The 576716-nt window shown below is 43.8% G+C and overlaps 5 protein-coding genes, 1 long non-coding RNA gene and 2 pseudogenes across 17 annotated transcripts in view; 3 read left to right on the top strand and 5 right to left on the bottom strand.

The window, feature by feature from the left end:
- The window catches only part of ANKRD6 (ankyrin repeat domain 6), a 153226-nt gene extending 66261 nt beyond the window's left edge, over positions 1-86965 (top strand). For 3 of the 5 annotated variants that reach the window (XM_083177052.1, XM_083177053.1, XM_083177054.1), the window contains exons 2-16: positions 6640-6906; positions 21385-21483; positions 38101-38199; positions 39728-39826; positions 41242-41340; positions 49143-49241; positions 50178-50276; positions 56997-57074; positions 58646-58750; positions 60434-60571; positions 63450-63632; positions 76141-76293; positions 76390-76503; positions 77770-78100; positions 79122-86965. In XM_083177052.1, coding sequence (XP_083033178.1) covers positions 6787-6906; positions 21385-21483; positions 38101-38199; positions 39728-39826; positions 41242-41340; positions 49143-49241; positions 50178-50276; positions 56997-57074; positions 58646-58750; positions 60434-60571; positions 63450-63632; positions 76141-76293; positions 76390-76503; positions 77770-78100; positions 79122-79663 — 2358 coding nt within the window. In that variant the 5' untranslated portion in view covers positions 6640-6786 and the 3' untranslated portion in view covers positions 79664-86965. The remainder of the gene's footprint in view (positions 1-6639; positions 6907-21384; positions 21484-38100; positions 38200-39727; positions 39827-41241; positions 41341-49142; positions 49242-50177; positions 50277-56996; positions 57075-58645; positions 58751-60433; positions 60572-63449; positions 63633-76140; positions 76294-76389; positions 76504-77769; positions 78101-79121) is intronic. The other 2 variants (XM_083177056.1, XM_083177055.1) reach the window with 2 other exon arrangements.
- A 27756-nt stretch (positions 86966-114721) lies between these two features.
- Positions 114722-332536, bottom strand: MDN1 (midasin AAA ATPase 1). 2 transcript variants are annotated; one of them, XM_083177044.1, is made up of 102 exons: positions 332024-332536; positions 310070-310290; positions 308339-308563; positions 303946-304053; positions 303674-303866; positions 301306-301518; positions 293314-293445; positions 293129-293232; positions 292859-292976; positions 291227-291417; positions 289551-289632; positions 289356-289451; positions 288863-288975; positions 287212-287363; positions 286167-286227; positions 284061-284269; positions 280482-280585; positions 276727-276871; positions 271974-272070; positions 268781-268894; positions 264558-264705; positions 254261-254371; positions 254013-254164; positions 251143-251321; positions 248589-248797; positions 248320-248466; positions 248061-248202; positions 247840-247974; positions 247119-247260; positions 246885-247023; positions 246673-246800; positions 246259-246400; positions 244265-244394; positions 242463-242690; positions 242050-242247; positions 241688-241896; positions 241357-241479; positions 239466-239663; positions 236717-236824; positions 235739-235927; positions 234364-234453; positions 232246-232509; positions 231851-232121; positions 230920-231079; positions 229043-229159; positions 228582-228790; positions 227582-227730; positions 223309-223505; positions 221752-221972; positions 221161-221274; positions 220907-221039; positions 218964-219070; positions 212960-213093; positions 210686-210846; positions 208677-208800; positions 207764-207974; positions 206775-207000; positions 205684-205792; positions 203171-203341; positions 202161-202375; positions 198692-199079; positions 195382-195491; positions 192745-193453; positions 192451-192612; positions 190817-191087; positions 190239-190474; positions 187289-187384; positions 185829-185923; positions 185394-185509; positions 184890-185039; positions 183825-183934; positions 182341-182414; positions 180921-181113; positions 180100-180244; positions 178402-178548; positions 174386-174512; positions 171542-171647; positions 164730-164845; positions 164221-164649; positions 163503-163729; positions 150599-150739; positions 150049-150221; positions 148930-149091; positions 148214-148351; positions 147557-147692; positions 147032-147210; positions 146541-146684; positions 137503-137653; positions 136221-136513; positions 134100-134255; positions 133763-133864; positions 131752-131953; positions 131187-131360; positions 130828-130988; positions 129691-129777; positions 121296-121411; positions 120693-120867; positions 120528-120601; positions 118737-118851; positions 117856-117922; positions 116688-116830; positions 114722-115549 (listed from the first exon to the last, which is right to left on the bottom strand). In XM_083177044.1, the coding sequence occupies exons 1-102, from the start codon at positions 332108-332110 to the stop codon at positions 115361-115363; spliced, it is 16590 nt and encodes a 5529-aa protein (XP_083033170.1). In that variant the 5' UTR covers positions 332111-332536; the 3' UTR covers positions 114722-115360. The 2 variants fall into 2 exon arrangements, with proteins under 2 accessions (XP_083033170.1, XP_083033171.1); XM_083177045.1 differs by having other exon boundaries at positions 287212-287360.
- LOC146066113 (U2 spliceosomal RNA) lies at positions 174860-175077 on the bottom strand (annotated as a pseudogene).
- CASP8AP2 (caspase 8 associated protein 2) lies at positions 332190-365710 on the top strand. 5 transcript variants are annotated; one of them, XM_083177051.1, is made up of 10 exons: positions 332190-332470; positions 333936-334010; positions 334133-334201; positions 337879-337979; positions 350569-350643; positions 351042-351157; positions 351785-353604; positions 357731-360326; positions 362603-362702; positions 364076-365710. In XM_083177051.1, the coding sequence occupies exons 2-10, from the start codon at positions 333986-333988 to the stop codon at positions 364136-364138; spliced, it is 4965 nt and encodes a 1654-aa protein (XP_083033177.1). In that variant the 5' UTR covers positions 332190-332470; positions 333936-333985; the 3' UTR covers positions 364139-365710. The 5 variants fall into 5 exon arrangements, with proteins under 5 accessions (XP_083033177.1, XP_083033176.1, XP_083033175.1 ...); XM_083177050.1 differs by lacking the exon at positions 332190-332470 and adding an exon at positions 332498-332649; XM_083177049.1 differs by lacking the exon at positions 332190-332470 and adding an exon at positions 332500-332713.
- A 68339-nt stretch (positions 365711-434049) lies between these two features.
- GJA10 (gap junction protein alpha 10) lies at positions 434050-436042 on the top strand. Its single transcript, XM_083174707.1, has one exon. It carries the CDS (start codon positions 434238-434240, stop codon positions 435879-435881), a length of 1644 nt encoding a protein of 547 aa, XP_083030833.1. The 5' UTR covers positions 434050-434237; the 3' UTR covers positions 435882-436042.
- Positions 436043-503660: 67618 nt separating this feature from the next.
- LOC146062622 (uncharacterized) lies at positions 503661-505136 on the bottom strand. The gene is made up of 3 exons (XR_014471426.1): positions 505012-505136; positions 504235-504918; positions 503661-503712 (listed from the first exon to the last, which is right to left on the bottom strand). It is a non-coding gene; the product is annotated as an uncharacterized LOC146062622 (long non-coding RNA).
- A 37436-nt stretch (positions 505137-542572) lies between these two features.
- Positions 542573-542690, bottom strand: LOC146066028 (5S ribosomal RNA; annotated as a pseudogene).
- A 2648-nt stretch (positions 542691-545338) lies between these two features.
- Positions 545339-576716, bottom strand: part of BACH2 (BACH transcriptional regulator 2) — a 243483-nt gene continuing 212105 nt past the window's right edge. For 2 of the 3 annotated variants that reach the window (XM_083177041.1, XM_083177042.1), the window contains 3 exons: positions 571449-572984; positions 556911-557117; positions 545339-555510 (listed from right to left, as the gene is read on the bottom strand). In XM_083177041.1, the coding sequence (XP_083033167.1) occupies positions 555031-555510; positions 556911-557117; positions 571449-572984 (2223 nt within the window). In that variant the 3' untranslated portion in view covers positions 545339-555030. The remainder of the gene's footprint in view (positions 555511-556910; positions 557118-571448; positions 572985-576716) is intronic. The other variant, XM_083177043.1, reaches the window with a different exon arrangement.

Below are 576716 nucleotides of genomic sequence, written 5' to 3'. Positions count from 1 at the left end.
ACATAATCCTGTAAGAATAACAGAATGTCATCTGCATATAGTGCAATTTTATCTTCTTTTGTACCTATTGTGAGGCCGCGTATAACGGGATTGTCTAATCAAGCATGCTAGGGGTTCAATTGCAATTGCAAATAGTGCGGAGTAGAGTGGGAAGGAGGAGGATACAAAAGCATTGACCAAGATTCTCGCCACCGGCCCAGAATATAGAAAGTATGTATGGAGCACATTAGTGCCTGTGGTTAAAACGATTAAATCAAATCATTGGAAGATGCTTGCATGTTTTGCTGCTTAAAATTGTGATACCTGTAAAGCAACAGCATACCTCCCACCTATCCTGTTTATAGCTGAACAGTCTCACGAATTAGATTCTCTCCCGCTGTCCCACCAGCGAGTCGTAGTGTCCCGCGAGCGTGGCAGGCAGTTGGGAGGATTACAGGAAACAGTTGAGAGAGAAATTTTCATTCAGGACAAAAGGATGGACCGTATTTACCCTATAGATCCATTTTGTCTTATCCCCTGATCGTTTTGGGGACATGGTCTATCATTTTATATCTCAAAGTGGCCAGGGAGTGTTTCATTAGCTTAAAATGGCATGCCACAGGTTACTGGCATTTGTATAAACGGTACTCTTTACCTAGCACGGCGCCCACGATCTTGATCGTGGGCATCGTGAGGTAAAAAATCGCGTCGGTCGCGTCGTATGCGGGCTAAAGATGCCCGGGCGCGACGCGACCGACGCGATGTCCACGATTTCCCATTGAAAACCATGTTAAACATGGACATCGCGTCGGTCGCGTCGCGGCCGGCCATAAATGTGCACACGATGGCCGCGACGCGATGCCCACGATTTGCCATAGGAATCAATGTTAAAAGGCCCGATGGACACGATTTTCATGTTAAATGGCTGAATGGACCCGATTTTACCATAGGAAACAATGTTAAATGGGCCTTAGAGCCCAAATACTTACCCTGAACTCTGAAATGGCCCCCCCAATTGTTTACGCCACCCCACGATCAACCTCAACCCGAAGCGTGGCGAGCGGCGGCGGTACGCGTCCTCCGACCTTTTCATACCCCCACTATCCACGTCGGCGTGGAGTTGAGAATAGAATAGTGTGGCGAGCGGACGCGGATACCTGTGAAGCCCGCAAGGGGACACGTATAGCTGTGAAGGTATCCGCGTCCCCTCGCGGGGCTCGCTGCGCTCGCCACGCTTCGGGCTCGGTGGCTCGCTGCGCTCGCCACACTATTCTATTCTCAACTCCACGCCGACGTGGATAGTGGGGGTATGAAAAGGTCGGAGGACGCGTACCGCCGCCCCTCGCGGGCTCGCTACGCTCGCCATGCTTCGGGTTGACGTTGATCGTGGGGTGGCGGTAACAATTGGGGGGGCCATTTCCCAGTCAAGGTTGCCTATTTGGCCTCTGTGGCCCATTTAACATTGTTTCCTATGGCCACATCGGGTCCATAGAGGCATTTAACAGTAAAATCGCGTCGTTCGGGCCATTTAACATTGATTGCTATGGGAAATCGGGTGCATCGCGTCGCGGGCATCGCGGGTACATTTATGGCCGGCCGCGACGCGACCGACGCAATTTCCATGTTTAACATGGGTTTCAATGGGAAATCGCGGGCATCGCGTCGGTCGCGTCGCGGCCAGACATAAATGTACCCGCGATGCCCGCGATGGGCGCCGTGATAGGTAAAGAGTACCGTATAAACTTCAGGATCATAGTGCCCATCTGGCAAATGGCCTCCTACCTGTCACTGCAGATACAATATACTCACAATTATTGTGAAAAGGGCAAGCCCCTTGTGAGGATGGAAGGGAAAAAAAAATCGATGGGGCCAGCAGGTTGTTGTGTGACACAACGAGATCCCCTTCTGTATATTGAATGCACACATCCAGGTAATTGATCGTATTATCATCTATTGTCAATGTGGATTTAATATCTTCATCTTGTTAATTAGCCATATCCATGATCTCCTGAAGATGACTTTGTGGACCATGCCTTAGTAGCGGGATGTCATTAATGTATCTTAGAAAGAGCAAGATCTAATTCTCCAGTTCTGAGTTGCTGAAGAAGAGATCACGTACAATCTCAAACATGTAGTCATTTGTATACATGGGCGCGAGACATGACTCCATTGCACGTCCTTTTAATTACAAATATTAGCCGCCATGAAAAAAAGAAACTGGTGAACTCTAAATAGAAGATGAGGTCTGGTCCTTCATATTAGATGAGCCGTCTTATTGCTTGTAACCCCTTGTGGTGAGGAATATTCATATAAAGACTCACCACATCAAGGGTACATAGGGTCATAGAAGCTGAGAGGTTCTGTAAATCTTTCAAAATTAGACTTGTGGTGTCCCTTAGAAATGTGCTTTGCGCTTGCACCACAGGCTGAAAATAGTGGTCTACATAGCGCAAAATCTCTTAGTACAGAGATCCTCTTACCGTAAGAGTTAAATGTTGTGGTGGCACCTCATCCTTATGCAATGTTGGCAGGGCGTATAATAATAGGACTTCTTATATAATGTTTATGAGTTTTCAGCACTTGTAAAAATCTGGTGCAGAACATTGGAGCTAATATGAATCTGCTGTGTTAGAGCAGTCTACCTTGCATTAAGATCGCCGCATAGAGAGTGTATCTGCATAATTATAACTTATAGGATGCTTACTAGTACATGTGTTTATTTCAGTAGATCATGTGACCACCAACTACCAGTTTGACTTCCTGAGTTTGTCTTGTAACCATAGTGATAGCCGGAGGATGGTGGCATTATTGATGTCAATTCGTTGTGCAGCCGAAGCGGGCAGTGAGGGCACTTGTTGTTCTGATGAAGGAGTAAAATCTGAAACACTCACACCCGTGAGGATTGCAAAGTCCAGTGAGGGCCGCCATTTTTCTACTATATTTATCTCATTGCCAGATTTGGAGGGCACTGTGACCATTACTGCGCCTACCAGGGTAGTGCCAGATCGTTATATATATTATACAACTTCCAAATGAAGAGAGCACTCAGGAGACTTGTTCATCGATACAACATATAACTGTATTCACGGTATAAACAGCCGTTTTCGGGACCGCAGCCCCTTCGTCAGATACCTACAGCAGTTAGACACATACACAATCCCCCCTACATATACCCCATCACTCACCTGGTCCCGGCATCTCTGCACGCTGAGTCCGTCACGCCGGAAGTCGTCAGATGCCGCACTTCCGGTTACAGCCAGCACGAGACCATGGTGACCACATAGCTTGCGTGTCACCTGGCTTACACTGCGTTCCACAGACTGCCCCATCCGCCTTGACTCCAACCGCGTTGCCCGGACAGCGGAGCAGCACAGAACCAAATGGCAATCTAAATACAGAAAGGAAAGCACATTACACATATAATAAATACAAACAAATACATATACAGAAAAGCATAGAAAAGAATAATGCAACACACAACCTGAAAAAACAGTTAATTGAAGGAGTTCCAGTTGATCTTGTCATTCAGGCCACCCGGTCTAGTGGTGCCCAAACGCAAGATCCACTGGGACTCTCTAATAACCAACGATTTGACCCGATCACCCCCTCTCAATGACAGAGGGACATGATCAATGATAAAGTATTTTAAATCTTCAAGCGTGTGACCCGCTGCCTTGAAGTGACGCGGCACTGGTTGGTCTACTTCCTTGTCACGTAAGGTCAGGCTAATGGCAGACCTATGTGCGGCCATCCTCTCCTTAAATTTGCGAGAGGTCTGGCCCACATATAGTAAGCCACAGGGGCAAGTGACAATGTACACCACAAAGGTGGTATTACATGTGAGGACATGCCTGATGTCATAATTACGATCACAATGGGGGTGGGGAAATGATTTGCATGCAATCATATACGAACATGTGATGCAATTAAAACATTTATAGCAACCTGGAGGCTTCACATACACATTAGCCATGGGACGCTCAACTTTAGTAACATCAGCATGAACGAGACGGTCCCTTAAGTTTCTGCCACGTCGATATGACAGTAAAGGTTTGGACTGGGATAGCATATTAAGGTCCTTATCAGTGCCCACTATGGGCCAAAGGGCTTTGACAGCTCTGCTGACCACAGGGCTGGACACAGAGAAGTCGGACACAAAGGGTATCCTATTCATGGACACTTTAGGGGCTGGGGACATGAGCTCCTCCCGTGACATCCCACTCACTTTACTCTTGTGTTGATTTAACAGAGAAAGATCTATCACTGAACTTCACAACCACTTTGTCCAATGCTTCGGGGATCTTATTAGGCTGACTGGTGATACGGGCGGCCCTCACCATCTGCGACAATGGCAACCCCTTCTTAAGGGCAGGGGGGTGGTGACTGGTGGCCCGGAGCAGGGTATTACGGTCTGTGCTTTTAGAGTATACCTCTGTTTCAAACCTACCCTCACACAAAGTTACAGCCACATCTAAAAAGTTAGCCTTAGTCAAATCACAAGTGTATGTAAACTTGATAGGGAAGTCCTGTGCATTAAGAGCTTCCATGAGTGTCACAAACGACTCCCTCCCTCCTGTCCAAAGCATGAAAATATCGTCGATGTACCTTGTATACAACAAGATACATCGAGCGACATTGGGATCGGCAAAAAACATATCATGCTCCACCTGGAACATATACACATTAGCATACGTGGGTGCTACCGATGATCCCATCGCGCACCCACGTAGCTGCAAAAAGAAAGAGCCATCAAATAAAAAATAATTTCTGCATAATGTGAGTTCCAGGAGAGTCAAAAACAGCTGATGGTCGAACGTCAATGGGTCCATGTGTTGTTCCAGGAACCACTTCATCGCCTTCAAACCACCCTCATTTGGTATTGAGGTATACAGGCTTTTAATGTCCAGACAACATAGTAGAGTACCCTCAGGTACCGAATCAACACTTTGAAGTTTAGACAAAAATTAGGTTGTGTCCTTTAAGAATGTGCCATGTTGGGACAGAAAAGGCTGGGCAAGACTGTATTATATAAAAGTGAAAATTTGTCCTGTCTGTCTGTCCTCTGTATCGTCCTCGGTACTGCTCATGTGCAGATCCAATTTTTATGGGCTGCCGCTGCTGTAGCAGCCCATAGAGGTGTACCTGGATAGAGGGAACACCTCCCAATGGGATTGCCTTGGGTGACTGGCAGGTCGGACTTCCAATAGGAAGTCACTGCTAGTCACAGTGAAGCCAGTGCAATCTCACAAACTGCACTTGGCTTCACACATTGGCAAATTTTACCTGGGGGAAGGCTGCAGCCCATAGGTAAAAACCACCACTGGATACATACACAAAGTTTTCTGCACCTGAAGCTGGACAAGTATAGCAGCTGTTGCTCCAGAGTGCAGGTCAGCTGTCCACTGCCCCTGGAAGCCTGCCTGCAGCTCCCCATGACCAGCTGTTGGCTGCTACTGAGTGCCTGCTTGCAGCTCCCTTGGCTGACTTGCTGGTTGACTCTGCCTGCAGCTCCTGCCGGCAATCTCCTGTGCTTTGCAAAGTACTGAGATCCGCCTGTGAGGACCTGGTGTGGGAAATACTGGGCTTATATTAAAAAAAGGGATAGCTAGCAGTTTTTCTTTTTCTTGTTTCAGGACTTGTGTTTCCTGTGCTTTCACTGTCCTCTATTATCCACTTCTGTTATCTACCTTTCTTACAATTATTGTTTGTTTTATATGACATGTATTTTGCTTACATGTGACATGATCATCATCTAGTAGTGCAGCGCTACATTTTTGTTTATAATTATGTAAAGAATTGTGTTTGTGGGACTCAAAGGATGATATCCAGCCATAAAAATGGTTGGTCTCATAGGAACTGCTCTTGTGAATATCAGTAAGCATGGAGCTGCAACGCCATATTCCAGTGCAAGGGGGGATGCCGGCATTCATATTACCGACCCCAGCATCCCACTGGAGGAAGTTCTGACAGTGGTCATGTAAATATACTTACCTTCCTCCAGCCCATCCCCAGATATCCCTAACCCTAATACCTCCACCACAAACACAGGCTAACTCCTTTATAAGTGCTGTACCCTAATCTACCCTCCCCACAGCCTTATCCTGACCCCCCCCCCCCCCCCCAGACACACACACACACTATGGGGCAGATGTATTAAGCTTGGAGAAGAGATAAACTGGAGATAAAGTGGAAATAAGGTAAAAGGAGATAAAGCACCAGCCAATGAACAATGTTTAAAAATGACAGTTGGAAGTTGATTGGCTGGTACTTTATCTCCTTTTACCATATCTCCACTTTATCTCCAGTTTATCTCTCCTCCAGGCTAAATACATCTGCCCCTCTAACCATAAGTCGCCTCCTAGTGCCTAAACGTAAGCCCCCCCCCCCCCCCCCCCCAACACACACACACACATTCCCTGGCCTAGACTTAAACCACCCACCTACTTACTATCAGATTCCCCGCAGTCCGTATTCCTGCGCCAGCATCCTCATTGATGTTGGGATTCCAAGGCTAGCCCCTGAAAGTCACAGCAATGTTGTATGGTTAGAAGTAAACCTCTTTTTAGATGGAATGCTGCAGGAATTTTATTGATACATTAGTCTCATGCCAAGGCGTTTACTATAATAGTGGTTTATGTTTCTCTATTTTTTCCCCCTCAGATTCACAAGATGCCAAAGCTGAAGTATGTGATTCAATAAGTGTCTCTACAGTCAAGCATGTAGCACTCCTACTGCTCAGAAAACATTTTCCTTTAATGAGCACATCCATATTGCCAGCTTGTCCTCAGGACTTCCTTCTTCTAATTCATGAGCCAGCAGGATGTGGTCGCTGCGCTGTCAGAACGCCTCCTCGTAGCTGCATACAAAGGCCAAGTGGATAATGTTGTGCAGCTCATTAACAAGGGTGCCAAGGTAGCAGTTACCAAGGTAACCAAAAACTGACTTATTTTGATTGTGAGGACTGGGAATTCTTGCTTACCCTTCATAAAATGAGCAGAATGTGCATTTTTACATTAAATATGTGGTCTATGCTTGCTCTACAGCTAACAATAATAGGTTTTTATACAGGTTGAGTATCCCATATCCAAATGATGCATTATCCATAGTTTTCAGAATGCTATTTTTTTTCTAAAAACCTACTGGGTATATCTGTATCATGCACTAGTGGGCACATCTGTAACTGGCACTACTGGGGACATGATATGTAACTGGCATTAAATGGGCAAGACAGTGATTTCTTCAGTCATTCATATTCAGTGTCTGAGATAGTACACAAACGTTAAAACTTTTTTATGCTCAAATAAAATATATATATGTGTGTGTGTGTGTGTGTGTGTGTGTGTGTGTGTGTGTGTGTATTTTATGTGTTTGATGTGCTTATACAACATAAATGCAATATACCTCAAAATACATCAGTGAAATATAAAAATATTCCAAAATACGGAATAATCCATTATCCAAATTTCTCCTGGTCCCAACCATTTTGGATAAGTGATACTCAACCTGTACAAACTGTGTATATCATTTTATTGTACTGCTTGCTGTATACTCACTGTACCTCCCTTCAGCAAGTGTGTAATACAGAGGCCAGTATTGTAATTGAATCACTAGTATGCATTGCACTGTACTTGGGACACTATATTGCTTCTGTATTGGAAATTGGTATTCAGAATGATTTTGTATTATCTCACAGAAACATGTATCGGCGATTAACCCAGTGGTCGCAAATGATCCAATTAGCTGAAAAATGTAAAAGATATTCTAAGAAAAAGATGACATATACTGTACACACATTATGCACCTATATATAGCATATATATATATATATATATATATATATATATATATATATATATATATATATATATATATATATATATATATATATATATATATATATTTGGGAGACTTCTTATCTTTCCAGGAAGGGCACCGGAGCACATTATTCTGCATGTTTGGTAGTGCTTCCCCACCAATACCTTTATTTATACAGATGGAGTGCCTCTCGCTTTTGCAGGGGATGGCGGAAGATTCACCAGCCACCATCCCCCGCCAGCCGCCTTAAGGAAACGCGCGCGCACGAGATGCGCGCACGTCGCCCTACAACGGGGCTCCCCCCGGGTCCCCGCCGCCTCGCACGTGGTCCCGCCGCCTTGCCACCCTGTCCGTCTCCCTAAAGCGGAAATGGACAGGGTTCCCGTCCCCCCTGCCGACGGGAAACTGAGACTCAGTCAGATGGGGCGCCTCTCCAGCGCCAGCAAAAATGAGAGGCGCTCCATCTGTATGTGTGTGTGTGTGTATATATATATATATATATATATATATATATATATATATATATATATATATATATATATATATGTACTCTTTACCTAGAACGGCGCCCATCGCGGTGATCGCGACATCGCGGGCAGTACATAAACGGCCGCGACGCGATGCCCGCGATCACCGCGATTTTCCCATAGGGAACAATGTTAAAAAGCCAGATTGACCGCGATTTTGCATTCAATGCCTCAATGCCCGCGATTTTCACATAGGAATCAATGTTAAATGGGCTACAGAGCCCAAATAGGCAGAATTAACCCTTAAATGTCCCCCCAATTTTTGTACGCCACCCCACGATCCACGCGAACCCGAAGCGTGGCGAGCGCAGCGAGCCCGCGAGGGGCGGCGGTACGCGTCCTCCGACCTTTTCATGCCCTACTATCCACGTCGGCGTGGAGTTGAGAATAGAATAGTGTGGCGAGCGCAGCGAGCCACCGAGCCCGAAGCGTGGCGAGCGCACGCGGATACCTTCACAGGTAAACGCGTCCCCTCGCGGGCTTCACAGGTGTCCACTTTTCGCCACGGATACCTGTGAAGCCCGCGAGGGGACGCGTATAACTGTGAAGGTATCCGCGTCCCCTCGCGGGGCTCGCTGCGCTCGCCACGCTTCGGGCTCGGTGGCTCGCTGCGCTCGCCACACTATTCTATTCTCAACTCCACGCCGACGTGGATAGTAGGGCATGAAAAGGTCGGAGGACGCGTACCGCCGCCCCTCGCGGGCTCGCTGCGCTCGCCACGCTTCGGGTTGGCGTGGATCGTGGGGTGGCGTACAAAAATTGGGGTGACATTTAAGGGTTAATTGTGACTATTTGGGCTCTGTAGCCCATTTAACATTGATTCCTATGTGAAAATCGTGGGCATTGAGGCATTTTAAAGTAAAATCGCGGTCAATCAGGCTTTTTAACATTGTTCCCTATGGGAAAATCGCGGTGATCGCGGGTACACGATTTTTATGTACCCGCGATTTACCCGCGATGCCCGCGATTTTTTACCCCCGACGCCCGCGATTCTAATCGCGGGCGCCGTTCTAGGTAAAGAGTACCTATATATATATATATATATATATATATATATATATATATATATATATATATATATATATACACACGAAAGAGCAGGCCGGCACTCCACTGTTGTGGGGACAGATACTTGCCCAGGTGCCGTCCAAGGTTCAGAGATCTGCGCAGATAGGTATAGACGAATAACGGCGGCACTCACAGGACTTCACAGGAAAAAAAACAGTCAGACCACTATGGGGTTCAGGTTCAACGTTTCGGGCCCTCGGACCTTTATTTCCTGTGAAGTCCTGTGAGTGCCGCCGTTATCCGTCATTCATATATATATATATATATATATATATATTTCAAAGAATAGGTAGTGTCACTCCAGGGTCTTTTTCAAAGAGATTTAATCAAAGTGCCCAAATCATGTGCGGCATGGCCAACTTTTAAGTGCCATTTTCCTCAAGGCACTCAGCACATGAAAAAACATTAACAAACATTGCAAGCGGGAACTCATTTATACTTCCATTCCTGCAGAGTCATGGCCGGCTGCCGAGTGTGGATCGGTTTCCACTTCCGTGTACGGCTGCGTCCCCGTCCACTGACGTCATCTCTGCTTGTCAGGAGCGCCGGGCAACCACTACAACATGGTCACTCACTACAACAACTAGGATGCGTCCCCGGCCGCCGAATCCATGCTCAAAAGGATAGATTTATGGAGCAAAACAGATAATTGGCATATTAGACGAATGCTTCATTAAATTAGATAGGTGACACATTACAGCAAACAATTTAGGGCAGCAGGTAGTATGAATCGTGATCATAAACACACAGTCCAGTTCATACGTTCAATGAGGCCGCCTGGTGATACTGTTTGTAAGCGGTATATCCACTTACTCTCCAATCTCAATAGTGCCCCTCCCTGGTCACTTGGGATGCCGGGACATGGTCTATTAGAATAAATTTCAGATTGTTAAGGGAATGCTTCAGATCTGAAGCATTTTTATATAATGGCATTAACATAAACAGAAAGCAGTTTGTTTCTATTTAGTTATAGAAGTGTGTGCTGCTGGGACTTTTAGCATTGCTCCAAGGTATCATCAATGTCAGAGTCCAGGCTTGTCTGGCATCATCATCTGAAGCAAGTAATCTAAAGCAAGCAATGAGTTAGAACTGGAATGAAGTTTTCAAACCATCTCTCATCTCCTCTGTACAGGTACATGAATGCCATTTTCCAAAACCTGATGCTTTTCATTTAAAAGAACAGTCTGCAATGGAAATGTGTTTTGCTACTGGGAGCCTACAACATCCCCCACCTTTAATCAGATAAGCTGAGCAATGTGTGCAAACACCAACCCCTCCCCCTGTACCAGCTGACCTAACTTTCCTTTAAAATGGGAAATTTGGAGAAGCCTGGCCAAGGCTTGTCTGTCATCATCATCTGAAGCAAGTCATCTAAAGCAAGCAATGAGTTAGAACTGGAATGAAGTTTTCAAACCATCTCTCATCTCCTCTGTACAGGTACATGAATGCCATTTTCCAAAACCTGATGCTTTTCATTTAAAAGAACAGTCTGCAATGGAAATGTGTTTTGCTACTGGGAGCCTACAACATCCCCCACCTTTAATCAGATAAGCTGAGCAATGTGTGCAAACACCAACCCCTCCCCCTGTACCAGCTGACCTAACTTTCCTTTAAAATGGGAAATTTGGAGAAGCCTGGCCAAGGCTTGTCTGGCATCATCATCTGAAGCAAGTCATCTAAAGCAAGCAATGAGTTAGAACTGGAATGAAGTTTTCAAACCATCTCTCATCTCCTCTGTACAGGTACATGAATGCCATTTTCCAAAACCTGATGCTTTTCATTTAAAAGAACAGTCTGCAATGGAAATGTGTTTTGCTACTGGGAGCCTACAACATCCCCCACCTTTAATCAGATAAGCTGAGCAATGTGTGCAAACACCAACCCCTCCCCCTGTACCAGCTGACCTAACTTTCCTTTAAAATGGGAAATTTGGAGAAGCCTGGCCAAGGCTTGTCTGGCATCATCATCTGAAGCAAGTCATCTAAAGCAAGCAATGAGTTAGAACTGGAGTTTGGACTGGATTTGGACATAAACCGAAACACTGCCACATTTTATTTTGCTTTTCCCAAATTACTATCTGTCTCCGCCTCTGAGCTGAGGAAAGCTATGTCTTACTCTTTGTTTTACTGTTTCTTTACCATGATCTTCATCATATACCTCTACCCCCACTGTATGCAAAGCCTGTATGCTGTTCCTTCACTGATTGCACACCCTGCCAGCAACAAGCTGGCAGGGTGTGTCAGCTTTGGAAGAAAAGTGGTTCATAAATACAAATATTATTATTACTGCTGCCTTTGAGCAGCATGATCAAGATGGCGCCGCTGATGGCTGCCTAGGAGTTGTGCAGCTCAGTCAAATATATTCCCTGTGTGATAACTGTACTGTCTGCTTGTATTGTTACCTACCTGGCTGTTTCAGCGACCAGTGGCGCCGCTGATGGCTGCCTAGGCACTGTTCAGCTTGGTGGGTATGTGCTCCCTGTGTGATAACTGTACTGTCTCTGCTTAATGTTACCTACCTGGCTGTAGCAGTGACCAGTGGCGCCGCTGATGGCTGCCTAGGCGCTGTGCAACTCAGTGGGCATGTGTTCCCCACATGTAATGTCTAAATAAAATGTATGTAATGCCTTCTCCCCCCCCCCCCCCCTCATCCTTGCTTGATGCTACACTGTAAATCCACAAAAAAATCCTAGTGTGCGCAAGCATACATGGCCAATAAAGTTGATTCTATTCTATTCTATACATCTACACACACCTTGGATAGCCTTCGTTATAGCAGCTATAGCATCCTGTGCTTGGTATTCCCTTGCTGAATGTGGGGATTGTGCAGGACATGTGAAATTACTCTTTTGCCAGTTTACAGATGACATAAGTTATATATTGTATTTAAAGACTAGGACTACCACATCATAGGTTTCCCAAGTAGGACTTTATCCAAAATATATACATAAAAAAACAACCATGCATAGTTCTACGCCAGTTAAGAATTTACAGCATGTATGGGCACAGTATAAGAGTTTGTATATCCGGCCCCTGCTACCCTTGGAAGATAAAAGATTGCCTGTTTCATAGAGGGCGTTTTTCATGTCATTTGGTTGATTTAGTTGATTATTAATTGAACAAACCCATGCTTAGACCAACACTGACTCTAGTGAAAGTCCTGCCATTAACCTATTGCAAGCCTATAAATGTGTTCCATAGCTTAGAAGAGCTAATGTATGGTCTTGCCTGCTTAACTTTGATAAATTGAAAAAAACTTAACATAAAACTGCATGTCACAATTTAATGTTGTCCATGATATGATTATTATTTTTATTATATTTTAGGATTATATGTATGTATTTTTTCCATGGTAATTTTAACTTTGAACGCTATTCATACTAAAGGGGTGTACACACGTGTCAATGCGACAGGGCGGCGCATCAGGATCGAATCTGCATCGTATGCAGCTTCTAGAAGCAAAATCGAATCGAAAACGTGTCAAAATTTATTGACATTGAAGCAAATAATCTTTATATATATATATATATATATATATATATATATATATATATATATATATATATATATATATATATATATATATATATATATATGACTTGCAATCACGAGGCAGCACTCTCCGGATTAAAAAAAAAAAAACATGTGTTCACATCAAAAATATAAAACAGTGAAATAAACAGGTCATCACAGTCGACCGTTTTCGGGGGGAATCACCCTTCATCAGGATGACCAATGGTGGTAGTGTGCAACAAAAACAAAGCAAAAGTATATATATATATATTCCAATAGGTCAATCGAGGTACGCATTTCTGAAGCACAATTTATGCTCAAAACCTCTTATTTTGTTGTATTGTTGTGATAAACATATTTGATTAAAAAACAAAAACAATTGTCAGATATAGTACAGTCATTTGTGGAACTGTAATTCCAGGATTAAGCAAATATATTTAACCTGGCCTTGTAGTCATGGAACAAGCATACTGTTCTTTATGCATTATTCCTGTTATCATACAGCAAATACATTCAGTTTGGTTAAGCTTAAATCGGTACTTGTGTATTATTTAGTCGCACGACATATAATCGCATCGCATGCCATACACCCGATGCACAGCGATGCGATTTTAAATTGTATAAGCCCCCTATACAATTTTTAATTGTATAAGCACCCTAATGGAGGCTTACAATGTTAAATGCAACCCCCATGCCACCCCCACTATGAACGCCAACCCGAAGCTTGGCGAGCGGCGGCGCTACGCGTCCTCCGACCTTTTCATACCCCCACTATCCACGTCGGCGTGGAGTTGATTTTATATAGTGTGGCGAGCCCGAAGCGTGGCGAGCACAGCAAGCCCCAGCGAGCCCCACTCACCATGCTTCGGGTTGGCATTGATAGTGGGGGAGCTGTTGGGGGTGCTTTTAACATACTAAGCACCCATCACGTTTAATTTAATTATAGGGGGCACTTTTAACATTAAAAAAACTATTAGGGTGCTTATACAATTTTAAATCGCATACCATTGTATATGTGATACAATGGCATACAATGCGATGGTATACAATTTAAAATTGTATAACATCGCCTGCCATCGCATCGCATACCATCGTATGCCTTATGGCCTGCGATGCGATGGGCGCCGTGGTAGTACACAAGTACCCTTAAATCTGTTATTGGAATAAATAAAATATAAACTTTGGAATAATCACATACTCAGCATAAATAGAAGGATCTATAATAAGAGCACATTATAATTGTTTTAGATGCATAGTTTAATGATTATTTGAGAAATAAGTGCCACACATAGCTCACACTGGGTACACAGTGAGCGGTTTGTCTATCCGTTCTGCCAAGTGCCTGCTGTCATTAGTGACATTGTCAGGTCTGAAGTGCTGCACATGAAACCTGATGATATCACTAGTGTCCTGTACTATGCTAATGAAAGACGGAACATGATCGTTATGGCCTTCATTAAATTAGCTCCAGTGTGTTTGGACAATCTGGGCTGATGGAGATTAGGTCCGTTGTCTGTACCCAGTCTTGTCAAACAACCAGTGGCATAACTAAAATTGGGGTCGCACACTGCCACTAAAATTTGTGCGCCCCCACCTCCACATCCCTCCATCCCCCTCCCCCACTCACCGCTGCATCTTGACGATTTGTTGCAGTCCCAGGTTCCTGGACCTTGTGTCAGTCCCAACGCTCCTGCTCCTCTTGTTAGAATGTCACATACAAAATGGCCGCCGCCTTACAGCAGACCACCTCCTCTAGCATCCTTAATAACTGTCTGCGGTGAAGGGGCAGCCATTTTACAAATTACATTCTAACAGGAGGGAGCAGCAGGAGCACCGGGACTTAGACCGTAGAGATTCGGTGGCTCCATTAACAATATCTTCCGCAAACCCCGTGGCGCCCAAAATTACCTAGCGGCTCCAAGCGACCGTGGGGTCTGCAGAGCTATTGTTACGCCACTGCAAACAACATAGACAGTTTTATAGGTAGGGGTTCCCAAACATGGTCTTCAATGCCCGCTACGGTCCAGGTTTTGTCTGTTTTTTTCATTTTCATGGCATAGGAGGAGACCATCCAGGACTCTGCAGCTAATGGAGAGATCATCCCATCCCACTGAGGAGCTACAGGATAAGAGAAATGTGATGCACTGACACTGACTGAAAGCTGTTCTAATGGGATGCAGTCAGTTTACTCTCAGTCAAAATACAGACAAGCATTGGCAGACAGACAGTCTCAGTCTAAATTCAGGCAGGTTCAAAATGCCGACATTCATTATGTTGACACAGATCAAATGTTGTCATGTCAAAAATCAACATGATTTTATCTTTGAAACCAACTTCTTACTTCACGATCCAAGTGGGCATAGATTTACATTATGATCGCACCCTTGAAGCTTGGCTTGACTTTTTGACATATCGACATTTTGAATGTCGGCACTTTGACCATGTCGGCATAATGAATGTCTGCATTTTGAACATGCCAGTATTTTGACTGTCTGCCAATGCTTGTCGGTATTTTGACCCATGGCATTTTGAATGTCAGCAAATCATACTGAACTGGGTTCCTAATATCCAGGAACACGTTTTATAAGGAGTACCTCCCCTAGCCAGGGCCCGGGGGGCTCAAGAAATAGTGGCCTGAGACCAGTCCTCCTGTTACCCCATCACCCAAATTTAAAGTTGGCTTGCTTAATTGGTTTAACACTTCTTTATTAAAGAACCCGCAAGGCCTTAGGAAAACTCAGTTAGTGATGACTGATCTGAGCAAATAACTAGGAGATATTGCAGCTAGAAATGATTGATGTCTCTTAGTTCATAAAGTCATAAGGTTACATTTAATTGAATTAAGTGTGCCTCTGTTTTGAAGCAATTTTCTTACATCATGCGTGTAAAATAAATAAAAAAAAAATTCCTTTTTCTTCAGGTGTGCTTCTATGTGGATCTGGGTGGAGGAATCTATATATCCTTATAATCAAACTTCATTATGGGGTTATTTTGGTTCACTCTTTCTGACAAATTCCTTCTTAGATGGACACAACCATGTGCATTGCAGGGAGGCAGATGTAACATGTGCAGAGAGAATTAGATTTGGGCAAGTTATTTTGTTTCTGTGCTGGGAAAATACTGGCTGCTTTATTTTTAAACTACAATATACTGTAGATCTCACTTTGAAGTAAAACCCCAATCAAATAAAACTCTCTCTGCACAAGTAACATCTGCCCCACCTGCAGTGCACATGGTTTTGTCCATCTAAGAAGGAATTTGTCAGAAAGAGTGAACTAAGTAACCCCCTATGTTTGGTTGTTGCATGATTAGAACCAGAGTAGAATACGTTTGACTCCATTATCACATGCCATCCTTATGAGGCCTACAGCTGTGTACATTGGACAGGATATGTTAGTGTTATTTCTGTGTCTTTTTGTCATTTTTATGATTTATAAATGTGAAGTTCATCTTGAACTGTGCTCCTTGCATACTTATGGGTGTTAAGTCACATGCTGAGAAACTTGTCAGAGCACATAACTACACGATAAACTGCTCCTGGCCTAGAGTCATTTGACAGGCTACTTTTCCTCTGTTGCCTAGAGACAATATGATCCTTATTGTAATTGTGTTACCTGAAACCTGTGCCTGGATCATTTCCAGGAGCTGTGAACAGGAAGTGCACCTTGCTCTGGTTATGTCAGTTATGTGACGCTCAGTAGGTCATATTAGACCAGATTGATAGTAATCTGTATATAACAGAATTTATTCCTTTGCTGTCAAATTCTTTGAAATGTATACTTCTTTTTGCTGAACAGTACTGATCTCAGCATCCATTAACATCATTTGTCAGGAGGAAGCCTTTGTCTGTCTGTACTGTAGTTCTTTTACCATCTTCCTCCTTCTTCTCTATCCTTCCTCCTTTTATATAGTGCCAGCATATACTATAGTGTTTTCTAATTGGGAAACCAATCTGAAACTTTGCAATAGGAAACACACACACACACACACACACACACACACACACAAAAGCCATCAAATGAGTGTACGGTTTATGGTAAGACAAGAGGTGTAAGATATTCCAGGTCAAAGTTTACAATCTATAGGAATGTAAGATATGATGCCAAATCTATTGCATTCAGTGTTTATAAAAAAAATTCTCTATCGTGACTTTTGTACTTATGGAGAGCTGGAAAAGGTTTTTGGGGCAGTGGACAGGATGTTCTAACATATGCTGCCCCTCTCTGCTACCGCATCCATACTAATCATATATGTGATTAGTAATGCATAGGAGAGCTCTTGCTATAAGACTTGTCCTTTGCAATGCGGTGCCGACCCAGGACTTCCGAGACCCGGGAGTCCCTCTGTGCATGTGCAGATTGATGGCGCTGGCTCCATGGCATGCTGGGAGGGATCCGTGATGGTTCCCTCTGACAGTCCCATGGAGAGAATCCCATAGGCTTCTACACAGAATCACCATCCCTGCCAGATGGGCATTATTACATACGAAAATATGGGAAAACCCCAGATAACAGGTGTTTTACCACATTTTTGCTTTAGAGCATCCTGTCCAGTATGAGTAACAAAATGGTAGTGGATAGTAATTCATTTCTGACATACCAATATGTTATTTTAGGAACAATGATAATTAAATTGTCAAAAAGAAATGTGAACAAATAAAAATGCATTTTTACAGCAGAAACCTGTTACAAAGCTCAGTTCCATGCACTCATAAGCCCTGTATAGTACATGTCTAACACAAATTGTTCAATTTAATTTATTCACAATTTGAAAATCAAGCCATTAGAACCAACATCACTCAGCACATTGTCACACATAAACCATGTTTAAGAACAGCAGTCTTCTACTGTAAAGTGGTGGAGTGGTATCACATCGGTACATCACTAGGGCTTGACAAAATTGGATGCCTACAATGGCTGCTTACAACTACAATGCCCAATAGCGCCCTCATTTTTTTCTCCATTGTACTATTATGTGGCCACATCATAGTACCAATTCACATTGGCCACATAATAGTGCCAATTCATATTACAACACACACTGCACCAGGTAGAACCCCTTAGACAGACTGCACCAGGATAATGCACATCGTGATGCCCATTACACATTCTTACACACTGCAATGCCCATTAGACATTATGCTGCACACCGTAATACCCATTACATATTATACCACACACCATAATGTCCCTTACACATTATGCCACACACCGTAATGCCTATTACACATTATACCACATACTTTAATGCTGCCACACTCCGTAATGCCCATTACTTATTACAGTGGTTCCCAAACTGTGTGCCGTGGCACCCTGGGGTGCCTTTAGAGACTTGCAGGGGTGCCTTGGATTGGTGGTCTATGACAAATTCAAGTTATTTATGGGCAATATAATAGTCAAATTGTTGGAAAACAGAAGTGAATCCTGTCCATTACCATATAAATAACCACTAGGATGAGATATAGACACCTTATACTTAACTTTATATATTTTTCTGACTTTTTCAATGAGAAACTCTTGCCTAGGGGTGTCGTGAAAAAAATTCTGATACTCTGGGGTGCCCTGATCTGAAAAAGTTTGGGAACCCCTGACTTATTATATAACATACTGTAATGACTATTACATATTATGCCACACACCATAATGTTTAGGGAATATAGATGGTAAGCCCCACTGGGGAGAGAATGGTGTGACTTATATTCTCTGTAAAGCACTGCAGAATATGTGTGCGCTATATAAATAACTGGTAATAAATAAATAAAGAATATTCCATGTTATACCACACACTGTAATACCTATTACATATTATGTTGCATAAGTGCCGCTTGCCTAAATGCTTATTGCCAGGAGTTACATGCTCATTGTCCGGGTTACATGTTCGTTGCAATGAGTTTACATGCTCTTTGCCAGGGGTTTCATGCTTGCTCATTGCGCTGGGGGATTATTTGCTCATTGTCAGGGGGAGTTACATGCTTGTTGCCATGGGGTGATTTCATGCTTGTTGGCACGGGGGATTACATGCTCGTTGCCAAAGGAAAGTTACATGCTCGGGTGCACACTGAGCGCCAGCACCCCCAGAATTTGCACATCCGGGTAGCGCTTGGTGCAGTGTCTCTCTCTGTACATGGACAGAGGCTCTGAGCCCCTGAGGCTGGGCTGGGGATTGAGTGGGGGATAGCTGATGGTGGGGAGCTGTTCTCTGGCTTGTAGCACTTTGTGCACATAATCAGACTCAGTCGCACATAGATATACAGTACAAGTGTTTGCATATTATATGAAAAAGTGAAGTCTTTTGGTGCATCCTAGTTAGTTACATTGACATTTATTTCTTTACATTTGATCTATGTTTATTATCTGGGTGACTGTTTATTGTCATTTTGTTATCTGCAAGTGCTCTGGAATTTCTTTGATATACATTGCGCATACAATAGATGTGTCACTTCTAATTGAGCATACTTAACATATTTATCAAGTTTTGTGTGATGCACGCCAAGATTACATATTTTGTGGCAGTACACCCTGAGCCAAGTGCTGAAAAAGATATTACGTAAGTCTAGAATCATTCCAACAGCATTGAAAGTAATGAGGCGAGCTAAAGAAAAACTAAAAAACCTTTTCGAAATCATTTCAGGAGCCGATCCAGTTCTGGGCACTTCTGTGATTATTGTGTAACTGCATTCGATAGGCTTGCTTCTAAGTGATCAGCATATTATTATTAATAAGGGTCAGCCTGTCAGTATAAGCAGAACAAATGGCTCTGGGGCCGATTCAGATGTGTCTGTTCGGGTCCGTATTCAGCCTCTTCCCCGATGTTTGGAGTCTTCACATGCGCAAACCCCGGTATCGAATGGATTTGGCGAGTTTCACACTCACTGAATCGTTCACCCCGGGAAGAGAGGGCCGGAGACAGGCAGGGGTGGCAGTGGGGCTGGGCGTTCACCTGAGAACTCCCGAATTCGGAATACTGAAAGCGGCCAGAATAAAAGTAGTTTCAGCCAGGTAGTGGTCCGCATTTACCTGTTCGCTCGGCTGTCACTCTGTTCTTCAGGACATGGGGCCTTATTTTGGTTCATTCTTTCTGACAAAATCCTTCTTAGATGGGCAAAACCATGTGCACTGCAGGTGGGGCAGATGTAACATGTGCAGAGAGAATTAGATTTGGGTGGGGTTTTACTTCAAAGTGAGATCTATATTGCAGTGTAAATATAAAGCAGTCAGTATTTTTCCTGCACAGAAACAAAATTACTCACCCAAATCTAATTCTCTCTGCACATGTTACATCTGCCCCACCTGCAGTGCACATGGTTTTGTCCATCTAAGAAGGATTTTGTCAGAAAGAATGAACCAAAATAAGGCCCATGGAGACTTGTGTAAATCCACAATATGATGGACAGATGTTTATGTTTTGCTGTGTCTGATAACATACAAAAAATGTTTAGTGGACTTTCAAAATACTTATAATATATGTTTAAAATTGTTAATGATTAATGTAATTCAAGTAACTACAGAGGAACAAAATAAACACCTAGCAATAACATTATATAGGTAGTGGTATTTTAAACTTTATTTGACAAACATGTTGCTGCTGTTGTTGTTATTATTATTATTATTATTAATAATAATATTATTTATTAATAATAATGATAATTTATTTGTAGACTTCTTTTTTTAAAACACCTGCTGGCCAATGGCGCCCCCCTGTTGGTTGGCAGCTAATCGTGGCACATTTCCAGCAAACTGGAAGTCACAACTTTGAATATTTAGCATTGATATTAACAAGGATGGTAACGTGCCTCCTGGTGTGTTTCATTTTGGCGTATTTCTGGCGAAATAGAGGCCATTTGAATTCTGTTGCATACAGTATCTTGCAACTGACTGCGAGCAGGCCACTTTCCACACCTGAGTAACTATTACATTCTATTACTGTACATTCTGATCGAAAGCTGGTTATGAGGTATCCAAGCATTGGTGTTAAATAAAACAAGTAGAATTGTGCATTGATTACGAATTATAATTTCTGTATTCCAGATTCTGAAAGTAGGAGTAACTGTGGGTTGGGGTACCATCACTGGCTCTCCTTACTGGGGATGATGTCACAGTGGTCTAGCTGTTTTATTGTTCTAATGGAAGAAGAGATGGAAGCAGATATAGTGATGTAGTTAGTCCATCAGATTTAATGTTCTAGAAATGCAAGTACAGTAAAAGTACTGTACAACAGAAACAGTCTGGAGGATATAATCCTGATGTTTGGCTACTCTTCTGTGCACTAATCAGCTGTCAGTACTGTGTATTGTCAAAGGATGTCAGAATAAGGTTGCCCCAAAAATGAGATGGGCACAAATGAATGTTGGATGATGTACTAGTCTGAGCATATAACTGCACCTGCTGAGAGGCAGCTGTTTCGCTATGTAATTTAGTGTCATACTTCTATTACAAAATGATATTTCTGTCTAAAATTGTACTTTCTTTTTTTTCTCTTTGTAGCATGGACGGACCCCACTACATCTTGCAGCCAATAAAGGACATCTTAATGTGGTCCAAATCTTGTTAAAAGCTGGTTGTGAGCTTGATATTCAGGACGATGTAAGTAAAAAATAGGTATTTAGTATATTAACTAGTGTCTATCATAAACATTATCATTATTATCATCTTCATCTTCATCATCATCACCTTCTCCACTCTATCTGCCTCTATTACTCAATTCACTTGCATGTCCTACATGTTGCGGTTATCTACACACACCACCCCCCCCCCCCCCCCCCCCCAGCCGTTCCTCCCCAATCCTTGATAAATTCACTACCACACCTCTTCGCTTCTGACTGCCCGTCCATCATCCTCAGCAACTTTAACCTCCCTATTGATAATAATTTCCTTTGGCCTTTATTAGTGGACCAAGTGCAATCTTAGGTTTTTTTACACCACTTTCCTTTCCTCACTCGATACTCTCTGAATTTGTCACCTTGTTCTACACCAAAATTGAAGCCATCCACTATAAAATCTCCTTCCGCTTTCCTTAAGCAATGCTGCTGCCTCCACCACCCTTCCCTCCAGCCTTCCCTCCTTGTGCTCCTTCCACCTAACCACAGACAAGGATGTCCTCTCCCTTATCCTCCCTTCCCTGTCCCCCACAACCCCTTCCCCTCTCGCCTCACCATATCTCCCACTGCATGCTTGCATCTTGCTCACCTCTTCAAACTACTGTATAACTCTTTACTGGCATCTTTCCCATGCCATTCAAACATGCTCTTATCTCACCTATTCTAAAAAAACATTAACCTTGACCCGTCCTCCCTCGCTAGCTACCACCCAATCTCTCTTCTCCCATTCGCCTCCAGGCTACTTCAGCTGTTTCACTAGCTGCCTCTCTGACATTTTCATCCTCGATCTTCTTTAGTCAGACTTTTGCTCACTCCACTCCACTGAAACTGCCCTGGTCAAAGTCACCAATGGCCTGCTTTCAGCAGTCCTCTCTACTTATCCTACTAGATCTTTCTACTGCTTTTAACACTGTGGATCATTCACACCCTCTGAGTATTGGCTTCTATAGTACTGTTCTTACTTACCTCACTGACCGCTCCTTCTCAGTGTCTGCCTTTGGTTCCACCTCACCCACTTCCATCCTTTCTGTTGGGGTCCCCCAGGGTTCTGTCCTTGGGTCCTTTCTTTTTCTCCATGAACACCTCTTCCCTTTGTATGCTCATAAACTCATTTGGCCTTCAATACCACCTCTATGCTGGTCAAACGCAACTATACTGTACCTCTCCTCTCCAGACCTCTCTCCCTTTGTCCACAGCTATCCAGCTTCCTTTCTGTCATCTCCTCTGGTATGTGTGAGTGCTCTCTGAAGCTCAACATGTAAAAATTTGGTGGAGCTATACACAGTACCCAAGCATTTTTACACAATAAGTTTAATCTAATATACATAAGCCATGCCTCCCAAAAATGACTTGTTCCTGGAGGGACAAAATACTCTCTACCTGGACTTCCCTTATACTATGAATGCAATCACTTCTGTTGAAATTCTAATATTACAAATTACCTAGTTCAACACAGGTGAGGCCAATCATAAAGTACGAGTGATGTCCAGGTAGAGAGCATTTTGTCCCTCCTGGAATGGGTCATTTTGTGAGGTATGTACAAACTAATAATATACACCTGCCTTTCCCCCTAGGCCCCCTTGTCTTAAGTGTACCCCCCCAGCCTTGCCCTGAATGTATCCCCTGAATAATATGTGACGTTAAGTTTAAAGCCTTATATGGAGACTCATTGACTGGATTGAGGAGAGGGCTTATATTGGGGCTAATTCAGCATAGAATGCTTCTGCAAATGTGCAGCGCCTGCAGTGCATGTTGACGGTGGGGAGAGGTGTCAAATTGCAATCGCTTCCCGGAAGGATGCAAATGCACTTTGAGTGACAGCTGTGGATGTTGAGGGACAGCGAAGTGACTTTTTAGGGGGCGTGGTCTGGTCAAAGCAGACGTGTATGAACCATTTCCGCGGAGATTGAATGACATCACACTCAGCTGCTGCAAACAAGGCGGTGGTCCACCTGCAATCGCATCCAGGCTGTGAAGGCAGGGGGCAACCCTAATCACTACGACAGCAGCAATTTCCTCAATTTGATCGCAGTTATATTGCAATGGCAGGACTTTTCATGATGGGCAGCCTTGTTCTGTGCTGGGTGGCCCCCGGCATGCGAAAGACTACAGTTTCAGTTTAGCTATTTTAGCAAAACTGCAACTGATGCAGAATGAACCCCCTTTGTGCCAACTTCACCTCTCTAATACCCCTTTCACACCGAGCAGCAAATTACCAGGTTCAAACTTTTCAAACTGGTCATTTGCCGAATAACACAGGTATTTCTTCAATGTGAAAGGTTCAACCCGGGTCTTAAATTCCAGGTCGTGGCAACCTGAGTTGACCCTTTCACACCAAAGAAATACATGTTATTCAGCAAATTACAGGGTTGAAAAGATTCAACTCGGTAATTTGGTGTGACTACACCCAGCAAAATGACCAGCACTCAGAATGTCAGGTGATTGCCACATTGCAGGTCTATGTACTAAGCCTTATTTAGAGAGAGTTAAAGTGGATAGAGATAGATAGAGACCAATCAGCCCCAAACTGCCATGTTTCAGGCGGTGTTTGAAAAATTACAGCCGATTGGCTTTAGCTCTCTCCAAGTCTTACTACATAGACCCCTAAATGTTGAGAGTTATGTATCATTATTTTAAGGAGCCATCAATTTGTTTGTGACATTAGTACTTACTGGAGCCAATGTAGTCAACAATACAGAGGATGCTGTATCATATCTCACATGTTTTCAATCAGCACTTGACTAAAATTAAACATACTTAATTACAAATTTGCATATTTAACCCCTTCCTGACAGAGCCAGTTTTTGCCTTCCTGACAGAGCCCTTTTTTTCAAATCTGACATGTATCACTTAAGTGGGGATAACTTTTTTTTGCTTTTACTTATCCCAGTGATTTTGAGATTGTTTTTTCGTGACACATTGTACTTCAAATTAGTGGTAAATTTTGGTCGATACAGTCTGTGTTTTTTTGTGAAAAATACCAAAATGTCGTAAAAAAATGGAAAATTTAGCAATTTGCAAAATGTTACATTTTCTGCTTGTGAGACAAATAATCATACCACTCAAAATAGTTAATAACTAACATAGACCATATGTCTACTTTATGTTTCCATCATTATTTCAACTTCCTTTTAATTTTTTTGGACACTAGGAGGCTTACAATATGAATAGCAAATTTTCAAGAAAATTTCAAACACTGATTTTTTTAGGGACCAGTTCAGTTCTGATGTGACTTTGAGGGACTTGTATGTGAGACACCCCCATAAATGATGCCATTTCAAAAACTGCACCCCTCACAGTATTCAAAACAGCATTTTGGAAGTTTGTTAACCCTTTAGGTGTTTCACAGGAATTAAAACAAAGTGTAGGTGAAATTTCAAAATTTCATTTTTTTTGCAGATTTGCAATTTTAATACATTTTTCTAAGGAACACAGTAGATTTTACTAGAGAAATGTGACTAAAAATTGATTCCCCCAATTCTTTTGTTTTCATAAATATCCTATATGTGGCCCTAGTGTGCACGTTGACCAAACCACAGGCTTCATAATAGAAGGAGCACCTACTTGATTTTGGAGCCTCCTTTTTATGAGATTATTTTTTAGGCACCATGTAGGTTTCTAGGCACTATAAGATGCTAAAATTTAGTAACCCCCCCACAAGTGACCCCATTTTGCAAACTACACCCCTCAGGGAATTCATCTAGGGGTATAGTGTACATTTCAAACCCCCAGGGGTTTCACCAATTGTGGTACAACTGGGCAGTGAAAATTAAAAATTACATTTTTTACACAAAAATGCAGTTCTGGCTCAAAATTTTTCATTTTCACAAGGAATGAAGGAGACAAAGCACCCCAAAATATGTGCCCCAATTTCTCCCGAGTACGGCAATGCCTCACATGTGACCAAAAAATACCATTTGGGTGCATGGCAGGACTCAGAAGGGAAGGAGTGATTTTTGGATTTTGCAGCTCAGATTCTGGTGGAATGTTGGTGGGTGCTATGTCGCATTAGCAAGACCCCCCAAGCACCAATACAGTGGAACCCCCCCACAAGTGACCCCATTTTGCAAACTACACCCCTCAGGGAATTCATCTAGGGGTATAGTGTACATTTCAAACCCCCAGGGGTTTCACCAATTTTGATACAACTGGGCTGTGCAAATGAAAAATTACATTTTTTACACAAAAATGCAGTTCTGGCTCAAAATTTTTCATTTTCACAAGGAATGAAGGAGAAAAAGCACCCCAAAATCTGTGCCCCAATTTCTCCCGAGTACGGCAATGTCTCACATGTGACCAAAAAATACCATTTGGGTGCATGGCAGGACTCAGAAGGGAAGGAGTGATTTTTGGATTTTGCAGCTCAGATTCTGGTGGAATGTTGGTGGGTGCTATGTCGCATTAGCAAGACCCCCCAAGCACCAATACAGTGGAACCCCCCCACAAGTGACCCCATTTTGCAAACTACACCCCTCAGGGAATTCATCTAGGGGTATAGTGTACATTTCAAACCCCCAGGGGTTTCACCAATTTTGATACAACTGGGCTGTGCAAATGAAAAATTACATTTTTTACACAAAAATGCAGTTCTGGCTCAAAATTTTTCATTTTCACAAGGAATGAAGGAGAAAAAGCACCCCAAAATCTGTGCCCCAATTTCTCCAGAGTACGGCAATGTCTCACATGTGACCAAAAAATACCATTTGGGTGCATGGCAGGACTCAGAAGGGAAGAAGTGATTTTTGGATTTTGCAGCTCAGATTCTGGTGGAATGTTGGTTGGTGCTATGTCGCATTAGCAAGACCCCCCAAGCACCAATACAGTGAAACCCCCCCACAAGTGACCCCATTTTGCAAACTACACCCCTCAGGGAATTCATCTAGGGGTATAGTGTACATTTCAAACCCCCAGGGGTTTCACCAATTTTGATACAACTGGGCTGTGCAAATGAAAAATTACATTTTTTACACAAAAATGCAGTTCTGGCTCAAAATTTTTCATTTTCACAAGGAATGAAGGAGAAAAAGCACCCCAAAATCTGTGCCCCAATTTCTCCCGAGTACGGCAATGCCTCATGTGTGACCAAAAAGTGCCAGGACTCAGAAGGGAAGGAGTGATATTTGGATTTTGCAGCACAGATTCTGGTGGAATGTTGGTGGGTGCTATGTCGCATTAGCAAGACCCCCAAAGCACCAATACAGTGGAAGCCCCCCACAAGTGACCCCATTTTGCAAACTACACCCCTCAGGGAATTCATCTAGGGGTATAGTGTACATTTCAAACCCCCAGGGGTTTCACCAATTTTGATACAACTGGGCAGTGAAAATGAAAAATTACATTTTTTTACACAAAAATGCAGTTCTGGCTCAAAATTTTTCATTTTCAGAAGGTATGAAGGAGAAAAAGCGGTACTCTTTACCTAGAACGGCGCCAGCGATTGAAATCGCGGGCGTCGTGGGTAAAAATCGCGGTCATCGCGGGTAAATCGGGATGGCCGCGATGACCGCGATGACCGCGATCACCGCGATTTTCCCATAGGGAACAATGTTAAAACGGCTGATTGACCGCGATTTTACTGTTAAATGCCTCAATGGACCCGATTTGGGGCCAAACAGGCCAAATTAACCCTTAAATGTCCCCCCAAATGTTTAACGCCACCCCACGATCCACGCCAACCCGAAGCGTGGCGAGCGCAGCGAGCCCGCGAGGGGCGGCGGTACGCGTCCTCCGACCTTTTCATGCCCTACTCTCCACTAGGGCGTGGTGTGAGAATATAATAGTGTGGCGAGCGCAGCGAGCCACCGAGCCCGAAGCGTGGCGAGCGCACGCGGATACCTTCACAGGTAGACGCGTCCCCTCGCGGGCTTCACAGGTGTCCACCTCGCCACGGACACCTGTGAAGCCCGCGAGGGGACGCGTCTACCTGTGAAGGTATCCGCGTCCCCTCGCGGGGCTCGCTGCGCTCGCCACGCTTCGGGCTCGGTGGCTCGCTGCGCTCGCCACACTATTATATTCTCACACCACGCCCTAGTGGATAGTAGGGCATGAAAAGGTCGGAGGACGCGTACCGCCGCCCCTCGCGGGCTCGCTGCGCTCGCCACGCTTCGGGTTGGCGTGGATCGTGGGGTGGCGTTAAAAATTTGGGGGGACATTTAAGGGTTAATGGGCTCTGTGGCCCATTTAACATTGATTCCTATGGCCAAATCGGGTGGATTGAGCCATTTAACAGTAAAATCGGGTCCATCGCGCCTTTTAACATTGATTCCTATGGGAAATCGGGAGCATCGCGTCGCGGGCATCGCGGGTACATTTATGGACGGCCGCGACGCGACCGACACGATTTCAAAGTTTAACATTGGTTTCAATGGGAAATCGCGGGCATCGCGTCGGTCGCGTCGCGGCCATACATAAATGTACCCGCGATGCCCGCGACGGGCGCCGTTCTAGGTAAAGAGTACCGAAAAAGCACCCCAAAATCTGTGCCCCAATTTCTCCCGAGTACGGCAATGCCTCATGTGTGACCAAAAAGTGCCAGGACTCAGAAGGGAAGGAGTGATATTTGGATTTTGCAGCACAGATTCTGGTGGAATGTTGGTGGGTGCTATGTCGCATTAGCAAGACCCCCAAAACACCAATACAGTGGAACCCCCCCACAAGTGACCCCATTTTGCAAACTACACCCCTCAGGGAATTCATCTAGGGGTATAGTGTACATTTCAAACCCCCAGGGGTTTCACCAATTTTGATACAACTTGGCAGTGAAAATGAAAAATTACATTTTTTTACACAAAAATGCAGTTCTGGCTCAAAATTTTTCATTTTCAGAAGGTATGAAGGAGAAAAAGCACCCCAAAATCTGTGCCCCAATTTCTCCCGAGTATGGCAATGCCTCATATGTGACCAAAAAATACCAGTTGGGTGCATGGCAGGACTCAGAAGGGAAGGAGTGATTTTTGGATTTTGCAGCTCAGATTCTGGTGGAATGAATGGTGGGTGCTATGTGGCATTAGCAAGACCCCCGAAGCACGGTGAAATGATGAACCTAATAATCCATAGATGTGTGGTATATTTTAAAACACTCCTTTATACATAGGCCGGGTTTGTCGGGGCAAGTTTCACAGTGGAAAATAGTTTCCTTTCTTATTCCCTTTTTATAGCAAACTTTGCACCTTTTTTGTGTCCTGCCCTTTCTTGCAGTGGAGGGGATTTCGTTAGGAAAATGCTGCCCTGGTACAATACGGGGGCCAGTACTAGAAGTACTGGGGCCCTCTGCCTGCTGGTTCCCAAATATTAGGCCCTTTATGACTTCCTCTTGAAAGTGCATAAATGTCCCCCTCTGGCTGGTAGAACGGAATAGCACGTAAGCGTTATACAGTGCCATCTGGATGATATACACGGCCAGCTTCTTGTACCAGATTTTTGTTTTCCGCAGGGCACTGTACGGCTTCAGTACCTGATCTGAAAGATCCACTCCGCCCATGTACCTATTGTAATCCAGGATACAATTAGGTTTTGAGGTGTGGGTACTGGTACCTCGTACAGGGACGGAGGTGGTACTGTCTCCATGAATTGTTGTCAGTATAAGGACATCCCTCTTGTCCTTATATTTGACCAACAACATATTTTCGGTGCATATTCCCCTGCTTTCACCCCTTCTCATTACTTGGGCAATGTGCGTTTTTGGGAGGCCTCTTTGGTTCTTACGCACAGTACCGCAAGCTGCTGTACCTCTTGAACCAAGGGCCTTAAACAGGGGGATGCTAGTGTAAAAGTTATCCACATAGAGGTGATAACCTTTATCCAGGAAGGGGTGCACTAAATCCCAGACAATTTTTCCACTAACACCTACGAGGGAGGGGGGGGCATTCTGGCGGTTCAATTCTTGAATCCTTCCCTTCATATACCCTAAACCTGTGGGTGTACCCTGAGGTGCTTTCACACAGTTTATACATTTTTATGCCATACCTTGCCCTCTTACTGGGAAGGTACTGGCGGAATTTAACCCTTCCTTTAAAATGTATAAGGGACTCGTCGATACAAATAAATTTTTCAGGGATGTACATCTCTTCAAATTTGGCACTGAAATGATCAATGACCGGCCTGACTTTGAATAGCCGGTCAAAGGTGGGATCATCTCTGGGTGGGCACTGTGCATTATCATTTTAATGCAAAAATTTAAGGATCATCTCAAAACGAGCCCGAGTCATGGCCATACGGTAAAATGGGGTGCTGTACAGAACATCTGTACTCCAATATTGCCTAATTTCTGGCTTTTTTACTATGCCCATATGAAACACCAGACCCCAAAACGTCATCATCTCTACTGCATCTACAGGGGTCCACCTAGCAAATGATGATGTGGGGTTTTGAGCAATGAACTGCTGGGCATATAAATTAGTTTGGTCCACCATTAAATTTATAAAATCATCAGTGAAAAATAATTTGAAAAAGTCAATTTCTCTGAGACCTGTGGAATCAAATTGGATTCCTGGCATGGCCAAAAACTCAGGAACCTGGGGCTCAAAATTGTCTGGTGGTGGGGTCCATACGAGATCAATTATTGGGGGGGGGGGTCTCAGCTGCTCTACGGGGGCGTCTTTGAGGGGGTCCCTCATCATCAGAGGAGGAAGAGGAGCTTAAGGCGAATCCTTCAAATTCCCCGCTTGCATCACTGGCTGTGTCAGAGTCAGAGGCAAGCATGGCATATGCCTCCTCCGCTGAATACATTCTTCTGGATGACTGGGATGACATTTGGGATGACATTTGGGATGCCATTTTTATTTTTGTGTTTCTGGTAGTGAAATGTTTCAACACGTGTATAGTGTAGGGGGGGGTACAAACTTTATTTCAACCCAGGGGGGTATGTAGTGTGTAGTGTGTATGTAGTGCAGAAAAAAAAAATACTTTATACAGGAATTTGATCCCAATAAAAAAAAAAAAATTGAAGGGGTTAAAAAAAAAAAAAAAAAAGGTCCTGCGCCAAAAATTGAGCACAGATGTTGGTCAGTAACGTCCGTCACTGAACAGCGCTCAAAGGCAACAGGAATTTGATCAAAAAAATAAATAAAAATAGATCAACCCTGTGCCGAAAAAGCTGATCAGTGATGTACGTCACTAATCAGCGCACAGTGGCCACAGGACACCCACAAAATCACAGTGTGTGTAAAAAAAAAAATTAAAAAAAGACCCCACAGCACCCTCAAAGATAAAAAAAAAAGGTGATCAGTGATGCGACACTGATTACCAGTGAGGGGCAGCAGGTGCACAACCTTTGGTGCAACTGACAGTGCAACTGGCAGCAACTGACAGGTATATATAAAAAAAAAAACCTCTGCACCCCCAAAAAGTTGCTGATCACCTCAGATATAGTGATCAGCACAAAAGGCGGGGGCAGCAGACACAAAATATAGCACTCTCTATCACTCTCTGTCACTATCTCTCTCTATCTCTCTCTATCTCTCTATCTCTCACTATCTATCACTCTATGACACTGCAGCAGCAGCACTGACAGTTATATATAAAAAATAACCCCTGCACCCCCAAAAAGTTGCTGGGGGTGCACAAAAGGGGGACAGCAGACACAAAATATAGCACTCTCTGTCACTATCTCTCTCTATCTCTCTATCTCTCACTATCACTCTATGACACTGCAGCAGCAGCACTGACAGGTATTTATATAAAAATAAAACCCTGCGCCCCCAAAAAGTTGCTGATCAGTTAATTTATACTGATCAGCACAAAAGGGGGGGCAGCAGTCAGTTATATAAAAAAAATATATATAGCACAATCTGTCACTATCTCTCTATCTCTCTCTATCTCTCTCTATCTCTATATCTATAACTTTATCACACTGCAGCAGCACAAAATATAGCACTCTCTGTCACTAGCCCTCTCTATCTCTCTCTATCTCTCTCTCTCTATCTCTCTATCTATACTCGATGACACTGCAGCAGCACAACACAGCACAACACTGCACAGGAAGTCACAGCAAGAAGCAAGAAGTAGCAAGATCCAGGCAGTGATCAGGTAAGTATTTTGTAAGGTTCAGGTCAGTATACTGCGGCAGCTAGGCACGGTGACCGCACTGCACGCAATTCCAGACCGGAATGGCGTATGCAGTGCAGTCACCATTAGTTTAAACCCCCCTCCATGGCTGTGATTGGTTCGTCGGTCCGACGAACCAATCACGGCCTTTGGGGGCGGGCGGGGTGAGGTGGGGTGACACCAGTGTCACCCTTACACCCCGCGGTGATTGGTGCTGTACTTTACAGCACCAATCACCTCCGATCCCTGTGTCACCGGCGAACGTTATTCGCCGGTGACACAGAAAACGCTGTAATTGGCTGTTCACACTGAACAGCCAATCACAGCGATCGCCGACGGGGGGGCGGCATCGCAGCCCCCCCTGGGCATGCAGGGACATGTCTGCTGTCAGGGACAGCAGACATCGTCCCTCTGTCACTGCGTCTCTAGACGCAGTGACAGTTTGAAGCCATGACGTATATATACGTCATGTGTCGGGAAGTACATCCCGGCCATGACGTATATATATATGTCAAATGTCGGGAAGGGGTTAAAAACAATGTGGAAATTACAACCCTTGCTAGCATATATGCAGACCAATTCTGCAGATACAAACACAAAGGAGACATAGTACAGCTTGTACCAACTACAAGACAGGCACAAACACAACACAATAACATGACCTCAGTAATTCTTATTGGATGATTGTTAAATGACCGCCACAAACTGGCGGCACTGCTGTTATTAAGCACATTTATAGCAGCTGAATGAGTCATCGTAGGTGTATGCTACTTTACATAATCGAGTACAGCCTTCTGACAGCTGAAGTTGTTTCAATTGTTTAACAACTATTTATGCCAGCTGAGCAATTGTCTGCACAGTAATTAAACAATTGACTTAGGCTGGTTTCACACACTCCGGCTCCTGCCGGACGGCGAGATCCCGCACGGCCAGGAAGCCGTGCCGCACTCAGTAGTTGTGAATGGACACTATTGTGTCCGTTCACACGGGACAGCCACGGCCCGGCTGCACGGTTGCAGCCGGAACCCGCCACTGGAAGGGACGGCTGCCGGGCTGTGGCCATCCCCTCCATGATAAACTAGTGTGTGCTGCACGGCTTCCTGGCCGTATGGGTTTTCGCCGTCCGCCAGGAGCCAGAGTGTGTGAAACCAGCCTTATAATTTCAACTTGCTACACATGTTTATTATTGATAAATATTTTGTACCCAATATTTTGAAAATGTTTATTTTATTTTAGTTTGAAACAAACAAACATACTTTGTGTCCTCATACATCTGGCCTCAATACACCATACAGGTAGCATCCTGTGAAACTCCATTAGGTATCCTTTATTATTGAAAATGTTTCAGGTGCAACGCGATACAGATATAGCAAACCGGTGTATTGCTTCATTTTATATGCAACGCTGGGCCTCAGGCCCGGCTCTAGGGTGTTCGGTGCCCCTCTGCAAACTATACATTTGCACCCTCCTATACTTTACAAAAGAGACAGTGCATGCCGAAGACCGCAAATTCACGTGTTTTTGGCGTATTCACGGACGGTTTCTCCATGCCATTTGGCTCCCCCCGCCCAAAAGAAGTGAAAAGGCATGGGCAAAAATGTACGAAAAAATGGGACCGTGATTGAATACTAAAAAGGCTGTCTTTTTGCCTTTTGAAAACTTCTGCTGGGATTGAATCCCCCCCCCCATAGACTCAGTCATACACAAATCTTAAAGTGCAGTATATCAAATTAATCAACAGTCTCCTGGTGTTCCCTAGCTGCATTATGGGCCTGATTCAGACCTGCTCGCTAATATATGCTGCCTAGTGAGCAGGGCCAAATTAGGTAAACGCCGCCACACCCCCACCAAGCGAATCCCCGCACTAGCATGCAAGGGGATGTGTACGGTAACACATCCACTAACATGCGGATGCAAAGAGGAGAAATCATTCGATGGTAGCTCACCATCGAATGATTTCTATAGCCTTAACACTGAAAAATAAGTCTATACTTCAGATGCCCGCTATCTGCTGAATTGGGGGCGGGCACTGACGTCATGTGATGAAAGCCTCCCGCCCTGAGGATGCATGTGCACGCCTGTGTCCGTAGGGGTACACCCAGCGTTTTTATGCATGCGCAAACCCCCACCATCGGGATCGATGGTGGATTCGGACCTGAGCGATCTGGTCGGAATTACCAAACAAAACAAAAAAGATATGACTGCGCTAAAATATACAAATGTAATAAAATATATAGTACATTAATACAAATACAGTACAATGAGCATATGAAAAAATATAAAATGTACTTCTGCATGTGATGTATCACATGTGATCCCCGTTCCTTGCCACCGGGAAGAGATCCAACCTGGAGATCTTACATGTAGTACGTATAATGTCCGGCTCCGATCCGATGCCCACAGGGCCGTGCATCTGATTGGATATCACACACATGCTATTTGGACCGATTTCACCTAATTTCTCATCTGCAATCGGGTGAAATCAGGCCCAAATCACATAGGGCAGTATTCAATGCGGCCAGCTAGGTGTTACACAGCTAGGATCCCCGAAAACAAGCGACCCCCGCCATTTAACCCCCGCGCTGGCCGCTCACCGTATTCAATGTTCCGGTGGAACCCTCACTGTCAGAGGAGGGCGAGGATTCCCCCAAACAGGGAGGCTAGCGGCTAATGCAGGGAGCATTAGCTGCATTTAGCCGCGAGCCTCGCTGTTTTAGCGTCCGCACGCGCAGTTTCCCCGTCGCCGTAAAAAACCCAGCAAGGTGGAAATTGCGTGAGCAGGGTGGTCAGTTCAATACTAACCGTGCGAGCTGTGACAGTGAGCAGTCACCACTGCTCGCTGTCACAGCTCGCAAAAACCATTGAATATACCCCCATATAGATCCTTAGTTCTTATTAATCATTCCAGAAACCGGAAGAGAATATTGAAATAATATTAGGGGCTTTTTATGTGGCAAATTTGTTTTGGTTTGTACTTATAGGGTGCCTTGGAGACCAATTTGTCAGTTATATGGTGAATTACCATAAAAAATATATATATACCCAGTGATGTGAATACTGTACTTATAGATTATTAAATAAAAATATTAATGTTTAGATATAAGTATTACAGTTTTGTGTAAGGAATTATGAATTCTGCAAAAAAATAAAAATAAAATTGGGACAATAAAAACTAATAACAAGAGCCCTTACTTGGATGTAAATAGAAATAAAGTAATCCTGAAGTCATCTTAAGAATCTAAATATAACCATATTCTAAAAGTGCCTCATAACGAAGCTACAATTTACATATACGCGCAAATTTCGCGCCTGCGCCTGAAAAAAGGGGGCATTGTCACCAGGCGACCGTTATAGGCCATGTTAAAAAAATTACAGTTAGAAGCTGATTGGCTGGTGGTTTATCACTCGCCATTTTATCACTTTTCATGGCTTAGTAAATCTCGCCCAGAGAACGAATCCCAGTGTGACCTGCCCCGTGCTTGGCGCATCCTACTGTAATCTCCCAGATTCTAGTTTTCACAAGTAAGGAAGACCTGACCCATGTGCTTGTTTTTGTTGTGCACATGACTGAGATTAGCACAGACCCTAGCTGCACGCACATGACACTCCCACAAGACTTGCATGTGACCACAATGTTACCACTCAATTGCCGCACTGAAGCACATATTTCAGAATCTGCGTCTTTTGATGCAAACAAATGTGTAAATCAGGGTTGCCGACCCTCCCGGAATTTGCAGGAGTCTCCCGAAAATCGGGTCCTTCCTCCCGGCCCCCGGAAGGGTGGGCAACCCTCCCGGAATCAGGGGGACCCCCACTGAGCCCCCCGATCGCGGCATTTATATGCCGCAATCCGCGGGTCTTAGGGGAGGGGGCGGAGCTAAAATGGCACAATCGTGACGTTTTAGCCCCGCCCCCTCCATGGATAACTGTTATTTCAACTATTTGTTGTAATGGGGGCGGGGCTTAATGACGTCACAGTTAAGCCCCGCCCCCAAAACGCGTAATGCAAGAATCCTCTCCGGGCTTCTCCCGGAGAGGATTTTTAGAAAGTCGGCAACCCTGGTGTAAATGTGTTTCTCACATGCACAGTATGCTAGCAGGAATGCAGAAAGTGTGCCAGTTTATAGTAAACTAAGACTACCTACAATACATCCCATAATAACACCTACCTACCTCATTCATAAATGTTTTCCCAGCAGCTGCTCACCATTTGGTGGAGCATATGCTGTATGTGGCCTTGTCTGACGTTAAGTGCCCCAATTACCTGCTTACCGCTCACTTGAACCATTGTGATATTTTTGCTACTTGTGTCTGCACTGTTGTGTCTGACCCGGAGGGTCTCTGGTAAATTATGTGGGCTTCAGCCACTATTTGACTCTTCATTTATCTCTCACTAATTTGGCAAAAAATTACTAGATGAACTACAAATATCAGCCAAAGTTTTGGCATGTTCCTGGTGATGATGTCTGTAATTATTTCAGAATTTGCCCATTTGTTGCTGTCCACACTTTGCAAGGGAAGTTCTTTATTTATAGAATTGTCCATGTGCCCAATGCTAGTTCTCTTCCTATGATTTGTGTTTGCACTCAGTGCACACAGTGCATGGTTTGTCCAGGTGCACTATTACTTGCTTTAGCCTAACTCATGGGTTTATTTACTAAGATGGGAGTTCTACTAAAGATGGGATGTTGCTATGGTAACCAGTCAGGTTCTAGCTATTATCTTTTAGAAGGTACTAAATAAAAAGTAGATTCAGATTGGTTGCCAATAGCAACATCCCAACTTTAATAGAACTCCCATCTTAGTAAATAAAGCCCTCAGAAAATGTCCCATATAGAACAAAAATAGGTTTACCATGTCATTGCCGTTTGAATTCCCCACATGTTAACAGTATAATATAGGGCCTCCACCATAAAATAGGTAGAACTGGCTTTTAGGCTGCTCTCCTACAATTGTGAATGAGTCTCAGTTAGTACTGACGTACTCAGATAGCTTGCCACACTAGCGGGTACATATATTAGGCAGCACTTTTCAAAGCCTTTGGGGCATTCATTTGTAAATACAAAACACGGCATATTTTGTATTATTGACCATTTGATACAACAGCAAACATTGCTACTTAATACATTTACCTCCAAGACTCCTTAGCATTGCTTTTCAGACTTTAATGCTACATTTCACAAATAATGGTGTTGTGTGATATAATTGAAACAGTATTAGAATCAGTTCTCGTGTTTACACGTCTATCATTCTTTTTACACTTTTACTTTCTGTTAGTTTGTTGATCAGTAAGAATGTTTTCTATAGTTTGTTTTGAGTGACCTCTAGTGGCCTGGCATGGAATCTTTTGGTTGATGTAAATATAAAATATATATCAATGGAATTTAGGTAATAACACATTCAGAAATCCTGGAATCTCAAAATCTCAGCAGTTGGGCACATTAAACAATAAACCTTTTTAAAAATATTTGAAAACATATACTGTAGATATCTTTTAAAAATGTTGGCACACACATAATACTTGCCTGCTCTCTTGGTAGTTGAGGGAGGCGCAATTTTTTTTCGCAGAGCGCAAACCCGGATGAGCGGGCTTATTTCCCTCAGGGTGCCCGCACCCAAGTGAAGCGGGCAGGATCAAGAGATAATGAGGGGTATTTACATGCCAAAACGCATGGGGGTTATGCAATTGAGTCATTTTAGCTCCACCCCCTCCAGCAGACCAGCAAGTCACATCATTTTGCCAATGTGGGGACGAGACTTGATGATACCAGAAGTCAATCCCCACCCTTCAAAGGACAAAGTGTAAAAATAATAATCAAATTCCAGGGGTACATGTTATCCATCTTTATAAAAGCAGAGTGCACTCACAAGGGTCTTTGCAAAAGAAAGTCACTTTTATTACTTACAAATGCATTAGTGGAAGCTAATGTTCCAGTCACAAATGGTGGCCTTCATCAGTACATATCCCATAACATATCCTCTTCTTTGGTTGTCATGGGATATGTTCTGATGAAGGCCACTGTTTGTGCCATACACATTGATGATATGTATTTGTAAGCAATAAAAGTGACTCTCTTTTGCAAAGATCCTGCACTCTGCTTTTATAATATGGAAGCAATTTCTCAGGGATGTGTTGCCTGCCGGCAGAGCCACGAAAGGATAAGTGTGGCATCTGGTGGAGGGTGCGTGGCCTGGCGCTGCAACCCACAATTTTGTCACTTTGTGGGCATGCCCATAGCTCCCCGAGCAGCTGGAAAGCTCCTGGCTTCCCTCCCTGCACTGATAGATGTCGTGCGCACAGCACATATACTGTGTATTGACCTCGGCTGCTGAGAATAGCAGTGGTGTTCACCGGCTCCCCTAACCGGTCCCCGGCCACGGGACACTGCAACTGGTGGGTGGGACAGTGGGGCAATAGTAAGATAGAGGGACTTTCCCACTGTAATCGAGACATTTAGGAGGTATGCATTGTTTCTCAATTTTTGTGGTAAGTTTCTTTGTGCATTGTGGCATCTGTGAACAAAGTGTACAAATATCCTTGTCTGATTCTATTTTATAGGGACACCAGACAGCCTTGCACAGGGCAGCCGTGGTGGGGAACAGCGACATTCTTGCAGTATTGATACAAGAAGGTTGTGCCTTGGACAGACAGGATAAGGTATTACCACTGAGAAAATGAGCTGGAAATGTATTTAAAACATTATTATATAATGTATGGGCAGATTTTTCAAATCTTTGAGAACAAATAAAGTGGAGAGAGAAAAAAGCACACAACCAATCAGCATATGTCATTTTGCTATCACATCCTGTAAAATGATAGTTAGAAGCTGATTGGTTTATTTCTCTCCAAATTTGATAAATCTCCCCCATAGGCTGTTAGAATTTGTGATCCTAAACATGATCTAAAAAAGTCACAGGAGACCAATTCCCACTGTAATGGTGAAAACATGAATGCACTGCCAGGGGGAATTAGAAACACACACACACAACATCAGGAGTGGGAAAAGGAAACACACACTATCAGGAGTGTTTACTACTGCACACATTCTATAGGGTTTCATTGTCACTTGCTAACATTTACCATTCCATATCCTAAGAAATTGCAGCTGCAATGATCTACTTTCACCTCTCGCCCACATATACAGTGCAGAGCATCTCTCCATCCACTTCTAGCTCCCAATAACTGTTTGTGTACAGAGGAGAAGCGCCCACACAGACACTCACATCCAGCCCACACATCCACACTCTTAGCATTAACATTGTGTGCGATTGCACAGAGTGGAAATGTGTGTATATGGAAGAGCATTTTGTTTGTAGTTTTGCACTTTTGTGGTTAGTAAATGGCTCATCTTGTTGTAATCATGTGTATATATACGTACTGCATGTATTTTTGTGTTCCTTTTTTTATTAATCCTTTATTTCTGAATAAGTTTTTGTCATTCAATTTGCTTTATAATATTAGAGAATGTGGGAATATGACCATACTTCTGGTTAGCTGGAATTTTAGATAATGGAGGTTATTCATTGATGTCTGTATTTTTCAGCTAGCAGAAAAATCCAAACATACTTATTCAATGTGGTCGTTTTAGGGCGGTTTTTCCGCCTATGCAGGGCCGAATGCATCAGTGGAAAATAAATATAAAATCCGTGGATTGGCGAGTAATTCGCTGATCCAAGTGTCTTAGGTCCATGCAAAGTTATCTAACAGTCAATAATTGGCACTTGAATTGAATAGGTAAATGTAAATTTGATGGAAAATAATCAAAAAGTGCAGATTTTCCAACTGTCTACAAAATTGTCACAGATTTAAACCCCCCCCCCCCCCTATATTTTCACTCTCATGGAGAGATACTGCATATAAGAGCTAAATCATTTTTATACTAATAACAATCAATACCCCTCTGTCATCCGAGGTACTATAGTCTCTGAGCTGATTTGAAGGCTTTGTTTTCAGTCATACTTCCAGTACCAGTGATAAAAAAGGCATTTCTGCTGATAGATCTGACACCAGCATTAGAACCCTGTTTTGTAGTCTGTCTGATTCTGCAAACCTAAAGCAATAACAGATCATTAAATTGGTCACAGAAATCCTTAGTCTTGTATCAGTGGGAAAAAGTATCATGCATACAGCCTCAGGGATGCCCAGTCTGGTCCGGACTCACTCATCTGCTGTTATGTTTCTTCAGGATGGCAACACAGCCCTACATGAAGCCGCTTGGCACGGATTCAGCCAATCTGTCAAACTGCTTGTTAAGGCTGGGGCTAATGTTCTTGCCAAGAACAAGGTGAGAATCATGTCAAACATCAATCACTTCCTAACTGGATTACTTCTATTTACAGAGAGTGTTACCTTTTCATAGCCTTTTCCTTTGGAGAATTGCAATGTTTTATTTAGTGTTGCTCTATTGTACATTAAATACAGTTCTGTTTTGGTCCAACTTTCTAACATACAGTAGTTTTATGTTACACAAAACCATATTAAAGTTTGTATACTGCATCCCATTATTTGAATGCAGGTATATTCACCCCATGTACAGATCCATGTAACATGCATTATGATGTATGCCTTGCTGTCCAGTTACTTCATCAGTCAGTGTAGTGGTCAGCATCAGTATAATATGCTGTATTTCCTGATATCCAGAAACACATCATGTTTAATATTTTAGAAATGCAAGGGCAATAGCGGCCAATGGAAACAATAACATTCCGACTGCACAATAATACTTAAGTGCAATTTTTAGGGAAAATGTTCTATTTATAAACTTTTAAAATAAAGCACACAGGTGGCCGGCTTGTATATAATATCTAACAGCTGTACAATGCTTGTTATTGTGATCATTGGATGTTAGGGACATTGGGTATAGTGCCAAACCAGTAGTCCCTACCTATGTGTTATGTACAGTATGCTGTTTGTAACTCTGGTTATTTGCATGATCTGTGATTTATTGAGTCTATAAATTGCACAAATACTGTGTTTATCTGTTCAGCATACATATTCTAAAAATGTGTGTTATGATCCCTTAATAGAAATATATTATTCAGAATCTTTGTAATCTAACTTTTAATGGACTTTGGGTTAGTGTTTTTTTATTCTTGTACCTGACTAAAATGCGCATGGGTTGTATTTTAGTTGTATACTTTTGCTGGGTGTCCAAATATATTATCTTAAATACCAAAGACAACACTCATCTGGATGACTGTTTTTAATAGAGGAGCACAGTGGCATACACGTTGAGAGTGTCTTCTTCCCTGGTGACAGGAGGCTTTTGGCTATAGGAAACAATGGGGACAATATTCATGGGTGTGGTATGACTGGCCGTCAGTCTGGATTTCGACGGTCAGTATACCGACATCGGAAACCCCGACCACTGGTACTCTGACAGGGGGCTGAGTGCAAAGAATCCCCTTGCGGACTTGCTGCACTTACCACTCTGTGGGTCTCATGGTTCGCTGCGCTTGCCACAGGTTCTAGTCTCCCTCTATGGGGGTCGTGAACTCCCATGAGGGAGAATAGCCCGTCCGTCAGAATCCCGACTGTCTGTCATCTGGCTCCCAGTCTTCATACATCTGCACCAGTACTGCTGTGATTTAAATGAAATAAAGTAATGTCTTCTTTATTGTGGTTAATCTAGCATGCCTGCAATTCTGATACGTTTAACCTCTGTGTTCATTGGAGTTATTTACTTGTTCTCTCCATAAGGCAGGCAACACACCTCTCCATCTGGCGTGCCAAAATGGCCATTCCCAGAGCTGTCGTGTATTACTGCTGGCAGGGTCCCGGGCTGACTTAAAAAACCAAGTAAGTGAGCATGCCAGTGGGTAAGAAGGATAAAGAAACCCATGACATTTTCCATCCACATTCTTTGTAGAATCATTAGTAGAGTGTTTGCTTGCTAGTAGGAAAAGCCAGGAAAAAACTATTATTTCAGCCACCTGTAAGTAGTAGTTGCAGTTCATTGGACACTGATCTACGTGTTGGGCCTCGTGTGCCCTGGTCTATAGTTTACCAGAAGATATGAATACACACATTTGCATATAAGTGTGTGCTTTTATAGAACAAATTACATCTCTTACTGGGGTAAACACGTACAATAATCGTATTAACCCTAAAGGCTACTGAATAAGGTTTGAGGTACATGCCATGAAATGACATTAGTTTAGTGTTCATTCTAGCACCTGCTATATTTGAAAACCCATGCAGTTCCTCTTCCCTGCCTGGGGTGTCGCTGTCTGCTGTGGTATTTCTAGCACAGGTCTGGTTTGCATATCAGTGCTGATATACAGACCACACTGTGCTAGAAGCACTACAGCAGACAGCGACACCCCAGGCAGGGAAGAGAAACTGCATGGGTTTTCAAGATAGTGGGTGCTAGAATGAACACTATCTTTGCAAAACAAAGGGGATTAAACAATGTATGTTTTTATTATTATTATTATTATTATTATTATTTGCCTGTTTTCACTAAAACATTCGCATACATCAAATGAATTACTTAACAAAGTGTTAACCCTGTACAGTGGCGTCACTAGGGTTGGTGTCACCCGGTTTAGGAACTCATGGTGTCACCCCACCCCCCCCCCTGCCAAGTTTCTGTAAGACGGATAGCGGACGCTTGTGCGCGCCGAAGGGGCGCCGAAAAATTGGGGGCGTGGTCTGTACCATGATTGTATTGTGTACCTGCAGATTGCACATTTTAGCGAACTATACCCATTACACATGACGTAATGCCAATTACACAATCCTGCACACGTGATGCCAGTTACACATTACGCCCCACACCACAATGCCAATTACACGATACACCGCACTCTGTGATGCTAATTACACATTATGCCGCACACCTTGATACCCATTACACCCCACACTGTGATGGCAATTACCCAATGCTCCCCACACCGTAATGCCCTATACGCCCCATACAATGATGCCCATTACACCGCACAATGTGATGTCCATTAAACATATGCCCCCACAGTGCCAGAGACACATAAGCCCCCACAGTGCCAGATATTCCCCCACAGTGCCAGAGACACATAAGCCCCCACAGTGCCAAATACACATATGCCCCCACAGTTCCAGATATGCCCCCACAGTGCCAGAGACACATAAGCCCCCACAGTGCCAAATACACATATGCCCCCACAGTTCCAGATATGGCCCAACAGTGCCAGAAACACATATGCCCCACAGTGCCACACATGCCCACACAGAACCAGATATGCCTCCAGTGCCAGATATGCACACACAGTGCAATACATATACCCGACACCATGATGCCCATTACACTCACATATGCCCCCATAGATTCACATGCAGGACCACTATGTAAAGAATGTATAGCAGGCAGTCCCAGGCCTTAACAGGCAAGATGCGTGTACTATTACACTATTATACTGGAGCCCACCGTGCAGTGTCACTTCAGAAACAGGGCAACATCTTGTGTGTAAGTATGGGCACAATAGAAACCGGGTGTCAGGCTGAGCAGTGCCGAAGCCCAGACGCCGGGGGGTCAGGGGATCAGCGATCTGCAGAGCGGGAGCAGAGGCAATATAGCGCTGACACCGTACCTCCGTGTTGTGAGGGGCCGGATATCTCGGCAGCGGGCATCTCAATTCCGTGTGCGGAGTGACTGGGGTGCACTGGGATAGCTCCCCCCCCCACGTCTGTGCGCCGCCGCAGCCGCTCACAGCCTGCTGCCCTGTCCTGGCTGTCACTGAGAGTGACTGACTAAGCCAGGGCCGGGACAGAGAACACCGGCCGTCTCAGAGCTCTGGGTGTCACCCCAGAGACTGGTGACACCCAGTGCGGCCCGCACCCCCCGCACCTGGCTAGTGACGCCACTGACCCTGTACATACTCAATATTCCTGTATCTCACTACCAACCATTCCGACAGTGTGATGTATGGGTAGGAAAGGGTTAGGGTTATACACTTTGGGTACTTGTGTAATATCTGGGCACCCGATTATTTAATTGTATGCCTTAACTTAAGGCATACAATCAGATGCGATACAACGCGATTTTGCGGTAAAATCGCGTCCATCGCATCACGACCAAATCGCATGCGATGCGATCAACGCGTTTTCCATAGGATTCAATGTTAAAATGGTCCTGTTCATTTCCCCACTATCCAAGTGTGTATAGAGTTGATTTTATATAGCTGTGGCGAGCCACCGAGCCCGAAGCGTGGCGATCGGATGCGGATTACTTAAAATGTATTCCGCTTCCCCTCGCGGGGCTCGCTTCGCTCGCCACGCTATATAAAATCAACTCTATGCCCACTTAGATAGTGGGGAAATGAACAGGACCATTTTAACATTGAATCCTAAGGAAAATCGCGTTGATCGCATCGCATGCGATTTGGTTGCATGCGATGCGTTTTTTTCCGACCCGATCTCAAAACCGGGCGCCCAGTTATTACACAAGTACCACACTTTATATACTGTTGATTACAGGATTCACCATGATACCTTCCAATACAGTGCACATCTTCCCTACCAGCTACTTGCCATCACCAAATTACTCTGTGTGGTGATTTAACTAAGAAGGTGCACAGTACATCACCCCCAAACTGGCACCAAATGATGTAAATAAGCCTTATATTTACTAAAATAATACAGTAAATGCTAGCAGAATAAAACTTACAAGTAGGATTTATTTGCTAGCATATGTTCTATATGAACATAGAAAACATATATGAATAAGGAAAACATGGTCTTTTTCTATTCTGAAGTAATCAGACCGCCGTACCGTAGTATTTTGAAGACATCGTACCGCCTGCATTTCAATGGGGATGCCCATGTCATGCTGGGAGTTCCCATGGGTAATACCTGCCACTGTCCGTCCCCAGCTTGTCTCGATCCCTGTGATTGGCTCGGCAATATGCAAGTCGCTGAAGCCGTTCGCAAAGGAGACCTGCACATAAAAGACCATGGGCAGTCCCCCAACCACCATAACAGGGCCGACTTTTCCCCATTCGGAGTTGATTTAGAATTGCCCCCTCCATCTTTTGATTTGGATGATATACATCCATGGGGTAAATTTCCTTTGTGTCTTTGAGCCTGACTCGCTGCCATACCGAATGCATGCCCTCTGCTGATTGAATCCCCGCAGTAGCATGTGAGCAGTGCCAGATTAAGGTCTAAATGGGGCTGCAGCTGAAAATTATCAAGGGCCTATTATGCGCAATAATAAGGGTTGTGGCCAGCACCTAATAATGTGGGGGGCGTGACCAGTGTTCTGGTTGGGTCTGCTCATGGGTGTGTCTCTATTTGTGTAAATACTTTCAACTAATTATATATGACTGAAAAAGGTAGGGGACTGGCATAGGAAAAATACAAAGGGTTTAGTATAGGGTGGAAAATGGCAAAGAGGTTGGCATATGCAAGGGCCTGGCACAGAAAAGAGGGAAAATAGAAGTTGCAGATATACTTACCTTCCAGCAGCGGCTGCAGACTTTGGTCTGCAGTGCCGACCATGTATCGCCAGCACTGAGAGCATCGGACTATATATACGCACACTCCCTCCAACCAAAGAGTGCAATGGCATATATATACAGTATATAGCCAAAGTAGAGGTGCGGCACTCAGACTAACAAAACAGGTCGAATAATGAAGATGACTACTCCATCTGATCTGTCTCAGTTTATTAACCGTTTTCAAGTCACACACATATATATATATATATATATATATATATATATATATATATATATATACACACATATATACATGTGCACACGCAATATCTCCCCTGGCACACCGGTGTCCCAATTCTGGGTTACCTCTTTAGGGGTGAGTCCATTCTATATGGTCGCAGGAAAGTTGGCGGCACACAAAAGGTTCCAAACTTATTAAGAAAAGTGCTGGTGCAGTTTAATGCACAATATACATATTCTGCATATTACAAATTTCGACACTCACAGGATGCAGGACACCGATGTCATAAGATACTTGTCATAATGAAAATACTGAACGCCAAGACTTGGTAGACAACATATCAGCACCTTTTATGTGGTCACCTAAGTTTACCACACCATATACCCCTTATACAAATCATGCAACACAATAGTAACCCCCTTATACTGTACTTGCCTCTTACACATTATGCCACATGGAATGAGCCAGAATTCACACGACTGAGCCAAAATTCACACTGTGGCACACGGATTGAGTCAAAATTCACGTTATGCCACATGGATTGAGCCAAAATACACACTATACCAAACTGATTGAGAAAAAATGCACAATATGTAATATATAAACAGGGATATTGCGCGCCAAAGGTGCGCATTAAAAATTTACACCATCATGCCCATTGCATGTTAAGCCACACACTATAATGTCCATTACAAATTATGCCAAACACCATAATGCCTACTTAAAATTATGCTACATAAGTGCTGCTTACCTACATGCTCATTGCCAGGGGTTCCATGCTCATTGCCATGTGGGATTACATGCTCATTGCCAAGGGGAAATACATGCTCGCAGTAACTGGGGGACAGCCGCCACCTGGCAGAAGTGACAGCCATTGACAGCTGGGCAGAGAGCAGGGAGCTGCCCGGCTGTATTCAGAGCACTGCAGGTCCCGGCTATTTTAAATAATACCCCTTTCACACCAGACTATGAGTGGACTTCCAATGATTTTGGTCCTGTGAACCTGGGCCGTTTGGTTCCAGAGAAATCTGCCCTCAAACAACATGAACAGCCTTGAAATTACATTTCAGAAATAAAAAAAAATCGGTTTACCCGCAATATCTCTGGAACTAATTAACTCATATGGACCAGCCTGGTATCAGATTGACAGCCCAATGATTTGGGTTTGACTGAGCTCAACCTTGAGCTTCTGTGATGCCGGAGGGGGAACTGGCAGCTGTTGGAACGGGGTGGGGGTCCAAATAAGCTGTTATCCTATGGGGAAAACGTTCCAGACTTGCCCCTCGGTATTTCCGGTTCCTGGGGGGCTAGTGATGTGAGGCCAGGCTAATTGGAAACCCCAGCCCTCAGCTACAAATGGTGCCTATTTGGAGTAGCTCCATCAGGCCTATTGTTTTTTTTTTTTTGTTAAAACAATTTTTATTAGTTTCTTCAATATGAGATATAACATGTTTACAACATTATGATATGTATAAACATCTTCCGAATAAAACATAACTGATTATGACATGCATTCAAATTATTTCACGAACTTTTGCATTAAACATCACGTCAATCCTCCTCCGCATGACTCTTGTTTTTCCTGTCTACTGCGCTGAGCAAAGAGTATCTGAGAGAATAGTAGTGGGAAAAGAGCGCTTGAAGGGATGTATATATCTATTGAGTTAATGAGGTATGAATTTGATAAATTAGGGGGGGGATGGGGGAGGGAAGAATGTATAAATATATAATTATAATAGAGTGGTACCTGTGAAAAAACTTGTGGGTTAGTAAATAATGTTTACACCCTTTTGGGGAAAAATTATATTGTGAGGAGAGGTCCAGTACTACTGTCCCTAGCTTACCCTACGATCCAGTGCTTGCAGAACGGCAGTTTCTGATGTTAATTATGCCATATTCAACCGCTGTGGCCGGAGAGATCGTCAGCCTTGCTGGAGATGGAATACCTGCCGGTGAGAGGACCGTGGTCGTTGCGGGATGGTATGGCGTCCTGTGCACGATGTTGTTTGCACAGGACACTGCTTGCTGCCGTTCTGGTCCGGTTTGAGTTGATTCGCCGCGTGATGCGGTTACCGGAAGTGGCGGAAGTGACCGGAGATGTTCCGGAAGCCAGCGCCAAGCGCTATGAGGATCGTGGACAAAGTCTTGACGAAATGTTACCACTTTCACTAAATATTCTGTGTGATATATATATATATATATATATATATATATCCATCTTAACAAAGACAATTCACTCACATATAGCACTACAAATTCTAAAACTATAATTACTCCCCCCCTCCCATTTCCAGGACTCGATGCGCGCTAACCACCGGATAATGACCATGTGGTGCCTTCGAATATCTTCATTACATGTTTTTGTGCATCTCCCTCCAACGAATTTATATAAATTCACCATTTTGCATGAAATTTTTTAACGCCATCCTCCACCATGGGCAGAGTGGCTCTCCTATCAAAGTACATTGTTTGCGTCAAAGCCGCTCTGACTTCTTGTAAGAAGGGCGGGGATGAGGTGGTCCAATAACGTAATATAATTTTTTTTGCAATTGTTACAGTTAAGGTTAGGAATAGGAACAATTCAGTTTTCTGTCCATGTATATTCCAATTGGAGAAATTTGCACACAACATGGCTAGAGGATCTTGGGTGCCGGACGGGTTCCCGACAATCGGGATCCCGACAGTCATTTACCCGACGTCGGGATCCCAACTGTCAAAATGCCGACAGCCGGGTGCCTGACGGACACCCGCTATTTTCCCTCGTGGGGGTCCGCGACCCCCATAGAGGGAGAATAGAATAGGTGGCTCGCGTAGCGAGCCACCGTGCCCGCAGTGTGGCGAGCGCAGCGAGCCCGCAAGGGGCTTTTTTGCGCTCGCCATGCTGTCTGACTCCGGCCAGTCGGGATCCCGACGTCGGGATAATGACTGTCGGGATCCCGACTGTCGGAGTCCCATACCACACCCGAGGATCTTTACTAAGGTTCATCAGGCCCATTGTTAATCTGGCCCTGCATGCGAGTGGATTTGTACGCTTACACATTCACTCGCATGCAGACACACAGAGGACAAATCATCCGATGGTCGCTCACCATCTAATCACTTTTCCTCCCTTCCTGGATAAAAGTAAGTCTATACTGGATAGAGGTGGGCAAAATGGGGGCCCCATGCAGGCATGAACGCGCCTGCGTTTGCAGGGGTATACCCAGACTTTGTAATAACATCCACTTATTAAGTTTAACCCATACGGTTTTCTGTTTTCAGCACGATTACAAAAGTACCCTTGTCTGTACATTACAAAGGTTCATGCAATAGATTTCCTACCATAAATTAGGTAGTCTGCTGTAGTTGTGGTAAGTCAAAGGGCCAGATGTATCAAGCTTCAAAAAGTGATAAAGTGGAGTGTGATAATCATCCAGCCAATCAGCTCCTAGCTGTCATTTTTTTATTGGCAAATCACGATACAGTATAGACATAACTCCATAATATAGAAGCATAAAAGTACACACAAAAATTGGAAGAGTCATTTGCGGTGAAATAGAGAACGTGATCCATTTTAACTATTTTATAGAGAGATGAGAAAAAATTGTGAGAAGAGAATAAGATAAAAAAGAAAAGGAGGCCAAGAGGTAGAAAAGGAAGAGGATGGAAAATGAAGGTAGGAAGAGAGGAAGAAAGGAAAAGGGAAGGGTGAATCCTCGATGGAGTATGATAATAATGGTAATAGAGTAGGGGTCAGTCTGCGCGGCTCAAGATCATATCATATAGTGAAAGGGGAGGTGATCTGTTGGAGGGAGATCCAAGGACTACCTGTCATTTTTCAAACCCAGCCTGTAACATGACTCTTTGGAGCTGATTGACTTATTTTATCCTATGTTGATAAAGCAGACGTACAGTATAATGTATACCTGTGAGGCAACTCTTCTGATTTATATTATGGTTTGCAGGCAGGAGATACCTGTTTACATGTGGCAGCTCGCTACAATCACCTCTCTGTCATCAGGATTCTACTCAGCGCATTCTGTTCTGTTAATGAGAAGAACCAGGTCAGTGGATCAATCCTTTAGCTCTGTGTATCTTGCACTACTCTGTCCATTACTGTATATACTGTATTCGGCCCCGTTCCGATGATGGGGGTCTGCACAAGTGCATAATTGTGCATGTACAGACCTCGGCACCGAACGGCTTTGGCAAGTTACACACTCTCCAGGCCGGTCGTTGCCGGGAAGGAGGGCCGGGTGTGGGAACAGCGCTGGACCATGGGAATGCCCAGTGTATTATGGTTAGCACCAGAGGCAGAACTCTGGGAGGCAATGGAGTCATCTGCCGCCGGGCTCCTGCTCCCAAGGTGGCACCTCTCCTCCACAGCAAGTTTGAATCCATTAATTAAAGGCCATTAATATTGTTTCTGTGGCTGACTCCCTCTCCTAATATTTTTGCACGTGTCACACCCTGTATTAGAACCCATAACCTGTCTTACGGGAGACAATCCCCCTTACGGAGAATGCTATTTGGGGGGCATCAATATATATGTCTTGCCTCCGAGCAACTGGGGCGAACTTACGCCACTGGTTAGCACCATCTCCTTCTTTGTCAATTTGCGGAGGAAAATAAAGTCAGTTTCGACTGACTTTTATTTCCGAAGGCAGGCAAAATCATTCGATGGTTGGCGACCATCAAATGATTTCTCCTGCTAGCGGACGCATGAGAGTGGATGTGTTATCGAACACATCCCTTGTGTGTGGGGGGGGGCACATTTCAGTGGTCAGTAAGCAGTGTTTTTCGCTGCTTACCGAGCCAACATGAATCGCCCCCATAGTCTCTTTGGTTTTTGACACTTTAAAGCAGTGCACTTGCATCCAGGCTCCGATAGCTAACAACTAGCTAGATTTTGGGTTCTATATAAGTGTATCCAGTGACATGTACAGTCTTCAGAAAAGTAACATTGTAAATGGATTTTGTTTTATCTGGGTAATCCACAGGCTGGTGATACGCCTCTCCATGTCGCTGCTGCTCTCAATCATAGGAAGGTTATTAAAGCCCTCTTAGAAGCAGGCGCTGATGCTACACTTCTTAATCATGTAAGTGTGTCTTGCTGATGCTATGTAAGTATACATTATGGTTCCCAGAAAAAAAAACATGCGCCTCAGCTGTAAGTGTAGTATAAGTTATTTTTGTCATATATTTATGTTTGTTACTTCAAAATAAACCTAAGCACATTTATTCTTTAATATTTACAACTAAATTTACTAAATGGCAGGTTCTAAATCCCGGCAGTTCTAAACCCCAATTTAGAATAGAGTATAATTGAATATCTAAGTGCCACTGATGTTGTAGGACCCCCCCCCCCCCCCTTTTTACCATACCCAATTAATAACCAGTCCCCATGGGCGGATTGGCCTGCCGGGAAACCGGGCAACTTCCCGGTGGGCCGGCCCATATGAGTCAAAAACCGACTGCTCTCACCCCTGCTAGGCCGCAGACCACGCAACCGCGATCTCAGCGGTTATCGGCCACAGCTGCAATGTTTTGCCCAAAACAAACATGGCTGCTGAAGGGCTTCTGCACACACAGCTCCTCCCGCGGTTCTTTGCTGGTGTGTGTGCTGTGTTTTGAGTTATCCCTAGCAGGCAGCGCTTCAGAAGTTTTTCGCGCGGCTGGGGATCCTATTCAACGCGGCATGGGATGCGCTGGCAAAGCAGCATATGCAGGTGGCACAGTCTGATGCAGCACTGAGGTCTGAGGTACATTATGTCATGAAGGAAAGTGTCCGGAGGAACAGCCATCGCCCCGGTGCACTGCAGCCAGAACTAGCCCTGCTCCTGCTGGACAAACACGGAGGAGGGGATAAGTAGCCGGTGAAGGCATTGCTATATGAAAAGGGGCTTTGCAGCAGTGGCTGGCTGGGCAGGGTGCCGCCTGCCCCCCAGGCTGCAGTCATTTGAATGTTTTTTTGTGCCACATGTCTGGCGGCACAGAGACCGGCAGATCTGAATCCACTTCTTCTGTGCTATAAGTTTCTTCCGTCTGTCTCCCAGCTGCCAATTACATATATCTGCCCTGCATCCTGCAGCCAGGGGAAAAAAAACGATTATATTTGCAGGAGAGCTGCTGCTTTGCACTTCCTGCGTGTCACTGTGCTGCAAAGCTGCTGCTTTTCTGTCCTTCTCTCTACGTGTCTCTATTTGGGTCCAGTCTCCTCCCCCTGATAACAGCTTTACAGCTCTTGTGTGTCCCATAGATAAATTTAACTTTGACAAAGGTACCAGCCCCCTCATTAGTGTCAGATTGGCAGACAGGTCCCCAAAAGATCGGAGAGGGATGCAGGGACCTGGCATCCATTTACAGTAGAGATGTATGGCTTCCTGCATCTCTAAACGTCAGCAACATCGCAGCGCTGTCTCTGTAATAGAGATGGGACACTGGGAGGAGACACCCGGAGACCAGAGGAGCCAACAAGCACACAGGGAAATAAGGTTAGTTATTTTGCCACTGAGGTTTTCAGAGAAAAGGGGGGTTGGGGATTACAGATGGGAGAGGGTGCTGTTTGGAGGGGACTCAGGAGATGGGCAGTGTTGCAGTGTTTGTAGCAGTGATTTGATTCTTGTGTTATGACACAACCCATTTACAAATCATTTACCGCAGACAACATTGCTTTCCTCTACAGTCTATGCATCCATGTGACCCCCCCCCCCCCTGCAACCTAACCATCCATGTCAGTACCTAAGCCCCCCCCCTCCCCGCAGCCTAAATCCCCCTGCTAGTACCTAACCCTAACTTCCCCCCTGCAGCCTAATCCTCTCTGCTAGTGCCTAACCTTCACCCTTATACCCTACCATCTAAGCCTAACCCCCCCCCCCCCCAGCCTGCTGCCTAACACTTATTCCACTTCTAAGTGCCTAACCCTCTCTACCCACTACCCTGCAGCCTAACCTCCTTCCTTATTCAGTCGATCACTAACCACCTTCACCAGCAGCCTAATCCTAACACCCCCTGAACTAAACCTAACGCTCCCCACATATTTTCTTTTGGGATACTGGCAATTGGGGTTCCACTGCCGGCATCCTCAGAGATGTCAGCACATGGGCATTATTATCTGCCAGTATGTGCATTGTCGCAGGCAGTGGCTGACTAGGAAAGCAGAGGAGGCCTGTGAGCTATGAATCATGTTTTATTTTTATTGCTCTGGTGACAACATGATGAGGTTCTTTGAATGCAATGCTGGCTCTCAAGTCACTCCCAATAAATGGCCGATATCCACCCCCACATGCCTGTCAATCACCTTGCATACGGCCAGCGATTAGAAAAAGTTGCAGAAGTTGCAGCCATGCTTTCAGATCTGAATCGGACCCATAGTAACATGCTTTGAAATGTTGGCAATCTTGCTCTGTTTCATTTTGAGCGCCGCCATCACCAGTTTGTTATGCAGGCTCCAACCCCGTTGGCTATGGAGGGCACCGATTTTCAAGCACTATTGCTGTATAAGGATTGGAGGGTGAGTGCCACAGCCACCATTATATATATATATATATATATATATATATATATATTTGTAGCAGATGTCCGGCACTCGCACTGACAGTTTTCAATTGCTCCCGGTAGCCTTGCCAAATAATAATCAATACAATCCACAGTGCTCCAACAGGAGCTGCGGCCGGTACTCAGAGACTTGCAGAAATGATTAGAGTCAACACTAGAAGTTGACTCTAGTGTTGACTCTAATCATTTCTGCAAGTCTCTCTGAGTACCGGCCGCAGCTCCTGTTGGAGCACTGTGGATTTTATATATATATATATATATATATATATATATATATATATATATATATATATATATATATATATATATATATATATATATATATAATATATACATATATATATATATATACAAAGGAGGGTGCAGTACTCCCCTCTGTAGGCGGTGGAAAGTGGATGCTCACTGAGGTAGGAGGGGTGTTGCTGCCAAAACCAGTTTGATTTTGCAGTGTAAATGATTGCCGCTTAAAAAAAACTGGAGATTTCTTCCCAAATCTCTCACTTTCTGAATCTCTCATCCTATTAAATCTCACCCGTAGTTTCACAACAGCTGGAGGGCCATAGTTTGGACATGCCTGGCATAGGGGGTTATTCTGGTTCACGCCTTGGCAAATTGCTTCTCAAGTGGACAAAACCATGTGCACTGCAGGTGGGTCAGATGTAACTTGTGCAGAGAGAGTTAGATTTGGGTGGGGTTTTACTTCAAAGTGAGATCTATGTTGCAGTGTAAAAAATAAAGCAGTCAGTATTTACCCTGCACAGAAACAAAATAACTCACCCAAATCTAATTCTCTCTGCACATGTTACATCTGCCCCACTGCAGTTATGTCAACTGATGGTTATGTCCATCTAAGAAGGAATTTTCCAGAAGGAGTGAATCCAACAACCCCCATAGTTTTGCATTGTGCGTGATTGCTCCTTTAAAAAAAAAGTTTGAGTTCTGCCGGCAATTTGCATGGTTGCCGAACTTGGGCGGCATTACACCCCACCGAGAGTGAGATAGCGTGTTAGAGAAAGAAAGAGAAAGAGAGTAAGAGCAGAAGTGTGGGGAAAGGAGATAGAGGAGAAAGATAGAGACTAGGGGCAGAGTAGGGATGGCCATCGTTGCCATTGCCATCAATGGTTGCCATCGATGGCAATTCTGCAACTGACCATCGATAGTGCTAAACTATGCAATGGATGACCATTGTTATTTTTACACATCGATGGTCATCCATTGTGTTTGATTGATTGGCTCAGAGTGGGGGTGGATATAGTGTGAGTTTCATATAGTGTAGGATACAGTGCAGTTTGTATAAAGTTTGGATCGGATACAATGTGGGATACAGTGCTGTCTGGATACAATGCAGGATGGATAGAGTCAGGGCCGGACTGGCACTTCTGGCAAATGCCAGAAGGGCTGATGGGCAGGTGGGCCGAATTTGAGTCCTGCTGGACTCTCTGCCGTTCAGCAGCGCTGGCCGCGGCTTAGGGTACATGGCTGCGGCTCAGGGAACATGGCCGCCGGCCTCCTGCACTGAGGACCTGTCTAGACAGTGCTGGAGGCTGCTACAGAGGGCATGGCTGTGGGCGGACGAGGGGGCCATAGGAGGAACCAGGAAGCAGCGCATCCAGCCTGCCTGTGCCAAATGCCGATCCTCACACAGATCCATCGGTCCATCGGAATGTGCGGATCGAGTGCCGGAGAAATTGGAGCACCCGCTGCCCCCGGCCTGAGGGAGCTGCTGCAGCGTGGGGCTTAGCCTGGCAACAGTGGTGCTGCTGGGATGGCCGGACATCCGGAGGCAGTGACACGGTAATCATGTCGGAGGGTGGTGGTGGACAATGCCTGGACTATACAGGACTGAGGAGTCAGGACACCACAGGCTTCTCCCAGAGAACTTCTCTGAGAGAAGCCTGTGGTGTCCTGACTCCTCAGTCCTGTTATTATGCAGGGGGAGCAGCCTGTGGTGTCGTTATTGTGCAGGGGAAGCAGCCTGCGGTTATTGTGCAGGGGGAGCAGCCTGTGGTTATTGTGCAGGGGGGGCAGCCTGTGGTGTTCTGTTATTGTGCAGTGGTGCAGTCTGTAGTTTCCTGTTATTATACAGGTGGAGTAGCATGTGGAGTCCTGTTATTATACAAGGGGTGCAGTCTGTGGCGTCCAGATTGTGTCATATTCTGTAATGGGCATTACGGTGTGTTCCATAATGTGTAATGGGCATTACGGTGTGTTCCATAATATGTAATGGGCATTAATGCCTTCTTTCTTCTGATGCCACGCCTCCTTTCCATGAGACCACGCCTACTGCACATAGGCATGTGTGCTCAAAATGCCAGGGCTGATTTCTGGTCCCAGTCCAGCCCTGCCAGTCCCCAACCTCTGAGCCTGGTCTGTATTGGAAACTATGGGGAAACATTGGTGCCCCTATTTCCCCATTTCCAGCACTAGGCCAAACCAGCTAGGGGTATTTTTCTTTAGCAGGAAGACACACAGTGTGAGGTCCCCCTGGCATATTTAGCCAGTTCACCCCGCTGCTAAATAGTATCCACCATGGGGGGGGGGGGGTGTTCATTTAGAAATCGATGGGGATCAACAGTAGCTTAAGTTTAATAACCAAACCAACTCTTAGGAAATCCTAATTTAAAACAAAACCAATGGTGGTTACCGTCTGGTTTTAAATGAATGAAACCAAACCCACTTAGTAAATTTTGCCCTGAGTATAGAACTATACAGTATATAAACAACAAATTTAATAATAAAGCCTAATTGCCAATTGTCATGGCTTTTTGTATTGTATATTAATATTTATGTATGCAATCTCATCTAGGGCCAGTTGCACTAAGCGTGATAAACAGCCAGCCAATCAGCTCCTACCTGCCATGTCAAAGACTGTGTTTGAAAAATGTCAGACAGGAGCTGATTGGTTGTTTATATAAGTCCCATACACACTATGCTAATTTAAATGATATATATATATATATATATAGATAGATAGATAGATAGATAGATAGAGAGAATAGGGTGGTATTAGTGCTAACAAGTCCCCTGCTGATCTATAAAGTCCAATATACACAGTTCTGTGTTCTTAGCGTAAGCACAATCCCTGTTATTCAGGGCGGCAGCTCCTCTCCGGCAGGTTTCTGTCCTTGGAAACCTCGTAAATGTAAATCTAGAAAAAGGAACGAGATGGGTGCCGTTTAGTGCAGTATGTTAATAGTTTGGCAAGAGGGCACCCCAACACTTAAAGGAGTACCGTTATCAGTGGTGTCCAACCACTCTTCAAGTATAAGGTTTCTCTGGCTTATCAGGAACACTTTGAATACTCCCCACTTTTCTCCCAGGTGTTTATCACCGATGGTACAATGTTTGAATTAAAAAAGAAGTTTGCTTATCTGGTGTATGCTTCAGAAAGCATCAGCCCAGGCAGTCATCTGTCACAAATGGTAGAGTCCCCTCAACGCATTTCATCCGTGCCCTTAAGACTGAACTTCCTTTATAATATTGCTAAGTGTGTATGCTCAATTTCAACTCATGTTGAATTAGGCTCCTCATTCACAATTGCATACGCACCTCTACTGCTGCTGGCTGTAGCAGTGCCATGTTTTTGTACGCTAGGACTCACAGCTGACGTCGGATACTCTCCATAAAAACACCACGTTAACACCCCCAAACCATCACTTCCTGTCAATCTCTTTTTGGGGGCATCATTATTGTGTGTGTATGCCACATCACTTTGCCGCATGTCCAATACAAATGTAGCACGTGAGCGGTCTGATAATAATAGCTTAGTTCATGTAGAACATCGACTTTGCGTGCATCTCTGAATCAGGCCCTAAGACTCACAAGCAGAACTTGCTGATTAAAATTATATATGTTATGCTTATATTCTGTCTGTGTGTGACTGTGCCTGTATCTGTATACAAAATGCTATGTGTATTCCAGGAAAATCAATGTAGCACAGCATTTTGAATGCAGATAGAGCTGCTGTCGCACATAGAATGTAGGCTTGCTGCATATCATTTTAAACAGCAAGGTGTGCTTGTGTGTTTAATTCACACAGTGATTTAAGATGCATTTTAATGAAAACCCATTGGGCCTAATTCAGTAAGAGTTCAAGCGCTAGTACGTGGGGGGCCGCCAGCACAGGGCAAGGTAGTCCCACATGCCAGGTCAAATCACATGCCTACAAAAATAATTAAAATGTTTTTTATTCAGTACCTCATTAATAGGCTTTTTAAATGTTCTGTTAGTTAAACAACTTCTATATTGTATTTTGTGTTTAGGCTGGTCAGATTGCTCTGGACACTGCAAGGCACCATAATAATTCAGATGTTGCTCTACTTCTCACTAAGGCACCACAGGTACAGTATTCATGGCATCACTGAGAGCTCCATTATAATGGCAAAAATCTGTACCTAGTGGGCAATTCTGGAACAAGATTTACTTTCTTGTAGGGATGGCCATCGCTGGTTTATGGCTGATGTTAAATGGTTTTGCCATTGATGGGGGAGAACCAGATGTATTCCTCCCATCGATGGCATAGCATAACTGAATGTTCTCATTTACAAGGAGATGGAACATGAAGCATAGCTCAGCCCCAAAACCCTCAAAGCTAACACCCATTCCCCTATTGGTTTGTGATTGGCCAATGGGCCAGTCAATAAAAGATCAGGGATGACCATCAGGCCGTGAAACCATTGATGGTCATAAATTTCTGGTAACCATTGATGGTCACTTCTCATATTACCATCAATGGTAACCATCGATAGTAGCTGCACCAATGGTCACCCCTACCTTCTTTTACAGATTTCTGTACTTGCAAATGCATACCGCTTCCTGTAGGTATCTGCTCAGGTTTTATAGGATGTTATCATGTACACTACAATCATCCCCCTCACCATGCATAATTGAAGATTTTGTACCTTTATCTTGTCCTCCACAAATGATTATTTCACTGTATTGTACATCATGAAAGTAGAGGCTGCTCCATGCAGCTGTTTATTTCCCATGAGTACTTTAAAATGGCAGTGGATTTGGAATGAAAGCAAATCAAACAAGTTGTCCACAGCTGTGATAAGAACCAGTTAAGCCCCCCAAAAAATTCTGTTTGAGCCTCCCTCAGGCTCGAACAGAAAGCCATGGTAAGTGGCTTATCATGGGCTGTAATTGAATAGCCCTGGAAGTCCAATTAGTCATTAATTACCAAGGAAAATTGGATCTGGCCCACAGTCTGTATTCTATGGTGATTTATTATTGGATGGTGATGTCTTACCACCTTAGCTATTCATAGATAGAGAAAGTTAGACAGCTGTATAGGCTGTGTGACTGCTTCATGATAGTGGTCTGGCATCATCATGTGATAATATGGTTGTACACAAAGGTATTATGAATCCCTTTGCACTATGTCTGCCACTGCTGTGACTGGTGAAACTTGAAGACAATGTGCATATTTAAAGTATATGAGGGTATATATATATATATATATATATATATATATATATATATATATATATATATATATATATGGTCCAGCACACCTCAGCATGTCACATGCAGTAAAATCATTTAATGAAGCAAATAAGCAGTACAGGGTTTCATTATACTTAGCATCCGTGGCAGTAGCTGAAGACAGCAGTATAATTTTATATCCACAGGGCTATGCCTGTGGATATAAAATTATACTGCTGTCTTCAGCTACTGCCACGGATGCTAAGTATAATGAAACCCTGTACTGCTTATTTGCTTCATTAAATGATTTTACTGCATGTGACATGCTGAGGTGTGCTGGACCTGTCTGTCTCTAGATTGGACTGTTCTATCTGGGGATTGATATACAATATTGATTTATCGTCCTGGCACCCTGATTGATACCTCTACTAGGAGTGTGCGTTTCTTCCCTACACCCTATATATATATATATATATTTCTGCAGATTTTGCGTTTTAGTCGTGGGAGAAGCTTGAGGAAGAAACGGGAAAAGCTTAAAGAGGAGAGAAGAACTCAGTCAGTGCCAAGAGAAGACATTGCAGACAGTAAAGTATGCATTTTAATCTAATCTTCTTTGACCCTTATGTATCCCATACACCAGGGCTGGGCAACACCGGCCCTCCAGATGTTGATGAACTACACATCCCAGCATGCCTTGCATCAGTTTCAGCATGGCCACATAGCATAACTAATGCAAAGCATCCTGGGATGTGTAGTTCATTAACATCTGGAGGGCCGGTGTTGCCCAGCCCTGCCATACACATATGAGATATTGTATACAATCATTAGATTTCAACCACATCTGTTCGATAAATTGCATGATTGTAAGCACATTTTATTGCCATGTGACGCGATGCTCGGGCCCGCCACTCAAATATTTCGTCGATAGATATTATGTGCTGCACATAATATTTATAGAATTGCATGAGCGATCACATGTGGTTTTAAACAACATGTGATCACTCGCAATGCGATCGGCGGGCAGTGGTGTAGTCGAGCAAGAGCTCTGGCGGCGGTGTAGTGGAGTGGGCGGCAGGAGGGCTGCGTGAGGCAGTAGTCAGCGGTGGGTGGCAGCATTTGAAACAACATTTTAAAAGACTGGGTGGCCTTCTGCTTGGCTGAGAGAAAACTCCCTCAGCCAATCAGCCGCCACCTGAATGTGAGGCCTCTGATTGGCTGAGAGCTCTCTCATCCCAGCCCAGTGTTTTGAAATGTTTTTTCAAATTCTGTCGGCCACCACTGAGGACCACTGCATGCCAGCCCTTCTGTCGCCCTCTCCACTACGCCGTCTCCTGCCACCAACCCTGTAGCATGTGACATTGGGTGCTGGAAAAAAAGCACTTGGGCACCATAAGATACGATGTCTCATCACATCTGATCACACAAATGTATGGGCACCATTAATAGTCACATCTCATGTTCTATGAAGATATGAAACTGAAGGTTCTACAATAAACCTTTTTTTTTTCCTGTGCAGTGCCACTTTAATGTGCTGGTGATGTTTTTAGTTAAGATTGGATTCTTAATTGCTGCTACGCAGTTTAACTGCCTCTTTGCTCTGATTCACGCTTCCGCCCATACTACTGTAGTTGTGTGTGGCGGTAAAGAAAAAATACTTTGAGGTTTGCCAGTGTATTAAGGTTTAGTGGATTCGCTCTCCTTCTCATCATGTGATCTGTAGTAGGCCACTTGCTCTGACCAAGAAATGTCTACACCTCCTGCATGGGTGGGTTCTGTCCTTGGGTGAGTTGCACATCAATGTTTCATTTGTGTGGTTGATTGTGCTTGGCATGTGCATTCTTTAATGCCACCACCAATTTTGTTATGAAATGGTCAATAAATGTAACATTATGTTTAAACACCAGCGATGTTGTCTGTGTCTATATGTTATTATTGTTGCAGTATATTTTGGTTCATATAGTTAATGTAAGCAATATATGGCAGAATACACAGGACCGGACATGGTGGTTGAAAAGTCCTTTTGGTGTCCTACAGTATATTACATATTAAGGAAATGGGTATGTTCTTTTTCCAGTATGTTTAAAACAATTTGATTGATAAGAGATTTTTTATAATCTGGAAATGGCATGAAAGCTTGAAAGTTGTATTTTGCCATCTCTTGTAGTTTAAAATATGTAATGGAATTATAGTAAACATAAAATTAAATTTAATTTGATAAAATATTTTTACTGTTTGACATACTCCATTAAAACCATCCTTCTTGTCATTCCAGGGCAGCATTTCAGCAGCCGATGACACCCACAGTAGTGAACAGGCTGCTTTTAAGCAAGGAGATAGCAAGGATGAACAGCGGCCTGCTGCTGCAGGGTATAAACAGAGGAAAGGAAAGAGGGGGAAGATTAAAGAAAAGGTACTAGACTTCTGTCTACCTACACATAGTTCCTTTGGAATCTGCTGTATCAATATTATAAACATCATAATCATCTCTCACTACTACTAAATAATTTACAATATCAGTTCTTAGCCAGAAGCGGAACTACTGGTGGTACATGGCATCACCAGCTTATCTCATCACATGTCCCTCATTTCCTTCTCTCTGAGAAGGTACTGCTGTTGCTCCTGGGTTTGTGACATAATAATCTCATCACCGTCCCCAGCACCAAAACATTTCCAAGTACACAATTATAGCACATTTACAACAAGTAATAAATGTTACAATTCTTTTTAATCAGTAATTACAATTTTTAAAAGTATATGCCTGTAGGCTGTGTATGTGTGTGCTTGCAACTGTGTGTGCAAACAAAATTATTGGCAAGAAAACACTGTAGAAAACCATTTTGTATGTAGCTAGTCTCATTTACATACAGAATATCGGCATGTCGTATATCATATTTTAATCATCCGATTGCATTCCTTTGTGAAAATACACATTTTGCTAGGAAAAAGTGCAAAAATTACATGTTGAGTACATGAGCTACAAGAGCACAATAATTTTTGTCTAATTTTAAAGTTAAAAATAATTGTAACATTAATATTTGTTGTAAATGTGTTGTAATTATGTACTTGGAATTTATTTTGAACATTGCCGAATACGATGCACCCAGAAAAGACAGCTCTAATTATGTCCGTCTTGACAGAGCTGTTTTGTGTCTGACTTTCTTCCTCGTACTCCATTACATCAGCCTAGTTGTATGCTTCACATGGGCAGAACCTCTGACTTCTTACCAGCCACTCTTATTTGGAGCCAAAAACATCAGACTGAATGAATGTACATTGCTGGAAATGCAAAAATGTGTGACTTTTGCTGAAAAATCTGACATTTCACTAAAGTGGACCAAAATCATCTCTCATTACATCCCGGTCAATATGTTATGTAAGATAGAGCATAAACACACACACACAATAGGGGTCATGATTAAGAAACACCATTGCTTGTGCTGGAATACCTTACAAATTACCCAAACAGAACACAATTCCTGATGACAGGATAGATGGAATACAGTACTTACTACCAACTTTAATAGTCCAGAGAGAGAAAGAGAGGGAGGAGGGAGAAGGGAGAGAGAAGACAGAGAGAGAGAGAGAGAGAGAGAGAGAGAGAGAGGGGAGCGAACACTACCTCATTGCAAGCCTGTAACTTCACAGTTAGGAGCTGATTGGTCGGTGATCAAAAACAGACACTTTATCACTTCACCGAGCGTAATAAATCTGCCCCTCTGAGTCTGAGCACTGAGCCACACAAGTCTCAGGTGGGGACAGGCACATGCAGCATTAGGCCCTGCCTGCTAAATATTCGCAATGATGGGAGTCGACCAGGCTGGAGCAGACTTTGCCTCAGTATGTTCATGTGCGGTGGGGGGTGCTGCTACATCTCCAGTGCCTGCAACTTGCAGGAGCAGGGAGAGGGTGCTGTGGCAGTGTCCTCTCTCTCCGGCGGGGAGTTTTGGTGAAGACATCGACTGGGTGCAAGGGGAGCTGCAGGCCATGAAAAACTGCTTGGCCCCCCTAGGAGCTTAACCCCCCTGCTTCCTCGGTAGTTACGGCTCTGATAGTAGCCAACCAATAAGCAAAGGTAGTACAGTATACTGACAGAATGAAAAGGGGTAATGGGTTAAGTGAAAGGAATAATAAGTTATAGCAAAGCAGATTTTATGATTGTGCCATCACAGGAATTCTAATAATAATAATAATAATATTTATATAGCACTTTTCTCCCAATAGGACTCATAGTGCTTTACCATTGTCTTTACAGCTCAAAATACAAAACAAGCTTAACAGTAGATATCAGTAAAATGCTTGAGTTAATAAGTATGTCGACCCCCAGATAAATTCAGGGAGATTCTGGGTACTGTTAGTAGTCCTCCTTCAGCGGACCGTAGTAATAGAGTAGGACAGTAAGGGATCAGCAGCTGCTGCAGGTACCTTGGGCCCTGGTCATGTAGGGCCTTGAAAGTGAGTAAGCCAATCTTGAAAATTATTTCCCATTTTACAGGTAGCCAGTGAAGGGAGTAGAGAATGGGAGTTATGTGGCAGGAGCGGGGCTGGTTAGTTAATAGTCTGGCGGCTGCATTTTGTACCAGCTGCAAGCGGTGCAATTATTTTGCTGGGAGACCCAGGTAGAGAGCATTGCAGTAGTCTAGTCGTGATGATATAAATGCATGTATGACTTTAGGCAGGTCTTCTGAGGGAATTAAGTGCTTGATTCTGGCTATGTTTCTCAGATGAAAGATTGAGGATTTGATTGTGGATGACACCTGATGTTCAAGTGTCAGGCCATTATCCAGGACAACACCAAGAAGATTCTACACAGGTCCCCCCCCCCCCCACGTAAGACCTGTCAGTCGGCTATGCTGCCATCTTGTCCTGTGATTTATAATCAGGACCTTTGCTTTATCTGGGTTCAGTCTCAGCCAACTGGCACTCATCCACTCCTGGAGCTCAGCTAGGCAGCCATTTAATGTTGTTATTGTGTTATCAGAGCCTGGAGCAAAGGACAAGTACAGTTGGGTATCATCTGCATAGCAGTGATAGACCAGGCCATGATGTCTGATTATGTCACCCAGTGCAGCATGTATACTGCAAAAAGCATGGGAGATAGTATAGAACCCTGTGGGACACCACAAGACAACGTCACTGGTGGCGAAGAGTATAGTAGGACGGATGTAATGAAACGTAAGTATTGTTGGCAAAACATTTTGAACTTTTGTAAGTGATTTGTAATTTATGTTCTTTTTGTCTTTGGCAATTGACTCCACAAAGTATAATGCATGTTTCATTTTCCTTTTTAGATTTTGGCGCTTTCAGACCCCACTTCGCCTGCAGATCAGCAACCTTTCAGTGGTCAACAAGCCGGTCATAATCACAGGAGAAGGAGCAAACACAGAGGCACGTCGCCACCTTTCATTCCGCACGAGGCCAGGGCGTACCAGCTTTACACTTTATACAGGGGGAAGGATGGAAAGGTCATGCAGGTAGCGTTTCACAGAGGTGTTGGATGATGCACAAGGAGCAGCCTGAAATAAACTCCGGCAATCTCTCTGTATGTGTATGCAGCAGGACTTATCCATAGGGCTCAGTGAAAAGGCTACCAATTCTCCTTCTTCTGATGTTATATGTTAGGAATAAAGCGCCACACATGAGTACAGTTAATTGCTTATATATCTAAACATACACACACACTTGATTTAAATGAGGGCTACTATATTGTATAACTTGTTTTATATAATTCTCTACAAAAGAAAACAGCACTCGTGTGGGATTAGACACATTTGCCCTTGAATTTAAGCAAGAATTACGCAGATCCTTCTGTGTTACTGCAATGTTCCCCAATCTAATAATGTAGTGAAATGTCATATACTGTACACTATTATTAGTGTTCTCACAGTGGTATTTATAAACTTACTAGTTGCATCTACGAACAACAATATACCTAAACATATAATTAAAAGTAATAATTAACGTTGATTATTTTCCCTTTTAACAAATTAAATGGGAATTTTCTCTCCTGTTCCAGTCCAAATAGAATGATATTAATGGGAATAGATGGCCATGGCTTTTTATACAGTGGCCACACTACTTATTTACGTGCTATCAGCTACAGCGGTGAATATGCCGCAGAAGTGTCGGGCTAGTGCTGTCATCACCATCACTGCATATTGTTGCACCAGCCCTCAGCCAACCACAATAGATCCCAGCTTCTGACAGGTGGAAATGTGTCTAGTTGCACATCCCATGAACATGCTGTAACTGATTGGCTACCACTCGCTCGCCAGCCCTGGCGTCTCGCATCACATTGCGCAATGAGGCTAGGTGTGTCAGTACACATCTGTACATCCTGCTCTACAGTAGCCCCAAGTGCTTATAGATGGTTATAATCATTCATTATCATTCATTTATTTATTGCTGACCATCCAACGACCTTTCCTCGCTTCGTGGATAAAAGGAAGTCTATACTTAGATGGACAAAGAGGGGGCAGGCACTGATGACTGTTGCCCGCCTCCAAGCAGGCATCAACACGCCTGCGTTCCCAGGGGAACACCCATCATTTTAATGGGGATGCACATAAAATACTGGGGTTCCTCTACTGCTGCATCCTGCCACCCCCGGCCCTCCCTCCCTGGAGCCAACATCTCGGCGAGTGTGAAACTCACCAAAGCCATTCACTCCCGGGGTTTGTGCATACACAGACCCCAAAGATCGGGGAAGGGGATGAATTCGGACCTGTACGAATGGTTCTGAGTCGGCCCCTTAGTCTGTCCGATAATTATACCTGGGGTGGCTTTTGTTATGTTTAAAAGTAATCAAATGATCATCCAGATATTCCACTTCTTTCAGTCTTGCTGTATCATTTTTATAAAGCTTACTAGGTACTCTTTACCTAGAAGGGCGCCCGTCGCGGGCATCGCGGGTACATTTATGTATGGCCGCGACGCGACCGACGCGATGCCCGCGATTTCCCATTGAAACCAATGTTAAACTTTGAAATCGTGTCGGTCGCGTCGCGGCCGTCCATAAATGTACCCGCGATGCCCGCGACGCGATGGGGGGGGGGGGCGTGGCTACGGAGGGTAGGGAGTGAGACACAGGTCGCTGGTCTCCCCCGCTCCATGAGGCTCTAAGGATCCGTTGCTCCCCCGGAGAAGTGAACCTATGCGGGTATAAGAAGGTTTGCTACCCCCCCTTCATTTGCTACGTATACCCGCGGTACCTCATCTACTGGCGGCCGGCTTCCTCTCTTTGTTTTCCCCCAGCTGGGTTGGATTGGGCGCTGGGAGCCTGAAGGACGGAGCCCCGGGAGAACTCGCGAGACTCAGCGGGTACGGACGTGGGGGCTCGCGAGCCGGGCCGGCAGTGGAGGCGTGTGTGGAGAGAGGCGGCGGTGGCGTGGAGGCGCCGGGCGGTCGTGGCCTTGGCGGGATAGGGGCTTGCCTGCCGCAACGAGTGAAGGAGGAAACGCTGACGGCAGACGTCACTAAGCGCCAACTGGAAGCAGGGTGCAGGCCACCTGAGATTATAGGAGGTGGCATTGTGGATAGAGGGTCAGCGGATCTACAGGAGGCTGTCCTGAGTATACCCTACCCTTAATCCTCGCTTAAGACGACAGTACAGGTTTGCTTGGAACCTGAGATACGCAGGCCAGCAGGCGCCCCCCAAGAGACTATACCTCATTTTACCTTTTTTTCCTTTTTTTGGTTAATCCCCGCTACCGCGTCTTTCCCTCCTCCCCCAAGTGATTCCGTGATGGGGAAAACCCAGAACGCAACGGCAGCAAAGCTGGCAAAATATGCAAGGCAGCCCGGCACCCCAACTTCCCATAATAAGGAAGGAGCTTCCCCTCCAGTAACTCCACCGGAGCCAGAGCAAAGCAGCTCTTCGATTCAAAAAGTGCTGGACGCGCTTGCGGCCAGTGAGGGCCGATTAGCTAACAAGATCGAAAAGGTCCAAGATGATCTAGATGTGATCAAACAGTCAGTGGAGAGAGTTAAAGAACGTGTAAAGGAGGTGGAAACTCGCACTTCAACCTTAGAAGATAAGTTTAACCCCATTGTGGGAAAGATGGAAAGTATGGCAGCTCAGTTGAAATCCATTAACACCAAACTGGCCGACATGGAAGGGCGTAGCCGGAGATGCAATTTAAGATTTGTGGGCCTACCAGAGAGGGTAGAAGGCTCTAGCCCGGAACTTTTTTTGGAAAACTGGTTGATAAAGGAATACGGTCAGGAAGCCTTCTCTAAATTTTTTTCAATAGAAAGAGCCCACCGGGTCCCAATGAAAGCACCCCCACCAGGGGTGGCAGCCCGCACGCTAATAGCAAAGTTGTTACACTATTCTGACCGGGACACTATTCTGAGGCTAACCAGGCTGAAAGGGCCCCTGAAATGGGATAATAACAGGGTTTTGGTGTTCCCTGACTATGCCATAAGTGTTCAGAGGGAGAGGGCCCAATACCACGAAGTAAAGAAGCGGTTGAGAGAGCTGGAACTACCATACGCGGTCCTTTTTCCTGCCAAGCTCCGTGTGATTTATGATGGAAATACAAGCATCTTTCTGTCCCCGAAGGAAGCAGCAGCATGGCTAGATTTTAAATTTCCGGGCAAGCGCATGATGGACTCCAGCTAAAAGAGAAAAGAAAGAAAGGAGAAGTCCCTTTTTTTTTTTTTCCTCCCTAAAGAACTTGGGGCACCCTGCTAATATGTGAATAGGAGTGTAATGAGGCTGAATATTTTTTGTTGACATGTTACAATGCTACAATATGATGTGGTGGTCTATTTAGAGGGGATGTATTGAATGTCTCATTTTGAAAGGGGACGGGATTGGTTTATATAGTTGACCTTACTTATGTCCGATTATACTCAAAATGACACAATCACATGTATTACTCCATGGGTAGGTATGGCTCATTTAGGAAAGTGGGTGGGTTTGGGCTTTCACATCCAAGGTCTTTTGTTCCTTTCCTTTTCTATACACTGAAAGAGTAACACAGAATTTGTGAACGAGTTGGGGTAACGATTGAACGAGTTAGATTGAAAATGTTATATATAAATGTATTATGTCACATTATTGCATAGGCCACTTATAGGGCACTTTATTATTATTAGAACTCTGGATTATATATGGTAGTCACTGTATCTAAATGCACTGTTTTACAGGGTATTTTGTTTAATAGGAAAAGGTGGCTGTCATAACAGAATGATGGCCATGCATAGAGTATTATATGTTGGAGATTGTATATGGCCCCCCCTGGTTTTGGCCTGGATCACATACGGTAGACACTGTACTATATGGGGTTTTGTGTCCTTTTTTTTTTTTTTTTTTTTTTTTTTTTTTTTTTCCTCCCTAAAGAACTTGGGGCACCCTGCTAATATGTGAATAGGAGTGTAATGAGGCTGAATATTTTTTGTTGACATGTTACAATGCTACAATATGATGTGGTGGTCTATTTAGAGGGGATGTATTGAATGTCTCATTTTGAAAGGGGACGGGATTGGTTTATATAGTTGACCTTACTTATGTCCGATTATACTCAAAATGACACAACCACATGTATTACTCCATGGGTAGGTATGGCTCATTTAGGAAAGTGGGTGGGTTTGGGCTTTCACATCCAAGGTCTTTTGTTCCTTTCCTTTTCTATACACTGAAAGAGTAACACAGAATTTGTGAACGAGTTGGGGTAACGATTGAACGAGTTAGATTGAAAATGTTATATATAAATGTATTATGTCACATTATTGCATAGGCCACTTATAGGGCACTTTATTATTATTAGAACTCTGGATTATATATGGTAGTCACTGTATCTAAATGCACTGTTTTACAGGGTATTTTGTTTAATAGGAAAAGGTGGCTGTCATAACAGAATGATGGCCATGCATAGAGTATTATATGTTGGAGATTGTATATGGCCCCCCCTGGTTTTGGCCTGGATCACATACGGTAGACACTGTACTATATGGGGTTTTGTGTCCTTTTTTTTTTTTTTTTTTTTTTTTTTTCTCTCTTCTTTGGGAGGCGAGGGGATGACGAGGAGGGGGGATGTTAGGGGAAATGGTCACTTATGGGGCCGGAACCACACGATACATAAGATACTTGATTATGGGGGGGGTTTACCTCCGTCCTACAAAGAATCAAGGGTGGCCTTCGCCAAAAGAATTAGCGAATTTGTGGAAGGGGTTCACTTTTCTGGGGGATGTATGCTGTAGGTGGGGAGTGGGGAGCGGGGGAGACCTCCCAGCTTGTAGCCATTAGATAAATTGTCCCTGAGAGGGTTCGTTTCCTGTTTTCTTTTTTTCGGGGTTGGGGGGGGATGGGAGTTAGGCATGTCATGGAAAAGAGAAGGGGGAGGCATGCAGGGTGGGGGGAGGGGAGGGTTGGGATCCTAGGTCATCTAGAAAATAGTCTACTCAGGTTCCACTACAGCAATTTGATGATACTCCGAAAATTATGGCGTCCGTGAAATATAGTTTTCTCACGTGGAACGTGAGAGGACTCAATAACAAAATCAAAAGGTCCCTGGTGCTACGCCAGATTCGGAAATACGCCGCAGATATCATTTGTTTGCAAGAGACACACTTGATAGGAAATAAGGTTTTAGCCCTAAAAAAAAATTGGATAGGGTGGGCATTCCACTCTTCTTTTACCAATACCTCAAGAGGAGTTTCAATACTAATTCGGAGGGGTGTCCCCTTTTCCCCCAGCGTTACAATAACAGACCCGGGAGGGAGATTCATATTTATGAAATGCAAGCTGGGGTCTATAGAATACCTACTTATTTCAGTGTACATACCACCTCCCTTCAATTATGAAATTCTTAAAAAAATGGCTGAATTTATGTCTACATACCCTAATACTCCTGTCCTAGCTATGGGGGACTTTAATAATATCCTAGACCCAGCACTGGATAGGGAAAGTTCAGCAAAACAATCAGGTAACAAACAGAGTAACGGTTTTTCCATATTGATTAGGGAACTGGGATTAGAGGACATCTGGAGAATAAGGCACCCTAAAGAACGTAAATTCTCGTGTTTCTCCCGGACACACTCCTCTTTTTCGAGAATTGACTTAGCGTTAGCCACAAGGGATTGGGCGCCTCGTGTTTTGAGTGTTAAATACTTGACTAGAGGAATCTCAGATCATTCCCCGTTGGAGGTGGTGATAGACACGGGTGATCTGAGGGGATACTCCTTTTGGAAGGTAAATCCCTTTTGGCTAACTTATTTAAAGGTTGGTGAATCCTTGGAGCCCCAATGGCAGGAGTTTTTTGAGAACAATCAGGGTTCTGCATCGGTAGACATGATTTGGGATTCTTTTAAAGCTAACTTAAGGGGTACACTTATAAAAGAAATAGTAAAAACAAAAAAGAGTCATAAGGAGAGAGAGGCCCAACTTGAATCAAGATGCGAAAATTTGGAATTACAATACAGGCAGACTAAAGATTATGCGGACAAAGTAGCCTGGGAGAAAGCCCAGGAGGACTGGCGTAAAAGCCTAACAGATAAGGCGATGTACAAAGAGTTATTTACCAGGCATAGGAGATATGCCGAGGGGGACAGGCCCGGGAAATTCTTAGCAGGCCTGGCTAGACCAGAGCGTCTCAACAACACTATAATAGAAATTAGAGACGAGGAAGGGAAGACAGTAACACAGTATTTTAGATTAAAAGTAATCAAATGATCATCCAGATATTCCACTTCTTTCAGTCTTGCTGTATCATTTTTATAAAGCTTACTAGGTACTCTTTACCTAGAAGGGCGCCCGTCGCGGGCATCGCGGGTACATTTATGTATGGCCGCGACGCGACCGACGCGATGCCCGCGATTTCCCATTGAAACCAATGTTAAACTTTGAAATCGTGTCGGTCGCGTCGCGGCCGTCCATAAATGTACCCGCGATGCCCGCGACGCGATGCTCCCAATTTCCCATAGGAATCAATGTTAAAAGGCGCGATGGACCCGATTTTACTGTTAAATGGCTCAATCCACCCGATTTGGCCATAGGAATCAATGTTAAATGGGCCACAGAGCCCATTAACCCTTAAATGTCCCCCCAAATTTTTAACGCCACCCCACGATCCACGCCAACCCGAAGCGTGGCGAGCGCAGCGAGCCCGCGAGGGGCGGCGGTACGCGTCCTCCGACCTTTTCATGCCCTACTATCCACTAGGGCGTGGTGTGAGAATATAATAGTGTGGCGAGCGCAGCGAGCCACCGAGCCCGAAGCGTGGCGAGCGCAGCGAGCCCCGCGAGGGGACGCGGATACCTTCACAGGTAGACGCGTCCCCTCGCGGGCTTCACAGGTGTCCACCTCGCCACGGACACCTGTGAAGCCCGCGAGGGGACGCGTCTACCTGTGAAGGTATCCACGTCCCCTCGCGGGGCGCGCTGCGCTCGCAACGCTTCGGGCTCGGTGGCTCGCTGCGCTCGCCACACTATTATATTCTCACACCACGCCCTAGTGGATAGTAGGGCATGAAAAGGTCGGAGGACGCGTACCGCCGCCGCTCGCCACGCTTCGGGTTGGCGTGGATCGTGGGGTGGCGTTAAACATTTGGGGGGACATTTAAGGGTTAATTTGGCCTATTTGGCCCCAAATCGGGTCCATTGAGGCATTTAACAGTAAAATCGCGGTCAATCAGCCGTTTTAACATTGTTCCCTATGGGAAAATCGCGGTCATCGTGGGCATCGCGGCCATCCCGATTTGCCCGCGATGCCCGCGATGACCGCGATCACCGCGATTTTTACCCCCGACGCCCGCGATTTCAATCGCTGGCGCCGTTCTAGGTAAAGAGTACCGCTTACTATATTCTGTACCAAGTGCATGTTATCCTGCATCTAAGTCACTAGTTGCATATATATATATATATATATATATACATACATATACACAACAGAAGCAGCGGCACCCCATATAACTAGGACAACGTGGTATACGACGTTTCAGCGCTTTATTCTGTGCTATTTTCATGCCATAGCCTATGACTTAAAAAAAGCTCCAAATAAAGCGTTCAAACGTCATCTGCTACGATGTTTCAGTTAAATAGTTGAATGCATCTGGAGTGCCACTGCTTCTGTTGTTTATGCAAAGGCGGAGCTGAGGTTTTTGGTTTCGCCTATTGGAGGGCACCCGACAAGGAATCTGCATTCAACAGGTAGCTAGTCTGCTATCTTGTGATTGCCTCTGTGTTTGTGCATGTGTGAGAGAGAAAGATGTAGTTTCACTCAGTGCCAACAGTTGGCAGTGTTTTGGAGACACACGGATACTTGACATATATATAAATATGTATTTGAGTGTATATATGTGTGTGTATATGTATATATACTGTAGCTACAGTTCAGATCGGCACTCACCCTTCCTGTATCAGGTGCCTTCTGAAAGATTTAATGCAGCGTGTAGTCGGGGTAGCGGAACTCAGGGACCAAGCAGTTTTTTCAACCAATTCTGTATTCAAATAAAATGCATGGAAACAACCAACGTTTCGGGACTCCCTGACCCCTTTATGAAGGTGCAAAACAATACTGTATATGTAAATCTTAAGTGCAGTTGGCCAAAATCTGATAGTCAAAATTGGCCATTACCCTAAATCTCACCGAATGTAAAAACCTTAAATTTAAAGATTTTCATACATTAAAATAAAAACATCAAACATCGCCCCATCCGACCTTTCCATCCTTCAAGCAAAATTCTCACTCCGTTGGCAGACAGATAAAATCAAATATCTCGGAATTTACCTGACTAGATCGTACAAAGACCTTTACTCGGCTAATTTTCCTAGACTATTAGCTTCCATAAGATCAGACCTCTCTGCCTGGAACTCACAATACATTTCCTGGACGGGTCGGATGGCAGCGATCAAAATGATGATTCTACCCCGTCTTCTATACCTCAGGCAAACCCTCCCCATACATATCCCAGTCAAGGTTCTAAAGCACCTCCAAAGGGACATAGGCACTTTTGTTTGGGCGGGGAAAAAACCCAGAGTCAAATTACGCGTTTAACAAAAATCCCACACTACAGGTGGTCTCGGACTGCCAGATATTCTTAAATACTACAGAGCTGTCCATATTGCACCCTCAATCCTGTGGCATGCTCCCCCCTCTCAGAGAATCTGGACATACATTGAAGCCTCCTTCATCGCACACTACTCACTATACTCCTTGCTATGGATTCCGCCCACCTCCCGCCCCGCTCTAACTACCCTTCTACCTACTACCCGTCACACTATTAACATCTGGGATCTTTCCACTAAACTCTACAAACTGAGCTCCCATCATCCATCATTAACGCCACTTTGGAACAACCCAGCTTTTCCACCAGGGACGGCTAAAGACACATTCAAATACTGGACGAAACATAACATTCTATTCCCCTTGGACATCGCCCCAACACAACTGTTTCCTGATTTCGATTCCCTCCGATCCAGATTCTCTTTACCCCACTCTATTTTCTATCAATATCTTCAGCTGCGCCACTTCTGCAATTCTCTTCCCCAAGCTCCTCCCTCCTTAAAAAGATCGCCCCTCGAATCCCTCTGCAGACAGTCCCAAAACACGAAAAAACTCATTTCATCCATCTATCAGATACTCATATCTTTTAACCAACCGCAAAAAGAAAAACACGAAACTGCTTGGGAATCTGACCTGGGAGAGGAGCTTACCCTAAATACGTGGGCCAATATCAGATTAGCTACAGCAAAGAGTTCTATCTCAACACGAATTAAAGAGAACGCATATAAAGTCTACTTCCGCTGGTATTTGGTCCCAACCAAATTGCACTCTATTTACCCATCCTCCTCTCCCCAGTGTTGGAGATCTTGCGGCCAAGAAGGATCTTTCCTGCACACTTGGTGGAGCTGCCTAACCATCCAACCCCTCTGGCAGCAGGCACATGATTTAATTAGATCAGTATTGAACATACAAATCCCCTCCTCCCCCTCATTCTCCCTCTTGATGAGACCAATCCCACTAGCCCAACCTACGTCACAAAAACTAATCAATCACATCCTCAACGCAACCAAGTGCTTGATTGCCAAAAACTGGAAAAATCCCACACCCCCCTCTAAAATAACCTTAATAAATGCAATATGGTCTACTTACAAAGTTGAAAAGATCACCGCATTTTTACACGATTCCACTACGACTTTCATTAAAACCTGGTCCCCGTGGACATCCCACTTCCAAACTGAGGCCCCCCTGACACATATTTAACTCACTGTCTCGCTTTCAATAAGACATTTTTGGGTCTGCCGGCATCCCCGTCCTTGCCCCCCCCCCCTCTCTCCCTCCTCCCTACCCCTCCACTGAGTTCTTCTCCGCGTTTTCGTAGACTCCCCATCTTCCATATCACAATTCTCTGTGTTCCTCCTGTACCCTTCTCCTCATCCTTCCACCAACTCCTTCCCCAATCCCATCTTCTCTCCCCCTCCGCTCCTCCCCCCCAATCCCGAACATCTTTATGGTCTTTTTTCACGTTGAGATATGTTTAGGACCTCCGGGTTCTGTCTCTACTCAGTCCTTTACCAAAGAACAAAACTCACTCATTTGTATGTAACAATATCATTGTTTTACTGGTTTTTGTGTATATTGAAAATTTGACCTGAAAAATTCAATAAAAATTTTTTTCTCAAAAAAAATAAATAAATAAAAACATCAAAACAGACAAAGAAACAAAAGACACTCTAAAAACTGTGTAGCCAGAGCATGCTAGGTGCAGATTCTCCATAAGAGTATGGCTTCCAATGTGAATGATTATGCATTTGAGTTGTAAGCCAGTTATGCCCACGACATGCCATCAGACCGTGTGCAACTGAATACAGTACCTCTACGTTTCTGAGACCATGCATTATAATCTATTGTTACTCTGTATGTGTACAGTGGCTCAGAGGGGGAGGGGGGGGGGCAGGCCACTGCTGGACAGTGGGAGAGAGAGGACAGGCCACCGCTGCAGTACAACCTCTTCTCATCTCAAAACATGCTTCTCAGTGCTGTCTGCTGAGCTGGGGAGAGAGGCACTGGCAGCCTGTCCTCTCTGTCTCTCCCTGAGTGCCGCCGGCCAGTCCCTGCTAAGTTTTTTTCTTTCTTGCATGGACGTGGCAACGCCCCCTCTCGTTGGCCAAGCAACCTCATTTTACTGGGGCCCAGCAGAGCTGTCGGCACCCCTGTATGCCCCTGTAAATGTACATACAGTAACAGCAGTCTTAATGCTTTCTGCTTTGCTGGGTATCTTCATTAGTGGGGCAGATGTATTAAGGATGGTTAAGAGAAAAAGTAGAGATAAAGTGGAAGGAGATAAAACACCAGCCAATCAACTGTGTTTCAAAAATATGACAGTTGGGAGTTGATTGGCTGGTGCGCTATGTCCTTCTTCTTTTTCTCCACTTACTGGGCAGTATTCAATGACAATACTCGGCATGTGCAGCGAATCCTGTTTAGGATTCGCTGCACAGTCGCTGTGTTCCAGAGAGCTGGAGCCTTCGCTGCCAGCCCTCACTGTGATCGTATTCAATGCCGCAGGGGCTCGCTGCCCCTGACTGCGATTCTAATCCCCTGCGGCGGATGGCGTAGGGAGCCGGGGGACGGCGGCAGGCAGGGAGATGGAAGTCTCCCTGCCTTCCCCAGAATGTATGTGGGGGGGGGGGGGGGAGGGCTCCCTGGGACCCAGGCAGCATAAGCTGCCCCCCAGGAGAGCTAGCAGGGGATGCAGGTAGGGAACCACTTGCACTGGTCCCGATCGTGCATAAGTAATGATCGGGAGCAGTGAATATATTAATATCTAATGATTGGCTTTCGGCCCCCCGCTGGCTGTTATGTGTAAATCAGCCTCATTGAATACTGCCCACTCTTCACCGGGCTTAACACATCTGCCACATTGTCTGAAAGGTTTTTCAAAGTATATCAGAAATACTTGATTGAGTACATATCTGGTGATTGAAGAGGCCAAATATACGTGGATAGTATAATTGTAGTGTTTATCATGGCTATATTTGTTTTTTAATTGCTGGCATTGTCATCTTTGGAACAACGCTCCTTTTAAGAAGAAATCCTGCCACATAATATAAAAAGCACGATGCATGGTCAATACTAATCTAAATATAAATAGCAGGATGACTTTTCTGAGTGACATGTTTCCAGGATGCCAATGACTGAGCTGGCACATCTTATACAAAGTAAGGATTTGTCTTTAGATTTATAGGAAAGTATTGACATAATGTGACATTTTACAAACTGTGCACCTACTGGGTGACCTGGAACATGTGACCTGCTGGGTGGTCTGAAAACTGTGACAGTTATCTGCAACCACCCACTAAGCAGGAATTATGCTAAATTTGCCTCCTAAGGGGGTAAAAAGGGGTAAAGTGGTCTGCCCAGTAAACCTTTGCCCAGTTGAAACCTGCTATATCAGCTAGTCACTACTTAATGGAACTAAGGGCATGACTGTATCCAAACCATGCCAGGAAAATGTGCCCCATTACGAAACCAACACCATTTTTCACTATTAGACCAAGCATGTATAGGTGATTAGATTGGCCTCATAAGACTTTGGAAGCATTCGCAAAGAAAATGGTGAAGAAAGATTTCAACTGGATTACTCATCTGTAATTATTATTTAATGAAACTGGCTGATTATGAGACCAGTTGGAATTTACAGTCACTTGATCTGCAGTTGCTCAGCTGCTGTGACTTGTAGTACAATTGAATGCAAGGAAGAACCCAAGTGAACATGTGAAAAACCTACAAGCTCAGACAGGGTTAATCTGTTATTCCCAGGACTGTGATGCGATATTGCTAACCACTGTGCTGCTTCAGGATGGTGTAGTCCTTTGTAGTAATACAGTATAAGTCATTCTATGTGTTAAAACATCTGAATTGAAAATATACCCTACCAACAGTGTCAAGGAAATCTAGGTTCTGCAGTTCAGTCCTGTTTTATATTAGAACAATGCAGCATAAGCAACTATTAAAATGCATGGTTTGTTTGTTAGGCACCCATCAATGGATGTCGCTGCCAGCCACTCATAAGCAAACTTGAGAATCAGTTGGAGGCCACGAAAGAGGAAGTAAAGGCAGAGATTGTCACCGTGCAAGATCAGATGAATGCAAAATTAGGACAGATGGACAGCAAAACCCAGCATCAGGTGTGATACATAACACTGTCACCTCAGAGTAAATTGTGTATCTTAAAACCTCTAGTACATAGGGTCTTACTGGCTTTGTAACACAACTCTTGACAGTTGCGGGTCCTGGACAAGCTAATGATTGAGCGGATATCTGTGGAGAGGGCAGAGTGTTTCTGCCGCCTTCAGCAGGAGTCGGATGTACAGAAAAATGAAGTAGAAAAACGTCAGGTACATCAGTCTGGTATTCCACAGCGATCAGTCCCATTTGTATAGAGTGCATATATATTATGTTTCTACTGTGCCTGGAAGACAATCAGACAAATGATTCCAGATCTGCAACTGTTGGAGACATGGAAATGAGAACTCTGCATTATGGACTAGGGATTTTTATTTTTCTGTTAATGCTAAAACACCGTAGACAATTTGTCAAGACATAAGGGTTTATTCAATTCGCTGATGGCGAACAGCGCCGATAGGTCGCCGTCAGAGTATTCAACTGCCTCCACTGCCTTATGATGCTTGGATTAAAATGGGGCACAATTAAAAATGTGTCTGCCACTCACCAGTCAGACGGGAGGGATTTTTAAATAAAATACAATTAGGAAACAGAACTCCACACAACTTCATTGTACAGAATAGGATTAGAAGGACAATAAAAAGAACACAAATATTATTATTTGGGGATGTAATGGTAGAGGAAAATCAGAATGGGAAATACATCATGGGGAAAGATGCAGTGATAGGGAACCTGATTTGGAAGCTAGGGACAGATACTATAAGGAGAGGTGTAAGGTAGAACAACTTAAGCGCTAAGGGGAACTGGTGGATGAAATTTTCGGGAAGAGGGGTAGTTGAAACAAGTATGTATTATGTAATTAAGAGTTGTAAGAGGAACTTTAATAAATCATTTACACATAACCCCCCCCCCCCCCCCCGCACACACACATCATCAAATTTGGAATAGTATAACAATCAGTGTATCCGCTTTATAATCTAATCCATAAAAAACAGTGCAATGTCCACACACAGAAAGCCAGATCAATTATAGTTATAGATAGACTGTCACATATCCTGACAGCCAATTCGAAATGTGGGCTGTACTTCCCTGCGTTGGTGGAGACTGAGGGCTGGGGTAACATCTTTGGTATCATGGTGATGATGGTGACTAGTTGTGCCATCAATGTTAGGACCTACCGGCGGCCTACATCAGCGACAGAGATCCTGAGCGTTCCACTCTTGACGGACGTGCTTTCAGTGTCTGGTAATGTGTTATGTGTAGCAGGTTATGTGTCTACTATGTCCACATCCACATGCAGAGCATTATGCCACTTGCTTATGGCATAGGAACATATTTGAAGCTGCCATAAATAGTAATTACAGTATGTCTACAATGGAAGAATCAGGTCATTCATTATATCTGAAAAGGTGGGGAATTGCTCTAATATTTTGCTAAAGTACTGCACTAATCCATAGATTACATGTCTATCTTTTCAGGTCTCCTTAGTGAATGAGCTAAAGACCTGGTGTTTACTAAAAATCCAGAACCTTGAGCTGAAACTGTCTGGAGATTCCAGACCATTCAAGGCTAAATCATCCCCTTCAACCTGTGATTCTACAGATCACCCCATTTCAGAGAGTCCAAGCAGCAGCAAGGAATGCAACAGTGCAGACACATCTGTCTTGCCGCCATGTTCCACCCAGCATTCTTACGCCACCCGGCAGAGCAGCTTATCTGACGGTCCTACCACAGAACAATCACCTCCCTGTGAGGAAAGCTGCAGAAGGAACCAGATTCCTCCCCCTCAAGAACTCATGGTGTGTGCATGTAAGTCAGCCAGATAAATCATTTCATGCAAGCAATTAGTAGGGCGCCTGACTCAGCATCTGCAGTGTAAGTAGGGGAAAGTGCTTACTGGACATATTCTAAAAGGAGTTATGATCCAAATAAAATGAGGGAAATCCAAACTAAAAGATCAGTACTGATCGAATCTCCATTATAGAAGTCATGACACGCTCCAAGCCTCACCTCTGCTAACACTGCAATTATTCAGGGATGCATTGTACAGATGTGTGGTGTCCTCCCATTGCCAACGTGATGTAGTCATTGTTTATCATGTAATTGAATACTTCATGCTGTGCAAATGGTGTTGGTAGCGGTATCATAAATGACACACATACAGACACACAGAATTATCATTTGGGTTGGCTTCTTTTTTTTTTACCTATATAATAAAGATACCGATGTAATTTATCAGTAGTGATGTAGCTTGTGTTACAGATCATTTTAAAAGTGTACTTTGATTGAAAGGCATAATACATCAGTATATGGATTTGTTCTTAGTCAGTTTTGCTATGGCGGTTTATGGGGGAGATGTATCAACTCTTAAAGTGTTGAGAGATAAAGGGCCAGATGTACTAAGCCTTGAAAAGTGATAAAATGGAGAGTGATAAACCCTAACTCTCATTTTTCAATCCCAGCCTGTAACATGGCAGTTAGTTGCTAATGGGCTGGCTACCAACCAATAAGATCCTGTCATTTTTCAAACATAGCCTGTAAGGTGGTAGTTAGAAGCTGCTTGGTTGGTACTTGATGTCTTTTCACTTTACCTCTCTCAGCCATTTGATACATCTTCCCCTATGTACAGTATCATAACACATAAGCAGTAAAGTTTTTTTTTTTTAAAACAGTTGTAGCCATTGGTAGAAAGTATTTCCTAAGAGGTTATTTAAATAAAAAAGTCCAGTGTGTGTTCCATGCGTGCCTGACAGGGGTTATGGATATAATGTGATAACATGCAATGATAACTGTTCTTATCCAAAATAAAATCCCAATTTGTTCTCCTTAGCTATAGAGCAGCAGTCTCTGCCTGTGGACCCACCAGCCGTCAGACCTAAGGAGAAAACCACAGGTATGGCTCCTTCCTGCAGACATCAGCCAACTCTGCCATCTGGCAGCCTTCCCAATCCCAAACTGAAGCCATCTAAAATCCTTCCCACTACAAAGACCTTACCTGATACCAAAAAAGCAGAGAAACAAAGTGTAAACCTCATGGACCGAGGGACACAGACACGGAAATGTGCAAAAAATGTCCAGCCTAGACAGAGAGCCCAAATGCCTGGAGCACAGGGTCAGGCACTGTCATGCAGTGCCCCCGCTGAGCAGGCTGTCACGCAGACCAGAGACACCTCTCACGCTTTGGAGATCACTCAGTATTTCTTTGAGGCAGTGTCTACGCAAATGGAAAAATGGTATGAGAGAAAGATAGAGGAGGCAAAGTCACAAGCAAATCAGAGGGCGCATGAAGATAAAGTAGCCCTACAGCAGCATATAAGGAGCTTAGAGGAAGAGTTAATGAAGTTAAGAACTAAATTACAGAAAGACAGCTAGCAGCAAATAACTGGGAAAAGCTATAAATGTGCATGAATAAGACAAATGCAGTTGTTGACCTCTGTATTCACCCAATCAGCAGCGACACAACATCTCCAGAGATCAGGACATCCCCTCACGAACTGTGAAATGAAGGAAATAATTCCATGTGGGAAGGCATGCAGCAATGTTTCTTATGATCTTGCATGAGACTTTCTCCTGGGACATCCTGTTCCTGTCTATCGGTCTTTCACATTTAGGGCAACTCTGTTTGCCTGGGACCAGTTTTCTTACTGTATTTAAAAAGTGCATGTTATGTACTAATGAGTGCCAGATCAGCAGCCATTCCTATTACATGATAGACGGTCACAGCATTAGATACGTAACAAGTATGCTTTACTCTCCAGTGTATTGTCTGCCAAAAATCAATCTACCTTTAGAAATGGTCTTAAAGAAATGCAGCTCCCTCTTTTCCGATGTAGTTGGGACCTTCCTTTTTGACCATTTCTTCTGCACCAGGAAAGTAGTCCTCCGGAAACGGTCTGTTTATGTAGATATGTGTAACCATCAGTAACTATCCCCCAGGAAAGGGGATATCGTCCTATTACCAATAGCATGAATATTTTTACTTAAATGAATAGTAAAGTCCATAGTACATTTTAAATAATGGAGTGAGTTTTACCTTTTGATTATGTCTGGAGAAGTCACATGATGTCCCATTATGCTATCCAATACATGAAATGTAAGTCTGTGGATGACTTACAGGTGTGTTTGAAATACACTATTTATAGACAAGAGGGAATGCCTTACTGCACACCGAAGTATGAGTATACCATCAAGGCTCAGGTGATTGGCTTCATATACGGCGAGATGTACTAAGCCTTAAAATGTGACAAAATGGAGAGTGATAAGCCACCAACAAATCCGTTCCAAACTGTCAACACAACCTGTGACATGACAGTTAGTAGCTGATTGGCTGGTGGTTTATAACTCCATTTTATTTCTTTTCAAGCTTAGAACATCTGGTCCCATGGTCTGTAGTAGACTGGGCAGTATTTCAAAATGATGTATCATGTTCCATATAAACAGGTCAGCCGTAGGATGCTTTGTCTTGCCAAACCACTAGTTTTACTGTATTCCTGTATTCCCAGTTATTGGTGATCTGCCATTGGTGTTTGGAGCAATGCATATATGCAAGAGATGCTTGGCTTACAGTCACCATGTGCAGCCTAGATAAGGGCAGAACGCTTTCAGGTGTTATCTGGGAGGTGAACATTTCATGGAAGTAATAAATAGTTAAGGGTTTGTATCATCCGAGAGATTTTGGTAGTAAGGTTACAGATCACTTACTAAGGCTGGGTACACACCTAAAGATATATAAGGTATTTATTTCTGCAGGTGAGGCAGGTGTAAGACCCCACCCAAATCTAATTATCTCTGCACAAGTAACACCTGCCTCACCTGCAGTGCACATGGTTTTGTCCATCTAAGAAATATTTTGTCAGAAAGAGTGAACTAGAATAAGGGCCTCAGTTCCTGCTGGAGCCTGCTGAAAAATAGCCCTGATCACACCAATCCTTTTAATAAAGTATGCAACCCATTTGTTAATACAGTGTCTAAATATAAAACACACTTTTTCTATTTGACTAGAAATCTGCAATACAAAATTTGGTACTTATGTATTATCTGGGCTCCCATGTTAAATGCACCCCATTTTTTCATACCCCTACTATCCAACTACGCATGGAGTTGATTTTATATAGTGTGGCGAGCGCAGCGAGCCACCGTGCCCGAAGCGTGGCGAGCCCCGCGAGGGGATGCGGTCTCATAAGAAAAACGGGAGCCCAGATATTACATAAGTACCCAAAATTTACCTGTGCAAATGTCTCAAGAAGATCGCAGGTATAGCCATATACTGTAAGTTCTAACAATAACAATCACTTTACAGGCAAGTTCATGTATCTCAAAATTCATTAGAGGCTTTAATTGCTTGAAAAACACTTATTTTACGCTCTTTATAAAAAAAAGACACAAATCAACCATTTCACACAGTTTACGAGCCCCGTCTACGTCAGACTTTTTCACGCGCCCTGTGATTCCCAGTTTCTTACTGAATGTGAGGATCACGGAGCGGGAAGTAAAAGCTTAACAAAGCTAATTAAATTGGCCCCATAACCTGCATTTTTTATGAAGCCTGTGACTCACTTTGTCCTTGTTTAGGGAATCATATAGAAGGGAAAGAAGCAGAACTAATACAAAACATTGATGGATAAAATATAAATCCATGACATACTACATTATAATACATTTGGAATAAATTGATTAAAAATGTGGTCATCTTAAAACATACAAATCAAAATCTAGGAAATGATTACGTATGTTACCTGACAGCTTTGCTATTTAAGCATTTTAGTATTTGTAGATACAGTACCTCCCCAAAATGTTAATCTCATCTCACCAGTGGTCTGAGGCAGTAAAAGAAGATGGCTGAGTAACCGCAATAGACTATAATCACCTATATTACTGTCAGGCAATGGCTGTTTCCATTTTACTGTTTGGCTTTTTCCTACTTTCCGTAGGAAGAAAAATATTCATTTTCTGCATTAATTGGGACCCAAGACAGGACTCTGTAGTAACATGACATTTTCTTTCACATTTTATAATCTGCTTACGAACAGCTAAAGAGCATATACCAGATTTGTGTCACTGCATGATGCATTTCCTTGAATCAATCCAGTGGCTTACAGTGTACAGTACGGACTGACTCGTGCTTTCCCTCTCACCTCTCTGAAACAAAGCTGCATTTTGGTCCAGTTTCCCCCCTAAGTACTTTGGTGTGTCGGCTACATCAGAGCATCATATGGCGGAAAGAAGGATAAAAGTATGGGTATAAGGATACACATCCCATAACAGGGTTGTAACATAAGTACTTGTATAAGTATATTATGAACATGGAAATTTGTAGGCATTGTAAAGAAGGTGTTCACTATTGTGACATTTCAACTGTAGTGCTTAGTTATGGAGTCCTGTTTAGTTTTAATACTTCTGTTCTTTAATATATATTGCTAGGACTAGCCATTGGCACACATCTATGACGATCGCACCATCAATACACATGGCTATTGATGGTCATCCTTCTTCTCTGAATAACTGGCCCATGTGCCAATCAGAAGCTGGAGACATGACTTCATGTGTGTCAAGGGCGGCGCTATGCAGTACTTTATGTCATTTGTACATTTTACTGGCGCACTCCAAGCCTGTACAGTCATTCCATCCAAAAACAGAAGCGTAATGTTTATCCATGTGTGCAGCTTGTGTAAAGACTACCGTTATGAGCATTTGTACAAAATGAAATGTTTGTCTGCATTTTTCCTGCATTGTAAATGACCTGCGCTATATCAATGTTGCAATGTTTCTTTCATCCGCGGGGGACAATGCAAATGGTGTATAGAGGGGGTTATTCTGGTTTGTTCGGACCAATGTTTCGGCTGTGCGCGTGCACATTTTTGCATGGGGCGGTGGCAAATGTGAATGGCGGGCGATAAATGACACGCAGCAGTGGTGACAAGAGCTTGGACCTTGCTAACATCATTTGAAGCTCCTCCTCAATATACTGCAGAAGGCTGCAGGGAATGTTGGACTTCACCTTTTAGATGCCTGCTAGAGCTTGCCACTATTTGTTAGCACTGTATATAACAGCCATCCTTAAACCTGGGTGTAAGGTTGTAAGTTACACCAGTGACATCTCTCAACATTGAGGATGTTTGGAGTCTGCCTCTGGGGTGACCTAGTCACTGCTACCACAGGTAGTGACCACATGACAACAAGTGAAGGAGGCAGTAAGGTGGCAGTGAGGTATGCGGTTTCCTTCTGTTCTGTAGAGATTTCTGTTTATAGGCAGTAGACAGTTGTCAGTACTGCCTATTCCAGTGACAAGGATGGAATGACCAATACTCTTTATGCCAGCCCAATGCTATAAAGAGGCTAAGAGGACTATCCTATAGTGCTAGGCCCTGATGTTAGGGTACCAATACTTAAGTCAAAACAGGCATAGTTACCTTTTGGGAGCAGGTCCTTCCCCCACTTTAGCCCTTTCCTCTGCTAGGTGTAGCAGCAGGTAAAGATAGCAGGGGTGGGTATACTTATGAAAGTGTTGCATCCAGTCCCACATTTTTATTTGGGCACTTTGGGGCTCAGAAATCAGTGTCCCCTTTACCACAACTGTAGTGGGGTGCTGGGCTTTTCTGGCTTGTTCATTTATAGCTGCACAAAATTTGAGAGCTCATTCAGTGCCAAGCATTTCTCTATGCCCAGTAACCAAGCCTTCTGCATGGCTAACAAGCTGTCCTCCCACAATCTCCCATGGTAAGAGGCTGTCTGCTTCACCCGGGACCAGCAGTTCAACTCCAGTTCAGACACCCGGATGAGACACATCATATGACTTTTTAAGTCCCACATGAGGGATTGCCTCTACAAATCTTGCTGGAAATAAAGCAAAATGTGTCCTTCCACCCCTAAAGGGAAACTATTTGGCCTGCCTTTTGGTAGTAGAATACCCTCCAACTGTACCTTTTTGTCCAGAACAGTTTTTTATGGCCTGTATCGGCCAAAAAGGGCTTTGTAACGGGTTTCTGGGTCTCCAACTGTCCATTGAAATAGGAATGGGGGTGTGGCTTTTTCTGTGGCCATATCCATTGCTTTGTACAGATTTCTGCCCTTCAGATGTTGGAGGGTATACAGTAGTAGGCAAGCCAGTTTCAGAATGTTGCTGAGGTTGCAAAAAGACGTTCGTCCATCAAGTTCAACTAATAACATAAAAGAATGTAAAAATAAATTGTACTAAAATTCTTTCCTTCTGTAGAAAATGGATGGCTGGGACTATTCTCATCCAGAATTTTGGGGAACATGCACAAAAGCATGGAGTAAGACAGATTTGTAGTCACGGACACACGCACTTGCAAGTTCCAGACTGGGATAGGAATGTCTCATCAATTTCAATTTAAGGCCATACATTTGGGCCTGGTTATAGTGCTTACAATGTTCACAAAGATCAAGTCTCTAGCAATGGCTGCCCCTCTTAGATCAGGAGGGTTCTAAATATTCCCCATATAGAGATGACCTGCTGCTCATTTTAGAAACCATTTATTTAACATCTTTGGATCTTCAACTACAAAAAATACTGTACAAGCTGAGGCACTCCCAGCTGTGACAAATCTACATCACTTCTCCAGCTACAATTTCAGTCTCCAAATGTGCTTCTGTAACTGAGCAGAGATTAGTCTTCTATCTCAGATATGACAATTGTGATACCAATAGACTTCAGGTGTGAAAGTTCCCTACAAAGCTCTCAATAAACATGCTAGAACGCTGGGTGGTTTTCAATGCTTTAGTCAGAGGATACCACCTCTTGCTAGAAAGGGCCATCAAGATGCAATTGTACAGTGCCATCAATAGAGAACCAAGCAAGGCCTGCCTACGAGAGAGAGACATCAGAATTATATGATGGGTGGGGCTAAATACTGGACTGGTGGGTGGGGTCAGTCTATATGCTGACATAGCTCTTTGCACAAGAAACACTTCTGTCCTTGTGGGGTTAGTGTAATGTCCTTCTCCATGTTTGACAGTTGGTTACAGGTATATTTACATAGCAAGCCGCTGCTTTAAGGTAAAATTTAAAATGGCAGTGCTTTTAATAGCAATACATGAGGTATTTTGCTATGACAGTATTGCCATTTAAATATTGTGGATACCAAGTTTGCAGTGCCATCTTCACCACATTAAACAACATCTTCACAACATTAAACGAGGATCGCAGAAAACAAGCCATTCTCGCTGTTTAACCCTCTCCCTGGCCGCTTATCCTATTCTATGGGCCGGGGATTCCCCCGAAAGGCGAGGTTCATGGCTAACGGAGTGAGCCTGCTGCATATAGCCACAAGCCTCGCCGTTTTGACGGCCGCACTCGCCGTTTCTACCTCGCTTTATAGAAATAGCGAGGTGGAAAAGGCGAGTATCAGTTGAATACTGAGGACGGGCTTTGACAGCATTGAATACACCCCAATGAGTTTAAAGCTCCTATAGATGAAAGAATAAATACATAAATTAAGATCTCAAAATTTAAATAAAATGTATACTATAAAAAATACCAAAACAATGGGCCAGATGCACCAAGCTTCAAAAAGTGAGAGTGATAAACAACCAGCCAATCCACTCCTAATGAGGCATACACATTGGGCAATTGTAGCCCTATTTGTATTTAATTAAGCACGGATCACTTCGTGTGTAGGCCCCCAGTGACGTTGTTGTGCAGACTTAGCGCGTCTCTATTGCCGGGCTAGATTTATACTGCATGCATGCAGATCCCTCAGCACACATTGCTGGTGCATCGCTGTGCTCTGAGCGATCTGTGCTATGCAGTATCGCTCAGCACGGGGCATCTGTCACTCATGTATGGGGCTTAACTGTCATGTTACAGGCTGGTTTTGAAAATGAGAGTTAGGAGCTGGTTGTTTTTCACTCTCCATTCTATCACCATTTGAAGCTTGGCGCATATGGCCCAATATTTTATAAAAAATGCAACATAGAATTTCGTAGGATGAACTTCGCTGTGTATGGATCAAAACAAGAAAATACAATATAATTACAGCACTGTAAGTAAAATGTATCAAAAGCCTATAATGTACAGTATTGGGTTTACATATTATCATGATTTCAAAACATGATAACTTCCACCAAAAACATTATACACTAACTTAGGCACTAATGTAAGTATGCATGAAAGTAACATTCTGTGTGTTATAGGGATGGCTATGGGCCATCAATGTTTTTAAATCATCGATTATCTATAATCAGTGTGGTCAGTGCTATTTTTGTAGGAAAATAGGTTCAGGAACTGCGGGCGGTGATGTGGGTGGAGTTCACAAAGGGTCATGATATCAATTGTTGCATAAACTTTTTTTAACACAATGCCCTCAGCAGTGCCAGTTACACAATGCCCCCAATACCTTCAGCAATGCCAGATACACAATGCCCGCCAGCCAGTGGTGCAAGTTTAAAAAAAATACGTAGTGATACTGTGTAGGCATGCCACAGGCATGTGTCAAAAATTGGGTGTGGCCAATGAATATGGGGGTGTGCCCCACAGTGACACATACACATATGCCCCCAAAGTGCCAGATATGCCCCTACAGTGTGAGAATTTCCCACCAGCAGTGCAACTCACCATTGTTGCTGCTGCTGTTGGAGGAGGAGGAGGGAGCGCCTTTCCTGCCCTCACCCCAATCCAGTGTCCCCCTACTGTCTGTCTCCTCTGACGCTGCTGAACCCCCCCCCCCCCCACACACACACACACACACACTTCCAAGGAGAGGGGAGCTGAGCACTTAGCGATCTGATTGGATCGCAGGCTGGCAGCCAATCTGCAAGCTCTGGGCTGGCTCTGTCACAGGGACACAGGGACACCGTGAGGGGAAGGAGAGAAGCGCAATGTGCTCTCCTCCCCTCTGGAGGGAAGCAGGACAGGCCTCAGAGGTCCCAGAATGCTGTTCCTGATGATGTAATTTTTCAAAAGAGGTTCAGGAACGGCGTTCCGGCCCAAAAATAGCCCTGAGTGTGGAATACTTTTGCCATGGATGGGGGAGAATCAAAGGGTTTCCCTACCATCGATGATGCAGAAGCATAGAATTTTTTATGTTTTTTTTAACAAAGTGCTGGGGCACAGAGCTTAGCTCTGCCATTACACTCCTATATAGTTCCACCCAGGCTCATATTGTCTTACAACGTTGTAATTGTAAAGCAGGGGGTGATCATCGATGGTTTCACCCATTGCAGATGGGTTCACCACATCGAGGTTACCCAGCAATTAAAGGTTAACCCACTAATTGGCCATCCCAAATGTATTTAACCCTTCATTGCATACTGTTGCAAACTTGTTACATACCCAAACATCTCACTATAAAACACTTGAAACTCAGATGGTCAACCGTTTCATGTTCCATTACACTATTTGCTACAAAGCATTTTTTCACAATCAATCTTTTATTTTTGCCTGTTATTTTTTTTATTATTTTTCCGTGACTGTACAATACACAAGAAGCATAAAAATAACAAAAAATTTAAAAATCATGTAATGAGGGGTTAGTGGAAGGAACCATCCTAATTACAAACCCCCTCCCACTTAGAAAAGAAATATACATAGAAGGTACAAATAATATTCTCTGCACAAAGCATGCCAGCTGGAATGTTATTTTTTATTTTATAGAGGAAACCTCAGTTTAGTGTGAGATAATATTAACACAAGCCCATGATAAAGTCTTGCCCTTTGTTTCACTTTTTTATTACCTCAGTATTATGAAAACTGTATTATATACATCAATACTAAATGTTTATTTTTTATTAGTTTTTATTGTATCTAGTAATTTGTTTCAATAAATACAACCATAATGAATCTTCCTGAATGCTTAATACTTGTTAAATGTGTTTCATTCAAAATACATACAGTAACTTACAAACACACACGCTCTTGTGACTAGGTCAAAGGTCTTTGGTGGAGTGGGTAGGGTAGGGTGAAGTATTCTAAAAAGAGTATGGTGGGCAGGGCTGGTGCTGGCACCTGAGGTGGGGCCTGCTGAAGCTGCCTAGGAGAAAAATGAAAGGTGTCAGTTTTAGATTAGGGCAGCCAGCCCACACGGTGGCACCGGTTGGTGATTGAAAAACATCTCAGAGATCTCATTATTTCCATAAGTACAGCTCTGGGTCAGTTAGACATTAGGCGTGTTGCCACCTGCACTACCTTTCATCGCATTCTGGAGAGGACATCTGTGGGACAGTGTGCGTAGGTCATGTGCTCTCCCTCTGTACCCAGGCCCTCAGCTGCCCTGCACAATAACCAGGTGGATGAACTTGTGGATGCACAGCTTTACACTTTACATCAAGACGGATTGCTGGCTTCTCTGTCCCTGAAGTTCTGCAGCAGCGAGTTCCTGAGCAATGCCATATAGACTCTGGTGAGTATAGCAGTGCCAGCTACACAGAGAACTACCTCCCTGGCTGCTGAAGCTGAGAAGTTCTGTCATCCTGGGTCCCTTGTATTACACGTATGTATAAACAGTGGCTTATTTATAATAGGTGCAGTGTGTCGAGTCCCATGGAGGTCCAAAGCGCACATGCTGCACCCATTGTTTTTATACTTAACCCCCAAATTCCAGTGGCAATGGCAGCAGCCCTGTGGGAATTGCCAGAAAATGGCTGCTGCACCATTTTTCCATAGATCTGCACACGCATAGTAGAGTCTGAGCACTATGCTGCCCTACTAGCAGCATAGAGGAGGTGGCTGGGACAGAGCAGTTTGCACATAAGCCACCTCCTCCTCTCTTCAAAATGTCTGTGTTTGTGTCTCTCTGTATCTTAGGCCATAACTCCTGTTCTGTAGTTATCAGCTGCTTATATGCCTAGCTAATTCTGACCCTGTAAATATCACCACAGTTCCAACCAGCTGCATCTCTTCTTATTTCATTACATTTCTCAATTTGACAGCTGCAGTGCAACCTCCACACTTTCCCCTGAGGGACAGGACAGTACGTATTGGTGGAAGACATGAGGTGGAATTTCGCATCCTAGGGTAGAAAGAATCTATGAATTAACTTATAATGTAGGTTTAAATCAGCACTCCAAGTGTGGCTGCTTATTGGTAATACCGTGGAGTCTAACCCTAATGACTTGATAAAGTGCTATAAGAAAGAGAAGGGGGGTGTACCACACTGAGCGCCTCCCTTGTATAAGACACCAAGATGGATATTAAGGGTGGGGATCGTTTAGTCGACCATAACTAGGTTGACAACACTAGGTCGACATGGGTCTAGGTCAACATGACATTAGGTCAACACTAGCGTTTGGTCAACATGGGCTAAGTCAACAGTCAAAATGTTGACATGGGTTTTTTCACTGTTTTGTGAACTGAATGTCAACACAGTCGACATGGAAACAGTTTGAAGTGCAACGCATCCCCTTGCATTTTATTCTCCCACCAAGCCCTAGTGCATGGTAGGGCATGAAATACAGCCTGTTGGCACATGTCGGCTCAAAAAAACAGTAGAAAACCCCATGTCGACCTTTTGACTGTCGACCTAGCGCTAGTGTCAACCTAATGTCATGTCGACCTAGAACCATGTCGACCCAATGCTTGTCGACCTAGTTACTGTAGACCTAATGACCAGATCCCGATATTAAATAGGTGCAAAATAGTAAGGAAGTAAATATATAATTGAGTAGAACTTCATTCAACTTAGTGGATTTCTTAAAGGTGGTCTTCCCTTTTGCTGGAATTCCGATTTCTCACTTAAAAAGTGTCGACTGATATACACATTGTCCTTTCTTTTCTCTAGTTTTTCCCCTTTTATGTATGAGGGGAAAAAACTATTTTTGAGTGAGAAATCCTCTGAAATCCAGACAAAGGGAAGGCCACCTTTTAGGAAATCCACTAAGTTGAAGCAAAAACTACTATACTATATCTTTACTTCCTTACTATTGTGCACCCATTTAATATCCATCTTGGTGTCTTATACACGGGAGGCCCTCAGTCTGGTATACCACCCTTCTCTTTATTATAGCGAGAAACTATGTTTCCGCCACCATCAGGGCTGGTGCATTATAACCATTTGTTTCCATGGTGTTCCTTAACCACACTACTCTCACCACAGGATGTGGGTGGGGTACACCCATACACCAGTTATTCTCAAACACCATTGCCAAGGCACCCCAAAATTGCCAAATAGAGATGCCTATGGTTTCACCCACCAATGGTCATCCCTGCTCTATGCCACTGTAGGCTAATCAGAGGGAGCAGAGGAAGTACCAAAAAAATTAAAATAATCAAACTGTCGGATCAAAGCAAGACTTTGACCTATTTGAGGGACTCAACTCATTGTTAAAGGGACACAATCCAGGAACATTGAATAGTCCAACAGTGTGATTTCTGTTCGTAAGGCATTGACACAAACACCGCTCAGTTTACTGTAACTACAGTATAGAATCTCTCTGCGACAGCCATTACATCTTCTAACCCCTGCTGCTCCAAGATCATCTGGAGTACAGGCCGGTAATTAGAAAAATGATTTGGTCTGTGGCTTACTAACATACATTATCATTCTGCCACCACCATTAACTTACGCAAGGCTGGGTACACACCAAATCACATATCTGCAGATCAATTGATGTACAGATGGAACAGACAGAGTGTTGCGTGTGAACTGCGTGCAAATTGCCCGATTAGTTGTTGCGTGTGAACTGCGTGCAAATTGCCCGATTAGTTGTGTCTAACGTCTCAACTGGGCAGGTGCATCTCCATGTGCCCACCCAGTTGTGCTGTCAATAAACACTGGCTAGTGCAGCTGATGTACAGGAAGTTGGCAATATATCTTACCAATGCAATATGTCTGTGAACCACCTCAATTACATACATTGCTAGTACACACTGGCCAACACCAGAAATATATTGGTCATTCAACTGAACCCAGTGCACTAAAAGATCATTTGTCCAATCTTCCTGGTTGGAACTAAAGTCTAGTAATGTAGGGTAGAAAATAAGGTACTTGTTTCCTACCACGGCCACACCGATTTACATCGGGGTGGTCGTGTCGGAAAAATCGGGTCGATCGCATCGCATGCGATTTGGTCGCATGCGATGCGATCGACGCGACCGACCGATTTTGGACCCGATTTTTTGATTGAATGAAATGTAAATCGGGTCCCTGGGACCCGATTTTACATTGGATTCAATGTAAAATATTCCCTACACCCCCAAATTTAGCGACGTAAACCCCACCCCATGATAGACGCCAACCCGAAGCGTGGCGAGAGCAGCGGTGCGCGTCCTCCGACCTTTTCATTCCCCTACTATCCACGTCGGCGAGGAGTTGAGAATAGAATAGTGTGGCGAGCGCAGCGAGCCACCGAGCCCGAAGCGTGGCGAGCGCACGCGTATACCTGTGAAGTTATACGCGTCCCCTCGCGGGGCTCGCTGCGCTCGCCACGCTTCGGGCTCGGTGGCTCGCTGCGCTCGCCACACTATTCTATTCTCAACTCCACGCCGACGTGGATAGTAGGGGAATGAAAAGGTCGGAGGACGCGCACCGCCACCCCTCGCGGGCTCGCTGCGCTCGCCACGCTTCGGGTTGGCGTCTATCGTGGGGTGACGACGGGGACATCTATAATGTGAAATGGGTCATATTGGCCCATTTCACATTTTTCACATTTTTTTAAAGGTGAGATGGACTTAATCAAGTCCATCTCATCTTGTGCCATTATAATGGCACAAGACCGACGCGATCCTCACGATTTCAATGTTAAAAAATATTTTAACATTGAAGCCTATGGGGAAATCGGGGGCATCGCGTCGGGACCAATGTTAATGGTCCCGACCGACGCGATGCCCCCGATATTGTACCTTTGCCGCCAAAATGGACCTGATTTCAAAGGAAATCGGGTCCATCGTGTGGATCGTGTACCTTAACTTAAAGGTACACGATCCACAAGATTGTGGCCGTGCTAGGAAACAAGTACCGAAAATAACAATAGGCCATTTACTCTCAAGCTGGGCTTGCAGCGCTGACCAAGGACTGCAGAAGGGATCCAGCCAGCAGATATACACATATTTGCATATATGCTGGCTTCTTTACCCAAGGATCAGTAGCCGTAGGACAGGACACAGGCTTACAGTTCTTAGCCTATCATCAAAAAACTCACCCCCAGACTCCTGTGAAACCAGAGTCTGGGGGCAGGCTTATTGATGACAGACAGGCTGAGAACTAGAAGCCTGTGGACAATGTGGCGGCCGCAGCTGATGATCTGCGGGAAATATATATACATATATGGTGGCTGGCTCCGCCCTCCGGTCTTTGGTTGGCACTGCAGACCAGGGGCAGCAGCCACTGCTGATCCCAAACATTAGAAATACATAAAAAATTGGATGATATTAACTTCCCAAATATTCTACACTATAATCATTCCTCTATACTTCGCTTTCTAAGGGATTGGCTACATGGTCAAGAAGTGTATGCTAATACAAGGATTGAGGGGGAATTTCTGGTTAACAGTGGATTGGTGGGCTTCCTTCATATGCAAGATGGGGAGGTGGATGAAAAGATCCAACTTAACCCTATTCTATGGCCAACACGCAGGGTGTGGCAGATTCTTAGACACAGACTACATTTAAATGCCCAGAAATCCCTATTCTTACATTTTATGCATAACTTAGAATTTAAGGGAGGGTTGGCTGGCCAACCATTTGGGAGTCTTTGGTCTGAGGGTTTGTCCTCCGTCAGAGCTCTGATTGACATGGATATGAAAAAAACAATGTCTTATGACAAGGCGCCGGAGACCTTCCCAACTTTTGGAAGACACCCTCTGGCATACATGCAAGCTAAACACTATGCATCACTGGTAATACGCTACTTCTCGGAGGCGGACTGGGCAAATACCCTGGACATGATGCTCTTATCTGGGGTGGCCTAACGTAGGGCTATATCCATACACTACAATTCCCTCAGGCAAATTATAGACCACGACACCATTACCACTGGCGCTTACATGCCCACAACTGTCCAAGGCACTGCTGCGCTCTAGGAAATTGTTGCCCGCAATTCAATACCAGGAAATGTTCCTTAACATTTTTCACAAAGCATACTTCTCTCCCCGCACACAATTCCTCGCTGGGATGACTCCCTCGGCAGCGTGCCCGAGGTGTCAGGCTGGTGAGGCAAATCTGTACCATTATTTCTGGGATTGCCCTATAATTAAATTGTTTTGGCTTCAGGTTAGGACCTTTGCGTAAGATTAGTGAATTATGTTCCTTTTACAGTCCACTGGGCTATCTTTGGTATACTGCCAGAGGACCAAAGAATGACTAGAGGGAGCAAACGACTTCTGGTGATTGTTAGTGCAGTTGCACTGCACGCAAGGCCATTTTGCAGACGTGGATCGACACTACCCCCCCCCCCTTCTTTGCAGTTATTCAAGACAAAACTGTTCCATGTTTTCAACATGGAGTGGCTTGAGAGCCTATTGCACAAAGAACGCCATACTAAGAAACTCTTTGATACTTGGGAAAGCTATATAACAGTGCTATCACTGGAAATTAGAACAAAACTTCATAATTCTTTCAAGGATACCCAGTGGTATCTGATGAGAATTATTTCAGGGGATCCCCCGATATTATTGGATGTCTAATAGTGTGGTGTTTTTACTTAATTCAGGACCGGAGACAGCCCTGGGCCATGGAGGGTCCATAGATAGGTTGCATACTATATATAAAGAAATGACACATCTTTTATTTTTCCAAAGCATTTATTTATTGCTGACAACGTATGGTTAAATTGATAGTATCAAACATTGATGTCAATTTCCCAATGTCCATGCTACTTTCGTTGAAATTATCATACTTGTATTCAATTTGTAATATTGTGACTTTTTGGTGTTTCATTAACACATTTATTAAAAAAATAAAATAAATGGATGTTCTCACAATTTGGTTAAATCCATTTGATTCAGACAAATGTTTTTTTACTGATACTGTACATTACCAGATTCTTGCTCAAACCATAAATATTAGACAGACTCCTTTAGTGTGTATCCATTTGAAGGCCTACTAATAATCAGATGTACTGGCATTGTTTTTATATTCAATACTGTGTTTTGTTTGACCTCTGGTTTGCTCTTCAAGCCTTCAGGTCATGTCTTTTATGGCAGTCCCAAACCATATACAGATAACCTCTTGGCAAAAGAGTGCTTTCAGGAGCTAGAAATGCAGCATTCACAGCTGGCCATTGTGCTTCTGGAGTATTATGGCTAGATCTCTAGTATAGGCAAGTCTTCCTCTGTAAACATGTTCTCTCATATGCCAATATAATGTTTTTGGGCCATTTACTAATCTTAGACAATCACATGCTTCAGTTGAATTTTACATAATCCTATACTTTTGCTCACGTTCCATGGTGGTCACTGGCACAATGGGTATGGGTGGAGCTCCGTCGACACAGGGCACCAAGGGCTTAAGTCAGTGCAGCCCAGGGGCTCCACCTCCCCATACCCTGCCCCCCCCCGCCTCAGTTTTTTTCTTGGTGCCTGAGAGAACAGGGCCCTTTTTAAGATCCTCCGGTGGCCCTGGCAGTGACGCACTGCTTCGGCAGCTCCCCACTAGACCACCAGGGCTCAGGGCTGACTGTGCGCCCATTACCGAGTCCCTGCGTGGTTCCAGGAGAGGGCGGGCCAGGTTCCCAGCTCCCGCCCTCACCCCTCAGCAATAGGGTCTACCATAGGCCCACCCGCACTGGGATCACTTCTCCATGCCCCCTCCTCAGCTCTGGGCACCATTACACGCTGTGGGAACAGGGAGAAGTGCACCCCAGGTCCTCCTGCTCCCAGTGGCTCTGCCAGTCTGGGCTCAGGTTTGCCAGCACAGTTACAGTACCACACTATTTTAGTGTAAGCATCTGGTTTATGTGCCTTGCTCTCCCCTTTACTCTTTCAGTGTCAGGCCCTATACAGCACAGTGGGCAGTTTGTGTGTGCACTGTACCTGCTTACTGATGTGCCTGGTGGGTACGTAGAACCATGTCTTCCAGGAATTCGAGGACCCTCAGGGGATGGGTCAGCTCCTAAGCTGCGAGCATATACTTGCACTAAGTGCAAGGAAAATTTTTCATACTGTGAATGGGGCCATGTGGGGGTATGTGACCGCTGTGCCACTGAGGACTCTCAGCTGGGGTCCTCTGGGTCGGTCCCAACAACCGAACCTGACTGGGAGGCCTCCCTCTCCTCTGCCATGAGGGAGCTGGCATCACAGTTGGCAGGGGCTAGGGCCCCTTTGCCGCCCCCACCGGCTCCTGCTGTGGATCCACTTTTGGTGGTTTCCCAGCAGCAGCCAGAACCGGCCTGGGATCATAATCTTTCCTCCTCTGTCCAGGGTCTGGTCCAAGTTTACAGTTCCCTGCAGTCCTTGCTGGCTCCCTCTGCTAAGTGAAGGCGCTGCCACAAGGCCCTCCTTTGTCCTACCTCCTCTGATGATTCAGAACACGGGGGGAGGAGAAGGAGGATCCAACCAGGATGATCGCATGACACAGGCCCGTGTTGATGCTCTCATTAAGGCTGTCCTCTCTTCTTTTAAGATTAAGGACCACCAGCCGGTGGCGGAGGAAACTCCTCTCTTCAAGTGGAAGAAGAAGGTGCCTGCTGTCTTCCCACCTTCTTCAATGCTCAACAACATCCTGAAAGAGGCATGGTCCCATCCGAACAAGAAATTTCCGGTGTCCAAGCGCTTTACTTCGGTGTACCCGTTTGAGCAAGCATATCGTCTCAAGTGGGAGTCTTCTCCACAGGTGGAAGCAGATTAAGTCCACCACACTACCGATTCCTATGGTGACATCCCTTAAGGACCCCACCAATAGAAAATGGGAACATCTGCTAAAAATATTTTTTTCAAATGCAGGGGTCGCAGCTCGACCAGCTATTGCCTCTGCTTGGGTGGCTAGGGCCATTTCGGACTGTGCGACAGAGTTGCTGCAACACATCAACTCTGGCACTCGCCGGTCAGACTTGGTCAAATACGTGGACCTTATTCGGGAGGCATCCGTGTATATGGGAGAGGCGGCCTGGGATGCTGTCTTCCCGCATCTCGGCATCCTCCGTGGTGGCACGTCAGGTGCTCTGGCTCCATGCCTGGAATGCAGACCCCAAGCCCAAAAAGGCCCTTGAGGCTCTCCCCTTCTCGGGCGATGTTCTCTTTGGTCCCGAATTGGACAAGATCGTCTCCATGGTTGCCACCTTGAAGACGGCCTTCTTACCTTCGGCTTCCACGAAAGGCTCACGCACCTTCCTTTCAGTCCTTTCGCCCGCAAGTAAAGGCCAGAGGCCAACCCATGGCAAAGGCTCCCCCGGCTTCCAAGCGGGGTTACTCCTCCCGTGGCCGCCAGTCTTTGTCCGGCTGCCATCAGGCTCCAAAGCAGCCTGAAAAGCCAGCCACATGACTCTCCGCCCACAGTCCCCAAGGAGGTGGGGACCCGTCTGCTACAGTACCACTAAATGTGGCAGACAACTACTTCCGACTCCTGAGTGACGTCTTTCGTCACCCGGTGGTACGCCTTGGCTTTTCGGGAACGTCTGCCATCCCGTTTCTTCACGATGGGGCCCCCTGCAGCCCCGGAAAAGGCTCTAGTCCTGTCACAGGCAATTCAGGCCCTTCTCAGGATGGGTGTGGTAGTGCCTGTCCCCACTCTTCAGTGGGGCAGGGGGTTCTAGTCAAACCTCTTCCTGGTTCAAAAGCCAGACGGGTCTTTTCGACCCATCTTGAACCTGAAGAACCTCAACATCTTTCTTTGGGTTCCCCGGTTCAGAATGGAGTCTTTGAGCTCCATTCTTCAAGCGCTCAAACCAGGAGACTTTATGGTTTCCCTCGACAATCGGGAAGCTTATCTTCATATCCCTATCAGGGAGGACCATCAGAAATACCTTTGGTTTCCAGTCCGGGACAAGCACTACCAGTTTTGAGCCCTTCCGTTCAGACTCTCCACTGCACCCAGAGTCTTTACCAAGGTGGTGGCCTTGATGGCAGCAACCCTTCGGCTCCAGGGGGTGCGTATTCTGACATACCTGGATGATCTGCTTCTCTTGGCGCAGTCTCTGGACACTTTAACTTGCCATCTGCCGTTGATGATTAATACCCTTCAGTCCCATGGGTGGATCATCAATTGGAAAAAATCTTCCCTGGTTCCGGACCAGTCCATGATTCACTTGGGTGCATGTCTGGATTCACGGACTCAGAGGGTCTACCTGCCACAGGAGAGAGTGTCAACATTGAAAATGCTCTTACAGGATTTCCTTCATCATCGCAGGGTCTCCCTTCACCTCTGCATGCGAATACTGAGCAAGATGGTGTCTTGCTTCGAGATGGTGGAATGGGACCAATTCCATTCACGCCCTCTACAGATGGAAATCTTCAGCATATGGAATCGATTGACCGAAGCCCTCAGGTCAAAAACCTTTGTTCTTCCCCAACAGGTACACATCTCCTTGACTTGGTGGCTCCACTCTGACTCTAACGAGTGGACGGCGGCCATTCTACACTGGCTTCTCCTCACAATGGATGCCAGTCTGAGAGGCTGGGGAGTCGTCCTGGACAGTCGTTCATTTCAGGGACGTTGGTCAAAAGAGGAATCGAGCCTTCCCATCAATGTTCTAGAATACAGGGTGATTTCTTGCGCTACAGGCGGTCAAAGTACAGATGGACAACGCCATGGCAGTGGCTTATGTCAACCACCAAAGAGGCACTCTGAGCAGATGGGTCATGAAGGAAGTTGCCCGAATCTTAACTTGTGCGGAAAGTTTACCTTTTGGCTCTCTTGGCACTCTACATACCGGGCGTAGAAAACCCGGAAGTCAATTTTCTCAGCTGCAAGGACATTCAGGCGGGAGAGTGGATGCTTTAACCGGAGGTCTTCAGTTTACTGGTCGACCGCTGGGGCCCTTCCCAGATCGACTTGATGGCCTCACGTCTGAATCGTCAAATCTATTGCTTCAGCTCCCGCACCAGGGATCCAGACGCTTTCCTAATACAGGCCCTGTCGGCCCCTTGGCCATTTAAAAAAAAAAAATATGGTTTTCCTCTGATGCCTCTGCTACCTCATTTCCTCCGGCCCCTCAAGCAGTAGTCTCTAGTGGCCATTGTCATAGCTCCCAATTGGCTGAGTAGGCCTGGGTTCTCGGATCTACAGGGTCTGTCCATAACACCCCCATAGCCCCTACCCCCTGCACCCTTCTTAGGGTCCCTGCTGTCACCCGGATCTAAAGAGACTGGCTTTGATGGCCTGGCTCTTGAGACCAAAGGGTTTCTCTCCGAGTGTGGTTTTCTTGGCTTTTCTGCAGGCGGGCCTAACCAGGGAATCGTCTATGTTCTCTAACGGTCCAGGTTTCGGCTTTGTCAGTTCTTTTTCAACGGGGTTTGGCCAAACGTATGGCCATCCAGACATTCGTCCAGGGGGTTCTCCATTTGCAACCCCCCTTTGTTCACCCGTTACATCCCTGGGACCTGATGACCTTGGTGCTACCGGCTCTTAAAAGGTCGCCATTTGAGCCTCAAGATGTAGATCTCCGTTGGCTCTCTTGGAAAACCTTCTTTTTACTGGTGGTTGCCTCGGCCCGTAGGGTCTCTGATTTGTCGGCCCTGTCTCATGTCTCACCTTTTCTGGTGTTCCATAGTGACAGGGCGGTGCTTCGCACAAGACTGGATCACTTACCTAAAGTGGTCACCCAGTTTCATTTAAATCAGGAAATGGTGGTACCGGCTTTTTCTCCTGAGGAGGATTCCCCTCACCTGTGCTCTCTGGATGTGGTCAGAGCACTGAAGATCTATGTGGAATGTACCAGCTCATTCCACAAGATGGATTCCCTTTTCATTTTGTACAACGCTGTTAAGCGGGGTTGGCCCACATCTAAGCAATCTCTGGCCCGATGGCTACGGCTTACCATTCGGCAGGCCTACTTGTTGGCTAAGAAACCAGTGCCTTTTTCCCTTAGGGCCCAATTGGTGGGGCCTTCCTGGGCGGCTGGTCAGGGGGCCTCGGCGGAGCAGTTGTGCCATGCCGCAACCTGGTCCTCCGTTCACACCTTCATCAAATTTTACCATTTTGATGCTTCGTCTGACTCGGCTTTCAAGCGTAGTGTTCTTTCGGAAGCTCAGGGGCATTCACTACCATGAGGGTACAGCTTTGGCTACCATGGAATGTGAGCAAAAACTGGATTTTTGTCTTACCTGTAAAATCATTTTAGCGAAGTCCATGGAAGTCACTGGCTGCCCGCCCTTACGCACCTGGCTGTTTAGAGTCGGACACTCTGTTTCTCTTCCCCTCTTCCTTTTCTCTACTTCCTGTTCTCCCTGAGGCTATGGGGAGGAAGAGATCCTGGGCTGCACTATAAAAGTCTTAACCCCTTGGTGCCCTGTGTCGCCGGAGCTCCACCCATACCCATTGTGCCAGTGACCACCATGGACTTCGCAAAAAGGATTTTAACATTTTTTACACTATCATTTTGGTACACTAACACTGACTGTACTGGATGTAGGATTAGCATGACACAAAGGAAGTGATACAAAAGTAGCAGATCTACATTAAAGATGAGTTAAATGAGTCACTCGTATATGGACGCTATCTTTTGCCATTTTTACCCAGATTACATACTTTCCCTGAATTTTGCATCTTTATTTTTGAACAGTGTACTAAGTGCTTATAATTAGAGATAAGCACAGACTCCTGTGATGTAGTTGGGATTTCATTTTTTGTAAGTCAAATTTGGAATTTAAATGTAAATTAAAATCCTAGTGCGAATTTGCAGGTTCTAGGTCCCAACTCGCTCCTACCGAGGGTGGCTAATCTTGGGATTGGCAGTATCCTGGAATTTGGCCCCAAAATTGCCAGGATTTCAATCCAATGATTGGAGATTAGATTGTGCATGCAAATCCAGGGATTGAGCAAAAAAAAAAAATGCCCCGGGATTGGCTTCCCTACACCTAACTAAATTTAGTTGTGATTCAAATTCATCATTGTGTTCTGCTAAAACCACCCTCAAATGTTTTGCTTAAAATTTCTGGTTATTTTAAAATTAATCATAGATTAAAAAATAAATAAATAAAAAAAGGCTAATCATGTACATTTTTACATTTCAATTCCCCGACCACAATATGTGCAAGTAACCACCCAAAACACAGCTCCCATGTTTAATAAGATCTTTTGGCTGGTGACCACTTAATCAAGGATCTATAGTGCAAAACATCAGCTCAATATCAGGTAAACATGGTAGGTGGCGTATGGGCCTCAGATCGAATAGCTGTCAGGTTTCAGTTTTGTCAGTCTATTTCCTTTTATTTTCGAATCCCGTTTATATACATAGGTGGGTAAAAAGTGGAGGGGTTTGGGCACTGTTCACGGATCCATCTGCCCTGAAAGTACTGTACATCATATTCTAATCTAATTGTATTATAGATCAGATCATACTTTAGAAAAAACTACTTTTACAAGGAACCTTCTTACACCAGGGCAGTGGTTCCCAAACTTTTTTAAAATCATGGTGCCCTAGAGTATCAGAATTTTCTTCATGGCACCCCTATGCCAAAAGTTTCCCATTGAGAAATTAGGTAAATTCTGTTTATGGGTCATCCTTAGGCCAGTTATGTGGTAAGGGACAGGATTCACATCTCTTTGTCCATAAATGTTATGTCTGGAAGCCACAAGCACTGGTTTCATCTATTACATTGACCATAAATAAATTGAATTAGTCCTGGACCACCAACCCAAAGCATCCCCTGCAAGTGTCCCGAGGCATCACCAGGTGCCATGACACAGTTTGGGAACCACTGCACCAGGGTTCAGCAAATCTATGTTAACAGCTTAACAAATGAGCCATTATCCTAATACAAAATAGTTTGCCTGCTTTTAACATGAACTGGGGTGGAAATTTGTTTTTCTTGATGTGAGGGATGGATAAACGCTAGATCAGAGGTAGCCAACTCCAGTCCTCGAGAGCTACCAACAGTTCACGTTTTCTAGATCACCTAGCTGGGGCAGGTGTGGATCGTATTATCGACCACACTTAGGTGGACAGTCATTAGGTTGACACCATTGGGTCGATAGGCAGCAAGGTCGACAGGTGTCTAGGTCGATATGGGACAAGGTCGACATGGTTTTTTTGACAGTTTTTTTGGCCAGAATGTCGACATGGACACAGTTGGAAGTCAACTGCAGCCCCACGCATTGCTCGCAATTCTTCGGGCATGGTGCCTGGCTGCGATCGGCACACTATTTTATTCTCCCACCATGCCCTAGTGCATGGGTCTTCAACCTATGGCCCCCCAGATGTTGTGAAACTACATGTTCCAGCATGCATTGCCACATTTTTTTCCTATAAGAGCATGCCAAAACTGTCAGGGCATGCTGGGACATGTAGTTCCACAACATCTGGAGGGCCACAGGTTGAAGACCTGTGCCCTAGTGGATGGTAGGGCATGAAATACTGCCTGTTGGCACGTCAGCTCGAAAAACAGTGAAAACCTTCTGACCAGTCGACCTAACCCATGTTGACCTAACGCATTTGTCGACCTAAAACCATGTCAACCTTGTCCTATGTCAACCTAGACACCTGTAACACTTCATCCATGTCGACCTAGAACCCTGTCGACCTAGTTGCCTGTCAACACAATGATGTCGACCTAATGACTGTCGACCTAAGTGTGATCGATAATATGACCGTATACCGCTGGGGCACAGGTGTACTCATTACGGACTGTCGGGTTGCATCCGCGCCACAGTAGCATGGTATGGCCGCCATTTTGGTTAGCAGAGTTATGTAAATAGAGTACAGAAACAAGTAGGAATAATCAGGGCCGGCCTTAGGCATAGGCAAACTAGGCAATTGCCTAGGGCATTTGGAATGCCTAGGGGCATCAGCAGATTCTGCTGATTAAAATGATATGCAGCATGCCTATATTCTGTGTGTGAGTGAGGCTGTATCTGCATATGAAATAGTGTATTCATGGAAATCACTGTAACATAGCATTCCGTATGCAGGTACAGCCACAGTCGCACACAGAATATATTTATGCCACATATCATTTTAATCATCGGAAGCTCCTTGTGTGTGCTCGTCATAACAATGCAAAGACAAATTTTCAGCAAAAAAGGCCCCCAACGTTAGCAGAACTGGCCAGGAGCTGCATGGCCTATTGAGACAAAATGTATGAGGAAACATCTGTATCCAAGCAGAAGCAGAGGTCACAGTGTTAGTGGCTGTGCGAGTGCTGTCTGCGGGTGGGTTGGTTGTGCAATAGTGTTCGGCATATGTGTAAGGGGAATTATGTGTGTCATGTATAAATGCATTAATAATGTGCGACATATGTGTAACAGGCATTATGTGTGTCATGTGTATAAGGGCATTAATAATGTGCAACATATGTGTAAGGGGCATTATGGGTGTCATTATGTGTATGAAGGGCATTAATAAAGGTTGGCATAATGTGTAAGGGGCATTATGGTTATAAGGACATTAATAATGTGTGTCATGTGTAGGGGGCATTACTGTGTGGTATTATCAGGGGTGCCGAGAGAAAGGGGTAGGGGGTACAAATTACCCAGGCCAATGTCTGATGGGAGGGCCCAGTGGGGGCCCCGGGCCCCCTCCCATTAAGTGACAACAGCAGCTGCAGCTCTTCTCCTCTGCCCAGCACACACTGCTTTGTGCTGGGTTGCAGTGTGGCCATGGAGGTGGTTAAAATACAATATTTTCTCAGGATTTTTTTCTAAGGGTATAATGTGAGGAGTAATGTATATAAGGTAAAGTGGTACTACAGTGTGATGTAACGTGAATAAGGGACACCATCGCATGATATAATGTGAATAAAGTTGCACTACTGTGTGGCATAATTTGAATAGGGGGCAAAATTGTGTGTCCCTGTTTGGGCTGCGCACCAAATGTGTGCACTGTTTCTATTTAAAATATTGCGGGTAGGGGCACCAAAATGATGACTGCTATGATGAGGGTTGATGGTGCTGGTAAAGGGGAGCAGGGTCAGAGGCGGAACTAGTGGCGGTGCTAGGGGGCACCAGCCAAAATCTTGCCTAGGGCGTCATTTAGGCTAGGGCCGGCTCTGGGAATAATTGTGCAAACCCTGAGCACAGCCATACTAACACACACAAACTCATAGTCCACACTCTCGAATAATAAAATATAGTTATATGGTTTAATATTGCTACACATAGTATTAATGGTAACACATGATCTCCACGAGACATTTTTAGTATCTATGTGATCAGCGTCTCACTCGCAGCTCTCTGGCTGGTTCTTGTATGAAATGCTCATCATGTACCATTCAAAAGTTATGGACATTAAATGTATTAAACTACACATTGCCATGAGGCAGGACTAAGGAAAATCCAGTTTATACCATATGCACAGCAGGAACCCCTAGACGATGACGAAGCCTCTGAACAAAGAACCAGCTGTGCATCTTTACTGTACCAATCAGGAGAAGTGGAAACCTGACCTCTTGACCAATGGAAAACTTTAATGTATCCCTTTTTCTGGACCCTATATCATGATGTGCACGGAGTCAGGACAGTCCATTTGCTTTTTCTATCCCACAGTGATCAGGATCTCCGACTATTGTGCCCCAGGTCCGGGGGAGGGGCGCAAGCATGAGATGGTAATCTGTGGCTTTTTGTCTTGTTGCAGATGTATGTGAGCTAATTGTATTTTTATCTGTTTTCCCCCTTTTCATTAGACATTGTTTGTATTGTAATAAGATTCATATAGTCTGTTATTGCTTTATTTCTGTTACCCCTTTTGTCCATTAGTGACTCAAAATATACGGTTAAGAACTTTGTACCCTTATTCCGGAATTTATACTAAGTCTTGTGTAATTATTTGCAATAAGTTTAAGAGTAAACAAGGGAATTATACCTGGTGTATTTACGTGTGTTTTAAGTACTTAGTACTGCAAAAGGATACCGACATTAGAGTATCGGTTTAGCGTGTGAGATACGCAGATAAGGTTCACTACGTGGCGATATGCTTTAGTTCGCCCGTAGTTAGGAATAAAGGTTATGTTTACGGACACAGTACTTCACTTATTGTCCATCGTTTTGGGATTAATTGGACATTAACAATTGGGGTGCTCATCTGGTCATTTCATACTTTAGAGCGCTGTACCATGTGCAGGACTTGAGCTTGCCAGCAAAAGGGTGAGTGACATCATTAACCCTTGCTGGAAAATCCAAGTCTGCATCAGTACAGAGCTTGAAAGGTGCTAACGTGAACCCGGGGGAAAACAACAGAACCCAAGCAATTCATGACACTACTGCAACAGACCTGGCAGGAGATCCATACTATCCATACATGTGTGTTCCCCACAGGAGAGGGTAGTTTGGAAGTCGAAGGGATGTGGCCAAAATTCCACTGGACTCTGGAGAGATGGACAAGGAAAACCAGTGGCCCCCAGGGCATACCTCCCTGGCCTGGCCGAGGCGGCTCATGGGCTGACACATCTCGGCGAAGAAGGTATGTACAAATTGGTCAAAGCCTACTGGTGTGCCCCAGGGTTCGCTTCACAATCATGTAGAGTGGCAATGTCATGCCCCCCGTTTGTTGGAATGGTTTTTCCAATGTTTTTCGTCAGAGCCATCCCACATCCTTCCTACAAGAAGACCCTTTCCAGGTAATACAAATCGACTTCATACAGTTGCCACCTTGTAGGAATTTAAAGTATGTATTAGTTGATGTTGACATGTTTTCCAATTGGGTGGAGGCATTCCCTGTTGCCTCCAACTCCGCTTCTTTTCACTGAAAAGAACAATGCCAAAAATGTGTTTATAGGTATGGTATCTCAAAGGTTATTGGGTACTTATGTAGTATCTGGGCTGCTGATTTTCTGATTGTATGCCTTACCTTAAGACATACTGTACAATCAGATGCGATTCGACGCGATTTTCGGCAAAATCGCATGCGATTTTACAAAGGATTCAATATTAACAAGGTCCTGTTAATTTCCCCACTATCCAAGTGGGCATGGAGTTTGATATAAACCTGTGTCGAGCGTAGCGAGCCACCGAGCCCGAAGCGTGGCGAGTGAAGCGAGCCCTGCGAGGGGACGCAGATTTCTTAAAAAGTATTCTGTGTCCGCTCGCCACAGGTTTATATCCAACTCCATGCCCACTTGGATAGTGGGGAAAGGAAAAGGACCCCTTTTTCCCATTGAATTCTATGTTAAAATGGACTCAGACCATTTTAACATTGAATCCTATGGAAAAATCGGGACCAACGCATCGCATCCGATTTGGTCGCATGCGATGCGATGCTACCGATCAGATTTCTAAATCGGACGCCCAGATACTACATACGTACCGGTTATTAAGAGTGACAGAGGCACTCATTTCACTGGAGAAGTCTTCCAAATCATGTGTAAACTCTGGGGAAATAAAAGTAAACTTCATACTCCCCATCGAACCCAAGCAAGTGCCAAGTTTGGGAGAATGAATGGTACTATTAAGAACAAACTGGGTAATATTATGGCTAAAAAAGGGTTGCTATGGCCAGAGGCACTGCACAATGTGCTGTATAGTAGTAGAATCACTCTCAGAGCTCCACTTCAATTGTCCCCATTGAAATATTGCTTGGCCAGCAGCCACACGTTATAATAATAATAATGATATTTATATAGCACTTTTCTCCCAATAGGACTCAAAGTGCTTGGAGGATCTTAGATGTAACCATGAACTGACTTTGCAACAAATATTAAAGCTAAACCGACAAATGAAAATGCAGCAAAGGAAAATTAACTTGTTGACCTGCCTGTTGAGAACGGTCATAACCTTGAACCAGGAAATTTTGTTGTGTCCCATAAATTGGCACATACATGTTGCTTGGTAAACCGTTGGGAGCTACCATACCAAGTCTTGTTGACCAGCACTACCTCAATAACAGTCGCAGAGATAGAGACGGGTACATTCGTCCCACTGCAAGAAGGCCTATTTAGAGCAAAAGAGAGTAAATAACGCAAGGCGCATTATTCAGGGAGGACTGAAAAGCAGCCAAGGTCAAGCAATCTGTCACACTGTCCTTTCTGTATCTTGTACAAAGTCCCACTATAAAAATGTTTTTACTATTGGTTCTATTTTTGTTTCCCGCTCTTATTCCCAAATCAAGGACATTCTTTTAGTTGCTGCCAAGATGTAGAACAAATGAAGCGGGGTTCTGAAAAGTGTGTTAACCGACCCAGATCAGGTTGAGATAGAATCTCTAAGTAAGCCTAAAACGTTACCCAGAACCAGAGTTAGTAAGAAGGGGTTATAGTGGTGATAAAAAAATAAAAATGCAAAAATCATGTGTAGTAAGGACGAGAGACACCTAGGAAGATGAGGGTTTGTTATATGACCCCATGATCGAAACCATCATCCATGGAGGGATACCATATCAGGAAATTTATATAATTATGCTACCCATGGTTTTATTATTTTTGTCCCCAAATCTGTTTCCTGTTGTCCAATGTCCCCCGCATCTCTTCTAGGTTAGGTGAAGTCCCCACCATCCTACCAATAGTACTAGGTATTGCGCATATGTCCCCAATTAATAAATTGTTAGGTAAATGTGTTCCCCATGTATCCATAATCTAGGATTAGCCATAGCGCATAATGATTCATTCCCCTTTTATGTAAAATCATGTACCTCAAATATTTTAGTATTGTTATAAAATTTTTTGTTGCCAGATATTTTGAAATGTGTTTTGTTTTACTGTCAAGTGGACTGTCGAGTTGCATCCACGTCACATGGTATGGCCGCCATTTTGGTTCACAGAGTTACGAAATAGTGTACAGAAACAAGCAGGAATAATTGTGCGAACCCTGTGCGCAGCCATACTAACACACATAAACTCATACCCCACACCCTGAAATAATAAAATATAGTTATATGGTTTAATATTGCTACACATAGTATTAATGGTATGATACAATCTCCACAAAACATATTTAGTATATATATATATATATATATATATATATATATATATATATGTTGAGTATCCCCTATCCGTGCATCCCTTATCCGAATTATTCCAAAAACCGTGGTTTTTGGAATCATTCGAATTTTTTTTTTTTTTTTAACCCCTAACCCTCTTTTCATACTTACCAAGTCCCCGGGCGTCCACAGCAGGCCTCCGGTATCTTCTCCAGGGTCTCCAGCGGTCCCAGGAATGCATTGCGCGAGTGTGTGCGCGCCGGTGACGTCACCGGTGCGCGCGCACACTCGCGCAATGCATTCCTGGGACCGCTGGAGACCAGGAGAAGATGCCGGAGGCCTGCTGTGGACGCCCGGGGACTGCGCGGACGCCGAGGGACGCCCGGGGACCATCAGGGGACAGGTAAGTATGGCTTAAAAAAAAATATTCTAAAAACCGGAAAATTCCCCTATCCGAAATGCTCGCGGTCCCGAGCATTTCGGATAGGGGATACTCAACCTGTATATATATATATATATATATATATATTAAACTACACATTGCCATGAGGCAGGACTCTTAAGGAAAATCCAGTTCATACCATATGCACAGCAGGAACCCCTAGACCAGGGGTGGCCAACCGGCCAGAGTTAAAGAGCCGAAAAATATTGGTAGTCAAGCCAAAGAGCCGACATCATGCCTGCGGCGTGCGCGCTAAAAAAAGGGCGTGGTCTATTTTGACCCCTTGAGTGGGTGTGATACAAATATGCCTCCAATAGTGAAGTGCCAGATACACATATGCCCCCCACGGTGCCGGGTATGCCCCCACGGTGCCAGAAAGCTGGTATGCCCCCACAGTGCCAGAAAGCTGGTATGCCCCCACAGTGCAACAGTTTGCTATGCCCCCACAGTGCAACAGTTTGCTATGCCCCCACAGTGCAACAGTTTGCTATGCCCCCACAGTGCAACAGTTTGCTATGCCCCCACAGTGCAACAATTTGCTATGCACCAAAAGTTAGACAGCCTGCAGCAGCCAGCCCCAACCTTATTACTAAAATGATGCCAGGTCAGTTGCTACCCAGCCCCAGCGTCATTGAACAGCTTGTGGTCCTGTGCTGGAAAGAGCCAGCCTGGGCTGCACCTGCTGTGGATCATGGGTAGTGTTTACCTTATGTGGCACACCGTGCACACCTGACCAGGACCGGCTCCAGGTGGCTACACGCGCACATGGTGCGCTGCGCATATGTGTCGTCATCCTCAGTGCTCGGCTGCTCTCGTCTCGACTCAAATAATGTCTAGCTCACTCAGATGAGACTAGACTAGTCGACAACGGAGTGAGCAGCCAACCAGCAACGCGAGCCCAAGCCCCAGCCGAGCCAGTCCGTCTCCTGCAGCATCGGTATTACTGAGTGTCAGTCTCGCCGCCACACTGCACCCAGGGTGAGCGGACACTGACACAGTGACACGGAGGCGGACAAACGCCTTTTCCTATACATTTAACACCTGAGCCACAGATAAAGAGAAGAAGAGCCGCATGCGGCTCGAGAGCCGCGGGTTGGCCACCGCTGCCCTAGACGATGACAAAGCCTCTGAACAAAGAAGCAGCTGTGCATCTTTACTGTACCAATCAGGAGAAGTGAAACCTGACCTCTTGACCAATGGAGAACTTTATTGTATCCCTTTGTCTGGACCCTATATCATGATGTGCAAGGTGTCAGGACAGTCCATTTGCTTTTTCTATCCTACTGTGATCAGGATCTCTAACTATAGTGCCCCGGTCCGGGGGAGGGGTGCAAACGTGAGAGACGGTAATCTGTGGCTTTTTGTCTTGTATGTGAGCCGATTGTATTTACATCTGTTTTCCCCTTTTCATTAGACATTGTTTGTATTGTAATGAGATTCATATATTCTGTAATTGCTTTCTTATTTCTGTTACCCCTTTCGTCCATTAGGGCCTCAAAATATACGGTTACAGACTTTGTACCCTTATTCCAGAATTTATACCAAGACTCGTGTAATTATCCGCAATAAGCGGAAGAGTAAAAAGGGATTTTTGTAAGAACTTACCGTTCGAATCCCTTTCTCGGATATGGTCCTGGTGACACAGCTCAACACTGGGATGTAGGAGGGTCCGAAGGAGCCAGGCACCAATCCTAAAGCTTTTAGAGGGTAGGCTCCTACCCTACTGCATCCCGGACTCTTCAGTTCAATTTTTCAAAGCCACTGGAATACATTAACTCAGTACAAAAGCCTGCACATATTATATGCACATTTTTCAACAATAACTTTTAACCAAATAACATGAACATCATGAACCTGGCATACTTACTGAGCGTAAGGGAGGGATCGCTGTGTCACCAGGACCATATCAGAGAAAGGGATTCGAACGGTAAGTTCTTACAAAAATCCCTTTTTCTCTTTCAATGGTCCTGGTGACACAGCTCAACACTGGGACGTTCCAGAGCTGGTCCTTTGGGTGGGTATGCTCAGGTCTGCAGCTCTCATCACTGCTCGCCCGAATGATGCGTCCTCCGACGCGAACTTATGGAACCTATAGAATTTGGCAAATGTATGAACAGATGACCAAGTGGCAGCCCTGCAAACCTGCTCAGCTGTTGCCCCATGTCGAACCGCCCAAGAGGTGGCAACCGACCTGGTGGTATGCGCATTAATCCTGGCCGGAACAGGCCTACCAACTTTAGTGTATGCAAACGCTATAACAGAGCGCAACCACCTAGCAATGGTCTGCTTCGATGTAGGCCAACCAATTTTGTGTATGTCATACAACACTAACAAGGTGTCAGTTTTTCTGACACTCTTTACTCTGTCCACATAGATGCGTAATGCACGCACAATTTGTCCCTTTTTCTCGAACCCTCTGGGGGTTGAAACACAGGCAGAACTATCTCCTGATTTAAATGGAAAGCAGAAACTACTTTTGGTAAAAACTGTGGTACCGTCCGAAGAACCGCCCTATCATCATGAAATATTAAGAAGGGAGACTTGCATGACAATGCTCCCAATTCTGACACCCTCTTTGCTGATGCCACTGCCAACAAAAATACCAATTTCCATGTAAGGAACTTAAGGTCAGCCGACCTTAATGGTTCAAACGGTGCCTTCTGAAGGCATTCCAAAACCAGCGACAAGTCCCAAGGTGCCACTGGTTGTTTGTAGGGGGGTTTCAACTGAGGTCAAAGGTCTGTACTTCCGGCAATAACGCAATCCTTTTCTGGAAGTAAATGGACAAGGCCGAGATCTGCACTTTTAGGGATTGAAGGCTTAACCCAGAGGAAAACCCATCCTGTAAAAATTCCAACATTTTTGTCAACTTAAAACGTGATGTATGTGACTTCCGTCGCTCACACCATCGAATATAAGTCTTCCAGACTCTATAATAATTTGCCAAAGACACTGACTTTCTGGCTTTTATCATGGTATTAACCACTGCCTCTGAGAATCCTTTATTCCTTAGAATGACGGTCTCAACAGCCAGGCCGTCAAAATTAATCGAGCTGAATCCAGGTGATTGATTGGTCCTCGTCTTAGAAAGTCTGACCTCAAAGGGAAGACGCCACGAGTCCACAGACAATCTCTGAAGCCTCGAGTACCAGGACCTCCTTGGCCAATCCGGGGCCACTAAAATCACTGGGATTTCTTGGGCTTGTATCCTCTTCAACACTCTCGCCAGCATTGGAACTGGCGGAAAAACATAAAGAAGATTCCCCTCCCAGGGGATAGTCATGGCATCCACTGCTTCGGCCAGTGGATCCCTTGTTCTGGCATAAAACCTAGGCACCTGGTGGTTGAACCTGGATGCCATCAGGTCCACATCCGGGGTTCCCCACTTCAAAGTAATCTGATGGAATATCTGAGGATTCAGGCTCCATTCGCCTTCCTTCAGCTCCTCCCTGCTCAGGAAGTCGGCCTCTATATTCTCCACACCTGGTATGAATATCGCTGATACTGCTGGCACATTCTGCTCCGCCCATAGGAAGATTCTGGATACCTCCCACATGGCTAGTTTGCTGCGTGTGCCTCCCTGGTGATTCAGATACGCCACAGCTGTGGCGTTGTCGGTCTGAATACTTAAAGGGAGTCTCTGTAACCTGTCTCCCGCCAGAGAAATCACCTTCCAGACTGCTCTCAGTTCCAAGATATTGATCGGTAGAGCCGACTCCTCTGGAGTCCACAAGCCCTGCAGACGCAGGTCCAAGACTACTGCCCCCCAGCCCTTGAGACTGGCGTCGGTAGTGACTACCAGCCAGCTCCAGGACTGCAGTGACCGACCCCACTGAAGGGAATCCAAGTCTGTCCACCATTTCAGAGAGGCTCGAGTTTCCGAAGACAGCACTATCTGTTCTGATTTCATGGTCTGTGTGTTTCCCGACCAAGCCGTCAAAATGTTCCACTGGAACACCCGAGAGTGGAACCTGGCAAACTGCAGCGTCTCGAAAGACGCCACCATCTTCCCCCCAGCAGCTTGAGGCACCTCCACACTGATGTGCTTAGAGAGCTGAGAATCTCCTGCACTAAGGCAACCAGATCCCTGGCCTTTACCTCCGGTAAAAATACCCGGTGCAGATGGGTGTCCAGAATGACTCCCAAAAATTGGAGTCTCCGCGACGGCACCAACTGAGACTTTTGTAAGTTTAAAAGCCAGCCGTGATCCTGCAAAAAACTGATGGCCTCTGCCAAGTGACTCTGCAACCTGTCTGCTGACTCTGCTTTGAACAGCAGGTCGTCCAAATAAGGTATCACCGTGATTCCCCTCAGCCTGAGCACAGCCGCAATTACAGACATTATTTTGGTGAAAACCCTTGGTGCTGTGGCCAGACCAAAGGGCAACGCCTGGAACTGTAGGTGCAGGTCTCCTATTGCAAACCTCAACAGGGCCTGATGTTCTGGGTGTATGGCGACATGAAGATACGCGTCCCGGACATCCATGGACGCCAAAAATTCTCCCTGGTCCAGGCTTAGCAGCACTGACCGTAGAGATTCTATTTTGAAATGGTCTACCCATAAATGGACATTCAGAGACTTTAAATTTAGTATTGGTCTGAAAGACCCGTCTGGTTTGGGTACCAGAAACAGAGTGGAATAAAAGCCTTTCTTCCACTCTGCCCTGGGAACCGGAATTACCGCTCCCTTCTCTAACAGAGTGAGCTGCTCTTAAGAGAGCTGTGCGGAGCCAAGCTTCCTTTGGTAAAACAGTGGGAATAAATCTTCTCGGAGGAAGACCTTTGAAGGGAATTCTGTATCCCTGGGTTATAATGTCTAACACCCAGGAATCCTGACCTAGTGACGCCCAGGCATCCTTGAACAGTGATAGACGACCCCCCACCTTTACCACTGCCGGGCAAATCCCCTGACAGTCATGCGGACGGTTTGTCCTCTCCTTTGGTGACAGGTTTCTTGTGGAAAGAACCAAATTTTGACTTTGGGGCCCTACCCCTGGAGGACTGAAACTTTCCCCTAAATGAAGGTCCTCGAAAGGACGCACCACCTCTAGGGGAGGGCCGAAAGGACGGCCTAAAAACAGAAAATCTTGATGTCTGCTTGGCTGCGGGGGCAGGCAGGAAGGTACTCTTGCCACCCGTGGCCTGCTTAATAATCTCTTCTAATTCAGATCCAAATAGTAACTTTCCTTTGAAAGCTAATGTTTCTAAGGCCTTTTTAGACTCATTATCTGCCTCCCAGGCCTTAAGCCAGAGTACTCTCCTGGCATTGATAGACACTGTGGAAACTCTGGTTGCCATTTTGAGAGCTTCCTCTTCGGCTTCCAACACATATTCTGCAGCTGCCTTAAGCTTCTCTGCTAGCAACAACACACCAGGATCAGCATGTAAAATGGACCATAAATCATTGGCCGGTGAAGCCGGTTTCAGAGCGCTCCGGAGCCCAGGCAGCTTCTTAAAAGAAGCTGTAAGCGCTGCACAGGGAGGCCAGACAGCGTCTCCCCTGTGCAGAGTGAGCTGACAGGATGCGCTTCTGTCAGCTCCTGCTGCGCTAGCAGAGTGAGGATTCACTAATGAGAATCCTCACTCTGTGCCTACCTAGCTAGGGTGAAAGTTAATAAAATAATAAAAATCCCCTAACTACTCTAATTCTTCAGCTGCTCCTGCAGCCCTTTAGAATAGCACCCACTCCAGTTGGCACCTAACACGAACTGAAGAGTCTGGGATGCAGTAGGGGAGGAGCCTACCCTCTAAAAGCTTTAGGATAGGTGCCTGGCTCCTTCGGACCCTCCTACATCCCAGTGTTGAGCTGTGTCACCAGGACCAATGAAAGAGAAAAAAGGGAATTAAAATACGTAAATACACCAGGTATAAGTACTTAGCACTGCGAAAGAATACCGACATTAGAGTATCGGTTTAGTGTGTGAGATATGCAGATAAGGTTCACTATGTGGCGCTATTCTTTAGTTCATCCGTAGTTAGGAATATAGGTTATGTTTACGGACACAGTACTTCACTTATTGTCCATCGGTTTGGGATCAATTGGACATTAACAATTGCGGTGCTCATCTGGTTGTTTCATACTTTAGAGCGCTGTACCATGCGCAGGACTTGAGCTTGCCAGCAAAAGGGTGAGAGTGGCGTCATAAACCCTTCACTTATTGTCCATCGGTTTGTGATTAATTGGACATTAACATGACTGACACATTATCCACAGGTGGAGCTAATTACTTCACTTATGACGCTCTTGAGGACTGGAGTTGGCTATCTCTGCGCTAGAATAACCTTTGCACTAATTTGTAATATGGTTGAACAAGGACAAGGCCTTCAGATCCATCAAGGGTTAATTTTTTTTTAATAAAAATAAAAAAAAGGAACGAATTGATAAATTAAACAAACAGCCCATAACTATTTAACAAATGCTAGACAAGAATCAGAAAGGCCAATATGACAATGGCTCAATATAATAGTCAATCTCCTGGCATACTCTGTACAACTGAAGGACAGGAACAGTCAGTAACAAAACTATCATGATGGCCCTCTAAACTCAAAGATTTATATAGGAATCCCTCTTATAGGGAACTGTGCCAAACAATGTTTCTTCTGCAGACTATATCGCTACATTAAATGTGTGACTTGGCTTTCAATATGCTCTATAGGGACTAATTGAGCAAGAATCGCTAATCAGAGAATTTGGAGTGGACTGCGAGGAGAAAGCCACCACCCAGGCTGAGAGAAGCTCAGTGCAAATGAGCAATTCCCGAATCATTGGAGACTTTGCAGTCTGTGCAAACGTGAGTAGTTCGGAGGCTCCACAAATCCGCGACCAGGATGGGCTGAATAAGGCTAGCGCCGAAGTCAGAGATCCACCCTGAACATGCTACATTGCATTTAAGACACATATGCATTTAATTTGCTATTCCACTCGTGCAGTGCAATACCAATTACAGGCATGCGTAGTCATTCAACAATCGCTTCATTTGTAATTAGCGATCAATGTTTAATTAGGCCCATAGTCAGGAGGTTTGGGAGAGAAATCAAAAGATTGCATGTGTTTAATACAAGGAACATAAACCAGACCACCGATCTCCACACGGAATTAACCAGAAAGGTATGAACAATCTTTATTAGGCTGCATAGCTATTAAGATAAAAAAAATGGTATTTTAGACATATGTCAAACAAAGACCTGTATGTCCTAACAACATTGTACAAAATGTGCAGACTTCACAGTATAATGTTGCAATTTACAGCAATACAATTCACAACGTATGGTAACAATTTAGGCCACAACAAAACTACAAACATTGGTGTCTGATGATTTTAAGTGAACTTTGGTTTAATAAAAAAGTAATAGCTAGGCATTTATTTCTCTAACATAGGAAAAAATATGAACAAAAGCACATTCTCTACAGATATAACCATACAGTCTTTTGCTCCATTTCATCTCCATTTATTAGTTGTATACTGCTATATGCAGTGGGATGGTTTAATAACAAAGTTTTATTAAGTTGCACACAGGAAAAGCCAACATGTTCCTTTTATTTGCTGGAGGTATGCCATTTTCTACATACAGTAAGAGGTAAAGTAAACCGTGTGCCACTGACCAATGCATAGTTTCCTGCATCATTGAAATGACTTGACCTGAGCTGCAGGGCAATGCTGTCATACTACACTGTACAGAGATCCATGGTTCTTCCCTCTACACTGCACATGTGCTGTGCATGGACCGGTACATTTTACACATGCTCTGAGGTAGTCACCAACTCAAACCACTGCCTGAGGGCATCACTAAGGGTTTCTGGAAGTGCATTGACATCTCGAAGGATGATGTAGAATGGAAACGGAAATTGTTCCATGTAAGATATCATTTTGGGCATTTCTTTGGGGTCTGTAAAAATCGGCACTTTAATATCCAAGATGGAATCCTTAAAACAATAACAAAAAGAACACATTTTTAATGTTTGACTGCTGACAGTTTTTAGCAAACGCTGCAAATGATGGTGTATTCTGATTACATGTATGCAACAGTGAGCTCCATACCTGACACTGCTTCCAAAATATATATTATTGTTAAAAGGTAAAGATCAAGAAATTGTGTATACATTTAATTCACATACATTAACATATTAGCTATATGTTCTAGAATTTCTAGAAAAATACAGTATGTACAAGTCAAATCCTACTAAACAGTGTGCCCCTGACATTTATAAGTAGTTACACAGCTTTGTGGGATTATAGTCTATAGTTTGCAGCTTTAGGTTGTGTGTAGGGGTTGGGATAATTTGGTCTACAATGATGGTCGACAGGTCATTAGTTCGACAATGTCTGGGTCGACAGTCAAAAGGTCGACATGGGTTTTTTTTTCAGTTTTTTTTTTACCTGAATGTCAACACAGTCGACATGGACACAGTTTAAACTGCACCGCATCCGCTCGCTATGCATCGGGCACACTATTTTATTCTCCCACCACGCCCTAGTGGATGGTAGGGCATGAAATACAACCTGTCGGCACAAAAAACTGTGAAAAACCCCATGTCGACCTAGACACTGTTGAACTAATGATCTGTCGAACTAACGACCTAGAACTAAGTTGACCTTTTCCCATGTCGACCTAATAACTGTTGACCATCATGCTGTAGACCAAATGACCGCATTCCGTGTGTAGGGGGGACAGGGAAGTACACTTTCCGAGCCCCTGTTGGCATTCTGACCATAGGTATGTCACAGTCTGTCTCCTGACCACTGGCCATCTTATCTTTATGTATTCCGTAGGAAGCTGTGACCATGAAGAAGCAGGACCTGCTGTTATGATTATGGATTTGCCAGGAAGTGATTTGGGTGATGGATAATTAGGAACAGCCAGGGAAATAATGTAAGGAGTAAAGAGTCAGAAGAGAGAACAATAAGGGGAGGGGATACACAGAATAGGGGGTGGGCGGTTAGGAGAAGAGGAATAAAAAGATACCCATGCATATCAGGACTTCAAATATGCATTTTGCACACTCATGACTAAATATTCTGGAAGCAGACTGTGTGAGAGGCACCTAGGAATACAAGGCTTACCTTGGAAGTAGGGTTGTCCAAAATAATAAAAATAATAAAGATGTTGGCATTACGAGCTGCCTGTACAGCCCGGGTGACACGATCCTTCCCTTCTACAAACAATCCTCTTCCATCAGACACAATTAAAAGCAATTGGGCAGTGTCTAGGACAAAAGGAAATGTTGTGTTACTGAAAATACATATTAGAAAATATTACAGCTTTCTGTACAAAATTATTTTACACTTTTCATAGCAGAATTCAAACACTTGTTCACTACACAGTCTCTTGTGCCCTGTACGACATTAATGGTTATTTTAGGAGTTCCAACATCCCTGGCAGTCCAGTTGGGGGATGGCACTGCAAGAGCAACTCTTTCATCAAGCCACTTCGGAATAGATGCTAGACTGGGTCTAATAATGCTGCCTCCTGGGTTTTATTTATTTATAGTTTTTTATATAGCGCAGCAGATTCCGTTGCATTTCTTGGAAGATGCTTTGAATTCCTGCATTGTGACCATCCAATAAGAACAAATATTTGTCCACTCTGAAAAACTGGGCTCAAATTCAGGACACCTACAAATTTGAATCAATATCAAAGCAGATCTGGTTCATAGTAAGTATTGGGGAATTAGCAGTAACAACCCTGGCGGCACTGCAGCAGTGTGACCACATACCAAACAGGGATTCCAGGTTTTGCATGTAGGAGCCGGATAGTAGCAGTGGCAACCCCATAGAGACCCCTGCACTAGGTGGCCGAGCTGGTGGCAAATACTCTCCTATAGGTGAACCAAGGTGGGGATCTGAGATCAGATGCAAAGTAACAGTAGGAGTGCTCCATAACAGTGGGTTGCTGACAGTATATTACTGCTACAGTACTTGTGCATTACATGATTTTGGTACAAAAAACAACAACTCTACCTTACAAAGACTTAAATGATGCCAATATCACAGAAGATTACACAAGTATAAATTGTGAATGCTACTAATTGAGTTCTTGATTTAAAACAACATTTAAACATTATGGAGCAGTATTGGCTTATATGCAAGAGCTGTTCCTCATTTCCTGTAATCTGATATAAAGACGTGACATACAGTCCTTGCTGTGTGGTAGACACTGTAACAAAGTGCCAGAGTCTTACTCCATGCAACCTTAGCACAATTCCAAATGTCTGGCACACTGGGTACTCACCTGGGTTATTGCCCGGAGACCAATGTTGTGCTGCAGCAGCAAACATGGGGACAGAGGATTCCAAAAACTGCATAAAAATAAGCAAATATTACCCTATTAATTGTATTCATGTTGTAAATGGAATATAATCTATAAAGTAATCTGAGGAAAGCGAATACTAATATCAAATATGTAAGATTTAGAACACTGTTTAGTGGCAATCAACAAACATACATCATATTTCACAAGCTAATTAGGGGTCAAGATGAAACAATCTGTAACCTTGCTGTATGTACGGTTGTTACTGATCATGTAACCAATTATTACGTGTCTATTTGTTATGTGACAATTGCTCTCTTATGTATAATGTGTTTAATATTAATCTGTTTATTTGTTAACCCGACTGTATTTATGTGTGGTGCAATAGGTCATGGGACTGTATAAATAATCTCAATAGCTTGCATTCGTGAGCTTAGTTTTGGACAGCACATGGCAAGGGTGAGAACGTGCATCCTGTCTGCTGGCAAAACACTGAGGGGCTGCTTGGCCGTATTTTGTACCATGGCTCATTTCATTCTTCCCTGAAGCAGAGTATAATCATTTTATTTAAGTTGTTGTTGTCTCTGCTTATATTATTGGCTTCTTGTTAACCAAATAAAACACAGCTCTACATACAGTATATTACAGTATGTACACACACAATATTTCCCTCCAACAATGTAGAGTTTAGCCCAACATTTCTGAAATGGATTATAAAATCCCAGCCAATTGGCTCCTGTCATTTTTCCAACACAGACTGTAACATGACAGGAGCTTATTGGCTAGTACTTTTCTCTATTGAATGCTTAGTACATAGACCCCAATGTAACATTTCTACATCATATCCCCAGAAACGCACTTACCTGGGCAAGCAATGTTTTCTTTTGCAGGAATTTGCACTGACTGAGTATCCTGGACCCAGACTGCTCACTAAATTGTTCATGGAAGGGGTGTAAGAGCGTGACATTTTCTCCAAAACTAAAAAGAAAGAAACCAAATAAGTGAGCTCATTAATACTAAACAGAACATTGGTAATAACTGGTATTGCCATATGAAATTCCAAGCTAAAAGATGCAGCCATCTTACGATTGACATAATGATGCGCTTTGTGATTACTATATAAATAGTTTTATGTTCCTCTCCAGAGCCGGCCCTAACCAATTTGATGCCCTAGGCAAGATTTTGTCTGGTGCCTCCCAGCACATGTCTATAGTGCTTTAACAACCCCCATCTTATATACAGTATGTCTATAGTGCTCCAACAACCCCCTCCCCCTGTCCATCTTATATACAGTATGTCTATAGTGCTCCAACAACCCCCCCTCCCCATCTTATATACAGTATGTCTATAGTGCTCCAACAACCCCCTCTCCCCCATCTTATATACAGTATGTCTACAGTGCTCCAACAACCCCCTCCCTTGTCCATCTTATATACAGTAGGTCTATAGTGCTACAACAACCCCCTCCCCCCTGTCCATCTTATATACAGTATGTCTACAGTGCTACAACAACCCCCCTCCCCATCTTATATACAGTTTGTTTATAGGGCTCCAACAACCCCCTCCCCCCTATCCATCTTATATACAGTATGTCTATAGGGCTCCAGCAACCCCTCCCCCCTGTCCATCTTCTAGTGTCTATTGTGCCCCTGCTTCCCTGCCACACAGTCACCTCACATCTGGGAAACTTACATGCTCCTGGTCAATGGTCACTGCAGTGCTGGCAGCTTGAGCCCCAGGAAGCAGGAGGAGGGGGGACTGAAGCAGGAAGAGAAAACTCTGAGGCGTCCCCTGAGTACATCAAGCTCCTGCTATGCAGAGACAAGCACTGCTGATTGGCTGCTGCTGTGGGACCCTCTACAGTACACCTGCTTCCCCCCCCTCACCCCGACCTGTACTCCACTGAGAAGACGCTACAGCATCAGGGAGCACATACAATGTAAGCACAGCACACAGGAGCAGTGATCCCACCCAGCACACTGCTAATCTCCACTACTCGCCCGTGCAAGCTCACATTGCCTGGTGACAGCGGAGGTGGACTATTACAGTATCACAGACTCACAGTAGGAAGGAACTATGCACCCAGCCTAAGCCCCTGCCTGCCCACTGCCAGCACTCACCCCCTAGCAGAAGTCGCTGACTCTGCACACCCACAGCCTTGTTCAGTGGCACTTCCTGCAGGTGTCTCCACTCCGTCTCCAGCACCCGCAGCATCTCTTCCAAGCAGGGGATTTCTCTCAGCTTACGGGAGGAGCTGCTGCATCTCAGTATGTGCAGAAGCCCTCCTCCTACCGCTACTGCTATATCGCAAGTATGTCCTGACTCCCTGCCTGACTGATAGCGGAGCTCCGACCACTGTAATAACCTCTGTTCGGCCAGGCAAGTGAAGTGACCCGGCAGGGCGGCTCAGTGCCCCTGCTGCTTGCTGTCAAACTGAGCCAGCCCTAGGCTTGAAAGGCACGCCACCGGGCATTACTAGGCAATTGCCTAGTTTGCCTATGGCTAGGGCCGCCTCTGTTCCTCTCTTTTCCCACCATTTACTAACCAGTGAGCTCTGGAATTACAAGTGACACCAGTTCTCAGGGGAAATAGAAGCTTGAGTCATTGATAGAAGACCATAAGTAAATGTTAAAGCTTTAGCACAAGATACACACCTGTAAACGGCAATCTGTCCCACTTCAAGGAGAGTCAAGGCATTTCCGATCACAGCTAGTGACTCATAAGCAAGCTGAAAAGCAAAACAAAATTTAGCTCATCCATCAACACATCCATTCCAGATTTAGAGGAGCCATAAAAATATACCATTTACAAGTAGTTACCTGTTTGGAGTGGTTATCAACCATACTGGACGAATCATCAATTGCTAAGCAGATCTGGTACTGACGTTTGCTGGGTTTTGTTCTTCGCAGCCAAATCTTGTCTTTCCTGAACTGACTGGCTATGTATGGGATCACTTTCCGCATGTTCAGCCTCTTTCCAGTCCTGAAATCACCTCTGCAGAGAAAAATCACATATAGTGAATCCAGCTGGGAAAATCAATTTATCTGAATTAATCCAGGCATAAAGAGGAGAACAGAAATTATACTGATCTTGTTTCATCGACCAGAAAAGCCAGGCTTGGGAACCCCAGAATACTCCATTATCAAAAAAGTACAGAATATTTAAATACTGTCCTTATCAGCAATATTATAGCTGGGTGTCACTATCAATCTCAGTGTGGGTTGAGTGAACAGTCTTGTGTGGAAATGGAGTGCTATGCATGCGTGTGCATTTGGGTGAGTAGCATGTGGATTAAATGTTTGGTTCGAAGTTATAATTATGAGAATAATCATAGTTAGCCCTTGAAGTTTATCAGATTGCCCATCACATCTCTCAATCCGAACTTCAAAAGTTGTCAAATAACAGCAACAAGTAACTCTTACTTGAGTTTGGCGGCTTGTGTGGGTTCCAGTATGAGCCTGAGTTGCTCACACAATTGCTGAGAGAGGGGAGCAGTGAGGAGGAGGTATCGCTGCCACATCTCAGCTGCAGCCTTCTCCTGGAAAACACAATATGAGAAACACAATTTATCTAAATGTACAGTACACCATGCACATTATCACCCTTTCTTTCTTAAATCTGATGTTATACAAAATAAAATGACTGCTAACTAAAGACTTACAACACCAAGTAGACTTAAAAGTGTGGAAAGCAAGTGATCAATAAGGTCACAAATCAGATTAAATGGGATTTTGGTACTTACCGATAAATCCTTATCTCTGAATCCACAGGGAACACTGGAGTGATACTTACAATGGGTATATATTGGTAGTCACTGGGAACTGGCACTTTAAGAATTTTAATCAGTGTGACTGCTCCTCCCCCTCTATACCCCTCCTACAAGCCAGACTTCGCAACCGTGCCGAGGAGAGCTGAGAAACAATGAAAGAGGGAGACAACCAGAACACACACAAGACTAATGGTGTGTACACACGGAAGATGTCCCTTAAGATCCTATCCACGATCCGATCAGATAGGATCATGGATAGGATCTTAAGGCACATCCGATTTGCATCCTATCTTGACTATATAGTGCAGATCTGCACTATATAGACAAGGCAGCCAAGACTTTCTGGCTTCCGATACGTGAACGCGCATCGGATCGGGATCGCAAGGGTTAAAACCCTTGCGATCTGCATCCGATTCCGATCCGATGTTGACTATATCGTCAACATCGGAAAGGAAATCGGACCGTGTGTACACAGCATAAGAATATATCATTTGAAAGAGGAAAAAAAACAGGGTTTTTGTTTAGTTTCATGGCGGCAGCATGGCCGCCCGCTACTTCCGGGTTTGGCTCTCGGAAAACTATCTAAAATAAAGTCCATGGAGTTGATTTTAGATAGCGTGGCGAGCCACCAAGCCCGTAGCGTGGACGAGCAAAGCGAGCCCCGCAAGGGGACACAGACACTGCTGCGACTGAGACACTGCCGCCGTGAAACTAAACAAGTACCAAAACAGATAACATTATGTAACAAGGCAGGAAGGAACATCGCCAGGCAGGCATCCAGTGTCCCCTGTGGATTCAGAGAAAAGGATTTACCAGTAAGTACCAAAATCCCATTTTCTCTTTCATCTAGAAGGGGACAATGGAGTGATAACTAACATTGAGGACGTCCCAGAGCTTCCAGCCAGGACGGGGGAGCGCTGAGAACCCTGCAGAACTACACTGCAGATTCTGCGTAGCAATTTAGCTAAAGTGTCAAAACTGAAAAAAAATGCAAAATGGTATGGCAGCTTGACCATGTAGCCGCTATACACAGTTGGTCCATAAGGACCCCATGAGCAGCCGCCCATGAGGGTCCGACAGAGCAAGTGGCGTGAGCTTTTACCACCGCATAAACTTTGGATGCGGCCAGGTTAGCTGGTCTAACCATAAGAAGAATCCAACATGCCAGACTCTGCTTGGAAGCCTGGCCAAGCCACCAAATTACCCCCTGAAAGAAGGTTTGCAAGTCTGTCAACTGCACAAACCTCCTAGAAATAGAAAGCACGGAATCTTGGACTTGAATGAGCCAAAACTCAAACCAGTAGTTAAACTTGCCTGCAGGAAAAGGAGGAGCCAAGACGTCTTGAAGAATAAGAGACTTAAAACCTCTACGTTTTTACCACGAAAGGTTCCAAATTCAATTATGATGATGGGACGTAATCTCCTTATGGGCGGTGAGCATTGTAGGGATAACGAATGATGGAAGAAAGCTATCAAGAAATCAATAGGGAGACACTCAGGGTTTTGCTGAAGACTAGGCAACAGAGGAAACCGATAAACAAACTGAGACTCTCAAGGTGCTACAAGTGCATACACGGTCACCGCGTCAGAATCCCGATAGTGAGATGGATACAATGGAAGCTTGTGATTGGTCCTGGAAGCCATGAAGTCAACCTGATGAAGACCACACCTGCGAGGCAACAATCGAAAGACATATGAATCCCCTGGACCCACGTCCTGCCAACTGAGATGTCAGCTTTACAATTCATTGGAATTTACATGGCAGTCAGAGCCTCGGCATAGGCCTCCGTCCACACCAGGATCTTGGAAACTTCTTGTGCCTCCCTGCCGATTGATGTATGCCACGGCAGTGGCATTGTCCGATTGGACTTGAATCGCACCCCCTTGCAGAGGATGAGCCTGTGGGAGGACCAAAAGAGCTCTCTCAACTTCAAGATATTTACTGCTAACCACACATCTTGTGGAGCCCAAAGCTCACCGCACATGCTTGAGTCGTTGTCCACTTCCACACTCTGAGTCTCCATCCTGCAGAAGGTTGGCAGCAGTCTATCCACCAAAGGAGAGACAGCAATGTCTTTGGTGACGGAGACAGTCTCTTGCGAAGAGAAATATGTGAGCCCGACCACTGTGACAGGAGGTCGAGCTAGAACATCCTGGAATGAAAATGGCCACCTTCATCAGGCCCAGCCCTCTGATGCAGAGATGCACCGAAACTTGTCCATGGAGCAACTCCAAACAGCTAATTTGCTGAAGAGCAGTCACTTTGTCCTGCAGAAGACAAATCCGTTCCAACACCATACCGAGAAAGAGAAGTCTTTGCATTGGTTGTAACGGAGTTTGGACAATTGAAAAGCCAACCGTGACGAAGGAGAATGGACTAAGTCCTGAAGGAGTTGATCCACTGAAGGAGCCTTTATCAAAAGGTCGTAGAAATAAGGAATCATTGTTATACCTTGCAGATGGAGTAACATCATCTGACCTGCCCTGACCTCCGTAAACATCCTGGGCGCTATATACAGACCAATGGTTTGGAGCTACTGGGTAGCTATATGGGCTCTGGCAGGGGATGTCTTGTAAAGCAGCTACCACTGGGACTGAGTAGGTCCCAAAAAACAGAGAAAAAAATGGGGAAATATAGACAGACCGAAGGGCAACGCTGTGAACTGTTAATGTTGTTGCTCCAATGTGAATCTCAGATACTGCTGGTGAGGAAGGTAAATGGGAATGTGTAAATATGCGTCCTTGACATCAAGTGATACCAAGAAACTAGTCTCTTTCTAACACAACAGATCAAAAGGAATGCATCTTGAATTTCTATTTTAGCAAGAAAGGATTGACAATTGTAGGATAGGGCTTACGAAGTCATTCAACTTTGGCACCAGGAATAAGGCTTGAATAGAAGCTAGTTGTCATTGATGCAAGGGAACTGGAGTTATAACTCCTGCTAGGAGCAGTCTGAAAGTCAACCCATTTTATAGCGATCCTTTTGCCTGGTGGGCAAATATGTTGCTGCGGGAAAGAAATGTGTGTTACACAATTAACAGCAGCTGGCATGGGGTAGTCACTCCCCTGAATGTATTATGATCAAAAGAAGAAATGTGCCAGAGCTGGCTGATTACAAGTTGGTACTCTTTAAAATTATTTTTTAATAAAGAACAATATTAATAATATAAACCACAATAAACAATTGTTATTTCAAACATGATATAAGTAAAATACAATCAAATTAAAATTCTTTCCATGATGATGCACTGGCTGGTGGAGTCTGAAGAGGATTGGAAGATATTGATGTCCCACGTATGCAAATGTGCCTCTTATGCTTTCCTTAACGTGCACTGAAATTCCAGGAACTTGAGTGGATGCAGTTCAAATCCCATCAAAATCCCGACGGCCGAAATCCCGGCACTTTGTCCCTCTATGGGTGTCCACAACACACATAGAGGGAGAATAAATTAGTGTGCCGAGCGTAGCGAGGCACCGGGCCCTCTGGAGTCCTTGAGATGAAATCCACTTGGTAAGCTGGTTAATTAGGGGCAAAGCAAATGTCTCAAATGCAGTGTCCAATAATGAAGTGGTGGATTCTCAGGACAAGCAGCCACTAGTCTATGACTGGCTTGTAGGGAGGGTATAGAGGGGGAGGAGCAGTCAAACTGATTAAAATTCTTAAAGTGCCAGCTCCCAGTTACTACCTATCTATACCCATTGTAGGTATCACTTTAGTGTCCCCTACTGGATGCAAGAGAAATAGCTGTGTATAACAAAAGCATTATAAGGTGCTAACGATAAGACTTCATCCTCAGTATATACCAGTGGTTCCCAAACTTTTTTGAATCACGGCGCCCTAGAGCATCAAAATGTTTTCAAGGCACCCCTAAGCCAAATGTTTCTTATTTAAAAATGTAGAAAATAAAATATTAAATTAAGTACATTGTGTGTATATGTCACAGTTATCTGGTGAGGGACAGGATTTGCTCCTGTTTGTCCACATATATTATGATTGGCAGCCACCAGCACAGCACTGGTTTTGCCTGTTACATTGACCATTAATAATATGAATTGATCCTGGTCCACCAACCCAAGGCACCCCTGCAAGTGTCCTGAGGCACCCCAGGGAGCCTAGGCACACAGTTTGGGAACCACTGGTATATACAGTACATGTACTGAAGGTGAGGGTGGTACATAACAGTTTAGTTTTATACCATTCACACATTTGTCTGGAATGATGAAATCCACACAAAACACTGCACATCTTTTATTTAAGGAGGAACCAAAGCAGAAGATTTGTTTGCACTAATCCAAAGGGTTTCCCTGAGCTGAGGGGGAGGAGAACACTGCCTTGGACATTTGGAAGACTGCAGACTTTAGTACCTAAAGGCCAATACACAATAGATTATTTTCAGCTGAAAAATCGCTCATTTTGGCCGTTTTGGGCGATTTCCAGATGAGTATGGGCCACCGATGGGAGACTAGCGATGATGCGCGCTCCCGCATCATTGCTAGCAACGTCTCCCATCTGCTGGTTTTACCAGCATGTCAGCGATGATGGCTGGTTTATCAGCCATCATCGCTGTGTGTGTACACCCCGCCGGGCTGAAAGATTATACACTTTCAGGCCGCGGACCTCCCCGATGCCTCCCCTTCTCCTTCTCACTCCCCCTGCTCCTGGGAGAAGCCACACCTGACCGGCCGCCCGCCTTTCCCTGATTTCCCACCTGTCCATACCCAGCCGCAGCTGTCATCCCAGGACGCGGATCGCCCCGTCCGTCCGCAGCAGCAAGCCCATCCATCCCCGACTTCCCGCCCACCAGACTCACCCGCCGCAGCAGCAGTCAGCTCCCGACCGCAACGGTCATCCCGGTACCCGGATCGCCCGCAGCAGCAAAAAGTCACCTCCCGCCCGCAGCTGTCCACCGTCTGTGGCTCTCATGCCCCCCAGCAGCAAGTGACATCCCTCCCGCACGTCCATACCCATCCCCCAATGTAAAAATAAATGACAAAAAATAAATAAAAATCACTTTGTTAAGTGAGTAGCCACTGCCACCAATGTGTATAGTATAAAATTGTATTCTATACAGAATATACACAAAACTGCACATTATATGGCTGCAACACATAAATTACTGCCACATACCAGCAATGTATGCGTTACCGCCGCCACTGCCCGCCAATGTATATTATGTTATGGCAGTAATGCATACTTTGCTGGCGCAGGCCAAGAATGTATGCATTACCACCGCCACTGCCCGCCAATGTAAATTATGGCGTAACGCATACATTGCTGGTGCAGGTGAATGGATTTCTCTTTACGTGCACAGCTGCAAATGAAATCATAGCCGAGCACATGGGTGGGATTTTCGCCTGGACTGGTCGGCATGGGGTGGTGTTTACCTGATCGCTGGGCTCTAAATATATGCAGCACAGCGATCAGTTCTGAATCAGGACCTAAGATCATAAATGCACTGAATAAAATGGCCCCTGCTCCTACCCTTGGAATATAAACCCTGCACATTATGTAAATAGCCTTTTATAATAACAGATTTTCGTCAAAGTCTTTCAGCACCTGAAAATCACTTGCTCTTTGGGGAAAATAGCTCAGTGTGTACAAACTACTTTGGTGAAAGATATATCTATCAGAGATTTTGGCAAAGTCTTTTGAAATGAGAATCTTCTAGTGTGTATGGGCTTTTAGTAAGGGCAGATATATTGTAGCTTAACCCCTTCCCGACATATGACGTACATTTACGTCATATGTCGGTTGGGGGTGAATCAAGCCAGCTCACGGAGTGAGCTGGCTTGATAGAGAGCAGGTAATGGCTGTATATTACAGCCATGTCCCTGCTCTCACGGCCACGAGCGGCGAGTTCGCCGATCGCGGCCGTTTAACCCTTTAAGCACCGCGGGCAAAGCGCCCGCAGTGCTTAAATAGCTGATCGGAGGGGGGGGCGCCCCCCTCCGGCGCCGATCGGGGCCCCCCGCAGCGCGATCGGAGGGTGCCGATCGGTTGCCATGGTAGCCAGGGGTCTAATGTAGACCCCTGTGCTGTCCGTGTATTCATACCTATTACATCCTGCCTCAGGCAGGATGTAATAGGAAGTGCAAAAAATCACTACGTTCAGCCATAGAGCTCTATGGCTGAACCTAGTACAGGCGATCGCGCCCCCTAGTGGTCAAGTACACTAGGGGGCCTTGTAGTAAAAGTAAAAAAAAAAAAAAAATAAAGTTTAAAAATAAAAAAAAAATAATAAAATATTAAAAGTTCAAATCACCCCCCTTTCCCCATTTCCCAAATAAAAATAAATAAATAATAAAAAAAATAAACATATTTGGTATCGCCGCGTTCCTAAAAGTCCGATCTATTAAAATATAACATTAGTTATCCCGCACGGTTAAAGGCGTAAACGGAAAATAATCCCCAACGCCAAAACTACGCTTTTTGGTCGCATCGCCTACCCAAAAAAAAATAGCTAAAAGAGATCAGAAAGTCGCCCATATCCCATAATGGTATTAATTAAAAAGTACACTTCAGCCCGCAAAAAATGAGCCCTCACCCAGGTCCGTAGGTGGAAAAATAAAAAAGTTATAAGCCGCAGAACATGGCGACGCGACGCAAATTCGAAAAACCGTAACATTTTCTATTTTTTTTTTTAGTGGTAAAATGTAACGAAAACTATATAAGTTTGGTATTACCGGAATCGTAACGACCCATAGAATAAAGATAACCCATCATTTTAAACGAACTATGAACTCCAAAAAAACCGTAACCAGCGCAAAATTGTGGAATTGCGTTTTTTTTTTTTTTTTACCCCACATTGAATTATTTCCTGATTCCCCAGAATATTATACGGTATAGTAAATGGTACCATTAGAAAGTACAACTTGTCCCGCAAAAAAAAAGCCCTCATGTGTCTATATAGCCGGAAAATTAAAAAAGTTACGCTTATTTGAACACAAGGAGGAAAAAAAAAAAAAAAATTACCTTAAAAGGCAATGTCGGGAAGGGGTTAATAACGCTCAGGGGGAGATAACAATGCTAAGCAAGGACCTGTGCAAATATTGCGTTCGGAACAACAAAGGCTATAGTAAGAACCAGAGGTCTTCCTCCATAACAAACTGGCTATCTGTATGGGCTGTTCTAGTAACAATGTATATAGAATAATGCAAATCCTAATGAAAACTAGAAGGTTATTATATGATCATGGGAGTAATCCAAGGTGACTACTATTAGCTTAGTATTTCAACATCAGTGGGAAATGTTTTCCCTAAGCAATTCCAAAAATTGAGTAAATTAATTACATTAAATTATGTTTTGCTATACTATACGTTTGGATTTCTTACTCTAATAAGAGAAATAAAAGTGGACAGTGGTGGCCTGGGAGGGACTTGTCCTGGGGGTACTATGGAAAACAGAGTCTAACCTTTTTCATTTGATAAGAAAATATAGTGCTGGGACTACTCCCTTCTTTCTCCATGAACTAAGGTCATGTTTGGCAAAACTACAATATTTAATGGTGTATTAAAAAAAAAAAAAAAAAAAAAGCTCACAATAGTTGTAACAGGTGTATGCGATGGTAAGCATTCAGAATGCTGAGGTTCCGTATACAGATGCTGGAATCCTGACTGCAGTCAGAACATCGAAGTTGTCACTTGGAAAACATCAGAATGCCGCAGATGGGAAGATGGAATACCAACAACCCACATGCTGAATGGAAGAATGCCAGGGCTGGTTAGGTCAGGGAAGGGGGTGTTTAGGTTCAGGTATTAGTGGGGGTTGTGGTAGATAAGGTGTGGCACTTATAAGAGGGAGGGGGTGTTAAGCTGAGGAGAACAGCGGTTATGTGTAGGCAATAGCGGGTAGGGTTAGGGTGGTGGGGAAGAGGGTTAGAGTACATAAAAGATATTTCAGGTTGTCTTGTGAGGTCAGCGAAATAGCAGAACATGTGTCTGCAGCCAAAGCCACATCAGCTATTTCTTATTTAGCACAAATGATATTGGCCACCAAGGACAGGTTTAGTAACATTTGATGAATACTGCAGGCTGAGAATACACACCTCTTCTGTGCTCCCGGCTAGCTGTGTCTGCCACGCCTCCAGCTGCTTTTCAAGCTCTCTCCTAAGCTCTTCAGTATTTTGAGCAATCTGCCAGTAACACATAGTACGTACAGTGAGCATGGTACATTACACCTTATATACTAGAACATATGTTATTAATACTTGTACAATCACATATGAAGACTTGTCAATAGAAAGCACAAGGATAACATACACAGTTATTACAGCAGCATTTGTGAATGGCCCCCAGCTCTATCTTCACTGGAATAAGAGCCACTAGTGTGATTCAGACCACAGGAGATAACTGTTCAACACAACAATGCTGATGCTTAGAATATTTTTTTTTCCAACTTTACATACGTGAAAATTTGTAACAGACACTGCGGTGCATGCCCTGCAGTGTACACACACACACACACAGGCACTGTAGCAGTCAGGATGTATGTTATCGGAAAGGTTGTGGAAAAAGAGATTGGCATTTCAGTGCAGAGAGGGGAATGTGGCTAACAGTGCACTGTAAAATAGGCCCATTTAGTGCCACAGGCATGTCACTGATAGCCAGTCTGACAGAGAAATTGCACATGCCATAGTGAGAGGAGTTTCAGCTACAATACTTTGACTATTTAATGCTACACCTCAGCCTCCTCTCTTCTCAGAGGAAGAAGAAGCATAAGAGTTCACGAACCAGCGGGGAGGATTGCATGCATATATTGTATGCAATACCATTCAAGATTTCCGTAGGCCAGGCATGTCCAAACTGTGGCCCTACATATCCCAGCATGCCTTGCCATCGTTTATCATTCCCTAATAGCAAAACTGTGGCATGGCATGATGGGACTTGTAGTTTCACAACAGATGGAGGGCCACAGTTTGGGCATGCCTGCCGTAGGCGGTCTGATCTTAAGTGCAGCACCCCCCATCTCCAACTCAGATGTGCACAGGGCCACGCATCACAATCAGAGACAAAACACCTAAGATTTGCTGCTTTGGATTTGCTTTCTCGCCCTGATCCATTGGAATCAGATGAAAAGTGGCAAAATTGCACAGATAAACGTTCCATACAGAATTCAGCCCTAAATTCACAGTCTGCAGTGTTCCCCGGAGAGGAGGAAAGAGAAAGGATTTAAAAAATGTTACCTGTGCTGTTCTCTCCTTTAAAAATTCCCAAGCAGTATGTATGGTAGACTCTGTGCTTCTGTCCCGTTTCTCCATATCTGCAGTTGCAGGTTCTAAGACTCTGTTCTGTGTATCCTCCTCTACAGCTAAACCTTGGAGGTCTGGGTCAGACTCCATGATTCCTGTGTTTAGAGATAATAAGCACAACGAATACATCAACAGCTAAGTCATGAAATATTTTGTATGAATCACTGGAAAAAATGTAACCCAAAGCCAAAAGAATTACAAATAAATATAACCCCTTGTTCAATTCTTATCTGCATTATTTAGATGTATAGATTTTTATTTTTGCATTTTTTTTTTGTTTGTTTAGATTTTACCTTGTGTTGTGGAATCCGAGGACCTTAGTTCTTCTGGTTTTAGTTGGTCAACATCAATTGCTTCAAGGGTCTCGTCCTTCTCTAGCTCCATCTCCACATCGTCCTGCATTGTGTTGTCATCTTTCATCTCTTCATGAGGCTGTATGGTTTTCTGCTGCTCTTTGTTGGCTGTATCTGTAAAACAGAGTCAAGACCACAGAAATGTATAAGGCCAAGTACTGTAACATACATGAAGGAAATATACCCAAACACATTTACATGGCACATGGATCGCAACCACCCCCCCTTGCGGGCCCGGTGCCTCGCTACACTCGGCACACTGCTTTATTCTCCCTCTACAAAGTGCCGGCATTGCGGCGGTCGGGATTCCGGCATCGGTATTTCAACCGCCGGCATATTGACCGCATCCCCTAATATTTGTAGTAATGACACTAGTTGCCTTATTCTTCATAAAAGCAGGAATTTCACTGACAATTATGTATTACAGAAGAATGAAGCTAAATACAATTGTATAAATGCTGACTTTACAAAAAAGCAGTGCAGCACAAATAAGACATGCATATACCATATGTCTGAGCATCATATGACGCCGCTCCTGGCTTGATATGTTCGTAGGCATCAGCCTCCTGTTTCTGGTGTGGCATCTGCTTTTCACCATCTTTCATCTCACTGCTGGAATCAATGGTTCTCAGCCTCTTATGGACCTGCTCACTGTGATCCCCCAAGGAACGATCATCATCGGCATAGCCCGGCTTACGCTTAATACTCTAGTAAAATAAAATGAGTGTTAGGTGACTACCTGCAGAACATACACACAATTTGATGTATAAAACTCGTTTTGTGTGACCATACTTTCCCCGCCAAAACCTATTAGCATCAGTTTTCCAGAAGTCTTACACTAACACAATAGGACTGTGGTATGAACTGGGTCTTTGAACAGCAATGTCTCGCAGCTGCCTTATTACTACCCAACATAAAATTGGCAAATACAATTTAACACAAGGAGTGTATAGGCCCATACACACTGGGCGATTTTGAACTGAAAGCAGCTCAGTTTTGCATTTTCAGCTGCTTTCCGCTCTAAAGCCGCCCAGTGTGTACGGGCCAGCGATGAGTGTTGATGCACGCTCCCTCATCATCGCCACTCATCTGTGGGTATTACAAGCAGATGAGTGATGGGTGTATTGCTTTCCATAACGTCCTGCTATGGAAAGTCATCCACCCTGGAAAAATGCTTGGATGGGCAAAAATCGGTCAGTGTGTATGCACGGAGCAATTTTCCCCACCATCAGTCTGCATACACGCTGGGCAAAAACAACATCCGCCAGAAAAGAGTATAAGTAACCCTTTGAGTGTCAACGTTGTCATGAGAGATGTGCAAAATATCGGCTAGAAAAATGGCAGTTTCGCTCAGTGACTTTTATTTTTGGTGCAATGTTAAATAAAACTTCAATTATTCACATCAGATCATTTGCCGGTAATAACTAAAGTGGTTCCTATTCCTCTCAGAGCAACGATGGCACTCAAAGGGTTAATATACATCTAATACAATGTATAAAACAGCTTTTAAAAAGTGACCCTTTTATCTTGGAATCACTAATACTCATGCAGAATAAAGGCAGGTACAGTATATATTGTACTGCAAATCAATAAAACAAAAACACACGACTTCCAGCTTACAGAACAATTGCTGTGGTATGGAGTAATTACCTTCATTATACAAATCAACTAAATACAGCACAAGTAGAACTGCTGTTTATTAAAAGCACCCTCCCACAATGCACTATTTCTTCATGTACACTGTGCTCTTCACTGCGGAATCAGGAGGCTGAGACCAGATTCTATCTTAAGGTGCCCTATTCACTACTGCGATGTACATGACATTGTTACTTTTTATGCGATTACGGTGATAAATCGCATAAAATGCATCTGAATCCCATGTATTTGACATCAGTTCCGATGCCATGTGTGGCCCCGTGTACATCACATCGGAGCCCGAGGAGCGCAGGAGAGATAATGCATCACAGCCAAGTCAGGCAGGCATGGAATGCATACGACGCATCGTATGCAAAAAAACACTGTATACAGTGTATCCTATGCAGTCCTGCCTTCCAGTAGGTTCCTGGGTGGCTCAAGGGGGGGGATCGTGGGTGACTTCCCCCTCGGAGAAGTTTCCATAATGTACTTGTATGGCCAGCTTTAGACATTCTGGCCTAGATGTACTAAGCTTAAAAAGTGATAAAATGGAGTGATAAACAGCCAGCCAATCAGCTCCTACCTGCTATGTCACAGGCTGTGTTTGAAAAATGAGAGGCAGGAGCTAATTGGCTGGCTGTTTTATCACTCTCCATTTTATCACATCATCTGGCCCTCCGCCACAGCAGGCAATTAAAACAAACATGGCAACAAAGCCAACATACTGTAGTAGCTCAGTCTCTATATTATATCTTTAGCCATACAAACATGCAGGCCTTACAAATCACATATGCAACATTGGAAAACCGTTCACATCTTAGAGAATTCCACCTGGAAACCATGGGTCACATTTGTAAGTGTAAAACAGATAAACAAGCTACCTGCGTACTGCGAACACTTTGTTTCTCCGTGGCCAAACGTGCCATCAGCTTGGACTCATGGCCTTCAGCCTGATTTGCATCTGCAGATCCTGTACCATGATCCTAAAAGTTGGAATGAAAAAGGTTTATTCATTTGACAAATATACTATTACATAACATTTTATGAAAAAGCTGCAATAACAGCAAAGTTCTCTGAAAGTTTTAATTAAGGAGAAAAAGGTGAACTTTTCCGCACAAGCATTGAAAGTACAGTATGGGAGAAGCAAATCAGTTCACACAGATTCTTGTACTATGTGGTACCGTGACTATGGAAAGGAGATTAGGGGTTTTATTTCACCTCTTTGGCATCATCCTTTTCTGAAGCTGCTCCGGCCAGTTCACTGGCACTATCACTCTGCAAGTTGTCCTCTGCAGTCTGCCCACATGTCTCGTGTTCCATTCTCTGAGCAGAGTCCTGGACATCCTCCTCCTGACTGAGCTTCTCCTCATCATTCTGACAGCAGACAGACACAGTTAGCCATTGACACATCTGTATATTACAGCTCAGGATGTCCAACACACAACATGTTACATAAAAGGGCGTCCAACTATTCCATGCTGTGACATTTATGTAAAAAATAATTAATCAAAATAAAATTGACCTAGAGAAAATCTAAGCAAATTTGACAATGCATTTCAATTTCCTAATACAATATGTACATTTTGTGTGTCCTTCCTATGACCAGAGCAGAAATCTGAAGTGGGTGCCCAGTATGTTTAGATTTGAGAGCTGAAAAATAGAAAGACATGTGGCTAAAACCAACAGAGAGGTCAACCCCATTTGCACAGGAGATAAATGAAAAGAATGAGCAGAAAAACAAAAGTGTGTTTGTGAAATGTGGTTCCAGAAATAGTTAAGAATTAGGACAGAACACCAGCAGATTTAACGTTGCAGACCCAGATACATCTAAGGCAGGGCTGGGCAACACCAGCCCTCCAGATGTTGATGAACTACACATCCCAGGATGCTTTGCATTAGTTTTGCTATGTGGCCATGCTGAAACTGATGCAAGGCATGCTGGGATGTGTAGTTAATCAACATCTGGAGGGCCGGTGTTGCCCAGCCCTGATCTAAGGGATCCTAAATGGCCTCTGGGATGAGGGAACCCACACATGTGGGTTTAGTTGTGGTTCATCTGCCTCCCTATTTCTATAATAATATGAAAAGGTCTATACACATTAGAAAATATTGGTCACAATATCGCTTAGAAAGGGCTTTCTGAGGTATAATGTGGACAATATCGCCTAATGTGTACGCTCCCTGTTGTTAATGATACACACTCCCATGAGTCATTAACTACCCCCTCCCTCGTACAGGCATGACCGAACAAGGAAGGTCATCGTAAACGATGGCTGCCCCCCCAGCGGCCTTCTACCATTGCTCAACTCGGAGCAGGTCCCGACTCCATGTTGCTGACCATCAGGCTGATGACTTTTCTAATCTCAATCAGTGATTGTTGAGTCTAAAATATCTTGAGTTTTCTGTTATTTTAGACCCCTCACATCCTTTTGTGCCTCCACAGTGCTGCCATGTATGTGCTGTCTGCTGCCTACACATGTGATGTGATGTTCTGCAGTAACTTGCTGGGGTCCTGTCATTATTTTTATTGTCTGATGGGGTCCCAAAGCAAAATAGTTTCAGGACCGCTGCTTTATCAGGATATTGGCCAGATTGGAGAAAAATCTAGTACGTACTTCAAAGCAGGAACACATACCTGGTGGTAATGATTTAAGTAAAGACTGAGCTAAAATTATGACATTTTGAAGTGCACCACCAAAAACGCTGGTTTCAGATATGTATAGATGTGCAAAGTGCTTCCATTTGACATCTCTAAAAAGGAATTTGCTGAAGTATTTTAATTACCAAACAGGGTGAAACATGGCATCTTAATGACACTATAAAGCAGGCACGTCCAAACTATGGCCCTCCAGCTGTTATGAAACTAAAAGTCCCATCATTCATGCCTAGCCAGTTTTGCTATTAGAGAATGCTAAGACTAGAGCAAGGCATGCTGGGATGTGTAGTTTCACAACAGCTGGAGGGCCACAGTTTGGACATGCCTGCTATAAAGAGACTTACAGATGTGTTAGCAGCGCAGCAAACAGGTTGCAGCATAGTGTTGTGGACGTTACATAGTGAAGTGAATATGCGCTACGAGCACAGGTGGCACCTATTCATTCTGATTGCAGCCGCTTGTGAGGTGTACGCACTTGGCATGCCACGCTGGTACACAAAGCAGTCCTGCTACAGAACATTGCCATAAGTAGTAACACTATCGGAACACATCTGTAAGCCAGTGTGGGAAATCTTGACATACATTATACACTGATGGCAGTGAAATGATTAAACCCTGCTATATGCCAAATATTTTAACATTACTTTTCATTTATATCATTAAGATGGTCTGATAATAATCACCTGAGGCATGAGGCCATGTTCAGTTGTTAGTCCATTCTCCTCATTTTTAGCAGGTTCCTCTTTATCCTCTTCCCCTGGTGTTTTCTCACCAGCTTCATCTTGTGCAGGCTCTTCCTCTTCTGCCTGGGGGCCCTCTTCTTCCTTCTCTCCCTCCTTGTTCTGACCATCAGCTTGCTCAGCTTCCGTAGATTCTTTGCATTCCTCATCAGGTTTTTCCTCATCTCTCCCTTCCTGTTCTTCACTTTCCTCTTTTAAATCCAATGACTTTTCCTCAATATCAAAAGGATTTTCTTCTACAACAGAAAATAAATGATGAATCCATGCAACATGTAACTGCGCCACAGAGTATCAGCATTATAAGACTGTTCCTTTTGGGCAAAGGTTCTTATTAAGAAATTCAGCAAAGATTATTAAATTATGTAAATTGTGCTTATGGTCATCCAGTTATGTGGTGATGGAAAAGGTTGCACTTCTATTTGTCTAAATATTTGCCAATTACATAAACCATAAAATTGCATTGGTACTGGACGACACCTGCAAGTTTGGGAACCAGGGTACGTATGTATTAACTACATATAGTAAAAGCGTAAGGCTCACACAGCGTGTAAGGGAAATTTACTGTCATTTGAGAAACAAGTACGATTCAAACGTTTGTAGTAATGGGCACATTATCAATTTAATTAACATTTATCTGGCACAGCAAGAGGCATATCAAACAGTAAGATCTCACATAACCGGTAAAAATGCTGTAAACTCATATACGGCAGTCTTGCCGAACTGCACTAAACGTTTAAAAAAATTACATATTACTAAAGCTCTTTGATCACAATCAGATATTTTGCTCAATAATTGTAAGCCATGGGCATTCAAACTTTTTTTTGAAGGAGTAGGTATTTGGAAAATTCATGTGGATGGAGGACCACAAAATGTTTTCTCAGTTTGCTTCCCAGTAATTACAGTAGGTAAGGGTTCTTTGCAGAGTAAAGGTTATGCTAAAAAAACTGTAAAATTAAAAAAATATCTGGTGTCAGGCCAGAGTACCTTCTACGCCCCGCTTCAGCTCAGAGTCACCCACACCCCTCAGTTTATAGCACAGTGACTTCCCCTTAGTTGACAGCAAAAAGGCTCCATCAGTCCCCTCCTTGTGCCCTTAATAATCATCATCAATATGCTCATTTCTGCCAATCTTTAGCGCAAATACGGATTTGGAGAGAATAGGTCATTACAGTTGTACACATTTTTAAATGTCTGCATAAAGTAGAGACTGTACTATTCGGTATACCTTCACCGTCTTTCTCATCTTGTTCATCACCACTGGCTTTTCCCTCATCAGTTTCTAAATTCAAGTCATCAGGAAGGTCCAGTGCTTCTAGTTCTTGTTGGGTGTCCTGTTTACCGTGATAAGGATCCACTTCGTTCTCATCATATTCACGCTGCAACAAATAAGGCAACCAAGACAATAAAGGCATTTTATTATTATTATTATAATTGTATTTATAAGGCGCCACAAGTGTTTCGCAGCACCATACAAAGGAACAATGCAGGGAGACAAAACTTGGCATAACATTGAATAAATAACAAAAATAGAGTACAAATAAAGAGCACCAAAGTTCAATACACATTACAGCTTAAATAGTAGTGAGGACTCAATCAACATACTATAAGAGGCTTGAGGCCAATGATGGAGATGAGTATGTGGACGAAGATGGTCACTGAGTGTTGGAGAGCTGTGAGTGAAATGTGAAGAGAAGAGGGCTTTGACAAAAGGAGGGAGGAGGGCCCTGCTCGGAGGAGCTTACAGTCTAGTAGTTGACACACATCACAGAACAATTAAACAAGGACATTTTGGGGGGTGGTTACGGTATAATGGGTCAACAAGTGACTAGGGTTGACAACTGAAAACGGTTGACATTACATAGGTCAACTTGAGGTTTTTACTTTTTTGGGTGTCTATGTCGACATGGACAACGTATAGGTGTACCACGACTGCTCGTCATGCTTCGGGCACACTATTATAGTCTCATCCTACTGTATGCCCACTTAGATATGAACCAAGTCAGACAACACCTAAAAAAAAAAAAAATGTGAAAGACTCATGTGGACCATGTCCATGCCAACCTTAAGCTTGTGTTGACTGTCTGCCAACACCGCTCTAGGGTAGATCGACCATTTTCAGGTGTCGACCATTAGTAGTCAACCTAGTGACGGACTACCTAGAAATTTTCGACCCAGGGACCGCATACCATCGCCACAAAGTCCTTTACTTTTTTTTTTGTCCAAAATGATTTTTGTTGACAGGAAAAATCCTTACAATACAGAAATGGGTACTTATGTAGTATCTGGGCGTCCGATTTAGAAATCGGATCGGATCGCATCGCATGCGACCAAATCGTATGCGATGGTCAAGATTTTTCCATAGGATTTAATGTTAAAATGGTCTGAGTCCATTTTAACATACAATTCAATGGGAAAAAGGGGTCCTTTTCCTTTCCCCACTATCCAAGTGGGCATGGAGTTGGATATAAACCTGTGGCGAGCGTAGCGAGCCACCGAGCCCAAAGCGTGGCGAGCGTAGCGAGCCCCGCGAGGGGACACAGAATACTTTTTAAGAAATATGCGTCCTCTCGCCACGCTATATAAAATCAACTCTATGCCCACTTGGATAGTGGGGAAATGAACAGGACCTTCTTAACATTGAATCCTATGCAAAATCGCATCGAATCGCATCGCATCTGATTGTATGCCTTAAGGTAAGGCATACAATTACAAAATCGGACGCCCAGATACTACATAAGTACCCAGAAATGCATTGATCAAATAATACAATGAATTCAATTTAAGACAGTAACAAAGATTCAAGTAGGACATATTGCAGGTTCATTAATATAGCAAGGACTGGACAAAGGGAAGAATTCACTGGGAATAATCAGGCGCTTTGACAATGAGCTGATCCTTCAATATAAGCAGCTGCCTGGGTGGGAGGGCAGTCACTCAGAGGCGTAACTATCATCCCGCAGCCCCCGCAGTGGCGGGGAGGCGCTGAGGGTATGTGGGCGCCGGGGGGGGGGGGGGGGGAAGGGGCTGTCTGGCTGCCTGTGTGCACCGTTCGGGTCCCAGCTCTCCCGGCTATTGCCACAGCGCTGCTCTCACCGATACAAAAAGTGACACTTGGAAAATGGCTGCCCCCATACCTAAGACAGTTTTTCGTCTGCTGTATGGGGGCAGCCATTTTCCAAGTGTCACTTTCGTTAGCAGCATTAGCCGGGAGAGCCGGGACCCGGCGCGGACGGATGCGGCCCAAGGTAAAATACACACGCACACAAACACACACACACTCTCTCCCCTCAATCCCCCCCCCCCCCCCCCCGCGCACAGGGGGGCGCACAATTATTAGTTACGCCGAGTCACTTCCCACTCATAGAAAAGGAGAAAAGGTACTCGCACAAGGCGGGTTTTAGGCTGCGCTTATGTCAATGAATAAACCCAATAGATTTGAAAAAGGTACAAATTTTACTGTTTAAAAATGCATATAAAGTACAATATTACATATGTAGCAATAAAACAATTAATAATGATAACTGAATAAAAATGGGAATAGGTGGGGAATAAAAGTAAATTGGAATTAATGAAATAAAAAGTTGTCCCGCCTCAATGGACATTGTGAAATGAAATTTTTTTGTGATCACTTATTTTTTGGAGAACAGGTAAGTGCACTTTACCAACAGAATATTCTGGATCCTTTTGGAAGATAGTTTGGAGCTGGAAAGTCCTCACGATGTGTGCGGCTGCATGAATTGCCGCTGGAGGAGCAGTGGATCGCTGGATAGATTCAGTCCTCTATTGTGGGGTGTGAGAACGGATGATGGATGTCTCGAACACCGGAGGTTTGTAACTGAAGCGATATAATCAAATAAGGTTCCAGCAGTTGAATCAGATGTGGCTTCCGTGCCCAAGGAATATAACCTCACTGGTTTGGATGTTGTTGCCAGGGGTGTATTGTAGCACGGTGTCCGCCTTGAATGATGTCCAGATGGAAAACGGTGGATAAATGTCCACAATGGAATGGAGCGTCACAGCAATGTCCAGAGGCTGGGGGGGGGGGGAAATCATTTAACGCGTTTCACTGCGTCCTGCAGCTTTATCAAAGGTGTGGGGGACTGTGTACCTGGTTCAGGTATATATACCTTTCTTAATGAGAAGATTGATGCACCTTGCTCTACACCACTCTGGGTCCCATTTACCTTTACCTTTGATAAAGCTGCAGGACGCAGTGAAACGCGTTAGGTGATTTCCCCCCCAGCCTCTGGACATTGCTGTGACGCTCCATTCCATTGTGGACATTTATCCACCGTTTTCCATCTGGACATCATTCAAGGCGGACACCGTGCTCCAATACACCCCTGGCAACAACATCCAAACCAGTGAGGTTATATTCCTTGGGCACGGAAGCCACATCTGATTCAACTGCTGGAACCTTATTTGATTATATCGCTTCAGTTACAAACCTCCGGTGTTCGAGACATCCATCATCCGTTCTCACACCCCACAATAGAGGACTGAATCTATCCAGCGATCCACTGCTCCTCCAGCGGCAATTCATGCAGCCGCACACATCGTGAGGACTTTCCAGCTCCAAACTATCTTCCAAAAGGATCCAGAATATTCTGTTGGTAAAGTGCACTCACCTGTTCTCCAAAAAATAAGTGATCACAAAAAAAATTCATTTCACAATGTCCATTGAGGCGGGACAACTTTTTATTTCATTTCATTAATTCCAATTTACTTTTATTCCCCACCTATTCCCATTTTTATTAAGTTATCATTATTAATTGTTTTATTGCTACATATGTAATATTGTACTTAATATGCATTTTTAAACAGTAAAATTTGTACCTTTTTCAAATCTATTGGGTTTATTCATTGACATAAGCGCAGCCTAAAACCCGCCTTGTGCGAGTACCTTTTCTCAAGGACTGGACAAAATCAGACCACATTAACACAATATTGAAATGGAGGATCATTACTTAATGATTCTAGAAGGTACCATGAGGTATGTGAAAAAGGGCCATTTTCAATAATTGGGAGCATTTGAAGGACAAAGAAATCTGGGGAAGGAAATCATTTTTTTTACAAGTAGCATCTACCCATGTAAGGACAGAGGTAGATGAGCCCATCTAGCAAAATCAGCAATTGTTCTAGACCACAGTGGTTCATAGTTTAATGAATATAGCAGAAAAGGGATGTGAGAGAATTTTTATGAACAGATAAGTAATCTCAATTCTAAGGGCCCATTTAATAGGGAAGGACTTATCCCAGCCTAATTTTGCATCTGGAAAGAAGGCTAGTGCTTCGGATTTAGTGTAATTTAGTTTAACTCTCCCCCACCCACTTTTTCAGGAGTAGTAGCAGTATTCGGATTGCCTGTATGGGGTTAGACATGTTCAATAACAGGTCATCAGCGAAAGCAGATATCTTGAGTTCTGTATGTGCCAACTGGACACCCCTCCATCCTTTATTAGCCAAGAAATGCCTAAGAAGTGGTTCTAGGGTTGTATTGAACAGTAAGTAAGACTGGTACCCCTAAATAATTGAAAGCAATTGGTATTTCAGCGGTTAATAGTTAGAAATGCAGAGGGAGTGTGATATAAAGTTTGAGACATGGATAAAGTACGAACCACAGTTTTGGGCCTGAAATAAAGCCGTTAAATACTGCCATGTCACCTGGTCAAAGGCCTGATCTGCATCACAACTGAGAACTATTGTGTCTCTACTTTGGGTTTGAGGAGTAACATGGCCATGAGTAGGGACTGAACATTATGTACTGAATGGTGGTTCCTAAGGAACCCTGTGTGTTGTGGTAGTAGAAGGGAAGGCAAGACCATTTGGAGGCGATAGGCTATAATTTTTGTAAAGATTCCAGATCCCGATTAAGGAGAGATATGGCCTGTAAGAGGACTCCAAGGTGGGGTCCTTATTGGGTATCGGTAGAACTATGATCCGTGCTTCATTAAAAGAAGCAGGGGCAGGATGTCCAGTGAGAATTGAGTCGTATAATTTTACCAAGTTCGGGGTAACATGGTCAGTCAGCATCTTATAATAAGCCGAGAGGCCATCTGGGCCAGAGGTTTTATGTGAAGGCAGAGATTTGCTAAAGTTATCTACTTCAAAATCAGTGACAAGACGACATCAAAAGATCTCTGTTTTCAAGAGACAATAATAAATAATAGCTTGGTCTAAACATTTTGAGTACTTATGTAATATCTGGGCGCCCGATTTTCATCGCATCGCATGCAATATAGTGGCATACAATTCATGTGATGCGATTTTTCATTGTAGAGACCCGATTTTTAATTGTATAGTCACCCATGGGTGATTTCATACCCCCACTATCCAACTACGCATGGAGTTGATTTTATATACTGTGGCGAGAGCAGCGAGCCCCGCGAGAGGATGCAGAATACATGTAAAGTAATCCGCATCTGCTCGCCACGCTTTGGGCTCGGTGGCTCGCCACACTATATAAAACCAACTCCATGCGTAGCTGGATACCCAATACCCATGGTTGACTATACAATTAAAAATCGTGTCTTTACAATGAAAAATCGCATTGCATGCCTTAAGTAGTGGCATGCAATGAAAAAAATCGGGCGCCCAGATAATACATAAGTACCAAATTTTGTAATATTAAGGGGGTAACCTGGAGGTGCTTGGTATAAAGATTCAAAATAAGTCAAGAAGGTAGTAGATATCTGGGCCTGGTCAGTGGCAATTGTATCATGCTCAGTTTTTATCAAAAAATGGGCTTGTGACCCATGGCTGCCTTAACAATTTAGCTAGGAGCTTACCTGGATGGTTGCCCCATCGAAAAAATGTATCTTTCCTAGATTGGAGCTTTATGTTAGCATGCTCTGTAACCAGTGCAGTAAGCCAATTTGGTGTCTTTGTACAGAGAACGATTTGACTCCAATGGAGAGGCCAGTAATCGGGAATATGTGGAGGAAACCTCAGACGCCGCCAGAATATGGCCTTGGAGTACTGCTTTAGAGGCTTGCCAGAATAAACTAATATCGTCACTATAGAGGGCATTATCTGTGACAGTTAAGAAACGTGCGAGTTTAATGATTTTTAAAATCCTCCGAGTTAGCTAGATGAACGGGGAAACACCAATTAAAGGATTGTGTAACAGCTGTGTTTAAATGTAAACTCAGTTTAATGGAAGCATGGACAGACACTAAAATGTCAGCATTAGAAGCATCCTCCACCCTATGGAGCAATGCATCATCTAACAACCAGTAGTCCAGTCTAGAGAACGTATTGATTGTGGGGATGAGAGAAAAAAGGCAAATTCTCTGGCATCAGGGTTTATAGTGTGTATAAAGTGTCGTCTAAGTACTTTTAAACATAGAAATCTCCCATCTGGGTCTGCCCAATGTTATAGAGTAATTAAGAGACTTCCTAAAAAGGATCAAAACACCCCGGGTCTTAGTCATAAAGGAAGCACTCCTGCATCCCCCTATCCATGTGTCCCTAAGGACATTCGGGTCAGAAGCTTTCCAATGTGTCTCCTGAATAAATGCAAGGTTAGGGTGGAATTTTTTAAGATGGGACAAAACTTTTGGTACTCTTTACCTAGATGGGCGCCCGTCGCGGGCATCGCGGGTACATTTATGTGTGGCCGCGACGCGACCGACGCGATGCCCGCGATTTCCCATTGAAACCAATGTTAAACATGGAAATCGTGTCGGTCGCGTCGCGGCCGGCCATAAATGTGCCCGCGATGCGATGCTCCCGATTTCCCATAGGAATCAATGTTAAAAGGCGCGATGGACCCGATTTTACTGTTAAATGGCTCAATCCACCCGATTTGGCCATAGGAATCAATGTTAAATGGGCCACAGAGCCCATTAACCCTTAAATGTCCCCCCAAATTTTTAACGCCACCCCACGATCCACGCCAACCCGAAGCGTGGCGAGCGCAGCGAGCCCGCGAGGGGCGGCGGTACGCGTCCTCCGACCTTTTCATGCCCTACTATCCACTAGGGCGTGGTGTGAGAATATAATAGTGTGGCGAGCGCAGCGAGCCACCGAGCCCGAAGCGTGGCGAGCCCCGCGAGGGGACGCGGATACCTTCACAGTTATGCGCGTCCCCTCGCGGGCTTCACAGGTGTCCGTGGCGAGGCGGACACCTGTGAAGCCCGCGAGGGGACGCGTCTACCTGTGAAGGTATCCGCGTCCGCTCGCCACGCTTCGGGCTCGGTGGCTCGCCACACTATTATATTCTCACACCACGCCCTAGTGGATAGTAGGGCATGAAAAGGTCGGAGGACGCGTACCGCCGCCCCTCGCGGGCTCGCAGCGCTCGCCACGCTTCGGGTTGGCGTGGATCGTGGGGTGGCGTTAAAAATTTGGGGGGACATTTAAGGGTTAATTTGGCCTATTTGGCCCCAAATCGGGTCCATTGATTTAACAGTAAAATCGCGGTCAATCTGCCGTTTTAACATTGTTCCCTATGGGAAAATCGCGGTGATCGCGGGCATCGCGGCCATCCCGATTTACCCGCGATGCCCGCGATTTTTACCCCCGACGCCCGCGATTTCAATCGCTGGCGCCCAACTAAGTAAAGAGTACCAAACTTTTTTCTCTTAAGCGGTGCACTGAGCCCTTCCACATTCCGAGAGATTAAGGTAAGATTTGTTTTAGTAAAGTTTGACTGTGAAACCGTACTGCCCACCTTAGCAGTCATCCTATTCCCCAGGCAGGGTGGTCAAGTCCTTTACTTTTAAGTGAAATGGAGACACAGACTCCCACTGCCAGAAAGTGTCAACAAAGAGGACATCAATGAACAGAATTACTGAGCAGGCTGGCAAAAATACCCAAAATGGAACTAATGTTGCATTGCTTCTGCGGATTTAAATAATATTAACCTGAAATGTAAGAATCCATAAAGGAAGCCTTGCCCAACATAATACCTGTTCAGCAGGACCTCAAAGATACAATGACTATGAAAATAACAGGCACTGAGAAGGTAGAAACTGACTCAGCTGGCTGTGCATAAACTACCAATTGCCTGGACCATAGCAACCTGGATGGACACCTTCCCAATCACCTCATTGAAACCTGGATACGAAGTGCTCATTTTACAAGTCCTACATTACACTGATGAAGGCACCATTATAGGTGGTGTACTACTGCCTCTGACAATATATGAAAAACAACGCACCAACCATTTCTTGCTAAAGCCAAAAAGAAAAGACAGCAGTCCCCAAATACAGCAAAAGTATATAAGCTAAACTATGTGCAGTGGTCTAGAGGAAGAAACTGAATAGCAACTAACAATAAAATGTTACAGGTCATGTTCAAATGGTTTATGGGAGGTATGTTTAATGAGTAGTATTGCCAAATAAACCCTTTACTTCCTACAATATAAGAAAAGTACTAATTGGGAAGGGAAAACTGGGATAATCTGAGTGACAATTAAAAAGTGCTTTTATGGCATTAGAACAGATTGAGACATTGCGAGAAATACATAGGCTATGCAAGGACTAATGAATATGCGATTTTAGTCCTTAATGTGGCCTTATCTGATCCAGCTAAGTGGAAATAGCTTTCTACATCAGCTGCAATTCTTACCAAGCAAAGAAACACAACCAGGTGAGCAATACTGAAATATCAGGTCTTCATGATGGCACCATTTGCAGCTCAGTCAGAGTTACTATAATATGCTCTGCTATGTACATATACTCAAGTAGGATGTCTAAAGGCCCATACACATTATAAGATTATCTTTACATTTATGGGGAAGAAAATGACAAATCAACCATTTGCTCCCAAAAGCTGGAAAATGGACAAAAGCAGTAATCTGCATAAATGTGATTAACCATTTTTGTCTTTTTACCATGTTTAGGAGCAAATGGTCAATTGTCATTTGCTCCCAAAAATATCCAGATTTTTATTCCAACCAACCAAATTGGAAAGGATCTTATAGTGTGCATGGGGCCTTTACTGAGAGTCCGTGGACACCTCATCAAGAAGCTTTTGACAGAACAAATGAGCTGTTCATACAATGATAAAGATCCAGTGTGAAAATTTGCACACCTGGGAAATCTAGGGCATCTTCAATGTTACAAAAACAAAGATATAAACAAAATACAACTATGAGCCAGAGCCCTGTCTCCTGGGCCTTTGGACACTTGTAAACATACACCTTGCCTGCCTGGGATTAGCTAGCAGAGGAGAGGTTTTATTCTTAAAATCAGCTCGATCTCTTATGTAGTTTAATCCAAAATGGAAAATATAGCCACCCTTCAAAATTGTACATACCTCATCCATCTGCTCATGAACTTTGTCCTTGTGCCCATCCTCTACTTGTTCCTCTTTTGTATCATCTTTTAGGTCCTGCTTCTTTTCATTATCCTGGTTGCTGGCATCTTGGTTGTCATCCTTGGCAACCAAACCCGATTCACCCTGAAATAAATAAGCAAGAGTTTAATCCAAATTGTGCAAGCACATTGTATTATTATATAACTATATGCCCACTTGGATAGCAAAATATGAACAGAGTCTGTCTAAACCAATAAAAAAAAAAAAAAGATGAAAAACTGGTGTAGAGCATTTTATTGTCGACCATGTGCATGTCGACCCAGGGTATGTCGACTATTCTTAGGTGTCAACCTAGACACTATCAACCAATAGTGGTTGTCCTAGTGACAATAAACCTAGACATCATCGAACCAGGTACCAGATACCAACCTGGAAATGGCAAGTATATATGCAGACATACACAAACTAATAACATTTTTGCATATACTTACCATGTCCATTCCCATGCCTGTTTCTTCTGGTTTATCAGTGTCCCCTTCATCCTCCTCTTCCTCGTCATCATCATCTCCCCAGAGTCTTTCATCAAGTTTGTCTGCTTCGGCATCACCAAGATCTCCCATCTGTTTATCCAGATCCTCATTCTCACTGGTGGATTCATTGTCTTCCTCTTCTGCGATACAATTATACACATACAATCAGTTAAACAATTTAAAGTTAAAATCAGCGCAATAAATTGGTCGGTTAGAAACTGATTTATTGACCTTGCAAGTAAATAAACCAAGGTGATAAACCGTAGACCATGTACAATTGGGAAACATTAAAGTCACAAAGAAATGAATTAAGTTAAATAATCATCAGTGTTGCCATAATTGTTCACCATCTAGTGTTTAAAGAACTGAACTTATTGACTGTCCCCTGCAGCCTCAGCATAAATAAATAACCAGATCATTACCATCTCACTATCAAAGCATTTACCTTTCACTTCATAAAGATACATTTAGAATTTGGTATAGTACCTGGCTTTTCTCCATCATGCATTTTCCCATCAAAATCCTCAGACATTTCAATGGCATTATCTTCTTCCTTCACATCGGGCTTAGAGTCAGGATCCTCCTTTTCTTTCTCCTGGCCTTTTTTCAATGTGTCTTCAACCTATAAAAAATCCATACAGTTTTAGGGAGGCTTATACCAGATGCATGTGCAGTGTATAAATATTCCTGTTTTCCCTAAGCACCAAGGCAAAGCTGGAAGCACTAGCGATGACAGATATGAACTCAGATGCTGGAGTGGGGGAGTGAATCCCTGCCAGAGATCACAGAGCATCAGCTTAGGGCTGATGCCTGGTCTCTCTTATCCAGGCCGGCTCCACTGGCATGCATGACATCTCTCAAACATCGCGCAATCTCTTCTGCAGCTCAGAGACAATGCCAAAAGCGGCTTAAAACAATAGAAGCAGGTGTCTGTACGTGCCACTGACCATTCATACATTACCCAAGCACATCGGCGTGCTACCTTAAAGCCCACAGCACTGATATTGCCAGGTGCATAGCACACACCACCACAGTAATACATGGGGGAGAAGTGGGATCATCGCATATAGCAGACGCTGAAACACTTCCCCCTATAATGACCAATACATCTCTCCCTATAACATGGTACACAAATGGTCATACCTGATCTTCATTTTCTATTTTTTCGCTCACGTCCTTCATGCCTTCTCCTTCCCCTATTCCTCCATCTTCATTCTCATGGAACTGTACAGCTCCCTCACCTGCGCTTTCCTCAAGTAGTTCTTTGGGAAGGCAGAACCCCTGTAAGATGAGCACTGATTTTCATATCATAACACACAACTATTTACAGGAGATTGGAGGAACCCTCAGACATGCTCATTAATTACATTTGAAATTAAAACGCAGCATGTGATGAAAAGTGTTTAGGTAAACCTCAGTATTTATTAGATCATGGAACAAGGTCTATTGTGAGGTACAGGGCCCTTATACCATAGACTGGAAAATAGACAGATGAGCACTGGTACCAGAACAGTTTTTCTACACACTGTCATATAACAGAAGGGCATTAAGCACCTTTTTGCATGTAGCCGTATTCAGTAGAGGTAGGATACCAAACTATGGTACAATCCTCTTATCCCAGAAATCTGAAGTCCCCAGCACTAGAGATCATGGATTTTTATTTTCTATAAGTGTGCACAAGCTTCTCCAGAATAAAATGCTGTATTATTACACATTTGCATTATATCACCTTTGTATCAGTAGCAGTTTATACAAATATTCTAATTAGAATCCTATAGCAAATATATTTTATATTAAAAGTATACATATTACAATTTGTGTCTTACACATTACTTGCTGTGGTGAAAGCAAGGACTTACCTTCTGAGCAAGCTCTGTAAATAAGTGGGTCAGAACAGAGAGCAGTTTCCCTGTAGCCCTGTGTGTTGCCAGTGACACAGTGAGGTAAAACAGGAGGAGGTCGGAATAGGCAGACAGCATTGGCAATAGTCTGACAAGTAATCCGCAGCACTGATTGAAAAACTGGAAAACAGGAAACTAGTTACAAAACACTCAATGACATGGCCAACGTATTTATACACAGGGCTAATATAGTTACACATGTCCATGACATTTCCACTTCTATCCTCATCTCAACACAGGTCTATTGAACAAGCAGTTCCAGCAATTAAATACATTGTCCTTTGTATTTTTTTTGTATTTTATGTAGTCCACCCATTAAACAATTCAAACTGGTACACACATACCAATGCACCATTCCACCTGTAACTCAATTAGCAATACCTATTATAAAACACAAATCCGGTTGCATACTTAACTCCATATAAAGCAAGACTGCAACCTTAATGACCTGTTTCTAGCAGAATATGAGTGGGGCTCAACCTATAGAGATACCACAAGACTGGGGAGGATGAGCCCGACTCATCCTCCTCAGCAAGAAGGAAACCCCCCCCCCCCCCCCCCCCCCCCCCCAAACTTTGAACTCTCTCCCTACCAGTTCTAGAAACCAGCAGGGATCCCATGCAGCCACTGTGTCATACTGGGAAGTACTTTTGGTTGTGCTAGTTCTTTTTAGAAAAGAGACTTAGGGGGTTATTCTGGTCTGTTCGCCCGCATGTGAATTCACATTCAAGCGCAATGTTTTTTTAAATATGTGCATATGCATACACAGGGTGCAAGCGGCCACGGCGAACACTGCAGGCAGCCGCGCACATGGGAACGCCCAGCGTTTCATGGGCTTCCCCATGAAATTGCTGGGCGTTCCCATGGTAATCACTCAGTGACGTGGGTGCCGAAGGCGGGCAACTGACATCACACGCAGCGCAGAATGACACGCAGCGCTGCATGTTAACCAGAATAAGGTCCGTAGCTTTGTAGTAACACAGGTGTTTTGGACTTATCAGGGTATGAGGCATCATTTATCTTTAAACATCAGATAGGACAGTTAGGAAGTCACAGAAACAAGAACAGGGTGCTGACCATGTGTTTGTCCTTTATACAGTCCTCTCCGTAGGCCTTAAGTCGTTCAAAAAGCTCAGAAACAGCAGATATAATTGTTTGTACATCCAACGCCTTCAAATCTTGGCAAAGGTCTTCAGTCAGCAATGTGGTAATGAGGCCTTGCTGGAGCTGGTGCTCTGCATGCTCTTCCACTACAGAAAACCACAGAAAACAAGTTATACAAAACAAAGGTGCCTACAAAAAGATATGCGATGGGGACAATCATTATGTGGAAAATGCAAATATCCACCACCACCCCCCTGGGATGCAGCATACCCAACCTTCGCTAATTAACCAAAATGTCAGGCTCAGCATGCCTCCGGTCCCAAAGGTCCATATTCAAGGACCATTGAAGTGATGGGACTCAGCAGAGTGCTGTGACACCAATGTCGTGTGAGTGAGTGGCCCTGTTAATGACAAGAAGTTCCACTGCAAATGCTTCAGTGGCACAGGTTGACCAGAACCGGCCTTGGTAACATTAAGTTAATAACAGTACTTGCACAAACAGTATATCTGGCAGATATATTACCTCCATCCTCAGTCTTTACAGGCTCTTGCTTTTCCTTCTCATCCTTTATAAGTCTCTGTATGGCACATAAAATACTTTTGATAGCAGATTCCACGTGCCCTGAGTAATTTTGAACATATTCTTCATCGGATTCCTTGTTTCCTATTGATACATTAAATGTGGTTAATGTCAGGCAACAAACAAGTAACGGAACATTTAAAGCATGATATTACACAGTGAGACTGGACAAACAAAGCTACACCTGCTATAACAGTACAGAATGCATGCTATGGATCTATTTGTACTGTGTTTAGGGATACAGCCAGTGAAGGAGCAGCTCACCATTGGGACTAAAGCAGAAAGGCCTAGTTGAAGAAGAATGTACAGATTCCAGTAAGCTTCCATGAAGCAAAGAATGACACGGTCCAGTAAGTCATCAAATATTTCTCATTCACAACCGGGGAAAAAATTTTCTCCCGTCTACAGATGTGTTTTCACTTACATCTAACTCTCTTTCGCATGAAACAGCCCTTCTAGTCGTGTCACTTGGAAGCGCTTTTTTTGCAACTTTTCTGTTAAAAGTGGATTTTGGTCCTACCTGTAAAATCCTTTTTTCTGAATCCATGGTGGACACTGGGACAGTGGGGTGTGGGTGGAGCTTCAGCTACAGGCACCAAGGAGATTATATTTCTTTGAGTGCAGCCCAGGCTCCTCCTCCTCCACGCCCCCTACAGGCTTCAGTTTGTTCAACAGCTAGCCATAAAGGAACAGGAAGAGAAAGAGAAAAAGGAAACCATGCAACCAGAAGGAGGAAAAAAGGTTTCCGAAGGAACCCCCCTATTGCCAGCACTGTGCGTGAGGGTGGGCGCCCAGTGTCCACCATGGATTCAGAAAAAAGGATTTTACAGGTAGGACCAAAATCCACTTTTTTCTATCATACCAATGGTGGTCACTGGGACAGTGGGACGTCCCAAAGCTGTCCCTTTACGGGAGGGAACGCACCTGAGCTGCACTGAGAACACGGCACCCAAAAGCAGAAACTGCTGTGGCGAACGTGTCAAATTGGTAAAAACTAAGGAAAGTATGTGACCAAGAGGCCACATGACACAGCTGCTCTGCAGAGGTCTCCTGCAGAGCCACCCAACTGGGTTCTCCTGCACGAGTAGAATAGGCCTGAAGAGACCAAGGAACTGGCATATGCGAAGACAAATACGCCTGTTTGATAGAGAGGTGCCGCCAGCGGGCCCAAGTTTGCTATAACGTCAGGCCGCATCAAACACCACAAAACAAAGCATTTGTATGCGCATGGCCGCATCAAACAACACAAGCATTTGAATTGCTGATGTCTGTAGTTCGACCAACGGAGCCATAGAGCTCTGACAACAGTTAAAGAACAAAGTTCTGGAGAGTCCTCTGAAGGAGAAAAGACTGGGAGTACGATTTCCTGATACATAGGAAATCGAGCAATAACTTTAGGTAGGAACTCCATGCGGGTACAGAGAACCGCCCTATCAGGACAAAAACCCCGATAAGGCGAAACGTGTGATAAGACTTTTCCAAGAGAGCCACTTGAAACCTCAGGATCCAGGGGGTCCAATGGAGAGCGCTGGAAGGCCGACAATACTAATCGCAGGCCCCCAGGCTAGATAGGTGGCACAAAGGAAGTCTGTATATGAAGCAATTCCTGGAAAAAAAAAAAAAAGGTCTGGGTCGGAATCCTTTTGGCTCGCCCGCCTTGAAAGAGGACGGAAATTGATGAACCCTGTACCTTGAGGAAGGCTAATCTCAAGGCCAGATCCAGACCGAACCGTAAAAAGCCAATGCCCTAGACAAATAGAAGTCTTGTGGCTCAAATCCCGTAACTGAACACCAATGGTAAATGGTTTGCCACACCCGATAATAAATTCGGGATGAGGATGGCGTTCTTTCCGCGATCACAGGACCACCACAGGAGGAAGACCCTTAGTCCTCAGGAGTTCTATGTCAAGAGCCACGCCGGTAAAGCCAACCTGGGAATATCCGGGTGCAGGCACAGACTCTACAATAGCACCTCAAGGGAGGCCGCTGAGGAGGCACCACAGAAATGGCGAGGAGGTCTACGAACCAAGCCCTCTGAGGCCAGTATGGGGCCAGGAGAAAAACCACTGCTGATCTGTGATGCTGAAGCCTGCGATTAAATCACGAGGCCATCAGGTCTATCTGTGGGAGGCCCCAGTGATCTATTAACAACTGGAAATTGTCCTTGTAGAGAGCCCACTCGCCTGAATGTGTCGGCTGAGAAACTCAGCTAAACCATTTTTCACTTCTGGGATGTGTACCACAGACAGTGCAAGAAGATGGTGGTCTGCCCAGTAAAGGATCAGAAGCACTGCTCTCATGGCGGCCATGCTCCCAGTCCCACCCTGGTGAATGATATACGCCACTGCCATGGCGTTGCTCAACTGGTCTCTCTCTCTGTCTCGAACAGAACCAGGCGAGGGGCACAGGTCAGCGCCCGAAAAGGGCTAGGAGCTCCATAATGTTTATGTTGAAGCCTGGCTTATTCTCTAAACACCCAAGCCTGCAAGGAGAAGCTACAGAGGAACGCTTCCTAACCTCTAAGACTCGCATTGGTCATTTCAAGTGTACAGTCTTGAATGGAGAACTGACTTCCCTTCCAAAGGATTGGAGGAATAAAACCACCAAAGAAAAAACTTTTGGGGTTTCGAGGTCTATTGGAGAATGGTTCCAATGGCGGAGCATCTCCAGTTGCAGAGGTGTGTAGTGTAGACTGGAAAATTCTGTAATTTCACAACAGAACACCAGCTTCCCCAGGACCGTTCTGCATCGGTAAAGAGGGATTTTGTACTTACCGTAAATCCTTTTCTCCGAGTCCACAGGTGTCACTGGAGTTACACTGGGGAATAGAAGGCGACCACAGGGAGCATTGGCACTTTCAATAAAAGATTAGGGTGGCTAACTCCTCCCCTTCTACTTCCCCTCCAGGTCAGTCATAAAGGTTGTGCCCGGAAGGGAGCAGGAAGATAAAACACACTTCCGAAGAGGAGGTTAATACCACATACAATCATTCAATACAAGATGAAAGAAAGAACAGTGGAAAAACACTGAAAGTTTCAAACAAACACAGTCAACAGACAATGTAACATATGTAACTTATTATATAATTATATATATATATATGTAACTTATTATATAATTATATATATATATATATATAGATAATTATATATATATATATATATATATATATATATATATATATATATATATATATATATATATATATATATATATATATATATATATATATATATATATATATAACCCTGGTAACCCAGCAGGGAAACTCCAAGGTAATGGCCCCTGCAGGACCTAGGCCCTGAGGCAACTTTAAAGAGAACAGCGCTGCGGTGGGCGTCCAGTGACACCTGTGGACTCGGAGAAAAGGATTTACGGTAAGTACAAAATCCCTCTTTCTCCTTCATCCACTAGGTGTCACTGGAGTTACACTGGGGACGTCCCAGAGCCCTCAATCCCGGGTGGGAGAGCGCTGAGAACCGCTTAACACCCTGCGGCCAAACACTGAAGCAGTAGCCGCAAAGGTATCAAACCTGTAGAACCTAACGAAGGTTCTGCAGCCAGACCAGGTAGCCGCTCGGCAGAGCTGCTGTAGAGAAACCCCTCGGGCAGCCGCCCAAGAGGATCCCACGACCTGGTTGAATGCGCTGTAATGCAACCAGGAGGAATCCGTGAAGAGGTAACGTAGGCCTGACGTATAGTTAACCTAATCCACCTGGACAGCGTCTGTTTAGAGGCTGGCCATCCACGACGCACCAGGTCGTAGGTCACAAACAGCGCCTCAGACTTCCTGATAGAGGCTGTACGGGCTACATAAATTCTTAGAGCCCTAACCACATCCAAGGATCTCGCCACCTGGGAATCCTCTGGAAAGGCAGGAACCACGATGGGCTGGTTCAGATGAAAAGCCGATACCACCTTTGGGAGGAAGGCCAGACTGGTACGGAGCTCCGCTCTGTCAGGATGAAACTGTAGAAACAGGGAGCGACAAGAAAGAGCCCCCAGTTCGGATACACGCCTGGCAGAAGCCAGAGCCAACAGAAGTATGACCTTCCAGGTAAGGTAGCGAAGGTCTACCTCCTCCAGGGGCTCAAAAACAGAGGACTGAAGGTACTCCAGCACCAAGTCCAAGTCCCAGGGAGCCGTTGGAGGACGAATGGGAGGCTGTAACCGAAGCACCCCCTGAAAGAAGGTTTGAACCTCAGGAAGAAAAGCTAACTTCTTCTGAAAAAAGATAGAGAGAGCTGAGACCTGAACTTTTAGAGTATTCAGCCTCAGCCCTGCCGACAAACCTTCCTGCAGAAAAAGGAGAAGTCTCGCCTTTTTGAACAGGCATGTAGAGACTCCACGCCTCTCACACCAAGCCACATAGGAGCGCCATATCCTGTGGTAGTGTGCTGATGTAACCTCTTTCCTGGCGCGAAGCATGGTGGGTATAACTGCTCTAGGTATACCTGCCCTCCTCAGGATGGACCTCTCAGCAGCCACGCCGTCAAATGCAGACGACCTAAATCTGGGAAGATGAAGGGTCCCTGGCTGTGAAGGTCTTCCTGAAGAGGTAGAGGCCACGGCTCGTCTATCAGCATAGCTGTCAGACTGGTGTACCAAGACCGACGAGGCCAATCTGGAGCCACCAGCAGGGCCGTGACCCCCTCTCTCCGGATCTGCTGAAGTACTCGGGGTATCAGCGGAAATGGCGGGAATAGGTACACATACTGGAAGGGCCAAGGGGCCACCAGTGCGTCTACGCCCTCTGCCTGAGGATCTCGTGTTCTAGCGAAGAACCGGGGAAGTTGGAAATTGTGGCGGGACGTCATCAGGTCCACTTGGGGACAGCCCCAGCGATGTACCAGCTTCTGAAAGACTTGAGGGTGCAAGCACCACTCTCCCTGATGAACGTCCCGCCGACTTAGAAAGTCTGCCTCCCAGTTCTCCACTCCTGAGATGAACACGGCTGACAGGGCTAGGGCATGGGTCTCTGCCCAGACCAGGAACCTGCTGACCTCCTTCATGGCTGCGCAACTGCGGGTTCCTCCCTGCTTGTTGATGTACGCAACAGTCGTGGAGTTGTCGGACTGCACACAAACAGCTTTTCCCTGGAGAAGAGGTCTGGCCTGGAGAAGAGCATAGAAGACAGCTCGTAGCTCCAGGATGTTGATGGAAAGCAGACTCTCCTGTTGCGTCCACAACCCCTGATACTGACGGTCCAGGGTGACCGCACCCCAACCCCGGAGGCTGACGTCCGTGGTGATGAGGGTCCAATCTCAAATTGCGATCCTCCTCCCGTTGTAGGTTGGCGGTATTCAGCCACCAAAGCAGGGACAAACGAGCCCGAGGGGACAGGGTCACCCTCTGCTGCAGGTGCAGGTGAGAGCCCGACCATTGATGGAGGAGCGACAGCTGGAAAGGGCGAGAATGAAACCGGGCGTATTGCATCGCCTCGAATGAGGATACCATCCTCCCCAAAAGTCTGGTGCACAGGTGTACAGACACCTGTCTCCGTCTCAGGACAAGTCTTACCAAGGCCTGCAAGGACTGAATCTTGTCCGCTGGAAGGAACACCCGCATCTGGCTGGTGTCCAGAATCATCCCTAGAAACAGGAGACGCTGAGTGGGATGAAGCTGGGACTTGGCAAAATTGAGGATCTACCCGTGTGATGTGAGGATCTTCTGTGTAAGAAGAATGTGCTCCAACAGGGTGTCCCTTGAACGACTCTTCAGCAGAAGGTCGTCTAAATAGGGGATGATAGTAACCCCCTGCATACGGAGGACCTCCATCATCACAGCCATCACCTTGGTGAAGACCCGAGGTGCGGACGAGAGGCCGAATGGAAGGGCCTGGAATTGCCAATGCCGGTCCTGCACCGCGAACCGCAGGTAAGCCTGGTGCGGGGCCCAAATGGGGATGTGCAAATAAGCGTCCTTGATATCTATGGATACCAAGAACTCCCCTTCTTCCAAGCCCTGTATGACGGATTGAAGGGATTCCATCTTGAATCTGGCCACGTGCAAGTATGGGTTCAGATCCTTCAGGTTGAGTATGGGGCGTACCGAGCCGTCCGGCTTCGGTACTAGGAACAGGCTGGAGTAGTAGCCCCGGGACCGCTGGTCTGCGGGGACCGGAACCACTACTCCCATGTCCTGCAGCTTGGCGATGGCGGCCAACAGCTGTTGCCCTTTCTCTGGAGGATGAGGAAGACCGGTCTTGAAAAACCTGTCTGGGGGAGAACTGCTGAAGCGAATCTTGTAACCTAGGGTCACAAGCTCTCTTACCCAGGCGTCCTGACAGGACTGGAGCCATACGGAGCCGAAGTTCCGTAATCGAGCTCCTACCCTGGGGTCCCCCAGATGGGACGGAGGATCGTCATGCAGCAGGCTTGGTGGCCTTGGGGTCCAGAGTGGTAGTGGAAGCACCTCTTCCACGGCCTCTGGTTCCTCTCTGTGAAGGAGCACCTCCCCTGGATCTACCTCTGAACCTGCTGGAGGGACGAAAGGCACGAAAGGAAGGATTGTGGGCGGTTCTGCGAGATGGAGGAGGAGCAGCCGACGGAAGGAAATGTGACTTCCCACCTGTGGCCTGAGATATCCATCTATCTAGTTCCGGGCCGAACAGGAGATCCCCGTTAAAGGCCATGGATTCTACATCAGCCTGCCACTGACGCAGCCAGAGACCTCTGCGGGCTGAAATGGAGAGCGCAGAAATTCTACCTGCCACCGCGCAAATGTCTGAGGACGCCTCTATTAAGAAAGTTGAAGCCTCCTGGATTTGTTCAGACAGCTGCAGAATAGTAGCCGTATCTGAACCGTCATTCACCTCAGCAGAGAGTTGTGACGCCCAGACACCTATGGCCTTGTTCACCCAACAACCAATCTGCGCCGGACGCTGTAACACGCCAGCCGCTGAAAAGATGTTTTTCAAGGTCATCTCTAACCTACGGTCTGAGACATCCTTGAGGGTGGTAGCCCCAGGGACTGGGAGGACAGTCTTTTTAGACAGCCGGGAAACAGAAGAATCGACTCCCGGAGGAATTTCCACCTTCTTCCTGCCCTCCGGCAGCAGTGGATAGTTCTGAAAGAACCGTTTAGGAGCCTGAAAACATTTGTCTGGGTTTTTCCAGGCGTCAGTTACCAGCTCATCTAATTCCTCAGCTACCGGGAAATTAGGGGACAATTTTGCCTTTTTCCCAAAAAGGGATGGACGGGAAGGTGTATCAACTCCTTCTGTCACATTGCAGGCTACTTTGACCATTTCTATAAGGTCTTCAATACCCTGTGAAGGTATGACAGGCTCCTGTGTGTCCTGGACTAACATATCCTGTGCATCCAGTGCATCTTGCATGTCGTCCCCAGGGGGCGCAAATTCTCCCTCCTCCAGGTCTGGCATCTTGTCAGAGTCAGGGGAGTGTAATGTAGAAGCTCTTCTCCTCAGCAAGGGAGGGGGCTGCCTTGAGGAGGACGGGCGAGGCTCAGCCTGCCGTGGAGCTAGGGCCCTAGTGAGGCTCTGAACTGCAGAGGTTAAATCCGTCTGCTGTGTCCTAAAGGTCTCTCTATCCCCTCTGAGACTGTGTTAATTCAGAGGATAAACGGGTCATAACCTCAGTTAGTTGTGAGGCCCAGAAAGGTGGGTCCACAGGGGTCTGTGAGCCAGAGGGAGTAGCAGTGCATTTATCACAGTTAATCTCCCCAGGGGCTGAAGGGGTAAACTTAGCATTGCAAGTTTTACAGGCAATTTTCTTGGAGCTTCCCCCTGCCATTGTACAAATAGGTCACAGAATCCACACACTACCACACACCCAAGGGAGAGTAGCTATAGATAAGTCCAGTAAGAAGGACTGACAGGAAAGACAGTGAAGGAAAGTAGCTGCCACAGGCTTTGTACTGCGCTATGGCATATAGCCAGGTAGCGCTATAGCTCTGATTTTTTGTGCACAGCCCAACTATCTCTCTCTAAGCTCTCAACCCCCCACTGTAACTCACAGTACCGGGAGAGCTATAGCAGGACGGTCACCAGGATCTGCGATGTACTTGTAGCCTTTGGTGGGGCTGCAGCGGTACAGGAGCTTCCCTCTGTCTGCTCTGCCGCGGCGCCAGTGTAAAAAAGATGGCCGCCGCGCGTGATAGCGCTGGGGATAGCCGGGGCTGCTGGGAGTACCACGCGGTAGCTCCGCCCCCTCGCCCGGCAGCTCTCGCGTCCATGGCGCCAGGCTTGAAGCCCTCTGCTGCCGCCTTTTTCTAATAACTCCTGACCACCGCCGCTAGCAGCGGTGGCAGGGTATACTCACAATGCGCCTGCCGTCGGCGGTTGGCTGGGGGAAGACTGCGGCGTGCTTTGGTGGGCAGCGCCCGTTGCCTCCCGAGACGGTGGTCTCAGCAGCCAGGGAGCCGGGCGCGCTGTCTGACTAGGGCGGTCGGCTCCCTCGGCAGGCTCCCACGTAGCAGGCAGATAGTTGTAATGCTATCTGCCTGTCCTCTGCGCAGAGTAAAAACCCATGCTGCATTAAAAAAATCTCTGAAGTGCTCAGAGAGCACCTAGTGTGTGTCCGCTCCCTTTCGGGCACAAACTAAGACTGACCTGGAGGGGAAGTAGAAGGGGAGGAGTTAGCCACCCTAATCTTTTATTTAAAGTGCCCATGCTCCCTGTGGTCGCCTTCTATTCCCCAGTGTAACTCCAGTGACACCTAGTGGATGAAGGAGAAATATATACTCTGCAATGCTTGAGGAATGCGCTCAGGAGGGCACAGAGGAAGAGCACCACCAGGTGAATCATAGTTTGTGGAGGGACCATGCTGGACTTCTTTATTAGCCAGCCATGGCATTGAAAACAGGTCTAAGGTCAGTTTGTCCGTGAAGAGTCTCTGGAGACCATGCTAAGATTAGTAGGTTGTCCAGATATGGCAATAGATGGACTGCCATAGCTTGCAAGAACCCTGCCATGATGGCTATGACCTTGTTAAAAACTCACGAGTCCGTTGACAGTGCCAAAGGCAAGGCCGTGAATAGATAATGGTAATCTTGGACCGCAAAGTGAAGGAACCGCTACAAACTACCACATCCTGAAAGCTGCTTCGGGTTGCGGATGGGCCGTAAGAACTGTCCAGCTTCTTTACGAGGAACAGGTCAGAATAAAAAAAAAACTGTGCCACGCTGAGGGGAAGGTACCAGTATAATGGTGTCCACTGACAGGAGTGACTGTATCTACTGAGTACGCATGCACTATGTGCATTGAACCATGTACTCTGAGTATGAGTTGTCGCCCATTACCTGGCCACGACGCCTGGTAATCAGAACCAGTCTATTTGATAGACTGAAAACTAACCCCAAAGCAAATGCTCTAGAATAGGATATACTGTACTTCCACTAGGTGGAGAGTTTAGCAATAAGGCACAGTTATTGTAAACGTTTCTCCCTCTAGGGAGGAATGTCCGAACCTTAGGTAGCAGGACCAATGTTCACAAAGCAGACTAGACACTATAGGGAGACCCAATACCATCTTGAATTTTTCCGCTGCTCCCAGCGGAGATGGGAAAAAGTGTATAGAGGCATCCCAAGCATTAAAGCCAAAGGGGCCTTAAGTGCCTGCCCAAGTCCTAACCGCTGGGACTGAATCGCTGCATCCTGGCAAAGCATATATTAGTAATGCTCACCCAAAGGGGCCAACTGTCCCTTGTGAGTAACTACGTAATGGGCAGTTTATCGTCCAACTAAAAAGTAGCATACCACATGTGTGACATGCCATTTTATATCTTACTATGTGCAACATAGGAACATATAATCCACAATGCAACACAATTGTTACTCTGTGTAGTCAACAGAGCAGACTAGCATAGCCATAGTACATCACATACTCTGTGTACTCTAGGACAGCAGTATACCTCATCTGCAGTACACCATATATTACTTGTGCACTACATGATACAGTGAACTTTTGACCCTTTGCTGCTGAATATGTTTATACAAATATTCAGTAGAATTCACAGCAGCACAGGCAGGGTAAGCAGACTGCCTTAATAAGCCCCTGTCCTATGCTATCCATCCCTATATGGGGGAGGAACAGAGGACTGTAAGACTGAAAGGTATATACTGTGTATAAGAACAGTTTACCAGCCCACTAAGATAAGCATGTGGCATGCAGTCAGGCATGAACTGTGTATAACAGTATGCCAGTACACTTAGGTAAGCGTGTGGCTTGCAAACAGGCATGTGCTGTGTATAAGAACAGTATACCAGTACACTTAGGTAAGCATCTGGCTTGCAGACAGGCATGTACTGTGTATAAGAACAGTATACCCGTACACTTAGGTAAGCCTGTGGCTTGCAGTCAGGCATGAACTGTGTATAACAGTATGCTAGTACCCTTAGGTAAGCATGTGGCTTGCAGACAGGTATATACTGTGTATAAGAACAGTATACCAGTACACTTAGGTAAGCATGTGGCTTGCAGACAGGTATATACTGTGTATAAGAACAGTATACCAGTACACTTAGGTAAGCATGTGGCTTGCAGACAGGTATATACTGTGTATAAGAACAGTATACCAGTACACTTAGGTAAGCATGTGGCTTGCAGACAGGTATATACTGTGTATAAGAACAGTATACCAGTACACTTAGGTAAGCATGTGGCTTGCAGACAGGTATATACTGTGTATAAGAACAGTACACCAGTACACTTAGGTAAGCATGTGGCTTGCAGACAGGCACGTACTGTGTATAAGAACAGTACACCAGCACACTTAGGTAAGCGTGTGGTTTGCAATCAGGCATGTGCCTTTGTGCTTTAGTTTGTACATACGAGTAGGCGGGAGAACGTTTGCTGAGAAGCCTGTTCCCTAATATGCCGCCCCAGATTGGGAAGGAGACCTACAGGATCTGTATTCCTGTGGTCTCTCATCCAAGAACAAACCAGGCCCAACACTGCTTAGCTGTGAGGTTGGGCCAATCCTGGGATCTGAACCCAGTACTGTTTGATGATCTGTCTGCTTGTGTGACTGCAAGTGCCCAGCAGAGATGCTTTTTTCTTTTACATTAGTTAAAAGCATCTAGGACCCGACACCAACACAAAGGAGTGAGGTGGGGAACAGTGTAACCTGACACCAGGTCAGCGTGACAGAGGGTGCAGAAACTATCACTTCACTCCTCAGGCAAAAACTGAGGTAAAAGTTTCACACATATATACACACACTGCTGAGAATACAGCAGGAAGTGTAAAGGCAACACACCAACCCTGTACACACACTGAGATAGTGTGGTAGCAGGGAATGCAAGCCTGGTCCCTGACTGTAAGGTCTGGGGGAGGCCGGGTGACCTTCTCTCTGCTTGCTCTGACTTGCACCTGAGCAGCATCTCTCATGCTGAGAGGGGGAGAGAAGGCTCCCCTGGCGGGAAAAACTTAGTAGGCAGCAGCCAGGGGGGTTGGGGCGGAGAAAACGGGGAAGCTCCGTCCCCTCCTGGAACCCCAGGGACTGCTGGATCCCCATTCAGCTGAAAATCCCTGGTGGTCTAGTGGGACGCGGAAACGACCGGGTGCCACTGCCAGGACCGCCGGGAGCGCACCAACTCCCGGCAATATTGCCGCTTAAGTGTGCCACCTCGCCGGAAGAGTGACTCGCATGCTACAGCAAGCAGTTCCTCCCGGCGCCACGTTCCCTCAGCGCACCTTACTGAGGAGGTGAGGAGGCTCCACTTACCTGACCCCTGCACCAGGAAAACGGTTCCCGGCGCCGCGTGCTACCAGCGTGCTAGAGCCCGGAGGAGTCAGCTTACCTGATCCGGCCGCGGCATGTCCCGGTGTGTTGCCAAGAGGGACAGCTGGCAGGCCTGGCCATGAAGGTCAGCGAGCCGGCCCGGACCAGGAGAGCAGCCTGGTATATTGCACAGGCCTGCTCCAGTAAAAAAAAGAAGATAAAAATAAAATGAAATGGAAGTATAATCACAGGGCTGAACACAGCCCTTCCTTGGACATCCTGTGCCATGAGGCACCAAGAAAAAACTGAAGCCTGTAGGGGGCGTGGAGGAGGAGGAGCCTGGGCTGCACTCAAAGAAATATAATCTCCTTGGTGCCTGTAGCTGAAGCTCCACCCACACCCCACTGTCCCAGTGACCACCATTGGTATGATAGAAAAATAGTCTTTTTTGCATAATGTGGCGAATAGAAAACTCTCCATTTCTATGTATTAAAATATGGGGCATACCTATACTCAGCGTGTGACTGGATCTGCATATGAAATACTACATTTCCAGGAATATACTGTAATGGTCCATTTCTTATGCAGTTACACACTGAATATAGGCATGCCTCCGATAATTTCAATCAGCAGAATCTGCTTGCGCTTTCTATTTGCTCAGTTTTGCAAATATGATATTTTATTGCAAATATTGCACACACACACAAAAAAAAAAAAAAGCCTGGCGCCATAGAGTTACATGGAGCTAACACATTACGTATAAAACTATTTATTACATGGAGGATAGATGTGGACACATCTGTAGCTCTATTATCTGTCCTCTGTGCTATCTGCATTCAATCATCCTGTCTTACCTAAACTCTCCTCTATGTGTCTACATATCCACTTGTTCTGGGGCCCAGTCTGTCTGATCTTGTTGCTCTTGTTATTTTCGCTCTTTACTCATTACCCCATGTGTGGCACGTTTGTTTTTCCCTTTAAACTGGCTCTATTTTACCTGCATCTATGTGTTTTCTCGGCTTGCCTTTAAAAGGTAAGACACTGCCTCTGGCATTTGATATTCTTCGGTACAGTACTAGACCTCACACTCTTGAGGAAAGACTAAAATACCATACATGCTGTACTACATCACAATATTCACTCCATGTGGAAGGGCTTCTTACTCTTTGCTCTTCCTATTGCTTGTAGTCGAGATTTCCATAAGGTGAACTCCTTAACGGCAACACGGACTTCTTCCCTGATGTAATGGATGCTCTTCAGAAAAGTCATGTGTTGTGCAGCCTCTTTCACTTCGGTCTCAGGGAGAACAAACAATAACTCCACCTCCTTTAAGTCATGAGCAATGTCTTGCATGGTATCCAATGCTACAGAGCAAGCTTCAAAATGTTTCCTATTAGAAAGCAAGAAAAATGTCATAATTTATGCATATCACCACACAATTTTGTTTTGCAGATTGGGACCCTTGCACAACTGGAGGCATGCTTCCAAAAATGGAGCGGGGCCTACGATGGACAGGGGTTTGGCCTTGTGGCACTAACTTATTTTGTCTTAATTTGTGCTCATGCCCAGCTATACTTCCATTTTACCTTCCAGCGCTGTTACAGTCTGCATACAGCATCTATTCTGAAGTCACTTGCTGTTTTGCTGTGCAGAGCACCAGTGATTAAAAGCTCCACCAACCTCCCCCTGCCTGCCAGTACATTGTGGCCGTGGGTGGGAAGACTTGGACATCGTCAAGAGATGTGTTCTCGTTAGTGTTTAAAAGTCCCTCCATAATCATAAAAGGTTGGAAATCAGCATATGTACAGTAATAATAGTATTCCCAATTATACATTTTACACTTGGTCATTAGTAAAATATATCTATAAAAGAAAGACACACCAAGAATAAAAGTGAATAGTGCAGGAGTGCTCCCGGATCTTATCCACAGCTGACTTTGCCGCCTTAATCTCTGCTGACATCTTGGAAACTGTAGCTCTCAGTTGCTGCCAGTCACTGTCTGATCTGCGAATGCAGCATAGTTTTGGAAGCCAATCAGCTGTAGCTGGAGATGGAATGTTTGGCATGCCTGCAGTAGGATTGGCTTCCTCAGATTTCATTTCTTGTCTTTGTGCTAGATCACTTTCAGTGTTTATTGGACAACATTCGAGAAACCATGCAAACTGCTCCAATACAATGCTGCACTGCATAGCCACACGCTGCAATCGGTCAAGCCACTGCTGCATCCCATCCTGGGGAGGGAAAGCGATCTTGTAGTCATTCCATACATCCAACCGGCTGCTGATCTCCTGCATGCAACTCAGCAAGTTTCTGTATAAAATGGAAGATACATGAGAAACATGAAAAACTTCAACATAAGAATGTATAAAATGTGATGGTTTGGAGGTTACCTGAGAATAATCCACTGTTCAGTGACGGAAGTGAGGGAACTCCTTTGTTTCCCGAGGATCTTTAAAAGGTGGCCAGAAAACCCCTTACATCGCTCAATGTTTCCCAAGCCAAGTTCCTGGACAGAGCATGATAGAAAACAAAGCAAATTGAGGACCCAATTAAAACATGCATACAAGGAATATCCAGCTGCCATTTACTAACTGTATTCAACAGACAACCTAACCAACCAACCAACCAACCCGGCATTAGAAGATACACAGAGGACCTTGGCATAAAGCCAGAACTCCCTACTATTAATATTCACAAATGAAAATGCAATTAACAACAGAATGGAAGCCTCCTACAGTTTTATTCATACAAAAGATCAGTCATAGTAAGGTGCTACTGAAGAAAGGAGTTACATATAGACAAGGAGGAGCTACCAGTCTCTTGCATATCCTCCCACATCACTGATAAATGTAATAAATGTCAGTACATTATGTAACATCTGCACTTTACATGAGGCTGATCCAGTAATTGCACTTTTGGAACATATATACATAACATCTACACATTCTGGGCCAGGTGTACTAAGCTTGAAAAATGAGATTTATGTCTTACCTGGTAAATCTCTTTCTTCGAGGACATCAGGGGCCACAGCGTTACAGTGGGTAGTAAGGAGATGGGAGAGCACCAGCACCCTAGAGGTTAAACTTGAACTGCCTCCCAGGCAGCCGGGCTCCTCCCCTCCTCTACCCCACCTCCAGGCCAGGAAGCTCAGTTTTTTTAACAAGCCAAGGCAGGAGACAAGATAGAAGGAAGAGAAGCACCGCACAGAAACACATTCTGAACATGTTATTACCCTCAACCGAGGGATAATATAACATAATCATAACTTAACCATAACGGAAGTAAAGCAGGCGCGGCAGGGAGGGATCCCTGTGGCCCCTGATGTCCTCGAAGAAAGAGATTTACCAGGTAAGACATAAATCTCATTTTCTCCTTCGGGAGACATCAGGGGCCACAGCGTTACAGTGGGACGTCCTAAAGCAGCCACCTATGGGTGGGGACGCGCCTGTGCCGCAGCCAACACACTCTGGCCAAAGGCCGAGTCCTGGGAGGCAAACGTGTCAAAAGCGTAAAAACGCAAGACAGTAATGGCGGACGACCAAGTCGCCGCCCTGCAAATTTGCTCAACTTTAGCACCGCCTCTTACAGCCCAGGACACCTCCACAGACCTAACGGAATGTGCCTGAATCCCTGCCGGAACCGGGAGGGAGGTGTCCAAATATGCCTGCCAGAGCGACTCTAGCGGGCAGTAGTTTGCGTAGAGGCAGGCCACCCTCTCATCCGAACACCATATAGTACAAAGAGAGAGAGACTGACTAGTGCAACAGCCTAGAACGGTGCACATAGCACATAAATACGCCCCGGTCGGACAACGTCCAAGGAGGACCAAGCCGTAGTAACAACAGACTGTCTAAATGCCGGAACAATAATGTCCTGGTTGACCTGAAAGCCGGACACCACTTAAGGTAGTTGAGAAGGGACGGTAGGAAAAACCGCCCGGTTATAACCAAGAACCAAGGACTTACAGGACAGAGCTGACAGGTCAGAGACTCCCCTGGCCAAAGCTATCGCCAACAAGGAAACGATCTTCCAGGCGAGTCAACACAGGTCCACCGACCGCAAGGGCACAAAAGGTGGGCCCTGAAGAAGTCAGGATTAGAGAGATCCCAGGGGGCAACTGGGGTAACTAAGGGAGGCTGGATATGCAAGACATCCTGCAGGAATGTACAGACATCCGTCGACAGGGCCACCCGTCGACAGAACAAGATGTGCAAGGCTGAAATCCGAACCTTTAAAGATGATCAACGCAACCCAGCCTCCAGACCCTTCTGCAAGTAGAACAGAACCCTAGCCAGGTAGTAAGTCCCGGAATCTGAAGCGTAGGGTTCGCAGCAGGAAAAGTAAGCCCTCCATATGCGATGGCACACCCCATCTAGGGAGGTTTCCTCGCCCTGAGCATGGTGGAGTGAAACCCGCTGGGTCTTACCCGGGAGGTCTCAACAGCCACCCCGTCAAAGCCAAGTGCCTCAAAGCCGAAAGAGAGAGCCTGCCTGTGTCCAGGGGTAAGCGAATAGGAGGGGCTACTGACTGCAGATCCGAAAACCAGATCCGTCTGGGCCAAGGTGGAGCAACCAGAATCAATGTGCCGCCCTCCGGCTTCAGCTTGCGAGACATTCGCAAAAGGAGGAAAGTGGTGGAAAGGCGCCATCAGTGTGGACGGCCACGGAGCGGACAGGGCGTCTACCAGGCAAGCCCCCCCCTCCGGGTCGCAAGACCAGGACCCGCACAGTGGTGGTTTGAGGGTATGGCGAGAGGCTGTCAAGGCCACCTCGGTTGGGCCCCACCGTTGTACCAGCATCTGAAACATCACTCTAAGGGGGGTCAAGTCGTCGGCATCACAGGTCTGACGGCCGAGGAAGACCGCCACCCAATTCTGGACTACCAGGATAAAAATTTCTGAAAAAGCAGGGATCATCTCTGAAAGATGCCGGATGCTTCTGTCATAGTGGGCTGACAACTAGTGCCACCCTGGTGGTTAACATATGCCACCCTTGTCGCAATGTCCGACTGGACTTGCACCGGCCAACCCCTAAGTTAGGGTTCCGCCAAGCGGACTGCCCGGAAGATTGTTTTTAGTTCGAGGACGATGATGGAGGGCTGGGCCACTAGAGTGGTCCAGAGACCCTGGAACGACCTTTGAGAAGTGACCACCCCCCAAACACGGGAGGCTAGCATGCATGGCTCCAGTAGCGAGGTCCCGTCCAGAAGCCCCCAGGAAAGGGGGGCCCTGCTGGAGACCAGGCGAACTTCTGGGCATGGATATTGTGGGAGGAAACCGGAGTACCAGGAGTAAACCCATGCAAGTCTGGGGAGAATATACAAACTCCGCACAGTTAGGGCCATGGTGGGAATCGAACCCATGACCTCAGCGCAGTGAAGCAGTAATGTTAACCACTACACTATCCGTGCTGCTCCTTGGACAGTATTGTAGAGGGTTGGTATGGAACTGAGCCTATTCTGCCAATTCGAAGGCCGATCCACCAACCCCAGGGACCCCACGCAGGCATGCACAGACACCTGCCAGGGGGACAAGAGATGTCTGATCCTGGACTGTAGAGCCAGATGGCAATCCCCCAGAAGGGATATCCTCTGCCGAATGGTATCTAAACCGGCCCCCATATTTGGCACTGGCCCAAATAAAAAGGAACCCTCAAAAGGGACTTTGAGTTCAGGCCTTCCAAGAGCACAGACACTGGTATGTGTGTGCAGCTATGGCCGAGGGTGACCCTCTGGAGGCGATTGGTGTAATTTCCAGAGCAGTCACCCCCAGGTAAAGTGTCACCTGATACTCAATAGAAGGCAGCAGGGTTTCCTCCGACACCCCTTATGCAGCGTCCGCTGTGAGAGAAGTTGCTCACGCAACTAAGGCCTTAGCCACCCAAGCAGATGCCTGGGGCAGGAGTGCGTCCACTTTAGGGACAGTCTCCCAGGGGACTATGTCCTCCTGTGGAAGGGGGTAAAAGGAAGGGAAACCGCCGATGGCAAGCTAAACTTCCTGTTAGGAATCTCCCAACTGATGACCTTAGTCGAGTTCACAGATTTACGGAATAAACCCAGAAAACACCTAGGGAGACACCCAAAGGTGTAGGCGGGCTCAGCGGGGTCGTTTAAGGTAAGGACCTATTTGACAGCTGAGACCAAGGTCGGCACCTCAAGACGAGGTGGGGGGGATTCACCTTATCACAGGCCCCCCATCTTCCATACCGTCGTCGACGGTCCCCTCTAGACAATGCTAATCCCAGGTGTCCTCCTCTCTGTGTCTGCTGACGGAGGAGTCTGGATGACGGGGGTATCTGCGTCTACCTGCAGGTACAGAGCGCTTCCACTGTGCGGGGAGCTACACCCGCCAAGGATGGGGACGGCATTTCTGGGGACCTTGTCTGGAGGCAGATAAGCACTCAGCCAAGGGATGAGGCTGCTACTGCTACTAGCTGCACCGGCAACGGAGTAAAGAACGTGGCCCAAGCAGGCTCCTGTTTTCTAGAGGAGGCTGTACCTGTGGGCATCGCCCAGGCATTGTAGTAGCCTGCGTATAAGCCGTACTGTACTAGTAATGGGGGCATAGGCCAACATTACAGGATGTACAAGACATCCGCACCGGAGCCCCAGAGTCACTGGGACTGGTACTCCTGGAAGACGTTGCAGTATTATAGCACTGTGAACCGGCTGCTAAAGCACAGGTAAGACAATGTACTACAAGTATAGAAGGCATACAATGCCATAGAATAGGCGGGTAGCCTATATGGTACCGCTAACACAGTATTCTCTGACCAACAGAGATAGTGTTCAAGCCATACACCGTAAGCTGGTACTACGTATACCTTGCAGTGGCGTAGACATTTGGCCCATATGTACGGCTAACACAGCATACTTCTGTTTTAAATTTTGCAATGTGGGAAGAAACCAGAGTACACGGAGTAACCCCACTAAAACACGGAGAGAACGTACAAACTCTGCACAGTTAGGGTCATAGTGGGAATTGAACCCACGACCCGAGCTGTGCTGCCCCCACAGTACGCAGTAAGCTAGTACTAGGCACATATAGCAATCATTGGCAGGCAGCCTTTCTGACAGGCAGTGATAGTGTTACACAGTGCACAGCCAGCCTGTGATATACATACAATGCAGTGATATAGACAGTGCAGTGATATACATACAATAGACAGCTGCCGTGATATAGACCGGCAGTCTATACGGTACAGACAATGCAGTATGCATCTGAGCCAGCTTGTAATAGACATACAAAGCAGTGATATAGACATACAGTGCAGTAATATATACACAGGTGCAGTGGATATACTGGCAGTCTATATGATACAGACAACGCAGTCTGCATCTGACAGCCAGCTTGTATCTGACAGGCAGATAACTGCAGAGTTTGGGTCATGTTGGGAATCGAACCCATGACCTCTGCACTGTGATGCAGCAATGCTAACCATTACACCATCCGCTCTGTCCTTTATGCTTCCGACAGGCAGTGATGGTGTTAATTCACAGGATACAATGTTGCACTTGGCTCTGCTGTGCCCACAGTTTGAACTCTGTCTGCTCTGTAACCTGACTCCTGGAGGAGATTATTACAGGGGAGCCCAGGCAGTGAAGGAGTGGAACCCCAGACTTAGCTCTCTGTGTCCCTCCACACATGTTAATTCAGCATGACATAACCAGCAATACATGGCCATATAGTACAGTGTAACAGATTAAACTGACAGGCAGTGAAGGAGTGGAACCCCAGACTGGCTGATAAGCTCTCTGTGTCCCTCCACACATGTTAAGTCAGCATGACATAACCAGCAATACATGGCCATATAGTACAGTGTAACACAGATTAAACTGACAGGCAGCTAAACTGTTAACAAACAATGCAGCATACAAGGGCAATGCAATTAATGGCACAAGGCTCCTTTCAGAGCACAGTACTGTACAGTTTCCCGAAGGAGGGGTACAGGGGGGACATGCCCAAATGACCTGGCAGTGAAGGAGTGGAACTCCGGGTGGCTATGAGCTCCTCCGTGTCCCTCCTCACATGTCGCAGGCAGGCAGGAAGGGATCTCAGTGGCGGGAACTCTCTGTGTGTTAAACACAGTTCCCTGCCTACTGTCCCCGGGTGGAGAGGCTGATGTGGGGGGAGCCTTCTCCCCCTGCTGACAAATGGCCCCCAGGGAGGTGTCCACATGCGGCGCAGGTAAAAATGGCAGGGGTCCGGCGCTACCGGGCGGCCCCGCATACCTGGCGCCGCTGCCCACAAACCGTTTCCCTGGTGGTCCAGCGGGAGCGGGTGGCGAACCAGCCGTCCGCTTGTCAGCGCAGTCGGCGGTCCCCCCCGCCGAACTGCTGCAGCCGCAATGCCCAGCAAGCGCAATCGCGCGCGCTCCCAGCGGGGAGCGCGTTACCTTTGTCAGGTCCCCGGCGTCCGGTGGCGGCTGTGGCTCCCCAGTGCCCGGGGGCCGCTGCAGGTCCCCACCCTCGAGTGGCGATGCAGCTCCGGACCCGGGTGATGGAGCAGCAGCGCAGGTGTCTGTGCAGACCCCCAGTGCTGCTGCTCTGTCACTGACACAAGTCAGTGTAAAAGAAAAATGAAAAATAAAATATAAAAATCAAGTTAGGCTGCTAAATAGCAGCCCCTCTATTAGGTGCATCTGGCTCCTGCCAGCACCCGAAAAAACTGAGCTTCCTGGCCTGGAGGTGGGGTAGAGGAGGGGAGGAGCCCGGCTGCCTGGGAGGCAGTTCAAGTTTAACCTCTAGGGTGCTGGTGCTCTCCCATCTCCTTACTACCCACTGTAACGCTGTGGCCCCTGATGTCTCCCGAAGGAGAAAGAGATAAAACGGAGAGCCAATCAGTTCCTGCCTGCCATGTCACAGACTAAGGGCCAGATGTATCAAGCTTCAAAAAGTGATAAAATTGAGAGCTCCCAACTGCCATGTTGCAGGAGGCTGGGTTTGAAAAATTTCAGGTAGGAGATGATTGGCTGGTGTGCTATCACTCTCCATTTTATTACTTTCTGAAGCTTGATAGATCTGGCCCCACGTCTTTTTCACAATGTAAAATCGAATGCAACTTGTTATAGCTTCATAACAAGTCTGTGATAAAACATATGTGTTAAATGCTCACAGAAGCACTGACATTACTACTTTATAAAAACATTGAAAATGTAAAACAACAAAATATACTGTATACATTGAAACTATCGGTATGTCTTACCTTGGCTGGGGACGCAAATGCAGTCTCCATCCTGGAATTCCGTGCAAGAGATTTGTAGAAATACTTCTGACAACCATGCCAAGTTGAACTGATCTCTGCTAGCAAACTGAATGGAAAGAGACACCACATAATTCACATACACCACTACTGGTCCCATATTTGACAGGTTTTCAAACTTAGGGGGTATTCACTGCCACGTCCGCAAAGACACTGCAGTGATTTTCAATGGATCAATGGATCTATGAATGCAGATTCAGCTTTTCAGATAAGAGTCTGCAGTCGCTCCCTGGCCGAAACGTCCATGATTCAATAGTAATATCCGCTTATGTCCAAAAATCAGAAATAAGAGGGATTTTTTTTCTTTTTTATAGGTGAATGCAGGGGCGACATGGCAAATAGATGTATGAAATAGAACTAATGAAATAAAAACTGTGCAAAAAATGCATGCTAATACATACAAGAAAAACAGCTCATCTAAATTAATATTGGCACTATGACACATGTAACGGCAGCTGGAAAGCTTAAGGGGGGAATGCAATTGCAGATGATAAACCATTTTCTGGAAAAGTGGTTATCAGCTATTTCAATTAGATAATTCTCCATAGGATTAAAAAATTAAAATTTAAAATTCACTGCCTCCTGAGCCAGAACAAAGTTGGGGAAGGTAAGGGAAGTTACAGTAGCAGGGAGGGTGGAGTCAGGCTGCAGGGCAGGGGAGGGTTGGTTAGGATGCGGGGAGGGTGTGGGTTAGGGGATTCCCTGTCAGGATTTTGACAAAAGTATTATGAACGTAAGTACACCAAACACAGGTCATCTATATGTATCCTATTTTTAAGATTGCAAATGAGTGGTCAAGTTTTCTGAATGGTTTCTTTTTAAAGTGGGCTAAAATGACAAATTAATACCTCCATTAATTTGATGCATCCCTATATTTAGTAATTATTTGCAGAAAAACCTTTTGCAAATTGTATTCACTATTTAAAAAAAATGCTCATATCCACTTGACAATTTAAGAATCCAAAATGCTAAAGCTGGGTACACACAAAGCGTTATCTGTCCAATCTGGACACCATAAAAGAAAAGGAACAGGGGCAATAAAGAGCTGGATCCACAAATGTAACCAATTTCGCTCCAGATCTGTCAAATCCGAGTTGATCGCATTGGAGTGTATATAAAAAAAGACACAAAAATAGCAATGTGTAGATTGTCATATTGTTTTTAACCTATTTGTCTCAGCGTTTAGGAGCAAATGGTTAATTGTCATATGCTCTCATACATTTTCAGATTTTTGTTCACACCAGACAGATAATAACAACAAAAAGGATCAGTCCCAAAGCGCAACCACTCTCTTTCTGCCAAATCTTGAGCTGGGGATCACCGTACAATCCCTGTAGAATTTGAACACCATAAAAGAAAAGGACCAGGGGCGATAGAGCTGGATCCACAAACTTAACCAATTTTCCTCCAGATCTGTCACATTTGAGTCAATCTCATTGGAGGGTATATAAAAGACACAAAAATAGCAATGTGTAGATTGTCTAAAGCTTGAATTACAAACTCAAAAACACTTAGGGACGGGTGCTGCCAAGCGTACCCGTACTCACACTCATGCATGGGGAAATGGGGAAACGTGTGTGTAAAGGTACCTTTGTACTCGCCACAAGGGTGGACTGGATAAAGATAGGTTATCATATTAAAATGCATCGGCAGGAGAGGAGGTCTGTACTTGACACTACTGAGATTGTGACACTGGTACCTATTGTGCGGTTTATGGCCATTATCCGCACCTTAAGGAGATTGAAGTTCACTAAAGTACCTTTAATATGCATGTCCAAGTTTACTCACTAAGTGAGTATGGTTATGCATTCATTTGTGAATATCCGGTCCAGCACATGGTGACCCTTGTAGCGAATGCAAAGATACCTTTACACCCCCGTTTCTCCATGCATGAGCGTGAGTACATTTGGCAGCACCAGTCCCTAAGTGTTTTTGAGTTTGTAATTCAAGCTTTAGACAATCTACACATTGCTATTTTTGTGTCTTTTATATACCCTCCAATGAGATTGACTCGGATGTGACAGATCTGGAGCAAAATTGGTTACATTTGTGGATCCAGCTCTTTATCGCCCCTGATCCTTTTCCTTTTTGGTGTCCAAATTCTACAGGGATTGTGCGGTGATCACCAGCTCAAGTTTTGGCAGAAAGAGTGGTTGCACTTTGGGACTGATCCTTTTTGTTATTGCTATTATCTGTCCAATCTGTCTGGTGTGAACAAAAATCTGGAAATGTATGGGAGCACATGACAATTCACCAATTGCTCCTAAACACTGAGACAAATAGGATAAAACAATATGAATTAACAAGTTTATATGAACAATAACTTTTTATCCATTTTTCAGCATTAAGGGGAAAATGGTTGCTTGTCATTTGCTCCAGTACATGGACAGACTGGTCAGATAAATCTTTGTGTGTGTACCCAGCTTTAGAGACGTCTATGCATTTATCCAATATCATTTTTTGTTGTTTTGGGGTACAGACAGACTACCCTATTTTCACCTATAGTTATCATGTGAAACAAAATCCATTTTCCAATTGAATTGCACAATAAGTGAACACCTAACAGGCAATAAGTGAAATTAACGGGCAATATGGAAGAGTTAACACTTTATAGCCTCTAATAATTTAATCCCCCTTCCCTAGTGTCTCAAAACGCATTTACATTTTTTTTCACTTCAGTCAGTAGAACGCATGCAAACTACAATATGATTAAAGCAAAGAGGTCATTAATAGGGACATAAAAGCATTATGTAGTCTATAAATTAATTAGCAAATAAAAAGTCATACTCTGCATTGGTCTCAAGGGTGCTATTTGAAATGGTCAAAGCGCTATGGAGATCCAAAGGGTGGAGGCAAAGTAAATCTTGATTGTTCTTGGTGCGTATCCATGCAAGTCCTTTCCGATACGACAAGCCTACAATTTATGAGAAGAGACACATACTGGCCTCAATCACAATGCAAAATGTGGGCAACAGAAAAAAAGTTAATGCTGTATTTATAAATCATATTTAACCCTTTGAGTCCCAACGTTGCGGTGAGTGATCCTCCAAATATTCACTAAAAATGCCAGCATTGCTCACAGCGACTGTTATTTTAGTATAAATACAAATACAGCCAAGTCAATTAATTGAAGTTTAGTTAAATATTGCACCCAAAAAAGAACAGTTGCAGTGACTGAGCGATGCTGGTATGTCTAGGGTATATTTTGAGGATCGCTCACACCAAAGTTGGCACTCAAAGGGTTAATATAAATAAATATATTGAAATTAAACTGCAAAGTTTATTGTGCATAACTAGGTCTCTTTAGGCATAGCCAACCCAAACATTAACCACAATAAGCATATTAACACAGACATATAGTGTAGGACTATGGAGAGTTTACCACGCCTGTATCTCTTGCAGGAGGTTGTGTTTGTATTTTATTAAACTGATAAGAACAGATCCTACAACTTGATCTTCGCCAAAAGGCAAGAAGCGAGTTCAAATACTTGAGATGCATTATTTTTTAGGACATTATACTTGATGTTAGCCTGCACATTAGCCTATCTAATTCATATAATGGTGGAAAACAGGTTGCCCTACTATTTAAAACCATGGGCGATCAATTATTTGCACCACATGACTACCAGAGCTGCCACCCCAAGAAACTGGATAGTGTCTATACACCACAAGGAAAGTTATGAATATCAGAGGAATTCTCAATCCAGGTATACAAAGATTACACTGATTGGAGGTTATTCTGCTGCTAGTGGCCACAACTGATTATTTGTCTTAATACCCATCTATCCAAAAACAAATCAATTCTCATTAGAACCAAAGGATTACTTGAAAAAAACAAACAGAAAGTATAAATCAATATGGCTTGTACTGCATACATACAGCCTGTGACAAGTAGAGGTACACCGTTTCACAATATCTGCTGCAACCTGCTACAATACCAGGATCAAAGATGTCACTTTACAACTTTGAGGTACACAGAACCCAAAGACTAGATACCTTTTGCACAAAAAACTCGGAAGATGTTTGTAGGACTACACCAGCTGGAACTACTGAGCAAGTAATTGCCATAATAGGTGTGTGCTGTATAGTTGGTCATGGGATCTACATAGTGGCTAAAAGGTGTTCATATAATTATATGTATGGGCAATAATCATACGCGGCAGGACTGAAGAGTCTTGGAGATAGGGTTCCTCAAAGCCGCCACACTTCTTCCTGCAATTTGGTCATAAAATATCTAGCTGCAATACCAAGTACAGACACATCCATAAAGTAGTATGTTTGTTGCTTCTTGCGTGTCTAGCTGGGTAGTTATTACTTTTTGCTTCATACCGTCACCGTATTGGACAGATTTTGTATTTTGAATTCAACATTGCTGGTTTGGGGAGTAACTGCATCTTCACATAATATACTTGCCTTATGCTGGCCATACACTATAGTACACTTCCCTGGCAGCAGTATCGCATGCGGTCCTTTTACTAGCGATATACCGCATGCGATCCCAGCCAAGCTTGCTTGGCTCAAATGCAATCCAAGAGATTGCTTGTGCAGCTGGTGCTACTTGCAGGCTCCGGTGTGGGGTTCAGTGTGAGTTACCGACAGACGTTTGACCGGTCGTCATTATACCAAGACCAATTGACAGACAGTCAAAATGCTGTTTAACTGACCCACATGCATCAGGTCAGAATGGGCAATTGTCATTTGCTCCCCAAAATTTCCAGATTTAAATTCCATTCATCCAGATTGGAAAGATAATCTTATAGTGTGTATGGGCCTTTACCGTAACCTGTGATTTCTTAGGACCTGTTCTACTTCAAAGTGTCTCATACCGGATTTAGACAACATGTAATAAATAAATATTTAATTAGTTTTCGGTTTCCTGTCTGTGTGAACTGACCCAAAAATCCCACAGTACACAGAGTTTCGGCTGTAATACTGTGGATCTATACAAAATGAACAAAACCACAGGCTACTAGGTTGTGTAGCCAACAATGGAGGCAAGTACACTTGACACCTGAAATGTGAAAATTAACCTTGCCCAAATCTGGACCAAAAAAAAATAAGAAAATTCTTGACAAGGAGAGTATGTGCAGAGAGATCTTGGACACTATCAACCTCCCAGGAAAGCATGCCTAGTAGAGCTAGCCAGAGCTGAAACCATGGAGCTATTCTGTGAAATGTATGGATTTAGGAATGGATTAACCCTAGCAGGGTCTGCCTAAAGCGCCACAAGGAGTTTGTATGACCAATGTTGCATGGCTCTGGCCCCTCATGCTTTGGAAACAAGTTCTACAAAAAAAAAAAAAACTACTGGCGACAACCCTCCAGTTTCAAGAGGGTCTCTTAAGAAAGCCAACCCATGGGACCAGAAGTGCATTTAACTTAACCAATGGAGGAGCATCCACCCTTGAAGATTTGTTGCCTTGCTGCATGCGGAGATGAAAAACACCTAGAGACAGCAAAGCTTGAATCCAGAGTTTTCCAGGTTTCTTTGATAAGTTCCAAAAGATCTAAAGACAGTGCAACAGTAGCCGTCCACTTCTGTATGCCTATAAAAGGGCCTGGAAGTCTTAGCTGGAGAGTCCTTACATTCCTGCAGAAACAGCTCAAGAAACTCCCCTCTCTCCTCAGAATCTATATCATCAAGGGAAGTAGTAAGGAATGTGAGCCACTTTATGCACCCAAAAAGTCAAAGAATCTGAAGCCTCATGGGGACAGAGAGACTGCATTTCAAGTGCAATATAACCAGGGCCAGAACAGTACACAAAAGCCTATTCCTCTGGTCCCCTGAACTTACATGTACCTAGGCCCCACATAAAAGTCTATAAATAAGAGTGGAACCAGATAGCCACACGATAAGTTAATTTTATATTGGACACGTAAAAAAACACAACTACTTCACCCCCTTAGACTTTGATGACCTTGCCTCGTCAGCTATGGAGAAACAGTAAACACCAGAAGAACAGTTGGATTACACGGTTAAACAAAAATTAGGGAAGCCATGTCAAACACAATCAGAAATAAAAACTTAGCCTTTTAGGATAGACTATAAGACCACAGAAATTACAGAGGAGAGAAGCCAGTTTCCCTGCAGACTGAAGATGCTGCACCTGAGAGGAATGGCCTGTTCATCAATGCTTCTGCATGTCTGCGGCCAAGCCAGAATGACCCTTCCAACACAAGCAGATTTGGAGAAGTAGATGTTTATGGGTTCAAGCACATCAGCCAGCCCATACTGCGTTATGCTGGGTACACACCAGGACGACTAGGGCCCGATCCGCACAATCTAGATCCAATTCCGATCAATTGGATGTAGATTGTGTGCTGATTGGGCCCTTTTCTGACCTGGTGTGGACCGATACCGATCCGATGCGCGGTCCCGCGGGTCGGTCGGTCGTTATTGAGATCCTACCTGCTGCAGGTAGGATCTCAATGACGACCATACAGCCGGGTGCGGGTCGCCATCGGATCGGACCCGCTCACGGTGCACATCGTGAGCGGGTCGTGCCCCCCCGCGTCATCGTGAGCGGGTCGGACGAGACACTGACGACCCGCTCACGATGTGCATCGTGAGCGGGTCGTCCTGGTGTGTACCCCGCATAAGACTCTTCCCTTAACCTGACCAGCTACAACAGTGAACATTTATTTAAGGTAGCACACATTGCTAGGCAGCCTGCCCATGAGCCCAACCATCATTACTTTGGACAACCACGGGGTGCTTTCATATAGCTAGCAAGTGTTTAGAAACTAACTTACAAAGGACTTGTAGTGTATCTTAAAATAGCTACATTAAATAGATTACGTACCCGTTTTAGTGAGCATTTTAAAAAGCTCTGAAAGTGCCCTTTGCTTCTGCATGAGGATGTGTTTGGCTTCCGATCTCTGCTTCTCCTTATCAGTGGTCTGATCTACAGTAAGAATCTGAAGCTCATTCACAGATTCTATGATGCCCACTGCAATGGAGACAGGGAAATGCTGAAGTAGTATTGACTTAAACAGCACAAGCAGCTGTTGGGAACTTCACATTTGGAATAAAATCGGACAAAAAAAAAAGCGCACCTGGAAAGTATTCACAGCGCATCAAAACCACATAATCACAACATGATTTTTACACATTATTTACAAATAAAAAAACTAAGAAATCACGTATACATAAGTATTCACAACCTTTGTTCAATATGTTGTTTCTTTTAGGGGGGTATTCATTCCTTGTCGGGCTCCCGCAGCCATCACCCGACGGGGGAGATGGCTGCAGGGCCCTATTCAATGCTGTCTTCCCCAACAGCATTGAACAGGGGTTCTCCACAGAACGAGCCCGACATCACAAACTGTCAAGCTCGTTCTGCCGAGAAAAGCCGGAAATAGGCGAGCTCCTAGCCGGAGCTCGTCTATTTCCGTCCTCAACTCGCGACCACGCCCCCCTTCTCGCCGCTCGGGACATTGAATCCCGACTGCCGAGCTCCAGTCGAGCAAAGCGAGAACGGGACAGGGGCACGGCTCTCGAGCTTGCTCGACATCCGTTCCCCTGACATTGAATACCCCCCTTAGAATATGATGCCACAAGCTTGATACAGCCATGTTTGGGCTGTTTCACCCATTCCTCTTTGCAGCATTTTGCAAGCTCCATCAGGTGGAATGGAAAGCGTCGCTGCACAGCCATTTTCAGATCTCTCCAGAGATGTCCAATTGGATAGAAGTCTGGGCCACTCAAGGACATTCACACAGTTGTCCTGAAGCCACTCCTTTGATATCTTGAGGTCAAAAACGCTCTGGAGCAAGTTTTCATGCAGAATGTCTCTGTATATTGCTGCATTCAATTTTCTATCCTGACTACTCTTCCAGTTTCTGCTGCTAAAAAACATCCCCACAGCATGATGCTGCCACTACCATGCTTCACTGTAAGGATGGCATTGGCCTGGTGATGAGTGGTGCTTGGTTTCCTCCAAACATGATGCCTGACATTCACACCAATGAGTTCAATCTTTGTCTCAGACCAGAGAATTTTGTTTCCAATGGACTCAAGAGTCCTTCAGGTTAATTTTGTCAAACTCCAGGCGTGCTGCCATGTGCATTTTACTAAGGAGTGGCTTCCATCTGGCCACTCTACCATACATGCCACATAGGTGGATTGCTGCAGGGATGGTTGTCCTGGAAGGTTCTCCTCTCTCCACAAAGGAATGCTGTAGAGCTCTGACAGAGTGACCATTGGGTTCTTTGTCACCTCCCTGACTAGGGCTCATTTGAGCTTCATGGCAAAGGCTGTGAATACTTATGTACATGTGCATGTGATTTCTTAGTTTTTATTGTTAAATCGGGTTAAAAAAAATCTCCCAATGTTTTTCACGTGGTCATTATGGGGTATTGTTTGTAGAATTTTGAGGGAAAAATGTTATTATTCCATTTTGGAATAAGGCTGTAACATAAAAAAATGTGGAAAAAGTGACGCACTGTGAATACTTTTTTATGGATACAAGTGCACTGGTATACTCCAGCTATGTGAATACCTGTAAATCCATTGAGATTTTCACACAAAGTTGGAGTTGAGCTCTTCTGTATGAATGTAGAGCACAACTGCCTCATTCTTTTTGTCAATTTAGGAAGACGACACTGAAGAGAATCTGTTGAATAAATGTCTTCGCCACAAGTTAGCTGTAAAAACAAAAACAATACCTTTTTATAGGTGAGTGAGCAAACCATAAGCAAAACATGAATGGTGACAGCTTAACACTTAATGGCAGTGGTAGGTCATTCCCACATTGAAAAAAATGCAAATATTGCCTACTGGAAGTAGTAATCCTCATAGTGTTCTCTGTGTTACAACATTAAAACGCTAATTGTGAAATGAAATGAACACACATAATGTGGCATACAGTACACCTATTACCCACCACAATCAATCATGTGAACTTTCCAAAACCGTAGTAGTTTCTAATGTAAAATTCTTATTCAAAGTAAAGACCACCCTCTTACACACAATGAGGTGTATTCTAGAAGTGCTGATAGCTTGCCTTCAGAGTATTCAACTGCCTCCCCTCCACTTCCCTCCGCCGTTTACCCTTCGCCGGTTCCTTTCAACGAGGTGAAAACGGCAAGTGTGGGCACCAAAATAGCGGGGCTCGCCATAAAATGCAACTTCCTGCATTTGCGGCGAAACTCGACATTTAAAGGGGATTCTCACCGTCCTCTGATGGCGAGGCTTCTGGCAAAAGTGAATACGGTGAGGGGGTTGGGTGGCAAAGATCACTTTTTTTCACCCCCCAAAAAAAAGCCATCCTCGTCGTAAAAAAAACACAAGACAATATCCCTATTGCCCTTATGGCCTTACCGGTACACTGCTTGCTCTGGATAATGCCGCCTTAAGGACAGAGGTTAGCTGTTCCACAGACTGTGTTTTCACTTTGAGGTCTGTTGCAGCATCTGTAAGCCCTAGTTTTTCTTCATGAACACTTTCTACTAATGCTGGGCAAGACGGTTCACACAGAGCAGATGCAAACTTCTTGGTGAATTTAAAGAGTGTTCTAAAAGGAAAGTGACATATTAGCATGACCTATAGATCATAGAGGGAACTTCATCCAGCAATCATGCCAGTCTACTCCTTCATTGGTTACTGTACATGTTTAAATTATTGGGGATTTTACATAATGATTGTATAATAAAGTGTTTAATTAAACATGGTTTAAAAAAAAATAAAAAAAATACAGGTGTGTACATTCACTATTCTTAACATGGAGTTTGCCTATAAGGAAGCCATGTACACCATTACATTTGTGACCCATTCTGTGAGAATCTAAAAGGTGCCCATACACGGTACAATTGCTGTGTGCGATGAGATGTGCGTTCACACAAAAAAAAGTGGTGCCTAGGGGTGGACAGATACTTAAATGCACCCCTGGACATCGCTGCCCATTGGATGTGTTTATTTAATCACCTTAGTCCTGTGCACGGCTTATAAACCTCCAGACTTGGATATGCAGTTTGCAGTTGTTCAATAATTGTATATGATAAATGTTTGCCTTAATTAGTTAATACCATGTATTTTTAAGTAATGTATTTATATAGCACATTATGCCGCTAAAAGAGACCACTGCAATCAGGGAATACAGTTGCCATGAAGAGGTGTATTTACTCTGCAACAATGTTTAAGTAAATTAAGTAGGTTGCATGTATCAAAGTAACATCCTTGACTCGTTTCCATAGTATACTGTATACTGGCACCATTCTCCTCAGCAGGAAAACAATGCACACAGAACTGGTTGTCCACATGACGTAATAGGATTAATCAACCCAAACCTTCTTCCACTGCCCCATGGCCCATGTTTTGATGCTCATATACCCATTGTAAGGGCTTTCAGTCATGCACAGAGGGCTTCCTGTCCATTCAGACCTTGCTGTATCTGCACAGCCTCTTACGTAGCAAGCCATGATAAATTGTGTTAATAGCCAACATTAACTGTTTCAACAAATTGTGTTCTGGAAGCTTTTGTGCACAATGAGACCAGACAGGCTAGCCCTCACTTACCACATGCATCAATAAGCCTTGGGCACCCTTGACCCTGTTGCGGTTTCACAAGTTCTCCTTCTTTGGACCGCTTTTGGTAAAGACTAATCACTACATACCAGGACCACCATACATGAGCTTCCACACTGGAGATTTTGTCCTAATCATCCAACAATCACAAATATTTTTTTCCTTTTTAAACTGCCGCTCTTAGACCACATATCCTTTTATTTAAACACCAACTTACCGATGGGTTTTTTCAACAGACTGTTTTACAGACCAAAAACTGACATCATTCCACCTGGATATTTTCACAAAATCCTACAAAAGATAATACAATCAATCATTACATTTACATTTCATTATTAAAAATATTTATATTCATTAAATGTATATGATTTCCAACCCCAAAAATACACCCTTTAAAGAAACCCAAATTGCAAACAACTTTGCGCAATTTGATGTACTGTAATACCCCCTTTTTTATTTTTTCAATTAAGTAATTTTTATTAGTTTTGTTGAAAAAGGCAAAAAAAACATTACAGACAGTGGTGCAAAATATGGTGCTTACATCAAATATGGTGTATCTAAAAGCATATACATAAAGGAGAACCATAGGAGTATTCATATAGAGTCATACACATAGGTGTAAGGATATAGAAGTCGGGTATTACCCCTCCAGAACAAGGATAGTGACACCAATACCCGGAGGCGCCATCTGGGTCTTCGCGACCAGCAATTTGAAAGGAGGTACAAGTGTAACAGCATATCTCTTGAATAATCATTGAGCACCATCAGATTATAATACTAAACAATCATCAGTCAAAAACACCACTGTCCAAACTAAATTAACCCACTATCTAAAATATACTACCTATACTACCCAAAACAAAACCTCCCAAAATTACCCAAAACAAACCTCCCCAACCCCCCCCCCCCCATCTGTATGACCTAACCCCAACCTAGGTATACCTGGATCCCAAACAGCCCACCAGCCCCCCAACTAACTATAGTAACCATCACTAAGAGGAGATAAATAAAATTAGTGGCTTTCAGCTATATTAGCTAAACTAGCCTAAAGACCTAATTCACCCCTTTCTTCCATCCCCTACACTATCTATCCCCCCCCATATAATGGACGGATAGTAAGCGAATGGATTGACTGGGGCAATGGCTTGGTAATAGTTATAAATTCTAATCATCTGCGAGGAACCTGTTCCTCCCGCCGATAATAGGATATTTTAAAAACTAGCATAGGAATAAATTTAGAAAAAGAAGCCAAAACGCTAGTCTGACTATACTCTGCAGACAGCAGCGTCGGCAGCGTAGGAAGTGAATGTATGCCTGTATGAGGCATCCATTCACCACCCGGACGACGGCTGGGGGCAGCCCAGCAGTTTACCTTGGTGCTGGGCTCCCACCAGCACGGCGATTAGCGGTCCCGGCGCTTGGAGATGATGTCATCTCCAAGCGCCGCCTCAGTCTATACTGCGGGTGGGCACAGCAGTGTAAATGGTGTAAATCCTGGATCCGACCAGACTTGGATCCTTCATCCAAATGCCGGGTAGGATCTGGGATTTTTGGTGTAAAAGGGGTAATCTGGATGGAATCCTTCAATTCACATGAGGAAAGTGACACCGATCCCCTAGTATTGCCAGTTACCACTGTAACCTTTTCAGTACATCTCTGATATCAGCAAAGTGCATTGCGATTTAACACATACATACGTACTTTTAGTTCTTTTTCCACTGGATTACGTAACTCATTGATTCTTGCTTGGACGGATGGCAAAAATTGTCGATAATAATTGTACAGATTCCATAGCAGACTGCAAAGGAGATCTGCAATATAAAAAAAGGCTAATAAAAGCAAGGTATGTTCACAACATTACATCAAATTTCTTGTGAGAAGAAAAAATAAAAAGATGTAGTACCTCACTAAAGACCATCAGATCCCAGCAATGAGTTTATGCATGTCTTTGAAATTACAAAAGCATTTGTTTTATCACCACTTCAAAGCCTTTAAGAATCTCATCATCATGTCCATATTATAAACAGTATAATGCTCTTTATTTTCTTAATTATATCCACTGGACTGGTAGTTTGTACTTTTGTTATGAAAAGCTTCATTTATATATATATATATATATATATATATATATATATATATATATATATATATATATATATATATATATATATATATATATATAGCGCATTAAGGAAATGTATAATACAGCAAGTCTTTGAGCCATTTTTCACGGACCTAACCTGATTCATGTACAGATGTGTAAACATACATCTATCCTCTGCGTGTTACCTAACCAGTGTTCTCTCCATGTGACTCGGTAGCGCCTAGAATCTTTTGCGTGCAACTTTTTATGTTACTGTGGGTGCATCTGAAAACAAAATGCTATATTACAGTGTTTAACTGGAAATACTGTAAAATAGGATTTTGTATACAGATATAACCATGGTCACCAGCAAAATATAGACACGCTGCATAGCATTTTAATCAACAGAAGCTGCTTGTGCCCTATTCACCACAAATAAGTTACTATAATGGAAAGAGTTGCATGTAAAGACGCACGGTGCAACCGCTTCTAGACAGGGTATGACTAGGAGGGAAGTATATAAAAAGTCAGCAGTTATTTATCTGCTTGCACTCTGTGTGGACAACATTATTCTAAATGGATTATTTGTACATGTGCCATATATAAACTAGTTTGAAACAAATCTAGAAATACTTTAAAGCCCAACATACATTTTATTTATTTACTATAAAACACCACCGTACCTTTCCTGGTAGTCTGCGGCACTAGCAGTACATGGCAATGGAAAACCAGCAGCATCTGCAGACGAGCGTTGAATTCACCCAGGGTGGAGCCTTCAATAAATGCCTGAAGTGTCTTTGTAATAGACTGCAAGGTCTTCTCTTCACCACTTTCTGTACACAAACAATACACAGTGCTTCTGTATCAGGTAATTTACTTCAGATGATACATAATAATGTTACGATTATGGTTTATTTTTATACATACTTTCCAACTTTTAATAGCTCCTCTCTGGAAAAGCAGATAACTACTTGGCATCATTAGGCCTGGTAATAGGGAGTCCACTAGGAGGGGGTGGGGTGTCTAACCTGGCCAACCCCCTAACTATCCACGTGCGGGGAATACTTGAACAAATCAGGGATCTCTAGGACTTTCCAGGAGAGTAGCTTTGTACAGTATGTGCCACTAAATGACAGTGCTGCACAGAGATTGTATAGAGCAATGTATTCATTTCATATTAACCTCACCTTGCTCCTCCTCCACTTCCAGGTATTTCTCAACTAACTGATAAATAGAGAACCAGTGCTTGTTGGATCTCTCAGCATGTCGCCTCATAGTGTTGTCTAGACTCAGGGACCAGCAGCTATAAAGAAATCAGGATTTAATTACTATATTACCTTGGAAGTTTAACAGGATCTAAAGCATTTAAGCAATGAGAGAAAAGTATAACATACTAATGGAATGTTTCTGGAAGCCTGGAACTTAATGCAACCTCAAGGAAATGAATGCATGCAACATTTAGTTTATTTATTTTATACTTTATACCACCTTTGCAGAAGCTAGTGTTCAAAATACATTTTTATACAGGTTTTCATCCGTTTATGAATCTATAGAAAGGCCTATAACCAATGAGTCCATGTATTTTAAAAAATAAAAGTAGAAAGAAGAAAACATGTTCTTACTTCAGCTCAAGTTTACGCCACTGGATAACAAGTTGTGTAATTTCATCAAGGTTCTTCTGCAAAGACACAGTGCGACTAGCATTTTCTTCCCAGTCCTAAAAACATACAAAAAATAAAATGAACAAAGGCCTCCCCCCTCAAATAAACCCCAAGTAATTGCATTACTAATAGTTTTAGTACTACTCAAAAAGCATGGTGCCAAGCGTTTCTAATTTACCAGTCACATAAACTTGCAGCATAATTTTATTCAAAGTGTTCATATATATATTCCAGGATCTTTAACTACAATAAGCAGTGAGTGCATCTTGGGAAATGGAAGGCACCGCTGCTTCTACATACGGATGAGGATGTGCACACACACACACACACACACACACACACACACATATATACATACACAAACCGGATATCGGAGTGCGCTAGGTTCTAGTACCTCCCAAAACAATCATGTATAACAATTAAAATAACCATTTTCTCATCTGTCCATCTGGATGTATTCCCAATAAAATGGCAAAGTCCGTTGTAAGATGTAGTGGTTTATTAAAGAAGATACCAACCGCGTTTCGGCAACACAACTTCATCAGGGGCATTAACAACAACACGGATCTTAGCACAAGATCCTGGATGGACTTTTTGTGGTATATATATTATAGGGAGGGAGATAGGTCACTATAGAATAACCATTAACCACAGTATATCTGGAACAACTTATGGCAGACGCTAAGTGATAAGTTGTTATACGTTGCTTCCAGATATCCAGGCTGGATAGGCCACAATAAAGTCCTTATAGAGGATAGGAATCACTTAATGTTCCTGGTTGTTTAATTAGTGAACCGCTGCATCCCGGCAATTAGTTCCATTTATTAATATTCAATTATTAAAGACATTTTTATTTATTGAAGTTATTTTAAATGTATCTTACTCCTGTCCCAGATACTTGATTCAATGCAAATTATGTGACAGCTAATCAATAAGATCCAGCTTTGAAATTAAAGTAAAACCAAACCTGCATATCAAGTATTTTTTTATTTTTGTAAACCAAACTAACATTCTTTGCAATGCAGGAGACTGAATTAATTTGATGTAAGACACTTGCTTATTGTGCGTGACTGGGTCTGTACAAGGACCAGAATAAAACTTTAAATACAGATTTAGAGAACTCAAAATTCAATTTGTGCATTGGTTTGGGATATTCATTTTCATCTCTCAATACCTTCTTGTCTACAACTTTCCTAAATCATACACATCCATAAATGTCAGGGGAGAAACACATAATTATTTAAGATTCATCTGTGTGGTAGGACACTTTTTTTATTTATTTTTTTAACAGAAGTCAAAATATATCTGATCAGTTTAAAGGAGGTGAACACGGTGGTTGAAATCGCAAGCAAAAACACTAATTTCACATAAAACTGGCAAGAAAACGTACACTAAATCAGAGTCATTGTGAAAGTACTTACTTGAGACTTTGCTAGAAGAAGCTCTAAACCATTTAAAAATTTGGAAAGAGGGCTGGATAGTGCAAATCCTTGAATTCGATCAATTATAACCACAAGCTACAAGCATCATGCAAAAAAAAAAGTTAATATAAGTTAATGTTATACAAGAATGGATTTTCTAGTTATTTTTTTTTACAGATTAAATTAAGGATAAAAATACACAAACTAGTTTATTATTTAAAAAATATGACCAAGTTGGATTTTTTTTTTTTATTTGTCCAAACCAGGATTCTGTGAAACACAAGCATTTTTTTTAAATACACAAACAAGATCTTGGTGTTAAGCTGCTAAATCAGTCTCTTTGATGCTATGGGGCTCACTAGGTAGACCATGAGGTTTAACTTGTGCTGGAGAAGTCTGGGCACTAAAGATTTATCTTTTAGGACAGCTCCTGATCCTCTTTCCCTATACCAAAACCCCCTACACAGGCAGTATTCATCTAGCAAAGAGAGGCACAGGAAAGAAGAGGACAAGAAATCATGTGATTAGTGGTTGCAGTATTGCCAGTAAAATCTGCCACCCGCAGTATCTGTCTAGCATTGGTTTCCCATAGGAAGTTATCTATGCTTATTACAGACAGGTAAGGGAGTCCTAGGAGGAGGTGTTTTCTCAGCCTGGGACTGCCAATCCAGACTGCTGCAGCAGTGTGCATCCCATTATAATCCAATACCCTGATATTAATGCTATCCTATCTGGCTTCTAGGGACTGCAGCCAATGCAGTCACTAGTAGTCAGTCTGTAAACTAGCAGCATCTGACTTAAGCCACAGGTCCTGATGACATCAATCACATGATACAGACCCCCTGGCTAAACAAGTAAGGTGCCACTACTTAACATTATAGTTTAGGGACTTGATAACACAAAACCTGTACACAACCTCTTAAAACCAAGAGCAGATGGGAGGACAACCAGTGTCTGTCATGGCATTAAAGAGGTTTTGCAGGAACAAATCAAAATCTTGTTTCTCTCTCAGTCATGGGAACATTTCAAAGCTATTCAGGAAATAAACGCTCCTGAACTGCATGAGGACCCACTGTTTAAAACTAGTGTCTCTGGAGGCAATGAAATCAAACCAGTAGAAAGGAATACAAGTATGCACTGAGGACGAAGTGGCAGACCTGCAAATCTACACCGAGGTCCCATGACAAGCCGGCCGTGGAAGGTCCCACCAGCTGGATGAAGAGGACTGCAACCAAATGAGGCACCGGAAGGCCAGCTAATGAACTACAATCCCTTGATTAATATGACATTTAAAGACCAGTTTTCAAAGGGAAGGGCGGGCAGTTAGTAAAACCGTCTATTCCAGATGAAAAGTGCAGATACACAGATTTACAGAGATAAGGTTCATGCTTCAAATTGGAGAAATCCGGTTATAGTGACCCAAACAGTGCAGATTTCAGCAGAGAAGCAGTGTCACCCAATCACAAAGACACACTTCAGCGGTGCTGTGTATTGCAGGTCTTAAGAACAAAAGTGACAGCACAGCAACAGCTTGTGTCAATGTGGACTAGTGACGGCGAGTCCTGGACACTCCTATAATGAATCAGTGGCTTGCCATGGAGTTGAACACAGATGAAGAGGAGTACGCACCAACTTCTCTAACTAGCTTTACAACCACCTGTCAGTTGCGCTGAACCCTGTAAGCAGGTTCTGAAAAGCATGTAAAAGTAAAAAATCTAAACAATAACTAAAAGCATGCAAGAACTCCTCAACCAGACACTCTATTCAATGTCACTGCCAGTATACCCCAGTATAAATGCAAGGAGAAAAAAATATATATTGGGGTGATCCTATTAGGTGTGACGTGCCATTCAGGTACTGGTATCATGCGTTTAAACGTTGAAAACTGCACCGGAATTAAGCCGATCTCGCACTCTTCACTGGGCCAAATTCATTTATGCGGAGGTAAGAGCGCTTTTGAGTGAATTCAGCCTGCCGTAAAATGCTCCCAGCGCCATGATGATTCGCACTCGTGAATCAACCGCACAGAATAGGATTGACCCCATTGTATTCTGAAAGAAAGTCAGGGGAAGAACCCTTACTAACCTAATTTAAAACACCTTTCTTTTTAAACTGACGGAACTAGCAGAAATAGTTAAGCTAAACTAGTGGTCTCCAACCTTAATTGGGGTGAGAACTACTTAAGAAAAATTACAAGAAAACAGCACCAAATAAAAAAGGACAGATATCATCATTAAGGGGGCATGTCATGCTCCACCCAAAGGGTGTGTCTAGTTCCATATATGTATGGAGAGATTGCGAAAAATAGATTGTAAATGTGGCACCTAGAAGCGTGGGTGTGCACTGCTACATCCGAGAGGGATCTTTTCAAATGACTTATATCCAAATGTAAATGGGCCCCAAAGCAGTTAGTAAGAGCTACTATACTTGGTAAAGTGCTGGGAAATGGCGCTGATGATTCAATGTAAATGTATCTATCTCATTCCTTTTTCCCAAAAAATGTAACAGTGTAATGTGGGCTAGGTGACATGAGGGAGATTGCTAGACTAATGAGGGAGATTGCTGCGATTTCAGGGAGTCTCCTGCAGAATGCAGGAGGGTAGGCAGCTATGATAGAGAGAGGCAGTGCCCGGGAAGCTGCGTCTCATAAGGGAGGCGTGGATAGGACTAAAACAATGGGGAATAGGGAAACCCCTGGATGTCTGGTAACATGTTTCTGTTGCTCAAGCAGGATGCTACTGAGGCTGTACTAATGCCTGCTCTTCTACAGGTTACAGAAAAACAACACTGAAAAATACTGGAGAGCTGGAAGGAGTTAAAGGGAGGGGAGTTAACTCTTTAATGCCTACTCCTCAGCCTTTCCCTCAAACCCATGTCAATGTTTCCCAGATGAGAGGTCACATAAAAAATGAGTCTAATTGTACAGCATTTTATAATATTCCACCCTCACCTGCACCAAAGCAGGGTGATCTGGCCATTCGCCCAGCATCTTCTTTACTTCTCTGGTGAAGCGCTTCAGTACATGATGGCACTGGCTGACCTGCTGAATGTTAGGATGCTGATAAAAGTCATAAGGGCCTTCCTGCGGCAGTACAATGTCTGAGGTAGTGTTGTTTGATATTGTATTCTGCAGGAGAGTGCTGGCCAGCAAATGGTTGCCCAAAAGATCATCATTCAAGTCAGCACCTAAAATAAAGATAATTATATATATATATTTATAGATTTTTAAAGACCATAGAGTCAGATGTGCTTTATAGTCAAAGAACAGAATATGTTGCTAAATTGGGGGCATACATTGCCTTTCACTCTCGTGTGTGCCATACTCCTAGCAGTAAGAATACAGGCAGAAGAAAATGCAGGTACCACAAGAGAGCCACAGTTTTACCGAGCGAGTTATCTAGGTTGCGGCTCTTAAGTTGGTTTATAAAGAGGTCATAATCGTGGCTTTAATATCAAAGTGATCATCATATTACCCCCTTCAACAATCTCAATATTTTCTACAAAACATAATAAAATAAAGAATCATACCAATGAGGGGAAACAAGTTTTCTACGAGAGAAGCGCTGGTCTGGTAGCAAGACAGGAACATACTGAGGTAATACTTGGTTTCATGCTGTGCCGGGCTCTGGTGGTACCAGAGAGATCTGGCAACACTTAGGCACAGCTGCTGATGAATAAACAGTACTGCTTGCATTGCACTCTCAGACACCAGTCGAGTGTTATCATCTGCTTGATTCTCATTGTCTTGTATCTCCATACTTTCTTCCAGGCTAGGCTGTACCGTTATATCTGCAAAGTCCTAAAGAGTTTAAATACATAAAAACATTAAAATTGTAGAGTGCAGGTCTAAAAATGATGCAATAAATAGAATTGAACTTGCATAGAAAAAGAAACCCTAACCAGATATTAATTTTACTACACACTTAAGACTATACAAGGGGCCCATAACTTCAATGTCCCCTTAGTCAGAATTACCTGTAGGTAATCAGAATATAACAAAACCTTCTAAGGAGACTAATGAGCAGGACTGTGGAGACTCCAGTCTCAGGCCCAGACAGAAATGGGGCCCAGGACTGGAGTCTATCAAGTATAATTTGTCATAAACAAAGTTGATATTTCCCATGAAGCAATGCAGAAATTGAGTCGTGTATCCAGTGCTGTAGACACCGGAGGTCTCACCAGGCAAGCTGGGGGTTCAAGAAGGGGAAAGGGGGGCCTGCTTATCTTGTCAGTCCCGGGCTTCACAATTTCTGATGGCAGCGCTGCTAGTTAGGAATTGGGAAGCAGGATACCACCAAAAAAAAAAAAAGTATGTATATTGCAAAAACATGACAGTAGGCTGAATATGATGCTGTACAATGTGAAAATAGAAACTTTATTGTTACACAACAATAAAGCAAGTTTGCATATTTACAGCGACTGAGGGGAAATCTGCTACAGAAGCCTCTTAAAAAGGTCAGTAAAATTAAAGCCACCCTGTATATTCAAACTACTATTGAAAATTACAACATATATAGATGTGGCCTCATACATTTAGCCTCAATATGGTGTAAGTGAGCAGCCAGTTCCCATGCTAGTATGCTGGCAGCAGGCGCCTTTTTGACTAAATTGCACCAAATGTTTATTAAATGCAATGCAGCTAAGACACACAAAGACTAAGGTGATTAATTAATTTTATATATATATATAATATTGTATGTTGTGTGTGACAGACTGTATACGGAGCAGAATACAACTTTTATTGGAAGAGAGTTGCGGCTGTTACATTGTAGCACTGCGTGTACAGATCATGGACGCCGTCACTCACAGACATGTCATATCAAGTTAATCAGCACAGTCTACTTTTGCGTCTTAGTTGTATAGCCGATTTTTTTTTTGATGCTACAAAATTCTTACACGCCTATGTGCGTAGAGAAGTGGTTTGGCCTGACTGCAGAAAATATCTTGGAGGACATATAGGAAGGACAACAAAAGCATTTTTCTTTATTTGATTCAACAGCATCAGAGACTTTTTTTTTTTTTAAATAATTTAAAATTTTGGTGAATGCATACATACAGCTTTTCTAGTACAGATGTGTTGTTATTTTGTTTGACTTTATACAGTTAAAGTGACATTGTACATAAAAAGCTGCTGTAATGTAGATAATATGCTATGGCCATACCTGTTCATAAAGAGGAAACCTCATTCGGAACTCCTTCTCCTCCTCTTGGTCCTCTGTGAGTCCAGATCCTATACTTTTACTCCTGTACTTATACAAACTGCTGTCTTCCTTATCTTGTTCCCTGGCGCTCTGCTCCTGCTCATCCCAGTCATTGACGACAGACTAGAATACATGTTGAGAAATCACAACATCTTTATGAAATTTTTGTAAAAGTAAAAACTTAATAAATTGAGAAGTTATTAAATTGGATTTCTGACAAACTGATCAATCAGCAATTAAAAGACGAAAACTGACCTGACATATGTGCCTGAAAAGATTCAAAGACTTCTCATCCATGTCTCCTTTTGAAAGAATATGGGAGCGCAGATAAAGTAACCCATTAACCAGCAGTTGCTCTTTGCTAAGGCAAGAGCTTAAATCCCTTCCATGTGTTGGTTGGTCTTTACTTGGGTATTTCTGAGATAGTTTTTTAAGGCCTTTCAGAATGTCAAGTGAACCCACAGAACACAAACTATCAGCGTGTGAGAAGAATGTTGGAAAAGCATCCGATGTAGATGGAAAAGCCAGTAGGCATGTGATCAGACTCTTCACCGTGGATGGAGATAGGAGAGTACTGTTCATCAAGGTGTAGAGCTCAGAAGCCATTATCCTCACTCCATGTTGCATTTGCAAAATGGCCGCCTGGAGCGGAGTTACCATGTCCGGATATAGGGAATACTCTTCTAAAAGGCGCTTTCTGAACTGATGTTGTGATCGCTGCCATGCAGCCTCTTCAGACAAAAGGTGAAGTATACCTTGTCGTGATTTTGTGCCTTTACCACTGAGAGATTTAAGAAGACGGGTTGTCAAATCCTGTATAGTAGAAACTTTGCCAATGCTATTGAGGTAGTTGTGAACATCTTGGTAGAAGGTGTCATATGTCGGACTCTTGGGACGGTAGGCTTGCTTTTTGGAAATATTATATACAATCGCTTTCAACTTTTGAATTCTCTGCAGCAGAGTACTATATGAAAAAAAGGGGAATTAGAGAATGCACAACTAAAAAACTAAAACCAAACACCCATTGTACCATTAACCCCTTGAGTGGTGGGTTTTGCTGGGGCAGGACAGACCTACTAGGGCAGGTTTGTCCTGCCCCAGCAAAACCCACCACAGAATCTAGGAAGCAGCCGCTCCACCCCCCTCACCTCCACTCCGGCGTTAGTACGCCGAAGCTCCCCTGCTGCCGCTTCCCCCTGCCAGTCATCACAGACGGCAGGCTCGGGGGGGACTCGGGAGAGTTCAGGCACCCGAGTCCACCGGAGCCCCCGCAAAACAAGCAGCGGCTTCCTAGATTCTGTGGTGGGATTTGCTGGGGCAGGACAAACCTGCTCTAGTAGATTTGACCCCTAAAAAGGTAGTGCGCCAGTGGTGCTCCGCTGGAGGCACCACTGGCGCCCACCTAACGTAAAGTGGTATGCCCAGAAGTTTTCCGGGACAGCCTGCTGCGGCAGCGCAGCTAAGCCCGGAAAATTTCAGGGCATACCACCCAAGGGGTTAATACACCACATAGAGCAAGATACCTGGCACAAGCATTGAGGTCCATTAGAAATCTGCCAACTTTGGGTGTCTTTTTTTGCAGAAATAAGTGTCTTATTCGCAACCTAATGCGACTAGGATGCACAAGAAGCTGTGCAGGGTCATAGGATTCGACATATATTATATACATGAATATTTATTGAAGTTCGTAGACTTTGCTAGGATCGCATAGGATTCATTGTATGCATAAGGACTGCATACAATACATCATATGCTATCCTCACGCTTTAGTGGATGGGGGCCTTAAGATTTGAGGAGGGGTATAGAGGGGAGGAGCAGACATTACTCAATTTATGTTAAAAGCCAGATCCCAGTTACTACACCTCTATACCCACTGTAAAATCTACATTTCAGTGTCCCCTGCTGGATGAAGGAGAAACAGTTACACATTCAGATGGAGCCCTCCTCATCTATTCATTTAATAGGATTAAGTGAGTAATAGGATTACTTTGCTAATTCCCTACTGTATTGTTCTATGTATTGTATTGCTGCTGAGAACAATAGGATAGCCATGGTGAGCCACGACCTAAGGAAGACAGTTGAGAGGGGCTCCATCTGTACTTATCAGCGAAGTTACTGCAAAAAAGAAAAAAAAAGAAATTGGTATGTTATTGATCTTCAGATTTAGGGGGTATTTAATCTGGGGTCACGGCTGTCGAGCTGGCCCGACAGCCGTGACCCTGTCCCATTCTTGGTCTGCTTGACTGAAAAAAAAAAGCAGGCGGGATTCGATATCTTGCCTGCAGTGGAACGAGAAGGGGGCGTGGTCGCGAGCTGCAGCCGGGAAGAGGAGAACTGAAGCTGGCAGCTCGTCACTTCCTGGCCATTCTCGGCAGAACGCGCCCAAATGCTTGTGTGTGTTGGGCTTGTTCTGTCGAGATAGCATTGAACAGGGCCCCGCAGCCATCTCCCCCGTCGGGAGATGGCTGCGGGTGATTGAATACCCCCTAAGAAAGGCGTGTACAACCTTCCTGCCAAAGAGAAGTACCACATCCAAACATGTTTTAGTTATTAATGGGCCTTGGTCAAAGATCATAATAACTACTGGAGACACCTACAGTACATCCTTTTAAAATCACAAGACAAGAACTTACTGAAAATCACAATAACAATGACATGACACACTCCCCAATGTTATAAAACCTAATGCCAGCACCAGGAAAGGTAATACATAATAAATAAAAAAAATCCAGTGTCTCCCACAAATGAAAGGTATTAGATTTTGTGTAGCGTTTTACAGGTAGAGAAGTTTTAAAAGTCACATTTAGTACGAACTGTAGACTCCCGCTAATGGATTCCATAGCACTTGTCTAAAACATTGACGCTCCATTGATCTAGAAGTCTACACCTCACCTGATATGTGGATGAATGTGACCTTTTAAAGCGGCATCATCAAGCTTCTTCCCTGTCAGCAGGTTGCAGGACAGATTCCGCGTTTCCCACTCACTCTCCAGTTGATGTAACTGAAAAAAATATATTTACACTTTATTTAATATTAAAAAAAACCTCTTGGGACTAGGATAAGTGCAGTGAATTGCTATGACACTTTCAGGTATTCTCCTGATGAGCAAAAAATAAATTACATAAGGACATGTAAAACTCTAAACATTCTTAATTCTGAGGAAGAATTGGTGACTAGCATCCTGAAACATTTGTGTCCATGATATGCATGTACACTCTGAACTCTACCAATTACATCATGTAGAACAGTGGTTCTAAACCTCGGTCCTCATGGACCCCCAACAGTGCACATTGTCCATGTCTCCAAACAGATCACAGATGAAATAATTAGCTCCAACTTTGGTCTTTTAAAATGTGTCCGTGAACTTTTGGGGGTCCTAGAGGACAGAGGTTGAGAATCACTGATGTAGAGGACAGGAAGAAATTACTTCATCTTTAAACTGGCCATACAACAGAATGCTTAGGGACTAAATGGCTGACTCTAGGGCAAAATGTTGTGTGTTGCCTATGGCATAAGCCATGGGTCCTCAAACTGCGGCCCTCTAGATGTTGTGAAACTACAAATCCCAGCATGCCTTGCCATAGTTTTGCTATAAGGGAGTTTTAAAACTGTGGCAAGGCATGCTGGGATTTGTAGTTTCACAACATCTGGAGGGCCGCAGTTTGAGGACCCATGGCATAAGCTGTAAAGAAGATTTTATTAGATCTAATGTGTAATGGGCCATACACACATAGCGATGTGTGTAGGGCTTCCTAGCCATGCTAGGTTGGCCTCTGCTGCACCGCTGTCACTCAGCACACACACAGCGAGAGCTGTCAGCGCTGTGTGCTGAGCAAGATGACAGTGCCAGTGTTCTCCAGTGGAGTGGAGAACACTGGCGAACGGCAAGATTGATGGACACTGTCCATCAATCTAGGCCAGCAACAGGGATGAGCATTGCTGTCACTATAGTCCCTGCACACACCAATGTAGGGGCATTTTCTAAGCGACTTTGCCAAACTAAGCAAAGTCGCTTAGAAAATGCCTTAATAGCGGCATGTGTGTAGGCCCTATAAGTCTACACTTGCTTCATCAGTGCTATCCCACAGACAGTTCTATTTAAATGCAAAGATTTAGTACCCTTCATGCAAGACCTCTCCCAAGATTTAGGAGCAGCAATAGTCAGGCATTTTCACTGCATGATTGCAGACACGTGCCCAATCTCCATTCTAGCCAAGACAGAGTCTGGAAAATGCCCTGAAATGCCAGGACAAGAGAGTATGGCAAAAGCAAGGCCCTGGCTGTACTGTTCAGGCACACTAGACATAGGGCCCGAATCAGACCTGTTCGCTAAGCTGTGTATATTCGCAGCCTAGCGAGCTGGTAAATGCCACCTTAATCTGCTCAGTAGCATGCAAGCGGATGCGTTCGCATGTACATCTGCTCGCATGCTGCCTCACAGGAGAGAAATAATTTGCTCACCATCTGCTGATTATTCTCCCAATCGCAAATAAAAAAGTCAGACCAGCCTGACTTATTTTGCCCAAAGATGGCTGAATTTGAGGCGGGCGTTGACATCATCCGCCTGCCCCAAGCAGCTATCAACATGCATGAGTTTGCAAGGGTACACCCAGCGTTTTTGTGGACAAGCCTGTGAAATGCTGGAAGGTCCCCCTGCGTCCACCCCCTCCCTACCATCCTGGAGCGAACACACCCCAGCGAGTGTGAGATATTTGCGCATCAACATCAAACAGGGGAACACATTGGGCATTCAACAAGAGTGTCTGAATCACCCCCATTGTTTTTAAGGGTATGGGCTACCCACTCAACAGAGCCTGCAAAAAGGGAGGCACCCTCACCGCTCTGCTGCTGTCTGTAGGGATGTGCGGTGAAGCAGAGAGGCAGGAGACTTATAGTGTGTACACACGGTAAATCGCATGCTTTTTTAGGGCTTGCGAGCCCGATGCGCTGCCAATGCGCATTCCCATGTGAGCGCATATCGGCAGCCAGATAGAGAGGGCAGGCAAGACTATATATTGCAGATGTGCACTATATAGTGTAAATTGTGCCCCTCTGGCATGCCGTGAGATGCGAGTCCCGATGCGATCTGATCGCGCCGGGACTCGCATCTCACGGGATATCCTGCCGTATGTACACACCTTTACATTAGATGCTGATAGAGCAGCAGCAGGGGACATCCCCGCACCTCCCTCACTGCGGTGCCAAGCCCCTCCCCACTGATCTCAGCATGAGGATGTGATCAGAGAAGATTGGAACATCTTAATTAGAAGAGTCCCTGATTGGAAGAGTGGGTGAAATGCTTCTCTGACCCCTGCAACACAGATCATCTCACAGAAAAGCAACCTGCCTTCTCAGCTCTGGTCTCTCTCTCTGCCACCCTGTCTATGCAGCTTCTCCCTATCTCCTATCTATTCCTACCAACAACCCCCCCCCCACACACACACACACTCTCTGGAAAGCATCTGCGTCCCCCTCCCCCCTTCGACTCTCTGCCCAGCATAGCAATTTGGACCTACTTCTGCAGGCATTACATGTGCACACAGGGCTCTACTTTGGGGTTTGTAAATAGGGTACAGTACTACAGTATTACTGTATGTAGTGTAATGAGACTCAGGGGCACTATATGCGGTGTAATATAATGTGTTACTGTATGGTATAATTGAATTGGTGGTACTATGGTGCGGCCATGCCCCTGTCCTTTTACTTAATATGGGAAGGAGAGTGGAACATTTTTAATCCCAAGCAGTGCACCAACCCTTAGTGTGGGGGAAAGGATCCCAATTCAACTCTTGAAGAAGGATAGCTGTAGGACAAAGCTAAACCTTCCACCTAGGCTTAAACTAAATGGTGAAAACCTGGCCGAAAAACAGCAGCACCAGGGTGACCAAAAAATTATTTACAAAAAAAAATTATTTTTACATAACTAAACAATTCCAAGCCTTGGACACTGTCTCCTAAAAGTAAAACTAAGAATGAAAAAATGTACATAAAGGCTGTTAGCAGCAGTCCCATAAGAGACACCTAGCTCCTGCAGCCACTAGAGTACAGAGGATGTTACAGAGGATTACACATCTTTTGTTTTTATATTTTTTTTTTCTCACTGCTCAACACATATCAATGGCTCTTCTTGCATTCTTCCCCAAGACAAGCCTTTTCTTCAACAAATCATATTCTACTAAATAAATTCTTCTAGTAACCAACCTCCTCTTCCGCATACTGCAATTTGTATTTCCTCTTTATAGCTGGGTCAAATGCAGTTTGTGGCAGCCAGAGATGAACCTGCAATAAGCCCATATTCACCCACAGAGCTCCACGGTGCGCTACTTCGGAGGCCTGAACTGCATCATCGAACTCTGCATAAAACTGCTGAAGGCAGGTCAACCAGAGCTTAATGATGTTTCTAGGCAACCTCTCCTGATTCGTCCAGTCTCTCAGAATGTCCTGGATGTAATGATATGCAGATGGGTCTTTCATTGGAAGATGATCACAATATTGCAAAAACTCCTCTTGAATATTTAGAGGCACAAGGTCCTTTAGTGCAACAAAGTGACGATAGAGCAGAAGACCTTGTAGCCTCGAATCTGTGCTCCTGTGATCCAGAAAAAAATATATATACATAAGTACACATTTATACATACACACTCCCATAGCTTGAGCATTTACCTGGAATTACAGAATCTATAAGCCGATATATATCACAGCAGGCAATGAACACAAGCTATGTACATCTCCAAGCTACTGTATGCATTTTGAGTCTGTATCTCATCTTCAGGCTTAAAGTAGAAGATCATAATGGTACAGGTTCAGAAGCAAATAATAGCATCGATGTCCTTATGCTGTACATCCTTGCTGACAATGATGTGTCTGTCTGCATGCCAGACAGATATTCATCTAGTGCCGGGTGTCTTTTTGCAAACAATGTGTCTGTCACAACATTATACAACTAGGATGCAAAATTAGAGATTCTGCCGAATAATTTATAACACTTGTATATCTGTGTGCGACAGTCTCTGAATCACAATGTAGCAGCCACAGCTTTTTCCCCAATACAAGTTCTGTTGTATTCCACATAGATACACAATATAGAAGTGTCATATCAAATTAATCAGCATAGCCTCCTCGAGTCGCATTTCGACTAAAATGCATTTTCAGCAGTAAACTGCACATGACCTGACGGCTCACTCACTCCAGGTATTTTGTGCTGCATATTGAGGCTGAATGTACAGCAGGATGACCCATCTTAACAGAAGATACCAGGCCTGCCAGTTATAGTATCAAGCCCAAGGCTGAGTGGGCGGAACGAGGAAGGAAGAACACATCACACCAAGGCACACTGGGAGAAGAACCACACATCATTAACATAGGAAAATAGTCCTTCAAGACAGGTGCATCAGTGAAGGCGTCCTGTGCCCCCTGTGTACTCAAAAGGATTTACCAAGGTAAGACCATACGTCCTATTTTCTCATTCAACCACTAGGGGGCACAGGAGACATTACAGTAATGCATAAAACCAGGTAAAGGTCTGGGCATAAGACCAGGTAGCCGCATTATGAACAGGAAAAAAAGACTACCCTAGGGCGGTCAGAGGGCGCTGCAGTGGGATGTAGGTCAAAGTGAAGCTGCTACTTGGAGGGACTGAGTAGGTCCCTAAATATGGAAAAAGAAATGTAGGAAAAAAGTAGCGCTTACCAATGAGGAATTACAATGTAAAAAACATTTAATGTACATACATAACAATAAAAATTACATGAACATAATAAATAAAAAATCTGTCATGTACGGCCCTTTCTATGTGCCACTGTGTAGATAAATATTGGTAGGGATCCGCTCCTATTGTGCCGCCTAAATAAAGTCCCAATTTGGAACAATGCAGTTCTTAAGAGGGGGTAAGTTGGCTTTCCACTGGATTCAAAAGATGTTATTGGAGGTAGATATATTTACCACTGTTTGTCCCCTTGGAGTCTTGTATCCATTTAGTATTGCATGAAAAGCTGTGATCTCCGTTGGGAGGGGTAGGTGGAACTTTCTCCGCTTTAAGGAATCACGATGTCTGTGGAAAGCGATGTGTATTTGTCCCAAATAAGCAATTCTCTAAGAGGTGAGGAGATAAAGATGGCTGGTTGGATCCAAAAGATACACAGTGCAGCGATGGCAATGAGGGGCCTTGAGAGTAGCAGCTTCCAACGCGTTTCACTGCCTCAAGGGGCAGCTTTTTCAAGCCGCATTATGGAGCTGTTTAACAGAAGCCCCTGGGCAGCTGCCCAAGAATCACCAACAGCTCTAGTAGAATGAGCCACAATTCCTACAGGAACATGAATTTTCACCGCTGAGTAGACATGGTGAACTGTCAAACAGAGCCTCCTAAGGTCTGCTTAGAAGCCAGCCAGCCATCCCTGTTTAAGATAAACATCAAATCAGATCTGTAGAAATTCCTAGTCCAGTCAACACAGATGCGGAGAGTCTGCACCATGATCAAGGAGGACACCTCCAGGGGCCCAACACTAGCTGGAACAACAATCTCCTGGTTCAGAAAAATATGTGAGCCAAGAAACTCACGCAAGTTTGCAGGACTGCCCCATCTAGATGGAACACCAGGAAGTGGCCGAGCGCCAGGATAATGCACTATGGTCAAAGACACTAATGGCAGAAGAAATAGCGAAGAGGAAGTCTTCCAAGAAAGCCACCGGAGGTCAACCATGTCCAACGGTTTGAAGGAAGCCGACGGACGCCTGAACTATATAAGGGAGAAATCCCATGGAGCCAGAAAAGGAGGCTGGACATTAAGGACTCCTTGGAGAACGCCCAGTAAGGCAGCTATCTGTCACTTAAAAAGAACCAAAGTAACGATACCTGAACCTTGAGGGCCGACAACCTAAAGCCCAGCTCCAGGCCAGATTGAAGGCAGGCCAACAACCACTAGGGCTGAGCCACACCACAAGCAATAGGTCTTTCACATTCTGTGATAGATCCTGGTGGTCTATTGAAGAAGGCGTAGAACTCAGAGCCCGACCTCATCTGCCCTCCGCCATCCCCCGCCAGTGAAGGAGGTTCGCTTCTAGTCTGGTATCTCCGAGCTCAGGTTGCAACTAGCGGAGCACTCCCTGTGGCTGTGCAATGATAGCAGAGGTCCATGACCGAAATCCCTGACCCACTCGTCAGTGCTGCCGCCCACAGCACTGGGTATCAGAGCGGCCATGCAGGACAGTATGTGTGTCACCTGCACCATCGGTTATATCATAAGTAAAAATAAAATAAAGAAACCAAACAGGGGCTCCCCTATACAAAAGGGTGACTGTTCCTGCCAAAGCACCAAAAGGATATGGGCATACCTAGGGTTGGGGGAGGGGTACAGAGGGACTGGGAGACTAGGCTTTGCGGTCATTTAAATTTGACCTTTTGGTGCCTGCCTTTCCAGCTAGCCTATACCTCCACTGTAATGCCTCCTGTGCCCCCCAGAGGACATTTATTTTACTGAATTTACACTAAACATACAAATTTAGGAGAGGCTTTACCCATATACATGGGAACATTTAATCCAGCAAAAAAAAAAAAAAAATTAAAATTCAAATAAAAAGCTAAAAAATACCTACAGGTGGTGCTCACTAATACGGTAAAAACACAATTCCATATTAAAAAGGAAAGATAAATTAAATAAAATGACATACTGTACCTAAAGCCAGCCAAGGAAGAGATTGCCATATTTGTCCAAAGGGCTGCGTTGATCTCTTGCAGCTGGTGCATTCTCTCATCCCCCTCACCTAAACTCACGTGTGAAGAGAGGAGTACTGGAAGACTACTCAGATCCCATGACAAGGTTTTGCTACTGCTCGTCAGAACTTCACAGAAGCACTTTGAGAATACTGCTCTGCTTAATATACCAGGTCCCTGAATGAAAAAAAAATGACATCTCAATTTATCAGTTCATTAACAAAAGTAAACAGTTGCTTCAGTTCTACTTTTTGCAGTGAAGTCCAACAAACCATGGTGTACTTATGGAAAGGCCATCTGTATCATGGAATCAAGCTTATCCAGGTGATACATTGTACACTGAAATTCCTAGAAGGCACAGAGCCAAACTGGAGTCCTGGGGCGTCAATAGGAGTGTCTCTTTATTTGCTCTTCTACATTAAGCAGATTTCAGCTTAGAGGATGTAGTATTATTTTCCATGGCCATTTTAAACCCATATCCCACAGCCCAGAACTATACTCCTTTCACATCAAACCTCAGACTTCGGCAATTCGACCCAGGTTATTTTAAGGGTTAATGTGAAAGTATCGGATCCGTGGTGGGTACAGGGTCGGACTCGGGATCAAGATCTGAAAGGGATACAAGAGAGACACAACCCCCACCCATCACTGAGCACAGTGTAAACTGGAGGTACATGATCTAGGTTGATTCCCATGAAAGATACATTTCACTAAGCAACATTTCAGATGTCATCATGTGACCCAGAGGACAGTTCGAAGAGATTAACTTTGTGCATGTTGAAGATTGAACCGTGTCTATATGGTTAATGTTGACCATACAACCGGACATCCATGATTTTCATAAAGATTAATGCATAAAAATCTAAATTGCTAAAAATGCTAAGAGGGTACAAAATGAGCATAACATTACTTTGATACTATGAGTACATGATTGTAACAACTGCTACACAGAGTAATTTGATTCTTTCAAACCTTCACAGAAGGTTCCATGAGTGTTTGTGGGCGGTTTTCAACATCTGGAGAAGAGAGCGGCTTCCAGGATGACCAGTAGTCTGGTTCAGTGGTAACAGTACTATTCCAGAATGATGAGAATACACTGCTTATCAACTCTGACCCCAATAAGGCAACATCGCCGGCATTAACCTGCAAACCAAAAACAACATTATCAATAGTTTCTGCAAAGCACTGACAATAATAAAATGTAAAACTTTGGAAATGATTTATATATACATATAACAATGGCACTCCCATTGACGTTGGCAATAGCCTGTGTGCCCCTGCGGACATATACATATGCTGGAGGTGATAATGGCTCCTTAGAGATAAATCACCAGCATTGCACTCCAGGTCTTGTGAGAATAAACAGTTTAATGTGCAGGGGTGGACGTGTCACCTTTTAAACCTATTTTACTAAAGCTGCAAAGGAGCCGCAGGACCTACTGCCTTTCCCTCACTTTGTGAGAGACACACGATCTCGTCTCCAGCCTGGAAGCCGGGACCACGGTTGCAGTAGCTGGCCGGGATTTCAGTGCAGATCTCACTGCACCGCTAAAACCACGTGAGGAAGGAGTTTGGAGTAACCCCTCTCATCCTGGGTTCTAATTAACGGGACAGAATAAACAGCAAACTGATAGCGGACCTCTTGTGAGTGACTTTAACCCTTTTTATATATATTTTTATATATTTTTTATACCAATCCCCTTTTTTCATTAAAAGACTTTTTAAATACAAGCGAATCACACAATAAATTTGTCTTTAAAAATATTTAAAGTACTGGATTGGTTTACTGTTTCTTCCAAAAACATCTGCATTATAAGTGCCAGTGTAACATATCTCTCCAAATCCTCTTTTTCCTCATACTAATGTGCACATTAAACTGCTTATTCTCACAAGACCTGGAGATTATATATATATATATATATATATATATATATATATATATATACACATACACATAGATAGATATCTATATATATATAAATATATATTTATTTGTAAGCTTGCAAGCAGGGCCCTCCTATCTCCATGTCGGTTTGTATCAACCCAGTTTGTTTAATCACTGTTGTTTACAATTGTAAAGCGCAACGGTATATGCTGCGCTATATAAGAAACTGACAGACACTCCAGCGGACTTGGGAAAAAGGATTTTAATGTGCAAAAGGTGACCGACGTGTCGGGGTTACAAACGCCCCATTTTCAAGGTGCAAACAAGTTCAAGGTGAAAACGGGGTGTTTGTAACCCCTTGCAAACGGGAGCGTTTGCACCTTGAAAACAGTGCATTTGTAACACCGAAACGTCGGTCACTTTTGCACATTAAAATCCTTTTTACCAAGTCTGGAGTGCCGCTATCTGTCCTCATACCCAGCTGTACATCCACCCTTCTGGAGGGCACCCGCGGCAGTTGCCCCTTGCGACAGGAGTGCCAGGCTGACACATAGGATATAGAATATATATATATTTTACACACACAAGGTGAGCCTGCTCGAACCTTTGAAAGCTAGTCTGCTACCTTCGTCAGTGTGCAAAACCTTGCCCAATTTTGAAAGGGCAAAATGTACCCTACCCCTCAGCACCTCTATATGTGCAAGCTTTTCACAGTAACAGTTTATTAAGGAATTTCTCTTATGTAAGGAAGTTCACATAAAGGCTCTTATTCTGGTTCACTTGCCAAGGCAAATGCCTTCTCAAATGGACAAAACCATGTGCACTGCAGGGGGGCAGGTGTAACATGTGCAGAGAGAGTTAGATTTGGGTGGGTTATTTTGTTTCTGTGCAGGGAAAATACTGACTGCTTTAATTTTACACTGCAATATAGATCTCACTTTGAAGTAAAACCCCACCCAAATGTAATTCTCTCTGCACATGTTACATCTGTCCCACCTGCAGTGCACATTGTTTTGAGAAGGAATGTGCCTTTGCAAATGAACCAGAATAAGGGCCAAAGAGCATTCCAATTAGAATAATTCGGATTCGTAGCTGACATTTGACCTAATACTAATCTAGAGCAGCGATAACAAAAAGCTTGTGTGAATCCACATACAATTTCTCTTGTGTGCCACAAAAGACATGTTGTTGGGAATAGGCTTTTAATGGTTTCCTGACAGATGTCTAATGTGCAGAAAATGAAGTGCTGTTCTAGACAAACAAAACCGAGCTAAAACTTTATTTAACGGTAAAATTAATAAACATATATTATACTAGGCAAATCGAGCTTAAAAAGAAAAATAGTTGAAGAATATTTCTTAAGGAGCCCATAGACGCTCCGTTTTGTACTATGCGATGCGTGCTCCCGCGCATCACATAGTACGGTACAAAAAGTATGTGCTGCACATACGATGTGTACCTAGTACAAAAAGTATCGGATCGCAGTGCATGCACAAGGGATGCGATCCGATATGATGTGTGCTGTTTAAGCACACAACGGATCCGATTAACGGACCGTGTATGGGGGGCTTTAGTTGGGATGAACCAACTGAAGAACTACCTCAGCCTGCTGAATAAGGAACAAGGCGGCACGAAACTGCTGTGAAGAGGATGATGTTTTTTTCAAGGAAAATGCAACCAGCTGGTTTAGGTCAGACTGCATGTTCTTTCTGTAAAAGCAAAGACAAGGTAATAGTCAATAACAGTATAATGTTTAACATTAAAGAAAAAAAAAAAAAAGGAGATCATAAAAAAAACAAAGACCTATGCAAATGAGAAGCAGTGTCCGCCGCTGATGCTGCATCACTGCTCATAGCCAGGCCATACACACTGGGAGGTTGAGCGGAAAGCAGCTAGAACTGTAAAAGTGAGCTGCTTTCAGCTCAAAATTGCCCATTATGTATGGGCCTTTACTCCTGCCAGCATGACAACAGTGGGTGCAACCTATCTGAAAGCAGGCCAGTTCTGTATGAGCAAGCAAAGTGATGTACACCTTGTAGAATTTCCCTTTAATCTGCTAACTTTGGCCCTTATTCTGGTTCACTCACAAAGGCAAATGCCTTCTCAAATGGACAAAACCATGTGCACTGCAGGTGGGGCAGATGTTACTTGTGCAGAGAGAATTAGATTTGGGTGAGTTATTTCGTTTCTGTGCCGGGAAAATATGGACTGCTTTAATTTTACACTGCAATATAGATCTCACTTTGAAGTAAAACCCCACCCAAATGTAATTCTCTCTGCACATGTTACATCTGTCCCACCTGCAGTGCACATTGTTTTGAGAAGGAATGTGCCTTTGCAAATGAACCAGAATTATTTTTACACTGTAATATAGATCTCACTTTGAGGAAAGACCCCACCCAAATCTATTTTTCCCTGAAGTGTTACATCTGCCCCCCCATCCCCCCCCCCTGCAGTGCACATGGTTTTGTCCATTTGAGAACGAATTTCACCTTTGCGAGTAAACCAGAATAAGGGCCTTTGTGCATTACATTCTGCTCATGAAGCACAAGGAAACCATTGAGCGTCTAACTCAAACTGGACCACAGATAAATAACCATTCGGCACAAGAGTTTTCTTGAATTATACGTTTTTTTAGGTTACCATTCAAATAAAATGTCACATCTCTGAATTGTTAACACTTGCCCTTACCTTACATAGTAAGAATGGGACAGCAGGTCAGTAATCAATTTGTATTGCCACAGCAGCATTAGATACTCCATGCCAGGCCACAACTGAACTCTACTTGAAAGCTGCGGTAAATCTTCCTCCTCCAGGGTACACAAACTCTCTTCAAAACTTTTGTCTCCAGGACACAGGAGAATACCCTGTTTTTTCATGTGATCACTTAGCAATTCCACAGATGCTGCAAGTTTCTCTAAAACGAAGAAGAAATGACAATCCAAACCAAACTACAACACATAAATCAGTGCCCATTACATAATGGGGGTAAGCAATTGTCAGGACTGGAAGAGAGTCAACAGTTAAGGACAACTATAAGGAGAGACCCATGGATTTGGTTTAGAATATAGCTTTAAGAAAATTAAAAAGGGAGGTCATAGGCTTGTGTCACACTGAAAATGGACACTGCCAACTTAGTGAATGTTCCATATCAGAAAGTCCAAGGTTTATTAGAAATATTTGGTGTCCTATATTGAAGGTTATTACCCAATATACCGATGTGTCACTTACACTTAGCCTCCCTGCATGTTAAACAGTCCTTCTTCTAGTCATGCAATGCCAGGGAGTGGATTTTTATGTGACTTCTGCCATTAAAATAGGTCTTACTTGCAAAAGGATGTGAATAGAAAGTACAAGCAGCTTATACTGATTAAAATGATATGCGGCTTGCATATTTTCTGGCTGTATAGGGATACAACATACTACACAGTGTATAGGAATGCTAAAAATAATTTTAATCAGCAGTCTGCTTGTGCACCTTATTCCCATTGCAATGCAAATAAAATGCAGGTCATATTGAAGCTAGATGTATGGGGACACATCTGTATATGCACAGAGAACATTTAATGCACAGAAACAAAGAGGCAAATAGGGCTCAACTAACCAGCCACAAGTCTACACAACGGATATTACACTTCTGTGTGTAGATTTCAAAGAAAGATCATAGACAATACATTTACCAGAGTTGATGTCTTCTTGATGATTTGACTGAAGGACAGATGTCCAAGCTTGAAGTATGTTGAATTTGGTTTCCCAAGCGGAGCTAGCTGCCTTTAACCTGCATATCTCTTGTTGCCATCGTCCCTCTCCTTTAACTGGTCTCAGATCCACTACACTAAGTGAATCGCTGAGCACTTTCAGTTTCTCCACACACTGTACCACAGACTCCTCCTGTAAATGGACAAAGTAAAGGTTGACGTATGTTGCAGGTTCAACGCACTAGCACCCCAGTCTGACCCTGCAATGAGTTTCAACAGCAGGCGCCAATTTATGCAAAAGAAATCGCTTAAAAAAAGACAAAAATAAAATCTGAATTGTTGTGGGATTACTAATATCACTTTTACACCAAAACGGGTTGCACCTGTGTTTTTGGACCCAAGCACCAGGTAATCTGCCGGCAGGGACCCGCTAGATGCCAAATCAACATGCTGAGGATACCCCCAGCTTCTGCCCATGAGGTGAATGGATGGCACACACAGGCAACCATTCACCGCCTCCTTGGCTCTGCTGCTGTCTGCACAGTACAGCAGAGGAGGCTGTACATACCGCCCTGCCCAACCTCCAAGCTGACTGCAGCAATATGTATGGGCTCCACCATTGGTTAAAAAGGGGTACATTGATGGATGATCCGGGTTATCAGTTTACAGTGCACCTGAACCTGGGTCTTATTAGTGTTCAATCCGAAAAACTTCCAGGGTAACAGGACCCAGGGCTTTTCTTTTTTATCCCATTTACACCATGCAGTGACCTGGGTTGACTCGGCAACAACCCAGGTTACTGCTTTGGTTTAAAGGGCATATTAGCATATTCACATATCTAAAGGGTCCTAAACTATTTTATATTTAAGTTCTACACACAAAGACTAAGTAATACCTTGAAAGGCAGAGGTCTAACGAGAACTTTCTGCAGCAGTTTTACATCTGCAGATGTCTGGGAAGGAGAGACTGTAAGGCACTCCTGGATGCTCAAACAGATCGACTGAACTTCCTGAGAAAGCCTGCAAGAAAGATTAGAGGTTTGTAGTTGGAAAGTAGTAACCTGTGTCTGGACCATTTAGAATTTTGTATCCATTTCCGCTCACCCTTAAATACAGACAAAAAACAGAAATAGGTCAGGCAATAGTAATAAAAGCCAGGCATTCTTAATTAGCATACATAAAATAATCAACAAAGATGTGCTGTGGTGTCTGGAAAGGATCCTTGGAAGGGGGAATCTTTTATTCCCCTACTCCGGCAGATAAGAGGCCAGAAACACTAAGCTTCAAAAAGTGATAAAGTGGAGAGTGATAAACCAGCTCAATTGTCATTTATCAAACCCATACTAACATGCCAGTTAGCAGCTGGTTTGCTGGTTAACATGTATCATAACTGGTTCCTACTTCGCCTTAGTAAAGTGGTGAGGAAAGAGGAGCTATAGAGGCATGATGGGACTACTAAAATACAGTATTTTCCTAGTTGATTAACACATTTCTCTTTTGTTATGGGGGACACTGGAGAGACGATGGAGTATAGCTGGTGCTGGAGAAGTCTAGACACTAAGCGGTGACTTTCCGACAGATCAGACTCATCCTCTCCTATACCCTTGTCAAGGGCAGGTAACATATATATATATATATATAAAAAAAAAAAAAAAAAAGCACAAAAGTACAGAGAGCGGAAAAAGAGAAAAAACACTGAAAATCTATTTCACTAGACCTAGAGTGTCACAATACAAAACCTTATGATGAACTATACATCCCAGGATGCTTTGCATTAGTTTTGCTATGTGGCCATGCTGAAACTAATGCAAGGCATGCTGGGATGTGTAGTTCATCAACATCTGGAGGGCCGGTATTGCCCAGCCCTGACCTAGATGCGCTAGAAGGACTGGGACATGATCTGAGCATGTAATTTGAATGACGTGGCAAGCAGCTCCAACTGAATAGTGCTGGAGTGCGACTGTGCAAACTCGTTCTCCTGTAGGGCATCTGCAGATTGAGCTGTAGCAAGAAGATCATCCAGGTAAGGAATTATCCAGACATTAGGGGATATAACAAACTGGAGAAGCGGGTCACTATTCTCCAGGTGCCTGATCTCTCACTCCCTTCTATAATGGTGCACTGTTCTGGTGACTGAGGAAGTCAGACGTCACCTAATGCGTGATGGGGTAGGGGTGCTGGGAGTGACCAGGGGTACGTGAGAGACGGAAGTTGTGGGAGAACATCACTGGCCTGGTGGCAGAATCAGCATCTTGTGGGTGGACAGAGATCAAGCTGCTCCTTCAGGTGACACCACTGTGCCAAAAGCCCTACATCTAGTCTCCTTTCATAATTTATAGCCCTTCTAGTCACGCCACTAACGTTCCTTTTATTATGTAGACAGTCCAGCAGTCAAACTGAATATAGACAAAGCACAACATTTTAATCAACAGAGGCTGCTTATGCATCTTATTTCATTTTGCAAATATGCTATTTATATATTCATCCCTGTAACCTCTACTCATCCATTTGACCCGATCACTGTGTCATCCCTGTGCCTTACTTCTTCCATATCAGCTCCCACCTGCATGGTAGTAGCCAGGGAAAGCTTTGGAAGGTGCAGATAAGCTACAGGTTACCGCTAGAAAAATGTAGCGCAAATGACCCAACAGGTAGAGTCTACATTAGAAACCATCATTCATCAGAGTAAATACAAATCTTAATGGAATTGCAGCAAAATGGTGTGTGGCTTATATATTTGTAAATGTGTGTATAACAAGCTTCTGTATAATAGAATAAGATATGGCTTTGACGGTATGTTGGGTGATATTTTGTTTATATAATCTAAAAAAAAAAAAAAAAAAAAAACACTCAAATTGACTGAGCCTTAAGAAAAATGTCTTTACACCAACATACTGGCACAAACCTGTGATGATCATGTCCAAGTAAGAGCAGAGTCACCTTTTTCACAGAGTGCTTCACAACCCAGTGCCAGTGTAATGTTAGCAAGGCCAGATCAGAAGATTCCAAGCCTACACTGTCAGACACCAGCCGGAACCGATCACGCCAGTGGAGGCATGACATAGCCTGCAGGGTAACAATCAAATATTGTTAAACTATGCAAATAAATTAGATGAAAAACGAATAAGATGCAGAAACGTTATTTAACCCTAGGGCAGTGGTTCGCAAACCATTTGCAAGACATTTGCAAGTGTGCCTCAGACTTGTGGTCAAAGACCAATTAAAATTATTTATGGTCAATGTAAAATCGGTAAACCAGGGCTTGTGGGTGCAATCATAAATGTATGGAAAAACCAAAGCAAATCTCATCCCTAGCCACATAATGGTATGATGACATTTTTCTAAATGTCTCAGTCAGTAACGATAGGCCTATGGATGCTATGAAAAAAAAATTGGTACTCTTGACCACTGATTCAAAAAACTTTGGGAACCACTGCTGTAGGGTTTATGTTTCGGTATGCGGTCATTAGGTCGACATGGTTGGAAATTCGACACAAGCATTAGGTCGGCAATGGGAAGATTGACAGTCAAAATTAGTTTTTCACATTTTTGTTCATTTGAGCCGACAGATGGTATTTCATGCCCTATCATCCGCATGGAGGGATAATAGAAGTGCGCCTGGCGCAGTGAGGTATCGTGCCCGAAGCATGGTGAGCGCAGCGAGCCATGCGAGGGGACGCAGTACACTTAGACGGTGTTCATGTCTACTATGTTGACATTTGGGCCAAAAACTTGAAAAACTCATGTCAAGACTGTCGACCTTCCCATTGTCAACCTAATGTTTGTGTCACATTCCAACCCTGTCAAGCTTAAGGTGCGCACACACGGTGCGCTGAACTCTGTGCTTTTAGTACTAAATTGCTTAGCATCTAGTACAAAAAGAATACAATGTGCTGCAGTACCGTGCTTTTTGTACTAGATAAGATGCAATCTAGTAATAAAAGCATGGGCTGCACAGACTTTATGTGGTGTGTGATGTGATGCCCACGGGAGCGTGCATTGCACAGCACCATTGTACCATGTATGGGCACCTTTAGCCGTGTTGACCTTCAATGACCCATAACTTTATATTTAAGTATTACTCACTTCACTCAAATAGTCTACCAAGATCACCAATTCCCTTCACACATCTAAATCTAAGGGTAATTTTACAAAAAAGGATGTTGCCTATAGCAACCAGATTCTACTACTTATTTAGCACCTTTTAGTAGAAGATGATAAATAGAATCTGATCAATTGCTATGGGCAACATCCCATCTTCAATAGAACTTCCAACTTCAGAAATACTCTAGGGCTCATTGACATTGCCCTCCCCCTCCTCTCTGTGTACTTCCATTTCTACTCCCCCCCTCTTTCTCCTGGTGGCACCACCCAAGGCTTTCTGTAGTCTTCTCTTTCTACACCTACTCCCTTGGCGAACCCAAAAACTTCTTCAGTATACAAAACCACCTTTATGCCAATGATACTTAAATCTACCTATTCACCCCTTTATCTCTCCTCCTCCTCCACACGATTTCTAATCCCTCTAAAACTTTCTTAAACACCATGCATAAAAACAGAACTTTTGAAGCGAGGGTCTCTCACAAACATGCCGTCCATATAAAATAGTAGCCCCTGCTACACTACTACTGTGCATTAAAACATAGAAGAATATCAACCATTAGTTCTGGGGTACTATGCATCAACATTTCATTGAATAACTCAATTTAAAGGCTAGCTCTTGCAACAGAGCATCTAGAAACACTTATATAGGAGTTCGATTAAGAAAATGTATTTAGTTGAATGAAAAAGAAAATGGTTTATTTCTACATATATATTTGTACATAAACTAAAAAAGGCAATATTTAACAAACGTAATTTCTATTTTATGGAAATGTATGTAAATCCCATGCACACATTACAGAACAGGTAGACATTTCTTAGGATTGTAATCCATCATTACTGTACATTTGTGGTTTGTCATTGAGGAAGCACTTGTGCACATAAGAATGGGTATAAGATTTCAGAGAACAGGTGCAGAAAAGATGCTCGAGCTCACAGTAATGTAGCACATACCCATTTTAGCAGTAACATTTGTAGATGTATGTCAGATTAATCACTATTCATAATTTTTCTGAAAATTATAATTGGTATTCTGACATTTTTCTATATAAACCATTATCTCCAAACATAGGCTCACCTCTAAGGTAGCGTCATCTGTCAATGGAGACTGGATGGATTCAAGGCACTCAAACACAAGCATGTCCCAGATGTCAAAAAATGCTGCAAGATGAGCTACCACTGGATGAGGTAGGTCCTGGTGGACAGCTGGATCTAAGTCAGGCAGAATAATGCAATATTCATGATACAATAAAATAAAATACAAACTATCTATCTATCTATCTATCTATCTATCTATCTATCTATCTATCTATCTAAGCCTCTAGATATAGATGGCCCCAACAGCTGGAATATCATATATGGAGCACTAAACACTCCAGGCTTTTTAAGGAAAAAACAAACATAAACTTTATTATGGGCACTACATTATTTCCAAGATTTTCCATTCTAATTTTTTTTCCCCTTTTTGATGCGTTCAATATGCTTTCAAAAACCGTTTCATTGCTACACGACACAAACTTTTAGTACACAAGCTTTACCAAAGGTGTAGACACTTTTTATGCAGAGAATCCATGGTGGATGATGGGACTGTGGATATAGGGAGGGGTTATGGAAGCAAGCACCAAAATAGATAAAATTTGAAGCAGCAGCAAAGACTCCTCCTCCCTATACCCCACCCCCTATCGCCAGCAGACAGTTAAGACTAACAAATACCAAGGAGAGGGAAAACAAATACGAGACACACAACATTAGCACAAAAAAGGGGAGAAAATGTGGCCGAAATGTGTATGAGAAAATAAACCTAATAAAAGCCAGAGACATGAGGGCGGGTGCCCAGTGTCCACCATAGATTCAGAAAAAAAAATTATTTTACAGGTAAGACCAAATCCATTTTTTTCTAACATCCTATGGTGGACACTGGGACTAAAGGATATTCCAAAGCTGTCCCTGTAGGGAGGAAACTTACCTGTGCTGCAAGAAAACCCCAAGGCCAAGACTAGGATATTTAGAGGCAAAGGACCAATCAAAACAAGTAGCTAGACTCCAGAGAATTTTCCGAAAGATAGTCCGAAGCATAGCAGAATTGTTCCCCTGAGGAACACTGCCCAGCCCTGCATGACGTCCACACTGATCAAGTGGAAGCAGTATACCCAGACCTGGGTTGTGGAAACTGGGCCAGGGTGAGGAAAAACCAAGATCAAACTAACTTGTAGTGACTGTGGGCAGCCCGCCATGACCCCAGTAGAAAATGCTAAAAGAAAATATCCTAAGGAATCTGAAATAATTTATAAACTGGGAAGCAAGGAATGAACCTAGGTCCTGGAACTCATTCCACAGGACAGGGAGCCTCAACCAATCCGACCATGCAGCTTTGAAATTGAGAAACTCCCGAAGGAACAGAAGCAAGATCTGTCTAGAGGTTTGCCAATCCCACAGGGCACCAATAGAAAAATCTAGGAGAAAACCCAAAGGGCAGATCGCAAAATATAGCATGGTGGACACAGATCTATAACCAAAGACTGTAAGGCAAAAGAGATTGAGATCCAGGGTTGGGGAAAAAAAAACAAAAAAACTGCTTTTGGTTTAAATAAAAAAAAATTTCATTAACTGTTTCATGAAAAAAAAATATAGAAATACTGTGTGTTACAATAATGTGAAACATTGCTATGTATTATAAACACTACCTACTTTGTCAGGTAAACAAAGCCCCCTCCCCAATAAAAGATTGGTTAAATAAAAAAATGCTTTATGGATATGGATGATATTATAACCTTTGCAACAGAGAAATCTGCTAAATTTAGTGTTCCTTGGCTTCCCTGGATGTAATTTAAGGAGACTCATCTATACTCATCCTATCTCAAGTTTATAGTTCCCACAATTTTTGAGATTTTTTTTTATCAGATGTAAGGATGCTATCCCCCACCCCCCACCTCCTCCTCCCATTCTCACCCATGCCATTCATCCTACTCCCTTGATTTCCTTTCCTTGTTTTTTATATTATGTGCTTTCCTCAATACCTTTTTATGCAGTTAGGTTTGGTGATAATATGTAAAAATTATGACTCCATTTCCATTTAAGCAATTACCGGATTTTCCATTTATATCTAGCCGGGAAACATGGACTAGTGTTGTATCTTGTATCGCACTATTCTTGATCTGTATTATTTTATTGTTCTGTTCCTGGTAAATGTCAACTGTATGTTAAATTAATTATTATTCAATAAAAAAAGAAGAATGCACAAATTGCCTTTTTCATTCATAGTCGATTTCAAAACTTCAAATGAACTAAAACAAAAGTATAAAAAAAAATAATTACTACACTAGAAGATGACTTAGGATTAACGAATGTTGGGGGGAAAAGCTTGATGCAAAGCACACTTCGCACCGCTCTTATCCGATTCACCTTACTATATCTTTGTCATGTGTGTGATTCACTGCTTTGATTCAGCTTATTTAGATAAAGACCACAAGCAACAACAATGTGGACCACCACCAGGGAAGTCACAATATTGTGCCTGTTGTCAAAAAAAATTTGGTTTAAACCAGACAAATCTGCAGAGACCTATAGTCAAACCTGCCTGGACATACAAAGTATCACACTGACCAGAGCCAGAAGTCTGACAGTTAGAACCTTTACTGAGCTGAAGGCCAGGAAAGGTCCATAACTCCCATTCATAAGTTCCAGACACCGAGGAAGCCTTGCACAATTGTCAATGTGGAAATGGGGTATACACCTTACGGTGTCACCATGCGCTTGGAACACACTTTGTAATGGGTACTTAGCTTATTAGTTTTGTTGTATAATACAAAAAGCGCAGGGTGACACCGTAAGGTGTATATCCCATTTCTATAATCAAAGTAGGTATCCTGTAGTATACCTAAAACACCCAGCAGCTACGACCACTTCCAGATAGTTCACAGCGCACATTTTGGACCACCCCCATACGATACAATTGTCGGTACTTATGAGTTATCTGGGCGCCCGATTTTTTGATTGTATGCCTTAAGTTAAGGCATACAATCAGATGCGATGCGATGCGATATCGCATCGCATGCGACCATCGGATGCGATGACCCGATTTTTCCATAGGAATCAATGTTAAAATGGACAGAGTCCATTTTAACATGGAATTCAATGGGAAAAAGGGGTCCTCTTCATACCCCTACTATCCAAGTGGGCATGGAGTTGGATATAAACCTGTGGCGAGCGTAGCGAGCCACCGAGCCCGAAGCGTGGCGAGCGAAGCGAGCCCCGCGAGGGGACGGTATTCTATGTCCCCTCGCGGGGCTCGCTACGCTCGCCGCGCTTCGGGCTCGGTGGCTCGCTACGCTCGCCACAGGTTTATATCCAACTCCATGCCCACTTGGATAGTAGGGGTATGAAAAGGACCCCTTTTTCCCATTGAATTCCATGTTAAAATGGACTCTGTCCATTTTAACATTGATTCCTATGGAAAAATCGGGTCATCGCATCGCATCGCATCCGATGGTCGCATGCGATGCGATGTGCCCGATCCGACCCGATTTAGAAATCGGGCACCCGGATAACTCATAAGTACCCAATTGTCAATGTGCACTCTGACAACTATGAGTGGAATACAGGAGGGCCATTGTAACACCCAACCTCTCAAGTGAACTTAAGTAGGAGGCTTAGCTCCTGCAACAGACAGGTTAAACCCATGGAAGAAAACTCTACCATTAGGAAAGTGGTCCTATGAATATAAAAGCATGGTCTCCATAGCAAGGCCTGCAATGCGAAGTCAGGGACATCACAATGAGCAAGCCACACACCAAAAGGGTTGCGACTAAAGCACAATTTCCTCTTACTATAAGCTGGATCTGTCTGCTGTAAGCCTCAGTGGAACAATGTAAAGCAGTGGTGTCAAACTCATTTGCCCTCCAGCATGCCCTGCCAGTTTTAGCAATCCATTATATAAAATCTGTGGCAGGGCATGCTGGAACATGTAGTTCCACTGATGTAGAGGATACCTCTATATACTACTCCCAGGAAGAAGAGAAGAAAAGAGCAGAGCTACCTTTTGAACCATACAGACCATAGTCATCACAATAGTGAGGCGAATAAGCAGATGTATACCAATAGACATAAGACACAGCATCAGAGAGCAGAATAGAGGCCAATACAAGGTTGGCCAATGGTCTAAAAACATAAAATGCCCCATAGCAACAACTAGGCCTCAACCCGAAGGACCAACCGATTCACCTAACCAAAGACCTCATGGTCCAGACTGAACTTGTGACTCCTAGCTCAGGTTCAGCTAACATTGATTTATTTAGTAAATCCCACAGCACAGTTCAGTCTGCACAAGAAAATAGACAGAGGCCCTATAACAGAATCTATATAGGTGAAATATGGATAGAGCTATTATAGCAGCACTTTGCAAATTAGTCTTAGACACACAGTGTGTCCCAGGCCACACTACACAAAAAATATAAAGTGGTCTGGGGACTGAACAGAAACACCTTTAAGTCCTGCCAGACATCTAACAATCCTGTGGTATGGAGACTTCAACAGAGACAACTGCAAGCCATGCAGGAATGGGACTTTCCTGTGAAGCAGGGGAATTGACCAGAGAACTGGAAGTCCTGTGAGACAAGTGACTTAAAAAAGGACAACGGCAAGTCCTGTCAAGCATGGGACCTGATCAGAGATAACCAAGTCCTTCAAGGCATTGGACTGTAACTGAAATGGGTAAATCCAGCATATGTGAATTGGCTCGAGGTCGCAAACTGTACACATAGGAGGCATGCCTGCCTAGGTTAACTGCCTCAGGATCACAATAACTGCAGTAGCATTACAGGAGGCATTTTTATTATGTCTGTCAAGCAGGGACTTCTTTTCTAGCTGTAAGCTGCCTGCCAGTGTGGAGGCAGGAGAGATTCCGTTTCCTTCCCAATGTCTGACCCACGCACACTTACCATCATTTCAACAGTGTTCCATGAATCGCTGGTAGTTTTGAAAAAGGATAGCCCTGTTTAGAGCACACACAGCAAACGCCTGGCTATCTCTCTAAATTCTGGCAGCCTGGGGCCTAGTCATAAGGGTTTTCTTGAAGATGGCTGGCTGTGATGGGCGTCTCCCTGGAAGGTCAGAGATGTGCGTCGGGGTGGCCTTTCACCAGCTGCAGCCGTGATGTCCCCGATTGCTCCGTCAGGGCGACAGCCACCTGAGCATGGGATCTTCTTCCAGCAGCAGTGCTGAAGAAATAGAACTACTTCAAACAAAGCAGCTGAAAAAATAGTGCTCTGCTCCTTGGGCACCAAAATTAAACTAGCTGCTGAAGGGGGTATAGGGGAGGAGCCTGTTCTGCTGCTTCAATCTATTTTTGTGCTGGTTCCTGTAGCCCCTCCCTATATCCACAGTCCCAGTGTCCACCATAGGATAAAATAAAAAAATTAACATACATCAATTTAGGGCCAGCATAAGTATAAAAAAAACAAAAGGGAAAAAACAAAAACAAGACCACAAGCCACTGCATATAATTCAGCTGACAATGTCGATTTACCAGGGATTTCTCAATGAAATCACTATTTTTTATATTATTTTAAACATAAATATTTTCCTTCATTTTAATAAGATTTCTGGTATGCAAAAGTGGCCAATACACTCCTTTAACTAGTGGACTGCAACAATAGACAAATGGCTGCTTGATACTTTCCAATGTATTCTCAGGGTTTACCTTCAGACTTTAGAGATCATGTTTCAATGAAAGAATCATCATATAGCATTTTATTTCAATCGTGTACAAGAAGTTTTTACATCTTTTGAATGTTACCAACAATAACTTTTCACCAAAACACAAACTCCATAACTGCATCACAGACATTTTGTTTCATAAATATAAAGCAATCACAAATTAAGGATATGGCAATGTGTAGTCTTTATGAATAGACTGTAAACTCACCCTTTTTCCTACATTTGTTTCATAAGTGAAAACTTAGTGAATATTATGAATTTAATTTTATTCAATAATGCTGTAAATGAGGTCTCAGATATTTTGAACAATTAAAAAAAGTGCAATGTTAAAAAAATAAAAACAATAATAATAATAAAAAAAACACTACCTTTGTGAACTTCAATGGCAATTTTCAAGGCACTTCGTTTTTTCGTTGTCCTGGTTGCATGAGTCTCAATAAAAGATTGCCTTAGTCGGTTGATTAGCAGTATTGCCCTGCCAAGTAAAAGCAGCACATTAACAACATTAACACTTAAAAAAACAAAAAACATGTTAATATTAAAATGTATGCCTAAGCATGTCTATATGGTCTTGGAAATTTGTTTGGGTACTTGTTTCCTAGCACGGCGCCACCGATTTTGATTGTGAGCATCGCGTCGGAAAAAATCGCGTCGATCGCATTCCAACCAAATCGCATGCGATGGACGCGATTTTGCATTGATTTTAATGTGAAATGCCCCAAAACACCCCATTTTTCTAGAAACCCCCCTGATGTTTTAAATTGCCCCCAATTTTAACGCCACCCCGCTATAGACGCCAACCCGAAGCGTGGCGAGCGCAGCGAGCCCGCGAGGGGCGGCGGTACGCGTCCTCCTACCTTTTCATACCCCTACTATCCACGTCGGCGTGGAGTTAAGAATAGAAAGTGTGGCGAGCGCAGCGAGGGGATGCGGATACCTTCACAGGTATCGCGGCCCAACGCGGGCTTCACAGGTATCCGCTGCGCTCGCCACACTTTCTTTTCTCAACTCCACGCGGACGTGGATAGTAGGGGTATGAAAAGGTCGGAGGATGCGTACCGCCGCCCCTCGCTGCGCTCGCCACGGGTTGGCGTCTAAAGGATAGCAGGCCGAATGTTTAACGGTCAGCATCGGTGACCTTTCCGCATGATGCCGCTTTTGGCTTCGCCAGCAGCAGGCTGGCGAAGCCCTATCTAAACAGCAGAGACAGCGCTGTCACTGCTGTTAGCTCTGGGCTGCGCAAGCAGCGAGATCCCGCGCATGCCCAGTCGAGCCGGTCGGGGGACAGGACACTGCCCATCAGTGCAAACTCATGCGCCATCTCCAGGAGGGGACATCGCCGGAGGGGGGAAGTTAGCTCTCCCCCGCTTCGGCAGACAAGATGTTAATACATCTTGTCAATATCCCTTCTTGCTTCGCCTCGCTAATGAGGCGAAGCATTATAGCGGCGCGATAAGCTGCCCCAATGTGTTCAACCACCCACAGTGTGCGTACATCAGAGGGCGACTGCACACCCAAGAGTGCTTTACATATCCTATAAACTGGTCCAACTTGTGTCAATATTTCCATGTGGAGATAATCTAGGATGACACAGGTGTTTGCGGATTCTGAAGTGGCTGCTCAGGGACGTCCTATTCAAATGTTTTGAATATACTTTATCATCATTGTATAAGTCATGTAAGATGAGCTCTGATGTGAAATCATTTGAGTTATGTGGTTACCTTGGGAAATATTTTTGTCAGAAACGTGTCAGGGGGCCAGATGTACTAAGCTTGAAAAGTGATAAAAATGTAGAGCGATAAACAATCAATCAGCCGCTTACTGGTATGTTACAGCCTGGGTTTGCGAACTGTGAGTTAGGAGTTGATTGGTTAGTGGTTTATTACTCTTTATGTTATTTTTCAAGGCTTAGTACATCTGGCCCAATGTGATGCACAGATATGTTGCTTCCCTGTGTCTTTGTGAGCGCTGTCACTATATGAACTTGTGAAGTGATACAGCTGTGGCTTTGTGAGTATATTCAAATAACAGTTGGAAGTAGATCAGGCCTGAGGAGTGTGGTCGCAGGGAAATAACGCACGGTAATGTGATCTTATGTGTCCAATTATGTTGGTAAAATCTGCCTCAATATACCAGAAGTTTTAATAATCCCCAACAAAGCTGTACAGATTAATGAATGCATATTCTGTATATGAATAAAGCAACTTTTTACTCAAGTACGGATATGTGATACACTGCTGTACCTCCCCGCCTGTGTGCTCCAAGTCCCAGGCAACTTGACCTAAGGAATAAAGTACACACTCACACTTACCTGCTTATAACACTGTCTAACTGGGTATAAAGATCTTTGTCTGGTTGTATGCCAGTATGAATGCTAAGTGAATGTTTCATTTTGTCCAATAATTGCATATTCCAGCGAATATCCAGTGGGATGTAATCCTCATCTGAGAAAGCAATGAACAATGGGTGCTAATAAGTTGCTGTAAATGCGTATACATACACAGTGTATTATACAGCTCTATAAATATCAAACAGGGAATCACTAGGCAGGAAACAGCGGCTTACCCAATACTGAAGTGTGGAGGCATTTCAGAACGCTGCTCAATTCTTTGGGAAGTGAACTAGAGTAAAATCTGCTCAAAGCATGTGCTCCAGCATCTATCTCTGCTCGTATGTGTTCTGTTCATATTCGGATAAGACAGAAAGAATACAAAGTTCCATAATGCAGATTTTGAATCATAAGTTAATGCACAAGGATTGCAGGCAATTATAAATAATATAATTACATATTAGTCACTGCGCCTCGGTGCCCTCCCGGAACGGGAAAAGTCGAAGAACAGAAATGGGCGGCACTCCGGGGAAACTTTCAAGGATTTAATATGGTGAGACGAAAACCAACATTTTGGGGTGCGGGGACCCCTTTGTCAAGGTGCTCAAGGGAGGGCGATCCATGTCCCCCCTTGACGGGATTTCGTAGTTCGGGATTCCGGCGTCGGGATTTTGACCGCCGAGATTCCGACCGCCGGGATTTTGTAACAATTCCAGTATTGGACTGTAGCACAGGCTTTACCACAAATGACTGGATGAAAGATTATGATGGGTGGTATACAAACAACAACAAAAAAACGTATAATAAATTAAAAAAAAATCACATACCCAGTTCAGCGGGCAGTCTCTTCGCTATGTGGCAAAGCCAACGCATCCTTAACATCCAATCAAATGATGTTGCCTTCTCAATAACCAGCTGAACAGACTGCTGAATAACTGCAGGATCATCCATCCAAAGTGATTCTACCTCCACAGGACTATAGCTGGGAACATCCGCTGTGGATGGCTGCCCACACAGTTGAAGATCTTGCACAGTAAGTGGAACTTTTCTGCAAAAGTTGTAAAGGGGATCCATTATGTTGCTCAGAACATTATGTAGCTTGCACTACTTGTAACATATATGCAAGAATAATCTACACTTCTGAATCTATGCATTGAGGAATAATGAAATGCAGGCTGTAAAGGACAGACTTCATCAGAAGGGAGAAATCCAATAGCTTCTATGCAAGTATTAGGGGGATATTCAATCTCCGGTGAGCACCTCCCATCGGGGAGATGCCCGCCGGGCCCTATTCAATGCGGTCTTTCCCGACAACATTGAGCAGGGTATCTCAGCAGAACGAGCCCGACATCACTAGCTGTCGGGCTCGTTCTGCCAAGAACAGCCGGGAAGTGACTAGCTGCCGGCTGCAGCTCGCCTCTTCCCGGCCGCAACTCGCGGCCACGCCCCCTTTTCGCTCCCCGGCAGGCGGGACATTGAATCCCGCCTGCGTGTTCTTGGTCGAGCTGACCGAGAACGGGACTGGGCGACGGCGGTCGAGCAAGCTCGACTGCCGTGACCCCGACATTGAATACCCCCCTTAGACTCAAGTGGAGGAAAAAAAATAACAACACAACATTATGGAATTCACTTTTTGAATAAACCTCCAAAAATAGTAAAATACACACTTATATACATACAAAGTATTACTACAGAATACTCTAGTGCCTAACAAACTAAATGTATTCATCTGGTGCATTAAAGTGCAAAACACTTGGGGAGTCACTCACCTGTTCGGTCACCAGCGTATTCGTACCAGGGACTGATGTTTGCGCATGGCATGTGTAGCGTTACTGAGCGGATGCCTTCAGCATCGTGCACAGTTGTTGAGGTGATCGCAGGGGGGGGGGGGGGGGGGGGGGGAATCGAGGTAGGCAGGGGGTGTATACATGAGGATGGCCAACGTATACTGGGTGTACCCATGAAAAACGCTGGGTATCCCCATGTGAATGCAGATGGGCATCAGCTGCCTACCCATCACCCGTCTGCCCCATTCTCAGACCGGGCAGTGCAAATATAGGTGAGTCAAGACTGTCAAATTCGCGAAGAGGGGAAAAGTCATTCAATGGTTGGCAACCATAAAATGATTTCACCCCCGTACGCAGCCTTGTGAACATCCATTTGCAATGCGCTGGGAATGTACATGCAGGGGGCGGGCGTTCGCTCGCCCAGTGGGCGGCGTTAGTTGGCTCCCTAAGCAGCGAAATTACACTGCTTAGCAAGTCAACCTGAATCAGGCCATTAGTGCAGAAGGACACATCTGTAAATTGAATGCACATAATGCTTCTTTAGGTAGCACAGGCAAGCTTAAAAACATAATTTAAAAATAAATTTCCATTTTTTACCTGTTTTTCCGTAGACTGTGTCTGTTGAGTATATAAGCAAGAATTTGTCCATCTCTGAAAACAGTAGCTAAGACTGAGTCTTCAGCAGAAAGAAGAGCACAGGGTACTGTGTCAGGCCACAAACCAAGGGATAACATGCAATCTCCATTGGTGGGTGTCAGCGTACAAATCTGGTTCCAAACAATATCCTGCACTTGCTACAAGACAAAATACAGTGTAGGTTATTTATACAAACATTGTTTTTTGCAATATTTCTGCATACATTTCTAAAAATTAAACTAAAATGTACACCATTGTCTAATCTATTGAAAATGTCCAAAAAATAATCATGATCAAATTATTCATACAACAGGTACTGTACAAGACACTGACAAATCTATTTTTAGGAAAGAGTAATTAAAGAAAATATTTCCAATTTAATATACCAAGGACAGCAAAGAATTCAAACTATGGGGCACATTTAAAGTAGTGATATTCTGGTTAATCACTCAATATGATAAATGATGCTCCAGCTAATAAGCTAATTTGCTGGAAACCCATTTATGATTCATAACGAGTGATAACAGGAATAAGTATGTGTTAAATCTGCCCCATCAGTTATATGCCCATGGCTTGGAAGTTCGTGTGTACGTATAGTTAAAGCCTTACTTGGAGACAAAAAAAAAAAAAAAGCCTCATGTTGGAAGCGCCAACTACTGTAAGGAAGAGTGTCTTGTTTGTGGCTTGTTTTGTGAAGGTTTTACAGTGAGTACAAAAAGTGGTAGCCAGAAATCCCAGAGCACCACACCAGTGAAAAAAAGAGATTTTTTTTTTTTTTATATATAGTGTTAATAATTGTGAACACTTTTTTTCACTGGTGTGGTGCTCTGGGATTTCTGGCTTAGAATTTGACGGCAGATAAGAACCACTTGGCCCATCTTGTCTGCCACTTTTTTAAACATGTTACCTCAAACCATATTTGATCCTTATTTTTGTGTAAGGATATCAATATGCCTATCCCAAGCATGTTTAAATTGTACTACTGTATTTGCCTCTACCTCCTCTGATGAAAGGCTATTCCACTTATCTACTACTCTTTGTGTGAAGTAATTCTACCTCAAATTTCCCCTGAATCTTCCTCCCTCTAGTTTCAGTGCATGTCCTCGTGTTCTGTGAAGAATTTCTCCCACCTGTAACTTGTTAATACCCTTGATATATTTGAAAGTTTCTATCATGTCCCCCCTTTCCCTTGTCTGCTCCAAAGTATACATATTAAGATCAGTCTTTCCTGATGCACCATTTTAGTTGCCCTTCTTTGTACAGTCTCTAATGTATTTATATCCTTCTGGAGATATGGCCTCCAGAACTGTACACAGTACTATAGATGAGGTCGTATCAATTACCTATACACTGGCATTATTACTTCTTTCGGTACTTCTGTACTTTCACGGCGCCAGCATGGCGGCGCGCGTCAGAGTCCCCATGCTGGCGCCGTGAAAGTAAAGAAGTACCCTTCTTTCTTTCTACTGCTGATACCTATCCCTATGCAACCAAGCATCTGACTTGCCTTCTTTAATGCTTTGTTGCATTGCCTACCATCCTTTAAGTCCCCTGAAATAGCGACACCTAGATCCCTCTCTTCCTCAGTAGTTTCCATTATAGTGCCATTAAGGTACTTGTGTAGTTTCACAGCGCCAGCATGCGTGGCTGTAAACTCCATGCCAATGTGGATAGTTTGTACCCCCACTATCCACGTTGGCATGGAGTTCACTTTAGATAGCGTGGCGAGCCACCGAGCCTGTAGCGTGGGCAAGCGCAACGAGCCCCGCAAGGGAAAACAGTTGCACGGTGCCGTGAAAGTCCACAAGCACCGCCATTGATACTATATTTAGTCTTGGATTTTTGAGACCCAAGTGCATGATTTTTGCATTTTTTGGCATTAAACTGTAGTTGCCATGCTCTTGACCATTCCTCAAATCTACCTAGATCATCAATCATTTGTTTTACCCCTCCTGGTGTGCCTACCCTGTTGCATACCTTTGTGTCATCTGCAAAAAGGCACATTTTACCCTCAATTCCATTTGCAATATCACCAATAATGATATTAAAAAGCACTGGTCCAAGTACAGATCCCTGTACATTTTCCTTCCTTTGTACTCCGTTTACTACAACTCTCTGTTTTCTGTCCCGCAACCAAGATCTTATCCATTCAACTATCTTAGAATCCATTGCCAAGCTTTTAAGTTTATTTAACAGTCTGCGATGTGGGACAGGCTTATGCTGATTTATTGGGGAGCCGCACCTCACCCCTAGTGATACTCAGAGAAGCCTTGACATATGACTCGGGGGCTTATCCATGTATTTGCAAATATATGTAACCAATATCTATGAATCCTACTACCATGCTTTGTGTTTTTCCCCACAGAGGACACAAGACCACCCCAGGCAGAGCAAGAAAGAATCTGAGCCAAGGGCAGAAAAACAAACAAACATACATACATACATACATACATATATATATATATATATAGTCCAGGAATCCACACGCAGGGTGTAGAAAGGAGAGCACTCTCCGATCACAAATAAAATATTGTGAAATCCAGATAAGTTAAGTAATGAAATAAAGAAACATCAGAATCCATAGAGGTAAAGGTGATATATTTGTATGACAGCCCCCTATATATATCACCTTTACCTCTATGGATTCTGATGTTTCTTTATTTCATTACTTAACTTATTTGGATTTCACAATATTTTATTTGTGATCGGAGATGTGGATTCCTGGACTATTTTTGAGTACTAGCCGTTTGGCTTATACTTTTGGATGGGCACCCCACTGTTGTTTCCCTGGGTGAGAGTGCGGTCATTTGTGTATATATATATATATATATATATATATATATATATATATATATATATATATATATATATATATATATATATATATATATATATATATATATATATATATATATATATTCTAGCGCCAGAAATCAACAGAGACTGATTTGACCCCTGAGTGAAAACACATGTTCTGGTAGTTATCTAAAGCAAGTATATCAGACCCCCAAAAAGCATGAACTGAAAGGGGTGGGAGCTTCACACGAGCAGCTCCCTGAAGGTAACTTCCTCCTTTAGCTGCTATTTTACAAGACCAGATCTGTGATCTCTGTAAAAAGCCCACAAATACGTATGGTAGGCCGTGGCTGTAACTTACCAACCTGTTGCTGCCAACTAAGGAAAAGGACATGTACTAAACTTGCCAAACGGACTGGGGTCCCCATTAACTATATTTCACCCATTCACCACCACCCACAAAAGACCGTGGCAGACTCCAATTGAAACGGTACCACGCTTATAGCCATGGAAGGCCTGGGTGCTGCACCAAAAGGGGAGTCAGCAAATATAAAAGTGCACTATTTTTTTCTTTTTTATTGTGCACGAGAAAGCTTTTCCTGTACAAAACATTGACTCATGCAACCTGGGCAATTATCATTAAATGGTGAGAGCATGAACATGGCAAAGCACAGGATTACAACCAGAAATGTAAACGTAACCAATAACACTGCTGCCAGAAAATGCACATCAGCTATCGGAAATATACTGGCTGATAAATAATAGTGCATCTGGGAATATTGCCGATTAGAACGCGCTACAAATCTCAACGTCTGTATGCACCTTAAGGTAGTGATATACTTTATTTAATGCAGTAATGTACAGATGTGTGTGTGTGTATATATATATATATATATATATATATATATATATATATATATATATATATATATATATATATATATATACATACATACATACATATATATATATACATACATACATACATACAATATGCCATGCAGCGTGAGATGCCTGGTGTGAGTGAGCGCCCGCGCAGCTCTACTAACGTTACACATCTTCTTTTGCTGAGAGTGTGTATTTTTGCTGCAACACAATGCGACTAGGACACATATCACACTATGAGCCTGTTTACAAACCAGAACAGAAAAAAGCTGTGGCTATTACATTGTAGCACTTCCTACACAGATTCAGAAACTCAGTCGCACATGTATATACAAGTCATATCGAATTAATCATCAGCGTCTCCTCGTGCACCCTATATAGTGTTGCAACTTAGAGGTGTTTTCAACAAAAAAGAAGCCCGACATTAGAAGATTCTTAAGCGACGGCCTTTCAGGAGGGCCTGTTTGGCGTGACTGCAGCAAACATGTAGGAGGATAGATCTGCTACACAATTATATGGTATTTATGTATTAGTAATTAATGACAGAACTCACCCCCTGAGCTGCAAGTGAGTGCTGAGAGAACATAAACACCTCTCTGCAGGCTCTTTGAAAAGCCTGTTCCAAGTGACATCCTCTCTGCAGCTGTTGGGATATCAGTGTAGCAGCATGGAGCAGATGAGAGAGAGAGCTGCAAGGGGAACCTGGAAATAAACATCAGCTAAGGAGAAAGCCAGTCTAGATAACGTTCACATATTAAAAGGAGCGTAATAAGAAAACTAATTTCCTTTAAATAAATTTTTTTTAAAAGAACCATTTTAATATGCAATTTTATGCTACTTCAAAGCTCAGAGGCAGAGTAATACGCAATTGTCAATGTGTGTTTAATAAACATATTATAAGCTGTTTTAGTAAAAACTCATACTTGAAACAACCAATTTCTGAGCGTCCTCGTGTTTAGAAATGAAGTGCAAGCGGTACTTATGTAGTATCTGGGCTGCCGATTTTGTGATTGTATGCCTTACCTTAAGGCATACAATCAGATGCGATGCGATTTTGCATAGGATTCAATGTTAAGAAGGTCCTGTTCATTTCCCCACTATCCAAGTGGGCATAGAGTTGATTTTATATAGCGTGGCGAGCGCGAGCCACCGTGCCCGAAGCGTGGCGAGCGAAGCGAGCCCCGCGAGGGGACGCATATTTCTTAAAAAGTATTCTGTGTCCCCTCGCGGGGCTCGCTACGCTCGCCACGCTTCGGGCTCGGTGGCTCGCTACGCTCGCCACAGGTTTATATCCAACTCCATGCCCACTTGGATAGTGGGGAAAGGAAAAAGACCCCTTTTTCCCATTGAATTCTATGTTAAAATGGACTCAGACCATTTTAACATTGAATCCTATGGAAAAATCTTGACCATCGCATCGCATAAGATTTGGTCGCATGCGATGCGATCCGATTTCTAAATCGGACGCCCAGATACTACATAAGTACCGTGCAAGCTATTGTCATATGGTGCCAAACTAATATAAGACCCATCATCTGTCATTTTCTGCTCACCAATTATTGTTTCTTTGATCTCTGTGTGTACTGCCATCAAGGCTTCACAAACATGATCTCCGATAACGCCCAAACCATGCAGTAATTTCCTGATATCGAAAGAATCCAGCTCCAATCCATCACACTCCCCAGATATATACAGTTCAATACCACGGTTCCGCATTGCTCTGGAGATTTCACCATGGGAGGGATCCATTGACAAAAACAGTCTGTGTTGTAAAATATCAAACAGATATATCAAACCTATTTCAATGAACTAAACAAATAGCAGAATGTTTGTAAAATATGGTGATGTGCAAAACTAGAACTTACTTAAAAATAATTAGTACACAAAGTTTATTCCTTTATTGGGAGGAAACCCAAAGACTGGTAAATCACATATATGTATAATTCCTATTAAGTTTACTTATGTGATGTCTCAATAAGTAGCATATACTGTAGACATCAAGAAAAGGCCATACCTGAAGTTTGGGTGAGGAATAATAGTTGGAGTGCTTCCATCAATTATGCCCCGCTCACTAATGGTAAGAACACCTCCAGGCTCAAGCAATGCATTGAGGCGATCTAGAACAGATGAACTGCAAAACAAAAATAAACCTATCATGAGATCAATGTACACACAGAAAAACGAAACAATATATTCTAAAGGACCTAGACTACTTTGCTAGTTTCATTATGCCTAGCATAAGGTAGGTATAGAAATTTGGGGATTTGTTTTTGCTACCTCTTAATATCGCAAACTAATTTTTAGTACTTTCAAGACTAAGCAGCATCTCACATACTGTATGGTGCATACAGTGTATCCCCTACCAATAGGCCATATAAAGATGTGCCTACATACACCTACATGTGTTCAAAAGCACCCAACGTTTGGAGCACCATGAACTTTGCAATTTACCATTCAGGGCCTTTGACTATTGCTTTTGTACCCAATGTAATTTTTCCAGATTTGTGTTACGGTACGAATTGTGGCTTTTAGGTTTAATATAAAGTAGCTGTGAATGGATGAGCCTTGCTGTCTGCGTCAAGTGATCACACTGTTTGATCCCACTGGACCTGGGCAAAGAGGGGATTCCCACTTACTGCAAGTAAACACCTATTATTGACTCCACCCAATCAACAGTGGGCACATTTTTCTGCCACCACCAGGTTCCTTTAATTGACATTGGTAAAATATTCTGCTGCATAGACCGGCTGCAGGCACACCTCCTGATTGGGTGTGGGCTGGTTCCCACTGGCCTCTCACCATGGACCAGGCTTTGCATTATAGATGGCAGAGCGCGGAGCCTGGAAACAAGGGGTTCACTCCAGGACAATCATGAAATGGAATATTATTTTTTATTCTGCTGGGTCTAAGACTGTTATTGTTTAAAAAAAATCTTAAAACTTCCCATTTGCGGGTATTGCTTGGGGTATATAGCAACATACAGATAGATATTCACAGCAGTACAATTCTTCTTGATATCACAGACGGTAAACATACATAAAACCAGGCTCGCTGGTTTCCTTTTATCCTAATCCAAAACACAATACCACAGAGGGTAGTTCCGCTCTGTGGTTTTTACCTAATCAAGTTAATTGCACATGCCTGAGCCCACATGTGACGACAGTCACTGCCCAGCTATGGGCATGTATGGAGTGAGGGAAAGTTCCCGCCAAAATTATGGACTGGAATCTGTATTACCTAATGATCACAGAATGGTTTATGCTAATTGTGGGTAAATATATATTTATATTATATATTGAGTATTAGAATCAGAAGAAAGGACAAATATTGCAACAGCAATCACTAAATATAGACGAACAAGGCCGTGTACCTGACATTTTGGAAATGGTGTGGTGGAGAAGCGTCAGGGAGGAAATCCACCAAGGTTTAGAAAATAACGTCTGACCATGACACCTCTCAACCACAAGTCTAATACATAAATGGGCCACTGATTCCAAAACCGAATAAGAACGCAGGTAGATTTTGATAACCTGGCAAAGGAAGAATCGACCTGTGGTGGAGTATTCCAGTCCAATAAGAGATATAATGGGTCATTGTAGTCCATTCGGACAATTCCGAATTAGTCTCCGTTCTGATGGTTGGTAGATTGCGCATGTGCAGGTTCACTGTGCAAACAGCCACGGCGATTTACAACATCAATGACCAATGTAAATCGCTCATATAAAATTTTCTGCATTAGCCCCTCTCCCCAAAAAAACATACATTTTTAAAAATATTTATGTTACACACATATATAAAGCTCAAGTGCCTTTTGCACAATAATCAGATATGATTAGTCCCCAGAAATCTTTCTTTATAATTGACAGTCAGATATTTTCTTTTAAAACTTGCCTGCAAAAGTTGGCATTGTCCATCAGTAACCAGTCACCAGCCTGCAGAGCATGCACCAGCATACCATCCATCCACTCAAATGTCCCACTGCTCTGTCCCTCTATGGAGTGAAGAAGCTGGTCCTTAAAGCTCTGTAAATCTTCCACAATGGCCGTAAACTCTGATAATATAAAAACATGAGAAGCATTATAGGGATTCGTACAAAAAGAGAAAAAAAAAAAAAAAAAAAAAAAAAAAGAGTACGAGCTGCGCGTTTAAACGGCTCAATATAACATTGGTAATCGGAAAGGAAAAATAGAGCGCTTGGTTAAGGGTTTAAAAAAATAAGAGTTGTGCATGCCATTCCAAACCTCTTAAAAAGGGCTGTAAACATTTGCAAACCGCAAAAGGTTTTCTTAAACATAACCCATACATTTTTATGTTTTTATAAATAATGGCATGCACAACTCTTATTTTTTAAAAACATAGAACCAAGCGCTCCTTCCATGAGAAGCATTATGCTTAAAACCCTTAGTGCAAAATAAAAAAAGTAAATCTATTTAAAAAAGTTTTTATTCCTAACATATCTGTCTGCTTTATAGTTTAGCTTTGCAAAAGCAGATGCCTTTGAAAACAGACCAATCTTTTGCAGTGACTTCAGTACCTTTGAAACTATAAGAGAATATAAGGGAAAACTCAGACTGCTTGCTTATATCACTGTATATCTACACACTGGAAAAAAGTACATTTTATGCTACAAAGAAATGACGGCGGCAGTGAAAAAACAAAAATTCTTTGACATTGAAGTTGCCTTTATGTTTTTTTCCCCATATTTGAATGGACATACTATACATAGACAATCTTTGTTTGTTATACTAACAAATATGTAGCTGACTAAACTAATGCCAGCAGGAAATTTCCATATGCATCACCCTTCTACTTGGCCCCTTACCTGCGTTTGAGAGGGAGTTAAGCTTGGCATTCAGTCTCTGAATTTGCAGAAGGACAGTCTCTAGCTTGTTTAATACTTCTGTAGTAATGCTTCGGCATCCTTTCACCACAGATCTAGAATGCTGATTAAGATTCAGATGGCTCCAGGAACGGAATAAAATTTCAGTCTCATCTGGAGATATATCCGTAGCGAGCAGACTGTCCTTTACCAGGGTTACCACTGCGTGCCCTACCTGCCCAAGGAGCTGGTGCCATGGTCTGTTAATGTCAGCCTAATACATTGCAAAGGAAGAGGGGAGGGGGAAGTAGAATTTAACACCTTTGCAATTTTGTGTAAAACAAAATAAATATAAAGCTATAAAGCAAGTCATTCCAACCACAGATAAAACACAGCACCTGTTCAAATCCTCCAAGAAGCTCTGTAGTGTCCATTGCACTATTCATAGCCATGATTTTAAGCTTGTTTCCGGTTAGATCGGCCAAGAGCTGAATAAGGCTGGTCTTTCCAACAGCTGCAGGTCCGACAAGGATAACCATCCAGCCCATTTCTACACACTTCATTACTGGTTCGAGTGATTGCAGGGAATGGTGAAGGAGAGACAGGTGTCTGTGTGGAGCTGAGGGACAACACGCACCACGGGGAAGGACTGAGTAGCCAACCTGAGCAAAACAAAAAATATTATAATTTAAGACGACTAATAACAGTTTCTAAACAGTTCTATAAACTAAAACTACACATCCATAGGAAAAAAGGGAACAATGACACCAAAGGGGAAAAAAAGCCACAAGCAAAGTGTACTATATTACAAAAATAAAAAAATAGTACTAACCTATATAATTAGTACTTTTAAGAAAAGTATGTAATTTCCACATAGCACTGCAGAAGCACAATTAACCCTTCATTCATTTGGCCTACTAGCTGAAATATATGGAATGAAACTGAGACTAGGCGTGATCTTTGCCAGGGCAACTTCTTTACGGTAGGTGTAATTTGTTGCTGTGATACTCATGCTACACCTTATTGATTTAGCACTTGAGGCCAGTGAAGTCAATTTGCCACAGTAATTACCGCACAAGTAAAATTACTAGCATGACTTTTAAACATGTAGCTATTTAATTAGAAATGCCAGCGAGCTATGGGATAGCGCATTGTTGGTACTCTGGAGAGCAACTTGGCATATTATAGACCGAGGTTGCACCAATACATACAGCAATGCCCAATAAGAACCTTGATGCATCAGGCACAGAGTTGTACATACAGCTGAGTTATTCTTACAGCTATGTAAGCGTACACAGACATATACAGGTCATACCAGAAATAAAACATTCCAATTAGGTTACCTATGGTATTCAGATGGCTCATAGATAATGCCAAGTTTATCAATCAATAAGTCAACACTATATGGTAGACATACATATTGTTAACATGGTCAAAATTAAGACAAGAAGGTTGACATGAGGTTTTTATTTTTCTTCATGTTTTGGACTACCATCCACATGGCCGCTGATTGGGAACAGTATAGTGTGCCAAGTGCCTGTCGTGAAGCATGGCAAGCAAATGTGGTACACTAATTGGGGGACAATGTGCTCAGGGGTAGACAATGAAACAAAAAAAAAAGTGAAAAACACACGTCGAACTTTGGCTTGTTTGTACCTTTTTACAGTGTTGACTTTTTGGGATTGACCTATTGACTATCTACCTAGACATGGTCTGTGAATTGTACCACACCCCTTACCTATAAAGCATACCTAAATATGTAGGGGTCTATGTACAAAGACTTGGAGAAAGAAAGTAGAGAGACAAATACAAATCTGCTCCTGTCACTTTTGAAACACAGCCCGTAACTTGACAGTTAAGTGCTGATTGGCTTGTACTTTATAGCTGTAAGGGCCGGGTCACACATAGCTGGGAGGAGGAGAGGAGAGGAGAGGGAGGGAGAGGGAGGGAGGAGAGGGGAGGAGAGCGAGTACATGTCACGCACAGTGGTGTGGCCAGATCCAGCCACTGCAGACTGGATTTCTAGTGTTACACAGCTAAAAGAACCTGTAGTAAGTTGCAATCTGGGATGTAGGGGTCAGAAGGTACAGTAAGCCAAAGAGAAATTTAGTTTGCAGAAAAAGCCTGCTTTTGAAAGAGTGCCATCTACAACCCATGGTATTGCAGCATCCCCAATACTGGATGTTATGTAAATATTTGGCTTTGAATAAGTACATGTGTAACTGAATAGCTGTGAAGCCAAGGCACCTCTTGGAGTACATTTGGATCTAAAGATTTCTGGTTTTGGGCATAACGGCAAGGAATTAAGAACAGCTGCACAATCCGTGGCTTCTATGTCACTATCTGGTACAGAACAAATAAAATTAGCTGCATTTACGAGAGGGTTGTCTAAACCTTCACCCCCAAAGAGATGCTCCTCACTTATCAACGACCAAGAATAAAGTCTGTTACATCCTACAGATCTTTTTCAGCGATCATTTATTTAGAATTAAGCATTACGGTAACTTCTGATTTACCTGCACATTTTGAGGTGTGATGTGAAATTGTCGTGTTCCTAGGTAAGGGGTACACTCCTCACCAAACACTTCTTCATATACAGAAATGAGCTAAAATAATAAAACAAACAATAGTTAGATGCGCTGATAACAGTACCGTCAGGCATAATGGGAAGACTGGACCTTTTCATAAAAATAAATAAAAAATTGCCATAAAGCAATCCTGTTATGGTGCCCATACACTAGTAAGATTTATCTCCAGATCTGGCTGGTTGGAACAAAAAACCTGGTAATGGATGAATAACAATTTGTCAGTTTTCCAGCATTTCCAAGCAAATGGTCAATTGTCATTTGCTCTCATCCATAACCATGTTTTTGTTCCAACCAGCCAGATCTGCAGATAAATCTGCATGTGTATGGCCACACCTTTAGTGTGCCATACATAAATATACACACCTGATTGTAAAAATGAATAAAATAAGTCCCTATCCTTCTAAAAACTCCCAAAACCTCAATTCTAGACTAAAGTGAAGCTTTATCTAAATGTGTTACAATAAGGAATCTGGTTTAAATCAGGGGTGTGATCTACGGGCCAAGCTGCATTTGCCTGCCTGAGATCGCTAGTGACATCCCCCTACCTGAGCTTTATGTGCAGATGACAGGATAAGTCACTAGCGACCTGCGGGAGCGCAAATCGCAAGCAATGCTGTTTTTGCACTGTGGACTATTTTAAGAATCTCACCACTGTTTGTATATGCATTTGTTGGGACCTGCATTTCCTGTAGTGCCACAAGGAGGATTTAGGGGTAACTCCTGATAGGCTGGCTCTCAACTTAGATATCTTGGTAAGTGCTGTTATCATGTAGCCTTACAATAGACAATTATATGGCCCAGAATGGGTACTGTTATCATGCAGTGTAGGACTTCCGGAATCAGAGAAGCCTTGACGAGGCCCAGAAGCTTATCATATCTTTTGCAAAATATATGTAACTAAGATCTCTGAATGACCCTCTATTATGTTGGTTTTTCAAATCTTATTACTAATGCCCTTTTTGGTGTGCTGGGGGTTAAATCCCCTCCCTTGCAGCACATGGAGAGTACTACTACTTTGATTGAGCAGCTCTCACCACTGTTTGTATTTTAAGAATTTGTCAGAACATGTCATCTGCAAAATGTGTTTAAAATAACATCTAGTGCAGGTACGGCCCAGCTGTTGTGAAACTACAAATCCCATCATGCCTTGCCACAGTTTTGCTATCAGGGATTGCTAAAACTATAGCAAGGCATGCTGGGATGTGTAGTTTACCAACAGCTGGAGGGCCATAGTTTGGCCATGCCTGATCTAGTGTGTACGGCAATTAAGATTAGGGCTTTTCATACAGCCACACAAACTAACCTTTTGCTGGTCTTCTTTAGTTCGCAAACGCTCTCCATAAATTAGAAAAACATGCTGTGATGGATCATAACTTCCTGGTGACTGATCATTCAGCATAAGTTGACACCAGCGAAACACATCCCGCAGGTTAAACTCCCATGGTCCTCCTTTTTGGCCCCATTTTCTTTCACTCATTACTTCCAAATCAATCTAGAAAAGAATTGTACAGACCATACATTTTAAAATTTGCAGATCCCACTATAGCAGTGATTCCCAACCTTGTCCAGTAACCCCAACAGTTCATGTTTTACAAGTAACCTGGCAGGTGAACTTATTAAAACCCCTTTCAGACAGAAAAGTCTGAAAATCACTGCAATTACACAGAATTTCATGCCGGGTCATTTAGCAGAGAGCAGCCTGACCCCCCTTCACACAGAAGAACAATATTACGGTGTTGAAATTTCTACCCGGCAATTTGCTGAGTAATACGGCTATTTCTTCTGTGTGAAAGGGTCAACCCGGGTCATAAATCCAGTGTCCTCGACCCTGGTCAATTCCAGGGTCAGAGACACGGGATTTATGACCTGAGTGTGCCCTTTCACACAGAAAAAGGACCAGTGTTATTCACAAAATTACTGGGTAGAACTGCTTCACCCGGTAACTTTGTTTTCGGTCTGAAAGGGGTATAATATTACATTTTAAAGATCCACAGTTGGAGCTAATTATTTCACTTGCGGTTCTATGCGGAGATCTGGAAAACGTGAACTGTTAGGGGTACTTAAGGACCGAGGTAGGGAACCACTGCACTATAGCAAAACATATTTAGCCTTTGTTAACTGTAAACGCTCTAGACGACTAAATTAATAAATCATGTTAATATATTCTTCAGAAATTCCACAATTCCACTTCAAATCCAGAAAAATGTAATCAATCAGCACATAATTGGAATCATCAAAACAAAAAAATAAAACTTTAACCACAGATAAATAACTACTATACCTGGTTATTAAATGCAACCATTTTAGAAATGACAGTGTCGCCCAAGGAAGGAAAAAGTGAATTTGCAATGAACTCCATGTCAGCCGGTGAAAGTTGGTCAACAAATACCTGTGAAATAATGGACATGATAATTAAGCTAGAATATCCTTAGTAAAATATGGTAACATTGGGTATATACATGTTACGGTTAATAGAAACAAAAACGGTCTCCACCATCTCAACATGCTGCTGTATTCGGTCATAAATGAAAGTGCATATTGTTAGATTTTGTAGTGTATAAGGATCAACAACATGTCTTATTACATGGCATTATAGTGCAGGAATAAAATGATGCATTATCTGCTAAATTACATAGTTATATCCAAGTACAGATACTTAGGGTTATAAAAACCCTCTCCGATTTCACAGGAACATTGTGGTATAGACTGTAGTATGTGGAGCCTGGCACATTAAGGGGGGTATTCCATCCCCCGCCGCTATTCCCGATGGGAGAAATAGTGGCAGGGACCTATTCAATGCGGTCTTTCATGATAGCATTGAACAGGGATCTGGGCAGAACACACCCGACTTTAGAAGCAGTCCGGCCCTGTTCTGCCAAGAAAGGCTGTGGATTGTCGAGCTCCTGGCTGCATGAATATCCCCATAAATCTTAAATTTAACCGGTGCCTGTGCCTCTCTACCCCATCTGACCTCCATCAACATTAACCAAGCACAAGAAAAGACAAGAGCATATGGTATAGTAAAAGCAAACAACACTTCCCACAAAGTGATAGAATATGTCTCTACTACAGAAAGAGCAGCAAAAAAGCAACAAAACGCAAAACATACACTGGAAGGGCACCCAATGTCCCCCATATAGTCGGAGAAAGATATATTTTACCGGTAATTAACAAACTATTGTTTTCCGCATGAATCACTGGGGGACATGGTGATGTCATAAAGAAGTCCTCATGGGTACAAGCAAGTTACACTCATACAAAAGCACACTGCACATAAAAGTTGCCAAAACGGTACAGTTTAGCCCTATACATCTGAGCTGCAGAAGCCAGCCTACAAAGCACACACCAATCGAGTAGAATAAGACATGACACTGGACAGCTCCTACTGGCCATAAGCAATATAAGCATGATGATGGAATCTATGAAGCACAGGTATTGTTTTTGCTTCTAGGTTGTCCAATACCAATTACATAAGCACCTGCAAATCAGAAAGGTAAGCTACAGATCGGTAGATTAGAGGAATGGTCAAGAGCATGGCAACTACAGTTTAATGCCAAAAAATGCTAAATCATGCACTTGGGTCTCATAAATCCAAAGACTCAATATAGTATAAATGGCACTATAATGGAAACTACTGAGGAAGAGAGGGATCTAGGTGTCACTATTTCAGGGGACTTAAAAGGCAGGTAGGCAATGTAACAAAGCTATGAAGAAGGCAAGTCAGATGCTTGGTTGCATAGGGAGAGGTATCAGCAGTAGAAAGAAAGAAGTAATAATGCCACTGTATAGGTCATTGGTACGACCTTATCTAGAGTACTGTGTTCAGTTCTGGAGGCCATATCTCCAGAAGGATATAAATACATTAGAGACTGTACAAAGAAGGGCAACTAAAATGGTGCATGGCCAACATCACAAAACATATCCAGGAAAGACTAAAATACCTTAATATGTATACTTTGGAGCAGATAAGTGAAAGGGGGGACATGATAGAAACTTTCAAATATATCAAGGTTTTAACAAGGTACAGGTGGGAGACATTCTTCACAGGAAGAGGAGCAGCAGAACACGAGGACATGCACTGAAACTAGAGGGAGGAAGATTCAGGGGAAATGTGAGGAAAAATTACTTCACAGAAAGAGTAGTAGATAAGTGGAATAGCCTTCCATCAGAGGAGGTAGAGGCAAATACAGTAGTACAATTTAAACATGCTTGGGATAAGCATATTGATATCCTTACAAAATAAGGATCAAATATGGTTTGAGGTAACAGGTTTAAAAAAAAGGGGGCAGACTAGATGGGCCAAGTGGTTCTTACCTGCCGTCAAATTCTATGTTTCTACACCAGGAAACATAAGCCCACAATAAGCAAAAGTAATGCTGAACAGAGGCCGACTTCTGAACCTTTAACTGCCTCCAGAATATCTGTCTGCCTCAGCAGCCACCCCACTAAATTAAGCATATGTAAGTTGGGTGGATGAAGACCGTTAAAGGGCCCGGTACCACAACCATTGAGGGTTCAGAGCCAATGGGTCCCCACCATCGATGGAACAGAGCACCCTGATGGTAGCAGTCTATGGTGAGCACAGAGATGGACATCTGTAGAGTGAAGCAATGCTTTACACGAAATAAGATGTGCACAGGGAGCATATGTACGCAAGAACATGCCCAGCTAGGTCATATAAACAGAGTGCAACACTGGCTTACAGGAGACAGAGGTGCAAAGAAACAGTGCTAAGTACACCTAAAAACAGTCACTAAAAATGAACTTAGAGACTGGATTGAGATGCATACAATATCCCAGCAGTGAGGATGCCAGAGGTCAAAAGACCGACCCCAGCATCTTGCTCCACAAAATCCAGTCAGGGTCTCCGTAAGTAACCTAATCCTCTTCCCATACTAACCTAACACTCCCTGTTTGCAGCCTAATTATATGGAGTCACTTATGAAGTGGATATCTATTAATGTTCTTATCCAAAAGAAAATAATTAAAAATATATATAAATATTTCTGAGAACATAAAAATTAACTAACCTGTGTGAATCTGTTTAAAAAGGACCGTGGAAGTCCCTTTCTCCCACCTCCTTGTCGGAAGGGATTCTGACACCCAAAGATCTTTGTTTTTTCATGTTGCACCTGAAAGCTCATGCCAAGTTCTGGTATGTACACCTCGGAACGATGGTCAAAGCAAGCATTAAGTCCTTCTAGTACAGACTGAGAGGCTAGATTTAGCTGAAAGAAAGTCAGTCAAGAAAACAAGGTTATAAAATAAAGTAAAATCAACAGAATGAATATGCCTAAATTATACAATACCTTCTATGCATATAAACTAAAATAAAAAAGGCAAAAATGCTCATCAAGAACAGGCCTGACTTGCCTTTTAAATGACAGACATATCTACAGACTAACCAGTTTCTGCAACTCAGTGTCTTACATGTAGGCCAAGTGTTCACTAGGTTAGTTCGGTAAAGAGAAAAAAACAAACAACAACAACAACAACAACAATGTAGTACATTCCCATAAGGAGAAAACTAAGTACAAAACAGCTCTACAGAACTACTAGACAAGTACATAGGTGAAAACAGAATAAGGGACTTTTGAATTGTAAGTAATGGACCATCATAGACTGGGACCTTTTGTAAATAGTGTCCACTGACCAAATATGAGGCAAATAATTCTACAAGCCAACACCACCAATATAGTTAAGGAACTGAATGGCAAGCTAGCTTATTTAACTATTTTAGGTCACAAATGGACAGTTTGAAAGGGTTTTCGTTAGCTAATTTATGCACTGAATATATTGCCAGAAAGATAATCTTAGGTTGCTATATGATAGATAAGAACCAAATAAGCTTTCCAAACTAAAGGTCTAGAACAGAACATATTTTACCACACAAAGTATTCAAACCTCCTGCAGTCCCGTGGGCATCTCATCCCACAGTACAAAAAGTATATGCTGCACATACTTTATGTACTGCCTTTGGATCGCATTGCATGCAAATCGCATGTGATTTGATCGCGTGTGATCCGATGTGATGCAGTACAACACACAATGGAAAAATCTCACTGTGTATGGGCACTAGGGTGGCCGATCCGCGGGATCCCGGGATTTGGCCCCCAAAACGCCGGGATTTCAATCCCGGGATTGGAGTTTCCAATCCCGGGATTTCGGGATTAGACTGTGCATGCGCAGTCTAATGCCGGGCAGCGTCTGAGCAGGTGCTCAGCAGCTGCACGGCTTCTCCCGTCCTGTGTAGTGCGGCTCTGCGCAGTGTGATGACATCGGAGTTCACGCTGCACAAGCCGCACAGGCTACCACCCACTCATCCAACAGCGGAGCAGCAGTACGCGGCGCTGTGCAGCGTGATTACATCAGAGTTCACGCTGCACAGGATACCTCCGTCAGCACACACCAGGCGACCAGCCCGGGGTCAATCAGACCGGCTCGCCCACACGCCCGGCTCCACCTCCTGGCTCCCGTCCGCACCACGCAAGTAAGTATGCGGGGCGGACGAAGCAGATTTACTTAAAATCCAGCAAATACTATCTAGTCCGGGCTGACTGTGAGAAGATAGGTGAGAGAAGAGTACTGCAATAATCTGGTGAGGATTCATCTCACACACACACACATAAATATTGACTATACTGCAACTCTCGGTACACACACACAAAGACCCCCCCCACCCCCCCATGCTACTTACTGTGCGCCTGGGCCGGGGGGCTGCACAATGCATCAGTCTGGGGGTCCTGACAAGTCCACAGGGAGCGTAGGGAGCAGAGTCTGCTCAGCATTAGGGAAGCCAATCCCGGGATTGGGCATTTTTCAATCCCGAATCCCGGGATTGAAGAAATGCCCCGGGATTGGCATCCCTAATGGGCACCTTAAGAGAAGACATTAGAAATGTTTGACTAAACAATGACTTACTTCATCCAGTAAAATCCAATGTCCTGCTTTTAAAGCAGAAAGTAGAGGTCCGTCATGCCACGCAAATTCACCACCTTTCCCTCCTTCGATAGGTAGGTCCGTACCAAATAAATCGGTCACATCCTTTAATAGTAGAGCAATAAGAATCGTGGGTCATACATAGACAATTTAATGTTTAATTTATAAAAATATAAAAGCTAAAAATATGGGTTGAGAAATTTTAAAGCCTGGACTTATGTCACTGACTGCAGCTCATATAGGGTTCCAATAAACATGAACTATTTTGCACAGAATAACTAAAAATAAAATAAAAAAAACATAGAAAGTTTACCGTTTGCTCAGAAAGGTTAATCCTAACAAGTTTGTTTCCAGAAGCTTCGGCCAAAGCAGTAACCAGGCTGGTCTTGCCCACACCTGGGGACCCCTCTAATAGAATTGGTTTGGGGAGCTGCAGTGCACGCACCAGCCTCTGTGCATTCATAGAAGTTGTTTCTGATTGAAGTGCATAATGACTTAGATCTTCCCGAACATAGATAGGACCTGGGAAAAAACAAGCTACATTTGAATATAAGGAACAAACTGATGTACAATTTAGTTTTCGGGATTAATAATTAATCTTGTTGACACCTGGAAATAATTACAATAACTTAATTCTAGAAAAAAAATAATAATAACTTAAAATGTTTTCTTTACCGCTTGGTATATAAAACGGGTAGATTTCAAATGAGCTCTCATTCCAATTGATCTTGCGCTGCACTCCCCGCTCATACACCTGGAGTTCGGTTTGCACCTCTTCAGTGATGCAAAGGATAGCAGAAAGCTTGTCACTTAAAAACCGCATGCATTTTTGTCGGGCTGATATGGCAGCTTCGGAAGAACAAAATGTAGTACCTGCAAAATAGAATAAATCCTGAAACACTGTACCCAAAGTTATAATGGAGTTACATAGGTGTGAAAATCTTTGAGGAAACATGAAAAAAATACATACAAATACGTTTGAAATGCCAATATATATACACACACACACACACACACACACGTGTACATGTGTGTGTGTATATATGTAAATATATTTTTTAAAACATTTCTATGCATGAACAACTTACCAGATCCTAGGCCATCAATGTACACTAGACATGCAGCATGTACAAAAGCTGTGATTGTGCTGATGTTCGTCTCTTCAATTTGCAGATCAGACACATCATTTTTTACAGTGACATTCATAAAATTCACCCAGGACAGGATATCTCTGATGCTAAGAATGCAACGACGCCCAAAATCTTGGTTGGTTAACCATTCAATGAAGTCCATGATCAAGCCTGCTATGAGCGCCCCTGGAGAGTAAGGAAGTCCGTTTACTTACATAGCAAATGTTAGACCGTTATTTTTCATTCTGCATTATGAAAGAGATCATCTAAGACCTTACTACTATGAACCAAGGAGAAAATACTTAAAATTATTCTTAGGGGGATATTCAATCGCCGTCGAGCATCTCCCGTGGGGGAGATGCTCGACGGGCCCTATTCAATGCTGTCTTCCCTGACAGCATTGAACAGGGTTTCCTGGCAGAACGAGCCCGACATCTCTAGCTGTCGGGCTCGTTCTGCCGAGAACAGCCGGGAAGTGACGAGCTGCCGGCTGCATCTCGTCACTACCTGGCCGCAACTCGTGGCCACGCCCCCTTCTCGTCCCACTGCAGGCGGGACATTGAATCCCGCCTGCATGTTCTCGGTCGAGCTGACCGAGAACGGGACTGGGTCACGGCAGGCGAGCAAGCTCGTCTGCCGTGACCCGAAGATTGAATACCCCCCTTAATATTGCCAAAAATATATAAAGAATATATCAATTATGTGATTATGACACAGATAGCGTGATTCCCAGCATAAAATAACAGAAAGTTCAAGGGGGGAAAAAAATGTTTCCTGCCACCATACTATACAAAATATAAACAAGCAACACAAATACTATACCAAAGAGAGGAAAGTAAACCTTTGCATTTGTTAAACCCAACAAACTATAGTAAGCCCTATAGACACCTGGCGATTTTAGCCAGTACCTCTCAGCGATCATATCCCTTGTGTTTTGTGTGCAATGAATCACTAGAAGCGTGCTCCCGCAGCTAGCCCTTTATGGGCGCTGGTTGCAGGAGCATGCTCTTTCAATTATGGCTAAAGATCACTGGTCCCTGGTGCACAATGGAATGTGCATCAGTGACCAGCGAATTCCAGCCAAAATAATTGCAAACAAAAGTGAGTAGATGAGTATGTTGCGCATCCAGCAGCCCGAAAATAAAATATTCCTACAGGTCTCTCAATAAAACCTTCACCATACACCACAAGAACAAAAAAAAGGAATACAACTTATCAGGCGCTTGGGATCTTGAAAAACACCAGGATTCCTCCCATATAGCAGATATGATTAAAGAAAGGAAACAGTGGAACTGAAGGACACTCACATACAGAGCCCAGCATAGTTTCCAGCTGTGGAGTGATATTTATGCTTATTTGGAACGGCTTAGTTGTCCGTTCCTTTTTATCCGGTAATTGCCAGTCTCTGTTTATTAAGGGATTCATGTACTAGGATTCCAGTGCATACATGAATCCCTTAATAAACAGAGACTGGCAATTATGATGTCGTTAAAAAAAAAAGTTAAACACAGGATCGCTTGCAATTTTCAGCGTAAATCCCTGGTCGCTGATAAAAACGGTACACTGAGCAATATGGTCCGGAGCAAAATATTGCTGAGAGATATTAAGCCAAAATTGCTCAGTGACCATATTGCACTGTGTGTACACAAGTCCTGCAAAAATAACGACTGTGGTTTCTTGAAATACTTAATTACAAACTGTTTGAATTATTAGTAGCAAACCAGAGTCCTATTAATCCTGATTTCAAAAGAACATCTCACCATTTTTATCTTGGCAGTCAAATGACAGATTTGGATTTAGATTGTGTTTGATTATTTCTAGCAGATCGAGTCGATCATTGCCTTGTGGACACCAAATCTCTGTAAATCTGTTACGCAGGGCAGGAGAGAGCTATGAAGGGAAATATGAAAAAGGTGTTCTTACTTTTCAACAAAAACAGCATTTTTATACATCAGTTAAAAACAATCTTCTCTGGATTCACATGGTGGATAATGGACAATAGGATATAAATTATATTATATATAGCCTTCTTTAGAACTCTGGCATCTATCTATGGCTAAGTACTCCTCACCTCTATGAGGTGAAGTACCACCAGTGACCACTAGAAGCCACCCGACCGACCATATTACTTTTGTGTGCGCTAAAAGAGGTCATAACAGAAAGTGTCACGGATCTGTTTCAAACTTACTGCAATAGAGAGAGGGAGCTGTAAAAGACAGACATTGGAAGTAGCAGCAGATATAGAATTGGGTGTGATGGAGAGTTTGTGGGCTAAAAACTGTCACAGCTCAAAGTGAAAGTACAATGCAGAAGCTGACATTTTGACTGGAATTTATCTAGTTTATTAAAAAAAAAAAAAAAAAAATGCCACCCTGATGGGAAGCCTTTTTTTTGTGCCTCTTTAATGGTTTATATATGCTACCACCTCTGTTATATTGTATAAGATCAATAAACGTTTAATAGGAGAGGTCATTAAACAAGTTTGCCTTCCCCAGAAAACCAAGAAACCAGATCCAAAGTCTGACCTCCATTGTAATAATTTGATGACAAAATGAAAGCCATTGTTGAAGTTGTTGTCCTTCAACTACCAAAGGAGTGACTGATGCACTCTTTGAGACAAAGGGCCTTATTCTAGTTCACTCAGAGGCAAATTCCTTCTCAAATGGACAAAACCATGTGCACTGCAGGTGGGGCAGATATAACATGTGCAGATAGAATTAGATTTGGGTGGGGGTTTTCTTCAAAGTGAGATCCATATTGCAGTCTAAAAATAAAGCAGTCAGTTAGTATCCCTGCACCGACTGCATGACAGGTATCCGAATAGAGTGCCTTGTCTTGTGTACGTCTTTTATGATTTTCCATTCCAATAGGACTCATTCGGGTTATGTACCCAAAGTTGTCTTTTTCATATAAGCCAGGAGATACAGATGTGTCCACAAACATCTAGCCTCCCATCAGTGTTTAACAGCCCTTCTAGTCGTTTCAGGTCATTGGAGTGACTCAGTAGCGCCGAGTGTGTTTGCGTGCAATATTTTCCATTACAATGTATCTTATTGATAAAATCTATCCAAATAGGATGCACAAGCAGCTATGTTTGATTAAAATGATACACTGTATTCCTATATTGTGTGAGACCACGGCTGTATCTGCATACAAAATGCTAAATTACAGTGTTTTACAGTAAAACACTAAAGTAGAAGTTTGTATTTAGATACAGCAGCTTTGGGAAAAATACATTTTAATGGAAGTAGTAACAAAGACACTCCGTAGTAAGAGTCAATTGGAGCTCAAGGGTGAGATTTAATAGGATGAGAGATTCAGAAAGTGAGAGATTTGGTGAGAAATCTCTAGTTTTTTTAAAGTGGCAATCATTTACACTTCAAAATCAAACTGGTTTTGCAGTGTAAATGATTGCCGCTTTAAAAAAACTGGAGATTTCTCACCAAATCTCTCATCCTATTAAATCTCACCCCAAATGTTTAACGTGACTTGTAGTGCACCGAGGATCGATGTATGTGTACACATAGGTAACAGATTTTTTTTAAACATAGATAAATCATAAGAAAATTATTACGAATATCGATAAAAATCGCCCCCCCAAAAAAATCTGTTTTAAAAGCAGAACAAAAATTGACTATTGAATGGTCAAGTGATTGCATATGCTGCGTGGATCATTGGGAAAACTTAATACATATAAATGGACATACAGTATATATAAAGTAGTTTATCAGAATACGGTTAGCAAAACGGTTACCTCCTTCTTTCCAAAGTCTCCACCAGGGTTCATGGTAGCCAAAACTCTGAATTTACTTCCAGCTGTTAAAAGCTCTACATCGCTGTCATCCTGTCCACTTCCTTTCTCAGCCAACACCAATGTCTTTTCTACCTCAAGAACACTAAAAAGTGCAACAAATAGCGAAAGCAAAATTTTACATGATAACTGTATATCAGTACATTTTGCATTACACAATTACATAAAAACCGGAAAGCTCTGCAAGTAAAATAAATTAACCAACTACATGGCACCATATATCATATAGCTGCCCTGAAAGTGTTACTGGCATCTCCTAGAAGACTTCAAAATTTTTTTTAACAGGTCTATTGACAATGTGCAATGACATTCTGACATGAGAGATACAAAATGACCATGCATGCGTGAAAACTATACCTGTTCAGTCTCTCTAACACTGAATCATCTGCTAAAGAGATTTCATCCAACAAGAAAAAGCTATCTTCTTTCATAGCTAACACCAAAGGGCCGTCATGCCATTCAAACAGTCTGGAACACTCATCGTCCTGTTGTAGAAAGAAAAAAAAAATTGACACAAATGGGACTATAGTGCCACACAATGACCTGCAACATTCACATCGAGAACTCACTTTCTCCTTGGAAAAGTGCCTCACAGGGCGCAGCCCGCCCAAGAAATCCGAGGTCTCCATATGCTGATGACAGTTCACAGAGTATAACTTTTGATTTTGCAGTGCTGCAAATAGCTGGCATATGGTAGTTTTGCCGCACCTATCACCGAAAATAAAGACGTCAACATAGGATGAGATTAATGCTATCTATGGATATTTTTTTGGGGTGACATAAATAAGAAAATTATAACATACCCTGTATCACCCACTAACAATATTGGCTCTCCAAACTGCAATGCTCGCCCAACAAGAATGGCAAGTCTTCTCATTCCTTGTGTCCACACAATATGGGAAAAGTTATGATTTTCCATAACTCCAGTCTCTATAGATAGACTTTCTGTAAAAAAAAAAAAAAATACAAAAAAAATACAAAATGTCTGAAAGTACATTTACTATCTATCTACGGTAACAATGTGTCCTTTTTCATCCTTGCTGTAGCTACTCCACTGAAGTGAATGGGATACCGTGTGCACCTGTGCCCACCCCAATTCAATTCAATGGGCAGCAATGTAAAGACTGCAGTATGTCCTGCTAAAGCAGTGGTGTCAAACTCCTGGCCTTCCACCTGTTGTGGAACTACACATCCCAGCATGTCCTGCCAGTTTTAGAAATCCCTTATACAAAATCTGTGGAAGGGCATGCTGGGATTTGTAGTTCCACAACAGCTGGAGGGCCATGAGTTTGACACCACTGTCCTACAGAATGCTACTACAGGCAGCAACAATGTTGGGCGACACATTTGTCTACATTATTCAATACCGTATTGTGTAGTATACTGCCTTCTAAAGACACCAAGCAAAATGCAGTTCATTTTAGTGCCTATCATCCTTACAGCCAACAATACACCGTGCAAAGAAATGAGAATTCTTCAATCTACTCTTAAAAAGAGCATTAAGACTATTACGTATATACTCACCCAACTGCTTCTGTACATTTTCTCTGGAGAAGAGGAGCTCTGGTACAACAGTTTTTTTGAAGCACTTTTTAATGACTTTTAAGATGATCTCTGCCTCCTCCTGTTTTCTCACTCTCCCGGCTAGTAGCATGAAACCTAGGTAAATTAAAGGATATGTTGCATATCAAATAAAATGTCACCATCCAAATTTAGGAATCTCTGCAAAGATGACCAGGTTATACCATCATCTGCCAAATGTTGAAGCCAGTCATACTCCTGTTCGGTTTGTTCTGATAAACGGTATCTCTCAGCCCATCTGAAAAGATCACGGAGTGTGATAAAACCATGCTTTCCAGCAAACACAGAGGATCCTCTCCTGTATGACTGGAAAAATAAACAGTGTCAGACAATATGGATGGTTTACAATTTCAGCAATGTGCCAAGTTTCAACAACCATCTAACAGAATGTTAATAAAGCTTTTTCTTAAGAAAAATAATTACCTGAAGCTCTAACATGACCGCAACCAACTTATTACAATACGACGGCGGCAAGCAGCAGCGCATGTGTAGAATAGTTTCCAGCTCAGCACTTGGTAATTCATCAAAATGGAGTTCAACAAATCTGTTCCGAAACGCTCTCGATAATACCTGACAAAGAATACAAAGAAGAACTACAAATTTTAAAGGCTTTTTGTGGGTGCACACTTAAGTGACAAAAAGTAATTACAAGAAAAAAAAAAGGTGATTTAAAAATATATATAAAAACAAACCTTTCGGCCACCATAAAAGCCTGGTGGATTTTGAGTGGCAAAAAGCATGAACCTGGGATGTGCTTTGACCACCTCCTGGGTTTCCGTAATGAAAAGTTCCCGGTTATCATCCAGCAGTCTGTTCAAAGCTTCAAGAACATCCGATGGAGCCAAATTCAACTCGTCCAGTATGATCCAGTAACCTTTTCTCATTGCGTCAATTAGAATACCTAGTTTAAAGAAATGGTTCAATAGTGTAAACACACTAAGATAACATTTGCCATTTCATTAAGGGGTACTGTCACTAGGTTGACCCTATGAAGGATGACATACAGTAGGTGGACACGGCTTAAGTTGACACCTGAAATAGGTAGATGGCTAAGGCATTGACATGGCAAAGGTTGACAGGGTCGGAAGATTAACACAAGCATTGGGTCGACAGTCAAAAGGTCATCATGAGTTTTTTTTATTAGCAGACAGGCGGTATGTCATACCCTACAATCCACTACAGCGTGGCTGGAGAATACAACAGTGTGCCCGAAGCATGGCAAGCACAGCGAGTCATGTGCGAGAGCGCAGTGCACTTAGACCGCGTCCATGTCAACATCCGGGACAAAAAACATGAAAACCTCATGTCGATCTTCCAAACTCAGCCTTGTCGGCCTATTTCAGGTGTCAACCAAAGCCCTTTCAACCTTCAGTGGTTGACCTCATGTATGTCAACCTTCACTGAGTTAACCCTATGACCCATACCCTTCATTAATACACGAAAGACAAAAACCCATGCTAAGCACTTGCTAATAGTCCCTTCTTTCTCATCTTGTTTGAATGAAATTTATCAAAGTAAAAAATTGTTCATTCAAATGCAGCTTCTGCACTCCCTTATTCCGAAATATTCCATTGCAGACTATTCCTTGGTTGTGGACCCTTGTTAGGTGATAAATACTAGACTATCTGGTGCCATCAGACCTCGTGTTTCTTTGGTTAACATTTCATTTTCACATGTCTGAATATGAAGGTGCAGATGGCTGCAATCCAAATATGCTACACACCCTAATCCCATGATTTGTTTTTTCTTCCTCCAATATAATTTTCCTATGGAATGGGAAGGTAGCTCAAGTTATACCTTTATGGTAGCTTAGGGCTGCCCTTACCTCATGGTCTTTATGACCAGTGCTCATATTTTCACCCACCCCCCCTTTACCCATTATGCCTGTTCTAATTTGGTCCCCCTCTTTTTCTATGGTTATGCATTAGATTCCCTTAGATCTATTGCTTTTGATTGCTCATTATAACTATGAAACCTTTAGGACATATTGACATCTCTAGATGTTGGCCTTTTGTCTGATATATGCCTCTCGTACCCGCAGCTATGTTACTGTAATATACTGTACACGGGTGCCCTCATATCACTTTGCCGCAGTCACGTCAAACAGCCTCTTGTTTTGGTAACGTGTGAAATATGTCTTAGTCACAACACAATGAGACTAGGATGCACAAGGAAACTGCAGATTAATTTGATAGATGATGCTTGTATCTGTGTGAGGCTAATGGGGCCTAAACACCTTCTGTTTACTGGGGCAACACCCTGATCATCGCATCGGGGGATCAGGGATATTAAACATGCTTAAAAATCCTGATTTTTCCATGCCTGCAGGAATCACAGAATAGGGACTATTTTTTGCATTCTCAATATCCCTGATTCCCCTTCCTGAGGTGTGGGTTAAGCGATATGTAGGTGTCATATCAAATAAATCAAGAGTCTCCTTGTGCAACTTAGTTGCAATTTTGGTAAAATAAATAATAAAAAAACACCGACCAGGCGGCTCACTCACACCAGGTATCTCTAATATTTAAGTACTGTAAGTGTTTCAGATCTAATAATCCAATTTAATGGTCATGAATCTGTGCCTGCACTATCTCAAGCAAAACTGCACTCTTCAAATTAGGGTATGTTTACTAAGCATGTTCAAAACAGTCAAAATCAAAATGTTATAGGTTTCTCTGAAAAATGTAAAATGAAACATTTTTTAATATAATCACATAATATGAACTGAGCTAAATTTCCTCGTAAGACACAATCGTGCAGATGTATTAAGCCTTAACAAGAGATAAATGCCAGGGAGATAAATGTCCAGCCAATCACCTGCTAACTGCCATGTTACAGGCTGTGTTTGAAAAAAGTCAGTAAGGAGCTGATTGGCTGGACGTTTATTTCTCTTTATGGCCCTTGCATTTATTTCTTGTTAAGGCTTAATACATCTGCCCCTATGCACTCAAAAAGAGCATTTTTAAATTTAATGTATTTAAAATCTAGCAGCTTTTGGGGACCCAGCCCCATCATCAAGTCAGATGATCAAATTAAAGTGCTGATGCTTGTTATAATTTTTTTATTACTACCGTAATAACCCTAGTTTTTACTTTTGTGTCCTATCCCCTGATGCATGTAGATTGCCTCATACTGTAAGACTTTTTCCTGTTTTTTTACTAATTTATATACTGTAAGGTGCTTCTGAACCCTTGTGGTGCTGAACAAACAATTATAATAAAAGCAATGAAAGTTGAACATTTTTACCTTCTTGAAATACCAGTTTGCCTGAAGAGTCAGATGTATAGCAGCCAATGTACTCCTGGATGTCTGTGTGCTCATGATTGTTAATCCTTACACAATGATTGCCACTAGCAAATGCCAGCCATCTAATCAAGCTTGTTTTCCCTACAGAGGTCTCTCCCTGGATAAGCACTGGAAGATTCCTAAAAATAAAACACATGGCTTAAAAAAAAAAATAAGTAAAAAAATAAACAAGCAACCACCAAATGAGACATTTCATAGAGACTTAAGGGTTGGAGTCAGTCGCACAAGATAATGTGTTCTTAGAATCGTATCATTTGTAAGCCCGCTCTTTGGTGCACAACAAATCAGACAAATTCTCTCTGTCCACCCAAACTGAGACACGTTATAGCAGGCACTGTGTGAAAGATACAGTAAAACTGGGCAGAAAAAATTGGAAAATAGGAATGAGAACTGTTACAGCAAACTAAAACAATTTCTCTATAATCCTATGGTGGACCCTAGAGATAAACAGTACAGTCTCCCACAGAACACTGGCACTACCTGGATGCTGGAATATGGTAAGGCATCCCCGAGTCCTTTCACTGTTTCTCTGGCCATTTGGAGAAACAGTGAAAGTACTTGGGGAACCCCTTACCATAATCCAGCATCCAGGGACGCCTGTTTGGATTAACAACATATGACTTTTTGCTACATTAACCTGTGGACAAAATTGAATGGTGAGAGTCCAGAGATTCTGAACGCTGTGTATCTGTTTTTAATATGTTTTATTAAAGTGTATATACTGCACCATGATGTCCCTTTTATTCTTTTGAGACACTACTCTATCCAAGAAGGGGAAGAAAAGGAAGATTTTATCCATAGTGACGTGTACCGTCCATCACATTATGCGCTGTTGTCTACCTGATATGTAGACCAAAGAATTTGGTCGTCAATATAATTTTATGCCGCCATTTTATTATGGTTAACAATATTACGCTATTGTGGTCTTTTTTCTTTTTGGGTATATCATCTTGAAAATTCATTGAATATTTCCAAGCGACTTGGAAACCTGCCAAACCCTGTATGGTACTGCATAGTTGAATGCGGTCTATACAAAAAAACATGACCAGAAGAAGCGCTGTCTAATGTGAAATGAGGCTAGATGTACGTGGACACATCTGTAAATATCCATGTCTGATCCGTCACACTGACAAGATGCCCTATTAAATGTACAGTATTATGGCCTAGTTACATAGTCTTGAAAAAGAATCGCACTTGAATCGAAACCTCAACGACATGATGGCATATGTAAAGGTGCCCATACACATTACAATTATTGTATACAATATTGTATACAATATCGCATCTCATCGAATATCGGTTATGCGATGAGATTTGGTGAGATCTAGTACAAAAAGTATGTGCTGCACATACTTTTTGTACTAGATCTCATCGCAAAACCGATATGCGATGAGATGTGATATTGTATCCAATAATTGTAACGTGTATGGGCACCTTAAGAAGATCTTCAAAATAAATAAATACTTTAAAAACGTTGAGCAATCTGACCATACTAGGACTGTATGGTAGCAGGAATAATGCTTTTTCAGGATAGCTGATCTTGATGCAGTGTGTGTGTGTGTGTGGTATTAAGGTTTAGCTTTAAGGTGCCCATACACGTACCAATTACCCGGTACTGGTTGTGCTAAAATAGCATCGCATCCCATGCACAACGATGCTATTTTAGCACAAAAAGTACCGGGTAATTGGTACGTGTATGGGCACCTTTAATGGTACTCTTTACCTAGAACGGCGCCCGCGATTAGAATCGCGGGCGTCGGGGGTAAAAAATCGCGGTCATCGCGGGTACATAAAAATCGTGTACCCGCGATCACCGCTATTTTCCTATAGGGAACAATGTTAAAAAGCCTGATTGACCGCGATTTTACTTTAAAATGCCTCAATGCCCGCGATTTTCACATAGGAATCAATGTTAAATGGGCTACAGAGCCCAAATAGTCACAATTAACCCTTAAATGTCACCCCAATTTTTGTACGCCACCCCACGATCCACGCCAACCCGAAGCGTGGCGAGCGCAGCGAGCCCGCGAGGGGCGGCGGTACGCGTCCTCCGACCTTTTCATGCCCTACTATCCACGTCGGCGTGGAGTTGAGAATAGAATAGTGTGGCGAGCCCGAAGCGTGGCGAGCGCAGCGAGCCCCGCGAGGGGACGCGGATACCTTCACAGTTATACGCGTCCCCTCGCGGGCTTCACAGGTGTCCGTGGCGAAAAGCGGACACCTGTGAAGCCCGCGAGGGGACGCGTTTACCTGTGAAGTTATCCGCTGCGCTCGCCACGCTTCGGGCTCGGTGGCTCGCTGCGCTCGCCACACTATTCTATTCTCAACTCCACGCAGACGTGGATAGTAGGGCATGAAAAGGTCGGAGGACGCGTACCGCTGCGCTCGCCACGCTTCGGGTTCGCGTGGATCGTGGGGTGGCGTACAAAAATTGGGGGGACATTTAAGGGTTAATTCTGCCTATTTGGGCTCTGTAGCCCATTTAACATTGATTCCTATGTGAAAATCGCGGGCATTGAGGCATTGAATGCAAAATCGCGGTCAATCTGGCTTTTTAACATTGTTCCCTATGGGAAAATCGCGGTGATCGCGGGCATCGCGTCGCGGCCGTTTATGTACTGCCCGCGATGTCGCGATCACCGCGATGGGCGCCGTTCTAGGTAAAGAGTACCCCTTTAATCTATTGTTTACAGGAACACAACAGTGCAGGGAAAAGGAACAGAGCTGATCCTCATATCCCCAGTTTCACAACAGCTGAAGGGCCACAGGTTGGCCAGGCTTGGCATTTACCACCAAAACGGCCTACATACCCTGCAGCGACGACTCGGACAAGATCTCGAAGATTTAGTTTTACGGAGGATGTTAGGATGTAACTTTCATCTATCGCTGGATCCTTATCACCCACTAGAATCCAGTATCCTTCTATTTGGGCAAATCTGCCTCCACGGGGCTCCGGAAGTGGCTGAAAATAAAAAACGGTCATAATTTGCTCTTTTAACGCACACAGGTTATGCTGCAAAGTGCAAAGTCAGGCTCATTATGCCAGAGTTACATGTACCTGCTTTAGTAGTGCTTTAATGTTGCCTGGGGTGATATAGCGACATATTAACAACTGAACTGTGGAGTGAGAAGCTCTGTCCAGTTGTGTAAGGAAGGAAAGGCAGAATCCCTGAAAAGAAAAGATCACAAGTAGTGAAATTGTATAAGGTTATAGAAGCCAAGTATAAAATACATTTAAAGACCAAAGAATATATTCTATAAGTATAAGCGGCAGATTCCAAGAGCTAATTATTCATTTGTTATTTTATTAGGTAATCAATGGTAATGCAGCTTTTCGTTTACTCAGTATATCTCAGAGGTGGGGGTTTTAGTTTAAAAGTCATTTTTTAATGTAAAAATTACAGGATATAATGCAGCACTTCCCACTTCCTAAATATTAATCATTTTAAGTTGCTTAGATAGTAAAACATTTCACTTTCTCTAAAAGTAAAATGAGAGTTTAAACAATGTGATATTTGGGTCACTGTTTATTTTAAGTTGCAGATGGATTGTAGTTTTTACAATATGTTCTTTTACATACACACTTAGGTGCATACACACGGTACAATTGTTTTGACCAATTTCCCTTGAACCCAGTGCCCTGGACGAAAGAGGTTGATAAAAGATGTTGATGAAAAGGGGATTTTGTACTTACCGTTAAATCCTTTTCTCAGACTCCATAGGTGACACTGGAGAGTTACAGTGGGGAATAGAAGGCGACCACAGGGAGCTTGGGCACTTTAGAATAAATTAATAGTGACTAACTCCTCCCCTTCTACTTCCTCTCCTAGGCAGTTAAGTATGTGCCCGGAGGGAGCTGGAAGAAAGGAAAACAACCCACATCCGAGAGGAGGTCAAACATAACATAACAAGTCACACACACACTCACATAGAGTGAACATATAGTTTGAAGAATAGCATTCATAACAGAATGAACTCATCCATAAAACTTAGTAAAACTTAGAACTCAGACTGCGTACAGTAGTCTCTTTAACCTCAGGTAATTGACCAACCTGAAAACCAAACAGTAAACCGGAGAGACAGCGTCGGGTGGGCGTCCAGTGTCACCTATGGAGTCTGAGAAAAGGATTTAACGGTAAGTACAAAATCCCCTTTTCTCTTTCCTCCACTAGGTGACACTGGAGAGTTACAGTGGGGACGTCCCAGAGCTCCCAACACGGGTGGGATGACGCTGAGAACCCCTTAACACAGAACGGCCAAACCGCGAAGCGGCCGCCGCAAAAGTGTCAAACTTGTAAAAGCGGACAAAGGTCCTCTGACCAGACCACGTAGCCGCTCTACATAGATCCTGTATAGAAACTCCACGGGCAGCCGCCCAGGAGGTACCCACCGACCTTGTAGAATGGGCGGAAATTGAAGAAGGTGGCACCCTAGAGGAGGCCACATAAGCTTGACGAATTGTCAATCTGATCCACCTGGCCAGGGCCTGCTTGGAGGCTGGCCAACCAGGACGCAAGGAGTCATAGAGGACAAATAAGGCATCCGACTTACGTACAGACTCTGTTCTGGCCACGTAAATTCGCAAGGCCCGGACCACGTCCAGCGCCCTAGACTCCTGTGAGTCCTCCCGAAAGGCCGGCACCACAATAGGTTGGTTAATGTGGAAAGCCGAGACCACCTTTGGGAGAAAAACACTAGAGGTGCGCAGCTCCGCTCTATCCTCATGAAAACGTAAGAAGGGTGCCTTACAAGAAAGAGCACTGAGCTCCGACACCCTTCTAGCTGAAGCCAAGGCCAATAGTATGACAGTCTTCCAGGTGACGTATTTTAGTTCCACCTCCTCCATGGGCTCAAATACAGAGGACTGGAGAAAAGCCAGTACCACGTCCAGGTCCCATGGAGCAGTAGGAGGTCTGAAGGGAGGTTGCAGCCGCAACACCCCCTGGAAGAAAGTCTGTACCTGAGGAAGAAGAGCCAGCTTCTTCTGGAAAAAAATGGAGAGGGCGGATACTTGAACCTTCAAGGACCCCAGCCGGAGTCCTGAGGCCAAACCCTTTTGCAAGAATAGCAGTAATCTGGCCAGTTTGAAGTTCACCGGAGAAACCCTCCTGGATTCGCACCCGGCCACATAGGCCCTCCAGATGCGGTGGTAATGCACCGAGGTAACCTGCTTTCTGGCTCCTATCATGGTTGGAATCACCGCCTGCGGGATCCCTGCCCTCCTCAAGATGGACCTCTCAACAGCCATGCCGTCAAATGAAGCTGCTGTAAGTTGGGACAGGCGAACGGACCCTGTGTTAGCAGGTCTTCGCAGAGAGGCAGAGGCCATGGCTCGTCTACTAACAGGCCTGTTAGTACCGTGTACCACGACCGGCGAGGCCAGTCCGGGGCAATGAACAGCACCGTCACCGACTCCCGTCGGATTCTCTGCAGAACCCGAGGGATGAGAGGCACTGGAGAAAAGATGTAAAGGAACTGATCCGTCCAGGGTGCCGTGAGAGCGTCCACAGCCACCGCCTGTGGATCTCTTGTCCGAGCGCAGTACCGGGGCAACTGATGGTTGTGTCTGGAGGCCATCATGTCTATCTGCGGACAACCCCACCGACGGGTCAGGGTCTGGAAGACCAGAGGGTTCAGACACCACTCTCCGTGGTGTACGTCCCGCCGGCTGAGGTGGTCCGCCTCCCAATTTTCCACGCCTGGAATGAAAATGGCGGACACGGCCCCTGCGTGCTCCTGCACCCAGCACAGAATCCTCTTTACCTCTCTCATCGCTGCACGGCTGCGGGTGCCTCCCTGCTTGTTGATGTAAGCCACCGCCGTGGCATTGTCGGACTGCACCCTGATGTCCCTGTTCCGGAGAACCACTTCTGCCCGGAGCATGGCGTAATACACTGCTCGCAGTTCCAGCACATTGATGGACATCTGTGCTTCCTCCGGGGTCCACAGTCCTTGGAAGTGGAGGCCCAGCGTGACCGCTCCCCAGCCCCTGAGGCTGGCGTCCGTGGTGAGGAGCGTCCAATTGTGGATGGCGAACCTCCTCCCCTCCTGCAGGTTGCTGGAGTTGAGCCACCACGCCAGTGACGCTCGAGCCTGATGGGAGAGAGAGATCCTCTGCTGTAGAAACAGGTGTGAGCCTGTCCACTGGCGGAGCAGACACAGATGGAAGGGGCGAGATCGAAACCGCCCGTACTGCACCGCCTCGAACGTGGCCACCATCCTTCCCAGCAGCTTTGTGCAAAGGAGAACTGTGACTGTTCGATGCTGCAGCACCAGTCGAACCGCTTCCTGCAGGGACAAGATCTTGTCCATGGGGAGGAACACCCTTCTCTGGACAGTGTCCAGAATCATCCCTAGGAACAGGATCCTCTGCGATGGAGTCAGCTGTGACTTCTGGATGTTGAGCATCCAGCCATGGGACTCCAGGGTCCGACGTGTCAGTTGGATGTTGTGCAGCAGAACCTCCTTGGACGGAGCCTTCAGCAGAAGGTCGTCCAAATAAGGGACAATGGTAACTCCCTGAGCCCTGAGTATTTCCATCATGACAGCCATCACTTTGGTAAATACCCGAGGCGCAGAGGAGAGGCCGAATGGGAGGGCTCGGAACTGTAGGTGATAGTTCTGGACAGCAAACCGCAAGAATGCCTGGTGAGGAGGCCAGATTGGGATATGCAGGTATGCATCTTTGATGTCGATGGATACAAGAAACTCCCCTGGTTCCAGGCCTGCAATGACAGACTGGAGAGACTCCATCTTGAAGCGAGTGAACCGCAAGAAGGGGTTGAGCTGCTTCAGGTTCAAGATGGGTCTCACTGAGCCGTCCGGCTTGGGAACCAGAAAAAGGCTGGAATAGAAACCCCTTGCCCTTTCTGGTTCCGGGACCGGGATAACCACCCCTTGATCCCTGAGCTTTTGGATGGCGGCCTGTGAGGCCCTGCCTTTTTCCTGAGAAGCTGGCAAACCTGTGGGAAAAAACCGTTGAGGAGGAGGCAACAAGAAATCTATCTTGTAGCCTACTGCTACCAGGTCCTTTACCCATGCATCCTTGCATGAACCGGCCCATACCTGATGGTAAAAGAGAAGCCGGCCTCCCACCCTGTGATCTGGACAGGAGCTGGGGGAGTCATGCTGAGGGCTTTGAGGTAACCTTTGCACCAAGTATTGGAGCACTGGCTGATCCTCTGCCTCTTCCTCGGAAGTCTCTGGAGCTAGTAGCCGCTCCCCTAGACCTACCCCTGAATCTGGGGGTGGGTCGAAAGGACTGCCCTCCAGTAGTAGGAAATGACCTACGTGGGGGAGGGGGCTGCAGTGGGCAGGAACTGAGACTTACCCCCTGTAGCCTGCGAAATCATTTTGTCCAGCTCTGGACCAAAGAGGGCCTCCCCAGCAAAGGGTAATGCCTCCACCGCCTTTTTGGAGTCGGCATCTGCATTCCACTGTCTCAACCAAAGAGTACGGCGAGCAGAAACTGAGAGAGCAGAAATACGGGCCGCAAGCATACAAACGTCTGAAGAGGCTTCAACCAAGTAACCTGCAGCCTCACGTATGTGTTCCACTAAGAGCAACATATCACTTGCCCCTGGGTCTAGAGAGGAGGCCACCTGGGATGCCCATACCTCCATGGCCCTATTGACCCAGCAACCCACCTGTGCCGGACGTTGTAAAAGACCAGCGACTGTATAAACATTCTTCAGAGCACTCTCTAACCGCCTATCAGACACATCTTTTAGGGTACCTGGGATGGGTAACACTGTCTTTTTAGACAAACGTGATACCGAAGAATCAACAGCAGGTGGCGTCTCACATGACTTTCTAGCATCCTTAGGAAAAGGATAGGCAGTGAAAAATCTCTGAGAAACCTGAAACTTTTTGTCTGGGTGTAACCAGGCTTTTTGCAAGTGTTCATCCAGCTCCTCTGAGGCTGGGAAATATGCAGACTGTTTTTGCCTTTTAGCAAACACTGAGGGACGCGCAGCCGGTCTCACCTCCTCTGCTACATTGAGGGTTAACCGGACTGCTTGTATTAAGTCCTCTAAACCCTGAGAAGGGACCTCAGTGTCCTGCATAAGCGGAGCATCAGGCTCAGCATCAGGCTGAGCATCAGGGTCATGAAATTCACCCTCCTCTAGAGCTGGCATGTCATCATCTGTATCATCTAACAGAGGGACCTGAGGAAACATCCTACTAGCAGAAGCCAGTCTAGGGGGAGGGGGTGAAGAGGTGTCTGCATGCAATGCTCTAGACCAGTGGTTCCCAAACTGTGTGCCGTGGCTCCCTGGGGTGCCTCGGGACACTTGCAGGGGTGCCTCGGGTTGGTCATCCAGGACCATTCAAATTATTTATGATCAATTATTTATGGACAAAACCAGTGCTGGTGGCTGCCAATCATAAATATGTGAACAATCAGAAGCAAATCCTGCCCTTTACCACATAACTGAACCTAGAAGCACATATACACACAATATACTTCATTTTATATATATTTTTTTGGGCCTAGGGGTGCCGTGGAAAAATTGTGGTACTCTAGGGTGCCGTGATTCTAAAAAGATTGGGAACCCCTGCTCTAGACAAACTCTCCACAGCAGAGGTTAACTCTGCCTGCTGATCCCTGGCTGCATCCCTATCTTGTCTGGCAGAAGATAACTCAGAAGCTAGCTGAGAAATTACTGTAGACAATTGTGAAGCCCATACAGGAGGTTCCTGCCCCGATGTAGTTGGGGTGGGGGCTGGGGATGCAGTACATGAGGGACATAAAATGGCGCCCTCCGCGTGTGGCGCGAACTTATTGCTGCACTGTTTGCACGCAATCTTTTTACCAGCCATCATACACTCCGCAATCTTACCCAGAAAGGAGAGAAAGATGGAATACCGGACAGGAGAGGAGGTATAGGAAAGAGGCAGAGTCTGCCACGAGGCCGCTACGCGCACTGTATATAAATATAACTTGCGCCGGCTAAGGGACCTTTTTGGACACAGTCCAAGCTGCCCTGACCTCCTATGTCCCGCTGTGACTCACTGAACCAGGGTCACCGGCACTTCACAGACGCTTCGAGGGAGCCGCGGATCACGCTGCTGCTTCAATGGCCGCCGCTCCTACAAAGAAGGAGGAAGCGGAAGTACCCAGCATGCCGCGCTCTCGCTCCTCAGGAATGGCGCCGTGTTTAAAAGTGCGCTGCCGCGACTTTTTACACTGAATCCCCCGCTAGCGGGGAATCAGTGTTATACTTACCCCTGCCGTAGCTGTCGGGTGCGGCATGCTGAGTGGTCCTCGAGGCGCGCTGCAAGCAGCGGCGACGGGACTCCAGGATCAGTGGATCCTGCAGCCAGGTACCGGAGGCGAACTGCATGCAGCTGCGACCGGACCTGCCGACAGCGCCCGCGTCGCAGGCAGGTAGGGACAGGGAACTACCTGCCTGTCCTCTTTGCTGATTGTAGCATCATTATATAAACAAAAAAACTATAAAGCTCAGGAGTGAGCCTTGAACGCACCCAGCTCCTGCAGGGCACATGCTAAAACTGCCTAGGAGAGGAAGTAGAAGGGGAGGAGTTAGTCACTATTAATTTATTCTAAAGTGCCCAAGCTCCCTGTGGTCACCTTCTATTCCCCACTGTAACTCTCCAGTGTCACCTAGTGGAGGAAAGAGAAAGACGAACAATCTAGCTACAGTCTATAGGCTTTTTTTTTTTTTTTTTAAGATATCCAAACTGAGCTGCATGCACAGTTGACGAACAATCTTGATGAACAACTGGCGGGTATGCGCATCATCACTCGTCACAAACACTGAAAGATATTTTGACCAATAACGTTCAGAATTAAAAAAAATTGGTAAAAAAAATAATAATTGTAGTCTGTATGCACCTTTACAACAGAAAACCGATACAATCAAGTGTTACCAAAAATACCTTAATACAAATAGTTAATGAAATGGCTATCTGTTTTTAATCATAAAAAAACTGAAATCTCAAAACCTGCGAGACCTTACAGCCTGGTCACCCATCAGCCTTTAGACTTTCCTAAGGCTCTCAGTCATCTCGGTTACTTTTTTGCGACAGACTGACATTTAAAAACATACTCTCTATAGGACCAAAATATTTACTCAAGTAACGGAAGATAATTTATTATATTAACTAGCAGTCCTAATATCCCATTAATAAGGGCATACTCGATATATTAGAGAAGTACAGTAGAACCCAGTATATACTATCTATAATTCTGAGCATAAAAAAAAAGGCAGCTTGTACTCTGCCACCAAGTCATGGGTGTACAGACAAGAAGATTTAGCATGAACACAAACAAATGCATCTCTCCCACAAAGTATAATAACCACATTAATTAGGACCGCTTCAACACTACCCAGAGTTCAGTTACGATAGACTTCCAGATGAGTACTAAATGTATTTGTTAGAAACCTATGAATCTATGCTGGGGTAGCCAATTCCAGTTCTCGAGAGTTACCAACAGTTCACGTTTTCCAGCTCACCTCAAGATGCACAGATGGAGCTAATTACGTCACATGTGATTCTGTGAGGAGACATGGAAAACGTTAACTGTTGGTAGCTCTCGAGGACTGGAGTTGGCTACCCCTGATCTATGGTAAAGAAAAAAAATTATGAAAAACGTATAACATCTCAAACATTGATGCATCAAAAAAATCTATTGAACGGATACACAGGACCCCTTTAATTATAATGAATATGTCAGGTCTCCTGTGACCACGGCTACTATGGTCATGGAGTTGCCGCCAGCACATGCACTCGCCCAGCAGTTACCTCTCCATGAGCCAAATATGTCTGGCTGTAACGGGTGAGACAGTAAAGAATGAGGAGGAGTGATAAAGCAACAGCCACTTGGTCCCTAACTGTCATTTCTCAAACATATCCTGAAACATGACAGTTAGGGACCGATTATATCCGTGTATTTCATAAAAACCACAAATGGTAAGAAATATGATCATGCTACACTTAAAGTCAAAAGAATTTCTACTTTTTGGAGCAAAAAAACAAATAAAGGATATGCATTGCTGAAACATACAGTAACCAAGTGGATCTTCCTGTACATTAATAGAACACAGGATCATTAAATCACGGGATGATAATCTTGAGGATAAGAGTACCTTCATCTTAGTGTAGGGAAAAGTATGTAAACCCACCATAGTCATTAATGGCCTAACAAAATACATTAGAAAATTGTAATATTACTAGAGACTCAAGTATCGACTCACTTCTCAAATTAAGGAGCCTGAAAAAAGCATGGAGAAGAGATTATGTACCTAATCAGTAACTGAACTAGGATATTAAAGCTGTGGGTCCATACATACTTCAAACATATCATACAGAAAATGAAGGAGCCTCAGGTGACTATGGCAGTTTGGCTCAGCATAGTATAAACATTAGCCACCATAAACACCCCTTAGTATGGCTGGGTATACAGAGTGACTGAGAAAGCATATAATACACTAATGAAAAAGAAAACTGGTTCACCAACCCCCACACTTCTGGGTGCATTAGTCATTAATTCCATATAAAATGATGAACATTCTGCTGAACAGAAGGCACTATATCACATAGGAGGCCTCAAATAAAAAACAGACACCAATATTTGAATGCCTACTATCTATATGAAACAATGTATCATTTGCCAAACCTGTAGAGTATTCCTATCCGATAACCTGCACGAAAAGCAGCAAAAGTCCCAAAGTTAAAAAAAACCTAATGCCCTTACACCAGGGAACCTGGACAAGAACAAGAGTTGGGGTTGAGATTGCCGCACATAACTATGTATAAAGTCACGATATATCCAAAGTATTCTTGGCTTAAACATAAAGAATTAAGTGTCAATTCAATTAGTGCGTCATCCTGTATTAAGGTTAATCTATCGAAGAGATACAGAAGTTGATGACCGCCAGTGGTGCTCCCTAGAGTTAGTACAAATTAATTGTATAAAAAAAAAAAAAAAAAAAAAAAAGGAGAAAGTAGTTAACTATTCTTTATGGCGTATACATTAAAATTAAAATACATATGTATTTTATTTTAAATGTATACTCCATAAAATTATTATAAATTATTTTAACCATAAAAAACACATTCTCTCGGCAAGTGTGCTCCCACACAGAGTTAACTTCAATCTCCTTTCCTATACAATTAACCTTGATAAGTAGAAAGAAAGGTTTTCCTTCATCATGGCCAGATGAATCACTATAGCCAAACAGGATGTACCACAGGTACTCAGGAGTTGATACAGTGCCTACCATTCAAAGCCTAAAAGGTGCTCATACACTGTATAATTATTGTATGCAATTTGGACTAGATCGCATCGCATACGTTTTGCAATGCGACTGCGATGCAATCTAGTCCAAATTGCATACAATAATTGTACAGTGTATACGCACTTTCAGTTGACTAACTGATCACAGGGGACAAATTGTAACCCTATTCAGTCCAGTACTCAGGGTAGAACCTCTCAGTCATTTCTGGAATGTGGGCAGGAAACTACAGCATGCCCAGAAAAACTACTGTAGAAGCAGCTACTTTGTTAGTGGGAAGGCTTCTACATTTATTTTCATAATAATTAAGGTAAAATAAAAAAAATAATAATAATAAACCCACTCTAGCGGGTACATGTAAACAATATTTTAGAAACAGTGTTTTATACAGGGGGATAATATTGAGGCTTTGGAGTTAGACTAAGTGCCTAAACTCCAGTACTCCACTTCTATAACCATCGTCCCTCACCCTCTAAATTTGTGTTTCTTACCTCCAGTAAAGCACCAGAAATACCACTTTCACACTGCACAAATAACCCGGGTCCGACCCAGGTGGTTGCCGGGTCTACTCGGTCTCTGTGCTGTGTGAAAGGGCCATTTGCAAAAAAAAAAACGGCTTCAGCAACCTGGCATTCTGACCTGGGTTAAAAGAAGGATTAATCCCGGGTCGGACCCAAGTCACAGGGCAGTGTAAACTGGTAACCCAGGAAACACTATACGGGGAAGGCAGAGATCTGCCCCATTTCTGACGACAGTGACTCAGTTTATTGCCGGGCCACTGTGGGGGCTAATCATCACAAGTGCCGGTTGCTCCCAGACAATTGCGATGTCAAAGTGGTATAAGAAGTCATGTTTTTGTATTTCTTTACACATGCACAGGTAAGACATTTTGCTGGGTCAGTAATTATCACACCAGAGAGAGTGAAAAAAAAAAAAAAAAAAACACACCTGTTGGGGGGTACTTGGTTGCACCACTGCAGTTTAAAATGAATGAGAAATTAAGGTTTGGGTGAAATTGAAATTCAACAAAAACACAACAAATACAAAAAAGCCTCAAACACTATAAAGTTACTAATGGTACACAATATTTACCTCATATAAGGACCTCTGAATGTGATTACATGGATTTGATGCAGCATATCTTAGTGCTCTACAAAGGGTACGCAAGCTGAAATGTGGTCTGTGGCCTGTTCCATCCACAAGCTCTGCATTAGACTTCTTTCGTATTGCCAAATAAAAACTATGGTGGGGAAACAAACATGATTAGCCCTAAGAAAGAAATATATAGAGGTTTACACAACTTGCATAGGATCACCACTTAAAAATATAGCTCGTGTTGCAAGCAAACCCTTCTCTAATGCTGGCCATACATCAGAAAGAACGATCTTAAGATAGATTGCGCTCATGATTGTGTCCAATTTCCCTTCAATTCCCCAGCAGTCCTTGGTGGTTTTTGGACACACAATGTGCACACAATCCATCTTACAATCATCTGAGATTGTATGATTGGGTACAATATCTTTCTGATGTATGGCCACCTTAAGGCTTAACTGCCAAAAACATGCTATTTGCTCTGAAACACACATGAATATTCCAACATGCACCACCATTTTTATTTAAATGTAATTAATATTAGCAGTAAAACATTTGAAAACCAACAAAAAATGCAAGCTGCTCGGAAAAACCTGAGCTCCATTAAGAACATTTTTACAGTACTTGTATAACCTCTCACTCAATAATACTACTAGAGTGTCCGAAATCGGCGAGACACAGAGATTTGTATCGTGGGATTTCAGGATTAGACTGCGCATGCGCTCCCGGCTCTGTTCTGCTGCAACGCCGGGTATGTAAACATGCGGCCGGTGGAATTTTCTTTTTTTTTTTATAGGAAGACCAATCCTGTGATTGGAAAAGAGATGTAAACAACTTTCGCTCACTCCTTTCTGTTATGAAGAGACTGAGTGGTCTAAGCTCACAGTGGTGTATCTACTGTATAGCAACAATTTGGCTAAGCGCTCACCTTCAAAGTGAAATTGGTAATGATTACTCCACAATGGGTGTGTAGATCAAGAAATTTTATTAAGGATAAACTGTAAAATACGGTGTAAGTAAAAAAAGTGATCAGGGCAAATCAAGAGGGAATGTAAACGACTAAATGAAAAAGGGAAGACTGGGTATAAATAAAAAAGTCTCAGGGGTGGGGAATGTGATGCGGGGAGCTGGCGTCCCAGTCACCTGCAAAAGTACCTCTTGTCTTTGTGTGAAGGATTGGATCTAGAAGTTACGTCCCTCGTCGTAGTAGAGATCTACCGTTGGTGACAAGTCAGCTATGTGGTGCCCTGATGGTGTCCCACGGAGCGGCAGCAAGTGAGATGTGACTACCGGGTCAGCGCTCTCGCAAGAGGACGCCGCCCGGAGTAGCACCTGCTTACTGGCTTCTGAGACTTGATGGCAGAAGGGAAGGATGGACAGTGCAGCGTCCTGGTCATCAAGTCTCCTCCAAGTGAGTAGAGCGCACGGAAGCCGGTATGGTGGCGTCCTCTCGTGAGAGCGCTGACCCGGTAGGCGCATCTCACTTGCTGCCAATTCGTGGGACACCATCAGGGCACCACACAGCTGACTGTCACCAACGGGAGATCTCTACTACGACGAGGGACGGAACTTCTAGATCCAATCCTTCACACAAAGACAAGAGGAACTTTTGCGGGTGACTTGGACGCCATCTCCCCACATCACATCACATTCCCCACCCCTGAGACTTTCATTTATACCCAGTCTTCCCTTTTCATTTAGTCGTTTACATTCCCCCTTGATCTGCCCCGATCACTTTTTTTTAACTTACACTGTATTTTACAGTTTATCCTTAATAAAATGTCTTTATCTACACACATCCATTTTGGAGTAATCATTATTAATTTCACTTAGAAGGTGAGCGCTTAGCCAAATTGTTGCGATCAATCCCGGGATTGAGCATTTCTCAATCCCAAATCCCGGGATTGAAAAAAATGCCCCAGGATTGGCCTTCCTAAATACTACTAAGCACTGGCTTTGCATTTATGTACGGTAAAGACTGCAAAACTTTATCAACTCGTATAGTATGAAAATAAGAAGCACTGTTTCCATAAAAATGCATAAATGCTTGAAGGTACATGGCTGAAATTGAATTGGCCTTCCTAATTTCATTTTTCATTTATGCAGCGTGCTGTGAAAATGGAGTACTTTTGGTATTCCCTGTTAAATATGTTTCTCTAACTCCATCAGGTGTAGAGTGGGGTCTAGAGGGCACAGTGAGAAGCAGGGCAGGATAAACTAAACTTAAATGAAGCCAAGCATTCCCCCTCCTCATCTCATCAGCCTAGTTTAAAATAAAGCCTAAGATAGAGCCTCAAACCATAATCACCCCTAACCTGAGTGCATACAAATATCTATTAGCACAGACTTGGATTGTGTCAAGTGCTGATTTGCCAAGGTTTTTTTTTTTTAGTTTATGCTTTGAATTCTTTGTGAGCACTGCACTGAAAATCGAGTTGGATTGCAGAAGAGCTCGGAGAACCCTTTCCACCACACCTGACACCACAAACTCCTGTCCTAGTGCAGCTGTGTTCAAGCCTTTTATTTATTTTGGGACCAGGTAATTGCAAACATTAGCCACAAAGCCAGTAGAGATTTTAAAGCTGCCGCTGGTGAACATTACACTCACCCAAAGGTGTATGCAATAGTTTTAGTACAAAACAGTCACCTGTACTAGGTTACTTGTATTGTTTTTTTTTTTACCTGCTACCTATCTGGCTGTGCAATCACCAAGTGGTGCCGCTGAATGGCTGCCTGGGTGCTGTACAGTCCAGTTAACATATGTTCCCCATGTCCCTCATCAGGATACATCTAGTGCACAACTGTATGTGTGATAAATAGATCTGTACTGTCACTTCCCACCCTGACTGTTGCACAACAATCCAAATCAAATTCCTAGTATACGCAAGTATACCTAGCCAATAAATCGGATTCTGATTCTAGCAACAGTAAGCCAGGTGAAGGAGGCGGCGCTCAACTCAAATATTAAAACAAAATTACTGAAAATTCACTGTACTAGGAATACTTAAGCATTAAAAAGATAAAAGGATAATAAAAATGGAGTCTGACCCCCAATAGAAAAAACAATGAGGCTCAAAGCTAATATAAATCTAAAATTTAATAAAATATCAAATTAAATATTTAGACAGAAAATATTTAAGTAAAAGTCATCAGAATATTCAAACTGTTAAGCCAGCCATACATTAGAACAATATCTGGCTGATCTGCACAATCAAATCGTACAAATCGATTGTGTCATGAGGTATATCGGTACAATGCGTGGTCCTGCAGGTTGAGAGGTCGCTCCCCTGATTATACATGCTGCACATAGGATCAAGTATGTGTTTTATAGCACAAACGACCGCTTCTCCGATCAATCACAAGACCTGCTTACAATCTGCATCATATGCAGGTCGTTCTAGTGTATGGCCAGCTTTGCACTCACAACGGATACTATATGTTACTATAAAATGTATACAGAAATATATCCAAGAATCATATAATCAATCTTTTTATCAAAGAGGTTGCAAAAAGTTGTTCACATCAAAATACTGTATATGAGACAGAAAATAAGTGTAAGTCCAAAAATATTAGACCATCATATATCTTTGGAAAATGAATCCTGCCCTTATAGGCACTATTGGTTATTCGACATTCACGTTGGTGGACTACAGTCTGAGCACTACGACATCACTAAAGGAATGCAAATGGCTGTTGCTGGTGTCCCAGCACAGGCTTAACAGCAGGGTTGCCTACCTGACCCTCTCCTTCAGGGAGAAAATGCTCTGTTTCTGGACTTCTTTGGTAATGTATGATTACCATCACCTGTGGGGAGCTAGGTAATTAATAAGAAATGTGTTTTGCCACAGGTGATGGCAATCATACATCAGGGAAGTCCAGGAACAGAGCATTTTCTCCCTCATGGAGAGGGTCAGGTAGGCAACCGTGTGTAACAGTGTGACAGCAGCTACTTCTTCAGCTCCTTTTTTCATTGAAAGTTACAGTGTATTTAGAGTCTGTTTACCCAGATGGAGGTCATGGATGCTATAAGACAGCACTGTAACCATACGGCAGCATGTTCATACCCAGTGCGCTTTAAAAACCACTACAACAAAATCGTGGATGGATCATAAATGCAACCTGTACCTTAGGATTGGCAGAAAATAGCAGGTGAGGGAGAGATTCTGGGCACCAAGATGGTTAAAAGGGGTGGAGCGGATTTTAGAACATTTTGTATGTTTTACCTGATTATTCCTTGGACAACTGTTTTATTTATATTGAGGCCCTTCAAGTAATCCATGATGAGTATTTGCAAATCATTCTCATTTTCCAGTTCTTCCACATAAAGTTCAGTGAACCTAGAACACAGACACAATGTAAATAAATGTGCACAGATCCTTAAGGCCTAAAGCAAAATTCACAAAACAAATGAAAGCTTCCTGTAATAACTTACCTTTTGCCAGCTGCTCATACTAGTCTCTTAATAACATGAAGTAACCCTTTGAAGCATGAATTATGATAACTGAATACAAGATTTTGAAAAAACTAAATGTTTTTTATATCAGTCGTCGGAGCTTATAAAAATATATATATTTTTTAATGAACCATAAAACTAAAGAGGATACATATGCATATAAGTATATATATGAATTATGTAGGAGGAGGCAGACTCCATCACACACATTAAAAGGTGGTTATAAGCAAACAGGCTACCAAGAAAAGCCAGGATTACCAGGCAGGGCACCCAGAATCAGAAAAACTGATTTAACAGGTGACTAAGGGGGGTATTCAATCCCGGGTCTGGCCCGACAGCCGTGACCCTGGCCTGTTTTCGTTTTGTTCGACCGCAGCTCGCCAGGTGCGATTCAATGTCTCACTTTTTGATCGGCAAAAAGGGGGCGTGTCTACGTAAACGGCAGTGGATTGTCGATATTCGTCCGCGATCGCGTCAATTCAGGGCCGAAATCTAAAAAACCGGGCCCAACTGCTTTTAAAGTCGGGCCCATTCTGTCGATCTGCCTCTTCAATGGAAAGACAGCACTGAATCGGCGTTCACCGCTATTTCCCCCATCGTAAATAGTGGCCCAGATTGAATACCCCACTAAATCCGGTCTAACTAGCAAAGTTGTCAAACTGGTAGAATATAATAAAATCTTAGGTGGAAAACTAAGAGGAGCCTCAAAATGCTGCCCAAGAAGCTCCCACCAAGCTGGTAGACTGAATCGCTGGTGGATAACCGCCAGATTAATCTACCAGGTTATATTTTACTTGACACTGATCAGCTACGCTTGTGAGAGTCCAAAAAAAATAAAAAAAAACCTGAGTAGGGGGGACACTGAGGCATTACAACTGAAAAATCCACACAAGCGCCAATCTTCATGCAAAATTGCAGGAGTTTACACACAATTTTAAGTCTTTTTGTGCCCAATGAAGGAAGAGAAGGTATGGCCAAAAAACACCGTAAATAAAAGTTGAATACAATAGCGTAAAAATATCAAACACAATCTGGACAAAAATGTGCTTGTGTGGCAACATATAAACTGTTATAAATAAAACTGTGGTACTCTTTACCTAGCACGGCGCCCACGATCTTGATCGTGGGCATCGTGAGGTAAAAAATTGCGCCGGTCGCGTCGTATGCGGGCTAAAGATGCCCGGACGCGACGCGACCGACGCGATGTCCACGATTTCCCCATTGAAAACCATGTTAAACATGGACATCGCGTCGGTCGCGTCGCGGCCGGCCATAAATGTGCACACGATGGCCGCGACGCGATGCCCACGATTTGCCATAGGAATCAATGTTAAAAGGCCCGATGGACACGATTTTCATGTTAAATGGCTGAATGGACCCGATTTTACCATAGGAAACAATGTTAAATGGGCCTTAGAGCCCAAATAGTTACCCTGAACTCTGAAATGGCCCCCCCAATTGTTTACGCCACCCCACGATCAACGTCAACCCGAAGCGTGGCGAGCGCAGCGAGCCCGTGAGGGGCGGCGGTACGCGTCCTCCGACCTTTTCATACCCCCACTATCCACGTCGGCGTGGAGTTGAGAATAGAATAGTGTGGCGAGCGCAGCGAGCCACCGAGCCCGAAGCGTGGCGAGCGCAGCGAGCCCCGCGAGGGGACGCGGATACCTTCACAGGTAAACGCGTCCCTTCGCGGGCTTCACAGGTGTCCGCGTCGCCATGGACACCTGTGAAGCCCGCGAGGGGACGCGTATAGCTGTGAAGGTATCCGCGTGCGCTCGCCACACTATTCTATTCTCAACTCCACGCCGACGTGGATAGTGGGGGTATGAAAAGGTCGGAGGACGCGTACCGCCGCCCCTCGAGGGCTCGCCACGCTTCGGGTTGACGTTGATCGTGGGGTGGCGTAAACAATTGGGGGGGCCATTTCAGAGTTCAGGGTAACTATTTGGGCTCTAAGGCCCATTTAACATTGTTTCCTATGGCCACATCGGGTCCATTGAGGCATTTAACAGTAAAATCGCGTCGGTCGGGCCATTTAACATTGATTGCTATGGGAAATCGGGAGCATCGCGTCGCGGGCATCGCGGGTACATTTATGGCCGGCCGCGACCGACGCGATTTCCATGTTTAACATGGGTTTCAATGGGAAATCGCGGGCATCGCGTCGGTCGCGGCCAGACATAAATGTACCCGCGATGCCCGCCGTGATAGGTAAAGAGTACCAAAACTGTAGCTTAACAAAGCGCATCATTTTGCAAAGTAGGGAACCTATAGTATCAAATAAAGTAAACCTGAAGTTTAATGACGCCAAGATGTGGGAGAGCAGGACATTGGAAACCCCTAAACCATCTCTAAACTTCTTTACACTTTCTTGGAAGATGCTATTGGTCTTCAGAAAAAAACTTCCAGGTGGCACACCCCCCCCGCCCTTTTTTTTCCTTTCTACCAATGGATTTTGATACCACCCCGCCCTCCACATTAGCTGGTTCAATTAGCTTCTCTGTGGTGCATGTTGCCTGGGGTTCACTAACAAATTATTTGAAAAAGGAGATATTTACCTGTAATTCATTAGGATTTCTGTAGTGCAGGTGAAAAATAATTTCTCAGAGGTCATACCATTTACAAAAGGGAACTCCCCCTGATTCAAAAGTGAGAGTACCACTGAGTCTGGGGATGTCAGAGTGGACCAGATACAGCATTTGTAATAATCTCCACCACATCTTCTACAGGCTTAATTATATAACCCATATCATTATAAACATAAAAGCTATATTTCTCATGGCTACTTAACAAGCACCTCCTGGCACCAGGTTTGGGAGACAGCATGGAGGCTTTAATACAAAAGCATTTTCTTAAAAATGTATTAAAATTAGCAGCTAAAAGAAAAATTTATATGACCTAAGTACTAATATATACTACATACAAAGGCTGTATAAACTATTCTCCAAATAAATATTTACCTATTTCTTATTCCAGGTGGCAGGTTTCTCTTTCCCACATCAGTAGCAGGGTTCATGCAGGCAAATAATCGAAAGTCTGGGTGCCGCATCAAGGGTTCTGGGTAAAAACAAGAAAAAAAACGAATCACTCTTAATAGCAATGGTACTTCGAGGTAAGCCAGACCTTCTATAGAAAATGTTTTTATTATCACCTGTATGACTAGACATGCTTAGAGAAGCATATTTCAAAACTGTTCCGTGGAACGTTTAAATCATTTCACATAACCTTTACTAGGGAGGAAATTGGAAATATCGGGCAGGATTGATTACAACAACCCCCCCCCCCACCTATACAACTAAGAGACTAGACATTACTTAATGTAAAGTACAATATGTTAGTATAATTATATTAAGCATATACTGTATTCTGTGAAATTTCTACATACACAATATATATACATGCCTGGAATCAAACATTGATGTGATAGCTATGTGTATTGTAGCCATTTTCAGCGATAGTACCAGGACCTGCAGAAAAGTGGGGTCCCGTGAATGGGGCTGCAGGCTTAAATGCATTGATCAATTCATGAACCAAATCTCCACTATTTATTATCAGTTAATTTGTGTGTGCAGAGCCCCTACAAATATATATATATATATATATATATATATATATATATATATACATACACATACACACATATACATACACACATATACATATACACACACATACACACAAAGTAATGTCAACACAGCTAGAAGTTTTTTTTTTTTTGTACATAACTTATCCTCTATGTAATGCACTATTCAATTTTCAATGCAGTCCCAATCCCTATTCAAGCATGTGTGCCGACACTTTACAAGTCCGGCAAACCCGTTGGAGAAGAGAGCATGTGTTTGTTGTCGACTCCAGAACCTAGTGGCAGCTTTCACTTCGTTATCAGAGTTGAAGTGTTAAGCAGCCCATACACGTCCCGATGCGGGCATGCGTTGTGGGCTGCAATAGCAGGGATCACATTGCATTGCATGTACATGCGTTGTGCATGCAATGCGATGCAATTTGATGAAACCTAAGTACAAAAAGTATGTACAAGCACATACTTTTTGTACTGTGCGATGAGGTGCGCGGGAGCGCGCACCTCAAAGCACACATCAGCTCAGCGCGCTTAGCAGCGTGTATGGGCAGCATTAATCCTTAATGAGCACCTAAATAGGTGAAACTCACAGGGTGCAAGGTCGGGTGTGGCAGAACCTCCTTGAACTGCAGGCGCTGTAACCCTCTTCCCAAAGATGAAAGAGCACCTTAAGGGTCAAGACTTCAACTCTGATGAGTCGGTAAAAGCGGTTGTTCGGGCCTGGTGTCGACAACAGCCACCAGGGTACTTGTGTATTTTGGCGGCGCCCATCATAACGCATACGATGGTATGCGATGCGACGCGATATCGTAAGATAGTGCACGATGGCATACAATTTTCAAATTGTATGCCATTGTACATGGCATACGATGCCATACGATGCGATGCAACATTGTATAAGCACCCTAATGTGTGCTTATACAATGTAAAGCACACAAATGGGTGCTTACAATGATAAATGCACCCCCACTATAAACGTGAACCCGAAGCGTGGCGAGCGCAGCGAGCCCGCGAGGGGCGGCGGTACGCTTCCTACGACCTTTTCATACCCCCACTATCCACGTCGGCGTGGAGTTGAGAATAGAATAGTGTGGCGAGCGCAGCGAGCCACCGAGCCCGAAGCGTGGCAAGCGCAGCGAGGGGACGCGGATACCTGTGAAGCCCGCGAAGGGACGCGTTTACCTGTGAAGGTATCCGCGTCCGCTCGCCTCGCTGCGCTCGCCACACTATTCTATTCTCAACTCCACGCCGACGTGGATAGAGGGGGTATGAAAAGGTCGTAGGACGCGTACCGCTGCGCTCGCCACGCTTCGGGTTCACGTTTATAGTGGGGGGCGGCGTGGCGGTGCATTTAACATTGTAAGCACCCATTAGGGTGCTCAAAAGCACCCTTTAGGGTGCTTATACGATTTTTGATTGTATAGGGGGTCAAAATCGCGTCGCATCGCATGCCATCGGGTGCATGGCATGCGATGCGATCCGTTCATCGTACGACGGACATCGGGGGCGCCGCCAAAATACACAAGTACCGCCACCAGCTTCCTTCTCAGACTAGTTTGCCTGACTTGTCAAGCGTTGGCACACATGGAAAGGGATGGGGGCTACGTTGAAAAGTGAATAGTGCCTTACATAGAGTAGTGGTCGCCAACCCTTCGCTCGCAAGCTACCGGTAGCTTGCATGAGCGAGACGGGTGGCTCGACCACTGGGTCGGGGGGGGGGGGGGGGGGGGGATTAGGTTTGGCTCTGGTTAAGTGCAACTGTTCTGGAAGTTGTGTGTCAGGACTGGGAAGGGGAGGAGACAATGAGCATTAACCCCTTGGCAACGTGTATTGATCCCTGGCACTAAGAAGGTAATTTGCAATTTATTAGAAGTCTTACTGTGGGGGGCAATGTGGTGTAGCATAATGTGTCGGGCATTGCAGCTTGGTACAATGGATATCCCATTTTTTGGGACAGTCCTGCAGGGATTAGACACTGTGCATGCGTCTAATCAGGCAGGCAGAGGGGCAGGGGGAATGGCCAGCAGTTCACACAACACTGGCCATGCCCTCAGAGTGACAAAAACTGTGCCCACAAAATATATGCAGCACGCTCATATATTTCTTTGTCCGCTGGCAAAGTTGGGAGGTATGCATTAGGTGTAAGGGGCATTGCAATGTGTGGCATAATGGGCCTTATTCTAGTTCACTCTGACAAAATCCTTCTTTAGATGGACAAAACCATGTGCACTGCAGGTGAGGCAGATGTTACTTGTGCAGAGAGAATTAGATTTGGGTGGGGTTTTACTTCAAAGTGAGATCTATATTGCAGTGTAAAAATAAAGCAGCCAGTATTTACCCTGCACAGAAACTAAATAACTCACCCAAATCTAATTCTCTCTGCACATTTTACATCTGCCCCCCTGCAGTGCACATGGTTTTGTCCATCTAAGAAGGATTTTGCCAGAAAGAGTGAACTAAAATAAGGCCCAATGTGTCAGGGGCATTACAGTGTGCAGCATAGTATCATAGGAATTGTGGTGTGCGGCATCATGTGTCAGAGGAATTGCGGTCTGTGGCATAATGTGTCAGGCATTACAGTGTGCAGCAGATTGTGCAGGGCATTAGTGTGCAGCATAGTATCAGGGGCATTGGACAAATTTTAGTAGCTCTCCGGGAGGTATTTTTTGCCTCAGTTACATAGTAGGTGAGGCTGAATAAAGACTTGCGTCCATCTAGTTCAACCTATGTTTATAGTAGCTTATCCCTTGTTGTATAGTATGTTCTGATATTTTAAAGACAGATTATGTTACTTATTCGTACCCATGGATGTTTTTAACCAATAAATGTTTATTCAACCTTATTTTAAATGTATTTATAGTGTCTGCCGACACCACTTCTTCAGGAAGAGAGTTCTGAAGTTTGACTGCTCTGACTGTAAAGAATTTTTTTCTTCTAGATGAACAAAATTTTTTTTCTTCTAATCTAAAATCGTGCCCTCGCGTCCTAGATTTCTTTCTAGTAGAAAAAAGGGTGTTTGACCGTTCCTTATATTGCCCCTAAAATATTTATACATGTTGAGCATATCCCCCCTTAAACGTCTTTTCTCTAGTGTAAATAGTCCCAAATTATTTAATCTTTCCTCATAGCTTAAATTATCCATTCCCCTAATGAGCTTTGTTGCTCTTCTTTGGATTTTTCTAATTCTATGATGTCCTTTTTATAGTGCGGGGCCCAGAACTGCACTGCGTATTCGAGGTTCGGTCTAACCAATGAATTGTACAGAGGCATAATTATTTTTGAGTCCCTATTTTCCATGCCCCTTCTAATACATGCGAGAATTTTGTTGGCCTTTTTTGTTGCTATATTACATGGAGCACTACACCCCAGTTTGTTGTCTATTTGGACTCCTAGATCCTTTTCGAGTACTGATTTACCCAATTCATCCCCGCTTAGGTTATAACTAGCACACTGGTTATGTCTCCCAAGGTGCATGACCTTGCATTTGTTCACATTGAACCTCATCTTCCACTTTTTTGCCCACTCATCTAGATTGTCAAGATCATTTTGAAGCGTGGTGACATCTTCTGATGATTGAATAACTCTGCTCAGTTTTGTATCGTTCGCAAAGATGGATACATTGCTGAGTAGCCCCATCTCAAAATCGTTAATAAAAATGTTAAACAAAATGGGCCCAAGAACCAAACCCTGTGGCACTCCACTTAGTACTGGTATGATATTTGATACGGCACTATTCATGACCACTCTTTGTTCTCTATTACACAGCCAGTTCCCTACCCATCTACAGATATTTGCCCCTAATCCCATGTCCTCCATTTTATTTATCAACCTCGTGTGGTACTGTGTCGAAGGCTTTAGCAAAATCTAGGAAAATCGCATCTACAGCGGTTCCATTATTAAGGTTTTTGCTAACATCTTCATAGAAACCAAGTAGATTAGTTTGGCATGAACGATCTTTCACGAACCCATGCTGGTTATTACTGGGTAAACTATGAAGGTCTAAATATTCCTGGTTGCATCTCTTAAAAATCCGCTCAAATAAGGTTTGGAGACCACTGACAAAGGATCACACACACACACACAGACACACACACACACACACACACACCTATCTATATACACACATACTACAATACCTGTGTCTCCTCTGTCCAGCAAAACAAGTGATCCAGTGGAGCCCTCTAGTAAGCCACACAAGCATTCCAGTGTTTCAGCCGTTGACAAGTTAATTTCATCTAACAAGATCCATTCTCCTTTCTTCACAGCCTGAGCCAAAGTACCCTAAAAGATACAAAATATGCTCATAATCAGCTGCATAAAACATCTTTTTTTAGCAGATATGCTGCCTTACAAGTATTTGGTGTCATAGCTCATTAAGGAATTATTTATACCCCTTTCAGACAGAAAAGTCTGAAAATCCCGGCAAATACATGGCATTTCAAATGCCGTGTCAATTTGCCGGGAGCAGCCTGACCCCCCTTCACACAGAAGAACAAAATTACCGGGTTGAAAATTTCTACCTGGTAATTTGCTGAATAACACGGGTAATTCTTCTGTGTGAAAGGGTCAACACGGGTCATAAATCCCGTGTCCTCGACCCTGGTCAATTTCCGGGTCGGAGACACGGGATTTACGACACGGGTGTGCCCTTTCACACAGAAAAAGGACCCGTGTATTTAATGAAATTCCCGGGTGGAACTGCTTCACTCGGGTATTTCATTTTCTGTGTGAAAGGGGTATTACTTAGTGGTTAGACACAGTGTGTCTGCAGACCCCATCACCTCTGAGCAGAAAGTTAAGAAATATTTAAACAAAAAAAAAAAAAAAAAAAGGTCCAAGAAGATGTAAAGGGCAGGCTAATTGAATCATCCAGGACTGGCTTAAAAAGGACTGCAGGCGGATTTGCACAATATGGAAGAAGCAAAAAAAAAAAAAAAAATAACCACAAAAAGGCAGCAAGGCAATATGTACGTATATTCAACACTAGGTCTTTTGTATCATAACATCTCTAATGTGCATGCCATTAAAGAAAAAACAAGATTTTCACTTTTCTCTAAAGTAGGCTGTGGGACACTGGACTATGGTATTGCAAGTTGAGGCTTGCATGACAAATTTTAACGATAATCATAACAAATTGGAAGCTCCTCCCACTGCAACTCATTATTGCCACTAGTTCTTTAAAATGAGTACACAAGGAGTAGCAGTAACCCACTAAAACTGTTAGAATAATAAAAAAAAATCCAGTAGGGAAAAAACGGTCAAGAACCAAAACCTTGCATGACTCTGGGTGAGGGAGGGAATGCAGTGCTCCACATGCAGCTTCAGAGAATAGGATTCAGTAAGCAACCAAAAATCCTCTTTTCCTTCAACAAGGCTGGTGGTAAACTGAGGGCGGTCGCTGAATTTCCCATGATCCAGTGTATGGAACGCTCAGAGTGGCTGACCAGACAACTGTACCTCAAAGTGGCCATCGCTGGTATCAAAAACATGAAACCGGTAGACACAAGAGGACAGAGGACCAGGTAGCTGCATGACAGACCTGTTCCAAAGCCCAGTGTTGCACGCACTAGGCTATCACCACTGCCCAATGGAATGCACTGAAACTTGGTCTGGTGCCTGTCATCCCACACTAGAATAGGCTCAAGTGATGAGTGAGCAGATCCAATAGCCAACAGTGTTCATATGCGTCAAAAAGAACAAGCAGAGAACTGGTGCGGCATATAGAAGGCCTGTCCATCAATCTGCAGAGTTCAGACTAGGTCTAGTAGAGCCAGATCACCCTTGTCCTGGGAAGTGGCCAAGAGAGGAAAAACCAGTAAGACAATTTCCCGGTTTAGGTGAAAAGCCTAAACAACTTTCAGCTACAACGTAGGAGCCGTATGGATTTTTGTCTTGTAAAATCCCTTTTTCGGAGTCCATGGTGGTCACTGGCAACAATGGGTCTGGATGGAGCTCCGGTCGACAGGGCACCAAGGGGAGAAGACTTCTTGTGTGCAGCCCAGGGCTCCTTCTACCCATACCCCGCCTTCGAGGCCTCAGTATGCAACAACCTAGCCTCAATGGTGGTCACTGGAAACAATGGGACATCCCACAGCTGTCCCCTCACGAGAGGGAACGCTCCTGAGCTGCAGAGAGGACACTACGCAGAGTCTGAGGAAGCGAAAGTGTCAAAGTGTCCAACTGAATATAAACTGGTCGGCCAGCCAGAATACACTGGACTTCCAAGAGAAAGCGACCAAAAACCCTGGAGTCAAAGATGCTATAAAGAAAACAAAATAAATGTTCTACAGAAATGTCGTATGTGCCATAACCCATGAGGTACCTAATGAATTCTGGCATGAGGGGTTAAAGGGTCAAAAAGCTCGCAAGTTCTAACTACAGTGGTTTACGTGAGAAATTCCAGCCCTAACCTGCAATCCCATAGTTCAATGTCCAATCAGCCTTTCTGAAGCAGCTCTATTCTTCCACTATAAATATCATCTGCTGAATTGCTGTGACCTAGAGGCAAGTGCTAATGGTCAAACATGTTCCCTTGTTGTTCAGTGTTGACCAAACATCTCCAAGTCAATTTTCCTTCCTGGTTTGTTCTCACAATTGTTTTATCCTTCTCCGATGAGGCAAAGATAACCGACTAGAGCAGTGGTTCCCAACCCTGGTCCTCAAGTACCCCCAACAGTGCATGTTTTGCAGGTCTCCACACAGAATCACAAGTGCTATAATTAGCTCCACCTGTGGATCTTTTCAAATGTGCCTGAATAAAGAGTGCACCTGCCGGGTGACCTGCAAAACGTGCACTGTTGGGGGTACTTGAGAACCAGGGTTGGGAACCACTGGACTAGAGGAACCAGCCACACACCACCCCTAAGGGTAAGCTATTCCAGCTGCTAGTGAAGGAACCCAGTGGTGGCAGTGACTACACTCCTACCAGGGGGCTCCAACAGCAGTGACACACTTAGTGTTGAGTGGTTGGTGGAAGAGAAACACAGGTAGAAGTAGAAAGTAAAAGCAAATCTATGTGGTTGAGCAGAATCAGAAGATACATATGTAAAACCTGTAATGCCCCTTTCCCACTGCAGGCTTTACACGGTAAAATGCCGTTTTTTTAGCCTTTTTAAACGGCTAGAGCTGCAGTGGGAAAGCTCCAGGTTGCTTTACACGGGTAACAAATACCGGTATTTGTTACCCGGGTAAAAAGCAGTGTTTTTACCGTGTAAGAGCCGTTTTTTTGGCAATGGGAAAGGGTTTTAAACGGTATTTAGAAATAATAATAAAGGTTAAGAACATGATTGGTGCATGTGATGTTTTTAATGACAGGCAAGGTTTACTAGAGAGTTTAAACGTGTTGCTTTGTGGTTTACACGGGTAAGTGTGAATGGGACAAAAACTGCTTTTAAACGTTATTTTAACGTTTAAAAGCTGCAGTGGGAAAGGGTCTTTGTGGCTATTACCCGGGTAAAGACACGTTTAAAAAAAACGGGTCTTTACCCGGGTAGGCAGTGGGAAAGCAGCATAAAAGTGCATTAATGCACAATGTGTTTTAACACACCAGTTCTGAACAAATTTTTCCACACAAGTAGTACTATACTAATATTTGTTTTTTTTACAAATCGGCTTTTATTTTAATTCCTTTTAATGCTGTAGTATGGTCAAGTATTTGTCAGTATAATTCGACAAAAGCTTTTTGAGTGGTTTTGTGGACTTTAAGTCACATTAACAGCAAAGTGTTGCAACAAGTTATATTTATGAGGCAACTCATTGAATAATGATATATTTTAATGTATGTAGAAATAGCCAACAATGGCAAATAAGCTCTTATAAAAACAAAGTAATGAAAGATTATTTCTCTTAAAAAAAAAAAAAACCTTCTTTAAGTCTTCGTATAGCAACATACCTCTACAAAGGCAAACAGCACAGCATTTTCGGTCATCTTCATTTGCTGCTGGGCTTGATTCAGACGTAAAGAGAATGCTTCCCACTTTTCTTTAAACAACAATTCTACAACAGCAGAGAGATATGTAACATCATTGCAATTCCCCAAATGATATACTGTATGTGCTTATATATCACTATACGGTAAACAAACTTAAGAATGGTACCCCATTGTCTTGGATGAGCATTGATAAAAATCAAATATTTATCTCTATGCAGTGTACGACGTTAACCACAAAAATATTTTTGCCATTTACCAGTTAAGTCTTGCTCTGACTTCATCTGGGGGACACTCGTGACTATAGAGGTTAGTGTGGGATAGGGGTCTCAGCACTAAATGAGCTAACTACAGATGTAGCCTTTTTCAGCCAGCCCATGATGTGTATTCAAGTAAATCACAGGATCCACTTGTCGCAAGATTTTAATAGTTGTTCTTCAACCTCAGGATCTTTATGCGCAAACTGAAGAGGGGTTAGAGCAGTCGTGGCCAAACCTGTCCTCAAGATCTACCAAGAGTTCATCCTATATGTGGATCTATAGTAGGAATAAAGCATGTTTGAAAAGTGACAGTAATGACTACTTGCACCAGCTAGGTGATTTGGAAAACTTGGATCGCTGGTAGATCTCAACGATCGGTTTGGCCAGCCTTGGGTTAGAGGGTCAGAGTTTTATACATCTGTATTTAGCAAATAAAAACTCTGCCCATTTAACCCCCTTCTCAGTTTGAGCTAAAGAGCCTGAAGAACAATTACTACCATCTTACTAATTTTCAACAAATGAAGAACGGATCCAAGGGTAACTCTGATGAAGTGAGAGTAAGTTATTTAACTGGTAAGTACCAAAAATCTGGTTCTCTCTCCCTACATCCGGGGAAACTTCACGACCATGGGGGAAAACAAAGTCGTGAAGATGAAAAAAAAAAATTTGAAATGCATGGACCATGTAGCTACTCTATATAACTGCTCTGCTGATGACCCATTCCAAGCTGCCCATGAAGTACATTCTTAGCAAGTGGAATGAGCAGAAACTTGACTGGAACAAGTCAACCAGCCTTAATCATGGCAGCAACCTAGATACAACCTGCTTATAGGCCGTCCTCCTCTTTCTTAGCATCTTAAAAAGTGAATAAACTCTATGGTCTTTCCAATACTTGCAGACTTGTTAAAGTACATAATAAAAATACTTTGACCACACCTAACAATGACACATTCCAAAAATCACTATTCCCTGATTTGAACAGAACTCAAAAAGGAGGAGCCTGAAGAGCAGTCGATACAAGATTTAAATCCCATTTGTAAAATGCTTATAATGATAACTGTGTGTAGAATTTAAATGCAAGCAAAACATTTTAACTTTTATCTTTATATCTCAACATAGTCTCACTCAAGGGCAATATATTTGGTAAATAGAGTTCACAATTCTTTTTTAATGATGGCAGAAAAAAGGCTCTTTAAAGTCTGTAAAATACTCATTGAGGGTAACAAGTACTTCCTCATTCAATTAAAAAAAATTTCCAGTCAGTCAGATTTTCAAATTCGGAAACAGAAAGTAGAGAACAGTGCAGATGGTGAATCAATTAGAGCCTAATTTGTGTAATTCTGCATAGAATTATTTTTTGTTAATTTTTGTGGCAACTGCTAAACAACTCCATTTATACGACACGTTAACGCTTTACTTCTGGTTACATTTCGGCCTCCCGGGGGGTTAGCAGAGGGGAACATCAAGTCACCAAAAGGGATTGTGGCACCATATCATAGAAATGTATCACACTTATCAAATGACGCTTGTACACATGCACATACCATAGCGAGGCACTGTTCCCTAAGCATGGCGAGCATAGCGAGCCATGGGAGGGGACGTGGTGCTACGTTTTAGTGCTTATGTTGACTGTCGACATTTGGGTAAAAAAACCCTGTCCACCTAACCCATGTCGACCTTTAGTCATGGCGACCTAGTGGTATCGACCTAATTGCTGGTGACCTACCGATCCATACCCATGATTACTACCCACTACCCTATTATAAGAGAACTCCGTATCACACCCAAAACGGAGAATTATTACACTATCTTCAGAAACCTCATGAGGTGTATCAATTGGTCATGCAATGATTCTAAGCACTGTGTAGTCCAGTGATGGCTAACTTTGACACTCCAGATGTTGTTTAACTACACATCCCAGCATGCCCTGCTACAGTTTTGCTATTTGGTCATGCTAAAACTGATGCAGGGCATGCTGGGATGTGTACTTCAACAACAGCTGGTGTGTCAAAGTTAGCCATCACTGGTAGACCATAAATTTTTCATACATTACATGTTATCTTAATTGCACATACATATTTCTATACCCCACGCCCCTCCTCCTTTGTCTTGTGCCACGCCACCCCCCCTTGTCTAAATGTTACTATGTCGTAAGCTGATAGTCATTTTATGTTGTACGTTTGTCTAATTGGACAACACGCTCACCCTATTGGTCTACTATAATGTCAATGAGTTAAGTATATATTTGTTTTTACTTGTGAAGTGACCCAGGATTGTGGAGACCATCAGTTTCCATTGCAAACACATTTGTAACTATGCCATTCTCTCATTTATACTGTATTTTAAAATAGATAAAACCAATAAAAATCTTTGAAACTAAATACAGTAAATGCATAGCTAGACAACGAGGGCCAATAAATAGACTGGTCTTGTTTAAAAAAGAAACACATTTCATTGACCCACTGGTATCTACCCCGAACCTGAACAGACAAAGTTTCCAACACGTTTCAGCCTGTCTTAAATTGGGCTCAGTCTTCTATCCTGAATCTACCAAAGGACTGTGCCCCCAGGCCCACCTGAAGCGCAATCTCCATACTGACTAGAAGTTCCAACCGTAACAGTACAGTATTTAGCACTGTTTTATACAGTAGGGTGGTCAAACATTTTTCTTCTTATAGTATAAGTATTAATACTTATAAGTAATAAGTATTAAGTGGTTGAAGGTAAGCAACCCTGTAACTATGTACTCCATGGATATAGCGACATCCATGACGCAGACCGAAAACCTATGTACATCACAGCCACACCCTTACGATAACGATGCGCCACACACTCAAGACTATCTCATAAGAGCGCAATTAATGGGATGATCATATTTTGTTGTCTTTATGCTTTAGCAACCTCTTTTTTGCTTTTTTCCTCTATAGCTGCTCTAGGCACAGTTGAAATGGTCATTATTCTTGTGTGTTTGTAGTTCAAGGGAATTCATCCTTCCCTAGAATGCTTAGCATGTAGGGGCATACACATCTCAATGTGTGTGTATGCCCCTTAAGTGGAAGCTGCATTTAATAGGAACATTAAGGCAAAAACAAATTACTAGATATTTTAATATAACTGCTGCAAAATAAATTGACCATGTAATATTTGGGTGTAGGTATGGAGAACTTTGTCTTGCAAGAAGAATAAGAGACGCAAACAAAATAAATTCACCAAATAATAAACACTGGAAAAATAAAAAATAAACACTTTTTCTTAGTATATTGATAATAAAGTTCAAACTCACCGGTCTCCCCAGACTTAAACTTTGTCATGGCATTTTTCACAACATGCTGCATTAGCTTAAGCAGGTCTTGCCACCTCTTGTGTTTGTAACAGGTCTGAATGTGGCCTAAAAAGGTCTTATTTTGTTTTCTTGAGAACGTTTGAGTAAAAAGGTCTTCAAAGCCCTCCCGCAAAGGAAGCCATATCAGTTTATGATCCACAGGCTTGTAGCTAAAATTCCCAAGGAGAGAAAAATATAAGCAGGATAAAATACATTGTGTGTGTGTGTGTGTATGCATATAGCTCTATTGACATATAGACACACACACACACAGTATATAAAAGTTCTAATTACTGTCCTAAAGCTGAAAGTTTTAAAATCAAAATAGGGTACTTGTGTAGTTTCACGGCAGGCTACGCTGCCAGCGTAGCACAACAGCAGCCTAGCATAGTTAGCGTAATGTCCCAGCGGCGGCCCTTCATAGTCAGCATAGTGTCCCCGTCAGGCAGCGTAGTCACCGTACTGTCCCGCGTTGCAGCTCTGACCTTGGTAAGCCTAGTGAGCAGCTCCCAACGCAGTTTCGGTAACCGCCAAATCCCCAGCGCTGGCAGACACCGGCGGAGAGATGCTCCATCTGCCTGAGATGCACGAGCGTCTCAGTAATTCGTTCGGCAACCCTGCCCGTGTCAGGAAGATTGTCAGGGTTAGGGGTTCGGTAGCGCATGCGGTGCCAAAGTGCATCCCATGCACAATAAAGGATGCATTTGCCAGTGCTCCATATTACATACTGGCAATTGCCTCAATTTCAAACCCCCACTATCCACGTCAGTCCGAAGCGTGGCAAGCGCATGCAGTACGCATCCTCCCGACCTGTTCATACCCCCACTATCCACGAGTGCAGCGAGCCACGCGAGGGGATGCCGATTACTTGATGTGTATTCTGCGGGGCTCGCCACGCTTCGGGGTCGTTTTACACGTCCACTCGCTGCTCTCGCCACACTTTATAAATTCAACTCCACGCCGACGTGCATAGTGGGGGTATGAACAGGTTGTGAGGACAAGTACCGCGTCCCCCTTTGCAGGGCTCGCTATGATTCGGACTGACATGGATAGTGAGGGTGTTTCAGGAACACATTTCACACCTGTCATGTCAGGCAGGTGAAAAATTGTCAATAGTTCCCACACAATGTAATAATGCGTAAGCTCCGGTTATGCGCGAACACACAGCCGCAGACACAAGCGGACTACACTGGCCGCAGGAACACTACACTGAATCTGACAGGGGCACCATGCTGAATACGTAACTGCTGCCGTGAAACTACACAACTACCAAAAATAGTACTACTAATAATGTCAGCTCAATCAGAATGCTGTCAGCAGGTTGACAGTCAATAGGCCAATTGGTAGACAAGCCATGTGTCGACATGAAAAGGGTAGACATACCTTAGGTTACCATGGTTAAAATCTTGACACATGCAATAGGCCAACATGGGAAAGGTCGACATGAAAAAGGTGGTTTTTCATACGTTACTAGGCAGGTGGACATAGTTAGAATATAATAGTGATCCGAGCATAGACAATAGAAAAATTTTAAAAAAACTTATGTCGACCTTTTCAGGTCGACCTATTGCTTGTGTGGACCACTGTACCCTCTCGACCTAAGCCATGTCAACCTGTTTCATGTGTTGACCATATGTACTATACCCAGCTCAAGCCAGATACATTTAACACTGTTGATCTGCATAAACCACAAATTGGGGGGGGAAAATGCACCTTATAGTGGGGCAGATGTATTAAGCCTGGACAAGAGATAAAATGGCGATAAAGTGGAAGGACATAAAGCACCAGTCAATCAGCTGTGTTTGAAATATTACAGTTGGGAGTTGATTGGCTGGTACATTATCTCCTTCCACTTTATCTCCAGTTTAATCTCTTCTCCAGGCTTAATACATCTGCCTCGCTGTTTAGTATAAAATATTTGATAGAAATACAAAGTAGATAAATATTTATTCAAACCTTAAAGGAGTAAGATAACATATTTACAACAATGTTACTTGGTTGCAGGCTGGCTGTGAACAATTTCAGACACCCTTCTTTGAAGATAACCTATGGGTACTGAGCACTCACCCTCCTAAGAGATCAGCTGTATCACTCTGCTGGTTCATATTTACAATGCGTAGGCGCTGGCCTAAATTAGACAACACAAAAATAAAAATAACTGTAGAGAAGTATTTTTTTTGCAGATACTGGGCGTGATGACATCACCATGCACAATAGTTATCAGGCATCACAAAGAGATAGTGTTTTATACACTAGGTCACATAAGTAGCATTATTATATAGATGCTTCTCCACATTCACCAGAGTGAGCTGTGGACCATCTTTGATGGATAACCAATTGCCCTATATAGTAAACAAGTGGCAACTTATTAACCTAACACCACTTCATACCGGCTAATTCAGAAATGTCTTGCCACTTTATTTGATTATGTCAACAGGCACTAAAAGAAAACTCTTACCTATAGTCATATCATATAATGTTACTGACCGTGCATTCTATAGTAGGTAGTGCCTAATATGAAGAACAAAAATGGAGGATAAAGTGGCAGCTAAACCACACAAAGCATTCATACAACCTTACAATAGATCACAGTGCATGTTTTCCAAGTCTCCACAGAAAATCCAAGTGAAATAATTAGCTCCACCTGTGGGTCTTTTAAAATGTGTCTGTCAGTAGAAATGTGGGTGACCTAAAAACCGTGAACTGTGTGGGGTCCTGAGGACAGTTTCAGAACCACTGCACTAGATGATCACAACTGAATACCAAATCTACTAATTGTGTAGCACATACAGTAAGCAGTACATACAGTAAGTAATACACATACCAATCTAGGAGACACTCCTTTCCAAAGTTAGCATCACAGGGAGATTGAAAATACTGGGATAAAGTATTCAAGCGTATGTGCAACAAATGGTGACTTAACACAACACAGGAAGAGTTCTGAAGAACAGGTTCTAGATGTGAAAAGTTTTGGTTGGCCACTCACAAAGCAATCGCATACAATTAGAGTATTGGTCAATCAATTTGGCGATGTTCTATCAGTCCAGTAAAAATAAAACAAGGTGAGGTGATATTACAACATGTTTAATAAACCCACAGGATTCAAAATTACCTGAAACATGAGCAAGGTACTGAACGGCAGATGTTTTTCCTGTGCCAGTTTCCCCAACCAGCAAAACAGGCTCTCCTTTATTGACACATACAGCAATCTGTTCAATCAGTATTGAGGATGGACGAGTGGCAGCAAACGTCATCTTCTCCCTTCTCCAAAAAAAAGAAGAAAAAATAAATAAAAACGCAGGGAACACCTGAACGTGAATCAGACATTTTAGCAAATAAAGGATTGACTTAAAGCTTTTAAGAGTTGAAACAATGTGTGATTGCCATGCAGTCATGCAAAAATTAGGAATAAGTATTTTTGATATGCACTGTTAAATCCATTTCTCTGAATACCATCTGGGCTGACATTGCTATTTAAGGATGTGGTAGGTGCTGGTTTTGAGTACTACTTTCTGCAAACCTAAACTTATTTGGTGCAGTCTCATCCCTATATATAGCCCTCCAGCATTTTGTTCTCAAAGTGTAACTTACAAAATACTCTGCTATAAATTTTCACAAAACCACTGTAATTAGAAAATAAAGTACAGAACTCACAGCATAATGGGATTTAGAGGTGGGAGGAAACAGCCACAGTTTGCATTAGTGCTTGCTCATTGAACAGCAACCTGTACACCCCCTGGTATCCAGTGCCACCCAGACAGTGGGCAGTATTCAATGTGAATACTCGGCATGTGCTGCGAATCCTATTTAGGATTCACTGCACAGTCGCCATGTTCCGGAGGGCTGGAGCCTTTGCTGCCAGCCCTCGCTGTCACCGTATTCAATGCCGCAGGGGTCCGCTGCCCGTGACCGCGATTCTTAACCGGCAGCAGGCATGGAGATGGAAGTCTCCCTGTCTGCCCCAGAATGTATGTGGGGGGGAGAGCTTGCACTGCTCCCGATCGTGCATATGTAATAATCGGGAGCAGTGAATATATATGAATATCTAATGACCGGCTCTCGGCCCCCTGCTGGCTGTTAGGTGTAAAAAAATAATACATATTTTTTAATTAAATATACATTCATGTGCTGTAAGCACATGAATAAAAATAGCATGCCCCTGCACATAATAAAATTCCTGATTTTTTTACACCAAATTAGAAAAAAACACCTTGATTTTAAAAGTTCACATTCCAGTTCATCATAAAAAGATGGCGATTGCTACATGGTGACACATGGCGAAAATCACTTACAAAGCAATTCGCCATCTTCTCATTGAACACACGGTGAATCACATTGAAAAACCACAGCGAATTGCGGAGACTATCAGACGGTAAATTGTCCGTCATTGGCGAATATTGCACATTGAATAGGGTGATTCACTTTTCAGTAAAAACATTCACCTTAGAGCATGAAAATAGCACAAATTCGCCATATCAGCCCAGTGTGTTAGAGTAAAAATAAAAAATAAAGCCTTTTCATGTCTTTATCCTATCACAACATAAGAAAAATTATGCAGCAGCAGAACACTATGCCCGATCAGTAAAGAAAATAATTGTTAAAAAAAAAAAAAAAAAATGAAAAAAGTGGCAGAAACAAGTCCCCTCTATTTCGAAACCTAACAGTCTCATTGTGGAGTATTTACATGATTGTTAAATGCCAAAGTACACCTAATTATATAATTATCAGCCTGCTACTGTGACAGAAGCTATAGGGCTGCTTACCTATGAACACGAATGGCCTCTGTTTGTTTTCTAAGCATTTCAACTCGTCCAATGGAAACATCCAGCTCTCTCACGGTAATCTCTGGTTTATAAAGCTGGCAATAGAATTCAGCCTGTAACAATATTAACACTGCTTAAAACCTTACATTAAACATTCACTGGTGTCAAGAAATTGTACTGTTATTGAGGTTACATATACCAAATTTACTATGATAAATGTAAAACCTTAAGTTATTAGCACACAGCAGTGAAAGTGATAAATGGAGGGGAAAGCAGATAAAGACACTTGTTGGTAACAGATGGATTGTGGTGAGCAGTTATGACAACTGCCTCAAGAAAAAGAAAAAAAGAAAGAAAAAGCTAGCGTTGGAGGAAAAACAGTCAAAATACATTACAACTATAATGTTAAGTGCTTGTAATCCGGCAAACCACAATGTGGGTAAACATACCCAAAATGCTTGTAACATATAAGAACTACTTTACCACATCTTACCTTTTGCTTTGAAATGTTCAATTTGCTTCCAATTACTTCTGCCATTTTAAGTCTCACCTGAGGTTTGGAAAGCATGGCTGTGAAGCAGTCAAGTGCCTGGCACACAAAAAAGCAGTAAGTAGTCAGGTATTTTATAACACTTCACATACAAATGCTCTAACAGTAACGACAACACTCATACTAAATGCATCATACCTCATGGAATATGTTTAAAGCAGTGTTTGATGAGGAACCATCAAAACAATACACAATTCTGTTGCACCACTTCAGTAAGTCTCTGTGGAGGGAAAGTACAAGATGCATTTAAAGCCATTGAATCAAAGCACAGAAATTTGCTTCAACACTGAAACATTTAAATTTACAAAATGGCACACAAAACAAACAAATACTTCTATTGAAATGTAAAAACAGAAAAAAAAATACATTACTGTTCATAAAAATATTTCAATAAGCTACGAACACACACGTCCACTCAATTCTATCAATAAGTAAAGTGCTCCAGTACAGACGTAACCACAATTTACCTATCACACAATTTACTGATAGGTGTACTGGCTGTATCCCTCTTCAGTACCAGCTACTTGTGCATCACTGTTTAATGACTCTGCACAAGCAGTAGGTACGCAACAAAAAGGAACATGATCCCATATGCGATCACTTTACAAATTGCCAGGATGGGCTCATATTGGAACGCCTGTCCTTAAAATGTAATACATATTGGCAAAAATGAATTTCTTATTATCCAAATAGCAGCGATAAGAAATCTTATGCTTTAAACATAATAGACTCATTTGTTTATCTTCTTTTCACCTTTATTTTTCTTTAACTTTCTTTATTCAGTTTTTTCTTATTACCTTCTCTCTTTCTTTACACCCTACATACTAAACCAATAGCCCAGTCGTCTTACAATATACATTTCTGATTGCATTCATTCTTTTAACTATGCTTTATGAGCAGTTCAAGCCCATATCCCTTAATAAAAGGATGTCTTTTTTGGCAAGGAAAGCCAACCTCACCGTCCAACCCCCTCGCCGTATTCTATGTTCCGAGGATATCCTCGCCGTCAGTGGATGGTGAGGATTCCACCTAACAGCGAGGTTCGCTGCTAATGCAGAGAGGCTCGCAATTTTGACCGCCGCACTTGCCGTTTAAAAAAATAAAAAAAAGCTGGAAATGGCTAGTACAGGGGGTGGGTTGAACAGTGAGGGCGGACTTTGACTGTGAGCAATAGGCACTGCTCGATGTCATAGCTCCCTGTTTGGCATTAAACATATCCACAGGTGTCTACAGTCTGACAGATTCTGTCCTAACCTGTAATAGGTCAATCAGACTGCAACTGCTCCACAAAGAGTTCTAATCACTGCTCCATTTCCTTTTCACTGGCATAGATTTAAGTGCAACAGCCCCAAGAATAGACTCATTGTAAAAATAAAACTATAAAATAATAATTATAATAAGGGATGGGTAGAAGTAGAGAGCCATGCCACTATTCTATCCACATCATACCATCCATCCATATCATACCCTTATATGCCACAGGAAGTAGCTGAATAAACTATTTCCTATATATTACTTGGCCGAAAAGCTTACATAAAAGCAAAGATAATGGATGGAAGAAAGACAAGCCTTCTATTACTCTGAAGTTATGTTGACACCTAAAACAGGTGAAATAGGTAAAATAATTCCCTCCCTAAAAGCTGCGCATACACTATACAATTACCTGGCATATCATCAGTCCCGTCTGCCCGGTTGTAATGAAAATCTGGTAATGTTAATTCCAATCCAATTTTTCATAGGTTTTATTGGAAAATTCAAGTATAATCATCGTTTAGAAACATAGGTGCAAATAATTGCGATAGAATGATATTTACCTTAATGACAAGCCTCGCCCCTCAAGACTGGGTCTTCTGTCTTCCTTCATGTCTTCAGGAGCTGGAGCTTCTAGTGGAGTATCAGATCTAATGATTGACATAGATTGATGCTTGTCTCCTGTAAGTTGAACATATATGTCCAGTAACCGATCAGTTACCAGGTCCAGGCTAGGATACAGTGTCTGTATTACCTTTAAAAGAAGGACACATACAAGGTTGTTATGTTACACCATTAACTATATTAGCACATGTAAATTTTTTAAGGAATACAATAGCATTTTAAAAAGACATTAAGAATAAAAAAAAAAATTGATTAAAAAAATGTATATATTCTTTAAACCAGTCTACTGGCATAGTTGCATGGGAAGCATTGCAGCAAGGCTGGGCTTTAGCCAAAACAATCCCATCCCATATGTGACCAAGCAGTTTCCGTCTGTCCCCTGGATGCTAATGAGGATAGCAGATATCATTGTGGTCCAGGTGGGTATGGGTCATTACGTCAACCAATAATAGGTTGCCATGGCTAAGGAAGTCAGAGTTGAAAGGTAGACTGCAGCATTAGGTTAACACTGGCTAGGTCGACCACCAAGAGGTGGACATGAGTTTTTCACTTTTTTGCCCAAATGTCGACATGGACACTGTCAAAGTGTACCGCGTTCCCTCCCATGGCTCGCCATGCTTCGGGCACGGAGCATCACTACGCTCGGCACACTATTCTATTCTCCCTCCACGCACTAGTGGATGGTAGGGCATAAAGTAACGTCTGTCGGCTCAAAAAACATGTGAAAAACTCATGTCTACCTTTTTACTGTCGGCCTAGCCATTGTCGACTTAATTGCTTGTGTCGACCTTCCAACCCTGTCGCCCTTCGCCATGACAACCTATTTCAGGCATTGACCTTCAGTGGTTGACCCAATGCATGTTAACCTAACGACCAACACCATCTTGTACAGAATTGCCACAATAACTCTGTTAATATTAGTACCAACCGAAATCTCAGAGCCCTGTTTTCAAGCATTGTGTTTCAGTAATTGGCAGAGATTCTGGGTTACTATAGTACAGTGTATATAATGCCAGCATGAAGCCTATATGCATAAATAAGTAGCATACTTTTATATATCACATACCAGGGCAATCAGAATCCGAATGGCTGACATTGTCTAGGTCGACAACATATAGTGTAAATACATATGGTCAACATGGTCAAAAGGTCTGCACAAGAATAGTTTCCCATGGCAATGGTGGTCATGAGTTTTTCACAATTATTTTTTCATACTTTACAATCGACGTGGACTTTGCCTCGGAACAGTCAAGTAACCCGAGGTATGACAATCTAATTGAGCCATGTGTGGGGATAAGATACACAAATTGGGGGTACACGTAGCTCAGGTGGTAACATTGACACCAATTTAAAAAAAATAAAAACTTCTTGAAATCGACCTTGTGCATGTCAACTTTTTGGGGTCGACCTGCTAGACCATACCCAGGGTGCTCAAATTTTGTTGTTTTTATTTACTTACAGCAAAAAGGTGCAAGGTGAAGGGTTTACCACTAGATGCAAAAAGAACATTGGAACCATCCTTCCTAATAGAAAATAAACACAACTTATACAGCAAAAACAGTCTATTATACCTCTTTCAGTTCACTTCTACTCATGTTATCTATATGTATTTTGGTCCAATATTTGTCAAGCAGGGTGGCATTGCTATTCTGCGGTCTGTACCATGCACCAGTACTAGTGCTTAGCATTCTGAAAAGACAAGATACAAACATGCTATATGATTATTTATATTTTGGTGGGAAAAGGTGCTAAACGTAGTGACTAAACAATGAAGAGTTTAATTTTCTAAAACTAGCAAAACAACGGCTGAAACAGGAATATGGGATGTGCCAACTTCTTACCTTCTGGTAGCAAATAGTTGAAAACCTGGAGCCACTTTGATACAATCTCCTCTTCCAGGAACTAGCAATTCATTATTTTCCAAAATATGGATTAACACTGAAATCTAAAAAGAATGAAATAAACAGTTAAAGCGTGCCTATTTTATTGTTAAGCAAGTTCTGAATAGACAAAAGCAGCTACTTACTACATCCAGTGGGGCATAATCAATATCTTCCAGCAAAATCCAGTGGCCACTGGTAACGGCTTGTGTCAAAGTTCCAGGCTGCCACACAAACTCTCCAGGGACATCTGTACAGCGATACATACCAAGCAACGTCTAAGAAGCAAAACAGGATCACTCATATCAAAAACTATTCCTGTATTGTATGGAAACCGTTGTAAAAGTAAATAGCTTTCTCTTCACTTAATATTTTAAGAATTACATAATTTTCTTAGTAACATTCCAAATAGTCTGGTTTTGCGCTTTTTCGCAATAGGAGTAAAAGTTTTATCATCATTGTGACATAGGTATGAAATCAGTTTTCTTTATTAGATTTGCATTTTTTTTTTCAGATCATAATTCACATGGAGGTATATAGAGCGTGGATCAAGGAGCCTTTGCATTAACTGTCAAAGAGATCAGACCACCCCACCCACCTCCCCTACCCCTATACACAAGGTAGCTACTGTAGCTGGAAATGAGTTTGAACAGACAAGTTTCCAATAAGATTTGAACAGTCTTGAAGATTACATTGAACATGCTAAAGAACAGAACAAAAATGGTGTAAATATAGTGTCTTCAATGGACTATTAGAAAAAGTTAAAAGGAAAAAAACTAAATCTTTTTTCACAGACTGGAGGGGGACAAACTACCATAGGGACATCCAAAAGAGATAGTTACAAAAGTTGTGGCAGGCTATAGACAAAGCTAGCAATGTCTTGTCACAGAATATGAAACCCGTCCACAGAATATGAAACCCGTCATATTTGGCACTGAAGACCAACTGGCTGCATGGCACAACTGTTCAGCATGTGTGCCATGTAGAGAAAGAGTCTCCACCTTATCTGCTTAACCATATAAGTGACAACATTAGTGAGCTGTTTAAAATATCTGCTAAAAATGCCAGCGTTGCTCATATTTGTTATATAAAGTCAAAGAAAAACCGTTGTGCAAAGAAAATTCCTATGTAAAAAAGGTAAACATTACAGAAATGCACTTGACAATGAGGTGCGGGATGCAGAAGTGGACACTCGTGCCCGCGAAAACCAGTAATTGACTGCAATTAAGGGGCTTATATAAAGCTACAAAGTGTATCAATGGCTCATACGTTCTCTGAGGAAGCCCCTGATTTGATTAAAAGCTGAGAACCGTTTAAGTCATTACGTTTCTGGTACCAGATTTGTTCCAGTTGGATGTGCTGGCGGTGGGCTGACCCAGATATGGTAAAGGACTGCTAACCTATAACCAGGAGTCAGGAGCCCTTTTTTCCTGCCAGATCCATTCTACAGTTATCTGCCGCTTTCCTTTGGTAAATATCTGTGGACAGGAAAGATTGCAGACACGACCTAAAAGGGATCAGTAAATATACTTCAAGTTGCATTTATGCAGAACTGCTTCACCATTTAAATAGCTTGATTTGGCAAATTTATTATCAAGCCTTACTAGAACCAGAAGCATCATTTGCTTGGCAGAAATAACCATTTGCATCTGCTTCTTCAAGAACTTTCCTTCCGTATGCAATGCTAGTATCATCTTGTATAATACTATCATACTGTATGTGTGCTACTAACCATTTTTGAATACTAAGTTTTTGCTCGGCTGAAAATGTTTTACATATAGTTCTTGCTACAAATTGGTCACATGCTGTATTTCTAAATCCATTCATGTATATGTATTTTTCTTGTAATTTATTTATATGATTGTTGTTACACGTCGTCTAGATAAAGATATTGACTAAATTTGTCAAAAATGAATTCACAACAGTGTCAATATTTCACAATTTTTTATTTAAATAATTCCATTACAGCGCAGTGCCTTTTGTTTTATCTTGTTTTCCTTTCATGTGGGGTGGTAGCCACAGTTCACTGCAGCTCTAAGAGGAAATAATATAGATCTGGCTTAAAGTGGTCTTCTAAGCGCACAGTCGCACACTTTTTTCAGTCAAACATTACAGGTCATTATGATACGAATAGAAATGTTTACTTGGCAATTTTCACACCAATTTTGGCAAATTCCCTTGGCACTTAAAGGGTTAAAAGGTGCACGCACATCTTCAGGAATAGGCAGACTTGCCCACAGGTAAGAAACCCTTCCCAGTACTGAGCATGGTTTGTTTTAAGCATAGGCTATTTAGAATGGAAAATTAGGAAAGCAGCACTTAAGATACAGACCCCAGTTTAGATCTTTCAATAACCTATATTTTATCTTTACAGTATGAGGTTCTTAAGGATTGTGCTGCAGTGCCAATTAGGTTTGGGTAGGGGGTGAAAACTGAACATGCATTACTGTAAAAAAAATAAAAAATAAAACAACAAAAAAGCCTTTTCTTCAGACATACTTTAAGACTTTTCTCTGAATGTTTTTTTCAAATATCTGAGCTTTAAACACTCAAGTCTTGCAGACAAAACAACATCATATACAAATATAGAGACGCTTCACATAAGGTGTTTTAAATCTTCAAGTCCTTGTGGTAGTTTTTGGCTGAAATAGTGTTTTCTTCTTGAATGGGATGTGGTCATTTGATCAACAGTATTGGGTTGATACCATTGGGTCGACATGGGAAAGGGTCAAAAGGTCATTCGTTCGACAATGTCTAGGTCGACAGTCAAAAGGTCAACATGGGTTTTTTTATTGTTTTCTGAGCAGACAGGCAGTATTTCATGCCCTACCATCCACTAGGGCAGCGGTTCTCAAACTGTGGGTCCTAACCCCAAAGTGGGTCCCGACCATCTCAGCATGGGGTTGTGGCTCCATGTTGCTGACAATCAGGCTGATGACTTTTCTTATTTTAGTGATTCAAGGGGTCTGAAAAATCTGTTGGACTGACTGTTATTTTAGACTCCTCCCATCATGTTGTGCCTCCACAATGCTGCCATGTATGTGCTGTCTGCTGACTACACAGGTGATGTGATGACCTTCTGCAGTCACTTGCTGGGGTCCTGTCATTATTTATATTGTCTGATGGGGTCCCAGAGCAAAATAGTATGAGGACCCCTGCACTAGGGTGTGCTGGGAGAATAAAATAGTGTGCCGAGCGCAGCAAGGCACCGTGCCCGACGCATAGCAAGGGGATGCGGTGCACTTGAAACTGTGTCCATGTCGACTGTGTTGACATTCAGGTCAAAAAACAATTAAAAACCACATGTCGACCTTTTGACTGTCGACAGACATTGTCAAACTAACGACCTTTTGCCCTAGAACAATGTCGACCTTTTCCCATGTCAATCTAATGACTGTCAACCATCATGCTGTAGACCAAATGATCCCAACCCTTTTGAACATAGTCTGTACTAGGAATTCCAATCTCATGATAGCCAGTATCCTGGAACAGTTCAAATTTTGCTGGGATTTCAATCCCAGGATTGGAGCCTCCAGTTACCTGATACAAATGCACATTAACCTTTTTTTCTGCCCGTCAACCAGGTTGTGCAGCGTAATAGTGGTCACGCACCTGCTCTCTGCCAGGACTGCTTTACAGTAGTTCACAGAGCAGTGTGGCATTAGGTTTTTTTTAATCCCGAATACTGGGATCTAAAATAAAAAATAACCCGGGATTTGCCTCCCTAGTCTGAACCACATGTTCAGAAAAAATCAAAAGGCCCCCATACATTAGGACAAGTCGGACCCAATTCTCCTCCGAGCCACCCAGCAGTTCCCCGGGAGGCTCACATACAATTTAGGACTTGAGGTGCTATTTTTTACATGTGATAAATCACATGCGATTTATCACATGTAAAAAAAATAACAACGGGGAGCTGCAGGGCGGTGAGGAGCAGTGGGGGCGGACGGCAGCTCTCAAATGAGTGGCCGACTGGGGAGGAAGCAGTGGGGCAGCAACGTTAATCAGATCAGTGCTGGGGCGGTGACCATCGATCATCAGTGTCTGTCCACTGTCCAGCGCCGTAGCGAGAGGGTGGGCAGCGGCGGCTATTACATCTTTAAAATAATGTGTCAAATGACTCTCCGGCTTTTGATTGGCTGAGATAGAGCACTCTCAGCCAATCATTAGCCGGGCAGTCATTTGACACGTTATCTTAAAGTTGTAATTGCCGCTGCTGCCTGCCCGTTTGCTACGGCAGTGGACAGACACTGATGATCTGGTCACCGCCGCCCGCCCCAGCACTGATCTGATTACGGCTGCTGCCGCACTTGCTTCCTCCCCAGCCAGCCACTTCGTCCCCAGCCGGCTGGTCCTCTTCAGGACCGCGCATCGGATCAAATGTCAAACACATGCGATTTTGGTCCGATTTCACGCGATTTATCGGCCCAAGTGCTCAAATCGTGTGGAATCAGTCCAAAATCGCATAATGTATGGGGGCCTTAAGGATTTAGAATCATGGTTCCATCAGACAATGCGAGGGGACGCAGATACCTTCACAGTTATACGCGTCCCCTCGCGGGCTTCACAGGTGTCCGTGGCGACGCGGACACCTGTGAAGCCCGCGAGGGGACGCGTTTACCTGTGAAGGTATCCGCGTCCGCTCGCCACGCTTCGGGCTCGGTGGCTCGCCACACTATTCTATTCTCAACTCCACGCCGACATGGATAGTGGGGGTATGAAAAGGTCGGAGGACGCGTACCGCCGCACCTCGCCACGCTTCGGGTTCACGTTGATCGTGGGGTGGCGTTAACTAATTTTGGGGGGCCATTTCACTGTTATGGGGTGTATTTGGGGGTTTCTGGACCATTTAACATTGTTCCCTGTTGATTTGGGTAAATTGAGCCATTTAACATTGTTCCCTATGGGAAATCGGGGGCATCGCGACGGGACCATTTAATGCTTATTTAGCCGCATGCGACGCGACCGACGCGATTTTTTAACTTTTCAATGCATTTCAATGGGAAATCGGGTCCATCACGTCGGGGGCCATCGCATACCACTATTAAGGGCACAAGATCAATGCGATTGTGGCCGTGCTAGGAAACAAGTACCAAAAGCTTAAAAGGGGAGCTGGTAAAACCATTAACAGAATTATTCAACCAGTAGCTAGCTACTGGAGTAATCCCAGAGTACTGGAAATCAGCAAATGTAGTCCCACTGCACAAAAGTGGAAGCAAGGAAGAGGTAAACAACTACCAACCAGTGAGCCTTACATCAGTAGTAGGGAAATTAATTGAAAAACTCTTAACAGAGTTGTAGAATCTCTCAAAACCAGCAATTTACAGTATCCTAAACATGGGTTTACTGGGGGGAGATCATGTCACCTTTTTTGACTGGGTGACAAAAATAATAGATCAAGGGGGAGCTGTAGATGTAGCTTATGTAGCCTTCTAGACTGCCGCAGCGGGCTGCCCCAGGAAATTTCAGGGCATACCACTAAAATGAAAGTGTGCGCCAGTCGTGCCTGCAGCTGTGCATAACCTGTCCGGGCACCCCCCCAGTGGCAGCGCTTCTCTCCCCTCTCATCTCTTCAGCGATTGTTCGCCGGAGCTCCTCTGCCCCCGTAGCCATTAGTTCTAGTAAGCACGCGACAGGCTCGCAGATCGGCGTGACTCAGAAATTTGGGTGCCCGAGACAGACCCGAACATCCCCATCCCTGAGCCTGCCACCTGTTATGATCGGCAGCTAGGGCAGCGGCAGGGCCCAGGAGGGCAGGCATATGATTGCCAGAGCAGATATGAGGGGGAGGGGGAGCAACAGAGGCCACAGCTCTGTGGTGGGTTTTGCTGGGGCAGGACAAACCTGTCCTGCCCCAGCAAAACCCACCACTCTACAGCAGACAGCGACACCGCAGGCAGGGAAGAGGAACTGCATGGGTTTTCAAATATGGTGGGTGCTAGATTGAACACTAAGTTAGCCCACAGTGCATTTCCCCAACAAACTTAATTCCTCCTTAGAATGAATAATAAAGTAAAATTAAATAAGCAAAAAAAGAAATAGAGGCTATAAATAGCACGGAACAAGCATCCGCTAACGCTATGCTATTAACCGCAATGGTTTACACACCACTCCTCCTACAGTAAGCTGCTATAGCCGCAAACCTGTAGCCCAGTGGTCAGGGAACTCGGTCCTCATTACCCCACACAGTGCATGTTTTGCTGGCAACCCAGCAGGTGCACAGCAAAACATGCAATTACTTAAAGACACATATTTTAAGGTCCGCAGGTGGAGTTAATTATTTGAAAAACTTAGGTTGAAACTCAACCAATCGGTCGCAAACACTATTTCACCCTTGGAAAGAGAGATATTAAAAAGTAGATGGCTGCTCCCAATTAACAAATTATCATGTATCCAGAGAGCGCCACACAATTGGAATTAATTCAAAGCATTTGTAAATGTATTGTTGTAAACATATAAAAAAAATGGTTATACCATAAGTACAAATTTATAATAAAAAAGACATATATTAAAAATGAAGATAAAAGGAGCAACGCATACTGGTATAAAAGTAATTGCAGCAAATAATAGTCCCAATAATTGGTAGTGCAAATGAACTCTCCTTAGTCGTAAATTACAATTAGTTTAATCGCTCCTTGTATGAAGCTTGAAGATGGTATTTTCCAGGGAGACTGAAAGGATATTTAGTAGCCGTTTTTTTTTTTTAGGTTTTGTAAATATAGTCCATCCTGTCCGTGGACCGCTCAAGCTGCACTGTCGGCTGTTGCCGCCTGTTGACGATCAGCTGATGTACTTGATACAGTGAGCGAGCCGTCTCACCCAGGCCGGCTTGAGCCGGCTTATCCACGCCAGTGATCAACAGGAGACCCCCAGTGCCCTGGCATCTACAACACAAGCCGTTCTCTCGCAGAAGAGATAAAACCAGAGCGGCCTGGGTGAGTCTACCTGCACCTTACATTATTCCTCCTAGTCCCCGGCAGTTCAGCGGCTTCCATCTGGCTGTACGTCGAAGGTGGACGGCTCGCTCACTGTATCAAGTACATCAGCTGATCGTCAACAGGCGGCGACAGCCGACAGTGCAGCTTGAGCGGTCCACAGACAGGATGGACTACATTTACAAAACCTATAAAAAAAACGGCTACTAAATATCCTTACAGTCTCCCTGGAAAATACCATCTTCAAGCTTCATACAGGAAGCGATTAAACTAATTGTAATTTACAACTAAGGAGAGTTCATTTGCACTACCAATTATTCGGACTATTATTTGCTGCAATTACTTTTATACCAGTATGCGTTGCTCCTTTTATCTTCATTTTTAATATATGTCTTTTTTATTATAAATTTGTACTTATGGTATAACCATTTTATTTATATATGTTTACAACAATAAATTGTGTGGCGCTCTCTGGATACATGTGTGTATTCACATGTATTCATCTGTTTATTGGAGTTAATTATTTCACTTGTGATTCTGTGAGGAGATCTGCAAAACATGCACTGCGTGGGGTAATAAGGACCGCGTTCCCTGACCACTGCTGTAGCCAGACACACCTAAAGTGCAAGTTTCTAACAAGAAGTAAAATAGGATATGGACTAGCATAATAGTGATGGAAAAAAACACTAACACCTAAAAACAGGAGAGAAAAGAAGAACAAATTTAACCACTTGAGTGGTGGGTTTTCCTGGGGAAGGACAAATCTACCAAGGCAGGTTTGTCCTGCCCCAGCAAAACTTACCACAGGATGCAGGAAGGCGCCCCCCCCCCCTCCCCCTCCGGCATTTGTTCGGCATTATCCTGACCTCCTGAGCGCTCCCAAGTCCTCCTGAATATCCCCAAGCCTGCCTTCTACGTCACTGCTGCAAATGGCAAATGGCGGCAGGGGTGCTTGCCGGATCGGAGGGGGTGGGGCCGACAGGAGGGGGGGGGGGGGGTAGTGCACCAGTGGCGCGCACCTACTGCATAGTGGTATGCCCGGAAATTGTCTGGGACAGCCCGCTGCAGCGGCGCAGCTGAGCCCGGAAAATATCCGGGCAAACCACTCAAGTGGTTAATAGAAATGGCCACTACTACTGGTAAAGCCTATAAGTTATACGATTAAGACAAAACATAGTATACTGTATATAGCGCTTTCTTTACCTTACTATCCGTTTGATCACCAAGCTGAACCTTCAAAATATCAGGTGGTTTCATTCGTCCAGTGAGTGTGGCCAGGTGCTCCACTAATGCAGTTTTTCCACATCCTATGGGTCCTTCCAGAAGCACTGCATTCTGAAAGGAGACTGCCTGAGCCAGACTATGGAGACTTCTACAAGTAGATTCCACCAACACAAGCGGACTAGTATTTGTTTCCTATAACAGAACAAGCATGTATGTTTTAAGTACTGTACAATAGTTTTCTCAAGCAAATACCTAAATGCAGAAAAAAGACATTGACAAGTAGAGGCTTTAGAAACAAGAAATCAAGTAAGTCTGCCTCAAAACAATTTGCACAGATCTTTTAGTCATCATAGAAGAAAAACTGGATAAAAACAGAAAATATTAAAATTACAATGACAAGTTTTCTTACTTTTTCTTTTTTGAAACTGCCATCTGGTTGGATTATTTTAAACACATCTCTTCCGTTTAGCTACAACCTATAATTAATCTAACTGATTGTTGTCAAATTGTAGTCAATTGCATAAACCCCCTTAGGTTATTCAAATTTAGTGTTTAAAAAGGAGGTGCGTTGTTGACCATGGTGCCATGGTGCAGCCAGCTGAGGCCTCCCCTGGTAGAGTCTATGGGCGGGAACTCATGTGAGCAGTGGGCGACCTGCCTTCAAACTGTTAAGGTGCAAATACACTGCTGCGACGTCTCGCAGCAGTGTTTGGACACCCGATACCCTGGCAAGCCGCCAGGACCTTCCCGGCGGCAGGGACCCATGCGATCCGTTGTGATGGATCACATGCGTCCCTGCCTCCCCCGCCGCCAGGAGGGAGGTCCCAGGACGGTTGGTCAGACGGGCAGCAGGTCCGACCACCTGGTCGGGTACGATGCACACGGGACCGCGCTTCGGACCAGATGGCATGTCAGACAGGGACAGGCGATTTGATCCGATTTAAAGGGCCGATTGGTCGCAATCGGACTAAATTGGACCAAATCGCCTCAGTGTATGGGCATTTTTAGTGTCTCTCTAGTGACTACCTGGTCCTCCTGTTCTTTCCTCAGCCTTGCCCCAAGATACTTTTATAATCTCCTCTCCTCCAGCTCCCTTCTCAGCAGCTTCTTTATTTAATTACACACCAAGGAACCCTCTCCAGTATAAGCTGAATAATTAGCAGGTTATGCGTCATTAAAAATCACCAAACTGAGGGAATGGGCAGGAAAGTAGTTAGACCAGATGTAGTTATTTTGTGCTTCTGGCTGGCGTCATATATACAGTCTCACCTGACTCAGCCACTAGCCCTCTTCCCTTTACCAGGGCTACATTGGGAACTACTCCGGAGCAGTGTGTCACCACTGGTGACCCTGCAGTTTATGGCCTCCACACCTTAATGAAGCTAGTGTTCACTCTAGAAATTGTGCCGACGGGACACTTGTGGGCGGTCCTGGGCCGCCGGCATCACGAAAGTGGGCGGGCCGGCCGCCGGCGTCACGAAAGTGGGCGGGCCGGGCCGAAAATGCTGTCACCACAGGGGGAAGGTGCCTTGATGCCGGCGAAGCGCCGGGCATCGCCGTCTAAGGCGGCGCTGGGCTACCCCATGCAAGGAGTCGGGCAGGCACCAGGCTGTTTTAGCGGGGCGCTGCTAGAGGGGCAGGGCACATTTTGCCCTTTAAAAAACGGGCAGGGCTCAGCGCCCCGCTAAAACAGCCTAGCGGGATCACTACAAGCACAAGCTTACCTCTAAACAATCTCTGGCATTCCACCTCATCACCAGCTCGATACCAAAGATTGATCTCAAAGTCTGCCACCTCCAATGCTGCAATCTGCGAAGGTGCAAACTTCTGGCCCAACTCCCAGCACACCGTAGGTTCAGACTGGGCCCTAGTGAGTCAATCCCTAGGTGGCACTGTGCCTGGAACCTCTCCTCCACCTCCCCTGCAGCCATATGAACCTACACAAAACATTCAAAGCCCTAGTCCTCTGGCCACCACCACCCCTGTATCTCAGGAGATATATACGGCTGATCACAGCAACCAAAGTAAAAAATAAAATAAATAAAAAAACACAAGAAAGCCAATACAAATAAGCTCAACCATGAACAGCAGCGGTTGTAAAGGAGATTTAAAAAATAAAATAAAAAGCACATAGTGACACTAGTCTAATTTAGTGCTAGCTCCTTCTGTGCCCACAAGCAACCCATACGGTGTAGTGTCCCCATAAACAGATAACTAACTATACATAGCCAAACACACACACACACTTTTCCATTTGTCGTTTTGGACTACGCAGTCGTTCAACCTTAATTCATATTTAGAGTATATAGCATTGTCTTATCACTTTCTAGCAACAAATAGAACTTACCTGCTCTCTGATCTTAAGTAATTTTTTAGTAAGTATTATTCCACAAACTGGAACAACGCGAGAACAAAGATCACCAGACACAATATGGCCCTGGGTGTATTTTTGGCTCTTATCTTTGTGCCACAAGGACTTCTCTTGATTGGTCATATTAATCCCCTGCTCAATGCCCTGACCACGCAGCTCATCCAACCACCTGTAAATAAGAATCAGTGTCATTACTCCAGTAATTCACAGCAGGAAAAGTAGATGAGACCAAAGAAAAAACTACTTACTGAAGTTTGAAATTAATTATTTCGTCTGCACTGAACAATTTCTTCAAAAAGATTTGCCGGTTTTCATCAGACATACAGGTAACAAGAGCCAGGCAATGAGCGGTGTACCTGAAAAGAATAGCAAAAAGTGAGAATGATACAATACTACAGTATACTTCATTCAAAAAGAAAAATTGCATGAACCAAAAACATTGCAATATTATGAGAGGCGATTACAACAGGCGCTTAAAAAAAAAAATTTCACAGTAAAATCATGCACAGATATTCACTTATTATTTTACAGAAAAGGATTGCACTGTGGTGGATGTGTCACCCACCACATAGCAGCATCATAGGTTGTGAACCAATAAGAACTGCTCCAAGCATCCAATTAACTGCAGGCGGCAAGTACAAAACTCTGCCTAACACCCACAATCAACATCCTTGAAAAAGGCTGTAAGAGGCCGAAACACGTAAGAGAACAGTACACCACATTAACCAGACCCCTCCCAACAGCATAGGGAGAAGATCTGAAGCACTCAACACCAGGCAAAGAGCTCCGTGTACAACTACGGAGTCCAGGTGACGCCATCAACAAGCGCACGCCGGGCGCAGAGACGGAGAAGGACCGTCTGTGTGACAACTCTACAAACAGTCATTACAGCTGAAAAAACACAACACTGCAAAACGAACCCGTCTAACTTTAAGTGTTAAACCCCATCTGCACGACACACAGACGGAGGAGAGCCGCAGCTAGGGACACAGACACCAACCAGTGGGGGAAGACATAGGCAGTAGCCTATGTGATTGTAAAGGGGTCCACTGAGATCGCCCGAAGCCGTAAGGCTCTTCCCCCCACAGACACTCAAACCTCTAAAAAAGCTTCTGAGACAAAATACTTTACTTACTGAGGAGGCGGTTGGAAAGGACATAGGTCAACCAAAACCTATGAGATTGTACAGGAATTCATAGAACTGCCTTAAGCCTACACAGGCTCCTTCCTACCCCGCCAAGCAATAACAGATAGAACCTGACTCCTATTTCTACGGCACATCACATTTGAGACCATAGATCACTATCATGGACCTACGGAGGTTTCAAGATACCCCACATGCAGATCACCTGAACCCCTGTTGGGTATCTCAATTTGTGACACGGCAGTGGAAATTTCCCACTCAGGGGACCCCCATATAGGTGTAACCCCCCCCCCCCCCCCAAATAAATAAAAAACAGCAAGTAAAAAAACTCATTTTCCTTCACAACATTATTCTGCAAATAATAAAATCTATATTTTAAACAAAATTTCCTTTTTCCATCTCTCCTAGACTCCAGAAACACAGGCACTACATTAGATAAACAGTGCCAAATCCCAACCAATAAATACAAAAATACTTATTCTTTTACAACCTCCTTCATCCTCAATTATGTTCTCCATCCTTTCTGAACTGTGACCATTTAGCGCACTTTTTTGGGGGGCTACAAGTCACATGAAGTCCACTATAAGGTAATTTGTGCCCAACAAATGGAAACCCTGAACTGGAACTAGAACAAAATGGTATACTTGTCTGTAAAAATGTTCACTTACTGTCAAGCGACAGTGTAAATCTTGCTCTAAAGCAGACTTCCTCCATTTCAGATGTATGCTGTCATACCACAGTGCTGCCCTTTCCCTCTGTAATCAGTATTACCAAAACCTCACTCCTTCCTGTCTTCAAACCCCTGCATCTATTTGTCACTGTAAACTCCCCTATCTGCCTACCCTGTCTCAACTCTGCTCTTCATTTTCGGTATTTTGCTTTGCCACCCACTTCACATTCAATATGGACTCCATTCGTCAGGATATCACATCCCACCAAACCCTATTTCCTAGGCCGGTATACAGTCATTAGGTCTACACCAACTGGGTCGACAAGCTTTGGGTCGACACCACTAGGTCGACAGGCAGGAAGGTCGACCCCACTAGGTCGACAGGCAGGTGTCTAGCTCGGCAGGTGTCTAGGTCAACACAAGCATTAGGTCGACATGGGGTTTTTCACTGTTTTTTGAGCAGATAGGCGGTATTTCATGCCCTACCATCCACTAGGGCATGGTGGGAGAATAAAATAGTGTGGCGAGTGTAGACCTAACAACCCACACCTCCCTCCTATCCATCTTACCAAATTTTTTCTACTGTATCTGTATATACTAGCTCCCCAGGTGCACGCATTACTCACTGACACATTTTAAAATATCCACAGTTGGAGCTTATTATTTCACTTGTGACTGTGTGGACACCTGGAAAATGTGAACAGTTATCTTGGTGCTTGAAGAATGAGGTGGGGAACCACTTACCTAGACTATCTTCTACTCCATACAATGGCACCCTTAATTCTTAATTTCATAACCCCAGATCCAGCAATGTTAATATATCATGTACCTGTGCTACATCATTTTGTACTGCAAGTCATTTTCTTTTTTACAATTTATTTATCTACTTTGTCAGGCGCTGCAGAACCCTTGTGGTGCCATAGAAATTACATATATTATAGTATTACATATATTATAGTATGCATCACATATGCAAAGTAGCTGTGTGCTTGAAAACACCATGCACACAGCAGTGTAGTAGTTAAAAAATGCACAGAAAAAAAAAAGGTAAAGTTTGCACCCAACTACAGCAACTCCTAGCTAGGTGAAGTAAAGGACATACCACCTCTGTATTTCACAAAAAATGTGATACATAGGAGGAGCTGCACTCTTAAGCTGCCAATTTAGCAGCCCCTTAATGGAGGATGGCCATATAGCATCTGTGAGGAGAGAGTAAGGGGACCTTTGATATGCTACCTGTATAAAGAAACCTACCAAAGGGCAGTAAAACAAAAAACAGGAGAAGATTCTCCCCCAGCCCATCCGGCAAGGACTGGGGTCATTGGGTCAACAATTTTATTTTTTAGACAGACTTGCACCATCACAGTGGGCAGAGGGATGGGGAGCGCAGAGAGCTATGCGAGAGGATGCGGTATACCAATACAGTGCTCATGTTGACATAAAAAAAAAACTCATGTCGGTCCAATGCATGTAAACATGTTTTTCATGTGTCAACCAATAGTGGTTGAGCTATGGACTGTCGACCTTATGCTTGTCAACCTAATGATCCACACCCTCCAGTGAGGGACCAGCACTCTGTGCCTTCACAAAGCTGATTGCACGGGGGCCTCCTACACCAAAACGAGATCAACCACTATAGTTAAAATGGCTGACTACAGTGCTGGTTTGTACCACTTCTCCGACCAAGGCGTCTGTCACCCTGTGTACTTCAAGGACCAGCCATTGCTACTGACTGGGACCTGCAAGATGGGATGGTAGCACAATGGCAGCAGTCCTGCCCAGAGTAAGAAAAGTGCTCAGTACATTATAGAATGGAAGTAACTTTTCAGGGTACAGAGGAGGAGCAGCCAGTGTTGTCAAGTTTTAACTATTTATTGCCAGACTTTTCCTACACCATCTCCCAATACCCCCAGTGTCCCATGGTTGATAGAGAATACAGAGATGTAGTTCGCACTATATCACACCTCAAGAGCATTAGTTGAACATAAAACTATTCCAAAAGATCCTACGCTACTTCTGCAAGATGCCTGTATTATTATATTGCCCTAAAGGCAACACTAAGGGCCTTATTCAGACCCGTTCACTAGGCAGCTTATATTCACCACCCCAACAAACGCGACCCCCCACGCCCCCAGCACCACCCCTACATTCCCTCGGTAGCATGAAGGGGATGTGTATGCGAACCCATCCCCTTGCATGCGGCCACCCGGAGGAAAAATCTTTCGATGGTTGCTAACCAAATTATTTTTCTGCTGTACGCAAATAAAAGTCAGTCTGAACTGACATTTATCTTGCCCGCTTATCGCCGTATTGGGGGTGGGAAGTCATGTGACTGTCAGCCTCCAGCCTCGAGCAGGGAATGCCACACCTGCATTTCCACGGGAATGCCCAGTACTTTCATGGGAACGACCACCACCCTCCCTCCCTTACCCGTGCAAACGCCTCGTGAGTGTGATATTAACCGGGGGTCTGCACATGTGCAAATACGCGAATTCGGCCCCTTCTGAAAAGCCTGAGTCAGGCTGTAAGTAAGCAGTCATTGGGATCCAGCTACGGGCACTAACTAAGAGGTGATGCAACAGTAAGTAAATAAATCAGGAGAAACAATTATTATTGCAGGTAGACTGAGAAATAAACCTGGCGGTGGCTGTATTGGTTATGCTCCTACAATTGGGACAGGAGAACTTCATGAAAACAGTGTAGAGATGGTAAGAGGAACCCCAACACATAGCTGAAAAGCAAACAATCACACACCTCAATAACAAAGCAAGCTCATTCTATCATTAATGTATAAATCAGCAAAAACATTATTGCAAAAAATACTCACCAACGGACAACTAAATCATGACTTTTCAGTAGAGGTATACAGACGCTCCAGTCCCACATGTCTCTGAAGGAAGGATTATCCTGTTGCAGAAATCTGTAAGCCGCTTCCATGAGTTCTCGCAGTTTTATCCGTCTACGCCCATAACGGACTGTGCTGGAATCACAGCTTTCTAGGAAAAGTCTATGGAACACTGGTGAGGCCTTTTGGAAGTACCGCAATGCAAACCTAGACAGCATAAAAAAACGGACCAATTATGCAACTCCTGCTATTCAAGTGAATCCTTTCCCATGTCTGAGGAGCTTAGATTCTGCTTTAAGTTACATAAGCATACCAAACTAAGGGATGTAGGGCGTGATTCATAGTTGTATAAAAACCCAATTGTTTGCAACTACGATAATGTGAGGCTTGTGAATTGTTGCATGTCATGTCCCATTAGATCTTTGACGGCAGTACTGACATTGGGGCAGATGTATTAAGCCAGGCAAAGAGATAAAGTACAAGGAGATAATGCACCAGCCAATCAGCTGTGTTTGAAATATGACAGTTGGGAGTTGATTGGCTGGTGCTTTATCTTCTTCCACTTTATCTCTTTGCCAGGCTTAATACATCTGCCCCAGTGTACGCAAAAAGAGGGGCGGTCGTCCCTGTTTTCTGGTAGTGCAGATGTCAGTGCCTGTATATTCAGTTGCAGATTTATTGGAAGAGGAAGCCACAGCAGCGAATAAAACAGGCATAACAGGAGCTGCCTATTGCACATCTTGCAGAATTAGCATATTTCAGTAGAATAGCCGTGTCTACAGTTACTCTGCTACTGTGTTCATCTCTAAATCAAGCCCATTGTTAAATTTTAGATCAAAATTTAGACAACCAAAAAGGTCGACAGGGCAACAAGGAAGTGAACATGGCTAGCTTGTCATTACTTAAGCAAGGGATTAACGCTACTGTGTTGTCATTTATTTAGTGCTACTATAGAGGAGTTTAGCAGCAACACCAATTAATGTATGGTGCACCACATAACAGGCAAACAGTTAATCCGTGCTCATTGATTATGGATGACATGCTAGGTAGGATGACTGCTCATGCGTAAAACACTTGTCCGACAATGTTTTGTACATTTGCCCATTAGTCATTTTTCAGTATTATTTTATATGTTTTGGCGACCTTATAATTTGCCTATATTTTAAAATAGCAACTTAAACTGTTGACATTTTGACCCTGCCAACATTTATTAGGTGTCTACATTTATGTCCCTGTCAACATTTTCTTTATCCAATAGATAGAATACCTCATATCATTTGTAGACCTAGAGTGGATTAAAAAAAATATATCTTTTTGGGAGGGGGGGGGGGGGGGGTTTACATGAACCCAGTGAGTGATAACATCTGTGAGAGATGTTTAAAATAACAGTTAAAAATTCCCACGTTGCTCACATTTGTTATATAAATTCAAATAAAAATGTGGGAAAAAAAAAAATTATTATATTTCCGATATAAAAAGTAAACCTTACAGATTATGATAAATAAAAATATTTGCTTGGTAACTTTCACTTGGCAATCAAGGAGTTGAGTATGATATTTTCTATTCATGTGCTCCTCCTTTCCTTTCATAGACATAACTGTCAAACTGACAATAGTTTTTCACATTTTTAATAATGAATGTTAAAGCAATATTCAGCAAGAAAATATTCTGTATTTATTGTGACATCATATCGTTCCAGGCAGCGCTACTCACGGAAGGACATCCGGATGGCTTGTGACAAGTCTGCTCATAGCCACACACAGCCTCTCATGTAGGTCATGGTTGACACCGACTTTCATACATTCAGCATTTCTCTCCAATAAATCCAAAAGCAAAGGTCGAAGCTGTCGCCCAATCAGCAAAGTGCATTCCTTGTCAAGTAGCAACTGTGACAAATTCTTTAGAATGGATTCTCGGTCCTGGGGAGTCCATATCTGTAAGACAATTAACAAGAAAACATCTAATTATGTAACCCAGTTTCGTCTCATGACGAAAACCTTCCCTAGCAACTAAATAGTAATACACTTTTTTTATTGAACTCAGAGGAGTCAATTCAATACAGTGCGCAGCAAATTGCGCCAGGAGAGAGCTCCCGCAGCTACTCTAAACAGCATGCAGCTAACTCAGACCAGTGGATTTCTGCACCCAACCATCCTAGGGTGAAAGCACAAATCCAACAAAGCTAGGGTGGCGATGCATTTTAAGCATTAGTACAGCACCAAAAGCATTGCCGAGGGAATTTAATTTATAAAATGCATTCAACTTAGCGACGTGCTAATTAGAATAGCTACAGGAGATCCCTCCCGGCGCTATTCACTGGGCACCATATTGAATCAACCCCAAAAGTAACTTGTCACTAGCGTGGCTCCTAGCGACTTTAAACATCTGGTCAGTCATATGGCAAGCAGTACAAGGAGACCGTACACAGGACCGCTCTTCACCCCTCTGATTATCACAGCGCATAAGTGGGCAGATCTAGGAAAACCTCAGAGTTACATGCGGTCACCAAAATGAACAAGCTGATGCCTACATATTACAATTGGGAGTATGAATTTATTTTATAGGTTTATTGTGTAACTGTATAATCAATAGTGGAGGAACGTAGAGAAAACAAATCGCTATATAGTCAGAATAATTGTGCAAATATTCCCCATATCTTTAAACATATGTTTTGTACTATTCTACTTACCACCAAAACAGAATTAAATGAGTAAAAAATTGGGTACCTATGTAGTATCTGGGCGTCCGATTTTTTGATTGTATGCCTTAAGTTAAGGCATACAATCAGATGCGATGCGATGCCCCGATTTTTCCATAGGAATCAATGTTAAATTGGACTGAGTCCATTTTAACATGGAATTCAATGGGAAAAAGGGGTCCTTTTCATACCACTACTATCCAAGTGGGCATGGAGTTGGATATAAACCTGTGGCGAGCGTAGCGAGCCACCGAGCCCGAAGCGTGCCGAGCGAAGCGAGCCCCGCGAGGGGACGGTATTCTGTGTCCGCTCGCCACGCTCGCGACAGGTTTATATCCAACTCCATGCCCACTTGGATAGTAGGGGTATGAAAAGGACCCCTTTTTCCCATTGAATTTCATGTTAAAATGGACTCAGTCCATTTTAACATTGATTCCTATAGAAAAATCGGGTCATCGCATCCGATGGTCGCATGCGATGCGCCCGATCCGACTTCTAAATCGGACGCCCAGATACTACATAAGTACCGAAAATTGCATCAAATTATTTCAAAATTATACAAGTAAAAACAATACTTACACGAATAATGTGCATATGAAATGATAATGCAGGACCAGCAAGTAAAGTTTGCATTTAATACAGCACACTGCTTTGCAAGTTTCAACGCCCTCGTCCACACCACTATTACTCTCTCCCCTCACTGGCCTAGACTTATCTACCCACTTTACTGTTACAACCAAAGCCAAACACAATGTTACCACCTCATCGGCCTTCCCTTCTTTCGGACATCAATTCACCACACACTCCTGATGCTTGCTCCTACCTTGCCAGTTTAATCATCATAATTATAACAGTTACTAATATAGCACAGTATATTCCATTGTGGTTTACAATCAGCAACACACAGCAAAAATACAAGACTGGGTAATAACAACCAATCAGAATCTATTATCTTCTAGAAGGTGCTGAATAAAGTCGATTGGGATTGGATTAAATTCCTTCCTTACTACATCTCCTTCTTTTACTCTAATCGCTCCCCATCACGTCCACCAAGGACCCTTTTCTTCTGCCTTGGAATATGAAAAAAAAAATATGTATGTATGTATGTATGTATATAAATTATATATATGCGAAGAAGGGGTATAGGAGTGCGCTGATAGTTGTTTCACCAAGGACAAATACACATCAATATAAAATATGTAAAATTTATTCCATACAATAAAAAACACAATTGTATTTCATACAAGGTTTTCGCTTCATCTTGTCAAAAACTTGATACCACTTCAAGTCACTGTTATCCTGAAATCACCCTACTCGTTTCGTCCCATGATGGACTTCTTCAGGGGTGAAACCATGCCGTTCGGACAATCTTAATGGTCAATATTATATATTTACACATTCTGTAGATTCTACTGTGTTATTAAGGATGAGATTCGAAGGAGATTAGTGAGGGTCAGGGGATATATATACATATACACACACACACCTCTGACGGAGTTCTTGTGATGAAATGTGTTGGAGCATGGCCTAGCATCGGCTTTGGAAGGAACGGAGAGGGTGTAACCACTCCATCTACTTGTGCACTGTGATAGATGCTATTAGTTTGCGGTCACTAAAGCCACTTACTCTGGAACGTGACCTTATATCAGTTGCACTGTGGATTTTGTGAATAAAATTGTTACAAACCGATACATGCACTATGGTGCACTCTAATTTGTTCTTTTAGAATATATGTGTGTGTTAGGTCTACTTTTCCTCCAATAGTCTGTTTCTCCAGCCTCTTTTGAATCTAATATATCTTCTGTTTGTCACAACTCTTAACACATCCAAAACTCCCATTTTCCTATAGCTTGTCACTAATTATAAAGTGTTACAGAGAAAGGTGGTGCTACATTTATGGTCACTACAAACGAAAACCTTTTATTGCATCAATGGGACCAAACAGATACCATATTTAGAATATAGTTGTAATACTCCATTTGTCCCTTGGTGATCTTACAAGGAATACAGGGGCTTTCGGGGGGATCTTCTACCACTTTCAGACGTGTGACCTGGGAATGTCAGGTCTAGCAAGCTGAGGACTTCCTGGGACTCTGCTCTGTGACCCTGGTTGGGACATTAGTCCAGGGTAGTTTGCATTTACAGATGCAGAAATCCTGGGTTAATGATGTGGGTTTGTGTGCAAATCTGGAATTTAGCTACACATGTGAAGAGGGATGCCGGGCAGATTTGACAGTGAGTCATTCTTGTTTTCACCTGCTAAAAGTCTTAAATAATATGCCAGTCACTCCACACTTAATGGTCATGTGTTAAAACACAAAGCAAAAAAAAATCATTGGTTGGAGCATAAAGCAGGGTTCGCAAAAACGCGCTATAGCGCGTATTTTACCCCAAAACAGTCCCCGGGGACTCAGCTGTCAAAACTAAAGGGGTCCCCGAGGACGCGCTGTGCAGATTCAGATTCTGTGCCTGACTGTGACTGAGACGCCGGCGTGAGCCGCTGCGAGCCAATCACTGCAGCGGCCGCCGGGACTCAATCATTGTACAGTGGGGGCAGGGTTAATACCCAGATCATTTGGGGTGCGACGAAAACATCCCCAGGCTGATTGACAGCACTGGAGGATGTATGGGAGCGAGGAGGAAGTGAGGTGTGACTAGTGAGAAGAGGGGTCAGCGAGAAGGGAAGCGGTGTGACCAGAGGGAGCAGCGCGTGTGACGGCGGGAAATCAGAGGCGGACGGGAGAAGAAGCTGTCCTGACCTGAGAAGGCATGCACCCCGGGACCGCTGGAGGGAGAGAGGACGCCTCAAGAGCCAGTGACGGGAGTTGTGACCAAGTGCGGCAACGTTCCGGCGCCCGCACTAGTCCACCCGCTGGCTGAAGAAGGAGAGCGGCGCGCAGACATGGAGACGGCGTGGAGTGACAGCCAACTCCAGCGGCTGCAGAGAACAGCGCAACTGAGTGCGGCAATGCTACCTTTGTGTAGCATCGTCTGCAGCGGGGGACCAGAGACCGGGTGTCGGTGTCGGGACAGGCTGGAGCCTGCAACTTGATCCAGCAGAAAGGTATCCCGCTACTCCCGCTGCCACACTTACCCAGCGCCAGGCACCCTCCAGCCAAACAGCACCCAACCGCTGCCATTACCCAGACCAGGTACCCTCCAGCCAAACAGTACCCAGCACCAGGACCCCCTTGGGTCACTTCTCCCCAATGTTGGCTATCTTCCCTCAAAGAGGTCCTAGCACCAGGTCATAATGTGTACTGGGCATAACGGCGTGTGCTGTAATGTGTACTGGGCATAACGGCGTGTGCTGTAATGTGTACTGGGCATAACGGCGTGTGCTGTAATGTGTACTGGGCATAACGGCGTGTGCTGTAATGTGTACTGGGCATAACGGCGTGTGCTGTAATGTGTACTGGGCATAACGGCGTGTGCTGTAATGTGTACTGGGCATAACGGCATGTGCTGTAATGTGTGCTGGGCATAACGGCGTGTGCTGTAATGTGTACTGGGCATAACGGCGTGTGCTGTAATGTGTGCTGGGCATAACGGCGTGTGCTGTAATGTGTGCTGGGCATAACGGCGTGTGCTGTAATGTGTGCTGGGCATAACGGCGTGTGCTGGGCATAACGGCGTGTGCTGTAATGTGTACTGGGCATAACGGCGTGTGCTGTAATGTGTACTGGGCATAACGGCGTGTGCTGTATTGTACTGGGCATAACGGCGTGTGCTGTAATGTGTACTGGGCATAACGGCGTGTGCTGTAATGTGTGCTGGGCATAACGGTGTGTGCATGTAAAAAAAATGCCCTCAATTTTTAGCGCGCGCCTTCGGCGCGCACTGTCCCTTTTTTCAGGTTTATACAGTTTCTAGTGTATACTGTATGTATCTTTATGCGAGTCGGCCAATTCATACTCCCCCCCCCCCGACCCACATGAGCCATGCTGGGGAGAAGGCGAGAGGAGGCTTTATTCCGTTGGGACCCAGAAAAGGTCAGGTAGGACCCCAATTTTTAGAAGTGAAGGGTCCCCGGGACCCACTTTTTTGGGTGGTTTTCGCGAACACTGATAAAGATTCCGAATGCTTAATAAGAATATCACTTGCTGGTAAATATACTCCTTACTCTTCCACATGGGGTATGTGGTCATAGGGTCGACAGGCCCCTCCGAAATATCTGCACTGCTGGGGAAGCGCCGGGCATCGCCATCTACGGCAGCGCTGGGTTTCCCCAGTCACACCGGCGGGTCAGAGGCAGGCTCTTTTAGCAGACTGCGGCTTGAGTGGTGGGGCGCATTTCGCCTTTTAAAATATATTTATCTATAAAGCTTATTTAAAACAAACTGAAAACACAAATGCATTTGTTTCATTTACTATTGCATTAGGACATTCATAACTATGCTCAAGATAATAGTTTATGCAGGGATAAATAGAGCATCCTTTATACACTCAGTAGATCCAGGATCTATTTGAGAGATTGTAGAGCATGTCTCATCTGGAGGATACATGAGAACACTGCTAGCAGCAATGGTCAAACGGGGGGGGCTATCAATTTAAATAATTATATTCCGTTCTGGAGGGAATGGGAAGAATGAAAGATCTTAAGATGTTTATTCTGAAGCGGAAAAGGGAAAAGTTTTCACAAGTTACCGGAGGGAGATTCTTCGAATGGAGAGAAGTAATAGAACACAAGAACATGCGATGAAACTGGGGAGGGGAAATTTAAGGAAAAATTACTTCTCAGAAAAGGATAACGGACAAGTTGAGTAGCCTCCTAACATTGATGGTAGAGGTTAAAACAGTAAATAAAACATGCTTGGGATAGAAGGTTATTCTTACCAAAAAAAAAAAACAATTCAATAGGGTTCGAGGTAAGGATAAAAACAGAGGAAGGATAGATGGGCCTAGTGTTTTTTATCTGCCGTCCAATTGGAGTGTACACTTGCTGAGTCTATTTTATATATTCTTGTACCATCCTGATTATTACCTATCTCTTGGCATTAGATAAAATATTAGCTTTGATGCACCCATAGTAGCTACTTACAAATAATGTTATATACCATTAATGCCAAGCATCCCTGTGGGTACAATGCTCTGGACTTTACAGCCTGCATACTTTCTCAGGGTTTTCTTGTTTGTAAAGCGAACATTATATTGTAGTAATGAAAGGTAATAGTTTCCCGTTGAATCCATATTTGAATTAACTGTAGTCAGAATTCCTCCATTTCAAGACCATAAGTTTTTCAGATGTAAACTTCAGGACTCCACAAATTTGATCTACTGCCCTTATCAAACACTATCCTTCTATTCTATCCTTGTAGCATCTACAGACCACAGTCATATTGGAATAGAAAAAGGCCTTCCCGCAAATGGTTGCCAAAAATCGCGAAGCATGGCATGGTTTAAAATGCCATTCTCTGGCGATCAGTGGCCTAGCCAAAACCCTAAAGAACATCCCCATAACAATCCCACTTCCACCAAACATCAAAGCTGGCATAATGTTCTCCTGGCATCTGACTGCCAAACAGAAGTGTGATTCAACACTCCACAGAACACATTTCCACAGTCCAGTGGCGGTGTACTTTACATAACTTCATAAGCAGCTTGGAATTGGACTTGTTGATGTGAGGCATACATGCAGCTGTTCAGCCATGGAAACCTATTTCATTAAGCTCATGCTGCAGTTCTTATGCTTACATCAATGCCAGTAGAATTTTATAACTCTACAGCTAATCAGCAGCGTGTTGGCTACTTTTATGCACCATGTTTCTTACCAATCATTGACCCCACTCTGAGTTTGCATGGTCTTCCATTTCATAACCATGTTGCTGTTGTTCCTAAATGCTTCCTTTCTCTAATAATATCACTACGACCCCTTTAAGACAGAAACGTCTGAAAGTCCCAGCAAATACACAGCATTTCAAATGCCGGGTCATATTGCAGAGAGCAGCCTGACCCCCTTCACACAAAATAACAAATTATCGGATTGAAAATTTCAACCCGGTAATTTGCATAAAAGGGTCAACCCAGGTCGTAAATCCCGTGTCCTCAGCCACTTGTAAATTCCAGGGTCAGAGACATGGGATTACGACCAGGGTGTGCCCATTCACAAAGAAAAAGTACCAGTGTGATTCACAAAATTTCCAGGTAGAACGGCTTCACCCGGTAATTTAGTTTTCGGCCTGAAGGGGATATTATAGTTGGCCAGGGAAAAAACAGCAGGGATGAAATGTCACAATGAAAAATCAGCAGGGATGAAATGTCAAAATTTTGTTTTATTACAAAAGTGGCATCCTATCACAGTACTACACTTAAAGCCACTGAGCTCTTTAGAACAACCCATTTTGTATCACAAATATTTGCAAATGGAGACTGCATAGCTAGGTGCTTGATTTTCTACCCCTTTGGCAAAGGATCTGAAACACCTGAATTCAGTAGTTAACAGGTATGGCCAAATATTTTTGTCCATATTGTGCCCGGATTTATCGAGCACATCGGGATTTTTTACGCTGATGCCGGTATGACTTTGTTTAGAGTCGAATCTGCCACCGTGGAAAATAGTCAAAAACGGCTGCATTTTTTGGCTAAAACACATGGACCGTCAATTAATTAGCAAATTCACTTGCTTTTCTAACGTGCTGATGTTTCAGACAGTCAAACATTGGGCACTTTGATTTGAATAAGTCAAATGGAAATTCAACGGTGGGTAACATCACAATTACCCGCTACCTTAAACTAGGTACACACCTAAAGTCTGTCCAATCTTTATGGTGGGAACAGAAACCTGGAAATGTATACGAGCAAATGCCAATCAAACACCTGCTCCCAAACGTTGGAAAAAAGACAAAAACAATTGCTTGGATTAATTTGTTACATCAAATTTATTTAACCAATTTGAGTGACCGACCAATGTCTGTTTTTAAGCATTTGGAATAAAATTAAGTCAGTTGCTCATATACATTTTCAGGAAGAAACTCACCGATAAATTCTGGGATAGAAGCTATTACTGCAAATCTGTCCCACTACATAGATCACGTCTTACAACGAATTGCCAAGAGAACAGCTGCATTGGTACTTGTGTACAATCACGGCTCCCACGATGTGCATTGTACAGGGAAAAATCGCATCGCATGCGATGTGATGTCATTTTTCACTGAAATTATGGACAGGAGTTGAAATCATGTAAAATGCACCCCAAATGTCATTTTTCACACTGTACCACCCCCACTATCAACGCCAACCCGAAGCGTGGCGAGCACAGCGAGGGGCGGCGATACGCGTCCTATGACCTTTTCATACCCCCACTACCCACGTCGGCATGGAGTTGAGAATAGAAAGCGTGGCGAGCGCAGCGAGCCCCAAGCGTGGCGAGCCCCTCGGATACCTGTGAAGCCCGCGAGGGGACACGGATACCTGTGAAGGTATCCGTGTCCGCTTGCCACACTTTCTATTCTCAACTCCACGCCGACGTGGATAGTGGGGGTATGAAAAGGTTGTAGGATGCGTACCGCCGCCGCTCGCCACGCTTCGGGTTGGCGTTAATAGTGGGGGTGGTACAGTATGAAAAATGACATTTGGAGTGCATTTTACATGATTTCAACTCATGTCCATAATTTCAGTGAAAAATGACATCGCATCAAATCGCATGCGATCTCATGCGATGTTAACCAAAAATGCATAAAACCACGGTAAAAATCGCATCGAGATTTTTTTTTCATGTTGTGAATAATCGAATAGATATTGGGCAGTATTCAGTTGTTTTTCACCAGCATTTCAGCTTGCTATCCCCGGGGGGTGGTGGGCTGAAATGCGCAAATGCTTAGCTAAACCTGACCATATGCACAAAAAAAGTACATTGACTGAAAATCTCCCTACGATCTACTGTCATTTTAGAAGGGAGATCAGGTTTAAAATAGAATTTGAATACCACCCATTGTATGGGAACCAGACTACATTTTGGTTACAGCAGATATCATGTCGCTATACAACATTTTTACAAGCAAGGCCTACAATCAATTTCAAGCTTTTTTTGGAACAGGAGAATTTCTAAACTGATATTAGGGATTTTGTATTAAAGGGTATAGCATTGTTCCTCACGAATATTGGTTTCTGATTTGAAGACCCTTTTTTACCTCCGATTTGATAGAAGTACAGTTAACTCCTAGCTATGAAAATTCTCTTTATAGTGCATTGGGAGAAAGTGGAGTTTTGCAAGGGTCATTTGTCTGTGGCGAACCTGGTTTTAAAGATGAGAGGACTTATTTGGAAAGGTGACAAAAGCTGCCTGTACCTACTGATTGAATAGAAAGTACATAGCACCATGTGTACACCCCCTTTACATACATTTGAATAGCATCTACCATAGGAACTGGCAAGCGCTGATCTTGAGTAGCTAGTTCCATAAGAGGAGTATAAATTACCACACCCAGGGCAATGTACTTAAAAAAAAAGGGGGGGATCATAAGGTTGTGATCCTGTGCTAGTGAAGGATGTGTTTGGGAAAGATGCCATCTATAGAACTGGGAGGGGGAAAAAAAAAAAAAAACCATGAGGACTCCGGTATACCATTTATTTCAATACAAAAATCAACATTAGGAAATAGAAAGATCATAAGGAAACATTGGGGGGATACTTCTAAAAGATCAGCTCTTAACCCCTTCCCGACAATTGACGTACATTTACGTCATGGTCGGGAAGTCCTTCCCGACACATGGCGTAAATGTACGTCATGGCTTGTAACTGTCACCGCGTCTATAGACGCGGTGACAGTTTCAACATGTCTGCTGTCCCTGACAGCAGACATGTCCGTGCATGCCCAGGGGGGGCTGCGATGCCGCCCCCCCGTCGGCGATCGCTGTGATTGGCTGTTCAGTGTGAACAGCCAATTACAGCGTTTTCTGTGTCACCGGCGAATAACGTTCGCCGGTGACACGCGATCGGAGGTGATTGGTGCTGTAAAGTACAGCACCAATCACCGCGGGGTGTAAGGGTGACACTGGTGTCACCCCACCTCACCCCGCCCGCCCCCAAAGGCCGTGATTGGTTCGTCGGACCGACGGACCAATCACAGCCAAGGAGGGGGATTTAAACTAACGGTGACTGCACTGCAGACGCCATTCCGGTCTGGAATTGCGTGCAGTGCGGTCACCGTGCCTAGCTGCCGCAGTATACTGACCTGAACCTTGCCAAATACTTACCTGATCCTTGCAAATACCTTGCCTGATCACTGCTTCATCACTGCTTGTAGTGTGCTGGATGCTTCCTGGATCCTGTTACTTGTGACTTCCTGTGTTGTGAACTTGTGCTGCTGCAGTGTAATAGCGTTAGATAGAGAGAGAGAGATAGATAGAGAGAGATAGAGAGAGATAGTGTCAGAGAGTGCTATATTTTGTGCTGCTGCAGTGTGATATAGTTATAGATAGAGACATAGAGAGAGAGATAGAGAGAGATAGAGAGAGATAGAGAGAGAGAGATAGAGAGGCCTATTGACAGAGAGTGCTATATTTTGTGCTGCTGCAGTGTGATAGTTATAGATAGAGAGAGATAGAGAGAGAGAGATAGAGATAGAAATAGTGACAGATTGTGCTATATATTTTTTATATAACTGACTGCTGCCCCCCCTTTTGTGCTGATCAGTATAAATTAACTGATCAGCAACTTTTTGGGGGCGCAGGTTTTTTTTTTTATATATATATATATATATATATATATATATATACCTGTCACTGCTGCTGCTGCAGTGTCATAGAGTGTTAGATAGTGAGAGATAGAGAGATAGAGAGAGATAGTGATAGAGAGTGCTAAATTTTGTGTCTGCTGCCCCCGCCTTTTGTGCTGATCACTATATCTGAGGTGATCAGCAACTTTTTGGGGGTGCAGAGGTTTTTTTTTTTTATATATACCTGTCAGTTGCTGCCAGTTGCACTGTCAGTTGCACCAAAGGTTGTGCACCTGCTGCCCCTCACTGGTAATCAGTGTCGCATCACTGATCACCTTTTTTTTTTTTTTGTGTGTGCTGTGGGGTCTTTTTTTAATTTTTTTTTACACACACTGTGATTTTGTGGGTGTCCTGTGGCCGCTGTGCGCTGATCAGTGACGTACATCACTGATCATCTTTTTCGGCACAGGGTTGATCTATTTTTTTTTTTTTTTGAGCGCTGTTCAGTGACGGACGTTACTGACCAACATCTGTGCTCAATTTTTGGCGCAGGACCTTTTTTTTTTTTTTTTTTTTTTTAACCCCTTCAATTTTTTTTTTTTGTATAAAGTATTTTTTTTTTTCTGCACTACATACACACTACACACTACATACCCCCCGGGTTGAAATAAAGTTTGTACCCCCCCCTACACTATACACGTGTTGAAACATTTCACTACCAGTAACACAAAAATAAAAATGGCATCCCAAATGTCATCCCAGTCATCCAGAAGAATGTATTCAGCGGAGGAGGCATATTCCATGCTTGCTTCTGACTCTGACACAGCCAGTGATGCAAGCGGGGAATTTGAAGGATTCGCCTTAAGCTCCTCTTCCTCCTCTGGTGATGAGGGACCCCCTCAAAGACGCCCCCGTAGAGCAGCTGAGACCCCCCCCCCCCCAATAATTGATCTCGTATGGACCCCACCACCAGACAATTTTGAGCCCCAGGTTCCTGAGTTTTTGGCCATGCCAGGAATCCAATTTGATTCCACAGGTCTCAGAGAAATTGACTTTTTCAAATTATTTTTCTCTGATGATTTTATAAATTTAATGGTGGACCAAACTAATTTATATGCCCAGCAGTTTATTGCTCAAAACCCCACGTCATCATTTGCTAGGTGGACCCCTGTAGATGCAGTAGAGATGATGACGTTTTGGGGTCTGGTGTTTCATATGGGCATAGTAAAAAAGCCAGAAATTAGGCAATAAATGAGTACAGATGTTCTGTACAGCACCCCATTTTACCGTATGGCCATGCCCCGGGCTCGATTTGAGACGATCCTTAAATTTTTGCATTACAACGATGATGCACAGTGCCCACCCAGAGATGATCCCACCTTTGACCGGCTATTCAAAGTCAGGCCGGTCATTGATCATTTCAGTGCCAAATTTGAAGACATGTACATCCCAGATAAATTCATTTGCATAGACGAGTCCCTTATACATTTTAAAGGAAGGGTTAAATTCCGCCAGTACCTTCCCAGTAAGAGGGCAAGGTATGGCATAAAAATGTATAAGCTGTGTGAAAGCACCTCAGGGTACACTCACAGGTTTAGGGTATATGAAGGGAAGGATTCAAGAATTGAACCGCCAGAATGCCCCCCCTCCCTCGTAGGTGTTAGTGGAAAAATTGTCTGGGATTTAGTGCACCCCTTCCTGGATAAAGGTTATCACCTCTATGTGGATAACTTTTACACTAGCATCCCCCTGTTTAAGGCCCTTGGTTCAAGAGGTACAGCAGCTTGCGGTACTGTGCGCAAGAACCAAAGAGGCCTCCCAAAAACGCACATTGCCCAAGTAATGAGAAGGGGTGAAAGCAGGGGAATATGCACCGAAAATATGTTGTTGGTCAAATATAAGGACAAGAGGGATGTCCTTATACTGACAACAATTCACGGAGACAGTACCACCTCCGTCCCTGTACGAGGTACCAGTACCCACACCTCAAAACCTAATTGTATCCTGGATTACAATAGGTACATGGGCGGAGTGGATCTTTCAGATCAGGTACTGAAGCCGTACAGTGCCCTGCGGAAAACAAAAATCTGGTACAAGAAGCTGGCCGTGTATATCATCCAGATGGCACTGTATAACGCTTACGTGCTATTCCGTTCTACCGGCCAGAGGGGGACATTTATGCACTTTCAAGAGGAAGTCATAAAGGGCCTAATATTTGGGAACCAGCAGGCAGAGGGCCCCAGTACTTCTAGTACTGGCCCCCGTATTGTACCAGGGCAGCATTTTCCTGATGAAATCCCCTCCACTGGAAAAAAGGGCAGGACACAAAAAAGGTGCAAAGTTTGCTATAAAAAGGGAATAAGAAAGCAAACTATTTTCCAGTGTGACACTTGCCCCGACAAACCCGGCCTATGTATAAAGGAGTGTTTTAAAATATACCACACATCTATGGATTATTAGGTTCATAATTTCACCGTGCTTCGGGGGTCTTGCTAATGCCACATAGCACCCACCATTCATTCCACCAGAATCTGAGCTGCAAAATCCAAAAATCACTCCTTCCCTTCTGAGTCCTGCCATGCACCCAACTGGTATTTTTTGGTCACATGTGAGGCATTGCCGTACTCGGGAGAAATTGGGGCACATATTTTGGGGTGCTTTTTCTACTTCATACCTTCTGAAAATGAAAAATTTTGAGCCAGAACTGCATTTTTGTGTAAAAAAATGTAATTTTTCATTTTCACTGCCCACTTGTATCAAAATTGGTGAAACCCCTGGGGGTTTGAAATGTACACTATACCCCTAGATGAATTCCCTGAGGGGTGTAGTTTGCAAAATGGGGTCACTTGTGGGGGGGTTCCACTGTATTGGTGCTTTGGGGGTCTTGCTAATGCAACATAGCACCCACCATCATTCCACCAGAATTTGTGCTGCAAAATCCAAATATCACTCCTTCCCTTCTGAGTCCTGCCACTTTTTGGTCACACATGAGGCATTGCCGTACTCGGGAGAAATTGGGGCACAGATTTTGGGGTGCTTTGTCTCCTTCATTCCTTCTGAAAATGAAAAATTTTGAGCCAGAACTGCATTTTTGTGTAAAAAAATGTAATTTTTCATTTTCACTGCCCAGTTGTATCAAAATTGGTGAAACCCCTGGGGGTTTGAAATGTACACTATACCCCTAGATGAATTCCCTGAGGGGTGTACTTTGCAAAATGGGGTGACTTGTGGGGGGGTTCCACTGTATTGGTGCAACATAGCACCCACCATTCATTCCACCAAAATCTGTGCTGCAAAATCCAAAAATCACTCCTTCCCTTCTGAGTCCTGCCATGCACCCAACTGGTATTTTTTGGTCACATGTGAGGCATTGCCGTACTCGGGAGAAATTGGGGCACAGATTTTTGGGTGCTTTTTCTCCTTCATACCTTCTGAAAATGAAAAATTTTGAGCCAGAACTGCATTTTTGTGTAAAAAAATGTAATTTTTCATTTTCACTGCCCACTTGTATCAAAATTGGTGAAACCCCTGGGGGTTTGAAATGTACACTATACCCCTAGATGAATTCCCTGAGGGGTGTACTTTGCAAAATGGGGTGACTTGTGGGGGGGGTTCCACTGTATTGGTGCAACATAGCACCCACCATTCATTCCACCAAAATCTGTGCTGCAAAATCCAAAAATCACTCCTTCCCTTCTGAGTCCTGCCATGCACCCAACTGGTATTTTTTGGTCACGTGAGGCATTGCCGTACTCGGGAGAAATTGGGGCACAGATTTCGGGGTGCTTTTTCTCCTTCATACCTTCTGAAAATGAAAAATTTTGAGCCAGAACTGCATTTTTGTGTAAAAAAATGTAATTTTTCATTTTCACTGCCCAGTTGTATCAAAATTGGTGAAACCCCTGGGGGTTTGAAATGTACACTATACCCCTAGATCAATTCCCTGAGGGGTGTAGTTTGCAAAATGGGGTCACTTGTGGGGGGGTTCCACTGTATTGGTGCTTGGGGGGTCTTGCTAATGCGACATAGCACCCACCAAAATTCCACCAGAATCTGAGCTGCAAAATCCAAAAATCACTCCTTCCCTTCTGAGTCCTGCCATGCACCCAAATGGTATTTTTTGGTCACATGTGAGGCATTGCCGTACTCGGGAGAAATTGGGGCACAGATTTTGGGGTGCTTTGTCTCCTTCATACCTTCTGAAAATGAAAAATTTTGAGCCAGAACTGCATTTTTGTGTAAAAAAATGTAATTTTTCATTTTCACTGCCCAGTTGTATCAAAATTGGTGAAACCCCTGGGGGTTTGAAATGTACACTATACCCCTAGATGAATTCCCTGAGGGGTGTAGTTTGCAAAATGGGGTCACTTGTGGGGGGGTTCCTAAATTTTAGCATCTTATGGTGCCTAGAAACCTATATGGTGCCTAAAAAATAATCTCATAAAAAGGAGGCTCCAAAATCAAGTAGGTGCTCCTTCTATTATGAAGCCTGTGGTTTGGTCAACGTGCACACTAGGGCCACATATAGGATATTTATGAAAACAAAAGAATTGGGGGAATCAATTTTTAGTCACATTTCTCTAGTAAAATGTACTGTGTTCCTTAGAAAAATGTATTAAAATTGCAAATCTGCAAAAAAAATGAAATTTTGAAATTTCACCTACACTTTGTTTTAATTCCTGTGAAACACCTAAAGGGTTAACAAACTTCCAAAATGCTGTTTTGAATACTGTGAAGGGTGCAGTTTTTGAAATGGTATCATTTATGGGGGTGTCTCACATACAAGTCCCTCAAAGTCACATCAGAACTGAACTGGTCCCTAAAAAAATCAGTGTTTGAAATTTTCTTGAAAATTTGAGAATTTGCTATTCATATTGTAAGCCTCCTAGTGTCCAAAAAAATTAAAAGGAAGTTGAAATAATGATGGAAACATAAAGTAGACATATGGTCTATGTTAGTTATTAACTATTTTGAGTGGTATGATTATTTGTCTCACAAGCAGAAAGTTTAACATTTTGCAAATTGCTAAATTTTCCATTTTTTTACGACATTTTGGTATTTTTCACAAAAAAACACAGACTGTATCGACCCAAATTTACCACTAATTTGAAGTACAATGTGTCACGAAAAAACAATCTCAAAATCACTGGGATAAGTAAAAGCAAAAAAAAGTTATCCCCACTTAAGTGAGACATGTCAGATTTGAAAAAAAGGGCTGTCAGGAACGCAAAAACTGGCTCTGTCAGGAAGGGGTTAAAGAACAAAGTGTCAGTTAAAGTGTCCCCTTTTAATGATGAAACGTAAATACCTGAAAAGGCTGGTTTATGTGTGGAAGGAGTCCACCCAGGATTTTCCTGGGTCTGAGGTGTAGTGTAAAAAATACAAGATTATTATACCGGTTGCGCTGGATTATCTGGGCTGCACCACACTTTGGCCCTTATTTTGATCTGAGCGGTACGGCCCGCGTGCGGCCGTACCGCCGATGTTTACACTCTGCACATGCGCAGAGGTCACTCTGCGCATGTGCAGGGGAATTCGCCGAGAAAAAAATTTAGACGCCGCAAAGGGGGCGTATAGGGGTGTGAGGGGCTTAATAGCCTCATTACCCTATGTATACGCCCAGCGTTTCATGGGCGTTCCCATGCAAACGCGGGGCGTATGCATGGTAATGAGGCTATGACGCCAGTGATGGGGGCGGAAAGCTGACATCGCCGGATGTCAGCTGCCCGCCCCAATGCAAGCTTTCACACGGACGATTGTCCGTGTGCTCTAAGCTTGCGTGAGCGGGGGGAGCGTGCGGCCCTGCCTTCGATGGTCATCGACCATCGAATGCAGGGGGCAGCTCCCAACATGGTGGAGGCGTACGCCCCGCCATTTTCATGCGGATCGGCAGCCGTCCGTGTACGGACGGCCGTGCCGATCCGTCTTGTAGGCGGGGATTCGTCTGGTGCGGTCGGAGCCGCATATGCGGCTCGACCGCACCAACCAGAATAAGGGCCTTTATCTGGGTTGGTTTGACTGACCCTTCTCACAGAAATACACAACAAACAAAAGTATAAAGTGTAACGGGCGCTCAGAAGTACAACAATAAGTCCAATCACTTACACTATTAGTGTAGGATAATAATACATTTACATGTAATAGTACAAGTCCTTTAGTTCCAGAATAAATCTTTTAGTCCCAGAATAGGTCTTTTTGGTCTCTATCATCCACATAAAGCGGTCATAGAATTTATCTGACACGGAGGATGTTGGGGGCTTGTCCTTTTATTATGAAATATCCTTAACGTTTAATCCTTGGAGTGAGATAAAAGCCGGAGTCACCAGGCCTAAAACTGAGGATTACAATTCCACATCCGATACACCGGCCAATTCTGTAATCCGGATTAGATTATTATTATAATTTTATTTATAAGGCGCCACAAGTGTTTCGCAGCGCCGTACAAAGGAACAATACAGGGAGACAAAGCTTGGCATAACATTGAATAAATAACAAAAATACAGTACAAATAAAGCAACCACCACTGGGTATAGTCTGAGGGCATTGCCAGGGTGCAGTCCTGTCCTGTTCCTGCTTCTTGGGGTCCTGTCCCCTCTGCTAGGCAGCCAGGGCTCATCAGAGTGAGGAGGAGAGTGATAATACAGAGAAAAGCTGCAGCCAGAGCGGAGGGAGAAAGCAGAGGCGACAGGACCCCAAGAAGCAGTAACAGGACTGCACCCTGGCAATGCCCTAAGACTATACCCAGTGGTGTTTGCTGATCTAATCCGGATTACAGAATTGGCCGGTGTATCGGATGTAGAATTGTAATCCTCACTTTTAGGCCTGGTGACTCCGGCTTTTAGCTCACCCCAAGGATTAAACGTTAAGGATGTCTCATAATAAAAGGACAAGCCCCCAACATCCTCCGTGTCAGATAAATTCTATGACCGCTTTATGTGGATGATAGAGACCAAAAAGACCTATTCTGGGACTAAAAGATTTATTCTGGAACTAAAGGACTTGGAAATTTATTATTATCCTGCACTAATAGTGTAAGTGATTGGACTTATTGTTGTACTTCTGAGCGCCCGTTACACTTTATACTTTTGTTTGTTCTGAGGTGTAGTGTGAAAGATGGTCTTTGACTAAAAGCCCAGGATAGTTCCGGGTTGAAAATCCCAGTAAGTCTGAAAGGAGTATTAGAGAGGACATCATTCCCAAAGGTTACAAGGAAGCCCTGGGTCCAGTGTGACAAAAACCTGGAAATAACCCAGGTCCAGAGTGAAAGAGTAAGCAAACAAAACTCGCCTCCAACCTCCATGTTCAGTGTCCCAGGATGGAGTTGCGGTTTAGGTTGTGAAATTCGTATATTTCTTATGTTTACCTGCAACTGCACTTCAGCAAACTCAGAAATTCTGGATTTTAACAAAATACTTGAATATGTCAACATTCTTTTTAGAGGACATTAACTTTAAAACTTAAGAGTAAGTAGTATCTGTAAATATGCCTTTATGAGAACAGTCTATAAGAGTACTTTAAGTAGGCAATATATTTGTAGTTTAACCCTTTGAGTGCCAAGGGAATTTTTCAAAAAAGATGTGAAAATTGCCAAGAAAACATTTTATTCATCATAATGACCTGTAATATTTACCTTATATTGGAAACACAATATTTTTTACACAGCATTTTTCAATTGAATCTATATAACAAATGTGAGCAATGCTGCCATTTTTAGTGAATATTTTGTGCATCTCACACAGATGTTGGCACTCAAAGGGTTACACAATGTAGAGCAATTGAATACAAAAAGGTTGCTAACTTGAAATCTATTCATAAAATGGAAGTGTAAGCTGTTTATACAAATTGCTATACTATGGTATGTATTCAGTGTTGGTCGTTAGGTTAGGTCCGTTCTGTCTAAAACAGCATATTTTCCGCCTGAAAAAAATAAATAAAAAAAGTCTAGATTTGGACTATTCATGGTCATTTTTTTTAGGCAGTAAAGCATCCTGCCTGTCATCTCCTTTTGTTTGCCTCGCCTGTCTAAACGAGTCATTTAGACTTTTTGGGGTCTATGCAATGCCGTGGGTGAGCGGTGAAAGCGAGCAGGACTTCCTGTTAGCTGTCACTCGCACTCGACCCGTCAGTATTCAACTCACCCCCCTCATACGCCAATTCCCCCTTGCTCTGTTTTTTGAGCGAGGGGAAATCGTCGTATGCGGCTGCAGAAGCAGCGAGACCTGCGGCTAATGCGGCGAGCATTAGCCGCGGGTCTCGCTGTTAGGGGAATCCTCGCCATTCTGTGATGGCGAGGATTCCCCCGGAACGTTGAATAGGGTGAGCGGCCAGCGATAGGGTTAAACAGCGAGGATCGCTGGTTTTCTATGATCCTCGTTGTTTAAGCCCTTCGCCGGTCGCGGCGAGCGGCATGGAATACTACCCTTGGTACTTGTGTATTTTGGCGGCGCCCATCGCATCGCATACGATGGTATGCGATGCGACGCGATATCGTACGATAGTGCACGATGGCATACAATTTTGAAATTGTATGCCATTGTACATGGCATACAATGCGATGCGATTAAACATTGTATAAGCACCCTAATGGGTGCTTATACAATGTTAAATGCACCCCCACGCCACCCCCCCACTATAAACGTGAACCCGAAGCGTGGCGAGCGCAGCGAGCCCGCGAGGGGCGGCGGTACGCATCCTACGACCTTTTCATAACCCCACTATCCACGTCGGCGTGGAGTTGAGAATAGAATAGTGTGGCGAGCGCAGCGAGCCACCGAGCCTGAAGCGTGGCGAGCGCAGCGTGCCCCGCGAGGGGACGCGGATACCTGTGAAGCCCGCGAAGGGACGCGTTTACCTGTGAAGGTATCCGCGTCCGCTCGCCACGCTTCGGGCTCGCCACACTATTCTATTCTCAACTCCACGCCGACGTGGATAGTGGGGGTATGAAAAGGTCGTAGGACGCGTACCGCTGCGCTCGCCACGCTTCGGGTTCACGTTTATAGTGGGGGGGTGGCGTGGGGGTGCATTTAACATTGTAAGCACCCATTTGGGTGCTCAAAAGCACCCTTTAAGGTGCTTATACGATTTTTGGTCGTATAGGGGGTCAAAATCGCGTCGCATCGCATGCCATCGGGTGCATGGCATGCGATGCGATCTGTTCGTCGTACATCGGGGGCGCCGCCAAAATACACAAGTACCCTACCCTTTGTTTCAAATGGTCAAAACTCAGTAATGTTAAATCTGATTTAGCCTATTCAGTCCTTGATTGTCTAAATGGATTCTAAAGTTTTCAGTCATGCTTTTCGCTTTGCGGTTCGCTGATATCATTTGGGGGTGTGGCAGTGCGGGGGCGGAGGCAGCCCTAACGGTGGCCATACACGTCCCGATGCGGGCTGTGCGATGTGTGCTTTGAGGTGCGCACTCCCGCGGCACCTCATCACACAGTACAAAAAGTATGTGCTGCACATTTTGTACTTTTTGTACTTGTTATTCATCGCATCGCATGCACAAGGCATGCAATGCGATGGATGCTATTTAAGCCCACAACGCACGCCAGGATCGCAGCGTGTATGGGCAGCTTTAGAGCTGGCGCTGCTCCAACCACTGCCTACTCCATTCGTGTGAACAGGAAACTGGTCGCTCAACCCAATTAACCCGTTCACACCACAAAGCAATGTACCGCTAAGAACCCTTCTTTTTTACCGGCTCGTATTGCCATGTTGCTATTGGTTTGCAGGACCCGGTTAACCCCTTTCACATCGCACCAATTACCGAGTCAGGTACAATGTAATTAGGTACAATGTGAAAGGGTATTATAGGGTGTACACACAGCATGATTTAGTCTATTTTTCTATTCGAGTTTGCTTATATAGGAAAATCAAATAGATATCGAATGGTTTTCAGCCGCATTCAATCCCTACGCGTGCTGCCGTTTAGTCTATATCGAATATAAAAATAGACTGTGCAGGCAAGACTATATAGTAAAAATGGAATGCGTTTTGATTGCTGTGCAATTCGATCTCAATTGATCGAATCAGGATATAATCGCAAGGCAATCGCACTGTGTGTACAACCATTAGGGTGAGTTATGTGTGGTGGCAGTTGCGCATCTGATTATCCACAGGTTTCATTCATGGCAACCACTAGCAATGGTTTTGCAGATCACTAAACATAGCTAATTTGATTTGGTCCTAGACCACAAACATGAGGAACCCCAGCAAGAGCCTCAAGACACCCCCAGGGTGCCTGAGAACACAGTTTGGGAACCACTGATATAAAGAATTATGCCTGTTTAATGGATTTCTGTGATTATTTTAGTATCTGTAATAGAGTTTCATAATAATATGCATAAAGTGTAACATGATGTACAAATTAAGTAAAGACTACAATCCACTTATATTAACTGTATCTGATTCATATTTTTAACAGTTGCATAGCATATTATAATGAAGAGTGATAATTTACCAACTAAACAGCACTTAATGCTGGGTAAAACACCTAGAGGTTGGTCTATCATATTTTTGTTCAAATTAGACAATGTATGGGAGCATATGGCAATTAACCATTTGTAAACATGTACAATAAAGATTATGCAGATACATTTTCTGAATCAAACTTATTAACGCAATTTGTCTTAGTGATCATTGTCTGTTTTCCAGTGTTTGGGCGCAAACGTTCAATTCTCATTCGATTCCATACAATGCCAGATTTATGTTCCCACCAGACAGATTTGACAGAAACCTTTAGGTGTGTACCCACCTCCAAACTGACATTTTTCTAACCCAGCCTGTGACATGGCGGTTAATTGACTATATCTCTCCAGGCACAATACATCTGCCCCATTGCACATTATGCGCATATAAAATACAGCCCACTGTATGTATTTGACCATGTGGTTTGGTAATACACAACAAGCAATGCTCTGAAGAAACAAAGACTTCACATGCTGTGTAATGCAGCATGTGTGCAATGGAACAACTATTCGTGTAGAAGTCATTATGTACCTTCGGTTTCTAAGTGTGCAAAAAGAGATATATATACACATACATATACACACACACACACACACACACATACATACATCCCTTGCTCTCATCCACCAGTCTTTAGCCTCCATACTCTCCCAGCATGTATGTGGATAGCGGTTTCTACGCGAGCTCACTATTTGATAAAAGCAGAGCCCTGAATTTATTGAAAGGGGAGAAGCGGAGCTTCCTGCAGCCGCTATCCATGCCCGGCAGCTGGTATCGCTGCAGGGATAGCCCCCGGTGCCTGTGCCGGGCCCGCGGGTATGATTTGCTGCTTTGGTCTCCCCTACCTGCTTAGCGAGGTACTGCCGGATCTCCCCGCTGCTCCTCTGGGCGATCGTGTCCAGCTCCGAGAGACTGAGCTGCAGGTGCTCCATGTCCGGACCAGGCCGCCGCCAGCAGGCCGAGCAGCAGCCGTACAAATAATGCTCCTCCGCACGTGGGGACTACACCACCAGCAGCGGCGGCGGCAGCGAGCGCGGAACACTTCCGGGAGCAACAAGCGTCATCAGCGGTGCGACTCCCAGCTGCTGTCTGTCAGCGGCCGCTACTGCCCGCCGGGGGATCCGTGTGTGTGACCTGGTCAGCAGCGGGTGTGAGCGGCAACCGGCGGAGAGGAGCGGGGCGGCCTAGCGCACACAGGCTGCTCTCCGCGTACAGGGCGCTGTTATTATACGCGGTTACTGCGTCTGCAGCCGCTTCTTGCCGGTCACCTGGAACGTCTCAGCTCACTGCTTGTAAAATACATATATTTATTATTGTTACTATTATTCCCCGGGCGGCGGCGGCTGATGTGTGGGAGGCGGCTCCGATCTCATCTCGCGAGAGCCCCAGCGAGATCAGACTTCCCGCGCTCTCTGCAGGAAACTCCTCGGCTCTGGCGGATGTTCCCGTGTTGTCAGCAGCAGCCGCAGAGGTAGCACAGTCTGCATAGGCAGCAGAAGCGGCCTGACTCGGCAGGGTGCTGGGATGCGGCTGCTGTGAGTGCGCGACGTGTGGCAGGCTCATGGTGTGAGTGCGTTTTGTACTAAGCTGGGAGCGGGTCAAGGAGAGAGTGTAACATAGGCAGGTGCATGATCTGTTGGAGAATCTGAATGGCAGTCACTGTATAAGGGAGAGAGGGGGGTGGGGGGAGAAGTGTCATGGGGGCGTCTTTCTTTATTTGTGCCCAGTATTTGTAATATAGCTGTCGGTAGGCGCATTTACTACCGGGGCAGATGTATTAAGCCTGGCGAAGATATGAACTCGAAGGTGACAATGCACCAGCCAATCAACTCCTAACTGTCATCTTCAAACATAACGCACCAGCCACTCAGTTATCATCTTCCACAGTATCTCTTCACCAGGGTTTAAACATCTGCCCAATTGTGTTATCACCGTATGGGGACGTTAGGTGCCATTAGAAAACACTGCTTTATCTCTCACTGAGACAGTAGATCCCTTAAGGTGCGTGTGTACACACTGATAGATTTGGCCAACGATTCAGTCTCGTTAACAATTTCCTCTGAACCTCCTGCACAAATGATTTGGTGACAATTGATGAATGATTGAGCAAACGATTACTCATGAACGATTGATCTATAACGATGTTGGAGGGAGAGGGAGACAGTCAATTAGCCTTACCAATTCGTTCATCGTGCATACACATGAAACAATTGGTACAGATCCTTAACAATTGGTCGCTGATCTTTCTGCATGCATGAAAGATCAGCAACCTCTAATAACGACCGTCGGGTACGCACATCGTCCGATATAGCGTTCATACACACGGAATGATTTGAGCGATTTGTCGTTTCAATCGGTCGGGAACGCCCAGATCTTTTGCCAAATCTATCTGTGTGTACACACCTTAAGGCAGGCATGTCCAAACTACGGCCCCCAGCTGTTGTGAAACTACAAGTCCCATCATGCCTTGCCACAGTTTTGCTATTAGGGAATGCTAAAACGATGGCAAGGCATGCTGGGATGTGTAGTTTCACAACAGCTGGAGGACCACAGTTTGCACATGCCTGCCTTATGGCATTGAATTTGTCACCTCAGTGCTGCAAGGCAGCAATGAAAGCCATTGACCACTCCCCAAGAGTTACAGTAATTATGCCGCAATTATAAAATAAGATTATTGAAGCTGTATAGCTGATATGTAATCAGGTCATCAAAATAAAATCCTAATTTTAGATATTGATGTAGATTCTTCTGCTGCAGATCAATATCCTGTAAGATGTCAATAAAGCACGGCCTCTGAAGACCACAATATGATGCATTTTGATGAACTTTATGGTATGTGTTCCAAGCAAAATCAATGCTTGATAAGGCAACTACTTTTACAGAAGCATAATGTATAAAACTTCAGGCATTTTCATTTTATTCCATTTAATAAAATGAACATCTTTTTATTGCAGCTTCCCCTGCTAAAAGTGATGCCAGCTCAGTTGATATATATGATGGCTTGGACACCGATACTTTAACAGGTAATTTACATATATAGGGGCACATGTATTAAGCCTTAACAAGAGATAAATCCAAGGGTGATAAAGAGAGATAAACGTCTAGCCAGTCAGCTCCTTACTGACTTTTTTCAAACACAGGCTGCAACATGGCAGATAGCAGGTGATTGGTGGGACGTTTATCTCTCCTTATCACCCTTGGATTTATCTCTTGTTAAAGCTTAATACATCTGCCCCAATACCACTTAACACAGAAAATAATTTCTACCCAGTAATTTGCTGATCAACCCAGGTATTTCTTCTGTATGAAAGGGTCAACCTGGGCCAAAATTGTTGAGCCTTTGCGGGTCGAAGACCTAGCAATCTTGACCCTGTATGACCCTTTCACACAAGAAAAGTACCCATGTTGAAAGGGGTATATCCAATTTATGTATTGTGAAATAACATTACCCATGCAATGTATTTCTAGAACCAATAAGTGAGATATGCATAATATCTAATATCATTAAGTGGATTCATAGTTTAAAAACATTTGACAGTTTTGGTTTATATTTTGTCCTTTTTTTATTTTATAAAAAGTATTACAGTATTTGAGGTGTTGTCTTCATTGTAATCAGAGGTTCAGGTATGCTGGCACTTGTGGTCCTCCAAGTGTAAGCATGCCAGGACTAGCTTGCTGAGACCTGTAGGCTGCCTATAAAGAACAATATTATTGTACCATGATTCCTGCACTCGCCAGCACGCTGTGTACTACATTCTGCAGTCCTGGTCTGCTGGTTGTTGCTCAGGAGCTGGCACCCCATTGTATATTTTGGGGTCCACAGTTTCTGAGGTATTCCAGTCTGTTGCGCCCTCTGTCAAATGGTTACTTCAGCTTGGAGATAATATGCACAAAAACAATTGAATTGCTTTCAATATTTCCAGGCCTCTTCTTCAATCCAGATGTAATGGCATTTCCATCAATGAGATGATTTACCTGGCTAATAGACTTTGACAGAATAATTGAGGCTATCACATCCAGAAAAATAGTATCTTGGGAAATAGGCATAGGGCAGTATTCAATGCTCCCGATTCACTGTTGTGTTTTTTTTAGGCGAATAGGGAGTTTTTCACTCCTTGCAGTGAATCTTTTTCACTGAAAATCTGATTCACCCTATTCAATGTTCACTGTTCGCCGAAAGTGAACAGTAAATGCCGTTCCCTGTCGGCTCCTATCAGCTATAGGGCTCGGGTGATGTGGTGGTTTGTTCACAGCGATTGTGTTACTGTTTCTATACTGCAATAATAATCATGTGGTGATTTTATTAACACTGTGCTGGTTAAACGACAGAATTGCTAATGTGATAGAGTCCCTGAAGTGGAGGTGTCGCTATGGTGAATGATTCGCTTGGGCTCCCCTGCAGTGATCTGAAGCTATAATTGCCAGCAGCAGCTGTCTCTAGGAATGGCCATCGATGGTTACAAAACATTGATGTTTTGTGGGCGATGTCGAATAGTTTTCCCACCATCCGTGTCAGGCTCAACTGAATAGTTACATTTTTTTATTTTTTCATCAAGGGGCCGGGACACGGAGCGTACCTCCGCCCCCAACACCTGTGAAGCCCTGCCCCCACATTTTGATTGTCCCACAGGCCAATCTTTCAAAGCAAATGGATGACCACTGATATGTAAAAACATCGATGGTCATCCATTGCATACTTATACACCATGAATAGCCAGTTGCACTTTTGCCATCAATGACAACCATCAATGGCAAAGGCAACGCTGGCCATCCCTAGCTGTCTCTAGAGAGAGTGGGTTCCTGTCCCCTGTGTACCTCACCTCCATATTCAGGTGTCAGGTTACACTCTACTGTTCCTACCAGCCCTCTTAGGGCTATTTCATACTGTCCGGCTCCTGCCGGGCGGCGAAATCCCGCACAGCCAGAAGCCGTGCACAGTAGTTGTGAATGGACACTATTGTGTCCATTCACACGGGACGGCCAGGGCCTGGCCGCCTGGTTGCAGCTGGATCCTGACACTGGAAGGGACGGCTTTCGGGCTGTGGCCATCCCTTCCATTGTATACTGATGTGTGCAGCACGGCTTCCTGGCCGTGCAGGTTTTCGCCGCCTGGAAGGAGCTGGAGTGTGTGAAACCGCCCTTAGCTTTGGTTAGTTGAGGTTTGCTAGCAGACTGATTGCAACATTGTATGTGCTGGTGTGCAGGTCAGTTTCAGTTCATTTTGACTTAACCCCTTGTCTGTGGTTTTTTTTCCCCCTGGCCACACTTAAGCTGTGTACACACGGTGCAATATCGCCGGCAAGATGGTCACTGTGTATACACTGTATTGTTTGTACAGGAGTTCAAGGGAATTGGATGATATTGCATCGTTTGCATGTCATCTATTGTGTACCCAGCTTTAGATTAGCAGTGTCCTCCTGATACTATCTTTTTCTGAGGCCACATGGCTGAAGCTGGCCATACATCTACAGACTTATTGTCTGTTCTGGCTGGTTAGAACAAAACCTGGTGATGGATGAAAGCAAATGACCATTTGCTTTACAATGCTGGAAAACTGTCATTCAGATATTACCAGGTTTTTGTCCCAACCAGGCCAATCTGACAAGCAATCTGTAGATGTATGTATGGCTAGCTTTAAGCTGTGTTCCCACCCTTCGTTAGTGGTCATGGAATGTTTTTTGATTATTTATTTACGGATTCTTTTATATCGCAGCAAATTCTGTTGCACTTTAAAATGCTCTTGTACTATTGGCTTCCTTGGTGTGATGGAATACATTATATTTTTCTTGGATAGAAACAGCGATAATCTGTATAGGCCATTACATTGACATACATTGGGTCGACCACTTAAAAAATGTTGACGTGCCTAAGTTAGACATGTGCATTAGGTCGAGGTTGACATAGGTTTTTAACGGTTTTTGAATGTCGATATAGTCATCATGGGCACCATATCAATGCGTCGTGTCGCCATGCTTCGGGCACTATTCTGTTTCCTCCACACCCAAGTAGATGGTAGGGCATGAAATATCAAGAGGTAAAAAAAAAACATGTTTACCGTTTGACTGTCGACCATATGTCAACCTTTTTCTGTGTCGACCTAAGGGCTGTCGTCCTTCAGTGTTCATCCCAATGTATGTCGACCTAATGAGTGTCCCATCTGTATTGTGTTGTGACACAATGTAAAGTAATAGTCTACAATGATCATGTAATACTGAATTGAGTCAAATCTATTTGGTGGTATGGAAGCATATAAGAATCAAACAATTGCTCCCTTACACCAGAAAATAACAATAACCATTCAGACAAATTGGATACATATGTTAAATTTAAATGGATTTATCCATTTTCCAGCATTTGGGAGCAACTGGTTGTTTGTTATATCCTATACATAACCAGATTTTTGTTCACAGCAGGCAGATTAGCACTCACTATTTTCAGCTTCGTTTGAATTTTGTTCAAGGGAATAAGGAGGTCGGGTATCGCCATTTTTAAGCAGGGCCTAAAATCTGATCCTGAGCATTTAAAGATGTTGTTCCGATAATTTTCATGTATGCACACCTATGCAATTATCAGACCGATCAGCCTGTTAATTGCATGGGTGTGAACTCCACTTTAGAAACAGTGCTGTCAAGTCTATTTATGAAAATATTCCAGTATTTTTATGTTATTATTGATGGTCGTATCTCCTTTTTTATTTCAGAGGAATTTATTAAACCATCTAGTCCATCAAGAGACTGCTTGGATCTTTATGAAGAAATTATAACCGAGGAAGGGACTGCTAAAGAAGCTTCATTAAATGATGTAAGTCCATTTTTTTTTTTTTCATATTTGTATAGTTTTAGATGTCACACTTGTGTAAGAGAACTTCAGTCTGCAGGTCTAAATAAGCCCTAATAATGCCTAAATATTTAATTTAAAATGTTAGTTTACAATGTACTGTTTCTACAGGTGTCTAAAGCCCCATACACATGGGGTGATTTTTCCCTATTTTCTAAACCATCTGTATAGATCACTTAGAAATTAAGCAGGCATCACCCCATGTAGATTACTCTAATGTCTGACTGTGCCTCCACCCCAAGCTTTGGTGGTATATAGATATTTTTATATTTCAATAGGGCGGGCTTGGGGAAACGCCCTTAAACATATGAAATAAACATATACACTTTAGCAATTTAGTTACACCTCTTTATATAATCAACATATTATAGGGTACAGTACAATTTCAAGGTAAATAATGGCATAAATCACCAACAACACACAAAATTTATTGTACCGGAACTGGGAACTGGTTGTTAGCGATGGACGCTACAACGGGAAATACTCCTAAAATAAAAAATTATGCAACACTACCTGAGATGGCTGCAACAAATAACGCACAGTTTAACTGGATATAGCATTTAACTTCAACTGCCAACATTTCATTACATAGTATACTACCTTTCCATCACCACTTCAATTCTATACACAGACTTATTATTGCGCAATAATAGACCCTTTATGTGTGCACACAGTCCTATTAGTAGTAGGCAAAATATAAGCGCTTCGATAGGGTGTTTGTGTTTTCAGCTCCCAATGGGACAAAGTGTTTGCAGTTCCTGTACTGCCACCATTCCTACCTGAGTACTTTAAGGTAAAGGGGCTGATGACCAAAGCAAAAAGGTATAAATGGTTGCTTTATGAAGTTATTTGTAATCCACACGACATATGATGACCGGGATATCCTGGGTGTCCTATCAGCAGCTCCAACCTGACCAGCTATTCTCTTTTCCCTACAGAGGCTGTACTTTTCTGAGTAGATGATGAGTGAGGGAACAATTCACCGTTGTATCCGGGGGCATACACTGGTCTATTTTATGGTCATATCAGTGTCTGTTAAATGGGGAAACAATTGATAACCACACTATGTTGAATGTGGTTCTTTTATAAAACACTGCAGGATACTAAAAGACCATCTGGTATAACCACTAGAATATCCTTGATAATACAGTCGGCTGAGAAATTATGATATCTACACTCTGGGTTTACAGTTGCAGATCTTGCTTTTATAAATGTTCCTGAAGTTCACATATAATAAGGGGTTCAGCCTTCACTTAATCTTTCTGACTATCCAGTGTTATACCTGTAGTATCCTCTGAGACTGTATCCTCTATTTTATTATGACTTTAGCTCAGTCCCTATAGCAGCAGTACTTTCATTGAAGAAGACTACCTTCTGCCGTATACATAGCTATAAGGTTTGAAAACATGCTACACATTGGCAGGGAGTGGCAGCAGAATGACCAAAGAGCAGGGTGGGACGTGTCCTGGAATCAATCAAAAGAGATTAATTGGGCTTCACTGCCACCTGGCACCTGCTGACCATGTGTCGCTGGCTGCTGTTGAGGTTGTTGCTGACCAGCACCCACTGGCATTGGTTGATACATAGGCTGCTGTCCGCCAAGGAAAGGTTGCTGGGAGGGCATGTTGCTCATTGCTGGGTCTTGTCCAGGATGATTAGACATGAGGTTCTGCATATTATAAGGCTGATAACCCAAAGGGACAGGCTGAGTACCCATGTAAGTCATCCCACTGGCTGGAGGATTCTGGGATATTGAAGGTAGGCTCTGGGATGGCACGTTTTGGTAGGGTTGCGTTGGTGTGGGTTGGTAGGATGTGTATGCTGGGTTGGTAGTTGGCACTGGCTGGCCCTGCTGAGTTGCTGGGGCAGATCCTGCTGGGTACATGTATGCATTCACCATATTGGGGTCCGTACCAGGTACTGGCATGGCAGAATACTGAGTAGGATTTGGTTGCCCTGGTTGGTTCATGTATACGCCATGCATTGGAGACCCTTCCACTGATCCAGAGGGACTGAAGGTGCCAGGATAAGCATTGGGTCCTGAGGGTGGGTATATGACACCACCAGATGATGGCAGTGACTGCAACTGTGCATAAGGGAGTGAGAAAGCCGGCATCTGTGCTCTCATCTGAATGGTCTGTTTCTGCTGCTCCAGCCGCATCTGCCTCTCCTTTTCCTGTTCTTGAAGGCTCTGCAGAACGCAGTCACCACTTTTGTGAACCGCATGAAGAGTAACCATATGCGTGGCAGGAGCATCACCAACGACTCCGCTGTTCTCTCCCTCTTTCAGTCTATAAACAACATGCACCCACAGCTTTTGGAACTGCTAAACCAGCTTGATGAGAGGCGCTTATACTATGAGGGTCTGCAGGACAAGTTGGCCCAGATCAGAGATGCTCGGGGAGCACTGAATGCTCTACGCGAGGAGCACCGAGAAAAGCTGCGACGAGCAGCAGAGGAGGCAGAAAGACAGAGGCAGATTCAGCTGGCACAGAAGCTAGAGATAATGAGGCAGAAGAAACAGGAATATCTGGAGATGCAGCGCCAACTTGCCATCCAGCGCCTGCAGGAACAGGAAAAGGAGAGGCAGATGCGGCTGGAGCAGCAGAAACAGACCATTCAGATGAGAGCACAGATGCCGGCTTTCTCACTCCCTTATGCACAGTTGCAGTCGCTGCCATCATCTGGTGGTGTCATGTACCCACCCTCAGGACCCAATGCTTATCCTGGCACCTTCAGTCCCTCTGGATCAGTGGAAGGGTCTCCAATGCATGGCGTATACATGAACCAACCAGGGCAACCAAATCCTACTCAGTATTCTGCCATGCCAGTACCTGGTACGGACCCCAATATGGTGAATGCATACATGTACCCAGCAGGATCTGCCCCAGCAACTCAGCAGGGCCAGCCAGTGCCAACTACCAACCCAGCATACACATCCTACCAACCCACACCAACGCAACCCTACCAAAACGTGCCCTCCCAGAGCCTACCTTCAATATCCCAGAATCCTCCAGCCAGTGGGATGACTTACATGGGTACTCAGCCTGTCCCTTTGGGTTATCAGCCTTATAATATGCAGAACCTCATGTCTAATCATCCTGGACAAGCGCATACTCCTCTCCAGTATGGAGCAAATCTACTCCCTTTCACTGATACTCCACATAAGCCAGTCACGTTTGCTGCATATGCACCTTTTACCCCTTTCAATATTTCGAATTCTACAGTCTCTCCATCTCCTACACTGCACAAAAGTTTCATGGGGTTATTCTTCTCTATGGATGTCCAATGAATAAATATGTCTTCTCCAGTGTCATGTCTTTTTACAAAGCCATAGCCTTTCTTGACATGGAACCATTTTACTGTACCTGTTATCCTTGGGGAAGTATACTGGGTCTCCTTACTATCCACTTTAATTAATGAAGATGGTATTGGCAATATATCATCCATTGCCTCTGTTTGTAATGCAATATCTCTAATATCCTTTTGCACAGAAAACTGACAAAGACTATCTTCAGAGCAGGTGCCCACAAAGTTGGTATCCTTTAGTATTTTATTCTCAGATTATAGCTGAGATAGTCTTTCTTTCATTTCATTTATACAGATCTGATCCTTCTGTTCAGTTTCTCTGCCCGCTTCCAACAATTCAGATATTTCTGTTATTCTTGATTCAAGAGCACGAATATTATATTCCTGCTGCTGGTACCTTAACAACTTGTTGCTCCAGCTCTCCATTAGTTTGCCTGTCTTCTGATGTCAGGGTTTCCACCCCTCTCTGTAACCACCAAAGTTCTCTTTCAAGCTCCTGATTCCTTTCATCAATCTTGGAGTTAAACAACTGTTCTTCTTTTAGCTTCCATCTGGTTTCATCTAGAACCTCCAACAGCCGACAAATATGTTTGAACCGGTCCTTTGCTATATGTTTTATCACCTCCATTGGGGTCTGTAGATTATCTCTTCCCATTGGTTCCTCTACAGAAGTATGAAACAGGGAAAGCAGGTCCTTCTGTTGATCGGTTGGAAGAGCTAATACTAGTTGTCCATGTTCCTTAGAATCCTCAGCTATCTGTTTTATTACATTTTCTATTTCCTTATTTTTTACTTTACTATTATCTTCTTCTTTCTCATCAACTACTGTTACATCATCTACTGCCCCTGGTAGACTCTCTTTCAATGAAACAAATGTATTATCTTCTGTTGCTTCATAATCATCATTAGTGACCAAAATTTGAGCTAGGTTGCCGCTAACATCTCCATCACTACCTTCTTGGTTGGGATCAAATCTCACTTTCTTACTCTTTGATCTTTTCTTTCTTTTCTCCAACTCTATAGATGCATCTAAAGTTCTTTCATCGATTACTTCTTGAGTGTTATCCACAAACTTACACAACACCTCTTTCTTTATTTCTGGTTTCTGCTTGTACTCTTGTTTATCTATACATGTAAATTCTTTATAGGCTTCAATTCTCCCAACTGACACAGTAAGGGCATTAAGGCCAACTTTATCTCTGTTCCTTTGCTTCTTTCCCATATTTTTTATTTTATTTTTATATATGTAAATGTCTCTCACAAAAATAAACAATGGCCGCTGAGGCCTGTGGGTAACAACAGACTCTGGATAATTTATCCACTTTTCCTCAGTAGTCTTTACCAAGTATCGGGGTCTTGTATTTATTGCCACTTATAAAGATACAACGTCTCTTTTTAGCTTGCAACTTTGCTCAAGAAGTAAATACATTCAACTGCAACCTAATTTAATTGAGGGTCCTAATCCCCCTATGTGCAGCATCAAGTAGATTATTTAATAAAGTATTTTCCACCAACTGATAGTGAGTATTTATCTGGTCACTTGGGATACAGCAGAAATGCTTGGGGCCGCAAGCTGTGTAATATAAGGCTCTGGCTCCCTTTACTCGGCTGCCTGCTCCGTCTCCTCAGCTCAGCTCCTGACAGGCAGATACTCCCCCAGACTCTCTGACAGGCTGCTGTTGTGGCTATTCCTTACTGTACTAGGCTCCGCAGCACAACACACTCCTGCTGTAAGGGCTTTCAGTATGTCTATATTAATGACACTTAGTGCTCAGTTGTGAAGTACACATATATGTAGGGGTGATGTGTGCTGAACTCTATCACAACCCAGCAGGCTCACCACTCCAGACAATTCCTCCCCTCCTGGGTTTATCTATGCCCCATAGTGATGCGCGGTCCCACATGTCACCATCGCCTAGATGGGCTGATCAGATCTTTAGCGCATACTATTATGATCTATAGATTGACTGCATGTGCATAAAGAACAATGAGTTTGCACCGATCGCCCATACTCACAATGTATAGCCACTAGGAAGCTCAAGGGGAATAGTCTACAATAGCTAAGTATTTAGGCTTAGCGGTATTGCCCCATTTATATGGGATATTGCATACTGTGTGGGTTTTTTTCTTTTTAATAAAATTCTATAAAAGCAATGTAATCCACCATTCTATACGTGATGTATACTGTAGGATTATGCACATGTAAACATAGATTGCCCCTTGATGGTTTTTCACAAAAACTTTTCATTGCTTTTTTCACTACAGATGGCAAAGCTTTATAGACCTTTCTTTATTCAGTGCTCTTAACAGACTGCCTATAGTGGATGTTTCCATTGTCATTCTCTAAGAACTTACCACATCCCAGTACAAATAGCTGCCTTTTTCAAGGATAGCACATTTATAAAAAGCTTATTAAAGTCTTGGTTGTCTTTTTCCCAAAGTTGCTGCCCTTGATGGATATTAAAAATAAAGATTTGGAATACCTGAGCAGCCCTGGGTCTGTTATATGTGTTTATCAGAAGCAGTTTCAAATTCAACGAGACCTTGGGGGTGTTAGCCTTGGTTGCCTTTGTTTTTGGTGTAGGATCTAAATAGAACTTTGTCACAAGTGGGTTAAATCCTTGCTGTTAGTACACCCAAAATCAAAGGTTGACTATTACAGTGTTTCTTGCAGATGGGTTGGTTCCATTTTAACCCCTTCACGACATATGACGTATATATACGTCATATGGCCGTTGCGGGGGAATCAAGCCAGCTCACGGAGTGAGCTGGCTTGAAAGAGAGCAGGTAATGGCTGTATATTACAGCCAGGTCCCTGCTCTCACGGCCACGAGCGGCGAGTTCGCCGATCGTGGCCGTTTAACCCTTTAAGCACCGCGGGCAAAGCGCCCGCAGTGCTTAAATAGCTGATCGGAGGGGGGGCGCCCCCCTCCGGCGCCGATCGGGGCCCCCCGCAGCGAGATCGGAGGGTGCCGATCGGTTGCCATGGTAGCCAGGGGTCTAATGTAGACCCCTGTGCTGGCCGTATATGCATACCTATTACATCCTGCCTCAGGCAGGATGTAATAGGAAGTGCATAAAATCACTACGTTCAGCCATAGAGCTCTATGGCTGAACCTAGTACAGGCGATCGCGCCCCCTAGTGGTCAAGTACACTAGGGGGCCTTGTAGTAAAAGTAAAAAAAAAAAAAAAAATAAAGTTTAAAAATAAAAAAAAATAAAAAAATATTAAAAGTTCAAATCACCCCCCTTTCCCCATTTCCCAAATAAAAATAAAAAAAAAATAAAAAAAATAAACATATTTGGTATCGCCGCGTTCCTAAAAGTCCGATCTATTAAAATATAACATTAGTTATCCCGCACGGTTAAAGGCGTAAACGGAAAATAATCCCCAACGCCAAAACTACGTTTTTTGGTCGCATCGCGTACCCAAAAAAAAATAACTAAAAGAGATCAGAAAGTCGCCCATATCCCATAATGGTATTAATTAAAAAGTACACTTCAGCCCGCAAAAAATGAGCCCTCACCCAGGTCCGTAGGTGGAAAAATAAAAAAGTTATAAGCCGCAGAACATGGCGACGCAACGCAAATTAGAAAAACCGTAAAAGTTGCGATTTTTTTTTTTTGTGGTAAAACATAACGAAAACTATATAAGTTTGGTATCGCCAGAATCGTAACGACCCATAGAATAAAGATAACCCATCATTTTAAACGAACTATGAACTCCAAAAAAACCGTAACCAGCGCAAAATTGTGCAATGGCGGTTTTTTTTTTTTTTTACCCCACATTGAATTATTTCCTGATTCCCCAGAATATTATACGGTATAGTAAATGGTACCATTACAAAGTACAACTTGTCCCGCAAAAAAAAAGCCCTCATGTGTCTATATAGCCGGAAAATTAAAAAAGTTACGCTTATTTGAACGCAAGGAGGAAAAAAAAAAAAAAAATTACCTTAAAAGGCAATGTCGTGAAGGGGTTAAAGGGTTAAAAGCTCTTGCTCCAGAGGGGCTCTTTGAGTAAGACCGATGTGGTCATTCATACACCTTAAGGTGCCCATACAAAATGCAACTTTTCAGAGGGGTAAAAGTCACATAGGAACCCCCCTTCGGGAATGTATACAGTCCTTTTACATACCAGGTATCGTGTGTGATCCCAGCAAGGCCTGCAGGATCCGATATATCTATAGTGCAGGCCTTGCGATCTCAGTAGGTGAAACGCATGCGGTTTTGATACTTTTCGTCTGATTTATTGGACTGATCCATCGGAATCTCCTGAAGAGTGCCCACATTGCATCAGTGTATGGGCATCTTTTAGAGACAGCCCTGCAGCTAAATCATCTGCATTACAGGATCTCACTCTACCCAGTATCTTCTGTGTAGGGGCCTGTCTGCTACGCTTCTGATCTATTTCATCAAGTCGCGTACCACTGATCAGTGGTATATTAGTCAGAGTCTGGACCTTTGGATGCCCTTGGTCAAATAATTTTTTGACCAAGGGCATCCAAATGTGTTTAGTTTTTTTGTTGTTTTTTTATCTGACCTACTGTACATATTGCTCAGTTTGGTGCATATATTGTAGTGTATATCAGGCACTGATGATCATTAGCGACCTTGCCAGGTTTGATGATCTGCACATCATGCCTGACTATTGCTCTTGACGTGTAGTATGCTAATGAAGGTCAGAACAGGATCAGAACAAATGCCCATCGCCCAACTTTTCTCATATCACCTCTTATTGGTAAGGTTTGGCTTCACAGTACTGGTTCCATCTGCTGCTTTGTTATATTTCAGTTCCAACACATCCTGCTGTGCTCTGTTCTTTTTCCTGCACTTACCAGCTGTGTCCTATGTAGACTATATTACACTAGCGCTATCCTCTCCACTGAAGTGCAGTCCTGTTCCAGTTTGGAGTGGTGCTTTACAGATCCCAGCCTGTACCTGTTTTTTTTAAATCTGAGGGGTAAACTTAAGCCGTGTACACACGGCAGCGATATGGGCTATAATCGCTGGAAATATGGTCCCTGGCGACCATATTGCCAGTGATGGGAGTGTGTTTCTTACAAGATTTGTGAAAAATGAATGCGCAACCTTCCGGCTGCTGCCCGTGACACACTAGGGTTAAACACCAGTAGCCCAACCAAGACAAACAACAAAATGCGTGTGTTACAATGGCGCTGCCAATAGTTATCCCTCCACCTCCATACACATGCAGTACTTCCCTTTTTTTTTTGGCACTGCTTGATAGGTGGTAAACTTTTGTTCCTAAAAAAGTGATGGGTGTGTGCCCCGGCGATAAATCGCCTGGTGCGCGCTCCCGTTTTCAGCCCCATTCTAATCACTGGTAGCAGGAGCTTCATCGGGTTTTCAAAGAAAAATTGCAGATGTAGATTCAAAATGCAAGAAGCTTCAAAGTGTGCTCATGCACAATAGCATCAAGGTTTGATGGGTGGAACTCCTGTAGTATGTGTAGTTACACTTCTCTTTACAAAGAGGTAACATTTACAAATTTGGGCATTCCTTGATATACTTCGAAATTCCAATAATCCAAACCGCTCGCTTTTGTAGTTACAGTAGCAATGATTTCATAAAGCTCACATAGCATAGAAATAAATCAGTGGACGATAATAGGTTCAGAGTTAGCTACCCATGGGAGGTAGTGATCGTATTGACAGCACTACATGAATTGCATAAATTCCGCCTGTGCCGGCATCAGCGAGTGCATACAGAATGCTGATACGAGTGACATGGTGGTGGAGTTGGTCAGCATGTTAACAATCCACTCCCTCCATACATGCACAGATGATAGAGGGTGTCCTTAACGACCCGAGGGAACGCACCATGTCCATGGATGGAGGCGATTTTGCTGGTGACTATAATATCAACAAATCAACCACTGAGAAGAGAAGGAGCTGAGGTTGTCCAGTAAGAAAAGTTAACTTTTTTTTTTTAATTCAGACAGTTTTCCCACTGTCTAAACCTTGTATCCCCTATGGAGGAACATGGGGATCTGAGCTGATTGACTGGTACTTTATCTCCGTCCAATTTCTATTCAAGGCTTGGTACATATAGACCATTTTTTCTCATTATAAAATTGGAGAGCTTTTCATTACACAAAGCCCGCTTGTTAATCCAGACATCTTTTGAAAGAACATTGCCATTCTGATGGTGTTTTTTTGAAGGTAAGACTTTGGTTGTCCACATTTGGAATGTCTTGGATGTAGTGAGAGCCTTGAGATTTATGTGGGGAGAAGGAAGTCCTTGTGGAAGACCAACTCTAGTCTTTGACCATCATGAGAGGGTTTAGCCTGCTTTAAAACTGTATTTTGCAATGGATCATTTCAGCTGGTTCTGAGATTTATGCAATGCTAGGGTTTAGGGAGTTAATATTTACGCATTGCGTATGTACCAAGGTACCACAGTGAGGATTTATTTGCAAAGTGTTTGACAGTCATTGACCATTTTGGGGGGAGTTAAAACACAAAACATGGCACCAGCATTTCAATGACATTCTGCATGACTATAGGTATACTCAGCGAGTCTATTATCAAAGGGTTTCATTCTGCCGTTGTGTATTTGTAGACAGTTGCTTGGCTCTTTGAATGCAATGGTTGGAGTCTGAATAGAAATTCTGGAGTTGGTAAAGCTTGCATATTTTTGCATGTCTGCTGTGCACCGGATTGCAAATTCATTAACATACATCTCTAAATTGGACACATTAGCCAATGTTTGTCAAGCCTATAGGTGCATACACACTGTACAATTTTTTTGACCAATTTGGTTGAAAGACATTTCCATTGAACACAGTGTCCTGGACGAAAGATGTTGACAAAAGATATTGTCAACAAACAAATGATGAATGATGATGCGCATACCCGCCAGTTGTTCATCAAGATTGTTCATCAACTGTGCATGCAGCTCAATTTGAATATCTTTCAAAAAGAGCCTATCTTTCGTCAACATCTTTAGTCCAGGACACTGGGTTCAATGGAAATGTCTTTCAACCAAATTGGTCAAAAAAATTGTACAGTGTGTATGCACCCTATGTTTCTGAAGGTGCCTATTCAGGGTTAGGGTCAAGTCCATTGAACCCTTCATGGTTCCAATCTGCTCTTCAGTCTTCAATAATTCCTTCACAAAATTTTTTGAACCGTCCATTTTTTATCCAAAAATGCTTATTTTGGGCAAAAAGATTTGCATGCAGCAACTGTTGCGCATACCCTCCCCTAAGAGCAGTATTGGAATGTCTCCAAAGTACAGCAGTGTCCCACCAATATGGATGAAAGAGCAAACATATTTCTTTATCATCCATATGGGATACTGAGGTCTCAATACGATGGGGAATAGAGGGTCCTCCGCAGGAGATAGGTGCATAAATATCTTAAGCATGGTATACTGGCTCCTCCCCTCTACATCCCCACCCACAAGCCAGTTTAGAAAAATGTGCCCTCAGGAGAGGATGCACACTTCTGAAGCTCCAGAGAGGTTTTCTTCAGTTTACTTTAATTATTTCAGGTTTGCTGTTTGGGACTGAACAGCATTCCTGCTTTGTGGCCAGGGGTAGGGTCCGTCACGGCCTCATCCGGTGCAGAGCTGTTCCCTGCTGCAGGACCACCGTCCTGAGTGGGTGTTGTAACCGCAGGCATTGCGCTGCAGTGAGCACACCTGCAGCACACCGCACACCACTGGCATAAGTCCAAAGATGTCAGTGGAGAGTTAAATCCGGGGACCCCGTTAGGGGGCCTGCCGGTTCGCAGTACGGCATCTTGCTTTACCATGATGGTAAAAAAAACTGTCATGCATGGTTTGCTGTGCATTTTTCCCCTGGGCCTGTCTCACCGCTAACGTGAGCAATGTACAACTCAATTTCCCAGGAGGATTCACAGGAGCCTTCCTGGGCCAGCAGTATGAAGGCTATGCTGTAAAATGTGTCCTCAGGTTGCTGCAAACACAGAAAATGCAGCAGGATCTTTTAGCTAGAGTGGACACTCTTTTACTCCTACCCCTAAACAACTGCATAAACGTGGCATTGCGGCCATTGCCTTGGACTTGGAGGTGGCAGGAGGATTTAGACCCTTTAGTCCTTAGTGGGGCCGGGTCGCATGCAGGAGAGCTCCGGTGTTACATCCACGGAGCTCCCATCCCCGGCCCATGGAGAAGATGCGGGTGACGACGGGGGAGACAGAGAAATTCATGGCGCCCAGGTGACAACCGATGCTGAGATGCCGCCGGCATGAGGACCCGCTGCCGGTCCCTCGTGCACCAGTACCCCCGGCCGCTGCAGCAGAGATGGAGTCCCGGCCCCAGTGGAGGATCCGGGCCTACAGAGGGGGACCCTGGCCTGCAGTGGATGATGATTCCGGCACTGCTGCTGAGACGGCAGGCAGGCCCTGGCTGGGACCCCTAGGATGGACTGGGAAGCCCGTCCGGCCCCATGGATCTGGCTGCCCGGGAGAAGGTATGGCTCCAGAGAGAGGGCCTAGCTTTGGCCAGGGGCCTCACTGTCTATCCCTGGCCTCACAGACTCTTCCCTCCCAGCCTCATGGACTCTCTCCCCCCTCCCCCGGCCGCTGCCTTTGCTGTCCACGCTGCCCGCGTTGACTCTCCCTACAGGGGGATGGCCTGGTGAGGCCTTCAAGATGGCGCCGCAAATGTCTGCCTAGGATCTGTGCACTCAGCAATATGTATCCCGTGTCTCCTGAGTGATAACTGTACTGTCCCTGCTACAACTGTGCTCTGTCTATGCTCATGCTGTCACCAGCCCGGCTGCTGCAATGTCCACTGGCGCCGCTGATGGCTGCCTAGTCGCTGTACAGCTCGGTGGGCATGTGATCTCTGCAAGTGATGTCTAAATGCTCTCAATGTAATGTGTATAATGTCTCAATGGAATGTATGTAATGTAATTCCATATGGACTACGAGAAAAGGATTTACCAGTAGTTAATTAAAATCCTATTTTCTCTTAATTTATTTGGTGACTGCTCTAAACCCAGGTTTTTGTTTTTTTTTCTTGGTCAGCTTGTTTGGTTTGTGTAATAGTTTTAAGTCATTTGTTTGTAATAAACCAAAGTCTTCCCAGTGAAGAAATCAGACCAATGTGTCTGTAATGTACTAGTGCTCTGATAAAGCAGGGATGTGGGAATCTTTGAGCCTTTAGTTGAAGTACACATCCGCTCCCTTTTATGTTTTTTTTCATGTCCTTTTTTATTTTTTTCTCATACTGATTTATTTCTCTCCATTTTTAGCTGAGTGCTGAATATGAGAAGTGCCAGAGACAAATGAAACAACTGATTATCAAGTTCAAAGAAATGCAGTCTATGGTAAAGTAGTTTTCTATAATCTATATTTTATCTTTTTTTGTAATCTTTAAAGGAGAAGACACTAGGACATATCATTTTCACAATTCTGATCCACTTGGTTCCCCTGATATTCCAGCTCTTGCAGGGCATTTTATCTGTGAACACTAAGGAATCCAGACTGGAGAATAGTGGCATGAATGGTGGGGAAACATGCTTCAGTGTTGTTCATTCCTTGCACTATGTAGCCTTTTAAAAGTTTAAAATGTATGAGGATACTGCCACTTAAAAATCTAAAGTGAATTTACCAAATTACGCTTCTTGTACTTGGTGCTGCATGTCACCAAAATATATAGATTTACAGCAATAGTCCAAATAGGTAAATATCCTGATACAGATGTTTGTTCTCTCCTCTATTTTAGAACACGAGCTTGCAAAATGAAAATCAGTGTTTAAAAAAGAATATTTCTGCACTTATAAAAACTGCGAGGGTAGAAATTACACGTAAAGAAGAGGAGATCAACAGACTGAATCAGAGGTAATGATTCTCAATATTACATGGCTGGTTGGTTTGGTATTCATGTAAGCGCACTGCTAATACTAAGTTGTATCCAATTAGCCATGGTAATTTTACCAGAGGTAATTTACTCACAAGGGCTAGCCTATTAGCTCCGATGCTGGCAATTATCGAACTATTTTCCCGCCATCACTGCTTCGGAAACCCATACCTCTGCAGCTTTTTATTTTTCTTCTGTGTTTTCTCGAGGAAAAAGGGTAATTTTCTCTCTCAATAAAAAAATAAATAAAAGGGCTAAAACGGAAATGTCCAGTGATGACTTTCAGGTTTAAAAAAAAATAAATGGCCTTTTTTTAACTGAGAAAAGTTACTGCAGCTACAGTAGTAGGATACTCTTATAAGTAATATTAATGTTGGTTTTTAAAGTTATAAAGTGTTTATTTAAACCACTTACAATGTTATCTATACTATATACCATAGGAGTTTGTGTTTTTTTTTTTAAAAAAGCTTTTACTAATTTTAGAATATTACCTTCAATGCCACGTGACCAACTTATTTTGGAGTCTGCTTAAATGTTAGGAATGTAATTTTTGGTTCAAATTATTGTTTTTTTTATTATTGATTTATTTTTTATTTTTTTATATGCAGATTGTTTACTCCTGGTAACACTCGCAATGTTAAGGCTGTTCCAGTGCTACTACAGGGTGGGAATAAAACAAAATTAAAAGATGTTTCGTCAAAGATCACCAGAGATGAGGACTGTATAAGAAAGGAAGTGAAACACCAAGAATCGTCTAAAGATGTATCTTTAAACTGTTCTCCCTTAAATATTTCTGAGAAATTGAAGGTTTGTGTGGATAAAAACTCCACAATAACCCAGCATGTTAAGCAGTGCAAGGAAAGTGCTCCAAGCCATTTCCAAAAGCAGTCTTCGGGACCTAATACAGAAATGGATAAAAAAAATATTAAAGAAATTGATTCTGAGGGTCGAAATAAAGATTCAGATCGAAGGCAGAGAAAGGAAGGGCAAAGGTCTGGCATGAGCAATTCAACAAATGAGAATTCTGTTGTAAAGGAAAAGACTAGGCCAATTTCAAAATGTGGTAAAAGCGAAGGAATTAAAGAGAGCAAAAATGTAAAGCTGGATTCCTGTTCTGAACTAGAAAGTCGTATAACCAATTCAAGCGGTCATGATAAATCAAGTGCAACAACAGGCAAAATGCAGCAGCGAGAACCACTTAATTCAAAAGAAAAACCTTTGAAAATACATGAAAAATCTAAATGCAGTATGGACCACAAAGCTCATGAAAGAGAGTCCATCCCAGAACACAGGCAGCGAGCAGCGGAAAAAGATAATGAGCCACGAAGGTCAAATAGAAAGCATTTTTCAAATGCAAAGGACGAAAGTTACCAAAAGGCTTCATCATTTGATAGGAATGACAGCAGAAGAAGCAGTGATGCTGGAAGGAGAGAAAAACGGGCTACAGAATACAGTGAAGCTAAATGTGGAAACAAAGATTCAAAATCAAGTAAAACTGACCTTAACACATCTTCAACAAACGGTAAACCTAATCGTGAGAAAAAAAGGGACAAATCTGATTTAGATAGAAAAGGGGATGAAAAGAAAAGGTCTAAAGAGGAGCATAGTAGAAATAGGCATGACCAGAAACACAGAGGACACCAGAAGGGAGAAAAAGACATTTGTGAGTCTTCAAGTAAAGATAAAGGTGAAGAACAGGTTTGTAAAACGGATGTGCAGTCCATGAATGGTAAAAAAGATTTAATTGGTCAGAAAGACGACCACGTTCAGAAAGACTTGAAGCTGTCATTTATGGAGACTCTTAGTCTGACCCTTTCTCCTGCCAAAAAGAAATCAGACACCGACCCAACGACCTCCACTTTATCCACCATAGAATGTGGTGTCGGTGAGGAAGACTTAACTACAGACTTATCTTTTCAAGTGTGTGTTAGCATTGAAAATAACGCAATTGTACAAAAGCCTTTAAGTAGCCCTAAACAAACTGATTCTAAGCACAGAGAACCTGTGACAGGGGCGTTGCCAACAAAAACCGTTACTTTAGATGACTCTAAATTAGTTTGTGTATCTGAACCAGCTGTAGATAACATTGTGTGTCTGCAGGAAGAACCACCAACTTCAACACATGATCATAACATTGCAGCACTGGCTAACATGACACTGGAAGACAGTAACATTGTCTTTGCTGAACTGGATGCAGTGAGCTCTGAAGAAATAGAAACACAAAGTGTTGTCGATGGATCAGTTTTTATAGATCTTGAATCCTTTATAGAAATTGACAAATGTAGTGGTAGTGACAGTCCTAATTCAGAAAAGCTTAATGTGTCTTTGCCCATTGAACATGACAAAGAAGGTGGCGTCTTGGAACAAGCTTGTGAAGATGCTGACAAGACAAGCAACTTGAATCCAAATATAACCGAAACCGCTAAAGGTATATTTGAATCCTCAAATACTGATCTTTTAAATTTAAGCACAAAAGGAGTTGAATGTAATCTGTGTTTCCATGATGAAGGCTCTGTTATGAGTACTGACTTAAATTTCTTAAAAGTTATACCAAACATCATCAGCCCACTGAGAAGCCCAGTCCAGTCTTTAGTGCATCAACATACAACTGAACATAGAGCCAAAGCTTCTCTAGTGAGCGTTTTATTAAAAGGTACTGATGGTTGTAGTTTTAAACTCACTGTAGTTTTGCATGCGTGTATGATTTAAATCTTTTGGTACTTGTTTCCTAGCACGGCCACACAGATTCTAATCTGGGGCATCGCAGGTAAAAAAATCGCATGCGATGGTCCCGACGCGATGCCCCCGATTTCCCATAGGGAACAATGATAAATGCCTCAATTTACCCAAATCAACAGGGAACAATGTTAAATGGTCCAGAAACCCCCCAAAACACCCCTGAACAGTGAAATGGCCCCCCAAAAGTAGTTAACGCCACCCCACGATCAACGTGAACCCGAAGCGTGGCGAGCGCAGCGGTACGCGTCCTACGACCTTTTCATACCCCCACTATCCACGTCGGCGTGGAGTTAAGAATAGAATAGTGTGGCGAGCCTCCGAGCCCGAAGCTTGGCGAGCGCACGCGGATACCTTCACAGTTATATGCGTCCCCTCGCGGGCTTCACAGGTGTCCGTGGCGACGCGGACACCTGTGAAGCCCGCAAAGGGACGCGTTTACCTGTGAAGGTATCCGCGTCCCCTCGCGGGGCTCGCCACGCTTCGGGCTCGGTGGCTCGCTGTGCTCGCCACACTATTCTATTCTCAACTCCATGCCAACATGGATAGTGGGGGTATGAAAAGGTCGTAGGACGCGTACCGCTGCGCTCGCCACGCTTCGGGTTCACGTTGATCGTAGGATGGCGTTAACTAATTTTGGGGGGCCATTTCACTGTTCAGGGGTGTTTTTGGGGCTTTCTGGAACATTTAACATTGTTCCCTGTTGATTTGGGTAAATTGAGGCATTTAACATTGTTCCCTATGGGAAATCGGGGGCATCGCGTCGGGACCATTTAATGCTTATTTAGCCACATGCGACCGACGCGATTTTTTAACTTTTTCATGCATTTCAATGGGAAATCGGGTCCATCGCGTCGGGGGCCATCGCATACACTATTAAGGGCACAAGATCAATGCGATTGTGGCCGTGCTAGGAAACAGGTACCAATCTTTTAATACTGCATGTAGTTTGAGAAGGTTTTACCTTTACTGTAATGTATCGCTCTCTTAACTTGCAAAAAAAAAAAAAAACATTAATTCTAATGCCAAATGTTCTATTTATTTTGCTGCCCTATATGGAATACAGATTTTATTGTTGTTGTTACCTTTTTAACAAAGCATTTAACAATAATAAGGGAATGTCCCATTCAATGAGGATTAGGTATTTTGATGTGTATGGTTTGGTTCATCTGCCAACTACCACACCACCTACAAACACACATACTAAACTCGAGCACTGGGACGTTCCATCATTATGATTTTGGGGCAGACCATTACCCGAATATATCTGAAGAAGTACCTTATGTACAAATTAAACTGGTCCCTATCCCTCACACACATTTAAGACACTGCAAAGCGTAGCATACACCACATGTTGAGCAGATTTATGTAACTTATAGGGCCAGATCCAATTCAGCAAAGAAGCCACAAGTCTCCTTAACTAAACTGTATAAGGCAATTTGAAGTCACCGCTTCAGAGCTCCGGACACAATTTATCTACAATAGCTGTCAGATAAATGCAAAAAATGATTCTGTACTTTAGACAAATTATTTTCAGTGCTTTACAGAGTGTTTGGGGTTATATTTCTAGAAATTTACTGACCTATCTGAGATTCTTTCAATAATAGGCCTTCCTGTCTTACTGGGCATGATCTGAGTTGTCTTTTTGTTCATGTTACTGTATATGTATGTTTTATGTGATACTACAAATTTGTATTTGTATTGCTTCAAAACTGACAAGGTGCCCTTCAAAATGCCTTATAGTTTAACCAATGTTTTGGAACGCATCCTTGATCAAATATAATCATTATGCCTCCAAGCCACGCATTAATATGAAATAGATTAGATCTCTTTTACATGGTGCAAATATATTACATACACCAATGACATAGCCTTATATGAACAAGTTCATATATCACATGCACGTATATTTTGCTCGTGAGAGCTAACATTGTACAAGTGATATAGCTTGATTCCAACAAGTGAAAGACAAAGCTATGCTGGGGCTGGGGATCATGGGAAAGGGTGGTAAGCTTAACTGAAAACATGCTTTTTCAAGGGTATGATTATGATGAGTCTAGTTGAAACTGGTGATTGGGGAGCTGGCCAGCACAGTTACTGTATAGGGCTCCTTAGCCAGCGTCCCTTGGTGGCTGCAGTTTCGGTGCAGCGTGCACCTTTGTCTAAAGGGATGTCATGTTGTTATATGAATTGTCATGCCATGTGATTTTTTTGGTCTGCCATTACCTAATACATCTCTTCTTGAACATTTAAAATTCTGGAGTCCTGTGCTGGTTTTGTCCAAATGGAGGAGGGCTCTTTCTTGGATGTACAAAGTGTTATGATATATTAGCCGGGCACGGACATTACTTGTGAAGGTGTTGTGCAGTGTAGTTGAATCTTATAGATAGATATCTATAGATATCGCTAGGGTGCCGTATAAATAGCAGTGCCTGTGTCCAAGCAGTGCTATATAGATACAGTATATATAGATACAGGGAAAACAGCACTCACCAGACTTCTCACCAGACATCTCCAGCAACAAGGGCGGCGCTCCTGATGACGGAGTGATAATAAAGAAGCTCCAAAACATTGACCATACTCCTGCTGTACGAGTCTTCTTGAAATAAGTGAGCGCCGCCCTTATTGCTGGATGTGTTTTTGAATCCCTGCCATTGGGAAACCAGGAGAAGGCACCACTGCAGATGTGAATGCGGAGGTGTGCTGGCCTAAAGTGACCATAAAATAAATCTATCTACAGATGGGGCAGGTCCCATCTTTGCAGGGGATGGCGCTGGCGTCGCCAGCCGCCATCCCCCGCCAGCGCCATGGCGATTGCGAGAAGGGGACGCGCGCGCACGTCACCTTCCGACGGCGCTTCCATTGGTTCCCCCGGGTCCCCGCCGCCTACCCGCACCCCCCCCCTAACCCCCCCTAACCCTGTCCGTCTCCCTGAGGCGGAGACGGACAGGGTTTCCGTCACGCTGGCGACGGAGACTGAGACGCGCGTGAGACGCACGCGCGTCTCAGTATATTCGCCGGCGAGGCTGCTGGCGGGTCGCCAGAGGGGACGTGCTGGCGACCCGCCAGCAAGGATGGGATACAGCACATACTGTATATCCTTTTTTTTTTCTTCATGTCCATAGGGTGGCACAGGATATCCATCCTGATTCACCAGACTTGTGGGGGAGGGGGTCCTAGAGTCTGAACACCTTTCATATTCTGTTTATATCTGGTCTTTCTTCTCCCTCTCTTTTTTGAGACGTCAGAGCTGCTGCTGATTGACTGCTTTTGACAAACAGCTTAAAAGTTAATATATCCTTTATGCCTGAGAATAAATTAAATAATACATTTTGGAAAGTTTTTAGTACATTGTTTCTACAATGTATCTCCTTTTTATACCACTTTTACACCAAAATCCCAGATCCGACCTGGTATTTGGAACATGGTACCGATCCTGGTCAAATCTGGAATTTTCCCTGTTTACACTGCGGTGCCAACCCTTTACACTCCACACGGATGCAGGGGCAGCGCTTGGAGATGCTGGGATCACCACGTCAGGACTGCTTCACTTGGGGCAAGCCCAGCACCAAGGTAAGCCTCCGTGCACCCCATAGCCCCTGTCCACGAGGTGAATGGGTGCCGCACACAGGCATCTGTTTACTTCCTCCCTGGCTCCGTTGCTGTCTGCACAGTATAGCAGTAGAGGCTGTGTTGTATCCCTTTATGGGATATCAACGTTTTTTTATAGCTCATTTTGAATGTTGGATTTTCAAGCTTGTTTGGTGAATTTAATGTAAAAAAAATGTTAATCTGGATCTGTATTTTTCTTGTTTCAGATCTACCATCCGATGTACATACAACCACTCCCTGTCTATCATTGTCCATGGAATTGAACAAGGAGAATTGTGAGCCAGTTAACAAGACAAACTTGGGCTCTGATTTTCCTATAGAGATTTCTTCTGATGAAGTGGAGGAAGGGGAGATTGTAAGTGATGAAGAACTGATAGGTGAACAAGCACTTCAGCCCATAAGTAGTACTAGTCAAACAAATCTTGGTAAAGAGTCAACTGTAGGCAAGATGACATCAAGTCAAGGGAGTGAGATCATATCTTTATCCAACGCAAAAACACCAAAGCATCCAGTTTCTAAAATTAAGCAAAAGGAAAAAAACTGCACTCGCACAAAGTCCTCACCATTGCCAACTGCAAAACGAATAAAACTCACTGCAGACTCTTGCCTTGAAGGGGTTTTGAAAATCATTCCCCCATTAAGTATCCAAGATGTGTTACAGATGCTGAGAATTATTAGAAAACACATAAGAAAAAAATATATGAAATTTAAAATACAATTTCCAGTTACCCAGTTCCATCGTATAATTGAAGCCGCAACATTATGTTTTATAACTCTGTTGAGCAAACTGGATTGGTCCAATTTATGTTCCTCTCCACAGCGATTGCAAAACAAACTATGTAAGCACATAGAGTACAAACTGAAACAGATGAAAAAGAATGGGATTGTGGATCGCATTTTCGATCAGCGACTTGTCGATATGAAGAAAAGACTATGGAGATTTGTAGAAGAACAATTTGATTCTTTGTTTGATACCATAAAGGTTATTCTTTTAAAACGTTGTGACCTGGACAAAATAGAAAATGATCGTGATGAGCAAAAAAGAACTACATCTTGTGCAAGAACACAAAAATCTGATTGTGTGAAAAATTTGAAAAAAAGCATCAATCTGAAGAACAAAGCTTGTTTGGTAAAGTCAGTATCTGTGCCATGTCTAAGACCATTGGAATTTTGTAGTGAAACTAATGTTTCAAATGCTAAAATACAACGTGCTGATGACCCAAGTGTTGGAAATCTTTTGAAAAATTCAGTAAGGGTTGATTGTCTATCAGATCATGGTAATACAGTCTGTAATAACATCAGCCCACCTTCCAAATATTCTCCTCATACACTTGGCAAGACTGTAATTTCTACTGGACTTCAGAAATGCCGACAAAATTCCACAGAGTTATCCTTTAACTTGGTCAGCGATGACCATATGGGTGAACTTTTTAAAAGCTTGCTGCATGTTCCTAAACAATTAGAGATAAACGCCCTTCAGGAAAACCTATGGCTTTATGGTACTCCAGAAAAACAATATTCCTCAAATCCGACATATGAAAGTGTAGATTCCATGGCTGAGAATAAAACTCCTCCAAAGGCACAATTTTCTTGGGCTTCCATTTCTCCTCCACATATCAATACGTTACCAAGGCTTGAGACGGTACTTAACCCAGATGTATTTGATGAAAGTTGTTTGCTAGAGATCCCTACCAATAAGTGCCTTACCAGCTCTGAGGAAAGGCTGAGCTCATACTCATCAGTTCTTCTAGAAGATCTTGCAGTGTCTCTAACTGTTCCTTCCCCACTGAAATCTGATTCGCATCTTAGTTTTCTTAGACCAATCTGTGATCCTGAATCTATATCAGAAGTTAATGCACATTGCAGTGAAGATGCTCTTCTTGATGAAGAGGATGCCACTGAGCAAGACATACATTTAACTTTAGATTCTGACAACTCCTGTTCTGGTTCCTTGGAAAACATTTGTGAACCTGGTAGCTTCCATTGCCATCCAAGTGAACCAATGCAAGCAGTTATTATGGAGAAATCTAATGACCACTTCATTGTTAAAATAAGACGTGCTGTTTCTTCTAGCTCACTATTGTCCGATTCCTCATCTATAGATGAGACTGATAATGCTGCCTCCGGACAATTGGAAATGGTAGAACGCAGCACTTTTTTTGAAAGCGCACAAACCGATGTTAAAGAAATGGAAACCTTGGCAGATGCAAATTCCAAAGCACATAGTGATTCTATAGTTTCCTGTATTGTTCACTCCAGTTTATCAGACATGGAAAAGGAATTGAAAACGACTTTGTGTCCACAGCCATATAGCGAAAATCCATCTGAAGCCAAGGGTTCTATATTTAAGATTCCGGAAAAAAGAAGCCCAAATGATACATGCACTTTAAAAAGCACATCTGAACTTGAATTAGCTGATGCAAGTTGTGTAGAAAAGGATCAAATAGATTGTGGCAAGAGCTATACAGAAAAAACAATTAGCCTTCCAATTACCTGTCCAAATGGATCGCCTATTAATCCTGATTCTGACTGTATGGATACTATTTTACTCCAAAAGAAAAGGAAATTGTCATATGAGGATCATTCATCAAAAAGGGCAAAACTTTCTGCATATGAGAACAAAGCTAAATCTCCTAGGCAGAGTAAGACTGAAGGAGACAATCTCTTGGTTATGGAGAAGTCCCACAGAAAACACAAACGAGCGGTCAGCGATGGCGCAATAAATTCCAAGCACTCACCAAGTAGTCTTTCTGCAAAGAATGTCATTAAAAAGAAAGGCGAAGTGGTTGTTTCATGGACAAGGTGACTATTGTAAATACATTCAATTTGTGTTATGAATATTTTTACATGTACTGTACATTTACTAAAACTGGTATAAAAATGTGGGGTTAACACTATCTTCTAGCCAGGTTCTGTTGCTTTTCTGTTGAAAGTATAGTTCGTATATGTAACATTTTGCATTTAGGATTCTCCGTGTCTGCCCTTTAAAATTTACTGTTCACCTATTGATGTAGAAACTCACCATTGCTGCGATTCTTCTGCTCCTGCCAGTTTGTCTCACCGAAGTTGAACTAAAGTGCGTAGCCACTGGCGCTGCAACAATGAGCATGGCTACATCTGTATATATACTATTAAGTCCCAGGCACTCCAGCTATTATTACAAGGTTTACTGTATTGAGGTTTTTTTTTTTTTCAGTTGAAAAAAAAATACTGGAAACACCGCTTCTATAGACCAGAACATCTCTGTGCAGATGATAACCAAATGTGGAAATAGTGTACCAGCGCAGGCTGAAAAAAGATGGTGAGAACGGTATCCTTTACAATAAATTTTATTATTAAATTTTATACTAAAGCTGTAATGATGGAATTTGATAATGAATAATAAAAGTATATAATATAATAAAAATCTCTGGGATTAGCCTCCCAGCTTCTTCAGGAGCAAAGTACTTTTCTCCTAAAGAAGCTGGGAGGCTAATCCCAGAGAAACGCGTTGAGCTCTTTTTAAAAGTGGACTTTCTTCTCACCGGCATCACGTGCACTCAGGACATCCATTATCCATCTACAAAATGTACCCATCCGGAAAGCAATCCGAGGCAGTGTTTGGACTAACATCAGTCGTCCAGGTCTACCATCCTTCCCCCTCAGAGGAACCCATTTCATCTTGTTTTTGGGACATATTTGGCTACCTGGTTATCTGCTACTCATGGGATCCATTGATTGATGTCCGCATGGTAATATGCCTATACAAATGCCAGTTTGCATTGTGATGTATTCTGTACACTATTGATTGTCCACACATTTTATTATATTATATTCTTTTATTATTCATTAACAATTTTAAAATCGAATTCCATCATTACAGCTTTCGTATTAACTTTAATAATACAATTTATTGTAAAGGATACCGTTCTCACCATCTTTTTTCAGCCTGCGCTGGTACCATATTTCTGTTTTTTCCTCTACACATTTGGGACCTGACAAATCCCAGTACCAGCCGCAGTTAGTAGCGCATTGATCAAACCCTGTTTCCTGTATGATAACCAAATGTGTCTATCAGCTCCAGATTACGCCATTTGGTGTTGGCATCCATTATTTTTTTCTTGCATGTCACTAGCCATTATCCACTCAATGTTCCAAGATCTATGCTAATATTCCCACTGCAAAAAGAAAAGTTTTTTTTATACTGGTTCTCTATTTGGTAACAACACAACAATAAATCCTAACTATCAAGCTTGCTTCATATATGTTATCCTGGACTCCTATCTATGCTTTTTTTTCCATATCCAATTTGTACTCAAATCATATTCCATACATCTAAAACATTTCCAGATATTACATATAACTCACAAAGAGCACAGCAAAATCTTTATGTATGCCCCACTTATTAATACTCGCAAATTATTGCAGTACTTTTCCTAACCATGCTGTACTGACGTCTTGTAAGTTTCTGTAAAACATACTAATTCTACTCCGTTCTCACATCCAACATTGGTTGTCTAATATGCAATGCTTCTACTTGCCATTAACCAAACCATGTATGCATGACTTCACCTGTTTTATAATATCTGCTAAATGGAACACTTGAAATCCATGTGCTTTGTGGTATATCCTCCTTTGTAACAAATTTTCCGGTACTTATATGTTGGTTGGGCACCCACTAAGCTATTTGCTTAGTTTTCCGCGTCCCCTCGCGGGGCTCGTTGCGCTCGCCACACTATATAAAATCAACTCCATGCCGACATGGATAGTGGGGGTATGAGCGTACTAACTACAGTGGGCGTCCAACTAACATATAAGTTCCAATTTTCCTTTTACTTCAAGCTATCCAGCTGTGCTTATAAGTGCACAGAATTTTTTTTGGAATGAGCAGAGAAAATTTGAACAAGATGTTAAATGTAAAATATGTTAAATTCTCCAACTAAAGTTTGACTTAGAACATTGGACAATTGATTACATAGTTTAAGAATTTTGCTATGATGTGATCTGACTTTAAGAACACACTGGTTAACTATATTGAAAACCATAATACATTTTTTGTAATCTGTCATTCTATGCCATATAATTTTTCTGTTTGACAGAGACGAGGACCGCGCAATTCTCCTGGAGTGTCAAAAGCTTGGCCCAAAGGAAAAGACCTTTTGTGTCTTATCAGCAAAGATGAATAAATATCCACACCAGGTTTGTACTGAATATCCTTTTGTCTCTTTAGCTATTCTAACTAGTTTTTTTGTTTTTAAATCAAGTGGTTTCTTGTTTGTCACTTAGCTGGAGGTGACAAGTGGGACTTGTACGCAGTTTTGGCTGGCCCCACTCCACCTCTGCAGCAGAACTTCACCAAGATTATCTATTTTGCTTTATATGGCACCACATGGGTAACAAAGTACATAAACAAATGAGCAAAACAAGAAAATTGACTTACAGTATAAGTTAATGCAGGACAGGCAGGGCATTGAATAGTGGATGAGGTTTTTTTTTTTTTTTTTCATATGAAAGCCCATTTGATTCCAAGGGAGTGAAGAATTTACAGGATAAGCATCAGAGAAGTCCAGAGGAGAATAGGCAGAGAGTAGTGGCCCTTGGTTGCATACTTACCCAGGGGCAGTTTCAGTGGTGAGGACAGAAACCCTGCTAAATGGGTCAAGCTTGGAGTAAGAGGAAATTTCATAGATATGTTCAAAATTTGCATACAAAATGGAGAAGAGATGGGTCAGTGTTGAGATCAAGAGAGAAGAAAGTCTAGCATTGTGGATAAGGAAATGGTTGATCACCTAAATGTTGCATTAATTGATAGGAGTTGGGGTGGGAAAGCAGAGAGGGATAAGTAAAAAGATAGCAGTTCATAGTTGGACAGAATACATTGGGGGAGTTGCATTAATTAGGAAGATCACAACAGTAAGTGTAGACCCGATCAAGTGAGTGCCCCCTCAAATGCAAGTTTGAGGAGATCCTTTGGGAAAGTCCAAGCAATGAAGTAAGGAGACACCTAAATTAATGTAGGGAAGATCCGAGGTGAGGTAGCTTCTTTACTGGTGATTGGTGCGTTTGATTGTCTTTATTTAATTAGAGCACTTCACTGTATCGCTTCTCATTCTTTGCAAAAGGCTAATATATGGATTTTATTGATGGTGTAATGGTTAGCATTACTGCCTCACAGCACTGAGGTCATGGGTTTGATTCCCACCATGGCCCTAACTGTGTGGAGTTTGTATACAGTATTCTCCCGTACTGGTTTTCCTCCGGGCACTCCGGTTTCTTCCCAAACACTCCAAAAATATACTGGTAGGTGTGTAAATGTGTAAATGTGTGTGTGTGTGTGTGTGTTCATGTGGCAGGGAATATAGAGTGTAAGCTCCACTGGGGCATGATGTGACTGTTCAAACATTCTCTGCAAAGCACTGCGGAATAAGAAACTGTTAATATATAATATATGAAAATCAATATATGAATAAAAATATACCTATGTACACTACACATATATATTTTGTGGTTCTCCTATTCCTCTACATTTCTTAGTACTTGTTTAAGCATGTAATTCTTAACATTTATTGTAGGTGGAAGAGCGGTTCCGTCAGTTAATGAAGTTGTTCAAGAAGAGCAGAAATAGCAGCAGCTGAGATTTTCTGTGTGTATATAACCATTCCTTCTTTCTGGGCAAAGCATTGCTCTCTCTAGCCTTTTACATGGACTCTAGCTCATCTCTGTGCTTTTATTGTGGATGTTATTTACCTTTCAAACGTCATTGTTTTTCATATTTTGTCAACTTCTAATGTATTTAAATTAAACATTAGATATAACGTGTTTCTTAACTTTTTCCTGATTCAATGAAGTAATACTTGTAGCTCTTATTGTGCCTTCTAGTTTAAAATGCTAAATGGTCTGGCTTTATAACAGATACAGGAGTTCTAACCAGAGTTCTCTCGTATATGGCATTTTCAGCACTTCATCATACTTTCAATATGTTTGTTGTCATGAAGGTCCGTCATTGGACACTTGTTAAAATAGATCTACCAAAATTTCAGTTACCCAGCCGCTCATTATTAATTAATTTACACATGATTTATAAAAAGTTATTTTTCTTTTGTAAGAATACCTAGAGAAAAATTGCCACTTCTAAAATACAGTGGTCTTGTATCATTCCTAGTATTAAACTTTTCACATAGTATGGATAATTTAGGCTTTTACACACCTCATTGTTAACATGGGACATATCCAACTATCCCCAGAGCAGTTTTGTTCATTAAAAACATCAGGATATTGCGATGTGACAGATGATCATTAAAGATATATCCCATTAGAGACCGTTTTGACGCCCAAAAATGGACCTGCAAGAATAGTCCCCAATGAGTGTGGGTATCGGGATGGAGATGTTTGTATGCTAGAGTATACATGTTATCTTGGTATTTCTATTCACAGAATTTTTTTTTCTGTTCTACTAACTTGTTAAAATAGTATTAAGAGCATCTGAGTGAAGCCCTCAAATATGGACCAGTAATTTTCTGGTTCTTTAATATATACCAAATCAATCTTTCAACCGGTAAGCCCTAACTCTGGCATTATGGTGCACAAAATCCAGTAGTTCCTGTAAGTTGCTTATTGTCAGTAAATCAAACTCTGTGAAAACTAATATGAAATTTGGTTTGATTTAATGCAAGTTAAACAATAAAAGTAACCATCTGGGAAGGATTTTTTTAAGTACTTGATAGTTTAATAATATAATGCCACCATTCTTGTGCACATAATTAAATTAGGATTTTTTTTGGAAATGTGTATATTAGAAACATCTATAAAAAAAGATTTTTTTTGCAAGTGCAAATTTTGTATCATTCTTGCGGAGTCTTTTCGGCATTTTAAGAAACGCTTGCTACAGTATATAACATAGTATTGTATCTAAATGAGGGTAACGGCTGTTATGCTCTTAATACTAGGTTTTCAGAGTCCTCTAATACCTGTCTTGGATTTCTACTGTTATATAAATGTGAATTTCACTTGTAAAGTTAATTTGTTATTGTAAATAAATGTACAGATGATTGGTTTATGTTTCTATAAACACTTTGTATGTATATGGAAATGAAAGTTTGAAATTTTTATATAGCTGTACAGACCTAAGCAATTTAATTTGTATACACCTGTTTGCACACAAGATAAAATGTAAAATTTCATGTAAAGTTGTTGATGCTTTTCTGGAACTGTTGTGGTTTTTTTTTTTTATTATTGGTGATTTATATAATTGTATGATGTCCTAAAACAAACATTGAAAGCAAGGGTTTAAATAATTACTAGATACAATACAAAGAAGGGCAACTAAAATGGTACATGGCCTATATAACAAAACTTACCTGAACAGACTAAAAAAAATCTCAATATATATAGTTTGGAGCAGAGAAGGGAAAGTGGTTATATGATAGAAACGTTTAAATATATCCCGGGTTTTAACAATGTTCATATTCATTTTTTTTTTTATTAATAGAAGTATTAGAACCCAAGGACATGCACTGAAACTGGAGGGAGGCAGATTCAAGTGAAATTTGAAGGAACATTACTTCCTACAGAAAGGTTACTGTTCAAGTGGAATAGCCTCCAATCAGTGGGATTAAACATGCCTTGGATAGAGCCATAAGGATGGTATCTGGTTGACTAAACTAGATCGACAATATTCGATAACCTACCAAAGGTCGACAGATGCATTTCATTTACACATAGGTGGTCAACAGGTACATTAGGTCAACATTGCATAAGTCTACAATGGCACAACATCGACAGAACAATGACACGATTAACACTACATCAACATATATACTAGATGTAATACATGATCGACACACGGAACATAGACACCAGACAGATGCTCCCATACATCGACACATATATATGATAGACAACAGTTAGGCTCAATGTAATACACCAGGGGTTCTCAAACTCTCTTCTCAGGACCCCACACAGTTCACGGTTTTCAGTTCGCCTGCCTGGTGCATTCATTACTCATTGACACATTTTAAAAGATCCACAGGTGGAGCTAATTAGTTCACTTGTGATTCTTTGGAGAGACCTGAAAAACTTGCACTGTGCAGGGTCTTGAGGCCTGAGTTTGTGAACCTGTAATACACGATCGAAAAACTGGTCATAGGACACATACTACTGTACATTGACATAAACGTGATTGACATCATATATCACCATCCACCGACCCTTGCCCCGATACCCACTTAGGCACCCCGCTGTCAACCAGTCACCACTATCTGCCTATCTTCACCCCGGTTGTGTAGTGGAGGTCTCCTACATTATACAGGTGCCACAATACCCTACCAACCGTTCTTAACAGTGCAGCTACGACCATACACCTAGCCAACCTTGCTCCTATACCCACTTATGTACCCAGTCACCAGCATCCTTTTATCTGCTGCCTATTCCTAGTCGCTGCTGCTCAGCCCATCATGTGCTTGTATTAAGTCCCCTTTTACTTGTTTATCATATATATATATATATATATATATATATTTTTTTTTTTTTTTTTCCCAATAGTGGTGAGGCGCCAATTAATAAGTGTACAGTCCTTATAAAAACATCCAATTCATCCAATTTGAATAAAATGACAGAGAAATGTTCTCCAAGCGATTGTTTTTATTTTGTTCTTTGATAGATAGATGTCCCAACGCGTTTTGTCTTATAAAGACTTCATCAGGGGAGCAACAGTACAATTTTATGGATGATATAGGGTTTCCTATTATCTGTCATGAACCCCGGTTCCCGCACTGCTCGCATGCGCCCCTTACCGGCACGCTGGGGTAGTGTCCTCCGTAGGTCAGCTGCCGGCACAGTCGGCAGTCCCTGGCGTGATGTCTTTTGCTTCCAAGTCGTCCCTGCGTCACTGTAAGCTCCAGGTGTATTCCCTGATCAAGTTGCGGGTCACATGATCCAGGTAAACTCCACCTTACTTCCTGGTCTGTGTGCTGCTGCTGCGGCTAATTCCATCACCTGCGTCTGATTCTCTAATCACCTGGAGGGATAAATACCCAGCTCACAGTCTCCTCCTTGTCTTGAACAACTCGTCAGTTTACCTGTGAGTTCTCCAGCGTTAAGCTCCTGTCAAGACTCCCCACGTGCTCCAGAGGTCCGGTTTTCCTGAGTCCGCTGTCACCTGTGTTACTCTCAGCGTCCTGGTCATACCACTCCTGCCAGAAGTCTCCACGTGTTTCCATCTGCCGTGTGATCCTGTCTTCTCGTGCAGCCCAGGTTACTTGCTCAGTGTCCGGTTATCCGTGGGTTCCGTGCCCGTCTCCTCTCGGCTCTCAGGCCGCTCCAGTGATCCCCAGTATCGGCTCCCTAGCCGCCCCAGTGATTCCAGCGATCCCCAGTGATCTCAAGTACCGGCTCCTTAGCCGCTCCAGCGATCCCCAGTGATCTCAAGTACCGGCTCCTTAGCCGCTCCAGCGTTACCCAGTGATCTCAAGTACCGGCTCCTTAGCCGCTCCAGCGATCCCCAGTGATCTCAAGCATCGGCTCCCTAGCCGCTCCGGTATTTTTCATTGTCTCCAGTGTCCCCCTGTATTACCTTCACGTCATCCCCGGCTTCCAGGCCGCATCCCACTACTCTCAAGAACCCTCCGTGTTGCTGTATAGCATTCAGTGCCATCGATCACCATCGATGGTTTTCGTACCCCATTAAAGACTCTTGTTATCCAAACTCTGCCAAAGCCACAGGGGAACCTGGGCAGAGGGCCGCGACCTGGTCGGCAGTTGCAGCTAAGTCCATATCCCCTTGCGGGGGTCACTGGTGAATACCACTGTCGGCTTAGACCCCGCGCCTCTACCTTAGGTCTCAGCCAATCCTCTGTGTCCCCGGCAGTTCAGCTCTCTCCTGTCTCCGTGCATGAGCTCCAGCTATCTCAAGCCTCCTCGCTTCCAGTTCCCTGCGCCCTCCACTGGCGCACCCAGGTCAGTGCCGGGAACACAGACAGTCCAGGCCGTGACAGATTGTTCAAGACCGATGGACTCGGCACGCGACCATAGTGTGGGGCCAGCGGCGCTTCAAGATGTCACCTCGCGTATAGAGACGCAAGAAGCGACGCAGCAGCAGGTGATTACATACCTCCAGGATGTGTCCACTCGTCTGGATTCTCTCCAGCAATCCCTCCGGCCACCTCCGCCACCAGTATCTAATCCGCCTGCCACTCATGCTTCATCATATTTCCCTCGTCTTCAGCTGCCTACTCCTAATAAATATGATGGCAATCCCAAGGCCTGTAGAGGCTTTCTAAACCAATGTGACATTCACTTTGAACTTTTACCACAGAACTTTCCGACTGCCAGAACCAAGATAGCATATATTGTTTCCTTGCTGTCAGGTTCTGCCCTAGATTGGATATCACCCCTCTGGGAAAGATCTGATCCAATTCTCACCGATTATGAGAGATTCGTCTCTACCTTCCGACGGATATTCGATGAGCCAGGAAGGCCTGTGTCAGCCTCTACAGAAATTCTCCGTATCAAACAGGGCTCTCGTTCCATGGGTCAATTCGTGGTTCAGTTTCAGACCCTTGCCTCCGAGCTCAAATGGAACAATGAGGCGCTAACAGCCGCCTTCTGGTTGGGCGTCTCAGAGCGCATCAAAGACGAACTTGCCACCCGAGATCTCCCCGAGCAGCTGGAAGATTTAATCTCCTTGTGTGTCAAAATAGACCTGCGCTTAAGAGAGCGAGGTTTAGAAAAATTAAAGAAAGTAGTTCCCCGAGTCCCGCCTCCGTCTCAGCACCGTCCTGCGACAACCTTCACAGAAGAACCTATGCAAATAGGTAGATCTAGGTTATCTACAGATGAACGGTCCAGGAGACAAAGAGAAAAATTATGTATCTACTGTGCCGCCCCCGGTCACTTCATTGGGTCCTGTCCCGAGCGTCCGGGAAACGCCAAGCCCTAACCTGCAGTGGGGGAGTCAGGTTAGGTTGTCTCAGTAAAGCTCCTCCCACCAATGACTTAATTCTACCTGTTGCCCTTGTGTCCCCTGTGGGTACCCTGAAAGTCTCAGCCCTGGCAGACTCCGGGGCTGCAGGGAACTTTATCTCAGCCGAGCTGGTAAAGAAGTGCAAAATCCCAATCCTGCCTCTTCCCCAGCCTCACTACCTCACAGCGGTGGATGGAAGCAGGATCCGCGGAAGTGACATTATGTATCGGACAGTCCCTGTCTCATTCCACGTAGGGGTACTTCATCAAGAATGTATGGACTTCCTGGTCATTCCTAAATCTTCTTATGATCTTGTGTTAGGATTACCATGGCTACAACTCCACAACCCCCGTATCGATTGGAGATCTCTCCAAATTGTGGAATGGAGCGATTATTGCCAGAAACATTGCTTGACTGAAGTAACTCCAGTCCGATCTTCCACAGTCAAAAGCCTTCCAGGTCTACCATCAGCATATCATTCTTTCAGTGATGTCTTCAGTGAACAAGCTGCTGATGTTCTGCCTCCACACCGCCGATGGGATTGTCCCATCGATCTCCTCCCTGGGAAGTCCCCTCCTAAGGGGCGTACCTACCCCCTGTCAATCCCTGAGACCAAAGCGATGTCTGAATACATTCAAGAAAATCTCCAGAAAGGGTTCATCCGACCCTCTACCTCCCCTGCTGGTGCAGGATTCTTTTTCGTGAAAAAAAAAGATGGAGGGTTGCGCCCATGCATAGATTATAGAGGCCTCAATGAGATAACCATCAAGAACAGTTATCCTCTTCCCTTGATCACTGAACTATTTGATCGTATCAAAGGGGCAAAAATTTTTACCAAGCTTGACCTCCGAGGGGCGTATAACCTAATCAGAATTCGCCAAGGCGACGAATGGAAGACTGCCTTCAATACTAGAGATGGGCATTACGAGTATCTAGTGATGCCCTTCGGTCTCAGTAATGCACCTGCCGTCTTTCAAGAATTCGTCAATGAAATTTTTAGAGATGTCCTATACAAATATCTTGTTGTATATCTCGATGATATTTTGATTTTTTCTTCAGATCTCCAGTCTCATCGGTCTCAAGTCAAAGAAGTGCTGTCCCGTTTACGTGCTAATAAGTTGTACGGTAAACTCTCCAAGTGCACATTCGAAGTTCCCCAGATACCCTTCCTAGGGTATATCGTATCCGGCTCAGAGTTGCGAATGGATCCCGCAAAACTTGAAGCCATCGATAGTTGGTCCCAACCAACCACTCTCAAAGCAGTCCAGCGTTTCATTGGCTTTGCCAACTACTACAGAAAATTTGTCAAAGGATTCTCCACCCTCATCGCCCCCATCACAGCCCTCACCCAAAAAGGTGCCAATCCAGCTGTCTGGTCCGAAGAAGCCTTGTCCGCATTCCACCTGCTAAAACAAGCCTTCATTTCTGCCCCCATTCTCCGGCAGCCAGATACAGACAAACCATTCCTCTTGGAAGTCGACGCCTCTAATGTGGGTGTTGGGGCTGTGCTCTCTCAAGTCACAGACGATGGCAAACAGCACCCCTGTGGGTTTTTCTCCCGGAAATTCCTCCCTGCCGAGAAAAACTATTCCATTGGCGATCAGGAGTTGTTGGCAATTAAACTTGCACTGGAAGAATGGCGATATCTGTTAGAAGGGGCCAAGTTTCCCGTGTCCATCTTCACAGATCACAAGAACTTACTGTACGTCCAGACCGCCCAGTGTCTTAATTCCCGCCAAGCTCGCTGGTCCTTATTCTTCTCACGATTTAGTTTTAAAATTTTCTATCGTCCTGGGTCCCAAAATGTAAAAGCCGATGCACTGTCCCGCTCTATGGAAGATGACACAGTGCTACAAGAACAACATCCCATCATCAGTCCTACGGCTTTTGCGGCCACCCATGTGTCACCTGTGCCACCTCGAGGAAAGATGCTAGTTTTACCTGAGCTCCAGCCCAAAATCTTGTCTTGGGCTCACGCCTCGCCCTTCTCCGGTCACCCAGGTGTTCACAAAACCCTGGAAATTCTTCGCCGGTCATATTGGTGGCCTCACATGAAAAAGGATGTCCAGGATTTCGTGGCCTCATGTCCTATCTGTGCCCAACATAAAGTCCATCGTCAGTCCCCTGCAGGTACTCTCCTTCCATTGCCCATTCCCACGCGTCCCTGGACGCACATTTCCATGGACTTTATTTCTGAACTCCCAAAGTCTCAAGAATGTAATACCATCTGGGTGGTGGTAGACCGGTTCTCCAAAATGGCACATTTCATTCCGTTGACTGGCCTGCCCTCTGCTCCCAAGCTCGCCCAGATCTTCATCCAACACATCTTTCGAACTCATGGACTCCCCACAGATATTGTCTCCGATCGTGGAGTGCAATTTGTAGCCCGCTTTTGGAGAGCTCTCTGTTCTGCCCTGAAAGTGAAATTGAACTTTTCCACAGCGTACCATCCGCAGTCTAATGGGCAAACAGAGAGAGTTAACCAAGACCTAGAAGCCTTTCTGCGCCTGTATGTGTCCTCGTCACAAGACAACTGGGTCAACTGGCTGCCTTGGGCTGAATTTGCCCACAACTTCAGATACCACACAGCTACTGGCTACTCTCCTTTCTACGTAGTCTACGGTCATCACCCTCGACCACCGATCTTTGAGCCCTTACCAGTTTTGGAAGTGCCTGCCGCATCTTCCACCCTCAAACATTTTTCGCAAGTTTGGAAAAATGTACATGTTTCTCTCAAGAAAGCCTCAAAGAGATACAAGTTCTTTGCTGACCGTAAAAGAAGAGCAGTTCCTCAGTTAAAGCCTGGCGACAAAGTATGGCTTTCCACTCGAAATCTCCGCCTCCGAGTCCCGTCCATGAAGTTCGCCCCCCGATTCATTGGGCCATTCCCTGTGATCCAAAGGATCAATCCCGTAGCTTATAAGCTGAAGCTACCACCATACCTGAAGATCCCGAATTCCTTCCACATATCCTTACTGCGACCTCTTGTTCTCAACCGGTTCCAAAGTACTACTCCTGAGCTCCCCAGAGTTTATACCCATCGAGGGGTTGAATTCGAGGTCGATAAGGTGGTGGATTCTCGCAAAAGATATGGAAATATCCAATACCTCATCGATTGGAAGGGCTATGGCCCGGAAGAAAGAAGCTGGATCAATGCTGCAGATGTGCATGCTCCCCGTTTGATTGCAGCTTTTCATAAAGACAATCCAAGTAAGCCCAAAGGGTGTTCGGTGCCCACCCTTAAAGGGGGGGGTACTGTCATGAACCCCGGTTCCCGCACTGCTCGCATGCGCCCCTTACCGGCACGCTGGGGTAGTGTCCTCCGTAGGTCAGCTGCCGGCACAGTCGGCAGTCCCTGGCGTGATGTCTTTTGCTTCCAAGTCGTCCCTGCGTCACTGTAAGCTCCAGGTGTATTCCCTGATCAAGTTGCGGGTCACATGATCCAGGTAAACTCCACCTTACTTCCTGGTCTGTGTGCTGCTGCTGCGGCTAATTCCATCACCTGCGTCTGATTCTCTAATCACCTGGAGGGATAAATACCCAGCTCACAGTCTCCTCCTTGTCTTGAACAACTCGTCAGTTTACCTGTGAGTTCTCCAGCGTTAAGCTCCTGTCAAGACTCCCCACGTGCTCCAGAGGTCCGGTTTTCCTGAGTCCGCTGTCACCTGTGTTACTCTCAGCGTCCTGGTCATACCACTCCTGCCAGAAGTCTCCACGTGTTTCCATCTGCCGTGTGATCCTGTCTTCTCGTGCAGCCCAGGTTACTTGCTCAGTGTCCGGTTATCCGTGGGTTCCGTGCCCGTCTCCTCTCGGCTCTCAGGCCGCTCCAGTGATCCCCAGTATCGGCTCCCTAGCCGCCCCAGTGATTCCAGCGATCCCCAGTGATCTCAAGTACCGGCTCCTTAGCCGCTCCAGCGATCCCCAGTGATCTCAAGTACCGGCTCCTTAGCCGCTCCAGCGATCCCCAGTGATCTCAAGTACCGGCTCCTTAGCCGCTCCAGCGATCCCCAGTGATCTCAAGCATCGGCTCCCTAGCCGCTCCGGTATTTTTCATTGTCTCCAGTGTCCCCCTGTATTACCTTCACGTCATCCCCGGCTTCCAGGCCGCATCCCACTACTCTCAAGAACCCTCCGTGTTGCTGTATAGCATTCAGTGCCATCGATCACCATCGATGGTTTTCGTACCCCATTAAAGACTCTTGTTATCCAAACTCTGCCAAAGCCACAGGGGAACCTGGGCAGAGGGCCGCGACCTGGTCGGCAGTTGCAGCTAAGTCCATATCCCCTTGCGGGGGTCACTGGTGAATACCACTGTCGGCTTAGACCCCGCGCCTCTACCTTAGGTCTCAGCCAATCCTCTGTGTCCCCGGCAGTTCAGCTCTCTCCTGTCTCCGTGCATGAGCTCCAGCTATCTCAAGCCTCCTCGCTTCCAGTTCCCTGCGCCCTCCACTGGCGCACCCAGGTCAGTGCCGGGAACACAGACAGTCCAGGCCGTGACATTATCGTATATAGGTCCTATTCGGTCCACTGTGTTAATCCGGTGATTTTATTAGTTCTCCTTATTGGATAATTGATTCTCTTTCAATGAGAATTAAAGATAAAAAGATGGTACCATAAATATTTCTTCTGAAAGGCTTATCTGGCCAAACCTTTTGAAAATATAAGTGAAACCACCCAGGAAGGATTGTTTGGACACTTTCTCTCTCCTAGTATTAGTAGTCCGCTCTCGAGGACTTCTGTCTCCCACAGCAGAATCCTGCTGGCTGAACCTGTGGGAGACAGAAGTCCTCGAAGTCCTCTTTCGTCCAGTCCGGTGACACAGCTTACCATGGGATGTAGGAGAGTCCGCCAGGAGCCAGGCACCTATGCTTCTAATTCTTTGGGAGCAGGCTCCTCCCTACTGCATCCCATAATGCTTCAGTTAGTTTTAGGTGCCCACAGGAGTGGGTGCTATGCTGTGCAGCTGCGTTTTTCCTTTGGATTTTTTTCAGAATAGTTAGGTTTTTTATTTTATTAATGCACTAGCTAGAGCAGGTTTGCCAGTGTGTCGCTTCTCACAGAAGTGCATACACACTGAGAGCGCAGCAGAGGCTGACAGAAGCGCGTCCTGTCAGCTCCCTGTGTGCAGAGGGACACCTTTTTATTCCCTCTGCACAGCGCTTAGTCTCTTTAGGATAGAGACTTTCCTGGGCCCCGGGGGTGTCCTAACCAGCTCCTTGCAGAAGGGGATCTTCGGGGACGGACCCCCCGCGATGGCGCCCGCCATCTTGAAGGGTTTAGGGACGGAAATCCCGCCAGGGAAGTGAAGTCCCTTACAGGAGTCCGGCGCTGCTGGACAACTCCATTGTGGTCCCACTAAGGGAGGAACAAGGAGGTGAGAGAGACATCTGCGGGAGCGGCTGAAGGGGGAGAAAGCACCAGATGGGCTGGTCTCCCCGCTGAAGCAGAGACTTGGTCTCTTCCTGCTCTGTGTTTGGCGCCATTTTTACCGTGCTGCGGAGCTGACGGTGCTTTTACACAGACTCCAGTCTCTTCACAGAAGCGCTTCCCTCCCTGATCGCTGACAGAATTACCAGCTCAGATAAGTACACTGTTACATTGCTCTCTGCTGTGCCTGTTAATTTGCATTGTGTTAAATACATGGCTGAGGGTTTTACTTCTGCTGCTGTGGAGGAGGGAGCGCTGGACATGTTTATTTACTGTAAAAAGTGTGATGCTAAATTTACATGTGAACATGAGGATCAGGGGGATTTATGCCCGTCCTGTGAGGCTGTTCCCAGTGGGTCACGCACCCCCAGAACGGAGATAGCTGAACCTGCCTGGGCTTTGGCGTTGGGCAGATCTATGAATGCTCTTACTGAGTTGAATAGCAGAAGGATTCCTTGATAGGGTCTCCTGGCCACTTTACCTCGTCTCAGGTGTCTGGGGGGTCACTTACCCCGGCTCAGGGGGACCCCATTTTGCTGCAGGCTATGCAGGATACTGCCCAGGGAGTTCATAAAATGACTGCCCTGATGGAGCAGTTTACAAAATACTCTGATGAGAGTGTGCTTAGGCACCCTGTGTCTACACCACCAATTATTCAGGATTTGGATGATGATGGTGGGTGTGATGAGAACTGGAGTTGGGACATGAGTGATGTAGTCGAGGCGTTAACTTCACGCATTGAGGATTTGATTGTGGCTGTTAAGCAGACTTTGAATCTTGCAGAGGAGGAAAAGACTCCTGTCTCTTGTGTGTTTAAAGAGTCGCAGGGACCCTGTGTGTTTTCCCTCTGATGATGGAATGTAATCTCTTTAAATGAGGCAGGAAAGACTCCTGATAAGAGATTGTTGATGGCAAAAAGGTATGCAAATATGTACCCTATGCCAGAGGAGCATACCAAATTATGGGAAAAAGCCCCATTAGTGGATGCATCAGTTGCTAGACTGTCTAAAGCCACTGCCTTGCCGGTCCAAGGGGGTGCTGCCTTTAAGGACCCGGTGGACAAAAAAGTGGAAGGCTGTTTGAAGGCTATTTTTGAAGGTGTGGGGTATACCTTGAGACCCATTATTGCGTCTGCTTGGGTCACAAAAGCCATGATTAAGTGGGCGGAGGAGCTGACTGGGCTGCTCCACCAAAATTCAGAGGCTTTTATTCTGGCGGAGAAATTGAGGTCGGCCGCAGAGTATGTTTGTGAGGCTGGTGAGGAAGGAGCTAAAATGGCGTACAGAGTGTCTGTAACTTTAGTGTCTGCGTGAAGGGCTCTTTGGCTCAAGGCTTGGGAAGCTGATAGTGAGTCTAAGAAGTCCCTTGAAAACTTGCCTTTTAAGGGGGAGTTATTGTTTGGCTCAGAGCTGGAAGCCATTATCAAACAGGCTAATGGGGGCAAGAGTACTTTTCTTCCCACTACTTCCAAGAGTTCAGGCTTCAAGTTTGGAGTTTTCAAGCCGTCCTTTCGGCCGCCATTTCGGGGCGGTGCCTCCAACAGAGTACAGCCTGGCCGTGGCAGATTTCAGGCCGGCAGAGGAAAGGCTTCCAAAGGCCGTTTTGGTGCCTTTACAAAAAAGCATGCAGCCAAGGGGGATGACAAGTCCTCTGCATGATGGGGCGGTGACTCCCCATTCTGGGCTCAGAGTGGGGGGTCGCCTCCTCCATTTTCGGGACAGGTGGAGAGAATCCATAGTGGATCCTTGGGTCCTTTCCATCATTTCAGAAGGTTACCGGATAAATCTCAGGGGCATGCCACCCAAGAGATTTCTTCCTACACCCTTGCCGCGGACAGCGTCACTGAGGTCTGCGTCTCTCAAAGAAAAGGGAGTGGTGATTCCGGTTCCCCAGGAGGAGAGAAAACAAGTGTTTTATTCAATCTTGTTCCTTGTCCCCAAGCCAGACGGTTCTTTCAGGCCCATACTAAATTTAAAATCTTTAAATCTTCACTTGTGGGTAGATCACTTTCGAATGGAGTCCCTGCGCTCTGTGCTCCTGAGCATAGAACCGGGGGAGTTTCTGGCATCGGTCGATATTCAGGATGCATATCTCCATGTGCCCATTTTCAAGGATCACCAAGCTCTCCTAAGGTTTGTGATTGGAGAAGACCATTGGCAGTTTCAGGCACTGCCGTTTGGTTTGGCAATGGCTCCGAGAGTTTTCACGAAGGTGATGGCGGTCATGGTTGCAGCTCTCCATCTAAGAGGAATAGTAATTATTCCTTATTTGGATGACCTTTTATTCAAGGCGGAGTCGGCGGGAAAACCTGAGTGTTGCGACGCAGTTCTTGCAGGAACAGGGTTGGGTGCTAAACCTTCCCAAGTCACATCTAACACCTACACAGAGTCTGCAGTTCCTCGGGGTTATTTTGGGCACACACCTTCACAGGATGTTCTTCCCTCACCCCAAAGCGGTGGAGATTCGGCAGATGGTACTGACAATTCTCCGGGCCAATGCACCGACGGTGTGGCAGGGAGTAAGGCTGCTGGGCAAAATGGTAGCGACCTTCGAGACGCTGCAGTTTGCCAGATTCCATTCAAAGTCCCATACTAGCATGCTGGTCCGGCAATGCCAAGACAATGAAACGGGAGCTGCTGGTCTTGTCTCAGGAAGCAAGAATATCCCTGGAATGGTGGACGGATATAGAGACTCTGCAGATGGGGCGGTTGCTTTGCTCATGGGACTGGTTGGTCATCACGACGGATGCCAGTCTCAGGGGCTGGGGGGCTGTGGTGCTTCACCTGAGATTGCAGGGCCTTTGGTCAGTGGAGGAATCCAGTCTTCCCATAAATATACTGGAGCTGAGAGCAGTATGGAATGCCTTGTGCCAAGCAGAGGAATTTCTGAAGGGTTTGCCAGGACAAGTACAATTCGACAATGCCACTACAGTGGCATACTTAAATCACCATGGCGGTACTCGGGGGAAGATGGCGAAGGCAGAGATTGTGAAGATCTTCACCTGGGCGGAGGTTCAGGTTCCAGCACTGTCAGCCGTTTTCATTCCAGGGATCCGGAATGTGGAGGCGGACTATCTCAGCAGGGCGGACCTGCTGGACGGGGAGTGGTCACTCCATTGGGAGGTGTTTCAGAAGATGGTAGACAGATGGGGACTGCCAGACATAGATCTTATGGCGTCCAGGACCAATTGTCAAGTACCGAGATTTTGCTCTCGGTCAAGGGATCCGTTGGCTTGGGCAGTGGATGCCATGACAATTCCTTGGTCTTTCAATCTGGTCTACATCTTCCCCCCGTTCCCAATGATCTCGAGGGTGTTGAAGAGGATAAAGAAACAGAGAGTACCGGCCATTCTGGTTGCACCAGATTGGCCCCGGAGGTCATGGTACTCAGACATACTGAGATTATCGACGGAATCGTGGCGACTTTCTCTTCAGCCGGACTTGTTAAGCCAAGGGCCGTTTCTGCACCAGGACCTAGCTCGTCTAAATTTGACGGCGTGGCGTATGAATCCTCCTTATTGAGAAAAAAGGGGTTTTCAGAAGAGGTCATACAGACCATGCTAAGGACCAGAAAACCGGTGTCTGCGTCCAATTTCCACAGGGTGTGGAGGATCATACCTCAAGGTTTAAGGTAGCTAGGCTACTGGAGCGGATGCAGTTTAAATCCCGGCGGTCTGGATCCCGGCGTTCAGAATCCCGACGCTGGAATCCCGACTGCCGAAATCCCGAAACTTTCTCCCTCCGTGGGTGTCCACGACACCCCTGGAGGGAGAATAAATTAGCGTGCCGAGCCTCCTGCGTGGCGAGCACAGCGAGCCCGCAAGGGGGGGCGATCCACGTCCCCCCCCCCTTGTCGGGATTTCGGCGGTCGCCGGGATCCCGACTGCCAGGATTTCATACTGAATCCCTACTGGAGTTCTTACAGGATGGACTGTCATCAGGGTTAAGTTTGCAGTCTCTGAAAGTGCAAATTTCGGCGCTTTCCATTTTCTTTCAAAAGAGTGGCTCTGTTGCCGGAGGTACAAACCTTTTTACAGGGTCTGGCCAGGATTAAGCCTCCTTACAGGCAGCCAGTTGCACCATGGGACTTATCTCTTTGTTTTGTCCATGCTACAGAAACCTCCTTTGGAGCCACTGAGATCGGCTGATCTCAAGTACCTTACCTGGAAGCTTACTTTTTTTATTGCCCATTGCTTCGGCTAGGCGTGTGTCAGAATTGGGTGCCTTGTCTTGCAAGTCACCATTTTTGATTTTTCATGATGACAGGGCTGTACTTAGGACAGTACCAAAATTCTTACCTAAAGTGGTTTCCTCCTTTTATTTGAATCAGGACATTGTGCTCCCAGTTTTTTCCCTGCCTGAGGGAACGAGGAATAGGGACAGTTTGAAAAAGTTGGATGTGGTTCGCGCATTGCGAATCTATATCAGTAGAGTAAAGGATGTTTGCAAATCAGATTTGCTGTTGGTTTTGTACAATGTACATAAGATTGGGTGGCCTGCTTTAAAGCAGACTATAGCCCGCTGGTTGAGATCAACTATTGCATTTGCTTACTGTAAGGCAGGTAGACCTGTGCCATCTCGCATAAACGCCCATACTACAAGGTCAGTTGCTTCTTCGTGGGTGGTGAGGCATGGGGCCACAGCGGAGCAGCTGTGCAGGGCAGCCACCTGGTCCTCTGTTCACACCTTTACATAATTCTACAGGTTTCATGAGTTCGCGTCGGAGGATGCTTCATTTGGACGGGCAGTGATGAGAATTGGCAGTCTGAGCGTACCCTCCCAAAGGACCGGCTCGTGAACGTCCCATCGTAAGCTGTGTCACCGGACTGGACGAAAGAGAAAAGGGGATTTTTGTAAGAACTTACCGTTCGAACCCCTTTCTCTGAGTCCAGTCCGGTGACACATTGATCCCTCCCTAATGCTCAGTAAGTTGTACCGTTCATGGTTGCCATGTTATTTGTTTTAAGTTGCATATATGATGATCAGGCATTGTACTGAGTTATGTATCCTAGTGTGCTGTTGAAGTTTAACTGAAGCATTATGGGATGCAGCAGGGAGGAGCCTGCTCCCAAAGAATTAGAAGCATAGGTGCCTGGCTCCTCATCAGGCTTGGTACACAATACAAAAACACATACCTTTATACAACATGACACACCTCTTGTGAACGCGGCGTTGCCCGGTCCGGGACCATGCACCCGGCCAGGACGCAGGATAGCTGACGTCATCAATCCCTGTCCGTAGTCAAGGGACACGAGACGCCACTAATTACAGTGCCTAAAAAATACAGACAAACATAACAAATCATCAAACTGCATGATGCTGGCAATTATCTTTCAATTTAACAGTATATGTATTCCTCAGTTAATTATAAAAGAAAAACTTGCATATGCCGAACGACAGATAAAACAGCCCAGACCCAATTGGTCATTCAAGCTGTACGGAGCGATAGTGTTTAATCTCATTATCCATTGGCATTCCCTCGGTCTCCACCTCTACTGGGGGGGGGGATATAATCTATCATACGATAGCGTATTGATGTTAAGCTATGTTTATGCTCAACAAAATGCCTGGCAACTGGTAATTCACTAGTTCCCTCCTGCAGGGCCAACTTAATTAAAGACCTGTGGGCTGCCATACGTTCCCGGAACGTCCGTTCCGTTTTTCCTATGTATGACAGCCCACACGGACAGATAATCTGATAAACCAGATACCGCATTTTACAAGTTAGGTAATATCTGATGTCATACTGCTTTCCAGTGTGTGGATGTGAGAAACTTTTTCCTTTCAACAAAAATCCACATGTAATGCACCCACAGCCATAACACCCATTATTGACTTGTAAAAAATGGGTAGATTTTTTCACATTAATCTTTGACATGTCGGTTTTCACTAAATAATCCCGCAGATTCCTCCCCCTCTTGTAACACGGGAGTAATCTGGTGGAAGACAACCCCAATGATTCATCCGAAGATATTAAGGGCCAGTGTTTTTTTTACTGCTTTATTAATCCTATGACTCTCAGGGTTAAAGACAGTGGGCCACGGGAGCATTGGTTTTTGGGGCAGGGTACCTGATTTCTTTCTCAGTGTGTCAGATCTATTCATGCCCAAAACTCTCATTTTAGCATCCTCTAACAATGTATCAGGATACCCTCTTTCCAAAAATTTTTGCTTCATGATATCAATTTGAGCGATGGCAACAGACCTCACATTGTTTATCCTATACACTCTTAAAAATTGAGAATATGGCAAACCGCTCCTCAAAGGAGCTGGGTGAAAACTACTGAAGAGTAATAAGTTATTGCGGTCTGTGTCTTTGGTGAACAAGGTTGTATTCACCATATTGTCTTCCCGCACAATTTTGACATCAAGAAAAGAAATCTCGCTTTTGCTCATGGTAAATGTAAATTTAATCGGTGAACTGCTGGCATTATGGGTTTGTATAATATCCTCAAAGGCTTCAGCAGAGCCCGCCCAAAACAGCAAAATGTCATCGATAAATCTGGTATAAAAGAAAATTTTTGAACTAATATCCAGATTATCGAAAAAAATCGATTGTTCTGTGAAGAACATAAAAATATTGGCGTACGATGGGGCCACAGGGGACCCCATCGCACAGCCACTAGTCTGCAAAAAATATTCTTTACCATGAGCAAAATAGTTCCTGGATAACAACATCTCTAATAGCTCCAAGATTAAAGATAAGTTCGGACCTGTAAACAAGGGGTTGTTAGTCAAAAATTCTTTAACAGCCTGTATACCTTCCACATTGGGGATTGAGGTATACAGGCTGCTAACATCGATGGTTATCAACCATAGATCTGTAGGTAATGGTGGCAACATAAGTAATTTGTTCAACAAATTGGTCGTGTCCAGAAGAAACCTTTCGTGATTCTGAACGCAAGGCTGGAACCATGTGTCCAAATATGTAGACACCAATTGGAACAATGACCCCCTGGCAGCTATTATTGGGCGACCAGGGGGATTGATCGGGTCCTTATGTATCTTTGGAATAAGATACATTAGTGGTGTCTTAGGGAAGTCCGGGATCAGAGCATCCCTTAGTTTCTTCGTTATATACTTCTCATTCACGGCTGTATCCAAACATAACTGTAGATCCTTCTTAAACAAAGAGGTAGGGTCTCCCGACAGCTTGCGGTAGGTTTTGCTATCACTAAGTTGTTTCGACATTTCCTTTAGATAATCTTGGATATTAAGGATGACCAAGGCGCCACCCTTGTCTGCCGACCTGAAAATCAACTTTTCATTTTGTTCAAGTCGACGTAAAGCTGTCCACTCTTCTTTAGTGAGATTACTACGGTTCACTCCCTCTTTCCTAGTGTTCTCAGGAACAGATTCCTGTTCAACACGACGTAAAAATGTCTTGATCGAAGGGTTCGATGAGGGGGGGTCAAATTTTGACCTAGGTAAAAGTTTGCGGACTTGAGGAGGTACATCATCTGTATTGGTGTTAACAGATGGGTTACGTTAAAAAAACTCTTTCAGACGAAGTTTACGTTGTAAATCTTGAAGCTCAATCTGCCACTGCAGTGGTTCGAGCGCAGCGAGGCGAGGGGACACGGATACCTTCACAGGTATATGTGTGTCTCGCGGGCTTCACATGTGTCCGGGTCCCCTCGCGGGGCTCGCCACGCTTCGGGCTCGCGCCCGCCACACTTTCTATTCTCAACTCCACGCCGACGTGGATAGTGGGGGTATGAAAAGGTCGTAGGACGCGTACCGCCGCCGCTCGCCACGCTTCGGGTTTGCGTTGATAGTGGGGGTGGTACAGCCTCAAAAATGACATTTGGGGGCCATTGAACATGTTTGATACTAATTTCAATGCATTTAGATGCTTTTCTGCTAAAAAAACGAATGTAATCGCATGCGATTTTGTAAAAATGGTAAAAACCTGCAAAAATCGCATCCAATCGCATGCCACTATATATGGCATGCGATGGGAGCCGTGATAATCCACAAGTACCCATTTATTTAGCTCTTCTGCTTTTATTAGCTGGTGATATTTCCACAAATCCAGGCCCTAATCACCTGCCACATTCACATTCAGCTGAGTCAAAACAATACAGAAATCTAGCTAACCTCATAAATGATAAACATTTCTCTTTCAATGGTCCTGGTGACACAGCTCAACACTGGGATGTAGGAGGGTCCGAAGGAGCCAGGCACCTATCCTAAAGTTTTAGAGGGTAGGCTCCTCCCCTACTGCATCCCTGGACTCTTCAGTTCGTGTTAGGTGCCCACTGGAGTGGGTGCTATTCTAAAGGGCTGCAGGAGCAGCCGAAGAATTAGAGTAGTTAGGGGATTTTTATTGTTTTATTAACTTTTACCCTAGCTAGGTAGGCACAGTGTGAGGATTCTCATAGTGAATCCTCACACTGCTAGCGCAGCAGGAGCTGACAGAAGCGCGTCCTGTCAGCTCACTGTGCACAGGGGAGACACTGTCTGGTCTCCCTGTGCAGCGCTTATAGCCTTTTTCCAAAAGGCTGCCTGGGCTCCGGAGTACCCTGAAACCGGCTCCACATTTAGGTGGGGATCATGGGGGACAGGCGCTCCGTGATGGCGGCGGCCATTTTATGCGGAGCTTACACGCTGAGCTCCTAGATGAGAGGACAGCAGCGTTGTGACAGGCATGTTCCAAGTGATCCCCAGTTGAGGGGGAGACACTGGAACTAGGAAATCCTACCTGAGGAGCGGCTGGCTGGGGGTGGTTGGCGCCAAAAGGTCAGGGACCCCGCAGCAGCAGGGACCTGTGGTCTCTTCCTTCACTCTGACTTTGGCGCCTTTCAGAACGCTTGCAGCGGAGCTGAGCTGGCTTACTGATCCTGGCAGAGTGACTTGGATTTCCTGGGCATCGCTTCCCCGCAGTTGAAACCAACAGACAGATAAGTGATTGGGTGCATTGCCTCTGTATAAACGCTTGTACATTGTTTGCACTGTGTATACTGATAGATATACATTTATCACTTGCATCATGTCTGAGCATCAGGCTGTGGTTTTGGGGGAGGGAGCCCTTAGTGCACTGAGCGCGTGCAATGTTTGCACACAAAAGTTTGTCCCTGAGCAGATGGCCAAGGGGGGCTTATGTATTACTTGCGCTGATGTGAGACCCATGGGCAGTGAACCCCATAGGGCAGAGCAAATGGAACCTGCGTGGGCCAGGGCCCTAGGCAGGTCAGTTAACGCTTTGGTGCAGCTTTTGGACAGGCAGAGTGATGGGCTGGTAGAATCACAGAGACCTATGCCATCATCTCAGCAGTCGTCTGGCTCCTTGCCTCTTACCCAGGCAGATCCTGCGCTGATTCAGGTGATGCAGGATACTGCAAAAGGGATCAACAGGTTCAGTGAAATGCTGGACAAAATGGATGATGTGGCAGGGACCCCTAGAAGGTCTTATGCTTTGACTACTGTGGTAGATGAGGAGGAAGGAGAGTATACTGACATCCCCTGGGATCAGGGTGATGATGTGGAAGAGAACTCGGCTGCTGGTATAGAGGATCTCATTGTAGCTGTGAAGCAGGCTTTAAAGCTGTCTGTGGAGGATAAGACTCCTGTTAAAGGTGTTTTTAAGCGACAGCGGAAGGAGGCTGTTACTTTTCCTTCAGATGAGGGGTTACAGGAATTGTTAGAAGGGGCTTGGAAAACTCCTGATAAGAGGCTACAGATGCCTAAGCGATTCCTTAGTCTGTACCCCATGCCAGAGTCTCATGCGGAGCTCTGGGAAAAGGTCCCAGTTGTGGACGCTTCAGTGGCACGTTTGTCCAAGGCTACTGTATTACCAGTACAGGGCGGTGCAGCTTTCAAAGATTCTGTGGATAAAAAGCTGGAGGGTAACCTCAAGGCTATCTTTGAAGGGGTGGGGTTTACCTTACGGCCCCTTATTGCTTCAGCCTGGGTCTCTAAGGCCATGATAGAGTGGGCTGGTGAATTATGCACCATGCTGCAAGCTGACCCTGGTGTGTTACTGCTTGCAGAAAAGATTAAGGCAGCTGCAGAATATGCAGTGGAAGCAGAGGAGGAAGCTATTAAAATGGCAACCAGAGTGTCCACAGTCTCCATTAATGCCAGGAGAGTGCTTTGGCTTAAAGCCTGGGAAGCAGACAATGAGTCCAAGAAGGCTCTGGAAACATTAGCCTTCAAAGGAAAGGTACTTTTTGGTACCGAATTAGAGGAGATTATAAAGCAGGCCACGGGCGGCAAAAGTACATTCCTGCCGGCCTCCTCAGCAAAGCAGACGTCCAGATTTTCTGCTTTTAAGCCGTCCTTTCGGCCCTCCCCTAGAGGTGGTGCGTCCTTTCGAGGACAGTCTTTCAGGGGAAGGTTTCAGTCCTCTAGAGGCAAGACACAAAAGTCAAAATTTGGCTCTTTTCACAAGAAGCCTGCCACAAAAGGAGAGGATAAACCCTCTGCATGACTGTCAGGGGCTTCGCCCGACAGTGACAAAAGTGGGGGGGCGTCTCACACTCTTCACGGACGCTTGGGCTTCTCTAGGCCAGGATGCCTGGGTGTTAGATATTATAACACAAGGTTACAAAATCCCTTGCAGAGGGCCGCCTCCGAAGAGGTTCATCCCCACATCCTTACCAAAGGAGGCACGGCTTCGTACAGCTCTTGTGAGAGCAGCTCACTCCCTTTTGGAAAAAGGGGTGGTTACACCAGTCCCCAGGGCAGAGTGGAAGAAAGGCTTTTACTCCACGCTGTTCCTGGTGCCCAAACCAGACGGGTCTTTCAGACCAATACTAAATTTGAAATCCCTAAATGTTCATTTATGGGTAGACCATTTCAAAATGGAGTCCCTACGGTCAGTACTCCTGAGTCTGGACCAGGGAGAATTTTTGGCGTCCATGGATGTCCAGGACGCATATTTGCACGTCCCTATACACCCGGAGCATCAGACCCTGTTGAGGTTTGCCATAGGAGACCTGCATTTACAATTCCGGGCGTTACCCTTTGGGCTAGCAACCGCGCCAAGGGTATTCACAAAGATAATGTCAGTGATGGCGGCGGTGCTGAGGCTCAGGGGAATCACAGTAATACCCTATTTGGACGATCTCCTGTTCAAAGCAGAGTCAGCAGCCATGCTGCAGAGTCACTTGGCAGAGGCCATCAGTTTTTTGCAAGCTCACGGCTGGATTTTAAATTTGCAAAAATCTCAGTTGGTACCGTCACAAAGGCTCCAATTCTTGGGAGTCATACTGGACACCCATCTTCATCGGGTATTCCTCCCGGAGGTAAAGGCCAGGGATCTGGTCACCCTAGTCCAGGAGATTCTCAGGGCTCAGAGCATTTCAGTATGGAGGTGCCTCAAGCTCCTGGGGAAGATGGTGGCGTCATTCGAGACGCTTCAATTTGCCAGGTTCCACTCTCGGAGGTTCCAATGGAACATTTTGTCAGCCTGGTCAGGAAACACTTTGACCATGAAATCCGAGATGATAGTGCTGTCTTCGGACACTCGAGAATCCTTGAAATGGTGGACAGAAGTAGATTCCCTTCAGTGGGGTCGGTCATTACAGACCTGGGACTGGTTGATAGTAACTACCGACGCCAGTCTCAGGGGCTGGGGGGCAATAGTCCTGGATCTCAGGCTTCAGGGCCTGTGGACGGCAGAGGAATCAGCGTTACCAATCAACATCTTGGAGTTGAGAGCTGTCTGGAAAGTGATTTCCTTGGCGGGAGACAGGTTACAGAACCTCCCTTTGAGGATTCAGACCGACAATGCCACAGCTGTGGCGTATCTGAATCACCAGGGAGGTACACGCAGCAGATTGGCCATGTGGGAGGTGTCCAGAATCTTCCTATGGGCGGAACAGAATGTTCCAGCTGTATCGGCTATATTCATTCCAGGAATAGAGAATATAGAAGCCGACTTCCTGAGCAGGGAGGAGCTCAAGGAAGGGGAATGGAGCTTAAACCCTCAGGTGTTTCACAAAATCACTTCGATGTGGGGAACTCCGGATGTGGACCTGATGGCATCCAGGGTCAACCGTCAAGTGCCCAGGTTCTATGCCAGAACAAGGGATCCACTAGCGGAGGCAGTGGATGCCATGACTATTCACTGGCAGGGAGATCTCCTTTATGCATTCCCACCAGTACCAATGTTACCGAGACTTCTGAAGAAAATACAGGGGCAGAAGGTTCCAGTGATCTTAGTGGCCCCAGATTGGCCAAGGAGGTCCTGGTACTCGAGGCTTCAGAGGTTGTCTGTGGACTCATGGCGTCTACCTCTGAGACCAGACCTTCTAAGACAAGGCCCATTCAATCACCTGGATTCAGATCGATTGATTTTGACGGCCTGGCTATTGAAACCACCATTTTGAAAAGAAAAGGGTTTTCTGAGGCAGTAGTACAGACGATGATAAAAGCCAGAAAAGCTGTATCTTCGGCAAAATATTATAGAGTCTGGAAGACTTACATTCGATGGTGTGAGAGAAGAAAGGCTCATACATCTCATTTTAAGCTATCAAGAATGATGGAATTCTTACAAGATGGTTTTTCATCGGGGCTAAGCCTTCAGTCACTGAAGGTGCAGATTTCGGCCTTGTCCATCTATTTCCAGAAAAAGGTAGCCATTTTGCCGGAAATTCAAACCTTTTTACAAGGAGTATCCAGGTTGAAACCTCCATACAAGCAACCAGTAGCACCTTGGGATCTATCACTGGTTTTGGAATGCCTTCAAAAGGCACCATTTGAACCTTTAAGGTCGGCTGACTTTAAGTTTCTCACGTGGAAGCTAGTGTTTTTGTTAGCAGTAGCATCTGCTAAAAGAGTTTCAGAATTGGGAGCTTTGTCATGTAAATCTCCCTTCTTAATTTTTCATGATGACAGGGCTGTTTTAAGAACAGTGCCTCAGTTTTTACCGAAGGTGGTATCTACCTTCCATTTAAATCAGGAGATAGTTCTACCTGTGTTTCAACCCCCAGAGGGTTCTAAGAAAAGGGACAAGTTGAGAACTTTGGATGTTGTGCGTGCCTTACGCATATATGTGGACAGAGTGAAGAGTGTCAGGAAGACTGACACATTGTTGGTATTGTATGACGTACACAAAATTGGTTGGCCTGCATCTAAGCAGACTATTGCTAGGTGGTTGCGGTCTGTGATAGCCTTTGCATACACCAAAGTGGGTAGACCAGTACCGGCCAAAATAAATGCGCATACCACCAGGTCAGTTGCCACCTCTTGGGCGGTTCGACATGGGGCCACAGCTGAGCAGGTTTGCAGAGCTGCCACTTGGTCATCTGTTCACACATTTGCCAAATTCTATAGATTCCATGAGTTCGCGTCGGAGGACGCATCATTCGGGCGAGCAGTGCTGAGAGCTGCAGACCTGAGCGTACCCTCCCAAAGGACCGGCTCTGGAACGTCCCAGTGTTGAGCTGTGTCACCAGGACCATTGAAAGAGAAAAAGGGATTTTTGTAAGAACTTACCGTTCGAATCCCTTTCTCTGATATGGTCCTGGTGACACAGCGATCCCTCCCTTACGCTCAGTAAGTATGCCAGAAGTTTCATGATGTTCATGTTAAAATGGTTAAAAGTTAACAGTTTCTGTTATAAAATGTGCATATAATATGTGCAGGCGTTTGTACTGAGTTAATGTATTCCAGTGGCTTTGAAAGATTGAACTGAAGAGTCCAGGGATGCAGTAGGGGAGGAGCCTACCCTCTAAAACTTTAGGATAGGTGCCTGGCTCCTTCGGACCCTCCTACATCCCAGTGTTGAGCTGTGTCACCAGGACCATATCAGAGAAAGGGATTCGAACGGTAAGTTCTTACAAAAATCCCTTTATCACATCACCCTCCAAGTCACTAAAATGTGCTTTAATAAATGCACGCTCTGTTTGCAATAAACTAACATCAGCACAACTTCATCTCTTGCAACGTCAATCTGCTGGCTATTACAGAGACGTGGCTCACACAATCAGACACCGCTTCCCCTGCAGCACTATCACATGGCGGTTACAACTTTACACACACCTCCAGGCCTGGTAACAGTAAAGGAGGTGGGGTAGGTATATTACTGTCCCAGTTGTGCACATACACAGTCCTACCACTGTTCCTTCACTCACATTAACATCATTTGAAGTTCACTCTATCAGAGCTTTCACCCCTTTCTCTTTGCATGTCACAGCTATCTATCGCCCACCTGGGCTTCCCAAACAGCCATTTCTGGAAGATTTCTCTGCCTGGCTCACACACTTCTTATCTTCTGACATCTTCACCATCATCATGTGTGATTTGAATACCGCTATTGACAGCCCACTTTCTCCTCGTGCCTCTAAACTCCTCTCTCTAACCTCCTCTCTTTGGGCCTTATTCTAGTTCACTCTGGCAAAATCCTTCTTAGATGGACAAAACCATGTGCACTGCAGGTGGGGCCGATGTAACGTGCAGAGAGTATTAGATTTGGGTGGGGTTTTACTTCAAAGTGAGACCTATATTGCAGTGTAAAAATAAAGCAGCCAGTATTTTCCCTGCACAGAAACAAAATAACTCACCCAAATCTAATTCTTTCTGCACATTTTACATCTTCCCCCCTGCAGTGCACATGGTTTTGTCCATCTAAGAAGGATTTTGTCAGAAAGAGTGAACTAGAATCAGGCCCTTTGCCTCTCCCAATGGTCTGACTCCTCTACTCACAAGGAGGGCCACTGCTTTGATCTTGTATTCACTAGGCAATGCTCAGTTTCTGAATTCACTAACGCCCCATTCCCTCTCTCGGATCACAACCATTTCAACCTCCTCTATTTCTCCAAACTCTATAATACCTAAATCATGCAAGCCTCCTCTAACCCGCATAAATACTAATGCTATTGATTTTCAACAACTTTCTAACTCTCTGCAACAACTGCACTCACCCATTTCTACACTTTCCTGGGACAGCTGTGATCCACCTGAACCAGACTGTACAAACTGCCCTTGATAAAGCTGCTCCAGCTACTCCTCACAATCCACGTAGGCTTAGATGCCAACCATGGCACTCTAAATTAACAAGACAACTGCAAAAACTATCATGTACATTTGAACGTCAGTGGCGTAAATCTCAAAATCCAAGTGACTGTCACATTTAAGACCTACCACTCCTATCGTAATGCTCTGGACATTGCTAAACAAACTTATTTTCAATCTCTCATCTCTTCTCATGCCACTAACCCAAAGGGACTTTTAATACATTTAATTCACTTTACCCTCCTTTACCCACCCCACCTGCCAATATCAGTGCGCAAGAACTTGCTTCCTTCTTCAAGGAAAAGATTCCTAAAATCCAAGATGAAATGGCATGCTCTTCTTCAGCCAGTGACTTGCTTATTTCCTTTCCTGAGCCCTTTACCACTTTCTCCTCATTTGACCCCACAAGTATCCACACTCTTCTCATCTTCCTCCTCCACTAGCTCTCCTCTTGATCCTATACCCTTACAGGTCAGTAAAGCTCTGTCTGCTGTGCTTATCCCAAGCTTAACTAAAATCTGTAACACCTCTCTCTCTCTCTCTCTCTCTCTCTACTGATTTATTTTCTTCTCTGTTCAACACAATTCTGATTTAAACTGTCTAACTACGGTCCTATCTCTTAGCTCCCCTGCATCTCTAAGCTACTTGAGAGACTTGCCTACACTCGTCTCACACACACGCTTTGCCGCTATTCCATCCTTGCACACCCCCACTATCCAAGTCAGCCCGAAGCGTGGCGAGCATGGTGAGCGGATGCGGTATGCGTCCTCCCGACCTGGTGATACCCCCACTATCCAAGTCGGCGTGTAGTTGATTTTAAAAAGCGTGGTGAGCGCAGCGAGCCACTAAGCCCGAAGCGTGGCAAGCGGACGCGGAAAACGATCCCGAAGCGTGGCGAGCGGACACGGAATACACGTCAAGTAATCCGTGTCCCCTCGCTCGCCATGCTTTAGGATCGTTTTCCGTGTCCGCTTGCCACGCTTCGGGCTTAGTGGCACGCTGCGCTCGCCACGCTTTATAAATTCAACTCCACGCTGACGTGGATAGTGGGGGTATGAACAGGACAGGAGGATGCGTACCGCGTCCCCTCGCGGGGCTCGCTGCGCTCGACACGCTTCGGGCTGACTTGGATAGTGGGGGTGTGCAAGGATGGAATAGCATGCAAATCGCATCCGATCTTTGCATGCGATTTGCTGCCAATTTTGCGGGCGCCGTGATAATACACAAGTACCTTAGCTTCTCTGATTCTACCTCCTCCTCACTACCTCTGTCCGTTGGAGTACCACAAGGCTCAGTCTTAGGTCCCCTGCTTTTCTCAATCTATACCTTCTCACTTGGGAAACTAATCAACTCGTATGGATTTCAGTATCATCTGTATGCTGATGATACTCAAATCATCAAGGTTGACCTGCAAAAAGGTTGACATGTAAAAGGTCGACATGCAAAAAGGTCAAAATTCAAATAGGTCGACACAAGCATTAGGTTGACATGGTGAAGGTCGACAGTCAACATGGGGTTTTTCACTTTTTTTGGAGCCGACAGGCAGTATTTCATGCTCTACCATCCACTAGGGCGTGGTGGGAAAATAAAAGAGTGTGCCGAGCCTAGCAAGGCACCGTGCCCGAAGCATGGCAAGCCATGCGAGGGGACGCGGTGCACTTTAACCCGTGTCGACATTTGGGTAAAAAAACTGTGAAAAACATGTCGACCTTTTGACTGTAAACATAATGCTTGGGTCGACCTATTTCAATGTCAACCTTTTTGCATATCGATATTCTTACATGTTGGCCTTTTTGTTTGTCAATCTAATGGTTGTTGACCTTTTTGTTGTCTATCCCTAGTCCCACACCCACTTATCTGGGGTGCATGAGAATGCTATGATGACAGTTACCAAGGTTAATTAAAAATTAACCCACATATCATTTTTAATCAATCTTTTTTACTGTGATCATAGCTTTCTCATGCACCCCAGATAAGCTAATTTATCTGAAACCTGTGACAGCTGCCCCTTTAATACTAATTCATGTGTGTTGGGTATTGTCTTACCTTTAAAAGCCATAAGGTAGTTGGCAGGTGAGCTCTAAACTAGAAAAAAAAACAAATGTTCATTTTAGCTATGATGTGTCAGCAGTTACCAGGCTCTTAAGAGACCAATTGTTAGTGTGGGACTTGCAGTGAAATGGGGTCCCTTGGCGATGGGCTGCAAGCTTAAATGCATTGATCAATTCATGAACTAAAACCCTAGTTATTTGGGGCGTGACCATGGCGGCGAGGATGTAGGCAGCGGATCCCAAAGCTCCCCAGTCCCACATCCTTAATACCCATCCTGAGCCCCCTCCCTGGGCTGCCAATCCCCCCTCACCTGCTGTGCACCTGAGTTCTGGACCTCCTGGACTTGTGGCTGCTTCTCCCCCAGCAAATGAGTTCTGCAGGGTGGCTGCAGAGGGTGACGTGGCCTACCTCTGTCAGCCGCTGCATGGACCCCAGCCTCTGGTTGAACCCAAAGCAAAGCAGACAAAAGAGTATAGGTGTTCCTTCCAATGGGGCCTTAGTAAGAAGGTTACGTTCCTGCTAATAAAGGGACGATCCTCTTCCCCGTAAATTATGGTAATGTACAATACCCCACGTTCCTTCTGATCAGAGAACTGAGTGTGAACTGAGTTCTCAAATGCGCATAGATAGGAGGTGAATACCCGGGATCAACCTCCAATCTCAGGCAAGCAGGGTAACTGGTCCAGAGTTCCATCCACAAATCCAGTTAAGATCATAGTTGATGATCAAAAATGAGTTTGGAGCTCCTGCTGCCCGTTAACTGGATTTGTGGATGGGTAAAACAAGACATTTATTCCCTCAGCACACTGGGTAATGTTAGTAACCAATCTTGAACACTACATGATAATAGAATTCAGAGATATTGGTTACATATACCTGCGCAGGTGTATGATATGCCCCCAAGCCGCGTCAAGGCTTCTCTGTATATTGGGGGTCCCTAGCGCTATATCTAGGTGCAGGGTGCGGCACCCCAAAAACTATCGCTAGGGACCCCCAATATACAGAGAAGCCTTGACGCAGCTTGGGGGCATAGCATACACCTGCGCAGGTATATGTAACCAATATCTCTGAATTTTATTATCATGTAGTGTTCAAGATTGGTTACTAACATTACCCAGTGTGCTGAGGGAAAAAATGTCTTGTTTTACTTACCCAGTATTAACCCCTCCCCCATGCACCTGGGTAATGTTACTGAACTAATTGAGCATCTACCACTATCTGTATGGATTTGTGGATGGACTCTTGACCTGTTACCCTGCTTGCCTGAGCTTGGAGGTTGATCCCGGGTATTCACCTCCTATCTATGCCCATTTGGAGCTCCTGCTGTTGTTAACTGGATTTGTGGATGGAACTCTGGACCTGTTACCCTGCTTGCCTGAGCTTGGAGGTTGATCCCGGGTATTCACCTCCTATCTATGCCCATTTGGAGCTCCTGCTGCCGTTAATTGGATTTGTGGATCGAACTCTGGACCTGTTACCCTGCTTGCCTGAGCTTGGAGGTTGATCCCGGGTATTCACCTCCTATCTATGCACATTTGAGAACTCAGATCACTCTCAGTTCTCCAACACCTGTGTAATTGGCCATTGTCTACCTCATGTTCATGTCTGTGTATTTTATGTTCAAATAAATGGTATTATTCTATGTACCATTATCTGTTAATTTTTTCGGTGTCTGAATTGCATCTGGAGTGGAAAAGCCCCATTGTTGCTGGTTCAAGGGATTCAGTGCTGTATATTGTCTATCTATCTATGCAGTATTGTATATTACCATAATTTATGGATAAGAGGATCGTCCCTTTATTAGCAGGAACGTAACCTTCTTACTAAGGCGCCATTGGAAGGAACACCTTTGTTCTTGATATTGTAGGGATATCATTCAGGTGTACCCTTCTTCAGACTGCCCAGGCGCACAGAGGGATTCATCTAATTTGTTGTTGCCAAGTCTTGGAGGCCATTGCTGGCACTGAAAAGCGGCTTACTGACAAGATAGGTCAGGTGCAGTGATTTATCATTACTGCGCCATGATGTGCAGTGTATCCGGGAGCGAATGAGGGAAGTTGAGACCTGCGTTTCCACTATTGAGGATGCATTTGGCCCACTCAAGGATAACGTGTCTAACAGCCAAGTGGCGACCATACAGATTAAGCTTTTGGATATGGAGCGGCGTTTGAGCAGGAACAATATCCGTTTTGTTGGGATACCAGAGAAGAAGGAGGGTGGTACGCCGGAGGCTTTCTTGGAGGCCTGGCTGATAGAAACTTATGTCAGAGACTCATTTTCCCCTCACTTTGCTATAGAACATGCTCACAGAGTCCCATCCCGTCCTCTACCCCCTCGTGCACAACCCTGCACTTTTATTGCTAAGCTGTTTCAGTACAAGGACAGGGACGCTATTTTACAGCTGGGTCGCACTAAAGGACCACTGATGCGGAATGGAGTGTGGATATAGGCTTTCCCGGATTTTGCAGTGGTCCAGAGAGACAGGGCGCAGTATGCACCAATTAAACACAGACTCCGTGACCTGTAGGTAAACTATGCAATGCTGTTTCCTTCCAGGCTTAGAGTGGTGGCTAATGGTCAGGGCTGGCGCCACCACTAGGCAGCCTTAGGTATTTGCTTAGGGCGCCGGCCACTGGAGGGCAACGCCAACAGCAGGGGTAAGTTTCCTGCACCCCGGCAAAAACCTGCCCGCCCCCTCCTACCCGTGGAGCGCTACAGCACCAATAACTCGGCACATCACCTCACCACCCCCCCCCCCCCTGGATTGGGTACTTACTTGTCCCGCAGCTCTCCGCATCGCCCAGAAAACCCACCGCAGCTCAGCCATGTAGCGCCGCAGCAGAGCCCAGGTCCCTCCCGCAGCACCCATCACCTGGCAAACCCCCCCCCCCCTCCGTGGATCGGGTGACAGCCCAGGTGTCTCCCACGCCGCCGCAGCACCCCCGTGGATCGGGTGACAGCCCAGGTCCCTCCCGCGCCGCAGCACCCCCGTGGATCGGGTGAGCGCCGAGGCGTCCCCCCCCTGCCTGGGGCGCTCCGGTGCTTTGCACCGGCCCTGCTAATGGTGAGACTAAGGCCCTTATTCTGGTTGGTGCGGTAATATCCGCGTGCGTTCGTGCCGCCGATGTTTTGTGTCTGCGCATGTGCAGAGGCGTCTCTGCGCATGTGCGAGCGGGGCATACGGCAAAATCCTGCATGAAATGTGAACACTCCGAACAGGGGGTGGAGAGGGGCGGCAAGGGCTATTTGGGCTCATTACCATACGCATACGCCCCGCGTTTCATGGGCGTTCCCATGCAAACGCTGGGCGTACGTATGGTAATGCAGTCGTGACGCACGTGTAGGGGGTGGACATATGACATCGCCGGATGTCAGCTGCCCGCCCAGATCCCTGCTTTTGCACGGAAAAATGTCCGTGTGGTCTGAGGTTGCGGGAGCTGGTGGACCACTCGGTCCTGCATTCGATGGTCTGCGACCATCGAATGATGGGGGAGGTTCCCTGAGATGGAGGAGGCGTATTCCATGAAAAATACACGTGCGGTCCGTTCGGCCAGCTTCTTACCGGGTACGGACGGAGTTGGCGATCCATATGGAAGGCGGGGTTTCGCACGCACGGTCCTGGCCGCATATTCGGATCCGGCCGCACTGATCAGAATAAGGCCCTAAGTTCTTTGTCACCCATCGGGAGGCTGCGGCCTGGCTTGACCACTATGCTCCTGCGGCCAGGCAGATGGCTCCAGAGTGAAATTCTGGGGTTTAAATCCTGGTGCTGTGTTTATACTAGCACAAATGTGCATTTGCTGTGCCTGGGAGTCGTGGCTGCAGCGAGTGGGCTCTTTGAACTGGGACACTGCAATTTCTGGGACTTAAATCCTGAGGCCAAGATTATATGAGCACGAACGTACATTCACTGTGCCGGGGGGATGCCGCTGCAGCCTGCGGGCTCTCTGTTGTGGGACAATGTTATTAATGTACTCTTGTTGTAGCTTTTTTCCTCTGTATTTGAGGGTTGTTCAGGGGGAGTCAGGATGTTATATATCTCCGCGGGGTTTCCTCATAGTTGTAGTATTTTGCATTATTATTATCTCTGCCCTATGTTTCGATCGCTATATATATATATATATATATATATAATGTCGACAGGTGGTGGCACACGCTACAATAAGAGTCAGAGTCACGTCATAGATGCCTCTTTTGGCATCTATGACGTGACTCTTATTGTAGCGTGTGCCGCCACCTGTCGACATTGTACTTTGGCCCCTGCATGGGTTCCTTGGGTGAGCACCGTGGTATACTTACAAGACTGGTGTGCTGCTCCAGCCTGAAGTATATATTGCCTCCAATTTTTGGGGATAGACGGATATCGACTCTGTTAGTTAGTTTCAGTTTAGGGAAAGTGGGAGGGTTATTATAACCCTTCCTTTCTAGTTTGGTTCTTGTTAGGTATAAAGTGTACCGTGGTTGGGATGGTATGCGGGGTGGATGGGCGGGGAAAAGTGTTTGTCTGTTTTGCTGTGTTTTTTTATTATAATTTTTTTTTCATTTTCTGGATGTGCTGATGTATATGCTAAATTTTTTGATGCTGGTGAGATGATGGACCCTTCAATTAGAGAACTGCTCTTGCGCTGCCTGCTGTATGTTTTGTGCCTGGTTGGTGTGCTGGCTATGCTGTTACTCTGAGCCACTGTCACTCGAGCTGCGGAATGTCTCAACTCACATGTTTGATGTGGCATGTCCGCGGTTTGAATGACAGGATTAAGTGCTTTCTGGTGTTTAAACTACTTCCACAATATAAGTCAGATGTGGTCTGCCTTGTGGAGACCCACTTGGAGGGTAACAGGCTTCTTTCACTTCGTAAGCCATGGATAGGATGGGCCTATCATGCCTCCCACACCACCCACTCCCGGGGTGTATCTGTTTAAATTCAGAAGTCTGTGCACTTTGTGCTGGAATTGGCGACCTCTGACCCCTATGGCCGGTATGTTTTTATAGCTTGTAGACTATACTCTAGGCCGTATTTCCTACTAGCCATGTATGTCCATCCTCCCTTCTCTTACGAAACCCTGAAGAAGGCTGTGGCCTTCATAGCCACGTCCCCGGGCTCCCCTGTTATATGCCTTGGGGACTTTAACAATGTGATGGACTATTCCCTTGATAAGTGAAGAGAGAGCCCGGGCCCAACCATTGTATCAGGCCCTATGGTAAGACAGGCATTTTTCATGTTTTTCTAAATCCTTTAACTCTTTTTCTAGGATAGATCTCACCCTGGTTTCCCCCTCCCTGATCCCAAAGATATAGGATATTCACTACGAATCTAGAGGGGTATCTGTCCACTCCCCATTATCTATGAGTGTCAATATGGAATGCCAGCGGGTCAGGTCTTCTGGAAGTTACACCCGGCCTGGCGAGTGCAAATGGGGGCGGGCTTGGAACTAGAGGCCTCGGGAGGACTACTTTAAGGAAAATGAGGGCTCTGCTTCAGTGGTGGTGGTGTGGGATGCTTTTAAGGCCTTTATGGGGGCACTCTGATAAAACATGTGGCGGCCTTGAAGGCCTTCAGTAGATGGAAGGGCGAGGAATTGGAGGCTGAGTGCCGCTCCCTGGAGTGCCGTTATTTGTTAGATGGTTTGGTGGCCTCTAGGGCTTGCTGGCTGGCTGCCCAGTCTCACTGGCTGAAGTTCTAATCTGATCGCAATATACGCGGGCTGCTATTTAATTCTAATAGATATTTTTTACACTCTGATAGGCCGGGTAGCTTCCTTGCTAATATATGCAGGGGGCAACTTGGTAGTTACTACACCGGACATAGCGGCAGTTTTTATGTCTTTTTATAAGACATAAAAATCCCAAATAACCTGTACCCAGGCGGCCGTGTAGACCTTTGTACAATCTAGGACTAACCTACGTTGTCAGTAGGCAGGTGCCGCTGTAAAACTACACTGGGAGCAGGGTGGTGGGTGGCAGAGAGAGCAGGGTGGGTGCTTTGTTGTACACTTACCGATCCCTGCAGGCGACGGTCACGGGCGGCAGCTTTCAGTCCCCCTCCTCCGGCAGTCACTCCCCGGTGCCAGCAGTGTATGTAATTCAGGGCATTGCCGCTGGGGGAGCATCACATGGTTTCCCTGCCCCCTCAGCGGCACTACGCTAATTGCGTACATTGTACGCTGGCAGTGCCGGAGGAGGGGGACTGAACAATGGCGCCAGGGAGTGACTGCTGGAGGAGGGGGACCCATCGGTGGATCACGGGGACCTAGTGGACGTGGTGGCTGGGCCAGAGGCCTACTTCTGCTATACAGCAGACACCTCCCCACTGTTTGAGATCACAGCCACGCGCCATCTTGGAGCCGGCTCACATTGCTTACCTGAGCCCAAGTACAAGCCAGCCGACTACATCTCCCGTCAGCCAACACTGCCCACGGCGTTCCATCTCAGCCGGCAGCAGATTGGAGCCTCCCTCTCTCCCCCCTCCGGCGGACGTCACGAAGCCATCGCTCCGGGTAGAGCCCTCGCTACCATCGGGTTCCCCGTCAGAGCGGCAGACACAGCAACCGGGTTGAGCCGCTCAGAACATCGTGCTCCCCGGCCCCTCCAGCTATCCATTCCAAGGAGGGTGAGCATATGGTCCAGGACATAAGAGTGTCTCCCGAATACCAACTTTTTGCGTTACACGCTCTAAAAGGGTGCTGCGCTATTTGTCATCTGTGTACATTCTATCTGCCTGCTTCCATCGTTACTGGCTTGTGTTCCCCGCAAATCCCCCTTTTTCCTTGCCATCTAACAGCTAAACTTTGCTAAACTAACAAGACTGGCTATAACTCTGCTATCAAGCATCTATTTATAATCCAAGTGGAGGGTGTTTTTCTGCTATATGTTTCTATTGAGCATGCTTTATTGTATTTGTTTTTAATATATGAATTTAAAAGTATATACCCTTTTTTTCATATCCTTTTTACATAAAATTTGCTACATTATTAATGAGTGTTTCCGGTTGTCCTTTTGTTCAGCAAAAGCTCATAGGCTCAGCAGCGCAGGTGTAATCAATTTCCTGTTTTTTAACCCTTTAGTGAGATCTAGCACTCTCACTTACACTCTGCAGCAGCTTTCCTTATATACGGTTTCATATTATATTATATAAAAAAAAATTTTTTTTTAGGTTAAGCCTTTTTGCTTTTCTGAAACAGTGCCAGGATCTGTGGACTTGAGAGGCTCTTTTTGGGTCCTCTTACGCTCACAGAAAAACCCCCAACTTTTTTGGGCCAGAGGAGTGTAAATATAAAAAAAATTATTTATTTTTTTGATTATTTGTATATTAAGGTGAGTTAGTTTATTTTGGTGAGTGTTGAGCCCCTGTATTTGTATTTATCAGAGCACGTGGTCACAGGCCACTGCACCCCAACCTGGGAATGGCGAGTACTGTTTGCACCCCATTCGTAGGAATGGCAAGTGTAGTGGTACTCTGTGTATGTATATATATATATATATATATATATATATATAAAATGAAGAAAGGACCTGTCACTCAGGTCTTAGCGCTGCAATCCTTGCAATGATGTACTGGCTTCTGTGCCTCCTTGGGTGAGGAAGGTATCCTCCCGAATGTATACCAGATGAAGAAGTGGACTAGGAGACTTTTTGTAGGTGAAAGCAGATTTGACTCTTTATTAGAAATTAGTCCATAGTCATCAACGTTTCAAGATCTTTTTTTGTAAAGGCTTGGTATTTCATCACCCATATAAACTAAAGAAACCCCAAACCACAATTTTTTGGTTTTTGCATGAGTAATATTTTTATAAAGATTAACCACATATGCGGAGTATCTGAAGGCAAAGAAAACGTTATATGAGGTGAAAGACTTGCATAATCGTAAGTCGGGTACGCATGTCATCCACTTCAGATACTACCATCATTGGGTATATATCTGGTTACTATATGCACGTAATACACAAGGTGGAGGATATTTGATCTTCACAAAGATACCTTTATAGGTGTTCAGTGGCACTGCACAGTGTGAGTTATGGTACGATCTTCGTACTTTATCTAATAATAATTTTGAGAAACTAGGTACGCTCACTTAAATACGTAAGAAAATGGGGGGTGTTTGAGCAGCGCTAAAAGAGTAATATTCAAAAATGAATGAAGATTGGTTAGATCTAGTACAAAAGATAGTATCTAAAATAAGAATAGCATGTAGCCAGAATACATGAATATTTATAAAAACATAGATAAAATGTCGTGTCTCACCAACCAACCAAGGCAGTCGGGTAACCTGGATAGTCCCGCAAGTCCACAAAGAGCTGAGATGGTGTCCCCTATTTGGGTTGAAGGGAGGGAGGACCAGATGTGATGTTCAGGAGCGGCCCAAGTTGGCTCGAATAACCGGCTCCCTCCGCTGGATGGAATATAGCGGGCTGGTAACCTCTACCTTTGTTGGGTGTTGGTAACCAAATTTGACCAGGATCTGGATGTGGAATGGGTGGGTTGATGGTCTCAGAGTCTCCAACCAGCTGAGAAGGTGTAGTGACCTGGATGGTCTCACAGGTCTGGATGGAGCTGTGGTGGTGTCCCCAATGTAGCTGGGGGGAGGGAGGACCAGATGAAATGTCCAGGAGCGGCCCAAGTTGGCTCGAATAACCGACTCCCTCCGCTTTTGATGGAGTACAGCGGGCTGGTGTCCTCGACCTCTCTTTTTTAGCAGGGTATTTGTATCCAAATTGGACGGGGTTCTGGATGGAGGGTATGCGGGTTGGTAGTCCCAGGATCTCCTGTTGGTAAGCATGTAGTAACTGGGAAGGTTGGTGAGAAACCAGTTACTACACGCTTACCAACAGGAGATCCTGGGACTACCAACCCGCATACCCTCCATCCAGATCCCCGTCCAATTTGGATACAAATACCCTGCTAAAAAGGAGAGGTCGAGGACACCAGCCCGCTGTACTCCATCAAAAGCGGAGGGAGTCGGTTATTCGAGCCAACTTGGGCCGCTCCTGGACATTTCGGGGGAAATTTACTAAAGGAAATTTGTAAAATATAGGTGTATTTGTATCCAGAAATACACTTATTTTTGACATTTACTATCCCGAAAATATGGCATTTCGTATTCGTATTGATAGCACATCAATACGACTACGAATTGCTGTATTTTCGGGATAGTAAATGTCAAAAATAAGTGTATTTCTGGATACAAATACACCTATTTTTTACAAATTTCCTTTAGTAAATTTCCCCCTAAATCTGGTCCTTCCTCCAGCTACATTGGGGACACCACCACAGCTCCATCCAGACCTGTGAGACCATCCAGGTCACTACACCTTCTCAGCTGGTTGGAGACTCTGAGACCATCAACCCACCCATCCCACATCCAGATCCTGGTCAAATTTGGTTACCAACACCCAACAAAGGTAGAGGTAGAGGTTACCAGCCCGCTATATTCCATCCAGCGGAGGGAGCCGGTTATTCGAGCCAACTTGGGCCGCTCCTGAACATCACATCTGGTCCTCCCTCCCTTCATCCCAAATTGGGGACACCATCTCAGTGGACTTGCGGGACTATCCAGGTTACCCGACTGCCTTGGTTGGTTGGTGAGACACAAACATTTTATCTATGTTTTTATAAATATTCATGTATTCTGGCTACATGCTATTCTTATTTTAGATTAATAAATACTATCTTTTGTACTAGATCTAACCAATCTTCATTCATTTTTGAATATTACTCTTTTAGCGCTGCTCAAACACCCCCCATTTTCTTTTGTCTACCAGTACAGGACCAACTATCCTGTCACAGAGCAGCAGCTGGTAAACACAGCTCTTATCAGGCGCACCTGACCTACAGTCACCTGGAGTGGCTTGGGTCACCCCCTTAATCCTTCACTTAAATACGTACCTCCTTTCTTCACGGGGTGCACCATAGATTGAGAAAAAGACAAACCTACACATTGTTTTTTCTCTTTTTTCTTTAATACTCACATCGATGGAGACAAATATATCATCACAATGAGATAAAATCAGAAGGAAAAGAACACGCTACGGGCACATACAACAATTTATTTATCGTGAGTGGGGTACGCCCACCCATTATTGAATTGTATCATATTCTTGGTATGTTTGTTGGATACAGTACAGAAAAAAAACCTTTATATGTGTACCTTACCTCATTTTTGGGTGAGTGAGGTACGCCCACATATTTTCCACTTTGTTCACTGGGTGTTTAAAATATCACAAAGTGAAATGAATCTACACATGGATTGTTTTTTTCAATTTCATATTTGCATTTATGGAAATGAAGATCCTACCATAAAAGGTCTATCTACAGAAGAAAGAAAACGCTACGTGCTTATACATCGTTATACTTACCGTGAGTGGGGTACGCCCATCTATCCCCATTCTCTATTTTTCCTCACTTATTGATAGTGAAACACAGACAACAATAACTAACCATTGGACTCTCTGACTCTAACCATACACACACTCCCGTAGCGCACGCAGGGGGGGTTTCTGAGTACACAGAACCCCCCCAGGAATCTGACGGCCCCCTCTTTCCATGGGTTCAAGAATTTTAAAAATCAGCCCTGGGGAACCGGAGATATCTGACTTCAAAGCAGTGGTCCCCAACCAAGCCTGTTAATTGCTCTCCCCAGTCAGATATTTCAGTTTCTGTCTGACTTAAAGTTTTTCAGAGGGTACATTCCAAAAGCTGGGACTGTCCCCCTTTGATGGACACTAGCAGCTTGTCTCTACTGTTCCCAGAACCAGAGATAACAGCCTTCCAGCAGCTGGTTACTGCTCCAGCGCCACACACCTGGTATGTAGTTTTATATGCTCTTTGGCAGATTGCTCTGCCTCCTGAACTCTGATCCCCAAGTCCCCAATATCATTTGGTAGGTGGGATTCTCTGATTTTTAATTCCATTAAAAGCTAAGAAATCTAGTTCCGGGAACTGGAGATATCTGCAGTCAAGCAAGCTGTCCTCCCACCAGAAAATTATGAATAATAAGCCCACTCCACTATACACCCCTCCTCTGCGTATTAAACATCCTCTACCACCCTGGAAGTTATGTATCAAGACCCTTTCATTCAGCCCAATGCCCCCTTCTCCCACCTCATCTCCCACCATCTGTGCAGTAAAGGGGTAATTAGTGGAAATTACTGATCCAGGCCCTACATGCTGAGCGGTTGATATAATACCCCGTACCACCCGCGGGACATCAAAGCTTCCGCTCATAGCACCCCCCACCCCTACCGCTGGAGGATAGGTAGGGGCCCCAATACATTGCTATGCCCAGGGGTCTACTCTGCTGTTATGTATATATATTTATATAGCAGCGAGTTGTTTCAAATGAATGAAAGAACTGGAGGCGACACTCTCAGGATACGTGGAAAATAAGTGTTCAAAAAAGCATATCAAATAGGTGCAAAAAAACACAGCCTGTAAGACTTACAGGCTGTTTTTTTTTGCACCTATTTGATATGCTTTTTGGAATACACTATTTTCCACGTATCCTGAGAGTGCCGCCTCCAGTTCTTTCATACATTTGAAATAACTCGCTGCTATATATCCTTTTGGAAGGCACCTCCTTCATCTTCATCCTATTCCAAGTGCCGCTCCTCACTGCTTCGTATATATTTATATATATATTAGTGGTGGGCAACGATTAAAATTTTTGCGATTAATCGCACTGATAGGCACATAAGTGCCGCTTACCTAAAATCTCATTACCAGGGGTTCCATGCTTGTTGCCAGGTGGGATTACATGCTTGTTGCCAAGGGAGATTGCATGCTTGTTGCTATTGTAGGTTTCATTCTTGTTGCCAGGAGTTTACTTGCTTGTTGCCAGTGGGGGTTTTGTGCTCCATGCCAGGGGGGTGGGGTTACTTGCTCCATTCCAGGGGGGTGGTGGGTTACTTGCTCCATGCCAGGGGGAAGGTGGGTTCCTTGCTCATTGCCAGGGGGTGGTGGGGTACTTGCTCCATGCCAGGGGGGTGGTGGGTTACTTGCTCCATGCCAGGGGTGGTGGGTTCCTTGCTCGTTGCCAGGGGGGGTTTCCTTGCTCGTTGCCATGGGAGTGGTGGGTTACTTGCTCAATGCCAGGGGGGTGGTGGGTTACTTGCTTCCTTCCAGGGGGGTGGTGGGTTCCTTGCTCGTTGCCAGGGGTTGCAGGGTCCATAGCGCTCACGGAATCCGCACTTCCGGGTAGTGCTGGTCACTCTGCACATCCATGACAGATGCTAGAGGTAAAGGAGCACCTCTAGCGTCTGTCTCCTTCACAGCGGCGGCCATATTTGGAGGGGCGCAGGGTCTCCGTCAGCATGTGGACAGAGACTCTGCACCCCTGCGCTGCAGACTTCTTCGTTTCCCCGTACCTGGCAGCCCGCATCTCCCGATCCCTGACACTGCAGCACCCCCATCCCGCCGCCCCCCCCCCCTTGCGTTAACGGCGATAATAAATGTAATCGCCATTAATGTGCTGGCGCGTTAACACGATATTAACGCGTTAACGTGCCCAGCACTAATATATATATATATATATATATATATATATATATGTATATATGTGTATATTTATTATTATTATTATTTATATACATTTGGTCTATCTATAATACTTTAACTGACCCGGCATATACTGGGTCACCTAAGTGTCCATCTACGTGCTTTGTTCCGCCCCTCTGGAAACCCCCTTCTGAAAATCCTGCGTTTGCCCCTGCACACACACACACACTCCTGCAGCCTAAGTCTACCCACACACACTCCCCACAGCCTAACTGTACCCATACACGCTCCTGCAGCTAACTCTACCCATACACACACTCCCGCAGCCTAACTCTAACCAAACACACACTCCAGCAGCCTAACTCTACCCATACACACACTCCCGCAGCCTAACTCTAACCAAACACACACTCCAGCAGCCTAACTCTACCCATACACACACTCCCGCAGCCTAACTCTACCCATACACACATTCTCGCAGTCTAACTCTACCTATATACACATTCCTGCAGTCTAAGGGGGATATTCAATCACCGGCGAGCATCTCCCATTGGGGAGATGCCCGCCGTGCCCTATTCAATGCTGTCTTCCCCGACAGCATTGATCAGGGTATCTCGGCAGAACGAGCCCGACATCACAAGCTGCCGGCTGCAGCTCACCTCTTCCCTGCCGCAACTCGCGGCCACGCCCCCTTCTCGTCTCGCTGCAGGCGAGATATTGAATCCCGCCTGCATGATCTCGGTCGAGCTGACCGAGAACAGGACAGGGTCACGGCGGTCGAGCGAGCTCGACTGTCATGACCCCCGCATTGAATACCCCCCTAACTCTACCCATACACACACTCCCGCAGCTTAACACTGACCCCTGACCATGCACACTTTTTGAGTGTTTGATTAGAAAGAAAAGTAGAAATGTAGAATTAGTTTAGCAATCTACAGTATTAACCCCTTCCCGACATTTGACGTACATGTACGTCATGGTCGGGAAGTACTTCCCGACATTTGACGTACATGTACGTCATGACTTCTAACTGTCACTGCGTCTAGAGACGCAGTGACAGTTAGGTGATGTCTGCTGTCCCTGACAGCAGACATCCCCCCTCGCCGCCCAGGGGGGGCAGGGGTGCCCCCCCCGGTCGGCGATCGCTGTGATTGGCTGTTCAAATCTGAACAGCCATTCACAGCGTTTCCTGTGTTACCGGCGGCTAAGCCGCTCGGTAACACAGGGATCGGTGGTGATCGGTGCTGTCAAGTACAGCACCGATCACCACCGATGTGCAGCCCCCCCTCGAACCCGCCGGGCACTCACCCGGCAGCAGCAGCAGCTCCCCCGGCTCCCCCGGAGCGTCTGGAGCGCACGCAGCGCTGCCCTCCTCCCCCCTCCCCCCCGCAGCAGCAGCATCAAGCTGCAGAAAAAGTTAAAAATCAAATATATGCACTGAAAAAATATATTTATATATATATATATATATATATATATACACACACACATATATATATATATATATATATATATATACACACATATATATATATATATATATGTGTGTGTGTGTGTGTGTGTGTTTATACCGCACCGATTACCACCGATCGCCAGCCCCCCCCCCTCCCACCCGGCAGCCCCCCTCCCTCCCACCCACCCGGCTGCCGCAGCGCCAGCACCCCTCCCACCCCCCCGCCAGCCGCAGCGCCAGCCCCCCTCCCAAAGCTGGTGACTAAAATGGGGTCACTTGTGGGGGGGTTCCACTGTATTGGTGCTTCGGGGGTCTTGCTAATGCGACATAGCACCCACCATTCATTCCACCACCAAAAATCACTCCTTCCCTTCTGAGTCCTGCCATGCACCCAACTGGTATTTTTTGGTCACACGTGAGGCATTGCCGTACTCGGGAGAAATTGGGGCACAGATTTTGGGGTGCTTTGTCTCCTTCATTCCTTGTGAAAATGAAAAATTTTGAGCCAGAACTGCATTTTTCTGTAAAAAATTACATTTTTTACACAAAAATGCAGATCTGGCTCAAAATTTTTCATTTTCACAAGGAATGAAGGAGACAAAGCACCCCAAAATCTGTGCCCCAATTTCTCCCGAGTACGGCAATGCCTCATGTGTGACCAAAAAATACCAGTTGGGTGCATGGCAGGACTCAGAAGGGAAGGAGTGATTTTGGGATTTTGCAGCACAGATTCTGGTTGAATGACCCCCGAAACACCCATACAGTGGAACCCCCCCACAAGTGACCCCATTTTGCAAACTACACCCTTCAGGGAATTCATCAAGGGGTATAGTGTACATTTCAAACCCCCCGGGGTTTCACCAATTTTGATACAACTGAGCTGTGAAAATGAAAAATTATTTTTTTTCATTTTCACTGCCCAGTTGTACCACAATTGGTGAAACCCCTGGGGGTTTGAAATGTACACTATACCCCTAGATGAATTCCCTGAAGGGTGTAGTTTGCAAAATGGGGTCACTTGTGGGGGGGTACCTAACTTTTAGCATCTTATGGTGCCTAGAAACCTACATTGTGCCTAAAAAATAATCTCATAAAAAGGAGGCTCCAAAATCAAGTAGGTGCTCCTTCTATTATGAAGCCTGTGGTTTGGTCACCGTGCACACTAGGGCCACATATAGGATATTTATGAAAACCAAAGAATTGGGGGAATCAATTTTTAGTCACATTTCTCTAGTAAAATGTACTGTGTTCCTTAGAAAAATGTATTAAAATTGCAAATCTGCAAAAAAAATGAAATTTTGAAATTTCACCTACACTTTCTTTTAATTCCTGTGAAACACCTAAAGGGTTAACAAACTTCCAAAATGCTGTTTTGAATACTGTGAGGGGTGCAGTTTTTGAAATGGCATCATTTATGGGGGTGTCTCACATACAAGTCACTCAAAGTCACATCATAACTGACCTAGTCCCTAAAAAAATCAGAGTTTGAAATTTTCTTGAAAATTTGAGAATTTGCTATTCATATTTGAAGCCTCCTAGTGTCCAAAAAAATGAAAAGGAGGTTGAAATAATGATTGCAACATAAAGTAGACATATGGTCTTTGTTAGTTATTAACTATTTTGAGTGGTATGTTTATTTGTCTCACAAGCAGAAAATGTGACATTTTGCAAATTGCTAAATTTTCCATTTTTTCACGACATTTTGGTATTTTTCACAAAAAAACACAGACTGTATCGACCCAAATTTACCACTAACTTGAAGTACAATGTGTCACGAGAAAACAATCTCAAAATCACTGGGATAAGTAAAAGCAAAAAAAAGTTATCCCCACTTAAGTGAAACATGTCAGATTTGAAAAAAATGGCTCTGTCAGGAACGCAAAAACTGGCTCTGTCAGGAAGGGGTTAAATAGAATAAGGGAAGTACTGTACTGTGGCAAAACATGTGTGGAAAAATATTACATACAGTACTAGTGTAAATGTAACTAGTAAAATTAGGATACAGTATATATGAAGAGGGAGTATACCCCCCTGGCCACACCTCCTCAACAGAACCTGCCAACCCCCCCAATCGCACCTATAACAAATTCATATTGTGTCTGCACGAAGGGAGCATGGCTAGATGTTCAATTAATAATAAGGAAAGATCGTACAATCTATTTTAAGCATAGGAGTCAGAAAGTGAAGAAGTCAATGTGACATGCTTTTTCATGTGGAAAAATCTATTCATAGTCTAGCACTACTATGGTAACAGATGCAATATATTTTGCTTGTGTCTTCTCTGATATAACTGTATATTTTTCAGGTACCTTACATGAGATACAGGGGCGGATCCAGGATAAAATGACAGGGGGGGGGGGCACCATGATAAAAGAGGGTTTAGGTGGGGGAGGGGCAGTGTTAGTGGTGCCAGTGTACATGCTTAGAGAGCTGCAGAGAGAGGGTGGGAATGGGATTAAAAATAGGCCCTGGGTTTAAAATACGCAGGCTCACCATGGAGACAAAAGTGAAGGCTATAGTTGGAGAAGGCTAGAAAACACTTGCAGGGGGGTGCCTTGGGTTGCTGGTCCAGGACCAACTCAAACTAATTATGGTCAACGTGTTGTGCAAAACCAATGCTATTGGCTGCCAATCATAAAACTTGAGAACAAACAGAAGCAAATAATTTTCCTTATGCCATAATTAAGCCTAAGGATGACATATAAACACAATTTACTTAATTTAATTTTTATTTCTAGATGAAACATGTTTGGGAACCTCTGGCTTAATCCATTGCGTCCTTGTTAATGTTCGAATGGAATATATAGGACCCAAACACATCATAAAACAACAATGTGGCATTGTCTGCCTGCTGCCAGTCCTGCTCTAACACACATGGTGAAGTGATGTGTAAAATGGGACACGTCCGATTGATTGTTTTCTATTGACATGCAGGATGAAACATCAGACAGAAAACAAAGTGGAAATTATAAACAGTCCTTCTCTATCAGATCTATATAGGTGACCAGGCCTTTATCTGAGCATTGCATTCATCCTCCAGGTCTAGTAACTGATGATGAATGATACCTGAATATACATATAAGCATAGCAGTTGGAACAAATCCTTAGGACTGAGTTATTTCACACTACATCAGTTGAAATCATGTTGGCCGAAGGCTCTTTTTAGTAGCCAGACAATCAATAGCTGGTTCTATGCTTTGGTTGATCAATAAGCAGTTTTCCAGACCTATGTTCTGTGATTCATTGGTTTATCTACCCCAAGAGCCACCATTTCATTAATGCCAGCTTCAACATACATAAAGGATGTGTCAGTAACACGGGACGATATTTCCTCATAGAAGGTAAGAATTAAACTTTTATGTCTTGCAAAATGCTTGTACTGTATCTATCATTGTTTCTACTGATTCTGTAGCCACAGCACCTGCTTAGTATGTATATCTAAGTAATTAAGGAGTGCCATTAGCAAGCTGGAAGGCAGTGTATTTATGGCATACTGGAAACTATTATTTGAATCTATATGCATGTTTACTCACTATAAAAAAGACCCTGTTTAATAAAATAATGGATAGATAACAGATATACAGTGACTTTACAATTATAATGTCTTAGGCATATATTCAATGCCGTGGGCGAGCGGTGACTGCGAGCAGGACTTTTTGCTCGCAGTCACCGCTCACCCTGTCAGTATTCAACTGACCTCCCCTCATACGCAAATTCCCCCTCGCTCAAAAAACGGATGAATTTGCGAATGTGCCTCCAAAAGCTGCGAGAGCCGAGGCTAATTACAGCGAGTTTGCTGCACTAGCCGCGGCTCTCGCAGTTTAGGGGAATCCTCGCAGTTCTGTGACCGGCATTGAATACTGCATTTAATGTATGACACTCACATCTTGTAGCAAACACATGGATCTCATTTAACGCAGTGTGTTCTATAAGAGTTTGTATATTCTCACCTAGCTTACATTGATTTCCTCCATTTACTCTGGTTTCCTCCAATAATCCAAAAATATACTGGTACTGTAGGTTAACCCCTTCCTGACAGAGCCAGTTTTTGCGTTCCTGACAGAGCCCTTTTTTTCAAATCTGACATGTATCACTTAAGTGGGGATAACTTTTTTTGCTTTTACTTATCCCAGTGATTTTGAGATTGTTTTTTCGTGACACATTGTACTTCAAATTAGTGGTAAATTTGGGTCGATACAGTCTGTGTTTTTTTGTGAAAAATACCAAAATGTTGTGAAAAAATGGAAAATTTTGCAATTTGCAAAATGTTAAATTTCTTGCTTGTGAGACAAATAATCATACCACTCAAAATAGTTAATAACTAACATAGACCATATGTCTACTTTATGTTTCCATCATTATTTCAACTTCCTTTTAATTTTTTTGGACACTAGGAGGCTTACAATATGAATAGCAAATTCTCAAATTTTCAAGAAAATTTCAAACACTGATTTTTTTAGGGACCAGTTCAGTTCTGATGTGACTTTGAGGGACTTGTATGTGAGACACCCCCATAAATGATACCATTTCAAAAACTGCACCCCTCACAGTATTCAAAACAGCATTTTGGAAGTTTGTTAACCCTTTAGGTGTTTCACAGGAATTAAAACAAAGTGTAGGTGAAATTTCAAAATTTCATTTTTTTTGCAGATTTGCAATTTTAATACATTTTTCTAAGGAACACAGTACATTTTACTAGAGAAATGTGACTAAAAATTGATTCCCCCAATTCTTTTGTTTTCATAAATATCCTATATGTGGCCCTAGTGTGCACGTTGACCAAACCACAGGCTTCATAATAGAAGGAGCACCTACTTGATTTTGGAGCCTCCTTTTTATGAGATTATTTTTTAGGCACCATGTAGGTTTCTAGGCACCATAAGATGCTAAAAGTTAGGAACCCCCCCACAAGTGACCCCATTTTGCAAACTACACCCCTCAGGGAATTCATCTAGGGGTATAGTGTACATTTCAAACCCCCAGGGGTTTCACCAATTGTGGTACAACTGGGCAGTGAAAATGAAAAATTACATTTTTTACACAAAAATGCAGTTCTGGCTCCAAATTTGTCATTTTCACAAGAAATGAAGGAGACCAAGCACCCCAAAATCTGTGCCCCAATTTCTCCCGAGTACGGCAATGCCTCACATGTGACCAAAAAATACCATTTGGGTGCATGGCAGGACTCAGAAAGGAAGGAGTGATTTTTGGATTTTGCAGCTCAGATTCTGGTGGAATGTTGGTGGGTGCTATGTTGCATTAGCAAGACCCCCCAAGCACCAATACAGTGGAACCCCCCCACAAGTGACCCCATTTTGCAAACTACACCCCTCAGGGAATTCATCTAGGGGTATAGTGTACATTTCAAACCCCCAGGGGTTTCACCAATTTTGATACAACTGGGCAGTGAAAATGAAAAATTACATTTTTTTACACAAAAATGCAGTTCTGGCTCAAAATTTTTCATTTTCATAAGGTATGAAGGAGAAAAAGCACCCCAAAATCTGTGCCCCAATTTCTCCCGAGTATGGCAATGCCTCATATGTGACCAAAAAATACCAGTTGGGTGCATGGCAGGACTCAGAAGGGAAGGAGTGATTTTTGGATTTTGCAGCTCAGATTCTGGTGGAATTTTGGTGGGTGCTATGTCGCATTAGCAAGACACCCAAAGCACCAATACAGTGGAACCCCCCCACAAGTGACCCCATTTTGCAAACTACACCCCTCAGGGAATTCATCTAGGGGTATAGTGTACATTTCAAACCCCCAGGGGTTTCACCAATTTTGATACAACTGGGCAGTGAAAATGAAAAATTACATTTTTTTACACAAAAATGCAGTTCTGGCTCAAAATTTTTCATTTTCAGAAGGTATGAAGGAGAAAAAGCACCCCAAAATCTGTGCCCCAATTTCTCCCGAGTACGGAAATGCCTCACATGTGACCAAAAATACCATTTGGGTGCATGGCAGGACTCAGAAGGGAAGGAGTGATTTTTGGATTTTGCAGCTCAGATTCTGGTGGAATTTTGGTGGGTGCTATGTCGCATTAGCAAGACCCCCCAAGCACCAATACAGTGGAACCCCCCCACAAGTGACCCCATTTTGCAAACTACACCCCTCAGGGAATTCATCTAGGGGTATAGTGTACATTTCAAACCCCCAGGGGTTTCACCAATTTTGATACAACTGGGCTGTGCAAATGCAAAATTACATTTTTTACACAAAAATGCAGTTCTGGCTCAAAATTTTTCATTTTCACAAGGAATGAAGGAGACAAAGCACCCCAAAATCTGTGCCCCAATTTCTCCCGAGTACGGCAATGCCTCACATGTGACCAAAAAATACCATTTGGGTGCATGGCAGGACTCAGAAAGGAAGGAGTGATTTTTGGATTTTGCAGCTCAGATTCTGGTGGAATGTTGGTGGGTGCTATGTTGCATTAGCAAGACCCCCCAAGCACCAATACAGTGGAACCCCCCCACAAGTGACCCCATTTTGCAAACTACACCCCTCAGGGAATTCATCTAGGGGTATAGTGTACATTTCAAACCCCCAGGGGTTTCACCAATTTTGATACAACTGGGCAGTGAAAATGAAAAATTACATTTTTTTACACAAAAATGCAGTTCTGGCTCAAAATTTTTCATTTTCATAAGGCATGAAGGAGAAAAAGCACCCCAAAATCTGTGCCCCAATTTCTCCCGAGTATGGCAATGCCTCATATGTGACCAAAAAATACCAGTTGGGTGCATGGCAGGACTCAGAAGGGAAGGAGTGATTTTTGGTGGTGGAATGTTGGTGGGTGCTATGTCGCATTAGCAAGACCCCCAAAGCACCAATACAGTGGAACCCCCCCACAAGTGACCCCATTTTGCAAACTAAACCCCTCAGGGAATTCATCTAGGGGTATAGTGTACATTTCAAACCCCCAGGGGTTTCACCAATTTTGATACAACTGGGCAGTGAAAATGAAAAATTACATTTTTTTACACAAAAATGCAGATCTGGCTCAAAATTTTTCATTTTCAGAAGGTATGAAGGAGAAAAGGCCCCTCAAAATCTGTGCCCCAATTTCTCCCGAGTACGGCAATGCCTCACATGTGACCAAAAAATACCATTTGGGTGCATGGCAGGACTCAGAAGGGAAGGAGGGATTTTTGGATTTTGCAGCTCAGATTCTGGTGGAATTTTGGTGGGTGCTATGTCGCATTAGCAAGACCCCCCAAGCACCAATACAGTGGAACCCCCCCACAAGTGACCCCATTTTGCAAACTACACCCCTCAGGGAATTCATCTAGGGGTATAGTGTACATTTCAAACCCCCAGGGGTTTCACCAATTGTGATACAACTGGGCTGTGCAAATGCAAAATTACATTTTTTACACAAAAATGCAGTTCTGGCTCAAAATTTTTCATTTTCACAAGGAATGAAGGAGACAAAGCACCCCAAAATCTGTGCCCCAATTTCTCCCGAGTACGGCAATGCCTCACATGTGACCAAAAAATACCATTTGGGTGCATGGCAGGACTCAGAAAGGAAGGAGTGATTTTTGGATTTTGCAGCTCAGATTCTGGTGGAATGTTGGTGGGTGCTATGTTGCATTAGCAAGACCCCCCAAGCACCAATACAGTGGAACCCCCCCACAAGTGACCCCATTTTGCAAACTACACCCCTCAGGGAATTCATCTAGGGGTATAGTGTACATTTCAAACCCCCAGGGGTTTCACCAATTTTGATACAACTGGGCAGTGAAAATGAAAAATTACATTTTTTTACACAAAAATGCAGTTCTGGCTCAAAATTTTTCATTTTCATAAGGTATGAAGGAGAAAAAGCACCACAAAATCTGTGCCCCAATTTCTCCCGAGTATGGCAATGCCTCATATGTGACCAAAAAATACCAGTTGGGTGCATGGCAGGACTCAGAAGGGAAGGAGTGATTTTTGGTGGTGGAATGTTGGTGGGTGCTATGTCGCATTAGCAAGACCCCCAAAGCACCAATACAGTGGAACCCCCCCACAAGTGACCCCATTTTGCAAACTACACCCCTCAGGGAATTCATCTAGGGGTATAGTGTACATTTCAAACCCCCAGGGGTTTCACCAATTTTGATACAACTGGGCAGTGAAAATGAAAAATTACATTTTTTACACAAAAATGCAGTTCTGGCTCAAAATTTTTCATTTTCAGAAGGTATGAAGGAGAAAAAGCACCCCAAAATCTGTGCCCCAATTTCTCCCGAGTACGGCAATGCCTCATGTGTGACCAAAAAGTGGCAGGACTCAGAAGGGAAGGAGTGATATTTGGATTTTGCAGCACAAATTCTGGTGGAATGTTGGTGGGTGCTATGTCGCATTAGCAAGACCCCCAAAGCACCAATACAGTGGAACCACCCCACAAGTGACCCCATTTTGCAAACTACACCCCTCAGGGAATTCATCTAGGGGTATAGTGTACATTTCAAACCCCCAGGGGTTTCACCAATTTTGATACAACTGGGCAGTGAAAATGAAAAATTACATTTTTTACACAAAAATGCAGTTCTGGCTCAAAATTTTTCATTTTCAGAAGGTATGAAGGAGAAAAAGCACCCCAAAATCTGTGCCCCAATTTCTCCCGAGTACGGCAATGCCTCATGTGTGACCAAAAAGTGGCAGGACTCAGAAGGGAAGGAGTGATATTTGGATTTTGCAGCACAAATTCTGGTGGAATGTTGGTGGGTGCTATGTCGCATTAGCAAGACCCCCCAAGCACCAATACAGTGGATTCCCCCCACAAGTGACCCTATTTTGCAAACCACCCCTCAGGGAATTCATCTAGGGGTATAGTGTACATTTCAAACCCCCAGGGGTTTCACCAATTGTGGTACAACTGGGCAGTGAAAATGAAAAATTACATTTTTTTACACAAAAATGCAGTTCTGGCTCAAAATTTTTCATTTTCAGAAGGTATGAAGGAGAAAAAGCACCCCAAAATCTGTGCCCCAATTTCTCCCGAGTACGGCAATGCCTCATGTGTGACCAAAAAGTGGCAGGACTCAGAAGGGAAGGAGTGATATTTGGATTTTGCAGCACAAATTCTGGTGGAATGTTGGTGGGTGCTATGTCGCATTAGCAAGACCCCCAAAGCACCAATACAGTGGAACCACCCCACAAGTGACCCCATTTTGCAAACTACACCCCTCAGGGAATTCATCTAGGGGTATAGTGTACATTTCAAACCCCCAGGGGTTTCACCAATTTTGATACAACTGGGCAGTGAAAATGAAAAATTACATTTTTTACACAAAAATGCAGTTCTGGCTCAAAATTTTTCATTTTCAGAAGGTATGAAGGAGAAAAAGCACCCCAAAATCTGTGCCCCAATTTCTCCCGAGTACGGCAATGCCTCATGTGTGACCAAAAAGTGGCAGGACTCAGAAGGGAAGGAGTGATATTTGGATTTTGCAGCACAAATTCTGGTGGAATGTTGGTGGGTGCTATGTCGCATTAGCAAGACCCCCCAAGCACCAATACAGTGGATTCCCCCCACAAGTGACCCTATTTTGCAAACCACCCCTCAGGGAATTCATCTAGGGGTATAGTGTACATTTCAAACCCCCAGGGGTTTCACCAATTGTGGTACAACTGGGCAGTGAAAATGAAAAATTACATTTTTTTACACAAAAATGCAGTTCTGGCTCAAAATTTTTCATTTTCAGAAGGTATGAAGGAGAAAAAGCGGTACTTATGTAGTATCTGGGCTGCCGATTTTTTGATTGTATGCCTTAAGTTAAGGCATACAATCAGATGCGATGCGATGCGATATCGCATCGCATCGCATCGCATCGCATCCGATATCGGATGCGATGACCCGATTTTTCCATAGGAATCAATGTTAAAATGATTCCTATGGAAAAATGGGTCCTTTTCATACCCCTACTATCCAAGTGGGCATGGAGTTGGATATAAACCTGTGGCGAGCGTAGCGAGCCACCGAGCCCGAAGCGTGGCGAGCGAAGCGAGCCCCGCGAGGGGACGGTATTCGTCCCCTCGCGGGGCTCGCTTCGCTCGCCACGCTTCGGGCTCGGTGGCTCGCTACGCTCGCCACAGGTTTATATCCAACTCCATGCCCACTTGGATAGTAGGGGTATGAAAAGGACCCATTTTTCCCATTGAATTCCATGTTAAAATGGACTCAGTCCATTTTAACATTGATTCCTATGGAAAAATCGGGTCATCGCATCGCATCGCATCGAATCGCATGGTCGCATGCGATGCGATGCGATCTCCCGATCCGACCCGATTTAGAAATCGGCAGCCCAGATACTACATAAGTACCGAAAAAGCACCCCAAAATCTGTGCCCCAATTTCTCCCGAGTACGGCAATGCCTCACATGTGACCGAAAAATACCAGTTGGGTGCATGGCAGGACTCAGAAGGGAAGGAGTGATTTTTGGATTTTGCGGCTCAGATTCTGGTGGAATGAATGGTGGGTGCTATGTGGCATTAGCAAGACCCCCGAAGCACGGTGAAATTATGAACCTAATAATCCATAGATGTGTGGTATATTTTAAAACACTCCTTTATACATAGGCCGGGTTTGTCGGGGCAAGTGTCACACTGGAAAATAGTTTGCTTTCTTATTCCCTTTTTATAGCAAACTTTGCACCTTTTTTGTGTCCTGCCCTTTTTTCCAGTGGAGGGGATTTCATCAGGAAAATGCTGCCCTGGTACAATACGGGGGCCAGTACTAGAAGTACTGGGGCCCTCTGCCTGCTGGTTCCCAAATATTAGGCCCTTTATGACTTCCTCTTGAAAGTGCATAAATGTCCCCCTCTGGCCGGTAGAACGGAATAGCACGTAAGCGTTATACAGTGCCATCTGGATGATATACACGGCCAGCTTCTTGTACCAGATTTTTGTTTTCCGCAGGGCACTGTACGGCTTCAGTACCTGATCTAAAAGATCCACTCCGCCCATGTACTTATTGTAATCCAGGATACAATTAGGTTTGGAGGTGTGGGTACTGGTACCTCGTACAGGGACGGAGGTGGTACTGTCTCCGTGAATTGTTGTCAGTATAAGGACATCCCTCTTGTCCTTATATTTGACCAACAACATATTTTCGGTGCATATTCCCCTGCTTTCACCCCTTCTCATTACTTGGGCAATGTGCGTTTTTGGGAGGCCTCTTTGGTTCTTGCGCACAGTACCGCAAGCTGCTGTACCTCTTGAACCAAGGGCCTTAAACAGGGGGATGCTAGTGTAAAAGTTATCCACATAGAGGTGATAACCTTTATCCAGGAAGGGGTGCACTAAATCCCAGACAATTTTTCCACTAACACCTACGAGGGAGGGGGGGCATTCTGGCGGTTCAATTCTTGAATCCTTCCCTTCATATACCCTAAACATGTGGGTGTACCCTGTGCTTTCACACAGCTTATACATTTTTATGCCATACCTTGCCCTCTTACTGGGAAGGTACTGGCGGAATTTAACCCTTCCTTTAAAATGTATAAGGGACTCGTCAATACAAATAAATTTTTCAGGGATGTACATCTCTGCAAATTTGGCACTGAAATGATCAATGACCGGCCTGACTTTGAATAGCCGGTCAAAGGTGGGATCATCTCTGGGAGGGCACTGTGCATTATCGTTGTAATGCAAAAATTTAAGGATCGTCTCAAATCGAGCCCGGGGCATGGCCATACGGTAAAATGGGGTGCTGTACAGAACATCTGTACTCCAATATTGCCTAATTTCTGGCTTTTTTACTATGCCCATATGAAACACCAGACCCCAAAACGTCATCATCTCTACTGCATCTACAGGGGTCCACCTAGCAAATGATGACGTGGGGTTTTGAGCAATAAACTGCTGGGCATATAAATTAGTTTGGTCCACCATTAAATTTATAAAATCATCAGAGAAAAATAATTTGAAAAAGTCAATTTCTCTGAGACCTGTGGAATCAAATTGGATTCCTGGCATGGCCAAAAACTCAGGAACCTGGGGCTCAAAATTGTCTGGTGGTGGGGTCCATACGAGATCAATTATTGGGGGGGGGTCTCAGCTGCTCTACGGGGGCGTCTTTGAGGGGGTCCCTCATCACCAGAGGAGGAAGAGGAGCTTAAGACAAATCCTTCAAATTCCCCGCTTGCATCACTGGCTGTGTCAGAGTCAGAGGCAAGCATGGCATATGCCTCCTCCGCTGAATACATTCTTCTGGATGACTGGGATGACATTTGGGATGACATTTGGGATGCCATTTTTATTTTTGTGTTACTGGTAGTGAAATGTTTCAACACGTGTATAGTGTAGGGGGGGGTACAAACTTTATTTCAACCCGGGGGGTATGTAGTGTGTAGTGTGTATGTAGTGCAGAAAAAAAAAATACTTTATACAGGAATTTGATCCCAATAAAAAAAAAAAAAAATTGAAGGGGTTAAAAAAAAAAAAAAAAAGCTCCTGCGCCAAAAATTGAGCACAGATGTTGGTCAGTAACGTCCGTCACTGAACAGCGCTCAAAGGCAACAGGAATTTGATAAAAAAAAAAAAAAAAATAGATCAACCCTGTGCCGAAAAAGCTGATCAGTGATGTACGTCACTGATCAGCGCACAGTGGCCACAGGACACCCACAAAATCACAGTGTGTGTAAAAAAAAAAAGACCCCACAGCACTCTCAAAAAAAAAAAAAGGTGATCAGTGATGCGACACTGATTACCAGTGAGGGGCAGCAGGTGCACAACCTTTGGTGCAACTGACAGTGCAACTGGCAGCAACTGACAGGTATATATAAAAAAAAAAAACCCTGCGCCCCCAAAAAGTTGCTGATCAGCACAGATATACTGATCAGCACAAAAGGGGGGGTAGCAGACACAAAATATACACTCTCTATCACTCTCTGTCACTATCTCTCTCTATCTCTCACTATCTATCACTATCTATCACTATCTATCACTATCTATCACTCTAGGACACTGCAGCAGCAGCACTGACAGTTATATGTATAAAAAAAAACCTGCACCCCCAAAAAGGGGGGGTAGCAGACACAAAATATACACTCTCTATCACTATCTCTCTCTATCTCTCACTATCTATCACTATCTATCACTCTATGACACTGCAGCAGCAGCACTGACAGTTATATATATAAAAAAAAAACCTGCACCCCCAAAAAAGGGGGGTAGCAGACACAAATCTCTCTATCTCTCTATCTCTCACTATCTATCACTATCTATCACTCTATGACACTGCAGCAGCAGCACTGACAGTTATTTATATATAAAAAAAACCTGCACCCCCAAAAAGGGGGGGTAGCAGACACAAAATATAGCTCTCTCTGTCACTATCTCTCTATCTCTCTCTATCTCTCTCTCTATCTCTCTATCACACTGCAGCAGCAGCAGGAAGTCCCAAGAAGTCAGATCCAGGAAGCGTCCAGCACGCTACAAGCAGTGATCAGGTGATCAGGTAAGGTATTTGCAAGGATCAGGTAAGTATTAGCAAGGATCAGGTCAGTATCACGGCAGATAGGCACGGTGACCGCTCTGCACGCTATTCCAGACCGGAATGGCGTCTGCAGCGCAGTCACCGTTAGTTTAAATGTCGCGCCTTGGCTGTGATTGGTCAGTGGGTCCCACGGACCAATCACAGCCTTGGGGGCAGGTGGGGTGAGGGTGGGGTGAGGTGTCATCATCACCGATGACCCCCTCATGCCCCCTGACGCCCGGCGGTGATTGACACCTGTGTTACCGAGCGTCTGATTCGCTGGTAACACAGGAAAACGCTGTGAATGGCTGTTCACACTGAACAGCCAATCACAGCGATCGCCGACGGGGGGGCGGCATCGCAGCCCCCCCTGGGCATGCAGGGACATGTCTGCTGTCAGGGACAGCAGACATCGTCCCTCTGTCACTGCGTCTCTAGACGCAGTGACAGTTTAAAGTCATGACGTACATTTATGCCATGTGTCGGGAAGTACATCCCGGCCATGACGTAAATGTACGTCAAATGTCGGGAAGGGGTTAATTGGCTCTTGACAAAATTAACCCTAGTGTGTATGAATGTGTACATGGGCAGGCAAGACGGGCCTGGTGGTTCTTATCTATCGACAAATTCAAAGTTTCTGTGTATCTTTAAGAGAGATTTGGTAAGAAATCTCCAGGATTTTTTTAAAGCAGCAATCATTTACACTGCAAAACAAGTTTGATTTTGAAGTGTAAAAGTATTGCCGCTTTAAAAAACTGGAGATTTCTTACCAAATCTCTCACTTTCTGAATCTCTCATCCTATTAACTTTCACCCTATATTTTTGAAAAATTGCACATCTTGTGGGGCACCCACACTATTCCAACACATTGTAAATATATTAAGATGACATAAAGAAGTTGAAAAAGGGATTGAGGATGTGTTATTTTTGTGTGTGTGTGTGTGTGGGGGGGGGGGGGGAGTATAGTTGTTCTTTATTATTATTATTATTATTATTATTATTATTATTATTTAAAAAAAAAAATTAACTATTTAGTACCACGAAAGGACAAATGGAGGAAATGAGGAGGTAGTGGTGGGTAAAAGGATGGATGAGAAGGAAGGGGAAAGGTGCATACACCACATAAACATTTTCATTTAAACAAGACTGAGTTTGTGTGGCGCGAGTTCAATGCAAGTGATCATAGAAATCAACAGGAAGAAGAAAACAAAGTACGCAAAGGGGAAGATTTATCAGAGCTTGCAGAGTGATAAAGGGGCTTATTTTGGTTCACTCTTTCTGACAAATTCCTTCTTAAGGGCCCCATACATCAGCAATTAATTGTGACAATTTTCAGATATGGAGATGATTGATGCAATTATTTTTAGATGTGTGGGCTCCCCCTTTTGGCAATCCCAATCAAAATCGCCAATCGATTGCTTAATCAGGTTTTTAAACATGTTTAATAATCTGGTATTATCTGCAGATCTTTTTTATATGTGTGGGCATTCCCAATTCGTCTTCTTCATCTATTTACATTATGAACAGCTGAAATGACAATCGATTGGGCAATTTCCAGATATGAAGATGCAGTCTTTAGATGGAAAAATCTGCCGATCACTGAAATAAATCTGTAATGTGTGGGATAGATTGTAAAATCCATTTATCTGGCCAAAAAATCCCTGTATCTGGAAATCCATAAATTGTGATTGCTGATGTATGGGGCCCATTCGATTTGGGTGGGGTTTTTCTTCAAAGTGAGATCTACATTGCAGTGTAAAAATAAAGCAGTCAGTATTTTCCCTGCACAGAAACAAAATAATTTACCCAAATCTAATTCTATCTGCCCCCTGCAGTGCACATGGTTTTGTCCATCTGAGAAGGAATTTGCCTCTAAGAGTGAACTAGAATAAGACCAACCAACCAGCTCAGTCATTTCTCATACACAGATGTACTAAATCTTATAAAGCGATAAAGTGGAGAGTAATAAACTACCAGCCAATCAGCTTCTAACTGCCATATTACAGGTCATGTTAGAAAAATTACCGTTAGGATGGGGGTGGTTGGTTAGTTAGTAGTTTATGCCTCTTCACCTTATCACTTTTCAAAGCTTAGTACATGTGCCCCATAGCCTGTATCCAGGGCCGGCGCTACCCACTCAGCAGCTCCTGCAAAGCAGGGAAGCGCCATGCTGAAAATGCGCTGTCTTAAAGCTGCCTCAGCCCTCAATGTCACTGCCTCCTGCAAGCCGCTCGCGGGCGGGCGGCAGTATGAAGATTTGCTCCCTGCACCGCGAGCGCACACAGCCTGCATGCTGCCCGCAGTGCCTGTCTGATCCGCCCGCTACCCATTGCTCCTTGCGCCTGTCAGCTGTCAATCAAATGATGAACCGGCAGCAGCGCCGCCTCCCCTTCCTTCCCTCTTCTCAGTGTGCTGTGCCAGTGCCACTGCCAGTCCTCAACACTCCACCCCCTCTATCTCCTCCCCTCTTCTTCCATCTCCTCCTTCTCTCCCCTCCTTTCCCCCTCAGTCACGAGAGGGGTGTAATGGAGTTCACAGCATCCTGCCTATGCAAATAGAAGAGGAGGGACTGCACAAGAGTTAAACAGCAAAAGAACAGTGAGTCTTTTATTATACATGTTTATAACAAAATTTTTAATAATTGTAGATTTTTTTTATATTAATGTAGACACTTTTTAAATAGTGGGCTGGGTTATGTGCCTAAAGGTGGCCATACATGCTGCAATAGCAGCGTGCAATGCGATGTGCGTTCCGCGGGCATCGCATCGCACAGTACAAAAAGTATGTGCTGCATATACTTTTTGTACTGCTTTTGGATCGCATCGCACACACATTACATGTATACCGTGCAATGCGATGCGATCTAGCCCATAACGTATGCGATTCTCGCAGCGTGTATGGGCACCTTTAGTGCCTGCAATATTTTGCGGACGCAGCACTGAGATGGTGTATGCATACATGTACATGCACCCGAGATCCTCCATAGCATACGCTCCCACAATCGGGCTGCAGCTTGTTGCAATGGCAATGTGAAAGGGCGCAAAATGTATGGTTTGCAGGAGGGCGCCGGACACCCTAGCACCGGCCCTGCCTGTATCATGGCAGTTAGGATGTGATTGGTTATTGGTTTATCTCTCTGCAAGCTTTAATATAACTGCCCCTTTATCTCTTTACAAGCTTTTTTTTTTTTTTTTTTTTTTTTTTTAATTCAATATTCTTTATTAGACATGTTTACAAAAAATAAAACATACATACTTTTACATTCTTGTTTTCTTATATTCTTGATGTACCAATATACTTTAAACATAACGAACATACATCATCTACAATCGAAGCAGAATCCCTAGTGGCGCCTCGTGACCCTCCCTGAGTCTACAGGGGCCCCCTATTGGGATCCACCTACTGTGCCCGCTTCTTCTTATACCATCTCATTCCCCCCCATTCATTCTCCCACAATCATACCCCCCTCCCCCCCCTCCCCCCCCCTCCCCCCATGTGTCTCTATGGTTACGTTATTAGGATTCTTTGGTTCACTTAACTTATCCTTACTTATTTTTTTGGTTACCACCTGTGTTTTTATTATCTCTTTTACCCAAGTGTATCTCATTTTGTGTGCCCACCTCTAGTATTTTTCCTGTGCTTCCCTATCCTGCCATTGGGTATGTGCCGCCTGCCTCCCCTCTATCTATATCTATTTATGTCTTTGTGACTTTAGCTACAATATCTTACTGTTTACCATTTTTAAAGTGCTCTTAGTGCTTTGTCCATTTTTTAACTATGCCTATATTTTTATTTCTCACATCTATTTATGTGTGTATTTATTTATAGTTGCCTTTATACATCAAGGCCTAAAGTTGTGAGGTGCTAGTGTGGACAGGCCCTGAGGAGCCCTCCTTTCTGTGTTGTGATTTCAATTTCTGTGCACTCTCTAGTTTATCATTTTTACGTTCGTGTACCTATTTGTGTTGTTCTATATTTTTATGTTTAATATGTGAGTTTATTCATAATATTTTGATTTTATCCATTTGTCCCATATTCTACTGTGCTCTTTTATGTTATCCATTTCTCTAATTGAGGCATATTTCTCATGGGCTATCGTTTTATTTACCAGGTTTATCCACTCGTTCTTTCTCGGGCTTTCGTGTGACATCCAGCCTCTCGCTATTAGCACTTTTGCCAATGCCAACATTTTTTCTATGATCTTATTATTACTCCCTCTCCTACCATTCTTGATATTAATCCCCAACAAGCATGCTTTAGCACCTGTACATTCCCTATTGACCCCTATCTCGGCCATGATGCTCTTCACTTCTCCCCAAAATTTCTTTGTTTTACTGCACTGCCATATCAAATGAAAAAATGTCCCCTTCGTTTGGTTGCATTTTGGGCACTGGTCATTTTTAGTTCCGTCAAATTGTCTCAACCTCTCTGGAGTGATATAAGATCTGTGTATTATGTAGTATTGGATTTGTTGAAATCTAACCGACCTCGTCGCTCTTGTATGCGACGACATCGCCTGACCCCACTCTTGGTCCGTCATGGCCCCTATATCTCCTTCCCACTTTTCCCTGGTCTTTTCAATCTGGGGGTTTTTTAGTTCCATTATTAATCTTTTGTATATCCCCGCCACGCTGACCTTATTCCCCTGTTTTAGTATCTTTTTTATCGGGGAGTCCTGGATATCTATTATTTTTCCTCCTAGCACTTTTCCCAATCTACTCCTGAGCTGTAGATACCTAAAGCCATATCCTTTTGGGATGTTATATTCCATTTCTAATTGATTATACGTCTTAAGTACCCCATTCTGATACACCTGGCCAATAGTTTTTATCCCTACCTTCTCCCATGTTGTTTTAATCTCCGTAGTTTCCTTCCTTAGTTCTAATTTCCCCCCGTCATCTCCAACCCATATTGGGATCTCAGGGTCGAGACTATCATTCCCCAGCATCTTGTTCGTATATCTCCATATTTTCATTGCTTGTGTCAGAATGGGATTTTTTACTCTGACGATATTACTTGACAGAAGTATTTGCCCCGGGTCATAATTACCATATGTCTGCGTGATCAGAGTTTTTATTTGCTCTGTGGCCTCTCCTTTGGTCCAAGACTGCAGATGGCTTAATTGTGCTGCCATGTAGTAAAGCCTAAAGTGGGGAAGGCCCATGCCTCCCATCTGTTTAGTTCTCCTGAGGGTATCCAGTTTGATCCTAGCTCTTTTTTTACCCCATATGAATGATATGGTTATGCTATCTAGCCATTTAAATAATTTTACGGGTATATACCAGGGTGCCTGTAGGAATATATACAATACTTTTGGAAGTATTACCATCTTTATTAGGTTTATTCTACCTGTCATCGTGAGTGGGAGTTTACTCCATGTTTTAACCTTTTCTTGGTATATTTTTATGGCTGGAATAATATTTAACGTGATATACTCCTTGGGTGCGTTTGATATTATTATACCCAAGTATCGTGTGTTGTTGGTCCATTTTAGCGCTATACTTTCCATGCTCTCTGGACATTTCCCCACCAATGGCAGGATGTTGGACTTTCCCCAGTTTATCTTTAACCCGGAATACTCTCCATGTTCCTCCATGATTTTCAACACTACCGGTAATGCCTGCCTATAATTAGCCAAATATATCATCATGTCATCCGCATACATCGAAATTAGTTCTTTATTCTGACCCATTTGTTCCAACCCCCTTATTTCCTGATTATCTCTTAGTCTACATGCTAGGGGTTCCATCGCCAGATTAAAGAGTACTGGAGAAAGCGGACACCCCTGTCTGGTTCCCCTGGTCAGGCCAAAGGGTTCTGTAGTGTACCCATTCACCTGGACTCTCGCCGTTGGTGATTGGTATAGTAATTTTATCCACTTTATTATTTGTGGGCCAAGTCCAACTTTCTCCAGTACTACCCAGAGGTAGTCCCACTCTACACAATCATATGCCTTTGCCGCGTCCAGGGTAACCACTGCTGCTTCGTCTCCATGTGCCCTTTCCACCTGGGTATTAATGAAAAAACGTCTAATGTTTATAGCTGTACTTTGCCCCTTCCTAAACCCGGTTTGATCGGGATGGATGATTTTATTCACCATTCCCTCAATTCTTTTTGCTATTATTTTCGCTAAAATTTTTGCATCCAAATTGATTAGGGATATGGGTCTATAGGATTCAGGGTTCATGGGATTCTTCCCCTCTTTAGGTATCACTACAATGATTGCTTCATTCATTGATGTTGGTAGTTTCCCCTCACCCCTACAGGCATTAAATACTTCTGTCAACCACGGGGCAAATACTTCCATATACTTTTTATACAGCTCGGGTGGTAACCCATCACTGCCAGCCGCCTTTCCTTTTGGCAGCTCCTTAATAGCCCATTTCACCTCCTCTATCCTTATGTTCTGCTCCAACCCTTCTTGCTCTTCCTGGCTGATGGCAGGGAGGGACACTTTGTCCAAATATCTTCTTATCTCCTCCTCATTTTTCTGTAGCCCTGATGTATATAACCCTTCATAAAACTGGGTAAATATCTGTGCCATTTCTTGAATTTTATCTGTAACTACCCCATTCTCTTTTTCCATCCTTAATATATTGTTGGAAGGAGTATTGTTACTGATTAAGTGGGCCATATAGCTGCCTGGTTTATCACTGTTTAAGTATCTACTATGGGATTTGAACATTTCCTGTCTCACTGCTCCTTCTTTAAGTTCATTGACCCATATTTTATTGACCCGTGCCCACTCTCTCTTATCGCTGTCTGATTTGGTTTGCCAATATTTAATTTCCAGGTCCTTACTTTCCTTCTCCAACTCTTGTTTTTTTTCCCGGGAACCCTTCTTTATATTTGCAATTCTTTTTATTAATGAGCCCCTGATTACTGCTTTCCCCGCATCCCATACGAAATCCTTTGTGGTTGTTTCGTCATTATGCTCGAAATATTCCTGCCACTCTTGTACTAGTTCGAGCCCATTCCCCATCTGACCCAACCACACTGGGTGGCATTTCCAGAGGCTGCGCCCTCTCTCCAGTATCTGTTTTAATTGTATCATTATAGGTGCATGATCCGATATACCTCGGGGAAGGTACTCTATTTTTTCTACTTTGGCTAATGTCTTCTCATCCACAAACGCTATGTCAATGCGGGACAGTGCTTCATATGATTGGGAGTGGCATGAGTATGCTTGGGTGTTAGGGTATTTCTCCCTCCATACATCCTTCCATCCAATATTTATCATGAACTTATCCAGGCCCTTATTTCCCCCTTTCCCCACCCCTAGTTTCCTTGACCATCGATCTAGTTGGGGATTCATGACATTGTTAAAATCCCCAATACAGATCATATCTGCCCCCTGGGACCTTGACATAAAGTCCACCGCATGTAATAACACCTCATATTGAAAGGGAGGAGGTATATATACCGCCATCAAACACATTGGTTTGTTAAATATCTCACATTGCAGAAATATATACCTCCCCCCCCCATCTATCTCCTGTCTGATACAACGAAAGGGTACATTTTTATGAATGATAACTGATATTCCTCTTGAGTCGTGGGTGAAGCAGGCGTGAAACATCTGCCCCATCCACGCCCTCTTCAATGCCATGACCTTGTCCGGCACCAAATGCGTTTCGCTTAAACAAGTTATGTGAGCCCCGTATTTTTTTGCCTGGTTTAAAACTGTAGCTCTCTTAATTTTTTCATTTAATCCCCGAGTATTCCAGTATAATACCTTAACCATATCCTACTGATATTTTATAACCATAAACACTACACACGTGTAACCAACCCATCTTATCCCTCTGTCGCTGTTTGTGAACCATATATCCACCCTCCCTCCCCCCCTCCCCCCCCTCCCCCCCTCCCCCCCTCCCTATATGCCACCCCCTTGACAGCATATTTTATACCTTCCCCCCCCCATTCAATCATATCCCCCCCCATCCTCATTCACCCTGGGTTATAAGGCTGGATTTTTTATGTCCTGCCCTATTCCACCATCCACTCTTCACTAGGGGCACTTTTTACCCTAGTAACCTCCCTGGATGACCCGCTTCCCGGCGTGCTGCCCATTTACCCCATTTTTCCAAGTTTAATTTTATTTCTTTTTACGGAGGAATCTGTCTGAAGGGACATCGAGGAGACAGATATAGCAACACAAATATATGAGGGGGATGGGAGATAGACAGAAAGGAGAGAAAAAAAAAAAAAAAACAACAGGAGGGGGAAAAACCTTTAGGGAACACCCATCACCAGGTATACAATTTAACTCAAGGGGGGTATCGGATTCGCCCTGTTTCATCTCCTTTATCCCTAGATATCCGAACCAGCCTCCTCCTCCTGATGGCACACCACAATGAGTTTTTAACGAAACACAGTCACGAAAGTACCAATTATCTCATAGAGATCTAATTGACCGTCTTTTCTATCAATACGCGACCTCCTGCTCCCAATTTTTCTCTCGAGTCCCCCGGGGAGCCTTTACTAAGACATAATCCAAGAAATACAAGTTTACTCGGGTGGATTGAGTTAGCACTTTTGCCGTTTCCTTCATCGCTAACTGGCAAAGCCCGGTCTTCTGTTCACACATTTTTCTTTTCTTTTCTCTTTTCTTGCTTTCAAAGGGGGTTCTTCTTTTCTTCTTTCCTTCCCGCCCTCCCCTCTTCCTCCCCCTCCCCTCCTGTACCCCACCGCTCCATCTCTGTTTGTTTTTACTAATTTGATCTGCCTGTTTATTTCATGCCCCAGATTTCACATCCTCCCATTACTTTCTCCGACCATCCAACCAATTTGAGATTTCTTCGGGGGATGCAAAAAATTTGGTTACTCCATCAGCAATTATTCTCATTTTTGCCGGGTACACCATCGAATACTGAAGTTCATGCTCTCTCAGTCTTTTTTTTATATTCACGAATTTCAGCCTCTCTTTCTGTACCTCCCTTGCGTAGTCTGGGAATAACATGATATTTGATCCATTTATCTCAAGCTGGTTCTTGGCCCTAGCCAGACGTAGTATACAATCTCGGTCCCGATAATTTAGGACTCTTGCAATCATAGTCCGTGCCGGAGCCCCTGGTGGTAATGGTTTACTGGGTACCCGGTGTGCCCTCTCCACACAGAACAGGGGGGACAGGGCCTCTCTTCCGAACTGCTTTATTAGCCAGCTTTCCAGCCACTTTTCGGGGGAGACACCCTCCATTTTTTCGGGTATCCCCACTAATCTTATGTTGTTCCGGCGGGCTCGCCCCTCCATCTCTGACACCTGGCTTTGTAAACCTACTACGGCACTTTTTAGCTCCTTCATTTGGGACTCAATTGGTACCTGTCTGTCTTCAATATCTAAAAATTCTTTTTTCCGTCTCTTCTAATCTTGCTTGGGTTTTTTGTACATCTAACCTCAGCAGGCCAATTTCTGTTTGGGTTTGCTCAATTTTTACTCCTAACCGGGTTTCACTACCCTTGATGGCCTCCAACAATTTTTGCATCATTACCTCGTTCATAGACTCAGTATTTATTGACTTAGACAGTATTGATGTGTCCGGGGATAATGATTCTCGTGTTTCTTTGTCTGGGTTTTTACTCTGGGGGTTGCTTCTAGTGAATTTTTCCAGCTTTGCGGCTGCCGCCGCTGCTGCAAGTCCAGCTTTCCCCTGTTTAGACATTTTTAAACACCGGTATCTCGCTTTGGCCGTCACCCCTGTTCTCTTTATACTGTTTGTCTCGGGTGTACTTCCCACCTGGTATGTCCGCCCCACCACTCCTTCACAAACCACACTTGAGCTGTTTACCAATGTCAGTGATTACAACAATTTTTCTATGATCATGTACTCACGTCTTCCCTTGCAGTACTTCTGGCTTGATTAGGCTTGTAGGGTTTGCGAGGGTTAACTCACTTGCTGTATCTCAGCTGTCTCAGCTTTCTGCCACGGGAGACTCTCACCTATTAAGTTGTTGCTTATACGAGGGAGAATTCCGGTTTCCCGTGTCTCTACCGTGTTTTCCTTGCTGGGGTGGTAGATTCTCTTGTGGCTTGTGCCTACAGTTCCAAACATGGAGGTCCTTGTGTATCCACAGTGACTCTGGTACGGCTGTGCCTCCCCCCTCCACCACTCTGCAGGGCAGTATACTCGGTTGGGGAGACAAGACACCAGCTGCCCGTTATTTACAACTGCGTCCACCACTGTCCTTCCACTATACAGGCAAGCAGCCAACAGCCTGGGCCAGTGCTGTATATGCTACTCCCGTACCTGCTGTGGGGTAATCTGCTATTGTCCATATGCTGGAGTCGGCATCCAGCACCCGGCGTCCCTCACTACTCCAGGCTTGTTTTCCCCTCTTTCCAGCCGCTTGCTGCAGGGGAAGCGTCCGTCAGCTGTGCTGCTTCTTACCCTGCAGGCAGGCACCCGGTGGACGCCGTACTCTGCGTGTCTGACTGTGTGTCTGATTTCCTCCTGCCAATACGTCGCCGGGACCCGCTGTACGGACTGACACCACTCCAAGGGAGGCGCTCACTGCGAGACGCCGGCACTAGTGTCACGTAGCTGGGATCATGGGGGGATTTTTTTTTACCGCCTCCTGCTCCTTCTCAGAGCCTCCGTCCTGCAGCAGCACGCCGCATCGCTCAGGACCTGCGTCCTACGTCATCCGCTCCGAGGTCACGCCCCGACAATGTGTCTTAATGTGTTTCTATCTCTTTACAAGCTTTGATAAATCTCCACAAATAGGTCAAAAGTGGAGGATGTGCAGATGAGAAGGGAAACAAGAAACAGGCAAGGCACAAAATCAAACTAAAGGAACTGTGTCCAAGGAAGGGTAATATCAAGTGATCAGTGGTCAGTCTCTAAAGGAGTGTACACAGAGAGATTTTTGCTAGTGAGCGACTTTGATTAAGCGATTTGACTAAGTGCACCTGCGATTTTGACTAAGCGATTTTGTCTATGGGCGATTTTGACTATACTAGAATTAACATACTTGGTTGGTATTTAATTGCAGATCGCCTAGTGAATGTCCAGTGACAGCCAGCGTTCTAGTAAAAATATTCTCATCTGGCAACTCTTTTATACTAAGCAATATTTTAGGGGGATTTGTGTAATGTAGGGTACACACCAGAATGATTTAGCCTCAATTCCCCCAATTTCGATACAATCTCAACCGATTGTATGTAAATTGGGCATGTTTTGGCATGTTTTTGATCCAATTCCAATCCGATGTGCGTCACCGCTGGTCGTTTGCTGCTGCAGTTAGGATTTTAAAATGACCCAGTCAACTGGGTACAGGTCGGGATCGGAATCGGATGCAGATTGTGAGCAGATCGTGTGCTCCAGCAGATTGTGCGATCATCGTATGCAGTGGTGTAGCTAGGTGCCACAGTGCCCAGAGCAAGGGCATGTTTCGCACCCCCCCGATTATACCACACACCGTAACCGCTATGGTTTCCCATTCCTTCCTTTATAGATATTAATCATTATCCCTCTAGCAATCACTTTGTACTTGATTGTAACTTCCTTTACTGAGCTGCATTTCAGTTCAGCGCAGTGCACAATACAATTTTTATTTTTATTTATTTATATATATATATATATATATATATATATATATATATCCTATCCAATCCGTATGGACAGCACTCTCCCAAAACATATACATACCCCGGGGTGCCAAAAGCCCCAAAAAATCTCAGAATTCTAGGTCCTTCTAAATCTATGTAGATAGATCATGGGGCACTCACCGGATTTTGCTTGCAGAAGCTTTTTAATTACATAGCACTCAGTGTAAACATTTTGTGACAGTTGTTTGTTGTTTGTTTGTTTACAGTTTCTTATATAGCGCATACATATTCCGCAGCGCTTTACAGAGAATATTTGAACATTCACATCAGTCCCTGCCCCAGTGGAGCTTACAATCTATATTCCCTACCACATGAACACGCACACACAGACATTCTAGGGTTCATTTTGTTGGAAGCCAATTAACCTATCTGTATATTTTTGGATTGTGGGAGGAAACCGGAGTACCCGGAGTAAACCCACGCAAGCACGGGAAGAATATACAAACTCCGCACAGTTAGAGCCATGGATTGAACCCATGACCTCAGCGCTGTGAGGCAGTAATGCTAACCATTACACCATCTGTGCTGCCCCACACAGTGGATATAGGTCAACATTTCGGTCCAACCTTGGACCTTTCTCAAGACCCCCAGAGGAGGCAGCAAAGGGGATCTTGAGAAAGGTCCAAGGTGGGACCGAAACGTTGACCTATACCCACTGCCACAAAATGTTTACACTGAGTGGTATGTAATTAAAAAGTTTCTGCAAGCAACATCTGGTGAGTGCCCCATGATCTATCTAATATATATATATATATATATATATATATATATATATATATACCTAGAAATCATCCAAGCAGGTTTTACTGTGGCAGCAGGTACAGTAACAGTTCTCCCTCCCTCACTGTGCGGTATTGCTAGAGTCTCCTCTCACTGCTCCTGGTCACCACAGGCGTGATGGCATGCACCTGCCTGAGGTGCTGCTTGTTTCCTGTGCTTGTTTCAGCACCAAGACCCAGCCTGCACAGTGACAGGGTGCGTGCGGGGCTTTCATTTTTGGCAGGGGGGGGGGGGGTCAGTGGGAACATGCTGCGGACATGCTGCGGACATGCAGCGGACAGCAGCGGTAATTGTCGGAGGTGGGGTGCAGTGTGAGTGCTTATGGTGTTACCCCACTGGGGGTGACATCCGGGTGCGGGCCACACCCCCTCACCCACCTAGTTACACCACTATGGACTCCAACCCGGGCACAGCGGGGAGCGGGCTAGCCGGTGGCAGGGTGCACGGCTCCGGCACCCAGTGATATTTCAGCGCCCTAGCTACAGCCCCTGATCGTATGGTCGTCTCACGATCTGCTCACGATCATGATCATTCTGGTGTGTGCCTAGCATTACGTTGACAGTGATCTCTACTAACCTTCTAATCAATTATGACTATGTAGTCAAAATAGAAGGATCACTCCATGTGTATTTTGACTAGATCATAGACTATCATTACTTAGACAAAATTGCTTAGTGAAAATCTTCAGTTTATCTAGCCAAAATCTCTTTTAAGGTGCATACACACGGGGGGAGATATATTGCTAGCAATATATTGCTGAGCAATATATTGCTCAGTGTCTCCTTTTCATCAGCGACCAGAGATGGTCGCTGATGAAAAGGAACCTCTGCTGGGTCAAGCTCCTGCGACCAGCGATTACAATGGGCAGAAAATGGGAGCGCGCACCCGGCGATTTATTGCCGGGGCACACTTCCATCACTGACAATATGGTCGCCTGAGACCATATTCCCAGCGATTATAGCCCCTATCGCCCCCGTGTGTACACAGCATTACATCTTGTCAAAATTGCTTAGTCAAAATTGTACATTAGCCAATATCTCACTGTGTGTACAGGGCTTTAGTATGCTCAGATAAGATGCAGCATGGTTTTGTCAAGGTGCAGTTGTTTTTTTACTTACTTCATACTTACCTACACTTCCCGAACTTGTGCAAAACTCTTGCCTTTTGGATAAGTCACCCGCAACCCCAGAAGAGTGGGTACTCTTCCCACATCCCACCCGCTTACTAGTGATGCGGGTAGTATACACAGATAAAGCCAGGATTTGCAGGTCTCCGTGGAGAGAGCAGGGCTAAAATTATGCAAATCGCTGTTATACTAGCTCTGATCACTCACTGAGATCCTAATGATTTACATGCATGGGGAGGGACTTGACCACTTGGCTCCACCCCCAAAAAACCCTTACTTCTTCACCTCTCTAGCTTCGCCAGGACAGTTTTAAAAGGGAGGCAAGTATGTCTTACACCCACCTCAGAATCAGGCCCAATAAGAGTTACTAATGTTTGAATAATTAAATAATGTGATAATTGTAAACATGAAACATAAGTTCAACGCAAGAATGAGATAACTCTCACCAACAGAAGTTTATATTACTTAGTAGCAGGGCAGAAAGTGATCATGCAGAGGTGGGGGGACTCATTTCTCTATGCCATCTAATTACACCCCCTCCCCCCATTAGGCAAAGACAGGGCCAGTGGTAGAGTATTTGGCATCCTCCTGCAAACTAGAATGCTTTTCTGTGAGAATTACTGTGCAGGGCCAATGTGGAGGTTAAAATGTTTCACCTCACCATCAGAGGTGGGGGAACTCAGTTCCACCCCGTTCCCCCTCACTTTATCCCCTGCTTAGTAGTGTTCCTCACATTGACTGTAGGAGGCACAGGATAATAATATCATAGTGTTATACCGTATTCTCACTGCGAGTTAGAAATACACAGCTTTTAACCGGCATTAACATTCCAGGGACTGCAGTGACGGACCCCTGTTCTCACTGCAAGGCAAATTCCCTGGTGAAGAAGTTCTACCCGGTAATTTGCCTTTTAACACGGGGTTTTATGCAGTGAGAACGGGTCAACCCGTGTCTGCATAGCCGGATCTAAAACACGGGTAAAAAGAAGGGTTTTACCCGTGTATGAGATACGGGTATGCGACCCGTTCACACTGCCAAAAACCCCATGTTAAAAGGCAAATTTCCAGATCGACATGCTAGACCTGGGAAGTTGCCTGCAATGAGAACGGGGTATAAATTATGCTCACCAAAAAGCAGAAACCAGTCACTAATTTTCCATACGATTTTAAGAGTTTTTTTTAGAACTCATACCATACAGGTTACTAATCATTTCACTAATCTAAAGCTTATCCTGTTTACATTTGGCTTGATATACAAGTTAATTTGCATTATGCTTTTTGAATACAGAATGTACTTGCCAAATAATAATGGCAGCTAAGTAAATCAATCCCTGAAACCTTGCTGCTCTAAAGTTTTTAATAAATGAAAGTGTGGGGTATTTGTTTTCCAGGTATGAAAGTGTGAAAATGGGTGACTGGAACCTACTGGGAAGTATACTGGAAGAAGTTCATATTCATTCAACTATAGTGGGGAAGATCTGGCTGACTATCCTCTTTATATTTCGGATGCTGGTGCTTGGCGTGGCTGCAGAAGATGTTTGGGATGATGAACAGGAAGAATTTATTTGCAACACAGAGCAACCTGGTTGCCGAAATGTTTGCTATGATGAAGCATTTCCTATTTCACTTATTAGGTACTGGGTATTACAAATAATATTTGTGTCATCGCCTTCCCTGGTATACATGGGACATGCACTTTATAGACTCAGGGCTCTGGAGAAAGAGAGACAAAAGAAAAAAGCACAGCTCAGGGCAGAGCTGGAAGAGCTGGAGGCCGTTATTGATGAGCACAGGAGACTGGAGAAAGAATTAAGGAAGTTAGAGGAGCAGAAAAAAGTAAATAAGGCTCCCCTTAGAGGATCCCTACTACGCACATACGTGCTGCATATTCTAACCAGATCTGTCGTGGAAGTGGGTTTTATGGTCGGACAGTACTTGCTGTATGGGTTTAATCTTGACCCACTGTATAAATGTTCACGTTTTCCTTGTCCAAACATAGTAGATTGCTTTGTTTCCCGGCCAACAGAGAAGACTATATTCATGGTGTTTATGCACAGCATAGCTGCAGTATCACTGTTCCTTAATATTTTAGAAATATTTCATTTAGGTATCAAGAAAATTAGACAAGGGCTTTATGGGAAACGTATAGCAGAAGATGAAATAAGCATTTGTAAGTCTAAGAAGAGTTCAGTGCAGCAGGTTTGCATGTTGAGTCACTCTTCCCCAAACAAGAATATCGCGTTATCTTCAAGTGCCTACAAGCTGATGCCTGGCCAGCAAATGGACTCAGTTGGACTACCAGCTTATCTTCCACCAGCTCCAGGATTTAAGGTAGTACAAATGATCAATGACCAAAATCAGTATGTTAAGATTATGGCTACTGACAAGAACAGAAGCATGGATCACCTAAACACAGATCAACACAGCGGCCAGCTTAATTTGAATTTCAAGCAAGACTCCCAGTATGGGGAATGCCAGAGGATGGGTAATCACATTGATCAGTACCCTGGCCAAATGATAAACAGAACTGCACCTGACCAGCAGCACCCTGGAGAGCACAGAGAAGAACAGCATGCCTCCCCACTGCAGAAGAGGAACCTCTCTTCTAGCAGCGAGGATTCACACAAGAAATCACAGGGTAAAAACTGCCTTGGGTCCAGAAGCTGCCTTAAAAGTCATCAGTCCTTAGACCAAGCAAGGCATGGTGCAGTGCATCCTCTGAGATCCTGCCTCCACTCTAGCCACATGGAGCTGCCATCTGCATTACGCAAATACAGCAGGGTCAGCAGTTGTAAGGACTTTGCAGAAGATAGAAGTGACTCTGCAGACAGTGGGCATCGGAAAGTCAGCTCCACTTCTAGAGGGCTTTCAGAAAGCAGATTGGCCAGTGACCCAGATAGTTCTGATTCAAGGAATGGTTCAGGATCTGAGTCAAGGAGAAGAGAGGAAAGTTCCAGCATAACACCTCCTCCTCCATCTGGTCGCAGAATGTCAATGGCAAGTAGAGGCAGACACTCAAGGGCTTATCCTCTTTACAGGCTATTGGTCTAGTCTTTGGTTCATCATTGTACTATTCTGTTCCTAAATTCCTATCATTTGCTATAAATACACGGAACCACTAGAAATCACAAGAAGATAATCTGGTGGTAAGGAGCTATTGTATGAGTTTCATTTAGGGATTCTTAGCTAAATAGTTTCTTTGGTAGCATACAATGGGGCAGATGTATTAAGCCTTAACAAGAGATAAATGCACGGGTGATAAGGAGAGTTAAACATCCAGCCAATCACCTGCTAACTGCCATGTTACAGGCTGTGTTTGAAAAAAGTCAGTAAGGAGCTGATTGGCTGGACATTTATCTCTCCTTATCACCCTTGAATTTATCTCTTGTTAAGGCTTCATACATCTGCCCCCATATGAATTATCATTCCTTTGAAAGTTACCTACAGTACAATGTAAAATACGTACCAATACGACTGAGAAATATACAGAAGCACACATATCACTTATTTACTAAAATATATGTATATTGTCTATTGATTGCGAACATACACCACTCAAAATGGCTTCCCTACTTTGTATATGGGTTAAATACAAACACTGATACTAAGGGCAGCCATATGGCATTGATCTCTTAAGTACTCTGGCTTTTATACATGATTTTTTGACCTTACTTAGAACTTCCTTTACATAACTACAGTAGAATAAGATTTATTTTTTTAGGACAACAATAATTTAGTGTTTATGTCTTTGTGCAAATGGTTCATTCTCAAGCATAAAATAATATTTATTCAGCTGAGAATATCACTATCAACAGAAACAGGCTGATAACAAATATGCTTTGCAGAATAGCTGAAGATAGAGCAGGGGTAGAGGATAATACAGTAGATTATATTCTTTATACAGTGTTTCTGCTCCTATAAGTCCTGATACTAGAAGTCATATTGTGGACCTGATTCAGAGATAAATGCAATGCAAGATGTACATTTTGTATACAGTGACGCATTTTAATGCTAATTTAATTTAATGCACTACACAGGTGCGGCAGTGGTCTTCTGACAGTGGTTGTACTGAGGATTCACAAAGTGAGTGACAAGCAGGAAGTATTTGTAGACAATAATGGGAGTGGCCACTCAAATGCTGTTGGGTCCATAGACAGTTAAATGGCTGTTGTGCCTAAGTTTGGAGGCAGGGCTGGATTAAGGTCTGTGGGGGCCCTGGACAACAAAACTTGTGGGAGCCCCCCCTCTCACCCCCCCCCCCAAGTGAGACTTCCAAACTTGCCACGCTGACTGCACAGAGGGCAACAGCCCTCCCTACAGCCTACTAGTGAATTGTGAGTGAATGGGGTGTGATCAGTGGTGTAGCTAGGTGCCACGGTGCCCGGAGCAAGGGCATGATTCGCGCCCCCCCTGATTTGTAGTAGACGGAGCTCTTGCGTGGAAAAAAAGGGGCGCGGCCTAACATTATACCACACACCGTAACGCCCATTGCATATTTTAGCAAACTTTGTAATACCCATTACACATAAAGCCACATGCCGTAATGCCACACATGATGCCCATTACATACTACAGTATGTTACTACTGCCATCCTTGCTGGCGGGTCGCCAGAACGTACGCGCTGGCGACCCGCCAGCAGCCACGCCAGCGAGGAGACTGAGGCGCGACGGAAACCCTGTCCGTCTCCGCCTCAGGGAGACGGACAGGATTAGGGGGGGTTAGGGGGGGTGCGGGCAGGCGGCGGGGACCCCGGGTTACCGCCGGCAAGCCGGCGGGGACCCGGGGAAACGGATGGAAGCGCCGGCGGAAGGGGACGCGCGCGCCTCTCGTGCGTGCGCGTCCCCTTCTCACCATCGCCATGGCGCTGGCGGGGGATGGCGGCTGGCGACGCCAGCGCCATCCCCTGCCAAGATGGGAGAAGACCCATCTGTATATAACAAACCGTAATGCCCATTACACATCTGACACATAAGTGCCACGTACCTACATGCTCATTGCTAGGAACTTCATGGTCGATGCCAGGGGCTTCATACTCGATTCCAAGGGGATTCATGCTCATTGACAGGGGGGACTGACATAACTTGTTGCCAAGGGGGACTAAAATTGCTCTTTGCCAAAGGTGACTAAATTTGCTCATTGCCAAGGGGGACTAAATTTGCTCATTGCCAAGGGGGATTAAATTTGCTCGTTGCCAAGGGGGCAACCCGGCTGAGCTGGCCCTGTCCGCAGCTATTTTCAATTAAGTCTCCCGCTGGATGGCTAGCTAATAGGCGCTTGCAGTCCAGCAGCCATCAATGCAGCAGACATGGCGGCAGCTGATTATTAAATAGTAGTAGATCAAAGCTCTCTGACTTGATTAGTCCCCTTTACTAGTGTAATGTTTTAACATATGTCGGTAATCAGGTATATATATTAGAAGGTGCTTTATTGACAGATAAAATAGTGACAATACAGATGAGTTTGCACTGATATGATTTAACAGTGGGTGTATGGGAGTGGGAGGGGAAGGAAAGGGGAAGGTGCCAGCAGGGGTGAGTAGTCCTTGAGAGCACAAGAGGTAGTAGGTGCTGACAGTCTTGTGGCTGAATCTGTGGTGCAGAGAGCTGGCATCCCTACTACTCTGCAGTACAAAGACCCCCGCAGTACCTGGATTGTGGTGTGCTCGATCGGCCCCCCGCTGTTGTCTGCAGTGTTTCAACTGATCTCTGCACACACTGCAGAGTAGTTAGCATCTCCCTCGGTGCTTCAGGGAGGCAGGGCAGCCTCCCAGTTAGCCATGGGTTGATGACGTCACCGAGTGCCGGCCCAGCTCCGGAGCTCCGTGCGCTCACCCGACCCAGCTAGGAGACTCGAATGAAAGGTGGGGCAGTCGGTGTGGGCAATGTCAGGTCCTCAATCTCCCACGGTGCTTCCAAGTAGTTGGAGTCGGCTCCCTGGTTAGTCGCGTGTAAATGACGTCACCGGGCGCTGACACCGCTGCGGAGCTCCGTGCACTCGCTCAACTCAGTGAGGAGACTTCATTGGATGGTGAGGCAGTTTGTGCTGGACAATGTGGTGTCCTCAAATGTGTTTCGACCTTCATAGGTCTTTATCAGGGGCGGCAGCTGAGCTCAGCTGGGCAGAGCAGAGAGCGGGCGGGGGAGTGGGCTGCACGGCTCCGGCGCCTTTGATGTCTCTGCGCCTGGAGCTTGTGCTCCACCGGCTCCACCCTCCCTACGCCTCTGGGTGTGATGTATCCCACACACACCTGTATCACTGTGCGTGTGAGTATGTGGCATGCCCCAGGTATCCCTTCCCCGCAGCACTCACCTGGAGTAGTTATTCTCGCTGCCCACATCGATGATCTCATCCAGCTCGGAGTCGGAGCTGCTGTCTGGTGCACGGCCTCTTCATGGTCAGCTAGCGCCTGGGACATGGGGTGAGGGGGTAGGTTCCCCCGGAGACAGTGTGACAAGAGAGCAGGGCAGTGTGCAGATGCGGGGCTGGCAGGTGAGTGGGAGAACATGGCATCTATCCCCCAGCACTGCTGCAATGCTTCCCACACTATGGCGGATGGGCAGTGCCAGGGTCCCTGGCGGATGGGACAGTATCAATATTGATCAGTATCAATAAAATGATCCAAAACACAAGGCCAAGTCGACCTAGTTCCCATACGCCACAGGGACCCCAATCCTGACTGCCCCACGCTGCCCGGACCAGTAGTGGATCCCCCACTGTTCGAAGGGCAATGCTCCATAATCATAATGATACTCAGAAGGCCAATTATTGACCAATGTGTGTTTGATGGTTCTGCCTTTGTAAACAAAGCACCATATTACAATTACAACTATAATAAGTACTTGTGTATTATCAGGGCACCCATTACGTAGTTTACGTGGTGTATTCAGAATACCAATACAGCACTATGCTGGCTACGTAAACTACGTAAGTGGCTCTGGAGCCCTACAAATACACAATGCTTATAATCCTCACTATGCACGTCATACCCCCAGTATCGACGTTGGCGTGGAGTTCATTTTATAAAGTGTGGCAAGCGCAGCGTCTGCTCACCACGCTTCGGGCTCGTTGGCTCACTGCACTTGCCACACTTTATAAAGTCAACTCCACGCCGATGTCGATACTGGGGGTATGACGTGGATAGTGGGGGTATGACGTGGACAGAAGGGGTAAAATAGCTGGTCTATACTTACCCTCCTCCGGCCTGGGCACCGCTTCGATCACCACATTGATCACCGCTGACTCCCCACTGACTCCCGCTGGGATCCACGGTGACTCCCCAGCAGTCGCATTCAGTCCCCCTGCTCCGGCATGACTTCCCGGTAGTCGCAATCGTGGACTTCCATTCACATTGAAAATAGTAGACAAGGTCTAGTTTGCGCACTTATTTTTCCTTTGTATGTATATATATATATATATATATATATATATATATATATATATATATATATATATACACATACAGGAGACTTGGGGAGCGGCACTCAGGTATCAGGTATAGCAAATACGACAATACTATGTCATAGTTTTTATATATATATATATATCTATATATAGATATATATATATATATATATATCTATATATAGATATATATATAGATAGATAGATAGATGGATAGATAGATATATATAAGGTTTCGGCGAGTTACACACGCACCAGGCAGTTGGTTGTGGAGAGGGAGGGCCAGGAGTGGGCGGGGGTGGGTGGCTGATGTCACAGGATGTCAGTGCCCACCCCTTCTTTGGACATGTGCGGCCAAGATAAGAGTAAGTACAAGCTTATTTTTATCTACAAAGAGGAAGAAAAATCATTTCTTCTGTTAGGTGCCATGCGAGGGGATTTGTTATCTTACACATCCCCTTGTATTGTACTGAGAGGATTTGGCAGCGGGGAGGAGGATGTTCAGCCGCGCCGCACTAAGCAGTGAGTGGTGATGAATCACCCACTTAGGACATTGATGTATAAAATCATCCAGGTGCCTTCCAAAGGTAAATGTAGCAGATTAGGGAGCAGACAGCACTCACGGTCTTCAGGATAAGAGGCGATGCTGAACTTCTACGTTTCAACTGTATATATATATATATATATATAGAGAGAATGCTGGAATATATATCACTCTGAATTGATAAAACTTCATTACTAAATCCGTGAGTGCCGTTTTTTCCCCTGTGTCTGGGCTCAGAACAGGGGTTCAAGAATTTCCTATATATATATATGCCGTGATTCATCTAAAAGCTATATATATATATATATATATATATATATATATATATATATATATATATATAAAGAACAGGAAAGTCCGGCACTCAAATGTTGCAAGGGTTTCTCAATGTAGCATACTTGCTGGGGTGCTATCACCGGTAATCGTTTCAACCTCCATAGTTTCCAAAGATAGCGGCACTCACACAGACTTCAATAAAGGGTTTAAAAACAGCAGCACAAAATAGGTACATACAACAAATGACATAAATAGCCCACACACAGCCTGCCCCAAATGGAGCAATCAATCAGGGAATGAAACTCACCTGCCGAGCAACAGAGCACCATCACCGCGGGTCCCGGAAACCGGAAGTCCGCAATGGATATGTGTCCCTGTGCCCAGCAGCCGGGAGCCGTCATTTGCCAATCAGAAGGACACGCATGGCCATTCATAGGCGGAAGTGTCCCTCCGGCATTGCGGCACCCGGACGGAGCTTCATATTGGTTGCCTAGCAACCCTTTAAACATTTTGTATCAAAATATCAGGTTGTGATCTTTTAATCACCAATCTGCATGGGGAACACCTATCTGTGCATATTATTTACACAGAAAAAACAGCAAAGTTAACCCCCGACGGTGGGGCAGGGGAACCCGGACTGGCCAAAGCCGCAAGTGCCAAACAATTATTTTATGAAAGAAATATAACTGTCCAAAGCCATAATATCTTAGGCTAAGAAAATATCAGTCACCATTGTAAATGGCTGATTATGCATTAATTATTAATAAGGCACGCCGGCATTATGGGATGTTCCAGGTCCCGAGCCCCCTCGTCAAGGGGAAATACATCATAAAATATCAACAAATATATACATCATAAAACTACATATATCACAGCAATCATAGGTATACTGTATTTTAGTGAGAACCAAAACAGCACCACTATAGAACCAAATCAACATAATTAGACTGAAGAATAGATCCTGCCAGATCAGCAGGAAAAGGGAAACTGTATATTAATATAAAGGCCATAGTACTCAGATAATAATAGAACTCCTATATGAGAGGGCCCATTATATTTAAAGTTCAGAGATTACAGGATTACGGGGACCGAAGTGGCCTCCTACAGGAAACACTGCAACCCCAAGGTCTCATTGAGGCCATTGGGAGACAGTGTCCCCAGCTGGTAGATCCACCGGCTCTCCCGTTGCAACATGATTTTGTTCCTGTTGGCACCCCTCATGGATAGAGGAACATGATCTATTATGATGGAGCGGATACTATTGATGGAATTTTTTAATTGCAAACAGTGATGAGCTGTGGGCTGGTCACTTTATCCTATACTTAGAGCTTGATGTATGGCCGTCCTATGTAGGGCCATGCATTCCTTGATCTGACGCTGGGTTTTCCCCACATAGGACAGCCCACATGGGCAGGTTAGTAAATAAATTACATAAGTAGATGTACAAGTGAGGGGAAAATTAATAAAGAAATATTTATCCAAATGAGGATGTTTAAATTTATCTCCCACATTCATGGTCTTGCATGTAGCACAGCCTAAACATCTGTGACATCCATTTTTCCTGGTAAGGAAATGTGTTGGAATTTTTTTGTTCCATCCTGTAATGTCCAATTTGACCAACGAATCTTTCAAATTACATGATCTATTGTAGCTGGGTAATAATTCAGCTCTATGCAAAGAAGGCAGTTCTCGGTCTGAGTTAACAATGGGCCACCACTTTTTGACTTTCATAGTAGTTGCATCACTGCTAGCTGAATATCTATTGACCTACGGGACAATTGGCAGATCTTTTGACATGGACTTGTCCAATAGTTGATCTCTTGGAATTGTCAGGACTTTGTTTTTTGACTTTTTTAACATGTTGCGCGGATATCCTCGTTCGATAAATTTATCGACCATTAGATCTAAGGCATGGTCAAGTTTGAGCAGGCTCTGAGGTAATCCGATGTGCCCTCAACAGTTGTGAATAGGGTAGGCCTTTCCGCAACAGCAATGGGTGTGAACTGTTATGCCTGAAAATAGTGTTTCTTTCCGTGGTTTTTGTAAACAGTGCAGTTTTAATATGCCCATTAGTCAATGTAATGTCCACATCTAAATATTGTATATTTTGCGGATCAATGCAGTAGGTCATCTTTATAACACTATCTGTCAAATTGTGGTTAGTTAACAAAGATTCAAGAGACTCAGGACTGCCAAACCAAAAGATAATCAAATCATCGATTGTAACGATAATACATACAGATGTTATCCATGAGATGACCATCTATAAAAAACAAAGACTGCTCAATCTCATACATGAAAGTATTAGCATAAGCCGTGGCCACAGCGGACCCCATAGCTACACCTGACTTCTGCAAGAGGAATTGGCCATCAAAATTAAATCAAAATGTAAAAAAATATTTCTGGTTAGTATCAACCTAAGCAATGTAAATAAAAAAATCTACAGGAGGACCAACATACAGCGGATTATCTGTTAGGAGTCGCCTCACAGCCTCCACACCTGCATCATGGGGAATGCAGGTGTAGAGGCTGGAGACATCGGCCATGCAAAGACAAGTAACCACCGATAAATCCTTAACCAACGCCAGCGTCGGAGTAGGACCGCCCATCAGAATCGCAGCCAGGCTTCCTGTGACGTCGTGACGTCAGCGTGTTTACCTCCTCGGGAGCCGCGCCTCCATTGCTAAGCAGCGGTGACGCTACAAGAAATATAATAAGATACACTTTAAAACAACATTATCACCGTGCACACAAATAAAAACAAATGAGTATACGATAACTAAGAGACTGGCTGTGCTGCTTGACCTAATGGCAACCTAAAAGCATACATATGCAGCACAAAAAATGCATACATACAGCTTATATAATACATCCTAACATAAGTAATGTATTTCACTGGAAGCAGCTATAAGAAATATATTCATTGAGCCCTTTCGGTTGCAAAACATCTGATTGAGCTATCCAGCGGTTTTCACATTGAATTAGTTTTAAACCTCGATTACCTCCTCTAATAGAGGGCAAAACGGTATCTATCATACGATAGCGTAAACTGTTAAGGGGATGGTATGCTGCGACGAAGTGGTGGGCCACAGTTTGCTCGCTGGAACCGGATGCAATGACATTCTGTATCACTGACCTGTGGGCCATCATTCGAATTTTAAATTTGTTCTTGGTCTTCCCAATGTATACCAGTCCGCAAGGACATATAATCTGGTATACAACGAATGTAGATTCACAGTTGAACCGATGGCAAATTTTATATGTGTGGCCAGTGTGGGGATGCTGAAATGTGTCCCCATCCAATGTATACCAGTCCGCAAGGACATATAATCTGGTATATGATAAAATGGATTTCGATTATATTAATTGTTGCATTATCACCATATATGAAAGCACCCCCATACTATTTGTGGCCATAGATAGATAGGAAGTTTAAAAAGTATAAATTGGATGATGTGACGACAGCAGGGTAGGAAGTGCTGGGGCCCTGCCCCTCACACTCCTCCTCCACACTCCATGTCCCTGGATGCTGTGCTGTTCTGTTCTGTCTGTCTGGAATTAAGCAATATTTGTATAATATATTATTTTGGATAAATATGTAATTACCTGTCATTTATTTATCCTCGAACTTAACAGTGGATTAATTCCCGACTTATCATATACAACGAATGTAGATTCACAGTTGAACCGATGGCAAATTTTATATGTGTGGCCAGTGTGGGGATGCTGAAATGTGTCCATGTCCAATAAAAATTGGCAGGTGACACAAACACACCTGTACATCCTGGCTTTCCTGGGGGTAAAAAGGTCGAAAAGGTTTTGGCCGGTTTGAGACTAGCAACATCTGTTTTAACTAGCCATAATATGAGGTTGCTGCCCTGTGAGTAACATGGCATCAACCTAGTATCGGAAAGGCCTGTAGAAATATCTGAGGAAATGAAGGGCCAGTGTTTTTTTGCAATCCTCTGAATATCAGTGGATGATACATAATATCTGTTCACCCAAGGGAGAACTGGTGGACCTTGATTTTTAGGTGGCGGTGTGGACAAAAAAATATTCCAATCTAAATTGAGGGCTTTACTTTTAGCCGTGTCCAAAATAATTTGTGAATGGCCACGTGCTAGAAGTTTAGTAACCAATGCATCAATTTGATTAATGGCCATTTCTGTGTTGTTATTGATCCGCATAATGCTGACCATTTGGGAAAATGGAAGTCCTCATATAAGGGTTTTAGGGTGACAGCTGGTTGCTTGTAACATAAGATTGCAAAGGGGGATTTTCCTCACATGAGGGTGTAAGGAAAGGAAAGACTGATTATGTCTTTTCCGGGGCACTCTTTATTTATTTGATAGGTATGGTAGTGTTTTAGTTTAAAAACTAACTTTTATTAGGTATACCTTAAAACGAATGGTGCTTGTCAATACGAAAAAATGAATAATACATACATAATCAAAATTCATTAAAATATTCGATCAGAATTATTCTGATCGAATATTTTAATGAATTTTGATTATGTATGTATTATTCATTTTTTTGTATTGACAAGCACCATTCGTTTTAAGGTATACCTAATAAAAGTTAGTTTTTAAACTAAAACACTACCATACCTATCAAATAAATAAAGAGTGCCCCGGAAAAGACATAATCAGTCTTTCCTTTCCTTACACCCTCATGTGAGGAAAATCCCCCTTTTCAGAGTTTTCCTGAACTTGTTCTGGGAGCACCACCAACCTTGTAATACACATGAATTCAAGTCTGTAATGTGTTCCTATGTTGGTCTTTTCGATATAAAAATAATCATTTCCAAGATTATGTGCGGACTCACACAAGTCTAGTAAACATAAGATTGCAGTCTGTAGTCTTTGTATATACAGTTGTCAGTATCTCTCCCTGCTGGATGGATATTTTGACGTCTAAGAAATTCATGGAGGACTGATCCATGGTGTAGGTGAAAGAAATGGGGCATGAAACTCCTGTATAATGTTTTCAAACACTGATTTAGAGCCTTTCCACACAATGAATAAATCATCTATGTAACGACTAAATTATATTGTGTTACTCACCATGGTTGGATTACCGTAAAACAGTTCATCCTCCATGGCGAACATCATGATATTTGCATAACACGGGGCTGTGCTAGATCCCATAGCGCAGCCCCGTGTTTGTAAGTAAAACTTGTCATCATAAATGAAAAAGTTATTGAAAAGAATCAATCATAACAGTTTAACAAGGAGGTGAACACGCTGACGGCATGACGTCACAAGAAAGCGCGGTTCTGATGGGTGGTCCTTTGTTTTGTTTGTTTGTTTTGCACATTGCACCGACGAGAGAGAGAAAGAGAGAGAGAGATGTGTTCGCAGGTTGGCACTTCACATGAATCCTTAAGAGGTTACCAGTGCCAGGCACATAAAGTAATGGATAGAAAGCACTTACCCCCCCCCCCACTTGGAGAAGGAATGGAGCTGGCACACAGTCGATGGTGAAAAAATAATATTTACTGCAAAGGCATTGTTGCAGACAACGACAGCTGTTAACCTGACAGCCGCTTAAACTGCTCACAGGCAGTTTTCATCAGAGGTCCTCTGATGGAAACTGCCTGTGAGCAGTTGAAACAGATGTCAGGTTAACAGCTGTCATGGTCTACAACAATGAATTAAGAATAACCATTAGGTGAACATACACGTATATGCTAGTATCCCTGGTGGTTGAGAATCTATTGTTGGTATTAAGAGTCCAAGACAGACCTGATCGCTGGGCTCCGAGTGTTCGGGTATACACATTGCCCCACACTGCCCTGCACAAGTGAAATTCTGCATATGTGCATGGCTGTGAATGCAATCGCAGATGTGCGAAGAGGGGGAAATGAATTTAACCATGGAATGAATCGCCCCTCCCTCCCCGTAAGCTGAGACATCCTCATTGCTGCGATGGCTGTGGGGAGATCGGGATTGCTGATGACTTCAGCGTCCCTCCCAATGGCCAGGAGCCACCTGCATTTTTTAGGGCACTTCCAGAAACTGACGGTGTTATGCCTCCAAAGGCATGGCCAGCGATGGCTGTGATCACAAGGACGGCTCACGTGTTGTCATTCAATAATCGAAGCCCAGTGACGAGGTCTCAATCAGGCCCTAAGTCTCTAAACATCCTGGGTATGCACTGCAGATCCCCCTAGGCCAGCTTTGGGAATACTGTACAAAGCGTTGCACAAACATGATACACAGCAGCACTGATCACGTCATACTGGAGCTCCGAAAACAGCCCATGTAGATGGAGACAAAGCTCTATCCTTCAAAGAATAAAATCAGGTCATTCTAGTTACTCAGAGCCCAGCCCTGTTTGTGCCGCTGTAGTATTTTGTAAATGCATCCATCAGACTGGGGCATAAAGAGCCAAACAGGGGATGCAGTGGTAAGGTTTGCCTAACCATTAGAGCAGGGGTGGGCAATAGGTGGCCCTCCAGCTGTTGATGAACTCTACATCCCAGTATGCCTTGCCTTAGTTTTGCTAGTTGGCTATGCTGAAACTAATGCAAGGCATGCTGGGATGTGTAGTTCATCAACAGCTGGAGGGTCACTTATTGCCCACTCCTTCATTAGAGAGTGCATTGTCTGGGCCGCATGATAAATGTATATAGTCAATACTGCCACTGCAGGGGCAAACACAGGATTTCTAAAGGGGGTATATATATATATATATATATATATATATATATATATATATATATATATGTCTTGATAAAGGGTCTATGACCCGAAACTTTGGCAAGTACCTACTGTAGTGGGTTTCTTTATTTCTTATTACCAAGTTGCATGTGATGAGTGACAGTTGTTGTTGGAATCTCTCTCTCTCTATATATATATATATATATTAATAATTTTACCAGCACTCAGGGACTAGCCCTCTGTACTGCATATCTGCTGCTGCCGTTAAACCAGGTGTAACCAAGCTGGAAAATCACCTCCTGACTATGACATCACAGACTATTTGCACTGACTGACCCTGCTTAAGGAGCATACGTCAGCATTCTGCGCCAGGACCCTCCACACAGAAAAAAAGCAGCCAGCAACTGCACCTTTTCCCCACCACACCCCACCACACCACACTGCGTTGTCACCGCTGTCCACCTCCCAACCCCATCAAGAGGCAGCAGTATCAGGGCCAGCACTTTCTTCCCTCACCCAGCAGACCATCATCTGCATAATATACTTCTTCCTACCCTCTGCCAGCTGGCAACACTTTCCCCGCCAGCATAGAGCAGCATCGCCGCGAATTCCCTTCACCTTGCAGCAGCTTGTCAAGCACACAGCCCAGCCAGCTACAAGATCAATGGAATAGGCAGAAGCAACAGAGACAGTCACACTTCAGTGAAGCGAAGCTGATCTCTGGGGACTTCGCTGGGACAGACCTTAAGCAAAAAGTCTGATTGCCGGGTGGCTTCTGAAGACCAGCAGCTCCCAGTTGCTCCCCTTCCCTGGTGGTGCCAATTGCCAATCTGTATTGTCTTTAAAGGGGGTTTTTGGGTACTCGAAACCCCCCTGTGTGCGCTACTGCACTCCATTCATGACAATGTATCAGATTGATAACAGCATTGCACTGTAGAAAACACACCATAGTCCTGAGCAGTTTAAGGTAACATATGCATAATGAATAATTCATTGCACAGTCTGAAACTTGATCCCTGGAGGAAGGATTTCTTCAACCTTTTCCTTTGTGGAACAGCCCAACCCTGAATAGGCCCAATCAAAACTATAATTCATTAACTTTATTAAAACACACAGCAATTATAGCATAGTAGGCATCTACACTTTAGACTTTTCATATATTTCTACTGCATATTTAATACAATACTTAGTATTCACAGTTTTCACACACATACTGTCTATATGTACCCTTTCTATTTCAGTTTTAAATATATTACAAATCACCATGGCCACAGATATATAAATATATCTATATATCTATATATAGGGCGAGCTTCAGTTCGAAACACGTGTCAGTGTTAATCTTTATGCAATAAAGCATTTCTTTCACTAAGAAGTTTCCTGAGTGCCGCCATTGTTGCCTATGTTCATATCGAGGACTGGATCGGTCTGGGGAAGGCACCAGGGCAAGATTTATTTGTTTATGCACAGAGTGCCAGAAAACTTTGTATATATATATATATATATATATATATATATATATATATATATATATATATATATATATATATATATGGGTCGAAGGAGTGGCACTAACGCGGACTTGAAATGAAGACACTACACACGCAGTGCTGATTGCGTGTGTAGTGTCTTCATTTCAAGTCCGCGTGAGTGCCACTCCTTCGACCCCTATCTTCACCCCGGCAGATATACATCATTTATACTACAGAGTGCCAGCTTATTGCACATATATATATAAGTCCAAAAGAACAGCACTAGCTTTTGAGGTGTGACCCCCTTCATCAGGTACAGACAGCACCTGATGAAGGGGGTCACACCCAGAAAGCTAGTTTAATACAGACTTTATTTCTTGCTAAACCACTGCCTCCTGAGTGCTGTTCTTTTGTATTGCTGTTATTACTCGGGCACCGGGGCCTATTACCAAGGAGATAACTGCGAGTGCCGGTTGATTTATATATATAGAACAAAGGGAGGTCCGGCACAGCCACTTAAAATCACAGCTCTGGTGGGTGCCCGCAGATAGCTTTTCAGCAATATAGACGACAGGAGCTGCAGCACTCCAACCTTTTCAAAAACAGTGTTCAATTTATTGATAGCAACGTTTCAATACAGTGAATGTATTTTCCTCAGGCTCAAAAGCCTGAGGAAAATACATTCACTGTATTGAAACGTTGCTATCAATAAATTGAACACTTTTTTTGAAAAGGTTGGAGTGCTGCAGCTCCTGTCGTCTATATATATATATATATATATATATATATATATATACACACACACACACACACACACACACACACACACACACACACACACACACACACACACACACACACACACACAGGTTGCAGATCTTGTAGTATGTGAAGCATTATATGTAATAAAATCAACCACTAATAGAAAGTAGGACACAGTTGTGCAGGAAAGACACCCCCACCCCCTCCCTGATAAGGGTTAGTGGCTTCTTTGGAAGGGAACATGGCCCCGCGGCCTGGTCTAGTGCCCAACATTCCTGAAAATGCAGAGCTGCCTCCAGAGACTGATCAAGCTGCAATGCCAGCTCCTACACTGAGACAGAAGCAACATAACAAGTGCAGCAACTGGCTCCTGTCACTGAAGAAGAGTAGCATTTTGGAGTCACCCCCTGGACTATGACACCTGGGTGCAGTTGGCACCCAGTGCACCCTCCTAGTGCCGTTACTGTGTATATGCAGATCAGATCTAATGTGCACAGTGGGAAACTTCTGTTAAGTCATAAAAATTCATTCAGTGTGAATAGCTAGAGCTATCCTGGCAGCTGGCAGCCAGTAATGAGTGGTGAAAGCCACCAAATATAATACACAATAATGTGGAACAGTGGCTGTTTTTCTAGAATGCTCAATGAGTTGCTGCTGGTTAGGATCGGGATTGGCGCGATCAAGGATTTGGGCAAAAAAATGCTGGGACTTGAATACCGGGACCAGAACCTGCAATCTCGGAATTCACAGGATTAGGTTGTGCATGCACCGTTGTACTAGGCAGCGCTAAGCACTAGTAACACTTGGCACAGACACTGCCTGGGTATGCCGCCCAAGTGGGAATGGCGTCTATGGTAGTAAGACGGGCAGCCAGAAATACACAGATAGAGCATTCAGCATTTCAAATCTAGAAACAGACATCAGCCAATCAGAGCTGGAGGACCGGTAGCCAATTAGGGAAGCCATTGCAGCAGCGGCTCGTGACTGGCTGCCGGACCACCAGTTCCAATTGACTGGTGGTCAGTGCTATTTAAAATGCCCACTTCAGTCTCAACTCACAGCCAGCAAGTCATGGCTGTCCTTGCTTTCCTGGCACACAGCTATGGCCAGACCAGAAATACAAGTTAATATAATCAGCAGCAGAGGGTCCCAACTCAGAAGGAACCATGGCCCTAGATCTGGGAATATGGACAAGCCCAGATTACAGTTTGTGGCTAGTTTGGGGTATTGTATAGCTCTATCTATCTATCTATCTATCTATCCAGATGGTTTCCCTCCATCTATGGTATAGAACCTCCTGATGTTTGTTTTTACTCCCTAGAGAGTGCTTGAATGGTGGATGTGTAGTGTTGGTGACGGTGTGGGGGTATCTGAATGCTGTGAGTGGGCACCGGGGACCATCAGACTACACAGGAGTTTCCTACACTCCAGGGTGGTCTCTTCTGCTCAGCCTCCCTCTTCAACAAACCAGGACATTTATGAATCCCATAGACGTTTTTGGGATGACCTGGCACATACTGATTCATTAATTTCATATTTGTACACATATTGGCCATTATTCTGGTTCACTCGCAAAGGAAAATTCCTTCTCAAATGGACAAAACCATGTGCACTGCAGGGCAGATGTAACATGTGCAGAGAGATTTAGATTTGGGTTAGTTATTTTGTTTCTACTGGCTGCTTTATTTTTACACTGCAATATAGATCTCACTTTGAAGTAAAACCCCACCCAAATCTAACTCTCTCTGCACATGTTACATCTGTGCCACCTGCAGTGCACATGGTTTTGTCCATTTGAGAAGGAATATTTCTTTGCGAGTGATCCAGAATAAAGGCCATTATTTATACATATATTAGTATAGCATGGTGCCAAGTTTCGCTACATACATGACCATAACTAAAATGCCTGCATATTTGCTGGCAGTCCCCATTAAATCCCCCAAATGTTTCCATCCTGTCAATCACTCTGCGATGAAATCCTCACTGTGAATGCAAACTGCTGAAAATCGCTGCATTGCGTGCAAACATGAATTAGGACCATGCTGCGTGCAAAAATGGCATTGCGTGCAAACATGAATTAGGTCCATGCTGCGTGCAAAAATTGCATTGCAAGGCAAACATGAATTAGGTCCATGTTACGTGCAAACGTGAATTAGACCTCCATAACACCTAACCATGAAATCATGAACTGTGAAATTAAAGATTATACAGTAGGCTGGGAGGAAGAAATAGGTCCAGTAGTGTGCTACTGGTGTCAGTCTATCATCTATCTATGTATAATGTCAGTTAATAATAATATATTGTGATGTTTGATCAACTTTGATGAGGATTTTTTTTTTTTTTTCATTTTATTTATTATTTATTAAATATCAACTATTATCTGCTCATGTATTATTTTTCAGAGCATGCTTCTGGAGCTCTCGTCTATAATGAAAAGATAGTGCCTAAGATGTGGGACATTGGACATTGCACACCAAACACCAGCAGGAATAACTCATTAGTGCACCAGCTCATCCTGGCAAGTGACCAAGCAGCATTGAGGCCACTGTACTTCAGTATTATTAGACAGAAGACCACTATGTTTTGCACTTGGAGAGCATCAGTAATATACTGTACATTCCTGGACATGGGATGACAAGAACTCCAGTTATATGCTGAGGATTATATTCCCTCACACGGCAATGATTTTCTGCAGCATAAGGTCACTAGCGGTTCTGTACATAAGTAGAACAAGGATTGTCTTCTAAGAATGTGACCTTTCCAGCCACCTTGGACAGCAAACAAAAACAGTTCACTAAATCTGTCTAGCATAAAAAAAAACATTTTGTAGTTCTCTCATACATGTGTCTTTCACACAGCCAATAAGTCAATAAGCTTCTTATGCTACCTCCTATGGCAGGAGCAGTTTCTCCATAGGCCCCCTAGTAAGTGGATGCGCATCTTTAGACATGCCCAAGACATACCCACGTCAGTCTAGCCACCCCCTATTTACCACCTTCAGAATGGTAACAATCGTGATGCATGTGCAGTGTGAAGCATGCGATCGCTCCAGGTTAGGCTATTGTGGCCACATCTGATGCAACCATTCAGAAACACCCCAAGTTTGTCTGCTTCCAGCAGCTCCAGAGACCTCCAGTTCCTTCTACTTCTTGGTCCCAACCCTCCTTCCACCCTCTGTGGTTGCCATGCTGTCAATCACTGCTGGTCAGGCAGCCCAGCGGCAACTCCCCCTCCCTCCCCCACCCGTGGCTGAAAACATTTGCAGTATTCACACCTTCTCTATGTACACCCAACGCCTCCAGAGAGGAGCAGATACAGAGGAAAATGTGAAAAATGTTAACAATGTTTTAAACATAAATGATTCCATAGATGTTTGAACCAATGTTTATAACAAAAAGTAAAAAAAAATTGTGTTGGATATGTTTAAATAAACTAAATGTAATTCAATCATTAAAAAATTCTGAATACTTTTTAGCCACTTAAGTGTCAGAATCTGTCCTATTGTTTCTTATAAGTACAGGGTGTAGTTTCTGTGAAGATATAATCTGATACGATAATTATATTAGATTACTCCTTAAAGCAGGACAATGCAAGACCCAGAAGACCCCATTTATATTCCCATACTGATGAAATGGCCGCTAGGCCATGGAACGTTGATGGAGATGGAGACTTATGTAATGTATTGCTGCACTAACTTTTAACATGGCTAACCTTTGCTACTAACTGTGGAGTGCGACTATTTGTTGCTTTTTGAAAAACACCTGTTGTGTGTATATATATATATATATATATATATATATATATATATATATATATAGGGGTGGTGTCGGCCCGACACTCTCCACTAGCACTCAGCTGCCCTGGTGCCCCGTCGGAGGGGTATTGATGAGGAATAAATAAAGACTGGCACTCCGGAGTCTTTTTAACAAGCGTGTTGTCACAGCAAGGAAACCAACGTTTCGGGGGTGATCCCCCTTTGTCAAGGTGTACAGGTGATAACCTTGACAAAGGGGGATCACCCCCGAAACGTTGGTTTCCTTGCTGTGACAACACGCTTGTTAAAAAGACCCCGGAGTGCCAGTCTTTATTTATTCCTCATCTTATATATATATATATATATATATATATATATATATATATATATATATATATATATATATATATATACACACATATACACACAACCGGTTCTTATATAGAGCACACAAATTCCGCAGCACTTTACAGAGCATAGTTATGAGCAAAAACACATAACCAATTACAGTACAAGACAGTTTAGGACAAGTACATGGTTAATATGGATAATTGCAACAGAAGACAGGACACTGAAGCAATTATCAGGGTGGCAGAGGTTTATATATTCTAAGAAAGGCACATGAGGACAGAGGGCCCTGCTCGTGAGAGCTTACATTCTAAAGGGGAGGGTTAGACAGACAGGGGTGACACAGAAGGGGTAAAAGTGGGCATAAACTGAAGGTTAGGATGAGAGATGGTCAGGTTTTATGCAGGAGGGTGGGAAGAGGTCAGCTTAGTCCTTGATATTTTAAGTCTAAAAAAGTGCTGGGTCATCCAAGAGTAGATAGCAGAGAGACAGTTGGAGACATGAGTGAGGATAGAGGAAGAGAGATCAGGGCCCTTATTCTGATCGGTGCGGATATTCCTGAATTCTTACGGTGCGGTCCGCACGCCACGCTGTTCGGCGGCGTGCGGCCTTCGTCCGTAGAAACGCCCACGTGTCCTCCGCATTCGGACGGACTCACTCTTTAAGAACAGGGCGTGTTTACGGACGACATACAAACCATGCGTGTGCGGGGGAAACACTCAGATTCTGCACGGTCTGACCGCGTATGCACGGCCTTCCCGCGTCAGAACGGACGCGAACCGGCCACTACGCACAGATGCGGTGTACTTACGCAAAAAACCAGACTACTGTTATCTGATTTCCCAAATAGATCACATGACACACTTAGGCAATTATCAAACGACTTTGAGAACAGATTGTTGCTCCTGGTCATCTGTTATTTAGCTAATTGATCCTTAAACACTTACAAGCACTATACATTAACCCTAACATTCCCTATGGCGATAAAAATGTCATCTACCCTTTTGCTGTGTACATATCTAAACATCCACATGTTTGTGTTTTAAATGTTATTTATACTTTTAATGTTAAATACTAAAATAACACACAGACAACTTCTTAAATAACGGCTAACTTTTATTACAAAATTAAAACAAAATGGACGAACATCAGTCCAGCAGCAGGACACAGAGGTCCTCCACATGAGCGGTCATCCGTCTCAGGTCCTCCCGTAAGCTCATGTGAGCCCCTCGAACTCCCTGGGCTGGCTCCTGGTAATCTGTGTGCATGAGAAAGGGGGTACAACATTAATTATGCTACTCACGTACACCTTGTACAGTCAATCCTAAGTACCTACACCATGAGAAATCATACATACAAAAAAAGCCTTAGCCACTCTGGTATGTAATGTCATCAAATATATGATCATGATGCTGCCACCACACACACACACTTGTGTGACATATACATTTCACAATCTATATATATTTTTTATGTGCACGATTCTAATCTTTTGTGTATTTTTTGTGCCCTTTTCCCCACACAGAATGCGAGGGATAGCGGCAGGGACAAGCGATTACTACCAGCGGTGGCCAGTTACCATGACCACCGCTTGGCTTGCGTTCCAGCAGCCACACAGAACAGTATCCGGCTATGACATCACTTACGAGTGACGACTTCCGGCCAGCAGAGCGCAGCGTCCCAGCCGGCGTCCAGCGCAGGAGGGAGGGCAGAATGGCTCCCTGCACTGTATTTAAGGTATGCACGTTTTCTTATTCATTGTTACACTGTTTTTCACCTTGAAAAAGGAGCGCGAAGCTCCGAAACGTTGGTGTGTGTTTTCCCTACAATATATACTTTTTGCTAAATCCTTGGAGTGCCGTGATTTGTTCCCAAACCTGCACATCTTTTGTCAAGGGCACCGGGGTCCCAGAACCACAGCAAGGAGAGTGCCAGGCCGCCGTCCCCCATATCCATTGAACAGATTGTTCCCAGGAGCCGGGGCACCCCACCTACAGCAGTGCCATACCCGTCCATTACCACTTGTGGACGTAACAGTGCGATTAACAACCGCACAGGACAACCTCTATATCGACCACATCTGTCAAATAAAAATGTCGACACCAGTGTCAACATCCACCAGCCTGCCACCCAGAGGACCCGGCTTAACCAGTATCCTGGAGATAGGACCGGGAGTAACCCAAGGCACACCGGGCTTTCAAGGCCTAGCAGTGGATGTAGGCGAATTATTCAGCTACACCGAAGCTGAATCCTCCAGAGCATTATTTACTCAAAGCCTCAGCAACATCGAGGAGCAACCAAGCTTAGAGATCCTTTACCGCCAGTGGCACAAATTGAAAAGGAGAGAGGTCGATTTCCTCCTCCATGGGGTATCCCTATCTGATTACCTCAGGGACAAGATGATACCCAGAGGGTTCAGGGTGCGGAATACACCGACCATCGGCAGGCATAACATCGATTTCTGCCGGAAATGGGTCGGCATCCTGAACAAGTGTAGCCACGATTTGATGGTGTTAGTAGTGGAAGAATCAGCGAGGGAGCTCCATGAGACCAAGGTGCGAATCGAAAAGTTCGAAGCTGAGCATAAGGAAACGCTCGCATTGGACCCCAGCCAAGACTGGGTGGCTAAACTCCAAGGACAAATTGAAAAATACCAGAAGGACCTGTTGAAGTTTAAAAGAAATAAATACTTCACGGTCAAGGAAGACTATGAGCAAAACCAAGTCTACAGGTGGCTAAGCGGAGGTGGAGGCGACACGAGGCAGGGCAGATTCCAGGCCCAGAGAGCGAGACCCACTAGGAGAGCAAGAAGTGCCACTCCCAGAAATCAACAACAGTCCTCTAACAGTGACAGTGACTTTCAAGTAGAGACAGACACACCTGATAGTGTCCCTTTAGGTCCAGCAGCGGCACGGCCCAAAAGAACCCCCTCAAGAAGCAAGGCAGCAGACCGACCACCCGCAGGGGGGGCCAATACACGCGGATCCGCAAAAAACAAGTAACACCTGAGTCCACTGTCTACAATTTATCAAAAAGGACGTTCAGTGATGTGGAACTGGAAGTTTTAAATTTGGGCCTAACTTTTGTTCCCACCACTCGACATGACGACCAAACATGGAAGGTCTACCTACACAGATTCGGACGCTCTCTCCGCCTCAAGGAGCATTATCAGCACCAGACCCCCTCTCCTTCCACCATTGACCCTTCTATCACCAAGTTCCTTTGCCAACGTAAGACCTCTACATTCGATCCGCAGTCTCACAATGCATCTATTCAATCATACCTGAGACTGATGGACGACTCAGTAATCAGATACTCCCAAGCCTCACATCCAACACATCTTAACCTCAATCGGGACCAACAAGCAGCATTAAAACAACTGGGAAGCTACAGGGATGTAGTGTTCAGACCCGCGGACAAGGGCGGAGGCCTGGTGGTCCAGGACCTCACGGACTACACAGCGGAAATTTACAAACAACTGTCAGACACGGCAGTGTATGAGAAGCTGGCACAAGATCCAACAGAGGGCTACAAGGCCGAACTGGATCAAATCTTATCCGCGGCCTATGGCAACGGCTGGATAGAGGAGAAAGTGCGCAAAGCACTGACGCAGGACCATCCAACGGTCCCGGTACTGTTTACAGTACCCAAAATCCACAAGGCCCTAAACAACCCTCCAGGCAGGCCCATAATTAGTGGCCGCAATTCAATTTACCAGCCGATTTCCCAAATGCTAGACAGCATAGTCCAGCCCATTATTATGCGTCAAAAGACCCACATTAGGGACACTACGGACTTCCTAAATACCATCAACCAAATAGGAGAAATGCCCCCAGAGACATGGTTGGTTACCATGGACGTCAGCAGTCTGTTTACTAGCATCCCCCAACAAGAAGGCCTCAACGTGATGGAAGAATTCCTGAGAAAAGAAAAAATGTCCGCATTAAACCTGGGACTGTTTATGGAGCTAATGAGGTTAACATTAACAAAAAACTATTTCCTCTTCGATGGCCATTTCTACAGGCAGAAGACTGGATGCGCCATGGGAAGTTCGATATCACCATCCTTCGCAAACATTTTTATGTTTAAACAAGAGGAGGAAATGTTCAACAGCGACCCCGCAACAAAGGACAGAGTCATACTGCTGATAAGATATATAGATGACCTGTTCATGCTGTGGGGCGGTACCCAAGTTGAACTGGTCGACTTAATGAACAAGATCAACAGCAGAACTTCCCCGATCAAGCTCACGTATAACAGTTCCTTGGAGAAAATTGATTATTTGGATGTAACAGTCAGTATCGTCAATAACATACTGCACACTGACCTCTACTCCAAACCAACGGACAAGAACACCATTTTGAAATATAATAGCTTCCATTCGCGTTCACTTAAAGAGGCCCTACCTCGCTCCCAGATGATTAGAGCTGCTCGCATCATCAGTGATCCAGAGAAGCTACCAGGGGCACTAGATAACATGGCAGCAAAATTTGAAGAAAGGGGATATGAACCTAAGAGACTGTCGTCCATCAAGGAGGAAGTCTTAAAATTGGACCGTAAAACATTGTTGAACCCCAACACCCAAAACCAAAAGAAGAGTGAACAGAACAGACTGCCGTTTGTGGTTAGACTCAGCACAGCCAGCCCTATTCTCCCGAGAGCTACCAAGGCCCTATGGCCACTAGTAAAATCTGACCGGGACCTCCCGGGTCTAAGGGACAAGAGCCCTATGCTCTGCTACACCAAGGGCAGAAGTATCCGGGACACCATAGTCCACAGTGACATAACGGGCTTCAACGAGAGTGCACAGAGACCCATTAACTTCTTAACCAGGCAGCCAGGGTGCTACAGGTGTGTGAAGTGCACCACCTGTCAGGACATGATAACCGGACACTGTTTTACTCATCCAGCCAACGGACGGACATTCCCCATCAAATATACACTCAATTGCCTATCTACCCATATTGTGTATGTAATTAGGTGCCCTTGTAACCTACTGTATGTAGGTAAGACCATTCGATCTATGAGGGAGCGCATGGCCCTCCACAGATCGGCCATATCACAAGCACTTACGGGCAAGAAGAAGAAGAATGCCCCGGACCAACCAGTGGCCAAGCACTTCCACGAGGCCAAGCACAAGCTTTCAGACCTCAAGCACATGGCAGTCGACCATATCCCACCTTCCATCCGCAGGGGGGACAGAAATGGCAACCTCCTCAAACTTGAAGCGAGATGGATCCACAAATTGAATTCAATCAGCCCGAATGGACTGAATGAGAGACTGCCAGTATCGGTCTTCCTGTGACATCATTGCATTTCCCTGAATTTATTAGTTATAGATATAGTTCTGCCTCCTGGTCGACATTCGATAAAGGTTGACACAGGAAAGATTCACTTTTGATCTATATAACAGAGATCACGGCCAGTAGTTCCCATTAAAAACAAAAACTACAATACACTAGGCTTTAATGTTGGACAGGCTTGAGTAGTTAGTGTGCATCACGAAGTATGTCGACTCCATAGGATAGGGTCTACATGCATGCAGTGAAGCAATCAACACTTGACAACAGTGGGAGATATACACTGGTTGTAACCAGTGCGCGCATTTTTTAATTTTATACCCCCTTTCTTTGGTTTTTCAACACAGCAAAGGCGTACCAAGTCTTGTCACTAAATTTGCATTTTTGTATCATAGGCTGCGTTGTCAGCCTTCTTATGCAGCAGTCTTATACTGCGTTTTATTCACTCAGTTCACCATGGGATGTTAGTCCCCTACATCGTGACACCAGACTAATAGATATGGCCAGTAGGCTGCGTTTTTAACACTGTTGATGTACACTATTTTTTATGTGCACGATTCTAATCTTTTGTGTATTTTTTGTGCCCTTTTCCCCACCCAGAATGCGAGGGATAGCGGCAGGGACAAGCGCTTACTACCAGCGGTGGCCAGTTACCATGACCACCGCTTGGCTTGCGTTCCAGCAGCCACACAGAACAGTATCCGGCTATGACATCACTTCCGAGTGACGACTTCCGGCCAGCAGAGCGCAGCGTCCCAGCCGGCCTCCAGCGCAGGAGGGAGGGCAGAATGGCTCCCTGCACTGTATTTAAGGTATGCACGTTTTCTTATTCATTGTTACACTGTTTTTCACCTTGAAAAAGGAGCGCGAAGCTCCGAAACGTTGGTGTGTGTTTTCCCTACAATATATACTTTTTGCTAAATCCTTGGAGTGCCGTGATTTGTTCCCAAACCTGCACATCTTTCGTCAAGGGCACCGGGGTCCCAGAACCACAGCAAGGAGAGTGCCAGGCCGCCGTCCCCCATATATATATATATATATATATATATATATAGGGGTGGTGTCGGCCCGACACTCTCCACTAGCACTCAGCTGCCCTGGTGCCCCGTCGGAGGGGTATTGATGAGGAATAAATAAAGACTGGCACTCCGGAGTCTTTTTAACAAGCGTGTTGTCACAGCAAGGAAACCAACGTTTTGGGGGTGATCCCCCTTTGTCAAGGTGTACAGGTGATAACCTTGACAAAGGGGGATCACCCCCGAAACGTTGGTTTCCTTGCTGTGACAACACGCTTGTTAAAAAGACCCCGGAGTGCCAGTCTTTATTTATTCCTCATCATATATATATATATATATATATATATATATATATATATACACACATATACACACAACCGGTTCTTATATAGAGCACACAAATTCCGCAGCACTTTACAGAGCATAGTTATGAGCAAAAACACATAACCAATTACAGTACAAGACAGTTTAGGACAAGTACATGGTTAATATGGATAATTGCAACAGAAGACAGGACACTGAAGCAATTATCAGGGTGGCAGAGGTTTATATATTCTAAGAAAGGCACATGAGGACAGAGGGCCCTGCTCGTGAGAGCTTACATTCTAAAGGGGAGGGTTAGACAGACAGGGGTGACACAGAAGGGGTAAAAGTGGGCATAAACTGAAGGTTAGGATGAGAGATGGTCAGGTTTTATGCAGGAGGGTGGGAAGAGGTCAGCTTAGTCCTTGATATTTTAAGTCTAAAAAAGTGCTGGGTCATCCAAGAGTAGATAGCAGAGAGACAGTTGGAGACATGAGTGAGGATAGAGGAAGAGAGATCAGGGCCCTTATTCTGATCGGTGCGGATATTCCCGAATTCTTACGGTGCGGTCCGCACGCCACGCTGTTCGGCGGCGTGCGGCCTTCGTCCGTAGAAACGCCCACGTGTCCTCCGCATTCGGACGGACTCACTCTTTAAGAACAGGGCGTGTTTACGGACGACATACAAACCATGCGTGTGCGGGGGAAACACTCAGATTCTGCACGGTCTGACCGCGTATGCACGGCCTTCCCGCGTCAGAACGGACGCGAACCGGCCACTACGCACAGATGCAGTGTACTTACGCAAAAAACCAGACTACTGTTATCTGATTTCCCAAATAGATCACATGACACACTTAGGCAATTATCAAACGACTTTGAGAACAGATTGTTGCTCCTGGTCATCTGTTATTTAGCTAATTGATCCTTAAACACTTACAAGCACTATACATTAACCCTAACATTCCCTATGGCGATAAAAATGTCATCTACCCTTTTGCTGTGTACATATCTAAACATCCACATGTTTGTGTTTTAAATGCTATTTATACTTTTAATGTTAAATACTAAAATAACACACAGACAACTTCTTAAATAACGGCTAACTTTTATTACAAAATTAAAACAAAATGGACGAACATCAGTCCAGCAGCAGGACACAGAGGTCCTCCACATGAGCGGTCATCCGCCTCAGGTCCTCCCGTAAGCTCATGAGAGCCCCTCGAACTCCCTGGGCTGGCTCCTGGTAATCTGTGTGCATGAGAAAGGGGGTACAACATTAATTATGCTACTCACGTACACCTTGTACAGTCAATCCTAAGTACCTACACCATGAGAAATCATACATAACAAAAAAGCCTTATCCACTCTTGTATGTAATGTCATCAAATATATGATCATGATGCTGCCACCACACACACACACTTGTGTGACATATACATTTCACAATCTATATATCAAAAACACAACCACACTTGAGGATCACTCACACTTGTCCTGGCCAAAGACTCCTCACTCAACTCAAAACATACACCCACTACAACATGCCACATTTACCCATACATATATACCTGCATGTTACTGCTTAATAGCTAAACTGCATGATAGATAGATAGAATAGATAGAATAGATAGAATAGATACCACAGGAAAATGCTAGGCTACTCCCTCTTCCCATTACTTCATGATTCCTTGTCACATTTGCCAGATAGGTGAAAGTGCAGCACTAATCCGCTTCCATACACCAAACAATTTCTAAGGTCAATCCATCATACATAATACCTTTCAAAAATACATGACAACAACACGGGCACACTGGCTAGAGGGGTGGCCATGCAAACTGCCCACTTGGGACTCCAGTATAAATCAGGCCTGCCCATATTCCATTGATGTTTTATTGTTGCTTCTATACAAAGAGCATCCATAAATAAACACTCATCACCTACATGAGCATCCAGATTGCACGTTTGCAGCATGGCCCTATAAGGCCAAAGTGTGTCTGTTGTTTCCCATTTTTTGGGACTACTCTTTACTATATTATAGGAAAATTGAATCAGCTGTGCGACATAACAAACTGTACCTAACTCAGTAATGAAGCATTATGTCTACTTACCCCTGCCAGGCAGCTCCACCAGGTCTTCATCCTCCACATTGGGAGGTGGTGGCACATCGTGGAGGGGTAGGGGCACCTCCTCCTCCTCCACTTCGACCTCCTGGCCGACCTCCTGGGACACCTCCTGGGCCTCCTCCGTGTCCTCCTCCGTCACCACCTCCTGGGCCTGTGTGGCCTCCTCAATGGCCACCTCCTGTGTGGCCTCCTCACTGGCCACCTCCTGTCTGGCCTCCTCACTGCCCACCTCCTGGGCCTCCTGACGTGCCTGTCTGGCTCTCTCCCGCGCTGTGGGTTAAACAAACAAAATGGGTGAGTGTCATTTGACATTGAAATTACTCTAACAAGTACATATCATAACCACATTATATATGTGTTATATATCACACATATAGTATATGGCTTTTCTATGTCATCAACACCCAATTGACCTCATGTAATATTAATATTAAATAATGTGAAAATGCAAACACTCACTGGCCTAGATGCACTAGCCTTCAAAAGTGATACAATGTAGAGTGATAAACACGCAGCCAATCAGATCCTTCCTGTCATGTCACAGACTGTAGTTGTAAAATGCCAGGTAGGAGCTGATTGGCTGCCTGTTTGTTACTCTCCATTTTAACACTTTTGAAGCAGACCGAATCCTGGCCACTGTCATTTATATGTATTTGGCGAAAACACTTACAGCGTTGCAGACGCCGCCTCAGAGCCTGCAGACGCTCCGGCTCCCGCCTCCGCAGGTCGGACCATCGCCTCTCCAGTTGGGCGATGGTCCTCCGCACATGAGTGCGGGCGAATATGCGGCGCCGGGCCGCAACATATGCCCGGCGCTTGTCCCTGTTACTTATGAAGGGGCCTGCCTGCCCCAGTCTGCGCTCCATAACTCCCACCAGCGCCAGTAGCTCCGCAGTGGAGAACGGTTCTGCACGCTGGTAGGCAGCCATTTTAGGAATGGCACATGAAAATACATCCTGTCGTGTGATTGGTTGGTAACTTCACTATTTGGTATAAACTTTATTATCCATATTGACATGGATGTTGTGTATGCGCCCAAACATCTGCGATAACATCGCACCGCCAAGCAACGCGTGCTATAGGTTGGCATCGCTTAGCTGTACTTCGCATTACTTACTGTATGCATTTATGTGTATGTGTACATTTATGAAAAAAATACACATACACATACTAGCAATTGCCCATTACATTGGACACCTGCCTGGTTGCCTGCCTGCCTGCCTCCTACTGCTTATATATTTTTAACTAACCACCCAAAATGTACATATATATATGTGATCATCCCAAAAACATCATAACCAAAAATATTCACATCCACATCCCACACATACATGGTGTAAAAAGTAAGAAATTCAATGTACTCACCAGACTTGGATGATAAGCTCAACTAAAAAAAGGAATACATAAAATATTATTTGAAATCTATGGACAATACCTGCAATATTGGCCTTAAACCAATACACCTCAAACACAATACGTAGTGCTATTGCTATTGCCATTAAGAGGCCATGCTGCCTAATGTTTAAATGGGAGGACACAAAATTGAAGTCATCGTCAACCTTGATGGGGATAATAGATCAAATACATGTTTGGTCTGGACAACATTCAGAAATGTACCTGAAGTATCTCAGGGCCACAGAGTCCCGCAGCTGGTATCCGCGTCGGCTTTCCAGGGAGCGGGATGGGCGCATGGGCGGGTCTTGCGGCTCAGATGGAACCTCCCACTCATCAAAGGGTATCTCACGCCGCACAGCTATGTTGTGGAAAAAAACACAGGCCCACAATCCTCGACACCCTTTCAGGCGCATACTGTAAGTCACCACCAGTGCGGTGGAGCACTCTAAATCGACCCTTCAACAGGCCAATTGAGCGCTCCACCACTTGCCTGGTGGCAACATGCGCCCTATTGAATGCCTCCTGTGGACCTGGTTCTGGGGCGCTGTACGGCGTAAGTAGCCAGGGCGTACATGGGTAACCGGAGTCACCCAGAACCCACGCATCACGGCCTTCAAGCTCTTGGAGTCTTTGCCATATCCCGGTTTGTCGGATAACATGCGAGTCATGGCCACTTCCAGGAAACTTCGAGTTGAAGGAGAGAATTTCCATGGATGGGCCACATACCACCATCACGTTCAGTGAGTGGAACAATTTTCGGTTCCTATATATCTTCTCACTTCGAGATGGAGGCACAAATGGTACATGGGTGCCATCCACAGCCCCTATCACATTAGGGAAGCCAGCAATTTGATGGAATGCCTGCTGGCTTCCGTGAAGGGTTTCTTGGGCAAAAGACATGGCCACGAAGTGTCCCTTGCGCCTATACATGGCTGACATCACACGCCTCAGGATTCGGCAGAAAGCCGGCTGAGATATTCCAGCAAGTACTGCCACTACTTGTTGGAAAGATCCTGAGGCGCAGAAATGCAACACCGCCAGCAGCTGTGTGTGAGGCGGAATTGCTGTCGTGATCCCATGAAGAGGTTCTAGATCACTCTCAATTAAAGAGAGTATATCTAGAATAACATGTGGGGGTAACCTGTACCTAGTAAGTACCTCATCATCGGGCATCCCAAAGAGTGTCACCCGTGTGCGGAAGATTCTAGCACGTCCTGGCCTCCTTGGGCGACGAGTGGGGTGAGCCGCAAGTGACCTTAGCCGGTGTGCCATGTAGCGCATGACCCCTTCAGCTAGCTACAAAAAAAGGTTACAAAATAAGGATACACCTATGGCAAGATTGGTGATACTTCACAATTTGACACATTTAATGCAACTATACGTACAATACAGGGGCGCCCAGTGTAGTCCCACAGATCCATAGTACTCTAGAAAGAAGATTGAATTATCTAACCACACCACACACCTTGTTAAAGACACATTTATTGTAAACATGTAACAACTAAACACAAAGTAAGTATTACAGGTGTGCTCACCTGCTCAATAACTAAATACAAACAAATCCCATAATGCTGGGACATGTAGTTCACCATTATATGGTGCCACACACGTTTAACATGTGTGAGTTAAATGGTGGCCAGCTAACATGTTTCTGTAATGCTAACAAGACTGTGCTGTTCCAACAATCTGGAGCAGCAGAATGCTTACCTTATAACCTGGCCCAATACTGCTCTGGAGACAAATGCACCTAGCTGCTATGCACAATTTATAGGCCTAGCACATGTGTTGTGCATGACATCAGTGATGAGTATTGCATGACTTCTGGCCCGGATTTGAACATGGATTGTGCAAATTCCTTTTTATGGTCAATCTCCACACAAACACAGTACTACTGAACATTTGGCAGATAGCATTTAGGATTGCATAACGTTACTTGTGTCCATGACAACAAATCTTTAAACAGGTCACCTACATATTAGTTTGATGTTTCTCCATGTTTTGTACAGGCGATTTACAGCTACTATGGGCGTGGCCTATGCGCCGCACACACACCACGGCGTACGCAGCCGTGCGTGACGCTGCCGCACGGAACGCAGCTTGTAGCTGATTAACGCCAATTACTCCAAACTTATTTAAAATTGCCCTACAAAGGCAAAGAGTTGTTGCTAACATGGCTGGCTCAGAGTCAGAGGAAGAGCAGGTGCTGCAGAACCTCTTGTCCCGCATGGAGGCCAACACCACCTATGTCCCCCTCAACCCAGACCAGCCAGATGGGCCAGCAACATCAGGCCAATCGGCAGCTGGCCCATCCTCATCAGCAGAATCATTGGCAACACAGCAGGTGGCTTCCCAACAGAGTACCCAGGCCAGCACTTCAAGTACAGCAACCGGTGGCCGTGCCCGTGGCCGTGGCAGTGCCACTGGCCGTGCCCGTGGCCGCAGTGGGGCAACAGAGGAACCAACCACAAGAAACATGGCATATGAACCGCAGGAGCTTGACATCCTGGTGACCCGGGCACGTGATTTAATAGAGTGCCCAGCGGTGAAGTTGACACACACAAGGAGATGGAAGATCTGGGAGGAGATAACGGCGGAGATTAATGCAGTGGCTCCACAAGTTCGTCAGACGGAGCACGTTAAGAAGAGGCAAGTACATGTGTGTTACATTTGAGTGGTACAAGTCCAGTAATGTTTACATTAAATATTAGATGGAGTTGGTCAATGGGTGTTCACGTTGCTTGGAGGCACAGACATGTTGGCCATGACATTGAATTGATAGTTATTGGAGGGTGACTGTTGTTGTATCTTCTAAGGGTTGGGTTTAAAAATGAATATAATGTAAGTTTGTTGTCAGTAGGCACATGTTGTATTATGTTTCAGATTGCAATGGGTGCTACAGCAAACATGAGGAGTTACATGTATTAATATGTACACTTTGATTGCAGGTGGCACGACTTCAAAGGCAACCTCAAGAAGAAATTGACCCAGCGGTGGGAACACAGCCACACCTCTGGGGCTGGCCCCATGCCATCAAAGCTGGAGCTCACCCCCCTGGAAGAGATGGCCCAGTGCTGCATTGCAGTGGAGGAGGTCCGGGGGGTGAGCACTATAGACAGCGAGTCCCCAGCGGAAGTGATGGCTTCTACGCTTGAAGGTAATTATTTGCCAGGCCATAAGTAGATGTTTTAAATTTGGCATGGAATGTGTGGTAATTGGTAATTTCTCGTTCAACAGCATCCCCACCGCTTGGTCCTGATTCTCTTGAGGAGGTTGTGGAGTCTGTGCCACCTGGCCCCAGGAGCAGGCCCGTGCAGCAGCAGCCGGGATTGTCCGCGGCTGAATTGTCCACGTGGGGCAGTGTGCTAGATAGTATTGTGCAGCAGGGAGACTCGGCATTGGAGCGGGTGTGTAGGACCGAGGAGGTGCTGCAGGGTTTGACCACCAGCCAGCAGAGTATTGCTGCGAGCCTGCAGGCTATGAGTGCCAGCCAGCAAGCTATTGCTGCTAGCCTGCAGGTGCTGGCTGATCAAGCCCTGCGGCAAAATGACCTCCTCCTCCGCCATAATGAACTTATGGTGGAGCTAGTTACCACCAATAGGGTCCTAATGTCACCCGCTTCGGGTGCATTACCAACACCATCACTCCCTGCTGCCAGAGGGGGAAGAAGATCCACCCCCTCCCCAGCATGTGCTCCACGTGAGCCACCATCTGACTCTGGCCGTGGGCGAGGCCGAAGAGCTGCTGCACGTGGCAAGGAGCCTGCCAGGGGCAAACATGCCCGCAAATGAACTTGTGTCCCCATTAATCTCCACCGTTATGTCTTCCCAAATCTTCCATTGAGCTGTGTGTGTCAGCATCCTGTGTCAAAATCCGTGCCGCGGGTCACCACATTTGCCAGCGGTTCAAATGTCATGTTTGGTTCCCCTGTTGCCCTGTTTCGGCTAGCATTACTGTGTGCTGTACTTGAAGTGTTGGTGCTGTACTTTTGTTGTGAAGCCACCTGATGTGTTCCTAATGATTCTGCTGTGGCTATTTATTCTATATTATTTCCTTTTATTCCTGTTATGGTACCATTTTATTTTTGAGGTTTTTGAAATTTTTGCCAAAGTTTCTTTAATAAATGTTATTTTGGCCCCACAAATGTCTGTATTCATTGATACATGCAGAAGTGCCATGTGTATTAGTATTATTAATATTAAGTTGTGTTGATTATTTGCAGTGTAAAAGTGTGTGACAAGTGCAGCATGTAATGTTCCCTTTAAGCTGCAATGCTTCCAATTGTAGCAGTGAGAAGCGTGTAATTAACAAGTAATGGGTGAAGTATGTGATTGTATTGTGTTCAGGTGACATTGGTTGAGGTGCGTCCGTCCTGATTAGGCGTTCCGATTGCCTAGCGCATGACCGAGTGGTGTCCGCAAAGCAATAGTAGCCTTTTGGACACCGCACATTTCTACCCTTTTTGTTCGCGTGCATTCGGCTTGCTGTCCGAATGCACGCCTACCAAAATATGTGTACTCCCCCGTGTCCGCCCATGTTTCCGCCCAGTTTAGCCCACTTTGAAACTACGCCCCTGTGTCATTCCGCATGACGCCCATAACACACCCATATTGCCCGAGTGATTGCGGTGCACATTTCTGTACGGTATTAATGAGAACAAGTACGGAGACCATGCGTGGCACATGCGCGTCGCGTTCTCCACGCATGCGCAGACGGCTAAAAAACGCCATCCGAAAAAATTCGGAAAAGTCTGCACCGATCAGAATAAGGGCCCAGGAGAGGAGTGGTAGATTTCATTATTATCAGCATATAGGTGATAGTGGAAGTCGAAAAACGCAAATGAGCTCACCCAGAGAGGACATGTAGAGATAGAGAAGAAGGGGACCAAGAATAAAATGTTGGGGGACACCTACTATCAATGGAAGAGCAGGAGTGGTGAGGTCATTAGAGGTACAGCTGTGCATTTTTAAAACTGACAGTACAAATACAAGCTTTAACAGTGATAGTAAAAGTTGTTTGCAGATGTACAAATGGTGATATTATGGATGAATAGCCAGATTAAGCAGCCAGGGGTAGTATGGCTGTGAGGATAGAGTGAGCTCACTCAAAGCAGTCTTTGGTTTTCTGAGTTGTTGTTTTCTGTCCTTCAGTGTAATGCCAGTATAACACTGCAGTTTATATATATATATAATATATATGTATATATACCATATATACTCGAGTATAAGCCTACTTTTTCAGAACATTTTTTATTCTGAAAAAGCCCCCCTCGGCTTATACTCAAGTGAGGGTCCCACTTGAGTCAATAGGTTTTCTCAGATTTTTGATGTAAAATTAGGTGCCTCGGCTTATATTCGGGTCGAGTTATACTCGAGTATATACGGTATATATATATATATATATATATATATATATATATATATATTATATATATAGTAAGCCAGCCAGAGAGACCCTCAGTCTCCTGGAACGACAGGACCAGCACACCCTTATATTAGATGCAAAAAGTGTATTTATTGAAGCATCGTGTCAATCATCATCAAAGAGATAAAAATTCATCATACTTAGCAGTGACTGGCCAAGGACTGAAGACAGCAGCATACAATCATGCACAAGTGCCCTGACGGGCCGTTTCGGTAAGTACCTTTCTCAAAGGGCATCAAGCTTACACTGACACTGAGCCTCTATATAAAGTGCAAAATCCACCTGTGACAAATAAACATCAATTACCTGGTTCATGCACTCCACCCCTCATTACCAGAGCCTCATGGATGCTGCAGCTTAAAAAACAGGAAGTGCACACAGCAGACGGAACCACTGTTCATGTCTGCGCAATCCGGGGGAAGAAAGAAAGGTTCCCAGTAACCGGACGTGATGTATGCCGTTTCCACGGCAACCTGCCGCTGCCCCCTGTCTCTGTGCGCACCACAATCACTTGCGTGCACAGCACAGTCACAGGGGGAGCGGCTACTAGTTGCCAGGCAACGGACATACACAAATCCGACTCCCTGGTTCTCACTTAGCCACCAGCGTGTCCGCAACAATTGCCTGGTCTCCACCTGATCTAAGCACCCTTCACTAGTTACATGCAGCTGCTCATAATACATAATAGTGGGTGAATGCATGATACCAAATAACAAACAGCTGGATATACAGGACATGATCAGAGTGAAAGGACCATCATAGAGACATAAATGGTGAGCCATACTACTAGTGGGTGAACTCGTGGGGTAAATTACCTATAGCAACCCCCACATAAAAATAAGGTTCAACAAAACCACATTATACTGAAAATCTGCTAAATAGTCACAATCATGTCATAAATCACTCTGAAACCGTCCTGTCCAACTGTCACATAAACACCAAAAATTACTATCAGAAAAGACACTAAACAAGAAGAAAGATTAGCATGTGAAAGCAAGTAAAAGATATGGAATACATTAATTACACAGATTTATCAAAAATCAACAAAAAATTAACAAAATTCTTTGTGGGAGAGCTGAATCAGAAATGGCCTATGCTGGGTCCTAGACTCATACTGCTCATTATAAGAATACTGACATGTTCAGTTCCTCATTAAGGCCCAACGGTGCCATCGCTTGTAGCGTGTATGTCCAGTAACACTCACGTTGTAGAAGTAACATGTGGCGGTCTCCACCTCTCCTCAACGGCATAATATAATCAAATGGTAGAAACTTAAAGTCACTCATCCGGTGTCCGGCTTGAGCGAAGTGTCTCGCAACCGGTGGTGTCGACTTGTCTACTTTCAGCAGAGCTTTATTAATAGAGGACCTATGCATATTGATCCTCTCCTTCAGCATGCGTATCGTTTTGCCCACGTATATCTTGTTACATGGGCATTGTATAATATATACAGTGAACTTAGTTGTACAGTCCATACGATATTTTAGATGGTATTTCTGACCCGTGATTGGGTGCTGCCAGTCACTGCCTGCAAGTATGAACTTACAATTCACACAACCACTGCATTTGTTTGCTCCGGTTCCCAGTTTCAGCCATGTGCTGTTTCCCACGGCCTTAGGTCCCACATCTGTGAGTACCACCTGCTGACCAATATTGGAACTCCTTTTGTAGCAAAACATGGGGTTGTGTAAGCAATGTGGACCCAATATAGGGTCAGTCCTCAGGATGTGCCAATGTTTGAGAATGGCCCCTCTTAATGCACCTGAATTAATGGAGTATGTGTTCGGAAACAACATACGTTGCTCTGCTGTCGTTCTATCCTTCTGGGTCAAGAGCTCTTCCCTCTTAAGAGTAAGGCATTTCTCTTTTGCCGCCTCAACCTCATTTATGTCATACCCACGGGATATGAAATTCTGTCCCATCTCATCAAGGGTCTCTCTCAGGACATTCGCATCTGATGTTATTCTCACCGCTCTAACCAACTGCGAGAACGGGAGTCCCCGCTTAAGGGGCTGTGGGTGAAAGCTCGACGCCATGAGCAAATTATTTTTGTCAGTAGACTTTTTGTACACCTTTGTTGCAAAGGCTCCTCCTGCCCTTGTTACTTCCACGTCCAAAAAATTGATACTAGCTGTACTGCTAGCACAAGTAAATCTGATGGACCCAGCAATCTGATTCAGCTTCTCTACAAACTGATCCAGCAGCGATTGGGTCCCAGTCCACACTATAAACAGGTCATCAATAAAACGTAAATAAAGAGTTATGTATTTAGAAAAAATTGGATCTGACATGATGTGTGTCCGTTCATAATCAAACATAAATAGGTTTGCATACGATGGGGCCATATTGGACCCCATCGCAGTCCCCTGTAACTGCAAATAAAAAGAATTGTCAAACAAAAAATAATTTTTGTGTAACACAAATCCAATCAACTGTAACAAAAACTCTATCGGCGGACCCTTATAGTGTGGACTGGTCTCCAAGCATCTTCTGACTGCCTCCATACCTTCCGTATGGGTTATGTTCGTATACAACGAGGTGACATCTAGTGTCACCAAGATGCAGTCATCAGTTGGAGTGCTAAGTTGGCTCAATCTGTTGAGGAAGTGTGTGGTGTCCCTCAACCAATATGGCGTGTTTTGCACCACATCCTGCAAAAAATGATCCACATATTGGGAAACCGGTTGTGACAGGGACCCAATAGAGGAAATAATTGGTCTCCCTGGTGGGGAGACCATTGATTTGTGTATTTTGGGTAATATGTAAATGAGTGGTACCCTAGGATGTTCCTGCAATAAGAATCCAAATGTATCATCATCCACCCACCCATTTACACAACCCATCTGTAAGATAGAATCCAATTCACGTTTGTAGGACGACGTGGGATCCATTCTCAACTGTTTGTAGCACGTAGTGTCAGACAATTGCCTGAGAATTTCATTGATGTAATCAATCTTGTTAAGAACTACCGTTGCCCCGCCCTTGTCGGCCGGACACACCATAATCAACGGGTTCTCTTTTAAAGACTGCAATGCCTGTTGCTCTAAGACAGTCAGATTAGATCTACGGACCTTCGATCTCTTCATTTGTGGTATAATATCCTGACGCACCAGGCGCATAAATGTATCAATCGAGGGGTTGTTGACCTGCGGTTCAAATTTAGACCGAACTTTGAAGGACTTAGTTTGTGGATTCGAGGAATCCTGTCCAGTGGGGGCAATGGGTTGTCTAGAAAAAAAATCCCTTAATTTCAACTGCCTCTGGAACTTGTACAGTTCCACTTCACAGTCGAAGGGATTCTGTCTGAAATGCCTTACTCTTAAGAGGGAAGAGCTCTTGACCCAGAAGGATAGAACGACAGCAGAGCAACGTATGTTGTTTCCGAACACATACTCCATTAATTCAGGTGCATTAAGAGGGGCCATTCTCAAACATTGGCACATCCTGAGGACTGACCCTATATTGGGTCCACATTGCTTACACAACCCCATGTTTTGCTACAAAAGGAGTTCCAATATTGGTCAGCAGGTGGTACTCACAGATGTGGGACCTAAGGCCGTGGGAAACAGCACATGGCTGAAACTGGGAACCGGAGCAAACAAATGCAGTGGTTGTGTGAATTGTAAGTTCATACTTGCAGGCAGTGACTGGCAGCACCCAATCACGGGTCAGAAATACCATCTAAAATATCGTATGGACTGTACAACTAAGTTCACTGTATATATTATACAATGCCCATGTAACAAGATATACGTGGGCAAAACGATACGCATGCTGAAGGAGAGGATCAATATGCATAGGTCCTCTATTAATAAAGCTCTGCTGAAAGTAGACAAGTCGACACCACCGGTTGCGAGACACTTCGCTCAAGCCGGACACCGGATGAGTGACTTTAAGTTTCTACCATTTGATTATATTATGCCGTTGAGGAGAGGTGGAGACCGCCACATGTTACTTCTACAACGTGAGTGTTACTGGACATACACGCTACAAGCGATGGCACCGTTGGGCCTTAATGAGGAACTGAACATGTCAGTATTCTTATAATGAGCAGTATGAGTCTAGGACCCAGCATAGGCCATTTCTGATTCAGCTCTCCCACAAAGAATTTTGTTAATTTTTTGTTGATTTTTGATAAATCTGTGTAATTAATGTATTCCATATCTTTTACTTGCTTTCACATGCTAATCTTTCTTCTTGTTTAGTGTCTTTTCTGATAGTAATTTTTGGTGTTTATGTGACAGTTGGACAGGACGGTTTCAGAGTGATTTATGACATGATTGTGACTATTTAGCAGATTTTCAGTATAATGTGGTTTTGTTGAACCTTATTTTTATATGGGGGTTGCTATAGGTAATTTACCCCACGAGTTCACCCACTAGTAGTATGGCTCACCATTTATGTCTCTATGATGGTCCTTTCACTCTGATCATGTCCTGTATATCCAGCTGTTTGTTATTTGGTATCATGCATTCACCCACTATTATGTATTATGAGCAGCTGCATGTAACTAGTGAAGGGTGCTTAGATCAGGTGGAGACCAGGCAATTGTTGCGGACACGCTGGTGGCTAAGTGAGAACCAGGGAGTCGGATTTGTGTATGTCCGTTGCCTGGCAACTAGTAGCCGCTCCCCCTGTGACTGTGCTGTGCACGCAAGTGATTGTGGTGCGCACAGAGACAGGGGGCAGCGGCAGGTTGCCGTGGAAACGGCATACATCACTTCCGGTTACTGGGAACCTTTCTTTCTTCCCCCGGATTGCGCAGACATGAACAGTGGTTCCGTCTGCTGTGTGCACTTCCTGTTTTTTAAGCTGCAGCATCCATGAGGCTCTGGTAATGAGGGGTGGAGTGCATGAACCAGGTAATTGATGTTTATTTGTCACAGGTGGATTTTGCACTTTATATAGAGGCTCAGTGTCAGTGTAAGCTTGATGCCCTTTGAGAAAGGTACTTACCGAAACGGCCCGTCAGGGCACTTGTGCATGATTGTATGCTGCTGTCTTCAGTCCTTGGCCAGTCACTGCTAAGTATGATGAATTTTTATCTCTTTGATGATGATTGACACGATGCTTCAATAAATACACTTTTTGCATCTAATATAAGGGTGTGCTGGTCCTGTCGTTCCAGGAGACTGAGGGTCTCTCTGGCTGGCTTACTATATCTATTTGTTCAGACCTTGAACCCCTGCCTGAATTACATTGGAAAGTGTGCGTTTCCCACAGAATATTGTATATTTATATATATATATATAGTAGCGAGTTACCCAAATAAATGAGGAACAGGAGGCGGCACTCTCCGTAATTTGCAAAAAAGCTTGTATTCAATACATCAAATAGAAAAACACACAAAAATAGTGCATAAAAACTTCAGCCTAAGTTGTCAACAGTTTCAAAGCCAAAGCCCCTTCCTCAGGACAGCTAGAAGCATACAACGTGTCTCAAAAGTGCAGTGCAGAACTAAACAAGAACAGATGAAAACCGCATTTAAATAAGCAAGTTCACTTACGTGTCTGGAAGGACGCGCTGAGCTCTGGTGTAGAATTCCGGCGGGGAGGATGACCCCATGACTTTCGGCTTTCGTCAGTTGCCAGGGCAACCCGCTGGCGTCTATTCCGGCGCTCATACGCTGGTGTAGTGAAGTGATCAGGTGGGCGCATTGTCGCTATTGCGCAAGCGCTCACAGTTTCAAAAATTAAGAGTGAATATGGTGTTAATACATATATTGGGAAAAACATTAAAAAACATGGAAGAGGGGTTGTAATACTCAATGTGAGGAATGCTATTTTATGCTAAACCGTTTAAAAACGTTTTATACGGCAAAAAAAATGTACTTGCTTATTTGTACATTACATCAGTGTCTCCACAAAAAAGAGCACGATTATCTGGTTTTATACATGCACATCACAATATTTGAAATAACCATAAAATAAGCATAAATGATTTGTGCATTCCCAACAAACATGTTAGACATATGTGCATACCATACACATTGCAGAATCTCGCACTACTTACTGATTCATTATTATTATTTTTTTTGTATGTTAATAGTTTTATCTCTCACTTTATGTCTCTATTAATTGACTAACACTCTCTATTAGTGAGGGAACTTGTAGCACTATAGTCCCACTATATCTGGTGGGTTTGAAATAAGTGCCTTCAAAAACATTATGTATTTTACAAAGACATAATGTAAAACATTATACAGGTCGAGTATCCCGTATCCGAATATCCGTTATCCGAATTATTCCGAAATACGGACATTCCAGAAAGTGAAAAAAATTTTTTTTTTTGCTAAAAACTCACTGGGGACATTTGAAACAGCATCACTGGGGACATGATATGTAACTGGCACTATATATGTGCAAGACAATGATTGCTTGGCATTCAAATTCAGTGCTGAGATAGTACACACATTTTGTTTCACGTTTTGAAACCTTGTTTTTTAAACATTTAAAATATATTTGTGTGTATTTTATGTGGTAATAAAATATATTTGTGTGTATATTATGTGTTTATACAGCATACATGCAAGATACTTCAAAATACATCATTGAAATATTAAAATATTCTGAAATACGGAATAATCCGTTATCCAAAATTCTCCTGGTCCCGAGCATTTTGGATAAGGGATACTCAACCTGTACTGAAATTTTACAAAAAAATGTTTAGGGAAGTTTTTTCATTAAGACCCCGTGGGGCTGCTGTATCCAACACATGGATCCAGTATGTCTCCCGTTGGAGCAGCCTTTTTATTCTGTCTTCTCCTGTGTAATAAGTAGGGTAAGGATGCTAGCCACCTAGGAACATCCTCCCTTATATGTCAACTTCAGCACATTCTTCATACTGTAAGTCATTGTCAAATTCAGAAACTTTGGCTAATTGCATAAGCAGTCCAGTGACACCTAAATTGCTTTTTTCCTGTTGTATCCAAGCGCCTACAATCCACATCACCAACTCCCTCATCATCAATTTCTTTCTCAATCAGAATCGTAAGTAGTCCTATAGGCCATGTCACTGGCATGACTGACTCCTCTCCGGTATTCTTCCGAAGGATCCTTGAGTGCTATGCCTACTGCTGCTGCTGCTGTTGCTACTGAGAGTCGACTGTCATACCAGAGAGGAAGTCGGAAGACCACTTCTACTACTTTAACTAATCAATTGACTGTCCAACAGTCCTTTGTGAGGAAGATGCAGTATGACAGCAGTCATCCTATTGCAAAGTGCATTACTGAGGCCATAACAATTATGCTGCTGTTAGACGCCATCAGTGCACTGAGATTTAAACAGTTCCCAGACTTGTACAGGGACACTAATAAAAGTTTCCTTAGTGTACTCAAAAATGCCATTGTACCCACTGTCCACTTAACCATGGACATGTGGACAAGAAGAACAGGGCAAGCTTACCCCCTAACTCACAAACCCCAACTCATTCCAAGGCAGGTTATGTTGTGTATCATCGGTTTCTGTAAGAGGCACACTGCTAAAATGTCATGTCAACCTTTTGACTGTCGACCTTCCCTTTGTTGACCTAATGCTTCTGTCGATCTTTCAACGCAGATTGTTGAGAGGTCCTGGTGCACATCGGCACCAACAACAAAGTTAGTGGAAGGTAGGATGTCCTCAAGAAAGAGTATAGGAAATTAGGTAAGAAATTAAAGGTGAGGACATATCTAGGGTAATATTCTCAGAATTATTACCAGTGCCATGCGCTGCCAGGGAGGCAGAGGGAGATCAGGGAGGTAAATGTGTGGCTTAAGGACTGGTGTAGGAAGGAGGGATTTGTGTTCATGGAACACTAGGTAGACTTCTCGGTCAGGCGCCATCTTTTTTGTCATGATGGATTGCACCTGAATGAGGAGGGGCCTGCGGTGCTGGGGGGAAGGATGGTTAGAGGGTTGGAGGAGATTTTAAACTAGGAGACGGGGGGGGGAGGGGGTAGCTGGATACTAAGGGACCTGTAGTGAGAATAGCAGGATTGGGGGTAAGGATCAATTTGGGGGTGGAGAAGGGGGGAGGAAAGAGCTACAGGCAATGTCCGGGGTACTAATAAGGGTAATATTGTGGGTAATTCCCAGGGTACTTCAGGAATGTTATGTAATAACAGTTATGTTACCTCTCTACAGCTCTTAGGTACAGATGATCTAAGTATGGGAAGGCGTGAATTACATTGGCAGGGGTTTCAAAACTATAAATAAGTCAGGCAGTGGACATGGCGGGGCAGTAGAGAGTCTTTTAAGGGGGAAGTGGGCACAAGGAAGTTAATAAGGAATACAAATAAGTCTAGGGGAGAAAACTCCAATCTGTGGTCATTAGGTACGATTATTACATTATTGGTATTACAGAAACATGGTGTAATGAGTCGCCACATTGGGCATTAAACATGGAGGGATATACACTCTACAGAAAAGACAGTGAAAATAGAAGGGGCGGGGGGGTGTGCCTTTATGTAAAAAATAACTTAACATCGTGTGAGAAAGAAATGAGCACAGGTACAGAGAAAGAGAACACTTAGGCCGTGTGGGCAGAGATAACTCATAATAACAAAAAATCTAATAATAAAATTTTAATAGGGGTATGCTATAGACCGCTGAATGTGAACGATAAGGATGAGTCTCTGCTATTTAACCAAATCAAACAATCGTCAGATCAGGGGCAGGTATTAATTATGGTGGATTTTAATTTACTGGATATTGATTGGAATAACAAAACATGTAAAACAGCAAAAAGCAGTGGGTTCCTAAGCTTACTCAAAGATCAGTTTATCACTCAAACGGTAGAAGCTCCAACTCGTAATGAGGCACTATTGGATTTAGTATTAACAAATAATATAGACTTAGTTTCAAGCACCAATGTAATTGAACATCTAGGGAACAGTGACCCCAACATGGTTTCACTGGATATCAACTTCTGTAAACTGCAATATAAAGGACAGGCAAAAATACTAAACTTCAGAAAAGCTAACTTCGAATTGTTCAGGGAAGCCGTAAAAGAAATTGCGTGGTAAGAGGTATTGGAGGGGATACACTAAAAAATGAGCTTGAATCATTAATTATTAAATCAGAATCACTTTATTGGCCATGTATACTCTCGTATACTAGGAATTTTTTGTGGATACAGTGCAGCTTCAAGCATGGTACAAGAGGGATGACAGGACATACATACATTGCATCAGTTGCGCATACAAAATACAATTTACATGTTAGGATTTGCAAGGTTAGGCAGAGCAGTTAGGTGTTTAGATTAGCAGTATCTTAGAGTACATTGTTCAATAGCTGAATAGCTATCGGGAAGAAGCTTTTTGCGGTTCTTGACGACTTGGCAGGAATGGACCTGAAGCGTCTACCTGATGGGAGAATATCAAAAAAGCTATGGCCAGGGTGGAGTTTGTCCGCCACGATCTTCCCAGCTCGCTTCTTGACCCTACTTAAGTATTGTTCCCTTACATGGGCGAGGTCCGTCCCAATAATCTTCTCTGCTGGCCTCACCACTCTTTGCAGTCTTCGTTTGTCAGATTCATTGGCTCCTCCATACCAGATTGTAATAGAGGAACATAGAACGGACTCCACAATAGCAGCGTAAAAGAGTTGCAGCAGCTCCTGCGGAATATTGCATTTTTTCAGTTGCCTCAGAAAGAACAGCCGCTGTTGGACCTTTTTGACAATGGAAGTTATGTTGAGCTCCCATCTGTGGTTGCAAGAAATTTTTGTCCCAAGGAATTTGAAGGTCTCTACCCATGACACCACTCTGTTGGAAATTACCAGTGGGACCTTGACATTTGGATTGGTCTACTATCATCTTGACTGTTTTGATGGGGTTTAGGTCCAGGTTGTTTCTGCCGCACCACTGTGAAAGTCTGTCCACTTCCCCTCTGTATGCAGACTCATCTGCCTCCTTGATTAGGCCGATGATGGTGGTATCATCAGCAAATTTTATGATTTTTACTGACTGGTCACTCGAGATGCAGTCATTAGTGTAGAGGGAGAAGAGCAGGGGGGAAAGGACACATCCCTGGGGAGCACCAGTGCTAATCGTATGAATGGCGGATGTGAAGGCTCTGGCTTTCACCACCTGTTTTCGTGCCGTCAGGAAGTCCACACATACCAAGAGAAAATAAGGGTAAATTCAACAAAAAAACAACATTATTATTGGACAAAAAAGTAAGGACAGTAATCAACAATAAAACAAGAGCGTTTAAATTCTATAAAAATAACGTAAATGAGGAGGCGTTCAGCAAGTACAAAGAAATCAAACAAAACTTGTAAAAGGGTAATCAAAGTAGCTAAAAGGAAAAATGAAGAGCGCATAGCCACTGAAAGCAAAACCAACCCCAAAAAGTTTTTCAAGTACATACATAGTAAGCCAGGGCTGGGCAACACCGGCCCTCCAGATGTTAATGAACTACACATCCCAGCATGCCTTGCATCAGTTTTAGCATGGCCACATAGCAAAACTAATGCAAAGCATTCTGGGATGTGTAGTTCATTAACATCTGGAGGGCCAATGTTGCCCAGCCCTGTAGTAAGCGAATAATTAAAGAGAACATAGGCCCATTAACCGATATCAATGGTAAGAGTATTACAGAGGAACTACTTAATGGGCTCTTCTCATCAGTATTTACTAGAGGAGAGCAGGCAGTAGAATGCCCATGTACCACAAATGGGACGAACAAGTCAGATCTCAATATTGATTTCACGACCGTGGAGATAATATTGAGGCTCAGCAAAATCAAAACAAACAAATAACCAGGGCCAAATGGTATTCATCCGAGGTTACTAATGGAATTAAGGGAGGAACTAGCGACCCCTCTATATTACATTTTTGATAATTCACGATCATCAGGTTAGGTACCAAAACACTGGAGAATAGCTGAGGTAGTGCCAATATTCAAAAAAGGAAAAAGGGACGACCCTGCAAATTCTGGGAGAAGTGGTGTTGGCGGAGACAATAAATACATTTAAAATAAGGTTGGATAAACATTTATTGGTTAAAAACATCTATGGGTACAAATAATCAAAATCTTTCTTTAAAATTTTCAGAACATACTATACACCAAGGGATTAACTATAAAAACTTAGGTTGAACTAGATGGAAGCAAGTCTTTATTCAGCCTTATCTACTATGTAACTATGTAACCCTGTCGACCTTAGCCATGTCGACCTATTCCACGTGTTGACCTAAGTCATGTCGACCTTCAGTGGTCAACCCAATGCATGTCGACCTAATATGCAAAGTTCTCCACCCTTTGAACTTGCCACAGGTGAAGTCAGTTCAGACAGTACTAGCTTGAGTCAGCTCATTTCCCTCATCAGGCTTTTGCAGAAGCAGCTGGAGAAAGTGAAGGAGGAGCTAAAACAGAGCGATTCTGCTAAGTATGTGAGACTTGTGGATGGAGCCCTTCATTTTCTTTGCCAGGATTAATGGGTGGTCAATCTGTTGAAATCAGAACAGCACTACATTTTGGCCACCATGCTTGATCCTAGGTTTAAAGTCTCTTTCCTGTGTACACAAGTTTGTAGAGGTGCCGAGACCTGCTGGTGAGAAAATTGTCAGCTCAAGCAGAACGTGACATGGCAACAGCTCCTCCTTCATTTTTTAACACAACTGGTGCTGCAAGGAAAAAAATGGCATTTTCATAGCAGAACCACTGGCAATGATGCAGAGCAGTCAGGAGCAAGTTTGGACATCTGGTTCGACCTGAAGGAGCTGCCAACAATTACTGACATTTCTACTGTCACTGCATTCAAAAGATTGGAGGACAACATCCAAGTAGGCATATTGGACAGTCCGTATCTATACTGGCAGGAAATAGAGGCAATTTGGAGGCCCTTATACAAACAGGCATTATGTTATCTAAATTGTCCCTTCTCCAGTGTGTACTTTGAAAGAGTTTTTAGTGCAGCCGGGAACCTTATCAGCAGTTGGTGTAGGAGGTTGCTTCCACAAAATGTAGAGATGATGATGTTCACCAAAATTAATTATAAATTCCTCCATAAAGTAGAGAGGGACCTGTATTGGTGGATTCCAGCAGGGACAAATGAAATACTCTGGGCGGGATGTACTAAGCTAAAAATGTGGTAAAACCACCGCATTTTCTAATGTACTAATACCCAGGGCAGGGTATCGCCACCTTTGGGTGGCGATACCCTATAGAAGCCTATGGGCTTCTATCACCGCTCGCCTCAAACCTGCCACCTCCGCCGACCCCCCTCCCCCTGGCTTACCTTCCTGCAGGTCCTCCTGGACCCGGATGGTAAACCCCTCCTCTCCTAGAAATACACCCGGATTTCCTTACAGCTGCAGGGGGGACGACAAGGTGCCGGGAACAGCCTGCTTAGGCTTCCCGGCATAAGGGGAGGAGGAGCTGCCCAGGGAGGTGACGAGACCCCCCACTTACCACATCACCGGTATCGCATCGAGGGGCGGCAATGTACTGTATTTCAATACATCCCGACCTCTGTGAGGATAAGGATAGATACACTGAAGGGGGTGAGGTCATCTTGCCTCTGTAGAGCTAGTTTGTTCAAGGAAAGATAGATTAATTGCTTCTTTTTTTTGTGGGGACCCAAACAAACCAATCATTTCACCCATAGTCATATGGCAGACCCTGTTGCTGAAATTATTTTTTTGTTTAAGTGTGCATGTCCTATTTATACAACATAAGGGTGGGTGCCAATTTTAAAAACTAGCAAATAATGCTAAGAAAATCAATGCTGTTCTTTGCAATATTTGCTAGTTTTTAAAATTGCTATCCTGTCTGCCACTGCAGTGACACGGGTTTGTGCAACCCACTTGTGTCGCTTAGCTTTGGTGCAACCTTTTGGCCTAAAAACAATATTGTGAGCTGTGAGTTGTTGAGAATACTGGAAATGAGTGGAAATTAATGTTATGATGTCTTTTCTTATGTTTTTTTTCCAGATCCAAAATCCTACCGAGTAGCAATATACGCAACCCAGTAGGAACTCTGGGTCCAGTAGGACCAATAGCATCTGTATCCTCCAAGGTGGCAGACATTTTTGGAGGGACAATTTCAGAAGATTCCACATGGGCAGCCAGATTCATTGGAATCTGCAGAGATCATGCGCCCCCACAGCACCAACTCCCCCAAGCCACCACTTGGGTTGCAGCACTATTGTTATGCTACTGCATTGACACCAAAGCTTACAAAATGTAAAACACCTTCTAATAGGAAATCACGGCCAGTCACAGTGAAGCCATTGCACACAGTCTCACAGACTGCATCTGGCTTCACTACAGTGGCGGATTTTACCTGGGTGGCTGCAGCCCTGCAACCCAAAGGTAAAAACCACCACTGATTATATTTACTAAGCCTTGGAGAATAAAGTGGATGGAGATTAAACAGCTCCTTCAGTAACTGTCATTTTTTAAACACAGCCTGCAACATGGCAGTTAGGAGCTGATTGACTTCTACTTTATATCAGGGTTGCCGACTTTAATATTCTCTTTTCCGGGAGAAGCCTGGAGAGGAGAGTTTCAGCAGTTGATCGGGGGCAGGGCTTTAGTGTGACATCACTAAGCCCCGCCATCATGATGTTAAACAGGTGAATTTGCATATCTCCATGGAGGGGGCGGGGCTAAATTGCCATTTTAGCTCCGCCACCCTCCTCTGAGACCAGTAGATTGGAGCATTTAAATTCCGCGATCGGGGGCGCAGCGGGGGTCCCCCTGAATCCGGGAAGGTTGCCCACCCTTCCGGGGGGCCGGGAGGGGGACCTGATTTTCGGGAGACTCCCGGCCATTCCGGGAGGGTAGGCAACCCTGCTTTATATTCACCTATTTACTTGATGATGGCTTAGTTATGGATCAGAATAAGCTGTACCCAATATAATACATCAGCAAGACTCAGTCACAATACCAGTAATCCCTGCCTCATACTGCTGAAGACTACTGCTGCAAAGTGCAAGATGCAAGATAATTAAGTTACCCAAAAGAAGTATACTGTGACTCAATGATACAATCTGTATCATACTATGGGCCGTATTCAATCCCTTGCGAAATCCCTTTTTTCTCTAAAAAATTTCGTTTTTTCGCGACGAAAAGACTTCGTCTATTCAATGTTGTGATTTTTCGCGCACGCGAAAGTTTTAAGTTTCGCTTGCGTTTCGCTTATTTCGCTTGGTCAAACCTTTACATTTCGTTTTTTTTTTATAGTTTTTTTCGCTTTTTCGCACAAATGTATTCAATCGTGAGAAGACAAAATTGTTTGCTGCACATGTTTGATCCGTTTCTCCATTTTCATTTCGACGCCCAATGGGTCACGAATACAAATATTTCTTGAGTGATGCCTCCTTTTAACCTCCGGAACCTACACATTCTTGTTGGAGAAGTGTTTGCCTCTTTGAAAGTTGCTGTTTTCCAATGAAGGGCCATATAAATTGTTTTTAATACACTTGATTTCCCATCATGCATTGGTAAAGCACATGTTATTTTTTCCCAAGATGCTGTTCACCCCTCACAGTGCCTCACTCCTACGTTTGGGACTTCAGGGAGCAGCAGCTTATTGCAGTCAGCTGTATTTGGAAGCGTTTTTTAGGGCAATTTGCGTTTTTGGATAAGAAATAATTCCTTTTCAATCACTGCCTACAATAATGGAGAATTTTGCTGACTTGATTGTGATGTTCATGGTCCTATCGACATACATGCTGCGATGCAAACGTCGTCGCCTGGCACGTGGATATCAGCACCATGGTCAGGGGCGTGGATATCAGCATCGTGGTCAGCATCTGTCTACATTTGGTGAGTCAGTGCGTGTTTTAATTCCACGTCCACGCCAGTATCGTACTAGGCGTGTACTGGATGGTCTCTCTGAGGCGGAAGTGATAGGTACCTTTCGCTTATCGTCTCAGGATATCTATTCGCTGTACGATCTGTTGGAAGCTGACCTGGAACCTCGGGTACGGTCAAATCATGCAGTCAGTGGTTTCCAGAAACTACTGGCTGCATTGCAATTTTTTGCGTCAGGCACCTTCCAGCCTACTTTGTCCCAGACATGCGGTTTTTCTCAGCCAACAATGTCACGCTGTTTGTCCCAGGTCATAAAAGCTTTCCGTAAATTAACGACCCAGGTTATAAAATTCCCAGACACTGACAGCGAATGGAATGAGATCAAATTTGGTTTCTTTCAAAAATGGAAATTCCCCAATGTGTTGGGCGCGATAGACTGTACCCATGTGCAACTCACACCTCCCAGGGAATCGGAAGAATGTTATCGGAATCGAAAACACTTCCATTCCCTCAATGTACAGATGGTGTGTGATTCCACAATGAGATTATTGGACATTTGTGTGGGTTTCCCTGGGTCGACCCACGACTCCTTCGTTTTAAGCCAGTCATCTCTATTCCTGGACTTTGAGGAAGGTCGAATGCCAGATGGCTGGCTGTTGGGTATGTAATTTTTTAATATTTTTTTTTAGTTGTTACTGTAATTAAAAAAGTTTAATACCTTTTCAATTATCCCTTTTAGGTGATGCGGGTTATCCGAATAAACCTTGGCTGTTGACCCCATTACCTGATCCTGTAGGTGATGCCGAAAGAGATACCATTCTCAACTGTTTGTAGCACGTAGTGTCAGACAATTGCCTGAGAATTTCATTGATGTAATCAATCTTGAAAAACTGTGGTAGCACAAGAAGTTGTGCAAGAAAGGATGTTACACTGTGTGAGTGCACACTATAAGACAATTTCTGTTTTCGTTCAATGTATTGAAATGATGTATTTAATAAAATTTACTTTTTAATAAACTTTTCTTTAAAAAAATTCCCCTATGTCTTGATTCCTTTTAATTTTTATGGAAACAAAAGAGGATTGATTCTTTATAGGTGAAATAAAGAGTTTAAAATCATATACATATAGACATGGTGCTCATACAAGGAAATGAGAGAGTGTAAAGGATAAAGTGTTAAAAAGATGTCAGAGCCCGTTGTCTGCTGCGTTGTATTTGATTATTTTTAAGGTGTCTGTTAGGTCTGTTGTGTTCATACACTATTGCCTAAATTGGCTTACAGACCAAATTTCCACCTTTAGGTATACTTTATACAGGGATAAGTGCTAGTTAGCAATTTTCATTTTTTAGTATTCAATTTTCAATAGTTGGCATCCAACTTAGCATTATCCTCTTTTTGAGGAGAGGTGTGTTTTGGATTCTAATTTCAGTTTTAGCTCTGCCAGAGCTTGAGATTGTGTTGCCCCTGTTGGTAATTTTTAGGGGGGGAGATTCCGTGAATTAATAATTTCTGTGTGTGGTTCTTGTTAGCATAGGTCACTCTAAGAATTCCTTTGTGTTTATTTCAAAGGTTTCTTATTAATAGTGACTTGCACTTCCCCGTCCGGGTGGGTGCTGGTGTCAGCCTTTGTTTGGGTACTTAGGTTGCAAGTTTTATATATGACAACCTATATTGTTGGATATTTTCCCTTATTTATTTTTGGGATTATTACTCCTTTAAGCATCAATCTGCACTTTCCTGTCTGGATATATGGAGAGTTGTACTTCCTTGTTTAAATAGGCAGGGATTTGTAATTCCCTGTCTAAACAGGTGCGGACACCAATCTTCTATGTGTACACATTGGTTTATACCTTCATCATATTTTGAAAGTATGTTTATTTTCAGTGCTTCAAATAGCTTTTATTGCAAGCTTATTTCTATGTGGTTCGTATATTTGAACTTGTGCAGCTGGGTGTATTTACCCTGTTAATTTTATTTCCCCAGCAAGGGTTAATATTCCAGTGATTTTATTCCCCCAGCAAGGGTTAGGAGAAGCGCTTTCACTATTCCCTTTGTGTTCCCCAGTAAGGGTTAGTATTCCCCCTTTGGGTAAGCACTGTCGCTGATTCCCTATATATACACACAGATTCAATTTTTACTCAGTAACATACTGGTTCATATGTGCTTTCACTGGTAGAGTCTTCCAGCTTAAGTCAATATTAACACTGTTTTTCCTTCACACACACTTTAAAGTATTCTCCTAATTTACATTGTATACATTTATATCATTTTTGGTAGCTGAAGGACAGGTTCTGGTAGCTCTGTGGTTCATATATTTGAACTTGTGCAGCTGGGTATATTTGCCCTGTCAATTTTATTTCCCCAGCAAGGGTTAATATTTCAGTGATTTTTCCAGCAAAAGTTGGGAAAAGCGCTTTCCCTGTTCCCTTTGTGTTCCCCAGCAAGGGTTAATGTTCCCCCTTTGGGTAAGCGCTGTCACTGATTCCCTGTATATACACACAGATTCAATTTTTACTCAGTAACACACTAATATGTGCTTTCACTGATAGAGTCTCCCAGCTTAAGTCAATATTAACACTGTTTTCCTTCACACACACTTGAAAGTATTCTCCTGATTTACATTGTATACATTTGTATCATTTTTAGCAGCTAGAGGACGGGCTCTGATAGCTCGACGCGCGTTTCACCTAATGAGGCTTTTTCAAGACCTCATTAGGTGAAACGCGCGTCGAGCTATCAGAGCCCGTCCTCTAGCTGCTAAAAATGATACAAATGTATACAATGTAAATCAGGAGAATACTTTCAAGTGTGTGTGAAGGAAAACAGTGTTAATATTGACTTAAGCTGGGAGACTCTATCAGTGAAAGCACATATTAGTGTGTTACTGAGTAAAAATTGAATCTGTGTGTATATACAGGGAATCAGTGACAGCGCTTACCCAAAGGGGGAACATTAACCCTTGCTGGGGAATACAAAGGGAACAGGGAAAGCGCTTTTCCCAACTTTTGCTGGAAAAATCACTGAAATATTAACCCTTGCTGGGGAAATAAAATTGACAGGGCAAATATACCCAGCTGCACAAGTTCAAATATATGAACCACAGAGCTACCAGAACCTGTCCTTCAGCTACCAAAAATGATATAAATGTATACAATGTAAATTAGGAGAATACTTTAAAGTGTGTGTGAAGGAAAAACAGTGTTAATATTGACTTAAGCTGGAAGACTCTACCAGTGAAAGCACATATGAACCAGTATGTTACTGAGTAAAAATTGAATCTGTGTGTATATATAGGGAATCAGCGACAGTGCTTACCCAAAGGGGGAATACTAACCCTTACTGGGGAACACAAAGGGAATAGTGAAAGCGCTTCTCCTAACCCTTGCTGGGGGAATAAAATCACTGGAATATTAACCCTTGCTGGGGAAATAAAATTAACAGGGTAAATACACCCAGCTGCACAAGTTCAAATATACGAACCACATAGAAATAAGCTTGCAATAAAAGCTATTTGAAGCACTGAAAATAAACATACTTTCAAAATATGATGAAGGTATAAACCAATGTGTACACATAGAAGATTGGTGTCCGCACCTGTTTAGACAGGGAATTACAAATCCCTGCCTATTTAAACAAGGAAGTACAACTCTCCATATATCCAGACAGGAAAGTGCAGATTGATGCTTAAAGGAGTAATAATCCCAAAAATAAATAAGGGAAAATATCCAACAATATAGGTTGTCATATATAAAACTTGCAACCTAAGTACCCAAACAAAGGCTGACACCAGCACCCACCCGGACGGGGAAGTGCAAGTCACTATTAATAAGAAACCTTTGAAATAAACACAAAGGAATTCTTAGAGTGACCTATGCTAACAAGAACCACACACAGAAATTATTAATTCACGGAATCTCCCCCCCTAAAAATTACCAACAGGGGCAACACAATCTCAAGCTCTGGCAGAGCTAAAACTGAAATTAGAATCCAAAACACACCTCTCCTCAAAAAGAGGATAATGCTAAGTTGGATGCCAACTATTGAAAATTGAATACTAAAAAATGAAAATTGCTAACTAGCACTTATCCCTGTATAAAGTATACCTAAAGGTGGAAATTTGGTCTGTAAGCCAATTTAGGCAATAGTGTATGAACACAACAGACCTAACAGACACCTTAAAAATAATCAAATACAACGCAGCAGACAACGGGCTCTGACATCTTTTTAACACTTTATCCTTTACACTCTCTCATTTCCTTGTATGAGCACCATGTCTATATGTATATGATTTTAAACTCTTTATTTCACCTATAAAGAATCAATCCTCTTTTGTTTCCATAAAAATTAAAAGGAATCAAGACATAGGGGAATTTTTTTAAAGAAAAGTTTATTAAAAAGTAAATTTTATTAAATACATCATTTCAATACATTGAACGAAAACAGAAATTGTCTTATAGTGTGCACTCACACAGTGTAACATCCTTTCTTGCACAACTTCTTGTGCTACCACAGTTTTTCTGTACATCCAGTTACCTTGAGTGGCACCCCCGCCAGTGATATTTAAATAGCGGGCAATACGGGTCCAAATAACATTAGCGACCCACTTAGAGTGTGCAGACAATATCCCTACCCGTCCTTTCCTTATTGTTGACTGTAATCAATCTTGTTAAGAACTACCGTTGCCCCGCCCTTGTCGGCCGGACACACCATAATCAACGGGTTCTCTTTTAAAGACTGCAATGCCTGTTGCTCTAAGACAGTCAGATTAGATCTACGGACCTTCGATCTCTTCATTTGTGGTATAATATCCTGACGCACCAGGCGCATAAATGTATCAATCGAGGGGTTGTTGACCTGCGGTTCAAATTTAGACCGAACTTTGAAGGACTTAGTTTGTGGATTCGAGGAATCCTGTCCAGTGGGGGCAATGGGTTGTCTAGAAAAAAAATCCCTTAATTTCAACTGCCTCTGGAACTTGTACAGTTCCACTTCACAGTCGAAGGGATTCTGTCTGAAATGCCTTACTCTTAAGAGGGAAGAGCTCTTGACCCAGAAGGATAGAACGACAGCAGAGCAACGTATGTTGTTTCCGAACACATACTCCATTAATTCAGGTGCATTAAGAGGGGCCATTCTCAAACATTGGCACATCCTGAGGACTGACCCTATATTGGGTCCACATTGCTTACACAACCCCATGTTTTGCTACAAAAGGAGTTCCAATATTGGTCAGCAGGTGGTACTCACAGATGTGGGACCTAAGGCCGTGGGAAACAGCACATGGCTGAAACTGGGAACCGGAGCAAACAAATGCAGTGGTTGTGTGAATTGTAAGTTCATACTTGCAGGCAGTGACTGGCAGCACCCAATCACGGGTCAGAAATACCATCTAAAATATCGTATGGACTGTACAACTAAGTTCACTGTATATATTATACAATGCCCATGTAACAAGATATACGTGGGCAAAACGATACGCATGCTGAAGGAGAGGATCAATATGCATAGGTCCTCTATTAATAAAGCTCTGCTGAAAGTAGACAAGTCGACACCACCGGTTGCGAGACACTTCGCTCAAGCCGGACACCGGATGAGTGACTTTAAGTTTCTACCATTTGATTATATTATGCCGTTGAGGAGAGGTGGAGACCGCCACATGTTACTTCTACAACGTGAGTGTTACTGGACATACACGCTACAAGCGATGGCACCGTTGGGCCTTAATGAGGAACTGAACATGTCAGTATTCTTATAATGAGCAGTATGAGTCTAGGACCCAGCATAGGCCATTTCTGATTCAGCTCTCCCACAAAGAATTTTGTTAATTTTTTGTTGATTTTTGATAAATCTGTGTAATTAATGTATTCCATATCTTTTACTTGCTTTCACATGCTAATCTTTCTTCTTGTTTAGTGTCTTTTCTGATAGTAATTTTTGGTGTTTATGTGACAGTTGGACAGGACGGTTTCAGAGTGATTTATGACATGATTGTGACTATTTAGCAGATTTTCAGTATAATGTGGTTTTGTTGAACCTTATTTTTATATGGGGGTTGCTATAGGTAATTTACCCCACGAGTTCACCCACTAGTAGTATGGCTCACCATTTATGTCTCTATGATGGTCCTTTCACTCTGATCATGTCCTGTATATCCAGCTGTTTGTTATTTGGTATCATGCATTCACCCACTATTATGTATTATGAGCAGCTGCATGTAACTAGTGAAGGGTGCTTAGATCAGGTGGAGACCAGGCAATTGTTGCGGACACGCTGGTGGCTAAGTGAGAACCAGGGAGTCGGATTTGTGTATGTCCGTTGCCTGGCAACTAGTAGCCGCTCCCCCTGTGACTGTGCTGTGCACGCAAGTGATTGTGGTGCGCACAGAGACAGGGGGCAGCGGCAGGTTGCCGTGGAAACGGCATACATCACTTCCGGTTACTGGGAACCTTTCTTTCTTCCCCCGGATTGCGCAGACATGAACAGTGGTTCCATCTGCTGTGTGCACTTCCTGTTTTTTAAGCTGCAGCATCCATGAGGCTCTGGTAATGAGGGGTGGAGTGCATGAACCAGGTAATTGATGTTTATTTGTCACAGGTGGATTTTGCACTTTATATAGAGGCTCAGTGTCAGTGTAAGCTTGATGCCCTTTGAGAAAGGTACTTACCGAAACGGCCCGTCAGGGCACTTGTGCATGATTGTATGCTGCTGTCTTCAGTCCTTGGCCAGTCACTGCTAAGTATGATGAATTTTTATCTCTTTGATGATGATTGACACGATGCTTCAATAAATACACTTTTTGCATCTAATATAAGGGTGTGCTGGTCCTGTCGTTCCAGGAGACTGAGGGTCTCTCTGGCTGGCTTACTATATCTATTTGTTCAGACCTTGAACCCCTGCCTGAATTACATTGGAAAGTGTGCGTTTCCCACAGAATATTGTATATTTATATATATATATATAGTAGCGAGTTACCCAAATAAATGAGGAACAGGAGGCGGCACTCTCCGTAATTTGCAAAAAAGCTTGTATTCAATACATCAAATAGAAAAACACACAAAAATAGTGCATAAAAACTTCAGCCTAAGTTGTCAACAGTTTCAAAGCCAAAGCCCCTTCCTCAGGACAGCTAGAAGCATACAACGTGTCTCAAAAGTGCAGTGCAGAACTAAACAAGAACAGATGAAAACCGCATTTAAATAAGCAAGTTCACTTACGTGTCTGGAAGGACGCGCTGAGCTCTGGTGTAGAATTCCGGCGGGGAGGATGACCCCATGACTTTCGGCTTTCGTCAGTTGCCAGGGCAACCCGCTGGCGTCTATTCCGGCGCTCATACGCTGGTGTAGTGAAGTGATCAGGTGGGCGCATTGTCGCTATTGCGCAAGCGCTCACAGTTTCAAAAATTAAGAGTGAATATGGTGTTAATACATATATTGGGAAAAACATTAAAAAACATGGAAGAGGGGTTGTAATACTCAATGTGAGGAATGCTATTTTATGCTAAACCGTTTAAAAACGTTTTATACGGCAAAAAAAATGTACTTGCTTATTTGTACATTACATCAGTGTCTCCACAAAAAAGAGCACGATTATCTGGTTTTATACATGCACATCACAATATTTGAAATAACCATAAAATAAGCATAAATGATTTGTGCATTCCCAACAAACATGTTAGACATATGTGCATACCATACACATTGCAGAATCTCGCACTACTTACTGATTCATTATTATTATTTTTTTTGTATGTTAATAGTTTTATCTCTCACTTTATGTCTCTATTAATTGACTAACACTCTCTATTAGTGAGGGAACTTGTAGCACTATAGTCCCACTATATCTGGTGGGTTTGAAATAAGTGCCTTCAAAAACATTATGTATTTTACAAAGACATAATGTAAAACATTATACAGGTCGAGTATCCCGTATCCGAATATCCGTTATCCGAATTATTCCGAAATACGGACATTCCAGAAAGTGAAAAAAAATTTTTTTTTTGCTAAAAACTCACTGGGGACATTTGAAACAGCATCACTGGGGACATGATATGTAACTGGCACTATATATGTGCAAGACAATGATTGCTTGGCATTCAAATTCAGTGCTGAGATAGTACACACATTTTGTTTCACGTTTTGAAACCTTGTTTTTTAAACATTTAAAATATATTTGTGTGTATTTTATGTGGTAATAAAATATATTTGTGTGTATATTATGTGTTTATACAGCATACATGCAAGATACTTCAAAATACATCATTGAAATATTAAAATATTCTGAAATACGGAATAATCCGTTATCCAAAATTCTCCTGGTCCCGAGCATTTTGGATAAGGGATACTCAACCTGTACTGAAATTTTACAAAAAAATGTTTAGGGAAGTTTTTTCATTAAGACCCCGTGGGGCTGCTGTATCCAACACATGGATCCAGTATGTCTCCCGTTGGAGCAGCCTTTTTATTCTGTCTTCTCCTGTGTAATAAGTAGGGTAAGGATGCTAGCCACCTAGGAACATCCTCCCTTATATGTCAACTTCAGCACATTCTTCATACTGTAAGTCATTGTCAAATTCAGAAACTTTGGCTAATTGCATAAGCAGTCCAGTGACACCTAAATTGCTTTTTTCCTGTTGTATCCAAGCGCCTACAATCCACATCACCAACTCCCTCATCATCAATTTCTTTCTCAATCAGAATCGTAAGTAGTCCTATAGGCCATGTCACTGGCATGACTGACTCCTCTCCGGTATTCTTCCGAAGGATCCTTGAGTGCTATGCCTACTGCTGCTGCTGCTGTTGCTACTGAGAGTCGACTGTCATACCAGAGAGGAAGTCGGAAGACCACTTCTACTACTTTAACTAATCAATTGACTGTCCAACAGTCCTTTGTGAGGAAGATGCAGTATGACAGCAGTCATCCTATTGCAAAGTGCATTACTGAGGCCATAACAATTATGCTGCTGTTAGACGCCATCAGTGCACTGAGATTTAAACAGTTCCCAGACTTGTACAGGGACACTAATAAAAGTTTCCTTAGTGTACTCAAAAATGCCATTGTACCCACTGTCCACTTAACCATGGACATGTGGACAAGAAGAACAGGGCAAGCTTACCCCCTAACTCACAAACCCCAACTCATTCCAAGGCAGGTTATGTTGTGTATCATCGGTTTCTGTAAGAGGCACACTGCTAAAATGTCATGTCAACCTTTTGACTGTCGACCTTCCCTTTGTTGACCTAATGCTTCTGTCGATCTTTCAACGCAGATTGTTGAGAGGTCCTGGTGCACATCGGCACCAACAACAAAGTTAGTGGAAGGTAGGATGTCCTCAAGAAAGAGTATAGGAAATTAGGTAAGAAATTAAAGGTGAGGACATATCTAGGGTAATATTCTCAGAATTATTACCAGTGCCATGCGCTGCCAGGGAGGCAGAGGGAGATCAGGGAGGTAAATGTGTGGCTTAAGGACTGGTGTAGGAAGGAGGGATTTGTGTTCATGGAACACTAGGTAGACTTCTCGGTCAGGCGCCATCTTTTTTGTCATGATGGATTGCACCTGAATGAGGAGGGGCCTGCGGTGCTGGGGGGAAGGATGGTTAGAGGGTTGGAGGAGATTTTAAACTAGGAGACGGGGGGGGGAGGGGGTAGCTGGATACTAAGGGACCTGTAGTGAGAATAGCAGGATTGGGGGTAAGGATCAATTTGGGGGTGGAGAAGGGGGGAGGAAAGAGCTACAGGCAATGTCCGGGGTACTAATAAGGGTAATATTGTGGGTAATTCCCAGGGTACTTCAGGAATGTTATGTAATAACAGTTATGTTACCTCTCTACAGCTCTTAGGTACAGATGATCTAAGTATGGGAAGGCGTGAATTACATTGGCAGGGGTTTCAAAACTATAAATAAGTCAGGCAGTGGACATGGCGGGGCAGTAGAGAGTCTTTTAAGGGGGAAGTGGGCACAAGGAAGTTAATAAGGAATACAAATAAGTCTAGGGGAGAAAACTCCAATCTGTGGTCATTAGGTACGATTATTACATTATTGGTATTACAGAAACATGGTGTAATGAGTCGCCACATTGGGCATTAAACATGGAGGGATATACACTCTACAGAAAAGACAGTGAAAATAGAAGGGGCGGGGGGGTGTGCCTTTATGTAAAAAATAACTTAACATCGTGTGAGAAAGAAATGAGCACAGGTACAGAGAAAGAGAACACTTAGGCCGTGTGGGCAGAGATAACTCATAATAACAAAAAATCTAATAATAAAATTTTAATAGGGGTATGCTATAGACCGCTGAATGTGAACGATAGGGATGAGTCTCTGCTATTTAACCAAATCAAACAATCGTCAGATCAGGGGCAGGTATTAATTATGGTGGATTTTAATTTACTGGATATTGATTGGAATAACAAAACATGTAAAACAGCAAAAAGCAGTGGGTTCCTAAGCTTACTCAAAGATCAGTTTATCACTCAAACGGTAGAAGCTCCAACTCGTAATGAGGCACTATTGGATTTAGTATTAACAAATAATATAGACTTAGTTTCAAGCACCAATGTAATTGAACATCTAGGGAACAGTGACCCCAACATGGTTTCACTGGATATCAACTTCTGTAAACTGCAATATAAAGGACAGGCAAAAATACTAAACTTCAGAAAAGCTAACTTCGAATTGTTCAGGGAAGCCGTAAAAGAAATTGCGTGGTAAGAGGTATTGGAGGGGATACACTAAAAAATGAGCTTGAATCATTAATTATTAAATCAGAATCACTTTATTGGCCATGTATACTCTCGTATACTAGGAATTTTTTGTGGATACAGTGCAGCTTCAAGCATGGTACAAGAGGGATGACAGGACATACATACATTGCATCAGTTGCGCATACAAAATACAATTTACATGTTAGGATTTGCAAGGTTAGGCAGAGCAGTTAGGTGTTTAGATTAGCAGTATCTTAGAGTACATTGTTCAATAGCTGAATAGCTATCGGGAAGAAGCTTTTTGCGGTTCTTGACGACTTGGCAGGAATGGACCTGAAGCGTCTACCTGATGGGAGAATATCAAAAAAGCTATGGCCAGGGTGGAGTTTGTCCGCCACGATCTTCCCAGCTCGCTTCTTGACCCTACTTAAGTATTGTTCCCTTACATGGGCGAGGTCCGTCCCAATAATCTTCTCTGCTGGCCTCACCACTCTTTGCAGTCTTCGTTTGTCAGATTCATTGGCTCCTCCATACCAGATTGTAATAGAGGAACATAGAACGGACTCCACAATAGCAGCGTAAAAGAGTTGCAGCAGCTCCTGCGGAATATTGCATTTTTTCAGTTGCCTCAGAAAGAACAGCCGCTGTTGGACCTTTTTGACAATGGAAGTTATGTTGAGCTCCCATCTGTGGTTGCAAGAAATTTTTGTCCCAAGGAATTTGAAGGTCTCTACCCATGACACCACTCTGTTGGAAATTACCAGTGGGACCTTGACATTTGGATTGGTCTACTATCATCTTGACTGTTTTGATGGGGTTTAGGTCCAGGTTGTTTCTGCCGCACCACTGTGAAAGTCTGTCCACTTCCCCTCTGTATGCAGACTCATCTGCCTCCTTGATTAGGCCGATGATGGTGGTATCATCAGCAAATTTTATGATTTTTACTGACTGGTCACTCGAGATGCAGTCATTAGTGTAGAGGGAGAAGAGCAGGGGGGAAAGGACACATCCCTGGGGAGCACCAGTGCTAATCGTATGAATGGCGGATGTGAAGGCTCTGGCTTTCACCACCTGTTTTCGTGCCGTCAGGAAGTCCACACATACCAAGAGAAAATAAGGGTAAATTCAACAAAAAAACAACATTATTATTGGACAAAAAAGTAAGGACAGTAATCAACAATAAAACAAGAGCGTTTAAATTCTATAAAAATAACGTAAATGAGGAGGCGTTCAGCAAGTACAAAGAAATCAAACAAAACTTGTAAAAGGGTAATCAAAGTAGCTAAAAGGAAAAATGAAGAGCGCATAGCCACTGAAAGCAAAACCAACCCCAAAAAGTTTTTCAAGTACATACATAGTAAGCCAGGGCTGGGCAACACCGGCCCTCCAGATGTTAATGAACTACACATCCCAGCATGCCTTGCATCAGTTTTAGCATGGCCACATAGCAAAACTAATGCAAAGCATTCTGGGATGTGTAGTTCATTAACATCTGGAGGGCCAATGTTGCCCAGCCCTGTAGTAAGCGAATAATTAAAGAGAACATAGGCCCATTAACCGATATCAATGGTAAGAGTATTACAGAGGAACTACTTAATGGGCTCTTCTCATCAGTATTTACTAGAGGAGAGCAGGCAGTAGAATGCCCATGTACCACAAATGGGACGAACAAGTCAGATCTCAATATTGATTTCACGACCGTGGAGATAATATTGAGGCTCAGCAAAATCAAAACAAACAAATAACCAGGGCCAAATGGTATTCATCCGAGGTTACTAATGGAATTAAGGGAGGAACTAGCGACCCCTCTATATTACATTTTTGATAATTCACGATCATCAGGTTAGGTACCAAAACACTGGAGAATAGCTGAGGTAGTGCCAATATTCAAAAAAGGAAAAAGGGACGACCCTGCAAATTCTGGGAGAAGTGGTGTTGGCGGAGACAATAAATACATTTAAAATAAGGTTGGATAAACATTTATTGGTTAAAAACATCTATGGGTACAAATAATCAAAATCTTTCTTTAAAATTTTCAGAACATACTATACACCAAGGGATTAACTATAAAAACTTAGGTTGAACTAGATGGAAGCAAGTCTTTATTCAGCCTTATCTACTATGTAACTATGTAACCCTGTCGACCTTAGCCATGTCGACCTATTCCACGTGTTGACCTAAGTCATGTCGACCTTCAGTGGTCAACCCAATGCATGTCGACCTAATATGCAAAGTTCTCCACCCTTTGAACTTGCCACAGGTGAAGTCAGTTCAGACAGTACTAGCTTGAGTCAGCTCATTTCCCTCATCAGGCTTTTGCAGAAGCAGCTGGAGAAAGTGAAGGAGGAGCTAAAACAGAGCGATTCTGCTAAGTATGTGAGACTTGTGGATGGAGCCCTTCATTTTCTTTGCCAGGATTAATGGGTGGTCAATCTGTTGAAATCAGAACAGCACTACATTTTGGCCACCATGCTTGATCCTAGGTTTAAAGTCTCTTTCCTGTGTACACAAGTTTGTAGAGGTGCCGAGACCTGCTGGTGAGAAAATTGTCAGCTCAAGCAGAACGTGACATGGCAACAGCTCCTCCTTCATTTTTTAACACAACTGGTGCTGCAAGGAAAAAAATGGCATTTTCATAGCAGAACCACTGGCAATGATGCAGAGCAGTCAGGAGCAAGTTTGGACATCTGGTTCGACCTGAAGGAGCTGCCAACAATTACTGACATTTCTACTGTCACTGCATTCAAAAGATTGGAGGACAACATCCAAGTAGGCATATTGGACAGTCCGTATCTATACTGGCAGGAAATAGAGGCAATTTGGAGGCCCTTATACAAACAGGCATTATGTTATCTAAATTGTCCCTTCTCCAGTGTGTACTTTGAAAGAGTTTTTAGTGCAGCCGGGAACCTTATCAGCAGTTGGTGTAGGAGGTTGCTTCCACAAAATGTAGAGATGATGATGTTCACCAAAATTAATTATAAATTCCTCCATAAAGTAGAGAGGGACCTGTATTGGTGGATTCCAGCAGGGACAAATGAAATACTCTGGGCGGGATGTACTAAGCTAAAAATGTGGTAAAACCACCGCATTTTCTAATGTACTAATACCCAGGGCAGGGTATCGCCACCTTTGGGTGGCGATACCCTATAGAAGCCTATGGGCTTCTATCACCGCTCGCCTCAAACCTGCCACCTCCGCCGACCCCCCTCCCCCTGGCTTACCTTCCTGCAGGTCCTCCTGGACCCGGATGGTAAACCCCTCCTCTCCTAGAAATACACCCGGATTTCCTTACAGCTGCAGGGGGGACGACAAGGTGCCGGGAACAGCCTGCTTAGGCTTCCCGGCATAAGGGGAGGAGGAGCTGCCCAGGGAGGTGACGAGACCCCCCACTTACCACATCACCGGTATCGCATCGAGGGGCGGCAATGTACTGTATTTCAATACATCCCGACCTCTGTGAGGATAAGGATAGATACACTGAAGGGGGTGAGGTCATCTTGCCTCTGTAGAGCTAGTTTGTTCAAGGAAAGATAGATTAATTGCTTCTTTTTTTTGTGGGGACCCAAACAAACCAATCATTTCACCCATAGTCATATGGCAGACCCTGTTGCTGAAATTATTTTTTTGTTTAAGTGTGCATGTCCTATTTATACAACATAAGGGTGGGTGCCAATTTTAAAAACTAGCAAATAATGCTAAGAAAATCAATGCTGTTCTTTGCAATATTTGCTAGTTTTTAAAATTGCTATCCTGTCTGCCACTGCAGTGACACGGGTTTGTGCAACCCACTTGTGTCGCTTAGCTTTGGTGCAACCTTTTGGCCTAAAAACAATATTGTGAGCTGTGAGTTGTTGAGAATACTGGAAATGAGTGGAAATTAATGTTATGATGTCTTTTCTTATGTTTTTTTTCCAGATCCAAAATCCTACCGAGTAGCAATATACGCAACCCAGTAGGAACTCTGGGTCCAGTAGGACCAATAGCATCTGTATCCTCCAAGGTGGCAGACATTTTTGGAGGGACAATTTCAGAAGATTCCACATGGGCAGCCAGATTCATTGGAATCTGCAGAGATCATGCGCCCCCACAGCACCAACTCCCCCAAGCCACCACTTGGGTTGCAGCACTATTGTTATGCTACTGCATTGACACCAAAGCTTACAAAATGTAAAACACCTTCTAATAGGAAATCACGGCCAGTCACAGTGAAGCCATTGCACACAGTCTCACAGACTGCATCTGGCTTCACTACAGTGGCGGATTTTACCTGGGTGGCTGCAGCCCTGCAACCCAAAGGTAAAAACCACCACTGATTATATTTACTAAGCCTTGGAGAATAAAGTGGATGGAGATTAAACAGCTCCTTCAGTAACTGTCATTTTTTAAACACAGCCTGCAACATGGCAGTTAGGAGCTGATTGACTTCTACTTTATATCAGGGTTGCCGACTTTAATATTCTCTTTTCCGGGAGAAGCCTGGAGAGGAGAGTTTCAGCAGTTGATCGGGGGCAGGGCTTTAGTGTGACATCACTAAGCCCCGCCATCATGATGTTAAACAGGTGAATTTGCATATCTCCATGGAGGGGGCGGGGCTAAATTGCCATTTTAGCTCCGCCACCCTCCTCTGAGACCAGTAGATTGGAGCATTTAAATTCCGCGATCGGGGGCGCAGCGGGGGTCCCCCTGAATCCGGGAAGGTTGCCCACCCTTCCGGGGGGCCGGGAGGGGGACCTGATTTTCGGGAGACTCCCGGCCATTCCGGGAGGGTAGGCAACCCTGCTTTATATTCACCTATTTACTTGATGATGGCTTAGTTATGGATCAGAATAAGCTGTACCCAATATAATACATCAGCAAGACTCAGTCACAATACCAGTAATCCCTGCCTCATACTGCTGAAGACTACTGCTGCAAAGTGCAAGATGCAAGATAATTAAGTTACCCAAAAGAAGTATACTGTGACTCAATGATACAATCTGTATCATACTATGGGCCGTATTCAATCCCTTGCGAAATCCCTTTTTTCTCTAAAAAATTTCGTTTTTTCGCGACGAAAAGACTTCGTCTATTCAATGTTGTGATTTTTCGCGCACGCGAAAGTTTTAAGTTTCGCTTGCGTTTCGCTTATTTCGCTTGGTCAAACCTTTACATTTCGTTTTTTTTTTATAGTTTTTTTCGCTTTTTCGCACAAATGTATTCAATCGTGAGAAGACAAAATTGTTTGCTGCACATGTTTGATCCGTTTCTCCATTTTCATTTCGACGCCCAATGGGTCACGAATACAAATATTTCTTGAGTGATGCCTCCTTTTAACCTCCGGAACCTACACATTCTTGTTGGAGAAGTGTTTGCCTCTTTGAAAGTTGCTGTTTTCCAATGAAGGGCCATATAAATTGTTTTTAATACACTTGATTTCCCATCATGCATTGGTAAAGCACATGTTATTTTTTCCCAAGATGCTGTTCACCCCTCACAGTGCCTCACTCCTACGTTTGGGACTTCAGGGAGCAGCAGCTTATTGCAGTCAGCTGTATTTGGAAGCGTTTTTTAGGGCAATTTGCGTTTTTGGATAAGAAATAATTCCTTTTCAATCACTGCCTACAATAATGGAGAATTTTGCTGACTTGATTGTGATGTTCATGGTCCTATCGACATACATGCTGCGATGCAAACGTCGTCGCCTGGCACGTGGATATCAGCACCATGGTCAGGGGCGTGGATATCAGCATCGTGGTCAGCATCTGTCTACATTTGGTGAGTCAGTGCGTGTTTTAATTCCACGTCCACGCCAGTATCGTACTAGGCGTGTACTGGATGGTCTCTCTGAGGCGGAAGTGATAGGTACCTTTCGCTTATCGTCTCAGGATATCTATTCGCTGTACGATCTGTTGGAAGCTGACCTGGAACCTCGGGTACGGTCAAATCATGCAGTCAGTGGTTTCCAGAAACTACTGGCTGCATTGCAATTTTTTGCGTCAGGCACCTTCCAGCCTACTTTGTCCCAGACATGCGGTTTTTCTCAGCCAACAATGTCACGCTGTTTGTCCCAGGTCATAAAAGCTTTCCGTAAATTAACGACCCAGGTTATAAAATTCCCAGACACTGACAGCGAATGGAATGAGATCAAATTTGGTTTCTTTCAAAAATGGAAATTCCCCAATGTGTTGGGCGCGATAGACTGTACCCATGTGCAACTCACACCTCCCAGGGAATCGGAAGAATGTTATCGGAATCGAAAACACTTCCATTCCCTCAATGTACAGATGGTGTGTGATTCCACAATGAGATTATTGGACATTTGTGTGGGTTTCCCTGGGTCGACCCACGACTCCTTCGTTTTAAGCCAGTCATCTCTATTCCTGGACTTTGAGGAAGGTCGAATGCCAGATGGCTGGCTGTTGGGTATGTAATTTTTTAATATTTTTTTTTAGTTGTTACTGTAATTAAAAAAGTTTAATACCTTTTCAATTATCCCTTTTAGGTGATGCGGGTTATCCGAATAAACCTTGGCTGTTGACCCCATTACCTGATCCTGTAGGTGATGCCGAAAGAGATACCAGGAGGTTCACATTGCATCGAGGGGTGTAATTGAAAGGACCTTTGGTGTACTTAAGAGCCGGTTCAGGTGTTTAGACATCTCCGGCGGGACCCTCTTATATTCACCGGGAAAAGTTTGCGGCATTATTAATGCCTGTTGCATTCTGCATAATATCTGTGTCGCAAGACGTTTGCCGGTGAATATTCATGCTGGTGTTAGCCAGCATGGGGATCTTTCTTCGGTATTATCTGTGGGTATGGACGAAGGAGCAGAGACCAGAAGGCATCTTATTGACACCTTCTTCTCATGTGCGTATATACAAAACATCTGTACACAAACACACACATACACACATATATATATATCTATATATATATATATATATATATATATATCATTTAGCTACATAAATGTTATTTACCTTTTATTTTACAGAGTTCGTTCTTGATGGAGTTCATTAAAGTTCATTGAGTTTGTTTGACCAGTTGCTGTTATTACTGTTTCGTGGTTGGAAGTTGTATTTAAAAGTGCTCTAAAGTGATAATAAATTTCAAAAGATTGTTCATATGCAGGTGAGATGTGATCTATTTACATTTTTGTAGATTGAAAATTCATATGTCCTGTTTTACATTTTCACATACTTTTCATACAGGTTGTTGGTGGTTATCCCTTTCTATTGTCTGCTTTTAAGGATGTTTCTGTGGAAGCCTGGTTACCTTGGATGAGTGATCTCATCTCCGTATAATCTGGTGAGTTAGCCATATTACAAAACTGTGTAGGGGATTCCGGTGTCAAGACTCCTACCCATCCAAACAGTCAATAACCTGTGCCCCCCCCCCCCCTCTGTTTCCCCTGCAGGTTGTGCTGTGTGGCTGCTGGACCTGCTCAGTTATGACCCTTCTGCCTGCTCACCTTTACGGATGGATCTCTGGACTCTGGGATGTCTGCACCCCTGCTGTTGAAATTGGTGAGTATGCTAATCTGAACCCCTGCCCCCCCTGTAAAGTGTGTGCGCTTCCGTTCATAAAATATGTTAGGAAACAGAGGTTAATCTTCTTCCTTACCATATAACTTGATTTACGGATGACATTTAGGCAAAACGTGATTCATTTATCTATATTTTATTTTATTCTTGAAATTAAACTTTGTCCAAAGGGGTGGCCAGGAATATATTCTGAAAATGTAGGCTGCTGTTATTTAAATTAGATTTGTAACCTCTAGTTCCAGGCAAGGTAATCTGGAAATGTCCACATACCCACACTCCCCTAGATATCCCCTTTCTCTGTTGTTGCCACCTGCCCAATTAAAGTATGGGTATCTGATATTTACCTGTGTAGGTAGTAAAATATTTACAAATACACATCTGCAGACATGTGATCTTGTGGCGACCTTTGCATTTTATTATGCACTGGTTAAAGCATTGCACATGCTGGGGGCATAATTAAGGATAACCTAGTTACACTGCACACTAATTTTCATGTACCACCTAAACATCTGTATTATTATTTATCCATCTTATCTGCTCCAAGTATATTCTGTCATTCACCAACACTCATAGCAAATGTAGCAATCGTTCTTTTCGCACATCTGACCAAAACCAAACCATAGTTCCTGATATTTTTTTTATTACAAAAAAAAACTTGTACGCTGGTGGCCGTTAAGACATTTCCAATAGTGCAAGTTGGTCATCCGGAGTAACTGATGATGCTGAACAAGCATTTTTTTATTCTGTCACTCTAAACCGAGGAATCACCTATAAGCGATATCACATGCACATTACTATTGCGGCCAGACATTAAACTTTTCTAGCGTACTCATATTTCTGATTGTTGACAGACATTTTAACATTATTATGATTATTTTTATGTTCTAAATGCTGTTCTTTCGTTAAACATTTTAACATTTGCGAACTTCTTCTGTCTTTAAAGGGTGTTGTCTTCAGAATATTGAAATGAACCTCAACATTGTACTGCAGTTCAAAGTGGACCATCGAACCCAAATTTTGAAAAAGTCAAAGAGATTTTAAAACCAATTTGTTCAAGAAAAAATAAAATTAAAACTGGTTAAACTTTGAATGAAATACTTGTTTTCTTCACAATTCCTCAAATGGACATCTGAAATGATATTGATAAAGAGTTAAACAAATTGCTGTTGTGTGGGTAAAAAGTGGGTACAAGCAGATACAGGTGAAAAGGCCATTAACACATCCCAACATGGCAGTACCCTGTACTTCTTCTCACCTACATTCCATTATGGGATGTGGGTGAGAACTCACACAAAGGGCACTGCCGTGATGGAATGGGAAGTGTGGGTACAAGCAGATACAGGTGAAAAGGCCATTAACACATCCCAACATGGCAGTACCCTGTACTTCTTCTCACCTACATTCCATTATGGGATGTGGGTGAGAACTCACACAAAGGGCACTGCCGTGATGGAATGGGAAGTGTGGGTACAAGCAGATACAGGTGAAAAGGCCATTAACACATCCCAACATGGCAGTACCCTGTACTTCTTCTCACCTACATTCCATTATGGGATGTGGGTGAGAACTCACACAAAGGGCACTGCCGTGATGGAATGGGAAGTGTTCAAAAGGTTTTTTTTTCCAAAAAATAGATGGAAAAAAATGTTACCCTATTCTGGTGGTGTAATACACTCCTCTTCATTTTCAGCGATCTTTGAAGCCAGCTTCTCAGTCGTGGAAGGTGATTGTATTGGTTGCACAGATACTGTTGCTGTTGGAGGATAACGGCCCGGTGGCAACATTCCTGGAAACCCCGTATACATTTGGGAATATGAATAGGTTGCTGAACTTGCTGTAAGAGCAGTGGTCTTTCGTTCTACCTGTTGATGACTTGTTTGAGCATGGTGTGAATCCGATCTACATTGAGCTTTATTGGCCATGTTCTCAACAATCAATTTTAAAGATGTGGCAATCAATACCGAACTTGATGCTGTCTGGCGATGGCATTCTGCCATCACATTCAAATATGTTGCAGAATGTTGATTTGCCTCGGAAATTAGCATTAGACTACTTGCTTGACATGATGTGTTTTCTACTAATTTGTTAAGCGCAGTCGCCATGATTATCATAATATCCTGAGATGCTTTGTTGTCTTTTTGACGGTTAACTTCATTCTCTTGCACTGTGGTAATTAATTCTGTGAATGAAGTTTCCAGGCTAGCCATACTTTGCTGTAAAAGATTTTGGAATGATTTGTGTCAATCCTGCATTTGTTCAGAGAGAGCAAGGATGTGCTGATATTCTGCATCTGGAATCTCTTTGCCAGTTGTTACTTGCACCCTTGGCTGTCTTGCTGTGAATAAAGTTAAACAAATTACAGTTATATGGTTTAATAAGTAATTTAAGAGTTTTTTTAGTGCATGTTATTTATCAAAACACTAATTACCAATTGGTGTAGAAGCTGCTTGATGGTCATCATTCTCCTCATTGGAATTATTTCCGATCAAATCTGGACTAAAACATGGATCAATACAGGAGGACATTCCTGCAATGTTCATTGGATTGTCATCTATAAATAAAATTAGAAATTGAGTTGTTTCATTATATATATATATATATATATATATATATATATATATATATATATATATATATATATATATATATATATATATATATGTACACCATGGACATTCAACTGTGGAAAAATAAATATTGTACCTTCAGTCTGTGTTGGTGCATTTTCTACAGGATCAACACTGTTTCCTCGTGATTTACTTTGATGCAAATCTCTTGCTGATGTTTGATTTTCAGGTAAACTTGCTTCAAAACCCTGAAAAGTAGTCTCCGATGAACTTAAAAAACAACTTGGTATGCTTAGCATTTCTTGGGTTCTACTGGTTGTAAATGCGTTCTTTTGAAGTGCTGTTACAGCTGTTTCATTACAAATGCTTTGACCAATAACTGCACGATCATCTGTAAATATAATTAAAAAAATCAATATCATTTAGAAGAAATACTTATGAAATTATTATGTAAAAATATCAGGTCAATAAGCACTGATTTTTTTTGCTAGTAGTTCAAAACCCCACCCATCAACAAAGTATAGTGTGTAGACAACCTTGCATAGCCGAGCACTGTGCAACGCCATCATAAATGCTGTTCATCTGCGAAAATAACCTGCAGATGAATAGCTTTACAGGTGACATTGCTGCAGTATAGCCTGTGGCAGCACACAATGGCCAGCCATACATACTGGAGAATTCGGCTCAAACCTCAGTTTTGATCAAGTTTCATCTCAGACCAGAGTGTTTGGGTCATACGTGAAAGTTGAAGTGTAAAATAAAATTGGTACTTATGTATTATCTGGGCTCCCATGTTAAATACACCCCATTTTTTCATATCCCTACTATCCAAATACGCATGGAGTTGATTTTATATAGTGTGGCGAGCGCAGCGAGCCACCGTGCCCGAAGCGTGGCGAGCGCAGCGAGCCCCGCGAGGGGACGCAGTCTCATAAGAAAAACGGGAGCCCAGATATTACATAAGTACCATAAAATTGTATTTACCTAATTGCCTTCTTTTATTGTTTCTGTCTTTCATTACAGATCCTCTTTTCCTTCTGGAAGGCTCCTCTTCGTGCACAAAATCTCCATGACGTCTGGAGTCAATTCTGCCTGCTACGCCTGTAACCATGATTGGGTTTAATCTTTTTTTTATAACTTCCTCCCATGAAAGCCAATTCACTTTCAGTTCCGGCCCTCCACCGGTCCCCATTTCGTGCCTTCGTTGAATTCCTAATTTTTTTTTAGTTTGCCGACGGCAGTCGTTATATCTCTTCATGCAATGCTTTGCATCCCTGCGTATTCCAGAAATCGACGTTACTTTCTCAGCTATTGTGTTCCATATCTTTCTTTTTTGTCTAGGAGCAGTAGTTTGTGCCCTTGGCCCGAATAGCATGTCGTAGTAACGATCCACTAAATCAACTAAGGCATAGCTTTCTGACTCATTGAAACGGATTCCTCGCTGCATCTTTTTGCAGTTTTCTTCTGCAGATCCATCTCCGGGAGAATTATGTGATCCACCTGCATCTGAATTTCCATCATTATCACGATTGCCTGTATGCCTTTGAGCTTGTGGTTCTGTACAACGTATTTCATGTTGGTGACCATCTTCTTGACGCCTTTTAGTGTGTCGAACAGTTGTGTCATGCCTACGGGAATGGGTTTCTTCATTTTGCTATTAAAAAAAATACAATGCCAAAATATTAGCATCATTCTGTTGAAATAAAAACAAGAACTATTCAGTATTTAACTTACTTTGGTTTGAGAATGTGCAGAAGTATTTTCCTTTCGGCGAGATGCTGAGATTTTTGATCGCCACAATCTAAATTCTTCACTGTCCTCCTAAGCATTATCAAATCTTCCTAGCGATTCCTCAGATGTCGAATTTTCAGAAAGATGAGGGCTTCTCAATCTTGTCTGCGTAAGTAATGTACACATGCAGCCAAATATAAAATCAATGTAAAATAACAGGTAAAGTCGGACAACAATTGTGACATGTCTATAAGATAATGAAAATTAATTAAATAAATTTAATGGACAGTGCATGCGAATGCAATAGTGGGGTGGTACAAATTGAGGAGAACATTACCTTTCTTTTGGACTTCCTTAATTTGTTGCATTCTTTTGTGCTTGGACCGGGCACATTGTTTTCCTCTGTGTCTTGCCCTGACTCATTGGATAACCTCAGGGAATCATCCGAATGTGCTTCCTGCTCATTGAAATGTCTTTGAGAGTTCCTCAACATTTCTAAGAATGAAAGTGAAATATGTTCAATCTCTACTTATCACCCTAATGTTTGTTGGATAACAAACAGGGACAATGCCATATATACACCGCACATGCAACCCCAAAGACATCATTCAGCAGCCCTGCAGCCCCCAAACAAACCTTACTAGCAGTGTACAGTAGGTTAAGAGCCACACCCTGATCTTGGTTGGATAAAAAAACAGGGACAATGCCATATATACACCACACAGGCAACCCCAAAGACATCATTCAGCAGCCCTGCAGCCCCCAAACAAACCTTACTAGCAGTGTACAGTAGGTTAAGAGCCACACCCTGATCTTGGTTGGATAAAAAAACAGGGACAATGCCATATATACACCACACAGGCAACCCCAAAGACATCATTCAGCAGCCCTGCAGCCCCCAAACAAACCTTACTAGCAGTGTACAGTAGGTTAAGAGCCACACCCTGATCTTGGTTGGATAAAAAAACAGGGACAATGCCATATATACACCGCACATGCAACCCCAAAGACATCATTCAGCAGCCCTGCAGCCCCCAAACAAACCTTACTAGCAGTGTACAGTAGGTTAAGAGCCACACCCTGATCTTGGTTGGATAAAAAACAGGGACAATGCCATATATACACCACACAGGCAACCCCAAAGACATCATTCAGCAGCCCTGCAGCCCCCAAACAAACCTTACTAGCAGTGTACAGTAGGTTAAGAGCCACACCCTGATCTTGGTTGGATAAAAAACAGGGACAATGCCATATATACACCACACAGGCAACCCCAAAGACATCATTCAGCAGCCCTGCGGCCCCCAAACAAACCTCACTAGCAGTGTACAGTAGGTTAAGAGCCACACCCTGATCTTGGTTGGATAAAAAACAGGGACAATGCCATATATACACCACACAGGCAACCCCAAAGACATCATTCAGCAGCCCTGCGGCCCCCAAACAAACCTCACTAGCAGTGTACAGTAGGTTAAGAGCCACACCCTGATCTTGGTTGGATAAAAAACAGGGACAATGCCATATATACACCACACAGGCAACCCCAAAGACATCATTCAGCAGCCCTGCAGCCCCCAAACAAACCTTACTAGCAGTGTACAGTAGGTTAAGAGCCACACCCTGATCTTGGTTGGATAAAAAAACAGGGACAATGCCATATATACACCGCACATGCAACCCCAAAGACATCATTCAGCAGCCCTGCAGCCCCCAAACAAACCTTACTAGCAGTGTACAGTAGGTTAAGAGCCACACCCTGATCTTGGTTGGATAAAAAAACAGGGACAATGCCATATATACACCACACAGGCAACCCCAAAGACATCATTCAGCAGCCCTGCGGCCCCCAAACAAACCTCACTAGCAGTGTACAGTAGGTTAAGAGCCACACCCTAATGTTTGGCGGAAAAAACATGGACACCCCAAAACTGCACAAAAATACAGCAAACCACAAGTTCAAAAAAAACATACATTCTAAAATTGCATTTTAGAATAGTCAAATCTATCAAACCGGCCACCCCAAAACTGGAATTCATCCATGCACACTTGTCATCAAAAACATTTGCAAACAAAATAAAACAATTACATTACACTCAGTTTAAAAAAAAAGGGTACCTCAAAGACCGCGAATGATTCCAGTGCTGTGCCTTCGTTTGGATATCCTTTTCCAGCACACAGGCCACGATACACATCAGCGCTCCGCAGTGTTCCAAAATGGTGGGTAAACTACGCAGTACACTACGCAGTACTCTTCCTTATATAGTAAACGGGCGAGGCTGGGTAGCGAAAACGAAACGCCCAGTTTTCACTTCATTGGTTAGTTTACGCATTTAGGCGTTCCACGAAAACGAAACTTTGAATACACGAAAAATCGAAATTAGTAATCGCGTCAGTGTACCGAATGAAGAGAAAGGTGCGAAAAATCGTAAACATAACCATTTTCGCACAACATTGAATACGGCCCTATAACTATAGCGATAAAAAACGCAAGATTTAAAGAACCAACCTTCATTAACCGCATACACCTATTTACTCTGGGACAATTTATGATTGTTTACTATATAGAAACAAACTTCCACATTCTAAACAATATTCCATCATTCAATTCTGGAAATTAATAGTAGTTCTATGAAATTCACCTCATTGCACAGTTTGAGAGGCCCCCACTCTAGATTCCTTTAAAAACAGATTCCAGACTGTCCTGTTTCTCATGCATTTCACTAATGTCCCTATAATTCGTATAAAAAATATTAAAAACCCAAATGCATAGTTCCCTTTTCTGTTAAGCTTATATTGTACTTTGTGTTTAAATGCATTACATTCCTCCCTATTTGTCTATTTCCTGAAATATATATTGCTGTTGGCACTTCTCTCTATTACCACAAGGGGGCGATAAAGGTCTTTACCTTCAAGTCAAAATCAAGACTTTTTAGAATTACATATCTCTTGGTTACAACAATTAGAACTTAATGATACTAGTAACCAGATTTGGGTAACATGGGTTTGGGGTGCGGTGCCCCTAGATTGGTGTGGCTGGGTATCTGTGAGGGGGCACACTATTACATTTCCACTTTTTTCTTACTAATCTCTTCACTAACACTATTTCTTTATTATTTTAATTACATTTGTTACTTTTACCCATGTATTTGCAAATATATGTAACCAAGATCTTTATGAATTCTATTACCATATAGTCTTTAAATCTGGTTACTGGTATCATTAAAGGCCTATACACACTAGGAGATTTTTATTTCAAAAGACTTTATGCCAAAATCTATAATAGATATATCTGTCACCAAAGTAGTGCATACACACTGAGCTATTTTCCCAAAGAGCGAGAGATTTTCAGGAGGTGAAAGACTTTGCTGAAAATCTTTCATTAAAAGGCGATTTACATAATGGGCTGGCTTTGAATTCCAAGGGTGGGAATTCAGAACGGATTGTTGGGCTGCGCATATTCGGTAAACTCCGCCCCACGAGACCCTGACGGAACAAAATCCTGCCCATGGCTTTAGATTTATGGCCCATCCCACATACACATGAAAAGAATAATGTGGGCCACATAATACCACCCCTAATTCAAATTATGCCCCACAGTGCAAAACAACCCAACACATAATAAAAATGGAACCATTTAGGGCATGGCTTTGTGGGACAGGGGATTATGCCCACCATAATGCCCATGGCACATTTTATGCCACACACTTTTTTTTATTCAAAGTACATTTATTGAATTTCCAATAATAGTGTACAACAAGGAAATAAACATTAACAGAGGGTCATACATACACACTGTTGTCATTAACGTACATATGCTATTGGAACCAATTCAATATGTAAATGTATACGTTGGCCATTGACATTATTTATACATTTGTGCCCTTATATCAAATCTATTTCAGGGTTGAATAAATGTTATGTCAATGCGTTAAATTTTCCATTTAGTATGCCATGTAGAACCTCCTTTCAATATAAATAACAACCTATAATTAATAGAAGGGGAGGGGGGGGGAGAGAGGGGAAGAATGAAGAGGGGGGGGGGGGGGAGGGGGGGAGAGGCTCATGGTTTATCCTAGTCCTTCAAGTTTAAGGGTAGGTTACAGTGAAGCTTAACTTCACATTACAATCTCCATTGTGACCAGTAGACATCTAAATTTAACTTGGGTGGTCTGATGTCAAGAATATTATAGATTTGGTGTTGCATCGCTTCTGGTTTTGAGCGTTTAAATGGACTCCATCTTCGGCAGAAGCCTTGTGAAATGGCGTGGAAGGTTATTATGGAGTTGTATCTATCAAAATACATATATTTTGACAATAAATTATCTAATTTAAGTATGGTTAGATATGATTTGGAATTCCACATGTTTGTGTTGTGCATTCAATTTCCACAAATCAAAATTTGCTAATAATAATGGTACTGGGTGAGCTGTAACATTTAGTGAGAATGTGTTATATGTGTAATTTATAACTTTATGCCAATATTTCTTTATCTTCCCGCAGGACCAAATATTATGGAAGAATGTCGCTGAGTGGAAGCCGCACTTCAGACATTGTCCTGTTTCGTTTGGGTCATAGTAGCTGCGCTGTTTTTGAGAAATATAGGCTCTGTAAACCGTCTTAACATGTATTTCCTGTAAAACCGATGATTGTACAGTTTTGATTGTTTCTACATAATATTTAAATATGGTTTCTTTGTCTATTAAAGGTATATCAGAGAGCCAAGAGTTTGCCGTGTTATTTAATTCAGTGCCAGATATAGTGCTTTGTAGTTCTCCATATACCATGTTCGATCTGAATCCACTTCTTTTAAATTTGTCCAAACACTGGTGGATTAAGGACTGAGGGGGGATCGATACAATGGCCCTTATTCCGGTTGGTGCTGTAATATCCGCGTGCGTTCGTGCTGCCGATGTTTTGTGTCTGCGCATGTGCAGAGGCATCTCTGCGCATGTGCGAGCGGGGCGTACGGCCAAATCCCGCATGAAATGTGAACACTCCGAACAGGGGGTGGAGAGGGGCGTGATGGGCTATTTGGGCTCATTACCATATGCATACGCCCCGCGTTTCATGGGCGTTCCCATGCAAACGCTGGGCGTACGTATGGTAATGCGGCCGTGACGCACGTGTAGGGGGCGGACATATGACATCGCCGGATGTCAGCTGCCCGCCCAGATCCCTGCTTTTGCACAGAAAAATGTCCGTGTGGTCTGAGGTTGCGGGAGCTGGTGGAGCACTCGGTCCTGCATTCGATGGTCTGCGACCATCGAATGATGGGGGAGGTTCCCTGAGATGGAGGAGGCGTATTCCATGATAAATACACGTGCGGTCCGTTTGGCCAGCTTCTTACCGCGTACGGACGGAGTTGGCGATCCGTATGGAAGGCGGGGTTTCGCACGCACAGTCCTGGCCGCATATTCGGATCCGGCGGCACCGATCAGAATAAGGGCCCATGTTCGGTGCCATTTTAGCTGCATAATGTTGTAATTGTATGATGGGAAAGAGGCAAGGACCCGAAAGATCAAATTTCTCTTTTAGTACGTGGAATGAAAGAGGCCTGCCCCCTGGATCAAACACCTGAGTGATCAAGCGTAATCCCCTATCTCTCATTCGATTAAAAATCGAGTTATTAACTCCCGGTGGAAACATTGGATTTCCGCAAATGGTAATCCACTCCGTGTGGGAAGGATCCTGTCCCAGTTTTATAGTTATGTAATGCCATGCATCATATGTGTCCCTGAATAAGCAATTCCTGTAAATGTGCGGGGATATGGATTGTTTTGGGGAGTGTAATAGGGCTCCAGGTAAGTATGGGAAGAAAATTGCCTTATCAACTTCATATACTGAGTATGTGTCTTCTTCTAGTAGCCATCCCATAGCAAAACGGGACAGTAAGGATCTAGAATAGTTGGCCATGTCCGGGAGTCCCAGTCCCTTATCTACTCTGTTTTTTTTTTAGTTTAGATAGTAAAATTTTGGTTTCTTTCCTCTCCAAATAAATTTGCTACAAGCCTGCGTTAAGACTGTTATAGCTCTGAGTCTTAACTTAATGGGCAACATCGGAAGCGCATACAGTACATCAATCTGGGAAGAACTACTGACTTCACTGTCTCTATTCTCCCAAGCATGCAAAGGGGTAGATCCCTCAACCGTTCTAGTTGGATTGTTTTATTTATTATTTGGGGGTAGTTAATAGCATAGGGATCTGAACACCCAGGTATTTTATTTGTTGAGGTTGTACCTTGATAGTGCTGTAGCTCTCTGTTGTATCAAACACTGGTGGGCTTCCCCTCAACACCAACAACTCAGACTTATCAATATTTATCCTATATCCCGAGAAGCTACTTAAAACCTGAATGTCTCTAAGGGCCAATGGGATAGCATGTTGTGGATGTGAGAGCAGCAACAACATGTCATCGACAAATAAGGAGACACGAATATCTATCTGCCTGGTCATGATGCCACTAAAGTATGGGGAATCTCTTAAGGTGATCGCCAATGGCTCTAGAGCCAAGGCAAAAAGAAGTGGGGATAGTGTGCATCCCTGTCGTGTGCCTCAGTATAGGGCAGGGATCTGATAACACACCATTACATATAATACGAGACACAGAACCAGCATACAAGGTCTGCAATAGGGAGATTAATTTCTCGGGAAACGCAAACTGTCTTAAAGTGTCATACAGATGGTCCCAGTGCACCATGTCAAACGCCTTCTCAGCATCCAAAGATAATATGACCCTTGGTATGTCCCATTCGACATGGCACACTGGGAGTCCCCAACCTTCGCCAGAACTCATTGTACAGATGGAGCCGTCCTTGTCCTTGCTGTGGATGGCGTTTCTACCGCCATCCATGCCGGCGGCCGGCTCCCGCCAGGAGCTCGGCGGGGGTCCCCGATGAGTCCCCCGCTGTCTCCACTGGTCCCCCTCGTCACCCCGACCCCCCCGAACTGGGCAGCATCTCCCCGAAGCGGAGACGGGCTGGAAGCTGGAGGTCACTGCCCAGCCACCTCCATTCTGGGACACGCATGCGTGTAAGACGCACACGCACGTCGCAGTCTCTATCGCCGGCACTGCCAGCACAAGGGATCTGGTGAGCACTGGGGATAGATTAGGCCAGCTCCATCTGTATATTGACAACGGAATTTCTGCCCATGACAAAACCAGTCTGGTCAATATGAATCAGTGTCGGTAGGATCATTTTTTAATCTGTCGGCCATGATTTTAGTTAAAATTTTGTTATCAATATTCAGTAGAGATATCGGTCTATATGATCCTGGGAGTGATAGAATACTGCCAAAGCCAGGTAGGGATTTAAGTGTGGCGTGATTGAAACCCGGGGAAGATGTGTTTTTGTTCATTATATCATTGTATACTGTAGTAAGTATGGGTGTTATTTTTTTGTCTAATAATTTGTAATAGTCTGTGGTTAGACCGTCTGCGCCCGTGGCTTTTTCCAATTTTCAATCCAGAGATAGCTGATGCTACTTACTGGTTAGTTATTTGTATAATTAATTGCCCAACCTGGGACTCTGTCATCTGAGCTACTGTAATACCACTCCAAAATGTTCTGGCGTTTTGGCTGTTCGGAATAGAGATTAGTATAAAAATCGTTTAATATCTGGGCGTTTTGGGAATTAGAGTTAGCTAGTGATCCGTCTTTCTGACGTAGGGGGTGAATAGTCGCTGGGGCCCTCTGTCCCTGCAGCAGGGATGAAAGTAATTTGCTTGATTTATTGCCAAATTTATGAAAACGAGAGTTTCGCACAAAAGGTAGATATGGATTCTAATTTTCCTATAATGGCTTCATAGGTAGCTCTTGCCTCCTGGAAAGCTTTTAATGTCGTAGGATTGGGAAGATCTTTATAGGCCTGGAAAGTAGCAGTGAGAGTTGTCTGGGCCAGAAAGTGATGTTTGGATGTGTTTCTTTTAATTGAGGCCATATGTGAGATAATCTCACCTCTGATAGTGGCCTTGGATGCCTTCCAAAATAGAATCGGATTTGACTTCAATGTTTCCGCGTTTTCTCAAGCATACAGTAGTTATTCCAAGTGTCTAAGACTACCTTCGTCAGGTGTGCGGAAGATGCTAGGATTGATGGGCATCTCCATGTTATAGATTATAGAGATATATTTCTCTTTTAAAATGTAATGTGGCCCAAATGACAGCATGGTCAGATAAAACTATTGGTGCTATTTCGCATTTTTCTATTCTCGATAGAAGACCATAAGACGTACATATATAGTCTATATAGTCTATCCGAGATAGACCTCCCGTGGAAGCTTATTGGCATGTAAACTCTTGTTCTGTTGGATGCATTACCCTCCAGATGTCAAGTAGACCCATCTGACCCAAAATGGCCGGTATACCATATTTTGGGAGTTTACGTGCCGGGGTCACATGGGATTGTCTATCCAAACCAATCACTGAAATTAAATTGAAGTCACCACATATCACGATTGGCATGTGTGAAAACGGAGCTAGTAATTTAACAAGTTTTAGTAGGAAAGATTTTGAATATTGGTTGGGGGCATAGACATTCAGGCATTGGAATGTTTTGGAGTTAAATTTCATCTGACACATCACATACCGTCCCTCTGGGTCTGAAATAATTTTGGACACCTCTAGGTCTATGTGATTTTTCTATAAAATGGCTACTCCTCGAGCTTTTGAATTGTACGAGGAGGTGTCTAGTACCTTCCATTTAAGCATGGCTAATTTTGTGGTCTCTGCGGGGGTCAGATGGGTCTCCTGCATAAACAGTATATCCATTTTTAGTTTGTTTAGATAGATTAAAATTATTTTGCGTTTCACTGGGGAGTTGATGCCCCCCACATTCCAGCTACCAAAACACAACAACATCAATACAGTATAAACATGTTAATTCAGAAGCAGTGTATCCTGCACATATGTAATTTAAATTTCCTAAAACACTGGTATAGGGCAACACAATGTGATCAAGAGAATTTGGGACTAGGGGATGTATGAGCCTCAGCTCACACAGCGCCGCCGCCGACATCCTCCAGAGTCGCCGCCGCTGCTGGAGTAAAGAAGGCTGCAGGAGGGAGGAGGAGGAGGTGGAGGTGCAGCGCCCGGGCCCAGGCCTCCTGCAGTGAGTGTCCAAGGAGTCAAATACCAACAGCATCCACACACCAAAAGGATAAGTGGGGTGTTGCGTGCCGCCGTCCGGGATCTGCTGCACCCGGACGGATGGCAGTTCTGGCACAGAGGCTGGAGGCGGGGGACGTTGCCGGGCAACGTCCCAAGCCTTGTTCTGTGCACGGGCGTCGGGGCGTTGCCAGGCAACGTCCCCGAACTTCCGCCCGGCTGTCAGGGAATGCGTGTGCGCCTGACGTCACGCAGGCGGCGCGAGGTTTAAATAAATAGCCGGCGTCTGCTGGGCACAGAGGCCGGTTATAGCTCTTTGCTTCATTCAAGCATAAGCCTTAGCACCCGGTCCCTGGAGCCCTTTCAGTTCCAGTACCTCCTCGCCTGGGCACCCCAGTGTCCTTCTGTTTCCTGCAGCTCCAGTGTCCCTCTGTTCCTGCAGCTCCAGTGTCCTTCTGTTCCTGCAGCTCCTTTGGACTTGGTCTGCCTTCCAGCTTCGGATCAAAGCCTGCGTCAGATCCACTTCCGTCTTCCACCTGTGGGTCAAGTAAGTGCTCCTTCGGAGCCCGGTGTTTCTTCCCTTTTCCGCTCCTTTGCCCTCCGTGGCGGTTCCCCTCCGTGGGCTCACCATTTTGCTGTTGTGTCTTCCTTTCAGTTGTTTTGGTTGTTGTCTGTGGCCCTAGCTTTCTTAGGCAGGGGTGTACCCCTTTTCTTCTACTCCCGGCTTTGGGGAATCACTTGTCTTTGTGTGTCCCCGTTCCCAGATTCCCCATTGTATCTTTTGTGTCTGCGACTGGGTCGCTATCCCCGTCCTTGGCCTGGTGCCGGTAGTCAGGTGTCATTTCCTAGCTAGGCCCTTTTAGTCAGACCATCCTTTTGAGATACCCCCTGGCGATCGCTCACCCTTTGTCTACACCTAACACCTGGCTGCATCGGGGTCAGAGCCGGCCTAACTGGCTCTGTCGAACGCGGCGGCTACAGGCAAAGCCTAGCACTTGCAGGGGTATTCCATCTGCCCGGGGGACTCAACAGAGTCAGTGTAGGTTTCGCTGTGGCCGTCCTAAACAGCGGTCCCAGCTGCGGGCTCACGCCTGACCTTTTCCCACCTGCCAGCTGTCAAATCAGTCTAAACCCAGCTGAGTTACGTAACATTATAACCGGCCATAACAGACAAGCCTGGTAAGGTATCTTTGTGTATTATCATCCCTCCTGTGGTTTTGTTGTAGTGGATATGAATCCATCAGCACAAACTTTTTCTGATCAGATCCAGGGATTAACCCAGATGGTACGGGAGCTCTCACTGAAGGTGGCTTCCCAAGAGCAAAGGTCGCGTCCTCCGGAGCCAGGGGTTTCCGAACCGAAGGTGAACTTGCCAGACCGGTTTTCAGGAGACCGCAAGACATTTTTTAACTTCCGCGAAAGCTGTAAGTTATACTTTCGGCTTCGGCCACGGTCGTCCAGCTCCGAGTCCCAGCAAGTAGGCCTGGTCATTTCATTACTCCAGGGGGATCCTCAAACTTGGGCCTTTGGGTTACCTTCGGATAGTCCAGCCTTGTCCTCGGTGGACAATTTTTTCACTTCCCTGGGTCTGTTATACGATGATCCCGATAGGGAGGCCCCTGCAGAGACTCATCTCCGGGCCCTTAAACAGGGGAAGGATCCGGCGGAGGTCTACTGCACAGAATTCCGTCGCTGGTCCAATGACTGCGGATGGAACGATCCTGCGTTACGCAGTCAATTCCGCTGCGGGTTGGCTGATGAGATTAAAGACTGCCTTATCCAGTACCCCGCTCCTACCTCCCTCGATAAGTTAATGGAGTTATCCATCCGGATTGACCGTCGTCTCCGTGAACGGAGGTCTGAGCGGAGTTCTATAACTCGGGCGGTTCCCTATGTCCCGTCTATTTCTGAGGAATGCGAGGAGCCGATGCAGCTTGGAGCAGCTCGCATTTCCCCGGAGGAAAGAGCCCGACGACTTGGCTCTGGCCTATGCCTGTACTGTGGCAACAAGGGGCATATACTCCGTAACTGTCCCAACAAACCAGTAAAAGCCCGGGCCAAGTGAACGAGGAGAGGGTTCACTTAGGCCTACAGCTCATTTCCTCTCTAAACTCGTTATTAGTTTTGGGGTGTATTTCTTTTCGAGGCGCCAGCTTTTCCGGGTCCATGTTCATTGATAGTGGCGCAGCTGGGAATTTTTTAGATTTTTCGATAGCCCAGACGTTGGGCATTCCCCATGTCAAGCTTCCCCTACCCGTGACTTTACGTGGGTTAGACGGAGACGTCCTCTCCAATGGGGCTATATCCTTTCAAACTCCTCCCCTGCAGTTGTCTATTGGCCTTTTCCATCAAGAGGAGATCTCCTTTTTGTTAACATCTTGTCCTGCAGTCCCCATAGTGCTCGGGTTCCCATGGTTGAAAAAACACAACCCCATCATTGATTGGAATCAAGGAGAGATCGCTCGCTGGAGTTCCACCTGTAACGAGCATTGTTTCAACACCTCACTTCCGCTCGCTTCTGTCTCCCTTTCTAGGATTCCTTTTCCCTATCAGGACTTTTCAGATGTATTTTCAAAGGGGAAAGCAGACGCTTTACCACCTCACCGTCCCTACGATTGTGCCATTCAGTTAGTCCCTAAGGCCCCATTGCCCAAGGGCAGACTGTATGCCTTGTCCATTCCGGAGACTAAAGCCATGGACGACTACATCCAAGAGAGTCTTTCCAAGGGGTTCATCCGGCCGTCCAAATCGCCTCTCAGTGCCGGATTCTTTTTCGTGGCCAAGAAGGACGGTTCATTGAGGCCCTGTATTGATTTCCGGGCCCTCAACAAAATCACGGTGAAGAACACCTATCCTCTCCCCCTGATTGCGGTACTGTTTGACCAGCTACGGTCCGCAACCATCTTTTCCAAGATCGACCTTCGGGGTGCGTACAACCTCATAAGAATTAAGGAGGGGGATGAGTGGAAGACGGCTTTCAGTACGTAGACAGGGCACTATGAGTACCTGGTAATGCCTTTCGGCCTTTCGAACGCCCCAGCCGTCTTTCAGGATTTGATTAATGACGTCCTCCGTGATTTCCTGGGCAAGTTTGTGGTTGTCTATTTAGACGACATCTTGATTTTTTCTCAAGACCTAGTCTCACATAGATCTCAGGTTCGCCAAGTTCTGCAGAAATTGCGAGAAAATCAGTTATTCGCTAAACTTGAGAAATGTGAGTTTGAAGTAACTCAGGTATCCTTTTTAGGGTACATTATTTCCTCTCAAGGATTCCAAATGGATCCTAAGAAACTGCAAGCCGTTGTGGATTGGGTCCGGCCCACCAATTTGAAAGCAGTCCAACGGTTTCTGGGTTTCGCCAACTATTATAGGCGTTTTATACACTCATTTTCTTCCATTGTGGCTCCTTTGGTGGCTCTGACCAAGAAGGGGGCCGATCCCTTTGGTATGGACACCTCAGGTGGAACAGGCGTTTAAAACACTTAAACAAGCCTTTGTCTCCGCCCCAGTGCTCAGGCATCCTAATCCGGATCTGCCTTTTATTGTTGAGGTGGACGCCTCTGAAGTTGGAGCCGGGGCAGTTCTGTCCCAAAGGGATCCCGAGTCATTGGAGCTGCACCCGTGTGCCTATATGTCCAGGAAGTTTTCCCAGGCCGAGTCCAATTATGATGTTGGCAATAGAGAGTTACTCGCCGTCAAGTGGGCCTTTGACGAATGGCGACATTGGCTGGAAGGGGCCGCCCACCAGATTCTCGTCTTAACTGATCATAAGAATCTTCAATATATTGAGTCTGCCAAAAGGCTGAATACCCGACAAGCTCGGTGGGCCCTCTTTTTCATGCGCTTCAATTTCATCATTTCTTATAGACCTGGCTCGAAGAACATCAGAGCAGATGCTCTTTCTCGATGTTTCCTTCCTCGACATGCGAATAGGTTCAGTAAAGGACCCATTGTTCCGGCATCTTGTATTCATGCGGGCGTAGGTCAGACTTTGGAGGACCTCCTTCGTCAGGCTCAGAGTCAAGCTCCAGTTCATACTCCAGAGAACAGGTTATTTGTGCCCCCGTCGCTTAGACGCAGAGTCCTTGCGGAGTGTCATGACTCCAAAATTGCGGGTCATCCAGGAGTATTTAAAACCCTTGCTCTTCTCACCCGGGTTGTCTGGTGGCCGGGAATGTCTCGTGACACCAAGGATTTTGTCTTGTCCTGCCCGGACTGTGCCAGGCATAAAGTTCCGCGGACACGACCAATAGGGGAATTGATGCCCTTATCTATTCCGGTTAGACCCTGGTCCCACTTGGCTATGGACTTCATCGTGGGACTACCAGTCTCGTCCCATTGTTAGGTCATCTGGGTTGTCATCGATAGGTTTTCCAAGATGGCACACTTTGTGGCCCTAAGGCAGTTACCCTCAGCCAGGGAGCTAGTCACCTTGTTTTTGCAGCATATTTTTAGACTGCATGGTTTACCCAGTGATATTGTTTCAGATCGTGGTCCGCAATTTGTGGCACAATTTTGGAGACTGTTCTGTTCTGCTCTGAAAGTGAAGACCAGTCTTACGTCTGCATTTCATCCGCAGGCCAATGGGCAGACTGAACGCTTGAACCAGTCTCTCAAGCAATATCTAAGGTGTTTTGTATCCAAATTACAGGATGATTGGGTACATTTTTTGCCGCTAGCCGAATTTGCGTATAACAATGCATATCATTCGGCTTCTAAGACCTCTCCCTTTTTTGCTATCTATGGGTTCCATCCGCGGGCCAACTCTTTGGGACCAGAAGCCCCCAGATCTACGTCCTCTGCCGCCTCTCGACTCAGAATGATTTGGCGGAGTATCCACACGGCTCTTAAGGAAGCTTCCTTTAGAGAGAAGGTATTTTCAGACAAATTCAGACGTCCTTGCCGTTTTAAAGTGGGTGACTGGGTGTGGCTTTCTGCCCGGAATATCAAGCTTCACCAACCTTCGGCAAGGTTGGGACCTCGGTTCATCGGTCCGTATCGAATTGTCAAGAGGGTTAATCCGGTAGCCTTTCGTGTCTCTCTACCTAAGTCCCTCAAGATTAATAATACCTTTCACGCTTCACTTCTTAAGCCTGTGGTCTTCTCGCGGAAATTTCCTCGCAAGGTTAGAAGTGGCTCCGCTCCGATCTTGGTGCGGGGGCAACAGGAATTCCGTGTGGAAAAAATTCTTGACTCCAAATTCGTGAGAGGGTCTTTGCAGTTCCTTGTGCATTGGAGGGGGTTTGGTCCAGAGGAGAGGTCGTGGGTTCCTGATAGGGATTTGCATTCGCCCAACCTCAAGAGGTTGTTTTTCCGACAGTTTCCAGATAAACCCGGGGGTAAAGGGTTGTTAACCCTTCCTTAAGGGGGGGGGGGTACTGTTGCGTGCCGCCGTCCGGGATCTGCTGCACCCGGACGGACGGCAGTTCTGGCACAGAGGCTGGAGGCGGGGGACGTTGCCGGGCAACGTCCCAAGCCTCGTTCTGTGCACGGGCATCGGGGGCGTTGCCAGGCAACGTCCCCGAACTTCCGCCCGGCTGTCAGGGAACGCGCGCGCGCCTGACGTCACGCAGGCGGCGCGAGGTTTAAATAAATAGCCGGCGTCTGCTGGGCACAGACGCCGGTTATAGCTCTTTGCTTCATTCAAGCATAAGCCTTAGCACCCGGTCCCTGGAGCCCTTTCAGTTCCAGTACCTCCTCGCCTGGGCACCCCAGTGTCCTTCTGTTTCCTGCAGCTCCAGTGTCCCTCTGTTCCTGCAGCTCCAGTGTCCTTCTGTTCCTGCAGCTCCTTTGGACTTGGTCTGCCTTCCAGCTTCGGATCAAAGCCTGCGTCAGATCCACTTCCGTCTTCCACCTGTGGGTCACGTAAGTGCTCCTTCGGAGCCCGGTGTTTCTTCCCTTTTCCGCTCCTTTGCCCTCCGTGGCGGTTCCCCTCCGTGGGCTCACCATTTTGCTGTTGTGTCTTCCTTTCAGTTGTTTTGGTTGTTGTCTGTGGCCCTAGCTTTCTTAGGCAGGGGTGTACCCCTTTTCTTCTACTCCCGGCTTTGGGGAATCACTTGTCTTTGTGTGTCCCCGTTCCCAGATTCCCCATTGTATCTTTTGTGTCTGCGACTGGGTCGCTATCCCCGTCCTTGGCCTGGTGCCGGTAGTCAGGTGTCATTTCCCAGCTAGGCCCTTTTAGTCAGACCATCCTTTTGAGATACCCCCTGGCGATCGCTCACCCTTTGTCTACACCTAACACCTGGCTGCATCGGGGTCAGAGCCGGCCTAACTGGCTCTGTCGAACGCGGCGGCTACAGGCGAAGCCTAGCACTTGCAGGGGTATTCCATCTGCCCGGGGGACTCAACAGAGTCAGTGTAGGTTTCGCTGTGGCCGTCCTAAACAGCGGTCCCAGCTGCGGGCTCACGCCTGACCTTTTCCCACCTGCCAGCTGTCAAATCAGTCTAAACCCAGCTGAGTTACGTAACATTATAACCGGCCATAACAGACAAGCCTGGTAAGGTATCTTTGTGTATTATCATCCCTCCTGTGGTTTTGTTGTAGTGGATATGAATCCATCAGCACAAACTTTTTCTGATCAGATCCAGGGATTAACCCAGATGGTACGGGAGCTCTCACTGAAGGTGGCTTCCCAAGAGCAAAGGTCGCGTCCTCCGGAGCCAGGGGTTTCCGAACCGAAGGTGAACTTGCCAGACCGGTTTTCAGGAGACCGCAAGACATTTTTTAACTTCCGCGAAAGCTGTAAGTTATACTTTCGGCTTCGGCCACGGTCGTCCGGCTCCGAGTCCCAGCAAGTAGGCCTGGTCATTTCATTACTCCAGGGGGATCCTCAAACTTGGGCCTTTGGGTTACCTTCGGATAGTCCAGCCTTGTCCTCGGTGGACAATTTTTTCACTTCCCTGGGTCTGTTATACGATGATCCCGATAGGGAGGCCCCTGCAGAGACTCATCTCCGGGCCCTTAAACAGGGGAAGGATCCGGCGGAGGTCTACTGCACAGAATTCCGTCGCTGGTCCAATGACTGCGGATGGAACGATCCTGCATTACGCAGTCAATTCCGCTGCGGGTTGGCTGATGAGATTAAAGACTGCCTTATCCAGTACCCCGCTCCTACCTCCCTCGATAAGTTAATGGAGTTATCCATCCGGATTGACCGTCGTCTCCGTAACCGGAGGTCTGAGCGGAGTTCTATAACTCGGGCGGTTCCCTATGTCCCGTCTATTTCTGAGGAATGCGAGGAGCCGATGCAGCTTGGAGCAGCTCGCATTTCCCCGGAGGAAAGAGCCCGACGACTTGGCTCTGGCCTATGCCTGTACTGTGGCAACAAGGGGCATATACTCCGTAACTGTCCCAACAAACCAGTAAAAGCCCGGGCCAAGTGAACGAGGAGAGGGTTCACTTAGGCCTACAGCTCTTTTCCTCTCTAAACTCGTTATTAGTTTTGGGGTGTATTTCTTTTCGAGGCGCCAGCTTTTCCGGGTCCATGTTCATTGATAGTGGCGCAGCTGGGAATTTTTTAGATTTTTCGATAGCCCAGACGTTGGGCATTCCCCATGTCAAGCTTCCCCTACCCGTGACTTTACGTGGGTTAGACGGAGACGTCCTCTCCAATGGGGCTATATCCTTTCAAACTCCTCCCCTGCAGTTGTCTATTGGCCTTTTCCATCAAGAGGAGATCTCCTTTTTGTTAACATCTTGTCCTGCAGTCCCCATAGTGCTCGGGTTCCCGTGGTTGAAAAAACACAACCCCATCATTGATTGGAATCAAGGAGAGATCGCTCGCTGGAGTTCCACCTGTAACGAGCATTGTTTCAACACCTCACTTCCGCTCGCTTCTGTCTCCCTTTCTAGGATTCCTTTTCCCTATCAGGACTTTTCAGATGTATTTTCAAAGGGGAAAGCAGACGCTTTACCACCTCACCGTCCCTACGATTGTGCCATTCAGTTAGTCCCTAAGGCCCCATTGCCCAAGGGCAGACTGTATGCCTTGTCCATTCCGGAGACTAAAGCCATGGACGACTACATCCAAGAGAGTCTTTCCAAGGGGTTCATCCGGCCGTCCAAATCGCCTCTCAGTGCCGGATTCTTTTTCGTGGCCAAGAAGGACGGTTCATTGAGGCCCTGTATTGATTTCCGGGCCCTCAACAAAATCACGGTGAAGAACACCTATCCTCTCCCCCTGATTGTGGTACTGTTTGACCAGCTACGGTCCGCAACCATCTTTTCCAAGATCGACCTTCGGGGTGCGTACAACCTCATAAGAATTAAGGAGGGGGATGAGTGGAAGACGGCTTTCAGTACGCAGACAGGGCACTATGAGTACCTGGTAATGCCTTTCGGCCTTTCGAACGCCCCAGCCGTCTTTCAGGATTTGATTAATGACGTCCTCCGTGATTTCCTGGGCAAGTTTGTGGTTGTCTATTTAGACGACATCTTGATTTTTTCTCAAGACCTAGTCTCACATAGATCTCAGGTTCGCCAAGTTCTGCAGAAATTGCGAGAAAATCAGTTATTCGCTAAACTTGAGAAATGTGAGTTTGAAGTAACTCAGGTATCCTTTTTAGGGTACATTATTTCCTCTCAAGGATTCCAAATGGATCCTAAGAAACTGCAAGCCGTTGTGGATTGGGTCCGGCCCACCAATTTGAAAGCAGTCCAACGGTTTCTGGGTTTCGCCAACTATTATAGGCGTTTTATACACTCATTTTCTTCCATTGTGGCTCCTTTGGTGGCTCTGACCAAGAAGGGGGCCGATCCCTCGGTATGGACACCTCAGGTGGAACAGGCGTTTAAAACACTTAAACAAGCCTTTGTCTCAGCCCCAGTGCTCAGGCATCCTAATCCGGATCTGCCTTTCATTGTTGAGGTGGACGCCTCTGAAGTTGGAGCCGGGGCAGTTCTGTCCCAAAGGGATCCCGAGTCATTGGAGCTGCACCCGTGTGCCTATATGTCCAGGAAGTTTTCCCAGGCTGAGTCTAATTATGATGTTGGCAATAGAGAGTTACTCGGCGTCAAGTGGGCCTTTGACGAATGGCGACATTGGCTGGAAGGGGCCGCCCACCAGATTCTCGTCTTAACTGATCATAAGAATCTTCAATATATTGAGTCTGCCAAAAGGCTGAATACCCGACAAGCTCGGTGGGCCCTCTTTTTCATGCGCTTCAATTTCATCATTTCTTATAGACCTGGCTCGAAGAACATCAGAGCAGATGCTCTTTCTCGATGTTTCCTTCCTCGACATGCGAATAGGTTCAGTAAAGGACCCATTGTTCCGGCATCTTGTATTCATGCGGGCGTAGGTCAGACTTTGGAGGACCTCCTTCGTCAGGCTCAGAGTCAAGCTCCAGTTCATACTCCAGAGAACAGGTTATTTGTGCCCCCGTCGCTTAGACGCAGAGTCCTTGCGGAGTGTCATGACTCCAAAATTGCGGGTCATCCAGGAGTATTTAAAACCCTTGCTCTTCTCACCCGGGTTGTCTGGTGGCCGGGAATGTCTCGTGACACCAAGGATTTTGTCTTGTCCTGCCCGGACTGTGCCAGGCATAAAGTTCCGCGGACACGACCAATAGGGGAATTGATGCCCTTATCTATTCCGGTTAGACCCTGGTCCCACTTGGCTATGGACTTCATCGTGGGACTACCAGTCTCGTCCCATTGTCAGGTCATCTGGGTTGTCATCGATAGGTTTTCCAAGATGGCACACTTTGTGGCCCTAAGGCAGTTACCCTCAGCCAGGGAGCTAGTCACCTTGTTTTTGCAGCATATTTTTAGACTGCATGGTTTACCCAGTGATATTGTTTCAGATCGTGGTCCGCAATTTGTGGCACAATTTTGGAGACTGTTCTGTTCTGCTCTGAAAGTGAAGACCAGTCTTACGTCTGCATTTCATCCGCAGGCCAATGGGCAGACTGAACGCTTGAACCAGTCTCTCAAGCAATATCTAAGGTGTTTTGTATCCAAATTACAGGATGATTGGGTACATTTTTTGCCGCTAGCCGAATTTGCGTATAACAATGCATATCATTCGGCTTCTAAGACCTCTCCCTTTTTTGCTATCTATGGGTTCCATCCGCGGGCCAACTCTTTGGGACCAGAAGCCCCCAGATCTACGTCCTCTGCCGCCTCTCGACTCAGAATGATTTGGCGGAGTATCCACACGGCTCTTAAGGAAGCTTCCTTTAGAGAGAAGGTATTTTCAGACAAATTCAGACGTCCTTGCCGTTTTAAAGTGGGTGACTGGGTGTGGCTTTCTGCCCGGAATATCAAGCTTCACCAACCTTCGGCAAGGTTGGGACCTCGGTTCATCGGTCCGTATCGAATTGTCAAGAGGGTTAATCCGGTAGCCTTTCGTGTCTCTCTACCTAAGTCCCTCAAGATTAATAATACCTTTCACGCTTCACTTCTTAAGCCTGTGGTCTTCTCGCGGAAATTTCCTCGCAAGGTTAGAAGTGGCTCCGCTCCGATCTTGGTGCGGGGGCAACAGGAATTCCGTGTGGAAAAAATTCTTGACTCCAAATTCGTGAGAGGGTCTTTGCAGTTCCTTGTGCATTGGAGGGGGTTTGGTCCAGAGGAGAGGTCGTGGGTTCCTGATAGGGATTTGCATTCGCCCAACCTCAAGAGGTTGTTCTTCCGACAGTTTCCAGATAAACCCGGGGGTAAAGGGTTGTTAACCCTTCCTTAAGGGGGGGGGGGTACTGTTGCGTGCCGCCGTCCGGGATCTGCTGCACCCGGACGGACGGCAGTTCTGGCACAGAGGCTGGAGGCGGGGGACGTTGCCGGGCAATGTCCCAAGCCTCGTTCTGTGCACGGGCATCGGGGGCGTTGCCAGGCAACGTCCCCGAACTTCCGCCCGGCTGTCAGGGAACGCGCGCGCGCCTGACGTCACGCAGGCGGCGCGAGGTTTAAATAAATAGCCGGCGTCTGCTTGTTTCAGATCGTGGTCCGCAATTTGTGGCACAATTTTGGAGACTGTTCTGTTCTGCTCTGAAAGTGAAGACCAGTCTTACGTCTGCATTTCATCCGCAGGCCAATGGGCAGACTGAACGCTTGAACCAGTCTCTCAAGCAATATCTAAGGTGTTTTGTATCCAAATTACAGGATGATTGGGTACATTTTTTGCCGCTAGCCGAATTTGCGTATAACAATGCATATCATTCGGCTTCTAAGACCTCTCCCTTTTTTGCTATCTATGGGTTCCATCCGCGGGCCAACTCTTTGGGACCAGAAGCCCCCAGATCTACGTCCTCTGCCGCCTCTCGACTCAGAATGATTTGGCGGAGTATCCACACGGCTCTTAAGGAAGCTTCCTTTAGAGAGAAGGTATTTTCAGACAAATTCAGACGTCCTTGCCGTTTTAAAGTGGGTGACTGGGTGTGGCTTTCTGCCCGGAATATCAAGCTTCACCAACCTTCGGCAAGGTTGGGACCTCGGTTCATCGGTCCGTATCGAATTGTCAAGAGGGTTAATCCGGTAGCCTTTCGTGTCTCTCTACCTAAGTCCCTCAAGATTAATAATACCTTTCACGCTTCACTTCTTAAGCCTGTGGTCTTCTCACGGAAATTTCCTCGCAAGGTTAGAAGTGGCTCTGCTCCGATCTTGGTGCGGGGGCAACAGGAATTCCGTGTGGAAAAAATTCTTGACTCCAAATTCGTGAGAGGGTCTTTGCAGTTCCTTGTGCATTGGAGGGGGTTTGGTCCAGAGGAGAGGTCGTGGGTTCCTGATAGGGATTTGCATTCGCCCAACCTCAAGAGGTTGTTCTTCCGACAGTTTCCAGATAAACCCGGGGGTAAAGGGTTGTTAACCCTTCCTTAAGGGGGGGGGGGATACTGTTGCGTGCCGCCGTCCGGGATCTGCTGCACCCGGACGGACGGCAGTTCTGGCACAGAGGCTGGAGGCGGGGGACGTTGCCGGGCAACGTCCCAAGCCTCGTTCTGTGCACGGGCATCGGGGGCGTTGCCAGGCAACGTCCCCGAACTTCCGCCCGGCTGTCAGGGAACGCGCGCGCGCCTGACGTCACGCAGGCGGCGCGAGGTTTAAATAAATAGCCGGCGTCTGCTGGGCACAGACGCCGGTTATAGCTCTTTGCTTCATTCAAGCATAAGCCTTAGCACCCGGTCCCTGGAGCCCTTTCAGTTCCAGTACCTCCTCGCCTGGGCACCCCAGTGTCCTTCTGTTTCCTGCAGCTCCAGTGTCCCTCTGTTCCTGCAGCTCCAGTGTCCTTCTGTTCCTGCAGCTCCTTTGGACTTGGTCTGCCTTCAAGCTTCGGATCAAAGCCTGCGTCAGATCCACTTCCGTCTTCCACCTGTGGGTCACGTAAGTGCTCCTTCGGAGCCCGGTGTTTCTTCCCTTTTCCGCTCCTTTGCCCTCCGTGGCGGTTCCCCTCCGTGGGCTCACCATTTTGCTGTTGTGTCTTCCTTTCAGTTGTTTTGGTTGTTGTCTGTGGCCCTAGCTTTCTTAGGCAGGGGTGTACCCCTTTTCTTCTACTCCCGGCTTTGGGGAATCACTTGTCTTTGTGTGTCCCCGTTCCCAGATTCCCCATTGTATCTTTTGTGTCTGCGACTGGGTCGCTATCCCCGTCCTTGGCCTGGTGCCGGTAGTCAGGGGTCATTTCCCAGCTAGGCCCTTTTAGTCAGACCATCCTTTTGAGATACCCCCTGGCGATCGCTCACCCTTTGTCTACACCTAACACCTGGCTGCATCGGGGTCAGAGCCGGCCTAACTGGCTCTGTCGAACGCGGCGGCTACAGGCGAAGCCTAGCACTTGCAGGGGTATTCCATCTGCCCGGGGGACTCAACAGAGTCAGTGTAGGTTTCGCTGTGGCCGTCCTAAACAGCGGTCCCAGCTGCGGGCTCACGCCTGACCTTTTCCCACCTGCCAGCTGTCAAATCAGTCTAAACCCAGCTGAGTTACGTAACATGGGGTGTACTATCCAAAATCTTGCCCATATCCAAGTGGGGTTATCAAATCATCTGCAATTTGCATCATTTGCACCATCAGCTTGCCATGTATTGGCATTTTTAGTTTATAATTTTATGTATGTATGTATAAAATAATCATGTTTATAATGATTTTAAACTTCTTGAATATTGTTTAATAAATGGTTTAAAAATTACATGGTGATTTCTTCCTCAAATAGTGCAGTTATTTAACTTTTTCTTTTTTTAGGTGATGTATGAGGCATGTATAATTTTCATACAAAAAGGGGGTGGTGGGAGGGGGAACATTGTATCATACAAACTTCCAATGGTGAGAACACATCCAACATGTGTGACTGCATCTGCTCTTCCAGCCCGTGGCCCACCAGTAACAGTATTATTAAGTAATGTTGTAAGTAACTTGCTTATCAATTGCTTTTAGCGCATTATCAGCATTATACTCAACTGCTTCCATCAAGAACCAACTCTGTCACATCCATATGTGAAATTAAGTATTTCAGTCAGTCAGAGTCTATTGGGTATCTCAGTATGAGGTTTTAAAAGTATTCCCTCTGCTGGTTATTTTCACAAAGGGGTTGAACCAGACATTGGGGGGTCAATGTAGAGAAATGTAGTCTCAGACTGCTGAAGTCCTAGAAGCAAAGTGGTATGTAACGTAGTCTTGTCTCCACTAAAGAAAGATTCAAATGAAAGCGCTCTTGCTGGCTTATAATCATTTATATAGTCAATATGATGAGGAGTGTAGGAGAACACGTTAACTGAACAATATAAACAGTCAAAGATAACATGCCATTTCAAGGAACACAACCTGATAGGTTGTCACTCACAGTCTGACATGTGAGTGGTTGATCTCTCTGCGTCATTCAGAAAGTTTTCAGCATCCTTAGCAGACATGAAGTCTCTGAAGGAGGTCCCATCATAAATTCTCAGCTTTGCTGGGTATAGTAACGCAAACTTGTGTTCCATTTTGATCAAACGGGAGCAGGTCTAGGAAAATTATTTTCTCTGCTTTGTGAGCTCTGCCGAGTAACCCTGAAAAAGTAAAATCTGATGTCCCTCCCACTTAATGTTGCGTATCTTGCGAGATGCGGACCAAAATAATTCCTTGTGGAGGTAATTCAATGTTTTCAATGCTCTATAACCAAGTCTGTACATAAATGTTGGATTTGCAGGAGCTCGGGGAGCTTAACTTTTATAAAGTGGAATAGATCTGGACCTTTAACCATTTCAGGTAATCCTACTATGCGCATATTGTTGCGTCTCGATCTATTTTTCAGATCTTGTAATTTATTGTGAAGAATCTGGAGATCTGTGGTGTGTTGGGAGATAACTGGTTTCATCTCAGCAATATCCACAAAACACATTAATATCAGCTGTCTGTTCTTTTAGCAGCAGTCCCATGGCCTGTCTAATTGCCTCAATGAGGTCTCCCTGCGTGACTGGGCTGTCAGCGTGTGTGAGTGCTGTGTGAGGCATCGCTGGGGAGGAGGGCATGGAGTCCCTATCAAAGGCTCCAGAACGCTCAGATCTTTGTTTGTTACTGCGCTGTGGGAGAGGGGTGTATGGGTCTGCCGTCTGTCGCCCGGAGCTTACCGCCGGCGCCATCTTGGATTCAGATGTGCGTGATGCTCCCTCCTTCAGCGTTTGGTTTCTGGATCCTGGCATGGTTTGTAAGTATTTATCCATGTGCCACTGGTGTCCCGCAATGTCGTCACGTTGTGCTGGGCACCTTTTGGAAGCTGTAGCAGCCGTGGGGTGTTAATGCGCATCATCGCCACTTGGTTGTCGGGGGGCATACACACTAGGCGATTTTCAGCTGAAAGTGGGCCTTAAATGTGCTGGGGAAAACCATGTTTGTTTTTTATTACTTGGTATTACCCTTCCCTTTCAAGCACCTGATTGATATCACTAAAATGATTGAGTGCCTGCCAGTATATATGTCAACCATTCACATTGGAAGAGGTAGATCAGGTGATAGCCTCTTCTCTGATGGAAAAGACCCATGGATTATATTATAAGACTTTCAAAGATGAATTGGCATCATTAATGACCTGTGCCTTGCACTTAATCTCGGACAAACCACCATTTCTAAAGACAATCTCTGGAAGCACATATCACTGTTATCCCAAGGAACATAAAGATCCAGCCTTGTGTTCCAGGTGCAGATCATCTCTCCTTAACATCGACCTAAACATTTATGCCAAATTATTAGCAAATAAATTGAAACTTCTGCTTCCTCAGCTGGTACACAATGATCACCCTGGATTTGTCCTGGGTGAAAAGCTAGGGATAATACAATACAAGTCATCAATCTGATTCACAAACAATATTGTTATCTATATGTGCATATAGGTATGGGCTCTACCACTCTTCATATGATCTCAGCTTTATAACATGCCCCTTCAGCCAGAGTAAGAGTGAATGGCTTTTTTATGTCGGAGAAGTTTAATACCTCTAATGGCATAAGACAGGGGTGCCCAATGTCATCTCTCCTGTTCATGTTATGCATTGAAACCCTCACCACAGCCATACGTTAAATGAGTTGGTGGTAAAGGATAAAAATAAAAGAAATTCTCAGCATAATAGAGAAAACCAGTGTTTGTGGCTTCCAATCATAACATTCTGTATGTGGACAAACAAAAGCAAATCCTATCCCTCACAAAATGGATGGCCTTAAGGATCAGATATAAACACAATTTGCTTAATTTAATATTTTTCAAAATGTCTCAGTAAGAAAATTTTGCCCTATGGGGTGCAATAAAAAATAAAATTCAGATAAACTCAGGTGCCATGATTCAAAAAGGTTTGGGAACCCCCGCCATAGTTAACCTAGTAAAATCCTTTCCATTTGTTTGGCACACCACAAAACTCAAGTATCTGGTGGTTTACCTTTCCAGGGACCTGTCACAATTGTTCTAAAATAACTTTACTCCTCTACTCCACTCCACTCAGACTACGATAATTGGCATTTCAAACGTATTTCCTGGACTGGCAAGGTTAATGTGGTTGAAATCTTTACCTAAAATGCATTTGATTGGTACGGTTCAACACCTTGTTTTTAACACAATATTTTATATCACTGGAAGCATCGGGGAGGGGGGGGGGGTGGATTCCTCCTGTTGTCAGTTATCATGCAATAATGTTAAATAGGGTCCTTGAATGGATTCAGATCCCAAACAATGGGTTAAAATAGAGGAGGTCGTTAAACCAGGCTAGGGATTGGTTCAATCTTAAAGAGCCCAAACCCTGGGTCCTTCTACAGAGCTCACTCGCTCACCCTACCCCTGTTGCGGACCTAATATGGCTCCCACCAAGTGAGTCTAGGAAACCCTCAGCCTTATGCAAATCCATCAAAGCAACCTTAGATGTTTGGTATAAAATGACAGCCTCCATAGCTAATATAACCCTTCCTGCTCCCTTTCTATCTTTTAAAGCTCTGAAATCCCTAATTCCCAATCTACCGCTACAGAGATGGATTAACCAAGGAGTTGAATCAGTGGGAGACCTGTATGTCGAAGACACTCTCGTTTCCTTTAGTTACCTACAACAGAAATTTAATATCCCCAAACAGGATTTTTTAATTTATCTTCAAATCAGAAGCTGGTTACACTCACACCTTGGTACACCTCCCAAAAACCCATACTTTCCAGCCTTTCTTAAAACAAAGACCTGTGACTACTCACATAAAGGTGGCATATCATGGTGGTACTCATATTTAATCTCCTTGGATAGTAAGACCAAATTGAAACCTCAATCCCTATGGGAGAGAGATTTGAACAAATCTTTTAATGAAGAGGACTGGGAGAATATTTTCAGAACCTGTTTTAAGATCTCCCGCTGCATTAACCACTCCGAAATGTTCTTTAAACTCATCCATAGGGCTTACTTTACCCCAGCCAGACTACACAAGATCTGGCCTACATCCTCTAACCTATGCTGGAGAAAATGCGGTAATATTGGGGACATTTTCCACATATTTTGGGCATGCCCACTGCTGAAGTCTCTCTGGGGGGAAGTATTCCATCTCATGAGCTCAATCTCAAACCGACCCATTCTCCCTGACCCATCCATGGCGCTTCTCCATGTTTTCCCAGTACAATTCTCTGCTGCAGATAGATATATCCTGGGACACGTCCTAATAGCCACCAAGGACGTATAAAACAAATAAAAAAACTGAATAGAAACCGATCCAACACAATCACTGAACACACGTCTTGAAACAGGTGACAGAACAGCTCAAAACTCCACGTTGAATGGATAATCCTTGTGCTTTTTGGCTGAGGATAATGCGCTAAAGGGTGGAAATCAGAGGCTGTACCATCCATAGAATTTATACAAAACAAGGTGCACAAACACTTTATGTATGAAACCTCCAATGCCAAATACTCCTCATCTGCAAACTCGCTATGCATGAAGTGGCTCGGATGGTCTGTCTTCTTGGAAGGGACGGATCACCCGAACATACACAGCAGCATCCCAGACCTATCAGCACTAAATCCCCAGTAGCTCCCTGCTATTCTGTTTAGTGATGTTTCCCAACCATAATAGATGCAGACTATAACATTGGTGTAGTATTTTGACTTGCTGATCTGAATGAGACACTGACATTTACTATATTTTTCCCACTTATGTGCCTCCCCCCCCCTCATTTTGTTTTATTTCTTTCTGTACCCCCCTGCTATATTGTATATGTTTCTGAAAAATTTACAATAAAAACTTATTAAAAAAAAAAAAAAAAATAGAGGAGGTCAGCCTAACTCATATTATTGACGCAGTTCTTGGGTACCTAAAATTCTAAATATTCAACATCCCACCATTTCTCCTAGCCTATGTTGTTGGGAAAGATTAAGGAAGTTTCTTCATATTTCCCTCTCACATCCTTCTTAGGTAATGCAAATTTTCCACCTGTACTACAACAAAACTTTTTTGAATTCTGGCTGTCTTTGGGTTTGTCTCATCTCAACCATCTGATATGCCCTTCCGGAATACGAAATGTCGCAGGTCTGCGATCCACCTGGAACTTGCCCAAGTCAGAGTTCTGGAAATATCTCCAGATCCACCATTTCATAACTTTCTTGATAAAACTAGCTGATATCGCTTGAGACCGCTATTTAAATTCCTCCGCTCTTCCTTTCAGTCAGCCTCACATGCTTTTTTAACTTATTCTTGCATTAAGTCGAGAATCTCTTTCCCATCCACTCTTTTTCACTACAGCTTGGGAGAGACAACGCCATGATAAAAAGACAGATGTAGACTGGGAACTAGTTTATAGCAACATATACTCAAGCTCTGAAAGTATCGCTACGTTTGGGAATCTACAAAGTCACTACGTGCTGGTATAAATGCCCTAATCTCTTCAATAAACTGTTTCCAAACACAGAACCCGGTACATTACTCCATATATGGTGGGGCTGCTCATCATTGACCCCCTTCTTATCAAATGGGTACTTGTGTACTAGCACGGCGCCCATCGCATCGCAGACCATAAGGCATGCGATGCGATGTTGCGCCATGGCAGCCAATGTTATACAATTTAAAATTGTATACCATCGAATTGTATGGCATTGTATGCCATTCTATCACATATACAATGGTATGCGATTTAAAATTGTATAAGCACCCTAAAGGGTTTTCCCATGTTAAAAGTGGCTCCTATAAGTTAATTAAACGTGTTGGGTGCTTACTATGTTAAAAGCACCCCCAACGGCACCCCCACTATCAACGCCAACCCGAAGCGTGGCGAGCGCAGCGAGCCCGCGAGGGGCGGCGGTAGGCGTCCTACGACCTTTTCATACCCCCCCTGTCCACGTCGGCGTGGAGTTGTTTTTATATAGTGTGGCGAGCCACCGAGCCCGAAGCGTGGTGAGCGCAGAGAGCCCTGCGAGGGGACGCGGAATACATGTAAAGTAATACGCGTCCCCTCGCGGGGCTCGCCACGCTTCGGGCTCGCCACACTATATAAAGTCAACTCCACACCGACGTGGATAGTGGGGGTATGAAAAGGTCGTAGGACGCGTACCGCTGCGCTCGCCACGCTTCGGGTTGGCGTTCATAGTGGGGGTGGCGTGGTGGTGCATTTAACATTGTAAGCCCCCATTAGGGTGCTTATACAATTAAACATCGTATAGGGGGCTTATACAATTTTAAATCGCATCGCATCACAGTGCATCGCGTGTATGCCATGCGATGCGATTATATGTCATGCAACCTTATATCGTGGACACCGTGCTAGTACACAAGTACCATCAAATGTCTTAAAAATGCTCAGAGGCAATTCTCAGGAGTAGTGCCCAAGGACTCAAGTTTCTGGCTCTTAAATATATAATCCTCTTCTCCAATTTTTTTTTTTAAATTTCTTTTAAATCTTAATAATGCAGCAAAAGCATTTATCACCATCCATTGGATATATACCTCCACCTTCAGGGAGTTCAGATGCATTGAATAGTACAGCGGTTCTCAAACTGTTCGTCCCAGGGGCGGATTGGCCCACCGGGAAACCGGGCCGTTTCCCGGTGGGCCGGCCCAACGCGGTCCTGAGGATGGCTGGCAGCTGCCTCTTGTGAGTGCATGATCTGATCCCCAGCAGGCAGCAGCCTGTAGTGTACTTCTGTTATTATTATTATACAGGGGGAGCAGCCTGTAGTGTCCTGTTATTATTATACAGGAGGAGCAGCCTGTGTATAATGGGCATTACGGTGTGTGGCATATGTATAATGGGCATCACGGTGTGTGGCATATGTGTAATGGGCATCACAGTGTGTGGCATATGTGTAATGGGCATCACTGTCTCCCCTCCCTGCATCCTCCACCATTTTGTGACTCCCCTCCCTGCATCCCCTGCGTCCCCTCTCCCTGTATCCTCTGCCGCCATGCAACCAACACCACTCTGCGTCTCCCCTCCCTGCATCCTCCACCACTTTGCGACTCCCCTCCCTGCATTCTCTGCCATTCTGCATTCCCCCCCACCCTGCATCCTGTGCCACTATGCCCCCCTCACACTCTGCGTGAGGGGCTGGGGACATAGCCAGCAGCTCAGAGAGCCACTAGCCATGCCCCCACAGCGGCAAAAATTGGGCGTGACCTCATTGAAATAGGCCACACCCCCATATCGATAGGTCACACCCCAAAAAAAACGGGCGAGCCTCCAGGCGCGCAACAACATGGCCCACCCATTAGGGCTGCTTCAAGATATTTCCCAGGCTGGTTTAAATTCCCAATCCGTCCCTGGTTCGTCCTGACCCCAAAGTGAGTCCCGTCCTTCTCAGCACAGGGTCACGACTCCATGTTGCTGATCATCAGGCTGATGACTTTTCTAATCTCAGTCAGTGATTCAAGGAGTCTGAAAAATCTTTTGAATTGTCTGTTACTTCAGACTCCTCCCATCACTTTGTGCCTCCACAATGCTGCCATGCATGTGCCGTCTGCTGACTACACATGTGATGTGATGGCCATTTTTTTTTATTGTCTGACGGGGTCCCAGAGAAAAATAGTTTGAGGACCTCTGGAATAGTATATGAATATGGAGGATATTATTTCTCTCGGTACTTGTGAGTTATCCGGGCGTCCGATTTTTAAATCGGGTCGGATCGGGACATCGCATCGCATCGCATGCGACCATCGGATGCGATGCGATGACCCGATTTTTCCATAGGAATCAATGTTAAAATGGACTGAGTCCATTTTAACATGGAATTCAATGGGAAAAAGGGGTCCTTTTCATACCCCTACTATCCAAGTGGGCATGGAGTTGGATATAAACCTGTGGCGAGCGCAGCGAGCCACCGAGCCCGAAGCGTGGCGAGCGTAGCGAGCCCCGCGAGGGGACACGGAATACCGGCCCCTCGCGGGGCTCGCTTCGCTCGCCACGCTTCGGGCTCGGTGGCTCGCTACGCTCGCCACAGGTTTATATCCAACTCCATGCCCACTTGGATAGTAGGGGTATGAAAAGGACCCCTTTTTCCCATTGAATTCCATGTTAAAATGGACTCAGTCCATTTTAACATTGATTCCTATGGAAAAATCGGGTCATCGCATCCGATGGTCGCATGCGATGCGATGCGATATCGCATCGCATCGCATCTGATTGTATGCCTTAACTTAAGGCATACAATCAAAAAATCGGACGCCCAGATAACTCACAAGTACCTTTCTCTCACTACAATAACCATACAATTCCCCACCATCTGGTTGCCATGGGTATTCTTTAAGAAGAAACGGTTATTAGGGATGTGCACCGGCCACTTTTCGTGTTTTGGTTTAGTGTTTTGGATCTGGATTTGTTTTGCCAGATATATATAGTTTCTCCGTAAACAGAGATTACATTGCTGGGTCCCCTATATGTTAATCAAACTGGGTTAACCCACTTATCATACATAGTTATCTAGGTCGGCACATATGTATATATGTGAATGCCTTCATATGAAATTTATGTATGCATTGTTCTTTATTAATATGTAATGCCTAAACTGATGTAAAGTATGCAGTTTGTTTAATAAAGTTATTTATTTATTTAAAGAATCCATCAGAACTGTGACCAGGAAGAAGGGAAAGGGAGTACAGCAATAAGGGGATGATGCTGCCTTCATCTCCATTTTCTAATAGTCTCTGAATAGCGCTAGATCAGGGGTGTCCAAACTTTTTGCGACGAGGGCCAGATTTGGTTTGGTGAAAATGTGTGGGTTCCGACCATTCAGCCTGACATTCTTTGAATCATTAATCACATCAGAATGATCCCAGAATTCTGCCCCCATTCACTTTATGTCCCCCAGCGTGTCCCCATTCACTGTATGTCCCCCAGCCTGCCCCTTCACTGTATATTCCCCTGCCTGCCGTCCTCCTCTGTATTTCCTCCAGCCTGCCCCCATTCACTGTATGTCCTCCACTCTGCCCCTCCTTCACTGTATGCCCCCCATTCACTATATGTTCCCCACTCTGCACCCATTCACTCTGTCCCGTAGCTTGCCCCCCCTTCTCTGAATGTCCATGGATTGGACGCTCATTCTCCCAAAAGCCACCAAACACATCTCACTGTGTCGGCCGGCACCTCCTCACTGCTGCAGACAGCGAGGTAAAGGTGCGCTCGCCGGGACTTCACCTTTAGTGTCCTGTGCTGTGCATCCTGCATCTGATGCTCCGCCTACTTCTGGCTTGAGGCTGTGGGCCACTTGAAATGACGGCACGGGCCGCAATTGGCCCCCGGGCCGGACTTTGTATATGCCTGCGCTAGATGATTAGTGATCAGCCAACCACTCCCTTTTTTATTTTATTACTATGTTAATTGTTACTATGACCTCATTGTCATCATGTTTATTCTCCCTACACTTCTCTTGGGCAGATTATAAATATTTTTTCTCAGCACAGCTACTGTAGCTAAATCCAAAAAGCAAGCGCATTCAGGTTTGGTCACAGAAACAGGTCTGGGCTTGATGCACTGCCTTTGATAACAGCAGGACAGACGTTCAATATGAGCCGGTAGTGCACCAAACCCAAACTTATTTTTTTGACATGAAGTTATCACCATATATCTCACCCAATTAACGATGAATTTCAGCTGCTGATGTGACCTTTAAATATATTTGACCATGTTTCCACCAGATGTTGGGACAATATCATACTTGCCTTCTTTTGAAAACTAGTTTCAGGGAGATTATAGTTGGTAGTAGGATTTTGGGTACTTATATGTTAGTTGGGTGTGCCCAACTAACATATAAGTACTGAATTTTGCACTGTGTCCCATTAAGGGGACGTGACATGCTCCACCCAAAGGGGCGTGTCTACTTCAGTTTATGGAGAGATTGTGAAAAGAGATTTTGAACGTGGCACCTACACTCTTTTTAAATTAATTATATCCAATAAGCTCCAAAGCAGTAAGTAAGAGCTACTACTGTATACTAGCTAAAGTGCTGGGAAATGGTGCTGATGATTCAATGTAAATGTATCAGTCTTTCATTCCTTTTTTCCCCCTAAAATGTAACAGTGTAATGTGGGCTAGGTGAAATGAGGGAGATTGCTAGACTAATGAGGGAGAGAGGGAGATTGCTGCTTTTTCAGGGAGACTCCTGGAGAATGCAGGAGGGTAGGCAACTATGGACAATACAGATGTTGGGACAATATGACTGATATGTGGTGAAGGCTAAAGGCTGTAAGGAAAGCAATGGTATATCTGATATGGCCCGGCAGTGGTCTATCTGCTCTGGTCAATAGAACAATACACATGAGGCATCTTGTTACCTAACTTATTTAATCTCATATATAGGGCCTTATTTTGGTTTACTCTTTCTGACAAAATCCTTCTTAGATGGACAAAACCATGTGCACTGCAGGGGGGCAGATGTAAAATGTGCAGAGAGAATTAGATTTGGGTGAGTTATTTTGTTTCTGTGAAGGGAAAATACAGGCTGCTTTATTTTTACACTGCAATATAGATCTCACTTTGAAGTAAAACCCCACCCAAATCTAATTATATCTGCACAAGTTACATCTGCCCCACCTGCAGTGCACATGGTTTTGCCCATCTAAGAAGGATTTTGTCAGAAAGAGTGAACTAAAATAAGGCCCATAGAGTTTATCTTTCAAATACACTTAAAATCGGATCAGCTTGTATTTTACATATTTCCTAAAAATCACATTAATTTGTAATCTACATTTTGCTTTAAGCTAGGATTTATTTATGATAAGCATAATATCAAGTTATTTATAATAAGCATAAACAGATTTATTTATGATAAGCATATAGCAAAGAATATTAAAACAAACAAAAAACCCCAAAACATTGTAATACATAATGATATGTCTTTATTTCATCAACAGAGATGGTGTCTAGACAAAAAAAAATTGAGATAACACTAGCAGTTCAAATAAATGAAATTTGCACAATACTGTATTTACATATTTTAATTCATTAGTTCATAGCATTTTCGTTCAAAAAAGGTAAAAACTTTTAGTAACATATATATGAGCGTAAACAGCTCATTTGTACAAGAAAGCCACAAGAAAAACCACAGTTACTTAGAAAAAAATAATAGACAAGCTTAAGAACTAGTACAATAAAATGCTGCATTGAATTAAGTTACATCGCATAGAATCTGTGTAAAAAGTATGTAGAAAAACACCTGATGTAACCTGTTACAGTCATTGACCAGTTATGAGAGGTACAGAGGATTTTACAGGTAGATGTGTGTGAAACGGTCCATTCTGTTTGACCTTGGGAGGAAGGAAATGGAGGTAGAGGCCTCCACTTGCATACACTGAGAAAAAACCCTGTTTGATTATGGAGTTTGACGCTTGTAAGGCAAAATAAATGAGAGGTGCACTTATATCCAACAGATTCTAAAACTTCTAGAAGTTTGTTACTCCAGCAACCTGGGTGTGAGAAGAAGTAGGTGTTGCTTTGGTCAGCATAAGTCATAATCACAATTTTATGCCTCAGTAGAGCAGGAATGAAAAAGAACAAATGACAGACAAGCAACCCATTCAACATGAAATCCAGAACCCAACATGCTTCATTTAGTCAGGGTTTACACTGGCACATAACCTCTTATGTGTACGATCCAAGGTATGAGGACAATTGTGTCTTTGAGAAATTACTCAGACAGAAAATACAAGAAGGTATACAGTCTAATTTTACTACAATTAAACCGAAAGTGTAGTTATAAGCAGATTAAAGAGACTGTAAAAATGGAAACAGATTGCTAAAATAACTAAGTGCTTAGCTTTTGTCTTTCTACAAAGTTCTTATTCTTTTTGGTTGCGGTAACTTTAAATGTAGCTTTTGAGTGATATTTGAATTTCAAATCAACAGCATTGGATACTATATAGCTGTGCACTTCTGTAACACTCGCTAATAAAGCATGCATGCTATTTATGGGAGGGGGTTATCATGGGAAAAGCAAGCCTTCCCAGTGTCATCCATAATTAACAACCCCACCAGACAGTATACTGCCGATCAGAAATTCTCAACTTAGCTTAATACTTGACTTAATAGGAAAACACATTCAAAATGACATAGCTCCTCACCTTCAATTTCAGGTCACAACTGTAGAAGCGTATAAGAGGCAACCAAAGAGACAGTTAATAACCCCATTGTGGATAGAAAGAGAGGGGATTCAGCGCCAAGATGTGCAAAAACAGTGCGCAAAAGTAACTATTATGGTGTCCCAAATAACAAGAACCCCTATATTATCAGGGTGTCAGCTCAATTACTGAGAGGGAAACGGTGGTGGGCCGTCTAAGAACAATAAAATATGGAAACGGTTATTCTCAGAGGTCGGCGACAATTGTTATAAATTAGGACTATTGATTATAATAAATATAAGAATTTATTCAATGAGGGGGTTTTGACATAAAAAATTGGTAACAAGTTCACAAAAGCGTGTATCAAGGCTGGGGGGTATGTAAAAAGGTTAAAAAAGTGGACATGAAAAAAACAGGCAAAAAATACTAAGGAGGATCTTATATTTTAAAAACAATGCATATACTGAATAAAAAACGTCATTCGATAAAATACAAGGTAAAAGAGAAAAAAGTGCTTAGCTCATGTGCAGAAAGTGAGGTAGGTTAGAAGCTTCCCAACATGTTTCGTCTGTATGACTTCCTCAGGGGGTAGGGACAAACTGGCAAAGGATCATATTTAACAGGAAGGCAGGGATACCTCACTTCCTGCTAGCTCATTAATTAATTAATTAATTACGTATTTTATTTCACTGTGTTAGTGTGATAGGTATTTTTCATGCTCTAAGGTGTCATAATAGGGACCATATGGTGGACTCAAGATAGTTGTTGCACAATTAATCAGCATAGAATCTGTCCAAACAGCGTAAATAGATTGATATGTGTAGTGATGTGGGGCGCGACGTCACTTCCGCCCCACATCCGACGTCCTCAGATTGTCAATGCGCACGCGTGTGCGGCGTCACAGTCAGGGAATGTTTCTTCTAGCGGCGGTGACTTCAATCACACTGTGGGCGAGGCTTAGCTCCGGACATCCTCACGCTTTCTTATGGTACGCAGTGGAACGCAGGAAGAGCAGGGAGATGTCAGTTCATATATCCTGCGTTTGGAACGCACGTGACACGCAACGGAATCTCTCGTGGATTATTTGATGGATGGATGTTTGGATTAGTTTAGACGCAGTCACGGGTATTTGAAATATTAAAGAAAAGAGACAGTTACTTTCACTTTCAAGGATGTTTAAATAGAACGTAAATAAAGTAATCCCTCTACATTATGTACTGGGATTTTATAATCACGTGGGAGATGCCAGTGATAAGTGATGATCCATATCAATGGAGATATGTTCAACATCCAACGTTTACTATGCATGTATAAACAGAATATATAATGTTGTAGCATTTAGGTCAGATTGCAAATGCATATAAAAATTATTATCTGGGTAAATAATATAATACGGGAAAATAGATAAAATCTGCTGTAAAATGTGCGGAAAATTTTGGAATGATGGTATCATAAAGAGAAAAGAGACATAATCTAACGAGCAGACCAATTTAGATGTAGCTTATACTCCGGAATTTAGGAATGATGCCAATGGGTACATAGATGTATCTTAATACATTGATAAGAGAAGGGTGGTAGTGATTTTCGGAGGGGTACATTGCCAGGAGCTCTCGACCTAGTGGTTATATCTGTCTTATTTTCATACAGCACCTGGTTTTCCTTAGAGGTCTCCCATCCTTGTACTAACCAGGCCCAACACTGCTTAGCTTCCAAGATCGGACGTGTTTGGGCGTACCAGTGTGGAATGGCTGTATTGTTTGACAGAATTAGTGGTAGCGCCCAGAGAGACCTGTTAGTACTATCCGATAGAAACATCTTATTTAGGTAAGACAGTGTGTGGGGGATTAACTGCACGTACCCTATTAGCAGAACAGGGTCGGTCTGGTGATTTGTGTTCAGAGGAAGGGGGCTATTTCATAGCTATCGTTGAATCCTTCAGGTTGTAGAGTGTTCAGTTCGAATATCCAATACATCTCTCTTCTAGATAAAAGGTTGGATAAGTCGCCGCCTCGTTCTCCAAGGTTGACTTGTTCAATGCCTTTGAAAGTGAGTAATTCCGGGTCTGAATTATGATGGGTGAGGAAGTGATGTGAAACTGTATGGGTCTGGACCTTGTTCTTGATATTTCTGACATGTTCTTGGATCCGAATCTTCAGGGGTCTTTTTGTCTTCCCAATGTAGCCAAGGCCACACGGACACTCTAGCATGTAAATGACGGAGACTGTGTTGCAGTTGATAAATTGTTGAATTTTGAATTCTTTAGGTTGTTCTTTACTGTGAAAAGTCTTTCTGTTCGGGTGTAGTAGTCGACAGATATTACAGTGTCCACATTTGAAACTGCCTATGCATTTAGGCATTCCATTGGTGGTGTTGGTTATGCTTCTCAGCATACTGGGTGCTACCATATCTTTGAGGTTTCTTGATTTCCTAAAGACTACTTGTGGGTGTAATGGTAAGTGTTCTTTCAGAACCGGGTCCATCGTGAGAATTCCCCAATGTTTGTTTAGAGCCGCTTTTATACTTTTCTCATGGCTGTTGTAAGTGGTAATGAATTTAACTCCAGGTAATTGTTGATCTTTATTCTTATATTTGAGAATGGATGTCCTCTCCAGGTCTTGGGCTCTCAGTTCCGCACTGTGGAGTAGGTGTTCTGGGTATCCCTTCTCTCTGAACCTCTCAGCGTAGATCTTGATTTGGGTGTCCCTTTCTGATGTCATTTTGCAGTTGCGTGTCAACCTGTGGTATTGAGAGAACGGTATGTTGTCCTTCCAGTTCCTGAGGTGACTACTTTCGTAGTGTACATAACTATTTGTGTCAACCTTTTTTATGTAATTTTTGGTGGTCACTGCGCTGCCTGTTTTCATGAGTATTAGGTCAAGAAATTCCACTTGATCTGTATTTATGTTTGACGTGAACTTCAGGTTCAGATTGTTGTCTCCTATGTATGTTAAAAACTTGTTGAACTCAGATGAAGAACCATTCCAGACTATTAAAATGTCATCGATGTATCTCTTAAAAAGGATGATGTTTTCTTTAAAACAATGATTATTGTAGATAAAATTGCGTTCCCATTGGCCCATGAGTAAGTTCGCAAAGCTAGGGGCAAAGATAGTCCCCATGGCTGTGCCGCAGATTTGTAAGTAAAACTGGTCTAAGAATTTAAAATAGTTATGCTTCAAGATAAAACGCATCACTTCACATATGAAGAGCCTATTGTCATCTGACAATGTCGTATCTTCACTAAGGAACTCATGACAGGCTGCGATTCCATCTTCATGTCGGATGCAGGTATACAATGATTGTACATCTATGGTCGCCCATAGGTAGTTCTCTTTCCAGATGAAATCTTCCATGATGTTCAAGACTGAAGTGGTGTCCTTCAGGAAGGATGGTAGTTGCATAACATGTGGCCTGAGGAATTTATCCGCATACTCTGAGAGATGTGATGTCAGGGACTCAATGCCCGCCACAATCGGCCTCCCGGGTGGATTCTGCAGGGATTTATGGATTTTCGGTAGAAAGTAAAAAATAGGGGTGGTGGGATTAGTATGTAGAAGATATTGGTATTCTTCTTTCGTCAAAGTGCCATTGCGAAGACCTTTCAGAAGGGTATGGCGTAATTCCTCTATGTATTCGTCTTTAGGATCGTGAGAAAGGCTGGTATATGACGATGTATCTCCCAGGAGTCTCAGGGCTTCTGCTTCATAGGCTGATCTATCCATGATAACAAGTCCACCCCCCTTGTCAGCTGGTTTGATGACAATCCTGTCGTTGGTTTGTAGAGTTTTAATAGCTGCTCTTTCTTTATATGTCAGATTCTTCTTGGGCGTCTCTGGTTCTTCATTGCTACATAGTTCTTTTTTCACTGCTTCGTAAAAGGTGCTGATGTATGGCCCTTTAGATTCCAGAGGATAATATTTGGATGTGGGCTTCAGTCCTGATTTCGAATTGGTCTCATAATTCTGTATGATAGCATCCTCCTTACGAAGAAAGTGTCTCTTGAGTGTGAGTTGTCTCGTAAATTTGTTCAGATCGATAAATGTATCAAATGTATGAAATAAAATACGTAATTAATTAATTAATTAATGAGCTAGCAGGAAGTGAGGTATCCCTGCCTTCCTGTTAAATATGATCCTTTGCCAGTTTGTCCCTACCCCCTGAGGAAGTCATACAGACGAAACATGTTGGGAAGCTTCTAACCTACCTCACTTTCTGCACATGAGCTAAGCACTTTTTTCTCTTTTACCTTGTATTTTATCGAATGACGTTTTTTATTCAGTATATGCATTGTTTTTAAAATATAAGATCCTCCTTAGTATTTTTTGCCTGTTTTTTTCATGTCCACTTTTTTAACCTTTTTACATACCCCCCAGCCTTGATACACGCTTTTGTGAACTTGTTACCAATTTTTTATGTCAAAACCCCCTCATTGAATAAATTCTTATATTTATTATAATCAATAGTCCTAATTTATAACAATAACCCCATTGTGTTTAAAGAAATATAGGCCAGAAAGTGATGCCCGCCATGTAGATAAAATTAAACAGCAATTCCACTCAAGCATCAAAACAGCAACTGTCCAATCATTGGCCTTAACACATGAGAAGTACATATGTACAGAGATCATGCCCAACAAATAATAGGCTGTTACAGAGAGACGCTGTGGAAATAACATGTGTATAACCTAATTGCTAGAGGTTAAATACATTGGACCCTGCTGTTTGGATACCTGAGAGGGAGGGGTGCATTTTTTAAATTGAGGTGTTGTTACAGAGATATACAGTATCTCATGCAACAGTCACCATAACCATGGTTGTCTGTTTGGTTGAATTGTGCACACATACAAAATAATAATAATAACAAAAATAATAAATGGTGGACATATAGGAGTATGATGACCACTGTCTTTCAAGTATTGCTACCCATGAATAGCTATGTATAAATAGGTCAGCTCCTCTCCAGAAGTGAGTGGCTGTCAGCATAAAGTAATGGTTTTTGCTTACTTTTCAACATTGCATAATTATAGAACCACGTGACCCCTGACAAGTGCTGTAATACTTTACTTTGCACTCAAAAGGCTGATCATGGCTCAAAATTATGAAGTAAAATAAAATAGTTTCTGAAATGTTTTTATTCTTTTTTTAAACTTTCGAAGAAGAAAAATATTTTCATTGTCACATAATACGCATTAATAAATCCTCTATTTATAATGCATGTATACTTCCTATGTACACTGACAGTAGGTCAATATATATGGTAATACAGCAACCAAATGGAAGCCAAAGTCATTAAATATTACTGGATTTATTTTCATAAATACATAAACTTTACTTTACTGCACATATCTGTTCAGCAAATCGTCTACCTCAATATTATTTACAAGAAGCAGATGACTATAGCACTATATTCCACAAAAGCTGTTGGGGAAAAAAAAAGAAATTATGAAAATCGAGAAATAATGTATAGAAAACAAGAGCAGTGGGTTTGAATTACAGAATGTGTAAAATGATCTAAAATATTCTTTAGAAAATAAGCTAGATAGTCCGCTGTGAGCTCAGGGAGAGACTATCAAGGTTATTCATAGAATAACTAGTCAAAGTAATTCAAGGTTTAATAATAGACGCTCCTTGTACAATATGAATTCACTGTCAGTATGACATAGAGCACAAATGGATCTCTCTCCTGTACATTGTGGAGGCAGCCATTTTAAATAGAGCTTATTCATTTGGCAGGACTCTGGGACTTCAGTAAGTCAATGATTGCTACTGAATTCCCATGAATACTTAGTATTACAAAATGGTTGCCTCCTCTCTGATTAAGTAGGTCTGCACCTAAAGTGTTACTTCTCTCCATGTAGGAACCTACCTCTCATCTTATCATTAAAGTCCATTTCTTTTTTTTAAATTTGTCATAATCTGTTATTTTGTATTTACATACCAGGACACAGTGCAAAATGTAATAAATTGATCATCTTATATAGCTTAGCGTAATCAATAATAATGATAAATACAAACATTTAAGGTATTTGGCTATGAGCCATACAAATGACCTTTTTTTTTACACTGAAATATGTTTTATTTAATGTGAGGCAATCACAACAAACCAGAACATAAAGATGGCAGTTTAAATTAAATATAAAAAAGTATACTGAAATAAACCTGCATTTTGATGGCTTTGACAATCTGTATAAAATGTTAGTAAAACTATAATTAATATATGGATTTAACTAACGTCACAAAAATCATCTAGTCACCATTTTATATAGTAAATAGTTTCATGAATTCTCCGCTGGACTGTTTTATAGAAATTAAAAGTCTCTTAGACTAACAATTAAATTGAAATATATGTTGGGTTATGTTTCATTTATACTCCTACATTATGGGAGATGTCACTTATTGCAGATTCTTTTAAGATTTTTTTAAGTGCTTATTATAGATTTACAATGCATATTATATATCCAATTAATAAATAGTTTTTGTAAAGTGCTTAGATGGTCAGCATAGTTTTCCAAAATCATGTAACATATATAATATATTGGTGAACTCAGTTATTTAGTTTACATTTCCAGGACCCATCAAGTTATGCAATACAGTCTACGAGTAGCATAAAATGATTTTTAAACGACTACCAAACTTCAAACAGGTTTGCTTACATGAAAGAGCGGTCAATGCATAATTGAATAGTTGCCAACAAACAAGCACAAGCCACTCATATTGGTGGTCAAAATAGATGACATCAGGCTATTTGTAGCATGGACTGAGAAGCTAGCCTTCTCCTGATTTCATCATGTGGCTAAAAACATCTCATCAATCCACTTTTTCCATGCACACACAAATATTACATTTTTAGAATGGGTCATTTTTGGTGTTCGCACTGGGAGCCAAAATGTCTAGAAAGGCCCTGAGCATAAAGCAAAGGTTTAAAAAAAAAAAAAATATAGAAATAGACCACAATTTATCTCTAGTTGCCATTACAATGCAGATAATCCCTATTCATAATTGTGAAAATACTGCAATCACACAGACCTTTGAAATGCCTTTAGATCAAGATCCAGGCATCTGTGAGCATGTTTATTTTCAATTTGGCAACGAAGTATATGACCATGAAAATATGCTGTACTAGGATGCAAATACGACTAATGGGTTACCGGATGATGCTCCGACAGAGGAGATCCCAACTCACAGGGGCTATTCTCCCTTATGGGGGTCTACAACCCCCATAGAGGGAGAATATAACTTATGGCGAGCGTAGCGAGCCCCAAGCCTGCAGCGTGGTGAGCACGCAAGGGGCTACTTTGTGCTTGCCCCCCCTGTCGGAGCCCTGGCAGTCTGGATACCCAAACTCTCATATACGGGGCCAAATAGGATAGCCTGCCAGTTTTTATATTGTGGTGATGTAGTTGTGAGATTAATCTATTTTTCCTTGAAAAATTGGCATTTTAAAAACAGATAGCTAAATCCTAGAAATCCCAGCATTTGGCACAACTCACAGGGTCTGAGATGGTTTATTCCCTGTATGTATAACCCAGGAACATCCATGATCCAACATGTTGAATTTCCTTGATTTGCTGATTCCAAAATGATTGGGATTAGCGCATCAGGGATTTTTATCATGCAAAATGTCCCCGATTCCCTGACTATAATCTATGGCAACTAATCGTCGAAAGGAATCATTGCCGCAGAAGTAACACCTGCATTATATTTGGCTCATGGTATGCCAATTTATTTAGAGAATCAGCTTCTGATAACATGGCAACCTACTGCATGGGATTAATTGAATGCTTAGTTAATAACAAACTGTTATTTCATGTATATTTAGCTATATATTTGTAAATAGTGGCTTTACTTGCTCTTTAACTATGCTGATACTACAGAATGTAACTTTACTAAAGGAGGCGGCACTGGCCAAATTGTTATTGTACGGAATATGTTAAATCTGATTGTTACTTGCAGTATGACTCAATGCGTTACTACAATGGCTACTAAGGTGTCCGTGAACCCTTCAGCAAGTTTCTTTATTGTAAAATAACTGAAGACAATGACTTGTAAACACAAATTATAACATTTGTATAGTGAAATAGATAATAAAATTGCTGTAAAACATAGCAGCAGAACTTTTGTTATATGTTCTGTATTAAAACTATATTGATTTCTAATGCATTAACACCACTCGCAATACCGCTAGTAGTCTTTTGCGGACTGTGAAGCAGGGGAATACACCTCCTTGTTACCTAGTAACATACTAATATAGTTTTTATGGCTTTTGTTTTAATATTATCATCATCTCTGTATATACAATATATTTTATATTCATAACAACTTGACAAAGGCATTTTTAGCAGCTGTGTCCACCAAAACATTGTAAACCGCTTGAATGATAAATTCAGTTTGGCTTAGAACAGGTATCAGTAGCTTGAACAGTAATTTGTTTTTCGATGTCCCTTGAGAGCAGTGACATGACATTACAGAAGCCATACGTAAGTAGTTATAATGTACTATCCACTAATTGTTTCATCAAGCCAAACTACCTGCAATTTGAATCAATGACTACAGTTAAATGACTTGTAGTCAACTGCTGTCAACATACATTACTAGTAAATGTATATATGTTTACTTATACTGGCTCAGCAGTGGTAGTTCTACATGCAAATTCACTTATATACATTTAAATTCATTAAGCGCACAAAAATAAAAAAATGTTTTTAAGTTAGAGAAGAGGAATTGAATCTTGGCTTTGACAGCAGTACAGCAGATATACAGTACATCTCATGGTACATGACAGTGTACCGGTATAATCACCATTTCAGTCTACTGATATTCCCATCATAATATGTTCTGTATAGGGTATAAACTAAGAGTAGCTGAATAAAATGAAATGTTTATTAAAGAAAGAAGCAATAAAAACAGCAAGAGTTTTCAGATGGGATTCAAAGCAAGCCTATAAAATCCTGATAAAATAAAAAATACATGATCAATCAGGTAATTAGTAATTACCGAATAAAAAGAGAAAATAACTCGGAAATGGAAATACAGATACACAAAGATGAGAAAGATTCTGGTTACAATAAACCAGAATGGAGAGATTAAGGACATGGTTAATAATACATATAAAGATGCAAGCTGATGTGAAAGCCAACTAAAACAGATGAATAATATGATAGGTTGAGTAAAAAGAATCTCACGTTTCTTATAGATTAATAATAAAATGGGTAAACGTAACAAAATTTAACACGCTAAGGGCTCCTGTTCTCTCCAGCCTCCGGTCTCACCAGCTATCACTGACCATGTGTTCCTAACTTTATCATTGTTTTTTATTTAATAAAGTTGTTAGTACTGGTATATTCTATCTGTACACAGCTTTCAAAAATGATGTACTCAAAGAAAATAAGAAAAAGTATTGTAAGCAGCATTAAACCCAATGCTAATACGAGAAATTAGCAAAGCACACAATACAGTGCCAGAAGATTCTGGCAGTTACAAAACTTTAGGTGCGGATACTGGTTGCTGATCAGTAAAAAAAAAAAAAAAAGTCTCTATCCACAAAAAATATATATCAGTACCTAATATAAATGTAAAGGGCAAAATAAACACTGCTATAATACAACACAGACAAAAAAACTTAACGGCAAAAAAGTGTACACCACAATAACTTCATTGGGAGTGAGTATTACAGTACATCATAGTTTAGAAGATGAATGAGATAGTGGGCGAGATGTAATAAGCCTTGAAAAGTGATAAAATGGAGAGTGACAACAACAAACCTATCTTACCTGTCATTTTACAAACACAGCCAGTGACATGGCAGGTAGCAACTGATTGGCTGGCGGTTGATCACTCTCCATTTTACCACTTTGTAAGCTTAGTGCATCTGGCCTAGTGTTTGAAAGTGTGTGTATGTGAATATTAAAAACAATTTATTCTGCTTGTACTTGACATCTTATATTAAGTTGTAAAATATCCTCAAATTTGCAAATGAAAAAAATCTTAACGTGATTTTCTAACCGTTTCCTAATTATTTCATGAAATGAGCCAAATATCTTCTGAATTAAAAAGTGAGGCCAAACAATAACTGGAACTTTAAGGCCTCATGTTAGAAAGGAGGCACACTAATCCCAGATACAGTACATGAGGCTCAGGCAATGCAGCATAGTACATGAGGCATTTGAAAATAGCACTTTACAGATTTCTGAGTGATATAATGATGTAGGCCGTTTATTTAGCGGATTCTTATGGGCTTGTTCCAGGACTGCACTGTAAGTAGTAAAAATATAAAGAATGCAACAGCAATAAGCATATAAATGTACTGTATATATTAGATAACATTCATAGAAATTAAGTTATGTGTGCTATATCTATCCTCAGTTGCACTCTCAGAGCAGCAAATGTACACCGCTAACGGTTCGTCATCAAATCTTTAGGTAAAGATCTCATGCAAATTTAAATTATAATACACAATCTAAAGTACAAATTAGATTTTTAGTGTATTTGTCAGTCAGATGCTGAATTGAAGCAGATGCTTTATGGGCTAAACCTAAAATCATCTTGTGGCTCACTGGTATCACTACCGTAGTTCTTAATTGATATTAATTGGCTAAATTTTGGTTTACTGTAGCCCCAGTATTGATACTCTGCATGAAGGTTATGCATACAATTGAAGCTAGCAGAATACAGACCATATTGCACTTTTATACTATACTACATTGTAACTAGTGGGTGTTGTGTGCCCAACTGGGATAATCCAAATTGCAGTACAGTGGTATAAACTAAACCGAATCTCATATCAAATTACAGAGTATATAAGACGTCAAATACATTGGATTAATATGACTTTTTGGTGCATTAGTATTTTTACACCTTCAAAAGTCTTATTTGAAATACTTATCTTTTGATACTATGAACACAATGTGAGAACTAAGGTTGCTGCCATTGCCAAAATGAAGGTGACTATTTTTAAAGTGATAACATGGACACGAAAAGCAGGTAACATTAAACTTAGACATACAGGTAAGCGCTTCTAAATGAAAACATATGAATGAATTATACATGTTGCGTAAAATCCCCATGTTCTTAGCGATCCAAGGGAACGCATATCAGGTAAGACAAAAATGTATGTGAATAGTGGTATTTAAAATGATTAGGGCATATTTATTAATAAGCACATCTGTCCTGAGAACTTCTCTTAATGCAAGCATTTGTGTCTAAAAGGATGAACTTTTAGGGCAAATTATCAATATATTTATGCCAGTAAAGAGATCCCAAGTAACATTTACAATTTGCGATTTGGGCAGCGGTCACCTGATTCCGATGGATTGGGATGAGGATTCGGGTTAAATGTGTCAAGTTGCATGTGTTTTGTCTCTGATTCCAAACCGCGGTCCTGTGGGCATTGGATCAAAGACAGAGATTGCAAGTGCTGCATGTAAGATATATCGGATCCGGGTGAACTTGCTGGGGTCGATCAAATGCATCCACCTGGGAAGCTACGTGGCAGTTCAATGGGGATCATGTGCGAGTTCTCCCCTTGGAGTAGTCGCACAAGTGTATGGGGACCTTAAGACCTGTACTTTTGACACTGGCTGTAAGGGTAGAGGATTACACAACATGGTCCTGATCTAGCAGTGTTTCTGCCCATGAACTAGCTTGGGGGGCACATACACAAAAAAAAAAGCCAGAGTAAAGATACCCAACACTCCATTAGCACTTTCCATTGTATGATGCTATTCACTAACAGAGTCAAGTTTCATTGTTTGCCTACAAGACTGATTTTAGCAGTGGTACATGGGTATGACCTGTGTTAAACACCCACATGGTGCCTGAGTGCGAGATATTTTGTGAAACAAAAAAAAAAAGTTCAGAAATAGGCCACTTCGTTCCAAAATAACAGGGGGGGGGGGGGGGGGGGGTATTACTTTGCATGCACTCACTTTTAAATATTCATTGAGGAAATGGAAAGAAAATGTTAAATATTGATATAGTTTGTCTTTCCTGGAGCCTCTTATCATTTGTCATTTTTAAACAGCAAACTGTACCTTAGCAGCATGGCATAGGGTAGGATTTTCTAACTGCATATTTATAAGGTATAATATTCTGGGCTGAAATGTTCCATTTGTAAGATTGGTAGAAATACAAACTACATGATTTAGTAGTTTATTACTTAAGGTGCGAAATTTATGGCTGGATTTAAAACGGGCTTTAAAAAAAAAATCACTGCTTTGAATCCCCCTTAAGCACCTTAATATATAAACAATTTAAAATCATGTTACAGTTGACAAATTAGTTTTTCTTGTATAATTCTGTTACTGTGTTACGGTGTCCATTTACCATAAGGTTAGCAAACAAAACCTTTGACATAATTTATGTTAGAGAACATATATTAAGAATATACATCTCTTTCATAATACATGGAATTCCAACTGTTTTGGAAAAAAACTTGCTAAATACTTACACAGCATAATAGCAAGACGGCGCAAGTGTTGATAAACCAGCCTGCTTAGGTACTGTACACCCACAACCCTGATGTGGCGGTAGCAATTCCTGCAGCTTTGTACATAGGAAGGTACCCTCAGCACAAATTTATACTTGGGTTAGAACCTGCAAATGTCTTGAAGTACATCAGAGAATAATGTCAGATTACAGTATGTTACAAGTATCGCAAAAGTAATGGGAGCATACAAGAATGAAGAATAAAAGAGAACAAGCTTAATCAACTGAGAGCTTACTGCAGCACAGTATGTTGCATACATTGTATTGCAGGGTCCAAAGTACATTTAATATACATCTAAGCTGCCTAGAGTTGCATCTGCATAGCAACAATTCAAGCAACAGTCAATTCTAAGTTTTTGTCTTTCAAATAACAGCAATATAGCATATCCTCATGTGATCCATTATATAAATTTTGGGACAACAGCAATACAAGTCAGTCACATTGTTACTTGTGACCATGTAAAAGAACACATAGGGAAACAATAATATAAAATACTGGGTTAAAATGTATGTGTTAAAAAATGTTTCAGAATTCCTGCACTTTTTCTATGAGGTAAATGATTTTCATTGGTTTGATGGACTGCAGCGTACTCTCTTGGTCAGCATTTAATCCTGATTCCTAATGTGTTTCTAATACAACGATCACCCACAGAAATCAAAAGTTCCTCTTTTTAGAACAGTTATTATGTAACCAGGATTGAAGAGGGATTAATCATGTTGACGTTTTACACTATATGGTAAATGTAATATTTGGCAAGAAAATGTTCCTACATCCTAATCTCCTGAGTATTTTCTTTCTTTTTGTTTTCTTTGTTATACAAACAAATAATGCATATGTAGTCATGTTACATTTACACACAACATCCAAGCTCAGTGCATGGTGCAAGGGCAAATTGTACAGTCTGTGTATGAAGGAAAATCTACAATAAAATAAACTTCTTGATTGAATGGAAAATGGAGCTGTACTGCTCTAGAACATTTGTGGATAAGAAAACTAGAGAAGGTGTCCATATGGCGGTCTATAAATAACTAGATGATAGTGTCAGATTGAGGAGAAATAGATAACAAGCAGTCTGTGGCATCAATGACATAAATAGGAATGTTGTATCTTGCGTATACAATAGAAAACAGAAGACTTCCAGTTTTAGGGTGTGAAAATTAAGGGATGCGTGGACTTTTTGCATATGGATAAAGAACCTATATACAGTTTACCTATAAAAACCTTGACTCGCGGTCTTCAATGAAAAACAAATGAACATTCCGAGGAAATTCCTGAGATAGGTTTTTGTGACATGGGTCACTGAGAATATAAGCTGCTGTTGGGTCGTCATGGATGTAAAGTCCATCCCTGTTAAGATCTGAAGTTAGAATACATTAACAAATGAAATAGAATGCAAGGAGGACAGTGTAGACACTGTATAGTTCCTTGCCTGAGCAAGGTATAGCACCATCTTGAAGGGATCTCCTGCTGTCAGAGACTAGGGAAATACTTATAAAACAGTATTGCTGCTAAGACTGCTGTAGTGTGCACCAATAATGTTCTCTGGAGGCAGTGGCAGCCAAAGGCTGACTGGTGACTTCTGCTTGGCCGCAAAACCGCATCATCAGACATTACTAGGAGAAATCTTTCCTGGGTTGCTCATCCGTCGTACATTTCTCGGTCATTTCCTGACAGAAATCCACTGTCACTGTTTGGCTGTTCTGTTCCAAACAAGTTTGCCTCTCTGAGTAAGTACCATGGTCAGATCCCTCCAGCCCTCTTCTTGCGATACAATTGTCTGGTATGTTGTTAGGAATTGTGTGACCTCCGTGTTGTATTGGGGATTGCTCATTGCAGCATTGCATGTTTTCCCCTGCATCCTGAGCAGTGACAAGACTTTGCTCTCCTCTTGCTGGTAAAGGGTTAAATACAGCCGCAGTGGGCAGATCCAGAGGCCTCAAAACCGGGCAGTACCTGTGCAGAGCTTGGATCTGCTCAGGACTCTGCATATCCCTACACACTTCTTGGGACAGACAAGAGAAGTTGTCCAGTAGCTCCCCCATGCATGCCTTCAGCTGGTTCCTCTCTGATAACAGCTTTTCCTTTTCACACACCTAAAATCAAGGAGAATACATTTATTCATGGTTTTTCCGAAAAATAATCCCATCATAATGTTATTGGTAGAAAATTAAGAATGTAAACTACATATAAACTACCATTTAATTTGAGTGATAATATAATGTTTAGGTCTGAAAAAAACTTTAACGTAAAGAGTGCATATATCAAATGACTTCACAGAAAGGGTAATGGATGAGTGGAATAGCCTCCCATCAGAGGTAGTACAGATTAAGATAGGACAGCAATTAAACATGCATGGGATAGACATAAGGGTATCCTTACAAGGACATAAGGATTAAACAGGGTTTGAGGCAACAATATGGTTAAAAAAGGGGCAGACTAGATGGGTCGAATGGATCTTATCTGCCTTTAAATTATATGTTTCTAAAAGAGAAGGTTTAATAGTACAAAATATGGCTAGTTATCTAATGGCAGCATAGAACTAATGGTGTGTACACACGTTAGATGTGCCTTAAAATCCTATCCACGATCTGATCAGATAGGATCGTGGATAGGATGTTAAGGCACATCCGATTTGCATCCTATCTTGACTATATAGTGCAGATCTGCACTATATAGACAAGGCAGCCAAGACTTTCTGGCTTCCGATACGTGAACGCGCATCGGGATCGGATCGGGATCGCAAGGGTTAAAACCCTTGCGATCTGCATCCGATACCGATCCGATGTTGACTATATCGTCAACATCGGAAAGGATATCGGACCGTGTGTACACAGCATAACAAAATTCAGAGCTGACACAGCACTAACTAATAAAGGATGATTCATGACTCCCCTCACTCTGTGCAGTTTCCCTTCCATTATGGATAGTATGAATAAAAAAAGGTAACAGCGGCACTAGAGGTGTGTACACACGTTAGATGTGCCTTAAGATCCTATCCACGATCTGATCAGATAGGATCGTGGATAGGATGTTAAGGCACATCCGATTTGCATCCTATCTTGACTATATAGTGCAGATCTGCACTATATAGACAAGACAGCCAAGACTTTCTGGCTTCCGATACGTGAACGTGCATCGGGATCGGATAGGGATCGCAAGGGTTAAAACCCTTGCGATCTGCATCCGATGTTGATCCAATGCCGATCCGATATTGACTATATCGTCAACATCGGAAAGGAAATTGGACCGTGTGTACACAGCATAAGACGTAATATTGATTTTTTTTTTTTGGGCCGTCAGAATTGTATAGCCTAAAAAAAAAAAAAAAACCTTACAGACACAAGGTCTGGGGGGGGGGCAAATTGAATACCGATGATATGTGATAACTAGAATAGTTCATAGTGCTCCTATATACAGTATATTCTATTGTTACCAAACCCTGGTTTGCGCTCACTCTCCACCTTATCACAGCTGGGTAGCAGACTTTACTCACCAGCTTATGTATTTCACATTCTAAGTTCTGTATACAGTCAAGTTTCCTCTTACGGCAGCGCTGGGCAGCTATCCTGTTTTTACTTCGGCGTCGGACATCGTGAATAAATTCCAACTGTTCTGAGGTCAGCTTGTGCATCTTTATCATCATCTGAAAATCATTGCGTGGAAGATCTGTGATTTGATCAATTGGAAAGGGCAACTTAACCTACATGGCAGAAAAAAGAATGATTAGTGGTCTATTGGTTTTCACAAAGATTCTAACCTCTGTGTACACATGCCTGTCGCTGATGCAGCAGACCATTCATTTCATGCTGTTATCAAGACTCTTCAGGAGAGATGTTTTAAGCCTTGCAAATGGATAAAGTACCAACCAAGAAGCCCCTAACTGCAATCAATCAGTGTTTGAAAACTGGTAGTTAAGAGCTGATTGGTTGGTGCTTTATCTCTCTCTGAACCGAAGGACAGATGTATCAAGCTTCAAAAAGTGATAAAATGGAGAGTGATAAACAACCAGTGCCTACCTGTCATTTTTTAAACCCAGCCTTTAGCATGACAGGTAGGATCTGATTGGCTGGTTGTTTTCACTCTGCATTTTATCACTTTTTGAAGCTTGATACATCTGACCCCAAGGCTTGATACATTTCCTCCTTTATGTGTTGTATGTGCTTACCAATAACATACCAGTCACAAGCATTGGCTGGATACCATCAAGAAATACATTTAACAGACAAGAAGATTTTTTATGCAGAACTCAAACCAAGCTGTCAACATATTTAACACAGCACTTACTGCAAACAATAATAATATAATAACAAATATAAAATCAGTTATGTGAAAAGCATATACTGTAGAGTCACTACAGCCATCCTATTTAGCATAACTGTTGCAAGACATGGACCCTTGCAGTTTCAGGAGTTATCACCTGTGCCACCACAGTAATTCTAGTGGGCTAAAGGTCCTTTCATGCCCAGGGGGAGGATCAAGGCCAGGGGGCTTGCTCCTTCACCAGTTACGCCACCACTGGGTGCCTTTCGTAACCAGGTAGCCCGAAGCGTGGTGAGCGAAGCGAGACCACAAGGGTCCGTTTGGGTCATTTGTTCCGAATTTGCTCCTCCTCTCCCCACCCCACTTCTCCTCTCCCCACCCCCTCTCCTCCCCTGTTAAGTCAGGAGGTCCTTTAGCTCACTTGAATTTAGACCTAATCTTGCCACCACTGCACCGAATTCTCTCTCTCATTGTCAAAATATATCAATAAATAAATCAAAGGGGAAGATGAATATATTGCAGTGTTTGTTTCTGTAATGCCGTTTTCAGACATGTTAGGGTCATGAACTGGGACTTGTTTGCAAGTTGTTTCCTTTCACACATGCAGATATCCCAGCTTGAGACGCATACATGTGCAAAAATCCAGGATAGAGCTGTGTGCGTGAAAGGGACATCACTCACAACTCAGATCTCAAATTTGATTGGGAAAAGGATCCAGAACGGCGCTAATAAAAGCAAACCCACTTAAAGTGTGACAGCTAGAGACTGGGAACCTGACAGATTCTCTACTTTGTTAAAAGTGGCTGGTGATCCTTGATCTCATCCCTCTTGTTTTCTTATTCTTTCCTACCCTTTCTCTATCCGCCCTCCTATCTCTGCTTCTTGTTTTGTTATTATGTTTGCTATTTTTATTCATATGTACTGTAGATCTCTATGCTTTTTTATGAAATGTCTCAACATAATATTTTAAAGTAAAAAAGGTGCCTGTGCTCAGAGTAGGATATTTCAGAAGGGCTGCTTAGAAGCAAGTGGTCCATGCTCAAAGTAGTGACTGATTACATTGGTTTCTAAATACTCACCTTCTTTATGCCAATGTCTCATGATGCAGCTAAATGTGGTATAGAACGTGGATTAAGCTAGAATGACTATGCCCAACAAATAAATCGCTGGGTCCTGGGGAAAGAATTCCTCAGGTGGACCTACCCTGTATTACTCTAATGGATCCCTGAAGGGTATTAGGGTGTTGTTTAGGGATCCCTATTGACCATAGGTCCCTATTCCTGGAAATAGGGACCTATGGTCAATAGGTTCCCTAAAAAACACCCTAATATCCTTTTGGTGCTCCATTAGAATAATACTGGGTAGGTTCCAGGCCAAAAGCAATTAATAAAATACTGATCTTAATTCTCAAATTTCAACTTAATATTTACAATGTGTTATATATATTTTTGAGTATTTATATTTTCTATTGTTCCTTTCTGTGATATACCTGCATGTGCATTTGGATAGATGTATTTGTTAAATTGTCTTTTAATCCAATAAAAATATTTTGCACTAAAATGAGGTTGGTCTCTACAAAAAACAAAAACAAACACAAACACAGAGAAGGGAAAGACATCACCAGCCAATAGCTGTCACAAATCAAAACAACATAAACCAATCATTGAAGAGGATTGTTCATAAAACGCCTTCAGATTAAAGGATTCAATATTCAACTTGGAGACTTGGTTTACACAAAGAGGCATATTCGATGCCCTGACAGCGAGCTATGACAGCGAGCAGTGCCGATAGCTCGCCATCAGTATTCAACTGCCCTTTACTTATCACAAAATATCTCCCATCTCGACCACTCAACTCTGCACAAGATCTGGGTCTCTCTCATGCATTGATCACCAGCTCCCATTCACTATTACAGGGCTTACATCGGCTGCTCCCACCCTATGGAATGCCCTTCCATGCACAATAAGACTCTCTACTAGCCTCCAAACTTTCAAACGTTCCCTGAAAACTCACCTCTTCAGGCAAGCCTATCATATTTAGGTAACACACGCTTATGTATTATATAGATTCCCTTCTGGACTCGCAACTTTGTGGGACTGCTATGCTATTACTGTCCTTGTGTTTCCCTCCTATGTTCCTATAGATTGTAAGCTTGCAGCAGGGCCCTCTTACATCCAAGTCTGTCTGTTACCCAGTTTTTTTCTCACCGTCTACAATTATAAAGCACAACGGAATCTGCTGCGCTCTAATTTAATAGGATGAGCAATTCAGAAAGTGAGAGATTTGGTAATAAATCTCCAATTTTTTAAAAAACGGGAATAATTTACACTGCTAAACCAGTTTGATTTTGCAGTATAAATGAATGCCGATTTTAAAAAACTGGAGATTTCTTACCAAATCTCTCACTTTCTGAATCTCAAAACTAAATATGATATAAACAATGACAAATGGCATGTAAAAAAATTATTTATTAATGTAGTACCTGTGTTCTGCCACAAGAGTGCAGTAATTGAGCATTATTTTTAAAGAATATGAGCATGGTAATTTACTAGCTTAATTATGTAAATGTATAACAGAAAGTGTGACTTTCACTCCAAAAATTCACCAGAGTGTGTTTATTGGCAGGCAAGGAAAGCAACTTACAGAAACCCTGCAGGTAGCTGTATGATGCATACCACAAATCATGAATAAAGCTTGCTGCTGATTCAAAACGGTTTTAACAAGACATTTGATAAGTGTACTAGAATTCCTTTCAATCTAGTAAGGACACAGTGGTGGCGGTTTAATACTTATGCAAAGGAAAAAAAGCTCAGAATTTCTTGTCTTTATTTCACAGTAAGTAAGGCTAGCTGTTAACACCATGTGATTTTGGCATACAGTGATGTCATCAATTACTCAGACATGCCAAGGAGATGTTAGGCAGAAGATCCCTTTTCAAGTACAGAAGCTTGGGAAGCCATTTATTAAAAAGTACTGGAGTAAAATAAAACCTGTGATACAGAAGTGCTAGAATCCATAATGTAGGATTCTCTACAAGGAGAGGTCCTTCTCAAACATTGTTAGGTCCTTCGCAAACATTGTTATGGGATCTTATGCCTGCAACTTCTGTTAGCCTTCAGTCTGGGAAAATAATAGCAAATTAGAGATGTCTACCAGCAAAACCCATGCATACTTGAAACGGTCAGAAAATGAACCATGACAGTGAACATGATTGGTTAATGTTAGCCTGGCACTCCGTTACACCTCTACAATACCTTCCCACACCACCACACATCCAGCTGTAATTCTTCCTGCATCATTGGCACATTACATGATGGGTGACACACAAGTCACAGGGCAGTATTCAATGACAAAATTTGGCATGTGCAGCGAATCCTGCGAATCCTGTGTAGGATTCGCTGCCGTGTTCCAGAGGGCTGGAGCCTTCGCTGCCATCCCTCGCTGTCCCAGTATTCAATGCCGCAGGGGCTCGCTGCCCCTGACAGCGAATCTTAACCCCTGCAGCAGACAGCGCAGGGAGCAGGGGGACGGCGGCAGGCAGAGAGATGGAATTCTCCCTGTCTGCCCCAGAATGTATGTGGGGGGAGGAGGGCTCCTGGGACCCAGGCAGCACAAGCTGCCCCCCAGGAGAGCTAGCAGGGGACTGGGTAGGAGCCGCTAGCACTGCTCCCGATCGTGCATATTTAATGATCGGGAGCAGTGAATACACAGTATGAATATGTAATGAGCGGCTCTCGGCCCCCTGCTGGCTGTTATGTGTAAAAAAAAAATTTTTTTATTAAATAAATATTCATGTGCTGTAAGCACATGAATAAAAATAGTATGCCCCTGCACATAATTTTTTGACACCAAATAAAAAAAAAACCTTTATTTTAATAGTTCACATTCCACTTCACCATGAAAAGATGGCGATTGCCACAGGCTGACACACAGCGAAAATCACTTAGAAAGCAATTCGCCATCTTCTCATTGAATACACTCAAGGCAAATCACATTAAAAAAACCACAGCGAGTTGCAGAGACTATCAGACGGCGAATTGTCCGTCATTCACTGTTCGCAGACGGCGAAAAGTGCACGTTGAATAGGGTGATTCACTTTTTGACACAAAAAATCACCTTCCAACGCAAAAATAGCACAAATTTGCCGTGAAACATTGGCCTGATTGAATACTGCCCACAGAGCTTACACTGCATTGCTGTGACATCACTAGCACTGCTCCTGAATATGAATCAATCAATTCTTTACATTTTCCTAATACCGAACAAAGTAACTTGGCTGAAGCAGAGGGAAAGAGTTTATGGTAGACATATATAGCTAAAGGCAAACACTACTGTTATTTAATGTGTATTATTCCATCCAGTAATATACACATTTGGATAGAAGGTAAAATAGGGGATTTACTGCTTCACCCACTGATAACTAGGGTTGCCACCTCAGGCATCTTCAATTCCCGGAGATTCCCCCCCCCCCCCCCCCCCCCACATCTTCATGTGCGCGTGCGCTCTCAGAAAAGTGGGCGTGGCTTTGTAAAACAGGCATGACCTCTTCTGAAAAGTGGCCGTGGCCTCTAATACAGACATGTATTGAAGTCCCTATTGTTACATTTAATAACACATTTCCCCTATTGACAACTCCTAAACAGAGATACCTCATACCACACCCTGACACCAGGGACAACAACTTCACAGCAACTTCCCCCACCCCCTCACTTCTCGTACATACATATCTGCCCCAAACACTGACCGTCCACACACATAAATCCCCCCCTCCACACTGGCCTCACCATTTCCTCACCTGACAGCACAGAGGGCTCTGCCCTGGGACTGATACACAGTAGCAGCCGGCTTATCTCTCCTCTGAGGCTCAGTTTGGGAGGAAGCGCTGCTGCAGCATCCTAAGCTGTTGGCTGCACAGTGCTCCTCCGTCGTCTCCTCTCCCGTGGCCCAGTTTAAATATTTCTGGAGGTGGAGGGAGATGTGGGGTTGGCAGCAACTCGCAAGTGCTGGAGACACACTGTGCATGCCCTGTGGCCTTTCTGGCACCCGCAGCTCACGCTCCGCTGGAACCACCCTCCCTATGCCACTCAGTTGGGAGGCTGTGGAGGCTTTCAAAGTCACCCAGATTCCGGGAGAATCCCAGAATCCGGGAGACTGCAAAAACTTCCTGGAGGGTTGCCACCAATTCAGGGAGAATCCAGGAAATCCCGGAGAGGTGGCAACCCTACTGATAACGCATGTAATCAGATACATCTCATGGCACATCAACTTTTAAAACCTCTATATTTTACACAGTGTACAACTGCACAAATGTACTTGTGTAAGTGAACATCTCATTTCACAGAACACTTTCCTTTTTGAAATCTTATTCAGCAATTAGTGTACACCATGTGGGTGATTGTGCATAGTGACACTAGAGGGAACATTAGGGCAGGCGTTCAGTGCTGTAATCGGTGTATGAGCCCTGGCAGAGGGACCTGAACTTTGCTTCCATTCACACAAGACTAGACTTTGTACCTCTATAGTGTGTGATATCAGCTCTATCAGACACCCAAATAAACACAGAGCACTGCACTTTACACAGGACAGCTAACCTTAGACTTGATGATGTGGACTGCTGTTTTGTACATTCATCATGTTTGGCAACAGTGTTTTACTTGTTTTCTTAAAGGGAAATCTCCATGATCTATTTAGCATTATTAATTTACCATTAGGAAAAATGTACTTGTGGGGTGTATTTAATTAGCTGCTGTTAATTACCAGGGGTAATCACCCAGCAGTTAACACAGATTTGTGTTTGAGACTGAGGAGGCACAAGCAGAAATCCATGTTAAATGCCCTGACTGGGTTCAATTCATGGCAGCAGGTAATTACGGCAGGTGAAAAAGGGGTAGTAATTGAATAGTCCTGGGCATTAAAGCCTGAGGTCACCATGCTATTCACAATGCAGTAAATTATAGCAGCTAAATTAATTTGGCCACATTTCTTGGGGCATACACACGGAGCGATTTTGTGCTATTTTCTAAGCAATCGGACTTGATTGCTTAGAAAATATGCACAAATCTCTCCATGATTATGACCCGAGTGATTAAATATCGCCTGCTAACTAAGGGGGTTATTCTGGTTCACTCCTAAAGGCAAATTCCTTCTCAAATGGTCAAAACCATGTGCACTGCAGGGGGGCAGATGTAACATGTGCAAAGAGAGTTAGATTTGGGTGAGTTATTTTGTTTCTGTGCAAGGCAAATACTGACTGCTTTAATTTACACTGCAATATAGATCTCACTTTGAAGTAAAACCCCACCCAAATCTAATTTTCTCTGCACAAGCCCCACCTGCAGTGCACATGGCTTTGTCCATTTGAGAAGGAATTTGCCTGTGCGAGTGAACGAGAATAAGGGCCGAAGTCAGTGCATGCACTCAAAATCTTGTCAAATTGCTTAGCAGGTGACTGCAAATCTCTTTGTGTGTACAGAATGAGAGATAGTGTTCGGGTTAACACTGGATAAGGCTATGGGGTAATACTGCAGGAGGCACAGGGGGTAAGACTGGATTATGAGGCACAGGGGGTAAGACTGGATTATGAGGCACAGGGGGTAAGACTGGATTATGAGGCACAGGGGGTAAAGGCCGCCATACACTATGCGATTCGGCCCCGATTTCACCCGATCCAGATGGATCGGGCAGTGAAATCGGACCAAATCGCAGGTTTTGACACCCGGTCCGACCCGATGCGCGGTCCCATGCGCATCGCTCCGGCTGCACATAAGATAAATCTTATGTGCAGCTGTGGGGACTCTGAGGACGCCGGCGAGGGAGGGGGGGCGGGAGACGCCGGCGAGGGAGGGGGGCGGCAGGGGGAGCCGGAGCAGGGAGCTGTCATGCTCCGTCCGGGTAGGGGGGGGGGGACACGCCGCTAGTAGTGCGGACCCTGCGGGGGACACAGGCGGCAGTGACATAGAGCCGGGCGGGGGGAGCCGGGAGCTGTCAGCACTGAAAAAAAAAAAAGCCCATACAATGAATGGGCAGCCTGTGATTGGCTGAGCGCTCTCTCAGCCTGTCAGCAATTGGCTGAAAGAGCGCTCAGCCAATCACAGGCTGCCCATTCATTGTATGGGCTTTTTATTTTCAGTACTGACAGCTCCTGGCTCCCCCCGCCCGGCTCTATGTTACTGCCGCCTGTGTCCCCCGCAGCGTCCGCACTACTAGCAGCGTGCGTCCGTCCCCCCAGCCGCCTTGCAGCATCCCCCGCCCGCCACCTCGATGTCCCCGGCCCCCCTGCTCGCTCCACATTGCAGCTCCCCGGGAGTTGCAAATGATACATCGCATGCGATGTATCATTTGCAAAACTTGGCGCATCAAGTGCCAAATCGTGTGTCCCCCTCCCGGGGAGCTGCAGGGGGAAATCAGGTCCGACTTGTCCTTAGGACAAGTCGGACTAATGTATGGGGGCCTTAAGACTGGATTATGAGGCACAGAGGTAACACTGGATTATGGGGCACAGGGGTAACACTGGATTATGAGGCACAGGGGGTTACATTAGATGAGGCACAGGGAGTAACACTGGAGGAGGCATAGGGGGTAACACTGGAGGAGGCACAGGGAGTAACACTAGATGAGACACAGGGGTAACACTGGAGAGGAGGCACAGGGGGTAACACTGGAGGAGGCACAGGGGTAACACTGGATGAAGCACAGGGGGTTAACATGGTGCAGGGTGTACTGGACTCGGGGAGCTAACCTGGATGAGGGTCTGGGCGGGCGGGCGGCCATGTGGCGCTGACCGGGAGGAAGAGGGGGGGAGGGAGGCCGCAGGGAAGGCTGTGAGTCCGGTGGAGTCTGCACTTACCAAGCTCAAGCGCAGGCTGCCACTTCACTCGTCCCCCTGTGCACACGGGAAATCAATGGGTGGGGCCAATGCTAACAAGGGGAAGTGGATTCAGGACGTGATCGTGGAAGCGGTCGCGTCCTATGTACACACGAAACATGAAATAAAGATATTCTAGGCAATTTCACTAGATTTTGTCAGCATGCACTGACTTACTAAGCAGGCGATGCCGATGTGTGGGACCACGCATCAGGATCGCCCAGAGCATACACACGGAGAGATTTGTGCTTAGTTTCTAATAAGCAATCTAGTAAGATTGCTTAGAAAATAGCACAAAATTGCTCCGTGTGTATGCCCCTTTAGCAAACTCGCTTTGCACAAATCTCTGCATGTGTATGTGCTGCCCATGGGAGATCTGGACACAGGGAAATCGCCTACCCTAAATAGTTTAGAAAAAATACTTAGCACACATCTCTAAGTGTGTATGCCCCTAAGTGTTTGGCTTCCCTTCTTTACACATCTTTAGGCATGTATACCCAATATGGGCAATTAAAGATTGTCATTCTTGTAAGTGCTGTATTTCCCATCCCTATTTATATAGTCTTTATCTATACTTCTATGCATTCGCTTTAATCAAAATGCATCTATGTAAGGAGCTGGATGATGAACAATAAAGTAAAAGCATGACAGCTTAATGGAGAAGTGTTGCACGGACTAACTGGTGTAAATTACATATAAGTGCTTAGGCTGGAAGTTTGGTGCTCATCATCAGTAATATGCCCAGGGGGTCATTCAGGAACAGCTGTACCTGCAAAATGTGCAGGACCATTCTGTGCATGCGCAAATGGGTGCTGTGACAGCAGACTGTCAAAAAGGGTTGACACTATTTTCTTCTTCATTTTTTGGGTGCCATTTACCATTGTAAGCCACATAAAAGCCCCTTTACTGTAATGTTCCCCCTCACATGGCCTGCTTTACTTACTGCACTTTGGACAAGGCACCTTGTCAGTGTGAAAGGGGTATTAGTCAAAACCAACTCTAAAATAAGTGCATACTAAATATATGTCCACAATGCTCTTTTTTACCCTATACAGGAGATTATGGTGCAATTTCTGGGACAGTTATTTTCTTAAGTGAGCATGACTGACAGTTGTGTAATATAACAGCGTTGGGTCGACAGGCAACTAGGTCAACAGGGTCAACAGGGTTCTAGGTCGACATGGGTGAAGGTCGACAAATGCATTAGTTCGACATGGGTTAGGTCGACAGGTCGTGAGGTCGTCATGGGTTTTTCACTGTTTTTTTACGCCCGAATGTCGACACAGTCGACATGCACACAGTTGAAAGTCAACCGCAGCCCCTCGCTTCGCGCGCCATGCTGCACTCGGCACACTATTTTATTCTCCCACCATGCCCTAGTGGATGGTAGGGCATGAATTACTGCCTTGCGGCACATGTCGGCTCAATTTTTTTTTTTAAAACCCATGTCGACCGAATGCATTTGTCGACCTAAAACCATGTTGACTTTGTCCCATGTCGACCTAGACACCTGTTGACCTTCATCCATGTCGACCTAGAACCCTGTCGACCTTGTTGACTGTCGACCCAACGGTGTCGACCTAATGACTGTCGACCTTAGTCGGGTCAACAATACGACTATCCCCTCTCAGGGCTTGATAATTCTTAAGGGGGCCCAAGAGCAAATAACTTTTGGGGCCCCAAACAATAAAATGGTGAAGATGATGTTCTGATAACTTTATTGAAAAAGCAGGAGTAAATAAATACTCCCAGGACCACAAATGTGTTAACAGTAGTGCCCCCAGTTTATATTATGCCACACAGAAATGCCTGTTCACAATACGACACTGCCCCCTATGTCATATAGCTATGTGCAGGGGCTCCCCAGTATCTGGCCTGTTTTAATCCAACTTGCAATGGAACCAAATTACATTTTCAAAGCTTTCCAGAAAGTGAAGCTCATTTAATTTAATGTATGCATTATGAAATCGTGATCCATCTACCCTAATCAAAGCGTTCTTGCTCTTACCGCCTCATGGTTCTGTTAAGCTTTTGAAACACAGTTGTTGTATGCAGTCACCACTTTCTTTTTCCTCATCATTCCTGGAACCAAAAGAGGCATACTCTGCACTATACAAGGAGGCCCTGGAGAGGGAAGCTTTTGAGGAAACTGCTGATTATCGGAAGGCAGTTAAATGTGTAAAGCTGCTTGTACACCTTACGTGAGCCAGCTACTGTCTGCAATTAGTTCCAGCAGGCAGGTGTAGAGTAAATTTATAAATACATGAGTTGCTACAAGAAACCTCCATAAGACTGCATTCTAAGGAGTTCCAGCACCCGGGTGGTAAGACACAATGCTACTTGGATTTTTATCCTGGAATTTTATCCTTGTGACTAGAGCCACAGAGATGGATGTCCTAACATGCTTACTACTCACAGATGAATTTATAATGGGCACAGTATGGCCCTCATTCTGGTTGACTCGAATGCCCGCCCGCCATGTGCATGCAGAATTCGCACAATGTTTATGCGCATACCTAAACATCGCTCCCATGTGCAAACGCGCAGGGGAACGTATGAACCAGAATGAGGGCCTATGTGTGTTGAACATGGGCCTTGCACCGCATACCCTGCACCCAGAGTATTCTTACCTTGTGTTGGCAAACATGACCCTTTTCCTCCATTGTGCTATGTTCCCCATGACATCTGCAGGAAGATGGCATCTGCACAATGAAACTAAAGACTCCACGCCACAGCCGTTTCTCTCTTGTAAGCATGCGCCATCTTACCAGTTATTACATGAAAGATGGCGCTGCGGCGGAGGAGGGCCCACTTATCTGCGCTAGGTAAGATGTGCTGAGGAGGGCCTGCTGCTAAGAGTTCCTTGGGCTTAAATACACCCCATTGCTATGCAACCTTTGAGTGAGTGAAATCCTTCTGCCCGATACATTATACATAGGAAACTACTATAAGGACCATATGTGTAATATTTCCAGAGTCTACTCGCTGTCAGCGAGGAGGGAGAGTCTTGCTGCAGAGGCTGCACGTGGGTCCTCTCCGCTCTTAAAATGCCCCTGACAAGAACTTTAATATACTGTATGTTTACGTATACTAGAAAGAATGGTTCTCTATTGCTGGCAGACCATCTATTTTAAGTCCAAATATTTTAGTTTTAATGTTTTACAGTATGTGGACACAAACCCTGTAATACTACTGTAGTTTAGTAATACTGCAATTTGCATTTTTAAGGCAATTCTTGCCATACAGAAATCACTGTCTGCATATGCAACACTGAATGTTATGTTGGTGATGTAGCTATGTGTTAATCTGGCACGGATGTGTCTGCATGAACTGCATGATCACACACAGGGTCTGTCCAAGTGATGCCAGAGCAGATATGACTACTCTCTCAGCATCTTTAATGCAATATTTATTGCTTATTTGGATATGACTTATACATGTAGTCAATGGCTTTTGCTTATTATAATGTGGTTGGAAGTCAATTTATTAAAATTATAATACTAGTAAAAATACATATTAAACTTTACATTTTTAACACATCTGCAAGGGAATGTCAGATTAATGTTGAATAAATGGGTAAGATTCCGATTTCACATTTAAAGCACATGTGGGGGGTTGGTTTCCAGCTGCTTGACACCGCCCCCCCAACACTCATAGGATGAGATGCCCCAATCAGGCAGCAGCAGATGCGAGAGATCACAGTTGGTGTGTACACATGGTGAGATCCCCTTGCTATTCGACTTAAGATTCAAGTGCTATGCAATCTTTGCTAACTCTGTACTACTTACATACAATTCATGGTATCTGCATTAGATTTGCACTATATAGTCATTGCTGCCCTGTCTATCTGGGTTTCGATTCGTGCTGCCACGGTAGTGCGCATCAGGATTTGATGTCCCAGGGACAGCGCAGCACTGTAGAAGCGAAGCGATAGTCCAGCCTAAGCTAGTCATGCCTTGGTCTCTCCTCCTCCTCCTCTGTTCTGGGGCTCAATGTCACTCTCTAGTGACCAGCCCCAGCGTGTCCTCCTACTGCACCGTTTCCGGCGCTGATGTGCTGTGTGGAGAGACCGGCTTGTGCAACTTCCGGCGTGGCGGAGATTAAGTGGTGTGCTGTGGAGCCCCTACGCAGTGGAGACACGGCAGAGTGGAGAGGGCACCGTGCTGGGAGGGAGGGTACACAGTGGCACCTTGACTGGGTATGGGGGGGGGGGGGGGGGGGGGAGTGTAGTTAAAAGGTACACAGCGGCACCGGTAAGTAATGAGTAGCAGGTACACAGTGCCATCTATATGCTTTCTCTCTTTCTTCCTTGCTCTCTTTCCTCCTGCACATCCTTCTCTCAGCCCAATCTCTCACGTCACCTGTCTCTCTGCCCCTAGTCTTTCTCCGCTCTTCTCCCCACTTCTTTCCCCATGCTTTCTCCCTCTCTCTTTCCTCCATATCTCTCCCTCTCCGACGCCCTCTCTGACAGTCTTTCTCCCCAACTCTACTCGGCACGGTTTCTCTCCCGACACCCTTTGTCTCTTACACTCTCATTATTTCTTCTGCCCCCCCCCCCCCCCCCATGGACATTGTAGTGACAATGGGGGGGGGGGGGGGGGGCGGGGGACCATCCAAGATTTTTCTATGGGGCCCACATCCTTCTACACCTCTGCATACATGTGATTAGGCAGAGGTTTGTAAAAGCTAGTTCATCAATCATATGGTCTGCTCTTATAAAGACTGAAGTTACAAACATCAAATAAATGGTCCATAAGAATCGTTATTGGCCAAATATTGTCTAACAATCATTTAATTAGTTTGTGAACAGTTGTACTTCTCTGTTTGTTCACTTCAGTTTTGGTTTGGCAGTTCCCTTATGAGGGGGCGGTAAAAGCTGCTATTCTTTTGGCTGCTGGAGAGTATTGTGTCTGAATGCTGAGTGTAAAGACAAAAACATTAATTCTGGAATGTACTGGTTTGTACATGCCCTGTTATAAAAAAAAATGCAGTGTTCCATCTGTCTGGCTTCCCTCCACCCTTTTCTTTGTGTTACCTCTATCCCTTGGTAAGATAAAAATGTGATATTTTACTAGAATTGTTTCCAGTGCACCAAGCATAGCAAAACTGTATCCAGAAGAAAAATAAACAACTCTGTTGAAATAAAGACATGGCTGAAAACTAAGCACAGTCAGAAAGATGTAACCATGTATTTAGTTCTAGAAGGCCATGTACATGCCAGTCAATACATTTATTCTGAGGATGTAAGGCAGATTCAATTACCTGTTGGTTGAGTTGCGGAGTCTGTTACAGCAGTACGAGCAGAAATGAGTGTTAACTACTGCTCAGCTGCTTGTGGATTGATCACACATCTCTATTACACCTTTCACATCACAAATACTGGGTTGCACCCGGGATCTGGACACAGGTCGTGTCAGGAGTGACCGGCATTTGCTATGATAGTCCCCCACAGTGACTCGGCCAATAAGCCTGGTCGCTGACATCAGAAAGGGGGTGGGCGGAGCAGTGGCGCATCACCAGGGGGCGGGGGAGGAGGCAGCACTTGGAGAAGATGCTGCCTCCTCCCAATAGTGTAAACTGGACCCGGGTTACCCATTCACACTGCAGAGCAACCCAGGTCCGACTCAAGATTAACCCTTCTTTTAACCCAGGTCGGTAATTTGAAAAGGCCCTTTCACACCAACTGTCGACCCGTGTGACCCAGCAACAACTTAAGTTATTTGTGTGATGTGAAAGGGGTATAATACTACACCTGACTGTTGGTTCAGGACAAGCTTACTATAATTACTTCATGTGTTTCAGAAACTATGTTAGACTCTTGCTGACTGTTTTCATATTTGTGACTAATTTTCCTGCTTCCAAATTATGGTCCGGGAACTACCTACTAAAAGGAATTTGATTTCTTACCTCATTTCCCCTGTCTTGAACAGGACAGGACTCACTGTCTGCTTCTGAAAATGACCCAGATTCATCACTCGAATTTGTTCCGTATGACTGCTCACATTTTATTTGCGGCCTTACTTGGTTAAAAATGGAGTCTGCCATTGAACAAGCTTCTTGATGATCAGTAGGTGGAAAGCGAGGGCCTTGTGAACAGGGAGATGATGAAAATTCACAGAGAGGAAGGCTACAAGGGGATCCACCACTGCCATCTTCTGCATATGAGTAAGAGGAGCATGAGCTTGATGTCCTGGTTCTAGTTTCCAAAGGTGGGGAGCGGGGACATACTTTAATTGGCACAGGACAACTAGTGTTTGGCCGCAGCCTTCCTGGCAAGGGGTCTGCTACCAGCCCGCTGTGGGAAAAGGTGTGCGAACTAGGAAGAGATTGGCTAGCTCCTGCCCAAAGACCTTTTGGCACATGCTCAGAAAACTCTTTGTCCAAACAGCTCACACCAGAATACGATTGCACCGGGGTGCTTATTTGGTCACAAGCACTTGAAGAGAATATGACACTTCTCCTGTCTAGTTCCATCTCATGCTTAGAGGCAAGTTCTGTGCCTGACCCCCGTAGAGGGGAAGCCATGAGGAAGTTAGAGGAATCTTTATGAGGTTCACAGGACAGTTCATAATTCCCAGTGAAAGGGTTGTATTCAGTTTTATGGTCACCCTGAGTTGCTCCCTTTTCCACAGGGCTTGAAGGACTTCTAACAAAACTCTGTTGGGAAGTACCAGGCAAGTCAATCAATTCCTCCCCTTTTGTTCTACTAAAAAACGTTCTTAGACTGGAAGGAGAGGACACATTTTTTGGGTCATCAATGTTAACAGGGCTGAGTTGTTTCCCAACCATCTCAATATCCCCTTCTTTATCCCTGATGTCATTGTCATCTCCAGACAGGCAAAGTGTAACACTCTCTTCTTCATTATCATCATCCCGAGGCTCACTTTTGATCTGGCTTAAAGGAAGTCTTAATTTTAGGCCAGTTTCAGAGTTATGTTCATTGAATGTGCTTGTAAAACCTGAGGTACTGTGTGATGTATTGTAGACATTCTTGGAACAAGCCAGCTGGTATTTCTTATATCGTGGATAGCGGATTATAGGATCCTTGTCTAAACTTTCCTTGTCATCCCTTTGCATATTTGAATTCGGCAAATCAGCTTCATTACCATCTGTGGCTTTCTCCCCTGTACCAAAGTGAAAAGGCTCATGGTGCAGTCTTTCCTTTGGACAGGATATTTTTGAGGTCTCAGATTCCATAGTTTCTTCTTCACAATCAAATGTCTCACTTGGAACACTCTGGCACAAGGTGTCTTTCTTGCACAGAAACAAGCCATCTTCCCTGTTTAGAAGCTGCCTCTGAAGAAAGCTGAAGCAGGAGTCTTCCAGGTTGTGCATACGCAGGAATTCAGCACATTGGATGACCTCTTGGATGTTTTCTCTGCTCAGTAATAGCTTCGCAGTGTAGGCAAACTGCAACAATGGACCAAATCCTCTAGCAGTGACCTGCAAAAAAAAAAAGAAAAGTAAAGTAGGGAAATTGCCAATACTACCATCAGCACTGCAATTGTCTGGAATCCCTCAAGTGTAGTGAGATAACCTGACAGCTACAATGTCCATATATAAACACAGTAAAGTACCAGTTAATCTCCCATCAGGTCAGCAATGACTCTACATTTAATAATTAATTCCACTTGCATCTACACATCATGCTATGGCTGGAAATGAAAGATAGACCAAAGCATAGCCTGGCTAACTTCAAACCGCATCCCCGATGAGAGATAAAAATGTACTAAATCAACACAAGCAAATGCTTCTGCCTCTAACGATGACTGAACACTTTCCACGTTGCTAGGATTCCATGTCTGCAATTCTGTCATTATATCTAGGCAATTTTTTTAGGGAAGAAAAAAGTAAAATTGTACAGTTCTTTGATAAACTATTTTGCCTGCTGTGTCTTCACATTAGTGTGGGTCTTTAATGAAAGACAGCAAAAGCCACACATTTATACTTTCTATGAAATCAAGGTAAAAGAAAGAGAAGAAATATACGCATCTATTAAGATATTATACACTGATGTGAGGATAGAATAAGAACATCCTTTGTGAAACATAAATAGATTCAGTGTAGAAGACATCCTCAATGTGTATGTTTCTGGACGGATCGATCACGTTGTCTCTCCTGACAGACATGCATTTCTGTTTACACATCTTTAGGAGAACGGGATACGGTCATTGGATCACCAGCATGTTGGTCGACAGTCATTAGGTCGACATCATTAGGTGACATGCATTTAGGTCGACAGGGTCATTAGGTCGACAGTCATAATGTCGACATGGTTTTTTTTACAGGTTTTTTTTTGGGAGCCGACATGTGCAGACAGGCTGTATTTAATGCCCTACCATCTACTGGGGCATGGTGGGAGAATAAAATAGTGTGCCGAGCGTAGCAAGGCACTGTGCCCGAAGCATGGCAAGTGCAGCGAGCCATGAGAAGGGACGCGGTGCTACGTTTCAGTGTCCATGTCGACATTCGGAACAAAAAATGTGAAAAACCCCATGTCGACCTAATGACCCTGACGACCTAGACTCATGTCGACCTTCCTGCAGGTCAACCTAGACTCCTGTCGACCTAATGGTATCGACCAACATTCTGGTGACCTAATGATCCACACCCAGGAGAACCTTGTGGGAAAAAAAGAGAGATCTTTTTCTCTTGCTAAAGCTCCCAGTGGGAAAGACGTTAGTAAACCTTATATAAAGCTGTCCTTTTTATTGACACAATATTAAGATATCTGGAGACAATGGTATTGCCAAAGGTGTCAGTGACTATAGCATCCACTGCTGGGCCTAATACTTTATATGTCCACACAAGTGGGGCACAGACCAGAATGAAGGACCAGTACAAGATACCGCCCAGAATGCCAGGCAGTGTGGGTGGAACAGATGAGGAATGAGCGATGGCTCTCATGTTTGTATAAGAACAATCACCTACTAGTATTAAAAGCAGAGATTTCCACACACGGTCCTCAAGGCATCCAAACAGTCTAGGGGGGTTATTCAGACCTGGAATGCTAATTTGCAAAGCCCAGCAATCTGGTATTTATGCTGCCCAAACATAGTTAAATCCTGCTGTGTGCAAGGCAAGCCTGCAAATTGCTTACACCATTGAATTATTTTACCATTGTTTGCAGTCTGTGCATACCCCAGGACTTTCGGGGCATGTGCTATATAAGCAGTCATATCGGGGCCAGAGCACTCCCAACACTACTTTTCCAAAGCCTGGGCATGTCTGCATTTCCCTGGCAGACCCATAAAACGATCACCCCCAAACAATGGCTTTCCGTCAATTAACTTGCTTATGGAGAGCGATAAAAATAAAGATCGCAGGAAGGCCTTGCACATGCATACTATGAGCTCTACGCATGCCCAGCTTGCAAACTTGCAGCCTTGCAATCAGGTCTGAATAACCCCTAGTTGTAAGGCTGACTTTTCTTGGCCACAGGTGACTCAATTAACACAGAGGTTGAATCCATTTGACTAATGTGCTGAGACATGGATATACTTAAAAACTGGACAATTGCTGTGCCTTGAGGATCGCTTTTGGGAACCTCGGAGTTAGAGTAATACAAATGCATTTATACAGTGCAAAGTATTCATACTTTAATACCCTCCTAGAATGTCCGGGTTGTTCCCAAAAATTGAGTGGGGATCCCAGCACCCAAGAAAGGTGGGTATGTATGCTGCTCCCTCCCCTCTTGGGATGCCCACATGGAGTACACCAGATTATGTGATTCAGGCTTGTGCTTGTTCCTTCTGCCTTTGCAGCTCGTCTTCTGAAGAAAAGTAGTTGTATAATTATTTGATTATGTGTTCATCGGACATATCATCTAGCTTGTTCTGTTTAGCCCATGTACACTGTATTGGCATTGGCCATAACTACAATTTGAAAATCGTGGAAACATTTCTGGATAAGCACTACAATATCTCTCTCTCTCTGTATAACTTAAAGCAATTGTTTAATTATAGAAGATCTCTAATAATGGTCTGTGCTATCCCAAAATGCACCAAAACTAAACTGTCCTGTATCCATGAGTAAAGAGTGTAACCAGAAAAAAGAAATGTGCCAGCGCTGGCTGTTTTAAGAAATTTACAATACACGGTTCTGTAAATAACAATTTATTAATAACAACAATCAGAATAAAATATATATTAATATAAGATAAAAAGGTGAATCTCTCTAGATGGTGTAGTTCATAGCACTCAATTTTGCATCACTATCACAAAGATGATCTGATTTGGATCTGTAGCTTGAATATTATATAGGAATAATAGGCTGTATATTACCATCCCATTGTGCCTGGTTGTTTGAGGCCATGATCTGTGACACTGTGTCCTGTAGTTTGTCCTATAATTTCAAGGACTCAAGGTTCCCAATAGAATGTCCTCTTGTTTTCGTCTGGACGAAATTAGGGATCAAGCGGTTATCCCAATATGATTTATAGATAGATTTAATTTACTCTGCAAAAGAGAGATTTATTGGACTCTAAAGTTTGGTTCGCTACATCCGGATGGACTAAATGAAACGATTGAATTGAATACAGTATTATAATGATTCCCCACCAATTCTCCATGGTTTTGTCTATACCATTATTGTATGAAATTAGATGTATGTAATTGTGTGTATTTTCTCTCTGTACGATATATAGAATTAAAATGTATAAAAATGTATAAAAATGTATATCTATGATTGCTGTAATTCTCTGATGAAATAAGTACTTGTGTGCGTTTTAACGCACTATAGTTCCTCATTCTCTGCCTTCTTTGAACATCTAACAGGCTTTCCGTCCAGATCTCCAATAGGAGATTGGTCTCTCGGGCGTTGCCATGACAGCGCAGTGGACGCCACTCGGCGCCGTCTACTGTGTCGGAGAAACATCACGTATCTGTGATGCAGAGACGTCTTACGTCCTTCTCTGACATGTGGACGTTGCTAGGGACGCCCATTCAGTTGCCGAGCAGGACGCGAATCACGTAGCGTCACGTGACCGCGTCTGTTGCCCGGCAACACGGGAGATACACCCGGAACTCCGGCTGCGGGCTGCCGCCAGTGGGGCTGATACCGGCAATCGGCTCACGGCGGCCGGGCGCGCCGGATGCTCATGGGGTGTAACGGAGAAGCCTGATACTTTTTGGTAAATATATGTCTTCACTTTTGTTAACATTATCTTATTGCCCT

This window comes from Crinia signifera, chromosome 3 (genome assembly GCF_055691185.1).
Source record: "Crinia signifera chromosome 3, ASM5569118v1, whole genome shotgun sequence".
Classification (NCBI taxonomy): Eukaryota; Metazoa; Chordata; class Amphibia; order Anura; family Myobatrachidae; genus Crinia; species Crinia signifera.
Note: the sequence above shows the minus strand (reverse complement) of the source record. Positions and strands in the feature narration are given on the sequence as shown.

What these genes read in the sequence shown, in the direction of transcription:
- MDN1 (XM_083177044.1), bottom strand. Translation starts at nt 332,110, where the DNA reads ATGGAGCACCTGCAGCTCAGTCTCTCGGAGCTGGACACGATCGCCCAG. An exon ending in TTGTTAGTGGGTGATACAGG is followed by an intron (nt 247,024 to 247,118) that starts GTATGTTATAAT and finishes TTTCGGTGATAG; the next exon opens with GTGCGGCAAAACTACCATAT. An exon ending in GACAATGCCAACTTTTGCAG is followed by an intron (nt 229,160 to 230,919) that starts GCAAGTTTTAAA and finishes TTTGTTTTGCAG; the next exon opens with TTCATCTGTTCTAGATCGCC.
- CASP8AP2 (XM_083177051.1), top strand. Translation starts at nt 333,986, where the DNA reads ATGATGCATTTTGATGAACTTTATG. An exon ending in ATCAACAGACTGAATCAGAG is followed by an intron (nt 351,158 to 351,784) that starts GTAATGATTCTC and finishes TTTTATATGCAG; the next exon opens with ATTGTTTACTCCTGGTAACA. An exon ending in TGAATAAATATCCACACCAG is followed by an intron (nt 362,703 to 364,075) that starts GTTTGTACTGAA and finishes CATTTATTGTAG; the next exon opens with GTGGAAGAGCGGTTCCGTCA.
- GJA10 (XM_083174707.1), top strand. Translation starts at nt 434,238, where the DNA reads ATGGGTGACTGGAACCTACTGGGAAGTATACTGGAAGAAGTTCATATT.